This window comes from Blennius ocellaris, assembly GCF_963422515.1.
Source record: "Blennius ocellaris genome assembly, chromosome: 6".
Taxonomy (NCBI): Eukaryota; Metazoa; Chordata; class Actinopteri; order Blenniiformes; family Blenniidae; genus Blennius; species Blennius ocellaris.
This window is the reverse complement of record NC_137655.1, coordinates 10,682,876-11,150,748: the sequence shown is the minus strand read 5'-3', so window position 1 is coordinate 11,150,748 and position 467,873 is coordinate 10,682,876. Positions and strand designations below refer to the sequence as shown.

The 467,873-nt window shown below is 39.3% G+C and overlaps 12 protein-coding genes across 13 annotated transcripts; 5 read left to right on the top strand and 7 right to left on the bottom strand.

Moving 5' to 3' along the window:
• Positions 1–11,756: 11,756 nt before the first annotated feature.
• gmppaa (GDP-mannose pyrophosphorylase Aa) lies at positions 11,757–24,294 on the bottom strand. Of its 2 annotated transcripts, XM_080498413.1 has the most exons (13): positions 24,168–24,294; positions 20,792–20,889; positions 19,777–19,880; positions 19,310–19,502; positions 19,090–19,149; positions 18,871–19,001; positions 18,712–18,726; positions 15,758–15,892; positions 14,830–14,927; positions 14,697–14,743; positions 14,488–14,580; positions 13,039–13,207; positions 11,757–12,368 (listed from the first exon to the last, which is right to left on the bottom strand). In XM_080498413.1, the coding sequence occupies exons 1-13, from the start codon at positions 24,205–24,207 to the stop codon at positions 12,268–12,270; spliced, it is 1,284 nt and encodes a 427-aa protein (XP_080354539.1). In that variant the 5' UTR covers positions 24,208–24,294; the 3' UTR covers positions 11,757–12,267. The 2 variants fall into 2 exon arrangements, with proteins under 2 accessions (XP_080354539.1, XP_080354540.1); XM_080498414.1 differs by lacking the exon at positions 18,712–18,726.
• Positions 24,295–27,199: 2,905 nt separating this feature from the next.
• Positions 27,200–34,977, bottom strand: pnkd (PNKD metallo-beta-lactamase domain containing; the record flags this gene model as incomplete). Its single annotated transcript, XM_080497783.1, has 9 exons — positions 27,200–28,777; positions 30,231–30,346; positions 30,549–30,635; positions 32,006–32,169; positions 32,558–32,650; positions 32,863–32,921; positions 33,558–33,670; positions 34,322–34,437; positions 34,820–34,977. 9 exons carry the CDS (start codon positions 34,975–34,977, stop codon positions 28,604–28,606), a joined length of 1,080 nt encoding a protein of 359 aa, XP_080353909.1. The 3' UTR covers positions 27,200–28,603.
• Positions 34,978–35,982: 1,005 nt separating this feature from the next.
• LOC308131643 (protein lifeguard 3-like) lies at positions 35,983–39,116 on the top strand (the record flags this gene model as incomplete). The annotated part of the gene is made up of 11 exons (XM_080498438.1): positions 35,983–36,256; positions 36,347–36,414; positions 36,540–36,604; positions 36,710–36,763; positions 37,015–37,065; positions 37,160–37,199; positions 37,360–37,397; positions 37,498–37,585; positions 37,941–38,036; positions 38,163–38,216; positions 38,967–39,116. 11 exons carry the CDS (start codon positions 35,983–35,985, stop codon positions 39,114–39,116), a joined length of 978 nt encoding a protein of 325 aa, XP_080354564.1.
• Positions 39,117–39,545: 429 nt separating this feature from the next.
• dars1 (aspartyl-tRNA synthetase 1) lies at positions 39,546–72,059 on the bottom strand. The gene is made up of 18 exons (XM_080498210.1): positions 71,924–72,059; positions 69,229–69,328; positions 66,533–66,562; positions 66,114–66,171; positions 64,014–64,106; positions 62,658–62,760; positions 57,072–57,174; positions 55,620–55,700; positions 52,180–52,239; positions 49,204–49,315; positions 46,519–46,653; positions 44,571–44,718; positions 41,810–41,956; positions 41,540–41,582; positions 40,964–41,044; positions 40,406–40,517; positions 40,188–40,259; positions 39,546–40,106 (listed from the first exon to the last, which is right to left on the bottom strand). Exons 1-18 carry the CDS (start codon positions 71,944–71,946, stop codon positions 40,015–40,017), a joined length of 1,593 nt encoding a protein of 530 aa, XP_080354336.1. The 5' UTR covers positions 71,947–72,059; the 3' UTR covers positions 39,546–40,014.
• A 3,749-nt stretch (positions 72,060–75,808) lies between these two features.
• Positions 75,809–168,627, bottom strand: LOC308131429 (C-X-C chemokine receptor type 4-like; the record flags this gene model as incomplete). Its single annotated transcript, XM_080498157.1, has 4 exons — positions 75,809–77,416; positions 167,977–168,102; positions 168,201–168,352; positions 168,519–168,627. The coding sequence occupies 4 exons, from the start codon at positions 168,625–168,627 to the stop codon at positions 76,295–76,297; spliced, it is 1,509 nt and encodes a 502-aa protein (XP_080354283.1). The 3' UTR covers positions 75,809–76,294.
• A 20,839-nt stretch (positions 168,628–189,466) lies between these two features.
• Positions 189,467–345,385, top strand: thsd7ba (thrombospondin, type I, domain containing 7Ba; the record flags this gene model as incomplete). Its single annotated transcript, XM_080498156.1, has 27 exons — positions 189,467–189,626; positions 229,765–230,626; positions 234,462–234,710; positions 236,122–236,291; positions 242,415–242,573; positions 251,377–251,577; positions 265,527–265,718; positions 268,497–268,728; positions 272,786–272,901; positions 274,624–274,756; positions 276,679–276,786; positions 288,468–288,652; positions 298,706–298,972; positions 300,021–300,199; positions 322,557–322,690; positions 324,916–325,072; positions 331,336–331,477; positions 332,315–332,430; positions 334,437–334,554; positions 336,144–336,289; positions 337,228–337,396; positions 340,385–340,558; positions 342,155–342,250; positions 343,672–343,754; positions 344,351–344,546; positions 344,912–344,999; positions 345,304–345,385. 27 exons carry the CDS (start codon positions 189,467–189,469, stop codon positions 345,383–345,385), a joined length of 4,914 nt encoding a protein of 1,637 aa, XP_080354282.1.
• A 15,188-nt stretch (positions 345,386–360,573) lies between these two features.
• hnmt (histamine N-methyltransferase) lies at positions 360,574–372,700 on the top strand. Its single transcript, XM_080497908.1, has 7 exons — positions 360,574–360,640; positions 361,579–361,726; positions 365,565–365,617; positions 367,746–367,853; positions 370,150–370,280; positions 370,460–370,553; positions 371,781–372,700. The coding sequence occupies exons 1-7, from the start codon at positions 360,580–360,582 to the stop codon at positions 372,140–372,142; spliced, it is 957 nt and encodes a 318-aa protein (XP_080354034.1). The 5' UTR covers positions 360,574–360,579; the 3' UTR covers positions 372,143–372,700.
• Positions 372,701–378,813: 6,113 nt separating this feature from the next.
• LOC308131647 (histamine N-methyltransferase-like) lies at positions 378,814–382,441 on the top strand. The gene is made up of 7 exons (XM_080498444.1): positions 378,814–378,992; positions 379,111–379,253; positions 379,526–379,578; positions 380,203–380,310; positions 381,049–381,179; positions 381,489–381,582; positions 381,729–382,441. The coding sequence occupies exons 2-7, from the start codon at positions 379,120–379,122 to the stop codon at positions 382,079–382,081; spliced, it is 873 nt and encodes a 290-aa protein (XP_080354570.1). The 5' UTR covers positions 378,814–378,992; positions 379,111–379,119; the 3' UTR covers positions 382,082–382,441.
• A 2,072-nt stretch (positions 382,442–384,513) lies between these two features.
• gzm3.3 (granzyme 3, tandem duplicate 3) lies at positions 384,514–386,063 on the bottom strand (the record flags this gene model as incomplete). The annotated part of the gene is made up of 5 exons (XM_080498155.1): positions 384,514–384,681; positions 384,827–385,087; positions 385,352–385,490; positions 385,748–385,895; positions 386,012–386,063. The coding sequence occupies 5 exons, from the start codon at positions 386,061–386,063 to the stop codon at positions 384,514–384,516; spliced, it is 768 nt and encodes a 255-aa protein (XP_080354281.1).
• A 2,225-nt stretch (positions 386,064–388,288) lies between these two features.
• LOC308131708 (UDP-glucuronosyltransferase-like) lies at positions 388,289–395,296 on the bottom strand (the record flags this gene model as incomplete). The annotated part of the gene is made up of 5 exons (XM_080498536.1): positions 388,289–391,398; positions 391,852–392,071; positions 392,192–392,279; positions 393,611–393,742; positions 394,436–395,296. The coding sequence occupies 5 exons, from the start codon at positions 395,294–395,296 to the stop codon at positions 391,116–391,118; spliced, it is 1,584 nt and encodes a 527-aa protein (XP_080354662.1). The 3' UTR covers positions 388,289–391,115.
• Positions 395,297–399,903: 4,607 nt separating this feature from the next.
• Positions 399,904–420,928, top strand: nxph2a (neurexophilin 2a). The gene is made up of 3 exons (XM_080497878.1): positions 399,904–400,231; positions 400,353–400,505; positions 418,151–420,928. The coding sequence occupies exons 2-3, from the start codon at positions 400,461–400,463 to the stop codon at positions 418,895–418,897; spliced, it is 792 nt and encodes a 263-aa protein (XP_080354004.1). The 5' UTR covers positions 399,904–400,231; positions 400,353–400,460; the 3' UTR covers positions 418,898–420,928.
• A 3,386-nt stretch (positions 420,929–424,314) lies between these two features.
• spopla (speckle type BTB/POZ protein like a) lies at positions 424,315–436,151 on the bottom strand. The gene is made up of 12 exons (XM_080497673.1): positions 436,023–436,151; positions 434,862–434,941; positions 432,207–432,324; positions 431,800–431,921; positions 431,210–431,361; positions 430,983–431,110; positions 428,971–429,148; positions 428,476–428,531; positions 428,227–428,349; positions 426,525–426,667; positions 426,337–426,390; positions 424,315–425,831 (listed from the first exon to the last, which is right to left on the bottom strand). The coding sequence occupies exons 3-12, from the start codon at positions 432,282–432,284 to the stop codon at positions 425,687–425,689; spliced, it is 1,179 nt and encodes a 392-aa protein (XP_080353799.1). The 5' UTR covers positions 432,285–432,324; positions 434,862–434,941; positions 436,023–436,151; the 3' UTR covers positions 424,315–425,686.
• Positions 436,152–467,873: the final 31,722 nt, after the last annotated feature.

Below are 467,873 nucleotides of genomic sequence, written 5' to 3'. Positions count from 1 at the left end.
TTAATGCAGGAGCTGTCTGACAGCCGCTGCCAACACAGCAGAAGCAAACATTCCCCCCACCAACCAACCCGGGACGGGGTTTCTCAGACGCTTTAATCTTAGATGTACAGAATGTGCAAAATTATGATCTTATGGAACGATGCAAATAATCACACTGCCATCCTCCATTAGTATGTGACAGCCTTGCATTATGCAATGTTATGCATAGTGCTCTGTCCACCCACCACTATCGCATTCAGAATGTGGAGTGATGGTGTGCATGTCTAATAAATATTGCAGGAGGATACATTTGGACCATCTACCCAGCTGCATAAATCAAGATGCTTTTTCCAGGCAGCACCACATTACAAAGGGCTGCCAGGCCAGGGGTTTGCTTATGACGCATCTGTGCAACTGTACCCTTCGTGCTGGCCTGTGGGTTGTGCGTTCGATGGACTCCACTGTGCTGGCAGTTTACGGTGAATCAAGAGAGAACAAGAAAAGTTAACCTGCAGGACAAAAGTGGAACGAGTGGTCGACAATTTTCACAGTCGATTTTAATTAAATAACTTCTTATATGGACTCAGAGAAATGCTTTCAAATAAATACATTTCTAATTATGACGCGACGCATAAGTGGACAGTTTAAGTAGTTAAACCTGAAGTGGTCACGTGGCGGCTGCTCACGTTGCACGTAAATAACACCCCCCCCCCCCCCCTTTTTCTAGCCTCATTCAGCGAAACATATGACTTGAATAGTAAAACAATTGATCGATAGTAATAATAGAGTTTTCACTACCTTTCCACAGCGGCGGCGCACAGGTGAAGAGAGCGTTGGTTAATTGATGACGTATTTCCGGTATGAAATGCCAGCATGTTGCAGGTCCGACCTGCACACTGGACAAATCATTCCTGCAGTGAGCTTATAGTAGTAGTAGTAGTAGTAGTAATAATAATAATAATAATAATAATAATAATAATAATAATAACAATAACTCAGGGAGAACATGCAAACCCCACCCAGGAGAGTGCTCACCACTGCATCAGTGTGAGGCATACATAGAAAACATGTAATATTATCAAAATGTGCATAGTATGTACAAAACGGAGAATTTAATTGTGTTAAAAATGAAATTGGCATTTGAATAAGTATTATCTTGTGAAAAATTGTCACTGTTTTGATGGGAGGTAAAGAAATGCAGAGCCTTGTTAAAATGGGTTTAAGGTCTTTGTACAGTTAATAGATAATCCTCATATTAGGAGGATCTCTTATCTGGCTGCTGTATATTGCACAATATTGTAAACAGTCAAAGTTTTCATTCTATTATTTTTGTTTAAAAATGTTGCTTTTACCTTTCTTTATTATTCAACACTCTGCTTAACCTTTAAAACCATGGGGACCTGGAGGAGACTATTTCAGTCTGATAATGCAAATAGTTCAATGACAATAAATCTGACGGAACCGTCCGTCACTGCATTCTCAGGTTGAGCTGTTAAATGTTTTACAACCTCTGCTGTAGAGCATGATGGAAAATGCGTATTCACCAGGTGAACCAGGATCAGTCCCGGATGATCAGGAAAATGATGCTGGCCGGGGCTGGCCTGCTTCTGAGGGACAACCTCGGAACATTTCCAATCTAATGAGGCCTTTGCTGACTCACTGAAAACAAACTCCTCTACAAAAGCATGAGCCTTTGCTTCAAGTTTCATAAATGTGAAGCTTATCCTTCTTTGGATCCATCTTGAATACCACTTTACCCTTCATCCCAGCTCACTGTGGGTGACGGCAGTGGTATATTGGAGTATTAAAATCAAACACTCTTGCAGGGTACGTTTGAGTATTTGCTCAATTGCATTTAAGATGATGATAATACACAACAATACTGATGACATTTGTCATCGTAAAAGAATTCAAACTGAAACATTGGGTACAAATTATAAAGTCCTACAAAACTTAGGCCTGTAAATGATATAAAACACGTTAGCTGTGCTCAATCAGTCAACATGTCATGTCATTTTTATTGTGTTTGATCTCTATCACTGCTCGAGGTGTGCTACTTAATCGCTGTAAGAGTCTAAGAAAATGTTGGTAATTTTATTTTTTCCTAACCTGAAGACATGCTGTGTCTGTGGTACCCAGTTGGTTTTTGTGAGTGGTGGCAGACCCAGTTGATGTGCAGTATTGAACCTGTACTGCAAGTAAATAAAAACCTGAGCCAGCATTTGACCAGTCAGCTGTAAAAGTGCTCTCTGCTGTTGCAAATTACATGTTTATTCTATTTCGTCAATTTGTGTGTCCTTTTTCACCATGTGATATCAGCTTTGACGTGACAAATGGATATAGAGGTTAACACATTTCTATTTCTGACAAAAACTCAAGGGTAAATTGGGGCTTAAGGCAGTAAGACAACAGGCGGACATATCAAAAGATGAAACTACTCTTCAAGGGAGGCTTCACCCCTGACTCAAGTTTAAATTGAACTTGACCCCGACTGTGATTACATTTCTGAGATTTTCAACCTGCTGGTAAGAGAAAAGAGGTGTTATACAACACAAAGTGAAAGCCAAGGCAGGTGTGATGTTATAGCTGATATGGATGGATGGATGATGGATGGATGGATGGATGGATGGATGGATGGATGGATGGATGGATGGATGGATGGATGGATGGATGGGACAAAATCACTTCCTTGCTTTGTTGTCCTGACAGAAACAAGTTACACCTCCAACAGTGGTCAGCCACAAGTCCTTCCACTGGATCTACTTTCAACTGAGCCTCCCACTTCATATATGTGGAACTGCATCAACCATAAAACAGCCACTGCCTTTTTTTTTTGGAGGGAGACATTCAAATCAACTTAAATGCTCTATTAGAAAAACCAATACTGGAGAAATAAAGAGTTTCCTATTTGATAAAGAGAAAATGAGTAATACATAACTGATGTTTTGGCTTTTATATATATTTATATTAGCCCGTCTCTTTATGAATCCATACAATGATTTTACATGGCTGTCAACATTTGTGATGGAGGAGCACAGTTTAAATAAGTTTACCCAGCAACTTCAGTGTTTCATATTTGCTGATTTGTATTTTTTTTTTTTCATTTCAAACATTGTTTGTGTTAAATCGCAAAGAGGTATTTGTCCAGAGAGACAGCAGTTCAGTTTATGAAAGTTTAGTCCTCTGGGAAGTGGAACTAAGACTTGTTTTCACTGTGGGGATTTTGACTTGGCTAACTCACTCTATGTTAAATTTGTCAAAACACCAAAGAGAAAAACACAAACAGAGGTACAACACACACACACACACACACACACACACACACACACACACACACACACACACACACACACACACACACACACACACACACACACACACACACACACACACACATACACACACACACACACACACACACACACACTCCCACACACAAGAAAAGCCTTTTCATCAAACTGCAAGGGAACTTCTTCTGTTTCCGGAGCTGCAACAAAAGCTACATTTAAAGTCCAATGAAAACTGTCAACTTGTGGAGGGTAATCACTGCAACACCTCACAGACTATTATTCACTGCTGGTATTTAGTGCTGTGAAAGTATGAATCACAGCAGTGCTCGTCAGACTGTTGGTGTCTGAGAAGGCAACGTATGCGTGCTGCATTTATCTTGCAAAAAACTGACTCAGTGTCCCGTCAGCTGTCGAAATGTGTATCCCAAGATTTACACAGCTACAGTCTGTGAGTTTGAGAATTTTCAACGTGAGACACCCAATTTTGAAATTTTACGTAACTTGATCTGGTAGATATTTGTGCTGTTTTCTTGTTAAAGCACATATATGGTGGATAAAAGAATGAAACACTTTCATCTGCTCACAACCCACTTTATTTGTGTATGTACTGAATATGAAGGGGTAAGGAGAATGTTTTAGTTCACTTTGTAATTATTGAGAAGAATCCTGATTCACATAGTAGAATTCTCATGGCAATTTACGTTTTACAAATTCTTGCATGGACTGACAGTTAGAGGATAATAGGGAAGAAAAGGAGAAGAAAGAGACTTGATGGGGAAGGAAGCACAGACCACAAACTTCCAGCTCCACTGCCAAAGATCCAAGAGGAAGGTCCAGAGAGGGAGCATGGACAGGACAGGACAGAACACAAAGGTATATTACATCCGTAGCCTTGAACTGAAACAGGAAGATTATTGCACTTACTGTCACTGTAATAGAGAAAAGTTTAAATGGTGAAATAAGTTTGAGTGTAACATGTAGTTGCTGGTTACATAGGGTTGTGTGGACTTTTCACAATTAAAAGCACAAGGTATGTATATGTATATGTATTTTTTTTTACCTGCGGATCCCAACAAGTAATACAAATAGAATTTTACAATGGGAAAAATATACCACTGGACATGTGACAAAGCATACAGATGCCCATTGTGCAACGCTTTGAAAATCTGGGCTCTAAGCTGAGGTCTTAAAAAAAGATCTACACTCAATGAAATGTTCATGCATCCAACTGACACGTGAAAGAAGAAAAACGAATTAAGGATATACAGTGTAGTTGTTAAGATATGGAAACTCTCTTGTACATTTGAAAACACTGACGCTTTTTAAAGTGTGATTTACCATTTCTGTTTGCCGTGCTTTGCATTTCTAAAAGCGAAGGCTCACACTCCAAGCCAACATTTCTACAACACAGCGCATCTGCTGAGTAGGAACAAAACCGCCTGCATCACACATCTTTGGGGAACTGGAGTGTTTTGATGTTTTAGAGCGCAGTTTAGCAAAACATTGGTATTCACTGTTGCTGCATGACATCTCAATGCTATTTTTCTTTACCGTATGAGTTTGAGCAGTGCAAGATGTCACTTTGTGTTTGACAGCTCATTTGTCAGTCCTTTAGGCCTCCGCTAGGCATCACCCTTTCAGTGTGCAAACCCTCCACCTGTCCTCTCGAGTGGAAATGTCCCTGGACCTTCGCCCGCAGTCAGCCTGGTGCACGAGTTCCTACATGCACTGGCACGGTAGCTGGAAGCTAACAATGAGCACTGAAGCGGATTTGATCTTGTTTATTCTTTAATATGAACAGACACACACACACAGCTATAGCCAATCTTCTCGACTGGTTGCTTCGATGTTCAAAAACTGGTCCCTATGTTGAATATTCTTCAAATTATCCAGTTTCAAATAGCCACAATTTGATATAATATTCACGCTTCCATCAGACAATAACCATTGACATGTTTGTGTGCAACCTTTAGCTACCTGTGCTGCCTCATTCATTTTTATATTTCAATCACTTATTGAACTTATTACCGGATTCCTTGTTTTCATTTATTATATTTTAATTACTCATCTATTATTTTTTTCCTGTCATGATTTAACAGTAAATTGTTTTTATTTTATTGTGAACTGATGGACACCTTGAATTTCCCCTAAGGGGTTGAATAAAGTCTCTATCTATCTATCTATCTATCTATCTATCTATCTATCTATCTATCTATCTATCTATCTATCTATCTATCTATCCATCTTTCCATCTGTCTTGAAATTAACAAATGCAACTTTGGCATGGACATGTGTAAAGACGTCCTGCTTGTCTGATAAACATTTTGTAGCAGCCAGTGTGTTTCAGCATATGAGGCAGGATAGGACTCACGTGACTGTGATGTTGAGGTGAGAACAGCTGAGAATGCGATGTCTGCATACAGCACTCGATAAGAGACTATGGCTTTACTAATCCTTGTAGTTCACAGCAATATCATACAGAAATACGACTGCGTTCAGTGGATGAATGAGTGAAAGTCATCTTTCTCAAACTTTAACATATCTCCCAGCTCCTGCTTGTCCCTATACGATGCATCTGGGTTCGCTTTGCTTTAGTTTCTAAAAGAGTGGTCAAAGGAATTTAAATGAGATCATATCATATCAAACTGGTTTCATCTTATCTCATCTTGTTGTGACGACGACGACGACAACGCCATGACATTAACAGCAGCTGCACATGATCAAAATGGTCCAGACACAAAGCTCGCGCCTCAGTTTAGTGCTGCCACTTGTCTTTGTGGCTGCAGCGTGCCTGCAGTGCCACAACTTCCTGTTGTCTGATCAGCTCCAGCAGCGTCTCGCCAAAGATTCCTGTGAAAACACAGAATGAGCCCAGGCACCGAAGGCTAATGGAGACACTTAGGCTGTCCTCATGCCTCACTTACACAAGACTTGGTCCACTGCTGACTGCCCATTGTCAAGCACAACCTGTGGCACAACAGCAACTTGTCAGATTGTGGAAGCCGCCAGTGTGACGAGTTGCACACGCACGCACGCACACACACATACACACTCTTGTTTTGTAGCAAGGTTGTCAAGGAGGTGAGGAGCCCACTGAGTGATATTTTTAAACCACCAGTGTAAAGCCTCCTGTGGCTTGTGCTATCATTAAAGATGCAGTGTTGTAATTGAAGGGACTCTGAGGGCTGCTTTTGTTAAGTGTTTCTTCCGGGGTCATGAACAAAATAGATGTAATGGCAAATTGAAATGTATTGTCGGCATGAAAAATGAGATTTCTTCTGTACAAAGATGAAGTGAAAAGGCCGTGGTTGAGATGGAACATTCAAAATATCAAGGTGAACCATCTGTTGTTTGTGAGAAAATTCAATGTGTAACTTTGTGAGTGTCTCCGACCCCTCCCTTCAGTGTTCCCTTACTTTCCAGTTTATAATTGCACCGCAAGCTTACACGGGACTCGAACCGGCTACAATCTCACTGAGACAAGTGCAAACCACCCCACACACTAATGGGTATTTATCCCATTTTGATGTAGAAGTGTGCATGTATGTACGTATTTATGTATAATTCATTCATGTGAAACACAGCTTTATTCAGTCATGAAAGATGGTCTATAAATAAAGCTTCTTTCAATTCCAATCCAACAGTTGCTTGTTGTGTGAAAAGCCACCGTAGAAAGATTTCAGTACGACAGCTTTTCCTGGTTTGTGTCAGCAGTGTAGGCGCTGCTGCGTGGTGTCACGTTGTGTCTTGTTCTCAATTATATCCTCATAAGTACCGTATGTGAGCAACCTGAATGTGTGAGACCGAGGCGACAGATCTCTGACTGCGTTTTCTGCTGGAGACATCCACCTGAGCGCTTTGGTTTTGCATCTTTTGTTTTTGCATTTTGTTGTGATGGTGAAGCTCAGCGTTTCAGAATCAATTGCGTCTCAGTTTGACATGCCGTCGTCCCCTAAAAGGTCGATTCCCGCGAAGAAGCTCGGTAACCAGAATGGAGCATGTTGTGTCTGGATATATAATAAATAAAAATACAAAGACATGAAAAATGGTGTGATTTTTTTTCCGATTTTTTCTCCTGACTCAAAAACTCTGTTTTATTTATATATATATATATATATCTCCCTGGTTTCAGTCCCGCTGGATGTCTTTGTGTAGAGCTTGCATGTTTTTCCTGTGGAAACGCAGGCTTTTCTCAGAGAGGCAATAAAGACATCCATCCATCCATCCATTGGCTACCGCTTTATCCGGGGCCGGGTCGCGGAGGCAGCAGTCTGAGCAGAGTTGCCCAGACTTCCCTCGCCCCAGACACTTCCTCCAGCTCCTCCGGTGGCACCCCAAGGCGTTCCCAGGCCAGCCGAGAGACATAGTCCCTCCAGCGTGTCCTGGGTCTGCCCCGAGGCCTCCTACCGGAGGGACATGCCCGAAACACCTCCCTCGGGAGGCGTCCGGGGGGCATCCGAAATAGATGCCCGAGCCACCTCAGCTGGCTCCTCTCGATGTGGAGGAGCAGCGGCTCTACTCCGAGCTCCTCCCTGGTGACTGAGCTCCTCACCCTATCTCTAAGGGTACGCCCAGCCACCCTACGGAGGAAGCTCATTTCAGCCGCTTGTATCCGGGATCTCGTTCTTTCGGCCATGACCCATAGTTCATGACCATAGGTGAGGGTAGGAACGAAGATCGACCGGTAAATCGAGAGCTTCGCTTTTTGGCTCAGCTCCTTCTTCACCACGACGGACCGATACAACGTCCGCATAACTGCAGACGCTGCACCGATCCGCCTGTCGATCTCACGCTCCATCTTTCCCCCACTCGTGAACAAGACCCCAAGATACTTAAACTCCTCCACTTGGGACAAGGGCACTCCACCGACCTGGAGGGGGCAAGCCACCTTTTTCCGGTCGAGAACCATGGCCTCGGATTTAGAGGTGCTGATCCTCATCCCAGCTGCTTCACACTCGGCTGCGAACCGTGTCAGTGCACGCTGGAGATCCAGGCTTGATGGGGCCAACAGAACCACATCATCCGCAAATAGCAGAGATGAGATTCTGTGGTCCCCAAGCCGGACCCCCTCCGGCCCCCGGCTGTGCCTAGAAATTCTGTCCATATATATGATGAACAGAACCGGTGACAAAGGACACCCCTGCCGGAGGCCAACGTGCACAGGGAACAGGTCCGACTTACTGCCGGCAATGCGAACCAGACTCCTGCTCCGGGAATACAAGGACCGAACAGCCCTCAACAAGGGACCCCGGATTCCGTACTCCCGGAGCACCCCCCACAGGACATCTCGGGGGACGCGGTCGAACGCCTTCTCCAGATCCACAAAACACATGTGGACTGGTTGGGCGAACTCCCACGAACCCTCAAGCACCTGGTGGAGGGTATAGAGCTGGTCCAGTGTTCCACGACCAGGACGAAAACCGCATTGTTCCTCTTGGATCCGAGGTTCGACTAACGGCCGGACCCTCCTCTCCAGTACCCTGGAATAGACTTTCCCGGGGAGGCTGAGGAGTGTGATCCCTCTGTAGTTGGAACACACCCTCCGATCCCCCTTCTTAAAGAGAGGGACCACCACCCCGGTCTGCCAGTCCAGAGGTACTGTCCCCGCCCGCCACGCGATGTTGCAGAGATGAGTCAGCCACGACAGTCCCTGCACATCCAGAGACTTAAGGAACTCTGGGCGAATCTCATCCACTCCCGGTGCCTTGCCACCGAGGAGCTTCACAACAACCTCGGTGACTTCAGCTTGGGAGATGGACGAGTCCACCTCTGAGAACCCAGTCTCTGCTTCCTCAATGGAAGACATGGTGGTGGGATTGAGGAGGTCCTCGAAGTATTCCTTCCACCGCCCAACAATGTCCCCAGTTGAGGTCAACAGCTCCCCACTTCCACTGTAAACAGTGTTGGTGGAGAACTGCTTCCCCCGCCTGAGGCGCCGGACGGTTTGCCAGAATTTCCTCGAGGCCGACCGAAAGTCCTCCTCATGGCCTCTCCGAACTCCTCCCAGACCCGAGTTTTTGCCTCCACCACAGCCCGGGCTGCGGCTCGCTTGGCCTGCCGGTACCTGTCGATTGCCTCGGGAGTCCTATGAGCTAACAGTGCCCGGTAGGACTCCTTCTTCAGCTTGACGGCATCCCTTACTTCCGGTGTCCACCACCGGGTTCGGGGATTGCCGCCACGACAGGCGCCAGAGACCCTGCGGCCACAGCTCCGAGCAGCAGCTTCGACAATGGAAGTGGAGAACATGGTCCACTCGGACTCAATGTCTCCAACTCCCTCGGGATCTGTGAGAAGCTCTCCCGGAGGTGGGAGTTGAAGGCTGCGCGGACGGAGGGCTCAGCCAGATGTTCCCAGCAGACCCTCACAACACGTTTGGGCCTGCCGAGTCTATCCGGCCTCCTCCCAGTCCAGCGCATCCAACTCACCACCAGGTGGTGATCAGTTGACAGCTCTGCCCCTCTCTTTACCCGAGTGTCCAAGACACGCGGCCAGAGATCAGATGACACGACCACAAAGTCTATCATTGACCTCCGGCCTAGGGTGTCCTGGTGCCATGTGCACTTATGGACACCCCTGTGCTCGAACATGGTGTTCGTTATGGACAAGCTGTGACTGGCACAGAAGTCCAATAACAGAACACCGCTCGGGTTCAGATCGGGGAGGCCGTTCCTCCCAATCACCCCCTTCCAAGTCTCGCTGTCATTGCCCACGTGGGCGTTGAAGTCCCCCAGGAGAACAATGGAGTCCCCAGTTGGGGCACTATCCAGCACCCCTCCCAGGGACTCCAAGAAGGTTGGGTACTCTGAGCTGCTGTTCGGTGCATAGGCCGAGACAACAGTCAGAGACCTGTCCCCTACTTGTAGGCGTAGTGACGCAACCCTCTCGTTCACCGGGGTGAACTCCAACACATGGCGGCTGAGCTGTGGGGCAATAAGCAAGCCCACTCCAGCCCGCCGCCTTACACCGCGGGCAACTCCAGAGAGGTGGAGTATCCAGCCCCTGTCGAGGAGCTGGGTTCCAGAGTCCAAGCTGTGAGTGGAGGTGAGCCCGACTATATCTAGCCGGTATCTCTCAACCTCCCTCACAAGCTCGGGCTCCTTCCCCCCCAGCGAGGTCACATTCCATGTCCCAAAAGCCAGAGTCCGTGTCCGGGGGTCGGGTCGTCGAGGCCCCTGCCGTCGACTGCCACCCAATCCACACTGCACCCGACCCCTACGGCAGCCTCTGTGGGTGGTGGGTCCACAGGAGGATGAGGAAGAGGGGCCCGCGTCGTCCCTTCGGGCTGAGCCCGGCCGAGTCCCGCGGGCAAGAACGCGGCCACCAGGCGCTCGCGTGCGAGCCTCCACCCCGGGCCTGGCTCCAGGGTGTGGCCCCGGCTGCGCCAAACCGGGCGACGTCACCTTGCTCCTCTTGCGTGTATCCATGGGGGTTTTGTGAACTGCTTTTAGTCTGACCCGTCGCCTCGGACGTGTTTGCCTTGGGAGACCCTACTGGGGGGGCAAGCCCCCCGACAACATAGCTCCGAGGGTGATTCGGGTGCTCAAACTCCCCCACCACGATAAGGTTGCAGTTCAAGGGGGAGGCAATCTATTAATAAAGACAATCAAAACAAAATGCAAGCCTGGGGTATTACTGGAAAAGTGCACTGGCGGCTAATCCTGCTTTTGTCACTTGTCATCTCTGCTGTCAGTCTGTCCGCTGCAGGTTTGAGCAAACTTTAACACCTTTCAGCCTCCTCTGCTGACCTGCCCAGACAGAAACACCCAATAAATATTTCCAGTTTCTTTAAGGGGCACAAGAGGTGGAAAAACTAAAGAAAAAGATGAATCCGTTGTTGTCAACTTGTTATTACCAGTACGTTTTCAAGAAGCAGTACAAGAATTTAGAATTACAAGCTCTACCCCTGCTGTGAGCAGTCCTCTGCATGAATACATTGAGAGTTTTACTGTGACGGGGGTGGAAAGCTGACTTGATTTAATGAACGTTGGGATTGCCTTTCATGTGAGGAGAAGTGAGGTTTTAGCCCAGTTGATGAAGATCCCACCAAGAGGATGAAAACACTAATGAGGGCCTGTAGACGGGAGCTGTTTGAAGCTGTGAGGCGTCCAAATCATCACTGAAAAGTGCAGCTCAGTGTAAACTCCTAAATAAACTTTTTTTTTTTTTTTTTTTTTAAAGTACATTGTGAAGAGAAGCCTTGATTGAAATACATTATGCTGCATTTCCAGAATGACCATTTAACATAATTCGGTGGTGCGCACCCTCGCCGCAATAATTGGAACAAAAGTACTGACGTGATCACAAGGGCTCGAGGGCTTAATAAGTAAATGTTAATGTGCTGTACACGTAAATTGGAACAGTGATTGCAAATGCACAATTTGAGCATGTCGTGTCGCCTCCACAGCGCTTGAGCCGAGTGGGGGCCACCTGCCACGTTCACATATTGAAAAGCAGCATTACTTGATTGCAGTGTAAATCTCAGGCTTGATCATTTATTTTGGTGGCAGTCAATTTTTTTAAGACGATGCTGCAAAAAGGTTTTAATCAGAGCTCCACACAAATAATCACCTCGAAAGATTACACACAGTTAGCAGCCAGTGATTTTCTTTGCTCAGTAACCATACAAAGTCAGGCTGTCAAGAATGACCTTCACACAACAACAGTCTATAAACATAATTTCATATATTATATCCAACTACAAATATTAGAGTATTGTCTGTAGTAATTTTACAGTTGAGCAAAATTGATACAAAAACCAATAAAAACCTCTGGCATGAACGCACTTGTGAAGGTGAATCAACATGCATGATTAGCTTCCCTCTAATGCCGCTGACACCCAATGTTGCATAAAGGCTTGAGGACAAACATATAAAAATCTATCTTTCAAAACTATTTAATGAACACTCCATATAGTCCTTTTTGACACCATATATACAGTAACTCGGAGGCAGTGCAGGAAAAATCCTTCACGGGGGACAGTGAGTGGACAGAAGATTAACTAGAGAATAATTTGGTTTTTGAAGCTGCGGTTCAGGTCTTTGTGTGGGAGGACGATGGAGTTCAGAATAATCACTTCAGAGGGGATGGTCACGTTACAACCTGAGGAGAGAAAGCAGGACGGCATTAAGTCTGTGCAGCGCAGTGGAAAGGACGAGGAGATGACATTGGAGTCTCTCAACTCTCATTTTTCGCTCTTGACACACTGGATAGGATTTATTTATTTCACTTTTGTTCGTTTTGGGAGATTTTCGACTTGGTTCCAATCAAATATGAGGTCGCACATTAAATATGGTAGCTATTCAGTGCGAGAAAATAGAAAAGCGAACGCTTCAGTCAGGGTTCAGGGTTGATTTTGTCGGAACGCTGTTTCACAAAGATGTTGTTTTACTGCCATGTGTAGATGACACCTACAACGGAAGCATCCAAACATGCATTTCTCCTGTGGATGACACTAGATTTGGTTGATATGTTTAAAATGATAAAGACAACAGTTTGTCCTCACTCAGTCTATTTTGCTTGAAGAATTCAACTTCACAAATGTAAACTAATGAATAAAAAATGAAAAATAATTTTGGAGCACTTCTTTTACAAACAATAAAAAGTTGTCTTTTTCCCTTATTCCATTTATCTGACTAATATTTTCACTCCATTTCTATGTAGTTTCATTTTACTTGGAAAGGTAAGACCGAAAAGTAGGACCCGATCTCAAAATTCAGAAATCAGAGCGACCGGCTGTGAGCTGTAGCACTTTAAGTGATGGCGAGCTTACCCAGAATAGTGATGGAGGGTGTGAGCTTTCCTTCTCTGAACAGCGTCTCGCTGTCAATCTTTGCAAAAGGATCATTTGGATTTGGGTCACTCGGGGTTCCTTCTACTCTCGCCCACTTGCCGATGGTACTGTCCCATCCCACGATGCTGTTCAGCACACAGCAGTGATCCTGCACAGAAGACAAAAACCGCCAAACAATTTGCAACAGAGGATTACAGCATGAACATCAGAGATTTTGTTTCTACAAGAACAAAAAAATCGAGCGTCGCCCAAGGAGTTTTATTTGGACATGCAGCTAAACTAACAAACTGTCCTTGTAGGCAAAATGCGCAATGAAAACTAATAAGTCACCCGCAGCATAAATTCATTTTAAACAGGCACCCAGTCATCACTGGAGACACGGGATTAAATTATGGCGGCCTGCAAATCGTTAAAAATGACATCTTTGTGAGAGGCGCAGGCAACAATATTTCTAGTGTGACAGATGAGAGGGAAGATAAATTTTGGAGGGGTCCTTGCTGAGGTGTGGATAATGTTACTAATAAAATGTAAAGATGTCACTGACTGCAATCGGGCTGATAGATTCACCTTCAACTCTTTTAAGGTGAGGTCCAGTTTTAACTCCAAACATGTTTTTAAACTGTGAGGAAAATCAACTTTACCATTAGACCAGAGGTCTGCAAGCTTCACAATGAAGAGAACATTGCAGATAAGTCTGCCCACACTAGTTTAAAATGCTTTTTTCAGTGAGTTCTCTTCTTTGGGATTTATCTTAGCTTTAGTCAGGATCCGACGCATGAACTGGCAAATTAATCAATGAATCTCGGTGAAAGATCGTCTACTTTGTGACACAATTTAAAACATAAAACTTGAATAACTGCTTACATATGATCATCTACAGAGAGGTTTAAAAGTGGTGTATTGCAAGACCAAATGCAGTGTGAATAACCAATTATATCAGAAAATCTTACAACTGTCTCGCTACGCTTCTGTGTAACTGCAGCAACAACGTATAGCTCCTGACAAGGAATAAAAATGCATCTATACAATGATTGAACATAACGCTCCACCCAGGGGTGGTTTCTCTTGAGATGACTGTGTTGTATTTGGTGCAATATAAAGAAATTCTATTCAAATTTTACCCATAGGATTGTTTATAGACGCCCAGGGAATCATAACACTGGACTACATCTACATTCCCCCGTCGACTCCCACACTGAGCTTTTTCACTGCTACGGGAACAGCAGTATGATTCTGTTATTTATTTCAAGGATTTCCTTCCAACATACAAGACAACATTTTTATTCTTGTGTTCACAGTTGCGTCTTCTGGCATCGTGAAGTCAGACGAGTTGAAGAAATCCTTGCCGCACAGTGGAGCAGCTAATAAAGCCTTTCGAGCTCATTCACATGTTGAAACCACCACAACAGTTTTTTGTGAACGACTCACTTGTAAATTGGCACCATGGAGGATGATAGACTCTCGAACTCGGACTCCAGCACCAATCGTCACTCCAGTGCCAATCGAGACGTTGGGGCCCAACTGCACAGACAGAAAGAAAAACAATGCTTCCTCAGTGACTATAAGCACCAAGCTGAAGACCTTTTTCCACGTGTCTGCAAACAGCTGGTGAAAAAACAAAGAGGAGAAACGCTTACCATCGCAGTGGGATCAATATTGGCCGTGGGATGAATATAGACATTGCCTGGACAAAAGAGAAATGAGTGTAAACAGACTTATCTGTGTCGATACAAAGACGAAATATAGCTAAGAACAGTTAATAAATTGTACCGCTTATTTTGGGCCCTCCCTCCTTATTTGTGGCCAATCTTTCAGGATGAGTTGTGTGATACTGGTCGAGGTACAAGCGGCTGGCATAAATTGCAGACCTGATCAAAATGTCAAAGAAAAAAGAAAATATGAATAATAACAAGACAAAGGAAAGCGCTTTTCAAATAAGAGCCCAGTTTATTACTGCATTTGTCCAAATGCAAGATAATCCTGATAAGCAGATCAGCCCATTTTACATTGCTCATATTTGGAAATATGTTTTGCAGAACAAATTTAGTTTTTTTTTTTATCAAGAGGTTATCATTTTCTGAAACAATAAAAACACATCAGATAAAATAAATGTGTATATTTTCCTTATGAAGACCGTTAACCGCACAAACACTGGGGCAGGCTCAACAACAACAAAATTCTACCCTTCCTGGTTTGTCACTGTTATAATGTTGTCTTCAGCCTAACACAGATAGCTGACATCACCTGCTCCTCTCAAACAGCATCATCCTAATAGTATCTTGTCTTATCCATACACATGCTATAGACTCAGTACGCAATTATTTTTAATTTGGTTTTTTTCCAGGAAGATTTAAAGGACCTATTCTTCATGGACTGGCAGAAGCATTTCTTTCTGTTCCTGCTTTAGAGACAAAAACAGGAATAATACCTTTTTTTTTTTTTTTTTGTCAAAACAAAAAAGGAATAAAAAACACTGATGCCTCAGCATCAATTTGTAAATTTATTTTGGAATAACCACTTGTTTTTAGGTTCCTCCTCTGAGTGCTTTTGAAGAAAGTATCGGAATTGTAGTGATGACCAAATTGAAAATCAGCGTAATCGTACATGACTATCTGATCTTTGCAAAAAATACACAGTGGCTCATGTTCCAACGGCAAATTGAAAATCCTGCTCAGTGTGACAGACTCTCCTCGCTCACCCAGCAGATTTAATCTGGCTCCAGAAGCGCAGGGTTTTATAAACGTAGAGTTTGCTCTGCCCTGCCAGAGCAGTGAAAATGTCCTGCTCCAGCCTGATGGCCTCCGCTCGGTGCCAGCCGTTAGTTGGCTCCTCTCTGCAAGAAACAGATCATTAGCGTGTGGCTCAGAGTTACAAACCTCATTTAATACATTAAAAAATATTGAGCACAGTGATGGTATGTTAGGAGGTAGAAATTAAATCCTCAATCTCACACAGCCCTTTAAAATATGAGCTGAAAACATAAACTATTTATTGGATGTCACTTGAAATGGCTTAAAGACATTATTTAAAGAAGACACGGAGTTTTCCTAAATGTCATCTACATGGAGTCACAGTGGCATGTAAGAAGAAGAAAGACATCCAGACATCCCACAGGCCTCTACTGGACCAGAAGATATAATCTCTCCAGCGGATTCTGGGCTTCCTTCCTGTCAGACGTGCCTGGTGGAGCTCTAACGGGAGGCAACCCGGCTGCATCCTGATCAGATACTGCAATACCTCAATGTCGAGGAGTAGTGGCTCCACTTTGAGTTTCTACCCGATGGGGAAGAACATCACCGTATCATGGAGAGTGAGGCCTTCCGCCTTGCGGAGAAAACTCTTTTGAGCTGCTTGTATCCATGATCTCACTGTAGTTGTTGTGTATAATTAAGGATTATTAATTAAAACCCGTAAGGATCTGTTCAATCTACAATAACACATATTGAGTACATGTTTATCTTGCGGCCTACACCAGATATAACCACTTAGTCCTTTATTAGAAAGTTTATCCTTTGCTTGGATTGCAAAAAAACCCCATTTTGATTGTGGATAAATATTACAAGTTCCCATTCTTAAATGTGAAAAGCTCCTCCTGATTTCATTTCAACCCTTTCAATTCTTTTTGAAGCTTTGTGAAATCCCTCAAATGTTTAATGTGTGCAACAAACGACAACCCAGAAGCTCTGTTACATTCAAACCTCTGAAGAGAAACATGAATTTACTGGCCCACTAATCATTCCCCACAGTGAAAGGGAGCACCGAGTTAAAATGCATCACCAACACTAACTTTGATGGTGTCAGTGCTGGGCTCAAACCAGAGCTGATTACCTCGTAGTGATCCAAACTTAATCTTAAGTAGAAGAGTCAACGCCTTCCATATTAATCAGGGTTTCTGGCACAGTGTATTGTGAGAGCCCCAAGATGAAACAGGGTGTTAAATATTGATGAAAAGAATATTTTAAAAGGATTGCGCACATAATCGAAGTTTTACCAAAAAGGAGGGGATGTGGCTAGAGGCAAAGTAGTCCCTGAGAGACTCTGCAGTAAAAGCCTTCTATCAAGTATCTCTGATGTGTTCAACAATTTTGCTGATTCAGTGCCCAGCTTGATTTAAGTGCTATTGATGTTAGCAGGTAAATTATGCACAGTGTGCTTTGACCTTTTTTTTTTGTGTCCTTGGTGTGTTCGTTGTGAGGTCAGCGACTCCACGGTGAGACAAAAAAAATGAACAAGTTTAAAATAAATAAATATATCCAGGGACTGATCATGTGTGTGCGCTGCTGTGAGAGACTTGCGCCAACATGCACGATGTTTTAATCGGCACATGTCCTGGTATGGTGACCAAATGTGGCATGTAAGACGTTAGAAGTTCCACTGATGACAATAAAATATTAAACTTGGCAATAATTGGCTTCCAATCCTCATTTAACAATTTTCCAGGTGAAACAGACAACCATCAAATCATGAGCATACAATCTGGTCTTAATCACACTGAACAAAGCACTTGCAAATGTTGCCTGCAGGTATTTTACCCTCAGGAGAGCAGAACCGATGTCTCGGCAAAGATGACACCTCAATACCAGCTCAGCATTTTATTACACTGCAGATAATAATAGCAATTAATCTTTCTTTTTAATCTGGGAGATTTATCTCAGGATTTTGACATTTGGGGAGATTGTTTGTTTCTCTGGATGAGTTGACCGCCAATCTCATTAAATATGGATCTACAGCTGGCTGCTGGTTAACTTAAATCATTAAAGCTGCTAAGAGAGAAAAACACCAGCCTGTGATTGTATGTAAACATCAACAAAATCCACCTGGCAGTGCCGTTAAAATCTCACCTGTTTTACTTCCCAGCTGTGTATATGTAACTATATTAAATATGGACAGTTTCCTCGGGACACCTAAATAATCGAAAAAGGTATGTCGCATGTGATACGTGTTTGACTAATTACACATAAGTTGAAGTATGTTCCTGTTTTGTAACCACAGGCTGAAATCATCCAAATTCAAGCAACAAGAAATTGTTTGACCTTTGTCATTTTATGAGGACTTTTTTCACGTTTCCAGTCTTTCTAATATGACTTAACATCTGGGGAATATCTTGTAACATATGATGAAATTATTGGAAATTATAATAATTTCTTGCATTGAAAATGAGACTGATAAGTGCATATTGAATATATCCTTTCCAAATCTAAGGTCTTCATCAAGCCCATATTCCTCAAATGAACCTCAGAATATCCACGACACAGAGAACGTGAAGCAGAGTGCCAGTCAATGTTTCATCTGGAATACACGTGAAATTCGTGAGTCCAAAGAAATATATCTAATGCTTGTATCCTGAGTAGGTAAATCGTTTTTTTTCTTACGAATTGGGGTTCAGGTGGTCTGTTCCAGCTGATATATTTATGTATGCTAATTTTTGTAACGGCAATGAAAACACAAGTCAGTGCTTCTCATTTTCCCAAAATGACAATGCATAAAAGTTCTCTCTCATAAAAGATGCAACAACAAAGACTTAAAGGAAAAATGAGGAGGCGATCGTTGAGCGAAAACACAGAGGGGTGGTAGAGGAGAACAGCGCGACAAATCACACCACACACAAAGTGCTCTATGATCACACCATGCAGCCTAAATGTACAAACTTACCCATCATACGGGTACCTGGTGGATGTATGATGTAACAGAAAACATGTGATGGAGGAGAAGGGAAGGAGAAAAAGACAATGAAGAGAACCAAAGAGATGAAGTACACGGTGTTCACATGCATTCAGACACGCAGGACGCTGAAGGAGGGCGACAACTCACAGCAACATGTCCTGCTGATTCTTCTGAAAGACGGCGCCGATGTGCTGGAAGATCTCGGGACTAAAGAGGTAAATACCACAGTTGATGATGTCACTCACAAAGGTGCTTGGCTTTTCCACGTAATGCAAGACCTGCGTGACGAACGGGACGAGTTATGAGTTCACATATCCACAGGGCTTTGCGAATGTCTGAGAAAATCAGAAGAAAGTGTGCAAATACCTCATTTGTTTCCTCGTTTTGCACAATACAGCCATAATTCATTGACTGTTTTCTGTTTGCCTACAATACAAATCACTAGTATTAGATCAAACTTTTTAACAAAAGCCAAGAAGCCAAACAAAAACCATAAAGAAGAAGTGTTACTGATATTAGATGTTTGACTTTAACCATATTCATTACTTCCCGACAGTCCCAGCTGCCAGTGACAGTGAAACCTCACCGTCGTCCCAAGGATAACAAAGCTGTTTGGTTCCCCATGTTCCTTCTGGAAGCTGAGCATCTCTGCGAGAGGAAACGCTGAACAGACATCAGCATTCAGTACGAAGAAAGCCTCCGGACTGCCCGAGACAATCTGATCTCTGAAGTGATAGATGCCCCCTCCAGTGCCCAGGGCGGCGTATTCCTGCAAATACCTGCAGTGTAGGAGTCAAGAAGAACGGGAGCCCTGCGGTCATTCAGTCAGAAAGCCACTTCTACTGCCACTGAAAAAGAAACTGAACTTAAAGGTGGAAGGGATCAATACATTAAGTATTTTGCCGAGTGGTATACCCAACCTGGAGAGTACATTTTCAAAACTCCTACAGACTATACAAGTCAGAGTAACGAAAACTGGAACAATAGAATAACAATAGAAGTGTAACTGAACTGCTCTTGTTAAGTGAAGTTGACATGGTTGCTGTAGTTTACCTGATGGAAATTTTGAACTCCTGCTGAGCATTCAAGAGAAATCTGGCGAGTTCTTCATTTGGCTGATAGAAGCCGATGAGCAGAATTTCTTTCATGTTCGGCACCTTTAGAAACAAAGTTTTAAAATCAATAACTGCAAAATAAACTATTACAGGACATCTACTGAGAGCAGTTGTACCATTGTAGCATCCAGTTATTAAAATAATGCAAACTAAATAGATTTAAATATGATTAACACTAAAAGGTCAGGACTCCTTTGTGTCAAGTCTGAGCTGAACAAAATGAGATGCAAGGGTTCCCCCGGGCTCCATCCTCGGTCCACTTGTGTTTCACATCCACACACTTCCTTTGCCTCCGATTGTACTGAACAACAATATGTATTATTATAACTATCCAGATGACACACACAGGTTCACATCACTATTTCACCAGGGCACAACAGTGCAGTACCATTTGGGTCAGTGTATTGAACTGGTCAACTTTATGATGTGCTAGAACTTTGCCTCACAAAGATGAACACTTAAGTGGAACCAAGGAGGAAAAATTAAAGGTCAATGCTGAGGTCATAAAGCCACAAACCAGTGTGGATATGAACTCTGGCCTGAGGCTGACCAGTCATATTAGGACAATAACGAAGTCATCTCGCTTTCACCACAGTCTGTATGAGTAAATGATATTCAATCGTAATCAAATTATTTACAGGTGGCGATCTCACAAACATGAAAATTGTAAAATACATTTTCCTGTTAACTGGGGTAACTACTGCACGACCGAATACTGTCATGCCATTTTTTACCTAGTCATCCAAAAAAGAAAAAGAAGATCAGTGGAGTTCTCAGGTCTTTGCAGTGGTTCCCTGTGACTTTGAGAATCGATCTCAAAAAAATACTACGACTGTCCCATAATGTTCTGAATCTTTTCGGAACATTATATTGTGACACACGTGTAGCCACTCCTTGCCATTTCTTGCACACCAATCACACTGTATACAATGACTGAGCACACAGATGCTCACCTTGGCACATGCTTCAATGTGGTGCTGGAGCATGGGAACCCCAGCTACTGGAAACAGAGGTTTTGGTACTTCAAAAGACAGCGGCCTGAATCTGGTGCCTGGAAAGTAATGCAGGTGATTAGTGGGGAAGAGAAGAGGTCGAACCACTGGTGTCGTTCATTGCCCAACCTGGTACAAAGCAGAGGAACTTTGGGCATCTGATCAGAGGAACAAAGACCATTGTGTTTGGTGTGTAGATACTACTGGTTCTGATTCAATCTGGATCAACTGGATCAATGTGGTTTAAATTACAATGAGGAACGCAGTGCGACACAGCAGAAGCACGATAGTATTAAGTGTTCCTACATCTAATCTGATTCATCAGACAACACTTTTCTTTAGTTGCTTTGTTGACAAGAATTAAACACACAACAGAATAGAAAAGGCTTTTGATCTATGACATTGGTTAAAATTAAACTCGTTAACTGTTTTCTAACATCCGACAGAAATCATGTTCACAAGTTCCTACCAGCTCCCCAAAGTTACCCCCCCCCCCCCCCATTTCATTTATCACATTGTCCCATTTGACTATAAAAAAATAGGGAAAAGTAATAAAGTGAAACACTGTTGATCAGAACTTTTTGGAAATTTCCTGTGCCATTAATCATGTGAGGACCTTCTGCTGTCTTCTCCTATAAAACAGTTCCAACAGTGACAGGCTGCCGGTAGAACACTGATGCTTCACTATTAATAATGATGACATGACATTTACAGTTACAAGACACATCCCCTCTGGAAATATTTGGCTTGAGCTCAGAGATTTCTTGAAGCAGATATCCAATTTGTTTTGGAAGACGAGGTATTGATTCAGTCCTCGTACACGAAAATAAACTAATGTGGAAAAGGACAGACTTTCTCGTGCTTAAAGTTAGAACTGCTCCATTTAAAATAATCATTTCTTGTGGATACACGTTCAGTTTTTGCCATCAACCAATTGTTTAGCTTATTTTTTAATTAAAAGTGTCATTCACTGTAAGACGTTTGAAGGCGTTTCTGTACATATATTTCCCATTTTCAACACCTTCCGCAGACATTATTGAGATTTAAAAACAAGCTGTTTTTCCTGCATTGTAGGCCCTTTCATAAGCCTCAATTTCTGCTTTCTTAGTCAAGCATTAATGGATTTTTCAATGTCGTTAGCATAATTGATCTTTAGAAAAATGTCCAATTCAGGTTAGTTCATCTCTAACTTTTGGACAGATGGCCTCGTATTATCTTGAAGCTTTTCTTTGATATGCAAGCTGCACAGTGCACAGTAGCTTGAAGTACCTCGTTGCGAGTGGTCTTCAATTTATAACAAACATTTCTCCTGTCACTGTGGCTAACAAATTCTCATCTCAAATTTGTCTGTCATGAACAGAAGGCTGAATGTCTGCTTATTTGTACTATAGAATTCTGTGGCTTGCCTCTAAAGTCTTTTTGGGACACCAAAGCTGCTTCCTCTTCAGAATAAAAGCTGCTTCCTCTTAGGAATACAATTTACTCTTGAAGGACTTTGAGAGCTCTTTAGATATTTCTGGAGTCTGAGGTTTTGAATCCCAATATTATTAACTGTTCACTTCAACAGAGAAAGCTGCACTAGATCAGAAAACTCAACAGCCGAGCAAAATATCAAATTCTATAAACAATCAAGCTTTGGAACAATCAGAAACATCCGGAAGATGTTAGTGTTTAAACATTCTGATGTTAGGTCAACAATCCCACACTATTGGACAAGGCTAGGCATATGCATACCATAGATGTAAATAATGATTAAAAACATCTATTCTGAAAGGAAACAGGCAGCTGGTGGAAGGCAGCCAAGCCTTGATTGATGGGATGTCTGTTATAAAAACAGAGAGCAGCTGAGAGGATGCAATTTGAACTAGTGGGAGGCAGGAGGGGTTATTTATGGATGGAACCAGAAATCAACACAATGTCAGTCTGAACAAGTGGAATACATGAGGAAATAGTTTACAGATTTGTATATAAAACAAGTTATTTGACTTAATCTTATTCGAAGGAAAAAGACAAAGACTGGATGTTTCTGATTGTATGATGGTGATCATCTGAGGTGTCTAGCTGTGGGTTAGGTATTAGGTGAAAAGCTGTGGTTTTAGAAGAATTTAGTGTGGTCAGATGAACCAAAAAAACAAAAACAAAAATATATGCATAAAGAAAAAGGAACATTGTGAGACATATCTGAGTGGAAGCGTATACACAGAAAACAATGGCACCTACAAAAACCAATGTGGTAGGTCACAGGTAATGTGGCTTGCAGCTGATTATAGTGCCTTAAGGTAATTGCAAGTGTTCACTCTAAGATGGACAATTATGGTCTCCCATAGTTTAAAAGTATTAAATTACCAGCCTCTGCTCTGTCAGCTGCTAAAAGCAAATTATTGGTTAGTTAGAGGAGGGCAGTTACTGTATGTTGTGAATCTCTAAGGATAAGCTCTGGTCCGGGTCCAGCTTTACACACTCTTTTTAAGGGGCCACAGGAGGGAAATATTTGGGATCTGTGCTCTGAAGCAACATTGCTATTTTTCAAAAATGCCAAGAAACATGAAAGTTACACGTGGAGCTAAACTAATATCCCCCCTTAATAAATCTGTTTTTGAAATCTGTTAAGCTTAACATCTTAAAATCCATTAATTACTATATTTACAAGAATGATTGTATTATTTGTCCATGGAAATGTTCAAAGTTCATATTTACTCTGGTGTTGTGGCACACAACTGCCTCCACTACCTCTGCAGTACTTTTTTCCTCTTTTTAACTATGTGCCGCTCTTGTCAGTTTATTTTCATATTTCCGTTGGAATTTTAAGTTTCCATCTGAAAGAGATCAATGAAGTTTTCTCTCGTATAATATAAAGATGTCACTCATGAGACAGGTGTGGCTCAATGGCACCCAGCAAGTACATAAGAGACATTAAAACAAGAATTGGTCCCTCACTTGTACATAGCATGTTTTTATATTTACATATTTACATCATTTACACACAAAAATTATTTGATGTCATATTCCGCCTCACATCCACGAGAAGGCAACAAATAAGCCAATAATTTAATTGGGTTGCACTTTTTTTAACCACAACTGAATGCATCTCAATGCTTAACGTGTCTAAATGTTGTAAATATGAAATGACACTACGAGTGCTTTTGCTAATGTTATATCGGCTTATTTGTTAGTTTAAAGCAATATTAAAGCAGCACGTTCTGCCTTGCTGTTGTTTGTGGTTGTGTTGCTTATGCCACGTCAGTGATAAACTACCTGTTAGCATTAGCCGGCTAGCTCTGCACAAACTCCACGCAGCGGACCTGGACAACGCCACAGAGACGACATTTATTCTCACCTTTCTGCGGACCTCCGATTAAAATAACCGCCTTCAACATGTTGACAGAGGAGCTGTTCTCTGACAGAGGAGTCGTGTCTAGGGACCGCACACAACAGCTGATCGGAATACTTCCGGTCCGCGTCCTGCGCGAGACGGTGACGTGTCGCGTCACAGGGGTCACGAGGGGCGGAGCCGCTCATGGGGGGTACCGGGGGTTATAAAAGGAAGATTGCTGATGAAATGTGTCAATATTTGGATTTCTGAAGTTTGTTTTGCCTGTTTTGCCTGTTTGTTTTGTAATCATTTCAATGTGGTGTGTTTGTTTGTTAACACTATTCAGACAATGCAATTCACAGAGCTTTACAATGAAATCAAGAAAATATATTCAAACACGGTGATTAAGAAAGGCATGAAAAGGAGAATAACTGAAGTAAAAACTTTATTAATAAAGACTAAAGCAGGTACTCAGTAGAGAGCATCCCTTCGCCAACGCCACATTTGTTTGTGGAACAGAGTTAACATAGATAGCATGATGGCTGTTAGCTCATATTGACCCTAACTCGGTAGATCAGGTAGCAACATCACTGTGTGAGATTGAGAAGGAAGCGTCTCCATGGCAACAGACGCTGCTCTCCTTCGATCTCCTCCACAAACCCTCTCATCCACTTTGTATGGGGAATATTTAGGTGTTTTGAGGGGATTTATTCAAAAATGCTTATCCATTAACATCCCAAAATCTAATCAATTGGTCCTTGAATGATGATAAAACCTCCGTGAAAATTGCATGCCATTTTGGAGAGCAGTTTTTGTGAAAAATTAGTAAAATACATACACACAAAAATGCACAACATGCATACATTCATACATACACACATGGAGGTTTGAGGGGTCAACTCTTTGACACACAGGCAGCCAGTGCTGAGATTTAAGCTCAGTTAATGCAGTCCACACTTTTTGAGTTGGTGAGGACCCGAAGTTTGATATTCCCACTTGGTTACATTGTTTTCTTCCATATAGCCTTCTATGGGGCAGTTGAAAAGCTCCTCAGCTGACTGCGAAGCTCCTTTTCTACCATCAATCCCATTTCTTAACTTAGGGTTGAAGGGTGCTGCAGCCAATCCAAGCGTCAATAGATAAAAGCTGGATACATCCTTGATAATCTGCCCGTTGCTCCCAGTTCAATATTGTGTATATTATTCAATATTGTGTGATCATTTTGATATTACAGTGAGCAAACTTAAATCAGCCATCATTAGGCCAGCAGTGTCATAATACAAAGGCTTAAAACAAATTTTATTTGGTCCACCGACAGACCAAATTCACTGGATTCATCAAGATAAAACAATTTCCTCCAGGGACAAGCAGTGAGGTTCATTTCAGTCAGAGGTATTTACTCTTTCAGAGTCAGATATACATACAGAAAATCTTAAACTTACCATTCAGCTGCCAGCTTGCACAGACTCCCGAATGTGTTTCTACATCTGATAACTTTTTGGCAAAAGAAGAACGTTGCATTTATATGAGCTAATAATACACCTACATGTACTTGCAACTTTGTGTTTAATTAATTTGCTGTCACAATTCTACTACATCTACAAGCTTCCATGTCTATGAAGGGGAAAAACTTTAGAAAAGTGTTCAAGCTGAATTCTCCAGTCTAACATTTTAGTTTATGTGGGAAATGGCCACAATCTGTTTTATGTGTTAAATGTGCAAGTATCTGTTGCTCTATGTGGAGGGTTAGGGTGTGTTGCGCTGCAATGGACTAATGTTTCTGCTATAAAACTAGTCTTTTGCTCCTCTACTCAAGGTAGGAGTCTGGACTGCTGCCGAACTGTGGCATGTGAGTTAAGCTATTATTCCAGCGGAGAGAAGTTAAAGCAGTGTGAAAAATAACTCAAGTTGACAGTTTTGAACTCTTAAAAAACAACAAATGGTGCGTACACACACATACACACTTTCATATTCCCTCATTAAAATGTAACCTGAAGTGAAACAGTCTCCCATGTGGTGGTATTCATAACTCAAACATATGCAAATTTAGCTGCGAATCAGCATCAAACAAACAGAGAAACATCTCAGTCAACAATCAGCAGGGGACAAGGTGCTGTGGTGCCAGATCCTCCGCACATGCAAGGGAGGAATGTGAAGTGCTCTCACAGCACTGAAAACACAGAGGATTTCTTTTTCATCGTATCCGCTCGTTACCCGCCAAAACAGGCGTTGCATTACACTTCATTTAATGTTTTCAAAAGAGAGACACAAAAATACTTAAAGGTGCATGAATGAGGAGAGGCTCACATTTTACTTTCCGCTTGTGTTGGGGTTAGGGTTGGAGCTCAGTAACATTTCAGGGAAAGCAAAATCAGAAACTTCACGAACACTTTATCACATCGCTTAACTTCTATCATAGTCTGCTAAAGTAGATTTTAAAATACTACGAAGCCAGTCAAAGATTAAGCTGAGCTCTCCAAGAGGGGTTTTGTTGCAAACCTGCAATACAAAATACACCTGAGCTGAGTTCTTTTAAGAGCCAACCTGAAAGTGGTATGAGCAGCAGTAGATATGACAAATCCTGATTTCCTCACAGTGCGGAAACGTGCGTGTCAGATTAATTAGCAATTCTAAATTACCCACAGTTCTCAGTCCCTTTGTGTTTGGACTGTCCAAGGTGGATCCTGCGTTCATTCCCTGTCAGGAGGGATCTGCTACAAAGGCATCGCGATCCTGAACTGGCTTAGTTAGTTAGTTGGCTTGCAAACCCCATCGCTGAGAGGAGCATAGGGCATCCTATCCCGCAGGAATCAACACCGCAAAACAACTTCCCAGACATATGAGCAAATCTGCTTGACCTGCTTCAATTTGCTTTGAGACAGAACTTATGTGCAACAAAGCTCATGGAAACGTCACTGATTTATATTGCGTCATTACCTTTATAACACAAATCAAATACCAACACATTGCTGTCAAAATCACAAACAACCCAAAAGTAAAATGTTTACATTATAGTCTCATAATTCAGGTGTTTTAATACAAAAAGAAAAAAACAATTTTTAGTTTCCAACATTTTTTATTGCTCATGTGAACATTCCTTCCTGTAAATGCGTTTCAGTCAATGCCATATTGTGTGCTCTTTAAAATGAAACAGAAAATCATTTTCTGCCGCTTGCAGAACATACAAACGGTTTAATCAAAATGAAAGCTAATGATCTTCATTTTAAATGCAGTCAAATTTCAAAAAGGTGTACAAAGAAAAACCCTTCAAGAGCCATTCAAGTCATGCTTTATATGTTTCAAGTGGAATCCTTCACATCTGTCGCCTGACTCATTCATCTAGTAAACCAATACTTAATACAGATTTGAAGGTGGGAAGTTGATTGGCGTCCCACACAAATTCTGTTTACCCTTTGACCCTTTCTTTGATTTTCTTGCTGTGAAAAATATTGTAAAACCAACAAGAAAACAACTATAATAATAACAGTGGCCTTATGGCTGTCACCTCATAGAAATATTCTGAGTCAGCATGAAAATATTTTGTCATTTCAGCAATTTGAAACACTCTCAAAAAACCAAATGCACTCTGCATGTTTCTTGCCCACTCAATCTCAAAGTACCCGTTACAAATCATGTGGTATATTCTTAAATTAATGACGATGATGAAAACAGTACCATGATACTAACCATGCACATCTAAACACTGAAATCTCAAAGTGTTTGAACTCAGGAGAAAACTTTAGAAGAAATGTGAAATCAGGTCTGTTCAAAGTCTAAATATCGAAATAGTCCTGAAAGGCCTTTAAGGAGTTTTTTTCTTTTTTAATGACCCAAACTATTGAGTTAAAATGTTAAATCATTTAATGTGGTGTATCAACTTGTTAACACAGAGTTCCAAGAGTCAGAAATAAAAATCTGGTAGTACCTATTCATAAAATAACCGTACGCTGATCATGTAGATCTGTATTTAGATTGAGGCTGAAAGAAAAAAAGCAATAAAGGAGCACTGACCGGTTCTCAACTAAAAGATGACCTTAATCTACAGCAGTGGTTCCCAACAGTTCCCAGGAAGACCCTCAAGTCTACCTCTGATAAAGACTGCAGCCCCCCAAAAATTAAAAAAATTAAAAAACAAAAAAAACCCAGGTTGTCGTATGGTTTTCTTCACCGTATGCAGATATAACCTGACATCCTCAGAGGAGACCGCCTCGCTTCACCTCCTGCAATCTCTGGTTGGGAACCACTTATCTCCGGCATGTGGAGATTCTGATTTGTACAATTGTATGTGATGATGCCCCTTTAAATTTGCACAATGCCCCTTTACATTTTCAGAACAGATCAGCTTTTAATTTCTGGTACCGCAGAGACGAGCTCATCTGTAATACTTCACCGCCCACGGCAGCGTTGGCATCATCGTCCAGAGCTCAGCCGTGCTCGTCCCTGCCGTTTGACTCCTCCAGCTATCTTCTGTGGTAGAGGTCTTTTCGCTTCCGCAGCTCCTCCAGCACCCGCGCCCTGAACTTTGTCCAGTCTTCATCCTGGAACTGCTGGATACCCAGAGCCAGATGGAGCTCTGTGCAGTGGCTCCGCAGGAAAGGATTGTACTGCTTCTCTTCTCCGATTGTAGACGGGCACTGCAAAATGTGGTGCACATCAAATAAATAAATAAATAAATAAATTAGGATAAAGCAGGACGTCCACAAAATTGATGTGCCCAGACTCTCTGCAGCAATCACAATAATTCACATACATCCACTATGCATTACGGGAAATAAGCAATTCCTGCCAACTTAATCAGCGCAGCCTTGGACCTCAGCATCTCTGAACCAATTCAACAGGGGAAAAAATATCTTATCATCAAAAATAAGCCGCTCCATAGCGTTCAATTTGGTTGCATTCAGTAGAGCATAATCCACAGCGATTGTCAAACCCAGGAAATAAAACCCTGGATCACAAAGGCTAAAAGAAGCGGTAATGGAGATTTCTGCAAATGTTCCCAATACATAGAGGAGTCAAATGTCGAGGACATGCCTATAAAGTAGAAGAAAAAAAAAAAAACGAATGAAAAGTGAACAGAGATCGAGTGAAAATCCAACTTATTTTGTCATCAAGATTCAGGATCTTCTAATTGAAGCCACATGTTACAGGAAAACATACTTTTACTGTAGCCTCTGCGTCATTGACGCACTGTCACGAGTCAATAAGACAATCGAACAGAAAGAATTCAGTGCTAATCTCATGAGTGACCCAAAACTTTGTTTGTCCTTTCTTCAGAGACATTTGTGTGAAAGCCAACAACTGGGAAGCAAAGATTTAAAAATGTGTCTCTGATACAAAGTTCACAGGAAAGACGATGTATTTTGAGGTGAAGTTACGGTAAATAGAAACATTATGATTTAGAGATTTGGGATGTGAAGTTGAACCACTCACAATCCAACTACATTAATCACAGGCATATTCACACATCTTAAGAACTTAAGAATCCGAAAACTAAGATATTGATGGATTGTAAGGAAAACATAAAATATCTGGATCAAGCTTTGTGGAACTTCTTTGAAGAATAGATGTGACTTTTTTTTTTCTCCTAATAACAACTTCCAGTGTTGTTGTCTATACTGCACATTTCATCTGCAACCGCCCATAAAAATACAATCTGTCAGACACTGTCTGAGAGATGATGTGCGATGCATCTCATATAGTGAACATGCACACTGTGCAGAGAAACTTGTACAGTGTCAGTCAAGTTTTGGGAATGGATATTGTCAAAATTCAGGGAGGTGGGAAGGTATGAGATAGTTTATTGTGCTGATAACTGATTGAAAAAAAGAAAAGAAAAAAAAAACCCCCATCTAAATTCTGAATAGGCACTTGAATGAAGCACTGCTCCTCTGCAGACCGCATCATAGATGAGATTTAACTGCGAGCCGGCGAGAGGAAGAAGTGAGAAGGGGAGTGTGCACTCCAGGCTTTGACAGCGCGTACATTGCTAGCAGGTGATAAGCCCTTCTTCCCAGGTGCTGGCCAACATGAATCCTTTCCGAGATGACACGCTCGAGAGGCATAACAACGGCGATAGATCATTCTCACCGTGCATAGCTTCTTGTGCCGCTGCTGGAGGACCCACTCATATTTGTTTTCCCTGGCAGTGTTGTGTGGGTCAACCCAAGCGGCAAACAGCAGGTTTTCCACCGCATACTCATGACCTGCGGGGAGGAATGTGGACATCAAAACGAGAAACATCACCACCACCCCCTAATAACTGCACGGAACAGCCAACAATCCACACACCACTGAATGTATCTAGTTACTTTACTGCTGTTGGCAACAGAAAATTTACGATCAACCTGCTTGAAAAACTTAAATGCAGCGTTGGATCAAAGCTCTCAAAAGAAGAAAATGTCTTACCGGGCCATAACAGGGTATCATCACTTAAAGACCCAACAGTATCCAGAGAGAACAGCATTGTGGTGGGGCTGCCTTCAAACATCCTTCCTGCAAAGAAGAAATGACTCAAAAGTCACTTAGATGATTTTGATTGGAGTGGACTTGCATTCAGGAGTTCATTTTTCACCTTCGACAATCTTCTCATCATTTCCATGTATTCTCGGCTTTATTTACTTTCAACTGCATTCTCAATATAGATTTGTAAAATCATGCAAGTAAAAGTTTTAGCCATTAAATAATAAAGAATATGCACAATTGATGAATTACACTCTCAAGAAAGAGGGGGAAAATGACTTTGAGACGACATTAGGATATCTGTTTTTTGAAGGGTAAAGAATAAACAAAACCACATTTTCTATTTGTGTTGTGCATTTCTTTTTTGTATTTCATGAATCTCCACTAATCTTGTAGACTTTAATTTTTTTATTAAAAGTAAAAAAATATATTTTATTTAATTTTATTATCTATTTTTTACTTTTATTTTTCTGCTTCCTGCTCCTCATTAGAACTACATCAATCTTGTGCTTGTTCATGGTGTACACATGTTTTTTCCTCTTCTCCAATAATTTTGAAGGTTTCTTCTCAACTCTGTAATATTAAATATTGATAGTTCTTGTTATGCAGACTATCTGTAAAGGAACTGAAAAAGAAAGAGTCCCACACTAAAGATGACCCATTAACCCACAAACCGCACCGGTGTAATTGTACTAAAAAAAAAAGTAGCATTTATGAATCTATCACCTATACTCTTTTCCGTTGGAATGGTGATCTTTGGACCGTGGAACGAAATAGGAAAACACACAGAACATACAAAGGGTACAACAGGAGAGACCACCATGTCCAACAAAGTCCTGACACATAAAAAAAAATCAAATTTTTGTCTTAAATCAAGTAAAATGTGGGCTAAAGTCTTACTCGGCTGACCACTCCTCGTAAAACAATTGAATTGTGCTTTGCTTTTTCTAATGCAACATCTTTCTTTTCATGAACAATACATTGAATTATAACACGACTAAAGGCTAAAAGATATCAGATATTTGGTTTGTTGTTTGGCAGAATAGTAGTGTAGTCAGTGATTAGTGGAAAGACCAACGTTTGATTAAGGACATCCCTTCCAAATATCACATCTTGTCATGTACAAGCAGATGCTTCATGTCTACACAGACAGAATATTTTTAATAAATAAGACAGACATGAGAGGGCAGAAGTACTCAGCCTTTGTGTTCTCCTGAGTACCCTTCACCCGCGAGCTTACCATTAGCTAAGAGCCATTTAATTATCTCGACATACTCAAAAGGAGGCACAAAGGCTCCCACATCAAACAAACCTGCTTCGCCTGCATTTTCTGCAGCTTTACAGACTCTTTAAAAACAAGAATAAGAATTAGCATTATGAATCCTGTTTACTGCATCACTCACCACATCCTGAGAGGAACACCAGGTCACCAGAGAAGAGGCTCGAAGGGGCACCGACTGCTTGGCCGTCCAGGAGGTAGATCATGTGACCCACTGTGTGTCCGGGAGTGAAGAGGGCTTTAAAGTGCATCCGGCCAATGATTACCGAGTCCTTGTCTGACAGAGGACTGGGGGGGAAAAAAAGAACAGAAAAATACACAATTCCATTTTAATCACTACTACCATTTAATGCAACTTTCATAATGCACCTGGGGTCAGAACTCAACTCAATACGTGGTCATGTTGTACTCCCACATTTCAAACAAAAGAAACAACACCAAGTTTGATATTTAACTAATGTCACTCCAGTCTGAGGCTTTTCACTCTGCTGGTTGAACTGTGTCCGTATGAGAGTAACTGCCGACGTACAGTCGCAAGCCCCTCGAGACACAACAGCAGAACACTTCATCACACGGCGATAATTCACTGTGAAGTAAGCTGCCGCGAGTGCTGACAGAATGGGAACAAGACGGGACTCGGTGCGGTGGGAATGGTTCTGTGAAGGGAGGAACTTACTGCGTGAGGCCAGGAATGTTGTCGGCCGCGCTTCCATAAACTCGACATGAACTATGAAGCCTTTTCAGACCTTTGTTTCCCCCACTGTGGTCCCTGCCAGTGAAACAAAAGGAAGATGTGAAGATACAAAAACACTTTGGAAAAATGGTGTTCAGAATTTACAACGTTTAAAATCTGACATCAGGAAATTCCTGTCTGTGTTCCTTTGAACATAATATAGGAATCTGATTATTTCATGTGACAAGCTTGCTGCTGCCACCTCAACTTTAAACCTTAAGCCAAAAACAATCATCTACAACACTCACCAGTGCTTGTGTGTACATAAAATTGCTTCTAACATCACTTCCTCTTCCTCGAGGACTACCTGAAAAGTTACAAAAACGGATGCTGTTAAAGCTTCAAGTCAATATTCTTTCAAATAGGAACTTCGGCAAGACATATTCCTTGGAAAGTACAATGCTGTGAAACACTTCAGGTGGTGTAGCATTAGTAATTTTATGAGTGTACTAATAATAATGGATGCTGCCGAGAATGAACTAATAAAAACTGATTCACAACAACTACCGTTACTGGCAACCAATGAGCACCTGTAGTGAATGGACAAAAAGTGGACTGAAGTGCTGCTAAGTGATAAACAGAAAGATATATTGGCAGAAGTCTTTGTACTACCAGGGCTTGATTACTCTGAGGATTGCATTATTGAAATTACAGACATGTTGGCAATTTCGAATTTCATTCCACAAATCTAAAATTGATAATACTGCATCTAAGTAATAAGAGAGTTTACAGCGATAATAGCACATAACTTGAGCTATGCTATACTTTACAAGATGACAGATAATGTTGACTATTTTTCAGAACTTGTTGATCTGTCCAGATCGGATACATCTACAACATACGTCTTTGTTCCTGACCTATATATAAATCCCCTTGCAAGCATCAAAAAGCTTAGAAGTGTCATCTACAGAGCATTCACAAACGAGACAGTATACACATGCACCTGGACAGTCTGCGGGTCTGCAGGATCCACAACAACAGCAAGATGAGAGGCTGTGTCAATCACAAGGTAACTGTAGTTGTCACAGAGCACTGGGATAGGAATTATTTTGATTCCTGTGGACAAAAAAAAAAAAAAAAAAGACATTATGCTCAATATGCAATTATTGTGACACATGGTGGTGTAGTCATTAGTCGTCTCTCAGCTAAAATGTCCCCAATTTGAGTTAAAGTTTGACGCAGGTGCTTTTCTGTGCAAGGTCCACACGTCTGATTTTTGTTTTTCTTTTCCTCACAATGTATTGACTTTCTGGATGGATGTTCACTGAGAACATGTCACCTCTGTGTATGAGTGGGTCAGGTACTTTGGCTTCCTCCCAGTCTTAAAGCATACACTCGAAGGCAAATCTCAATACCATCTATATCTCTGTTTGTCCCATGTTGACATTGGATAAAGTGGTATGATGGATGGACATTGCAGGGGTGTATGTAATGCCCTTTATTGACATTACATATGCACTGTTGAGAACGACTGATATACCTTGAGACAACGCCAAGATATCGTCTTATCATTTGTAAATATGACATGTGCTGTATGAATAGACTGGACTCGTTTATGCATCTTGCAAGATGATCGGTTCATGCCGTTCCTCAGACTAGGCTTGGAAATCCATCCAAGTCCAGATGGCTTGATTCAATTTCTATGTGATGCCTCATCCCAAGACAACTCAGTATATAGATAGGCATGATCCAATGCTCGGTGCATACCATTGACCTCCATAGGATAAGAGGTGGAATGTCCAGCAGGGAAACGTTCCCGGGCTTTCCGCATCTGCCTCTTGTAGTACAAGTACCCAAGTCTGGTCCTTGTGTACAGCGTGTATCTGCAGGGCACACATTATCAAAACCTGGTAATACGTTGCATACTAAACTGACCATTTTAATCCAAACACATGTAAACAAGGGATCAACTTTCGCTAAACAAGCTCTCATGTAATATATTTATTGTAGCGTTTGCAATGTCAACAACGTCTCCCATAAATTAAGTTATACCTTTGGCTCTGCTATGGCTACAGAATACACAATTGTCGCCGTTGTCAATTTCGGTACTTTAGAAAACTGTCAAAAACTGGTATAAATCAGAGTCGATTTGAAGTGATTGTACCAGATTGGCCCTGCCTATAAAAAGGGACGGCCGTCGTCGCAAAGCTACGCTAAAGAGAATCACTGTTACAATTATAATTATTGAAACCTTTGGGTACTCACGCAATTCGGAACAATGGCTTCTCCGTGCGAGCCATTGTCGTACCGAGAAGATTTCTCCACAGCAGTAGTCCCGCACGTCTGAAACGAAAACATAAACCCACCAAACAGAAGAACGATGCAGCGGCCAGCAGGTTTATCATCCAGCCAGGAAGCGCCATGGCCACGGAGCGGAGCGTGATGACGTAATGTAGCGTCACACACTTCCCGGAAGTGATGCCAAATTATGGATAAATGTTGTTTTTTTGTTGTTGTTTTTTTTATGAAGATCGTTTACAGCAGCCATTCCAAAAAGTCAAGAATACAAAGGCCAGAAATGAGAAAAATATATACATTTTCCAGTTTGAATTTTAGATTTTAATTCAAAGCATTAAAGGTATTATGGATAAATATGTTTTGCATACCAATACACGAGGGATCAAGTTTTTTCTTAGTTTTTTTTTTTTTTTTGAATTTAGGACTGCTACACCGGCATAGAAAAAACTTTGTCTCAACTTCAGTTGTCTCCACTCCATTGACTATTAAAGGTGGCATTCTAAAGAATCATAGTGCTTTGTAACAGATGTAATTAAAAGCTTTACCTCTTGAATTGAAACAATACACACAAAACATAAAAGCTACTCAAAATGTTTGAATTTTGTCTTCTTAATTCTTTTTAACAGGCACCTGTGTCAGTGTCTCTCCTCTGAGAAGCAGCATGAGCAGTATGAGTTTCACTGAGCATATCCAGTTTCAAATATTCATCCTCCTGTGTGCAGGTCTGCAAACCTCCAAGGAGAAAGACAGGACAGGCGACCACAGTGTGTCTAACTTAAGCTAATGCCAAGAGGTAAGTAACATTTTGCTTTAAACAATTAAACCTATGTAACTTTGGTGCAACTGAGAGTATATAATTAGATTCTATCATATAACTTGCTTACTTTGTGTGGTTTTCCTGCAGTACTGGAACTGAAGAGCCATGAGAAGAAAATAGTCTCAGAACAGATGTATTATATAGAATAATTTAAATTTAATACAAAAGGCAATGTTCTACTTTGTGATGTATGAACAAAAGATACAGAAACACATTTATCATGTGTCAAACCAGCACAAGCAAATCACTAGTATAATATTCATCTCTTGTGGCTGGTGACTGTTTTATCGTCTTTTCAAGGTTGGTCAGCGAAATGACTTCGAAACTTGACAGTCCTCCATCCTACGAGGAAGCGATTCAACATCCAAAGTCTGGCAATTACCCCTACCAGCCCCAGCATGGCTCCCCACTGCCACCACCTCCGTCTTACAGCCCCAGCCCGGGTGTGTGTCCCGGCCCGCCGGGCTACTGGGGCCAGAGCAGCGTCTACCCACAGTCCAGCATGTGTTCTGGTCCTGGCTTCTCTCCAGCTGGGATGCCCACCACAGTACCGACTCTGTCTGCTGGACTGCCCGCACCCAACACAGGTCCTGAGGAACTGACAAGGACTCGTATCACATCCTGCTGTGTGCTAAAATAAATTCCCAGGTTTAATCCTACTGTTCCCACTTCTGCAGGAGAAATGGAGGATTTTCTCAGCAGCCAGTGGGAAAGCACATCTATCCGGCATGCTTTCATCAAAAAGGTGAGGATTGTTAAAATGTCTCAGGTCGTAAAAACAGTCCAAAACTATGTTGTGCTGTTTTAATCCAGTTCTCCGTTTGCTCCAAAGTGTGTTTGTTTTTTCCCCCCGCTTGTGTTTCTGCACAGGTTTATTTAATTTTAGCAGCACAGCTTGTCGTCACTTTCTCAGTCGTTGCTGTCTTTACATTTGTGTAAGTGTCCGCATTCATCTTGGTACAACAATTTTGCTGCTAAATGATGCTGAGTAAAGTGGTGACAATCTCCTCTGTGTTGCCTTATATCTGTTGCTTTCATAGTGACCCAGTGAGGCTGTTTGTCATCAGATACCCTGGAATCTATTGGGCATCTTTGTGAGTCACAAAACTAACGAGTTACAAACTGCAACTGGATAAAATAATGGAAAAAAATAATATTTATCTCCTGCTGGCACCAAACTCATTGTCTTGAGTCCTCTGTAGAGGATATCTCTTATGCTTGGGTCCTGAAAGAATAAGAAGATAAACTTTCTTTCCTTTCTTTGAAGTGTGTAATATCTCAGTCCATGGCTGTTTTGTCATGTCAAATATTGCAGCATACAGTAACATTCATTCTCTGTCCACAGTGTAGTTTATTTTGTGGTTTACTGCATTCTCATCTGCTGCAAAGAGCCCAGGTAAGCAAGGTTTGTTTGCACAGGTCTCCTACTGTCTGTTATCTAAGAATCCTAACCTGTTCATTTTCATACATTAATCCTCGTTCCTATTCAGGAGGCGTTTCCCTTGGAATCTTGTGCTGCTGGGAGTATTTGTGAGTATTTATTTGTTTGACATTGCATTTTCCAAAGCCAAGCAAATAATATTTAGTGGAAAACCAACAACACACAGCAGCTATTAAAAAAAAGGAAAACAATTGAAGCTTCACATAAAAAAGTGTTCTGATGATGCTGTTTTCATGTTTCCTCCTGCAGACTCTGGCCTTGTCTTACATGTCTGGAACAATTTCAAGGTTTGTCGTTTGCTTCCCTCACCCGCATACAGTACAGTTAAATCATGATGCACGGCACCAATGGGATACTGTCTATGTGTGTACATGTGATCTTTTACAGCTATTATGACACAAAAGCCGTGCTCATCGCCATGGGAATAACGGCAGTAGTTTGTATAGCTGTCACAGTCTTCTGCTTCCAAACCAAGGTAGATGGAGATGTAAACTGTCTCTCTGTAGCTCAGTAGCCTGTGGCTTGTCAGAGGATGTCTTTGTTGTCAGTGTAAAATAACTCCTTTGTCTCACATTGCAGTGGGGCACTGAGTTCCTTTAAATATTTATCACATTTTGGGATAAGATGTGAATCCAGCCTCTCTGTCTGATGCAACTCGAGATACACAAGTTACATTTTGGTCTCCTGCATGTCAAATCCATTAATTTTCTTTTTTTCCCCTTGAAACCCGCTTTCTGATCCTCTTTCATATCGTCTTCCCTGCCCTCACATGTGGCCTAAAGCCAACCGAATTCACTTTCATCCCACTAATATCTCGTTTCTCATCACAGGTGGACTTCACCTCCTGCGGCGGGCTCCTCAGTATTGCCGCAGTTTTGCTCATGATCATCGGGATCGTTACGACCATCGTGCTCTACTTCCAATACGTGAGGAGGTCTTTAATTCATTCTCTCGCTCTCTGCTCGTGTTTCTCAGTGTGAGGAGCAGCGGATCAGAAGGATGCATCTGTGTGACTGATTTCACATGGAGCCTTTTCTTATGTCACTCAACAGGTCCCTTGGCTGCATATGCTCTACGCTGCAATTGGAGCTCTCGTTTACACTCTGGTGAGTCTGCACTGATGTGAATGTAAGGGGGTGGGGGGTGGGGGGGTTCCAGGTCGCTATTATAAGGCTGTTGTCAAACACCAAGAGGAGGTATAATAGTTCTTACACTTTCAAGTGCAGTTATTCACTAGACTTGAAGTCCATGCTGATATATACACACACACTTCTGTGGCTTTCTTTTGTACAGTTTATTGCTAAGTTTTAACAATACAGCTTAGTCTTAATGGAACCAAGCTCTTTCTCCACATTAAAAATATGACCAAACCGTAATGGTTCAGTGCAGGTCCATCTCTACAGTGATGAAAGCACTTTTATATACAGTAAATGGACTTCGCTTTTATTGTGCATTTGACTGCTTAAACAGTCCAGGTGCTTTACGCTGTTAGCAACATTCACACACACTCAGGAATGATAATGTTGCTACTCCAGGTGTTCCACCTCCGTCGAGAGAAGTTTGGCTGTGGGGGTGAGATATCGAGCGATGCTCTGACACATGGACATGGTGTGATGAGTTGTAGATCTCTAACCTTGGAAGCGAACCACATCTCGAGGGTCACAAACCGAAAAATCAGTCATCATATAATGTAGTCCAACGTGTTGTTAGAAACAAAGTGACTGAACAAATGACCAAACAACAATGTGTCCTGAAGTTTCCCCACAAAGTCTTGTTTGTGCCTCCATGTTACTGAACTCAACCTATTAGATAAAAGTTTACAGGTTCTTTTGTCCTTTCTTGTGTCCCTACGCTAGTTTTTAGTGTACAACACCCAGCTCCTTATCGGAAATCGGGAGTTGGCGATTAGCCCAGAAGAGTACGTGTTCGGAGCGCTCTCTTTGTACGTGGATATCGTCCATATCTTCCTCTTCATCCTCCAAGTCAGCGGAGCTGCGACAGAATAAGCCAAGTGTTGGATCTTAAGTTCTCATGGAGCTTGGACTCGCAAGTAGCTTTTGTGTTTGTTGAAGGACACAATGAAACACAAAGTGTTTAAACTGGGAACCATCATCACTGTTTGTCAATACTGACAATTGTAACTGCGAACTATACTGGATATAGTTTGATTGTATGGCAGTAACACTTGAGCACTTTTATGTATTGTATTATGCACTGTGTGAAGGAGGGCTGGCTTGCCTTTACTGACGTGACAATGATGAGCAGAGATACTCTTTCGGTTTGCTTTCTATTTCAATATTTTTGAAAATCTTCAGTTTTGCTTCTCTGTATGGATTCTACTCTGCACTACAGTTAACTGCAAAATGAATGAAGTTTAAGAACTTAAAGAGGGTTCTCAGTACAAAAAGAAATGTACAGAAATACATAGACACAACTTATAATTAAAGACTTTTATTTATTGTGGGTGTTTGAATCCATGGTTACTTACAAAACACCTGCAGTTAGATGCTGAATCAACACCACAATCATTAGCCTGACATGTGTGCTGGTAGTAGGAAGGACTAAGTTCTCCATAGAAAAAAAAAACAAACCCTCAAACACCAACTAATTTTTTAAAAATATGAATTATGTGTGTGCACCTTTATAACCACAACCCTGAACGTCAAGTCATTCTCACCTCCGTCTTGAATGTATTTGTTATTAATCATTGTTAGAAACTCACATAGACCGATCAATAAAGTAACCCCTACTGTTACAGCTGCTTGATTCTTCCATCCCAAGGGACAATTACAGTGGCACGTTAAGAGTTAGAAGGTGGCACTAGCTCTTATGCTCAATTTCCTGGTTGTGTGTTAGTATTGCTCCCCGTCGGCCCCGTGGTGGTTTGTTCATATGGTGGAGACTCTAGGGCGTCAGGCGTTTGGGGTCACGAGGGAACATGGAGGTCTGACGCACATTGTGGAGGCCCAGGTACAGCATGCAGACTCTCTCCAGGCCTGTGAAGAATAATACGTCAGCAAATAAAGACACAATAATTTGTATATGTATTTGGTTTCTACCGGACTTGTGTTCCTTACCAATGCCTCCGCCGCCATGTGGGGGCGCTCCATAGCGGAAAGAGTCGATGTACGCCTTGATCTTCTCCAGATCTACACGATCGAACAGAGAAGCACATGTTAAAAGTTGTGGTGATGATTGTTGAACACGTTTCAGGAGAGTTGTAGTTCCTGGCCTTCACCACTGGAGGGAGGCAAACACTAGTCATTTTCTTGATGATTCTCTGCACGGCTCTTACCAATCTGATGATGGTTGGCTCGGTCAGTGAGCAGCTGAGCATCGTGGATTCTCTGAGCTCCAGACAGGATCTCTTCTCCCCTCATGAACATGTCATAGGAGTTGGAGTATTTCTTTATTTAAAAACAACAAAAAAAAGAGGCACAAACGCAAGTTCAGTGACTAACGGCAATGTATTTTTCCTTCTTAGCTTTGAACAGTAAGAAAAAATGACATTAAAGACCTGAAGAGAATTCAAGTCCTTTCACATTTGTTGAAAAACAACAACCATGTGTTGAAAGCTATACATAAATATCACTAAAGAGTAGACACTACAGAGATTTTTCTGGTAATAATGTTGGTTTGTGTGTTATCTGAACCTTTTTGTTTCACCTACATTTTTAATTGTGCTTTTCCAGAATCCACACATTTATTGATATTTCCTAACATTTTACCCATTTGTCCATAAACTACAATTGGAAGAAATAACAGTGCATCTGGATTGTGAGGACACAAACAAACCAAAATCCATCAATAAATAAAGGGATGACGAGAGCGAGAGAGCGAGAGAGAGACTTACAGAGTTGCTTGGGTCGGGCATTGTGTAAAATGGTCTCACAGCCAGTGGGTACTTATCCAGCACATAGAAGTCGGTATCATACTGAAGTGGAAACAGAAGGCTGATAAAATACGTGCGGACCAATGAAGACAACATATAAAAAATAAGCACTTCAAGAAAACCTACAGGACAAAAACAGTTGAGGAGGCTGAAAGTCCTCGACAACAGCTCCAGCATGCATAAGCTGTGATAATGAAAGTACTAAAGTCAATATTTGTATCTTACATAACACATGAATAGCTGTTTGTAGCCTATGCAGTCATTGTCAGAAGCATTATAAATTATTTCAACTCCACTTCAAGCTGAGCGCTCACAGTACCATGATTCCGATCTTCTTCAACAATCTTCTCAGGTTTTTGGAGCCAATGCGTAAAAGTTCTGATGTTCTTTCATCCAAACCATCCAAATGTATTTGATTGATTTTAAACTGAACTGCAAGTTTCCCTTCTGAGCTCACATCTGTCTGAACAGCACATCTGATCAAACATTTCTCAGACTGTTGCAGTCTTATGGTGAATAAAAGACAGTGAAACATACCTTTTCCTTGACGAGGCGGCCCAGAAGCTTTTCGTTGGGTGTACTACGGATCAACAAAAAAGGAGTTTTAAAACGAATGACTGGTCTTCAAACTGTTTAGACACGACTTTCCTGCAACTATGAAGTTTTACAACAGCAGTATAAGTAGCACCTACCTCCATTGATCTACCAAATAAGTAGTGAAATACACCGTAAAGTTAATTTACTGTCAAATTACCTTATCTGACAGGAAGATGGGGCTGTGGAACACAATGTGCAATGTAATCTGACCTGAGGTCGTCCTCGTCACCCATCTCCACCCCCGCCTCACGCAGCATGGCCACGGCCTCGGTGAACTCCAGCCTCAGGGTGGGCTCCAGGAATTTGAACGGCTCACTGGGATACTGCTTGTTCACAGTCTGAATCTCCGTCTGGAAACTGATTCAGAAGCACAAAGTTGTGTTTACACAATTTAGAGACAACGCATATATTCATACCCGGCAGGCCGATAATAAACATACAAAATAAATGTTTGCCTCAAATCATCACAATAAAAATATAAGCTTAATCTACCAGCTTGAAACAATGATCCCTGCCAATTCCTGAAATCTGTATATGGAAACAGAGCGAATAGACCTATAGTACGTCCCCACGACATGAATAATGTGATTATCATGTTCTTTCCATCATATCTCCTGTATTCTCCTGGCTCACAACAATCACCACATCCAACTCGCCTCTCACTGCCGTTCCTCTTGTCCTCTTGCCTGGCAGCTCAGTTCTCACCATCTGTTTCCCAACATAGATATCATCTCTTCTAGATTTGTTGCTTAGCTGAAGGGATTGAATCTCCAACAGTTTTAAGTTTTGAAATACTTCATCCTCAATTTGACACATATTTTATCCCATTTGGTTCACCCGTCTCACAATCAGCACGTTTACTGCACATCTGACGACTGACACTTTGATATCCTTGTCAGAGCCGGAGGAGACGGTGAACAGATTTCCTCAGAGGCCGAGTTATCTGCCTGATGTGTTGGAACATCACTCAAGAGTGTGCTCCAAACAAGTTCATGCGTCAAAGTGGAGAAATCTGGGAAGCCGTGCCAACAAAAGATAAACAGACAAAACAACCTCAAGAAAGAGGAACCGCGATCACAAGCTGAAGCTAAACAAGATCACAAACCGCTGAAATATCTAAGGCAGGGATGTCGAACATGAGGCTCAGAGAGCCAAATCCTTCAAACCCCAGGTTTCAATCTGGCCTGAGGACAACAGCGGGAAAACAGACAAAGACAATGAATTATATCTTAAAATGTATTCATCATTAACATAACGCCAAGATCTGGAACTGACCAGCAGATGGCAGCAACGCATCACAGAAATTAACAGGAGCTATTTAGAGTGAAAGCTATGAACAGTGAATTTTCTAAATGTGCAAGCTGAAAGCTGCAGATCTTTAAAAACCAAAAAAGAGACATACTTTCCCCAACATTAATGAAGAGAGAACCTGTGACAGAAAAAGGTTTAAGATTGCATGTATTTTTTCTGAAGGCATTTCAGGCAGCTCATATTAGGTCTTGGAAAAAGTTCATTTCTGTAAACACTTTGAAATCATGGTATTAAATATGGAGTTTCTTTTGTTCCCAATAACGTGAATTTGTGCTACAAATGCCAGCAGAGCAAAAACAAGTTAGACAAGAAGGCCGTTGCTCGGCTAATCCCCCGCCGGAGGGCTTTATATTTTCTCACAAAGCCAGCTCTAAGGCAGCACACTTGGTACACTAGAGGGTGTTCCATGGGTCCTAGTAGATAATTATGTAGAATCTGAAAGGTCTTCTTCATAAGCTATGTCAAAATACGTCTCCAGAGCCCAAAAGGTGTTTTTATGCACTTAGTGACCCTGTGACCTGATATGCAAATTAGATCATGGTCACCATGGTGCCCCTTCTCCCCAGGTGGAGTGTCCATGTGTGAAGTTTGGTGACTGTGGGCCCAGGAACTGATGAGAAATGAGGAGAAATGTTTATATGAAAATACATGTATTGTGCAACCATGACGAGCAAACTTCAGACCCTACCAATCTTTAAGGTCAAGGTCAGGTCACTTGGTGTACTGGAGGTTATCCCTGGAGTGTGTATCATGCGTGTATAAAATTTCAGAGCCCTAGCTCAAAAACCTAGGCCTCCAGAGCCCAAAATGTGTTTTTAAGCACTTCGTGACCCTGTGACCTACTTAATATGCAAATTAGGTGAAGGTCACCATAGTATCCCTTCCCCCTCTGAGATGTATCCACATGTGAAGTTTGGTCACTGTGGGCCCACGGGTTGCCGAGATATAGGTAGGAACGTTCGAACGGACGGACGTACGGACGTACGTACGGAGACTGTTTCAAGATCCCCCTTCGGGGCCTATCAGCCACGGCGTGGGATAATAATTGATCTGAGGGACAGTCAGTCGATGCTTGTTGGGATTTAACCAACTGTGAACCGATGAATACAGGTGACGTCCAAACATATTTACTTTAATACTTCCAACTTCAAAAGTGTCCACTTCTGACAATGAAGCCCTTCAAGTCTGACTTGCACATATACATGTAATCCAAAGAACATTTTATAAGTACAAAAAAAATTGTGCATAGAAAGTGCATCTGAAAAGTATTTCACTCACCTAACTACTCCATTTATTCCGTTTTAACAGTTTGTTGTACTAATTTCCACCACTAGGAGGTAGTAAAGCCACATGAAAACATTTCCCTGTTGACAAATCAGTTGGCTAAGAGAGTGGAATTCACTGACCTTCATCAGGGCAGACAGCACTATGTGACAACACTTAATTTAGATTCAGCCATTTAAATCGTTCTCACTTAGTTTGACTCTTTGTTATCCACCAAGAGTCCACAGGAGGACCTGATCCTGTCAACATTCAGTTCTCGTGCTGAAGAGACACAAATGCTGGGCCTCTCTGCTAAGTAATTTACATCCATTTTCACGTGGGGAAAAGTTGAGATTCTAACATGATGCGATTTGGCGAGGTCAAGGTAAAAACGTACCTGTCTCTCAGGCCCTTGAAGATCTGCACCATGGTGTCAGTGATGGAGTCAATCACCTCGTGGTAATGGTAGTTAAAGGCCATCTCAATATCCAGACCCACAAACTCAGTGAGGTGACGATGGGTGTTGGAGTCCTCCGCCCTGAAAACTGACCAGATGTGGAGTGGACAACAAGTTAGTTTCCCTCAAGTCAATAGAGATCAAATGTATGCATGTGGATTAACATTAAGAGCATACAATGAGTTTCGGTCATTAAATTAGCAGCAAAAATTCTCACTAATCCTCAGTATTGACTCCAAGATAGTAAGGCCTTTCATGCAGCGTCAATGCATGCTGATCAGTGTGAACTCCTAAATATCCTCTCGATCACACCACAAAGCAGAAATCCATTAAAAGGTCCATCAAGTTCAAAATCTGGCCGCTTATTTATCTCATAAAAACCTCATGAAACAAGGACGTTAATGACAAGTGTTCGGTCACAGCGACTGCTAATGATTGAATGCCTTTATTGTCACCACACAAAGTAAGAGAAGTCCGTCCTTGGCGGAGTGGATCAAAAAGAATGCTACTCGAACGCCGATGTTTGGGCAAAATGTAACTACATCTGCTCACGTTACGCTTCCTTTCCCTGTATCCTTGATAGTGAAGCAGACTGAAAACTCATCATGAATGCCACACACTGAAAGCTTTCTATTTGGTATTCAGGGGTCTGCTGATGATTAAGATGTTGCTTTGTTGGTACTTTTATGATGAGCTAATGATATCATCAAAGCTACAAATATCTAACCAGAGTTTGTCGTCGTGCATAAATGTGTTGCCCTCTTGATGTCAGAATATCCCTCACAGTATGCAGCTCATCTTTTCCTTTTCTCTTCTTGACATTTGTATGTCCGCAAACACATGAAGGAGTCTACACCCACACATACAAATAAATGTGCATCTACATAACTCTTGTAGAGCAATCAGACATGCGCTCACGCACACACATACAACTTCCCAATGAGAGGTCTTAAACATGGCTGTGCATGTGAATGGCTTCACACAACTCACACTCGGACCAAGATGTTTGTGCTTTCGTATGCGGCCAAGACTTTCCTTCTTCTGTGTGATAGTTATAATGCTTCAGGTCTCTGACATACATTTCAACAAAGTGGGAAAAACATAAAATAATCTCAGGCATAAACATAATGACATTTGCTCCTGTTTGTGGAGCAACGGCTTTTTATTTGGATTCATATTGGTTTTCAGACAGTGGCCCCCTCGTAGCTGTTGAGGCTAAATTTGAAGAGTTGTGCTTGTGGCCCCGCTGAGATTTTGAGGAGAGTTGAACCTCATTTTCCCCGACTAGATAAATCTCTACGACTGTAACTAAGGCAACAGTGGTGCATACATTGTTGCCTTAGAAGCAGTAATGACCTTAAGCCCTTTGATTTCTCTAGAGGAGCTACACAGAAGTAAACAAAAAAAAGAAGCAGCCCTCAGTCCAGTCGGTTGAATACAGAATGTGTTTTCTGCTCCCAGATGGTTTATTTTATCTTGGACGAGAATCCTGCAAAGACTGAAAATTTCATGCATGCGGCAGTCTAAACAGGGATGGCTATGCATTGGGAGAAACTCAATCAAGAGGATGGCCGCGATTTCGTTGCTAATCAGATGGTGGCAGTGTTTGCTTATCTAAAGAGCTGTGGGCTCTCCTAAACTCACCTCTACAAAGTCTTTTACGGCTCCCGCTGTGTCACTAACTCATTGAGCTCTACAGCGGCTCGGACCACAGTGAAGTCAACAGAGGGAGGTCCGTTAAAAGTTTAACAGGCTGAATGCATTTGGAGGCATTTTAAAAATGTCGCTTTAGTTAATAGGGTCTGCATTTTTCATTTCACTCTTGATGGTCGTTCCTGCTGCTCGCCATAAGCACCGGCAACAGATGGATGGCGGGGGTCATTCTTACCTGGACCCACACAGAACACCTTGTCGAAATCGGCACAGATGCACATCTGCTTGTAGAGCTGGGGAGACTGGGCCAGGTAGGCGCTGGTCTTGAAGTAAGACACGGTGAAGACGTTCGCCCCACCCTCACTGGCAGCTAGGAGTGGACAAAGACAGGTTTGAGAGAAGAAAATTAGGTTTTTATTTCCTCTGGCACAAAATGACCATTAACCGCAAAGGATGATTGACTCACCCCTCCCCCAAACACAGCTCCCCGAGTGAGGAAACTGAAATTTCTCACTTCAAAACCCTGACCAACCCCACTTAATGATGCTATATTTCATCTATTCATTGGGTGTTTCAGCAGGAACTCTAATAAGCCACCTTAGGGTTATTTTTCTCTTTTCGAAAAAAACAAGAATATTTCACAGATCGCCTCTAGCTGAGAGAAACTCTTCCTTTTTGACTGCAGCTCAATGAGTGTGTACCAAAGTCATAAATGTGATCAATGTTGGCCGTTTGTTGATGAACGTGGCTTCCTGGCATGGTCCTGACAGACGGGCCTTGACGTCGTATCGCACAGGCCAGACTTGCATAACGCATCAGTGGTTTTCACTTTGACACAGACGTCATATACACACCATTATCTGATATTCTCACAGTACTAGGGTGTGTGTTCACAGAACACAAACTGTTTGTGGCGTGGAAGGGCTGATGGGTGGTGCCATGCAGGAAGATGTGGTTTTGCACCTAAAAGGTACACCGTTTTTACTGCAGCTGCCGCCAAAATATGAGCGCCAGTTTTGAATTCAGACTGTCGGGGACAACCGTCCTCATTGGCTGCTTCAGAAAAGGGGAAGTGAGAGCGGAATAGGTTTTGCTAGACTTTATTTCAAGTGTAAAGAGAGCGTAGGAGGCCGGGGATGGGAGAGTTGATTTTATCGTCAGAATAACAATGACTTTTTGTCTTAAAAGTGACTAACATGTTTATGATAAACATCTTATTCTATTTATGCAAAATCAAGGACATCTCCATAAACAATAATACATTTTAGCTCTGCATTAAGAATCTCCTCCAAACCCTTCTGTGAAAATTGTTTGACACAACAGAAAGAAGAGCTCAACTGTATACCGTAGTACAAGAAAACCTCTGAATGGTTCCAGATTAACACTAATCAAAATTATAATCTCAAATGATACAGAAACTGTCAAAAGGTATCATTTTGAGCTATAAAGACAAGATGTTATGAGGTGGCCCCACAGAGTCCTGATTTCAACACCATGGAATCAGTTTCAAATTACAAGAGACGGAAGAATTCGAGTCAGCCTACATCCACAGAGCACGTCCACCATGTCCAATCTGCAACTGAAATCTTAGTCGGTTAAAAGTACAATGTCACTCGGGACTGAAGCACTATGAGGCAGCATGTACACCCCCCCCCCCCCCCCCCCCCCGGAGTTACATAACCCCTGGTAAAATGAAGAAACATGGTTTGGCATCACTTCAGTTTTGAAAATAAAAACAAAATAGCATGTAGACTGTGTGCAACCACAAAGTGCAATCACAACAATCTTGGGCATTTGGTTGAGTAGCCTACATGGTGTGAAGGCTGCTCCTGTTTGCAGGGCTAAAGCAATAATGAGGCCAATTTGATATTATTTACCAAGACAAGCAGCAATTCTGCCCAGTATGAGAAAATGCAGATAATCCCACCAATGACTTTGAAAGATCCGGTTTCTCTTTGTTGAAAATGAAGCCTTCAGGAAGTTAATGGAGCGTGTTTAGCCTGAATGCACGAGGTGATAACCATGGTGTGAGTATTGTACTGTCACTAATATTGCAGTCACAAATGTAATCCAATATTGTTGCTTATAATTATGATTAAATGTATGAAAGACCTTTGAATAACATTATTTTTGAAAACAATGTTTAAAATGCTTCAATATACATTGATACATCACTCTTTTTTTCTTCCTTCTCACACAAGTTGATTAGTTTAAATAGAGTTTTCATTTCGTGGACAAAAATACCCTAAAATCAAAAAAAGTGTTTAAGTTTTCTGTAAAAAAAATTTTGAAAAACAAGAACCTATGCCGTTTTGGCTATAAAAGGAGGTATTTACTTTGCTTTGTTTTAACAGAAAAAATATTCATGTTTAACACATCTATTTTTTCCCCCAGAGTTGTGATTTGCACCATTTTTTCGAGCTTTCCTAAAACATTGGCCCAGAATTGTGTGCGTCTTCTGATTATCAGTGGAAAGAAGTCTGTCCGGGTTGTGAGTTTTTCACTTTCCTAACTTCAGTAAAGTGAGATGACTTCTTTTGGGAACAATCTTCAGAAGAGCCTCTCCTGTCAAATTAAAAAAAAGGCTGTGAGAGGCTGACGTGAGAGACGGTCGATGCATCAAAACTCCCAGCAGGCTGGATTAAAGTCCTCATTGGTCTGTAACAAACTTTGGTCTTATACCTCATTGTCTGTTTGCCTGGGAACAGATATGCGTGACTGAGTTTTACTTCCTAAAGTCTCAAACTGTTTTCGTCAGTTTCAACTGCACTTTAAATTTGGTTCCGAGACGAAATTGAAATGGCAGATGGAAGTCAGTCTCACCAACACCGACTCATGGGACACCTGTGGGTGGCAATATAGAAATGTGCGAGTTTTCACTCGTCTCAGGTTTGCAATGAGACAGACGGTAGGTTCTCACCTGAGATTATTTTGGGGGTCTGGATCTCCACAAAGCCCTTTTGGGTGAGGGTATCCCTGAAGAGCTGGCACACTCCGGACTGCAGGCGAAAGATGGCCTGGCTGGTGGTTGTCTATCGGACACACACACAAATAGACAAAGAGGATCATTACGACATTATGTGATGTCATGAGATACAACAAATGTGCAAACAAAACACTGGGTCAATTATTTTGCAGGCAAGAGCAGGACAAAGTCAAAGCCAGCGAGAACAGCAGGAACTTTAAACCTATAATCATCTATGTTAATACTGACATCATGACAGGCAACTCAAAGAGAAGAAGAGGATTACAGCATAAAACTGAAACCCGAATGACCCAGCGAGTGCAACAGTTGGGCGATGGAACAGGTCAAAACTCCCCCAAAACCTCACTGACTCATCTTAAATGACTACATGTTTTCTCCAGTTGAGATCATCTGGCTTTCAATTCTAGTCATTAGAAACGATCATGATATAACAGGGCTCCATCCATTAAATGTCTGTTAATTAAAAGGTTCCATTTTACCCCCACTTTCCCAATTCTCCTGCCTGTTCAGCTCTGAAAGCAAGGTGATCATGTCTTAATAATAGTAGACTCATTAATCTGCAGACAATGCTTCAGGGCTGTCTGAGTGGATCTGATACTTTAGCAAAAAAAAAAAAAGAGATAAAATATGTTTAAGAGCAGTGAACATAAACTAAGTAGTTACACAAGAGGCTATAGCCATTGCTACTACTTGGGACAAAAAAACAAACCCCTAAAAAACTAGATTGTGCAAGACAACATTCAAAGATTACGACTGTGCTTCCTGTTTACAGCAAGTCTGCAGTCAGTCGATGCATGTATGGGTGGGTGGGTAGCACCCCATATCCTGAAACTGAGTTTTCTTCTGATGTCGAGGGGCCAAGTAACATATATGTGAATCTGACGCACCGCTAAAGTGGCAACTTGTGCCTGTTCGAAACCCAGTTGTGGTGATGAGCTACCACATGGAGGCTGCAAGGCCACAAAAGAAAGTATGAATATCTGCCAGGGGCTCTATAGACTTCTTTGCATCTTTTTTAGATTTGCTGACGTTTACGGAAAACATAACTATATACAAGTTTCAATTTTAAACCTTTGTGTATTTTCTTACTGAAAGATTCTGGGCGAAAATTACTTATATACTCTATACAGTATTAGCACACCATGAAAACTGTAAGAAAACGTATTCAACGTCATATATATACGTTGAATAAGATTTCATATATATATTTTAATGCTGTCAAAAGGAATGCGTTAATTAATTGATTTGAAACTTTTAATTCGTAAAATCTTTTTTGCGTAATTAACGTAGTTTTGTTTACTTCCAGGTTAGTTTTTTTTCCTCCATTACTGGAGCAGCAAGGCTCTCTCTCGGCTTGTGAGCTTTCCTGCCAGGGACAAAATAAAAAATTTTAATCTAAAAATCTAACTGAAACTATGTAACAAGTATTGATAAACACTCATCAGCAATAATTTCATTACAGTTTAAACTTTAAAAAAATGTACACAACACAATATAATGTAGCTGCTGCAATAACAATACTTGTATTACTCTTCGTGAAAGTTATTTTTGTGGTGTCATGAGCATCAGCCATCACAATTACACACTCTCGCCAATAATCAATGATCAGTCAATTCAATAACACTGCTTCCTGTCTGAAGTCTGTGTTGCACTTAGGAAACTGTGTGTTATTCCTATACATGCATGAGTTTTCTCTCACAATCCCAAAAAATGTACGTTAGGTTAACTTGTGACATTAAATTGCCCCCCCAAGTATGAATATGAGTGCGTGTTACCATCTTTTGATGGACACATGTCTCGCCCAGGATGTGCTTTCAATTCGAACATAGCTATAAAAAAAAAGCTCGTATAATACAATGCTCTAAACTTCAGATGTATTTTCCAAGTTTTGTTGTGAATGAAATATTGTGTTTTTATTTACATAACTACACTTATACCAGCCATATCTTTTTTGTATTACATTTCCAGTTTCTGCATTACTGCTTCACCCGCATTGTGTGTAACAGAAAAAAACTAAACAAAATCCAGCCTGCAATCCTAAATCTACTCAGAAAACTTTTCCACTGTGTTTTTCTGAGACGCTCCTTGTGTGCAAGGACAGTGAGGTTACAAAGGGAGTTTCGTAGAAACTAAATTATTACAGGATGGGTTTATAGTTCCCTTTTGGAGTGCCTGTCTACCAGTGTGGGAACCGCTTTATAGCTACACGAGGCTCTTAAGTGAAAACCTGATGACAGGCTCGAGTCTATGAGCTGAAAGTGCACTGTGTTACAGAAACAGGTGTTGTTGTGTGTGTTGAGGCTGTGAGGCTTCGTGCTGTGGTGTCTGCGCCTTCCTGCCAGCCGCACCATCCATGTGGGAGGCACATATCAAAACAATGAGACACTCTGTGACTCGCCGTCTTATGCTGCTCGCATAGGTTTAGCACGTCTCCCACACCACACCGGATTCATAGCACCAGGCCACTAAATCACAGAGTATCTCTTTTACTCTAGAGGAGCAGTGGTTTGCACTGTAACTCTCACTGCTTGCGCGCTCATGAGGGTTTCGGCTTTGAAGTCAAAGGCATGAAGCGGTTTTCTTTAACATTATTGAACTCTTTTTAGATGCAATGTAAAAAAAAAAAAAAAAAGAAGCTGCATTCATTTACTAGATTACTAGATATATTATTGTTATTATGGTTATCCTTAGGAAATTGTAAAATTGAAAAAGACAAAAAATTTACTTTTTTAATAGAGGAATGAAAAAAAAAAAAAAGCTGTGAAAAAGCACCAAATGCACCCCCCCGCCAAAACGATCTTCACAACACCTGACTTGGGAGATTTGATTCAACAAAACAAAATGCAACCTGTGACAAGTAATCCGTTTGTTTTTCCCACTTGGCTTTTATCAGCTCTCATAGCAACTTACCCTGAGATCAATCACCCTGTTGTCCAGCTTGGTGTCCTGGTTGACTGTGGCTCTGCCTTCCTAAGGGCAAACAAACAAAACCAAAAAAACAGGCTTTATCACATCACCAATAGACCCTCGGGCTATGAATTATTCAACAACATAACTGCCGAGTACATCGCAGTGGAAGTAGGAGGTCAAGTGTTTATAGTTTACAGGGGGGGGGGGGGGGTTGTTTGTTTTTTAAACCCCATAAGTATAAAAATATCAGAAAAAATGATGATGGGCAAGTTTAAGGATTAAAAAGCTATTAGTCTTTAAAACCTCCCTATAGGTTTGTATTCATTTCTGGAATAAAACACTGAGCGCAGCACAACTGCCATCTTCATACAGCTTAAACACATATAATGAGAGGAACATTCAGTCCCCCAAAGCTGTAACTATTACAGGGTCAACGGTAATAAAATACATCTGGTGTGAGACAACAGTGAGGACGGAGAAAAGAAACAAACTGGAAAACGTAAATATTTCATCACAGGGGGAGCCACTGCTTCCAGGGTCATGCATGTCAAGTTTCCTGAGAGGACCCGCTGGGGTTTGAGCTAATAGTCTGTGTCGCCACATCCTGCTCCAAACTGCCTCATGCAGGGCCACTAACTGTTTGCTGGGCGGACAGTCAGCAAGGCAGAGCGTTTGGGACCGCTGTCTCTGGGGAAGGCAGGTGCACCTACAAGCGTGACTGACGTGACGAATCGCAACTAGAAAACACCCGGTCTGCTGCAGACAACAAGTGTTTTGGATAAACAGCGATTGGAACTCAGATGCCTTTGGTGTCGTGCGCACAAATGATATGGCGATAAATCAGTTTGTTATTAGATATAATTGACCAAAACCTAAAAGGGAAAACAATAGCGACCGGTATGTGACAATTTAACATGTGCATCTGTGTTCACCAAAAATACAAGCAACTTTTAGGCGGATGATCAGGCTGCGTTGTTTATGACGCTTTAATTATTTAATTGCATTGTAAATAGTTTGCTGAGATGAGCTCTAGATGCAAGGTGAATACCAAACACCAGAAATAATCATGATTTGCAATAAATAAACAGTTTATAAAAAAGCCAAAGTTTTCTGAATATGGTGGATGAGACAAAGCAAGTACTGATTCAATCAGTTATGTTCACCAGTGCGCATCCTGTCCACAATTTCTGAACCTTTTGGAAGTACAACGCCTTTTTCAGGATTTAAAACATAGCCTCAGACTCTAAATTTAGACCCTGCAGCTATTGTGTTTAATGAAATCTTACAGCTTTGCCGTAAGAGCAAACCACCTGTTTCAAAGGCATGGAATTGTCAGAGCAATTTGAGAGGCTGCGGCTAACGTACTTCAACCAGGCAGACTCCTCTCCACTGGATTTGGGCAGATCTATAGTTATTTAATAGATACCGAGTTGCAACCAATGAATAACAAGACATAATTTACAAAAACAAATTTAAAAGAAAGAATAATGTCTTAAATTCAATCAACACACAAACAACTGCTGTGAGCAGTATTGCATTTAGAAAGCGATTTACAACCCACAACAGCAGCCTCAAAGTTTTAACAACCATTATTAACCACATAAACCGTGGCTGAGAGAAAGAATGGCTTTTTAAATGCATCATGATACTCTAAAAATGATTCAGCATCGATGCACCATTCCTTAATTGGAATTCAGAGGAGTCCCCAAACACTGGCTGCTGGCTCTTGTAATCACTGTGTGATGAAATCACCATTTGCATGAAGAAGGGCGAGTCAAACAAGGTGATTAAGTACAATTACCCCATCTTTGATTCTGCCAAAAACACCAATCTTTAGTCTTTTCACTGGAAAAACAGCTTCGCTTTGAAGGGTAAAGTTAGTTCACTGCATCAATATGCTTTAATAATTTGACACTGATGATTAAGACAAGCTGGGAGTGTTAATTATCATATATTTCATTGATATTTTATGGTGCGAACAAACCTATCTACACACGCTGTGAGTCGAGGGCTATTTTCAGACTTGGCAACTTGCATTGAAACAAACTGGCATGAGCGCTTTAGTAGTATGGCCCATTTGTGGAAGTGTGATTGCTGCCATCTAAACCCTGATGAGCAACAAATGAGCAGACAGGGTGTTTAAAAAGTGAATCTCAGGCTGCTTTCAAACTGGATGCAGGTTAACCCAAGTATGACCACAACATGATCCAAATGTGTGTGAAAGGCGCTGGAGCCCATCTGCCTGCTCAGCCTCTGAAGACCTTCATATGCTGAAACTGACCCATTAAGCAGATATTTGAAACTGGTCAGGGTCTGTGGGCATTTCACAATTTCACATTAATGGCAGACCTGGTTTTAAATCACAAATGACATGCTGCAATGGCAGCGCCTGAATATCATTGAAAAATGTCATCTCTAGTGACGATACGTTATTATAATGATGTTTTAACATTGTAGTTGAGTTGTGTCACTTTTAACTACTGTTCATAGAGCAGCCATTAAAGGAATGACCCATTACCATCCCTGGAAGGTAGAGAGGTCAGCTGATCCTGTTCGCCAAGCCAATTCAACACACTAATCTCACAACAACCAACACTGAATAGAATTGGTCGATGAGTGAATGAGTGAAAGCAACTTTCACCAGAAAATTTCCATTTTAGAAACTGAAAATGCCATCCGATTACTTGGATATGGGAACTATGTTCTTGTATGTTAAAGAACACATTAAAGTTCCACTCCAAATTTTTTTTTTTTCCTCTTTTTGCCCTGAAACTGAACTATTTTATTTTGTTGTTATTGAGATCCGTGGCAAACGTTCAAAAATCAAGTTCTCCATCTGTAGCTGATAGCATTGTTTGGTTGCATCTGGTGCTCCTCACTGATTACCGTGATGAAGGTGCAGGTATCTCCTCTGCACTAAACAGCAGCACCAGCTTACGGTAAGTTTCAAACAAGTCCAGAACACACACTCAAATAAATATGTCTCGGTTATTGTTAAACCGGGGCCTTTGACAGTATTTGATCAAGTTCTTAAATTATACAACTGTGGAGTGAGAAAAACTAAAATACCATTTTGTTTTCTGTTTGGACTTTGGTGTTTGGAAAACAAGTATGGAAAACATCTCTAATGAATGGACCCGTATATTTGACAAAAACAGCTTAGTGTAAGATTCAATGAAGAGGAGTGTGAGGATGACAGTTGTTTTGGGCCTTGCTGATGAATGTCTAAGCTGTCCGAATGGTGAATGGTGCATACTTATCAGGACTTTAATCACACACTGAATCCTCAAGTGCTGAGCATGGCTTCATGGAAACAAATGGATGAATCAATGAATCATTTGCATTTCTGTGCAGAAAAAAAAACAAACAAGGCTGGAGTGTTTCCTGTTGTGATGATGTTGGACGAAGAATGTTTGCTTGCGCGCTCTCCCTTGACTCACCTCCTCTCCGTCTCCATCAGGCCTGACAGCATCCTCCAGCTGCAGAGGAAGACGAGCCTCAGCTTGGCTGATGACAAAAATCTGAAAAGGGAAGAAAACAACAAGCCAATGTTTCTATTAAGGCTGCTTCGACGTGGGGAAGTACCAGGCTTTTACGTACAGACTGAAAACGTCAAAGTGAAACAGAGAAATCTCATCTGTTCAAACCTTGCCTGTGTGAGAACCTGAGAATCTGATAAAGCCGTTAGATGCACATGCCTGTCAGCAACCACACAGAAACAACCTACGTTATACCAACTGCATTAAGCTGAGAAAGCACAGTGCCGACTGCATCGAGTGCTGCTGGAAGTACGCGCTGTAGGGTGAAGAGTTCAAAAGGAACTGCGTTTATTCCCAATAGCTCAAGGTAGGTGTGAGGGGAGGAAAATAAAGGCTGCACGCTTTTCTTCCCAACTTTACATAGCGTCTGTGTCTTTCTTTCTTAGGCTTAGAAAAGTAAGTGTCATGAACACATTAGAAAAGAGAATTATATTAAAATATATAAGCTGGAAAACTATACGAAGCCTCCAATAAGAAACAAGAATGATGTATATTCGTATTTTTTCATCTATTTTATGGAGCATATCAGAGTCATTAATTATTAATTAATTATTCATCATTAATCCTAGGAGAAAATCCCAGACAGTGCCACTTCACATAGTAGTCATTTATGGGAAATACAATAAAATTATCAAATATTGAATAGCTAAATACTAAATAGAATAGACTAAATAAGTTAAATATCAGTATGTAAATGGTGACGCATAATATTATGAAAAAATCTAATGTACAACGTTCCCAAATTAACGAAATCAGCCCACTTCTGCTTTGTCATGGCCAACTAATGCAGCATGAGGTCTGTGCAATCACTCCTTCAAACAGATAATTTTTTATTTAAAACAGGAAAAGTCAAAAACAAAATCTATACTCCAACACATATATTTTTATTTTCATACCTTTAATAAAATGATCCAAGTCGCACACTGATTTACACATACTTTGATGAACAAAACGAAGTTGAGTGTGTTTTTCTGTTAGTTTGAACTGTACTCACAAACTGTGACAATCTATTCCAAGAAGAACACCTTTCTTGCAAAAAAATACTGAGAAAATGAAGAGAACAAAAACACACCTCATGACAGGATTTTTTTTTTTTTATATCACTCTTTGCAGCTTTTCTTCACACTTTCATGAACGTGCTGCAATGTACTGTACCCATGCAAGACACCTGTGTACTTCCTGTGTGAGGAGTTTTAGAAGCTGCTCGAGTAATATGAAAAACAAAAGCTCCAGTCTGAGTGCAATATTGTAATACATATTTAAACGCAAGACTGTGTCAGAGAACAAAGGTGAAATTGAAGAGGGCACGTGTACTAATTGCTGCCCGACTGTGTGTAGTAAAAGCATGCCAACCCTCTCGATGTGAAGCTCCACGTCCTGCTGGGAACAGCTCTCAATCTTCTGCTCCACTTTCCTCACCACTGCCTCCACGTCGATGATGCTCTCCTTCGTGATGCTGGCAGAGGGAATCAAGAGGGAGAGTTCAAACAAAGCACTTCACTTATAAAACAAACTCTAAAACTGTAATGAACCCACATTTGCAGTTAAGCTTTTTACATGGTGCAATGTGAAGGAGACATGACTGTGCCATTTCTGACCAAGTCCTGTTTTGTTTTTTTTTCATGATCACCCCATAAAATGCAACTACGACAATGACATTTTCTGAAAACGAGAGGAAGGCTAGTTGATATGCCACATGAATCGTGCCTTGAATAATAGGCTGCATATTGATCTAGTGGTTACCACTCTGGCCTCACATTGAGACAATGACCTGTTCACCTCCAGGTTTGGGGACTTTATGTGTGGGTTTTCTCCAGATATTCTGGTTTCCTTCCATAGTTCAAAAACAAAGAGGTTAATCTGTGCGTTTAAATTGCCTATAGGTTTGAAAGTGATTGATTGTGCGTTTATCGCCCAGTTTTTCCCTGTGATGCCCTGGTGACCTATCCAGGGAGTACCCTGCCTCCACCCACTGTCACCCACTGCGATCGGCTTCAGCCCCCCCAACGACCCTGAATTGGATAAAGCTGTATACAAGATGGATGAATCACAATTATTGTTACTTTTATATTCCTTCCGTCACTATGGAACCATAAAGGACATTTTATGAGAGAAATACAGAATGACTGACCAATTGCAGACAAGATTTACGAGCATGTTATATATTTGTAACATGAGCATCTTGCTATAAAAACACACAGTAGGCCTGAAGAACTGTCAGCTATTGAACATTTCTTGGAAAAAGAGACAGAAAGACTCGCCACACATTTTCTGACTATTAAAAAGCCATCAGCAGAGGAAATATTCAGTCTTAAAAGAGTTCAAATTGATCAAATGTTCACTCTCACCACACTATTATAATTTCTTTTCTTTAAAGTGTGTTCTGTTATGTTTCGGTCTTCAGAAAAACACTGACGTGATGGGATAAATGGGATAACATTGTTACAGGGGTCCTATCTGGGTCCAACTCTCTATGAAACTGTTTGGCAATTAAAGTGGTAGCATCCAATTTCAGGGCAGATTACAGTAAGGTGCATAACTGCGCAGCTCAGATTGGCTTAATAACTTTATATCAGCCACAAAGGACAAGAAGTAAATAAACAGAAGCAGCAGAGCTGCAGGGGGATTTGTGAGCTTTGAGAGAACTTTCATCATACTGCGGCTCTTGGGAAGCATCCAGCTCTACAACAGAAACACTCGGAGGCTGAGAGCGAAGGTGAGACTTTCCCCATTTTACATACAAGGGAAAGTTAACTACAGTTAATTAGAGGACGCTGGTTTTTCAAAACAATGCCCCATTTTCAGTTCTCCGGCTCCAGAATGAAACTAAAGGCAATCATCGGAGATGTGGGGAGTGGCGCCTACCGTCATACAGCTCTAAACCAGATGGGAAAGCTGCTGTAATCCTTCTCTCCTGCTCATTAAAACACAGTAATGAGGGAGTGAACGCCGGGGTTCTGCTGTCCCTTCAGCCCCACGACAGCTGCCACTGTAGTCCTTCCCGTCTAGTCAGATCAGTCAGATAAATAAATCCCCACGTTAATAACCTTCGCTGCAGGGCCCATAGAGTGACGAAAACACAGAGTTCAAACTGTGGTGGAAACGGACAGAAAAATAAATAAAAAACCAAGACTGACATTTGAGAGCATCACAAGGGGGACAACATGCGTCTGTGAGCAAAGATTGCCAGATCACTTTTGCAACTTTGCTGGCTTGATCTGTCCCTCTTCTTCATTTTCATCCAACGTATGGTGTGCAGGGTGCTGAAGCCGGACTCAGCTTACAGTGGTCAGAGGCAGAGTACACCTAGACTGAGGACAGGTCGCCATTCAATCACACAGCCAACACAGGAAGAAAGTTGCTACACGGACTAACTAAACAAAGAGTCACAAATTAGCTTTAGACTTTGTTATGGAAATGCATTCCCACAGAGATAACATGGAGCTCCTCGCAGAAAGGCCCACAGCCACAAACTGGTTTAAATATTGTAAGAACATTGGTAATATTTGAAATTTTATTACAACTACAATCGCTTAAATTCCTTTGAGTCTGCACACAGACTCACAGTGATGTTGCAGAGAGCCGAGAATCTGCCCATTTCATCATTAACATATCTCGGCAACATAAAAAAAACCAAAAAATAAAACAAGTACTACCAAAGATGACATAGGAACTACCCATAAAATAATGGTAGACATAATCCCTCAACCGGGTAAAACCAGCTTTCAGAGGCCACAAATATAAACTAGAATAAACAATACACAAATATCAAGTCCAAGCCACTTGAGACAACAAGTCCTGAAGTCAGCCTATTCTTCTGAAAGTTTTTCAACCAAATACACTTTCTGCTGGACAGAGGTCAGGAAATTAATCCCGTGCCTTACAAGTCTCAACCAGAAAAACGTTTTTTGTTTGATGCTATATGACAAGGGTGGGAATCTTTGGTCATTGTGAGAGCACAAAAAAAAATTTCAGGTCAAATTTTGCAAAAGCAATTCCACCACAGGGATATGCAAGACTTCTGGTTGCATCTTCAATAAAAATAACTATAGGTTTGTTGTTGAAGTATGGAACTTGATACTTCTTACCTAAAAATGCATTACAGCAATTACAACTGATATTTGGTCGAATGTTGTTAGTATGACTTTCCTCGTCAATTCCCCTTTAAACACGTAAATAAGGGAATATGGCTGATGAGAGTTACTTTTCATAGGAGTTATTAAAGAGTTCATATCCGCACAGATATAGATTGAAAATAGGAGCTTTGAAGACATACAGAGGCAAAATAACACTATACAGTCAGGTGAAAACATGTTATTTCTTCTATATGTGATAGTATTGTGACATTAACAGTAAATATGCCCCTGACATGACAAACACATTCTAAGTAAAAATCCATGTATTATTGTGATGTTGTGCATGTAAAATGTTACAAAAATAGATTTGATAAAATTGTAAGTCACTCAAAAGAAAAGGTACAGTATGTGCTCTGGGAGTGCTTTTGATTTTTGAGCCTGCACAATTTCTCCCAACAAAGTCGACAGTGGCACGGACTGCAGCCTATATATTTGATACGTACTTATTGTTCACAAAAGTGAAGTTTGAGATAATATCATGTATGGGTATGTAAAATAAACGGCATTACTTGCTACTTTAAGTGTGTCTAATTAAGGACACAACCTGGAGAATCTTATAACAGCAGGACACAAACCTGCAACAACTGATCCCAAGAAAGGAAGTCCACCTAGCAATCATGTCAACACCTGGGCAAAAACAGCCCTACAATGATGTAAACAAGCTGCATCTGAGTTAATGTGTTCAAATGCACATCAACAAAGAAGCCACCCAACAGGTCAGACTGTTGTCTGCTGTCCCAGCGCGGCTCTGCCACAGTGCTTTGCTACTTGACACTCGGCACTCCTGAGGTACTTGAGTGCCACAAATCCAGAAGATCACTTAATTAAACCAAACAAGTGGGCAGAAGATGACTTGGACATACAATACATGAAAGAAAACCCTCCCCACAATGTCATCCCCATCATCAGCGCCATAATGAGAGGATTTCCTTGTAATCCTGGGTCTCGCTCAGCTCGTCAATCATCACATAAAGTGTGTGAGATGAGAAGTCCGGCAGAAAACCATGGGAACAGTCTCCATGGTTTATAGAGGAAAAACAGCAAAAGCCCAGAACAAGGTAGCAAAATTAAGAAACCCTCAGGGTTACAAAGTTACAATGCAACTTTGCATTTTCATTGTTTTGATGCAATACTTGGTTGTCTTAGCAATTCTGTGTCATCACTTTCAGTTGCTCTGTTTTTAAGTGGCAATGTATTTACACAAACCATACAATATTGCCCCACCAGATTGAGGAACTAACACAAATGAAACATAACACTGTTGTATATTGACGCAAGTACTCTGTACCTGTCAAGTTTCCTATCACATTTGGTTTGTTTGCGAACCCCTTTATAACCTGTGTGCCATTTTGTTCTGTCAGCCGTGTCTCAGTTCCTCTTCGCAGGTCACCTTAAAGGAGCTGAGGCACACTTGGGTCTTTGTGACACTTGTTATGAAGTGGGGTCAGTGTGATCACACAGCTGAGGGCAAGACTTGCATTTGAGCTGCTGTGACTGCAAATGTGTTTCTGTGTTGGGCTCCACTTCTCTGGAAAACCAAGAAGCTCCTAGGCTTTTGTTCATGAAAAGTGATAACAGCAAGTGTGTGTGTGTGTGTGTGTGTGTGTGTGTGTGTGTGTGTGTGTGTGTGTGTGTGTGTGTGTGTGTGTGTGTGTGTGTAATACTAATTTATGCACAAGTGGGTAGTCATCAAACATTTAGTAGCTCAGTTTTGTTTACATAGGGCTCAGGCAGGTGTGTACATCAACACCATCACTCCTCATTAAATCTTGTTTTCCCACCCCAACAAATCTGGATAGCTCAAAGGAATAGAGATGCATTCAAAGCCAAAACCCATATTTTACAATCAAACCTCTTGACTATATCATGTTGGAACTCATATTTTTAAAGGGCTGGGCCTGAATATTCGGTTTGTTGAGGTGGTATCCGGATATTAATTTTGAAATCTGAATATTTGACGTCACCACCTCCGGCTCGCTGCAACGTTCCTCGACTTTCACTTTACACAGAGATGGACCTGCCGCCCTATTTGATTCAAAGGTTGTCTGCCTGGATGAGCATCTGCGCCAAAGGCGGAAAAGTCGACAGAAAGGCATGGCCAGGACAATGCTGCTGTGCCACTGCCAAAAAACACAAACAAACCAAAAAAAAAAAAAAAAACCACAACAGGAGATATCCACGCTATTACTGTCAGACTCAGAGAAAGTTTCATTGAGGCAAACTTGGTATTGCGTAGAGCCAGGGACATCTCGTGTCCCAACAGTCATCATTCTGGAAGAGTAATCCATCCACTCAAACATTTTTGTGTGTTGAATAAGTGTTTGTAAATTGCTTCATAAATATATGTTGCATCCGAGTTTCAATTTGAATTTAATTTACAAACGAGCCCCTTCATGGCCTCTAAGCGTCCACTTGCAGTGTCAGCAGTATCCCCCCCCCGGGTCCATTATTTCTTTTAATAAAGTGCACATCCGCCGATAGTCGTGTCCATTCATAGACCAACAGTAATTAGAAACAATTTGGCTGCAAACATGAGTAATGATGCTTGGCTCTCAAGTATTTCTTCCTCCTCTGATCCACGCGGCTGTATCAACCATCTAGACAGGAACTGCTCCATTAAAACGCTGCTGTATTCCACCCTTTTAAAAGCCAGCTTTTGCCGTCAAGTGAAAAATGATTGATTGCCACACCCTCCGCTTTCCTCAGAATGTGTGAAAATGGATCAGCAGATGATTAGGGCCCCTGGATTTTCCCACCATTGTTATTTGCCCTCTCTCACAGGAAGAGTGGTCTCCGTACTCACTTTGCAGCAAACTTGACCATCTGCTTGCTGGCACGGTCCCCCACTGCGACCAGCGCCTGCACGTTGAACTGCTGCTGACGCAAAACCAAGAAGCATTGCTTCCCTGAAAGCAAAACAAGCAAACACAACATAGTATCAGCTGGGCTGTTAGGATACACTTATTAACAAACTTGTCACAAAAACACCTTGGGCACTCTGTCTGAAGCAGATTGTTGGGTTAAAAAAAAAAAAAGGACACGTGGGACTGGAGATGAAAACACTTTCCTCCAGCTTTCACGATCAGGTGAGGTGTCAAACATTTGCAAACAGAGTCATCTTTGAAAAAACTCTCTGGGAAGAGAGGGTGATTGCTACCTTCCTATCAAACTATACACACACAAATACATCTCAGGAGAGTGTAAACAAGTTAGCAAACACAACCTCAGGGTAGCAGATAGTTGGACCACCCAGGTACTTGGATGTTTGTTGCCTGTGAGAATAGGAGGGTAGTGAGGATAACAGCAACACCAAAAAATCCCACCAACAGATGCAGCTCATCCTAAACTCAATCAGGATGTTATTCAGTTCACACGGACATCCTACAGCGAGCAGAGAGAATGAAGTTACAAGTGGAGAGGAAGTGACTCTTGGCTCTGGAAGTTATCTGGAGAGGAAATGGCTCAAAGACCATCAGCAGTGAGATTCGGACCACATCTACGGTGACAGACAGCACAACAGAAAGGGACAGGCTGGATGTTTCATACAAAGGTGCAACAACCAGGTAAAGCTCAGTGGGTTCATTGTATTCAAATAGAGCAGCTTCATGGCAGCCAGGAGATACAACACAGCAAGGAGAGGTTATCTGATCCTCCAGTTGGCAGTGACATGCTCGTCTGACAATGATATCAAAAACACCCTCAGGTTGCCACACTTTAACACGGAGAGGATGGAAAAAAACAGGTTATGCATCAAAGGGGAAAAATTTTTTGAAATGGGGTGTACAGTAAGGGAAAAAAAATAGGAAAAAGTGCAAGTCAAGTCCAATCAAACAGTAAATGTTATACAGGAAATGTTGACATTTATTGTCATTGTAATAAAACCAGCATGTTTCACTTTTGGATTTGAAGCTGCAGAATGATGGCAGTAAGAAATCTAGCAACCTTCAGCGCCAGCTGCTATTGCTGTTTGATCTTTGAAGAGAAAGGAGCGCTGTGGAAAAATGGCCCGAGGGCAGATGCTTCATTTTTTCCTGGGTAGAACATTGAGGATTAGTGGAGGGGGCATCTTCATCTTGGTTGTCTGTTTTGCAACAAAATGTGCTTGGGGTTAAAAAAAAAAAAAAAAAGGTGAAATGGGGGAGGTAGGAGATGATCTCACCTTTGGCTCGGCTGGTGTGGACTCGGGCGCGCAGCCAGATCAGCTGGTCAGCTTTCTCGGGGGTGAGATCTTGGATTCGTACCAATGTCCTGTCTGTCTCACGCAGACAGAGAAACACACAGACGCACCAATATTTGATTACTTCAAAGAACTTTGTTTCCCCCCCCTATCCCATCTACTCCTCCCTACACACTTCCAGAGGCACAAAGAAAGTGAATAAACAAGCATGTGCATGTGTGGGACTGCGCACAATAAAACGCTCAAATTACAGGCAAGTCTGACAAATAGGACACACGAGGAGGCCTGCTGAAAGCTGTCCAACTCAAACTATTCTCTGCAGGCTTCATGACAAATTGACTCCAGTTTCACCTGTATCACTCAGTCATGCTTACTCCACATCAACAGAGAAGGCAGACCGTCGAGGTTACGACAGGGAAAGCAGTCGCCCGTTTGGCTGGGAACTCTGCGTCAACCCACATAAAAGCCCTCAGTCTTCAGCCTCGAGACCCCCCCCATCCACATCCCTACGGCTGTACTTGGCATGCAGGTGAGGGAGGCCCCACTTTGTCTGCTGCCACTGGAGCTGAAAAAGCATCCAGACAGATGGACGTCGTCAGCAGGTCGGCCTGACTCACTCATTCGTCATGGAGTTATCAGGAACTACTAGTTTCTGCTGTTTATCACTGACATCGCCAAAATTGTGACGAGAGAGGACACCAAAGGCATATCTTAATGATGGTTATCACTTGTAATCGTGTTAAATCGGTTTGTTTGACAGCGAGATGAAGGGCATGCGAGAACTTCTGGATCGGCACGTCATCCTCCCAAAAAAATGCTCTGCGCACCGATGTACGTTGTTGATAAATGCACGGGTACAAAGATTTCTGTGCCACATATTTCCCAATAAGGGAAATGACTGGCGTTGTTGTTGTGTATTCAATGTAATATACATAATGTGAGGCTCAGCCCACCTGTTGTGACCTTGTACAGAATACATTACTCTTGATATTTTCAAGCATAATTTTCTTCAAATATTACCCACAATGTCCAATGAACAATCTTTTGTCAAATCCATTTTTAAATTAGCTGCCATCCTGTGAGACAAAAGACACACCAAGATAAAAAAAAATTAAAAAAAACTTCTTTTAAGCTTTTTAAGCTTCTTTCAAACTGAATATTATGCAGTGTCCAGATAAGACAAATAATCATTTCATTTGAAACAATATTAAAAGATCTTAGGTCAAAAACAAGTTTTTATATTGACTGTTATGCATTTGTTACAGTTTGCCACAAGTAATGTGTCGTTTCTTGTGAAATACTGTACATGTATTATATATAAATATCTTTCTACACACATAGCTGTCTTTGACACTTTGAAGACTATAGGTACAAAAGAGAACAAATAGCAACCATACAATAAAAACTGCATTTTCAGTGTCATCGATGTAATGTGACACAAAGAGGAAAAGAAAAACTGTTGAGGATTCCAGTGTCGCATATTAATAAAACTTCAGTTGTGTTTCCACCACATGTTGTAGCTTCAAATCACCTCTGCTGAAAGCTGTAAATGGTGGGAAGAGCCCAGTTAATCACTTCATATGAACTTTTCATTCTTATTCGATTGGCCTCATTGAACATAAGAACAAGATGAACGTTCGGCAGTGCGGAGTCCTGCTGAACAAAATTACTTAATTTCCTTGGTAAAAGTGTTTGACCAACGATTGGCCCAAAGAGAATCAAATATCACAAACAAAAAAAAAACCCACAAAAAATAAATAAATAAATAAAATCTAAATAATTCAAAATGCCCATTCCTGCTTTAACAGACATATTTGGTATATTTTATTGCACTAGTTCATTGTTGTTGAGTTCTAACTATGTCAATCAATTGAATGGGTGCAGCCGTTCTTTTTGTTGTGTTTTTAATTGTGCTACGTTACACTTTCACCCACGAAAGCTGCTCGTTGTTTACTGCCACTCTAAAGCAGACCGGTGGAAACGACCGTCAGTGGAAACAGTGAAATCAAAGAGAGCTGGTACACTGTGGTAGGAAATATGCTTTTGGTTGAGCTGATGGGGGCAGAAAGTGAAGATACTAACCCACTTTCTGCTGGGACTGCACCATGGCTGAGACTCCATAGCGGTCCTTGGCAAAGTCCTAATGGGTGGGTGTGGGTGGAAAAGAAACAAAACAAAACAACATCTCAGCAGTGGAAATAATGTGTTGAACCATGAAATCAAACCTCACTCCCATTTACTATATGCACATGATCCAAATTGTATAGTTGTTTACAGATATGGTTTTCAACACAATTCTCTGTCTACATCTGAGATAACAACTAGAACAAATAATTATTCTTATGGATTTAAATTACCCACCAAATCAAGATGAAACTGTGTAACAAGATACAGACACAATGTGTTTAACAAGCAGGTAAATCAAGACAAAACAAGTTTGGAAATAGAAAGGCAGAACTGGACTACGAAAACGAGCACGGTGATCTTTCCAGGATACTTACATCCTCCTCTGTGCTTTGTTGTTCAGCCGCCTGAAACAAAGAGACAGTGGGGATTTTTAAGGCATCACCAACAGCCAGGAAATAATAACAAGCGAACAATCCATTAAACTCAGAAATACCAAAATTTATAATATGCATCCCACTTCAAAAAAAGAAGCTTAAAGCGTTTTGCTACAACAGTCATGTAAATTGTGTTCTCATCTTCTGCTATCAAGAATTTGAATAACATTAATAAATCATAGCTGGGTCCTACAGCCAGGCTTTAGATCCCTGCAATGCACAGCTTTTCTCTTCCACACATTGCTCCAACGCATCATACACAATGAGTAATGGCAGCAAGAGATATTGCTTTGTAATGGGAGCAGCGTAAGTGGACAGATATTCTTTATCTGCACACTCACTTCCAGGCAAATGACTTCCAGAGTATGACGAGATCGAGTCTTGGCAAAGTTACAGTTCCATTTTCTATGCAAATTGATATTGGTGTCTGGAAATGGCTGGTGGCGGTGGAGTGAATTGGAATCACCCATCCTCGATATGATAATCCAGTCACATGATGGATGACATTGCAGCCTATGATCCAGTGAATAGAGGCCCGCTACAGCCAAGGAGCAACCCAGCCACATCGCTCCCACAGAAGTGACAAGTGATAGCAGTGAAAAGTGCACAACAGAAAATAACCCGGCTAACAGTCACTCAATAAACATTCAACTCTGCTTTGAGGTCTCCCTCAGGGCAGCACACACTGCACCACACTGACGTGAGCAGCGATAGCCGGTGGATTACACGGTGACAGCGCCTGATTCTTCAATAGAAATGCTGACTGGATGAATTCAGAGAGATTGGCTGCTGCTTTCACCGCTGAAAACTACTTGAGTCGTGACACTGCATCGCGCAGGCTGCCAAACTAGATGACATATATTCTGGAGATCTGTCCATCGATCCCTCTGCTAGAGCACTTTATACATTTCGGGGTTAGAAGGGGTGAGAGCTGATCCCAGCAGACTATAAGCAAAGGCAAGGTACAGCCTGGGCAGATCACAGGGAAACAACCACGCACTCACATTCAAACCTACCGGCTATTTAAAGCCACAGATTAAGCTCAAATGGATGTTCTGCATTGTAAGGAGAAAACCCACGCACAAGAAATGCATGCAAACTTCACACACCAAAGTCTCAGTTAGTCTTTCACTGGAAACATGCCCAAAATAAGAATCTTCTATATTTTCTAATACAAAGGAGGAAAAACTTAACCCTTGATCGGTAAATGTTACATTTGATTTGAAAATCATTTTGGAATAAAAGAGACTTTTTCAATCCAAGCTGCTTTTAATCCAGTACGAGGTGTTTACAGGGTATAACGATGTGAGTTGTCATGTCAACTGCTGGTGTTGGTCTACGGTGCATTATTAAATCCAAATCTTTCCAGCAGCTTTCAGTTTACTTTATTCTTTCATTTTGCAAGAGGGCATTCCATTCTTTTCTGGTAGATTTAACACTGAAAGAGAAAACGGAGCAATTTTTGCAGCTTATGCAGCAGCTGAACCCCAAACTTATGGAGCAGCTGGGGAATGAAAAGCATCAGCTCCAGGAACTAAAATCTGCTGCGACACAATCTCTGATCCGGATCATGAAAACTCAAAGTAAGGAAGTTGAAAGCTGGGGTCATAGTAAGGACTCTCCTCACAGCGAGAAGATCCCAGAGCTTAGTAAGCTTTCTGTGGAAAGTTTGCATGTTCTCCATGTGCGTGCGTGGACATGGTTTACCCCACCTTTCACTCAAAGTCAGCTCTGTGTGGCCCTAAGTTTGTGGATAGATGCAACAAACTTAATCTTCCAGAGTTATTCAATGCCGACAATTGCATTGCTGAATCATTACGCAACACAAGAAATCCTACATCTAAATGTAGGCCATTGCTCTATTGATAAAAAATTCTCTTATATATCTAGATAGCCAGCACTCTAGGAAAATACTTATACAAGTATTGCAACGTTGAATTTGTTGTATAGACCTGGGTTTGGGAAAAAAAAATCACTACTTTTGTAAATCTATCCAATTTCATCACAAAGACCCAGTCCACAGATCAATGGCGAGCTACGGAAGGTACAAACAAATTCATTCGTTCATTAGTTACTGGGATATTACACAGCTATGTTGGCAACAGTAACTGATACACATGCTTTGGTGGATATAAAGAAACATACTTGATCTGCATGCCTGCACGCGTCTTTGCCAACTTGTGTCAAGTCTGCAAGGCACACTGAAGCCCACAAAGATATCTGAAACCTTTGTAATATGAGGGAACCTGGCTGACGACCAATAAGGTCTGTAGGTGTAATTTGGTGATCAACAGTGTGCAGGATGTCTGGGTTATGGAGTTTATGATCCAACTCATTCATTCATTCAGCTTCACGGCGCGACCTCCACCGTGCTAAATTGTTTTTAAAGAATGTCAAGGAGTGTTGCCCTCTGCGTTGAAGAAAATAGCACTTTGTTTGGGGAGACATAAACATGGCCAAAACGACAGGAATACTTAAACAATGGACACCCTGGCCCCCCTGTCGACGAACCAACACCGCTGGACCTACAATGCCCAGCGGATCATCACGTCACAGGCTTTTACCAGCTGTGAAAAAAAATAAAATAAAAAGAGGGGAAAGCGGATGCGAGACAAAAAAAGAGTAAAAAACAAGACCTGCTTGGCTTGTTTCTCAGCCTTCTTTGCAGCTTTCTCTGCTTCCTTCTGCTGTTTCTTCAGACCTTTCTTTGACTGGGCCTGCTGCTCCTCCTCAGTCCTGAAACAGGAAGAAACACACTACATAAACATTTAAGTCAGCTTCCACCTCCCATGCCTCCTGCATCCCACAAGGAAGTAGTTGACTGCCTGGGAAAATTAATTCTGAGCCATCACCGACTCTGGCTTTTAAGTCTGTTCTACCTTTAATCCCATTGTTGTCCCAAACAAAAACAGCTGTAGCCCGTGTGAATGGAGCAATGGGAGTCTGGAGAGCAGCTAAAAGCAGCGATTTCAGAGGGTCAGATTAGCAAGATAAACACTGCAGGTTCAAAGAAGACAACAGTCTGTCCAACACTTTCTAATCCATTAAAGCATTTGTGAAGCGTAGATTATCCCATTATGATAACATTGTGTCTTATCGGAAAGTAAAGTTTTTTATTTGTTTACTGAAAGGACCACAACTCAGTGCAACAGAATGCTGATCAGCATATGAGATTTGCCTGTAATAAAATGTGATTTGTTGCAGCAACAGGGCAACAGAGAAACACTCCACTTCTATCTTGATGTAACAAATTGATATCCAAGCTAAAAGATATAACTGATGATTCAAGTTATTTTGATTGTCAAAGTTAACATAAAAGTAGATCAATAGCAATGGTGATATTGAAACTCAAAGTGTAAAAGGGAAGTATGTTAACAAACATCAGCACAGCAGGGCAGTGTCAGTGGATAATTGATCAAAGGCCAAAAGGAGATATAAATGAAACAGCAATAAAGCAGCAGATCATACATGAAATCCTATAAACAGTTGGAACATAGCACATCTCTATCAACTCCTTCTACTCCTGCTGCTCGGTTTCCGAGGTGAGGCCAGGTGTCTAGACCTGGAGGAAGCTCCTTTTCAGTCGTAGGAAATAACAAGGACCAAAGGGCAACTATGAATAGCAATAAAACACAAAAATTACTCCATATTATGACTTCCACAGAAGGAAATCACACCAAATTTGAACCTCCCCCTCAATTGTAGTTCAGTTGGGGAGGTAATATATATATATATTGAGCGTGTGCGTGTGCGTGTGTGTGTGTGTGTAAAGCACATTATGGAATGTGCTCTACAACAATAGACGTGTTGATTATTTCTATATCAATGCAAATATAAATCAAGCACTGAATTCTGAGCCTCATCCCAATACAAGACAATCTATATTTTACCAGTTGAACGACATATTTCAAACCGACTCCATGAGCAATCCATCTGAAACACCTCTCAGCGACCCAATGGTACGTTTGTATTCAAGCTGTGTTTTCAACCTGTACTACACCGACATAAGGCGAGGCAGATCAGGTAAGCTGTACTGCGGCTGATTTTCTTTTTTATATACGATCAACAAGTCGGCTGCATTCGTCAAACTGGATCGACAATTGATTTCAGCCGCAGGGCAAGTATGATAAAAGGCTGCTGCACAAGACGCCTGTAGTCTGCGGAAAATGAGAACACTAAGTATGCAGCTTTTAAACAGCTTTCACGTAACTAAACACAAATAAAAAGATCATCTGTTGTGTTGGGACACGTAATGAGCGAACTACACCTGTCACACATGCAAACTGTGTTGACGCCATGTGCTTCAGCATGTGGATTACAAAGGGGTATTATCACAAACATAAATCTTTAACTGTTTTATTGTCAACATGTTATAAAATGACAATAATGTATGACAACAGCTAAGCATTTAAAACTAAATGTTATCAGTCTTTAAATGAGGTTAAGCAATCTAAAGTCCCCAGCACTTCTCGGAGCTTCTTATGTGAAAACGCATGCCAATATAAAAGTCCCATCCCACATTTTGTTTATAATGCTGCGAGCTGGTAATTTTGTAACTTTTATTTACTTCTCATCTTGCATAAATGCATTAACTGCAAAAGGGTCTTTTAGGTATTCCGGACTACACCACAAGGAAAAATATCCGTATAATAACCCTAATCAATAAAAAGGAAGCAACAAAAATCCTATACTTGTAAACCAAAATTAAACACAGACATTTGATGTGTGTGCAGACTTCATTGCAGGGCTGTAATTTACTTTTTTTTTTCTGCTCAACACATTTTTCTGTCCACTTCAGACATTTGGCCAAAAGGGGATTGGCAGATTCGGGGGCAGAACAGTGTGTACAGACAAGACAAGACAAGACAAGACAAGACATGTGTTGGTTCAAAAAGAAAGCTATATATATGTATATAGTTCCCCTTTAATAACAATCACTTTGAATTGAGCTCCAGAGAAGAAACCTAAATTAGTAGATTCAGCACTTTGTGAAGGATTAAACAGTGCTATATATCCAATTCAAACCACTGAAATACAAACGCTGAGACATGCCAAAACAAACGAGTTTATTCCGATGAAATTTTATAATATCACTTCCTCAATGAGGGCATCAAAACATCCTTTTGTGTTTGTACTTTTGTTTTGATACGGTGTGAAACCTGTCGTTGAGATGAGTTAGTGTTGTCTTTAACAAACTATGAGCTGACGCAATCGGCTGCATGTTAAAGTAATGCTAGCAGCGGCTAGCTCAGTTAGCGCTGTCATGCCGGAATAAAACGTGCTGCAGTAAGACGTGACGTGGCTGCAGGAGTCAAGAAACGCCGCTCTTACCCCTGCACCTCCTCTTTCGTCATGTCGGACTGTTTCCTTGGGATGTTTTGAGGAAAAAATGCTTCACGTTAGTGTGACAGACAAAAACACATCAGCTGTTCACTGCATGGATGGACCGCACGAAAAGGAAACCGGATGCAAAAGAACTCCGGCTAGAAAGCAGGTCCCGACATTGGTTCCGCTCTACTTATTTTGTTTTCGAACACAACAGGCGTCCTCCACGACTTAAACTTAACCATACAAAATTATATTGTCCCTAAATTTACTGGATCTTGAAAGAATATCCTTCAAAATAAATCATTTAATAAGCAGAAGCCTCAAACACGAGGCGATGGGTGCAGCAGGAGGAAACCAATTCAATTCAATTCAATTCAATTCAATTCAATTCAATTCAATTCAATTCAATTCAATTCAATCCAATCCAATCCAATCCAATTCAATTCAATTCAATTCAATTCATGTTTCTCCCGTACAATAAAAATATTTTTCTGCTGTCTTCAGAGAATGACAGAAGCAGTAAAATAGCATGCAATTGAAATCAGTGCAAGATAGGTAAAAACTATGTCTAACTTGTAAGCAAAAGGGGAGCAAAAATAGGAAAAGGAATCTCTATATACAAACAGTTAAATAAGATTAACAACAAGCAGCATGGATAGAACAGTGCACAGCATTTGTGCATGACAGCGAAAAACACAAAATATACACAAGAAACACAGAAATAATAGATACTAGGGTGGTGTTTTATTTAATAGGGGTAGATAATATATGCTTCTAAATATATTGTATGTGGAAATTATATTGTGATTGAGTTTTCTGCCTCGAGAAACCGCCTGTCTCTTTGTGGTCATTGGGTGTCTCTCTTCTGTCTCTTTTTTGTATAGTTACATACATTTTTAGATAATTCTGTATCCCTGTGCTCATTTTGAGTCTATTTTGTTTCTGTGTTACTTAATCTGGAATATTATGTGACGTTGTTTTGTGTTTTTATATAGATATCTTCACATTTGTTTTCATGACAAGATTATTGTTTTCTTTCTTGTTTTGTTTTCTTTAATTGTTTTTTTTAGGGGGAGGGAGATATCTGCATGTTTTAAATTTTACTGAGCACCGCAGTTTCCCCTCACAAAAATAATTTGAGGTTATTGGTGACTCTGAAATATCAATACAAATATGGGGGGGTTCTCTGCCACTTTATGTTTGCTCTTTGATGGACTTAAGACCTGTCCAGGATGTATCATGCCTTCGCCTATGCAGTCGCCCCATGTTCCTGAATTAAATGAAGCAGGTGTTTGTGTTTTGTGTCGGTTTTTACTGACATTTTACACCTGTTCTGAGTAGTTTTGTAGTCTTCTTATATTATCTCTTTTTGCTCATCTTTGTTTCACTTTGAGATTAGTCCCTCCTTTTGGCCCCAAACGTCTGGCCTGGGAGGCAATGAACAAAATAACATTAAATACAATAATAATATAAGATGGAAAACAAACTAATCTTTGTTTGAGCACATGAAGTCAGCAATGTGCCTCACAAGACTACAGATACAAGCGACCACCCTATGTGGGCTGTTTTGCACATCCACATGAACACTGAAAGTGACACACACCATGAAATTACTTTTTGCACCCCTGGTTGAGCGCACGGAGTGCATCAAGGTATTTGGTGACCTTTGCAAGAATAACCAGGCACAACTTGTGGTGGTGGTTTGAATACAGTGGGGGTGTCATCAAAGCTTTTCTCAGGCGGTTGCCCACAGGAGCCCCCGATGCAGGAAACAGCCTTCCTGCTGCTCACTTTCCAACCAAAACACTGTAACCTTTAGTGGAGCGTGTCACTGCCCAAGCAGATCTTGCGTTTTCTTTGCTGCTTTGTCTTCTTTGGGTTACAATAGCACTTTAAAACTATTACTGTGGTTATTGATTCTGTCACTTATCAAGATCATTGTGCCTCTGAAATGAAAATTAAATTGGGCCCCAAACTAGACTTGGACTGTGGGATAAAATTTGGAACTTCCATCAATAGAATAAATTAGAGTATAGACAATTTCCTGCCTGTTCCAATAGCTTTGGCCTTTAACCCAGTAAATTAAACAAAAACCACTTCACTGCTCGAACATACATAGAGTGATTTATTTTAACTCATACATCACATGTCAGAAAGGTTGTGTTATTGTTGCAACATTTCACAGGAAGAGGATATTTTTGTTTTGGAAGATTTGGGTTCCGTGTCATTATTATCACGTGACGCTTCATTTAATTAAAACAAACATCTGAAAAATATAGCCGGACACTGTAAATCTGTGGTGTTTAAACATTTTCTCATCAAACAGAAAGAACAATGGCTTTAATAATATATGAAAGGGCACCTTCTCACATCCATGAGTGACCTCCCAAGGGTGCTGTATATTTTTAAAGTGATACACTCAAGTGAGCACTTTAGTCTGTCTGCAGTCTCACAACATCCATGTGTAATTTTTATGATGATAACAGTTAATATTTCGACATGGTCTGTACAACATTAAACAATACAACCAGTCAGACTCATTAAACAGATGATATGGACATGTGTTGCACTGTAAAAGGCGCATCTGCTCTTCCTCGCAGGAACTTTATTAAAAGCATATAATTCTCTTTGTGTGCCAGTGAGCCACATTCTTTACTGTTGTGTTGTTCTCCTCTTGGGGACTTCTCTGCATAACCCTTCTATGCGCATTGCCAGTGCAGTTCTTTTGTAAGCCCGCTGTTGTTAACCCGATGACAATGAAATGGGATGCAGGGGATATCTCTGAGCACTTTAGATGGTTAATGTCTCTCTCTTACTTTTGATTCCTTATTTGTCTCTACCCCATCTCTCTCTCTCTCTCTCTCTCTCTGTCTCTCTCTCTCTCTCTCTCTCTCTCACACACACACACTCTCTCTCCCCCACTACACACAGTGAATCAGTTAACATGTCATGTTAATTCTTGCAGTACATTTCCAGCTGAAAAAGCACCCCCTTCTTGATCCTGCCTCACTGCATGAGACCAGAGTCCCAAAGTAGGAGTTAACCTTGTGTCTTGAGAGTGCCTCACACTTGTCTTTCGCATGTAAAAACATGGAAATGTATGGTCTTTGAGGTTTTTTAATGAATCCTGATGCTGCTTTGCATAGCAGCCATTTCATGGATTTATTCTCCTTGACCTCCATTGTTGTGAGTTTCCCCTGGTTTCCAGTTTGAGCATCACTTTGTCAAAACACTAAATCCATAGAGTGCACAGCAAATATAAGAGGCCACAGAAAGATTGACGTGGGTATGTGTTCTAAACGTGTCATCTTTATGTCTTGTCTTGTCGTCATATAATTCCAGCAGATTTACTGTCAGAGACACACTGAATCCAACAATGCCATCCAATTTGCATCTTCATACTATATCACTCAACTGCTGAATGCCATTATTTTTTTGTTTGGTGAGTCAGGAAATAGCTAAGTTGACCCATTGACCCACTCTGTAAGGTGAATAGGATAATACTTGTTTACAAGCTAAAGACAATGAAAGCAGTATATCTTGCAAAGTGAAAAGAAAGAAAACAAGTCAAAGGGTAACTTAACATGCTATTTTCTTTGTCAAGGAGCCATATGGTTCCTAATTATAACTGAGGATTTTAGGCTTTTGTGTCATGGGCTGCTTAAGATGTAAAAGTGCACAGATGTTCTTGCAATTACAGGGCCTGGGTGCTCACTCCTCCTGCTACACAGCCAGTTCAGGTGGTGACATTTGTGCTCAAAGACAACCCCCCCCCCACACACACACACACACAGGTTAAAAACGGCACACCACCAGACTTATTTTATGAGAAGTACTGAAATGTTTTATTTTTTACAACAAAAACACATTCAAGGTGGTAAAAAAACAAGCAGCTTGCAGTTTTTCCTTTACAGACTTCCAGTGTGGATGACAGCAATAAATAGTTTTTAGGTAATCACACAACACAAATGCAAACAAAAAAAATGCTACAAAACTATTTACAAAAGCAGCTACCATTCCTGAAAACACAAAAAGGGCATTGTATGCCTGAGCTTTGATATAACTTCACCTATCGTAAAGATGAAAACAGGGATAATGGAAGTCGACTGTTAGGAGGAATGAATGGAAATGAGGCACTGCCTGAGGACACCGTCTGCATTCAGGCATACAAAAAGGAGCAAACATACAACAAAATCCCCTCACAACACACATAACTGCAGTAATCAAGACAAACAACTCAAAATGTGTAAAAAAAAAAAAAAAATCCTCTTCTTTAACATCTGTACAAAATGTAGTAAGTTCTTGGAAATTAAAGCTTAGCTTTGTTTTCTCTCCTGAGTGGATGAAGTCACCGACTGTGAAGTTGGCCATTAGTTAACTTGCCAGCACACTTGAAGACTCTGACTCGGTTGACACAGAAGAAATTGGCCCTCGCTTTTTTGTCATGAGAGTCACTTTCTGACTTGATCTGCTGCTGACTGTCAGTGCACTCCTGGCTGACTTCTTAAACTTAACACCCAGGAAAGCATAGAGGATGGGGTTTAGGCAGCAGTGGAAATAAGCCAATGCCTCAGTGATTGAAATCCACTTCTCCACCGCTTGTTGCAGCGCACAAGATGACGGGACCACATTCAGCATGATGAGGGTGTCCAAAAAGATGCCAACGCAGTAGGGCAACCAGCAGGTGAAAAAACACAGGATAAGGATGACAGTGGTCTTCAGTGCCTTCTTTTTCAGTGCCTGGCCCTTGGTGCCTTGGGACAGCTTGGCGATGATGATGCAGTAGCAGACGAGGATGACAAGGCCCGGCAGGATGAAGCCCACCAGGATGTGCCAGAAGCGGAACACAACTGTCCATATGAGACTGGTTTCCACCGGGTAGATGCGCTGGCAGATAGTCCTGGAGTCTGCTGTATCTTCACCTTCATCTGTCAGGAAGAAATTTGACGACCCCACATTTTGAACCCTGGCAAACACCAGGTCAGGTACGGTCAGTATGGCGGCAGGCAGCCACACACCCACATAGATCACTCTGCTTGCAAGCAGCTTCCTTGTGGCTTGGCTGTTTGTGGCCCGTACAACTGCCAAGTATCTGTCCAGGCTGATGAAGGCTAGGATCAACACGCTGCTGTACAGGTTGACTGTGTAGATCATATGCACAGACACGCAGAGGAAACTTCCAAAGTACCAGGTTTTGGCCGCATCCACGGCCCAGAAGGGCAGTGTGAGGACGAACAAGAGGTCGGCCACAGAGAGATGGAGCCGGTACTTGTCCGTCATTGTTTTGACCTTTTTCTGGTAGCCCATGACAACCACAACTAATCCATTACCAATCGTCCCCAGAATGAAAATTATTCCGTAAACGGTTGGCAGGAAGATCTTGTTGAAGTCGGCGCTCAGCGCTGTATCACATGCCTCTTGGAAGTCAAGCCCGAAGTCTCCAGACTCCTCTGAGTTGTTGTATGTACCGTTGTCAAGAAACTCGTAAATGACGTCCTAAAGGAGGAAGAAAATAAAGAAATAAAATTTAAAAACTGGAAAAAATATATACATTTGTAGAGAAGATTCTTTGCTTGCATAGAGCAAACAGGTTGAAGGGGACCCCTTAAAGTTGAACATTTCCCTGTTATTATTTCAGTCTCGAACGTTGGAAAATGAGAGACTAAACTTAATTCATCCACTTCAGGTAACACAGCAGCTTAAAATATATGAAAATAATACTAACGTCTATGTCACTGCGAAGACAGCATGTTTTTGTTTGTTTTTTTATATAACAATTAATTAAGAAAGAAAACTTTTCAGTGCAAAACTAATTTACAAACTGTGTCTCACCACATTTAAGAAGTGTCTAAAATGGGGAGCTGACTCACCTCCATGCTGAAGAACGTGCGTTGAGGACAAGAGAGCGTGCGTCTGCGTGAAATATAGGCTGATCAGTGTGGTTGAGCGACACACACGCAACTCAATAAATAGGGCCCCCTGCTCCCTCCCCCTCCCCCCTTTAGGGGGAGGAGCAAGCAGGATGCGTCTCCCAAAACAGGCGCTATAAAGTCAACGACTGTCTGAGGTGAGAGGCGTCAGTTTGTGAAAGTCTGTGGTTTAAAAGGAAGAAAGAAAAAAAACGGTGCAAACAACAGTTCGAAAACTGAGATCATGATTTGACTATTATGTAAATAATTATAATTAAATTCTTATTAGACTCTTTTATAATTCCATGTTATAATTCTTTGTGAAGAAATAATATCATAATTAAGCTTTATTACACTACAACAGTTCAGCATAATGGCAAGTATGATATTATAGGAGACAAAAAGTCCGCACAAACATGCCTGTAGGAAAGTTTTGTGAAAGTTTTAGCACTTTTGGACTTCTTATGTTAATATATCACCGGCCCACGTGCTTCACTTCCCTCTTGAACCAGCCTTAAGTGAAGACTGACATTTAGATTGGCCGTTTAGTCTCCCCTCCCAGTCTTAGATTTCTCACTACAAATCACTTTATAACCGTGTCTGATGGCAGTTTTCATCAGCGCAGGCTTGAATCTCTCCTCACCTTTTATACACACTCTGTCACTTCTCAAGTGCTGTTATGTCTAAGTCCCAAGTGCTAAATGACCCCCCAGCGGATTTGAACAGAACCACACACCCTATAATGTGGGAATTCTATCAAACAGCTTTTGAGCTTGGGTGAGTCCAACATTCATTTCTATCAACCCTCTCTGATTTCAGTTTGAGTAGTGAGGACAGGGCCATGCCACATGAAACACCCCGCCCTGCTCTTTAAGACGGGGCTGACGTTTGTTTGAAACCCAATATCCTCAGAGAGGCATACAAATACTATATCTTGTCTTTGATATATGAGAGTGGTGACAGATTCAATGAATTGATCTGCATTCTTCATTCAAGTCAGCATGCTTGTGCTAAAGAGCTATTTCGGCGTCACGAAAACAAAACTTTACCAACTGCCTTTTCTTGGTGAAGGGATGAAAGTGTGATTAAGGTTGAGCAATGAAAACTGCACCGTTAGAGAAATATTTCAAAATGGAACACTTCTCACAGTTGAGTTACAAAACATCAGCAGTGAGCTGCTCTTTTGAAAAAAAAAAAGAAAAAAAAATGTAGAGGAGTTTAATGTCCTGATTAGAATGAGGAAGTTTGGAACAAGACAAACATGATTCATGAAAATTCCTACAATTATTAAAATATGGATTTAAACCACTGCTTTCTGGGTGGCAGTGCTGGTTCCTTAAAAACAACGGGCTTTAGTGATAATTGTTATTTTCCTTCTGAATGAATTCTCAGGAACAAAGTACAACAACAGTTTTTTCAACAATGTGAAAGAATTAAGAAGGCTTCTGCTTCTGTTTTGCAAACCACCGCATAGTAGCTTGTTCCAATTTCACTTGGTATTTATTCTTTAAAATCCCCCTCATACGCGCAAAACACTGTAATGACATTTTCTAGTTTATCAATTCATTGGTATAAAGAAAAATCCATATTCTAATAAAATCTTTCCATCCTCTATGTATACTAATCCAGAGTTAGATTAAACATTGGACCTGAGCTCACTTCAGCCTCCACAAGGTGAAGAGGCAGAACACACTGTAACACAGCAACATTTTAAATTGTTATGATTTCGTAATTAGAGTAAAACATTCAGTTATCTACAATCTGATAGTGAGAAATACCTCATCATTAGCAGGCTTGTACATTAGATAAATAAAAGTGATGAGTGTGTGTTTAAAACTTATCAGAGCAGTAGATTAACTGTGTGTTTGTCGTCCTTGGATCTCCCCGCCACAGGATTCCCAAGGAGAGAAACCAGAGGGGATCTGCGACTGGGAGAAAGGCCACTGTATTGGTATGATGCTCTTATCAATGCCATTCAGACGGCAGACAGTTGTTCTGTTATCAGTCTGCAAGCAGAAGTCCTGGATTTCATCAGTGCTGAATTACAGTATTTCATATTGCACATTCTCTAAATCACTTCAGAGAGAAATTCCACTTTAACACTTTTTAAACTATATATGATTTTAACTCTACAAATATTGCTTCGACTACTATTTTTAAAAGCCCCTCTTGGATCAGTTTGCAATCTTTGGAAAATAGTGGGACCTGGTCATAGACTGTAGCAACACAGCAAATGTTAATCAACTTCAACGCAGCATTCTTAAACGTGAACTACCATTTAGGCCTGATGAAGACAACATCACTAATAGTTTATTACATTTAAATTAGTCGCATTCTGTTGCTTTATTTTTCCACACTGACCAATCCTACTTTTAGGATGCGGAGGTGCAGGCCACAAGGTGGTCCGGAGAACTGAAAGGGGTCAAGGGTCTTGTTCAGGGGGCCATAGTGGTGACAAATCAGCTGTGGGATTCGACTCTACGAAAACCAGATACCAAGACTACTTCTCTGACCTCCAGGCACGCTCGCCACAATTAATGTTAGCTTTATGATTTAACTCAAATGCTGACATGAAACAGTGTAAAGCTTTTGATTTTGGATGATTTGAACTCAAAACCCATATTATGTACATGGTAATGTAACATATAGTGATAATGAGGAACATACAAAGGTGTTTTCTCTATTTCTTAACATACTTTTTTTTAATGATAAATGGTAAATTGATTTCACTGATATAGCACCTTACAGCTGTGTGAGCAGCTCCAAAGCGCTATACATCATTCATCACTTTCACTCATTCACACACACATTCACACACCAATGTAATGTAATTAAACCTGTAGCTTTTAAACTCAAGTGCACCAATCTCACTTTGGCCTTAAGTTTGCTTTCTTAGTTCATGTGAATCCCTGAGAAATAAATGAGACATAATCAGTGCACTGCAATCAGTCTACTTACCATTTTATCATTTGTGGAGTCTACGTGTACACAGAGCTTATCGTTTAGTAGGATTTCAACAGAAAGGATTCCACAGCTCATAATAAATAAGACCTTTTTTTTAGCTGTTGCTGGATATCTGCAGCCGCCTATGTCAGCGTGAGGATTCAGATTGCTATCGGCCCAGAATACAAAAGATCTGTGAGCTACTTAGAATACAAATCACAAGAAGTGTGAACGGCAGCTAAGGGGGCTCTTTACTGAAGAATGGCTATTGAAATGAGGCGGAAGAATGCCGGCAAGATAAAGAGAAGAATGAGGAGCGCTGTTCAGTCAACACCAGCCCTCTAGTTCCAACTCATCCCGGGCCCTCCTCAGCAAGTCAGCACCGGATAATTTTTCATAATGATAGCTCTGCTCAAATATCACCTTAACATCTCCTAAAACTCATTGCATCCAAGCTTTGTTATAGAAGCTGACTTTGGGTGTTGCCCATAAATGCACAAAAGGTTTTGGGTAACACTTTTAATCTCTTGTCTGAGCACAAAAAAGTCGACTACAGGCATTATTTCAGCACGGCACATGCAAAGAAGAGGCACGTGCGCACGCATTTCACTTCAGATTCTTGAGAGAGATTCATTAGTAGGTGTGCACAAGTAGTTTGATTTGGTGTACCAAAAACCCACCGAAAGCTATTTTCCAACAGATATAATTTCCCTAAGATCTATATAAATAATTTATAGCATAACATCTAAACACTTTTGCCTCTTAAAAAAGAACAATACTCTCTGCAGTGTTGGTACAAAGACTCGAGTGTGGCTGTTATTACACGACTTCAGATGATCTGAATGCTTCCCAGCATGTTTGTGCATACCAATGCTCATTATTCACCCAGGAATGCACAACTTCTTTATCTATCTATCTGTATCAGGGTGCTTTTGTTTTTCTGTCTGTGCACTTGATGTGTGTTCAAGGGGAAAGCTCTCTCTCTCTTTCTCTCTCTCTCTCTCTCTGAAAACGCAAAATAAACCCAATATGTTTTAAGATGTGCTTTTAAAATTAAAATTCCAATCATTTAATGGAAGCATTTGTCAGTGCATGAGCCCCAAAAGTTCGGCTTAAACATGTGTGTGGGGTTGACTTGGTGGGGTGAAGGGTTGGATGATGGCCCTCAGCCAGCAAGAGAGGTTCATCCTTCACGCTCGCTGCTCCTCTGTTTACGTTGCGTCTTGTGACAAGACGAGATGCGCCAAGCCTCAGTGAGTAAAACATGACAGCAGATGCATGATACTCTGAACACTGAACTACTAATGGAGAATGTAGGTATTGTGCAAAAATGACCCTGATCTTCATGTAAGTGGCATGCAGGAGCTGCCAACGCCAGAGGAAGTAGGGTTTTTTTTTGGCATAAAGAAATATTAGCAAATATATTTCCACTTGGGGAAAAAAAATATTTGTAAAAGCATCCTGCTTGCTTGCCATTTATATTTGTTTTAGAAAAAAAGCTTGAATTTGAACAATAGAGCCACTTTAAAGACAAAGCTTGTTCCTTATCTTTGGACGGCACCCTCTTGAACTTCCTACTTTGCTGCATGTGTTGCAGGCTCTGTTTAAAAAGCCTTTCTTCGACCTCAGTCAAGGTCACACGCCAGTGAAATGAAATGGTGTGCAGGTGCCCAGCCTGTATCACAAAAAACAAAATAATAAAAATGAAGCGACAATTGTGAAGCTTTTCAGTGTGATTATTCACAACCAATCTTTCTAAAAAAAAATTCTACATTTCCCTGACAGTTGAATGGATCATTTCACTGCCATTGTAAAAATGCCATGTCTATCAGTGTCTTCAGAACAATACACAGACATTTTAGTTCCACTGCGTCCTCAGTGGTTTTCAAAGTGTCGGGCTGCTCTTTTGTTTTGTGGGAGCCAGCAGAATGATTTAAGGGGGGGGGGGGAGGTTCCACAGATCAGGGGGAAGCCTTTTCCCATTGGAGTTGGTGTTAATTATCTTTTTTTTTTTAAATGGAAAATATCTAGAGTATAATAAAGATAGAAACTGAAATCAGGAAATCAGTCATGGCACCCGTTATGACAGGTGTCGATTTTATATAAAGGTTGAACAACTGAAAGCATTTCACTGACAAGAAAAGAGGTGTGCTTTTTATATCTATGGATCTTTATAGATATTACCAAAGAAAATTGGGGTAAAGCAAAGCACACTCACGCCTTTTTATTTATCTTTTCATTTGTTATGTGGATTCTTTACTTATTTTTGAATATGTTGGCATATACATTGGCATTCATTTTAATGTATAAAATTTTAGTTGAAACTGTTGTCATAAATATAACTTTATTATTCATTTGAGGGTTTTCAGGCATGTATCCATGGTTTCTGTTTTGATAACTTAATTTTTTTTCCAAGATCAGGACAGTATTTATCTTATCATCAATCCAATAATTTGTGTTTGAGTTTGGATTTTAAATTTGTCCAACTGTATACTGGGAATTTTTTCCAGGTCAGAGCAGGACAGCAGCTCGCAAGCGTGTTGCCTCCTGAGTGGTTTATTTTCATTTCTTTCCTACTTGATACTAACAAGCTTACTCCTCAGCCACCAGTCTGACAACGTTGGTGGGCGACAACTGGAAGCAGGCAATTTTTTTTACTCCAGAACATTTTCACGCTGATTACCCAGAATCCTGCTGCTGCCTGTTCTGACATGGAGTCCCTGCAGAATTAGACGTAAGGGCATGAACCAATAAAAATTGAAATGGGTGACAATGCCCTCAAGCAGTTAGGGGAGAAATATATCCACTTGTGGCACAGATCCAGAGCGAGTCACAGGGCTGCTTGAGAAATATGGCTCACTGTTGCATAGGAAGGGTGTTTTCTATGGGTCCATGATAAAAAAAAAAAGCAACCAGGGTTCCCTTTCCTTTTTCACCAACGTCTCCACTGCGGTTTTGCCTTGCAACAGTATAAACACCAGAAAAAACCCTCCTCCTGAGCAGCATTGAGAATTTCTGTTCTGAATAGATTAAACAGGATTTGAGAGAAAGACAGATTTCTCTGTTTATTTAGCTTAAATGTGTAAATTCCTTGACAAATATAACAATTATTTTAGAAAATCTTGTTTTCTTTTTATGACCCAGAAAAAAATACAATTGCTGTTCTATTCAGTGACTTGTCATGGTAGGAATTGAGAATCATTTCCCTGAAAGAATAGTCAGTAGACTTTAGTGTTTTCTCCGGGCAATGGGAGATCCCTGTGCTGCATTTGTATGTGACAGAAGATCACAGTGAGTGTTCTTACAAGCTCTCTGCAGGTGGAGGTCCACCATCTGGCCAGTGCAGACTGCTGAGGAGACTGATGTGGACAGAGGCCCAGCTCAGCCCTGATCACCTCAGATAACACTAACAATGGGCCACATGACTCCAGATAAGTCGAGTGACAGAAGGAGGGAAAGAGGGAGTGAACCTGCTGCTGTTGCAGTCTGTCTGTTCTTTAACTTATTCCATCATGATTGTTGATGGGAGAGGGTGTTATGCTATAGGAATTGTAGCCAAGATCCCTTTCGAATGCAACATGTTTTTTTCATTTTTTTCTTTCTAGATAAAATGAGGCAAAACGTGAAATGCTTATACAAAGTAAAAACATGTTCAAAGTACAAATAGACTTTGATGAGCAAGAGAGTAAACAAATGACTGCTCCTTAAAGTACTTTGAAAAGCAGGGTCTATTTACCCACCCCCTTTACAGCAGTTTTCACTGTAAGTGATTTTACAGCACAACTTGGCTGGTTTTTATGCTGCATGTCCTTTCTATTGCATCCAGGATGTGAAACCTGGTCCACTACAGTCATTGTCAGATACTTGACATGATGAATAGAATAGAAACACTTTACTAATCCCAGAGTTCTTCTGAAGGAGACTTTGATGACGAGGGAATGGAACCTGCAACCAGTGGGAGACAATCACTCTACCACCAGAGCCACAGCACCACAGATGGTGTCATAACATTGTGAAAGTCATTGTAGTCCAGGAGACACACAGCCAACATTGGCCTTGAGCGGGATAATCCATTAAAATTGTACCAAAATAGCTTCCAAATGCAGATTTTCAGATGAATTATATTGGATTAATTTTCTGAAACTATTAACTTATCATTAAACAATTGCAAAAGCATGGCACTGTTAAAAAAATAAAATAAATTTGGGACAATGAATTGTCCTTTATTAATCTCCTTGGGGAAATTCCTTTTCTGTATTGACAAATACTATTTCTATGGTGCAGAGGTGCACCACATTACAGCCATCCAGGGAGCTGATGGAGGTCAAGTATCTTGTGCAGAGACCCACTGTGCTGTTTCCTCAGTGGGAATTGAACCTGCAAACTACTAATTCCATGTCTGCTTTTCTAATCTCTTGGTCACCATTAAGAACATTCACATTTTATGGGAAAATTAATGCCATTTCTTCATTATGACACTTTGAATGATGCCCCCAGGTACAAAATACATTAAAATACCCAATAATTACAGCATTTTGACAGAGCCAGCACATTTTGTACACTTTCACCCTCAATGTAAGACTTTGATGTTAATGCTGAGTCATCAATAAAGCAGCTTCCCTTGCTGATATAACACTGATATATTTCAGGTCTCAGTATTGTTTATGTATATACTGCAATCCTGAGTAAATGTATTGAAAACAGCTGTAGCTACAAAAATTATAGTCAGTGTCTTGTAGGTAATATTTTTCTTCTCAGTGCTATCTCACAGGCTGGGTTGGACCCTCTGGCGAGACGGTTTAAACACCCCTGACCTAATACAAACAACTGAAATGTTTTCCTCTGGAAAATATACTTTTTGTTTTTGTTCTTCAAACATTTCCCTTGAAGCAGACCATGGATGGAGAATATGTTGTTGCTCTGAATCTGCTCCAGTGATACCACCTTCTCTTTCATCCATGGGACTGTTGCTTCTCGCTGTCACATTCAAGACACCTTTCTTCTTTTGCTTTTGTTGGTTCTCTAATTATGTCTGGTTTATGCCATTCCTGCCTTTTCACACCTATTGTGCACGAGAAGCATTGAGGGATTCATAAAAAGGGCACGACATGCATTGTGTGAAACTGGATTTAATGTTGGAAAAGAGGAGAACCACGTTTCATCCATTCATCTGCTGTGCCTGTATATCTATTGTCGGAGTTGAAGGCAGCTGGAGCTGGTCTAAGCTGGCTGTTGGTGAAAGCAGGTAACACAGTCATGCACACTCTGGTTCACCTGAAAAGTATAAAGACATTATTATTTTGGTCCAATGCAAACTAAAATTAACCCTGAAGTAAATAACTTGTGAATCAAAACCACAATGGAAGTCATAAATAGTATGGACATGTCTGTTCGATGTGTAGTATGTAAAAAAAATACATTAAATTGTTCAAATACTTTCTGTCCTGTACAGATTTCTTTTTTTTTTTTAAACATAAATAGACTTCACTACAGTATTTCGTTTTCTTGCGAATTTATAATTTTTACTCCCAACATTTGAATACAAAAACTTTCCCCGACTTTAATCCTTAAAAGTGTTACTTGTTTAACCTGAAGGAATGGCATCTTGATGAGGGAGTACTTTCCTTTAAAGTTTTGATTTTCTTTTAAACTGTAAAACATTCACTCTGCCAGTCAATTACAATCAAATATAGTCACTGTGTTGACTTTTCCTTCCTTTTCTTTTAGGAAATAACGATTTCTTAATCATTCTGAAAGGAGAGAAAAGTGTTTATGAAGAAAATGAGGCAACTTGTGCTTTACCCATACTCAGCATATTTTGGGGTGTAGCATGAGACCGAACTTAAATACTTAGGTATGTTTACTGGGATAATCTGACACAGAGGGATAAAGCTTGTTTTAAACATTTCCAGGGAGGCTGTGTGTGTAAAAATCTATCCCCGTTGGCGGTTTGGTTTACATGTTGATTTATAGCAGCACTCAGGACCGGATGATGCCTTTCATTCATTATTTAAACACAGTGATGGAAAACTGACATGTTGCATTTGTGCATGTGGACATCCCTGTCGATGGACAACCTTTCTTGTGACAAGGGGCATTAGGCTGTGGTCTGGAACGAGTGTCCAGCAGCAGACCAGAACAAAGCACCGGTGGAGAGACATATATCAGCCTTGGCCAGAGGGATGCTTCACCGCCCCTGTGGTGCCTCCCTGTCTGAAAAATGACACCGTCTGCGCTTACTGCCTGAAGCAAACCAAAAACAAATAGTTATTTTATTTTCCTCTTCCTCCAGTCTCCATGAAATGGCAGCGCATAATAAGACAAAAACATTTGTTATTGTGCTCTCATTCACCGTTGACGATGAGTCACATGAGTTAATCACTGTCTGCCGATCGAGCTGGAGCCTCTTGTGTAGCAATTCCAACGATGTGCCAACTTTCTGTTTCACCTGAAGTAAAATCAGGTACGCTCATTGTTTTTGCTGAGTGTTTTCTCCGAGGCTACAGCGCTGCCGAAGCATTTCAGTTAATACCAAGGATGTGGAAACAAAAACCGCTCCTAGTCTCAAATATGTATTATTTCACAAAAGAAGAGCACCATAATGCCACTAAAAGGAGTCATGCATTGTCTCTACTTGTGCTTGTATGGAGGCAGACAGGGAGTGACCCCTGTGAATTAAAAAAAACAACCAGATTTATAGCTGAACACTCCAACCCCAGCACTCCCTCAGCCCTCTGATAGAGTTTCCTACACAAACCAACTCTTCGGTTGAATCCGGAAGGCCCCCACTTGGGACCTGAGGCCCTTTGTACTCAGCTGCCTTTGGGTTTATTTTCTCAGTACAATTGAATTCTTTTCTTTTCTAAAGACTGCAAACACTGAGGATTCCTCCGCTGTGATGGAGTGTTGACTCCCCCTCAGCCCCAGCCCCATGTCTATGAGGATTACTGTGCTTTGTGTAAACAAAGACGAGGAGTAAATAATACATCTGGATTTTCTGTGCTTGAACCAGTATCTGTTTTACTTCTGCACAGCAAAAATGCCCCCCAGTTCAAGTCCAGTTGGTGGCCTTTATGTGTTGGGTTTTCTCTGAATACTCTGGTTTCCTTCCCGGTTAATTGGTGACTCCAGGTTTGAATGGACCTGCCCAGGTGTCGTCAGCTGGAATCAGATCCACGCCACCTGAACTTGAGAAAGCAGTGTAAAACAAAATGAAGCCAATTGGTTAACTGTGACTAATCCAGAGGCCAATGCATTAGGGTGGTTTATGACAGGATGTAGGGAGAACACTGAGAAGTGTATTGGTGTTAAAACAGTGCTGTACTCCCACAGGATGCCTATTGATCAGAATGTGACAGGTGCTGTTAGTTTTGAGCCTAATATCTGCTTGAAAGATGTTTGTCTTCTTTATGCTCCTGGAGTTAAAACAAACCTCACAAAATAATGCCACGTCCCCCGAATCTCAGCAGGCCCACTTGGTCAAAACGTGCATATTTTTCTGAAGTACAATCGAGAAGGATCATTGCATTACAAAATGAATAACAATAGACTCGATGAGTGAGATGAGTAAGTTTGGATAAAGTGATGGCTTTCTGGGGCCAGACAGAAGCTTTTCAAGCCTCAGGTGGGAGCATGCTCTTCTGAACTCATATTGCTTGGACTGATTATTATCTGTCAAGCAGCAAGGGACTTAGATATTTGCTTTGAGCTGCGGTGGCCAGAAAGGACAGCCCTCGGGCAGGTGGCAGAATGTGTCATTATCAGGAGTGTCAACAAAGCTTCTGGGTTATCATCAATAACATCTGGATGACAGTGAGAGCCGAGTGTGTGTTTCAGTTAGGGCTGTGTCTTGCAGTGATTCACTGTTTACTTTAGTCTCGTACCAAGATAATCCTTGTGTATTTGGAAGTGTTTATTGCATGCCAGCTGGTGACCTGTGTGCTTGTTCTCATGCTATTGCTTGAATTTGTTTGAGTCCATCTCTTGTTGACGTGATGTTTCTGCTCTGCTACAGAGATCCTCTGTCAATCAAACAAACCCAGCAGAGGCATTTCGTGCGTCTCTATCTTCCTCCTTGTGTGTCGGTTTTATTCTGTTTAATAATCCAGGTGCAAAGCATGCTGATTCCTGTGCATCCCGGGGGTTTTCCTGAATGTTCTCTAGTAGTAAATGTCAAAGGTGTCATTAATTGTTTGAATAACTACTGATATATAACAGCAGCGAGCAACAGTGAACCAATAAATAAACACATCAAATAAAATGTTTAAATTCAGTGGAATTTATATTTTCAGCCAGATGTTTAAAAAAAAAAAATGTTGCTTCTAACTTTCACTCTAATGTTCACTGTACTAATACTAACTCGTTTGCATTGTTTGTTTTAGCCTTTTATGTTTGCAGACTGTCTAATGTCATCATGTGAAGGGTAGTTACCTTTCTGGTCTTGCACTGCAAAGGTTTAGGCTTGTTTCCATGCACTCCAGCCTCATTCAGCAAAGTCAAGACCTGCAACAGATTCTGGGTGGAAATAAATAAATAACTCATGTGTGAATGTGATGGACTGGTGACCTGTCCAGGAAGTATCCTGTTTTTTGCACATGATTGGCCTGAGTGCTCATACTCTTTGATCAAAAGGTTATAGGCCAAACATGTGTGGATTAAACAGGGTGATAGAAACTCTGCACAGGATTTATGGCCCATATTGCTAGCAGTTTCTCAATTTGTTGGCACATTGCAATGTCAATCTCCTGTTCCACTGCTCTATTGTATTATTGGCTTAGAGCTACTAATTATCTGAACCATTTGAGCACAGCAGATGTGCCAAAAGTACAAACACTAATCACCACAAGCCCAGATCATTGTATTTTTAAAGAATGGCAAACGCAGAACAAAACTGATCCTGAAACGGACCCAATGTATGACAGTAAAATAATTTCTTTCAGCTTTTTGTTTGCATCTTCAAACAGTTCTCTAACATAAGGTTATAGATTGTATGCCTCCTGTCATTGTTATCTGGTTCACATTCAGCCTGTTCCCTGCTCATTTTCTTTGCCGCAGACATCCAAGTCAGTAGGTGTCTTTTCTTCATGGTCAAGTCTCTTTCATCAGCTGAATCTATTTGTTACACTTTTACAGAACGCAAAAGTGTCAGAGTTTTTCCCCAACCTTTAATGATGTCTTTTCCAATAAAAAATAGATAGGTTCAGATCTATATTTCTTTACATTCACGTTACGGAAGAACATTTAATTTGGTGAAATAGTCAACAAATCAGTCTGTGACAATCTGAGCTTTGTAAAATAACATATACTGTGGTCATTAAGAGATGGCGAGAGCTGGCAGCAGTGACTGGGTGGCTTTTAAATAATGCAAAATTTGAACTAAAGGGCCCAAAGTGTGCCAAAAAGATTTCCTTCACATCAGTGGACACCACCATAAGCCTGCATGAATTATTAATACAAGGCAGGACAGATCAATGCCTTTTATGATTTATGTGGTAGATTTTGACCAGCAGAAACGAGGGCTCATCACACAAACAGTTTTTCCAATCTTTTAAAGCACAGATTTATTCAGCTCAAGACCTCGGTTGGTTGTTAGGAATTATTGTTATTTAAGGGGAGGATTTTTGTTGTTGTTGTCATTGTTTTTCATAGTTAAAAAAACACTCACTATATGTTTTTAAAACCATTTTCTTTCTGATGTTGGTTGTATGAAAAAAATCTGCAAAGCACAACTCAACATACTCAACAACTCATCTGGCACCCCAAACCAACACAGTGACTTACACTGCCTTACTTTTTCACCCTGATCATATGATGAACTTAAGCAAACCCCGTCGATGTATCCAGAAGTTAAAGTGGAAAAGGTTTTGTGTTGCATAATGACATAATTATTAAGATTGACCCTTGATTGAAAGAAAAAAATTATTTGTACTTAATAACGTTGCTTGAGGTTGTAAATTCATATAGGCAAACATTGAAATTACATAGTTATAGTGTGCATGTGCATATGCGTCCATGCATGTGTGTGCATATATGTGCACAATGCGCCCAACAACATAACCAAAAAGGTTCAGGATGCTTTTAAAACACTTTTCTAAACTACATGTGAGAACCTTTCATAAGGTTAAGAACAAGAATTGGTGCTTTTATCAGAGAACATTTGACATACAGTAACTATCTGTACTTCTACTGAAGTAAAGAATTTGAGTACTTTTGCCAACTAACTTGTTTCATACAAAACATTTGGTAACTTTTGTAATGTGTTTTTCAGCATATTTGAAAAAGCAATGATCAGAATCTCTCATCCGTATAACTGCAAACAGCCTGTGACCAGCTCTCTGTGTAATGTTCTATGTAAAAATGTTTGAAACGGACAAAGGAAGCCAGAGCTTTCACAGAGTTGGGTACATTTAAGGAAAAATAAAAATTTCACCACTGCTTTGGAGACAGATTTGACTGTGAAGCTGCGATTTATCACCGTGTGTAGGCGGAAGAGATTTCAGACGAGTAACCCAGCCGGCACCGGTGAATTTTTATTATGGGTAAACAGGAGAATCGCAGGTAGGGCTGGAACACGCTCTCTGCATGTCAAGCAACTCCAAAAAAGAATGTGTATTTATTAGCTGCCTTGGAATTTTTCTTTTTTTAAGTGCTCGTCTGTGTATCCAAAAAGCAACAGCTCAGAGACGGTGTGGTAAAAATAGCTGGCAGCTGGAATTCACTTTTTGTTCCTCTCTGTGAATCAACAATTCATTTCCAGCCGATTTGTACAAAAGGTGATTGTTAGCAGCAGGTCCAGCCTGTCCACTTACAGTTTCCTGAGTGAACCCTCTGGACAGCCATTGCTCAATCATGGTTCACCTCTCTGGCAGAGGGCATGGACGCCAGCTTTCACACTCGCTTCAAATCAAATCAATGCGTGATCCATCATGGGCCTCTTGCCTTCGGGGCAGCTTTGAATCTGTAAGAGCTACTCTCTGTGGTATCCACTTGCTGCTTATGTCTTGGACCAATGAGTTTGTGTGCACATAGTAATGGATTTAAAGAGGAGACCTGTCTCTCTCGGGAGTTTTCCATCTGGTTTTATATGTTTTATGTGTTGTGTCGCATAATTAGGTGACACACACACACACACACGCACACACGCACACACGCACACACGCACACACACACACACACACACACACACACACACACACACACACACACACACACACACACACATATGCTAATATTTGTGACCTGCTTGTGTTCCTTAAACCGAGGACATGGCACTTCTGTCTCAGCCATCTCTGAGACATTTGATCTGAATAAACAAAAACATAAGTTCCTGTTCTCTTTCTTTCATTTCTCTCATGGAGGATGTCATAAGATCAGATGACATGTGATATCAACAGATGACACCAGTCGCTCCAAACCAGTATTTCAGAGCCATTTTTAAAAACACACAAGACACGGCCATGTTGTTGAACCACACTAGGAATCAGTCGGTCAGCAACACCTGGCGTTTACAGCTGGACTGAGGTGTTTTGGGAGGGCAGCATCCTCCCTTCCAATATCATAGAGAGGGCTTTTAATTTGGCCTTGGCAAGAAGAGATAGGAAGAGAGGCGCTAAAGCTTTGTTTTTGGCGGCATTTCACGCACAATCTCACACAAAGTTGAACATTCAGTCACACAGTAAATGTAAGCTTCCTGTTTGCAGAAACAGTTCTGACTGGATACTATAATCTTTACTATGTGCTGAACAACTATGACAATGTGAAGGTTGCTCCTGCAGAGAATAACGGCGTCATTGTGCAGCTCCCCCGTGGTTTAGAAAGCAATATAATGATTTTCAGCTCATTGTTCAGCTGTCTGATCTGCTGTTGACTCTTGCTGCTCTCATATTGTCAGACATGTTAATTAGATAGCTTAGAAAGACTTTTTTTTTTTTTTTGTTTCGACACAATGTTTCCACCATCATTGCTATGCTACGCTAATTGCTCTCTGACTCCAGCTTCAGAATTAAGGCACTTCAAAGTGGTATTGAGCCTCTTCTTTACTTTTCTTGAAAAAACAAACAAACAATTAATCCGTCACTATTCTGCTTCTCAAAGATTTTTTTTTTATTGAAAAGGTTATCAATTAGTTGCAAGCAAGGCATATGACTTTTGTGACACATCTTGAAAGCAGTTCACTTTCAACAGAATTTTACATTGTGAATGTAATCACAGGCACTGTCGACCGTGATAAACACTGGGATGACTTTCTCCTGCACCTGTAACCTGATCCATCTCACCTCTCTGTTGTTCAGGCTTATTATTAGTCTTACTCATCTAACATGATGTCGCCGACAGGGCTCCAGTAATGGTGACTCACGATAACACCCACTGCGTTTTACCTTTTTTCCTTCCTGGCATCACACACGGTGACTTTTTCTTATGCACTCTCCCTTTCTCATCCCCCGTGATTCATTTGGTGGGTCTGAATGCCCGCGGCTGACTGCCATCATAATAGGTTGGGAAAGATCGTTTCTTCCATCATCAAGTTTCTAAATCATCTGCAGGGCTTTTCTATTTCTCCTACGTAGATAATGATAGCACACCGGCTTTGTAACATGGAGGCAGTGAGATGTCATAAATCACGTTTTTAAGAGAATCTTTTCCACAATTGTTCACATCAGGCATTTCTGCGGAATCTGCTCCAATCCATCTCCAACCTGTCTCTCTTCTTGTCCTTTAATGGTTTCATTTAGATACTTTCATTTCAAGCTCTCAAAATATTTGCAACTCTAACTTGAACTCATCCACTAGAGACAGATTGAACTAATACCTTGTGAGAAACACTGTTCCAATGTTTGCAGACATTGAAACTTTTTATGTATATAATCAGATTATCTTTTTAACATTACAAAATCATGTGGACAAAATCAAATAAACTCACATTTAGCCAAAGGCTTGACTACACCTCAGAAAAATGTGAAACTTCAACCCAGTGCTACATTTTATTGGCATCATCTATGATTTTTGGCCCATGCAAGCCCATTTTCCACAGCCTTGATAATTAAATGATAGCTGCAGATGCACCCCTTATCTATTTTACTGCTTTTTGCACAACTCCACTTCATCTTGTTAACTCTTTGTGTGCAACAGGTAAATGCTTTAGCCTCCACCATCCAGCCTGGAGGCTGGAAGAAGGCAAGAGATGTGGCAGGAATAGAGACAAAGAGATAAACAGTAATGGGACAGAGAGGAGAAAAAACAAACTGCGTATGTTGGACAAGGTGAACCTTTACTGAACCCGTTTGTCTCGCTTTTGTTGTCTGCCTTCTCCATCACATGTGCACGCACACGAAACTGCTCTGCGCCGTCCTCACTTTCCTTCTCTCACAACGGACAGCCCTCCTGATAGATGCCACAGATGTTCACAGCAAGATCAATAACACACCTCCGCCCCCACTACGCCCATGGATCATGAGATCTTGAAGTCACCATATTTTTGGCCGAGTCGCGCACTTCCTTCAACTCAGATTGCGTGAGAGGTTTGAAAAGCTGAACTATCAACTGCAAGGGAGAGACTTGTTTTTCTTCTCCTCGTGCTGCCATGCTGGCGTCAGACTGTGTCAAAACACTGGCTTTCTGCAGCATTGTGTTGTGTCATAAATTCTTACGCAACAGTTTCAGGTCTTAGCTAAGCACTTAGTTGACCTCTGTGAGATGCCTTGCCCAAAAAAGAGAGAGAGAAAAAAAAAGCCACAGGTGATTAAGTCATCAGCCCAAAAGTGATTGGGCCGGTGCTATGGAAACAAACAGACCGACCTCTCTCCACACATGAAGCCTGGCCTGCCACCACAGCTGTACAATGCCCACAGAGGCTCTCGCTTGTTTGACAGCAAGAGGCGTCGAATGAATTTTTAACAGCACAAAAGTCGTGCTCATTAGTGAGTTCCTCTGATCTGGTCATTGTGTTGCTGCTGCAGAGGGCAGATGGTTGCTCCTCCCGCTGGAACGGGGGAGGGAGCGTGCCAGTGTGTGTCTTGTTGCACATGTTGGTGTTGGTGTGTGTACAAGGTGTGATCACATTTGTCTATATGTGTGTTTGTGTGCACTTTATGTTCATGTATGCGTGAATGGCTCTGATCCGTTCTTGCAGCTTGTTTAAAAAAACAAAACAAATTGCATTCTGGATTTGCAAACGAAATTTACTTGAAACCATGAGTAACTTTTTGTGAAGACTGTTGCACCCTTTTCTTCTAAGTCAAATAAGTCAAAGTCCCCAAGCAAGATATGGAAATATCTAACCCCCCCACGCCCCCAACTGTATTATGTCACGTTTTGAGACAAAACAAAAATGACAAAAATGAAAACAATAAGCCTTAAATGCTGAATATAAGAGTAAATGACACTTTCACATTGTTCAGTGTGGGCGGGCAGGCAAAAGCAGCACAAACGTTAATGGCATTGCTTCACACTTCGAATTTGAATACCCCTACAAGCACCCAGCCTAGTGTGTGCTTTGTTGTTGCCTACAATGCAGAGCTGACAGCACATCTGGCATCATAGCAGGGCCACAGTGTTTGTCTCCCCCACCGGGATGTGCTCTCTGCACCATTAGCTGCTCACTAGGCAGGAAAAGACCAGCTACAACACTGTCCCCCTGTCAGTCATTCATGATGCATCACTTAACACACTCAGCCCACGTCCCCACCTTTGTGGATGAATGAGATGTAGACACATTTCTGCATCCGTATTTCCACACTTTTTTTCCCCTTGTTTTTGAAAGTTGTCCCACATCACAAAGACGACGAATCCCCTCGCTGCTGAAAACAGCAGCCATATTCACCATGTCCCTCTGTAGTTAGCTTGGCTTTTTTTTTTTTTTTTTTTTTTTTTTTACTCAGGGGGTCTCATTTAGCCCAACAAGTCTTTTGCAGAAAGGAAAGCAGCTAACAAATTACACATATGCAGTAAAAGATCAAACAAGACAAGCGAGGTACATGAAATAATTACCACACAAACAGACGCAGTAATTAAATACTCGCAACCACAAACAGAGCGATTACATTCACAACACAAGACAAGACACACATGTTCCATTTAGAGGTGAAAAGAAAACGGCAGTCGCCAGGAAAATTCAAACATGCCTTCACTAGTTGGTTGTCACAACACAGCCGATGATAATATTGACTCCTCATTTAAAAGAAAAACAACAACATTGAACACAGAAGCCCATGTTACCACCTTTAGAGTTACCACTTTCAAAATTAGTTTTTTTTTCTCAATCTGTTTGTTCATCAGCATTGGTGAAATGTCAAGTGACTCAATGTTAGATGCAACGCTTTACAACACCTTACAAGTATGTTTCTATTGATCCTGCTGTGCTACTTTGTATTACTCAATCCTTTCACTTTTCCTAGAAACACAGTTCATTTTTGTGTCTTTTTTGTAAGTTTTGTAAGTAATTGGATTACATTTCGGGTCCTTTGGGTTAATTGAGAGCCATAATCCAGAATTAGGCTGATGTATTTCTGTGTCAAATGCTGCGTTAAGGACCCTTCACAAAAACAAACAAAAGCCGGCCCCACAAAGAAAGAGGGAAAAGAGCACTGTGTGACCTCTTTGCTCACTTCGTGTTTGTTCGGGGAATTCCAACTCATTAAGACACTAACAAGCACAGAGCCATGAAAGCCTGATAGTAATTAGCTAAACTGACCCTGCAACTAATGGCTGGGAAAGAGGTGGAGACAATTATGGAATGACTTTGTTTGGTCCTGAGTCTTTTACACAATCATTACAACAAAGCTATTCTGAATCGTTACTTGGCAGAGAGCTGAAGTCCGTTGGATGATTAGAATTCGATGCACGCACCTACTGAGTGCAGCCATTTTTGTGTAATTTTCAAGTGATGCATAACACCTCACGGCAGTTACACAGAGAAAATACAAAGCAATTTGGAGGGGTGATAGGAACAACAGGCAGCAGCTTCAGCCTTATTTAAATTATTGAGGTGTCCTGAGCTTGATCTCACACATTATTACTGAAATACATGGAAAAATTCAATAACAGCAGGTATATAACATTGTGAAATATATTTGTATGGCAGCAACTTCGTCACCTTTGCGTTTTACCTCTGCCCACAAACGAATTTTACGTTATAAAACCCAACATTGCACTGTCACCATACTCGCCAAAGCAGGCAAATTTATTGCCTAGTAAATTTTGTTATATGCTCCTCGCAAGAAGCTTCCTGGTTCCAACATGTGACATTAGCAACATGAATGAGTGCTGGTGTGACCCCTGTCAAACTATTAAACCCTTTATTGGCTAACTAAGACAGATCAGGGTCAGAGATGCCTGTTTGGACCACCAGTGATAAAATTATAGCCCTTTAAACCCAAGCGCCTCACTTTTCCTTCAGAAGGTTGTCCACACACACACACACACACACACACACACACACACACACACACACACACACACACACACACACACACACACACACACACACACACACACACACACACACACACACACACACACACACACACACACACACATACACACACACACACACACCAAATAGTGTATGCCTTTGCCAGCTGGAGAAAACTGTCAAAAAGTTGGGTCTTTTTGTTTGTTTATTCATGCATGTCATTTCTCCCTGTCTATAAATAGAGCTCAGACAGTGCCGAAGACATGGAGCTGACAGAACACTCTGGGTGGTACTTTATTGACAAACACAGTATATTTTGTCTGAGCGGGTAGTGACCCTCTCATGTCGACTTTCAGCTTTTGCAATGGAGCCTGATTGGAAAATAAGAAACCCCATGAAGTTTGCAGAGCTGTCTTCTCATCACATGCAGAGTGACTTGAGACCAGCCAAAGCCATAAAAACAAAATCCACCAGATGGTGCTCATCACTTCCTCATTTGACTTATTCTCAGCTTTCATATAATCTTTTATTAATTTGTGGCCGATCCTGAGTCTCACCTTGTAATCCCCCTCCATGTGAGCTTACACTTGAATCGGAGATGGCCGTGATTGTCAGGGTTATTTTTTTTTCTGGGTCTACATGTCTGCTTTAATGACTTATTGATGGACGACTGCCTTTCATCCGAGTGGGGCTTTCTTGCCCACTCGAGTGTCCAGCCGTTCCCATGTCTAAGGTTTCGCTCTGGACTTTCTCCTTTTTGATCATCCCCCAGTCTTTTTCAATCTATTTCAAGTCGAATGGGCCCACATACCTCCTCCCAGCCGCAGTGCCTCTTTGAATTCTCCATGAGGATAAATGTGTTGAAAAGAAAAGGGGATAGAGGAGGGCTGACAAGCTTGTGTTACCGGAGAGAGATTTACATGGGGCCATAAAAGCCAGGGTGAAAGGAGAGGAGATACAACCCATATTAAAGGGTCAGTGTGCAGGGAGAGAAGTAAACCGACCTGGCCAGGATGAAGGCCGGACGGCCCACACACACCACCTGCACTCACTCCTGGTCACGCCCTGCCCTCTGGTCAGTGACTTTTAGGCTTTAGATAAAACAATCCCCCTTCCCTCCTGGGACTCACCCAACTATCCCCAGTCTCTCTCTCTCGCTCTCTCTCTCTCTCTCTCTCTCTCTCTCACACACACACACACACACACACACACACACACACACACACACACACACACACACACACACACACACACACACACACACACACACACACACACACACACACACACACACACACACACACACACACACACACACACACACACACACACGCACACACATTGTTGTCTACTGTTTCCCTTAGAAGAGCATTCAGTCTCTGTGTTATTTTATCATGGTCTCCAGCTCGTAAATCACCAAGAGACCAGCACTGCTTAGCTTGTGCCTTGAAGCCATGTCAAAGCTGAGCTGTCCTCTGACACATGGTATCACCCCAATGTGGGCCAGCGCGGATGAATCCCAGAATATCGCCCTGCCGGATGAAACAAAAGAAACCTTGTAATATTGTGAGCGAGAGCCCATGGGCTGTCATGCGAGTTGTGGGGGGGGGGGGGGGGGGGGGGGTGTTTAGCTCCAAGATGTTTATGAGAGGCCTTGGGAGGGAAATCCATCATTGTAGGGGAGGGAGGTAGGGAGCAATTTACATCCAACACAAGATAGTGACTGACATCTCCTATCCTGCCAAAGACGCTTCCTTGGGTTTGAGTGTGTTGAATTTGTTGGCCAGTGCGCGGGCTATCGCTTATGGGAGAAGACACACCTTGCAGCAGGTTGTTTTGCTCAAAAGCAGTTGAGCACAAGCGGCTCAGTGAAATTATTTCAATACAAATGTGTTAAGTGAGGTTTGTGTGTGACACAGTCTGGTGAGCAAACCACTTCCTCAAATGTTGGTGAGGGGGACATATTGTACTCAACATAACATCGCTGTTCTATTTCTGACTCATGATGTTTTTTTATGGATGGTACAGAATAGATTTGCATGTTCTTCTATGTAAATTAAAGCTTTCTGTCTAATTTGAAAAGGTACTTGGCAACACAGTTTTGAAAAACAACAACAAAACCCACCCAAAAACAAGAACATTTGGTGGCGCTTTAAACCTGCGACAGCTCTGAGATCACAAGCTTGTGTTACACTGCATTCGAAACAACAGAATACCAGATCAGAATACACACATCTACAATAGAACATTTTTAACAATTGGCTTGTGATGAGTGCATCTACGTAAGGAGACCATCTGCCTTTGAGTTTGAATGTGGACATTGTGTTAATATTTCATCTCACCATTGTTTTCCTTTTTCTGGGGGCAGAATTAAGCGGCAATCAGATCAAGGGCTAATGAAACATGACTCCTGAAGAGGCAGCACAGCTGGGTGCAAGGGCCATCTAGTGGAAACACGCACGCCATTACACAGATGGATTGTTCCACAGATCACAGATTCACAGTCAATTATGTTCACTTTATAAACACAGTTCCGAATGAATGGTCTTTCAAATGTAGTCATTCATTATATCCGATCATCCCATTTATGAACCACTAATTGATTATTGAAAAGTGACAGATGAAAAAGCTCCACTATGAAAAAAAACAAAAAACCTCTATTGTTGTGCTTGTCAGATAGTGCATTGCTGTCCAGTCAGTGCAATCATTTTCATTCACTCTAAAAGGGGTTGATGGTTTTCAAGCCTTTTTTGGAAATGTATGTGTAGGGTAAGAATAAAGTGACTTTTTCTTTAATTACCAGTTGCACCAGAACAAGTTAAGAGAAAAGCAATGACATTCTGTGTATGTTTTTGAGTCTGTTAAAGTAAAGGTTAGGTCAGAGAAACAATTAAAAACACGTTATTGTAGTTTTTTCTTGCTATCATATAGCACATTGACTCTTTCAATAACATCCATTCACAAATGCATCTTCTCTTCCCCAGGGAAGGGTCAACCGGGACTGGAGCCTATTACTGCTAGCATTTTGCAGAAGGCCATTTATACCATGGCTGAAATAACAGGCCATACAGTATTTGCAAGTTAACACAGAATAAGTCATGCACCACATATATACTGATCAGTTTAAAATCAATCATCCACTGCTTATCTAAAATTGTATAAAAAATATCTGCAGGCACAGGGAGAACATGCAAACTACTCTCAAAAAGGCTGCAAAGTCCAGTCCTGGAAGTCAACAACTGCATTACTGTGCATGAGAGGTACTGGCACGACTAAAGGAGTAATGAACACAGAAGTACTCATTGTATGAATCCTGATGTCAAGTGAATTCATCATAAATTATACAAATATTCAAGCCGATGAGTCATTCACCCGAAGCACAGTGATTTTTAGCTCTATGTTATTGTTTACTTGTTTTGAGAAGCATCTTTTAATCATCATTTCATACTCAAGCCTGGGACTATTTTGCAAATCCCAGAGGTGTGAATATGGTTAAAGAAATATTTATTGCACAATCACAGTTTTCTAAGATTTTACTGCACTTTGGATTACTCACAGGATTGATTCTCCTGAAGAGATTGTCCCAGTCAAGATTGTTGTGTGGAGGCTCTTTTCAAAATAAACAAGACACGACTGTTGTAAAGTAAAATCATTGTTAAATTATTGAAATGTATTTTCTCCTGCTATGAGTATCTTAAATTAAACTTCATTTACCTCTGTTGCCTTAGGGTATGGAGACAAATCTAAGGGACTGAAATATCAGCAGGAAGGCTGATGAGTTTTCATTTTAATTTGGTAGAAGTTATTATTTAATATGCAAAGTTTAACAGAGGACAAGTAGCTGATCCTTGGAAGGATGTTGCAAGTTCATGGTCCACATCTAGTACAACATGAAGATGAAAACTCTGTCCAGTGCTGAAAGGTTTATAATTGATAGGTTGATTGCTAGTTGATTCCAAACATACCAAGGATTCAGCTGAGTAGCTCGTACAAGCTATATTTACATAGAGTGTTGACGGAAATGTATGAAATTTATGTTCGCATTTGTGAACAAGCTTCAGGTTAAAATTTATTATAAATCTGAGATGCCGCACCATAGGATTACTATTTCAAATTTCTGATGGTAGATAGGAATATGCAATTTGTCTCTTGACGCCTCTTGAGTAATTATTGAAATGAGTGAAAATGACCTATATTTACATTTGTATTACCTCTGATTGCTGTAATGAAAAAGCAACAGCAGAACTCAGAGGATGCAGAAATCAGATGCTCCTCGAGTGGTTGGATCCTCTCAGATGGAAACTTCTTCCGGCCTCGGTGAGTTCTTTTAGGTGTGATTGTGGAAACAGCATGTAAGTGTTGTATTTGTACTGTGAGTGCATGTACTGCTCTGACATGTTCACATCTATTTACAGCATGGATGCGGCCAGAATGAATTTTAGCTTGGTGCTAACAACCTTTCAAACTGATTTAAGTGGCTGTATAATACAGTTATAACCTAATACGGTCCTAATATTAAAAGTGATATGAAATGTATTAAGATGCATCTTTGGCTAAGAATTTCTTAAACAGAAGCCCTAATTTAATTGTCTTCTGAAGATGAATGTTTTGATTAATTGTTTCACAGAAATTTTGAAGATTATCTTTTGACAAAACATTCATCATCATGCATTTATTTTGCATTTTGTATATGTTCCGATTCTGCATGAAGCATGATAAATTGCAATTAATCAGAAAGTTTTAACTTTCACTTTACCAGTTTTATGCTGGTGATATATCAAAAATAATTTCCTGTATTCATTTGCTTGCATTTAGCGTACAGTGATTGGATGGAGCATTGATACCCAAGCACAAAAATGTGGACTTAAGCATGTTAGGATTTGTCATGTTAAGGATGTACATGTGCACTGGAAGAAGCAGAAATGGAAACAGACTGTCACTCTGTAGAATAAAACGTGTTTCAAAGAACACTGTCAAAAACTAAAAGAAAAATTACCCCTTTACTCTCTTCTTTGTTAGATTTGTTAGGTCAGATCATTATCCCTTGACCTGTCTGCTGATCTCCACCTGGGAGGCGTCAGAGACCACATGGTGGCGGCCGAGGCTTTGTCTGTGTTCAGATCATCCAAATTAGCTTTGCACATGTGAGACATTTTTTTCAGAAGCTATAGCTGACCTGGGAAGAATCTAGCTATATGTGCTGTAGAAGACAGTGAACGTGTTCCCCCACATTTGGCTTCACTGTAATGTTCTCACAAGTCAAAGATCCAAGAAGGGGCCTGATGCCTTTCTGAGATGCATTCTTGTGGGGCTTCAACAACAAAAGGTTGGGAATCACAGCTCTAAACAATGATGCTACACTCATTGAAAAAAAGAGTCATCTCTCTCTCTCTCTCTCTCGCTCTCCCTCACACACGCACACACACACACACACACACACACACACACACACTGACGACGAATCAAGGTTAAGATGGTGGTCATAGCTGCAGTAAAATGCTTTGCACAAGTTTATTACTATGACACAAAGCATATGCGCAGGCAATAAATGGTGATGGCAAATCAACCTCCACACTGCAACCTCTATTATTAGCAGTATCAGTATTTTGCTGTTTTCACGTTCCCTCAAGTCTGGCAATTCATATTGCAGATACAAGTACTGTCAGTGTGTTTAGTTTTAATGAATCTGCATACGAGCAATACAAATTACAGTAGCATGAATTAATAAATCTTTTATCATGTTCATGTTGTGGTAAAAAGAAAAGTATAATGGCCTGTTGCACTGTGTGGTTGTCTTTTCTCCACTCTCTGATCCTTCTGTTTGTGTGACGCTTTGCACCAGTTCATTCAGACCTTCTCATTAACCAGGATACACATGGACTAAACAATTGGTTCTTCCCATCCCTGCTTCCACAGTTTAATTGACAAGCCTGTTCAAAAATGGAAATGCAATAGGAGCATTTCATTTGTATTGGAGTTGTGGCTGGATAGATAAAGAGCCATGCAAAAGTAATCATGCAAATTGTGCAGAATTAGATAATTTTCCAACAAAAACAGACAAAATAAGATGTAAGCTTACTGAATTTCTGTTTACTTTGCATCACACAGTCATGCAATTATGGTAACAAACTGAGATATTGTTGCCATACTTGCGTTGAGGACGACAGCAAACATGCATTCGGTTTATATCAGCATTTATGAGTTACTTCACACAGGAAAATATAACATACGTGGTTTTCTGAGTTTGCATAATTACAATCCCACAACAGACAACAGGAAGACATCAACATGTTACTTGTAAATTTATTATGAGGTATGCTCACACAGACATTTGCAGGCTCCATTTATCTTTTGGATGATGTGGTTGTGTGGGCGAGAGGAGTTTCATCTTAAGACAAAAAAAAAAATAGACAAGGTTTATAGCACATTATGATGAAGTACTACCAAGCACCATCGAAAGCATCAACAAACCCTAAGTGGCCACTGTAAGAGCCAGTGGTACGCTCTGTAATCCAAACGAGCTTTCTGTCCCCATTCACTGAGGCATTTTTTTGTTCGAACAGTTTTGTGTTTATCAGCCGCAATTGAGATAAAGCTCTCTCATTTTACACCGCATCCAGGAGGACTAAAGACCCTAAGTACATAATGACCCTTGCATTCATGATTATTTACTTCCCTACTCACAGTGAAGACAAGTGAGCAGCTTGGATTAAGTAATTAATCTCTCAGTACAGGCGGTTTGTCCAGGAAAATGGCTTCACACAAATCACGGTAAACGCGGATTGTTTTTTTTCTAATGTCAGCAAAGCTTTTCGGAGTGCAGTTGTCTCACCAAGCAGTTTTATCAAAGGTAACGCGAACCTTTAAATTACATTGTCAACATTTATATCGCCTGTTGGTGGAGAAACGGCACTCGTTTCTCCGACTCTAAATCCCTGTCTGGCCACTGCATAAACTGCCATAAAGTCTCCAAAAGCAAAGTAAAATGATGAAGACAAGGTGTTGGAAGAGCCCCAAGAGCATTTATCTAGATGTAATGGAAAAGGTGACAGGTATATATGCTAAAAGTGACTGTGTAGTAAACCATGCATCAGTGTTTTTGGATAATAATGTAACTCTCATTTAGCTATTAAACATCTAGCAGACATCACTGGTAAAGGATGCTAAGGTTTTAATTTGTATATGCTAATAATTAAAAGCTGGCTGTCTTGACATGACATTGCTTTAATAGCTCCACTTCTTTCTGCATGGATTGAGATGCTCTTAATAGTGTCGGGGATTGAAGTGGGCAGGTCGGGGAGCACTGTGAGCCAGGATATTGGGAACAAATTGACAAGGCCGTCTATTCTGTCTCACTCTTCATTTAGAGCAGAATGATCCAGAGCAGCTGGCTGGCAGCCAATTTATCTGTGAGAAGATGAGAATGAGAGGGAGGTTCCTGCTGAAACGATTCCAGAGGACATCCTGGAATGTGATGAGGGTGGTTGGGGAAAACGTCTTATTCCCGAAGCTTGCTTCTTTTGAAGAGCAACATCAGTCATTCAGTCGACAGACATTTGTCAACAGTTTAGCTCATGTAATTTAAATGTCATATGATCTTAAATAAGATTATATTTTCATTAAAACTACATTTTAATGCATTGTATGTTTCACCTTGTTTATTTTTTGTAAGAGGACAATATTCTGACAGTGAGAGCATATGCTTTTGAAACAAAATGTGAAAAATCACAAATCCTGCCCAATTCTTGAGAAGAACAGTCATTTGTTTGCCAAACTACACAGATTCAGACATACAACACACACAACACACTGTCATCTATTTAAAGCCAGTCACTTTGCAAACGCAGAGAGACAGGCAATGTGTTTTGGACTTTTTACATTTCATGGGCCTGTTTGTTGCTTCATATTTTCGAGTTCTTTCTTTTTGGTTATGCCAAAATTCCAAGTCATCACAAAGCATGACAAAGCATTTGCTGGTCAAGCTCTCCAGTTGTAGAACTTCGTACTTCATGATTTTCCACTTTTGTTGTCAAACTTTTTTTCTCGAGCTTTCATGGAGTTTTGTTTTTCCATATTTCTCCTTTGTTTTGCTTTAACACATTTATTTTTTATTCTTGAAAATTGATATTTACATTAACCTCCATCATTCACTACCACTGCTACTATATGTTCAATTGAAAGTAATGAATGACAAGCTCAAGCAGGGTAAAACAGTAATTCTGGAAAGTTTACTGCTTACTTCAGCAAACTTTTCCACACTGATATTTTTGTTGAGATTGATTCAGGTTACAGTGAGTCATTCTTGTAATGCTTACACTGCCATTATTGGCAGTGTGTGTTGAGATAATATACAGAAGCCATTTGTTTCCTCACTGATGCTCCATACAGAACTAAGCTGGCCCATCTGAGTAGGAGGAAGGCAGCGAGCTGAAAAGAGCTGCAGCCGGACTCAGAGTGGGAGGACCGCCTCACTGAAAGCACGATGTACCATGCAGACTCACTGATGAATTAGTTTTTTTGTCCTCTTTTTTTTAATGAGGCTTTTGTTAGTTCAGTATTTTTTTTTTTTAATTGTCCAGCATTAATAAATCAGGATAGACAGAATTCCCTTATAGCTTGTGTAGCCTTTTTAACCACATCTAAAATTTATGTGGAAAAGCCCCACCCCTACCCACCCACCCCACAGCCTCCCAAGTGCTTAGTGCCTTAATGAAGCTAAATGAACTCACACCCAGCCAGCTTCAATACCTTTCCCTAAAGTATGCCGCATTCACAGTGCCTCACTAAGTGAAACAAATGTGGTATGTTTAAACACTTCCCTGACAAGGTCAACAAATGCAGCGCTCAGAAAAATGTGGCACCATCAAAAAAAAAACATTCTGTTTATTTGCATGTTAAAAGGAGGCAGTATATTACAGATCCTGGATATTGTGGAGAACCAAGAGCACCCACTGTATGCCAGTCACCTACTTGAGCTTTATTATATTACCTGTTAGATTTCAAGAGAGGAACAAGTTGAACATTTGGCCTGAGAATTGAGGTGGAGAAATGTCAGGAGGTCATTTTAATCATTAGAATCCATCCGGTGAAACCTCCACTGTGAATTTTCTTTCCCAATTTATACTTGTGAGATATCCTCCAACCAAAAAAAAAAAAAACCCCCTTCTGGATAGATGGAGAAATGGGTAGCAAGATAAATGAACCTGCTGACAGACCAATATCTCCATCCTTGGGTGCTGCCACCCGAGAGGAACACAAAGAAATAAGCATTCCCGGAGAGGATCATATTTCTAACCTCACAATGAATTGTCTAGCAAAAATAAGATAAATAAAAGCAAGGTCCAGTTATGCAACAGTTTTTTCAAACAGATTTGCACTGTTTGGCGTCTTAGAATACAATAACAAAGGTACTTTTTTCCTCAGATTTCTCAGTAATTTCCATTTACCGTACTGTTTCAAAACCCACTAAAATCAGTAAACACAGATCCAATTTTTTGAAGGTGGTCCCAGCATCATGGGATTCTTTGCATGATAGTTTATATCATGAAAATCGCAAACTGAGAAACAACTGGCTTCAATCCCAGATTTTCCCATTTTGCATGTATCTCAGTGGATTTTCTTTCATAATCTTAATTCGTGGCAAGCACTTCACATTGTAAAATAGATTATTAATCTAAATGTGGTTCTCCTGACTAAATAAAGGCTTAAAAAAGCAGCACATGTATATACAAAAATTAAATATAACACTTTTGTTTTTGCTCCCATTTTTCACGAGTTGAACTCAAAGATCTAAGACTATTTATATGTAGACAGGAGGCCTATTTCACTCAAATATTATTCACAAATGTCTAAATCTGTGTTAGTGAACACTTCTCCATCCACCGTACAGGTGTGAACAGTGTAACTGTTACATCACACACACACGTGAGGTTGACACTGACTATGAGATGAGAGGGAGATGAGAGGGCACGAGGGTGGAGCAAACAGACACCGAACTGTACACAAGCAGGAAGTATGAAACTAGACATAGACTGAAAGAAGGAACTAAAACCAGAAGAACACGACATCAGGAAACATGAGGGAATACAGAACATGAGAACAGGACAAAGCACACGACCCAAAAACAGCACCATGACAACATGCAATGTTTATTTGCAGAACTGAGCTTTGTCTTGGTGAAACGTATCTCCACGCTTTCGTTCTCTACTTCATCTTTTTCTTTCAAAAAGCTCATTCAAACCGTCAGAGAGACAAGTGCACATGAGTTCACTGCAACAGCTACAACCTTATCGTTTGGTTTTTTGTATGCATGACCATTGTCGCCACCAAACAGCTTTAAATGCTCTCAGTATACAAGTGACGCACACTCCAAATGTCGGAAGACCTTGTGAGAGGAAACAGAAACTCTTTGTTGCTTGAGCTTGAGATACTGTTCAGCTATATTTTCTGTCAAGTAATGCTGGAGATGTTGGCCAACTAACTAATTTACCTTCATTTTATGATACACAGTCATGAAATACTAAAAGTGAAAACAAATTGAAAAACCATGAAATCATTCTTCCAACATGGCTTGACCCACTTAAAAGATCAAAAGCTAAATCTTACTTATGCTTCATTAAACTGCAAGAACAAGAAGCTATTGTATTGCAGTGAACATGCCAAGTGACTTTTATTGCATTCCTTCTATTTGTAGTTACAAAAAAAGCATTTCCATTATCACAATGATCTTAAATCTCTTGCTTATCTCTGAGTAACTCCCACACTGTTGTATCATTGGTCCCCGGTGACTTCCATCTCATTGTTTGTTGGCCCTGTCGAGCAGGGAGGCTCTTTATGCAGGAGCTGTTTGTTTTCTGAATGTTAACAATGACCTGCCAGTCATCGCTGCTGATCAGCGCACTGAATGAGTTTTTCCTTCCTGTCTGTACCCTCCAGTTTGATTTCCAGCTCCCCAGGCAATTACAGTTCATTTGGCTGCGTGCAAGGGAAACGGCACTGCCCTACTTCTCAGGCTCTTCAGCTCCATTCGAGAGTAGGCACTCTGTACTTAAAAGGGATGTATTTATTCAGTTTTATTCTCTACTAGTCCATATGTGTGCATCTGGGTCTGGTGGTATTCTCTATGCTGACTTAAATCTTGGCGGAGAGGAATGTATTTTTTCAGTAAATGATCACTTTAAATCAAAGAATAAATTGCTGAAAATCAGCCGTTATATCGCCGCAGATGGTGTTATGAGTTTGTGCATCAACAGTACGCAGTGCTGAAATGCCACATTCAAAGATTGAGAAGTTGATATGTTGAGGAGACAATTCAGCTGAAGCGCCTGTCTGTCATGAACCTGGTGGTAAAACCAGCAAAGAATGAAGCTCCTGGATAATCACAGAAGGTTTATGTGCTGTCTTTCTCCCAGTGGCTGTGGTTTACTCCAGTATGTCTTTTTCAACACTTCTCCCCATTGTGGGGATCTGCACTGTTCATCTCGGCTCTGCCAGTTGTTGTGATGCATGGGAAATCAATGATGCTGTTGAGAATCCATATGAGTTTATCTCCAGGCCATGATACATATTAGCAGCCCTCCCACCCCTTCACCTTTATTGTAATGATCTGTCATTTTTAGAAACTGCGGCCATTTGTAAAAGCTACGTCAGGTTGATCAATGTTGTTTACAAATTCAGCAGGTAGGTTGCAAAAATTCTGCCTGATAAATCATGCATCGCAGCCTCTCTCCCTGCGATCCCCAGACAGATATCCACTCGTGATGGCATCCCTGTCAGATGAGAGGAGAAGAGAAGCTGGCTGGCAGAGTCAGCTTTCTGTATTCTTAGATGCCGTCTAATTAATCTGGACAGCTTCCAACAATGTGAGAGGCCCACTCTGGTTCATCTCTCACCCCCATGAGAGTGAGCCTGAACGTTGGCCAAAACTGTCACTACTCAACACACTTTGCAGTGAAGACAGTCACACTCTTTAACCTTGCATGTGTCAGCGTGGCTCACCGCCAAATTCTCAGAGCTTGTGTTTGGTGGCAATCCTCACGTAAGTGGAAAGTAGAAAGACGTTCGGTGACAAGAGGCGGAGCAGAGACTTTATTCATTGATTCACTTTAAAGCAGCGGTGTTATGAGTGTGGAGTGGGCCTCCTCTGGGGATGGCCAGAGAGCTTCAGGTGGGGGGAAACCAGAAAAAATATCATAAGGAATAGAAAATATCATAAGGTCAAAGCAATATATATATATACTGTTTGGTGTTGGACAAAGTGTGTACAGTGTTACAGTGCTACGCTATTAATTTAACCTCTATTTTGACCCCTTTATCAAAGAGGCATGGGGTTGGGTTTTATTAGGAAGACAGATAGAGAAAGTATGAATAAAATGGAAATATTATTCAACCTTGGAGATTAAAATCCAGTTTTACTGACTTGCAAATTTCTGTTAAACACTCCACCACTTCCCTTTGCCATATACATACGTATCAAAATATCGGGGGAGAAAAAAACACAAAAAGACATATTTTACGCGAATATCACATCACATCCTTCCCAGTCCTGCGCCACTGATATCAGCGGCACATCTCGTAGCAGGATTCTAATTTTGAAGATTGACTTTGTTGAGGTCAAAAGATAGGGATGTCAGTGTATATCTCTGATATGAATCGTCAAAGCCTGAAGGGAAAACTCTATAACTAGAACGCCATAAAGTACCCCAGGTTCATGTTGCTTGGCAACAAAGAGTCTCGGAGAAGATTTGAATGCAGCTCAGACACGACTAAATGAAAAGCTGCTTGAGGTAAATATCTGCCTTAGCTGCGTCTTCTCTGTGATGTTCTCTAATTATAAGGCAGCCGAGCTGCTGAGTTTAGAATATGCATGCTGAATGAACCCAGAAAACCTGGCTAATCTTTCCACCTCACATCAGCCGTTTATGAGGAAGCAACTTTATCTCACAGAGGTTGGAGAGTTGATCGCCAGTTTGTTTAGGAAACTTAATTAGTATTGTTTAATTACTTTCATCCGATGCACTTTCACATACAAATCTGACTCACCTATTTGTCAATTTATATCCCTTGAATAGATATAAAGTTTCTCAGTGGTTGGTCGATGGCACACAAAGGAACTGAGGTCACGGTGCCAGTGTCTTGGTCATTGAGAAGAAAAAAATTAATCCCTGCTTCAAGATCCAGTTCATATGAAATGAATGGCACACTGACAATGAGAGGTGTTATTTTTGACTGAACAGATCCTCTGAGGGCATCCTAACCCTCTAAATCATCACAATATCCAATATCTATCCTTTGGTTACAAGTGGGAAAAGAAAATACAAGGGATAATTCAAGGTGATGAAATATATAGAAAACTTGTGTCCCACACACACACATGCGCGCGCACGCACGCACACACACACACACACACACACACACACACACGCACGCACGCACGCACGCACGCACGCACGCACGCACGCACGCACGCACGCACGCACGCACGCACGCACACACGCACACACACACACACACACACACACACACACACACACACACACACACACACACACACACACACACACACAATCACCTAAGGCTGCATGCAGAGTGAACCACCCTCCCCCCACTCAGCTGCCCGGAGCTTTATTATGCTTGGGGAATCAGTCTCAAAGATCTACTCTGCTGAGCAGGGTGCTGCATGTTTTACCTCCCGCCCTGTAGTCAGACTAGCCACTACAAGCCACATGCAGTTCTTCTATCTCTGCTCACCGGTGCAGTTAGGCAGGAATTAACACAGTGTGCACACACTGTCATACAACACACGCGACTGAAAGTTTGGGCTCCGCTCGAGTGCCAAAGTGGCTTGAATTCAAAACATTGTAACAGGAATAGAGTTGGCACCCATCAAGTGCCCCCACTTTGATTATTCTTCATTCTGATGTGAAAGAAAAAGGAGAGAGCCCATGTGAATAGCTTTTGCACAGCCAGGCTTTTATTTGACTCAACCAAATTGGAAGCCAGTCAAAGGGAGGGGTGTGCAGACGAACTCTATCTACAATTCTCTGAAATGCCGCCAGTGTAATTCATTGTTGTGTGACATAATTATCTGCCTTTCTTCATGCGTGGTAGGTGAAGCCTGCCATTTATGCTTGGTCAGCACAAATAAGACCTGCCAGCATGTGTTTCAGATAGCATCTTAAGACTCCTGGTCTCCATCTGCCAGTTCCTTATTATGTCCCACCTCCAATTTGTCCAGTGGTTCTTATCTACATTTCCATTAGCCTCAGGCTGAGACTTTGCCATGATTGCTAATTTGATGCACCAGCCAGACTGGGGCCAATGTCTGTTTCTGTGACCCAAGCCTGTCTGCTCTTTCCCATTAATGCCTCATGGGATGGAACCCATTGTAGGTATGTGAATAGACACAAGATCAGACAGAGCACGTGCACCATTATTGCGGGGGTTATTGTAGATTTCCCACAGCTTTACTTGTGTCTCATGAGCATCTGCATTTTTGTAAGTCAGCAAAGAACATTTCATTAAGTCATAGATAATATATCTCTTTACAGGAGCTGGTATATACAGTATAACTTCTTCTCTGAAGAAGCATGGTATTGAAGCAAATCAATTACTTCTAGCAGAGCAAGAGTTTTCATGTGGTTGCAATAGGGCACATTTCTCAGCAAAAATCCAAAGTGTACTTGTTTGAGAGTAAAAAAGAAATACAGAAAAGGATGGTTCATTCTTAACCAAACTTGTAAACACATTGAGCTTAGCTGGGCTCTACAGTAGCACTGTAGGTCGCATTGACAGTTCAGTATTTCCAGGTAAACTGCCAGTATCACTTTGTGATGCACGAAACCTGTTCATTTGGAGATGTTTTACCCTGACACAGACAGACAAGTACAAGTAAATGTTCAAATTAATTCCCACCTTTTTCCAGCTTTCAGAATCGGATTGGTGGATGGGACAAAAGCATGCTCCGGTTTTGCTTTCTGCTTTAATTTTCTGGTTCTGGCTCATGACATCAGTTGTTTAGTCTACTTTTGAGATGCAGATTTGTTTCATAGAAGTGGTAAATTTACGCAAAGCTCAAATGTGCCGAGCTTACTTGTTTGCTCCAATAATAGAATTTGTAAGCGTCAACATGGGTGTTGGTTTTCAGTCAGCCACTAGATGGCACAGTATCCTATAGTTTTCATTATGCAGCAGAAGCAGTGGAGGGGCTGCACTCTGTTCAGGGACTCAAGCTTATAGTCACACGAGACACAGGAATCCAATTTGAAACCTTCTGTGTATGGCTAACTGAGTTCCTCCAATCTTTGTTGTGGATAAAGAATCATTCTGTCACAATGCGGATTCCATTATAACCAGATCTAAAAAATATATATTTAAAATATATATTAAAAAAAATTATATATATATATATATATATATATATATATATATATATATATATATATATATATATATATACATATAGTATTTTTTTATTACTATTTTTTAAAATTGTATTTATTTATTTATTCATAAATCATGGTGACCTGTATTGCAACAGACAACTGATGAGAGTTTTTTTTGTTTTTTTTTAATGTCAGTGGCCGATTGAGGCACTCTGTTACTGTGCAGCCTTTCTTAAGGATTTCACGAGTGTTGCATAGAGGAAAGGGATTGTCACAGCAGTGACTTATTAAAGCTGCAGGAACGATGGAAGGAGAGTCAAACCTTTTTACAAAGAAACCACTTTTTTGTGCACTCTTCTCTCTGTAGACAAAGTAGGCATATTCACGCAACAATATCTGGAACGAAACTGCCTTTCTGTATCAAGTCTTAGACCCAGCAAATAATATTATCCCTGCCACAGTGTCAGGCAGTCACAGGAATACAGTGCTATTCCTGCTGTGTGAATTTACTAGAAGAAAAGAGAAAGTTTTCCTTTCGCTTTTACATGGCTGGCCTGAAAATAACCTCTCCTTGTTAACAATGTAGCATGGCATCCAGTCAAGCTGTAGTGGTTCACCTGTGTCCTGTGGCTATTTCTGTCCAGATGTGTCCAGCACTTTCTCAGAGATCATGACCATAAAGCAGATGCTACACAGTCATGATTGGAGTGGTTGAATCTATGGGCAGTTGGGTTTTGACTCTGGATGGCAATGTTGGGGAAAAAAAAGACAGTACCAAAAAAAGCCAACTGTATATTTGGATTGTGAATGGACTGGTTGCGTGTACTTTTCTCTCTCTGTTTGAACTTTTCTCTTGCTTGTCTCCAGAAGTGTTTGGGAATCTGGCTCCAGCGCTGTGCGCAGTGATTTTGCAGTCCTGGGGAGACACACTTGAGTCTGCAGGTGTTTTGCTGCAATGGCCCGTAAGGCTCTGCTCTATCTCATGTAATTAGGAGATAATGAACCAGCACCCGCCCCCTCCCTTCCTCAGCTCAGCTACATTGCTCTGCCACTGTTGAACTGTCAAAGCTACACGGGTGACTCTGACAGATCCTCCTCAGCGCTTCTATCGGCTCCAACTTCAAACTTGTCAAAATGTCGACTTCTCACTTTTTTGCCCAAAATGAAAGCGCTGTATATGTTTGCTTTTACTGTGTAAGATGAAGCCTCATTGAATGGAATTAACCTCTATCTTATGCACAAATAGTAAAGCTATAGTGCAGTGGGGTGTTCCTCCACTTGGTGGCGCCAGAGAGGGTACGGGGTGGCAGCAGCAGAGGAAATCTGGAGGTCAGGGGAATGCCTTTCTTCAGAAATATAATTTTGGATGGAATATAACAAAAAATAAATATGAACAGGGTTAAAATGTCAACTATTTTGTAGAAAGACACTTTTTTTTTGGCTGAATTTGTTGTTGGTGTAATGGAGACAATTGGATCTCATATATTCATGCAGAATGTGTATAAAGGCTAATCGGGTTTCAAATAAAAAGTATCTAACACCAGATTATTTGAGCCTTGAGGGTTGCTATATTACTACACATTGCTAGGAGTAAAAATAGTGTTTTATCAATATTAAATTCGACGAAACAAACCTGAAGGAATACTGCATTTTTCCACAAACACAGGAATGGCCAACACTTCTAAAGATGGCATCAGGTCAATTTCGACATGTTTTGAACCTAACTCTAATGTCACTTGGCTTCCACAAGAGCCATCAATGAGTTCTCCACTGATGGTGATAGCGAGAAATATAATGCTGTGGCTGTAATGCGAAGCCGTTTACCAGTTATGGAGTATGCAGCAAGGAGTGGAGTTTGGGACTCAGTTCTTTTTATAAGGGAGCTCAATAACAGAGCTGAAGCCTTCTGAAATAAAACAAACATGCACCTGTCAAGGAAAGTAAGGGGAGTATGGGACTGTGCTTCAAGGCATTGTGTTTTTCTTGACTCTGCATGCAACTCCCCTGCTACTTTGTACAGCCTGGGGAGGATTTAAACACACTGTGAAGATTTGATTTTTAACAGGAGAATACTTTGAACTCTTCCTGCAGACTCTCTAGGAGACTCTTCCACAAAAAGAGTAGGTATGGATTGTGCTTCAAAGCCGGATTCAAACTGAATCCATATGAGAGATTGTTTGTATTAAACTTGATAGAAATATATTTTCCCCAGACATCATTTGGACAAAATGTTCTTTGACAAGTGACAATACATAGATAAGAGTCACATTTAATGGAGGGAAGAAGTGTTCTCTTGAGAGCAAACTAACAAGCAGCTGATTGCTAACAGTTCTGAGCACCAGAGGTGTGTCAGTGGATTAAAGTACAACTTTTCACTTAGAAACAATATTGCTCAGATTTAGGATCATAATTATTAACACGCTATTAATGTTACAGACTATCCCAAAGCAGAAGCTGCTACAATTCCCTGATGTGCGACAGTGTCATCACTGACAAGAAGAAAAATTGCTAAACTGGAGCAAAATTAGAGCTGAGAATGTATCCGGATAAATGTTGAGTTTCCAGCCAGCACTTGAGTGTAATAAAGCAGTGACTTTGCAAATTTCTCCGAAAACGCAGTATAGCCGCACACTTACCCCAGAGACCAGAGTGCATGATGGACTTTCTGATGGGCCTGAAGCAGGTTTGGCTTTCCATCACCGCTGCACGCACACACACACATGCACACGCACAATGATTTGAAAGGTGGGTGCAGGAGGGGCTCGGGTGTCTGGTTCTGGATATCATGACCTTCATGCCACGGGAGAGCGTGTCTAACCAATGGGCAAAAGTGATTTTATTGACTGATAATGTGATATACATTCCAGCCAGCTGATGCTATTTATCTGCAGCCGTACTTCTTGACATTTTGACTCCAAACGACTTTTTTAAGGTTTCTTTCTCATATGTTGATTTTGAAGCGTCTTCCCCAGTCTCTTGAGAGGCCAAAGAGCAACTGAGTCTTTTATTATCCTGAAATTCTGAGTACAAAATCAAGGTACACGAACAAGCGAACCAGTCTTGCAAGCATACAGACGGGTAAGGTTGGAACAAGTTTGAACTTAAACTATTTGAAAAGCTCAATTAGATAAGATTTATCTAAGCATTGCTTATTGTACAGCAAGAAACCCGAGCATCTGGGTCAATCAAACAACAAAAAAAAATTATATTTACCAGGCGTTATTGTATTGTGTTTGCTGCAAACTAAAACTCAACATAACAATACATTCTGCATTTCCCACAGCTGCAGAACCTCCTTCAGATAGTCTGAAACATGAGTCAGATCCCAACAAGCGTTCACTCACCAGAGGACACACTTTTGTCCACAGATACCACACACTCAACTTTATATAGATTTGTTACATTAGCTGTTGTATTTTCTCAACATTTACACTTTCGTTGACTTTAGGGCTCCAGAGTAAAGAATAAATGCAACCTTCTCTAGAAGCAAACATCTCTATTTACCCTTGAAACAAAACAATAGGAAAGGTAAAGAGAGAGCGGCATTTGGTATGAAAAGCTGAAACTCAGTACGGATGTAGAAATTGAAGTAAGTGAATCAGGAAAGAGTGTGTGTTTTTCTTTGTTTTTGTGTTTTTTTCCACAAGTACACAATAATACCCATTAGTCAAATCAAAAATCAAAATCTCAGAAAAGATGAACCCTTTCAAGTTTTTGGTGATATTGATTGACTGCCTGGTGGTAATAGATGGGTTTTTGACCAGAGACATGTCCACTGCTCCTGATGTGTTAAATGCAGAAAAAAAAATCTTATTGTATCTGTGACAAATAAAGAATTCTTCTTCCAATTCTTCTTCTACTCATTTCCTCTTGTTGAGTATGTTAGAGACTCTAACAAATGCCACTTCCACCGAGGTGCACTGTACTTTCTAGTTATAATTACTCTTCTTCTGCTCTTCTCGTCAGTTCGGATTCCTCAGTGTTCCCGTATCAACAATTAAATCAGGACTTTGTTTTTTTTTTATAATTTGATTTGATCAAATATCATCAAAGCTTGCCTTTTTGCCTTGATCCAATGTCTTTAAAATACTTTCTCATAGTTAATGTATCCTTTTCAGACCACAAAACCACACACATGACATGGTTTCATAGTTTCACGTCAGGAAATATTCAGTATAAGTGTAAAATGATCAAATATCTTTTCAAAAAGATTACACTCTCTTATTTAATTGGGAACTTTAGTTGTCTTATAAACATGCCCATTTTGAGTTGCAGGAGGCTCAAAGTCACAATATACCTTATTTATAGTGAGCGCAAAATTGAAACAACATACTTTATATTCTAATAAACACAAATGCAAAAAGAAGGAATCAAGATTTCACTTTAAAGTTTTTATCAATTTACAGTTTTTTATAGCACATCAAAAAATATTTTGTGACGGAAAAAAAATGCATATTCTTATCAAAAACAAATAAAGTCATCTTAAAAAAATATTATTATTAAAATAACTTGCAGCAACTCTTTCCAAAAATGCTCCCTTCTGGGTGGCAGCTCAATTACTTGTTACCTTTTTATTACTCCACACTCTTCCAGCAATGGTTTAAAATTAAAAAGGCCTTTTGAGTTGCAAACAGGAATCAGACTATTCTTTTTAAATGCTAACCAAAAGCACACATTTCTAACACATTTAAACAGTATTTCAGGAGCTCAGCCTAACATGAACCATTCATGGGACACCTGAGGCAAACCCTCATCTAAATATATTCAGTTCAATATGTGCAAGTATGCCTGTTAGCCCTGTCTGGAAGAAAATGCTAATTATCAGAGAAAGAAAAACATGATCAAACAGCATCATAGTTTCTGAACACAGTTGAGAATGATGCAAAAAGTCCATCTTTTATGGAAAACGAAATCGTTTCATGTCAAAATGCTTAATTGTCCTTATTGTTGTAACTCAATTGTTTATGTTTTCTCTGTTATCATTTGGGTATTTGAGAAAACAAGTGCATTGCCATTAAGGGGATGCACCTTTTAAAGGTTGTGGTAAAGGGCAGCAGCCACAGGGGTGGGCAGGGCCCTGGCTGATATTGGCAGCATCTCTAAGTGATGTCTCCAGATCCTTCATGCATTATTCAGACATCGACTGGAGGGACGACTCTCCCAGACCAGACTTCCCTTAGAGATTTCAAACCGGTCCATGTCAGCTTTGTTTAGGTTAAAGAGTATACCTGCAGTAGAAATACACTATATTTATCTTTTACATATTTATTGGATTTTAGAATTCACTGTATAAGCCAGGCATGACAATCTATACTTGGAACAAAGTCATATAATCTACAAAACAGACATCTGGACTATTAGAAAGTCTGAAGGAACATTTTTGGCTTCTTCTCAGAAGTCTGTTATAGTAATACCAGTATTAAAAACAACCCTTCACAGGTCACCCCTATGCTAATTAATAAAGATAAACGAATTAATAATCTACCCTTATCTCAGACACCTGGTAATTATGTATAATAGTTCAGAATTGCATTCATTTAACATGCTAATTAAAGGCTTAGAATTTATGGATGTGCCTCAGAGGATTATTTTATTAAAGAAACATGGCCTGCCTCCTTTTTCGACACTTATGTGCTGCAGTCTTTTCCTTTAGATCAATGTTAGTCTTTTATCAGTTGATGATCTTTAGCTGCTACAAAACTGTTCATTTATCTCAACAACGGTGATGGATACAATTGACCTTCTCCTCCTAATGAAATACCATTTATACTGTCAAGTTGTGAATGAAACAGTCAGAACAGAACCGTGCTTGTTTGCAGCTGCGTCTTTCATTTTTTCTCCATTTATGCCACCGACAAGCAAAGTAAAACCAATACCTTCTCTCTGTGGTGTGGTAGTAAAATACAGTCGATATGTGATGTATTATTTCCTGTAAGATAACAGGTGACTTGCACAAATGAGTATTGTTTAGATATCTGCACCCATTGGAGCTGTATAGATGTTAGGCTTCGCAAATGCCTCCCTTGACTGTCTTAACAGGACAAGCAGGTATAGAAATTCTATGCAAGGATGGGAGTTAAGTGTTGAAATGATCTCCATTAAAGATAATTTTTTTTGCCCCTTTCTGTCTATGAGAAGAATGTCAAGTAAAGCAGGTGTATTCTCATGTGAGAAATGCCTTTCCTAAGATGCAGTCCCACTTTAAATTGAATACCTTTAACATGCAGTGGGAGGAGACAGTGGAGACGTGATGGGAGACGAACGGTGCAAAAGGTGGTAGTTCACTTTTTTCTTTCTCTTTTGAAATGCTGATAATCAGAGCTGCAGCTAAGAGGGTGTATTTACATATGTTGAAAATGTGGACATGCATGGGACTATCATTGATTTTGCATGCACATTTCAAGACCATTTTCTGCTATTATCATCCTCGTGTGGAACAGTATGAAATTGGCTGCAGGTTTTCAAAAAGGTTTACATTTTATTTATGCCCAAAAACACATTTTTGAAAAGACTGGAATTTTGATTTGCTCTTGAATCGATGTAATGAATTAAATACCAGGTAACAGGTAAGGAGAGGCCCAAAGTGCTTTGTATTGGTCTGAACTAAAGCAGTGGGGTTATTGTCCAAACTAAGCCTTTCCTATGGTTGTACATTGCCAGAAAGTCACTCCAAAGATTGATCTAAAGATGTGCACTCTTGATGATGGATGGTGGCAGATTCTTTAAAATGTAATAAAGATTTTATTATGGCTTTAATTTTGCCAAGATGAGATGGCGGGGCTTCAATCAAGCTTTGACTCAGCTGTCAGGATTACAGCGGCTCAGTCAGGCTGTAGCCACTATGACTGTCTGATAAATGCAAGATGTCCTCACAGCAAAGTTTTATACTCCAACAAAGCAGGTCAAAGTGACGCACCACCCAGTACATGATATCATAACATGAGACACCTGTTCCTATTGCAAGAAAGTTGGAACTTAATTACTTCGCTACCAGCGAACCAATATGTCTAATACATTTTCTTCAAATTTGTTGCACATTATAATACCATATGTTCTTTCAAAAGTGTTATTATTATTCACACCTAGCAGATTAATATGTTTCTGTTAAAGCACTGTCTATTCATGCCTGAAGAACAAAGACTGAATAAATATATCCAGATACTGAGCTCACCTGATTCTGGTTTTCTTGTGAACAGATGGAGTGCCGGACAAACTACTGACAATGAGTAACCTAGTGAAAAAAGTAGAGGTAATACTAACAAATTACTTGGAAAAGTAATTGCTTTCCACATTGCTTTTATTCTCTCTCTTGTTCTCTCTCTCTCTCTCTCTCTCTCTCTCTTACATTTCATTAGATAATCAGATGGTTGTGCACATAGTTGTAATATTATAATGTGGTTGTGAGGCATTATTTAAGCTGCCAGTAATGTGTGGTTCAGTCAGTACTCCAATCCATGAGGGTCACTTTCCTGCATGTTCTAGATTTGCACCTGTTCCAACACAAATGTTGGTAATGAGAGAGTGGATTGTTATCAGGCTTTCTGCAGATATTCATGGTGACATATTAATTAATTCCTCTGGCCCCGAAGAAGTAAGACATTGCAAACATGCAAGATCATGGCCCTTTGGAAACTGCTGTGCTCACCACCTCGCATAACGAGCTGAAATGACATCAATTAATTGGAAATAAAATCATGCAGCACATATGCTATTTTGATATGTGAGTGAATTAGTCATCAAAGTATAGTGATCCACTGCAGTGGGGGGGTCACGCAGATCTCAGTATAACACCTACTTTTGAAGGAAATGGATTTAATGACAAATGACAAGAGTAGGCGGGAAACAAGCAACTTAGATGATAAATGGATATCACTTACATAAATAAACAACAATGTGGAGACACCAGAAAATAATCCTAATGGGGTTAATCTAATAATTACTTAGGGCCACAAATACATCATCGGTGGAAAGAAGATACTGACAGTAAGACATTGTTTATGAGACTGTCAGCAAGACTCAGTTACTTTAGGAGGAAGTTAATGTAAATATAATAAATATGATAAAGAAATATAAAGGATTATAGGGAGAAGGAATCCCAATCTGGGAGTGTGGTTGGAAGCCTGTATTACAAGCACTTTACAAATGGTGTGGGGTTTTTTTTGCCAATGAATTGTGCTTGGGCAAACTTTTTTTTTTTTTATCACGAAAAGTACATTTTCTCATCCTGGATTCTGATCTGGGTGGTTTTACATGAAGGTGTCGAAATACGTGGCGGGCAGACAGAAGATTGCCGTCAGCCTGAACATCTCATCAAAGCCCGTTCAAATATCTGACTATTCAGTTTGTTGTTGTTTGAGTTTAGTGAAAGACCTGAGTGCTAGCAAAGTGCTTGCATACTGAATAATAATTCGGGTGTTTTTTTTACCAATGTCATATCACTATAGTGTGATAGCCACAAACCGACTTTACAAACCGTGCATATGGTTTTGAATGGATATAGTTTTAATTTTGGATTTCGGAAAGTGTTTAGGTTAATTTTCAGGCTATTTGGCTCTCAGACCACTAAAAATGTGTGCTATGTTTAGTGCCACATGCTCAATCACAGGAATAGGAACACGTGAGTGTAAAGTTCTGTGACAGTTAAAAACCTTTTGAAAGGATCCTTTTAATGATGTGAAAAATCTGGAGGATCCTTATGATTATTTGCTGTTATTCCACTCATGTATGTAGGGAGACGTCCGTAGGTCATGCTCAAACATGCTTTCCATCAGAAAGTGTTTCTAGGTCCAATGTCTTGACGGTGAAAATGACCAGCTTTGTGAAAATGACCTCTTTATGTTGTCCACAAATGGGAAAAAAACTGAATGTGTTATTTTTTTTATTCATGCATTATTTCCTCCGAACATTTCAACATACTTCCAACCTGTCAATTTTTTGTATGCTAAAATGTCCACATGCATCCTGAAATACAGAAGGAACAGAACTGGTCATGGTCGTAAACCAGGATGCATCCCACCGCAAGTTTATCGTCACTAAAACGTATACATGTTTTTACGGTAACAACTATGACAACGGTACTTCACCAATTACAGGTTGGCTATTAGGCCCTGCCTATGAGGCACATAGCAATAAACATGTGATTGTGACATAATTATGTTTTATGGATTTTACAGATAAAATTTAATATTAAACTAATTTGTATTTAGTTTTTCTCCGTCCTCATAAACCTTTAGGATATATAATGTGAACCAGGTTTTTATTATCAGTCACAAAATAAATTAATGTGTGTGTGTGTGTGTGTGTGTGTGTGTGTGTGTGTGTGTGTGTGTGTGTGTGTGTGTGTGTGTGTGTGTGTGTGTGTATGTATTTTAAGCTGTTCTTAAAATTGCCCAACTGCCATATAATAATAGAGACATCTTGCATTACATGCACCCCACTGCAGAAGTAGAAAACTTACTGTTTTTATTAATTTTACAATGTTACAGCAAAGATAAAGTATTTTTAAATGATTTATAGCTATTGTTGCATTAATCTGTAAGTATTTCAGTATTTAGATCATTATTTTGTTTACTGTTTGTCTATTAGTTGGTACTTCAGCTAAACACTGCACTGCATCCACAGTGTATGACTTTAAGAGTATTTCAGTCCACCATTACGTTTATTTTTTGTGTACTGCTTTGCCGTTAGCTGTTACTTAGCTTTCGGCTAAGTTCACACGCAGCATCTGGTGTTTAAGCCCAAAGCATTTTCCAGGACTGCAACTTCTGATGAATAAGGGACATAATGTCACCTTTAAAATGCGAGTTGTGTGCATTTCTCTATGCAGCCAATCTTTTTGGGAGCTTTACATCATTCGGGTATCATGACCTGCTTTAGAATAAATAGGAAAAAAAGGAAATATCCCTTTCTATAAAATGAGACCTTCTAGATTCATGATTATAGAATGAAATGATTATTCTCTCAGGGTATGGACCCGCTGGGAAAATATCAGTCACTACCTGCACCGGTTAAAGTCACAAATATCAGTAACATGGAACTTAGGAGAAGTTTTTTCAAAACAAAGTAGAGTGGATATGTTTTTACACCTTTAGAGGATGGTCATATAATTACATTATGGATGAAAAAGTAAACCAATCAGAATTATTTAAGCTTAAGAGCGACAGTCCATACAATTTGTATAATAAGATCACACAGAATTGGTTGATTTCTTTTTTTTGTTCGCATTGACATTCATTCACTTATCTGAAGGCCAAACATTGAGTATCTTAATCAATAATATAACAACACTATACATGAAACTATCAAAATGCCCCGTATTTTTTCCACACAAGAAAGGTGTACAATTAAAACCCTCCAAACAGTGTCCTTGACAGCAGAGCCCAACACTCTGCTCACAGTGCACTTACGATTAAATCTCGAACTTGTTCTACAACAGCTGGTGTGAAATTATAGCCTGATCAAAATCAGTACACACGTTTTTGTTGTTGTTTTTTTTTAGCTGCAAAGGGTGCCTCCTTGTAACGCTCTACATTTTTAACACTCACACGTATCCTTAATTTGGGAATGTTCTATAGCCAAACCCTCTCAACAATTGTCCATTCACAGCCATATTTCATAAATTTCAAGCCTTCCTTAGTTGAGCGAATGCTCTTTCATTGAAATGGTGGACACAGCTCCATTGTCAGAGTGATGAGGTGCAAGGCTGACATTAAACCAGTCCTTTTCTATCCTCGGGGAATGGCTAGTGTTTCTGTGCATCAGATTTTCTCTCTAATCTGTTTCATCCTTCAATTCTCTGTGGGACCGGCACTTATCTCGGCTGTCGATGAAGGGAAAGGACCTCAGACTGAAAGAGAATGGAGCCCTTGCTGCATTGAAGGTTGGGAACAAAAGGCCTGCTGTCGTCATAGCCTTCTTGTATCTTGCCGCAACTCTTAAATAGCTCTTCTGGTGGCTATAGGCGGTTATCTCCCATTCACTCATTTACCCCCTTTAGCAGCTGCACAGGCCATTATCAGATCCACATTCAGCTGTTTTCATTTCCCTTTATTGTAAAAACATGAGCAAGTTAGTGCTGAAACGCTTACCAGGCACAATTACAAATGGCTCTTAATGCTGGGAGGTACCATAAGGTTGCTGTTAAACTGATGATCGACCTATTGTTTTCACGCCATTGGAGAAGACCAGTACTGGCAATCTAAGAGCAAAACAAAAGATTCCTGGTTTATTGTGAAGACACATTATAACTGGCTCAGCTTTGTTTTGCTCTTGGTCAGTAGCATTCACCCAGGAGTTTAATGCCTCACCACCTCAGTTTGAAAAAAACTTGCAACTTTCACACAAGAGATGTTGGTGGTAAATGTATGCAGACACAAAACATATGTGGAATCAAACAAATACGTTTACGACTAGTATAATGACTAGTTTAAATGGGGACGTTTTTGGCTGAACTGGTAGAGCAAGAGGTCATCCAATCCAATTTTTCCAATCCAACTGGGGAATAAGGTAGACAGATGAACTGGGATACATTGACGTAAGGCTTTTAATTCATTCTAGATATGGTGACAAGAATCAAGACAAACTACAAATTCTTAACAACTGTGATTTCTAGTTCGATAATTTATTTCAATTGAGGGTAGTCAAAAACATATACAGTACATGCATATCTGCTCTGTGTTTCCTGTCAAAATTCAGACTGGAACATTTACAGTCACTAAAATAGTTGTTTCACCTATTTTCTTTTTTGAGGGTTTTTTCCCAGCTTTGTCAGTTTCACAAAAAAGTACATGACTGCTAGAGTGTATAGTCAACAAGAAATAAACCCCAAACAAAACGTAGCAAAATTGGTGTTTGATGGGTGATTTTAGGTAACTTTTATTCTGATAGGCCGCACAGCAACTATGATGAGTTGATGTAATTGTAAATTTAATCTGATCCCTTTGCCTACTTCCACTGTTCAACCAACAATGGCAGGATCCACCATCTTCTCTCTATGAACTGTTTCACCAGGACTCACACAGCTTCTGTGTTTCCAGAAGGACTCAACTGTGATAACCATCTGGCTGTCCAGATTTGTGCGCTGTGTTACAGATAAAACAGGCCCAGGCACAACACTCCTTAAAATCTGGGGGGGAAAAAATGCTGTTTGCCATCAGCAGAGAGTGTTTTTTTGTTTTGGTTTGCAAATTTTCATCAACACAAATTACATACTCAGCTCTGCTGCTCATCCAGCAAATGTTGCTCACAAATGTGGCACAAAATAATCACACTTTCCTATGATATAAAAGTGTCTACCAAGAAACCTTTTCCCAATGAAGAAATCATTTACGTTTACAACACAAATCTCCTTTATCTTTGAGTGTAGTTCATCAGCACCAACCTTTCATCATCTGACATCTAAGGATATTTTTGATGCTGCCGTCAACTTCTTGATTCATGCAATACCTAAATATTCTTATTGAGCTTTTAAAAGGTCCGCGTGGATGGCAGACATGATCTGATTTAAAAGAAACACACCAAAAAACCTTCTTAAAAAGCAGTTGAGAAAAGCTAATTGAGAACGATGCCTGTAACGTTGAAACAGTGATGAAGATACTGGAGACAAATTATATGGTCAGCAATATTAAAGGTCACACAAAGGTCAAAAAGTATCAGAGTATGGCTTTATGGTTGTCTGCACTAATTTTAGGATAATTAACAATCCTTACTGTGTCACTTTCTGAACTTGTAACTCTATAATGAGACAATCAGATATAAAACCAGATTGCTTATAACTTTTCCCAAATCATCTGAGGGAAGTAATACGGTGTAGTTTTGCACATCATCAAACATGTAACTCTGCACACATCGTTTTCAGTTTAATGTAAAACCATCATCATGTTTGAATCGATATAATTATAACCCTGACTGAAAACTCCAACACACATGAATCATGACATAAGACCCACATTTCCTATTTATTCCCTCCAAACATCTGGATCGTTGAACAAGGCAACACCCACAGTGAAGCTTTTCGCTGATGAACATATTTGCTATCATTTGATTTCTACTCATGCAACTATACCACTTCTACTTTCAAATTTTTTTTTTCTAAATGCAGAAATATACAAAGTCTTTTTAATATTGGGGGGGTTTAGCCATATTTCTTGTTTTCTCATAATAATATAACTGCTGAGGAAGCCTATGTTGTTTATTTACATAATAAGGAAACTGACAACAAAACGCACTCCATTTTTTCATTTTAAAGTCAATGAATATAAGAAGATCACATGAATATGGCAAAACAACAAATATGATGTTCGCTCATAGACAATTTTGTCATGTGCAGCTGGTAAACCAACCAGACTTTGTCCTCCACTGTTGCAACACGACTTAATTTGCACTACAATGAGAAGCATCGACAGTGGTTGATATTAACACCAACAGACTGGTCCCGTTTACTTGATGAGCAGCTTTATTCATAACTGATCATTATTCTCATTTAACCACAAAACTGTACACAGAGCAGTTTGCAGGCGTTTGACTTGATACACGTGTTCCTATGTGACCAAACTAATGTTAAAGCATTGGTCTACCGATGCAGGTTACAGGTCTGTTGTTATAAAATAATTGTAGATTTTAACTCCAACCTCTACTACTCCACCTGCCCATGAAACAAAGAGAGACACAATTATGAAAACCTGGTGGGGTGAGAACAACTTACACACTGGACAGGTTAGCAGTTCATTATAGAGTAAAAAAAAGGAACACATGCACTCATGCCTATAGACAATTTAGAGTCACGAATTAACCTCAAATACATGTTTTTTTGAGCTCTAGGAGGAAACCGGAGTAAAATCCCAACACAGGCACAAGGAGACCATGCAAATTCTACACAGAAAGGCCTCAAAACTCCACCTGGACTCTAACGTGGGACAGTCTCTCGCACTCCAGGCAGTGCCAGCCACTGCACTATTGTGCTCACCCTTTTCAAGAACTTGTAGAGTACGTACAAGGTTAAACTGTGGCAGTAGCTTGAGAATAAGTAATTTACAAAAGGATAACAATCTTCAAGAATTAAAAGGTAAATAGGACACACAATACTATTGTAGAAGCATTACAATCTACCTTTTTTTCAAACTTTATCAACATAATACAAATCCATGAATACGAGCCTCTTTTTTGTCTGTATTTTGCACTACATAGTCAAGATTCCCATGATTTATAACAAGACAAAGACAAAATCTGTGTTTCACTCATGCCAATGCATGTTTTTCAGCATGTGCAGCTTTGAAAAGCACATCTTAAATTCCACTAAACTTCCTTCATTAAGGACAAGTGTTTTCTGAGCAAACACTTGCTCTCATGACGAAATAGAGTGCAACAACAATAGTTAAACTGCCTCTTTGGATCTACATTTGCCATATGCCAGCTTGCACTTCCCCGGTTTTATGACTCACGCACACAATGTCTCAGAACTGAAATTGCATCACCTTAAAGCCTCCGTAGGCTGTAATTTGTGGCAATTACACTCTTTCCAGTGACTTGTTTATGAATAATGAATTAGTGGACAAGTGGAGAACTGCCAGCACTGGAGACAGCTCATGATTGTGCAGCATGGCTGACCTATGTCAAGCGCCATCTGTCTCCTGTCACCAAGCAGCATGGTTCCCAGCTACAGAGAACTCATCTAACCAGATGCTGAGGAGGGAGATGGCTCTCTCGCAGTGTTCACAGCTAGGCTTAGTTTAGCCTTTGCTCCGTACAGTTAAATATCATTATGCAAGTTCCAAGAATGATTTATTAGCTCATAGACATCTAAGCAGTCACGAAAAGGCCGAAATAACTATGAAGGAATAATACAGTTCCCTTTTTCTTAAAAAAAAAAAAAAATAAATAAATCTTACATTAAAAAGACCATTGTGACTTTATGAATAACCAACATTGTACTCTCCACCTTCGCTGCTGCATGTAGCTTTAGGGAATGCCCAATTAACTAATAGGCATGACTTGACTCACAATTTGCAATACAGTACTGGGTATTGTTCCTATGGAGCTGGATTGTGAATAAGCTCTTTTTCTGATGGGCCATAAACCCTTTTTATTAGGTTTTTTTTTTTAATTGACACTATTCACTCATGCAATATTGAAGCGTCGGCACCTCACATGCTTCAATTCAATGCACATCCACTCCAAAAAAAAAAAAAAGAAATCAAACAGGGGATGGTCATTGAAATAGCAGCCTGACAAAAGACAGGCCCTTCAAGCAAATGCTGCCAAATGTGCAAAATCACTGACGTTTCTGTGGGACCCTCTTCAGCTGATGATAGAGGTCGCGTACTGGGCACTGAGGGGAGGATGAGGATGAGCAGCAGAGATGAGGGTTCAAGATGTGTGCAGAACTTATAGCAAGCAGAAGCTGACTATAGCCTCCTTACCTCAACAAAATGTTGGCCTAAAAAAAAAAATATTTGTGCAAAGTTCTCATTAGTTTGACTGCTTTGCAACCTTTAGGTAAATGTACAGTATGTATCTCTGTGGGAATCTGAGTACAGCAACACCATAACATGCCATCCAATGGCTCTGATGGGCCAGTGCAGGATTCTGCAACCTGCAGCTCCGGAGCCACATGTGGTTCTTCAGCCCCTCTGTAACGGCTTCCTGAAGACTTCAATTTGTGAATAAAAAATGTATTACTCTTTATTCTATTTGAATACCACAATGATATCAACAACCATCTAATTTTTTCAGATAAGCACAGCTAAATAAGGTAAAACAGCTAAAAAAGCCAGAATAACTAAAATTGCTATTAAAAAGGATAAAATAGTTAAAAATACAAAGAAAATGCATTTTTATAAAATGTTTTATTTTTCTTCTTAATTTCAGATAATTTGTATATTTTGCGACTCCAGACAAACTTCATTTGGAGGAAAATCTTGAAAATGGCTCTTGGTCATAAAGGTTGCAGACCCCTGTGTTCATCATCAGTAATTTGGTTTGGTGGGTAAGAGGAGTGATTATTAACAATTTCAAAACACCAATTATATACCAAGTATTGAATTAGAGGAGGCTGCTCTTCTCAGCTGGAACATTATGGAAGCAACATAGCTCTCAACTAAATAAACAATAACGCTCATGTTGCGACATTTCCTAAATATATGCTAAATTGTATGTGAAGCAGAAATGTAAACCTACACGAGTCATCCCACTAACTCATACTTCTTACATATGTGGCACATTTAGATATGGGAATATTAGACACTTCCAAATGGTATGTGCTTCCAAGAAAAACTGTTACAAACACAACACAGATTTGATTACATTTATTGTATAAATTAATTACTGGTATACTCTGAAACCTTTAAAACTTTTAGCTTTTTCAATGCACTGAACAGAAATCTAAATGAATCATCAGCAGATCATTTCTAATGAACAGAACCTGCTGGGGAGAAACAGGCAAAGGATCTCAAGCAAGGTTTATTCAAAAAGAAGGTCAGACAGGCTTGGTAAGAAAAAAGATGACCCAGGAGATCACAGTCATAAAAGGAGATCCTGACTAGCCAGAAACAAGGTCAAAAAACAGGCAACAGTCAAGCTGTGCAAAATTGGGACACAAGCAACACAAGGACAGGTGGCAGCTTGACCAGACGAAGTGGCAATGAGAAGCAAGTAGACAGCGTGCCACTTAAATACAGGAGGGAGCGGAGAGTTAAAGAGACGCAGGTGGAAACAATCAAGGCAGAGAGGCTGCTATCAGTAAAGAGGAGTCAAGATGGCGGGGTGACAGGACACCTGAATGGAAAGGAGAAAAGAAGACAGGAGAAGAGAGGAACAGTGAGTAAAGAGAGACAAAATAGACACAACAATGAAGAAACAAAAATTGAATGTGACCGTACTGAGAAGCTTGAAAAAGCGCTGATGTTATGAGTACCATGTCAGTAAGTAAAATGTTTACAATAATGCCTGGGTGGAAAAATCAGTTTGATAGAATATATAAATTCAAACTGAAAAAACCCCACAACTATAACAATAGCATGTGAGAGTTGTAAATTACACTGAGATACATTATTGACAATGATTTGACTAACATGCTCAGTCAAATTATTGTAATTACTGCAGAGTGCACAATAATCAATATTCAGTCAAGTTGTATTCACGTTTTTGCACGTCAGATTAAAAATGTATGTTTATTTTGCTATGGTGACTGGATGTTTTTCCATGTTCTTTATCATTTTAGATTCTTAAGTCCAAATCTATTCTTAGCTATAACAAAAGCAAAAATCTTATAATTGCCATAAAAAATCTTATTCAACAAATTAGATTGTGCTTACTCTCTAAGGTCTAATGTCTTTAAGTGTGATTTTAATTTTCTGTTATTTGAGGGATGCCATCATTAAAAGTCAGCCAGCTCTCATCAGCTTGTTGCTTTGGTCAGTTATCACTTTGTATGGTGAAAAATACTCCGTTGGACTTGTGTTAAAAGAAACATTAGTCAGAATTTCTGCATTATTGTTAAAATGCTAGCATAATGCAGTTCTTGCATAATGCATTTCTTTGGTGGGACACGTTGACACCCTACAATTATTTCACTGCATCAACAGTAGAAAAAAAAAGGCTTTTGGTCCCTTGGAGGAGATGAGGACTCCTACCCAGCAGACTTTGCTCTGCCCTGCTACGGTTGAGGAGGAAGAAGAGGAACACTGGCTTCTAAAGTCTACACACTGACCTGGAAACTTGCAATTGTAGGTGGAGGAGGAGAAATTGGAAGTGATTGGAACCCAGTTCGGCTTAATGTCAAGTTTGTCAAACATCAATGGTTCACAGATTTCAACCCATTTAATAAATGAGCCTAACAGTGTGAAAAAAAGGTGAAAATGGCACATTTTAAAACACTGTATTTTGAAATGCCAATTGACACAAGTTTAAAGCTTCGTTTGACTTGTCAAAGAAGTAATAATGACTTTGAATTACGAGGTGCAACACTAGTTTGCAGCAAAGATTTGATTGCATTTCAGCATATTTCTTCACGAACAGAGTCGACAAATCAAACATTTTCAACTTTTGGATTTCTTTACTGAAGCAAAAAAAACTTCACAATTACTTTATAATACATTCAAATCAAGGATACACTTGGGGGGGAAATCCTTTATTTTGTCAATATACATTTACAATTAATGTAAAATTCAAAATGATAGGACATTATTTGACTGAAAGGTTTAATTCAGAATAATTGTGATGAACTAGAACAAGATATTGATCCACTGATCATTTGCTTGTCAAAGAAAATTCTTTCATGTCCTATATAGACAAAATGCACTGAGACATCATACAAGGGCTTTACCAGCATACATTGGAAATGGTGTGGCAATTATGTGTTGAACGCATTGAGACCCTTCCTCCAGCTCGCTTTCTGGTCCATGCGGGATTTCAGTACATCGTTTTGTTGACAAGCATACAAATTTGCAACATGTGAATCTATATAGTATTTTCTACACCCACACAGATTCGAGCCAGTGGGACCGGCTGTGGGTTGGTTGGGAGCATTGTCGATTCCTCCCTCTGTCCACGTGTTGACGTGTTCTTGAAACTGAACCCCAAATTGCCCTGTGTGTGTGTGTGTGTGTGTGTGTGTGTGTGTGTGTGTGTGTGTGTGTGTGTGTGTGTGTGTGTGTGTGTGTGTGTGTGTGTGTGTGTGTTCTATAACTGAAGTCCATTAACATGTACAGTACAGGGAAGAATGAAGATGTGACTATGTGATCATTCGGTCATAATAACAATAATTACAACTGTATTTACAATGCACCATTCATACAGAAATTGCAGCTCAAAGTGCTTCCCAATTGAATAACATTGAATAACCACCAAGCGTTCATTCAGTAGTCTGTTTAGGAATTTCTTACAACCTGACCAGCAAAAGGAATGTTCCATGTTTGCTCGTCCGAGTTTTTTTCTTTCTGAAATGTGACATAATTGAAATGAATGCTGAGACTTGAGCAACAGACGTAACCCACAATGTCAACATCTGCTCTGCTCTCCAGTGACAGTAGTATTTACATTTCTTCTCATTCATTTTGCAGAAATATTTAAAAATAAAATGGCTCTTTCCAGACTTTAAATGTCTAAAGCACAACCTTGACTTCTTGAGGAAATCCACTCAATAATGACAGCTCCTTGCATAGCAACACGCAAATGAAAGTGAACACGAGTATATTCTACATTCAGGCAGAATCAAAATTCATTGCATAGTTTCAATATCATTGTTTTCCTTGGTAACATAGAAATGGGCATCAAGCAATGATCATTTCTCGAATAAATAATGGACACTTTTCCAGGTCGCCTCTTCAAAGACATGTTTCATTCAATCTTTCCATTTATCATAACCGTCATCAGTTCTTCACGTATGACTGGTCAAGTGCCTGAGAATTCGATCAAGTGCTGTTCATCACTCATCAAAAAGCCATCACCTCATTCATTGATCCTAAATAACTCATCCAATGTGAATACTTAACTTTTTAGCCTTGGAAAAAAAAAAAAGTCACCATACAGCTTGCATAAGAAGATACACAGAAACGGGCTGTTTTGATAAGTTCAGTCTTGCTTTAGAGCAGGCCCTTTATTGAGCCCACTCTTATCCTCTTAGTGAGCAAGTGAAATTCTCTGGTAATTTTTCTTCTGAGCAGACAATGATAAGTTGAAGGACATTCGACAGGAGAAAATATTTTCCCTCCTACTATAGTGCAACAGAATGATGCATTCATCTTGAAAATATAAAGAAATGTTACTTGAACATATGAACTGTGACAGAAAACTACTGCAAGTAAAACTATTTTCATACACATGCCCAATAAGTCTAGTAGGGTATAATCAGTGTACTTTTTTTGAAGATTATTCAATGATGTAGACAAAATCTTGGATTAAGATATAATAACATATTTTTTTAAATGAATTGAAAAGAAATGTAAAATATGTGCAAATTGGCCACTTTGCAAGAGATTTGGTTCTACAATTAGCATTCAATGGAATATAATTATATGAATGTTAAAGTCTTTTAGTGTAGAACTATTCTTCAACTACACCTTAGGATTAAATCTTTGAACTTGTACATATTTCAATGAGTGCTTCATAGGGGGTAAATTATACTCTTGCAGTGGCGAACTTAGAGGCGGATATGCGTTGCATATTTTCTTCATCTAAATCACTCACAGATAGTTCAGAGAGCTGCAGAAAGATTTCTTACCAAATGTAGAAAACCGAAGATGCTTATTTGTAAATTCTAGAAAATATTTATGAAAAAAACAAACAAACATCAAAGGGAGTTGAAACCAATGATGCCTCTGATGGCCAGAAATGCATCTTCAGATCCTGCACAAATAACTCATGAAACCCATTTTAAATCTCTTTAAAAGGCTTAAAAAAAGTTTTGGCTTTTTTTTTTTTTTTTAGTGTGGTGACAGATAATATGCAAGAGAATAAGTGGTTTAATTGTAGGAGGGATCAGGATGGTATTCTGGATCCAGAAGATAACTTTGGCTTGTTATATGCAATGTGCTGAAGCAGAATATAGAGCAATTCTAGATACCAAAGACATAATACAGTATCCAGATCCATAATGTGATCCAGATAAGAAAGTGTACATATGGAAGAGGGAAATATCTTGCCAGGTGGAGATGCTCTCTTGTATTATTGCACAATCCTGTAGGTCAGGTGTATGAACTATTTGTATGGTAGAAATAAAACATAGCCCACGTGGCAAACAGAAAATCTACACCGTTATGTTTAATTTACTGTGAAAGCTCAGTATTCTGGTACAATACTGAAGTTCAGTATCCTGAGCCTTTCCATAGTGTATACAATGGTTACAGTCAGCGGCTCAAGGCAGTAATACATCCTTGATGTCTTGTATTTGCTTCTAAGCTGACACGACAACTGAAAGTCAATATGGTTGGATAGTTTTGTCAGAATTGTTGTCGGACAAGCTGCAGTACAATGACAAACAGTGACAGTGTCTCAGGAGTGTGAGGCAGGTCTGAGATGATTAAGGAATGGGGGAATCTGTCCTCCTGTGATGGTGGCAGTGTTATAAACTGTCCCATTTTTCACCTCCACAAGTGTTTGAACGTCTGGTCTTGAGCAATTTACCTTCTTGTTTAGGCACCGTCGGTTAAAAGCGCCAGACCAGGGCAGTTGGTAAGGTATCATCCTCGGGGTGAAACAAGTCAAACTGTCGCCTTGTCCTGGTCCCTGACCACTGATCCATCCAGGTGGATCCAGGGAGTCCCAAAGCAGGATGTGTGTGTAACACTCAGCAGAACAGTGTCAGACACAGATAGCAGACTTTATGGCTGAGTTATTTAAAGCCGGCGCTGTAAATCAAATCGAATTAACCCTGATGTTATTTCTTTTTCTCCTCATCTGACAAGCTCATTGTCATCACTGCAGAGGGTTTTTTTTTTTAATGTTTGGTCTGGGCCGTATCACAGACGTTTTGATGTTTTGCAATGTAATGTCTGCAAATAGCTGATGAAAAAAAAGAAGATAATATAATAGAAGGCATTGCACTAATGTATTGAATGTTAAACCATTCATGTATTGAAGAAACATGAGCAAATGAATAGTTTATGTGTCGGAGCCCTTTCATGATTTACCCCATCGGGACCAGTGTAAATATCACAATGCCTTTCTTTTCAAACCGAAAGAGAAATGTAACGATTAAAGCATAATTCAGGACGCAAAAGTGTAAGAGGGTGTTTTAAATTTATCCTAATTTTCCAAAAGTCAAACGATGGACCCCAGTCAGTTGCCTGAGAATCCAGTAACCTTATTCAGAAAAGATATTTGATGCCTTACCTCTCTTCTTTGGTTTTCACACACCTGCTGAGCCTTTCAGAATTAACATGCTGGTGTGCAGCATGACTGATATACATGAATCCTGATCTGATTTAAACCATTTTAAGACCTCCCCCGTCGGTTTCCCCTTTACATAGTCCCTCAAAGCATTAAGCTCATCAGCACACTGATCCAAACACTAGGACAATTCTTAGGATTTCAGTCTGGTCTTGCTTTGAATTTTGAATGTTGTTTTTTTTGTTAAGGATATGATGCTCATCCTCTTGGTGGCCCTCTTGTGGGTAATCCCTCCCCAGCCTGGTTTATGATTCAGGATTTCACATCCCAATTGTGCAAAGAATCACATCGGTATCTCACGTCTTGTTTAATAGCATGTTGGTGTAACATTGCCGCCTCAGCACATTATATTTACTGCCAGCCTTTTCCTGGGGAAATTGCCTTGGCAGGGGGAAGTAGTTCTACGAGGGCAATTTTTGAAATTTAAGTCTACACGTTTGGTAAATGGTCATTTCCAGAGTCAAACATTTGCAATCCAGGGTATCGTTTTTGTAGCTTTTGCGAACGGGTATCGCTGCAGAGGAAACATTTCCAACTGTGATCCTGCGATGCTCATTGGTGTCTGTTGTTACGGAGAAGTGAGAGGGAGACAGAGGTATGTTGCATTAGCTGTATCATTGCAAGCTATCTTGTATGCATCTGCATAGAGGCAAGTGAATAGACGTTGATGCGAAGGCGTGTGTGCAGCATCTGGCCCATGAAAATGAGCAGGCAGTAAAAATATCCAACTGTGGCTTTTCTTCTGTCCTTCATGGAGTAATTGTGCAGAGAAGTCTCATATCTGGCTCCATCAACCACATTCGTTTTGTTTCCAGGTTGGATTTACATGCACAACAAGCCGGCCTCGACGTTACTCCCCTGAGTGTGTTTATGGCTCGCTCCTTGTTAACTCTCTCTGATGCTATCACATCCTCTGACCTCGCATTACTTTTCTTCTTTACTTGTCAATAAATCCACTTACATGCATTCTCACAACAGTCCCAGCTTGCACCGCGCAGAACCGCATCAAAGGTGAAATTGTGAATGTCACTGAACCAACCTGACATGGGAGGTGGCATCAGAACTGAAATAATGGAACAAGCAGTCACCTAGACACTGTCGGTGGGGAGATGAGTGGTCGCTGGATCTGCTGATATGACCCAAGTTCTTTCAGAGCATTGATTAAACTATATTTTTTCAGGCAGACCGTCATGGAGGGAGTGAGATAAACTGTTCAGAGGATGGAGAGTCTTTGTGGGTGTTCAGAGCATTTCGAAAGTCAGAAATCAGACCCCCCCCCTCACCTTTTCTTACACAACACATGTCACCATCCTCAAACGCCATGGAAAATCTGTAAATGAGATTTGACTTTCAAATAGACTGCGTCCGTTTCCCTCCCTCATTCCCAGCGTGTTTTAACTGTTCATGGCAGCTTGACATTGCAGATCCTACCAGCAGCCGCCCACACCAATAGGAAATTAGACCGGCTGAATAATTTCAACCAAATTTAATCGCTCAGTGTTCTGATGGTCTGCTCCCACTGATCTTTGCAGGGAGGCCAGTTCTGAGCTCATGCTGGGGAACAATCATATTCCTTGTTTTTTTAGTTTGGAGCCACACACACACACACACACACACACACACTCACACACACACACACACACACACACCCTAACATGAAAGCACTTTTTGTAGTTGTTTTTGTTACATTTTTTAAAAATATTTGTCTTTGTACTAACAAACGTTTTGCAATCATTAATTTTTGTCTTACAACAGTCGTGACTTCTGACAATGATGTGTTTGTAACTGATGATACACTAATGGTTTGGTTGAGGTATTGTATTGTCAACACACTAATGGTAATTAAACATAATTTACAGAAACTTCTCAGTAGCTTCTTCTACGTAATTAAAATAAATAAGAACTTGCACTGGTGCCCAGGTAGCTTGTATAAAGCTGTTTTTTAAAAAGCACTATACATTGCTAGCCACATTCTTTTGCCTTGCTCAATCGATCGGGGTCAGTTTGGGGTTCAGTGTCTTGTTCAATGATACTCAGCATCTGGATGGATGGAAGTTGAAACTGCAACCTTCCAGCTAAGAGACAACCCTGTCTACCAATTGAAGAACAGTCGTTCCACGATGCAGTAAGTATGACAAAATAGATATCAAATAGATATAGTTATTTTCTGTACATTGAATTGATATCAGTGGCTACAGTACCTGGCCTGTAAACATATCTCAAATTGTTCCCATATATTTTAGTTTTTAGTGCCAGAAATCCAGCACAGATTTTCTTTCCGAATTGATTTCAAGTATAGCCAAAGCGGATTGTTCCCACATAATACTTCAAATAAAGGCTTGTATATATGTTAAAAGTGCACTGATACACCATTGTGTCAGAAATGCATGACTTTCCCATTAGTTGAAATATATACCACGTGTGTAGTACACAAAATAAAAAATAAAACACCTGGGCACAGCTGCATTTCAGGGGAAATCTGTTCATATAATTTCTCTGATAACTAAATTTTGCACATGATATTTAAAGGATCTATTGTTATTGGTGTTTTCACAGGGGAAAAGCTCCAAACATGACTACATTTGCAATCAGTGATTGTCAGCAACATAACTACCGTCGATACTACTGTGTGCAGTCATGGTGCCATGGGGGTAGCTGGTGTAGCTGTACATCAGCAGGACACATTTCGATGACACATGGAACAAGAAGTCTCATCAACTGTTGAGGAAAAAAGTTGTACTTATAAATATCACTTTAATCAAGGATAGATTTTTGTGTTTGAGTATTTTCATAAATACAGTCTTAAGATCAATATTTCAACACAAAAACCTGTCTTCAACGAGCCTGACTTGGTATAAGTAGTATGAATACTTTTATATCTGCATGACCACCATTACCCATAATTTACTGGAACACATCGCCAGTTCTCGCACACTTAAGTTAAGATTATATACAGCTCCCAGCTGTTTTACAAGGACTGTACAAATATCCTTAAAATATCAGTTTTGATCTCGGAGAACACAACCTCTGCATGCTGCTCTATGACATTGACAAGGACAGTCTCAGTGCACAGAAGCATGCATGCACACTCTATGTGGAATATTTCTGTAATTGGGCTATTATAGAACAATGCGAATGGAATCTGAAAAGTCTCAATCAGAGCGGTCTTTTCACAAATAGGTAGCTTTAATAGCTGTAGCTGCACTTATGCATCACACGTGACGTGGCACAATTATGTTAAATGGAATTTCTTTAGAATGAAATCCTATGCAGAATTCCCAGAATGCATCTTACATTTGTCACTGATTGTGTAAATACCGCTCCTGCACATAACTGATATCGTAGTCGTTTCAAGGCTGGGTAAATGCAGCTGTCAAAACAGCATCAACTTACTGTGTAATGTTAATGAATATAATTTATCAGTTGATTGTTGTTTTTTGTAGTGATTTATGAGAGATAGATCTACTAAATAATGGAATAATTAAAGCCTGCAAACATTCTGATGCCATTGTCCCTGATTCATTCACTGAAAGAAACCCAGCATGAAGGCATGGATACAGGCCAGGCCAGTTCAGTTCTCTATGTATTTGCGAGGCAATGATAGAATTTGTAATAAATGCCCCCCCCCCCTTTTTTTTTAGGTGAATTTAAAGTTTTTGCTGGTCTTTATTAAAGAAAAAGATGAAAGGGATTAATTTTTCAGGAGAGTACGAGAGGTGGAAAAGATCATCGTTTTTTATGGCTCGCAGAAGAACGACAAGCGTTTGAGGGAAATCCCTCCAGGTTGTCATGCAGTAGAAAAGAACAGGCTGAGGACAAGGGGATGAGGGCAAGAAACGTCATAAAAGATGCAAAGAAAAGAAACTGGTGCAAATTTTGTAGTACCTCAGAGTCACAGAAGTCATCTTTAAGCTTTTATAAACTTCAACAGACTATTGACGTTTAAGATTGAAAAGATTTTCTTTTGTGCTTACTAAGAGCTTTGAGGTGTCTTTTTGTCATAGACTTGCAGAACAGAGTCATTTTGACTGCTCACTTTGATTGTTAAATGTAAATAAGTTTTTAGAAATACATGAGGCTAAATGAAACATTTTGTGCTGTCACAAAGTGTTTTTGTCAGGCTGTTAAACAACAAGTAAAATTGCACAGTGACTAGGTAAAATGCTGGGTTGGGATGATGGACTGCTGCTCTTCAGAAGTAAACACGGGTCAAAATAAAACTTAAACATGTTGGAAGATGGACAACTTCCATCTGAAGTGATTTTATCTGCAATGATTGGACGAAACTCTAAATTATACCCAGAAAATTTTCAAATGAGTTATTTATAATGATGGATTGCACTCATCAGCACATCAGACTCTGAAAGTTGGTGTTAATACTTGTGCGAAAACCAAAGGGGTGCCTGTAGGAAAAACTAAATTATCCATAGAGACCGTTTTGTTTTCACCAATCTCAACGCTACCTTGAAGGAGGTGCCGAACCCTGACTTACCAGTCATGTGACTCTGCCCATCAACACCAGATTAAAAGACTGTTAACCCCGTCACGAGGGAGGAGAGAGGCCTTCCTGTCAGAGAGCCTTGTCTAAATGTAAATAGGAACTGCATTTCTGGGAGAGCTTACCCACCTCCCCGTATTCTTGGCTGTAATGGATAACCCTGCCATGCCTGCAATTACTCACTGTCTCTAGCAGCACTATTTTCATTACACTCTCCAAAATGAGTCCCATAAAGAGAGGAAAAAATATATGAAATCAAGTGAAATGAATGGTGTTTAAGTTCATCCTTTGGTGGTCCTGTTGAACATCTTTTGCCACGTTCTTGACCTTAACAACATGCTTTCTTATGCTACAAGCTGATTTTTTTTTAATACCTTAAAACTAAGCTTATTGGAAAGAAACGTGTCAAAAACCAAAATGACACGAATACAACCAGGAAGTGACTTAATACATAAACATTTTTGAAAATCATTTTTTTAACCTATCCCAAAAAACAATGACACGTTTTCTTGATTTCCTTATTACCACTTTATGGTTTTGTGCTGTTGTGTCCGACTAACCCATGCCAGATGAACAGATGTGTTGGTTTTTAAAATGGGATCTCAAAAGTTTTCATTTTTGACAAGTCACAAAGTCTGTTGAGGGAGAAAAAGGTGGATAGTGGCTGATTTAAAGCGAGGCAGGGACATCCACTGTGGCGTCTTGGCCGTTACAAACTATGTTGGTACGATTTAAAGCATCTGTATGCAACTTAAGTGGTGAATACAGAGCAGAATAGTCTCTGATGTCTGCTGTTGTCTGTTTCATTCTTAAATCGCCAGTGATTAAATGTATCGTCTGCTTGGAAAAACATTGAGCCAAGATTGGGCCAAGGTTGGTTCTTATCAGCTGTATACATACATATGAGATATACTCATCTACCTCCACCTATCAGCTGGCTCCAAGAGACAGTATCGACCACTGGCAACTTCAAGTGATTGAAGGGAAAGTAAAGTCGGCGATTTTTCTTACCGTACTATACTTACCAATGGACAGTTTCCCAGGTCTGTGTTGAATTGTAGATGGTTTTTCTTTTTTTCTTTCTTAATATGACCCATGCAAATCTATTTTTGACCATCTATGGCAGATTATTACTATAGCAGCACCCCAGATTTGAAACACTGACCGTTTACACTTTTCATTTCAGAAAGATTTTGCACATAGCAAATTCTTGAAAATGACCTCCGTTTATATTGGAATGACACAAATGCTGAACATGATGTAGTTTTCATGTAGGGCCACTAGTGGGTGCTGTTTATTTTTTTGTTGTTTTTTTTGTGTGGCAACTCAAACCACACACCTGCTGCTGACAGAGGAGATTGGACACGGACATTCACATGGACATACGACCAAATTGGATTGTGATTACGTGACTGTCAACCATAAAATTACCCAGGATAATATTGATCGGGAGTCATGACACTCGGTAGGTTGCCATTGTTGTTGTGGACCATCTACTCCTTCATGTGAAGAAAAGTTATTTGCCTTGGTGCTCCTGTGCTGTCGTGGAATGCTGTATGCAGAAACCAAGTCGGAGCTTTTACAATAGTTCCCCCTTTGGAGTAACTACCAAGTCTGCTGCATACATATAAACCAAAAGATCAATCAAGATAAATGCACAGTATGCTCTTTTATCCACATTTCTATGAAAGGGATTAAAAAATTTAAGATTTTAAATGTTGCATCACATTTGATCATGTTATTTATTTATTTGTTTGTTTGTTTATTTATTCATAATTGCTTGTCTTTATAGGAATGGTAGCCTCCACCTCGTCACAGGTGAGTACCCATCACACTTTAAGGCACATTGTTCAGCCCCTATTGTAATAGATACACTTGAATCACATCAAAATATGGAACTTCTTCTAAGTAACCATTATTCCCACATTTATTGCTACAAATGGCACCTTTGTGCTTAAGCGCGTTTAATAATTCAACATAAAAATTGCTGCCAATTTAACTGTGATAAATGGAGGCTGAGTATGTATAATAGGACCGGCTACTAGTGACCAAACAATGGATCAAGTAACTTGCTTATTATGCATTCCTGTTAATGAGCAAGGTATGTGGAGTGTTTAAGAAAATATTTACTTCAGCCTCAGAATTGTTTTTAATGTTTCTCCAACACAGATCAGAATTTTTTTTACATTTATGCACTTGTTGAATAAGAAGCCACTCTTCAGTAATCACATTTCAGCCAATGACCACCTGATTTGAGCAAACATCTCTTTAGTAGAACTTTCGACTAAAAAACGTTTTATCAGTCTGTCAACCTCATTTTCTTTACTTGCCCCATTACACCTACAAAGATCTGACCCACATATGTCAATGTATAATACAAACAATATAATAGAATAAATACCTTGTACTGGATTCCTGAAATGCTAGTATAATGCTCTGTATTATTTTCTGTTTGATGACCTTTTTTGTTGATGCCCTTTCATTGTGCTTGTTTTTTAACCACTTTTTCAAAATATAAGTATCCTTTCATTCATTGTAAAAAAATGAATTGAATAACCTCTTCAGTCTATGCTATTACCTGAAATATGGCTCCCATTATCTAGAGTTTCATAAAGTACACACACACTTTAGCTCTATTTTTAAAGCATCCATTGCTTTTATTGAACTGGATTTTTGTATTCCACTTAATTAGGCTTTTAGAGGGATTGATTATTAAATAATGAAAATACCAGGTTTTTTTGGTAGTAGTCTTTCTTTTTTCTTCTTCTTTTTTTGGCAAATATTGTGTTGTTTACATGCTGGTTAGTTTTACTTTAATTATCCCCATGAATGTCAAGGGGTTGGTAATGTGTTCTTAAAAGCAGATAAGTTATCTATTTTACCATGGCTGGTGTGTAATTAAAGGACTATTACATTTCATGAAGACACTGATAACAATGATTTCCAATTGCACTTATTATGATAAATGAATTCAACCACAGTCATTCTAGAGATATGGATCCAGGAGCTTGCCGATGGCTGACACTGACATTTGAGGTTAAATGCTTCAAAGGCAAACAGACAGGCAACCCGATGGAAAGCCTGATTTGTACTTGGAAAAACCAGCTTTAAATAAAGCGCATAATCAGATGGCAAACCGCAGGCAGCCAGCCGTCGTAGCCCAAGTGATTCCATGGATAGCGGAGAGCATGGGGATGCGGAGATGCTGTGAGTCAGCTATCAACCCCAACAGCAGTGGCTGATTTGAATTTACTGTCAGGATTAATGCCATCCCCAGATCTCGATTTGGTATGTGGCTGTTCAGTTTGTGACTGATTATCCCAGGAAGTGTCGCCATAGGGAGAATACTCGTAGCCTTCTCTACATGTGCCCCTTTGTGAAAGAAATATCCTGCACTTGAACTTTCAGCCGAGCCGCATGTGAACCGCAATATGAATTCCTCAATCGTAACAAATTTAGTGAGAGAAGAACACAGGAAGTCAGATCACAGTTTTTATTCACAGTTTGAAGATGAATGCCCCCCCCCCCCCCCCCCCCCGACTTCCTAAATGAGCAAAACCTAATCTCTTAAGAAATGGTATTATAAATCTGTTGGCCCTTTGCACCTGAGGAAAGCAAAGCCTCCTTCGCAGTCAGATTAATTAGAACCATCCAGTTTTTAATAATTCTCTTAGATGCTGTCACGGGTCAGCTGTTCTGTGGTTCTTGTCAAAGAGAAGTTTCTTGTTTCTGAAGAGCAGGGTTAGTTGATGGATGGTGAACAAAGTGAAAAATTCCAATTATCCTGCGTTATATTTCTCTTTGGTAAAGGGATCTGATGGTATAAGGGATGTCAGGGCAGAATGACAGGAACTCAAAGGGGTTATCACTAGCACAGCCAATTACCCAACAATCGGTCAGAGAGAAAACTATGGGTCAAACAAAAGGAGTCCATCAAAAATGCAATTATAGAGTACAAGAAACTGCCAACAGATAAGCTTGTGTCCCAACAGTGAGATTTTACGACAGTGCAACAGATGCAGAAGGAGGAAAATATGACTTTATACATTTGATTCGGAATAATCAATAATGAGCAGGATGTGTAGACTTATAATATAAATGAAAACTGTTGAGAAAAAAGAAAATATCCTCAGGAAAATACAAAATACCAAAAAAGAACCCATGCTATTTAAAGGTCAAAATGTGCCATGGAAAAAAACCTCAGCATTGTTTCACAGATTTATTTACCATACATGAGGATTAAGCTGAAATTAGATTGGACAATGTGGGAATATGTGGCGATGCTGTCATGTTGACCATGCTTGTTTGAACTTTGAACTTAACATCTTCCAGCAGCCTACAGATGTTGCGCCATACAGATGTTGTTAGTCAAAGTGGTTCAGGGAGCCACTATCTGAGATTAGATTCATTACACAAGCATTCAGTTAATACATGCCAATCCTACAAAGATGGTCCAGAAAAACTGATTAAAAATCTGCTATTTCTTTTTTTTAGGTAAATTGTGACATTTGAGGGACATTATTTTATTTAAAAAATAAAAAAGTGAAAGATGTATGCCAGACTTTATTTCACAGAATTATTAAGGCTAGAATTATTTTGATTTCCATGCAGGGGTGGCCGAGAAGTTTCTTGGAGAAAACACACTTTTACAAGCTTGTTTGAGTCTCAATATTCTTGATGAGAGAATAGGGATAATGTGATCGGTGACATGTTCAGAATGTCTTTTAATTGGACACAGTGGGATGTTGTTGAAATGAGTGCATGAGGATTGCTCATTGAAATGTTTTGCTAAGATGATAATTGTTTTTAAAGATAGTGGGTGCCAATGCTGCCATACAAAAATATGTTTAAAAAGCCTATTTTTAAATGTTATTCTTTATTTTTTTTACCTCCAAAAGTGTCATTTCATAGTGATTGATTAATAATTTAACTGTATATTTGTATTCCTTATTATTCATTATACATGGCTTAGTCAGTGTTCTCTGGACCAGTGGATATAATTGGAAATGATTAAAAGAAACACTGCTTGCATTTTCATTTGATGAAACACTCATCTCAAATGCGAAAAAGTACTTTACCTTGGACTGTAGATGGCCAAGTTGTTGTAAATGATACATGGCTTGGATAAAGTGTCAAGTTTGTATGTCATGTGGCTAAATTAGGTTTTTGTAGATAAGCAACATGGACAACAAACAAGCAAAACTTAAAAGATTCACCTAATTCTCATGCATGGCACATGGTGATTATGTAAATCAGAGATCTAATCTGAGATATAATCAAAATGAAATGAAAGAGCAATGGCACTGAAGTACATAAAACCCAATGACAGTGTGGACAGGCTTTGTTGTCTCATTTGTTTGGTGAACTGCACTGTTAAGATGCTCACTACTTCCCCCTGGAGGCCAGTTCAATTCACTTTGGTTCAGGCAGCTTTATTATCCCACAAGGGGCAATTCACTTATAGCTTCCCAGTGCACATTCATGAAAACAGTCTGTCACCAATATCATAAATAATCAATCTGTCAAGGAAACATTCTAAGTATAGCACAGAGAGAGCGAGATTGTCAGAACATTATACGTAGCCTAGGTATACAAGACGTAGGGCAAGAAGAAACAAGATTTAACAAAAGGTTAAGCAAATAAGGCAAAAACAAGACACTATAAAAAAGTAAAAAATGGTGATAAAGAAGAAATAATTAATGTCCTCTAAATAAAATCTTTTAAAAGTCCTTTAAAAAGTGTGATCTTTGTTTAGGAGCCTAATAGAGGATTGGGCTACAATGCTTTGTAACAGACAGGAAAGCAATTGCAATAAGAGGAAAAAAAGGCGACATAATAAATAACATATGTTATGAGGGGCTGTTCAGTGGTGTAGTGATTGTCACTCCTCACAGCAAGAATCCCTCTGGTTTGAGTAGAGGTGTAAACGATTTCTATTGTTGACTCTAAAATGACCTTAGTGAATTAGGGTGTGTGTTTTATTCTTTTCTAGTGTTTGTTCCTGTGATGAACTCAGCTGTGGGATCAGCTCCAGACATAAAATGGCCGTCCATCAATCTTCACTCAACTTATTCTGAGTAGACACACTTTATATAGCAGCAATAATATCTGCAGTACATTGTTATTTTCATATATTTCATATATCGTATATTAACCTGCTTTTATCAAGATTATTTCCTATGGATCTAATTTTACCCATGAAAGGGCAGTGAAACATATTTCTGCCTGCCGATCTTCCTATAAGGAATTACTTTGTGAGTGGGCGATATTACTCACAATTACACATATTAGTCAGTGACACCACTTGAAAACTTTAATTGATTCATGCAATCATGCCAACCATTTCATTTTTTATTTTTTTATTTTACCACCCACACATTTGACAGAGTGATTACTGGAATATGTCCATGGTCTGTTAGAATACCAGCATTACCATCCAGTCTAAAACAGTATTATTTGTTGATCAGGTCCTGACTGAAAGATCCTTATATGTGACAAACCAAAAACAAGAAAAAGGACATATAGACAGAGGGAGAATTGAAAACACAGTAATATATTTCTTGTTGAAGGGGATTAAAAGCGACCAGTTTTTTTCCCCCCTCTCTGATCAAAGTCATTGTCTTTCCATAATTGCTGGAAATTACAATCTCCATAAAGGATAGGTCTCCACATATAGAACTTCAACGACCAGCTATTGTTTTTCTTCTCGTATTTGAAAGCTATTGGAAAACAGATGGAAATAGCTTCAAAAACAAGACACAATTGAAAGCAGAAGCACTTTTGAATTGAAAGACAAAAACACATCCCTCAACAATTGTGAAAAATGACAATGCACAGATAGCAGGGGACCTCTGAGGATAAAGCCATGTGAAAGTGCTTGGCAGGGGAATGGGAAGAGGAGGAAATAAAGGGGGACAAAAGGAGTGGCAAAGACCATCTTTTATGGACTGCACAGAGGAGCGAGCGCCTCTGCGTGCGTGTTGTTGTTTCTGTGTATGCATGTGCCGTGGATAAGAAGGAGGGGGTGTGTTCACTTGGAGACAGCGGGGATGGCTTATTAGGAAATCATTCCTCTTAGCCAATGGTTTTTAAGAGAAAGGCAGATGTCATTTGACTGAGGAGTACCACCTCCCCGAGCCAGCACATCCCCTTCAGTGTAACGCGGCGCTGTGTGAGAGCACCACTATCACTGCTCCCTCCTCTCTCCTCTGTCTGTGTTTCTCTCACTCGTCGTCCACAGACACTTTCTCGCCTCCTCTCTGATTTCTCTCGCTCTCTCGCTCATTCTCCTCGTGCACACCCCCCCCCCCCCCCTTCACTCGTCCCTCCTCGCTCTTTGCTTTTCACCTCCCTTCTCTTGCTCTGTGATTCTGTCCCACAAGGCAGAAATAGGATCTGTTACACACAGCACCAGCCTACCAAGACCTCAGGTAAGACGTTTTTCCTGATCTGTCCACTTTGCACGAAGCATCAGTCAGAATGAAAAGCAGAACACTTGATTTCTGGTGCACAAATTGATTTCTCTTCATTTCGACTTTCTCCTTGCTCTTTTCGACTGCGATGATTTTGAAGTGATGCTCTGACAGTTTTAAGGAGGGACGATGGATGCTAAGTTGTTTCCCACCTTTTTTCTGAGAGCCCGTGCTGCTGTTGAGTTGTGACTATGACAACTTCAGGAATGTGACATGGAAGAGTGGAGGAGAGAACGACATGTAAGGCGGGAAGTCCCTTAAGAAGAAAACACAGACATGATGGTGAAACAGGTGCAGAATGAGGCAGAGGAAATGGAAAATGCATAGATCAGGACAGATATGGAAATGGGCTTTCACCGGTCAAAGCGGGAGTAGGAAGTGAGTTAAGAGTTGCAGAAATAAGAGCTCAAGTGTTCACAGATCAGCAGGTGACAAAAGGACTTGCCATTGATCTTGAGCTGGTGTCGTCCCAGAACTAAAGCCGAGGCTAAATCCAGAGATTTTTCTCTCCTGGTGTATTTATAGAGTGATCAGTTTGGACTTCATATACAGCGAGAAACCCAATGGTGAGTGTATTTTTCTGTGCTGTGGGAGGAACGCGGGTTCGGGACAGACTCTCATCTCCAGATCGTCCCTGGGGGCTAAATAGATTTTTTTTTAAACTACTGGTTAATTGACACAAGTTGTAAATCTGTGCGCAGGGAAAAACAGCGGGAAGGGGAATAATTAGATTCAATCCACCGCTGTTTTATGCAGTAAAACAGTAGGTCATAGTGTAGGTTACACTGCAAATGCCACTCATTCATATTTATAACATTTGTGAATACAGCTTATTTTTCAAACTGTGAGTTTTGCTAAATGATTTATGCATACATATTTAAAGTGTACTGTTCTTTTTGTCACACTCATCCAGGAGATGTATAATTAGTTTAAGATTGCCCCATAGCAATCTTCAGCCTTTGAAGTTTAAATAAACAATAGGACAATGCAACGTGTCATCAGAAATTCAACAGTGAGGCACATTAGTGTCACTTAAATCATGTCTCGCGGTGGGTTTGCTTGCTTTCACGGGGCTTTGCAAGATGGCTTATACCATGATGATTGATGTTACATTATTGGGTCGTTGAAAGGTGGTCTTTGCAGATAAGTAATCTTTGAAGTTCATCTTTAGCTAATATTTTCTTGAGGACCGATGTCTTATCGGCCGTGTCTGTGGTTGAAGAATATTCATCATACCGATGAATTTAAATGAAATCTGAAAATAGCTCTGAGCAAAGTTGTGTTAGGTCTCATAAGTAATACAGCGGTGTGCTTATATTTCATTCATGACATAGTTTGGAGCTCTCTCTCGGCCCATGGAGAGAAATGAGAGAAATAGCTTTGTGATGTGAAAAGACACTGGTTGTTGAGGTGAGAGAACATCTAGACACGCTGCGGTGGAAACATTAAGAGCAACCTCTGAAAATGTACTTTAATTGTCAGGAGCCAGATGGAAAACTTGTTCATTTGAACCAGACCGGCCACAGTCCACAGCCAAAGAGCCACAGCGCGGTGGTGTTTAAATTGAGATCTAATGCCATTTAGTGGTTACTACAGCTGATTCCAGATATAGGGATTGGGGAAAATCCACACTCTGGGCGTTCTCACAGCTATCAATGAGACATTCCTCCCTCATCAGACTGGATGTTTACATCTATAATCGTCTCGTGTAGCATATTTGTAGATATAGTGGTGATACGGTTTGCTATGTCTTCACATAAAACAATGTGCTAATGATGATTCTAGAGCAAAAAGGAGCTGCCTCAGCTTTTTGCCTGACATAGCCTCTGTCATTAACCTCGCACTGAGCCAGGGACCCAGAAAAATGTCTGCATTTTGAGGAAATTAAAGTCAGAGAAATGGGGGAGCTGGTGCCTTTTCAGTCCACTGAGGGTTTCTGTGCTGACAGATACACTCTGTCTCTTTTTTTTCTTTCTTTTTTTTTTTCTCTTGTTGGTTGTGAGCTGCCCCAGGTGTGACAGGCAGCTGGAGTAATGGGCGACGTTTGACAGATGCATATTTCCAGCCTTGAAAGCTTCATATAAAGAAGATAGACGGCATGGATTCAGGCCGAGCGTGGGACAAACTGTTGGGCTGTGAATCACCTCAATGAGTGTGCTGCCCCTGTGCTCGATTGATCTTTCACGTGACTCTCGCAGCCCCTCCAAGTCACTAATTGCGTCCCAACCTGATTATTGATTGAAATATGAGGGTGGCATATTGAACTCAAAGAGGCAGACGGGGTGTTGCACCCACCAGGGCTGGTGGTCAAGTTGCAGGCAGAGTGACTGTACGCCGTGAAAGGCTTTGAATGGAAAGACTTTCTTCTACTCTGACTGTGTGTGCGCGTGTGCTTGCATGCATGCCGATTTCATTTCTGTACCATCATAAGGGATTTGTACTAATATTGGAGACTTTATGTGATAATTAATCTTTTATAAGCCTATCAGGGCACATAACTGGGAGCCAAGGCGAAGGGATTACATTACAGTTTGTACAGTAGAGAGCAGTGTTTCTTGGCAAACAGACTTCATCTGGCTATCAGTCTGTGTAGAGAAAAGCCAACAAATGGATGAACTCCCACATGTATGACTATATATTGGTCTTTTTCTGTGACCCTGTATCATTAGAGTTCCCTCTACAATTCTCACATTTTATTCATCTGCCATCCAAGTCATATAGTGCACTGGTGGTGCTGGTAGCCATAGCATACTTGCGTACATAGTGACGGTTCTAACTTTGATTTGTTGCCACAAAGGGCACAATGAGTCATGGGTTCTTGGAGCGTTACATGTTTGTAAACTAGCAGGTTTTATAAAAAAAGTTAATACAGACATTTCTAATTGTTTCATGAAATGCCCTGGTGATTTCCACAGTTACAGCTATTCTAACAGAATTAAAAGCAAATAAAAATCACATTTTAAATTTGAACCAATACACTCGCACTATCTGGCTTATTGTAGGCTAACGTTACCATACAGCTGAGTCCACCAAGTGACCATTCCAAATAGCATTAATCTTCAAAACGAAAACAATATTTGATTTGATTTAAATCATTATAGTCCATCAACACTGAAGTCCATCTTCAGTGTAGATCACAGAATAAGTTTTATAGATGAACCAGTTGGTCCCCCCAGGAGGTAAAGTTCTTTTTCCTCAGTAATGCTTTCAAAACCCTCTATTTCCTGGTCAATTTTGTTAAATACTGCATTGTGACGAGCACCATTTCGTTTTCTTGACATGATTCTTTGCAGAAATCTGCAGGTCTTGTCAAAAGTTTAACTACTACTCTGTAGAATGACTGCGGTAACCACCTGCTTGTCAAGATTGGATATTTTATGGATATTTTTATCGTCGAACGTGAACATTTTTCTCATCGTGAAATAACATTTGGTTCTGTCCAAATAACTTTCACCGGAGAGGGTCTCGGCTCTTTCAGAAGTGATCACCTCACTTAAACACAAAACACGGGGCTGTTCCATACTCATAATTTCCTTGAAGAGATTGCCTTTTAGCGACCAATAATGTTATAATGGCAAATAACACAATACACTATTGGGCATTATAACATTTGAATTGGTAAAAGTTATTGCATTATTGGCCATTATTGGTAAATGCATGCCCTAAGGTTTTTCAAGTGAAATTTACAACACATTTTGTAGCAGCTTTTTCCTTTGTTTCCTAACACATGTGCAGTAACTGTATTAATCTCAGTGATTATGTGATAAAGAGACACGTCTGTATTGTGTGTTTTTAATACAAACTTTGAAGGTCCTTTTTGTTGTTCACTTAGTTGGTATAATCAAGGCAAGCCTTATAAATCAAAGTTTCATTGAATCAATTTTGCTTCTGTGATCACTTGCACAGTTTCACTCTTTACAGGGAACATGGTGTGTGGCCTTTTCAAAAGGCAAAATGATTGTAGTTGCATTGAGTTATGCAAGTAATCTTTTTCAACAACACAATAAGTCCCGAAATGTAAGCAGGTGTTCTGTGTTGAAAATGCGTTGCACAACTGTTTCTGGTTTGTGACAACTCGGCTGTTCGAATATGAGACAGACAGTTTAGTGCATGCATTTTTAGCATTCAGGGCTCTCTGTATTACAGTTTTTGTGTTCAGATGTGATGCAATGAGGGCACAGAGCAAGTAGGACGCTATTTGTCAATGACATCTTTTTGCTAATAGGATTAGATGCATCTGAAAGGCATTCAGATGGGCTATATGTAGCGGATATGCAAATTACAAAGATGATGCAGATACAGAGCTCACACAAGGTTTGGACAAAAAATGTAAAATATAAAATGTGGTGAAATCCTTTTCTCATGAGGCAAAATGTCTACTGGTCGTAGTCTCTCAATTTCTATCCCATTTCTTTCTTCAAAGACGTTTTCGGGGATCAATATACCACATAATGTACCCCATAAATCAGTATATAAAACCACACTATAGAGTCAAAGTGATATAAATAAATATATATTAATATTGACCAGTGCAACAGCCCAAATTGTAGTGAAATAGCATAGTGAATATTTTAATGCTAGAAAGGCTGTAATCAGCCAAGGTGGAAAGAACACTGATAATTTATTCTCAAGTAGTTCATTTATTTTGCTGAAATTGTGCCTAATTAGGAGTGAACATCCCCTAAAATCTACTTAATAGTTCAAGCTATTTTCTAACTAGTAGTTGTCAGTGTGACACATTCACATTTCACTTGCATGCTTTAAATTGTGTATGGGCTTCACAGTGCGCTGTGACCTTAAATCTACAATTTACATTAGTCAGACCAACAATCCCCCCCCCCCACTCCCCTCCTGCTTATTGTCTAATACAAAACCTGCCTTGAAACTCTGCATTGGAAGTGTCTCCTTTAATACCAACACCTGGATCTTTTCTGCTGTTGATCCCTCTGTAAGCTTACTTTTCCCCTCCCTGATACGTCAGTGCGGTGAATCTAAAACACATAAGCATTCAGTCAGGTTTTTTCAAAGTAGTTACATTTGACAGATTGGCAATAAGAAACTAGCCCGCATCCCCTGTGGTGGTTTAATTTAAATACATTGTAGGGAGAAATATCTGTGTGGATGTGTTGTGACAATCTCTTCATCACTGGAATAATAAAATGACTGAATTTCAAATGCAATTTAGAATCAACAGGAACACTGAAGGTGTGGTACACCTCCAAAACACTCACGCCTTTACCGCTTCACTTTTCTTGCTGATGCAAGCTGTTATATCATTAAGCTGCAGGGCTGCTGCTTGCTTATTTTGAGACTGTGTGGTGCTTTCAGAGAGAAACTCGCTCACATTCGCTCGTTCTCTCAGAGGCGTGCCCCTGTGATGATTCATTGATATAATTCAATACTATTTCTGAACATGACCTTTGTCACTGGCCCGAAAAAGGGTCGAGCGGAAAGTCCGCCTCTCTGTTTTAAATGGGTTCTTCTGATCCTGATTCATCCAGTTGAAAAGTATAGATTCACGATTCAAACATTGTAAATCTGTTTAATAGATCTCATCACATCAACTGAAATAGCTGTAATAGTTCCTTATAGGTAAAATAACTGAGCACAGCAAAATATTACTTTGATAACTTTCCTGTTCTCAGTAGAGATCCATCCTGAATCTATATATGCTCTATACTAGTTTTACGATAGGAGCCCATCACATAAAAGGCTTCAAAGCAAGGCTTTTCTTAGATTTATGTATAAAAAGAAGCAGTTTAAGATGGACTGTATTTGCTTTTAGGGATTACTTTACCTTACTCACTTCATGCTGATTTCACACGGCATTGTCCTTGAGAGTATGTTGACTTGCATTAAGTAAAATAAACAGCACTCATAATGGCTGAGTAGTTGCACACATCACAAATCCTAAGTAGTTTGTCAGGTCTCCTGGAAGATCTATTGTCTTTGATGGCTTTGACATGTGCACATATAATTTTAACAATTTAAGAGCAGGCAAAACCAAGGGGCCTGTCCAGTGATGTCTGGTCCTGGATCCCAGGTTAGCACAGCAAACCTTTCGACTTGCTTAATCTGTCGGTACATTTTATAATGCTTTTTGGAGTGATTAAATGCACAATCAATCTGATAAATTGACTTTATAGCAACTCTTAGGTAATATCATGCAGTTGGTAAACAAAGGAGAACAGTGTGGAGATAGAGGCTGGGATTACCGTGCTTCCTCTCTTCAGTCTGTACAAAGTGAATTATTTAAACTTTTAGAGTTATATGTGAGCCAATTTGAAGTATTAGAAGTTCTGTCCTCCTGTGTGCATGTACTGATTTCCTTCTCTTTCATAGAAATGACCATTATTAACCTGTAGTTTCAGTCTAAAGCTTAAAACTTAGTTGTGTGAATTTCCAGAAAAGATTAGTCTTTTCTTTTTTTCTACTTTGATCCAAATATAATTTTTTGTCATCCTCATATCGCAGGGAAGTCTTTACAGTAAACATACTATTGCTTATCACATGTTGATTATTTGCAGTAGGAATGTGCATTAGTATTAACAGTACATTATAAGCAATAAACCTAGTTATAAGGAACACAGTTTGTCCCAGTGGTTATACAATTGCAGAATGCGTTCAGGTTTTAATAAAGGGCAAACCACAGCGAATCTCTATAACAGTTATTTAGAGAGAGAGAGAGAGAGAGAGAGAGAGGGAGAGGATTTCAGGGTGTATTACCGATTCTTATATGAAAGTGTGGGTGTGCGTGCACTCTCGTATGCATGTGCTTGCCAAGTGATTAACCACGATAGGAGCGTCCAGGGATTCCTTGATCTCATTACCTCTGCTGACATAGGGCAGTAAACTATCAGATTGACATCAGATGAAGGTCAAATCACTCAAGGTGGACCTTTAGAGATGCTCACATGAGTGAAGTACTTTTCCCCACATTTCATTAATTGTAACTCAATTTTGACACATCAAACTGCAAAAAGGTTTTCCGATAAAGCCTCTCGAAATTATTCCTGTTGTTGTCGGTCACAGCTTCAGCACCATATAAAAAGCTTAATAAGGACACCCAGATATAAATGACCTTCCTTAAATTAGTCAAGACAAACTGTCGGCACCCTTTGTCACGTTTGAGATCACTTCAAAAAGAAATTCTTCTCTTGTCACAAGTGTTGGTGACATGGTTATTGATCATTTCCGCCTTCTGTCCCTCTTCGCATCAATCTGATAGTGAAATATTGAAGCTATTATTTGGACTGAGGAATCATAATGCTCTGCGAGGCTATTGCTACTTCACATTGCTACCCAGAACACAAACACTTCTTTTTTCTTTCTTTCTTGAGTCTATTGAATTTGCTGACCCCCAACACCCCAACAGTTTTCAATTACATTAGCCCCTACCCCGTGCCCCATGTGGAATACAAATGTAAGCGCTTGAACAAGCCTTATCTCGAGGGTCTTTGTCAAGTAGTTGCTTTATTTGTCTGTAGTGTCTTCCATCTGGACACACAGGTTAGTCTTTTGGGTGTTGTGCAGGTGTCAGACAGCTGAAGGAGGCTGTCACCAAACCCAGTCAGCCCCCTGATGGCCGAACAACCTTTAGCTTAGATCCCCTGCTTCCATCACCCCTATTAACTTTGGATCACTGGCTATATTCAGTAAATCTTCCTTGCACATAATAGAATTAGTGTGGCAATACACTTCCCTCTTAATGGCCAGATGTGTCTTTTTTATGCTTTCTGTATAGACCTGCTGTCTCAATTGACATTCTCCTTTTTGTTACTCTCCCGCTGTCTTTGAGGTGTCAGTGGTAATTACATCTAATGAGAAAGGAAAGGAGTTGTTCACCTGAAGAGAACACATGACCTCTGGTGAAAACACGCTGTTCCTGCTTTCACTCTAATGGAAATGTGCGTCACATTCGAAGCGATGCCACTTTGATATTCATGCTTAGCACAGGTTGTGAATTCAAACTGCCTTTTGTATACAGTGCAGCCAGGAAAAGATGATATTTTACATGAGTGGATATCACAAATAATACCTGGCGAGTTGAGCACATGTGCCTCAAGACTTAGTGATGTGGACAAGAGAGGCAAAAAGCTTAGAGTTATCCGAGCAGAGCTGCTTAGGAGCAAAGTCTCTTTTGATTCACTGAGTCTCTTGTAGTTCTATTATTGCATCTTGTTGGATTTACTATGAAAAGGTGCCACAGTCAATAGAAAATTATAAATGGGATTGGACTGAGTAAAACATGAAAGGGTGTGTGTGAAGGTCCAATGTTGCACTTTTGCCATGACAACACAAGATAATTGCCTTTGCAATCCAGAAGCTCTAAATTCTGACAAAGAACTCAACAACTATTCAAAGAATATTTTCTCACATGTATTATAAAACACATGATGACAGTGTTGGACAAATTACCTAAACAACTATTTTATTGCACTTAATTTGTCTTTAATAGGTAGAGTCTTCACTCGGGAGAAGTTGTTACCCCTGTGTTACCCTCTCTCCTAATTAGGATGTCTTAATAATGGTAACATGGCTGTACTATTCAGCCGTACAGCTCAGCTGTGACACATTAGCTTCTCAACGCACCTGTTCTGGAAGGAAATGGATTTGTGTGCTTATGATGACAAGAATAGGTGTCAATGAACAAGTGATGTTTGTAGAGGACTGCAAAACAGAGATATAACAGTTTCCTAATTGATTTAAGGTACAAGAAAAGTCACAAGTCAACAGATTCCTTAATAGTTTTAATGGGATTCCACATTAGTAATCAGCTACTTTCTATTTTCAAAAGAATATCGTGTTTTATGACATGCTTCTCCTAACACTGAAAACCAGCAGCTTGAAATCTGTCCCTTGGTATTTTGGAGCTTCTTGTGCTGCTCCCGGTGAGCATTTATTTTTGCCTACATTTTTACAGAGCCTCAAATATAGTTGTATTTAAAAAAAACAAAAAACTGCTGGTACATTCTTTAAATAATATTGCATTGCACATTACAATATTTGAAGCTCCTGTTATATATATGAGATAGTGCATGTTTAATGAATCTAACCACTGGTAAGGAACAGCAACATGAGGTGCAGTCATGTGTCTTAATGATGTGTGTCTTTAAGAGTTTCTGGACATCATCAGGGTGAGTCATTTGAGGCTCCATCGACATGAAGAGCAGTTATTGGCCAGGGTTTTTCTTTTGTACTTTTTTGTACTTCTGTACTGCAAAGTGCCTCGCCAAATAATGAATTGGGCAAAATTGTCTCTTAGGAACATTCCTACTGGACCATTACATCTACACATGAATAATGTGTGAATGGCTGAATGTTGAACAGACAGATGATGATGCTTTTTTCTTTTTACAGTCCTGCATAATTTGATTCAGAGCTATGTGGTAATTCGAGATGAGCTCAATTCGTATTATTCAATTGATTTACGTCAATTACATCAACATTCATTTACATATAATGATACAGCACTCGAAATGCAATAACAAACACGCCCACATGCGCAGGTGTATACTTAATCCCATTTAACTAGCTGCAGCTTTTCTGTAATGCGAGTATACTAACAGTGAGACTTTACCTACAGTTTTAGAATCAAAGTGTTTGTCAGTGTGTTTTAAAAGTCGTGCACATGTGCAGGGATGAGTTTGACAGTTTGGTCTCTCAAGGGCCTGGTCCTCAGATGCTGGTAATCCACTGATGTAGTGTTTCCCTTATCTCTCTCCCTGAATATTCTCCTGCTCTCCTGCAGCCTCCCCCCCCCCCGCCAAGTTATTTCACTCTCTCACTTGTCCTCCTGCATGTGATTAACTGCAGATAGGCATTTACTTCAACAACTCGAGGATCTTGCATAGCAAAGGAGAGAGCTGTGTGGTTGCGTCTCTTTTTTTTATCGAGTCCAGTCTCTGCATATTCTCGATTGAAGACTTCTGCTTGTTGATATGTCAAAGATAACACCATGCTGTAAGTCCATCTAATCAGGCCACAAGACTCTTTAATCAGCAGCAGTAGTTGCATGCAGAATTCCATAAACAAGTTAAATTTAACAGCACAGGAATAATGTCAAGAATAAACAGACTGTGTGAGCAAAGTCTTGGCTATGTGCCCATATGGCAAGCAGAGCTGACACAAGCAACCTAGTTACAACTTCAAGCTGTGGTTATCATATTTGAAGGGCTTGTATGCTACAACAATTCTGGCATTTTTGTAGTGTTAAATGACTGGATGCTACGTCATTAGCGATCTTTTACAGCATGGTCATAAAAGGTGCAAAAGAAACTTGTGGTTACAAGAAAGACACCTCTTCACAAAAGTCACATCTTTTGTGACGCCTGATCTGCGTCACACATATGTATTTCCCGTCGTGCTGCCCAATGCGTTTGTTTACAACTTTTACCATTTACTGCTGATGTGGAAGCGGTGCTGTGAAGATCAGTTTTTATCGATCAGATTTCACTCCCTGCCCTGACACCCAAGCCAGAAGAATAAGTGTTTCTGTTCTTTTTTTGTTGTTGTCGTTGGCTGTGATGGTCCGGTGCTCTTCACAGCTGTTGTCTGTTTTAAAAGGCCGCCCGCTGATGTGCTTTGCTCTCCAGTGAATAAGGCCCTACGATAGTTCATTATTTTATTACACTCCAACCTGCAGCAGCAGGCTGCGTGACGTATTTCTCTATCCTCATTTGTGAAGCTACTAGATACAGTTTCTCTGCTCTTTTGCATCTAATTAGGATAGGCTGTGTGCCTCCAAACAATGGGATAATGACTGGCACTGGCGAGTCGTGCTGGTGCTGAATGCCTCCTGGCCTTGCACCAGAAGCGTGGAGTGGGAATCGCTCCTTACACAAATGTGGCATGACTATGAATGCCAGGGTGTGCTGGGGATTATTTGCTACCCACAATGTGCTTTTTGTATGTCAGTACATTCAACTTTAAGCTTCATATTAAACTTTTTTCATCATGTTTATAGCGGACTTAATTTATGCGTATTGGTGGCTATGAAGCTATGAAGCAAATTAAATTAGTGTGGGGTCTTTGGACGTGAAACAAAAATGTCAGAATATAGCAGTTACACCTAATAAACTGCAAAATCAGGAAACAATCAACAATACTGCTTTGTGACATTCGCCTACAAAATGTTCAGAAATTAAATACAATATTTTTATATTTCCACATACATAAATGGAAAAAAAAAAATCTCATATCCATGAATGTGCAGCAAAACAGCCCCATGCATCATGACTATTTGATGCCCTGAACACGATAAAAGAATCAAATCTGTTCGCATATATACTACTTTCGTCAAATATTTAGCAATATTCTGCAAAATAAGTTACAAAAAATAGAGGAATATTATTGATTTAACTCAGATCCATGAGACTGCCTTAAACATAAATAATGCAGGATATGCTGTGCAACATAAGTCACTACTAAAAAAGATCATTACAATGAAAATAAGAGGTTGTTTGCGGTCCTGTCTTTGAAAACGTTATATACTCAAGCTTCTTAACGCCTGGTTAAATGTATAATTTGCTTTTTTCCTCGTCTTTATTAATATCACAGTGCTTTACATGATTCCCGTTCACCAAGTTGCACAAACACGCACTCACATATCAACTGTGACGGTTGCCTTGCAAGGTGTTCGCACACTGTTGACGGGCAACATTTGGTTTCGCGTCTTACCCAAGGACATTTCGACACATGGACAGTTGGGGATGTGGATTGAACGGCTAACCTTGAGACTGAAAAACAACAACGCACTTTTCTACCTGAGCATACCAGCTGCTGGTTACAGATTGGTTTCATACAGTGGTAAAAATACGTCTTCCGCTGATCCTTTGCAGCAGAATCTGCTCCAGTATTTTGAGCTAATTAAAGGTAATTTTGACATTCAAGAGCCGGGCCATTTATCCGTTGCCCATGTGCGTGCGTTTCTGTTGTAATGATTTAAGTTTAGCAGGGGACTGCCTTTTTCTATCATGAAATATTTGAAAAGTTTTTATATTCAGAAAAGTGTATTTCACTGCTCCTTGAAACATCATGGCCATCTTTAATAAATTGCATGTGGCATTTAAGATTAAATCCTTTAGTCTTAAATATGCAACCCCCTTTTTTGAGGTTGTTTCATGCAAATGACATCTCAAAAATGAAAATCATATATCGTTGCAACTTCCTGATCTATTTGAATGATTTTGATGTCAAAAAGAAGGAACACCTGAGATTTGTTCACTCACTGGTGAAACATAAATGAGGAATGCACACTGCATAAATGAAGAAAATGGAAAACAATTCTAACCCTAAAAATCAGAATTTTTTTTTTTTAGGAGGTAATTCTTTTTTTAATAATGTAGCTGATGCTCTAAATCTCCACTGAAACAGATGATCTTGACATCACCGTAACCATAATGGGCTATGGTACAGGTCGGTCAGGCATTGGTTGAAAAGGCTGACAGAATTTAGCATCAGTGAGTCATAAGATACCCACCAAAGCAAGATTGACAATTGTTTAAGCCATTGGATATGCCAACAGACGTGTGTAGAATCACTGAACATTGCTCTTAATCAATCAAAAATGCCCACAATGACTTCAAGGTCACATCGGGACAGAACACAGAAGAATCTTGTATTTTTCTCTGCAAAATGGTAAACGTGAGACAGAAAGCACAGTTGTCATTGTATGAAGTGACTGTCTGTTGCTTTCCTGTAGCTGTTATGCGGAATCTTTGAGGTTGAATAATATGTCTTATATTTGCATAATCTGTGGAGTCTGTGCTGTGTGTGTGTGTGTGTGCATCTGAAGCGATACAGAGTTTGTAGGTGGATAAATTTACATTACATGGGTTTTGGTATTTGGTTGTGTTTGGAGGATATAAAAATGCCTTATACTGAAATGTTCCTGCAAAGATACTACATATGAGACTTGTTTCTCTAACTTAATGAAAACTGTCGTCATGAAAACAATCATCAATCACAGTTATGTCTTCAGACATAATGTTGTTTCCGAGCAGAGACAGCTTTAATATATATGTTTGTTTTTTTCCACTGTGAAGCCAATTCTTTTTACTCTTTTATTGGACATTAATAAAACCCAAATAGAAAGAATTACTATTCATAAATATCCCAGTGATGGTAAATATTGATGAGCAGATTGTTCCTTTTGTGACATATTTTCAGATAGTCGTTTGACCTTTTTCCATTTTTTTTCCAGTAAATTTTTGCACCTCCAATGTTTTCAAGCAGATTTTCCCAATTTGAGAATATGACCTTGGAAAAAGTCCCATTGGTTCATGAGGGAAACATTGTGGCAGCTGATGCAACCATGAGACATCCTATCATCAGTCTCTGCTTCTCTCTGGACCACTAATGGGTCATATTTTGACTGTTGTGCTTCGTCATGGTCACGGTCTTGTTGCACTTTTAAGTAATCTGATTCATGAATGGTGCAGAAAGTACATCCTCAGCATTACTAGCGGTGGGTATATCTTCACTTGCTGAGCTGTTGTCATCAAAACTCTTCATTGTCAGAGAAAACTGCTGCTGTGAGCTAAACCTGTAACCCAGCCTCAGCAACACTACTGTGACAATAACTCAAAGTGACACTAATAGATTATTACGTCAGTGTTTAGGCTATATAACAACAAGGGACCATGACGTCAAAATGCAAAGTAGAACATTGCATTCATCTGGTTGACAGCTTCATGATTTAATTCATTAAAAAAAGAGCCCACACGCTACAATAGTTTTTGCAAGTGATAGCTCAATGCCACAAACCTATGTGTGCACAGTGAGACTCTCAAAGCAAAACTGAAAACGAAGGCTGCCAATGCTTCAGTATTAAACACTGTTTGTTCCAACACTGTTGTTGGCACCTTCTGGCTGTGCACATCTCTGCTAATTTATATTTTACACTACTTTAATTCTCTCTCCCTCTGCTTTGAATGGAAGTCAATACATTAAATGCACAAAAACAAAATGTGAAATGCTACAGGTGTTCCTTGAAATCTGAGCCTCTTGCAGAGATGATTACAGCTCCTACATGCACAATATATGTATATACCTTTGACATCAGTCAAGTAATTATTTTCAATCCTCAAATGGTTATAAAGTAACTCTCCAGGTTCTAACCTTTCATCCGAAGAATTTAACTAAGAGGCTGTTTGCTTGCTGATTTATTAAAATCGGAGGACATTAAAGATGTCATTGACTTTCATTGGCTCTGTATCATCCTTTTATAGTTTCATTAGTTCAGCTGCAGTAACCGGTCGCTATCGAGTCCATAGGCAATGATGTCTCTTAATTGAAAGTGACAGATATGGATTTTCATTAGAGCTTTACTTTAATAACTGAAATAAAGAGGGGGAAAAAAAGGAACTGATATGAATATCCAATAAATCTGTCTCCTTAAGTATATTCGTTAACTTAAGTATACTTTGCACCCCAAACTTTAGGAAACTGATACGGTGTCCAAACCCCTGGAAAAGACGTTTACAGTTATAAAGCCTCAAATTAAACTTCTGTCTCGTAATAATAGTACTTGGTAATGTTGGTGAAAAATACAATCTTCACGCTACGGTCACGCCACAGCTCACACCCAAAACAAACATCTGTGCTTGGCTCTAATTAACAATATCAACATCTGCTGTATTGGCTGTGAAATCTGAAAAGACAACAATGACAAAAGGTATTCTGTATCTTCAGCACTACCCAAGGATACATCATCAGAGATGAGGTGGCTACAACCTCATATCCTTGACTCACAAATCAGTGACTATGTCATGCCTCAGTATGTACGATACATCGATTTGCACAAACAGCTGTGAAAATTAGTATGTGACTCCGACTCACTTCTGAAACTCTTGTCTGCTACAAACAATGGACTTATGAGACAGCAAAGACAATCAGGGTTGTGCCTTGGAAATGCCCTGGGCATCTATTTTAACCCCTGCGGTGTGAGTTCAAAGCTCATTCGGTGACTTTACATAATGTGTGAGATATTTGAGCAAGATTTTAAAATACTTTGTGTTTGTCTTGTTTGCCTGTGAAGTAGATTTCATCTTTATAACAAGTATACAAATGGTATCCTTTGTTGTTCCTCCTCTGGTGTAAATAACATCTGATCTGTTAAAATACAGCAAAACTTTACACCACAGAGGATTGGCTTCTCGCCCCAATTCCCCCAAACGAAATACACCAAGCCATGGAGAGTATTTACAGTTGCACAGCTTTTGTCATGTTTTGTAAACTTGTACATCCTCTGGTTTCACACAAGGTTTATATTTTCAACAATTTCCACTCCCAACTCGCCACTGATCAGTCAATTTACAAGATGTCAGTTTGAAAGGCTTCGCATTTCATCACATGCAGTGAATTATTGTGTTACAGTTCTTTCGAGTTGTCTTAAAATTGCAGTAAAAGGGTGAAGCGAAGCAGAAAATCGTTATACTTGTTTGTGCCCTTGTCTCCGAGGATCAGTTGATTTGATCAGTATCCGAGGCATGTTGGGGGAAGATTCAGGTGGTCATGCTGAAGCCACAGATGGTTTGTGAATCAAGATTAGTATGTTCATTGACTGTGCTTCAGGTCCTTCAAAATTGACAGATGGAGCATCAGCATTTAAAGAAAAAACTATAACACCATCAGGAGGTTTTTATTATTTATTATTTAATTTTAGTTTTGTTTCTTCATACCATCTAAATGTTCATTTTCTGATTGTGTTTCATAAGAGTGATTAAAATGAACAAGAAAAGCACGATATGAGAAAGTGATTATGTAATTGGATTATATTGTTATGAATACACATTGACGTCAATATTGAGACAATTATTCTGCTATTAATTGTTGGAAACATGATTGTCCACTGATTGAAATCGGCCACATAAAGTCCCATATTTCCTGTAGGCAATTTATCACAGCACCACACACACACACACACACACACACACACACACACACACACACACACACACACACACACACACACACACACACACACACACACACACACACACACACACACACACACACGCACGCACTTTTTACATTGACCTTAACTTGTTTCCTGCAGAGTTGTGCCAATCTTATTTATAACTATGACTTGCTTAATATTTACTGTAACCCCACCATAACGTTAACCCAACTTTAGGATTTGTCTTCATTTAAATGAATGTTCATTTGATCAACATGATTTTTTTTTTTGGTATAAGACTGGGCCCCATCATGTCATTGTGTGAAGCCTCTATCTCACTTGGCAAAAACAACTAATAAAAAAACAATACATGGACAGTTTTCAGTGGGATTTACATTGAATTAGTACTTTCTGTACTGTATATCCTACAAATGTCAAAACTACTTGCTTGAGACTCTCATGACCTTCGACAGATAAACATAAATCTTGTGACTGACTTGTGACTAACTGACTGATCATTTTGTCATCGTCATGTTAAGCCATAAAAGTGCTGAAGCTGCTGGAAGATGGTCCCAACCTGGATGATGAACAGACCAACATGCTAAAGGCTCAGTTCTCATTATGCACATTATACGATTTGCAGAAACACGATTGTTGGAAGTTCAAAATGGGCTTTGGGCCCTCAACACACACAAAGCACATGACAGAAAACTAATTGTGCTTTATTTTTTGCAATTCCTGAATGTTTTAGATATTTTGGAAATGTATTGAATTTCATTCACAATTTGTCACAGCCTAATGAAATGGAGGTTTTGGAGTAGGGTTCCTATTAAAGTGGTCCAATAATATCAACACCACCCAACAAAATTGAGACATAAAATAATTTATCAGTGTGTTGGTTGATAGAGAAGTAAATATACATCAAGTTATCAGCCAAATACCAGTGGTAAACTCGACTAATAACACTCATTTCAACCCTGAATAAATACACCCACGAACATCAACCTTTAAATGACTATATACATATATCAGTATGTGTAGGTGTGTTACTATAAAAAAATATGTTGGTATGATTGCAACTGCAGCTAGTACCTTTTGTTGTTCTGCAACACATTTTTTTCCCACCAGTGTTGTTTCACGGCGGCATCTGTGAAAGTCTTTAACCAAAAGCTCACCTCCTAAATTCCAGGTGAGCAGAAACCAGGCACTGACTGATTAGACCTGTCAGCCCTCAAAACATTTGATTGGATTTGGCCCAGACGAGGCTTCTGCTTTCACAAAGTGAGCCTGCCCAGGGTTCTCCGCCGAGACTGAATGTTCAATAAAGTCCCACTTTCAGCCTTCGCTTTCTCCTTCCTTTCTTATCGGGGAAGTACAACCAGATAAGTGCCTCACCCAACAAAGGAGATAGAGCACTCGTACTGCAAGTCTATATGTCATGCTGCGTCTTGCCACCCAGGAGTTTATAGAGCAACAATTAGACCTCGAGTGTGGGTGGTTAAATATTCTTTTAATTGTTATCAATGTGTGTTAAAGTCCTGAGAGCCTTCTATCAAAGCGCCACTTTTAATTTTGATGCCATTGGAAGGAAAGACCACCTGTGGCTATGTCTTCTCAATGACGTTTCATTCAGCTGTATGACTTCTTATTAGTGTGCATTTATGTCTGCACCACATTATCAGCACATTTCAGAATATAACCTAACCGAATGTTGAGAGAACAATTTAATAATTTATGTAGCTAAAAGATTAAAACTATACTCCAGAGATCAACTCTCTTGGCTTGGCATGAGTTTGCTTTGAAGTATAGTGGCTCTATAGGTGCTATAGAAGCGTTGGAGTCGGCATGTGTCTGTTCAGATCAGTTTATAGATGCATTTCTTTGTAAAGGCATTAATAAACAGATACTCTTTGTTCCTTTTGGCTTTTTTTCCCTCCTAATCCGCTCAAAGACATCACTCAAAAGGAGGTAAACAGCTAATCCAAACTAATCCATTCATATAACACAGAGATATTCTCAGAGAGGCTCATGCCTAATGAATGTCAGCCACTCTCGGTTTAATTGCATGTTTACACAGCACTGTCATTTTCATAACATCACACCCAGAGTGCCCAGTGTTTGGAAATTCTTTGGGGTTTATTTCACACTCATGAAAAATCCCTTTGTCCTACCTTCTCTAAATAAATAAATAATCATTTAGGATCTGGTAATGGAAAGGAGGAGTCTCCAGTATGATTTTGTCGTTCTTGTAGAAGAGGAGGATTATACCAGAAATATCCACAGGTGTCAACTGTAGGGATTTGGGGATTTCATGTCACATTAAGTTGGGGTTGCAAAACAACCCAGTAACACTCAGCAAGAGTCCTTGAATTCTCTTACACTTGTAGCTTATTGTATCTTTAGGATTTCTGTACATTTCTTTGTAATGTTGCCTCTTTTGTCCTTATCCATCTCAAAAATGATGAAATGGGACAAATAGGAGTGCATGCTGTAATAAGCTTGGCTGACAATCAGACGACAAATTCTAGATTGAATCTTCAAAGGTTTTTTCCCCCTCTATTCCTCTTTTGGTCACCGATGACATGCTTGAGTTATTACGTAGTTGGGACAAGACACTGATAAAGTGTCCTTTCTTCAATGAGGTTAACCTTTTTTCTTTTTATTTGTTCATTCTGAAGATTTATCTCACTGTCTTTAATGTGTGAAATACTGTCTTGATTAGAAAAGGTGGTAAAGGGTCTATTAAAGGCTTTATTGCATTTGCGACGATACTCTAAAGAGCTTCACAGCCCATTTTTATTGTCTGTAAACAATTTACAATGTCCATGCTTTAAAATTGTTTCTAGAAGATTGAGAGGAGCGTTACTTGTCAAGTTTTCAATTACCATCTAATTCACAGCAGTCACAGTCTCATGTCTTGTTTCATGTCTTCATGGCACGTTGTTGCTATGAGAAATACATTATTCAGTGCAGCAGTTTCTGGCCAGCGAGTCTCGATCCAAGCCTCCATTTCCTGTTTCAGATTCGTTTATTCAAATGTGACAGTTGTGAAGAAGCTGTTTTAATACTCTGCTACAGAAGGTTTGAGTAGATTACAAGCGTTGAAGAAACAAAGATGTCCCAGTTCCTATGCTGGAGACTATTGTGAGACGGATGAGTCACACGCTGTTGAGGTCCCTCAGTGTGTCTCCACCTGTTTTTTTTTTTTGGGGGGGGGGGGTTATGGCCACATCCAGTAACCTTTCCTGAAAATAATTTTTTATTACATGTCGTCCTTGAATAGAGCACTCTGATGATGGGTAGTTCTTGTCAAGCATTCCTTCAAGCAATATTTTATAGACCCATACGTTCTCAACACACTGTAGTGAAGTCAAAACCCCAAAATCAACTTTCTAACATCAACTGTATGAAAATGAAAGAAGGCAAGATTCAGCACCAGCAATTATTTTGAACAGGAACTGTTGAGTTTTATGATAATGGTCAGGATCACAACCAACACCAATATAAATCTTATTTAAAAGATTAAAACATCATTGAAAACTGTCTTGAGGTCTTGTCATTGAATGTAAGAAAGAGATCAATATGAATTGGATTTTCTGGTCAAAAACCAATGCGTGTTCATTGTTTTTAACACAGAGATCCCCTATTCAAAAATAATCTCTTTGGTGCAGCCTCATTTCACCGAAGTAAAGCCTCATTAGGCATCTAGTTGTGCAGTATGTATTCAGGAAGTAATAATCCTATGACCCACCTTATCAGCATTTTTTATTTTTTTTATTTTTTTCACATTTTAGGATCCTTTTAAAGATGGATAAAAGAGTATGCAGGTTTATTTTTGCACCTAATATTGCAAATAATATACTGGCTAGGTTCAGTTTGTTATAATTGTGTTAAAAATAATATTGTGGCATTTTCTGGCCTGGGTATATTTGCTTTAGTAACATACCCCACATAAGGATTGCTTACGGAAAATAACACATTCCATGTCCAAATATAGAAAAAATATGTATTCCGTAAAGATTCACATGACTGCGCCAGTTCGGCTTCTACCACTGGACTGCATTTATATGTGGTAGTTTACCAGTGCAGACCCACTCCATTAGGTTCACCCATTACCAGGTTTCACCCCTTTTCCCTTCAGAACTGCCTCAGTTCTTTGTCGGATAGATTCAACAAGTTGCTGTAAATCTTGTCCCATATTGACATGATGGCATCACATCGTTGCTGCAGATTTGTCATCTGTCAACAGTCATGACGCTGATGTTCCATTTCATCATCTCTATTGGCTTGAGATCTGGTGACTGTTGAGGCAATTGGAGTACAGTGGACTCATCATGTTGCACAGTATGAGATGATCTGAGCTTTGTGACATTGCTGGAACAAGCCATCAGAAGGTGAGTACACTGTGGTCTTTAAGGGAGTTCCTTACACAGTCAGGAACAGTGCTTGGGTAGGTTGTGATGGTTAAATGATACTCAATTGATATGAAACAGCCCAACATGTGCAGAAAATATCCCAGTCACCATCACACCATCAGCAGCCTGAACTGTTGATACAAGGCAGGTATAAAATATTTTGATGCTGAACTCTGACTGAACTCTAACTGTCGTAACAGCAGAAATCCGATTTATCCAATCACGCAGCATTTTGTCAGTATTTTATTGTCCTATTTCAGTGAGCCTGTGTGAACTGTAGACTCCTGTTCGGTGACATGAGTTTTATCCAATGTGGCCTTTTGCTGCTGTCGCCCATTGGCTTCAAGGCTCAACATGCCGTATGGCCAGACATGGTCTTCTGCGAACCTTGGCTGTGAATGGCTATTTGAACTGTGCAGTGGCGGCTGGTGATACATTTCTTAGGCGGGGCTCTTCATTATTATTCGATCCCAGGCCATTTTAAATTGAACACAGTGCGTTTATAAATGACATTACAACAATTTTGCCTTTTTAGAGTGAGGCCCCCATTGATGAAACATTATAGTTCTTTGAAACGGCTAGTGAATAGAAACCACCTATTAAGACTCTTTTATTAACATACTTGTAAACAAATACAAGCAGCCGCTTCATTAGTCCCTTTTAGAAAATGAATGTGTTTTGTGGCTGGTTTATTTGAAATGACGGTCTGAGGTTCGGGAAAACAAATGTTATATCAGGTATATTTTCAAACAACACATCAATCCATATTTCAAAGCATTTTAGAATACAGCTCAGGGTCCATCGTTAGTTTGTTGGCATAAACATGTTTGCGACAGTGTTATTCATGTATTTAAAAAAACCAAAACAAAAAACACCAGACTTTATCCTGGACAGGTCGCCTGTCCACCATGGAGGATCACTCTCGATCACATTCTCGCAGTTTAAACTCACAAATTATTCCCATTGTTAGAATTTTTTTTTTCCTTTTATGTTTTTCATTCTGAACATTGCAGGGAAAAAAGGGAATTTGGATGATGGTTTCTTTATTTTAACAATTTTTTACTTACACATTTACTTCCTTTACCATGCATGAGCACACATAATCCTCAAGATGCACTCATATGATAAATGTATTTACAAGTTTAGAATAGTCCACAAGAATGACATGAGGATGAGGAATAGATATATTTTTTGATTTTTGATTCTCCATCCTCCTCTTCTGCTGCCTCTCCATCTCTGTGTTGCTCCTCCCGGCAGCCTCCTCAGAGTCTCTTCTTCTCGAAGCAGCTCCTCCTTTGCTATCAGCTCCTCCTCAAGATGGGCTTTCACAGCCCGGTGTTCCCTTGAACGCTCTGCTTTCTCCTCACGGAGCTGAAAAGAAAATTGTGAATAGGGTCATTAAGTCTATTTTAAAGCCACTCACTTTTATCTGCAATTTGTCGTTCCAAACCGGGGGGTGACATCTCTACCTTGATTAGCTTGGCAAGATTCTCCTGGTTAGTGTTGGTCAGTGCTGTCTTCTCTCGCCGATGGTCCTCTTTCAAGCGGGTGATCTCTGTGGCCCCTTCGTTCTCATGAGCCCCCAGCGGTGCTCCTGCTCTGCCAAAGGTGAGGTCCTGGGCTGTGCAGATGTTTTCATGGTTCTGCGCAGAGCTTTGTTCTCGGCGGTCAGCTGGGCGACCTGCTGCTGATGTTGTCTGACGAGAGCTCCTTCCTTTGCCGCCACGGTTTTCTCCCTCATTCCCTCATGCTCCATCGAGTCTCCCAGTGCATGTTTCTGTCAGCACGCATCTTTTCGCTGACCGCCTTCAGCTGGCCATACTTCTTCTCGCTCACACCTTGAGCTGCCGGAGCTTCTTTAAGGAGGTGGTCTTTCTGCTCGAGCTGGGAGACCATGAGTTCTCGTTAGGCCTCCACAGCTCTCGCCTGGCTCTCCTCTTGTTTGGCCTCAGGCTTTTTTGGCTGGCAGAGACTCCTTAAGAGTTTGCAGCTCAGCTCTCAGCTGCGCAACTTGTAGCTCGTGTTGTTTTTGTAGCTCTTCCTCCTCTGTGGCAAACCGTTTCTCTGTTATCTCCTAGCAGATCTCCCAGTGTTTGTTACTATCCGTACGCATCCTTTCGCTGAGAATTTTCATTTGGCCGTACCTCCTCTCAAGTTTTTTTGCTGTAAGAGCTTCCATGAGCTGGCGGTCCTTCTCCTCCAGCTGGAAGGCCATCAGCAGTTGCTGGGCCTCCAATGCTCTCACTTGGCTCTCCATCTCATTCTTCAAGCCGCTGATGCTCTTCAGCAATTCCCTGTTGTGGTCACGATAGTGGAAAAGCGCTTCACGCAGGGACTTAATCCTGACGGAATCTCTCCGTCGGCAGTTCTCCGCTTTAGTCTTGCTTTGCTTCTCACTGCTCATCGTTGAAGAAAATATTGTTCTACACTGTGAATCCGCTGTCCAATGATGGTGGACAAATGCTGTGGCAATCTCGGTGGTTGCGCTCCTGACTCACTGGGTGACTGTGATGGACTGAGTACCTGCAGCCTGTCTGGCACTTAGAAATGGCCTGTGTGAAATCACAAAGGATCACAAAGGAAAGTAGAAAGAAAAGAAATGAAAAGAAAAGCAAGAAAAAAATAGAAAAGAAGAAAAAAGAAAGAAAAGGGGAACAAAACATTCCTCTTGCTGGGCACCACTGGAACTATGGTTGTCTTTCCATCGACTCAAAACAGTCTGGAGATGCTCATCTGACCTTTGGCATCAACAAGACATATTTGCCCAGAGAACTGAAGCTCACTGGATATTTTGTCTTTACTTGTCAATTTTCTGTGAACCTGAGAAAGTATTTGTGAAAATTCAAGCTGATTAGCGTTTCAGAAAAACCCTGATTATCTGGCACCAACAACTTTTCCATGTTCACAGCCACTTAAAGTCACTTTTCACATTCACAGGTTTTGTTTGACCATGTCTGCATGCTTATATACATAAACCGGTTGCCTTGCAATTTGTTTGGACAAATCGTCAAACAATGGTTGTGATTGCAGTTGACAAAAATCAAAAATTCAAGCAGAAGCCAAAGCAATGGTGACTAACACAATTCATGCTGTTTTTCCTCTTTCTCCTGCCTGAGATTGACTGACTGTTAAGTCGATGACCAGAAGGAAAATATGAATCAGATTTCTCTCTGCAGTTTCTAAGATACAAGTCAAAGTAACATATTTGTCATTAATCTAAGAAGACGGTTGATTCAAAATCAAATCAAACTACAAGCTCCATTTTATACTTTGAGTGACAATTATAAATGATGGATATTGATTCTTGTCAGTTTTGAAGTGTGTTGAACCTATATTATGGTTTTTGCTGTTGCTAACAGCGTTGTGTCTTGGGGCAGAGTGTCGGACCTCTGAAATCAAATGTGTGTTGAAACAGAAAAAAGTGCAATCTTTTACAATATATCACTGGATTCCCTGTCTGAATTTACTCTGTAAAAACAAATGGTGCATTCCAGTTTATCTATATAACCACATGCAGTTCTACAAAGGTGACCAAGAGGTGAGCAAAATAAAGATGAGATTAATATAAAAAAGAACTCTAATCTCTGCATTTGTCGGCTTCCTAAACAAGTTTTGTTGACTCTGCATGACAAAAAAAAAAAAAAAGTGTTGTCGTTAAAAGCCCAACCTCGTGAAGGATATTTGCTCTGTAGGATGCTACAATACATCCTTGGCAACACTAAAACTGCCAGCAGAGAGTGGAGAGTTATTTCCAGCACTAATGGGATCAGGACACTTTTATCTCGAGGTTTTATCAGTTGATTAACTAATGCATTGTTCTTTGTAAAGATGTAGAGTGTTGTTTCAGTCACCCTGAGTTGAAGAGGTCAAGCCAAGGTGAGATCCAATCAGGCGACAACACTGTCCCAGACTGGAGGGTCCTGGTGTAATTACACTCTCCATGACTCCCGGTGAAGCTACAGATAAGGCGTTGGACATTGTTAGCGGACTTGGTGGAACCTTGTCTACACAAACACATTGGTTCACATTTTTCATGTTAATTGCTTTGTCAGGATTTGGTGGCGCTTCGCATCGTGAGCACAAGGTTTCAAGGTGACATTTTCACACCACATGTTGATGTAAAAATTTGTGGGACAAGTTTGTTCAATGTTTAGATTACAATGTTTTTAGAAAACTTTTATCCTGATTCAGGAGTTATCTTTCCCCTTATTGCTAGCAACCTGCTTTGTTTTGAGGCCTTTCTTTGTGGAGTCTGGATATTCTGAGTGTGTTCATAGCTTATGGAACCTTATAGCTTATCGCCGAGCCAAAGCCTGATCGGCTAATTGTTGATTTAAATTGATGTAAATGCGCTTGTCATGTCTTTTCTGATGGAATAGAGACCTGTCCAATGTTTATCTTGAGTTTCACTAATTGTGTGCTCAGATTGACTTCTGCACCCCAACCGTATGTTGAAGTGAGTATAGAAGATGGATGGGTCAATGAATGAATCTGTAGGTAGCTCAAGATTTGTCCCAGCAAGTCGCTTTAATGTCTTTAAAGATGCAAGGATAGTTTATTGTCATTGTGATGGCATATTGTCACATGCAATCACATGAGGGTAATGGAATTAAGCCAAAAAGCAACAGTGGGTCCATATGGACAGTTGGTCTGTATTGCACATATTTGGGTGGGCGAGAGATCATTATGTGTGTATGGTGGGTGGATGGGGTCATCCATGTTGTTGCAGGCTATTTTGCATATACTGTAAATGTGTGTTGTAGTGGGTTGTTCAGCAATGCCTTCCATATAATCATGTCAGATTGCTTTGGAGCTTTATATAAAGAAGACATCTTTGATCATGAAGGAATATATTTTTCAGAACTGTACAATCTTAAAGCTGTGGTTTTCCATGAAGTATATTTCATTTCTATCGACGCATCTCAGATACAATAACTTTTTTGTTGTATAAGCTCTTGAAGATATTGACTAGAATCGCTTATTAATCTAGCCATATTCTCATTTTGTCTCCTTTTATTGCAAGATGTATGACTCTGTTTTAGAGTTGGGAAAAAAAATTCAACCCTTTATTATAAGGTTAAAAGCAGACAATACGGCAGAAGTCCACTCAAAAGGCAAAACGAAAAATCACCTATTGAAACATAAAAAAGGAATCGCTGCCATTAATATAAACCCTGAGTATCCATTAGCTGAGAGCATAGAAAGTAATCAGATTTATTGTTGCATGTGAAATTGAATTACCCATATGGTGAAGCTCAGCACTATTTCTGAGTCGCTCTCACATACTGTGCGAGGCTCATGTTGTCCAGGTCTTTCTTCTGGCTCCTTCATCTTATGGCCCAGGACAGCAGAGTAAATTTGTATCCCCTTGTGCATAGGTGTGTCTGATTGGTGGATCAAGTTTTATGTCCCCCTGTCTGTGACTCTCATTGAATTACCACCATGTGGGCCGAGCAGCTGTTCCTTCTGGTCGCAGCAGGCTGCTGTCGTTAATTGAAGCGTAATGGGCTCAACAGCAGGGAAGGTCAGACAGAGCGCTTTGCTGATGCACAGCTCCTGTCTGATCCTATATACAATATACTGAGAAACTTTTAAGCCCGCCCCCCAAGTTAGACTGCTTTCAGGCTGACACAGGTTTTAAATGCCATTCAGCCATTACCTTTCTACACAAGTAATATTAACTGGCAGGTTTGATCTCTCTTTTTTTTTTTTTTTATCTGAATTTAAAACCATGCATTCTTAATTATCTGCAAGAGTTTACCATGAGTGTAACCCTATACTCAAGCAGCTTCAAATATTGTTTCAAAATACTGAATTTGAGTGGATAAGTAAAGTCACTAGTTAGTTAAAGAAAGTACTTTAGAATAGAGATATCTGCAGAAAGCAGCATGCCTTATATAGTTAAGTTTACATTCATCTAAAGCCACAAATACGTTGGATCCACTTTGGAGGCAGGATAATGTTAGTTATCTAGATCTTTGATGTTGCTGTCAGGACTGAGTTGGTTCAGGACTAATAAGGCGCTCATCCTCCAGTAAACAGGAATTTACTGACATTAAAGGAGCAGCGTTTCATGTTTATTTTTTGGATATTCACAATTCTAAATTTAATGGTGGGTTCAGTGAGCAGAACGGGGAGAAATAGCATTTTGGCTGCTGTCCAATTTTATTTCAAAAGTAGAATAATGAGCCCATTGATACTTCAGTAAGTGTAACAGTTACTTATTCCATATTAGTAATTAAATGCTGACTTGTTGCTGCCAGAAGTAGTGGCAATTCTGTTACATGCTGGTTGATAACACATCATTTCACAGCACTGTCAGCATTTGTGTGTCTACATCATAATCTACTGAGATTAAACTGAAATGCAGCACATTTGTTTTTGGATAAAGAGACTGTTGGTTTAACCTCTCTCTTCCCCAAACAAGACTATATTCCCCAAGCAAGTATCATTGTCGCCACTGCAACGAATAACATTGTTTAATATTGTTCTAGTGAACCAGGGGCAATTATGCAGCTGATACTCAGTACTTCATAATGATTCTCATGATTAAAAAAAAAAAAAGTATCTTCATGAAATTAAGTTTTGAGTCTATGCTGTCATTTCAGCGTCAGGTGTCACATCCCCGAAGACAGTCGGCTGCAGCTATAATGTAGTCATTCATCTTTTCGCTCACGCCTCGAAGCTTCTCGAATTATTCTCCAAGCTCCACTTATGTTTGAGGATTCAAGAATATTTCATGGATCATTGGCAGGAGATCAGAGAATCAGTTTTATGAATCAGGCAGGCACAATGCTCTTGAACACAGCTCAGTTATTGCAGGCGAGCTCAAACTGCTTGTATTGTAGCGCTGGTTTACAACAGTAGTTGCTTTTATCAAAGAGCCTTTGAAATATTTTTGTACAGTAAATCAGGAATAGGGAAACATTTCTGATGTTGTCAGGCACCCCGATCGAAGTAGAACAAGAGTGGTGGGGTTTGTGTTATTATGGATTAGTCTTGTGCCATGCTGTGTTGTTGGACCTTGAAATTGTCATTTTAAGACGAGTTTCAGTCTGTCTTTCACTCTCAGTCAACAGGAGTTGACATAAGTTTGTTTTGCCCATCACGAGGAGTCGCATCTTCAAGAATGAGATCAACAACAGTAACATTACTTCAACTATCTACGTATTACACTTTTTTGGATTTAAATTCATTCTGAAAACTCATCCCCTGCCGCTTCACTTCAAAGTGAAGGCTAAAGTATAAAGACTTACCTTTACAAGATAACAAACATAGGATCTGCTCTCATGTATATAGCTTCAGGGTCTGGCCATGTTTTCTAGTTGAGCTCCTTGTACACACATCCCTTTCATGTTTTACACGTGTCTCTCCTCCTACATGCCCGATTGAGGCCAACAAGGTATAGATCCAGCCAGAAACAGTGATAGAAAAGAGGTAATCAAACATAACTTACTGTACTTGTTACTATATTTCCAGCTTCAAAGTTTATGGACTGGTCTTCAGGAGAAGAAAAATGTTAATCTGTGCTAAATCTATGACGTGTATGTCAAATCCTAATGACATGAGGTGTATTAATCTCAGTTATCACAATGTAAAACCAAATAAATACAAAAGAAAGGAATGTTGTGAAAAGGTTTTCTGATGTCACCCTTTACTTTTCTAAAGTTACAAAAACTTTTGTTGTTTCTTTCACTGGTTACTTTGTCAGTAATGGCTGTTCTTTTCATCCTTGGGATATTTAAACAACAACAACAACAACAATATTTACATCTATCTGAGACCCAGGGGAAAAATCCAACACAAATGAGCTCCAAATCCTCTCTCTGGTTTAAATTCCATAATACAGCCAGCGTTACTTTTTCCAGAATGTTTGATAGAGTATTATTATTTAACAAAGGAGCCATCCCGTTGAAATACAATGTGACTCAGTGCATGTATTGGTGTATAATATCTCATGTAAGGGTTAAGCTACTACAAATACATAATTATCTATTAAATCCATGAGTCTGATAATGAATGCATACTGACGATAATTGTTTCCATCCTTATACCACCTGAATACCTTCTTCAGTTATCATCATCAAACACAGGCTTACTCATCATGTTGAAATTAAACAGTGAATATCATTTTGAAGTTGAATTACAAATGACAATCCAATGCTTGAAGGAAGAGGTTTCATTTTTTTTTAAACAATATCAAAACAAGGAAGGCTTTACCGATGTGCTTCTTTTTGCATCCTGTCACACGTCGAGAACAGTTGATTTTCCGTCTCTGTCCTTGATTCTCCCACTCAACAGGGAATTGGATGAACTGTTCAGGAAAAGAAACCTTTCTTTGCGTGTCTGATTCACTCTGCACAAATCTCTTCAGCAAATATAATAAGAGCTATTTTTATAGCGTGAACTACCGACTCAGAGGGAAAGCAGATGACTGGCTGTCCCTGCACCAGAGCTGGTGTACTCTTACCCATTTTCATCAGATTGAGTCAAGTTACTCTCTAATTTGCTTGACACGAATATACACAGGAAGCTACTCTATTGCCTTCACACCAGCAGCACATTGAAGCCATACCTTTCAGAACATATAAGCTTTAGAAAACTGCACATCTTTCAAGCATGGAATTAAGCTTTACATTTAAATGTTTGACATTAATTGTACTTGTTCCCATTTTTCAATTTAGCTGTCATAATTAATTTAAAGTGACTGTCACGTTGTGGAGATTTCCCCAACATTTTCCATGCAGTAAGACAGGCATAGTCCTGTCAGAGGTTTCTGCTTTTAAAAAATGCTCCCATTGCAAGATTTGTGGCTTACACCATGCATATTAATGATGTCAGTTGTTCTTTCCTGCTCACTTGGTGCACACTGAAGCTGCTGCGTGCTATAATGTCTCCACCAGCTGCCAGCCATGTTTGACCTCATTTCTCCCAACATTGTTAGATGTGTACTGTATATACTTCCTACAATGCTAGGTTGTGTTTGATTGTTTTTATACTAACACACAATTCTGTATAATTTGTATAATAACTTATTTCTTCCTCTTCTCTTTGATTATGCAAGTATATTTTCTTTTTAAATGTTATCCGCTGGCAACGTGGCCGAAATCCAGTTCTGTGGGCACTTTCAGATTTACTGTCACGATGTGAACAGTGTTTGATATCATGTCTTCCTCGATGCATGTGAGTCAACATTAGTGGTTTGATACCAGTTTGGCCTTGTCCATGTCTCCTTGGATAAGGGACTGCGCTGGAAATCTATTTCTCTATTGGGTATATGTGCATGTAGCTTTGTTACGGAAGAACGCTCATTGTTGTTCAACCACATTGTTGAGTGACAAATCTACTGAAGTACATTTTAGATGTGATGTCCTTGTGGTATGTATTGGCCCCACTACTTGCAATCGGATTTTTAGTGACGATATGTACATTTACTAAAAAACAATTTTATAAGTGTCTGCTAGTTTAAAACTTTGCAATGCACGTCCATAATTCTGCACGATAAAGCTCAAACACTCCACTACAGGAACAGGGAAGGGGGGAATAAAAGCAAGACAGATGTTAAGCCAGATCTAAGTCATCTTTTCTTTATGTCAAACCACTTCACAGTGGAATTACACAGGTACCTTATCCATTTCCCAGTTTTAAACACAAAGGCAAAAGCTGACAGCTGCCTGTCAAACTCAACGTTTCGCACATTGCTCCAACTGCAAGACTGAGCAGGTCTGAAATACGGTGAGCAATCGCTGAGAGCTGTTCTGAATTTTTTTTTTTTTTATACTCAGTTCTTTGTCATTAATCTCTCGTAAGATCTAGGACGTGACATTATGCTGTTCAACTTTCTGGAATGAGTAACACCGATGCTTAAACTTTGCAAGCACAAAGATTCAAAAGATCTTCAGCTGCTAATTAATATTTTGATTGTGACATTTACACATTGAACTCATTCAGACAATATTTGTTGCTTCAAACTGCAAGAAAAGATTGACACTCTATTCTTGCTGGTTGTCGACATATCATCTGAATAGAACTCTTTCTTGCCATGCCCGACAACTGCGGCAGGGTAAATTGCACTCAAGCATGGCACCTAGTTCACTACCTTATCATATCCTGTAGGGATACGATAATGGCAGGATATGACAAGGGCTAGCATGGTTGTTGCTTTTACAAACCTTGAGAAAAATAATTGTCTGTGATGCGGAATGTGTTTGCCTTTAGTTCAATAATAGACAAAAACTAGACAACTGCCTACATTGACTGAGACTTTTCTTTTAAATTGTAGCTACAGAAAATAACCTAGGTTGCTCTACAGCATCTTACTACATTACATTTTGCAGTATTCCAAGTCATAATATGAAAAAAAAAAATATTGAAAGTAAAACCGATGGATAAAACTTAGTACCAATTATAACTACTTGATAAGAAAAGAGAGATGGGCTTAAAAGATGACAAACAGTTGTCTTATACCAATAACTGATGTTATTGTGGCAATGTAGACTGACCAAGGAATGATTTCTTTTTTGTATTTTTTGTGATGCCGAGTTTTTGAAGTTACAATTCAGTTCATTTTCCAGAACAACTTTCTTTTTGTGGCCTCAATTAACTGGAGACCACTGAGATAAACAAAGCATTTTACCGAAAGCCTGACATTGTTTTTAAAACATTAATTTTTTATTTACTTAGATCTGCCTCAGAAAAAACAAACCGAGAACAATGCAACTTTGGCTTCAGCTTTAAAACTACACTTAACATTTCTCATACAAGTTGTATAAATATTTCATAGAAAGGTGATGAGGATGGCAGACGGTGGAACAGATGCACAGGCCACATTTCTGACACAAATTGTACAAATGATCAAAAATGCAGGTTTTTGATCATTAAAAACTGAACAAAAGAATGACGAGAGGTGTTTTGAAAATTTACACCGACTTCCCCTGTCTGATGCAGGGGAGAACTGGTGTGATTGCTATTGTGTAGTCTTGGAGCAACAGCTGTAAAAACACAATCACCACCATTATCCACTAATCCTCGTGCATGAGATGCTGCCAAAGTGGACTGAAACGTGTGCATGGAATGCTGTAGTCAATCAAACACCAGCGAGACAAGAATGAGTTGATGTATATGTTGTGATCATCATAATCCTCACAAATTATTGAGTATTCCAAAAACCTGGAATGAATATTCATCATACACACACATGTACACAGTCGGCAGCAGGTCTAATTGTCACTGCCAAAACAGAAGAGGTACTTATTCCCTTTTATGCTAGACTGTATATAAACAATCCTGGGGTGAGTGACAAATTGCACTCTGTCGTCTCCATTTCTTGCTCATCAGCCTTGTACGGCATCAACACTTGTGGAAGACATCAGTTATCTTAATGGTGAGCTAACAGCGCTGCCTTTGTTCAGTGCATATAGCTGCCTGTCAGAAATGTGTCAGACACAGTTTGTGAATAACTCTTCCCCCCCCCCCCCCCCTCCTTCGTTGATGTTCCTGACAGGTACAGTTTAAATCACCACCAGTTTGTTTTGGGGCTGCAATTTATTGGCCTGTGGGTATGAACCAGATAAATATACTCTAAGGCAGCATTACATGCAACAATTAAAATGAAGAAATCCGTGAGGGGATGTGTAACAGCTGTCTCGAGACCAGTCCTTTTCCCCCCCTGTATCCACATTCACAAACCGAAGTGGATCAATATAAGGTTAAGGTTTAATCCCCGGAACACCCATCAATCAATACAGGAAGTCACCCGTTTGAGTGCCTTTCCTCCACATGGGACCATAATTCCCAGTAACAGACACATCTTCTCCCGCTCTGCTTTCCGTCCATGGCTGCAGTTTGATAATCCATACAAGCTCAGGCTCAGTCTCAGCGTCCAGTCTCTGAGCCCTTTTTTTTTTTTCCCCTATTGTTGTAAACTCTTATCTCCGAGCTCTTCTCATATTCACTAGAGTACATGTGGTTGTTTCCATGTCAGTGTGCCTCAGGCAACTGGTTCATTATTCCAGTTTCACAGAAACTTCTGAACAGTCGTTGCACACGTGCACGTATGTTATTCGCCTGATTAAAGTATTGTTTTTCTCATGAGGACTTGCTTAGCATTCAGATGTTGTCATGAGATATATTTTTGGCATGAATACACAAAATCAGGCAACACATTATAACCACCTGACTGACATGGTAAAAGGCAATCTTCTATTGCAATAATGGAGGCATTGAGGCATGAACGCCACAGGACCTCTAGACCACCTTTCATAGATCCTGACTCCTGCATAATGGGAACAACTCCAACTAAAGTTGCAGTTTTTAAGATGCTTTCATGTGGCTCTCTAACAATTTAGATCTTCTCAATCACAGTCTTTTGCTTCTGAGGACCCATTTCCAGGACAACATTTTCAATGGAAAATGTTTGTTGTGTTTTTACCATTGTCCTGTGTTACAGGACAATGGTACTCAGAGCCACTGAATATAAATTTTTTTGAAAATGTGGACCTTTTTTCTAAAGGATTCGATTCTGTCTCTGTGTAAATGAGGGAAACCACAATATCTTGAAGAACGCTCTGATCTGTCTCCGTGTAGTTAGAGGAAATGCTTCTACTGCCCAAGTGCACCACAGCTGTAAATAAATAGCTCTTCTGCACATGTGCAGATAGATGGACAATGACAACAATGTTCGACTCCCAGTACATGTTTGCCTCAGACTTTGAATTTTTTGAGTCGAGTCACCTGTAATAGCGATCCATCATTGTGGCTTGTCCATACAAATATCTGTGTACTCACCATTGTTGATGTTTATAGCTCATTGTTGCCTGAGTTGATGTGTGTATGCTTTCATTACAAAAATGGCCAACAGCACCCACTAGTGGCCCAACATGCTTACTGCATTGTTTTTGGCATTTCCTTCATTTCCATGTAAATGGACATTGGATTCAAAACCTTGCTGTGTATAAAGAAAGTGTTTATTGCGATCATCCGGACAAAGCAAGCCTCCATGATATGTATTCCAATTAAACATGTAAAAAACAACCTTTTGACTTTCAATTCAACACACTGCTTAGGGCTGATAATGTCACACACGTGGTCTTTCAGCACATTAATAAACACAATAGTTGATTGCATTGAAATTGTCTCATTGTTTCAAATATGTAAATAGCACAGTGTAAGATCCAAACACAACTGTGTGCGTCTGGGTTATTAGTGCAGCTTGCAACGTTGATGGGCACGAAAAGGTCAGTGAACAAAATGAACATAATGTTCTGACATTTAGAACTGAGAGAGAGAAAAAGAGAGAGATATGAAAAATAATAGTGTTTATATAGTGCATAGTGAAAACACCAAAATTGTCTCTTGACACATGAGATGGATTTTTATCTTGGTATCTTAGTGATATTAGATATGTATCCTAATCTATGTTTTCAAGTCCCACTTTATTTTGTTTTTAACACTTCTTGACTGTGTGTGTCACAGCATATGCTGCTTGACTTGTGGCCTTGTTGACAGACTTGTTGACAGACTTTTCTGTTTTCACATCTTCAAACCTCTCAACTGCGCCTTGATCTAAAAATATGCAATTCTGCTTTAAAGACTCAATTTCATGCATTTATTATGCAGAGTCTGCTTTGCGGTGGCATAGGGGAATTCAGCGGTTTTCTTTTACATCTGTTATTGTCAGACTGAGGCACGTTTTAAACAGTGAATAGGTCAGCATATTACAGTTTGATCTATTCATGGAAAATAAAATCAGTAAAGGCTTTTTGTTAACTGCTAACATCGATTTTTATTTTTGCAAAGCAAAACTACAATCGCTGCACAGTCTCGTGTCAAACTCGAGAGTACTACATGTTCACTTCTTTCTTCAACACGCGGCACAGAGCCTCCTCTTTTGCCAACATGCTGGAACATTTTGATTTTCCTTTTTCTCATATAGCAGCCCATATTACAGCTTTCAAACAGGAGCGGAGTTCACATCATCACCACTTATCACAAAGAGCAGCCTTTTAATTTCACCCATGATTCCCCTCTTCATCACTTCTCTCCCTCCCCTGTATAATTGACTTTGTAAGGTTTTACCCCTCTCCGATCCTCTTCTGCAGGCTTGGTATCGGCTCCACCTTTACCCCACCTTCTTGCACGTGTGCACCCCCCACACCACACTATATTAACAGCTATTTTGCAGAGAGGCACTCATGGCTTCAGGGTCCAGGTGTCTCTCCAACTGCTGACCCATGTTATCAGGCAGCCTCAGTGACCAGAAGTCCTCAAAATTAATCCTGACGCTGTCGCGCTGCTCCTCCAGCGCAGGCTGATGGCTCCCTTTCTGGGTGACGATCCCCGCTGGATCAGCAACAGTCAGGACTCAGACATGCTCACCTGCCTACCCCAGTTCCCTTGAGATCTGCCTATCAGTTGACAAAGGGGAGATAGAGTGACCAGGATTACAGCCAGTTCTGCGTTAATTATAAGCTTTTTTAATGAAGGGGAGGTAGGAGCTCTGAGGCCAGGTGGAACAGCTGCATGGAACAAATCCGATTATCCAGGAACGGTTTGTTTCCCTTACAAGCTCTCTGTCTCTCTTTTTCTGTCTTTTATAGAATAATTTCCTCGCTTTGCCTCAGAAAGCAGACACATTTGTTTTTAGTGTCTGTTTCTGTTCCAAATCCCTTCAGTTTCTTTTTTTTTGTCGCTCTATTTTTACACATATGCCAACACGTCTACTCAAAAAAGTGTGTTTACTTTATTTTGATTTGCGCTGAAATACCTGAAACTTAACCAATTAGTCTTTCCAAACATGGGGCATATACTTCTACCCACATTGAAGTAAAATTGTTTATATTGCTTTTATTCTTATCAAGAACGTTGACAGCAACAAATTGAAAAAGGCTTATTATTTGGCAGCTTTTGTTCTGCAATTGTTCTGTGTTAATTTGACATTCTGTGAGATCCTTCCTGTGTCTCTGATGAAATATTTATGGTATGAAAAAAATAATTCACCGAGAATTATCTGGCTAACAACACAACTCTCTGCGGCTTTGTTTTAGGCATTGCATCAATTAGTGTCATTTTTTTTCCAAAGGCCATTGATTCACTTTGAACAGGGAAATGTGTGCTTCAGTAAATGCAGCATGATTATCTACCAATAAAACTGAACACCTTTTTAATGCCAAAAGCAGCTTTGATGCATGGATGTATTGTTCTCAGGTACCATTTAACGCATTTCATTCTCTGCCTGACAGGGATTTTTCCATTTGATATAAACATATGAGTCCAGACTGCAATCAATCATACTGGATGGTGGTTCCTCTTCTGTATCAGACGTTTGATTTAAAGCAACATAGCAGCAAATTGTGAACCTTACTTTGTTTAATTGCATCTTTCATGAGACGTTTATCACTCACCAAGTAACATTGCCACTGAGATGAGCGCAGAATGTGCATACTTAAGCATACTTGAGAAAAGAATTCGTCTCTGTAATAATATTTGGCGCAACTAATTTGATTAAGAGATTCTCTGCAGCTTGGCCATATTTAAACATCATGGCGCAACATTTTTGCCTTTTTCAAATTTACCCTGCCTGATCACATTTACTATGTAATTAATCTTTGTAATTCAGCAATCTTCTAAAAGAAAGTGTTTCCAGGCCGTCTAATTCAGTGATTCAATTTTCAGCCCAACCCAGAGTTTTTATGTTTTTTGTAAGCTCTCACAAACTGGTAAAAAGGAAAACCGCACAATGCGGAGATTAAGCAGATCCGAAAAACGAAGTAAAACCAACCTACCGATTTTATGAGATACTCAGAAGTCGACGGTTGGTATCATTTAACTGATCTTTGTGTGGTGAGACTGGAAATTAGTTCCCCCTGTTATCAGTGCTGTGACCCTGCCAGGTTGGTTAACTACCCATATACTACTGCACCTATAGCACATGGATGCAGGTAAAAAGAGCCACAGTATGTTGGGTGCCACAGTGATAAACATGCAGCTGATTGAGTTCACAACCCTGGCTTCAGGAGCCACTGCTCAGCCTGCCAGACTGTTTGAGGTGCTGGCAGAGGAGAGATACCTCTCTCTTTCAGATACTGGCACCTACAACATCTTAACAGTCAGGGGAAAATGATTTTCAATTTCTGGAAGCTTTGCAAAATATATAGACTGTTTTAGTGATGTGATGTGATGTGATAATCGGCAGAGCACCGCAACTGAGTTTGTCTTCTTCTGAATTATAGTGCTGGAAAGCCGTTTATTATATAGAGAAAGCTTGAAGTCTATGAGTACTGCCCAGTCTGAAAAGTGGACATCTTTTTGAAATGCATGCCGACAACATGGATGTGAACTGGTGGTAAAATCAAGGTCTTCCATAATATTTTTAAATAAAATGTAAGATTAGGCAAATAGGAATAATTTAACAGATAGTGATATATACAGGATGGTGAGCATCCACCCACACGAGCAGGAGAGGACACTAATGTTATCTTACACTGTGATATGTAGCTGTCGCATACTGACATCAGCAAATTATCCACATCTTGATCTGAGTGATATTTGTGCAGTTTTAGCTGTGATTTTCACATATTCAATATAAAATAGTGGGGAACAAAAAGCTAAACCCAACCTGCGAAATGGTGATGGCATATTTTTCTGATTGTTTTGTGCTAAATTGGAAATGTCTCCAACATTTTAAAGTGAAGCACTGAGATGGTAAAACAGTGGCAGGCTAGACACATAGAAAAGTCTGCGTATAGATGGCTAAAGGCACTGTCTGGATGAATATCTGTGCTTGTGTTGCAGAGCAAAAGCTCTGTCATCGAGTCAAGACAGCTTTTAGCTGTGGGACAGTAGAACAGTGCCAGGGCAGGTGAGGAAAGCAACTCCTGAAGGGAAATGAAAAGCGTAAGGCAGGTTTAAGGTTGGGGGTGGCTGTTTTCACAGGAAAGGATGGCAAGTTCTTCTCCATATGGGCTCAACTCAAAGGTTTCTAGTGTTAAACAGAGAAACCTATAGAGCCTTCACTTTCCCAGCGTCAGTCAGACATGATACTGCATGCTAATGTGATATAGTCTGACTTATAACCTATTTAGGATTCACTTGCTGGGGCTGCTATAATACTTAAATGATGAAGCAATCAAATTCTCTGGATTGGTATTATTGGTTCTAAATTTCATTTGTCAGTCAAAAGGTTGTAATAACATTTCACACAAAGAGAAACATTTCACAGCATGGAAAGTCACAAAACGCCAAAGTAAGGCACATTATTTCTGTGTGAACCTCCACTATCTATAATAAAATTCACAGCAATTCTTCTTATAACTGTTATTTTTGCGACAGAGCAGCAGACTGTGGTTTCCATCCCTTACACCAAATTGCTGGAATGATAAAAAAAAAAATTAGGACCCTATTTTAACATTCTACATTTTTTGTGAAGACCCCTCAGTGCTACACCTAGGAAAGAGGAGAAAACATAGTCTCACTTGCATACAATTTCAGAACACAATAACACTTCTGCATTATCAAGCAGATCCAGAAAGCGAGGTAAGAAAACAGTAGGAGAGGAGAAAATACCTCGACTGTAATAGAAGTTCATATTGAATAAAGATTAAATGAATTGTTTGTCCATACCCGTGACTCAAATGTTTACGATTGATTTTGCTCCATCCACCAGGGCTACCTTTCTTCCATCCTATTTGTTGGCTTTTATTTAGTTAGTTGCTGGCTGGAAGAGAAGTACAGCCTCAGAGACAAGCTCATTTGAGCCACGATGGAATGGTGAGGCACAGCACTTAAAAAGCCTTGGGAAATGAGGTCTGGGTCATTGGGATCTGTAGTTTTCAGGCGCATGACCAGGAAGGTCAATAAGGGAGCACAGCTTTGAGCTGTGGGCACTGAGAAAATGGTTTGGGGTTGCATAGGAGACAAAGACAGGGGGTGTTAATAGAATCAGAGTTTCTTCTGGATGAGCTCTCAGAACAGGCTTGGCTGCAGGGTTGACAGACTAATGATTGAATGTCATAAGGCAAAAAAACCCCCCAAAAAACTCCAGCTTTAACTTTGAGATTCAGCTCTTGCGTTTGATGTCACTGTCACAATCTGACACTGGGAATGGTACGTCATCACCGCAGGCCTTGTGGTTTAATGTAAAAATGCACAAACAACACCCAGGCCTTTACTAATATGATACACAAGTGACACTGCCCTTCTCCTCTATCATTGCAGCAAGTCTAGAACTTTGAGAGTTCTTCTTTGCTCTGCAATTTTCGAGGATTAGATAGCATATGGCAAAATGCAATGAAAGTTTTCGGATCATGGCAAAATCATACCTCTGGACTAACATTTGCTGATATTGTATTAAAAACACATTATCAATTATTCATTTCGGTTTGAATCTCATTGCCTTTGCACTGTGTATTTTATTCTTTTTTTTTTTTAGTTTGTTGCTAGTGTAGCATGTGGGAAAATAACATCAAAATTGTCATTTTTTTCAGGGTTACTTTCCAGTTGTCAGATCCTTATGTCATTTTTTTCCTGTCTCTTTCTGTTCTCATCAGATCCTGTTCGACTGCTGAGGCCAACCCAAGTCAGAACATTACTGTGTGGGGTGTCTGACAGACAGAGCCTACACCAGGAACTTAATACCACTTGCTACAGCTGGAGGTGTGACACAGTCCCAGCACACTACACATTGATTCACACAGGATTAAGCCACTGCATGATGCTTCAGGCAGAAGGTCTGGCACAGGTGATTTACAGTCCCTGTCAGACTTAACATCTTTGGAGGCCTCCTCTGCTCTGCGCCTGGCTTCTGTGGAAGGACAAGAAGGAAGGCGAGAAGTATCTGCTTCTGCAACCACTGGATCACCCAAAGGGATGACTGGCAGTCATCTCGCTCAGGTATGGTGTGTCGTAAAAACTATATGCTTTTAGAGACACGATATGCAAGGTTCTATTCACACATACTGTGCAGTCACCCTGCTTAATTTCCCAATTCAAACTAAACCTGGCTCAGTCACCTGTCAGGTCCTGTGTTTGTTTTGTTCAGATTAGTTTCACATCTGCTAATTTCATACTGAAAACATATCAGAAATAACATGGAAGTTGACAGAAACCTCTCGTCTTTTGGTGTGCATCAGAATTCCCATGGCAGTGTTCGCACATCCACAACTGAATCCCACAAACATTTTGATCAAACCAATCCAATCAATGGTGAACATGCTCAAAGTGCCCTTGCAGTTGGGGAAGCGGCCATGTTTGTTTTGTAGAAAGCCAGCCAAGAACATTGATGTTCAGTCATCATGTGTTTTTTGTTTGTTTGTTTTGTGCCAGTTTTTTTTTTTTTTTTAATTGGTTGTCGAACACAATGTCCTTCACTGCAGACTGAAGGCTTGGATGATTTGCTGTTGCTAAACACCCACCCGAAACTCTCACCTCCACATCTTTTCTGTGTGCATTAGAATTGAAAGCTGGCATCAACATGAATTAACTTTTGCAATGTTCACATCCGACAGAATTTCTGATCTTTCCATGGACACTTGTTTTCATCTATATTTCAGCCAACACTGCCCATTTATTTTCACAGTTTTGATGAAAACTCAGAGCAGGCTTAAACCTTCAGGAACTGACAAACACATGGTGTATTATAGAGCTGTCATCATCTATTTAGCCAGTAGAATAGTGAGGTTGTCTTTGTAACAGTTCTGAATGGAATAATGCACACACTGTCAAGAGAATTCAGGAATAAAATGAAGATGGGCAATATTCTTACATACCAGTCTATAGAGAGACAGATGCATTGAACCACTAAGGCAAGTCTGTGATCAAAGGAACACCAAAACACTGTGTTGTGTTTTGCATTTATATTCTCTCAGTACTGTCGTGGCTGTTTCTGCCAGTGAAAAAGAAACATCTGCAAAAACCGGCTTGTTTGGATGAGGATGAATTTCTGCTTCTATGTTGCCAAACCTAATCAAAAACAATTGCGTGTGCCTCAACGTGGAACAAACACATGCAGCTGTGCTAACCTGAATAGACTGGATGTACTACATAAAGGGGGAGGACAGAGGTATAGGCATGGCATTAAGCTGAGAATGTGAGGGAAGAATGAACGGGTTGGCCACATAATTGTGTGGAAATCCTGGGAAGAGGGCGGCATCTCCGCTCAACAAACTGGGATCAATTGCCTTTGTTTTCACTCCAGACAGTACAGGGTGTTCGGCTTATTTAAAGAGAGGCTGGTGGATCGCTTGGTGATTGTTCTGAGCCTTGGCAGAGCAAATTAGCTTTTGCCATTCATTTGGAAACATCTAATCAAACATTAATTATTGTGACCACCTGTGAAAGAGAAGGCGATAGTGTTGCTCATCTGTTCCCTTATGATAGCTGCAAGGTACTCTCTGATTCCTTTGAGTATGCCCGAACAAGGACCACAGGAGACAGGGAGGCAGATTGCATTCCATCAGATCATGGAGTATCTAATAGGATGCACACCATCATCTGAGCCACGCCACTGTTTGCCAGGTTTTCTGCAGCCACTGAGAGCCTGGCATGATTACTTTGACCCAAATATTTAGCAGCTTAAGCCCCCCCCCCACCCCCCCACCCAAAAAAAGATTTTTCAGTCCTCTTCTCTACTCAGATTACAAGCTCAATTAGATCGAGCTGTATGAACTGAAGAGCTTCAGCTAAATTTTGCAAACATGCATGTCACCAGGGTGACTTTGAATGTCTGTATTCTTTGAAAAACAATGCTGACATGCCTCGGGGTCATGCTTGGCATTAATGACTTGTTTCTGGTCAAATCCATGTTTTTACAATCAGCTGTGGTATGTTTTGTTAACCTATGGAGAGAGCCGCATGTCTCCTGAATAGTTAAATTAGACTGGCTGGAGGGAGGATGTAATCTGGGTGCAGTCAGGTATGGCTTCCAGAGCAACAGAGCCCGAAAGAATGGCTAGTAATCAGCAACCAGAGGTGTCTAATTGGCATATGGCTGTGTAAGTGCCAGGCTATGCTGCTCACTCAAGCAAATAGAATACATTTTCCAGCCATCACAAAATGGAAGACAAAGGCAGTTCAACTAAGAAAAAAGTACACACTTTATATTTAAGTGGGTGAGATATTAAAATTTTACACACGCACGCACGCACGCACGCACGCACGCACGCACGCACGCACGCACGCACGCACGCACGCACACACACACACACACACACACACACACACGCGGTTCACTCCATCACTATTGTCTGAAGCTGACAGAGCCCCGTGTGGCAGATTGGTATTGAGGACTGGATGCTGAAATGCCAGACCCTGCATTTGTGTTCTCTTCAAGTTTAAATGCCCCTCCGACACAAAGAAGGAGCCACACACTTCCGATTATAGAATAACACATCAAAGCCCGGAGAAAATTGGACGGTCCATCAAAAAATGTGCAACCTCCAGTCGGCCACAGGGCACGGAGCCATCTCAGTCCTCACGTTTCTTTCTCATTAAAGAAGTTTTGCCCTCACCAAAACCACAGTGAGTGAAGTTGAAATCTAATTTCTGAATTAATTCAAGCAAAAATAATTCAGCACCGAACACTTTCACAGACACGCCATTTGTAAATAATGTTAAATCTCAAATGCCTGCTGTCTTTCAGTAGTTAATCTATCATTAGACACTGACTATGATCCTTAATTATCAAGACAAGAAAAACCTGCTGTCATGTTGTGATTGATGCAATGTTAACAGAAAGATTTAATCAAGAACAGATATTTCAATTCATGATCTTATTGGGATGACAACAGTAAGCTCTTAGAGGTAATACTAATTGTTTAAGGTATGGCCAACTTTGGATAATTGCCTTTAAAAAAGTTCAAATCAAAAATGTAGTGCGGGGGGGGGGACCCCACTGCAAGCCACTTTTGGAAACACAATAAAACCATATCCGTTTGCAGTGACTTGGCATTCTTTTTTAGATTTCAAATTAATATGCAGTAACTCATTGTGTTTCATAATTCATGATTTGATTGTAATTTTAATCCAAACCATGTGTATCAACAAGTGTTTTTGTTTCAACTTCTGTGATTGCAAAATGACACGGACACAAAAAAACAACAAAAAAAACCCAAAGGTGCAGGGTATTCTCTATGTGATCACAAGTCAATAATAACGAATCCCCTCAATACCCCGGTGCTACCGGGCAACAAAATGTGTTTTTTGGAAAATGACCCACTGTAGTCACATAAACACTGTAATATCAGCTCTCTAAGCACCAGGTGTTCTAGATTGAATTCCATATCCATTAATTTTTGTTGTTGCTGCAACACAATTAGAGGTCTAGGAATGGAGGGCTAATCCCCAACACTCGTAGGACATGAATCAGAGTTGCAGGAAATTGAAAAAAAATCAGAGCTGCAATAAAAAGGTACTAATAGTGCATATAAGTCTGAGCTTAAAGTATTCCTTCTCCTTGATACTTGTCTTCACTTTTACCTGGGAGGCTCTGAAGCTGCATTCTTCTCTTTGCTAATTATGTTTGGTCTTTGCTGGAGTTAGTATCACCATTACATGCTGGATAGATGGTCATTTTCCCAACATCGTGAGCCATGTGTGAAAGCACACCTGAGTGACATTCTCCAACATTTCTGTCATTTTTTTTAATAGCTCCACAGTCCCTTCTTCTGGTTTCTTGGGTCATATTTATGAGTGAGTTACTGAAGAGTTTCATTTTCCTCCCACAGGAGTAAGAGAGGAAGAAATGGGCTGGACTATGACTCTAAAAGATGACTTTGGGGTCATTGCCTGGACACGTCGAGATGGGAAGTACCTCAGCCTCTTCTTGCTCTTGTCTCTCTTTTCCATTCCAGTCCCTGCAGATCTTGTCTTTCCTAAAGACCACCATTTCTCATGGAGAGCAGGTAAAACATATAATTATTCACTTTTGCGGCTAATATGTCACCTTTTTGCAAATTGAATATTCATGTATCACATCAAATCATTGCCATCTGTGCAGCGGAATGAAAGGTACATTCAGATAAGCGTGATTTACCTTAACATTTGGTTTCTGTGCATTTACAGGGCCACAGTGAATGGTATCTGTGAATATGTGCAGATTCAACAAGACAAAAGTGCATGTTTAAATCTGTTATGGGTCATAAAGGAGGATCTGCTCCATGCGTGAGCCCCTGCGCACTCTTGGTATTGGCACAGCGGAGTGAGAAAGTCATTACTACTTCTCATTATAGAAGAGAAATACTGTACAACAACATCCATTCTCAGAGCGACCAGTTGTGTGGGGAGACTAATCCTCCTCTCACTGGCACACAGGGGGAGCATAAACCCCGAGCTGCTATTGGACGTCATCAGGCCAGCAGGCTCCAACGCCTGGGTGGTTAGCATAATGGTACTGGTTTTTTTTTGACTGACTATTCCCCCCACAGTCTCAAAGTGACAAGTGGGGCTCGGATTGTTACAGTGACGATGTATATGGTGCAGTGACATGTCAAACTTAATGAGGCGATGTTGCACTCTAAATAAACATACCCTGTTTGCTGAGCAGATTTATGGCCTCAGTCACCTTTCGTGGACATTGTTTCAATGGACCTCAGGCTGCACGCTGCTCATATGTTGTTGCTGAGTGTGAAGGTGCAGTATAGCGAAGGGTTTTAGTGAAATGTGGGAGGATGATTCTCCCTCTCACAGAGCTTGAACCTCCATATCTTCAACTCTCACGATGCGCACACTTTGTCTCAAGTAGTGACTTCTGGCTGGAGGCTTTACTTCTTAATGTTTTTCACATTATAAGATGTTATTGTGAACGGCTGTAGGCTGTAGTTCTTAATTTGAAATATCTGCTGAGTCTAAATGTAAAGTCTGAAACTATTGTAAATGGCCCAGTTTTGGTTTATGATCTGAATTTGTCTCCATTACACTTACAGTGCTCTCAGTTCTGAGAAAGTACACTAATAAAGCAAAAGGCCCTTTATATAATTGTACAATATGTTAAGAAATGTAATAATAAGGCATTGTAATGCATTCATAATGCTTTATATAACTATTCTATTCCATAAACAGCAGTTTTATGATTCGTCATAACTTTGTCTGCATTATGTAAAGTAATCACACAGTATTATTGATTAATATGTAATTGTATAATATAGTACTATATTAATAATACAATTAAGAGGCTTTTATAAACAGTGTTTGCTTAATTCGGTAGTCATTGTCATACAAACTGGAGAATCAGCTTGAGCTTCCAATGCAGTCTTGTTTCAGTCGTAAGATTATTTGACTTAATAGAACATAATATAACAAAGTGTGCAACCCAGAACTTGAGATTTCTCCATTTAAAACATTATGAATGAGCCCATTACATCTACCACCCAGGCTACTCCATGAACCTATTCATAAGTTGTAATAGATTATAATTTCCAGCACATTTTATAAAACATTATGGATGCATGATAATGCCTGGTGAAGCTCTTTGTGCAAGAATGTTTTCTTTTATTGTTTCTAATCTTTTACAGGTTATAAATACTTTAATATGCATCCGTTTTGTGGTTCACTTGCTAATATTTTTCATATTTGTGAGTGAGCCTTCTTTGGAAAACGTGCTGAAAGCTGAGGTCGCACGTCAGTCTCTTTTAAAGGGAATTTTGAGGCAAGTGTGCGATTCATCCTTTACTCGCTTCACAAATTCAATTGAAAATGCATTTGCAAAGCAGCTTGAGGAAGAAAACTTGGCCTTCCCACACAAAAGCCCCACTTGCTGTGCGATTAGCACTTTCATTTCTCACTCTGTGGTTGGGTAATGACACTGCCCAAGTGATAAAGAGATTGATTAATTTCACTTGAAAGAGCTTATGTTCAAAAGGGATGTAAGCGGGACACCAAGTGTGAGGGTTTGACATCCTTGCCGAGCTAAGATGGCTTATGAGTTGTTTCTTAACTGGGAACGAAAATCAATTTGGAAACAAGAAAGGAAGTCTCAAACATAACATGGTTCACCTTTAAATGCTTCCTCCTAATGTCTGTTCAACTGCGGGGAAACCGCGGTTCTGTAACAACTGCTGTCACAGCGCTTTGAAGTGGAATCAAACAACATAAACTAAAGTTGTGTGAAGCTTTGCGGTCAGCTGTGCACTAAATTGCGTTGTGTTTGAAGATGTGTTTTGGTATCGAGCAAACACTTTCAGTCTCGGCTGCTTCAAGGTTTATGTCTGAAGTCTCAGTATTAAAGTCACGTGAAAATAATGATTTACCGACCCTGCTCCCGCCTCCATGGGCATGATATGTTTGACTGTCTACTTTGGCTGAAATTGAACTCGTTGGGATTGTCTATGTAGAATAAATCTTCACTAAATTAGCACAGCCACCCTATTGTGTGTTTGCTGTGTCTATCTAGGCCAGGCAGCATTGTGGTTGTAAGTCTTTTGTGTGAGCAAGTTCCCGGAGCTGTGGCTAAGCTGTGAGTCTCCGGCTCAAACGGGGAGCTGGAGCCATTTCAGCTTGACCTTCATCAGTGTCTTGAAGAGGAGAATAGAGCGCTGAAACACTGCGGCTAATGGGACGATTATTTAAATCTTAAAAGTGACTGCTCAAAGACGTTCCCTTTCAAACAATCATACTTGCCCTTTTTAGATTTGAGTTACAGCTTTACCATTAACTGACAAGATGTTGAACGGCAGTGCATTCGGAACAGATCAAGAGATGGTTTGAAGAGTCACAAAAACTGCATCTGAGAATGTTTTTTTTTTGTTTTTTTCTCTTTCCCACATGGTAACAGTTTCCTGTTTATTATTGATATTGAATATAGGAGCTATATCATACTGCAAGAAAGATAATTTAACTTCCATTAGTTGGTACCACACAATGCAATTTGTGCTGTTCTGCGTGTGGCTTGTTGAATATAATTACTTTAAAATTGCTTTATAACTGTGTGGCAGATTACATGTACGTGTTGGGGGGGGGGGGTTATTAATCTTTGTTTTTAAAGTCAGGGTAGTCTGTAGGCCTGCCTTCTTCAAAGCGCTGCTATTCAAAATAGAGCATTTAAATTGGATTTATTTTGCCTTCTATAAGCATCTGTATTTAAATATGACACCATGTTCATCCTGTGTCAGCTTTAGTCTCCCAAGTAAGATTGTCTCTCCCAGGTTTCGAGATGAGCGTAACTTTTTTTTCTCTGTAGAACGTCCTCAAAATGTTGGGATTCACTTCTCAAAGTTATTTATATTATCTTTTTTTTTTTTTAAGCTGAGCTTAAGGAGCATGAATAGACATTCTTTTATAGATGCATATGAAAGTTTATCCCAGATGAGTCTGCATTGTACTTTTTTTTTATTTTGCTACAGAAAACCGCCTTTACTTGACAAGTTTATCCCAGATGAGTCTACATTGTGCTTTTTTTTTTTGGCTACAGAAAACCACCTTTACTTAAACGTTTTAATTGTTTGTCTTTGACTGGGGAAACCAGTGGGTTTAGGAAAGTGAGGCATCTTTGTTCCAAGTAGAAACTGTGCTACTCTTAGAACATTTTAACAATACATTTGGGACAACATAAAGTATATAGCACCATTATTAAAAGCATGCATTCATGTTTATTTGGAGACTATGTACTTCCTCATTTATCCAACTTACGTGTGTCATCACCTTGAGCTCCCTGGAGAGTTGAATAATTAAATCAGATACTGTTCATCTAAATTACGTGGGAATTTTCAGCTGAAAGATTTAGCTGAAGGGCAATGATTTTCAAAAGATTGAGAAATCAATAAAGGTTTTCCTTAATGAGAGGATTCACAGTACTTGCTGGATTATTCAAAGACCTCATAAGACCGAGGGACGAGTGCCATGTCTTATACTGTATCATTTATCATTTTAAATAGGCTAAATCCAGAACTGTAAGTTTCTGTGATTGCCTAAAATGTAGCAGAAATGGGGTTAACCATTTAACCATGTGTGGTCACTCCTGTATTTCTCTTTTTTTTAATACTGTGACATATATATGTCGGATCTAAGTTATGAGCTAATGGCACTTTCAGTACATGTCACACGTCGGATTAAAAAAAATAAAATAAAAAGTTCCATAAAGTGTACAGGATGGAACAAGAGGACTGTGAACATTTTGTGTCAATTGTTTCTTTTATAATACAAGTTGTACATATACTATGCTATTTGATAATTTTTGCACTTTCCAAAAGATCTTATATAAACCTTTAAACTAAAGAAGGATACATATTGAAAACACTCAGTTCAGAAATAATGTAATGGGTGCAATCTAAAGATAAACTTGTAATCATGAATTCAACTTGAGGCAATTATGTCAAAGGATTACATGTATTAAATTGAATTGGAAAACCTTCATCCATACGATGATTGCAGGCATAATCACCTACTGAACATACAGTCACATGTGTATTTGTAGATGTAACACATGAGGCTGCGCCCGTTGAAAGTTTACAGGGTCAAGAACTAAATTTAGTGTTTAGCCTTCATCAAGGTTTGCGTTGTTTTCTTTATTATGTAATGAAACAACCGCTCATTTTTCCTTTATGCCTGTTTTCTTCTTTAGAGTCTTTATAGGGTGTTTACTTCTCACCAGTGTATTCTGGGAAGTGTTTTATTATTCCAGTCATGTTACTTTGAAAACTTAATTAAGTAAGTTTTATGAAGTCTCCTGTGCACATTCATTCAAATCATCATTTCAAGTCAAAACAACCTAAAGTCAGAACATGTCAAGCTTAGATGCCCTGATGTGACCTCATTTTAAAAGTTAATAACAAATCACTAATGGATTCCTCTTGATTATGAAACTACACAGATGGCATTCAGTAAGAAGCCGCTCCTGTATGATGCTCAGCTATAAATAAATACAAAAAAATAAATAAAAAACAAGCTCATACAGTATGCACTGTGATACGGTCAGGCAACATTTACATTTCATTTCAGGGTCTGAGTGTATTTATTTGCAACTTTACCACACTGTTGCAGCATCAAAGCTGAAATCAAACATCAGTGCTTCAGCGAGCTTCTGCTGTTTCTGAAAATCAGCTCAAAGGAGGCATTGTGCAAGGATCAGGTCTAGGAGGATTTCTCTTTAACCAAATGACAATGAATAATTTACAGTGGTTTTTTTTTTTGATTCATGGTGACAATGGAAAAAAGAATCAGATTAGGCAAATGGGATTTTGTGGCACAAGTCAGTTGACCAATATGGAGATGGCTCTTTTCTCTTTGAGCACAAGTAAACACACTTCTAATGATGAGAATATTCACTCAGTGAATAGTCAAGTTTTTCTCTGAAGGGCATCAACATTTGACCATTCACTTGACCGTTCGAGGCGTTGAAGAAATAGTGAGACTTTGACCGAACACAAAGCGTAAATAAATCTTGTATGGGGTTTTGTGTGTTCAGTGCTACTGGTGACATGATGTATTACACAAGAAATGACACATTCAAAAGAAAATCAGGCTATTGTGGGAAATCAAAAACATCAGTTTGCATGCTCCTCTGTAACCAGCTTACTCACGCAAGCTGAATTCAGACTGAGGGCGACATCTCCAAACAGTGCAGAACTCCCACTGTCTGCATGGATCTGAGTCTTGTAAAGAGCCTTTGGTTCAATGTCGAACACCCACCTTTTAGGCATGCATTCATGTTTACGCTTCAAGTTGACATTTGATTCAAAAGCTCTTGATATCGTTATGAGTGATGTTCTTTTCCACGTTGAGCTGCTGTGCTACAGACACTTGCCATACTGAGCTTTATCATGTAATTGTGCCACAAAACACAATGTAAAGTGGCATATATTTCCTCATTGTTTTTGTCCTGAATCCTCGCTATGTCTAATGGTCTCAAAGATGCGTTTTAAAAACACACTTTGTACGAAGAATGTCAGTATCTCATTGAAATAAATATGTCACAGACCAACAACATACAAGAGCGACATGCTAACAAAAACAACATGGAGCTTGATTAAAGCGCACCTCATTGTTGAAAGCAAAAACCTGTCAAAAAAATGACAGTTTCGGGAAGGAAAGAAAGTGAGAGAGAGGAAGAGAAAAAAAGGAATAGGTATTATTAGGTCTCTGACTGAATATGAAAGCTATGAAACATGAAAAAAAAAACACTTTTGACATACAAATATGGCTATGTTCATATTTGTCACTACATTAAAAAACTGCTGAAATTTTCTGAAGTGAAACATCTAGCAGCTGCAAAAACTGGTCCTGGGGAAAGTTACTTAAAATTAGTACTTGCATATAGTGACTGCTTAATTTTTCAACCTTTATTTTAGTTGTCTCTCATGTTGGATATGTTGATATTTGCACATAATTGTTTTGCTGTGACACATTAGTTCGGTTGTATGTCACCCTATTACTTAGTAAGTTACTCCAAAGACAAATAGAGGTGTAAATATATTAATTTGATCTGGTTGAGCTTAAAAAAAGTCTGATCATTTCGATGTCAAACACTCACGTATGGTTGAGATACAATAGGCTTAATACCAGTAAGTGAAATAAGCGAAATATTAAACTTGTGAAAAAAAAGAAGCAAATTCAAAAACAAGGAGAATAAAAATAGAAACAAGTAAACAACAGTAAAAAACAAAACAAAAACTGGATCATTTAGGGCAGGCATGTCCAAAGCCTGATGCCAAGGCCATTTTTATAAAATAAATTAATGCAATTTGCTAAATATTTTTTTAAATAGCAGGATTTTGAAGTATACATGCAAGTTATGTATGTGTCCACCAGTCACACATTTTGCTATCTGCTGTTACTTTAAATTCTGTGTTATAGAAAATAGCACACCAGAGAATAGAAGGTAAGGCAACACAAGGTTTGTTTACAGTAATTAGCTGACTCGCAACTCTTTGGTATAGAAAATTGAAGATCTGGGTTAATATGGAAATAGATTATTTTGAAAAGAAATACTGCAATCGTGGGTTGTTGTAGAGCACCTTCACATGTTCAGACCTGCCCCTCATTGGAACGAGTTTGCGTCTCTGACAAAAATATAAAGTAACAACCTCAAGGAAACTTTAGTCCTTTAATTATAATTGATGTGATCTGAAATAGGGTGTTTGTTGTAATGTAGTAGCTTTACAATATTGCATTACTTTATGAGGCACTATTACACACTGGCAACAGTAACTCAAGACTGTATGGATTAGCCGTATTGATCATAGTTTAACTACACTGTTTTATGATGCCAAACCACTGGGAGAATCAAGTTTCTGTGTGGAGCTTTGCCTCATCAGTCTTGGATACGGTCATCCTAATCCACATATACTCAACATCTTCTTTAAGATATGACAAAAAAACAAACCTTACTGACTGACTTGCTAATATCATGAAACTGTACTTTTAGATAAAAAAATAAAATACTTTTAACAGCTGTCTTGACATTACGTAGCAAGTTGAAAATTAGTTTGTTTCTCGAATGCCACCAAATTCTCCCATGATAAAATTTTGCATGCTATGTAAAACCCCATCTTAGTTTGTTTGATTTGTTTATTCACACTGCTTTCAATTAATGAGACTGATTTCAACATGTTTAACAGGCAAATGTTTTACTATATTTGATATATTTATTTTTGATAAACTGAAAAAAGTGGCCAACCTGCTTTGCAGATCATGCTTCATAATAAGCTCTTTGAATAAGTTCACTAACTCTGCACAGCTTCAATCCAAAAGTCAGGTGGCATCTTTTTTTTTAAATGTATTAAAGTTTCAAAGTGAAACAAGACTTCTTGGGGATGGGGGGATGAATATTTAAGTTGTAAGATCTGAAAGTTCTATATTTATATCAATGACAATTGATTCATTTAAGTTCCAGTATGATGCATTACAGTGTTGACATAGATCCTCCACTTTCATCTAGCTGTTTCTGCTCACTTCATCCCCTGTGAAGCCTCATATCCACACAACTTAATCCAGGAAATGTGCAAGTGGCAACCTTTGATTCAATGACTGGCATCCCTGGTGCTGTAGCCCTTTTTTTGCTGAAGAACTGGCCTAATCCCTCCAACACACTGTCAAACTAAAGCATGTAATCTTCATCCTTATTTCTAGCTCCTTTTTTCTTGTCCCCCTTGCTTGCATTTTTTTTCTGTTGTGTGATCAGTAACTACTAATAGGCGAATAAATCTGTGACTGTTTTATTTGTTTACATTGCCGTGGTTGATTGATCTCATCCCACTCTCCAAATCAAAACAGATTCACTAAATGTTAATAGCTTTAAACGTTTAAACAGCTTAAACATTTCAGTTTTTTCCTTCAGATGACTTTGTTTTTTTAAAATGATATTGACTTTGTTTCTAAGTAATCCTGCATTTGCTAAGGTCTTACATTTGAAAGTGTAATATACAGTCTAAGCACAGTCCTTGTCGAAATCACCTCGAGCTGCTGGTAATTTCTCATATCCATCTGGAGTGTCTGTGCTTTTCGCCGATATTGCGACTGTTTATGTTTTACATTCAGACATATATCATTCAGTCTGATTTTGTTCTCAGCATTCAGAAGGTGATACCCCCCCATTTTACTTTTTTTTTTTGTCTTTTCAGAAAAGTACACTCTCAAAAAGTCACTCACTCATTTTAATGTGGTCATAACGACGCCTGCTGCACGGTGATTTGTCCTGTGGGCTCCACTGTCGTCAGTAGTTTGACAGCAGTCGCGATTGCCTGTCAGAGTGGGATTTCTCCTCCAGCAAATGAAGAGCTTTAAAAGTAAATAAGCAATGATTCACACAGAGCAGGGAAGTGCTGCTGCTGCTGCACTGTGCTTTATTACTGTGAGACACCTGCAAACCAGTGATGCTGCACTCATTTCACAAGAACAAATGAAGCAGAAATCTTAAAATTCAAGAATGGCGTAGTGTTTTTAGTCACGCATGTCGGCATCTGCTTTGTCAAGAGGCAAATGGCAGATATGCCTTATTTTCCAGACTGAAAACACACAAAATATCACCCTCCCATACAAACACCCCCCCACCTCCAACTCATTACGTGGGGTTATGAAGCCACGAGTCTAACATTATGAGTGATTGTGTGCAATGTACATCCATACGAAAGTTAGGAAAAATAAATGACATAAGATAAATTAACCAAAATCCAACCCACAGCAGTTTCCAATGAAAACAACTATAATCGTGTGTTTATAATATAATTTTTACACTGTATTGGTACAGTACAGATGATGCCTGTGTGTAGTATTTCAAGTCTGAAAGAAAGAAGTGTGAAAGAAATGTACAAAGGTGATAAAACACATTTTCACTCCCCATTACCTACCTCTAATATACGTCTGTGTGCTTGATATAATTCTGTAGTGTCAAAGTCATTTAGATTCTGTTACCACATGTAACCCAGTTTGATCTGATCTTATAAAATCATGAACCAAAACAACATTTGAACATGTAACACAGTCCATTGGGCTCAGGTAGGAGGTTCTACTGTTATGTCTCGGCAGACACGTAACTTAAAGTAACGTGAGCCACTGTCCAAGCAGCAATCGCACATTTCCTTGTGCAAAGTTAGGCTTGTTGGCCACCAGATGATGCATGATGCGTTTACTACTTATGGGTAAAATGAAAAGCCACGGTCAAGTAAGAAGCTGCGGCAAGCACATGTCTCTGTCCCGGCTCACTGTATCTTAACTAACTGGACTGATGAAGCCAGTTACAAGCTGATAAGCTAGATATTCTTGGAAATAAGTACATAAATCATTAAATGGTCATTGGTGATGATGAACGTGGTCTGGTCACATATACTACAATGATAGACAGTAACATAGTATTATAATAGCAAATCATTCTAAGATGTGTGTTGTGTTGTGCATACATGTACTGTATGTTTATATCACACCACCACCAGTAAAATGTTCAAGAAGGTATTGTTTGTCAAAGAAGTTAATAATTCTAACTTCCTTTGATTTGAACTTTTTACTATACTACATTTTAGAGCCTGTACTTTTTAAATTCACGCTTTTATTGAAATTTTGAAGAAAAAAATAAAGAGTGTTTTCTTAGTCATTTGTTCACTTTACCCTCAGCTTTTGCCCATGGGCTACATCTTTAAATAAAGTTGAGCTCTTTCATGTTTCTTGTGTCCCAAAAATGACAGAGCTTACATAACATTTCAGCCAATCCTTGCTAATATGTACAAATGTTACCACAATCAATTTTAAAATAAAGAAATGTGGTTTATCTGCCTTCCCACAGCTCCCTGGGGCAGGCTAAATCTAGCACACCAAGTCGACCTGATTAGGATCAAGGTGAATAAATTTCAAAGTTGACTATTGATCTGAGACTGAAATATGCTGCCCCAATTAGATATTCTATATCTCAAGCTGTTTTACAACCGACACACATCCGCTTTGCATTTTTAAGTATTGCCTTGGGCATAGCTTTGACAGAAAGCACTAACAATAAAGTGAATAGCAACCTGACGCTCTGCTTTGTTTAAAATCAATTTGATCAGCATTTTGAGTGCCATATTTGTTATGGCAAGCGGCATATCAAAGATATCAGAGCAACCTCGACAAAATACAATATGTCTCCTTAAAAGCCCTTAGCATTGGTTATTCAATTGAGATCTCATTTTGAACTTTTGTCCTTCCCTCTGACTGGCATGGAACTGATTGAGGTTATCATAAAAGCTCGTGGGTAGTCCCGAGAGAGCCGCAAGGCAGGAGAGCCTGGCAGTCGGAGTCTTAATCCCATGGGAATATTCTCGACGAAGAGTTAGATTTCAGAGCGTCTCTCCTCTCAGAAGTCCTTTTCAAATGGCTGAGGCCTTTCACATCACTCCTATACAAAACGCTCCAGTTCTGGACGGATATTCCACAGTCAAAATTTTCCATAATAGGATTGAAGTAGTAATTGGGCACACCGCCATGACTAGTATCCAGAGACATAGGTAATTATAGAGAGTTCCTGGGAATTATAGAGAGTTCCTGTAGCTAGTGGAAGTATCCAGCCTGTGGTGTCATTGTGTAAATGATGGGTGGAAAAGATAGAAGGTCATCTCATTACTGCATGCCTCCTGCAGCTTCAATTAATGCTGATATTGAAATACATAAAAGGCATATCTTCAGTGACTGATTTTGTGTGAATAGACCCCAAGAGCTATTCCTTGATACATCACTCTTATATTAATGTAGATAGATGTGACCATTGTAGAAAAAAAAATACTCTGTGGGGGGTTTGGAGCTCCCCTGTGTACTTTTTCTCCTTCAGCACCAAAGAAACAAATAGAATTGCACATGTTTGAAGGCTGTTCATTGCAGTCTTGTAATACCAACTGTATGATGTCTATGTAATAGACTGACAAGCCAAAGATCAGCTGATGATTCAAGGACAGTCATATTTGCAGATACAACACCCCAGCACATCTTAACAAATGAATACTCACTTCCACTTACTTCTGTGATGATCCAGTTCACAACAAAACTGTAGATGACTTGTGACAGGCTCACCAGACCTTGGTGGCTATAGTAACAATAATTCCTCTGTTTTTGATATCAGGCAGTGGCTGTTTACTTAAGTATGAAGAAAGAAAAAACATTGATGGCCAGACACATAAACTGAGAATCCAGAACAGAAACAAACAAGCTCATCATCACCCACATCAATCAAGAAGAACTCTATGACCACGAGATGCATAGTGTTAGGCAGCGAGCCGTCCAACCATAATTTGGACGTTCATTTTTCACAAAAGATGGCCAAAAAAATAGCAGACGTGTTGCTCAAAGCCGTCTGAAATAACTGTATAAAGACCATCACTACTTGTGACCTTCTAATTTTATTTTTCAGAAATTTACTGTATTACAAAATACAGTGAATTATTTGCTTGCGTAAACAACTCGTGACTGACTTCCAGTTTGTATTACGCCCAGTAACGAGCAATGTGATTGGTCAATTGATGCCATGTGGTATTTACGTTTTGAAAGGCGGCCTCTGAGTGGTTCGTAATTCTGTGAGTCATACTGATGCATTTAAATGCTGGGGCACAGGGGAGGAATTTAAATAAATTTTCTTTCCATTTCTTCCAAATTCTGAGGAATTATATGATTATAGAATATATATAGACCTATAATTTTTTATTTCCAAAATGTTGACATGTCTGATTAACAGCACATTGTTCATGCTTTATATTTAAGAACAAAATATATTCTTTGATTTGAAAATGCTGATTTTGGTAAAAGTATTGACCCCTCCCCCCCAGTCGGCAAATTTTTGGACACCCACATTTTTGGGATGGACATGCAAAACAGCGATTTCTGCCTAAAAGCATGACTGGATGACATGGCAACTATCAACAATGTGCTATTTTCATTTGATAAGATGGTAAACAAAATAATAGTCAAAATATTTTACTTGGAATGTATTTAGATCCAAACCAAGTTAGTGTAAAAGTCACATTACGGAAATTTGCTGAGTCAACAGTTTCAGTTCCTTTAATGCAAAGGAAGTAATGTTGCTGACAAGACGCTATCCTGCTCCACTGTTGCAAACCGACCCAAATGCAGAGAATTTAATAAATCATCCATGAGAGGATCCAGGCAGCAACATGTCGTCATCTTTGATGCCTTTCTAGAACTTGGAAGCAGTTTTGAAGATGATGTGACTGACCTTGTACTTTGTGTGTTATGCTTTTCCATGTAAAGGTCAGACACATAACGAGCCTGTAAAAATAATTTGTCACTGTGTGGAATGAACGGACAAAGCGTCTGACATCCTTGGCTGAGCACTGCAAAATAAATTAAGCTTCAGTGTCACATGGCATTATTACTCCATCATTCTGCTCATCACTTTTGTCAGGGTCTTAATATTCTCTAAAAATGCTCTCACATGAAGGAGGTCCATTGTAATACCAGATTACACACAAAAAAAGGAAGAGCAATTTGCTGCATTAACAAAACATGATTCGCTTGTTATTATTACAATGGGTTTAATGAGCTAAATGTATCTTTGCTTTGCAAAAATGAAGCCTAAAAGTCTTAAGCAAAGTCTGGAGAGAAACATCCAAGTCAGCTAAAAACCAAATGCATAGACAGAAGAGGTAAATAAACAAAAGGGACTCTTTTGTCTTGATCTCCTGTGTGTTGGGATTTTCATGACAAGCTGTTTTCTGTGCTGAAGTGCTCTGTCTTTGTCAGCACATGTGCTTATACCCGCTCCTGCAGAGATGGAAGTAAATAGGTTACTCTGTGATTAGATTTACCATTCCTCCCTACAAGTTAGTTCTATGATCCTTTTCAATAATTAGTGCAATGATAATAGTTTCTTGAGGTGATTGTTGAAGGATACTATCAGAAATTTGTGAAGGATGGGATATGCTTGCTGAAGCATTATGCATGAGAAGGAAAAAAAAAGAAAGGCAAGGAAAATCTTCATAATATTCTCTGTGTTTGAACAGCAAGCGTGCTGAAGAGACCTGCTCAACCAGCCTTCTCTGTTTACTGTGTGTTTGAGCCGGCGTAGAGAAACTCCTGGGAGACAGTAAGGTGAAACCAAATGGATTTTATTCTTACCTGAAAAAATCTCCCATATGAGTCATTTTGTGATTGCAGAGCACTGTCTATCAAAAAGTGCTGGTTTTATTTCACCCTTTGATCAACTGCTGTGCTGAAACACGTCAGGCAATCCTGAGCATATATACGACAGAGAAGCAAAAGATAGAGAGATGCTGTGAGGGGGGAAATACGTGTCTGCCAGTTTCGTTAGCCAATGCTACATATGTGTTTTTAATTCAACTACGAATTTAACTGTTGACATATGAGATGTAGGCTCTGGACAATATTACCTACATTTACAACTAAGTACGGATTAGAACATTCGATGAAATGTGTATAAATAACAAAATATTGGCTTGTATAAAACATTAAGTCACAAAATATGGAATGAACCACTGGTGTTCAGATCTTTATGGTTGTGAGGGTGTCTGTTAATGACAACGAAACAAAAAGTAAAAATATATTCTCATAAATTCCAACAAAAGCTAAAACCGCACACACAGAAACCTATTAGAATTGATGGGCATGTACTGTCATCAATAGTGCCAGATGTCTCTGGGACTGAAGGATGAATTTAAGGGAGATAATCAATGAGACACCCAGTAGTAAATTCCTGTATTGATTGAAGTTACCGGAGCAACCTATTTCAGTGTAAACACTGCAGAGGCAGGTGGAGTTCGACATAAACTTCCAGGTCACAGTTTGGTGGTAGCAGTCATCGATCAATTAATATTTTCAGATATTGATACTCAGAGATATGGTTCCAGGAGAAAAGCATGGTGAGCTATTAAACTTTAGGTAATGGGTGAATCAGGTGTTTAAACTTACCGGCACTATAACTTGGAATTTATAGATATGAACTGGCTATTTTCCTTACAGCATGAATAGGTATTGATTTGGTTGACCAATCCAAAGAAACTGTTGGATTAGCATTGTTACACATGTTCGCCTTTCATAAATCTTATGTAAAATGTTGCTCGGTTGAGACCATTTTTCAAGATAATATGAGAAACGATTTAGTGTGTGAATCCCATTTCTTTCAGTGAGCCACAATGTATTCAATAATTCATGCAAATCTCATACTGCAACTTTCTTGTTTGTAATCTGTCACGACTTTGTGTATTACTAGAAGAAGCACATTTGAAACTAACACAAAACCTTAACTAAATAGCATTCTTATTTCCAATCACTCACCCATTAATCACATTATATTTTAGCACAGGCAAGAAAAACAATGGCAGCTCATAATCAGTGCACTCCTCTTTAAATGAACTAAAGACCTCAATCTTTCGTTTAGCTTTTCAAACATGCCTTTTGCCTGAATATAACCACTCATGTACTCCCAATATACACCTTTGGAATCTTGCTCGTGTAAAATATAATCAGAAATTAATAAAATGATATGGTATAATACAAGGTTATATCGAGATTATAATAAATCTGTCTCTGACTGCAATCATCTTCAGATTAGCCCATTACACTGTTACACTGCAACAGCTTTACAATGTTTTTTCATGTGATGAACAATCCATATTTTTTCTTCCATGTGTAACTCACTTCTCACACATTCTCTTTGATTTCACAAAGATAAATCAATGTAAAATGAACTGAACCGTAACTCAGACTTCTGCATTCATAAACCTTTACCAACGTATTTCTCTTTTATTGAGTTGCAGATTTTAATGTCCCGAAAATAGTGTCTTGCCATTGATATCCCCTATTTTGGGTTTTCTCAACATCACAAGAATTGTCTTATCTCTATTCCAAATTTTGGTTAGAATAAGACAGTATTGTTAACAATTGTTTGAATCAATTTGCTATTAAAGATCAGGTGGGAAGTCCTTAACTACATGGCAATGACCAACATAGCTGTTAAACAAATAGTATACAGTACATTATATGATATTGTGTTATTCTAGTTCAATGAATATTATGAAACTTCACTTGTTCCTTTTCCTTCACATAATTTGACACTGGATGATTCGTGTTTGTTTGACCCTGTGGACTGTTGTTGTTGATTACTAATAAATGACAGTTAATTTAATACATAATTGCATTAAACTGAGGAACAGTTTTAATAATGTTGAATTATTTAGGAAATTATACAGAAAACTATATGTGGCATATATTCTGGATTTTTTTATATTTTTTTGGCTGCATTGTTTCAAAGTAACACTTAGTTTGTAAGTCTGTAGCATCTCTAGTTTTCACCGTGACATTTGTTTCTTTTCAGTCTTGTCGCTTTGTTTATTTCTGTGTACTTGGCCTGAGGAACAGCAGCAGAATAATTCTTTGTTGTTGAGTGCAGTGGATGAGCTTAAATGACCATATAGACTCAATGGGAACAATAATCCCATTTAATTAATGCTGTTAATGTTTAGCTTTCACCCTCTTTTTTTTGTTTTTTCATTTTGTTTTGTTTCGCAAGGCTGTTTATTTTTCTCTATGGTTTCTTAATTACAGTGTGGGCTTCACAGATTGCAATTTTTCTTTGCTTTATTTATGAGGTAAGAGAAGAGTATTTTGTAAATGTAAAGAAAAACAACAACAAAATACACAGTCTCTGCATCAGAAACAGCTGAACTAAAGCATGGAAGTGTTTATATATTGGCTCAATAATGCATGTTCAATGTTGAGTTTGTGGTCGTCCACTTGTGGACATGTTCAAAACTCTGAATGTGAACAACAGAGTGGTGCTAAAGAAAACGTTAGGGGATCACCTTATCGTCATAAAACCAAAACAGTGAACAAATTCCCTCCACATCCTTGTCTGTTGGTAAGAGATTTCAGTCTCACATGATGATAATGAGAAACGAAAAACGTCATGATCTCCAAGTCTGCCAGGGTGTAACATCTTTCAACATTTTAATTTACTGTAAATGTTTCCACTTGCTGCAGAGAAAGAGCATCCTCCAGTGTCCAGTGTTTGCAGTTTGATTTCTGATCTCTGATCTTTCCCAGCCCATTTGTCAAAGTGTCCTTGTTCAAGACGCTAAGTTTCCCACAGTGATGTATAATAACCTTGTATGGCAGCCATGAGTACATGACTAATTGACTAAAGTACATTAGGATCGCTCCATTAGCAGAATACGCAGAATAGGTACATTCACCATTTACCACTCACACATGGCTGTATTTGCTAAACATTTCGGACTCTTTTTTGTTTTCTCTGTTTGTCCTACATTGTGCAAAATGTTTTTTATTTGTGAAAGGTCTCGACTGCAGCTGAGCAGGTGATGGACACAGTTTTGGATGCAGAATTGTAAATCTTTCCTTGAAAAAGACCTTGTCTTTTCAGCATTAGTAGTGCCTTTGAATATGTGAAAGCTGCTAGCATTGTTGGTACCACTACAACCTGATATCTTGAGAGATGTAAGCTGTTCACTGTGAACTGTTCACTGAAAAAAAAAAAAAAAACTGGATGGGCCTTCAGCTGCAAAAAGGTGCAATGCACTTGATTTCAAAAATACAAGAAGATTGCTGGTTAAAATATAGACTCTTTTCAGAGTCTATATTTTTTTAGTGATTACCTCTAAGCCTGTGCATTGGTTTCAAGTAATATGCATATATGGCACTGGGTGCAACTGGATGGCCCAAAGATCACAAGCATCCAATATTAATTGGGGGGCTTTTCCCCTTTGAAAAGTGATTTTCCAGATTCATCATTTGATGAACAGATGAAGAGATTTTTCATAATTTTATTAACATTTTTATTTTTCAGCAGATGGTCAAAACTTTGTTCGTCTTCCCTTCAGAGAGACTCTGTCCGTCCAGGCGCTCCCTTTTACAGGGGTCACAACAGCAGGTTGAAGCAACTTGCACTTGACTTGACTAGTTTGTATGCTGAATGCCTTTTCTCCTGCTCCTGGGATTGAAACCCAGGTTGTCTACACTCAAGGTTAAGACCCAATGACCCACCAGGGGAGATGTTTGAAAGACTCTACTTTTTAATATGCCGTTATGTAACTGACCTGTTACAAACTAACCTATTTGGTTGGAAAATGCATTTCAACTCGTTTCACTTTTTCAGCCCTTTTTCAGCCCTCTTTTATTCCATATTTTTGGGGATTTTTTAAATTTATTAAACGGTAAAATGTTTCATTTTAAACTTTTCAAATCAATTATGATTTTATGAGATCTGGAAATCATTGTATCCTGGTTAATCCAACATTTTCCATACTGTCCTAACTGTTTTAAAATTGGAGTTGTACTCATTTAAATTTTAACACGCTACCTTTTGTTTTTGAGTGTGCACAAATGATTTCTTTAAATTATTAATCTCAGCAAAGTGACTTTACCTGAGTATTACATCTCCCCACCATCTAAACGCTGCATCCTTTAAAACAAGGAAATATTGAATTAAAAGAAAACAAAAAAACTTCAAGTCGGAATGTTGAACTTGTGTAACTCAAGTGGGAGTTTAGTTCACAGAGATTTAAATGAGGCCCTCACAAAGTTGCATTTCAATCAGATGTAACCAAGGGAGAGAACAGTGGTGTAATGATAAACAGACAGCGATGGGAAAAGGGTGCTGGTGGGTTTTGCTGTAGGGGTGCTTTGGGGGCTTTCCTTGATCAGGGATCATGCTCTCTCAAACTGGCTTTTTTGGCATGTGTGAGGCTTGAGCCGGTGAACGGCAGAAACATCTCAACGGCAAAACCAGACTGTTCAAAGTAGCTGCTCATTACTAATGATGAGAGAGGATGATTTACTAAAGTCATATATTACCCTCAAGTGTCAGCCGTCTGCATGCCGTACCCAGTAGGCTAACGTTTCCACCCTATATATAGAGCTTGAAATATGCTCACTTCAGTGGCTCTGGGAGTCTCTTAGCAGCCTTTTACAGACTCTATGAAAATAATCCTCACAAAAAGCAGTAACTAACAATGACAGGCAATAAGGCATTATCATCAAAACAATAAGAGATTATCTCTGTTTTCTCTCCTTGTGGTGTGACAGTATATTTTTTTCCCAAGACTGCTTATATGAGCATGAGCAAAGTCATTTTCCAAATGGTCCTATGACACAAAATCATGGTCTGACTATTTTTACACTTGGAAGTGCATAGGGTGCTGTGAGAATGGTTAAAAGTATGGTGTTATATAGAGCAAGTGACCTGGCTGACTCCACAATGAAATGCCAGTCACACACTAAACTTCTCTTTGTAAGAGTGTGACTTGCAACATGGTTTTTAGAACATCCAATCATATAAAGATTTAACAAACATTTGACAATGTATTATAAAAGACCACTTTATCATAAGCTGACTGGCTAATGTAATTACTAAAGTGAAATAAAGACTGGTGTCAAACAAAGCCAGATGTCAAAACCTGGCTGCAGGAGGCAGACAACATAAATTTGTTAACACACTTAACACACAATACAACACTGAGACCTGAGCTGAGATTTCAGTGATCCATGCTGTCAGGGTGAATTAGTAAAAACATGTAGAATGCTACAGCTATCTGAAAAGTTTTTAGTTTTTTTTACATTTCACTGTATTTTGCACAAGAAAGTATATCATTAAAATTGACTTCATGTGGGCATTGTAGTATTTTTCGGACAGTATTTTTTAGTTTTGCAAAATTCTAGACAATTTCTCTCACATACTGTGTGATCCAACAAAGAAAATTATAGCATTAATTTAAGATTTGGTCTCTATGTGGCAGCTGAAATAAATGTTTGACACCACTGATCTACACAGTACAGAAAGAGAACATGACAAGCATACTTTACTCATGACTTGAAAGACAAGATTCCACATATATGAATTCTGTTATTTCACAAGGCCACAGGTGTATACATAGAGCTAATGGTATAATAATGTATATCCAAGGAAAATTATAAATACAGTATATATGGATTGAAGGTATTCAAAAAGGTCTGCATGCTTTAAATATTGTCATGTTATTAATCTCTAAAAAGATTCTTACTTGGCGATCATTTGATGTAATGTTGTGGTGCTCTGCAGAAGTGGCGGACAAGGACGGATGTGTTTAAGTGTAGCTCGATCTGAATTAACAAGAAATTCATCGTCTGTAATAGATAAAAGTTGGGTATGCCATGCATCATTTTCTTGCTCCAAACGCCCAGCACTTAATCATGACGAAAGAAGGCAGATACACTTTTAATTAGGTTTTTTTTTAATTTTTTTTTTGGGGGGGGGGGAGTTATGTTTGATTCTGTATTACCTCCGTCGTGGAAGGACTGTGCTCATCTTTCCTTCTATGTCGAACACAAGCTTGGAACATTCACAGTATTGAAGATAGGTACTCTGGATGTAGGATGACACATTTGCTTGGAGTCGTCATAAAGCCAAGCTAATGACTGTTTGTCATGAATTATTACTCCTCCGCTTGACCTGCTATAGTTTATAATCAGAACTATTAACCCAGTGACCTTCCTCTTGAAACACTACTTGGTAACAGTTTCATTGAAGGCTTGTATGAAGAGCTTTATTAATGGACCTAATATAATTCAGTTTTTGAAGTCTGAAAAAAAAAAAAACACGTCAATTTACATGCTTGCAGAAAGTGATTATAACTTCAAAACTACATCCAATCAAAACCAGATGCATGATATTACAATGGTTTTCTTTGTAACACATTTCATGAACTTTACATGACTTCTTAAAATATCAAAAGCACAGAGACATTATGTGGAGCTCCTTTAAATGCATTCAGTTTTAATGTCGCACATCCGTGGATCAGGCAGATCTGGTACATCTCATAGATACTAAATGAGATCCAAGAATTTTAGGAGTGAAGTCATCACCTTGGATTCTATGTAATGTGCAACCCATTCCTAAACAGACATTACAGTGTAGCAGGGTGTATTATCCCACTGAAAGAGGACACTGCCATCTGGAATTACAATTGCTATGAAGGGTTGTTTCGTGGTTTGGGAGCTGGTATGCCTCCAAGTAATAGCTGCATGAATGTTGGGATTGAGGGTTTTCTAAGCAGAACCTTATCCAGATCATTCACATCACATCCACAGGATTCTACTCTAACTATAGTACATCCTGCTGTCATCTTTTCCCTTAGCAACCTGGCTGGCCACATAGAAAAAGAGAAAAGTGATTCATCAAGCTGGTGTACCTTCCTTTGTTCTGTGAATTCTGTTTGTGGTGCTGGCCTGCTTGTTATGGATGATTTCTGTAGAGAAACAGGCATTGTGACCATTGTTTGGCCTTACAGTCTTACTATGTTGTTGCTCTTTGGAGCATTGTACCAACTATGACGCACCAAATACACCCCACATACCTGTTGTTATACAAGTGCCATTCTCCTCCTGATCTTTAGTTGGCCAAACCAGAAAAAAATTACAGCATGATTATCCATAAAAGTTCTAAAATAACATAAATCCTGAATGTGATGGGTTTTTTTTCTGCAAAACAAATTGAGTACATGATTCTTTGATCTATTAGATTTTTTACAAACCTTAAAAAGTTAAAAGTTTACAAATGAAAACAAGTACAATGTCTCCTTTTGTAAAATAAAGGGAATTGTTGAAATGACTTGTATGTTATAATTTTGTTGCAATTAAAACTCAACAAATGACTCAACCTTGGACTGCAGGCCATAAATGTAACACCCCTGGTGTCAGGACAAGTGAATGTTTTTTTTTTAAGGTCTAATTCAGGTGAAAGCAGCTGCTCCCTCCAAATCAGAAAAAAAAATGCTTATTTTAACTACATTATCATTATCATTAGCAGATTTCTAGTAAATAACAAGGGGATTCTCAAAGATGTGTCTGATCTTTTATTCAGTAACTAATGCAAAAATGCTCTTAAATACTGTTCAGTGAATCTCTTAATGTCGGTAAAAAAACGTGTTGATGTGTTAAAATTTCGGTTTGGTAGGTGACAGGCATTTGCCCTTGTGATCCAAAGAGCTGGCGCTGACTCAAAGGCAATCCGGCATCTCGTCAGGAATTTATTCCTTCTCACCAACAGAGGAGCTTACGAGAAATATTGTTATGTTCTTTCACTGTATAGCGACTTAATTGAACAAAGCTTCATTTTTCAACCTCATGTGACATATTGAGGTTTCTAAAAGCTGATACAAATGAAAGTTTTGATATGCAGCTTAGTCTTTTCTTATGATTAATGCAAAACTCTCAGAAAAAGGACATGTGGTGTCAATCGCATCCGGGAAGTAATCCTGTGTGTCAATTTAATAAGCTTAACTCATTATGAAAACAGAAATACAATATAGTTTATACAAACTTAATAGTCCATACAATTAAATTTGGAGCTGACAAGAGTTCTGAAAAGCTGATTAAACAAATGTTAACAGTGAATACTGACAAGATCCCATTCCCTGAAATTTGAATGTCGAAAAACATATGGCATCTCATGAGAATCTGACTAAAAAAAGCCAAACTACACTTTGGGGAGAGTATGGTGTCTAGTAAAAACAAAACAATGCCCAATCTGATCAATCTGTAGCCTAAAATTATTTAAACTTGGACCATTTTTACCTGAAATGAAAAGCCCTGACACTTCTTAGAGCTGAAAATAATCTGCTATTTTGTCAGCAAATGAGTGGAAGAAATGTCACGGTCGCCTATTAATAATCTATGTCTAAATATATCTTGATTACCATTAAAAAGGTCATCCACTGGTAATTACCCACGAGCACTGCATGTGTGAACAGAAATAACCATTAAAATGTTGATGTGAATTCCATAATCTGAAGCCATCGATTCAAAATATCACAGCTCTATTGTGTTGGATAGATTTTTGTGGTAATCCTTTTGACTCATGAATTGTATGAAAAAAAATTACATTTACATTTTTAAAATGAGGCATATTCAAGAAAGGATTGATTCCAAATCAGTATTATGTTATATTTTTAAGTTATCAACACAATTGGTGCCTTGTTTCAGTTTATTTGGATATTTAAATCTCCCCACATCCTGCTGCAGGAAGAGCTGCAGAAGGTTTAATGTTATTTAGCGTCTGTGCATCACACCTACTAACGCCGTCCCTGACAAGCATTTACATAACTAACTTACTCATTTTATATGTATTCAAGAGCTAAGATGGAAATGCCACAAGTGTTGAATATATTGTTATTTTGTTCTCGTAGTGATCCAAATGAAAAAGAAATCCTTGTGCTCTGACAGACGATCCGTCAAGGACTCAATATACAGAGTTGTGTCGCAGTGTGACTAGTGAAGGGCAGTGTTTGATAGGGTTACATCTATCAACCAAGGCTTTAAAACATTTTGCATAATAGTTTCTCTTCTATTGTGGAGCAAGTTGGCAGACTGTGATTAAGTCACAATGTTCAGGAGCGTTTTGACCCCCATGAAAACAAGTTGTGATATCTACTGCCAAGTGACGAACGTTGTTTCATCGATCCCCCTTGTGTGCTTCTGTTGATTTTTCCCACACCAAACCAAAGCGTTTTAGTATGCCAGTGGTGCAAGAGGAAACGAAGGGGACTAACAAATCTCATCAAGACTCAACAAAAGGCTCCTATACACTGTGCAATTTTAGCAAGCTTCTTAGTTTATTTATTGATAGGCAAAATTGATTTCATAAACCGTAAGTTTGAATGCAGACCGTCAAGCAAGATGACTGCGCATCATTACTCAAGATTAACTGCATTTTAAAGTCATGTATGTATGTTGATGTTGCCTTCAGAAGCTAGATAATTAAAGCTAAACCAGAATCAAACAGCACTTCTGGTGGCATTCATTCACAGGTGTAAAGCGGAGGTATAGAGGTAGGCGGTAAATGCGGAGAGCCATATGTTCATATGTGGATGTTCATTTGAAAAACTTAATTTGGATGCATCCCCTGAGTCCCCTGTTGAAACATTTTCAGTTGTTTTCTTTCTGATTGAAAAGTGGACTTAATTAGCCACAAATTGAAACTACAGTCAGACTGGACAGCATTTTTTTATCCATCCACGAACCTCTCTCACTGGATGACATAAGACCTCCTTTTTTTGTTTTGTAAACATTGACAAATAGATCTGGTCATAATTGATGAACATTTGCCTTAAGCAGAGCAGAAGCGGAATTTGTAAATGGCTTAAAATAGAATGATACTATTTATTGATCCATCAGTTAAGGTCATGGTCTATAGTAGATATACCAGATAACTGTGGGCAAACACAGATTGCACCAGGATTGTGAGAGAATTGAAGCTTAGTATCAGCAAATAGTTTGATTTTCGACTATTTGGACTAAATCTGCATACCCAGAGTAAAAAACAAACAAACAAACAAAAAAAACACGCAAAGTTCACACAAAAGGCTAAATCCACATTTGAATGAGGGAGATCTACTACTACTTTGTAGTCTCTGCGAAGTATAAAACATGGACCAAGATACTGGACTTTTGGGATAACTCTGTAACAGACTTCTTATACTTCTTCAGCCTTATTTGCACACCACAGTCAGTGTCCTCCTTGTTATCAGAGGCAGATGAGGGAAGGTACAGCTCTAGCTATCAGAATTCCAAACCTACTCATTAGTTTTCTGTCCTTTCCAATAACTCTGCCAAAGGATTGGAATCTGTGGTGTCTGCACAACTCTAATGGACTTGGTGATAACAAGTACCTTGGCGGCACAGTAGCTGATGCCTTTGTTTGGATGCCTGATAAAGACAGACCTGAGGCTGTTGTGCTTTGTATTTTTCATGAAGAGATTCTGTACATGCCTAACTATTAAGAGTATATGGAGTGGCTTTTAAATTTCATATTTGAAGGTGTACTGTATTTTTCCCATATCGTACATTCAATATAAAGCATGACAGGAAAACACACACACACACACACACACACACACACACACACACACACACACACACACACACACACACACACACACACACTTCTGTTAAGCATACCTCTGATACCACATGGAAATTAACTAAGTTTTGAAGAGGAATAATGGAGTTGCACTGAACTGTAATTTTGTCCAGTCATTATTTATTTGACCTCCCACAGATAACCGTAAAATGAGGTAGCATCTGATTAATAACTGAGGGACAAAGGGAATGCAAATGACAGATGGAGGATAGCTGAAGTATTTAGCCTCTGCAGGTTCTACTCTGCAGGCTGCCTGACTCGGGTAATGACTACTTCTGTCAGAGCAACTCTCCTGGCTTGTGGTCCTCATAGAATTGGTCCTCAGCTCAACTCCAAGACCACTTTGCGGTTGATTAAAGGGAAAAAACAAATTACTCAGATAAAAGTTTGTTCCACAAAATGAATCTAGACCATGAAAACCCAGAGGACAAAGAAGCTTTCAGAAACAGTGGATTCATGAAGTGCTGTTCCCGGTTGGCGACGCAAAAAAGAATGTATTATTTTGAGGGACTCGTTGGTTGATATTAATGCATGAGTTCTTTTATTTGGGAATGATACCTGTCACTTTTCAAATTCAGTCATTTTAGACAGTTTAGATAAAATACCAATACAATAATACTGTATGTTAGTAACAATGATTATTGCCTTTTATGCCCTGTGTCCCAAATTCTTCAAGTGAAAAAAGGGGGGCTTTGATTTTTAAAGAATGTTCTAATGTTGCTTAGAACATTCACATGACAAATGTGACTGAAGCTTGTTTTGTTGTCAAATTGACGGATGGGAAAAAAAAAAAATTGACGGATGAAGAAACATGGCAAATACCGAGTTCTGTCTGTACATTTCCCAATTTAATATGTCTCAAAGGGATAGAATAGAAAGTAAACACTTCAGGTCTACAACGGAAGTTCATTTAACTCAACGAGTGTGAGTCAAAAACATAACATAGGATTATGTCAGGTGCAATCACTTCCCCAACTGGATCCACTGAGGCCGTGTTTACATGAAAATGATTCCATGTGAAAATTGAAAATGTTGTTGCATTTTGGATGCCACTGAATAGGCCACTTTATGAAAATGGCTCCCAAGGTTGAACTTTTTGAAAACGCTTGAAACTTGTCTGAAACGCTGCTACTTCTCATGCACACCACCGCCGTAGTACATAAGTGTTCTCTATATGCGTGAGTAAATGTACAATAACAATGGCATCCTCCAGAGTATCATGACTCCCACTTCTTTACATCGAATGTTTCACTAAAATTAGTTGTCAGTAGGTGAATCTTGCTCATTTATGGTAAAAGTATGTGACCAGATTAGACAAAATCATAGTTTGATGATAGTGCTACTTTACCTGTAAATCTTCCCTCCAATCACTGATATCCCTAAAATGTTGCAAGCTGTGTTTTGCATTGCAACTTGAAGAATGCTTCAAGTTATATAATTTCATTATTGCAGAAGGATTGCAAATCCATTTGTCTTTGAGAGGTTCAATATGACCTCTAAAGAATTCCACATAAATACATTCTACACCCATTGCATAGTAACTACAGTGTTTAAATAATTTTCTCATTTTAATTTTGATAATTACATTTGATTTCTTAAGAAATATTATATATCATGTTGAGCGAATGAGTGTCAGTGAAAACATCACAAATCCTTTGGATTGGACACACTACTGCAATTATAGGCAAGATTGCTGAGTTGACACTCATCCAGAAGACAGCCATTGACACCATCCACAGAAAGGGTAACCACAGAAGATCATTTGCTGAAAGGGCTGCCGTTCACAGAGTGCTGGATCAAAGCACATTTATGTAAAGTTGACTGGAAGGACAAAGTGTGGGAGGAAAAGTTGATTTTCAGCCTTGAGAATATCATCAAGCAAAGTCTGTTCAAGTAGCTGAAGAAGTTGAAGAAAGTGGACTGAGGCAGGAGTCACTCAAAGGTCTTTCTCGAGCCAGCACACACACGTTTAAGAAATAGATGAGTTTTGAACCAGAGGCAATGCAGGAGAGTCCTGTGGGCCCGGGAGACAATGCATACTTCCTGAACTGTTACATCATAGGTGTTACATTTTCTTTACAAATGAAGGTCCATATTTCAGGAAGAATTAAAAAGAATGTTCAACTCAACCCTGCTTTAGATCTGTTGTGAACATTTTCTCTTCAGCATGAACTGGGGTGCCATGTTATCTGTTGGTCTTGGGATAAACATATTTTCAATGTTTGTAGTTGTAAAAGAGGCAGTCTGCCTCATCTTAGTTTAATTTTACATGGCGACTTCAGTCGCATCACATTCTGGGATTATTTGTCATGTGAAATACAGAAATACAGAAAAAAGATAGTGGGAAAAAGTAGAACCATAATAAGTTCTGATAGAGCTCCTAAATGTCACATCCAGTGTCCTGATGATATGACGGAGATTCATCATGTGAATTATCATCAACAATCATTAGGCGCCAATCCTTTCTGAATCTTAACCTGCGCAGATTGAAAATCCTTCAACTAAGACCTTGGGGCTTTTGTTTAATTGCCTCTCAACAAAGCTTTCACAGTAAAACACAGAAGTAGTGAATGAAACACCTCAAAAGATGGTTTATGTTATTTCAAGCACTTCCTTACTTACGGATGTGTGTTGGAGTTTCCAGGTGGCTGGAGGTGCAGTGGTTAAAGCAGCAATTCCTTTGTGTGAACCAGTTCATTAGCTAGAGCCTGTGTCCAGAGTTTAAGTGCCTCTCCACAACAAGACCAAATGTGGCACAAAAGCTACACATCGCTGCAAAATAAAGTAATTGCAGTATTATTACAGTAAGCATGCATGTGTAAATTGGCCAGTTGAGCAGTCATGATGCATCATGAGTAATGCCTTTTTTATTTCTTGAATGAAGCCATTGTTGACTCTGTTAGTTTGGCCTCTTTGCTGTCGAGTGTTTAGGAGGTATCTGTGGTGAAAAATGCATTACACATTATTTCTGATGAAATACAAACACACAAAATACAAATTTAGAAGCAAAGTTGTAAGAGACAAAGAACCACCACAGAGCTAAATGCAATATAACAGCCAGTAAAAGGCAATGTTTAAGACTTCTTTAGCAGTCTGAAAGCACTTCAGTTAATCACATTCATCCATTCAAGCACATAGTGACACACACCAGTGGCTACAGCTGCCGTGCAAGGTGCTTGGCATACTTTAGGAGCAACTGCAGTGTCTGTTTTGAACACAATACGACATATAGAAGAGGCGAGAAGGAGGATAAAGGTGCCAACATTGCAAATGGAAGATGATCGAGCAGATCAACTGGGCCACAGCAGCCTGATGTTCATAGGCTTGTTTCAGTTTTAGCTCTTATTATTTTGTTAAAACATCTTGATGTCTGCTGATGTAGGGTAATGATTTCCAAGGATGGGCAGTGACTCTCAATAAGGACGATTGTCCAGATGTTGATGTGTTGAAAAGCTGCTTTGCTGCTAATTAAAGAGGATAGTACAACCATAAGTCGTAGCAAAAAAATAAACCGTTAAAAGACCCTGAAACAGCTGCTGCATGCTGTTTTTTGTATTGTTTCTCACTTTCTATGATTGCTTGTAGGTAGATATATTTGCTGTCCAAATCTTAACATGCCCATCTTGGTATGAAGGCACTCACCTCAAACTAGAAACAGAAAAGGAAGAGCACTTCAGGAATTGGAGCCTAATCTGAGGGCAGCTCAGTGGAAACCTCTGAGGTGCGTTAGTAATCAGCACTCAAATGAAGTTACAGCAGATGTTGAACCATGAAGGGAAGCATGTAAAAGCTCCCCTCCAATGTGTATGATAGGTATTTCTTTGTAACCTCCAGAGTGGTAATTCGATTCCCACTTCTTCTGGATGTTATTACCTAACCACCTAATGTAATTTTCTCATCCTTACCTACACCTTGACACCTGCATCATCATTTGATTCAATGTAAAGCATCCAATTCAGTGCTGTGTCATTACATTATATCATGGGGTGGTGTAACTTTCTGTTTTAATTGATTTTTGAATGACAAAACATAAATTTGCATATCATCACCATGTATGGTAACTGTTGCCGTGGATACACTGCTGAACACAAGCACCTTTCAACGTAATGGGCAGGTATACACTCTGATACACTGCCACAGACAACAATTGTCACTTTATCTCTGTCCTGTCCTGCCTCTGGTCACCTGCATTATCAAAACACCAGGGTCTTTCCTCAGGTTGCTGCCTGTAGATATGGCCATTAGTTCTGCTCCCGTGCTTACGAGGGGAGAAATCCCAGGTCAGCGGAAGGCAGAGAGACAGAGGAGTGAATGACATCCTTTCCAATTACTTGTCACCTCTACAAAGGATAGCGGGGGGACTTGAGAAGACCACATGAGACAACCAATTACACGGAAAAAGATTCTGATCACTGCAGAGGTGTAGCACACCTCTGACTGCCCCACTAACCCCCCCTCTGTAGATTTCATGTCTTAGAGTGATACAGACTTAAGCACTCTGACATTTAAGATGGAAACACACTGATTGCACAGTGTCAAGAGGAGTGTTTGGGAAAAAAAACCCATCATATATGTGCATACATTAAATCTCATAAAGAAAACAATGACCATTTATGAAGGCATTCATCAAAATCCTTAGGAATTTAAAGCATTTATTTATTTGCCATCTATGAATTAAATTAGTTGTTGAGTTTGAAATTGACCAAACTTGCACATCTTTAAGTATTTCTAGGTTAAAAACGCAATGAGTACCTCACAAAAATCTATGCACACATTTGAGTTATAATAAAATAATATAATGTGTTTTTTTCAACAACAGAACCTAAATTTAACTCCCTCCATACATCCGGTGTGTGTTTGAAAGCTGACATACTTCCACTTCCACTAGACAAGAATAGATGTCGGTTTACAAATGTGGTTACTTGCCTCATGAAGGGTTGATCTAACTGTTCAAACAAGTCAGCATTGGATTTTGAATGAAAAAAAGGTATATGTGCATTTGTCCATGGGTATATTTTGGGTGAGACACCAAGATAAATTACAATAACCGTTACCACAAAAGTATGGGTGAAAAGGTGTGACAGAAAAGGCATTTGATTTAGATTCAGAGTGTTTGGGGGAAAAATAAGTTTACTTCTGCAGTGATCTGACACAAAAGTACACCAAGCACCCTCTGGCAAACTCTTGGCACATTAAAACTTTCACTTTTTACCTCATTTTACTTACCAACAAAATGTATCTGATAGTCTGTCAAGAAACGCAACAGGAGCAGTCAGGTGTGTTTTAAAGTTCCTCATTCAATATTATTCTTAAGCCACTTCCTTGAGCTCTGCCTTGCAGCCTTCAAAGTCTCTGCAAATGCCAGACATTTAATTTGAAAGCAAACTTTTTCCATAATCTACAGAAGCTCTGTGGAAATATCTGCAGAAATACAAAACAGTTTTCATCCAGATTCTGAGGAACAGAAAGCCACTCGCTCATAAAATGCAGTCGGCAGGTTAGCTGTAATGCAAAGGTACAAAAGCTTTATCATGAGGACTTGGAATCCCGGGAAAATGATGTGTGTAGTTTTTAAATTATTTATCCACCTGCCTTTGCTTGTTTGTTTTCTTGACTTAACAGAAAGGAGCCTGTGTTTTCAGCAGCACCCATTTGAAACTATGACAGCCCACTGCTGCAGGCAGGTTCGAGTAAAACAAGACAAATGTGACTGGTGCAGTGACCTGGATAAATGTCTGCGAAAGCAGAGGGGAAAATAAGAAATGTAAACTTGTCCTTTATTCACCTGCTCATGTGCATCCATATGCATAAATTGATGTTTTGGAACTTCCACTGTGCTCAGGTCTGTCTATTGAGGTTTAATGTGGATTGGGTGTTTTTTGTGTGGGGGGGTTCTCTTTGAAGTTTTTCATAAATTATATTCCAGAAATATATTGTAAATAAGTTGATTACAATATTTTTCTGGAATGAAAAACAATGGGGATCATCTTCAGTATGTGCCAGTGTTTGGTTATTCGAGAAAATGTTTTGAAAAAAGATGAATTAATATTCATGTAAAGTCAATGGTCTGTTGGGTTGAAGCAAACTCATTGTGTCAATTCTTCATCCTTCTCAGTATAATTCTTACTGAAATGATGTAAAAATAAAATGTTTATGTGGTACTTAATTGACAATAGACTATATTGCCAAAATTAAAACAATATTGAATTGAGGTACAACTATTGTTACTATTGTAAAAATATAACTTATTACAAGTTAAAGTACTGCTATCAAAATACATTTTAATGTTGTTTTTTTTCATTTTTCATCATCCTTTGATTACATGTCAATAGTAAATATTTATTGTGTTCAAGATTACAGTATGTAAAGAATGTGAAAATTACACTGGAGAGATAAAACATTTGGAATAATAAGTCAGATTGCCATGAATTACATTATGTTTACGTAATGCAGTAGATTATTGTAGCGCAAATTGTACTTATGTTTTGGTAAAATTTAATTATTAAGTGCCTCACCTGCTATCATGAAAAAAGAAAAAAGAAAGACAAATGTACATAAAATAAATATTAATATTTTCCACTGATTTGTGTTAACGATGCATTTTCAGTATGACTAAACATTTTTGACATTTTATTAAGTAGAAATCGCAGAGATTGAGTATTTGGCGATCAAATCCCGGGTGAGGCACTGGAGAGCTGTGCCTCATGTCTGACTGTAATCCAATACAAACTGGGTCACATGACTTCAGTTCAGAGGAGTCAATGCCTCACGCGCCATGAACCTCACCGCACGTCACTGGCTGATGTGCGTCGCTAGTGTTGTCTCACAAAACATTTGGCACTACTACCAGCTCTAGGTTTAACTGTTAGTCACTGTGTGTGTATGTTACAATTAAAGTTGAGAAGTAATTTCAATATTTTGCATGTCCTCTATTAAAGGTGGTCATCATATTTAAATTTAATCAGCACTGAGGCAGAAACCAGACTAATTAACAAAGGCTATAGTGGTTCCTACCTTATTAAAACAACCCAGGCTATATAGTCTTGTTAACTTGTGTGTTGAGTTTGTCGCACACAAAAACACTTAAATAGACATAAACACTTTACTGTACTTGGAGGGAATTTAAACATTTTAATACGATGTAATACATTTTGTACATGATGTACAATGTTTATTAAAACTATTACATTCACGAACGCTTGAGGAAAATCCAGAGTCGATATTTATTGCATAGTGGTGTCATGGTCACAGGAGTCGGATCCTTGGTTTGACTTCCTCTGTGGAGTTTGCATGTTCTTTCTGGGCATGGATATTCCCCTTGTGCTGTTTTTTCTTTGTCTCTCCTACAGATATGTTAGGTCACTCGTTCACACAATACAGTTGCATTGCATATGTAATATTAGATAAAATATTGAGTGCTTCTAATGCTTTCTTGTACTATATTAAGGAAATGGTTCAATCATATTTATGATTACGAATCGACATGGCCAGGGCACCTTTGAAGTGACGCCAGTGCGCTAAAATGAAGTTAACACATGTTTCAGCTTGTTTGACAGCTGGTCTGAATGGCAAACATAATGCAATTCAATTAAGAAAAACAAAAGTTTAAATACAAGCGCACCGATTTTAAAATGTATCAAGATAATGACACTACTTACAATGCAACAGATGGACATAGTTGTGTTATCAAGAAAAAAAGAATTGAGCAAACAACCAGAAGTCACATTTTGGCAATGTGTAAATATATGGTAATTAGCACTATTTGTATATGTGCCATGCTGCTTCCATGCATATAATAAAAAAACACACACACGAAAAAAAAACAAACAACTGAATCACATACAAAGTAAAAGTGCATTTTTCAGTGTGCACACACTGGTCTATAGGTGGTGAATCAGTCCTGGTATCATTGAACAAACACGTAAACAGATCATTAAAGAATCACAGTCTTCCCGAGTTCCTGATGAAGCCCTTTCTTATTTTGTGCACCGTGGCCCATGATTGTCACAGAGGATTCATCCCTCTGTTCGCGATGTAAACAACTCCAACAGAGGCTGCACGCTTGCACGTCTTGGATGTCTTTCACTCTGATATAGTTGTCAAACTGTATCTAGTGACATTTTGTGAGATATAGCTTGCTGAGGTGCTGCTCCTGGAGGTGCAGTCATGATGTCTGAATCAAGTGAAAATGTTCCGCTGTGGCTGAACAAGTGTTTTTGTTTTGGGGTTTTTTTCCCATTGGATTTTACTCATAGGATACTACAAGTCAAAATGATGTTTTCTATCTTGATTTTTTTGGCCAATACTTTTTTATCTTTTGTAAAATGTTATGAGTACCGTTGTTTGTTTAAGGCACACATTGCCATGGTGTGAAGTTGAGATCTCATTAGTATGCACAAACCAAGACATGTTGCAGACAGTTCTCTTCCATGAATTGCACAGCATGACAAATGTGTAATTTTCAAGACAAATTTAGTATCATAGTTGTTGCGGATGTCACAAACCCACCTCAAACTCAATTTAGTTTTCATGAATAAGGGCGTGTGAGAAACCGACCAGGAGTATGTCAGTCTGATCTTCAACCAGCAGCTCCTGCACTTCCTTCACGAGCTCCATTTTTCCTGATGCCTGATGACAAAACGATTGCTGGCCTCGTACTTATACGATCAAGAATTCTCAAATGTCTTGCAAATCTGCCACTCAGCATTTGTGCAGCTGATGCAAGAGAGTTTCAACCGGGAAAAACTGTTGATTTCAGCTGATCAGTGTGAACTTTGATGCAAATTTTCAGACACATTGTACAACATTCCTGCAACATGTACAAAAAACGAATTCAGTGCCATTCCAAGTGAGCGCCATCACTGATTTCTTTATTTCCTCCAAAGTAGCCATAAATTGTCACAGCTGTGACTATTTAAGTTGTATATTGTTTAAACATGTATTAGATCTGTTGCTTGCGACTGAAAATGCAATGTAATAATAGTTTCCAACCTCTGGACATTACAAATCCAATTTGTATTGAAGGAAGAATCTGTCTCACTGGGTTCACATGTTAAGATGATTCATTTTGGCTGAAGAGAGCTTTGCATTACAGTGTTTATTTGAGTAGATTCTGATCGCCAGAATGGGGATTACTCAGTAGGCACAACATGTGTTCATGTTGTCTGGTTTATACTGCTGGCCATTCAGCCAGTGATTAACCATTCAAGTAGGTCTGGCATTGAGGCAGTGGGCCTGAATACTAAATTATCCCAAAGGCCTTTTGGGGCCATATGTATAGTATTTCAGCCCCAAGGTACATACTTCATTAGTGCGGCATATTGAAGCTGCATTTGATGCTTTGCCTGAGGATAATGCGAGCCACATTAAGCACCCCATTGTCACTCCAAAACATAAATACACTAATGCATTTGCTTATTGAGCATTTATGGTAATATATGATTTATATTCAAGCAGTAGGCTCAAACTTCTTATAGTCGTTGTCTCATTTTTTTTAAATTATCCTGCTAAGTTAATTTTTTTAGCTGGTGGCAATTAGTGTTTCTGTCAATAAGACTGCCCTGGAGATGTTTTATTTTTATTTTTTCCTCCACCTGATCTTCTATGCTCACATTTCATACTTTAACGTGTAACCTGCTATGTACACACTCGGCTCAAATGAGCTGATTCAGACCTTTTTGAGCAGCATTGGCTGCCTGATGATAATCTGAGGATGAATTCCTCTATATGTGAGTGTTGTAATTGAGGATGCACCTCGCTGCTCATAAATTACAGCTGACGGAAGCGTGGCATGAGGGGATGGCTGTGCGTAATTAGACTCAGTGGCATAGGTATCATTTAATTAAAAAGTGTTGCGACAAAGCATGCATGTAACCAAACAGCTGAGTGAAACTCAGGGGGAGAAGTTGAAAGTAAATGGCAGGTAAACAGGTTAATGAGAAAACGCACACAAACAGAAAAAATGTATCAGGTGGGAAGATGGGGACTCACCGCACTCAGTTACTGACTACATGTCATATTCAAGTCAGCAATAGTATTAATATGAAACTGTTATACAGTATTTCCAGGTTTCATATAATTATGTCCAAAGCTGTTGTTTTGAGTATCTATATTTGTGAGTATTTTTTCAACCTTTACTTCCTATACATTTGGACACAAAGTATCTTGACTTTTTACCTAATTTCACGGATGATGACACCACTACTCCCTTTTCTTTAAATTCTGCCATATAACAAAATATAATAATGGTCCACTATGTTTTGTTCTTTATTGAACAATTATTTGATTTTTAATTGAAAACTATGACACAAGTCCTATTGTGATCCGTGTCAACTATCCACTGTAGTTTTACAAATAAGCCCCCAAAACAACCCCAAGATGCCTCAGAAGAGGCATTGTGTATCATGAGGGACAGAATGTTATTTTATTATATTTTATAATTTCAGGATTTTTGCTTTCTTACTTCATGTAAGGAGCTGACTTTATATTTTTGCATTTTTTTTCCGATGTATTTGTATACAACTTTCTATCTACACTGGGAAAGGTTTCACATTACCAGCTCCACAAAAGGAGGCATGAAACCAGAAAATATAGAGCATCCAGACAGCCTGGACGTTTTTTACCGACTAGACTCACTGATGCTGTTGCGAAATGTAATTAAAGCGATGAGAGAGGGTAAAGATTTACTAGCAGTGAGCGTAGTGTTGTCCTGATGGAGTGCTGCTCACCGCAGTTTAGAAGACAGTTTACCATCAATTTGTTTGCTTCTCTTCTTTGCTTCCATCTGTCTGCTTTGGGGCTACGGTGGAGATTGCTTTCATTGTGTTGCTTGCTATTTTCTCGGTTTTACTATCATTTGTCCAACTTAAGTGTTCAAACCAACACGGCTGAAAAGGAGAATATGTGTTCAGTCACGCTACATTGGTTGAGTTTAATTCCTGTCTCTCGCCACTTTGTAGTAGAGTCCTATCAACCCCTTGCCCTTTGTTCATCTTAAGTTTTGTGGACGCAAATCGAATAGTAAATATAGGAGGAGCTGTGCGTACGGCGCAGCTCTCGGAGGTGTAAGCAAGGCGACTAAGTGCGACAGGAATGAAGGAGCTGTGGGCGAGCGGTTTCTCCTGAGGGGCTGACAGATGCTGATGCTGACAGATCGAGAGAATGATTATTCAGAGCTTAGGAGATGAACTAGTGCTTGTGTTAGCGGGCTCCCCTGGCAGCAGAATCACTCCAAATCAGACCTCCATAAATCACGCTCTCATATCCTGGCACAGTTTGAAAATGGCACTGTTGAGCAAAGCTAGTCGTGCTGATGAAAGAGTGTTTATCATGAAGGAGGGCCACCAGTGACCACAAGGACTGTGTGCTCAGTCGAGGGAACAAGAAGGACATGAGCTGCGTTGACATTGAAGGTCTTTAAACTCAGTTGTAGCTGACTGCTCGTATCATAATTTTGTGCCAGGCTTTTAATGTCTATTTTCACAGTGCAACCCATTTATAACTTTTTGGAGTTCTCTGAGTTTTCGCTTGGCAGCAAAGGTCTCAACAGTAATTTCTGAAGGGCCCGAGCCAAGATAGTCACTTCAGATTGGAATTTGACTGACATTCTTAGTCTGATAACGTTTGGCAATATCACTGGTTCTTAAAAGTCTATCCTCACAGGTTGATGGTTCATGGTCAAAGTGGTTCATGTAGCTCCAAGGATGTAAATAAATACTTTGTTGAAGTAATTTAAACCAGAGTCCCAACATTCGATTAGACCTCGGGCTGAATGTAGCCATCCCTCTCTCTTCTCCGCTCGCGTATTTCAAGTTATGCTTTCAGGGAGCTGGATTTGATCCAACACAAAGACACACACAGTCACACCTGCAGAAAGCTAATGTGTCTTTGTACTGTGGAAAGGAATTGCGCCCCCCATAAAAGTCCCACGCACACACGGAGATGATGCAAACTCCACACAAAAAACAAAATCACACATAATAGCAGAGTCAAATCAGTGGTCTTGGTGTGAAGTGAGAGAAGAGTGCTGACCATTGCAGTAGAAGTCATATCATATCATATCTCATGAATATTAATTGTAAATTTATAGGATATGCTTCATCGTGAATTTGTGGTCAAAGACTCATTAGTCCATACAACTTATAAAACATGCTCTGTCATCAATGTAGCCTTTCATGTTAGAGCAGTGCTGGTGATGTACATGAATTTCTATGTCCTCTGTTTAATAATTAAGTTATTTTTATCCTTCATTATCAAGCAATTTGTTTAGGAGAACTGATATCACACTTTATTATATTTTTGAGCATTGTTTTTGCCTTTCAAATCATACAACATGACCATGTTAAAATATACATATATATATATATATATATATATATGATCATAACTGCAGTCCTGTGTAATACACTGCACTGTGTGAATCCACCATGGAATCTGTCAAAGAAAACCCTCCAACCCTGCACCAATATTCAGTTCTCTCCAGTCAATTTTAAGGTTGCTTTAAAATACTCCATAGAATGTGACTTAGAACAGCTACAGCTCCAGCTGTATGTGAAAATAAAGACAAAACGATGGTAAAACCAGACTAACATTGTCTCGGTGTTGATTTTGTTAATCCACATGAAAATTGCTGATATTTATATGCAAATACATTTGGAGCCGTCTGTTTATTTAAATGCAAAGAACTGCAATTTGTTACATGTACCGTGTCATTCCAGTCGAATAAATAAGTCTGTTAATCTCATTTGCAGAAAAAAAAATTCTAAATTAAAACAATAAAATATGGTGATTGAGAATCTCCAGCATTTCAGTTTAGTTATTTACATTTAAAGACACATAGAACTATCACAATCATGTAATTATATCGATTACACTGCAGGTGCTATTAACATTGCGAAACCAAGCAGGGCAAAGGAATGCAATGATTTGCTTCATTGAACAGTGGAAAAATTCAGTAATTTAAAATAATCCCATGACCACCACTCCCCTCTCTTGTAGCAATGGGGGAAATCATCAGATTCTCTGCAGCCCCGTCAAGTCGCTCACTGGCCAAGGAACAATAGTGTCACAAAATGGCTTGAAACTGTCATCATTCGAAAGCAATTTTGGGAGCAGTAGAATCTCATCATTACATCAATTTAATTCCAATTAGTAGAAATGAATCAAATTATCTTCTTCATAGCGTGTGGCAATATAAGTGGATGAGAACTGAATGTGACTGACATAGATAACTGCGTATTATCAGACAACTGATCTCATTTTGACTTATCTGCTCCTTTTGATGATGAGCACAAAAGGTCAGAAAAACTAAATTAAGGGAGTTTTAGGAAATCTTCAGCAGTAAATTTAACATTTAAAAAAATGGAAATTGAATGACTTTTCTAGTTGCGCTGATTTACCCATTCTGCATGTTTCTGAATAACAACGAAAGGCCATCGTAATCAAGGAACTACATGCTGAGTGTGATAATCGCTCATGAGAAAAATATGTTATTCATCACATGCTTCAAGCATGATCTCCTCAAAAAAGTAAAGTTTATTCATTACAACTACGGATGCACCGATCCAGGTTTTTTCACTTCCGATCCCGATACCCGAATTTGAATATCTGCCAATACCGATATTATTCCAATACCAGAGGTCTATTTGCTTTAATAATATTATTATCATTATTGTTGATTTTATATGAGGCTGTAATAAACTCCTCTCTACAGTAAAGTATGAAATGTATGAATGTAGGCATGTATTCTCCCAAAAGACAACTCGAGGTTAGTATAAAGTCAGAAAAGGAAGCAGTACAAACATTCTTGTTCAATTTGGACAATGTGGGGTCTGCGTGACGTTATCATCTCAGAAGAAACACGTTCTATCTTTAAAACCTCAGAATCACTTTATTATTTCCTGGAGAAATTCTTTATCAACGCAGCACCGACTGCAATTTTTCCAGCTTTAACGCAACACAAATGATTGGGGCTATTTTCAGGGCGTTTAGCGTGGAGTAGGACACAGCTTCACGGAGGTGTGAATCGCCTGCTACCGCCGAAGAGTGTGCTGCGGTCAGCACCGCTCTCCTCGGCAAGCTGGCATGTTAAAACGTTGGCGGCAGAGCGTTCGGCTCACTGTGCAATGGCTTCACAAACATTCAAACGTCCAAGCAGCGACATGTTGTCATGAAAAGTCGCTACTTCCCAAGCATGCTAAACAGGCTCCGCTCACTGCCTGCAAACTGTGGAATGGATTTCCTGACTCATTACTCTGCGTCTTTTAGAGACCTGCCTCCGTTCATGAAATCCATTCCACATTTTGCAGCGAACAGAGCACAACAACCGGAACAAAAACACACATAGACTCATTTCAGCAGAATCACAGATGAAGGTTCATGGATCTGAAATTTCCGATCCGTGCCAATTCATATCGAACCAGATACCGATACTGGATCAGATCGGCCCCATCCCTAGTGCAAGCTGAGTCACTTCTATAGTTATTTTAAATAAGAATAAATAAGGTTGCCCAGCGAAGCTGATAATGTGCACGTTTCTGCATTATGGTTGTATTGCCTCTCCAGACATATTAGCGAAGCTGTATGGGTCAGGATGAGAAGACTGATTCATCAGCTGAAGGCGAGTCAGCTCGAGAGCAGTCAAAAAGGCTACAATAATAGTATGTGCTTTATTAGTTTGTTTCCCATAACATAGTGATTTAAAATGCATTGTTCCTAACACTGCTTTTTACACCACATGTAGATATCTTTTCATCTTTAATGTACAATGTAAATGGATCATAATTAGTAGCATCTGTGATAATGTAGAACAAGTTGTGAAGCGAATGCGGGCTTTGACAAGGATTATCATGTCAGTCTGTCATTGTTCACCTCTGTCACTCGCCTGTTTCTTAAAGTCTCTCTGCTCCCAGTCCTGTGAGATGTCGAGAGAATAACTGCCACAACTTGTGAGATATGAAATTTAATTAACCGCCCGCCTGTCAGTTGATCTTTTTCGAACTGAGATGTTGTTGAGCGTGTTTTTAGGTGTTTCTCCTTGAGTGTTCGCTTTTCACATTGATAAAGAACAACCTTCCCTGACCTTCCATTTATTCTCCTTTACTCGTCAGCTTTCTTTGAAAATTGTTTATGGTTGTGGTTTGAAATTATTCAGCCATTGCTGGTTATTCAAAACACACATTAAAATAACAAAAATCTAGTTAGAGTAGAAAGGATTATTGATGTTTGGTGAGTTAACCTTATGTTTAATGGCCATCAATGCTCTTAAATCAATAGCCTTTGAAAGCTATTTAAACGTCTTGTTAATGGTGTTTCACTGTAGGCATTTTACACTGCAAATGTGTTGGTTTTGTTCTTATGTTTTTTTGTGAGATTTCGTGACATTTTTAAATTTTGTATCATATGAATGGATTTTTTTGAATGCCCTGTTTGAAATTATGAACCTAAATGACTCTCTTGGTGTGACCGAGAAGCTCACCTTGTATTTTTTCATATTGATGTCTGCCAGTGGTTTGATTACTCTGTGTTCTTTTGTTCCTCTCCTTCTCAGTTCATGAATAAAGCAATCATGGAGGTTAAGTGAATGGCCTTGAATTGTGGTTGATTGCAAGTTTCCAGATAGCTACAATTTAAATGGTCTTTTTTTTTTTTTTTCCCAGCAGCTTCACTTTTTAATGGGACTGCCCTGTCTGTGTGTCTTCTCTTTGTTTCAGGCCAGTGGGGTCAGTGTGTTGGGGAGGACTGTGGCTCTGGTGGGGTTCAGACAAGGACAATATGGTGCATGCACATGGAGGGCTGGACTACCCATCACTCCCACTGCCAGCACATGGACAAGCCAGAAAGCCAGAGGCAGTGCTTTAAGGTCTGCGGCTGGCATCAGGACCTCTTTGAGTGGGAGGTGTCTGACTGGGGGGGCTGCGTGCTGGTCCCTTTCTTTTCCAATGAGCTCAAGCTGAGGATGACGGATTGCATCACAGCACAACATGGCATCCAGAGGCGCAAAGTCCACTGTGTGCGCACTTCAAATCGAACCTCAGTCACTTCGAGGATATGCGAGTTCTTTTCCCAGAGACCACCTGTGGAGCAGGCTTGCCTCATCCCCTGCCCTCAGGACTGTGTGGTTTCAGACTTCACCTCTTGGTCAAGCTGCAGCAAAACCTGCGGCTCTGGCCTGCAACATCGGACTCGACATGTTCTGTCAACACCGATGTACGGAGGGGCGCACTGTCCCAACCTTACAGAAACCAGGACTTGTTTGAGCCATGCAAGATGCTCTGCTGAGGAGGACGAGTACCAGTACAACCTTAAAGTAGGCGCCTGGAGTGAGTGCCGACTGCCCCACCACAAGGATGCCCTGTTAAGTGGAAGGACCACGGTGGACTTCAGCACAAGTTCCAATGAGAACAACACTGTCACGCTGCACACATTGGCCGCTCATCACCAGACCCATCACATCCACCACCAACACCACCACGCTCATGCCCACAAGTACCCAATGTCATGGGAACTGGAGGTGGGATACCAGACAAGACATGTTCGCTGCACACGAAGTGATGGCAAAAATGCAATGCTGAGGTGAGATATTCACAAATTACACAACACGCTGCATATTTGTAAACATACAGTCTGCTCACAGTCGTATCAAACACCTTCTGAAACGGCACATACAAATCAATTGTATACTTCTATCATATACATGCTTCATATTAGTTAGTCTCACCTGTGCTCACCTTGTTCACACTGCTCCAAAACTTCCACAAAAATTACAAAATTATTGCTGATAGAATTAATAGCAAAATTTGAGTACCGGTAGTTGTTAACTACGTTTGAATCAGTTATCAACTGAAATAAGTCCAAATGAATGTATTACCCAGTTAATCACAAGGTAGGATATACAGTACAAGGTGCATGCATGTTGTTGGAAATTAAAGAAAAAAAAATTGTCTTTTTGTTGAATTACCACAATTCACATAAGTGAACGTTTTCAAACCCTTCATGAAAGCAGCTGGTCTCTTTCGATGACAAACATAAAAATATGGAAAACTTGTTAAACTTTTTGCCCTTGGCTATTATTCCCCCGTACCCTTCTAATCACTTCTTCCAGATGATTTGCATTAATTTCTACTAGTTTCAAATGCCAGTGTTATATATTTTTGCTATTTTCGTCACAAGTTGTTTGAGAGTTCTTTCTCGTTTTGCTCATATGTTCATTTTACAGCTCTGCTTTTGCCCAGTTGTGTTCTCTTTGGATGGCTTTCTTTTTTGGGACACCTCCCAAAGAGGTCAAATCTTTGCAACCTCCCTTTGCAGATAACTCTTGTTCTGCAACAAATTTTTTGGGGAGTTCTTGGAAATATTTTTTTTTTTTTTTTTACTTTTTGCAATACATATTCTGCTGTTGAGTTGCTGGTGCAGGCAGGCACTCCTGGACAATTTGGCTGTGGTTTGAAATCCTCCATTGATGTCACAGACTTTCCTGAAGGTGGAATGATTGGTTTCAGATTGCATGGAGATGTTTTTAAATTCCTTGCTGACTCACACTCATAAACAAGCCCTTTTTACTGCACAACTTAGAAAGCATGAGCCTCATGTTCCCATATTGACAACACATACTTTTGCAGCAGAGATGCCAGAGTCTAAATGTCAGAGGTAAAAATAAAGCAATACGCACCTGTCAGGATTGCATCAGAGGCATCTTATCTGAATCCTATGAGTCTAATTTCATGTCTTTAATGTCAGAGTTTTCCTCCCTTTTTCACTTAATGGATATTACTTTCTGTTGTCACCTATTTGAGTAATATCATCTTCCAATGGGCACTGTTTGAAAGGGGAATATATGTTTGAAAATAGCAGCAAGAGGTGGACGTGCTGGTTTTTCATATGACTGTGTCCAGGAAGCAGAAGTCCAAGGGAAAATGGGACAATTTTTGAGGTCTGGGACAAGTCTGAGATTATGAGGAAGTCCAAATAGAAGTGGGCTTAGAGCTGGTTTGTTGCCTGGTGAAAAGATCCAGACAGATAACTGGATAAAATGACACCCTGATGGACACGTTGATGGACATTTATGAGAATGGTTGTTGTTCAGTATGTATGTATGTATGTATGTATTATTTGCATCCCAAAGTCACCAGCCTTGGCGTCACCATAGACAGTGATTTTAGATTTGATAAACAGATCAATGGCGTTTTAAAATCGGGCTTTTATCATCTTCGACTTTTATCTAAGGTTAAGCCGTTTTTATCTTTTAATCTTTTTGAGCAAGTCGTGCACGCTTTTATTTCTTCTCGTCTGGACTACTGCAACGCACTTTATTCGGGCGTTAGCCACAAAGCACTTTCCCGCTTGCAGTTAGTCCAGAACGCTGCGGCACGACTTTTAACAGGGACCAAAAAAGGAGAACATATTACCCTTGCATCTTTGCACTGGCTCCCTGTTAATTTTAGAATTGACCTTAAAATTTTGTTGTTTGTTTTTAAAGCTTTGAATGGACTGGCCCCTCAGTACATTACAGAGCTCATCAAAATTTATCAACCCCCGCGCGCTCTGAGGTCTGAGGGCCAGTTCCAGCTCGTGGGTCCAAAGACGAAGTGTAAAACCAGAGGGGACAGAGCGTTCTCCGTTGTCGGCCCTAAGCTGTGGAACGCTCTGCCCCTCCACGTCCGAACAGCCCCCACTTTGGACTGTTTTAAATCACGTCTTTAAACCCACTTTTATTCTCAGGCTTTTAACACCGCGTGAGTCGTGTGGTCCCCTGTGTCCTTTATTTATTTTATTGTTCTTATTTATTTTTATTGCCTTTTAAGCGTTTTTATATTTCTATTTATTTATTTATTTTTAATTGTTGTATTCTTATTTGTAGTTTTTTAATGTGTTTGTAGTTTTTAATCTATTTTTATTTTAGGGTTTTTTAGTGTTGGACTGTTTAGTTTAGTTTTTGTTTTTATGTGCAGTCACATGTGCAGCACTTTGGGAACACGTTGTTGTTAAAATGTGCTATATAAATAAAGGTGGATTGGATTGGATGTGGAATGCTTCTGATGGAGTATATTCACCATCCAAGCTTGTGTTTTTCTGAAACGGGAGAAGGATCAATCGTCATCCTTGCCACACGATGCTGGCTCGGGAATTTTCCAGTCAGGGAGGTGTATTCAGGAGGATAAAATGCCTTTTGCTGATGGGGGTTGTTTATTCAATTATTACTACATTATGTGGAAGCTGCTGTTTCGCTGGCATATGGGCGAGGAGGTGAGGCATTATTGTGTTAAATGTCAAGTGCTGCACCCCTCCAGTTCCTGCTGTTTGAGCTAACCCTGGTATTTGGATTTGATTACAATGGATTTTCCAACACATGCTTATGTGCATACACGTTCACAAACACACAAATACCAATATATGCGGCACAAAACTAAAACCCTTCTCAAGTTTTCTCTTCAAGGATAGTGGGAAAAAAATTGCATTGGATGTATATTATATCGACTAAATGCTCCCTTCCCATCTTCATGGTGTAAATTAACACCATTAGTTTGCTGTTGAAATGATTTTTTCACCACCATTCATGGAAGCCATGGTACCTGTCATTGATATTCTTGTTAATCTACAAATTTTCATTGTTTTGTATTTCCTGTACACTAATTGTTTTCACTCAGAACAATGAGTCAATGATCAAACCAGCTTTCATATGATGAGATTGTTCATCCGATGTCGTTTTAGACAAAGGGGCCTGAAATTAGGTGTCTTGTAATGCACGTGATACTTGCAAGTGATCATCCTTGATGGTTCACTGACTTTATGTCTCAAGTGTGAAGGACCGTTTACTGTATTCAACCTGATTAGCATAGTTTTTAAGGGGGATTGGAGCTTGTGAATATGGGTTTCCCATGTGAATTGTGCCTCATTCTGCCATTTCTTACAGCCTAATTACAAAGTAAAATCTGAAAATGAGCATTGTGCTCAGATCCTAATAACCTAACTAATTACCTTCCCCAAATTAAACAATGGTAGCTGTAATTATATGACTAATGCACTTGTTTTGTATTTTAAAGTGAACGTTTCAGCTTCTATGTGAAAGGTTGACTTCATGGCCCGACAATGTTATTATCTGGATGTACAGCAGCCTCCATTGTTGTCAGGCCGGAGTAGAAAGAGGTGAAAGGAAGTCAAAACACAAAATACATTAGCAGAAAATGTAGGACTAAACTTATTATGTCTTTGATTTTACTTTGCAATGTATCTGTCTTTCACTATCAAATAAAACTATGTTTAAACGGACAGCGCTGACATGATACATGTCATGATACATGATAATTGCATGACGATAAACATGCCAATGGCTACGATCATGATTTCCTCTCGCTGATATTGTAGAATGTGTGATTTGTCATATCAGTAATCTATCGTTCTCAATCTGCAGTCTCTGTACCAAGGACAGCCCTCCACTGACTTTCCAGGCATGTGCAATGCCAAAAGACTGCCGGACATCTGACTGGTCATCGTGGAGTCCCTGCTCCAAGACGTGCCAGTCCACCGACCTGTCGCCTGGCTACCGCCTCCGGTCCCGAGTCATGACGCAGATCCCGATGAGCGGGGGCAAAAGATGTCCTGGCCTTGAAGAAAAGGAAGCTTGCAACATCATCGGAGATTTACTTCCAAGCTGCCCCAGGTATATCCAAACAGTCCTAACTGAGAGTATTAGCATGTATTTTCACCATCATGATACACAAACACGAAGTCTCTATTCAAGTGGAGTCTCCTGATGCAAATGTTTATACAATAAATGACACGTATATTATGAACTCTGTTTTAATGACAGATAGATGCAGGAAAGATTTTACCATGCTGCTGACTCGTTTCTGAATTAGAACCAGCACTATTCATTTATTCATCTGTGCTCATTATACGCGTCTACTGTAATAGCAGTGTGACGCTCTGAAGAAAGCTGCAGATTCAACCGAAACATGTCGGCAGCAATGTAAAACCTTTCCTGCATCTACCGGTCATTACAGAAGAGTTTATAATATACGTGTTTAGAACAACAAAATGAAAACAATTCAACTAAATAAATGTCAAGCTTGAGAAGCAAATAATGATTTTTAATTTTGCTTCTCTGAGTCTTTTCACCTGAATAATTAGAGAGAGAGCCTTGAGGCAGCACATTTCACCACTGAATTACTTTGTGCATACTTTTGGCATTGCTTCAATTATCTTGTGACAGCTACAATAACCTCATGTACTGTTGGGATTTCTAGGCCCACTAGACACGACATGGATAGGCAGGATTGTTTGACAATACCTCATTGTTTCAAAGGAGTTTGAGTTCAGATAGGCTTTAACTAATACAACATGCACCAAACAAAGTAGTCAGTAGAGAATTATTTTCCCCGCTGGTATATTGTATTTTATTTGCTGAATCTACACGCAGTGCCTGAGAGCAGAGGATTTACATGATTAGGGAAAAGTCATTACTGAAATTAAGCATTTGATAGATTACTACAGGCTGTTGTTCTGGTAAAACTCCTCAAATATTATTGCTTTCTGCATCAGTGCATGTTTCACAGTTGAAACCAAACATTTGTTTGGAAGTTTTGAAATGAAAGTAATCATGGCTTCCCCCTTCTGACATAGTGTGGGAGACATGCTCTGGCTAATTCCTCTTTTGTGTTTTATGATTTGTTTTCTTGAAAACAACTGGCCTTGCTTTATGGAAACTGATACTAAATGTGATACTAAACATCTTTCATTCAGAATATATAATTATGTATATGTTACCAAACATCATTGTTTGACTGATGAACATTTGAGGTATAGACACATAAATTAAGAAATATGTTATAGTACCTTTAATGATGAAATAGTTTCAGCAATAGAATATAACCATGTATTCTGTGCTTGATTTGAATTGATGGATTTCACCTTGTTTTGTTTTTTGTTAATCACAATTACATCTGTAATGTTAACTTACATTTGACTTCATATTTCTCACAATTTCATCATAATATGTTGTGCTTGGATCCATTTTGAACATAAATCAAGAAACAAATTATTACAGGACAATGATTTCCATCCCATGTCAGGTTTGTTTGGCGGTCCACTCACTGGGGTGAATGTCGCATCCTCCCCTTGCTGAGCCAGCAGGACCGACGGCAGGCTAACATCAGTATTCTGTGTGGACGTGGAATCCAGACCAGAAAGACCTACTGTGTTCAAGTCCCTGATGATTCAGCACCACATCACAGGAAGGAGGGTAAGAAAAGAAAGAAGAAAAAAAAACTAACCTTGGAGTTTGCCGGAAGCACACGCCGACTCCAGAGATGCATCATGAATACATTTCCAGTCGTCTCAGTGGTGAGATTTAAATTATGGAGCTACATTCATGCAGCAGAACATTATATTGCTAAAGATAATGGAAGGGAATCATCAGCCTATAACGTTGGTGGTTGCTTTTGGAATGGCATCTGCATTTAAATAACTGTGACGTGTTAGCTGGTTGGTTGCAAGGTGCTTCATTGAGTCACAATGTGTTACAGGGAAGATTTTCAAAATCATATTTGCATAATTTTGCATGTGAAATACTTAATTTCTTCCAGAAAAGCAAAACCCTTTATTTTAAGACCTACAGAAGTCGTTACCCATCGACGAAAGCGTATGAAGATGTCCTATCATGATTAACGTTACGGTCTAGTTGGTTCAATACTCTGAAATCACTTCACCATTGAAAACAGTGCAGTTAGTAGTGTCTAAATCATTCAGTGTCAGTGTTTATTCATTCATGATTTATTGATTGCTTTAATTTCATTATTGCTTTAATTGTTGTATTAGTGCATTCACAATGGAATTAAGTGCTTTCAATTTTTGATTTACATGAACTCATAAACATTGTAGAATAGTGTTTACAATGTTGAATATCATCTCGGTTCATGTTTCTCACAGCAATGTTGTCAAAAAAAAACCCAAAAAACCACTTCAAATTGAAACCTTGATGGACCTGCTTTCTGCCATGTTTTCGCTCATATTGCGTTCTGCACCTGTGGAATGCATGATGTCTGTAAACCTAGCAGCTTTAAACATGGATGAGCTTTTTCATTCTAAAGTGCTGTAATTTCATGTGAATTTATTCATTTATACACCCCAAAAACAAAAAACATCCATCTTTTGTCCCACCTTCACCAACAGTTCGTCACAGTTCATCACGAAGATACATTCACACTCATTCCTACGAGCAATTTGGAGACATCTTTAAATCATAGTTACAATTTGAAACAAACATAAAAAACTTCTCTGTTCTTTCTCTGCTGCTATCAAATTGAAAATAATCTAGATTTGTTCAAATCAAACATAAAACCGACATCCCCATCCCACAAGGATTCATAGAGCACAAAAGTGTTTTTCATGGTGCACCACAGTGCAATACAAATGTACCTAGCAAAAAATCTTTAGACATGCTATTAGCCCGGGAGGGAAAAAAGGTTCACACCTAAAAAAATAATCAAGCAAGACGCTGGAGCCCAATGAACACAGCTTCTTCACCCCTATCAGTGCCTGGGAGCCGGTGAGTGAAAAGGAGGCCGTGAGTGGCTGAAAAGTACCATTAACCATGAAGAATGGACCGCCACTGTGACTCCTAGAGTCAAAATCAAACTGAAATGGCTGCTTGATAGGGGATGATTATACTGTATATTACACGGAAGTCTAATTGGTCAAGACTGTGTGCTTTAAATTACTCTCACTGGTTGTGCCAGTGCCTTGCCAACTGCCATCAACGAGCACAAAAGAGTAACTGAGAGGCATTTGAAAAACACAATACTCAATTATTTGATTCATTTCTTGAAAGTTACAAACATCTCTGTTCTCTCCATTTATCCTCCGTACTTCACTACTTTTGAAGAGAAATGATAGCCATAGGAATAGGTGCTTACTGAAATAAGTGGTTATTGTTAATCCACTTCTGGCTGTTTGAGCTCGTCATTAACAGCTTGTCAGTGTCAGAAATTCAACCAAAAAAATAACTGTGAAAATTACTTTCAAAACTCTACAAGAAAGATTCAGTTATAATTCCTAAACTGACTTTTCACTGTGCAACTGCATCATAAGGGAATTCTTAAACGTATCAATTAACGCTCCCACAAACATTGATGTGCAAATATTTAAATACAGTAGTAAGTATATCATGTTTAGTAAAATAAATTGTTATTTGTTGAGGCAATAGTCAGTATAACTGAAAGAGCATATTTTCATTACAGTTATTCGATATCCATAGTTTTATATTCTTACATTTCAGTAAGAGACAACACAATTTGTGATGCAAATTGAACCTATTTATTTGTTTAGTTCATTAGTTATTTGTTTATTTTGTTTGTGTGTACAAAAAAAAGGGTGTTTTTTAATCCTACCTCTTTACATCTTTATCATTGCTAATCACTCAAAAGATATTAATATATATTTATTTATTTTCATAATTTACATCAATGTTGTTGTATCCTACACCCACTGACCTAAAACAAGCTCATGTCACTTACTCCACCTGCAGTTGGGACAATATTACTATTTTCAGGCCCAATAATTTGTGATTATTTAATTATCTTATTAACTTTAATGTGAGAAATGTGACCAGCAAATTATCTCTAATGTGGGAGTTAACACAGTAAAGTAAGCTACAATACCAGAAATACTTATTTTTGTGTGTCTCTGTATAATTTAAACTGAATGACAAAACAAACAAAATGGTTTTAATGACATTCAAAAAGAGAATTGGCATAGATGTGCAGGGCAGTGTTTTTAATATTGAACCCTTTCAGCAATAATAAAAGTGGATATATTTGTTTTTTGTAGCACTGGGTAATACTTAACTTAACTATTCCTCAAACTGTGAATTATGACAGTGTTGTTCGTCAATATGCAGACAAACAAGCGATCATAAAAATGTTAGACAGGTGGCAAATGTTCAGAAAGTAATTTAAAAAGGAGGAATAAACTCAGAGAAGAAGAAAGGTAATACACTCATTCGGAAAACAAGAAAGGTGCCCATTTTGTGATTGTGGTGAAAAGATTGTGATAATAAATAGCCTTGGTAAGGAGCTTATATTACTCCAATCTGACTGTTGATTTTTTTTCTTCTTTTTCAATGAGCTATTTTGAAATCACATGTGTCGAAAAAAATATAGGTTGAGGTAACCGTTAGAGGTTGGTTCGCTATGATCTGAAAGAGCGACATTTATAGCATGGAGAGTTGAACTGTATAAAACGTACATTGCCAGTCCTCCATTATAATACAATCCGTGTCAGTTAAAGTGAATAACATGGATGTTCTCGCTTCAGTGGCACCTGTCAAGAAGTTGTATTATGCAGTGAATAAGCACTTAGGTCTTGAAGTGTGTTGGTGTCATGGGAAGTTGGAAAAAAATCAGAGTGAGTTTGTCAACGATTCGTTTGTGATGACGAGAGGACTTGTGACTGACAAAACAGCACATTTTCTTATGTATTTGTAGTCAGCAGTGACAACCAAAAGGGGTCCTATTAAGTGAAATAAAAAAAAATAAAAAACCTATCAGGTGAAAAGGAATAGGGTTGGTGTCCAAATGCAACTGCATGAAGAGTGAAGACTGGGTTTTCTGATCCAGTTGCCTAAAGGAGCAGCTGCAACTGCTGAAAACCTTTACAGTGACTTTGATAGAAAGGCATCTTAACACACAATATCACACAATAAAAGAGCGAGTCAGTCCAGTGTCAAAAACCCCTACAATGGAAATGTGAATGTCTCAACTGAACTATGGAGCAATGGAAGTCTGTGCAGCAATTCTGCGGCATCACGATCCACTATAGTGGAAAAGAGTCAAGTTGAAGCAGTGAGACAATGACAATGTTGCTCTGTTGGGAAACCTTGCATCCTCACATTTATACTCGGGACAATCCCACTTAAACATTGTTTGCAGACCACGTGCGCCCCTTGCATGCCGGTGGCCTGAATAGCGTGAATGAAAACCTGTTGTTTTCTCACTACCATTCCATTGCTGCATCAAATGTGCAAGTGATGAAATTGACAAGCATAAATGTGATAGATGTTTCCCATCTTTGCATGTTAAAAAGGCCTTTCCCTGCTCCTCACCATGAAATGTATACAACAATAATGATTGAAAAATAATCAATTATTTAATATGTGCTGATTGATTTAAATTTAGTTTCTGATGTTGTGTCCCTCTGCGCACCCTTGAATCTAATCAGCTCTGCTGATTAGGAAGACTTTATTATTGCAGAACATGTTTACTTGCAGGTCTTAACAAGGCATCAAGAAGGGCACTGGCTGTTATATTTTTATTGTTCTGCCCTTGGCATCTTGCCCATGTTGAACCTGATGCAAAGACAATAAACAAACAAAATAAACTCACATCTTGATCCAGATTTTACAGCGTGACACTTTAATATTATCCTTGTCTTTGTTTTTCAGCTGCAGCACATCATACAATTTGCATGTTTGATTTGCCACAAATTAGATGTCGGATGCCCTTTTTCATGCAGTTTGAACTTTTTTTTTAGGGTTGAAGGCATTTCTCCCAGTAAACTTGTGATCATAAGCTCTATACTATACACCAAGGGCATCACTCTTCATGTTTGTAAAACTCCTCCTCTGCCTCTTTGGGACTGATTGAACAAACATACACAATACAATATGTCCGTGGCATTGTTATTATAAAACAGCATTGGTGTGTGTTTGTGAACTCACAAAAAGTTAAACAAAAAAAAAAAAACCCATTAAGCAAAATTTGTTTGAGTCAAATAAATCACAAGCAAAAAAAAAGGAGGCGCACATGCATACTAAGTATTTCATTTATCTTTTTAATTAAGCGCAGTGGGTAGTTTTTAATGGCTGTCAACTATAAGATTCTCATTTGCAAATCACAGTGTTTCCTGCCTCATAAACATAACCATTTCTGAAATAATAAGTGGAGTTTTATCTCTATCCATATTTTCTTACATGAGTCCTGGGTGGCTTCAGTTTTGTAGCAGAGGTGTTTTGACAGTTGCTCTGGGAACTTCTCATAATTCATCAGATGTATTCCGTGAAATGTTAGAGGATCAGAAGTGGACTTGGACAGTGGATATGTAAGGTGTGTACAGAATATCAATGAAGGGAGCTCTTTGAACCGATGAGTGTAAAGGACAGAGATCAATACTCAAAATGCAGTGTTTACCAAAACGTGAAAGCCGCCGCTTCAGCTGATAAAAACAGATGCAACTACAATGCATATAATATGGACAGCCACTCGGTAAAGTGAAATACAATTCTTACTGCTGTGTGCCTCTGCTTATCACAACACTGCGACATATGCACACACACACACACACACACACACACACACACACACACACACACACACACACACACACACACACACACACACACACACACACACACACACACACACACACACACACACACACACACACACACACACACACACACACACAAAACTATTCAGGGCACAAAGCAGAAAAATCTGTGCTGCACTTCATCAATGTGTTTAAGCAAGCATCTAATTTTACAAAGCAGATCAAACACCATATAAATCACTTTTGGTCACCGGACAAACTGCACGGTGGACATTTAGTGAATTTCTCTATGGACTCTCATTTAAATGGAAATTTGCCTCTCAATGATGTGCGGAGGTGCATCAAAATGGAATATTAGATTGAATCAATCTCCGCAATGTGGACGGGCAAAAAGTACCCTCTCATTCTGCGTGAGATACTAATGTCAGAGCCCATTACAGGTGGCTGAGCTGTCTGTGATCTTCTGAGGATGCCAGCCATGCTTAGCAGAATTGGCTATACCGTGTCTTAACTTAATATCTCCCTGTTGAGCCCTCCATTTGATCTTATCCTGAGCCTGACAAGATGACGATTTTTCTTCAGGTGTTTACTTGTTATGCTCCAAAATAAGCTTCACTGAAGCCTGTTATCTTTTAAGCTTGTAAAATAGGGTGACAGTAATAATACCATTACTATACTAGTACTCCTACTGATACCAAAAATACTTTAAGTGATCGGCATTCATGGAACTCCAAAATCCACCTTATGAATTGAATGCTTGATCAAAGCACAAATCGCAGAGGAATATTTGAAAAAAATCAAATGCAGATTCGTACAACTCTTTACAGACAGGTTCAATATTGATACAGCATTGTGTCACTGTGGAGCCATTTGTCTTTGTACTTCTCCAATCTTCAGCAGGTACTACATTTCAGATGTTTTCCAGTCAAAAAACCTTTGACTTGGCAGGAAATATGCACGCAAACATGCGTGCACACACTACCTGTTTGTGTCTTGACTTTAGCTGGGTTTATCCCTTACTGTGTTTCTTCTGTTTGTCCAGTGTCCAGGCCTGTGAATGCCAGGCTGTGTGATGGTGAAGAGCCGCCCTCGGCCGTGCAGCACTGCTCTGTTCCCTGCCAGCACCAATGCTTGCTCTCCCAGTGGTCACCCTGGGGTGCCTGCCTTCACGACAACTGCAAGGAGCCACAGGGGAAGAAAGGTATGATAGAGTTAATTGGACATAAAAGTGAACAAGCTTTGGCTCGTGGAGGATTTCCAAGTGAATTTTCATCTGGAAATGAGCGTATTCAACAGCTGCAGTAAAAAGTACCACGTGATGAATAGGTTGCTGTTGTGAACTGCCAGAAGTACACTGGGAGGACCATGAGGTTTATCTGATGAATTGTGTTCTAATGTAAGCCTTTACCCTCATTCACATGCAAAGACCACTGTGCATTTTATGCATATGTAAAATGTTCCAGTGTGAATGCACACTATCTTAAGTAGATGGTTTCACATGCATTACTGTGTGCATTAATATAACCAGTTATAGGGATCGAATGAGGCTTGTCAGCCGAAGAGGTTGCACTATTATCTGCTATCATCTCATCACTCATTTTCAAAAGCAGCTGTATGTGGACCCTAGATAATTGCAAGGTTAAGAACATTTCTTTTGTATTTGTCAATGTCTTTTGACACAATGGCTATTCAAATTTTTTACATTTTGAAATGTTCTTTTTCAGTTTCACATTTTTAAAGTATGTTTTAAAATTCTCATAACTCGAGAAACTGTTTATATAGTGTATGCATAGTGCCTACTCACTTGTGAAGACATAGAGCACAATCTTAGTATTGTATCTATAAAAGATTAAAAAAAACACATTGTCTTCACTCAAGAGCAGGTTTTGTTAGTCAGTTTGCTGCATCATGACAGTGATGTGGCACCGATGTACCTTTTATGCACTTATTTCGAGACCAGCACACCCATGGGTGTTCATTTGGGTGCAAATACATTTGGCATGTTATGCAAAGACAATTGTGTTGCTCCGAGCACCTCGCTTAAATAGGTAAAACCCTTTATCGTTGCTATTCCTCTGTTTTATTGTTTCTTGAGTCAATTTAGTTCTGTTTTTATAATGGTGACAACTTGAACACACATCCAGCTGTTGTTGGTGAATCACCAAGAAGAAGTATAAACAGCTCCAATAATCATTTGATTAAAAAATACACAACTGTAAACCAGATTGTTGTTTTTTGTTTTTTTACACACAGCAAAGTCTGTAAATACTACAAACAATCAGAATCAGTTTGAGACTATGTGGAATATATATACGGCCTTCAGGGGACAGGTGATGCAAAGTAAATGGTCTCCAGGGCATTTCTGGTCTCACAGGTACAATGAGAAATAGCGCACTGGTCGCCTGGCAACCGTAAGGATTTTGAGGAATTGAAAACGAAGCCAGAGGCAATCACGGTGCTTTTCCTTTTGGTGACGCTGTTTCATGAGCAGCTTGAGTTACTTTACTCAGCTCAACTAAAATTACACACATTCTGGTGTGTTTATTTGTTTTGTTTGTAATTTAATTGGGCTGAAGGCGAATACTGACTTTTGAACATTTCCTTCTCGCCAGTGAATCGCTCATTTCAGGTGTTTTGCCAATGAATAAATACTGAGGAGGACTGAGAAAATTTGAAATATCGCGTAGATCAAGCTAGTTGTCAAGTTGAAGGTATAAATCTTGAGATATGTGAATAAGCACCCTTTTTGTATCCTGCATTGTCTTGGAACACATTTGTAGGCTGCCGTTCAAAGATCTGTGGAATTGGTTCAGACTATTGTCATTGGTCTTCATACGCAACCTTTGAGGGATGCATCATCTGATTAATAATCATGTTTATGTGTCAGTGTCATCTAAGATGACACAAACAAAATCTTGATCAATGGTCATAAATCAATAATTTGAACCCCATGTTTGTTAAATATTTTAACATTTTCTTTTAATGGAAGAAAAGGGAATTCTCCAAATATTAACAGCTACTAAAATGTACTTCCAAATTGCTGTGCTGACTCTCACTTTATGTTTAATATGAAGCACAATAGAGAATATCAGCACAGCTGATGCTGTGTTGAAAGCTTCTGACACACAGCAGTAGGTAAATTATAAGTAATATATAAACAGCCAAGGCCAACGCATAAATAAAATGTTAATAATAATTCCGTAGTTAATTCAGATCCCTTCATAGTCTTTCTTTTTTTATCAGTTAACAAATTGAAATCTAATGTTTCTCAAAATAAGCTGAGGCTTGGAAAACCAGGATCATTTCCCCTTTGTGGTTTAAATGCTCCTACATACTCACATCTCACCTAAGAGAAGACACAAAAAAAAGAAACACATTGTTAGACTTAACAAAATAGGAACAAACCATAGATATGCATAATAAATATGAATATACATATATAAATAAAAAGGGAAACGTGTGTTAGAAAATGTGTGTGATTCCTATTGTGGACATTTTTAGATGACCACATTGAAAAGATTTTTCTTTCCCGAAAGCCAAATCCTGTGAGGGTCTAAACGTGTTCATGAATACAAGTTGCCAGTAAATATGTTACTGATATGCAAACTTACCAAATTACGTCATTTGATCAATATGAAAAATACTGCAGCAGTATTTATTTGAGCACATTTAATGGTACTCAATTCCCATCTCCATCCATCCATCCATCCATCGACAAATGATGGATGAAAGCATCAAAAGGAAAGATACCATCAAACTTCCACATTTGCGCACTTGCACTCGATAGATTAGTGTAGCTGAAACCTTCAGTAAGTGAAATACATTAAAATTGTTACTTAAATTGCGAGATTGGAATATTGTCACACTTCTTGGGACTGTAATTGTCATAGCTGCTGCTTAGAAAAAAGGTATATCAAACTAGGTAACAAGCAAAGTGGTTCAAATGTTTTATGTTCACCATGTGTTTTATCCGACATGCCTCTGTGTTCCAGCCATGTTCCTGAGCAGGGTGTTGTTTGACAGATGGACATGAAAGAGGGATGGCCACAGATAATTTAAAAACAAAACACTGATAGCTACCTAACAAACTGATGTGATTTACCATTCAAATAAATATTTGCACAGATGGGCCAGCGGTGAGACCAGGAGCGCTCAGTCAAAAACAATTAACTGCGTTGAGTTACAATCAGCTGCTCACAGCAGTTGTTGCCTTCAAGCGGAGGGCTCCCAGTATGGTCAGCTGGGGAGTTTGCGCTTACCTGAAAGCTGTTACCCATGCAGAGGTTTTGAATTGAGAGCTGCGCCTACTGTAAATCTTATATTGCTTTGGCATTGCTGAAACTTAAATGTGAATTGAGGTATTGTGCCTGACAGAGGCTAAGCGAGAAAATGTCAGCGTAAGAGAGCAATGTTGTCAAAGCAGGGGAGTGAGACAGTGTATGGTTGAATCTTAAATTGTTTGTTGATAAGCGGGCGGAGGAGAAATGCACTGTGGAAGAAGGAAATACATGCATAAAGCACAGCAGATGGAAGACCGAAAGGGAGCACTTCAGAGAAGTTCAGCTCCCTGCTCCCAGGAGGGTGAAAGGAATATCAGCAGATAAGATCCTTCCTGTTGGTGTGTGTGTGTGTGTGTGTGTGTGTGTGTGTGTGTGTGTGTGTGTGTGTGTGTGTGTGTGTGTGTGTGTGTGTGTGTGTGTGTGTGTGTGTGTGTGTGTGTGTGCGTACGTGTGCATGTGCATGTGCATGTGCATGTGCATGTTCAGGAGGAGGTGTCTGCAGCTCTGCAACACACCCTTGCTGCTTCGATGTTCTTCTCTCTCCGCACAGGTGAAAGCATGTCATATCTGACTGCTGTAGAGAGGCCAGGCATCGTGCGCAGAGTGGAGTGTGTGTTTCAGTCTGTCAGTGCACTGGCATTGCTGGAGCCGCGAGTGTGTTAGCGCAGCGCTAAAAGGGCAGCGTGACCTCATCCCCGCCGTGAGTAAATGTGCATGAAAGCGCCCCGGGGAGCGACTGAAGTGTGGATTGTTCAGGTCAGTGCCCACACTCTCAGCACTGGATCTCCACGGGATGAGCCGGCGACTCACACAGACAGTGTCATTAATACATCTCAAGGAGTGGAAAACATAGCATCTGCTGTTTTGCACAGGTCTCTCTGGTGGCACTATGTCTTTTGATGGCATTCATAAAGACACGGAGCGCACAGCAGAGGTTTCAGAGCATGAAACCAATACAAAGTCGTTCTCACCGCACTGGCTTGCCAGCAATGCAATGAACAGTTATTGAGTAGCAGGGTATTGTTATGATCCAAGTCGTTTGCCTGTAGCCCTTGAGCTGCAGAGAATTTCTCTCTGCTATTGAGCGTGCACTTAGCCTTTATGTTTCACAACATCAGAATAAACTGTGATCCGTCTCTAACTGAAGGGCCCGCGGGATCCCAGTTTTCAGGTAGATGCAACCAGCCAAGGCTGTTATGTAGGCCCCGCTTCGCTCTATGAAAAATTACAAATTTAAATTGCCTGGCAGTGGCTTTATGTGCTTCTCACGTCTTCACATTTTCCACGTTATCTCGGCCTATCACATTTTGCAGATATATAGGGAAATGAATAGAACATGGGTGGTTACTGGATAGCTTTTTAGTAATGCCTCGACTTGAGGTCTCAGGGCTTGGAGGGAGGTGTATTTCTGATCAGCTGTGTGCTGAAAATCACTGGTTGGTCCTTGTTTCCCTGAAATAAACCTGGTATGACCAAGAAACCTTTCAATTATTAATATCCATGGGGGCATGCCCGGCTAAATTGTTTTTTGTGGTTTAGATGTGAGCAGCAGTAAGTGCTTTGGGCAATACTGCAATCGATCCACAGTCTCTGCTCTTCAAGAGCTCAGTCGGGCAGCATCGCTAGGATCGAGCCTCTGTACTGCCGCCTCACACCGATAGATGGTTGGGGGATGTAATTTGCCGAGTGGGCATCCAGGGGTTTGACAGTCCCACCTGTGGAGGGAAAAAATTGTGGGACCTTTCCGGCAAGTGTCACAGCTGTGATAAAATGAATATAGCTCAAAAAGAAAATCTGCTCCCGTTCGAGTGTCATAGACATTTACTGAGGGCAGTGCCAGAGCTTGAAATAGCATTTTATCCTACAACTTTATATATACAGGTGCATTTTTCTGTGTTGTTGGGGAATTGAAAGAGCTCAGCAGTCAATTTATACTATAGATTAGACCATAAGGTGTCCAGCCAGCGAAGACCTTTTTATGAAGAAATAGATATTTTATGAACAATCCAGCTTTGAGCCAATCAATATTTTGGAGCTGAGAATATGAATCAAAATGTGGAGCAATTAGGTAATTACTGGTGATTAAGTAACTGGTTTATTGATAATTACTATGTCACAATGTTTCTGATGTTCTTAGACAATCTGCTAATGAGTGTGTAAATCATCTTCTAAGTGTTTTATTGTTACAGCCATGTTATGGCAGCAGGGAAGAGTGAAAGGACATACCCGATTTGAGAAATTACACTCATGATCAAATGCACTTCTATGATCTATGAGGGAAACTGAGCAGAAAATACATTCCTGAGCGACGGCGTGAGGTAATATAGTCATCCAGTGTTGTAAGATGCCATTCAGTGGGAGATTACTCCTCACACATTGACCAATTTGTGTTCATTTGTATTTACTAATGGGTCTCAGTGATGTTTTTTGATTGTAAAATGTAATACAAGAGGTAATCTAAAATAATTCTGTTCATCTTAGAAAGTGTTATTTTTGAAACATACAGAAAGAGAAAAATAATGCTCACTTCTGATCAGGTAATTTCATCTTTATAACTGCTGTAACAAATTATTTTTGGCAAAGAAAACAACACAACTGTATGTTACTTTTGAAACAGTTTCACTTAAAAATGTCTGAAATTTAGATCTCATAGAGTGCCCTCATCTCAAATTCAATGACCCGAGCGTTTATGTACTACAAAGTTAGTCACATTTGTTTTTTAATTGCTAACAGTTTTTTTTTTAAACCACAGCATTAAGATGTTTGTAACCCTTCCAACACTGTCTGGATGGTAGGTAGTTAAGTTATATGATATAGTGAAGGTCTTGAGGGACAAAAATCATCTTTGTTTAAAATTGATATGAGACTGTCTGTGCAATATGTTGTTTTTTTTTGTTGTTGTTTTTTTTAAAGGTCACACAGTTATGTTACCAATTCCTCCAAACAAAAGGGAACCTGTTAATTGGTAATAATTCTTTGGCTTATTGTCTCTATCAGTTAGGTTTTCTTAACTGACACAGCTGTATTGTTGTGGCATTACAGTGAAACATTACAGTGAATCAATTAAGTTGTCAACACTGTCTTGGTCAGTCTGATGATTCATTCGCTCATTAAGTTCATGTTAAGTTACATCAGTTAATGGGAAGAAGATGCTCTCCAATCTGGCGGTCAGTGAATCTTAAAACTATGTGGACTAACAGACAGCTTTTTTCATGATATGGTTTATTCAATCTTGCTAAAGTTCAATGGGGACTATATATGAATATATTATATGTACAGTTGGAAAAATTTCATGCTGCTTTGAGGATAACTGAGTTACTGTTAGGATAGTGAGGATCTCTCTCTTTTTTGAAATTACATTAGAACCATTCTTGACCAGGGAAAACGGTAGAGGATCATAAAATGATGTTTTAATTTACTAAAACAAAGTGAATATCTAAACATTTAAGGTTTTGTGGGGTAACATTTCCAATTATTGTTTTTAGAGAATTGGCTTGCACAGAATTGGATGCGTAGCAATATTTCATTTCTCATTCTGCAAAAGTGAAATATTTGCTTTTGATGATGTAAAGAGCTGCATTCTCTGGTGGTTATTTTCAGTAAACATGACATTTTAGACCAGTATTGTTCACTTATGTGTGGATTTAGGTGTCTACCTGTTGCAGCACATCTGATTGAAATGAAGGGGTCATAATTAGCTTTATGCTGCTGGATGACTTCCTGTCATTTAAATAAACTTTTAACAGATGATTCAGTGACTGTGTGTCCTGGACATTCACAGTTTCCCGACTGACCACTGAGATTTTCCTAGTTGGTTGTCCCCCGGTGAACAAATAGCAACGTTTTGAGCTAGTTGACACAGTTGACAGTGGAGGAATGTTTTATTTTTTCATTATTGCATATGACAGTTGGGTTTTTTTGGGGCTCCAAACATTTCACTGAATATTTCACTGAACCCCCTTTAAAATTAAGCACAAAGCAAGTCTCCAAATGTTCAATCATGATCCTTAGATGCTAGTAAAACTTTCAAGTAGATGATCAAAATATTCAGTAATGAGTGTCACAGATATTAATACTGAACTACAGTGCCAAGCAACTGAGATCATTTTGAGTGGCAGCCACAGAGGGTCTCCAGTATTTTGCTTCTTTTCATTTCAGGATATGCCAGTGAGGAGTCAATATAACTCCGGCAGAGGAGCCCAGTTTAGAAACAGAAACGGCAGCAGTGGCAACAAGAAAGTGAGACTCAGTAATTGGACAGGCAGGTGTCAGTGAAAAAAACAAAAAACTACACAGCTACTTCAACTTGACCCTACTCAGTCACATTTTTGTAACACCCTTTCTCCTTTGCTATGACACTTCAATCATTACTTCATACACTTCCCCTGGGAATAGAGCAGGGTGGGATCCATTGTAATATGATGAAGTGAGTTTGGATTTGATGCAACATTGCTTTACATTTGGATCTTTTCTTCAAGACTATTTACGGCAATGAACCATGTACAGCATCTTAAACCTACCAGTTTAATGATTTCCTTACCAAAGTGAGCATGAAATAATAAAAAAACATCTCAGTGATTCAAAGGGATTGAGCGGCATGCGTATGATAATCAGCCTTAGCATTAAGATCACTGAAAGGTGAATTATGTAACATTTTACCTGTGTCTTTTGTACAGGTGGGATGTATTAGGCAGTAAATATACATTTATTTTCTTAAAACTGTTGCACTACAAACATTGACATAACAGTTTGAGCAGGTTTGACAAGATTATCTGTGATCTGCATCTCCAAACTTCAGCTCTTGTAGGGTGTTCCCAGTGTGCAATGTCATTATGTGTGAAAAGGATGGTTCAAGAAAGCAATCGCAGGTACTGGTATCAGGGTCATGGAAAGCCTAAGTTTCCACCTCACAACCTATAGCACTCATGGGATCTGGTGGGGACATCTTGGTTGCTACTGCTTAATACCACAACACACCTCCAAAGATGAAGTCTCTGATCAGACTGGGCAGGTAGACATAGTGTTGTGGCTGATCAGGATATGTTGCCAAGAGTCATTTCTGTAAGGTTAGGGTTACCTTGCAGCTTTGCTAATTTAAAATATCAAATACCTTTATGTGAAAATCATATTCATGGATTCTGTGTTTTACTGCGTTTTTAAGTTTATGTAGCACATCACACTGTGCAGAGCTCCTTGTTCTGGAATTAAGCCTAATAATTTTGACTTTGTACTTGCTCCCCATTACACGATATCTCACTTTAGCTAGATTCTAAAAAAAAAAGTATTGAGGAAAAATGTTAATTAAATAAAACACTTTAACTCCTGATGAATGTTGAGCGTGATTTCATCATTATGCTGAAAGAGAATTATGACACAGCTATACACTTAATTTGTGGAGAAAAGATTTTGTTCTTGGCACTGGCAAACATGAGCAGAACAAACAGGTGCTTTACGCCTGTTTTCATTCCTTATTTCAGTTCCTACCTTTACATTGAAATGATACCTAAAATATAAGAACCATGTAATCTTTGGATAAGAGATGGTGATATAAAACGACATGCATTAAAGTATATAGCCATGACTACTTCGTAAATCATATTTGCAGGCAAGATTGTTTGTATTGTTTTGAAGTATAGACGGCCCTGAGAGGGTACCGCAATATGCGTTTTGCTTCATGCAGAAATGTCGGTGTGTTTTCTCTGACAACCTTTTCTGTTCCAACAGGCTTCAGACAAAGGAGAAGAGACGTGATATGGCAGAGCGATAGTACTCTGGGGACTTGCTCTCATCTGACGGAGTTCATCCCCTGTGAGGATCCTTCCTGCTACCTCTGGCAGGTCCAACAAGAAGGAGGATGCCTTCCCAATGAAGGTTCATGTGGTCCTGGATCTGCAGTCCACAATATTACCTGTGTGAGCGCTGAAGGTAAGATCACAGATTTCCTTCATTAACACAAAGAGTATATTGACAATTGGGGAAGATGCTTACTTGTTTTAGTATAAATTTCTCTTGTATTGCCATGTATTATGTAAAATGTTAAACAGGGCATGATGTATTATTTTTTTTTTTTTAATAAGTGAGCGTGTCTATGCTCTCCACACTATTTAATCAGCTGCTTATTAATGTGACATATGAAGGAACGGGGGGAAATTGACCTGGACCACTCTGACGGCATGAAATAGGATCAGACCGCAATATCAACAGGATATAAATATAATTATTGTCACTATTACATTTCACATTTTGTTGAAAAAGAGAGTGTGTTGGTTGGCATTTCAAGAGGTTCTTGTTGGCGAAATGAGATTTTGTTCGAAAGAGTCAAGCTACTTTTTCCCTTGTGATTTCCACCTTTAGCCTCTGCAGAGCTCACCGGCACCTGGCTGGAGTTTCATACATCCCTTTAGCTTCTGATCTCATGGTTGGCAAAATAACAAATAAACATAACTCCCGCTTCATGAAATTGTTTCTTCAGCAGTTTTAGATAATCATACTCGGTGGCAGTAAAGTCGGTGCTTTCCAACCCTGGTCCCGGGAGAGCCACTGCACTGTATGCTTCCAGAAGCGCCACTGCTCCCTTCACTGGTTCAAGTCAAAGGGTTATCATCAACCTCTGGAAATCTGACAACAATTTATGGCTTTAATTTAAGAGTCTTGAGGCACAACACATCTGAAAAATACACAGGGCATTGGCTCAGCATCAGGAGTAGGAAACACATTTATATCACAGTTGTGATTATATTATTATAGACTTATGTCTGTCATAATCTTGGATGCATAGGCATGACAAAAAAGATAAATCCTCACATGCAGGAAAGTTAAATGTGACTGACTATTTGAGGAAACTAATAATAATTTAAGACTGAGTATAGATCAGGCCTCTGTTGGGAAGCACTTGGAAGCTTTGGGTTGCTGCAGGAACAGGAACAATCTGGGGGTAAGAGGGAAAGTTTTTCCTAGTCTGATTTGTTTTTGTTTGTTTTTTTCCCTTTTTTGGGAAGAACACAGATTTTTTTTAAAACGGGAACTCATTTTATAATTAAAATTGAAACTGTAAGTATCAGTTTCATTTAAAGATTGCGAAAAGGACTTTCCAGATGTTTTGAATAAAAACCATTTAAACTAGCATCAGAGCAACAGACTATTAAACCTTCTGTAAAACGATCATCTCTTCATCCACTCATCTCTTCACACATCACGAACTCTTCATCTGAGAAAAACTGAAATGATGTGTGTGTGTTTTTAGTGGAATCGGTAACATAAGTGATTGCATGCGTGAAGCACTGAGCAGCAAAACAAACGAAATGGTAACCAAACCAGCTGTCTCAGAAGCGAAAAGAAACCAACTTGCTCAAGTTTTCTGAAAAGGTGCACCAGTACAGTCAGGTTGTTGTCAGTCATGCTAGCGAGCCTCAGTGATTGTTTAATGAGGCTGTGCTCCATCCACCTTCATTCCAGAAAATATACACGGTAATACTACTTTTTGCTAAATATATTTTTCAACCACACTTTGTGCAGCAACCAAATTCATCACCGTAAAGCCAACTCAGCTGTAGTCTGGAAATCAGTGGTGTTTTCCGTTGCACTACAGGACATGAACTGCCAGGTATAATGTGATCCGTTGTGCTCAGCCATATCATCATGTTGGGCGATGGGAACATCAGTGTTAACGAAGCATGCATTATTCATCAGGGACCATCATCAGGTTTATAGGCACAGAAAACACTGGCCTGATTAAAAATCAGAATCACAGCTTCCTACTAGGCATTAATTGCTCATCTCCATAGATTATAAACCTAATTGCACCCTTTTTTGTCTCTGTTTTATTATTCTGTCACAATGGATCATGTGTATGTTTATCAGGAAGGCAGTGGTGGGTCCAAATGTATTAGCCAACAGTAGAGTCTAATGAGTTTTGACAGGACAGCGAGGACTGGGTGCTTTGTTGGGTTAGAGGAAATAGGCTTATGAAATTATATGTGGTGTATTTACTGTTACTGAAAGTTGACAAGTTGGTCACTGTTGCTGCCTTAATTGGCTTATCAGGCTTTACCGTGAAAGCATGTTGGGATATTTTCACTCACAGCCATAGCCGAGGCACAGCCAAGTTGTTAAGTGACGCAAATGTCAAGCTTTAACAGGAGTTCTCATTTTCTTCCCATCACTGTATGGGCCATTTACTGTACATTAATATAACTTATGATTAACAAGTTCACAGCTAATGAAATTAGGAAAATCAAACTGTATAACTTTTTAACACGAAGAAAAACCAAGCATGATGCCACTTGTAGAGCAACTGTCTTCAAGCCTGTGGATATTTATGGTCTTTACAGGTAGAGAAGGATCTTTAAACAACTATTAACCTATAAAATTGGAGAAAAGTAAAATGTTGTCTTGCATGTACTAATTGGCAATAATGCAATAACTGCCAATGGCATATCTATTTTGGTCATTCCAAATGTAATAAAGCTAATCATGTAATAACTTAAACATGATATAAAAAATATATATTTTTACAACTGTGATTGGGAGAGTAGATGAGTGTTTCCTCAATGAATGCATTTGGCAACGATTCAATTCATTAAAAACATTTAAAACAAATAGCTTTTATTTTCAGGAAATGCAGCCTTATTTATGTATTATTACATTATTGCCTGCAGTTGTCCAGTTTAAAAACATGTTGTGTAATGCTACTTCAATATTGTAATAACAGGATTGGAAAAATGCCATTATGGTAATGGCTCAAATATGTTATTACACCAATGGCAAGTATGTTAGTTATTATATTGAAAATGACCAAAACATTATTGGCAGGTACTAAGTTATTGGTCATTATTACATTATTTGTTGTTACAATCCATTCATGTTCTGTTCTGCCCTGTCCAGTGTGAGGTTGCAGGGTGCCAGAGCTGATGTCAGCGGCCTATGGGCAAAGGGAGGGTAGGATGGAGTTGGTCGCCAGTCAAACAGAGACAAACATCTACACACACACATTCACATCTTGAGGCAATCTAGAGTGGTGACTGGTTCGCGAGTTAAATTTTAATCTATAGCAGCTTGTGGGGGGGGGGGGGGGGGGGGGGGGGGGGGTTGGTGTGAGAGTAGTCTGGCCTTGACTCGGTCTTCCAGAGAAGCTAATTAACTGGCAGCAGCTTCACCAGCTAGGTAATGTATTGCCATGTACTATGTTTTAGTGAGATGTTCTTTGTAAACATTCAGTACATTACTTGCCACACATTTTACAATTATTCTCCTCATTCTCTCTATTCAGTATATAAGATGATTTCAGCTAAAAATTTTAATCGCACAATATGTGCAGTTCCTTTGCAATAATTGCCTGAAAATAAAAGCGTGCCCCATGCATAACAGGAAGACTCTTCAGTGGAAAAATGCCTGCTTGCATCTTATAATTGAAAAAAAATATATATATATTTGAGAGAAAATTGAACAAATGAAATAACCACAAAGAATAAATGAATTAATAAAAAATATTCCATCCATACAATTACAAAGACAACGCGATGATGTCAAATAACATTCCAACACTGGCTATGGCTTAACATACTACTACTACTACTACTACTACTACTACTACTACTACTACTGCTACTACTACTACTGCTACTACTACTACTAATAATAATAATAAAGCAAATGAAACTAAAACTGGAAAAGCAAGTAGGAAGCAAAGGCAGGAAGAACAGTGGTGGCCAATTTGCTTTTGTAGCCAATTTAAAACAGCAGGTGAGGTAAAAACCAGCTGAGCCCTTTTTTTTACTGAGCTTAGCGGATATTTACTTCTCATCAATCAGATCTGATACACCAGCAGTGGTTTTCCACCTGCTGTCCCTATCTTAACACAAGAACTTTTACTGTCTTTGCTGTCAACTGTTTCCGGCTCGAAGGCCAGGCCGAGCACAGAGGAGGTCAGAGGTGAGAAATAAATACCCATCAACCCTCATTCCCTTTGTTCATTGGGAACTTCACAGTAATGCTGAGTCGTCACAGCTGGGGACCATGGTGGTTACTAGTTCAGAAGGTCAAAATTGCTTTAAGTTCACACTACATTCCTGCGCATTTGCTCTACAGCATTATTATAACTATAAAGCATATTGTTATAAGCATTATAGTTACAAACAAGTGTATTTCAACAAAGTGGTGACCAGGAGTGTCGTGATGTATGTCCATGAATATGAAGAAAAATTCATGCAAGTCATGTCATACCAGCTTCTGCGAGCTTTCCAAAACTCTACATTTCCCATTAGGAAACTCAGAGTTAGACAAAACTTAAATGCATACTTTTTTCCAGTGGAAATAACAACCTGTTCCCATTTCCTTGTGAATGCAGCATCAATTCCTATTGGACTTTACATTCCTCTAAAATGCCATGGTTACTTTTTTCCATACTTTTGAATATGGATAATTTCCCATTTGTTATATGTGTTTAACTTCATGCAGTAAAGCTCAGGCCAAGCACTGATGCTATGGTGAGTCTGTAATTATATGATTTACAGAATAGTAGATATTTTGCACATATAGATCGAGCAAATTTGGTCAGTGTACAATATAATTTTTATGCAAACATCTCAGTGACCTGCTTTTATCATGGTCAGGGTTTTTCTCGAGAGAGGAAATTGTTCAATTATTTTGCTGTTGTACTTTTAGTCAACCTTGGAAAATTCAGCTGCTAATTACCAGGCTTTCTGCACATTCAAGCTCTGTTCCTCAGCTATGGAACAGTGAAGGAGATTTTCTCTTTTCGCTTCCTTTTTTTTTTTAAACAGTATTTTGTATCCTGAAATCCTTTAAAAGTTGTTGTCCATTCAGAGATTGTTGCTTGATTTTCTAAGATGTAGCGATCAAAACTAGAGAAACCCTGATGGGAACAAAGTGGATTCAGTATGCTGTTGAATATTAGCCTTACTATAGCTTCACCTTGCCTCCTCCGCTCCACTTATTTAATGTTCCTCATCATGAATGGAGAAAATTAACAGTGAAACACAGACTAATGCTGAAATGACAGAAATCTGCTGAATTTCTCCTCCAGGATAATTCATATTAGCCTCAGCGCCCTCTATAGGCCCCATGTAATTGAATAATGGGCCGGGGGCTACTGGAGGTGTGTTGCTATGGTAACTCAAACGAACTTGGTAAAACAGTGGCAGTATCTGTATATTAGTATATTACTTTTCGAAACAAATTGCTTGATTGTCATTATATAACTGAATATTTTTTCTTGCTGAACTCATCGATGAAATAAGTGCTTAAAATGTATTTTCACTCATGGACGTTCACACCTACGATGATATCACATATTGTTTGCTTCACATCAGTTAGTAAATATTGGTTGAATGCGCACTGTATTCTCACATCATCGATGTCAATGATGTCAATGAAATGTTCATTTGCTTAGGGGTTCTAGATACTTTGAAGGACGAGCAAAGACTTGCTACAGTACGTCTTTCCTATCGATGCACCTGAAACATTTATTGTGGTCTTGCATTTCACTTTCCTCGCAGTACCTTGTTCCATGAATTTTTTACTAAAACATTAAGATGTAATTAATGTTTTAATTAAATGTGCCCTGTACTTAGTGCTTTTTGATCTGATTTTCTCAGCTAGTTTTCTTCCCATCCAACCATCCGTGGAAACACCTCTCCGAATCACACCCTGCTTATATATACCAGTCAGAGCCCTGGAGATGGATTGTTATTGACATGATCTGCAACATCTCTTTGTTCCCGAGGTGTGAGTCTGAAAAAAGTTTTCACTTGTATTTTACAGTACATCCACAGTTCTGTGGAGAGAACAGTGGGGGTCCTGGAGCTGTTGCAGCATGAATGTTTAGAGTGACTGCGGGGAATACCTGCATACATATCCACGTATCCACTGCTGCCTTGTTTCAATCACTTGTGCTCTGACAGGGTGAGACAGACACAGCCGATGGAGGGAACGGGGAGGCTGGAGCGACACATCAGCCAGCAGAGACGAAAGGATTGTTTACTTGATTCTGAGATGCTGTCATAAACAGTAAACCAACTGTGGTGTTTGTGAATGCACATACATTTATTTTTCCAGGGGATGCAGCTTATCAGTGAAGTGCATCAGCTGACCCAGCTGTCTTTGCGTACAGACAGTGTTGATTTTAAGGAGCTCTCACATTTCCATTGTGATGTCAGGCGAGGGAGTACAGAGGAGTTATTTATGGATAATAAGTGAACACAAAAAAACAAACTGGTCTACACTCCAAGTCATCTTGGCTTACATCGTGTCATTGTTCGATGAAAGACATTTTTAATTGGATCTCTCGAAGTCAGACAGTCATTCAGCCAGTGCCTATTGCCCTGGTCTTGTGGCACGGGTCCCCATTGTAAGCAGAAGCTTCTACCCTCATTAATATAAATGGCTTTTACCTGTTTTGTCTCTTTCATTTCTAGTTGAAGTTCTATTACTTGGCTCCGCAATGAAAGCCTTTCTTTTCATACTTAATCAGGTTCACATCAGTTGTTATATCCAGACTTTAAAAGGTTTGCAGTGTGGTGAATTTTAACGATGATGTTGGAGAACAAGTTGGTCACATTTTACCTTGTAATGCCTCGCACAATACTTAAAAGTGGATTCTCGCTAAAGCTCTCTTCTTACTTGGCAGCAAGTTTCCAAAATACCTCGAAATATTTGCAGGTTTTCAAAAATTTCCTTGCAAGAGTTCCATTTATACGATCTTTTTGTGAAATGGCCTGAAAGTCCCTGCGGATGTCTCTAACCTTTCTCAATTCAGTTTCTGTGAATTAGAAAGTGTGAGAAATGAGAAATGAGCCTCCAGAAAGTCAGTTTGGTCTTCCTCGAGTAGCTTCTGCACTTATTTTATGAGCCACATATTGCTTGAATTCTCAGAACAAAGCACTTTGCTGAAGTGGGTAGAGGACCATATATATGTGGTCAAGAAGTCTCTCAAAACCATTGCACAACATTCACTTATTCAGGGCAAGACAGATGCGACAAACAAGGTTTGTCAACAATTCACCACCAATCCAGTGTGATCCTAAGTGAAATATGTCTCCGATTTGTGTTTAGTCTCACATATTCATATTCACAACTAGTTGCTTGTTGTCATACGCACATGAAAAGCCAGGGTTTTGTGGCAGATAACCTCGCTGAGTCAAGGTCACTCTTTGCAGTCTAAAGTCACTGCTTAGGCTTTCTAAAGTTGAAATGAAATTAAATGAAATCCCAAATCGTCATCACAAAGGAAATTGACATTGTTGTCAACATGTTGGATATTTTCACTCTCCTCTAATGAAAAAAGGCACCGTATAAGATGGAGAACTTCAGTGAAGTGGCAGATGCCCCTGAGATCTGCAGTATTTTGTCCACTTTATTCTCCAATTGAGGAAGCATTTTGTTTCCAATTTCTCAGCATACAACAGCTCCCTATTTCATGCCTGAAAGACAGATGAAGTTGTCTGAGGAAGGTCCGTGCTTATATATATTGAGAAAGCAAAGAAAGTGCACTTTCCCAGCAAAGTTTATCTGATGGAGGGTTAAATGATTATCCATGGCTGCTCAAGCAATCAGAAAACATCCCCTATCACCTAAATGTCAGGTCGTATTGCTTCACGAATACACTGTATGAGGTAATTCCTAAAACCACTTGGGTATGGATGAAATGGAATTGAGCGGTGCAGAGGTGTTCAAGGGCATTTTGAGGCTCAGTCAAAGGGATGATCCAGGGGGCTCTACCTATGAGAAAATGCTGTTACTTTTCCAGAGAAAATGCATCTATACCAGTGCCGCACTGGACAGAGGCACAGTTGTCTCATGATTTTTCTCCTCCTCACCTGTCATCTTCAGTCTCCCATTGCAATTCTGGCTGTATGTGAAACACACAGTGTAACCTCCATAACAACACAGGAAGTCTTACTGTCTATATGCAATTTAATATGCAATATATCAATGGCATGATTTGCTTGAGGGTACGGGAGGATTTACACCTACTCTGCTTTAAGTGGAGAACGAAATTGAAGTCCCTTTCAAAGCAATCAAAGTTACTTCACAACCAAAATGAAAATCTAATGAATACATTTCTTAATCAAAATATCAATTCCCATGCACAAACAATGAAACTCTTCTGCTTTGTTGCGCCATGTTAAGTAGTCTGTTTTAGCTGAATGTTGAACCGCATGCTCGGCAATGGCCATTATTGTTAAAGGACTATTTCAAAGTCCACTTATTCCAGTTATACCCCACCTTCGCAGAAGCTCAGTTATTTTGTCTATAACATCATGATAATGGCATTGCTGAAGCTTCCAAGTATGATCAATACTATATCAGTGTTATATATTTGATATATAGCCTATGATATATGAGAGCACTGTATAACCTGCCCGCTCTAATGGGAACATCTATTTTAAGTGTAATGTTTTCTTTGTTGTTTTCTTTTTTCAGCACTCAAACATCTATCTATAATAAATAAATAAAAGCGATTTCACTCTGAAGTCCACAGATTCTTTATCTGTGGAGATGGCTTTGAGCTTCTTGGAAGTCACACTTTGCAAAGAAGACTCCAGAGTCATAAAATACATATGAGCTGAAGAAATTAGCTGAGGTGGTTCACACAAATAACATACACTAATAACGGGTCAACACTATGAGATATTATATGTTCTTGGGAGAATCACACTTGCAAAAGTAGTTGCAGCAAAAAGACACCAAAGCTTTGCTGAAGAACACTGTGACACTCCACAATACTCTAGGGGAAAACCTTCCACTGAATGTAACAGCCTCAAACAGGTGAGTAAATATTTTATCCCAAGCAAATCCAGTATTTATGCCAGGCCAGTCTCAGCTCAGACCTTTATTCAATGGAGATGCTGTAGGATGACCTTAAGAGACACAAAAAAGAACATGTCTAAACCGAGACTGTCCTATCAATCAAAAGGGTTGAAAGTTCATCTTTTACATTGTCACAGCTGCCAAAATGTGTTCAAACTATCACTAAAACAATACTCTATTACAATTTCTGGAGGCCATGTATATATTTAGAGTGGCCAATATAGACACAATAAACTGTTATATGTATGTTGTTAGCCTAAAAGAAGTTGACATGCATTTTCCTGCTCCTCAGTGTTTGAACTTTATTATTGAGTATTATTTTCTTAATATTTTTACTTCCAACATTTGAACAAAGTATTTGTGCTTTCAGCTGTCAGCAGTTATTGAAGCTGCTCAAATTGATGAATTTCACTGATGAGGCTACATCAGTATTTAATACTAATCAGATGATAAGACTTCTGGTGTCCTTTCAAGATGAACATGTGAATTGAAAATCTTGTTTGTGTTTATGTAAAGGTCAGGCAATTTTTGTGTTTTAAAACTTTTTTTAATGTAGAAAAAAGATTTTGATTGAAACAAATTGCTGATCATGATCTGTGTGATGGCTAATGATCAAGAAAGTGTATCCACTCTGACAAACAACAACAATAATTTAGTGATGCCTTAAAAAGATATTGGTGATTAGTTGGTATTTGATTTACAAGTTTAATTGGCATTTTACTAAAGTGTTGTTTTTTAATTGCTCATATGTTGGTAATCTTTCATTAGTAAATAGATAATGGAACCTTGAGTCATGTGAATACAAACTACAAAATGAATGAATTGCAGTGATTGTCTTTCTCAGATTTACAGGTTAATTCAAATTATTAGGCTGTGAAAATGTTAAACAATTCTTATCAAACATAAGCAATTTCATTTGCATTTGATAACCATTTTTTTACACAAACGTAGCTATGTATTAGAGGTGCAATATAGACCCTAGAATTACTTTATATGGTGATAAACTCCTCAAATCAAGTGCTGGAGTGTTGAGATCTTTTGACAGCTTCTTCAGCTCGAGCTTCCTGCACACTGGCCACTCACACCACAGAACTGTTGGGCACAGGGCACGCTGACTCAAACATGTATTGGGTATATGTGTGATTGACAGCCGACATGACAGATTTAACTCGCAGACGCATGCCAGCTCGCCTTCCTGGCCCAATAAACACTTTGACATTTCAGAACATGACAACAATCGCGATTCGGTGGGGCTCCCATCAACCTGGCTCCCGGCTCGTCCTGTCAGCAGTATTTAGATGCGGAGGGACTCAGTAAAGCAGCATTAAACTTTGCTCTATTACTGCAAATAACATTTTGAAGTTTCACGTTTGATATGTGAATGTAGTAAAACCAATAATTAGTGACCCAGGGTAGTTTGTTGGAGCCCACTTTAATGTTCACAGCAATTTTGTCCAATTTACCTTATTGCTTTTGCCCCCCAGCTCTGCCTTAAAAAGCTGTCTCCACAGACTGGATGGGATTTTTTAGCATTTAAGCAAAGAAGCAAGGCTTTTTTTTTTCTTTTTTTTTTTCAATATCCACCAGAATAATAACAATGAAGAAGATTAATTGGTTGGTGGGCGAGCTGCATAGAAATCATTTTGAAATTGCATGCAGGTGGCAGTGATATTATATCTGAATAAGAACCCAACCGCAGATCCTCATATTAATAATGCAAAAGGACCCAGAGGGCAGCCATCTATTTGCAAAGCCCCCACCCTCCCAAAAGCAGTTTCATACATGCACATTCACACAGGCAAATTCTGACTATAGATATATGTTGTGTCAGTTCTTTTAAGGCAATGTTGATAAAGCTTTCCAAGTCTTTTGCGTGGTTTTGTTTGCTCCTTTGTGATTTTTAAACAGAACTATTGTTGAATATTTACTGTTTTTCCCATTGTTTGAAGGATGACATTTTTTTAATCTCTTTAGCAATAGGTCAGCCTGAAGCCTCCTGTATTTTGCCGGAAATCTTATACTTGTGTTTTGTACTGTTTTTAAACGGTTGTTTGTAAGGCTTGGATTTCAATTACAATTTCTGACTCATAATGTGTTTGAAGTTAAAGGATGTGGTTTGTTGCATGATAGGTGAACTTTCATTCACTAAGTAGTGGAAAGTGTACTGAAAATCAAGCTTGTGCATTTTTTTTTTTGGTGCATTTTGTTGAGTAATACATTTTTCTCAAACCTAAAACCCCTACAAACGGCATTATTTAGCAGGGGCGATTGACCATGGTTGAAAACCAGAGTGTGTTCACAGTGGGTGAAATATGATATCCAGTGATGTTTCTGTTTCGTCTTTGAACTTTATGAATTAAAAATCATGGAGAATGACATGGAAATGCAGCTGAAGCTCATGTTTTTAAAAAGCGACTGAGAATGGAAAAGCAGTTATTCTCCTGCCATTTCTGTAAAAGAAACTGAAGTTTTAAATGTTCTCTCAACTTTAGAATAAAAAAAGAACATTGTACTATGCTGTTTAGCATTTTTCATACATCGTCTTGCTGTATCTCATTACCCATTGTCACATTATAGGTCTCATTTTGGAGCCTGTTGCTCTGAGTGTGGGCTGCTGAGGTGGATTGACAGGAATCCAGTTGAATTTTATGTTCACGCTGTTTAAAGCATGCACACTTGAATTAATTACCTGGATGGGAGCTGTGGTTAACCAAGACAATGAATTCCCACACAGCTTAAAATCTTACAGCCATTTCAAAACAATTATGCTAAATATCAGTGCAATTTCTATTCATGTGCTGCAGCCTTTCAAGCTTTGCTTAGGTAGGTGCATTTCAAGCTACATGTTATGATTATGGAAAATATAGTCATGCTCCCTTAAGGTTGGTTTTCTCTGTACTTTTACATACACACTTTCAGTTCTCCTATAAAGCTAAATATCATTATTATCAATATTAACATTGTTGTTATTATTGAGAGCTGGTGAATTTTCCTTTTTATGGCCATTTACACAATAATGAAAAGAATAATGCATCCCCATACAGTAGCCTGCAGGTCTTTCCCATTATTCCAAGCAGGCTATTGTCTCCTGTTGTATACACACCAGTTACTCTGATGGCTGGAGATCTGCGATACTTTAGCTTTATGGGCAAGAGGGTTTTCAGACTCCCCAAGGGAGTCTTTCACATCTGTCTGATGAGGCGATACTGTGGTTTGCTCTCTGTAGGTTTACTGCCTCCCTCTGCATCAAGGGTATTTCCTCTGAAAGGGAGGGGGAAAAAAGACAAATTGATGACAAATCTGCCCTGGGGTTGTTATTGTTAAACCATATTCCATGATGTAGTGGCAGAGTTCAACCAAGTTAATGATACTGCTGAGTGTGAGTGTGTATCTGAAAACGATGCCTCAGCTGCTGCTGGCATTGTTTTGACATCAGGATGGCATTCCTGTTCCTGAAATTGATCTCTCTAACTTTATTTCTCTCTCTGAACTCAGAGAAAATTTTAGCAAAGCAGCAGTGCTACAAATAAATAAATAAATACACAAATACAATGTAATAAAGTCAAGTTTACCAAAAGAAAGCCTGAATCATGTCGTGCCATGAAAGGGGCAGAAAAAAACATGTTTGATCTACTCTTACAATGTAACTGGGAACGTTTATAAATATCTTGGCTGCTGAAGTATAGTTGTAAATACAAGTTTGGAATAGCAGTGAGATGATCCCAAGACTTTAATTCCCGAGAATAAAAACAATTTCAGTGTGTTTTTTTCTTTGAATAAAATCACAGTATTGTAGTCAAATTCCCATATTCATTATGTATCTTGATTTTTTTTTTTTTTATGTTGGAAATAACCCATTTTTATTCTAACGCCACTTTTTTCCGTCGCATAAACACACTATAGAGTGATTGCCCTCATGAAATGAATATGGCAGTTACAATTTTTCAAGTCGGTTCAAATTTATTTTTGTCATACAGCAAAACTGCGTCCCATGCTGTCTCCCCTCAACACATCTTGTAATTGAAAATAACATAATGTACCAAAAATATCGTAACGTACCAAGGCGTGCTCTGTCATCTGACTTCCAACTAATGACCCACAAAATGTTGCAAGTACAGCAATTTGTCACAGCAACAGAATAATAACATTAAAACGATGTGATTTACAATCAGAAAGAATTCCAAGTGGCTTTTCCAAGTAACTAGTTATTTAACCATATTAAAATATTGCACAACTCTAATCAAAACCACCATTAAATAAGCCTGCTCTGTGCTCTCCTTAGTCTGAAGTAACCAAACAAATTGAGATTTGCCAATATGAAGCACCGTTAATCTCATTGTTGGTGCTCATGAAAGTTTGACATGATCTCAGAGAGCATCGCTTTGCAGAATTTACAAGGTGCTGGAAGGCAGCTTGCAGACGAACTGTTAGCCATAGCTTGTTACAGACTTGGCCGACTTCTCCTTCCAGACAGTCACAGCTTCTTTGCCATCTCCCACGTGCACTTTTCTTGGAGCGCTCATGACGCGCGAAAGGGTGACAGCTGTCAGCAGTGACAACATTTTTAATTAGAAGTGAGTCACGAATTGATTGTATTTGAAGATGGAATTTTATGACATGCAACATGCGATTCAGAGCTACACTGAGAGATTAGATTAGCAACTCTGGTCAGGTTGTTTTCCTGCGGCAGACAATCACACCTGCAGCGGGTGTCAGAGTGACTAGAAATCCCCAAAAGACATTTTTTCTTTTAGGTTGTAAATAAAACAGGAGTGTCTGAAAACTCTGTGCAAGCACATAGAAAACATGCAATCATGACAAATGAGACTGAAACCCAAATGTCACCTGGATGTTTATATATATATATATATATATATATATATATATATATATATATATATATATATATATATGAACTGCCCTGTTGTATAAACCCAGAGTCATATGACCAAAGACTTTTCAAAGCCTTCACTTTTCACAGGAGCTGTACTTGTCTGCTAGCAGTCTGATCAGTTACCATTTGTCTTCTATCTTGTTTCCACCAGGGGAAAAAGTATCAGCAATCTACTGTGCCGATGACCCTCCTCCCACAGTGGAGGCCTGCGAGGTGGCGTGCTCTGCAGACTGTGTGGTTGGCCCCTGGTCCTCCTGGTCACCCTGTTCACACAGCTGTGCCACTAAGACTGCGGAGGGCCGACAGAGCCGCACTCGCACTGTGCTGGCGATCCCAGGGAAAGGTAATTCAACATCTCACTCTCATTGATGCTTATCAAAAAGTTAATGTGTCAGTTATTCCTAAGCTCATACATTAAAATGTTTAAAGCATTTCAATCCTGTGGCTAATATGTTTTAAAGAGTTCATTTAAAAAAAATGAGAAAAAGAAGTGAAGCTGGGATCAGTTTAAACCATGTCCATAATAGCAGTACTGTCATGTAATTGTGCTTTAAATGTGTCTGTCACTATTCGTGAAGTGCAGTGCAACTTTTACTGATAGAAGACGGTATAAGAGCACTAATTGGTTGTTATTTCATTCAAGAGCTTGTGTAGACATATTACTCTGCTTTTTATGAGTAGACTGCCCCGTGTTTGTTGGTCATATTCTCCGTTACCTGTAATCAAACTGAGGAAATCCAAGGCTACACTCTGAAGAAAAAAAAGCAAAAATTGATTGAGCCACAGGGTTGTTTTTAATTTATTTTTTTTATTGGAGTGTGTTCACAAACACTGTGGCTTTGTTTTGGCTGTTATTTGTCCTGATTTCACAGTCTTATTTAGACATTTTTCATCTCAAAAAACCATTGAGCGCTCACGCTGACCATCCATTATCAGAGACTACTTTCCTGGCTAGTATTTCTTGCCGTTTTCCATGTGTTATGTTTTCAAGGCTGACAGCACAGCAGAGCCTTGGCAGCCAGCTTTCCGCCCATTAATCCCTGTAACTAAATGCATATCTGCAATAACAGCTGATGAAAGAATCTCACAGCTTATGCCAGGTTCCAAACTGTGTTGTTTATTACCATGTTGCTGGCTATCTGCTTGCTGGCAGTGATCCTGCGTGCGTGCGTGCGTGCGTGTGTGCGTGCGCGTGCGTGTGTGCGTGTGCGTGTGCGTGTGCGTGTGCGTGTGCGTGTGCGTGTGCGTGTGCGTGTGCGTGTGCGTGTGCGTGTGCGTGTGCGTGTGCGTGTGCGTGTGCGTGTGCGTGTGCGTGTGCGTGTGTGTGTGTGTGTGTGTGTGTGTGCGTGCGTGCGTGAGGTAAAAGAACCAGGGAATGTACAGCGGACTGAAAACTGCAGGTATATACTGTATTTGTTTGTGCTTCAGTCACAAACACAGCACGCTTTTATTTTTTTGGGCACATTGTTGTCACCTGAAAATCTGCATACTTTATTGATCTGCAGGTGGAAAATACAGAAGTTTAAGGTCCTCCATTAGAATCAAATATTGGAGCAAAGACAAAAAAAAAGTTTTCATAGAAAGACAAGGAATAAAATAGAATGACAATTGGTGGAACTGTGCAGAAATGTACAATAGTATATTTAGAGAAAGTGTATGTGAGTAAATACAGTAGGGGCAGATATAGAAAAAGACCATCTGGTAAAGTATACAAATGTACAATTAGTGTACGTATGTAAATGTATGTTACTGTAAGTACAATAGGTGCAAATGTATAATATGAAAAATAATCAAATGTACAGTAGATGCACAATGCTGTGGAGAGAAGCTCTCTTCCTGTTGCGGCTCACAGCATGAACTCCATCCTCCTGTCTGACACAGCAGACTGTCCATCACCACAGAAATCCTGCCGATGGCCCCCCTGATTAGTTCATTGAGTCAGTTGGCATCCGCTCTTCTCAGTCTGCTGCCCCAGCACACAAAAACAAATAAAAAAAATGCTAAAGCTTGCACTAACTCGCAATACATCCTCAGCACGGTCCGGCAGTTGTTAAAAGACCGGAGTGTTCTCAGAAAATGGAGGAGAATAAACTGGACGATCCAAGTACAGTTTATTGTCAATGCCCAATCCCAGTTGTTTGTAGCGTTCAACATTGTCCACACTGACATGACAGTCTCTTGGATGGAAATGGGCAGGCTCGTGCCTGCAATTTCCTCAGATTCACATCAAACTCCTTCATCATATCAGCTGCTCTTTGCTTTATCTTCATTCAAACAGAACAAATCTTGCTTTTGCCCTCTATACAAGTTTGTTTTCTGCATAACACATGAGGAAGAGTAGTATGCACGACGTGTGTTCATGCGCATATTTTCAATTATTTTCTTCTCATTGATTTTTTTTAATGTGGTTTACATGAAACAAAGTAAATTTGATTAGCATTATTGGAACGATAAAGAAACTGCGTCCTTGCTTTAACCCTGAATCATTACAATTACACAGAGTGCAAAATGAGTAATTAGTCAAATATGGGAAGATAACAGTGTGGAAAACAGTTCATTTCAATTGGGTCCCTGTGGATTTGAACCACATATTTAATCGTAGTTTGTAATTAATATGTATTCTGTAAGAGAATCTAAAGCATCAAAAAAAGCACTCGCGTTGACATTTACAAAATAACAAACCGTGGTGTTCTTAAATAAATATAGCTCTGCACAGTAAAAATACCAATGTAAATAACTTCCCACTGGGATGATTTTGTGAGCAGCAACTTGAAAAGACTGTTTTGTTGTGTCAATGGGTTGTCTTTGTACTAGCCCCAGCATACTGCTACAGTGACCTTTACTGTGACTTTGTAGTTCACACTGCTACAACTTGTAACTTGTAAAGCGTCTGCTCAGCTAACTTGAACAAACATTTGTTTTGCCACTCAGCATGCAGCCGATAATATCGACATTTAACTTCTAGTGACTAAATACAGTTTGTATTTGGAGTGCAATGTGTATTTTATTCATGTTGGCTTGAATTGATATCACTGGTAACCTGCCTTTAGACAAAAAAATAAATGTATGCATGCATATATTTGACATCTTCCCCATGTTATTTCTATTTGTTGGCATCCAGAAGGGAAGGCATGTCCAGCAGGTCCAGCCCTGGAGGAGTGGAGAGTCTGCAACGATCACCCATGCATAGTGTTTCACTGGGAGCCATTGGCATGGGGCCAGTGCATAGAGGATTCTTCTATGGATCTTAATGGAACCGGGATCAAGAATGAAACTTCTGTCTGTGCTGTTGGACTTCAAATCCGGAAAGTCAGCTGCATTAAGATGAATGTTGGGCCTGTCATTAGTAAAAGGTTGGTGTTTTTCCCACGATTTGAGTTTTTATATTTTTCCAACACTTGTTGCAATTCTGGAGTATTACAATTCAAGCTTTTTTGTAATTACTAAGGTGTTTTTTTGGTATGTGAAAATGACATTTGCACTCTGATACAGACTCAAGCCGGGCTAAAAACTTGTTGAGCTAAAAACGTTATGCATTGGGGTATGTTCCATGACCATAATACATAGTGGAGGACACATGGAGCTTTGCCAGTTGATGTAGCAAAGTGACGGTGAACGTGTATCAGCATGTATCTGACAACATGTATCAAATTTACATTTTGGTCTTTGCTGTTTCTACACATCCATGTCTGCACGTCTCCATCATAAAGGAGATGTTTCCCTGTGGATGGTGTGAACCAGATGAGTACGGTTTTACCTCTCTCATCCCTCATTGAGCTATTTTTGTAAGCTTTTTTTTTCATAAGAAAAGACACTCTCTCTCAGATACATCACCATTTTTTCATATCGGCCCCCCTTAAATTCAACCATTGCATACTCACTGGCTATCATTTTTTTTGCCTGTATAAAAATGGGAACATTGTATATCAGTACATTTTCTCTTCTCCTCATTTTGAAGTGTTCCTGTGCTTTCTTTAAGATAGAAGAAAATGGACCCTAAGAGAAACAAATTGTAAAATATGGAAGAGAAGTAAGAGAACCTTGTAAAATCAAAGAGAAGATGCAATCATGCTTGTCCCGAAGAAAGAAGAAAAAAAAATTGAATAGCACAACCTCCATTCTCCAAAAACATCTTACTTGAAGATATGTGTATGCATTTAGTTACTACTGATGACCCAGAGGACTTAGCACATGGTGAAATTACAGAATACCCCCAGAGTTTTATGCACCAAGCTCTGCTTTCATGTTTTCTGTCTATCTATTTAGTGTCTCTTTCTCTGGTTTGGAAAACTAGAGAATCATTTTGCTTATGCTCCTCTATTATCTCCTCCTCTTTCAGCAATACAATATCAAACACTGCTAAGGGCTTTTGTGCTGTCATTGTAATGATATTATAGCTCGCACCAGGAAGACAGATTTATAAATAATTCACAGAGTTTGCCCTTCTTTAGCACAATATATTATTGACACAACCATTAAATGGATTATGGACAGTTTTTTCCCTCATGCTCTTCCAACACAGAGGCTTTAATGAAAGTTGTCATTTCTGCTCCTGCAACAGCTCTTGCCTGTACTGTATGCTTTGAATTCAATCGTTTCTTGGCTATTTATATGACTGCCAATATATCATTTATTGAAACAACGTCTAACTCATAGCCATGCATGTCAGAATTCCTCACAGATGATTTTTCACTGTCAATAGCATCTAGGTTAACGTATTTATCTTGCAGAACTGTGAGCTGTTTTTAATTTTTTACAACATGATTAAGATACAATAGGTATTAAATTTCATGCCTATGAAAAGGCAAAGGTTTGGCCTAACATATCAGACTTCATGTTGCAATAACACACACCGAAAGTAGCACATGTACTTGCTTTCATAACAGGATGAAATGGAGGGGAGAAATGTACAGCCTCAACGTGTATTTATCTCCAAATGCGACGACAATGCAGGAATGCTACTAATACCTCTGAACTGCCCCTTGCTGAGAAGCAGAATCCTCTGAATGCAATTGATGTTGTGCTGCTTGAGAAGGGTCACCTTAGTCAGCAAACATCTAAGCGTTTCATGCTGAGCAATAATCTCCGCAGTAAGCAGTGGCTCAACATAAAGGTTAGATGGGTTGACTCGCTGTCAATAAGCATCCCTCAGGAAAACATCGGATTGATTTTCAGTTCCATTTCTGTTCCCCTTTGTGACTTGGATAAAACATTTATTAACATCCTTAAGCAGTGGTGCAATCAGTGAAGCCTAGGGGTGGTCTCAAGGTTAGAAAAGCGAACTTGGGATGAGGAGTTCACAGGTTTGAATCCCACAGCTGATGTGTCACCACTGTGGGTCCCTGAGCAAGACCCTTGACCCCGTTCAGCTGCCTGGAGCGATGTCATGTGGCTGCACCTCAAGTAGGATAGATCAATGCAAAAAAAAAAAAAAAAAAAGGAATTTCCCCAATTAATAATGTATGATTGATTGAGTCCATTAGTTGAATTGCTTTTGCTGTATCAGTTCACTGTTTAATAGAATAATTTATTAATGAACGTAAATGATAATATCAACAATCAGACAAAAATATAGTGCATATTAGATGATGATGTGTATATTAGGTGATGTAGACAGAATTTAATATTTTGTTTGATAGAGACTTTCCATCGACACATATTTTATACTGCTTCATTCAACTTATCATTGCACAGATCTGATATGATCCCAGCAGGCTATGGGTGCATGCAGGGGACACCTCGGACTGTTTACTAGTCCATAACAGGATAAATGCACGTGTGCAAGAAAAATTTTGTCCACTTTAAATTAAAGGTAAGCTATCATTCAAATGCATATACTTAGCCTTGTGAGATTGATCTCATTTTCTAAATGGAGTTGTTGGGTAATGCGATGACACCTTCAAAACGATCATCATCAGTGTGTGCAAGACCTTGAATGTACCCTATCATGTCACAGCTGAACACTGGCCTTGACTGTGAGTCTAACCGCCTCATCTTGAGCAAAACACACAATATTTCCCCCGCTGCTCTGTTGCGTTGCCATGCCCTCTGGCATACATCACCGCAAAGAGGGAGAGAGAAGAGTAGGGATAAAGCTAGGGAAGGATGGGTTTTATGTATCTTGCCTCCTTATGATTTGGCATACTTTGATCTCGTTCCTGGGCGTGCTGGCTTTCTGCAGTCAGTAGGATGTGGCACCACGCTGGGTCTCCAGTGAGACCTGGATCTTGTGGTTGGGCAAAGGAAGTCAGTCACTATGAAATGGAAAAATTGGAATTCAATGTGTGTGTTTTTGTCAGACGGAGGGGGGTTAGCTGCTGGTTGATGAAGACATCAAAGCTTGTGACTTACTTGATTTTACATAGGCGCGTTAATCCGCGCCACTTCAAGGTTGCACAGCTCACACAAAAAAACTACACCGCCAAGGGGCAGTTATAGATATGCTACCCAGGAAATGTACCAAATACATGTACCTAAATAGGGAAGAAATTCCTGATTACTTTTTGTTTCAAGACTGGGAAATGGTTCAAAGTAAGTGAAATGCCCTTTAAAATGTGATAATGTTGCCTTGGCATTGCATGGATGTTGTATTGGTAAACAGTTTGCATATCCTCACTTTTCCCTGGTTTAATTAGCAGCTACATATTGATTGATTTTTCTCCCATAACGCTTCTTTTGGTGCCAACAAAAGACCACTGTGGCTGCTCTGTATATGTTTATAGGGAGATAAAATGCACCCACCTGGATATTTAAATGGATCATAAATTTGTTCCCCTTGCTTGTAGGTAACGTCCTGTACGACAGTCAGTATCGTCTGCTCTGTGGAGTAGATAATGCAAAGAAATTTCTCTCACAATTTTATTCTTTAATTGAAAACAAATACGTTCTGGAGCCAGCTGCTAAGATAATACATCGGATATCTGAAAGGACTGGAATGGGACTGAGAGAATCTTTATGTCATTTCTGCGACAGCGTCTCTCACGCTTGTGTTTGGTTCTGTTATATAAAAAATTTAAGCAAAAGTGTGCTTCCTTAGTATAAATAATGACTTGGGTATGTAAATGCACGAAAAGCCATAAAGAACTGTGACGTTGGATGAATGAAAATAATAGCACTGGATTTCTGTTATTTTCAGAGAACATTATTTGCACCACGGAGACACACCTGAATGTGTGAAAAAACTCTAAATTCCTATATCTGTCCACCTTTTTTCTCCACAGCATTCAGGCAGGAGATACATGTGATCAATCATGTTTTCTGTGGGGATATGTGTGATGTCAAGGACAGGGCAGTAGTTTCATTGCACTGTCCTCTTACCAGGACGTTTATCATTCTTCGCCCGAGGGATGAAGAGAATTTAAGACCACTGCTTATTTTCTCTTTTTTTTTTTTCTTCCCCTGTACGGTCAGGTGTTCGGATTCCTTCCGTCCAGAAACTGTGAGACCCTGTTTACTGCTTTGCAGAAAGGACTGCATTGTGACACCCTTCAGTGAGTGGACAGCCTGCCCGTCAACCTGCCTTCCAGGTACCTTGTCCCTTGAATTTGTCTTTGCTTGCTCTAGAAATCTATGCCTACAGACTCCACACTGGCCTGAAAATTCAAGAAGAATTCCCACAAAGTTGATTACATTTGCAGAAATGTTTATATTTTTGTAAGTGAATTGTGTTAACACTGCATACAATAGAAGTACGTTTATATTAAGCTGAATATTTGTTATTTATTCTAACAATGCTTCCATGTCATCAATTCAGTCAAGTGTCATCAAGTGTTTTCCTTTTACATGGTGCTACAAGAAACACATTTGTGGGATGAGCAGCGGAGATGAATATGGGTTTATACTCAAGAAGACTATGCTATCAATTTTATTTAGTCAATTGTATGACTGAAGAGCCTCAAAAGATTGTGAAAGACCTGTTTAGAGCCACAGAATCCTGACACCTTTTCCTCATCTTAGTCATGTGATGTTTACTTCAGTGTCTCCTGCCAAACCGACCTGTCACAAGGAGAGCTACAGTATAAGCTGCTCTCCAGGACGTGGCAGCATTAATTTTTGATTACTTTGCAGTCAAATTTCAACCACCTTCCTCCCTTATCCATACCACCCTGGTCTCCACCTCTGGCATCCCCCACACGGGCCACCTTCACCCCCTCCCAACTATTTCATTGACACCTTGAAGAGCATGAGAGTCATGTGAAACAAAAGAACAACATTTATGACTATTTTAACATACTCTGCTTTACTGCTAATCCCACAAAAATGCATGTATTTTTTTTTTTTTTTTTAAATGTGACACAATTTAAAACCAAAAACAGGCCTTCAAAGTTCAAATAATATAAGATGTACCTCTAAAATCATTTCATGAGTTTAACATTTCAGAATTTTTTGGGCTATGTTTGCATTAAGAAAACACCAAAACGACTGATTGAACGCAACATACCGTAGCATTGTCTAAGACATTTTGATTTAGCTGGGGTTTGAATTACAAATCATTACTGTAATCACAGCTCTCTACATAATGAATTAGATATTATGATACAAGCATCAAATAACCTGAACATGAAGACGTGAAGTAATGTATTTTTGTTACAATGCCACAGGACATGCTTCAGAAAAATTGCGAGCTGTCACAGGAAAGTGCTCCCCTACAATGTGTGTAGTGTAGTCAATGATTACATCTAATTGTAAATGACAGCGTTAACTGTCCATTACATTAAGCTGACACATCACCAGGAAAATGGATATTTAATGGGTTTCCATATGTGTACCGTAGTATCTCGGAAATCAAAAAAGTATGTAATTGTTTTTAGAAGGATTGAGTCGGCATCTCATCTTTGTAAATATGCTGTAGTCCATTGGGCCTGTTGATGATGTAATCACTGTCTTAATTGCACCATTTTCAATGTTTAGTAATTAGTGTTGTGTAATGAGCCTTGGAGCACAAGCCAAATGGAGCCATTACAGTGTGGCGTGTCCGAAAACAGACTGCAGTAAAGTGGAGGACGGCCACAGCACACAAGGGCAGGCGACTCAGGATCATATCCAATCTGACACCACTTGTTTTTTAGCCGTCTCTATGAGATATTGAACTGCACCAGTGATATTTAGATTTATTATGTATAAATAGTTCAATGATTTTCATGCACATATCATGTTACATTCTTTATCTCCTTTCAAATGTTCACTTCAACTCAACATTTGCACATAATCTGAGCTCAGTTGTGAAGATTGTGTTTCATGTTGTACAGAAAACTCCACCGCCGCCACACAGTCTCGGTACAGGACGGTCATTCAGAGGTCTGCTAATGGAGGTCAGGAGTGTCCTGACACATTGTACGAAGAGCGGGAGTGTGAATCACACCTTGTATGTCCAGTGTATAGGTAAAAGCACCATTTATACCCAACTGACTCTGCTCATACAAAAAAGTAAACTGAATGTATCTGCTATAGAATTACACTGTGAGCTATGTTGACTCTTGTGTCACAAGGTACATTCATGTTGTGAAAAGAACTGTAGATGTGTAACAGATCAGAAAATGCATACATTTCAACACCTGCACATGTTTTTATATGGCCCTATATCACATATTTAACATTTGACACATGCAGTACTGTCGTGTTAATTGCAGTGAAATGCTTCTGATGTTAAACTTAATGGCATTTGAGTCTGTAGTAAACTAATGAATGTCAAACAGACTTAATAGCAAACAGCAGACAATACACCCACACAGGAAACACATGAACGTCTCAATAAGAGATTATAGCCATTACTGTTTTTTTTACCTCTTTTATTAACAGCTCATTGTATTTTACATGATTGACATAACTCTGCATTCATATACATGTTACGGTATTGTAATTAGTTGTCAACTAAATTCTAATAAAGCCGATCAAACTTTAATTATCCAATTAGAACAAATTACATCAAACTGGTAGAATCTTGCTGTTGCATACCAATAGCAATAATAACATTTGTAAATTATATGTAATAAGTAAATGACAGATAGATGAAGATGTGACCTGACGCAGCAGGTAAAGAACCTTTGTCATACAGCAATCTGTCCCTGTTTCAAAACTGTCGAAATAACCTGTTCTCAACTTTTTTAGACAAACATTGAGGTTTCAAACTCACTTCATGATTCATAAATCTTACAGTGCAACATCTCCCATGTCAGAATCCACTAGCTAATAAAATTAATTAGTAAACTAATTTCGCTCCTGTCATTATAAGCAGGTCTGATTTGCTATGGAGGGAAATGGTTGATATAACTCCCTCTGGTCTATCTGCTGAATTCCACTTGTCACCAAGTTATTAAAGTTACTTCAGATTCTGAATAATATTACTTCACCAACAGACTGGATTAAACACATCAAATAAATCTCAATGGATTTATTTGATGTGTGACTGAGCTGCCAAAGCTCACATGTTAAGGGTGAAACTCATACAAATCTAAAGAAGTAATGTTTGGTTGAAGGCTACCGTAGCTGTAGTTTTACATTAAATTCTGTTATTGACATACACAGTTGAACATTTGCTCATTTGTGCTACATGGAGGTTACAACTCGGTTATGTGAATGGTGTTATTCTGTTGCCTGTTTTGTAATTGCAATTGGTCTTTATTATATTTTGAAACACCGACACAACAGTTAGATTTTACCACAACAGCAAAACGTTCTTTTTTTTCTCATTATCATTCACCCAAAACAGTGAATAATCAATAATCCCTCTCAACTGAAGTTACAGAAGTTACAACTCCACACGCAGTGATCATTGGAGAGGCAGGTGTAATTTTCTTCATTCAATTTTTTGTGTGACAATCAGGAAAGAAAGACTGAAACATTGAGAAAAAAATGTTACATTTATATAAATCAGGTTGTAACAAGTTCAATGTATTTGCTAACAAATCTCAGAATTTTCTGTATGTAGATGTTGATAAAGCAATCAATACCGTTTCATCTCTTACTCCCATCCTGAAAAATCCAGCAGTATGTCTCAGCAGCAATCTTCTAAACACATTTAAAGCAGCATGAGAACGAAATACAGTGCATGTTTCCAACAGTGTTCTCTCCAAATACAAACACAATTGCAATGTAAGTCACACAAATTCAATAGCACATTTTGTTATTAAATTTTTCTTAACCTTCATTTCAGCTGCAGTATTATTTCCAAAAAGCTACATCTACTCCTGCTTTTATACACATTGAATTGTTGGTCACAGATCTTTTTTTCCCCCTTGTGTATGAAACTACAATCCAATACATTTTCATCTTATTGCTATTTCTTCTGTGGCCTTTCGATGTAGGTGGAGGACACACAAGTGGCACACTTGTACCCTGGTTCCCGATTCAGTGCGCCGGGGATTATCTGGACCAGCAGAGGCATGTGGAAATGGTTTGGAAACAAGAGGCAAGTATTATCCCTGACCTTTTCTATTCCCAACACTTTTAATCCTTCAGACAGCTGCAGCTGTATCACCTCTTTGCTTTGCTCTTCTGTCTATTTACTGTCCTTATTTAATGAGACCTAATAGCCCCTTCAGAAGTGCTCCACTAACAAGCAAGTGATTGAAACATTAAAAAAGGAGGCAATTTGTTCAGCTGATGTAATGAGATGAACCTTTCTGTCTGCTGTCTTGATGATCTCATCACAGCGCTGTTATTTTTGAATAATGTTTGAATTAAGTCAGATGGTCACTGCCACATCTTGACAGGGAAGTAAATAAGTAATCAGATTTCTTTTTTCAATACAGTACAAACACTCACAGACTGACTTAACAATGCAGGGTATTTTCTTTCTTTCCATGTACTGATCAGCCATTGTATTATAACCACTGGCTAGTGAAGTGATAGGAAGGTGTCAAATACACAGTGCATTATATGTCACCAAAAGTATATATACTTAATATAATACACATTTTTATGGTTGTTTGGTCTATACCGGATCTACTTTTCAGCTTGTCCATTAAATAAAGGCTCATGTTTTATGTTGGTTGCCTCAAGTTTTGGATTAATTTCCATAGAATACTAAGATACCGTTGATGTACCTATAATGAAGCCTTGCATTCATCACCAGCATTACATTAGTAGCGAGGCAGACGATCACAGCGAGCCACAGAGAAACCTGAGGCACACACTCTGAACATAGCATATTAGTTTTCCCTGCAACGTCTCATTATGACTTACAAGCATGAGTGCACATCTTGTCTTGTGCGGTAGCTTCCTGAAAGAGCCAAACAAACATATTCGGGGGGCGGGGGTAAAGTGCACCTGTTGAAATTAACAACCCATTAGCAATGCATTCAAGAAAGTTGTTTTTCATTGTTTTTTCCCCTTTTTTAATGTTTTTGTTTATTGTTAATATAATGCAATATGGCTTTTCCACACAAATGAATTGCAAAGAGGTGGGTTGTATGTTATGTGCGTTGTCATATTTATAGACTGTCTCTGGAACAGCATTTAGAATGCTGATCAAATGTACAGTTTATTTAGCATGGGACACATAGTAATGAGTCTCTATAATTGATATGGCTAGAGGCTCTAGCCAAAAACAACAACAAAAATTGCATTTGCCAGTTAATCGTATAACATTATGATATTGATAATCTTGTACAGATATCATAATTTGTCCTTTTTTATACTTCCACAGCGTGTGATTACCTCCTCCTAATTTATTGTCCCGACTGCCATCGGCCCAAATCATTAAAAAGCCAGAGTGTTAATTGGATCATTTTGCACTCATTTATGGGCGAGCTAACATCCCAATAAATCCTTGAAAGTGGCTGTTGTATCTAATTCACTTACGTGATCTCCAAGTGAAGTTTCTCCAGCTCACTGTGTCGCCCTGAGAACTTTTTCTGCATTTGTGCTCTCAGCATTGCTCATTTTTTCGCCACAGTATAATTATGACTGACATTTCTCAAGTGAATTTCTATGACTTTTCAGTACCGATGGAGAACGTGTTTGTAGTATTCCCAGGTTAAGAGCATGCCTCATTGACCTTTCGAGCTTCTTATTTGAATATGATTAGAAAATGGCTAAGCTAAATACCTGTGACATTTCGAGGAGTGAAGTACAGTGTGAGTGTGGAATTTGCGACAGGTAGAATTTACACCGAATTTAAATGTGGATTTTGAACAAAGAATTTAGAGTTTACTTCCACTTAGTTGATGGCTGAACCTTTTCCATACAAAAGGACACATAAATGTCAAACCGGTACATCATTAAGACACAATAATTGGGATTAGGGGCAGAGTAAGGGCATAGAAACAATGGACAGGGGCACATTAAGATTTGAGGACAGAAAGGTAACTCGAGGTTTCTTTACTTAATTTATTCAAGGACCTTTAAAGAAGCCAAGTATTGCAGTCTAAAGAACTAACTTCAGCAATATTCAGTTTTATGTATGTTTCTCTTTATTTGGGTTTGTATTTTAGACACATGAGACTGTATTCACTTTGCTTGTTTTTGTGATGATATTATTGCCTGGTTGATAGAACATAGAGAATCTTATCAAACTGAAATTCTGTTTAGTGATTTTCAATAGAGGTACAATTTATTTTAGTCAACTCAGCTGAAGTTTTAGTTAATTTTGTCATGCTAATTAGTTCATGTGAATGACAGTAATTCTTTTTTTTTTTTTTTTTTTTTTAATGTGGGTAGAGGATAATTACAGAACTTGAACCAACCTGCATCCCCAAAGACATCGACGTCTCGCTCCAGACATTCTTTGTGCGACTTCATTTTGGTTGAATGAAGAATTGTAGAATTTTACTTTAATAAATTTCTTCATCGAATTAACCAATCAATAGGCTGCCACACAGTGTGGCACTCAAGGGAGAGCTGGAGGGGGCCAAGGGACCTATAGTGCATTTTATGAGGGGACTGTGTTCTGTGAAACCGGAGGAGGCGGAGGAAACCTACAGACACATGGGGAGAACATGCAAACTCCAAGCATAAAGGCTCCGACCAGTACTTGAGCCAGCGCTAACCACTGCTCCACCGTGCCACTAATATGCTAGACTTCCTGATATTTTTCACCAATCTCGTGTTGGTGGGTCTGCTACATCTGCTGCATTTTGCGTTTTTTAATTCAACACAATGAAGTAATTTTACCTTAAACAGATGTTTACTTCATCCCAATTATAAGTAATATAAACAGCATATATAGTTATTACTTGCCCATAACCTTAGTTAGATCACATTTATAACAAAAATTGCTATTCGTTTGGTTTTTTGATGAAATATTAAAACAAAGAAAATAAGTTGTAATCAACAAAAACGATGTTTATAACCAAGAAATACCCGACAGCGCATGACAGGTAGATAAACCAGAAGCTGGGATTCCAGAGGTTGGGGCTGTAGAGATTCTAACTGATGGTTCTCTAGGTCCAGTGAATGGGGCACCAGCATTCTCCTCCAGAATCCTGCACTTGATGGCTACAGAGGCATTTTGCAGCTGTAGGCAGTCACCAGATAGCCCATGTTGTCCAACTCTCCTTTTGTTATATCCTGACCCGTGATGATCTCTGGTTTTTGATGCTAGAGCAGACAGGTGTCAGTGCTTGAACTTTGCAACGATATTTCAACCTTGTGTGGGAACAACACACACACACACACACACACACACACACACACACACACACACACACACACACACACACACACACACACACACACACACACACACACACACACACACACACACACACACACACACACACACACACAGAGGATGAGAACAGATTGAGTGTACATTGAGTGAACTTACAATTCCCACACTTTTATTTGCCCTGTATGTATTATAAATGTGTGTGTGTGTGTGTGTGTGGGGGGGGGGGGGGGGGGGGGGGGGGGGCACAGTATGTTCTTCACAGAAATTGAGCAAAGGCTAATTAGTCTCAGTTTAAAAAATTTATTAATTGTATCATTTTTCTTTTGACAAAAAATTCAAATGGGTCCCACACACCCAGACACCATACAAGGGTTAATGCCCCCTTGGCTCGACACACAGATATTTTCAGCCTGCAGTTCTGGAATGACAAAACCTTGTGTCTGTTGTTACCACCTTGAGGGATTTCAAAATATTTTATTTGACCCCTTTGTGAGTTAATGCAAACACAAACTCTGTTTTGAGTGGTCACATTTCACTTATATTTGAGATCAGACCATGTTTTCTGTAAATATTGCTTCAATAACAAGTCATTCACAGGAGACACCCAATTAGTTTCAATCAAATTCTGAAAGCATTCGCTTCAAAGAAGTCTAAGATGGACAGAGACTGTCAGTAAAATCAAAAATTATACAACTATCCCTTGTCTCTATTATATGTGAGCATGTGTGTACTTGACATTTCATTTTTTTGAGGTTTTTTTTGTTTTTGTTTTGGATAAATACAGCCTATATGATGGCTATTAGGTGGACTGGCTGTGTTCACGTCTTGCGGAGTGTTTAAGATGATACTTCTGATGTCTCACACACTCTTTTCTCTGCAGACATCAACTTGTTTGAGTGTGAGCTGAAAGCAGGCTGTGTTCAATTGACAGGTTTGGTGTCTTTGGATGGGAAAGCTCGCTCCGCTGGCCTCCCGTCTGCGGCTGTAAATGCTTTATATGTTTGTCCTGTTTGTGTCACTCGTCACTTTATGCGTCAGCTGGTGTATGATTGCCAAACTTTACTCAACCTTCGTCTGACTTCCAAAGAAGTGTTAGCGTTTTATGTCTAATATAATTAAAATCTAACACCACATCTATCAGGGGTACCAGCTCATCTCCCGCTTGCCCCCTTTTTTTACCAATATTATTATAATAATTAATGAAAATGACTTGAAACCAATGAAAATAGTTTTAAAGCTGACAACTCTTGTTTAGATTCCAATGTTTCCGAAAGGCGTCATCCTCTCTTTAAATAAAAGACAACTCATCTCTCCAAGTCATATTGAGTGTTAATGCAGTCATTTATTTGAAAATGATGTATTTCAGCTCTTCAAACTCATGCTCTTCAAATGGGTGACTCGACTAGAACACTTTTAGATGTATTTTGCTTCTGCATACAACACAATACACTACACATACCTTTTAAATGGTAAAGTGCTTTACAATTTCTATTGTTGCCCTCGAGCCGCTATAAGATTTTCGCAGCGACAGTGAAGAGCACTCCTGCAGCCAGCCACACAGCTCTAACGTAAAATTGTTTGAGGCAGTAAAATTCGGCAAGAGTAAAATATACCTGAGAGATAAATGACTGAGAAGCCACAGGGTCTCGCCTCATCAGACTTGCTTCATCACATACTATGTCTTTGCTTTGATTAGACAGGGAAATTGCAATATAGTGAAGCAGCATGACAATGACAAACAGGGGTCTTTTATTGATGGTTCTCAAAATCTATTGCAGTGGGTTAATAATCCATTCGTTTCCAATAAAATGCTTATCATAATATGGTATCGCATCCTATCTATTTAAATGGTTAATCAGTGGTTACGTGTAGAAAATTAACCTCCTGGTGGCCTGCAAGTGATTATGAGGTACTGACGAGATGCGTTATCATCAGTATGAAGCAAATGTAAGCCAAAAACCTTGAGAAGTACCTCAATGTAATAGACTGCGAGCCTCCTTATTCTCTTGCCCTCCTTAAGTATGTTAATTATATTCCTCTTGTAGAGTTATTGCTCTGTGCTTTAGGATGTGAAAATTATTGCTCTTATGATTGTGGTGCAACGCAGGGCAGGCTGACCTCTTGAGTTACAATGTTACTGGCTCATAATTGCTGATTAGTGATTGTTTTGTTTTTTTTGCATGTTGCTTTGACTTTGTAACTCTGCATAATTACGATGCCTCTAGATGATAGTAACACATTTGCCTTGTAGCAAATATAGTGCATAAAAAAGCCCTTTGCATTGTGAACAGTGTTAATCTATGAGCTGATTCCTTCCTTTCATTTTCATACAATGTTTCAAGTGTTGTGGGGGGCATGGGCCAATCAACAGTTCAAATAGATGTCATGGGGGGCATACAGAAATACCCAGTGTAATCCTGGATATGCACAGCAGCAACACAGAAATGTGTTAACCATGATACCACTGTGCACCCTGACAGAATATAATGCATTGCTTGGATTATCAGATTGAGTAAAATGTAAATGTAATCAATACCATTTTGACCATTTTAACATAATTTCAGCTTAAAAAGAATTTGAACTCATAGAGTTCTTGTTTAGTTCTGTTATTTCTTATGACATGTAGCATATTGTTTACCTGATGCTTCTTGGACTGTTCAAGTAGCCCTGTGTGTGCACTGGATGCAGGTGTTTTCAAAAACATTCATAATAGTTGAAGTAGCAACCTGGACATTATTTTCAGTCAATCAATGTGTTGGATACTCTCTGAACCCCGAAACCAGGCTCATCGTTTCTGTTTAAAATATGTGATGAATTTGAAGCATGGTACGTAAATGCATGAATCTGGCCCCTGCCCAACCATGTTGAATAAATGCACATTTTCAACCCAAGTGCCGAGAGAGGTGAGGGTTGTGGTACAGTACATGCACTGTCCCAGTGCACTCGCTAAGCCTCCCTGATAAAAAGCATTACTCACTGGGGAAGTGTTTAAGAAGACGAATTGCAGCACCATTGTAAATGGGCAAAAAAATAAAAAATAGAGGCAAACATTTACAATAGGAAAAAAAACGAAACGGTGAAGGTCTGGTGATAACTGCAAGTGAGCAATGAGCTAATGCTTTACACAGTAACTGCGACACACGGTGTCTGAATTCAGCCAAATTGTGTCTCACAACCAGCTGGATGCATTATATTCCCCCTCGAGCAGAACTGGAACCGTTGCAAGGAATTATTCAACAGAAAATGAGTCAGACTGATGATCTTTTGCTGCAGGAAAGATGCAACTTAATTACCATGATGAATCCAGTTCACATTACTTCTCATGATACATTGCATTAAAGAACATTATAAAAGCAGTTTGACTCAGTTAACATGAAGATTATTAGATGGTGGGTGGGCGAGTGGGATGTTACAGGCACCAAAGGCCACTAGAGTCACCAAGATGCTCTATGCTAGGGGGCATGTGGTGGATTTCTTTCATTTTGGTCTATTCATTCCTTTTTCTGTCAAATTATTTTTATCGCATGGGAAGGAAGGCAACATTGAGTTCACCAGTTGACCAGGAAAAAAAACCCATAAATGAGTGAAGGGCTGGAACTTAAGAACAGTCTCATCCATTCTTAGTCATGATAACTACAGCAACAAAGCTACTCCTATGTGCTCATACCAGTTAAAAACCTTTGCAAACCCAATTGTTAATTATAATGTGGCAACATTATTGTATACCATATACGATGAAACTTGTCCAAATGTATGTGGGCTAGGATCATTTTAGGGGTAAATGCCACAGCTTTGTTCCATCATGCATGGTCTCTCACCACTTGGCATGCTAATATTGTGGTTTTTCACAGATTTTGGTGCTTTAATACCCCTGACTTCTGGCCCATTGCCACCAGGTGTGACATGTTGAATTAATGAATTTAGTCACAACCTATCATCAACATGTTTTGTCTTTTTTGTGAGGACTTCCTATGAGGCTGAATCTCTGTGCAGCTCTAAAATAGACTTGCTTGTTTATTAATTTATTTAGTTTGTTTTTCAGGGACCATGTACAAAAAACATTAATCTTGAAGAAAAGATGCTTCGTACCAGATTTTAGCTAGTTTCCATCTACAGTCCCCGGGCAGGCACTTAACATAATAATACATATTTACAAATACAGCATACAGTAAACATGTATAACATTAGCAGTAAGCATGAATATGTAACACCTGCTTTCATAAAAATTCCTACAGATATTAAAACTCTTATGTAACACGTTATACAGAAAACACAACGGGCAGGAAAACATTATAATACACATTATAAATATAAACTACAGTAAGATGAGTAACATTATTATTAACATCAACGTACAAAATACTAAAATACATTATACAGAAATACAGTGGACAATTAAAATAGATGCCAACACATAATAATGCTGACACAGCTGGTTTTTCCTAATGTCATTTTTTTAGGTTTTGAGAAAAAGTGTTCCAGTCTACAGACTGCTTCAGCCTGTCCAGAATCTGATTCCAGAATTTGATAGCTTTAAATGAAAAGGCTGATTGTGCAAAGGTGGAGGACCTTTTGGGGATGGCACAGTTTCTGTGAGCTGTGGAGCGGGATGTTCTGGTTGTTTGTTTGGAGAAGAGTTTGATACATTTTTTTCAGTGGCAGTGCAGCAGTATTGTTAACAATTTTGAAGAGGGTTTTTGAATGAATGAATGGATGAATACAACTTTATTTCAAGCATACAAATATAAAAAAAAAAAGGACAAGAGAAACATTTAAATTGGAAAAAACGATTTGATGATTTGATTTGTTTGGTTTTTCTCTTTGCTCTGTTAAAAGCACCTAGAAATGACTGTTGTATTTGGTGCTATATAAATAAAGTTGAATTGAATGGAATGAAACAACACGTCCCAGTTGATCTACATTTGTATGCCGAAAAGGAGTAGGAAGAAGTATAAAAAATGTATTAACGTTTTTCAAATTAGTATATTCGATTAGATTGCCAAAACGGAGTATTTTGTATCTGATAAGAATATTAAAGCGATACTAACAAAGGGGTTTTCTATCTGGGACCTTTAGTGCTTGATAATTGGCCTGAGACCAATAGGACCAACAATAAGTGATGTGTGAAGTGATCATGGCATTAAAGTATGTGAAAGATGCCTTGACGCAGTGAAATAGACAAGCTATTTCGGGCTACATGGTTACATTATTCAAGTATTGTACATTGAGCAAGGATCCAGGTCAGGCTCCATCATGTGGTTAATTTTGCATTTGCCACAAGCTCAGGTAGCATTGAGAAAGGACAAGAACAAGCCCTCATCCCTTCGATCGATAATGTATGATTGGATCAGGAAGCAGCACCTGATGTAAACAATGGACACGTTGCACCCTGCTTGTCACTAATCATTATGACAAAACATCCATGGTTGGCCTCACTTTAATGTAATTTGGTGACTTCATTATACTTCATAAGACTTCATTTTATTTTTCAAATGCAAATCTGTTCAATATGGACCTTTTAAATTTCTTGTGTAGATTGTACACTGAAAAATTTACCTTTTAAGTGTACAATAAAGGCTCCAACAAATAATGTGATTGATGAAGGTGTAAAAGGGCCAAAGTTTAATAAGTTAAAAAGACTTCTGTTTAAAAGTAGTAAATGTAGGAATGTTTTAATGTGAAAATGTGTGAGTGATGACTGATAAAACCCCCATGGAATGACAGAATGGGGCTGAAACTCGTTGTTTCAAGCAAAACCATTTGAGGTCCATGGGAATAAAAAAAAAAGAAGCATAAAACAACACAACATATTCCGAGCCAATGGAGACATTCAATCATTTCTACAATTGAATATGTTTTTTGGAGAAGATAATTATTTGCTATTATTCAAACAAAGGAAAATAATAGTCATGTTGACAGGTCCATTGTAAAAACATCACTCTGTAACCTATACATATTCATATTGAAATAAAAAGAAGAAATTTTTTTTGTTCAACTATAATTTGACTTTCACTTAATTGCATGTGCATAATAGCTATTATCTCCCTTTCAAAGCATGTGTTGAGTAGAGGTCTTATATGTAAATGGCCGCCCCACGCATTCTCAACAGACATGTAGAAACCACACAGAGTTTGTGGGGGGCAAAATTTAAAAGGCAAATAGAAATCGATATAATGGATTAAAGGCATGTTTGTAGACCAGTGAATCCTCAAAGACATCAAGGTTTTTGGGGAGTGGAGTGGAGTGGGGGTGGGGGTGGACGGGGCTCATGGTTCCTTCACAATCAACACGGCTTTACTTCAGATTACAGAGTCCAGGAGTGGAGAACTTTGTATGTGAACATCGTGTCTCGTCCACTGCATTTTTGTTCATAATACTAGTTTAAAGAAGCTGTCAATACATCTTGGTGTTGCTCATTTCTTTAAGTAACATTGATTAAATCTACTAGTTTTTCTCCTCTCGGGCAATATTGAACCTGTGCACACTCATAAAATGATGCTTCCCTTCATCATGCAGGCCAGGTATCTTTCAGATTAAAAGATTAAGTACTGGGAATCAAAACCACTCTTTTCTCACTACTGATTATTATAATTAGATTTTTGTTTTTAATCTCGGAAGTTTTTTTTCATCAAGTATGCCACATCAAGTATGGTGACTATACGTACCCCACAGTTTCTTTTTTTTTTTCACTTTAATTAATAAAATATGACACATTTGAGGGGGAAAGCCATGTGTGTGCTCTTGTGAGACTCATACCTCACAAATAGTACCTAATGGACATATCCTCCTTCCTGCACATGTTCCCTCAATAGATTAGATAATTGGATTTTGGAGCACCTTTGTGCATATATTTGCATATTAACGATGGTTTCAGTGGTAGTGGTATAACTAACGTGTGGTGAAATGTGCATCTTCTTATGCATATCTTTAGAGAGAGCTTTCCTATTGATTTACTATTAAATGCAAACCTCATTGGCTTACTTGATTGTGTTTAATGTGTGTTGTTTATTACACACCAGAATAACAAGCAACACAAATGCTTATGATCACTTATGATTCTGCAGCCTGATTTACCTTCAAGAGTGGTGGTATTTTAACGTCTTATTTGGTTAAAGAAAAAAAACAAACAAAAATTGAGCAGCTATGTGTCAGGGTCTTTCTGTGTGTCTGAGTTTTGTTTTTTCTTTTGATCGGGTAAAATTCTTTGTTTTAAATGGATAATGATTGTTGTGAAAAAGTCCATCTCAGGGGGTATGATGGTATTGGAGCAGTAACATATCTAAACATGTAGTTCAGTTACCTTAACCAAACATAAGAGCAACTGTGTGAAGATAAAGAAGCAATGTAGTTCCTCGTTTCAGAATTTGACAGAGTAAAAAGATGCCCTGGCTTTTTTATTGTTAGCACGATGACAGAAGTCATATTTTTTAGCAGTCTTGGACATCAGTATTAATTACCAATGAATAATGAGGTGAAGGTGCCCTATACTACCCCCACATCGTTGACACTGATAGGAGCTGACAGTGGGTTGATACCGTTCAGAGTGGATGAATAAAAAATGTGCGATTGATGATGACATGTTAACACTCTTACATGGAAAACCATAAATCTACAGCATCACACTGTCAGCTGTCACACTTTTAATTGTGGGCATGTTTGAAGGCCCACACTTCCATTTAATCAAAGATAAAGCGTAACTGTACTGTTTTGTTAAACTTACTGTGACGTCCTGCATGTATTGATTGTGCTCTCTGTTCTGATGCTAGCCACAGGATGCTGTTTCAGACTGGGAGACACCGCGTGTTTTCAGAGGTCCTTTCATTTTTTTTTTTAGTATGAAAGAGCTGTCACTGAACCGGACTGCCTTTGAAATATTGTTTCCACGTAATTGAATGCTAGACCAGGTGTTACAAATAGGGAACACACACACACACACACACACACACACACACACACACACACACACACACACACACACACACACACACACACACACACACACACACAACATCTGGTCTTTATGCGAGTTCCTTCTAATTATTCTGAACACATCTCAGCTGCATATGTTATTGCACCTTCAGTACTGGATTATAATATATTTATTCCTTTCTAATCAGTTACTGATACATTGATTAGATGGACATATAGATCATTCTGTCAGAGTTGTTTAGCTTCAGTGTCGTATTTCCCTGTTTTCTTTCAATAAATCATTGTTATCGGAAGAAGTCTGATAAAGTTGTTGCAGTTGAAGGTTAAATTAGCTTTTTTCTCAATATTAGCATGAGCGCTGCATTTTAATACGCTTTATTCCTCTGGGTTTTACAATGGAAACCTTTTCAGTCTTCAGCCTCTTTCACCACACCAGATTGTTGAGCTCATTTATTTCTGAATATCAACACATTAAGGACTGTTTTGTTGATTGTGCATTGCTTGCAGAGTTGAAATAATGTGCTCGCCATCCTCTGTGCTTGCAGGAATCAGTTGTGTTGGGGAGAGCGGCGAGTCGGCCAACATGACAGAGTGCCTGCGGTGGGCTGGCCCCTTGCCCCCTCAGATCAGAGAGTGTCGAGTGGCTTGCAAGGATGACTGCACTCTCACTGCCTGGTCCAAGTTCTCAGAGTGTGCTGGATGTGGAAGCTCCCTGAGTCGGAAGCGCTCACTCACAGGTGAAAGACTTTAATTTCCAGTTTGTGTGGTATCACTCCCTGTAACTGATTCGTCTCTGCTGGGGGGAAAAAGTGCATTGTCTTCTTGGGTCAAGTGTTCCTGTCGTGAGCTTTTATGGGTATGGCCGACAACTGCTTGGGTAATGAATTAAAATGGAAAAGACGTATGCTTTTGTCATGCTTTTCTGAAGAACATGAGCCTATGGTTGTTTCCTGAAGGCATAATGTACCAGTTCAGCCCAGGTGCATTATGTTACCAGCTGATAAGATTTCTTTGTTCAGTTTTGGTCAGCAAAAATTGCAATATTTTCTTTATGTGCTAAAAGGCTTCTGCATTTCACATAGCACATTCTCATAAAACTTATTTTCTCATTTGTATTTCTGTTACTGTACCTTTCCACTGTCCCAGTAGTGTTATGTCAGGTCTAAATTTGGTCTCTCACAGCTTGTAATCCCTTATTTCAGTGCAGATGGCAAAATCTGAATTACATGCTGTGGTTGCAGACCAGGCTGGATACTATTTGTCTTCATGAATATTTTATCTGATGCCGGCGGGGTTGTAGTAAACATACCCTGTCTCCTTCTATAATGCTCTGAGAATCCAACACATGAAATCAGCCTTAGCTCCGTGGTAGATTTCTTTTGGAGAGTGTGTGCGCTCATGTCCTTTGGCTCGTAACGGTTATAATAGGTCAGCATTTCAACTCTTTCATGCCAACTTTACCAGTTGCTTAAATGTCTCTGTCAGGAAAAATGATGAGAAGAGAACCCAGTGGGGGGCTTTAAACACCAGTGTGTGGTTGAAGAAGTTGGCAGCATACCAAGACCCACGTTTAGATATTATAGCTATAAAAAAAAGACCTCCTAGAGCCAAATTGCAGTATGTTCTCTGCATCCTTACTGGAAGTCATCTTGAAAGCCCAAGAGTGACATTTAGGAAAGCACTGCTCAGTCTAGCATTTTTTGTAAAAGTAGAAAAAGGAAAAGGGAAGAGGTCCTATTGACAGGTCAACAGTGTCAGTAGATATTAAGACTCAAAGGTGGCAAAAAGCTGCATACACAAAGGTGACACTGAGGTGTACTCGTTAGGCCAGTTCTATTAGGAACAGATGTTCTGTGTGACTTCTGAAAGTAGTATCATCTTCATTGGAGCATTGTGGTCTCAACCAGACTTAAATATTCTGCGAACCACCATTTGATTCCAAACTAACAGTACCTTCAGCTGAACTGAATGGTTGAACCATTAGACAGAGCTCCTGCATAGAGAGAAAATGAAACATATAAGTTAGTTTTGGAAGTTACTAATGTAATTAAGTAAGTGTATTTGAGGATTCATTATTAAAAAACATGCTGTGCTTATTGCTAATAGACAGTTTTTATGGTGATTATTTTCTTTATCTTTTAATGCAATAGACTGTTGTATCTTTTTTTTCCTGCAAGCTAAATTACTCTCCATGCCAGCACGTGCAGATGTGATGATTGGATGCTTCTAAAGTGCCAGTTTTTGTGAACATTAATCCTAGATTGACCTGAATGTGAATCCGTGCACCACTACCAATGCTAACTTAGTGTTTTTGGTTATTGCCCAGTTTGTTCAACCAGCTACTGAATTGTCAATGGAGAATGTGCACCCCCATAATGTACTAATTCAACTGGTCTTGAGATTGCTCAAAGAACAAACTGAATGAGATCTCCAAAAGCTTCATTCAGATCTCATAAGGGAACACTACTGATTTATGTGTAATCATGATAGCACTTCTCACATGGGCCAGCATAGTGAATGTCAATAATCTTGTATATTTTTGGCATGCCATGACCCTCCTATTAAACATTTTGAACAAAAATTCATAATTTTCATTTGAATATTTTTTAAATAATGAGCTGCTACAAACTGGATCAATTTTCTCTTGGAATGAAGATCAGCTTAACTTTGATAAAAGAAATGTTTTATTTTTTTAAATTACCAAAGTTTTTGTATGTGTTTCTCAGTGTGATATTGTTGTAGCCATAGTTGGATTCTCCAGCCGTGTGCTGAGTGTTATTCTCCAACATTAAGTTTTGTGAATTATTTCCTGAGACAGATCAGAGGGCAGAGATTGCATGTGTATCTGTGAGAGCTTTACTGCAGATAAATGGTTTAGCTATGCTATCCGGTATTGTTACTGAGCCATTCAGGATTGCCCTCTGACATTCTTCTTTGTCAGAATGAGCTCTAAAGTGCCTTGCGTGTATAATTTTCGCATGGCTATGTCCCAAAATACCACACTTCTAATGGTCAATTTGCAATCTTAAAGTGAATTTATTAGATTTTTATTTTATGGCTCAGTTTGATCTCTGCTCTTGTGCTGTCTTTATTTTGTGGGTGTTTTATTTGACCATTTTTCTCCTTTTACAGTGAAGTGTATTTTTTATAGTAAAGCAACATTTACATTTTATTGCATTTTGTTAAAAGTGCCATATAGATGATGAATTATTGCCAAGTAAATTAATTGAAATTTGCTCCACAAAAAAAAGACAAAGGTTGTGCCGTCTGAACACATTGCACTGGGCTTACGTTGAGGTTTAGAGTAGTTGAGATTGTGGGATTTATTATGCAACTATTTCGAGATATATGGATTTCATTATGAGGGGTTGCCTTTGAAGAAGGGAGGCATTAAAAAAGGATATGTGGCTCGTTTCACACACGAGTCAGCAGAACCGCTTGTATAGACCTGGAAATGCTAAGAATGACATCACATTAAAGATATGGGCCTCACTGGACTTTTATATTCACCAATCTCGAGTTGGGGCTCAAAGTATGCAGTTTTCATGTTTTCCCTCTGCAACTAAAGGTTTTCTCTGGATCCCCCCCGAGAGGGTCCAAGTGTTTTAAGTAACAAAGGAACATCTCATGATGGCAAGGGCCAACTTGTGGTGGTTAGATAATAGAGTCGAGAATCTTCAACAAAGCCGGTGCGAGGAAGTAAAAGTGGTGAATGACAAGGATTTAAAGGATCTATTACTGCTGTCTTGAGACTCCAAGGTAAAGTGAAGTCCATGCCTCAATGTGACAGGGCCATATCAGCAACAGAAGGGGGGACCTATACAAACCAGTGTTTCTGTCCATTATTATCAGCTAAATGTCAAAGCAAAAATTAACACATCTGATTTGTTTCATAAATATTTGAAATACACTTTTATTGTACAACTTACTGCTGTGAAATCTGTTTAGCTTTGCTGACGTTGAGAACAGCTGTTACAGTCTCACTTTTCACTGATACACTTCATCCATTCAACCATCTCTGATACCACTTGTTTCTTGTTCAGGGCTGTCGAGTTGAAGCAGATGAGGGAAAGTAATTATCAAAACAATCATCAACTGTGTGTGTGTGTGTGTGTGTGTGTGTGTGTGTGTGTGTGTGTGTGTGTGTGTGTGTGTGTGTGTGTGTGTGTGTGTGTGTGTGTGTGTGTGTGTGTGTGTGTGTGTGTGTGTGTGTGTGTGTGTGAATCGTTCAATTTCTCCGCAGGCATTAACCTGGTCAAACATGTATATTTTAAAATGTATTTCATTATCTACTGACTTCATATAGTGCAATTCCAGCATCAAATTCATATATAAGCTACATATTAGAGGTCTAAATCGGATTTCAACACATTCATTAAATACAAACCCATAAAAATATAATATCGATCCCTTTTACTATAACTCTTTAAACATGACTAGTAAACTGTTGAAAATATTACAGCAATAGCTTATTCATACATTCTCAACTTTCTACACATTTGTCAAGCATTTCTTAAGCCTTTCACACATTTGTGACATTCAGGATTATAGAGTCACAGATTATGCTGATTTAATGTCCAAAATAATCTCAATCATATGTACATACAGGAGGTAGCACAAATCTACACACATTAGACCCGGAGCATGGGATCTCTGCCATGCTGTAAAGTGACGCAGCATGCACACACACTGCTGCTGCTGCACTGCGGGCTGAACTCCGCTCCTTAACTCAGTAATTAACACTGAAACACCCCCCCAAAACACCTCTCACTCGCGATACAAAATACAGAGCTTTCAGCTGTGATTCTATGTAAGTTTCAGAGTACTGACCTGGAAAACACAGATAAATGTTTAATGGAGTGAAGACACAAGCCCCTCATTTCCTTCCCAAAGTTCTTCTGAGGAGGTGGGCGGGAACCCACAATGAGAAGGACTCTGGGCGGAACAACACCTGAGAACATTGGTTCCGTGCTCCCTCTTCCTATTAAACTGAGCAATTAACCACAATAATTGTGAAGACAATACTTTGAATGTTTTATCTCACTCAGACAATGTTTTTGTCTTCACAAAAATAAAGTGCTTAATAATACACCGTATTTCTATTAACACAAATGGGATCACACATTTTGAGAGTATCACACAAGCTCAAGGTTGTGTGATCACTCCGTTTGTAGATGTATTAAAGAGGTGCTTGGCAGTGTTGAATGCAAAGAGGTCTCCACAATGTTATGGGTATTAATGGAGCATTACTTCAACAATCATTATATAAAGAGCACTTCGGAACAACAATGTTTAATTGCATTGCATCATGTTATTACAAGTTAGACAGTGTAGATTAAAATGCTGACTGTTTGTGATGCCTGTAGGCCTGTTTGTTGCCATCGCCAGTAAATGTGCTTGTCAAAGTGAAGTGATGTTGCACTGGCACTTTTCAATCAACCACCAGCAGTGGCGTAGATTGAACAGGCTGCTGGTGAATTGCCGTGCGACAGCAGTGAGTTCACACTCTGTGAGAAATGTTTGCAATCAGACCCACTTCTAAAGCAGATGGGCCGCTCACTGACTGGGCACAGGGGAAGCCGGAGGACACCCAGGATCCCCGAAACAAATAGGAGGTGCACAAATATAGCAGGATTAACGAAATAGCAGTGCAACTATTTCTTTGGGCGTTGTGCATCTGCATGCATGTGCTCTCTCCATCTGGCTTGGGTCAAGGAATTCCACTCAACCATATATATTTGTACAGTACACAAGATGTTTACTTTAGTTTTGACAATTACATGGTAATTCACTTATTCTTCAGGGACTGCAATTCATTACAGTGTGGAGTAGCTCTGTTCTTTAAAGACCAGCATTCAAGTATAATCAAATCAGGAAATAACCATCTCTGAAGAAATACTATATAAGCATTGCAGCAATAAAACACCATCTGCTCTGTATATAAGCAGCGGGTTTGATTTATTCCTGTTTTAAAAGAGTGGGATGATGAACCCCGCCTCACAGAGCGTGAATCACATTGTCCTGTCCTCCAGCTTCTCCAGAGCTCATGTGGCTGATCCATCATTTCATGCCACATAAGTAGTATTTTTATTGGCTAAATATGGAACATTCTAATTTTTTTTTCTCACATTACAGAATCTTACTGTGATTGGCTGTTAAGATCCATGGCCCATGAAAAGCTTTTCTCCACAGCAAGTTAGATGATTTTCATTTGAGATATCTGGTGATTCAATTCTAAAAATACGTTTTAATGATTGTCAGTGATCAATGATTGAGAAACAGAGCATTGGGCGACTGTGTTCACACACAAACCAATATGACTTTGAACTGATGCATACACACCTTACATGAGAAGAAACACTTGCTCAAGAGGGAATCCTTGTGAAGCTTATCAAGTCTATGGTCCAAGTTGCAATTGATTTTCTGTGGTGACTCAAGTAAAAGAGGGCATGTTGAATGCACATATTGTTCGCTAATTGGTGTTTCCACTATTTATATTTGTTAAATATCCAACAAACAACTACAACAATGCATCTCGTCAGCACTTTGAAATGGTTCTCATGCAATGTTTATTTCATGCCTCAGGGAAGGAAGTAATGGGAAACATTGCAATGTGTGTTATTTCTCAAGCACTGATGCCATCTGACAACCCACGATGGCAGGTGCCAATCATCTGGCGCTGCTGCATCTCAGTCAGTCATGGAGATTGGAAGCTGTCCCAATCAATGAACACTCAAAATTAAGCAGGAGGCGGGAAGCAAACTTCATCAAAAAGCCTGAAACAATTCACCTGGAATAAAGTTTGCTATGAACACAAAAACTGGTCATTAAAATCCAATTGGATAAAGTGCAATAACATTGAATTACAGATGTATTGTCATGATTGCACTCAATGAAACATTTTGATTTTAAAAAGATATCATTGATTAAGTGAGGCATGTGCATTTGCTTACAATCACATTATTTTCAATTCATAGTGATACAGACGAGAATACTCACTGGGTTTGAAATGAAGCTAAAGCTCAGTAAAAAGAATAATTGTACCAAGTTAAGATCAGGACAAAGCTCATTGCTAGTACCATCATATATTACACATTTATGTTAAAACATAAAGATCTACAAGAAATTACTAAATCAATAATTTTTTATTTTTTATTTTTGTATTTATCAGCCATCTATGCACGGATGTTATAGTTGTGGGAACCAAAGTCTGTTAACACTGCCACATTATAAAGGCCCATTGTCCAAATAAAAGTTAATATATTCACTGTTTTGGGTAAAACACGTTATAAGGTTCGACTGAGGTTATGGTTCATGGTTAATAGTAGATATGGTTGTAGTCAAATAATTTTTGGGTGTGAATGTAAGTCAAAACAGTGTTTTAGTGGGATTTTTCTAGATTAAATTAGAGTCATCTGATCTTGGTTCTTTGAGACATAACTGTGAAAAACCTTAAGTTACGATACCCTCAGACCTTGAGCTTCAATCAAGGTCTTCAATCAAGGTCTGAGCTTAAGCTTTTCTTGAACTCAGGCACCTGGCCAAAATTAAATCATTTAAAAAAAAGAAAAAAGAAAAGAAATCAACCATCTGTTGCAGGGATGAAACCCTGCTGCACATGTTTTAACCAGCACACATGAACACAAGCACATTACACCAGCTTTAATTTCAATTCACTGGCTGTCTGTATGCTTCAGGATTGATTTTAAAATGATTGTATTTGCTTCTAAAGCCCTCAATGATCCTGGCCCCACAGTGTCTCAGGTAGGATTACCTGACCTCCCCTAAAACAAGTCACACACTCAGAGGAGACCGAACCTCCTCTATCTGTTATTGTGTTTATTATGGTATTTTATGTTTTTATTTTGTGCTTTATGTATTTCTGTATGTATACACGGCTTTATGTATACACAGACCTTTCATTTTGTAGCTTATCTTAATGTAGTGTTCATAAATCTTCCGCTGAGTTCATTTTAGTCGTTTCACAAATAATGTGGGCCGGATTCGATTTGGCTCACTTCGCTTTTCAGATGAGCCTTATTTTCTGTGTCTTTTTTCATTTACTTTAGCAATTATTTTCACCAAATACAAACCTAAGGAGTATAATTAAACCAGTTAAAATTATTATTATCTTCATTTAGTTTTAATTTGCAGCTGCAGGAAGGATGTCATTGACACCATGAGTTATACTGTTGAAATGTGTTCAGCCTTTTGGGAAAATATTTTGGGAAAGCGGTGACAAAAAGTAGCTTCCCTCTGAACTTCAGTCTCGGTGCTGGATTGTCACTCCCCATCGCATGCAATAAACTGAAAGCAAATCCTGCATGGGGAGCTTCGCTCCCATCAACTGCTTTTTTTTTTTTTCGGGCTTAGTCTTGACAAGTACATAAAAAGGTGTTGACAGTGGTGAGTCTTTAATTTTTGAACAATGCAGAGTGTGTCACTGACACCAGGATATTCCTATGTGTGGAGACGGTACAACACATCTCTTTTATATAATGTTTTATGACGCAAAGCACGCAATCCATCAAATGTAGAGTTTCTAAGCAGCTGGACAGTTCGATAGAATGTCTCTGTTACTCGTCCAGATATTGAAGGTGACAGCGACACATGCCTTCCAGTTGCTGTTCCTCCGCGATCAAGCCTATTTATTATTCTCATCATCATATATGATTGGATATTAAAAGATTGCCACTGAAATAGCTGCAGTTAATTTACTGTTCATCGCTCAGCCCATTTTAGGATATCCATTGATGAACACTCATCCTTTGATGATTCCTTGAAGTGTGTTTTGCAGCAAACTCTCCATCAAACATTTTCGTGGTCGATTATATGGCAATCCACAAAGCACAAAGTGCTTTATGATTTAAAAAGGGAGAATATGAAAAGGATAAAAAAAAAAAAAAAACATGTTCTGCATTTATTAGAGCATGCCATTAGGCAAAAATAGGAATGTATTTAGTGATATAAAACAAGAAGAGGCATATTGATGGAGAGAAGGCATAGCAAAATGAAAATTACAGCTCTTAAGCTCAAAATAACAGCTCAACAGATCATTGCTGACTAATGATATAACAGTGTATGAGTATCTGTGGCTTCCCATTGTCAGTCCATTTTTCCACTATTGTCTGTTCCTTGAATCTCACACTTGTGAGGATTGATAACAAACAGCATTGTGTGTTGGTTAAAAAATGTGCTTGTCTGTATGTCGTAAGCCTGAATCAAGTTCACATGATCCCAAAAGATGTGCAGGGTTTAGATAGAGAAATTCTTAATTCATCTTTTGTACCTGCTTCATTCAAATGCTGGAGCAGATCTCATCAAACGCTCGACGCATAACCCCTCGTGTACACACATATTCACACTTATGACCAATTTAGAGTCACACAACTCAAATGCATACGTTTGTACTGTGGGAATCAAACTAGAGTGTGTTTACATTGAGTATGTTTAGGCTCAATCCAACAATAGGCGTTGTGGTATTGCAGGTTCTGCAATGTGTCATATAAAAGTGGAATGGTCAAGCAACTCTGGATGTTGTTGAAAAACAATTATTCAACCTTCACTATATGGGCACTACTCCTCTAATGGACCTCAGAATAAATAGAAGAAATAAAATCTAATGTGCTTCCAAACAAGAAACAATCATTCCCTGTGGATATTTTGGCACCACACACAGAATAAAGGAAAACATGTTTTATTTCCACTGATTGCCAAACACTTCAAACTCCTTGACTGTTTATTTGCTGTGTTTTCTCAAAAATAAATAAGCGCAAACTACAGGGAAATTGTAGTTGAACCACTGTATACATTGATTCACATCCACTGGAGCACCTATTCCTGATATGTAGCCATAGAGTGAGGAGTAAAACATCAGTGACTGCTGCTTTCTGTGGTGGAATTGTACAAATGGGAAAAGTGGGGAACACATTAATACTTAAAGTCCTGTCTTCAGCAGAAATACTTTAGTGCTAAATGATTGAGGTTTTTTTTTCTTTTCTTACTGTCAATTCACCTATTTTCCAATGCATATCCACATAACTAATGCTTCACGCCATGTTCTAAACAGTTTTTGTTTGATAGGAGATGTTTTACTGATCCTGATACATACCCATACCTCTGTCCATCTTTAGAGTGTGTACTGTAACACTGCAGACATGTGGGGTTTGGGCTTAACTGTGGATGAGAATAATGAAACAATACACCAGTTTCTAAAAGCAATTCACTGCCTTGTGGAGTCAGCAGTGAAAGTGGGGGCAAAGATTCCAACTAGAAATGGCAACAGTGACCTTCTGAGCTACATCCCCCAAAACAGGTCAGCAGTTTCCCTCGAGAAGCTGGTTCTAACTTAGTGGAAGAACTCAATGTTGAACCTCGACCACTCCAAGCCACATCAATTGCACTATTCATTTGCTAATAACATGGCTTAACCGACTGCTGGAGTTATAAAACTGTAATTGCATTATTATAAATAAATGAACAGATACGTGTGTTATATATATATATATATATATATATATATATATATATATATATATATATATATATATATATATATATATACATATAATTAGTTTCTTCTTTGCCATTCTTGTTTGATGAGCAGTGTTTCTTTGGCTCTCTCTCAGCTGATGTTTAAGTTAAACAATAAACTTATTTATGCATGCAGCAGCTCAGCCTCTTATCCAGTATAGGGGGAAAAAAAGACTTGGCTTCAAGCCTTATTTGCACACCGTTTATCGCCCACCCAGTGCAGTGACTTGCCATTGTTTTTCCCATCTTCTTCCCAGGTCGCAGCAAGAAGAAGGAGCAGTGCCTGAATGAAGAGTTGTATCCACTGGAAGAGACACAGACTTGTCCTTGTGATGAGTTTTTGTCACAACCATATGGGAACTGGTCGGCTTGTATTCTTCCCGAGTCTTCAGCTCTGGGGTCTCTGCAGGGCTGGATGAGTCGCCGAGAGGTGAAGGAATGCGGCCAAGGTCTTCGCTATAAAGCTGTTGCCTGCATCAACCAGCAGGGACACCTGGTTGACCCCAAGCTGTGTACAGACTCAGGTAAGACACAGCTTGCACATAGTCTACCTATATTACTTCCTTATCTTTACAGCCCTACAACAACCAGTTAGGTTCAGAATAATTTATTCACCATCATACCGTCTTTATGTGAAGCTGCTACAGCCACACTGATGGTGGTTTGCTACTCTTGAAGCAGCAGCAACAGAGTGCAAAAATAAAGTCATTCATAGTTATTTATTTATTTTTACATGCTTTTCTGTCAAATATTTGCAGCACAATTTCTGTGAATTGAAGTGTTCATTCACGCATGAGATAGCAATAACTTTATTCACCTAACACCTCACATGAATGCTGGACTTGTTGATCACATCATCGGAGAATGTATCACTGTCCTCGCCCCGGAGCTCCAGCTGATACTTTCACTGCTGCTGCTTGCAATGCTGCCCTCATATTGCCAATGCTGACTACAATCCAAATGATTTATTTGATTCCATTTCCAAAATACACTAAATAATTAAAGGAAAGAATAAACCCTTCTAAATTGTACACATTGACCATAAACTTTTAAAACACCAGGATTGGAATTGGACAACATGAACATTTTTTTTAGTTTTTTAGATTGATCAAACACTGTTCACATTATTTACATTTCATTATGTTTCATATGCGAGTAGTCACAACAACAAATATGCAGTCTTACTTGCTTAATAATACAGCTTGAGTCACAAGTTCAGTTGCATGTTGTGCATTCCAAGAGGTGAACATTTTAGTTCTCTTTCTGTCATAATGATCATATTTTCTTTTAGTGTGACTAATATCCATGTATATCGTGCTAAGGAACCGGTTGAGAAAACAATCAAAACAAGTATAAATATAAACCTTATGAACACCTCTGGCTCAGTGCTGGAATGAAGCACTCATTATTCAGATAATTAGCCATTAGTGTCACAGTGGGTAAGTCCAAGGTCTGCTGAACACAGGCCAGTGGCATGTCTGTCCAACATTATTAATGTGATCCTCAGCTGTGACTGCTGACTGAGTCTGATCAGACTTCTTGCACCTTCTGTCTGCCAATGTCCATTTTCAGGCTACATTGTGGAGGTTTGCCACATCCCTTGCCCCCTAGACTGTAAGCTCAGTGGCTGGTCAGCTTGGTCGGCCTGCAGTGCGTCCTGTGGCAGCGGGTTAAAGATCAGATCAAAGTGGCTCAGGGAGAAAGCTTTCAATGGAGGACGCCCATGTCCCAAACTGGATTTAAAGAATCAGGTAAGGGTCTTTCACAGAAAATGCCTCCAGCACAATACTGAAGCAAAACTAGGTTGGAAAGTAGCTGATTTTGTCAAAAGTCACTCTCCGTATTAAGAACATTCCATCGGTCTTTCAAGCAGGCTGCAGCTTTCCTGTCTATATTAATGTTAAGCAAAAAGGACAAAGGAAAAAAAAAACTAAACAAGCAGTGATGTCATAATTCTATCTACATTGTTTTGTTGTAACGTCCTACAAGAATTGATTTCTGAAGAAAAATACAATCCAAAACAGAGAGTTTATGTAAATAACCACACTTTATAAGTCATAAACAAACCATCCTGTATTTAAAATACTGTAGCTTCATGCTCAGTTTGCCAGCGCACATGCATTTTCTTATCTGACATTTAACTTGTATCCAGTGCGCCACTTGTGCGTTCTTGGACTGTATTTTTCTTCCTCCTTCATTGTGTTGCAGCCAATTGTTGTCACGGCAAAGTCGTTGCATTCTGCTCACATTTCAATGACAAGGTCGATTACCCATCAGACAGTTGGACACCTGGGTGACCTGTTCATTTTCTGGTGTCTTCAGTGAGACCAGATTATTGGCCTTGCAAGACATGCCCTTTCCTTGACATAGAACCTGGGCAATACTAAGTAACAAAAAGAAAGGTGCTAGTGAGGGAAGAAGTGGACAGATGGGAGCTTTTGATATTCCACAGTCAGGTTTTTTTTTTTTCTCTGTGGCTCTGAATATTTTGTGACAGCACATCTCTCATGGGGTCACGGTTTAAAGAGGGGAAGTGTTTTATGAATACTGTCTGTATGCTTGAATGGGCTTGAAAGGACACTCTAGTTTGTAGAGGTCAGTATGGAGATGAGGCATGGCTGTGTGAAAAATATTCTAATATGGGCTTGTGGCAGTTTGTGTACAGATGGTTAAGTGCCCACTAACAAGGTCTATATGGCCCCTGTTGTAATGTCCTGTAATAACCCTCACCATTGAAATTGGAGCTCTTTGTTGCCCCGTGTCCTGATGGATTTACCCTGAGTGGGGATTCATTCTTGAATTATTAAATTAGCCGTTTAGAGTGAAGTACATCTGTTTGAGCTATGGGTGAAAAGATGCTGTAATCGTTATGCTGTGTCAGTGGGCATAGCTGTGCCTGCTTACCTTTTCTTTCTGTTTTATGGGATTAAGAAACTCTTCACATTGTGTCAAATGCTGCTTTTTCTTTGAGTAAATACCCTTGTCTCACAGCCCTTGCACTTATATTCTACCGCCGGTTCTTAATTTAGTCTATGCTTGTGTGCAGCGTGATACTGAATATTCACACTGCTAATGGGCAGCCTTCTTGTGAACAAACAGTTGCTGCCTCATCACCGACGATGAGCCACTCTCTAGCCAAAGTATACCCACGCTCCCACCAGCAGATGTTTCCCCTTGAGCCACAGCCAGAAGTGATCGGCTTGACAGAGATTAAATTTACAGTGCACTGCAAATCATTCTCTCGTCACTCGGTTGAGTGAGCACGATAGATAGAGAGAGAGACAGAGAAAAAGTATGTGTGTGTCACCATAAAAATAATGAGCAAAAAAAAAAAAACCCCCGCTGTTAATGAGGTAGTCCATATGATGGCTTTTTTTTCCACACTGGGAAAATGTGACCATGAACAAGTTAATCAAGATGAATTATTCAAACATCACTCTTGCTGAGAACACCCACTCAGACTTTTGTGTACAAGTGAGGAAATGGCAAGACTTTAAGTACTGTTCCTTTCACTTTCACTATGTTTGTGAAGCTGATCACATATACATTGTTGTGCTGTCATCTGAGTATATCGTTCTCTATTTATGTTGAAATGGTTGACTGGTGGCTGTAATAATATTTTCATCTTAAAGAAACTGGAGGTTGTTGTAATTTTCGGGCATCGAAGTACAACGCTTTAAATTAGGGGTATCGAAGTGCAAAACTGGCCAGCAAAATGTTTTCTGATAGCTTTTTTTAATTGGAGTGATTCACAGGGGTTCTCACTGCTCTCATATGATTAACAGATATCACACAATACCAAGACACATTGACTTATCTCGTCAATTCTATAACAGCATTAAAAGCTTATTACGTTTTGCTTGCAAAAGTATTACTTTAAAACCCTTACTGTGACAGCTGGGTTCATGGAAATATACATTCAGTCTGAGAAGTGAGAGTTTTTTTTAATGATAGTCAGAAGAGAGGTAGTATGGCAAGTAACATATCAGATAGCTGTTTTGACAATAAACTATTTTCGTATAGTGAATATTTGCATATCTGAACATTTTCAGTATACATTGTTGCACTGAAAACATTTTAAAATGTTTGAGATTGTTAAATTAATAAGCTATAACCATATCATTTCACTTGTCTGCCCCACTTTAGATCAAAAGAAACTCATGTAGTATATTATTATACATGGCAACTGCCTGTAGCATGTAGTACATTATTATACAGAGCAGCATCTCAGAGCTGAAAGGTTATGTATTTACTGTAAATTCATATGTAAGTGTGGACTGATGTCTGTAGCGCTTAGATCAAATCCTTTACAATGGTGAACTTGAATAGCTCATTGTCTCCGTGGAGATCTACAACAGGGCTGCCAACGCTCACAGGCACTGAGCATAATGACTATAAACTCATTCCACACTTGCATATTCTCAAACTGAGCTGTATTTTTTTTATCTGGATGTGGAACTTTCTCATAAAAAACAAAACAAAAACAAATGCTGCATACCTGGAACAATATTGTCAATCATTGTCAATAATATATGTCCTTACCGGAAGGTTGTTTTTTGAATTACATGGTCACTCTGCATCTATTGTCTGCAACTTGTCTGAAACATGCAGATGTGCTGACAAAGGAAATGCAAAGATATGCTTTGGACACTAAACTAATGCAAGGAGTAGGACAAACAAAATTGATGTTGAAGCTGACAAAAAGAAACAAATTGGTAAAGACAAGATTGTGGACGTCAATTTCAGGTTTGACTGGGTCAAACCTGAACAATTTACCCTGAGGAACCATTTTCCAACTGAAGGAGAAAATGGGATTACTCAGAGATAACATACAGATGTACAGAGACGCCCTCAACCAGACTCAAACTGGGGATTTTCTCACTGAGAGACACACAACTACACTACTGTCAGCTCAGAGATACTCTCTCGATAGAGATCAAATATTCAACTGTATGAATAGAAAAAGAACAACAGCATATTTCTGTGTCATGATGGCTTCAGTAAATGAATGATCAGTTGGACCACAGAGGGAATTGAAAACAACACCGCGAGCTTGACAAGGCTGCCCTTCACTGCATCACTACCTGCTTTTATTACAATAATAGGAGAAACAAAGGCATGCTGGGTTTACTATTGAGTTACAATGTTCAGATGGTTTTCCTTTGTTGGGTTTATGATTGCATTAGCTGGGCAGGTGCCTGTAAGCATTCATTTTTAAATGTGTAAATTCACTGAGGAGACTATAAAGTATTCCAAAACATGCCCATGTTCAAGGTGACTGTAATAGTGTTCATTAGGGACAATATGTCTGATGGTGTGCATGTGCATGGTTTAATACATCACATTACTTTGTGGGGTGCTGCAATTTTTTTTATTTTTTTTTGTCTTTGGTGCATATGAAGGTATGGATCCTATATACAGTGTTATTAATGAACCACCTGAACCTTTGAAGTATTTATGATGCATGGCGGGCAGGATGTTTAATTTCCTCAGTGAAATATCAAGATATATATTTTTTTGGGAGGGGAAAAAATGTCCATAATTTCATGGTTGCTTGTCTTTTAAAAAATTGTTTCTGTTCACATAATCTCCAAAATGTTGCCGGAAAGCACACATTTTTAATGTGAGCGGAAAAACATCCGCTAACCACGAACAAGGTAAAAAAAAAAAGAAAAGAAAGCAGAAGTTCGTGTCTCTGCTCAGTGACTGAGCAGTACCCGATATGTGTAGCCCGTGTCTCAAGACAAGATGCCCACAAGAGACTGACACAGAGAGCTCACAGATGTCAAAGCTGAGCTCCCTGAGAAACGCGCAAATTGGATCTATAATTACAGGAGACATTTGAATTTCATCATAACTCCCACAAGTGTTTGCCGCCAATGCTGGAATATCAAGTCTTATATGCACTTTCCATATAGTACAACAGACTTTTCCTGACTGTTTGTCAACTCATGTGCCAGTCAGATGGGTATTTTATTAATTCTATTAATGCCCGGAAGCGTCCACTCCATCCACTCTGGTCCTGGAGACGCTTCCCTCCTGTTCACCTCTCGTATTATCTCACCACATGCAGAGTGTGTAATGGTTCATATATATCTTTAGCACAGAGATATTTAATCTATTTTGTAATAAGATGAAATTATAGCAACATGAGCTATGAATACAACTATTCTTTGTTTTAGCATGAGACAGTTTGGGTTTTCAATATATTGCAGCAAAATGTCCAAAAAAGCAATGTTTTGTCTACAGCCGTGTTTCCTTTCAGACTGAAGTTGGTATTCACATCAACATCACAATAAGTTATCCTACTTTGCTAACAATCAGGTAACTATCGCTTTCACTCTCGGTCAAGGTTTTGATCACTATTGCATTATAACAGTGGGATCTCTGCTAAGAAAATGAGGAACATTATATGATTTCATTGAAGGGTTTAAGTTATATGTCGGCTGCAAAAGTTTCACCCTTTGCAAGGTTATCCTATGGGATGGGCTCCTTCATTAGCATTTTTATTCTTTGTATGTTTTAAATTTGCTGTCATTTATTATGTTAAGCTTTTGAATATTGTCTCTGTGTTGTAGTATTGCATAAATGCACTTTTTTTGACCTCTCAGAGCCCCTTTCATAAACATCAGAAAGTTTTTGAGCCAAACACAAGAGATAAGCAATTAAAATAATTTCATGATCACAATAGTCAGTTGCAGGAACACTGTAATCTTTTAAGCTTCTGCTGCATTGGCAGAGTAGTCATTTCCACAAATTGCTCAGTTTATTTTGCTATAATTGGGATGTGTGGAACATTTCACCAATTAGCTAATTTCTTCTTTTTTTCTTTTTTCATATTTTCACCCCCTGTTGTGATGGCAAGAGGTTCACTTCAGTATTTTCCCACTTTTCTTTGTATGGACTAAATCATGACCCATTCTTTTTGGTTAGTTTCTTTTGACTGCAGGTCACCAGGGTTATGAAACAAGGATCAGTAATTAATATCACTCACATTTTTAATTCCTTCAAGCGCCTCTCTGTTGCAAATGCCACATACCGAGAAATTACCTAGATCTGAGAGTAAAGACCATTTTAATTAGCAACATAGCCATTTTGCCACATTTTGTTCAACAAATAATTACTTTTAGTGGATAATTAATCTCCTTTCACCTACAAGCAATGAGTCCCATGTGCAAAGAAATGTGTGTTTTTGTTTGTGTATACCATGTGCTCTTTTATTTGTTGCTTGTTGCTTTCGTCTGTCTGGGATTCACTATTGTTCTCTTATGTTTGTGGTTTTGAACACATTTTGCTCTTCGACTTTGACAATTCCACCAGGAATAAAGATTTCAAGGCTCATTTTCTGAAGGATTTAATTAACTTTCAGGTACAGGAATAGAATATTCAGTATGTTATTAACATTTTACTTGGCGATAATGATTAGGGTATTGATGGCTACATGAATATTATTGACATAATATTCACAGATTGCTCCAATTCTAATTCTCATAAAATACGGTTGTATAATTACTCGTTGAAGAATTCTAGAGACTGTGAGATTTTAGCAGTCGTTCATGACCTGACAAAATGTATGTGGATTTCATAAACTTGAGGTGACGTCCATACAAATACATTAATGCTGCTTGTGTCAAAAGCAAGGAAAATTAGGTCACAATGGGGCAGGCATGGTATTGTACAGTCATTGCTTCTGTTGCCACGGCTCCTCCAGATTGCCTTCTCTTTCCGGAAGCAAACAAACTTTTGTTTTCTATGTCAACATTGAACTTTGGTTGTTGTGCTGGTGTCATGTTGATTATTGTATCATATTGCTTTTAGCTGCAGCTTGTGTTTTGGTAGCTGTGCAGAGTATAATTTCTCTCACTGTCAGAACATTTTTTGCAAGTCTTTGTGAAGTGTGAAGATTGCATGTCCTCCCTGTGCATTGTGTACTGTATCTCGGTGACTGTAAATTTCTTAAAGTTTTTTTCAAAGCATCAGCAACCGTATGTTGGATAAAATGGTAAAGAAGCTGTATCAAAGGATGATCACCTGAATTCCAGCAATGGAGTTGATACTAATTATGTCTGCTGATCGAACTACACATATTCTATGTAAATGGAAAAAAACACTCTTATGTCGTTCATTTAATTGCTGTGCAGTATTACTGGAGTAATCATTAAATAACTCTAGTAAGACCTTTTGTACAAGCCAAACTCATAGACAGAAATAGTTTTGATCAGATATATTTGTTTCAGCTTGTCTTTTGTTCCTTGGTCCCTCAGCCAACAAAACATTACAGATGATTTTCCAAGGTTCAGTTTCTAATGACCGTCGATGGGCCACATTATAAGGGCCGCGCAGTGAAACATTCTGGCCTCAGAGCGTAAAGGTCATGAGTTCAAGTACAGGCCTTTCTGTGCAAAATTTGCATGTTCTTCCTGTGCATGCATGTTTTTGTTTTTGTTTTGTTTTTTGAGGTACACCAGGTTCCTCTTAGAGTACAATGACATGCATTGAAGGTTTTAATGGACACCCCAAATTACCTGCAGAATGTGAGTGTGTGTGACTTTTCCTCACTATGTTTGCCTTGTCTAGCCTGGTTACCCTGTCTTTACACAACTGTGACTGGCACCATTGCCCAGCAGCCCTAAAATGGATTGAGCGTAATACAAGGTGTATGCATTGTGGTACCTGTTGGTGGTACCTGTTGGTGGGTTGGATAATAAGGGTAGCAAATTAACATTTATATGCACATGGCAAGTAAAGACCAACCTGTGTGGTCCAAACTAAAATCATGTGACTCAAACTGCTGCAGGAGTTGATCTTTGGAAAGAAACGTGTCACAAAAAATTGTGCAATGTTGCTGGTTGTTTATTGTTGTTAGGGAGTATCTGTGAGACACACAACATACAGCATAATGAGTAAAATGTCATGGTTGATCCGTTTATATCGCTGTAAATGTTTTGTTGTTTTGTTTTGTTGTGTGCAGTTTTTTTGGACACTATGAAAGAGTTCCTAACACTTCTGAATATTCATAGTAATCCAGAAATACAATGCAGCATCACGCCATTGTTGAATACAATTAAATTGTGTGTCTGTGGTAATATGCCTAAATAAACTTGATTGAACATATCTAGAATGCAGCATATTACTATATACAGACAACGTACACTCACTGCAAATCCATTGAAGATAGTTTTTACAATTTTTCCTGTTATCCTTGAACTGTCTTTAATCAGTGAGCTGGCATACCAACACTATGATGATGTGACTTAAGGAAGAATTCATAGTGGGAATAATCTTGCATTACTTTTTTTTATTTTTTTATTCCTCTACTGCTGCTGTAAGCATCCCGAGAAATCACCCATCTGACACTAAAGCCATTCATATGCATCAAGGTGGAGCCTTGTGCTTCTTGTTCGGGGTCTGATATTCCCACAAAGCTCATGAATTGTTTTATTCACCATATGTATCACCAGTCTCTACCCTGATTTCCCGAGCTCTCTGCTTCACTACACAAACAGGGTGTTTGATGCTTTCTTGGTCATTGCATGTCATGGCTTGATGTCTTGGCTCCGTTCAGCTGTGTGTTTGTGGACTTGGCACATGTTGCTGAGCCGCGAGGCTGCTGATGCTGCTACCGGCTGTGGTGCCAGTTCAGAGGAAAGACTCAGATGCAGTTTGTTATAGACATTAATTTGTAGAGGATTTCTCACAGTTTCTCCACAGATCTGCTGCTTGGTGGTGTCATATCTTGTGGTCGGACTGCCAAGCTGAGCTGTAATGGCACTGCTATCTGCACGCATTCTTTTGGTTCCTTCTTTGGCAATATGGTAAAGTGTTCCAGCTGCAGAAAATTCAGGCTGCTTTGCCAGCTCTTTGTTTTTATATATTGCTGTTCTTCTGAAACATTGATATGGTTCTTGTGGTTTTTATGATTTCTCTCGGATTAGCTTCGCTTGATAAGATGCAGCTTCACATTGATTCTAATAATTGTACACTGGCACTAAATCTTTTGACATGTTTCTTTGCTTAATTGGCTCTACTTTCATCACATTTGGATTTTCTTTCTGCACACTTTGCAGTACTGCTGTTGAACATAATTAAGTTTTAGCACTTCAGCTTTGTGACAGCTTCAACTGTTTGATTTAGAAACTGCACTTAAGGGTTAGGGTTAGAGCTCTTCTGAAACTTTTCTGGAGCAGGTAATGACACTCCATACACTCAGAGCCATCATTTGACACATGTTGATACATGAATATCATAAATGTATCACTAATGCACCTCAGATTATGTAAGTCAGGGAGTTAATTGGTAGTATTATTTTGGTAAATGACTGGTCAGCTTCTCATCTACGCTTTCAAATTGTAACAGTATCTGAAGAGACTACGACACTGTGAGTCCAACTATGCATCTTTGATGTTTGTCTTGTATTCAGGTCAATGAAAGAACAAGTACCTCTTCAGTTGGTGGAGTTTGGTCTATGAACTCACATCATCTTAAAGTTGGTCTAACAGAATCCACAAGGGAAAAAAGGAAATATTTAGGACCCTGTTTTAGATGTTGATGTACATCTTTAATATGTTGTCAATACCTTTCTGAAAGGAATTCGTCATTACACTCATACAAGCATGTACTTCAAGAATGTCACAAGTTCCCGTTTGTACATTCAATCTCACAAGATCTCGATTTGCAACTGGGAAAACGATAAGTTTCACAACATTTAAGACAATTCTTGTGGCTTGAATACTCTGTCTTTGAGAAAGTCTTTGAGCCTTTCTTTCAGACTGAATTGATCAAATGCTGATATTTTTGCATGAGCTGCTGCAACTCCATCTCCGATTTCCCCAAAATCTATATGTGCAGGTTTCCGAAGATGATGTCAGTCAGTGAAATATGAACACAGTTTGATGGCTACAAATTCAGGCTTGTTTCTAAACACTAATGTGATCGATTTAGGCAACGGCGCATTGGAAATTTGTGGAAATGAGCAGTCTTGTGTTTGTTTATTGGTTCATTCTTTGTGCAGAAGTGATAAATATTCTTGGGAAGTATATTTTAAAGATTTTTTTCTGGTAGAGTAACTTTAAAAACTAGTGAACATCTTTTGTCTACTGAATTGGTTTCAGAACTTGTTTTTGCTACCTCCCTGTAGAGAACCTAACTTAAGAACTAACTTAGAAATGCATGAATAGATACAACATAATTCATACATATCTAAACTTTTGTATCATGTTAAAAAATGATACAATCCTATTATTCATACAAGTGAAAGGCCTGAATGTACTCAAGCTGTACAAAATGAGAAATAAACACATATTGAAGCTAAGGAGATGAACTAGTCAAATATTCCACCTATCAAGTTTTGTTTTAATTTAAAATGTGTTCAGTTAAAAGTTGCGAGCAGAGTTAGATTTGTGGTCCAGTTTATTATATAATATTTTTGATAGCACAGCAAAGGTTGGATATTAAGAAAGAAACAATTTTGTACCTAATCTTCGTGTCTTTGTATGGGCAACATATGCTTCTCTACATCTTCTTTAAAGTTATTTCTTAAACCCCTGTTTGTGTGACACAGACGCATAGTGGTTAACTTATTTCTTTTTATACAAACATAGATTTTATATGTTACTGCTTCTCGAAGAAAATGTTATCAAGTGTTCTCTAATAATCAACCATATCCAGGGTTAAAATATACAAAAATGTCAACTCACTTGACTATGTATTCCTTAATTCTCGGTTAAATCTTCTGAATGAAGTAAGAGACTATGTATTGAATGTGTTGCGGGTACTAAAAGTGAGGTATTTCAATTACAACAATCCCATTGCTGTTGTCTGAGTGGTGTAACAAGAGCAAAACTTATGGGCAGTTGTTGCTCTTATTTCATGTCTCTCACAGAAATTCAAAGCAATGTCCACCCATCAGTCTTCAATACTGCTTTATCAATAGCAGTGCACTGGAGCCGATCCCAGCTGACTATGGCCGAGGGCAGTGTAAACCCCGGACAGGTCGCTAGTCCATTACAGGGCAAACACACAGAGACAGTCAACCACACAGACGAAGGATCTGGTTACACAACGTTTTCATGTGAGAATTGAAAACTTCCATTCTCTTTACATGAAAATGATGCCCAAAGCCACAGAAAAGCAACTTTTCGAAAACAGCTCCCAAATTGGAGCGATTGGAAAATGATCCGTCTCTGTGGAAATGGGAGAAAGTAAAATCTTTCTGAAAAGCTGCTTCTCCACGTAGTAAATAGTTCTTCTTCACATGCAATTACAACAATGGCCTCCAGCCTGACATGACTCCCAGTCCATATTCTCCCAGTAGTTTTATAGTTGAGGTCACCCAGAGTAGAAATACAACTTCCTTGTCTGTCAAAACAAACATGTGTTCTGTGTACTCTCCAGTGGCGACCGCTGATACATTTTTTAGGTGGAGCTCTTCATTATTACTCAATTTCAGCCAATGTTAACTTAATTTAAACACAGTGCATTTATAAACCACATTACAGCAATCTTGCCTGTTTCAGAATGTAAACAAATACAGGCAGAAGCTTTCGTGGAGCTGGTTTACTTTAATTGACAGTTATTCTGAATTCATGGAAAATGCTAGAATTATTTTGACACAACACATCAGTCCACATTTTAAAGCATTTTGGAATTGTACCTCAAAAAACACTTTTTTTTTCTTTTTACACATTAATTTTATTCATTCAGTCATGAATAAATAGGAGCTTATCTAAACATTTATAAACATAAACAAACCTGCACACATTTCTCAACACATTTGTGTTTGTGTGCATTCAAAAATAACTATACTGGACAAATGTGAACCTGACCTGCAGTTTTTCAGCCTTTGAAACAGGTAAATTAAAAGAGCAGTAACTCAAATTAATAATCAGAGACTCGCCACTTGTTGTCTTCATCTCAACATCTCGTAGAAACACGTGAGAACAAACCAGGACTGAATTTAAGCCAATCACTGAGCTAGCGGCGATTTAAACGGCACCCCAAGTCTCGGACATCAAACGACGCTGATTGGTTTAATTTTATGTTAGTTACTTCCATTATCATCAGTAATTAATAAAACTGCCACTAAACCCTCCCTCCTCTGGGTGAGATCTGGAGCGCCCAAGCTGCTAAAACACACCGTACTTGAGAGAGAAGTGAAGAAATCCTCTCTTTTATTGAAGATTATCGATATAAAATAAAAGGCATACATCTCAGGGCCCATTGGTGGTTGGTTGGCATACACATATTTCTACATTATTACAGTTTATTAATTGATCTTATCATTTTATTTTCTGCTTCTTGCTTCTTTCAATATGAACTTTCTCTTGACAAAATGTATGTCACATGATCACAAGCAAGTGTTCCTGCACTGCATCAATTAAGTCTCCAAAATGTTTGTTCGCCCTCTCAGGCTAGTCAGACTACAGTCAGAGGTGGCTGGATGTGTTCCAGATCTGATCCAAAGACCAGTTATTTTACTTCTCCTTGTCAACCCAGATTATCACTGATTTTGTGACTCTTGAGAAGCTCACAACTCAGAAAACATGTTACCATGGCAACCAGCAACATTGAGTCACTATGTCATTCGTCTTAGCGTAACTGCAGATTAAAAACATCTTTTATACAAGGAGTTTGATATTTATTGCTCTTGTCATCTGTCTTGACATATAAAAGATGTAAAACAGTTAGTGTCAATCCCGGCATTTTTTTAATGCGGTGAAAAGAGCAATAAACGAGCAATGACGCGATAAATCTCCTAGCACCCTTGGCCGGTACTCAAAGCACACAAGGGCACCGTGGCATCTAGTTCGACAAGCACTGTCATGAAGTATGTCGGGGGGGGGGGGATCAGCCATTATGTGCAACACTTTTCACCCACTGTGCAGATCCATAATTGCATTTGACAGCTTTTTGTAACCCAGACTGGGCCTTCTCCTATGAAGTAGGCCTCTCCTATGTGTTGTTTTAAGTATCTGCTCTCTCAGCTTTGCCCAAAGGGTGCCAATGACCAGACCACAAGTTCAATCACAAAGAATATGGTGCTAACTCTAGTCAGCATTCAACAGATTGCTGAATTATGTTTTATAAAGTAACACATCACTATCATATTATTACTTTATGGTAGTGAGTGAGCTTGTTTCTACTTTTGCCATACATGAACATCAATAGTTGTGGCGATACAGAGTTGCTGTCTGTTTGTTTGTGGTTTATCACAGCTGTTTTGTTGTTTCTTGTTGCTTTTGTTGGTCAAAATATAGATTACCCTGCAACTGATATAATTACAGCTCAACTAATGAGTTACTTTCCCAAGTGGCATGTAACATTTTCTTTGGTGTGAATTGCAAATAAATGCTGCTTCATTTATTTTTAAGAAAGGCCTATCCCTAATCATTGACTCACTTTCAGTAACAATATCTCACTTTCAGTTACAATGTTTATATATTTTTCCCCCTTACTTGAATGGCAAGATACACTTTGTACAAAATGTACCATTGTTTGCCAAACTGATTGGGGCAGCATACTACTTTTCTCTTAACCCACCCCCACTCCACTCATATGTGTTTTGTTAAAGAATTTGTATTTGTTTTGATGTGGTGGTTTCTACAGAGTTTAATGAGGTTATTTGTCCTACTGATACCTTCAGCATCTCTAGAGAATTCAGTCAGTCCTCGTGTGTTTTGCACTCCATCCCTCTATAAATACTAAACAAGAGCTGATGAAGCTGATAGAGTGACTAAATCCCAAATATTGGTACAAATGTCAAGTTTCTTGTTTTGTTTTTTTTTGGCTGCTCTGAGGTGATAAACTCTCCTTTTCTCTACAATAGAACAAAAGACTTACAAAGCTAGATACTGATGGAGCCACTAAAGGCCAACAAGGTGTAATTAACACAGAGCTGTGCTCAGGCGTATGTTATTCTCTCCCTGCAGGCTCAGTCCAAAAAGCGAGGAGGTGTCTTCCTGCATTTCAAGCCATGCATATTGTTAAAGTCTAGCTGAAGCACTTCCAGATAGTGAGGCTACATTTTGCAGCCTCTTTAAAGCCTCCAGCCACCCAGATGGTCTACAATATTACATTCAGATACAAAGGTTAATCATAGCGTCTGCCTGCTAATTAACAAAATAAATTGTGTTAAGTGTCCTGGTGAGCATTAAATCCATCCCCGTCATTTCATAGGTGCATCTTTTTTTTTTAATGACAAAGTAGTTGCATATTTGCTGTGAGCATCACAGAATTTAGCTCCAATTAATTGTGAGACTCGCATGAGGTGACTGTTAAAGCAGAACATGAGTTCTCATTTTTCACACATCCACAAGTGGAAAATTATCCTAACTAACAAAATTGATAGTTATCGGTTGAAATCATGTGCTTACATCATAAATCCAAAACTCTACATGGACAAATGTTTCTCACATGAACTGTGTCACAGTCGCTACAGCATCTCCTCAATGATTTCTGCTTATCGCCCTCGGCATTATGCCTTGAGTTTACTGAAGGGATTTTGCACAACAAGTCATTTCAAAACTATCGGAATAATATGCCCAGTGGTATTTTTTCTTTAAACGTTTCAGTGTACAGCTCTCTAGGCACTTGATGCTATATTTATATTTCCCTAATAGATGTTTAAATATGGGAAGAGGAAGAGTTCATGGTAAAGTGAAACACCATTGGTGGGAGTGTTTTTGAGCTGCCTGCCACATAAATCTAACCATCTCGGTATCATCCTCAGTATTTCAGCTGCTCAAAACACATCAGATCGTGAGACTCTTGTGGTTCCTTTCCTTCATGTTGCTGGGAATGCAGAATATAATGATGGGTAAACAGTTGAATGCAGCAGGAGTGTCAACTACAAAGCAGACTCAGTGATAAAAAATGAATCACACAGGTAAAGGGTTCTGACTTGGGTTGGCCTATATACAGAAGTGCTTATACAATAATTAATGTCTCACTATAAATATGAACACAATTCAACATAGCTGCCCTCAATATTTCATGAAGTGAAATTAGTATGCACTGCAAGGCTCCTTATACATCTTGGTTCCATTCAATATCTCAATGCATGTTCTTAACACCTAATTCTACACATGTGTTACAGGCAAGGTGCAATTTACTGGCGTGGATGGAGAATATCAACCCCAACCTCTATTCACCACATCCATCTTTCTACTCAATATTTATCGCTGGTGAACGACACGTATAGATCCGATTTTAACAGTGATTAAAGTTACTTCACCAGCAGACCAAACAAAACACATGAAATAATTGTGTTAAAGTGAAGCAGAGCTGTTAACTCTCACTTATTTTGTGTGAAAGTCATGCAATGAACTCTGAGATCACACATTGGCATAATTGATGTAATTCTTCTGAAATAATTTAGCTAATAAAAGACTTGGTTGTTCACAGTTATTTGACTCCACAGGCAATGCTGTATTATCAAGCAGAAATGCATTGGAAGAGGAAGTGACGTTATTGAAAAAGCTACAGATGGCCTTCCTGCCACACAGTATTAATTCTTTAAGCTTTATTTCTACAGCTGCTTTCCTTGAGACATGTAGTCTTATTTACAAACATTGAGTTACAACCAGTCCGAGCTAGAGTACATTATACAGTAATATACATACATTAAAAGGGTAAAATAGTGCTGAAACACTAACAGGAACAAATGTGAGAAGCTTTCTCAAAACTCTTCAGAAAGAGCTTAAATCAGTGGGATGAAGGTGGACAGCTTCACAGGTTTTGATTGTAAATGAAAGTTTGCAATTTGCAATATTTTATTTATAGAGCTATTTACCAGTATAAATAAAGAATCATATATTAAGTTACAATAAGCTTGTTTTATGCTTATGTTTAACATCTATTGAACACATTCATATTGCATTTTGTTCGGGAAAAAAAAAGTATTCTCATAAATTCAATATCGTTTTAATATGAGTTTGTTATAAGTAGTTTTTCTTTGTCCAATATTTTATTTGTGACCTTGCCTACTATTGACAAAAGTTCTGCAATGATCACGCATGCAGCCTTCAAACTAAATTGTGCATTTAGCTCTATTTTTTTATTGTGTGAATCAAAATACATTTTGTGTCACAGAAGTTGTGTGCAATCATTCACATGTTGTTTCTGCTGAAGTCTTGGTTGCTTTAGGAAAAGACAGTGAAGCAACCTTGTTCCATCATAGTTGGTCACTTGTACTCTCCAACAGAATACAGCGAGCTTTAATGCTTCATTGGCGGCATAAATTGTGTCCCATCCACAGACTGCAGCCTTTCATGTGGCTTTACTTGTGGTTTCAGTACAAGTTTTTCCTTCAGGGTGGAAATTGTTCATATACTGTGGTCAGGTGAACTGTGAAAAAGATGTCCTAGCTTTGGGAGGAGCTCAATCAGTCGTTTTGTGTTTTTTTTTTCTGAAGGAAGGAGATAGAAAATACTATTTGACCACATTTATTATTATATAGCAAGGTTAAGTGCTCGCCAAATGTCTTTGCTAATGTATCGCTGTCTTGTTGAGTCTGCTCCTGGTAATAAATTACAAAATGAATGAGAAAAGAAGATTATGTCAAAGCTTGATGGCTGTTCATTTCCTATAATTATGTAAGTCACGCCATTGCCCTGCGGTAGAGCCGGCACAACGGTGGGTCCAAGGAGGATGTTAGTCATATCGTAAATCTTGTAAAGGCTTTAGTTTGCTGATGTCCTTGATAATAAAAGACCTAATTGGAAGACACTTATGAGGGAAATAGTGAGATGGTGAGGCTGAAAAGCAAACCAACTAATGGTCAATGAACAACAATTGAAATAATTTAGAACCATTATCGTTTTATTCTCTATTAATTGTTGCTGCTGTGCAGCGCTCATTAACGGTGACTTTACATTGATGGTTCTGCTGTATTTACTGTAAAACAGAAATGTTAATTCAGATTTAATGAATACATCATTCTGATCAGTCTTCCCTCAGAAGAGCAAACAAAGTTGGAAATGACAGATTAAATCATATTAAAGGTTATTTTATATATAAGATATTTGAACAGGGCCGTTTTTCAAAGTCTTATCAGAACACTGCAAGAACAGATACATTTGTTCTCTCCCAGGGATGAGAGAAAAGAAGAAAACCACACCCACTTCACAGATTTGAAGTGGGTGTGGTTAATGCAGAAAAGTAAACAGCTGTGTCCACACTATCTCTTTGTGGACCTTCTATCCATTACTTTTTTTTTTTGTAAAGTATGAAATGTCCTGATTAGATCTATCTGTGTTCTTTGAAACAGTCTCTGTTGAAGTATATGTGTCCTCTTCTCCACTGACACAGTATACAGTTTAGTCAGGCTCATAAGCTGCCAGTCACAAACAAGCCTACTTCAACCTCTTGCACACGTACTGTTCAGGATGGATGTCGGAATCTCCAGAACTGCTCTGTTACTTTATTATAGTCTTAAAATTCAACACAAAGATGAGGACTTAGATTAATCTTGTAAAAAGCCACAGTGATGACGAGCTGAAGGTTCTATCCGTGTGTGTGTGTGTGTGTGTGTGTGTGTGTGTGTGTGTGTGTGTGTGTGTGTGTGTGTGTGTGTGTGTGTGTGTGTGTGTGTGTGTGTGTGTGTGTGTGTGTGTGTGTGTGTGTGTGTGTGTGCGTGCGCCCATTGATTTTTTTTGTTTGGTCTCCATTGTGTTCTTCTTATGACAATTTTATCCAATCTTCTTTTATTTAAATCACTAGGTTCATTTCCAACATGGATAAATGTTCTTTTCAGCACTATTGTTTGTTCGTACTGACAATCACAATTACATGTCTCAGCCACTCTAATGGCTGGGCTGTGTTTCGGCACATTTTAACTTCCCATCTCATGAGTATATCTGAAAGGTCATCATCGTGTAGGAATAGATTACCCTGTGTTTCTCAAGGCAGCTATTGTTTTTTAACTCATCCATGGGCTTGCTGACAGTAATAGCAGAGTCTGCTTGAAGTTGTAGTCACACAATGACACTTTGAGAGAGATTTATAGAAGACAGTGCCCCGCTTTGAAGCGCCGTGTCCCATTTTCCCTCTGCCCACAATACGATTCCTTCCTTTTTAGAAACACCCATTGGCACTTCACATGTTCATTTCAGTTTTCATTCTATGTGTTTAGGGAGAGGTGTATGTTTGTGTGTATGCCAACTGTAATTGCGTGCTCATACATCCCTGTGTATGTATTTATGGTCAGTGGTTATTTGTTTTCTGTGGTTATTGCTCTCATTATGTGGGACACACATGTATGTTATAACCTGTAATCAGTATCTCACTGAAAGACGTTCATTTCCATACGCTGCACACGGAAAATACCCATTCAGAAGCTCAGTTTTCTCTATGAATCTGACAGTGGTTATTCAGTTGGTTTTATTATCGCTTTTTAACCATAAGGATACTTGACCTATTCCAAAGCAAGTGACTGGATGAATGCAAAGTGTCTTCTGACCCTTTGTCCTTGTAAGAAGCTTTTGGCACACACACAAGCATTCCACATGTCAGTAAATCATCCTGTTTGGTCAACATATTATCAGAATATTGATTAGGAATCATCGTCATCGTCATCATCATCATCATCATCATCATCATCATCATCATCATCATCATCATCATCATCATCATGCATCTGTCACATAGTTATAGGCTGGCACCTATTAAAGCTCCTCATTGGATCAGCAGACTGTTATGACCAACAGAGAGTTCCAGTGGAAAATATCAATTAATGTTTCCATAGATTGTATTATACCAGAGTTGGAACAATAGAGTAACCTGGGCATGCAAACAATTCAAAAACACATAATTTTAATAATTTAATTAATATTTGCCAAGATTAAAATGACAACAGAGATCAATTAAATTAGAGTGAAATCATCACTTCAGTGCAGTTGAAACAAAAAAGAAATTGGTTTAACATGACCTTTGACTACAATTACATGTCGAAGATAAAATAATGCTGTAAGTTACTGAAAATAGTTATAAGTGATAAGACAGATTATAGAGTTAAAATTAATCTTAATTTCATTGTTTTCGTTCAAACCCATCATTGACAAATGGAAAGCAGCCTAGATCACTTCTCTCAGAAAAACCAAGACACCTTGTAAGACTGATGACAAGAATCATCAAACTTCAAATGTGTTGGTTTGTATTAGATCTTGACCAAAGTTTGGCAAATAGTATGTGAGAAAGAACCATAACACATTTTACTATAACTATCAAACTTTGATGAACAACTCAATTCAACGTTAGGAAACGGTACGTACTGTGAAGCATGGAGGTGGCAGCGTCATACTTTGGGGAAGCTGCTTGATGACTGTTCATGGTAACGTTGCCCAGGTAGAGCACAAAGCAAATGTATCTAAATCTAGAAAAATCTGACGCTGTCAGCAAGAAAACTAAAACTTGGTGTAAGATTTATTTTCAGTGTGACAGAAGCACAGAGCATAAAGTAAAAGCTCCTCTGAAAAGGCTTAAAGAAATCAAGGTATTCTGGAGTGGCTGAGCGAAAGCCCAGACCTCAGTCCAATACAAAATTTGTGGCAGGATTTGAAAAGAGCTGTTCATATTTAATCCCTTTGCACCCCAAGTTTAAGCAGTTTCTCAAAGAAGAATTGAGTAAATGTTTTCTTTTCTGTTCCGTCATTATTGTTACCAATCCACACAGGCTTAGTGCTCCTGGCTGGACCCAAAGGAACAGCTTTTAAATACTGACCCCAAAGAGTGTTGGTATTGTGCATTGACAAAGTTTTCATGGTGAATTTTAATTAATTGACATAACTTTTGTTCAATTTCACAATAAAGTGTTCTCTGTTTTTAGTATAAACCAAATGACATTGACCCTATTTACAATTGCAATAAAGGGACAAAACATCCAACGACAGATTTACAAGGCTTTTGTTGCCTTGGTAAAAAAAATGTTTGTGGTCGAGGGTTTTTTGTTGTTGTTGTTTTTTTTTGTTTTTTTTTATGTGATTCCACCACAGTTTGAAAATGTTTGGAAAAGGATGAGCTCAGCTTGACCCACAGTAATGTAAAGTGGGAATGCATATGTATGGAATAAAATGTCTCTTAAGGTAACTAATGCAGTGCTTACACTTACTTCTCATGTTAGACATGGCCTCACTCTGTTGGGTAAAACTTCTCTATGTTAGAGATCCAATGACCTACAGTCACTTCCATTTGTGGAAACGGTCAAGCGTACCTTACCTCACTTGCAATTCCATCCTTATAAGGCGCTAGTGGCTGCATAGCAGTTTGAGCAGATTCCTGCTATGATGACTGAAACTTGCATGCAGTTGACAGCTAAGTGCTCTATTTTGGTCAGTGGATTTTGTTTGAACCTGTTTTTTTTGTTGTTTTTTTAAATCTCCTTTTCGGTTTTTTTCTTAGGAAAACCAATTCTTAATAGACTGGATGATAAACTGGAAATAACACAACAGTAAAGATTTGACCAGTCCTGTTGAGAGACACAGTACAGGGCCCCTCTGAAGATATGCTTATCGTGTTGCCTTCCCGCTCACCATCTCCAGACAAATTAATTTCTTGGACTCACCGTCAGCTGCAGGCCTGGCCAAAGCATGGCTGTTTAAACCAATCACGAAGCTTTGAAAGCTCTCTCCGCAGCAACATGAATCATCCAGTTTGGCAAAATATGCTGGATGCCTAGATTTAATGTAAATGATGAAGCATCTTTACCCTGGTTAATGAAGGACTGAGCAGAATGCAGAATTCTTTTGGAATCAAATTTAAGCCAAACTATACATTTCTGTCACTGCAGGCAAATCTAAACTAATGATCATATCATTGTTCTTCTCTCCCCTGCCCAACTTCTGGCTTGTCATGCACTGCTAATATGGACATCCACGCAGGCTCAGGTCAGTGCCATTCATTCTGTACATATACTGTGCTTTAGCTAACGAAAACAGAATGCATGCCAGATCTGTCTGAGTCACACATACTCCTTACCCCTTTGGTCCTTCTTTTGAGAGAATGAACCACCACTTTGATTGGTGAGAGTGCTACACGGATGGAATAACTTATGTGAAGTGTATTTCAATGATATTCCGTCTGCTCCTTCAGTGAAGAAATGCATATTGACATGTACGATAGAGCGTCAGGACTTTCTTTATATGTAGGGTTGGAGTGTGCTCACTGAAAGTCGACGGGGTAATATCAGAAAACTTTTGAAGCAGAGAACAAAGAAGCAGAAGATAAGGTTTATATTAACATTCAAGCATTGAGTGAGTCCAAGTCTGTTGCAGATAATTCAGAATGATATGGCATTCTTCTTCACTTTTCAGTGTGAGCTGTTTGTAAATGTGTGTGTCCAAGGATGGTGGTAGAAGATCCTTCATTAATTTTCTTTTATTTTTCTTTTAGCTCTTTCTTTGTGATGTCGTAAAAGACAACCTTCAAACAGCCAACATATTGTTCAGTACCGGTCGGACACCTCCGGTGTTTTGGCACTGTGGTCCATTTGTTGAGCGCGACGGTGACAAGATTACCCACCAAATAAATGGTCCTCGTGGTCAGAAAATTGTGTTTATATTTAGGGAAAGTGAGTCCAAAGTCATTTCCCTGGTGATGAAAATTAGCTGCAAAGCTGGAAGTGTGTTTCTGCAGTAGGAGTGGAGAAAGTGGGAGAATAGTAGTTGCCAGTTTACCCAGCAGGGGCATCTGCAGGGACAGATGGGAGATGATGACGGTGTGTAATAGGCATCTGTACGGCCCGTAGGGGATGAAATGCTCAACACTCATTCTCTCTCCCCAGTCGGAACACACACGCACACGCACACACACACACACACACACACACACACACACACACACACACACACACACACACACACACACACACACACACACACACACACACACACACACACACACACACACACACACACACACACACACACACACACACACACACACACACACACACACACACTTACTGACACCCATTACAGCTTGTCATAGCTTTTCCCACAAATTGTCCTCAGGAGTACACCTTTTACTGTGGCAGACAGTTACATAGATTGAGAGTAAACATGTGTTTACAGGAGCATTGTGCAGGCAGCTCCCTTGGTTATACACACATGCCAGATCCACTGGCTTATTGGGGAGAAGTGAATAGGCTCAAAATTCAGCCAATTACACGTTCGGCTAAAGGGCCTGTTTCTATGGCCATTGTCATTTTACACAACCCCGTGCTGTTTTTCTCATATCACACGCAGGTTTATTTCACTGTGAATAAAATACTTTTCGTACCTCTCTGCAGTAGGCGCATATAAGTGCCCATAAGTTAGCTCAGAGCCTCTCTGTGGTGAAAGGTTCAAATTGTCTTGTACTGAACTTTCCTTTTAATTTCAGTTACTCCAAATTTGTATGCCTTCAGTGTTCTTTCGCCTCATTCAAAATCTGGACGTGGAAAATATCTTGACATTAAACTGCAGCCCCGACTTCAAATCGTCCCAGGATTTGAAGCACAAGTGCTTGATGTTAACAATAAATGCAACAAGAGAAGAATGCGAGCGCAAGTTGTAAGAAATGATGCCTTGAAAGCAAAAAATGTTTTTTTTTTTCTTTCTTTCTTGCTTTCTTGCTTTCTTGCTTTCTTTCTTTTTTGCGTTTAGATTTGACAAAGGACAACCCAACAGAATCATTGTCTCTAACCTGGGACACATCATTGGTGTTCCTTGAAAACAGAAAGTGCCCCTAGCAGTTTGTTTGTTTTTTCATTCGCATATATGCGTGAAACCACTACTCCTTGCTGCAGATACAAAATGAGTGTACATTGGGAGTGTTGTAATGGTCACCGTTATGTGTACACGTGTATGTGAGGCTGATGGTGAGCATTTCTTAGCACAATGCAATAAAGGCCATGTATTCTCTTTCTCCCTCTGTCTGTGTGTGTGTGTGTGTGTGTGTGTGTGTGTGTGTGTGTGTGTGTGTGTGTGTGTGTGTGTGTGTGTGTGTGTGTGTGTGTGTGTGTGTGTGTGTGTGTGTGTGTGTGTGTGTGTGTGTGTGTGTGTGTGTGCGCGTGTGCGTGCGTGTTGTGCGTGCTTGTCCTTGTGCGTGTCCATGCATTTATTTGCATGTATACAGGTGTACGAGGCTATGCCATGCCACAGTAACTGCAGTCAATATGAATGGAGGATCGAGCCTTGGTCCATTTGTACCATCAATACTGTGGACGACCAGCCAGCATGCGGAGAGGGAGTCCAAAGCCGCAAGATCAGGTCAGTGAGTGGGTTAGGCTTGGCAGACGTTGGGCTGGCAGCTCAACACTCAGCGGGAGGAGCAGATTGGCAACGTTCCTCTCGCTGGCACGCTCACTGGTCCTGACACTTGCAATGCCAGGGGAAAACAAACAGTGAAAGCAAACTACTGCTTCCAAATGAGTACTGATGAATTTTGAATTTTTTTTTAATTTTTTGCTGCCTTTTAGTGCTACTTAAAATAGCGACAGAGGAAAGCATTGAAGTGTTGACCTTCGTATTGGATTAAGCACCACCAGAGAGAGTAGACATTGAATTGGGAAACTGTGTTATTGTGTCTAAAGAGGCTGAAATGTTCTGTGGGAGTCTAACTTTAATTGCAAGTAACAGAAACAGATTTAAGCTAATCAACCACTCGACTCCAGAAATAGAACAAAAACCTGCTGGTTCAATTTTTAAGGGACCATTTTCACAGCTCAAATATCATTATTTTATTCTTTCAGCAATTTGCATAATACAATTTCAAACTACCAGCAAAGCAACCAGAACCCTGGTTCAGGTCAAAACATGTCAAAGTGTATTTCTTAGAATACAATCACAAAGGTCAACTATCCAAAGATGGAAGTATAGTCCACAAAAAGAGAAGGTTTATTTTTCTCAAGTGCAGAACTTGAAAGATGCAAAAAAAAAGATTTGTTTTCTGTTTTGCATCAACCAAATCAACTTGCACTTGCTGACAAATCATAGAAAGAACAGATTCATCTGTTCCTGCAGAGTATATATATCCACAGAATCCGTTCCTCATTAGCAGTGTTGAGCAGGATATTGAAAGTATGCTGCACGCTACTTTTATGTGTTCCTCTTAATTAGGATGTTTTATTAGTGTGCCTGTAGCTGTGTTGTTTATGTGACACATTTGCTGAGCTATCGACACGCTTTGAGCCAGTCTGATGACTGATTTACTCATCATGTTCTGCTTTAGTAACATCACTTAGTTGGAAGGCAAGTAATAGTTGTGTTTGAGTGAATCGCACTTCATTGAATTTCAACTCCAGGTAATACATGCTTTGTGATACACACAATAGACTAGCTACAGTGTTAAATGTGAAAAGAACAGACTTGAAAATTGATAGCTTCTTATTAATGGTCCACAACTATTCTGCATCAAGGACTATTTAATGGACAAGAAGAAAAGGGATGAGAATATGTTAGATTAATAAATATTTCAGTATCTTTCAATAATTCTCAAAACAAAATATAATGTTTTTATGAACCATACCATGTCAATCCAGCTTTGACATCCTTTCTCATGCTGGGGGTGTCAAACACAGGGCCCATGGGCCAAAACTGGCTCTAATTGGCCCGCCAAACCATAAAGCAAATTGTAAACGATTTTATAGAAAAGATCGTTTTTTATTTTTAACACATTTTCTAAGACTAGCTGACGGAACACAACACAAAGACCTGAGTTAAGATATCAGTTATGCTACTATGAATGCTGACGACCTTGTTTCTATCAAATTAGCATCAGAGCCATGATGTCAAGGGAAGTTTGTAAAAACATGAACAATGCAACAGTTATATGAGAACTTCTTTTCACATTTCACTGAATTTTGCACCAGACGTTTTCATTAAATTTGGCTTTATGTTGCGATTTAAGTTATTTTTTGCAACAATTGTCACTTTTTTTTAAAAATATCAACATTTTCAACACATATTCTGTGCAAAGACAAAGAAAAAATTTTAAAGTTTAAACTTAAAGGTTATAATGCCACTATTTTACTAGCCCATCCCACATAAAGATGGAATTAGGCTGTACGTGGCCCCTGAACACAGAATGTGTTTGACACCCCCGGTTTATGCTGTAGTCCAACAATGTCATGTTGCTTCTTACTTTGATGTAAACACACAGACAGACATTCTCAAGATGCACTTCAGAAAATACGGGGTCATTTTGAAAACTGTTTCTGTCATCTTTCTAGAGAGCACAATAAATTGACTTCTTGAACCCGTGTTTCAGTTTTGTACAGTTAAATGTTTAGAGAGGCCCAACAGTACAAATGGTAGACGGTCTTTAAAAATAAACTGTTTTCAAAAGTCTTGCCTAAGAGAAAGAGAGAGTGAAATGAGAGATACAGAGAAAAAGTGTAGTTCAGGTTGAGTCAAACTTAAAAGAAAAAAAAAAACCGCACAGATTATGAGAGCCCCAGAGACTAGTTATGCAGCTATGTCTTCTGCTCTGCCAGGTGTGTGAAGAAGGGAACAGCGAGTGGAGTGGATGGGACTGTGAAGGAAAGTCTGTGTGATCAGGAAGAAATGCCACCCAGAGCCCAGGTCTGCTATCTGGCCTGCCCCGATGACTGTGTCACTGCACCCTGGGGACCCTGGAGCAACTGCCCTCTGGTGAGAAGCTATAATTGAGTGACTCTTTTCTCTGGCAGCTGACAGTTTGTGCGAGTCGTCGGTAAGCTGGCACATTTTTGAAGCATGTCTGGGATCCACATTAAAATCTGAAATACTTTAAAGCATTTAAAGAGGAGAGCTGCGGTAAACCTATCAACCTATTGATTAAAACATATATGTAAAGTGCTGAACAGTTAATTATAGTCACAGAAAAGTGAAAGATTTATATTGTAAGAGTTGTGATAATTCATTTTTTATTTCAAATATTTCATACACACAGTCTCCCAAATGCTAAAATATTCATCCGAACATCTGCTAAATACTGTATCAACAAAATGTTTTTAACATTGAATGCATACATTTATCAAATAAAATCATTAGTGCTCTGTTATAAATTACTGTTGATATATGATGGTAAAATCTGCAGCGCATAAAGCACAACTGCACAGTTCAGTGAAGTGGTGATGCAATTAGTACTATTGATATCACATCTGACAAGTTTACCTGTGACAGCAACACCATTGTGGAAAGGATAGCAGGTTAAAAAAACAACTCTAAATTGGACTATGATTACCATCACTGTGCATCACTGTGCAATTTGCGTGCTTTCAATGTCCATGTATGTTTTTCCTCGAAGTACTCTCATTTCCTTCCACAGTACAGAGACAGTAAAATGTCTGTGTGGATGCGAGTGTGTATGATTGTTTCTCTGTGTTTGCTCTGTGATGGACTGATGACCTATCCCGTGTGTACCCTGGCTTTGCCCATAGCCAGCTGGGATCAGTCCCTGGATTGGATCAAGCTGAATACAAAATAGATGGATGGATGGGTCACAAGTGTAAAATAGAAAAATATAATAAATTAAAAGCTATATGCTGGCATTATTTGTAACAAAACTCTTTTTTTACCCTCAATGTTTGGGTTATATTGAGTTTACTAATGTGCCTCTATTCTCCAATGATGGTTTCCCTTCGGGCTACGGCTTGGTAACATATGTTTCTCCAGTGTTTGTAGCCACAGGCTAGTGGTCACATGGCCGTGTAGCTGTGTTATAGGTTTCTTGTCAGACAGAACAGTTCACTGGACTGGAACATTGGAGTCAGAAGGAAAGCAGGATGGGGGAAAGAGCTCTGGAGATCACTTAATTAGTTTCTGATTTCTCTCCAGACGTTTCGTCTCATTCAATCTTGAAACCTGCGGTGGAACTCATAACGTTAGCAAAACGCAGCAATGCATGCCACAATGTAATAACGCTAAAGCTGTTAACTTTAGAGCCAATTAAAGTGTAATGGCTATGTGGGATTACTGCAACACAATGAAGATGGAACTGGTTGTTTACTCATCCAAGGTGCTATATTCTAAAGTATATCATAATCCACTTTGTTTCAGACCAGCTGAATAAAATGAAACCTCAGCTCAAGCATATGATGATTTGACTATATGAATGTCCCGTCCATCACAGCCCTGTGAGATAAACAAACACACACACGCACACACACACACACACACACACACACACACACACACACACACACACACACACACACACACACACACACACACACACACACACACACACACACACACACACACACACACACACACACACACACACAGGTAATCTAAGATGGATACACAGTCGTCTGCAGAAACTGAGAACTTTGTTTTCTCAGAGTGGCAATAACAAAGAACAAGGTTCAAGTGCAAAACTCCTGGGAAGAGATGAAAAGAAAAGAGGCAACGTAGGTTTCATGTTCACTTTTCCACATTAACAATACCCACTTCAAACACAAAAATTGTTGTTAGATGCCGCATGAGGAAAAAATGTCAGGCCCAGGGCTGAGAGCAAAGAATGAAGTCAATGTTTTCTCTCAGGCCTCAGCCATACAGGATGGATGAACAAAATATGTACAAGGAGAACATGCAAACTTCACTGTCTGTCTCGGTGAGCAAACCTTTCTTGAAAGCATGAGCACCGTGCACTCAACACATTTCCAATTAAGAAACCAAAATAACAGCCTGAAATAGTTCATTGTACTTTCACCCCATGAATATAATGAATAGAAATATACTTTACATTTGAAATGATTTGCACTCACTGCTGTCAGCTACAAAACTGCGGCTGGTAACATTCAGAAAGGTTTAATCCTGCCCACACTTTTTCCACTAATTTCCTTAAGCAAAACTGCAAAACTCCAGAGCTTCATATCCTCCGTAACAAGCCTTTCTTCCCCTCACTTGTCTCGACTTTTGAATAACTTAGACATCGCACAAAGACACTGATGAGAGAGTGACGTGTTGAAAAGTGCAACTTTAAATTCCCCTCTCTTAAGGAAATAAAAAACCTCCCTCAAACATGGACAATGTTAACAGGAAGCTGACATGCTTTACATAAAATATGCTTGTCCATTGTAATTGGAGGTCCTCGTATAGCCTCGGGTGATTCCTGCATTTAGCTGGAATGAAGATATTGTGCAGTGTGTGTGTGTGTGTGTGTGTGTGTGTGTGTGGTGGGGGGGGGGGGGGGTAGACAGTGAGATTGGTGGTGTTGTGGGGTCTTCGGTTGGCATTTTGATGAAGGACAGCATTATGGGTGATGCAAGGTTTGCTTACACTGTCCACTTACGGTCATAGTGAAAGGATGACCAGTGATGTTTCTTACTTGGCTTTATTTCATAGAAGATAAAGCCTGTGGAAACGCTGTAATGGGAGACTGTTTGAATATTCACCTCAGCAATAAAGCATATACAATCACATAAATGACTTTGAACATTTTCACTTTCTCGTATACAAGACATTTGAGTGTGTTTTGACTCCATATGAGGTGCTTTAAAATAAAGGCTTTGTTTAACATGCAGTTTACAGTCAACCATTAGTCTCATGTTTTTGGACGGTGGGAGGAAAATCAGAGTTAAAAAAAGGATGAATGGGGAGAACAACCCCACACAGAAAGGCATCCAAGCTCAACCAAGACTCAAACCTCTCTTGCAATCAGAGAGTGCTATTCATTTCACAACTGTGTGGCCCAGAATTACTTCTTTCTTTCCCAGCAAAAATTCAGCATGTTTCTATCATCTGTTATGGTAGCTTTTAGGACGTGTAGAAACACATGCAGTACTGTCTGAAGGTTTTTAGGTGGGTACAGGGTGGCAAAGGCCATATAAGTACGTTAAAAATAATGTGGTAATGGTTTAAGTCTTACACAGTTGACACACGGTGGTGGCAACATCACTCCTTTGGTTTTTGCTGAAGGTACCGTAGGTCCATAACTAAACATTGGCAATATGTTTGGGGTTTGTTTGTTCTGCTGCAAAATGCATTTATAGCCAATCAAAGGCCTCCCTGCTGCATTTAATTTTAAATCAATAGCATTATTTTACAACAGAATATAATAAAGCCATTATAACCCAGTGGAAAAAGTTTTGCACATTACTATATATTGAACTGCTTCAAAATGAATAAGTAAATTAAGGCAAACAAAACAAAACTGGTATTTTCCAGTTTAGTTTCCTCCTAAATATTCACACCACTAAGTTGGGTACTTAAAAATGCTTTGAATTTGCATGCGCAGCTGTGTCTTTTTTTCTTCAGAAATAATACAGGTCCCATTCTGTAAGGAGAAAAATCGTATCGATATTGAAGAACACACCTATTCACAAGCTGCTCATTCCACAACATATGGATCGATCCCACCTGAATGTGAAATAGTTGTGATGGCTGCATGACTGGTTACTGCTATAGATAATGAACGGCACCAGCAGAGGAGCTCTGATGTGTGTGGGTGCCTGTGTGTGATGTAAGAAAAAAATGGGAAGCAGTATATGAAAAGAGATGTGCAATTGTGACTTTTGGAGGACATATTGGAAGCTGTGGTAAACCAGCATGAAAACCTACAAATGGGTGTTATGTATAGATTGATTCTGGGATATGTTTGGATTTTTTGGTGCTGGTAATTGGCAGGAGTAGTAGGTATTGTAGGATGAAAAATCTGTTAATGGCTGCAGGCTCAGTCGTACCTGCAGCCTGCACGCCCTGCAGCATACAAATATGCACGTGTGGTCACGTGGCAGCTGGTGTGAACACATTAAGGGTATTTCTGATTCATGAGCCACACACGGAGGTCCCTCATTAGAAGCTGACAGTGATTGAAGTGCTTGTCTCTGTGCATCAGGTGCAGAGGGACAAATGCAGCTCAATGCATGGGGCTTTTATCAGTCAAATCTTTCCTTTGCAGACACGGCGCTGACAGTTTCTCCACATTACACATCTGCTGTCCGTGGATTTCCACTCTAATGTGGTGAAGGATTAGCATATTCTCATCAAACTACGACTGCTGGTTGGCAGATATTTGGCAAATCTCGTACTCTTACCGTTCCCATAATTACTGTCTCATTATTGTCACACTTCTTTCAATCTACTTTTAGTGAGGTGTGAAAAATCCACAATATGGAGAGTTCAAATTTGTCTTTGCTTGCTTATATTGCCACATTATTTTGACATTCAGCTTGGAAAACATTGTATTTGTAGCCCACTGAAGACTGTAGTTATTATGAACTGTATGTGTTTTACATTTCGAATGATGCTGAATTTCAAATAAGTGTCCTTGTTTAGATTTTTTTTCCCAGCCCCAAATTAGGGGATGCTGAGAAGGAGGCTGATGCAGATTTGTATTAGTACATTTGCATTATTATAATTTATGGCTTTCGAGGAGGCAAGTGCACTTCACGCAGCATTTCAAAACAAAAATGTCAATTATTGCGTCATGATTGTCCCGTGATTATGTCTTGTTTATTCGTCTTGATGAGATCCTGTCACACCTTCATGAAGAAACATTGTAATTACAACATAAAGGTCAGCTTAGAGTGGGGGAATAACACCACTTTGGCTTTATTCTCAAGTAGCGGGAAAGTCTTGACAAGGATGGGGAAGTATATTTGCATTGAATTATTTAAAAGGTCACTTTTATCACTTGAAGCCCTTCGTGGCATGGAGGTAACATTTTAGGCAAGACTGGAGTAAAAACAGCACTTCTGCACAGTCAGCTGAACTTTCTGATTACAGTGACAATGAGCTATACATTTGTTTAAAATTATATGTAGAGAGCTAAAGAGAAAGAAAATTAAGGATTATGATGATGTGGTTGAATCAGGAAAAGAGACATAATTGTCTTCATTAGCTACGAGCACCTCGCTGTACAAATTGTAAGTGGTCTGCAGTATTTTTCAGACATAAAAGGCTCAAAGTGTGAGTAGGCAAGGTAAAAGAGTTCCCCCGGAGTTTGATCTCGATAGGCTCCTTCTAGTTTTTAAGTAATTGTATTTCTTCTAGTTGTTTTAGTGTTGAATTTTTTTTTCCAACAGTGACAATTTCTTTTCACCTATGATAATAAAATCATTTTCCGTTTTAAAAATCATTTCAATACTGCCCACCCGAAAGGCGTTATACAACATCTGTTCGACTTCGGCCCAGAATAAAACCTCAACCTTCCCCTTTGACTGGCTCTTATGCTTATTGATATTTCACATTTCTCTCCACACTTACACTTAAAACTCATTGAACAGTTTCTTTACACAGTTTTTTCAAAAACCTCAGACTATATAATGTCCTGAGACTTTCCAAAGCACATGTCACTGTTGTAACAAATGATTGAATACTTGTGATGTTTTTATGCGCTTTTTAAATCAATGACAGTTTTTTTGAAATGCCTGTAAAGCCAAAGGATCTTTTCCCCTGTAGTTTAATTAAATAGTTGCTGTTATCCAAAACACTTCTGAGCATTCATAAAGAAAAATACTGCAAGGAAAAAATGTTGTGAAGTGTATTGTTTAAAGATATAAACCTGTGCTGACAAGCGGGATTTCAATCTGCAGCCTCCCGCTCTGACCACTCGAGCACCAAGTCATATTTTAATTGCATTGCATCTGTAAAACTGTCCAATAAAAGTCAGGAGGGATGGCAGAATACAAAATGGCGAGTCAGATCATCGTGTACCTTCAGGCTGTTGTTCAAGTGCTGCATGGCATTACATTTAACTATAACTTATTAAAAGAACATTGTAGCTATGGCTCTTCTCTCAAGAAAATGAAATTTTTTTTATACACTTTTGTACAGGTCTTGTCCCTTAAAGTGCCATTTGCACACTTTTTCACCTTAATACTACTGTGGACAATCAAAATATGTTCCAGCATAAGATACAACTATTATCGTAATTCAGACTGCCTGACTTTTTCCTTCTTTTCTGTCTTTTTTTTTTTCTTCAACAGTGTGATCAAGGAGCTGCGAGGAACAGGAGCAGACATATTCTTCGTCTCCTGGCTCCTGGCCATGCAGAGTGTCCGGAGCTGCTCCAATCTGAACAGTGTATCCTCAACAACACCTGCTTCACCTACCAGTACAGAGTCTCAGGTAGAACATCCTGTGGAAGAAGTACTGTATGTGTGCATGTATATTTATTTTGGATCAAATTTGTAAAACACACTGTCCCTTTCATTGCCAATGGTACATCATGGAAACCACTAACCCCAGCGTCGTTTAACTCGTTTTCACTACATTGAGCTGTTTGGGATGATCCACAGAGCCTCTTGTAACTTGCTCTTCATTCCAAAAACTATGTATTTCATTTAGCTATGTAACAGAATGGATTTTTTCATCAAAAAACGCAGAACTCTATCCACCATTCCTTCTTCACTGGGTTACAGAGATATCTTGAACACTGTCTACAACCCTGACTTCATTACCGCTGAGTACTCTCACAAACACCTCTGTGGGTTCCTTATGCCAACTCTGAAGTGGAGTTAGGTTGTTGAGAGGTTTTTTTTGTATTCAGCGCTTTACTACTGAAAAGAGTCACAACAGAGTTTTAAGTTACAGACACTCATTCCTATGACAGAGAGAGAGTCTTCAGAAAGCTTAAATAGTCCAAATCTCTGTGTGATATTCATAACAGTTTCACTGACTTCATGCTTGTTTATTGAATGTTTTACCATGTTGCAATGTTGTGTGTCTATATAATCAGTTTTCTCTCTTTGCAGCAGAGCTCTGATTTAAAGTGCGATTTCCTGAATAAATATATACAAACCATCTTAAGAAGATTAAGAGTTTTGGAGTTTAGCTGCTTGGGAGAAGCAGGGGTTAGTGTAGAAAATGTTGTCAGTGTTGAACAGTGACAGTGATCCTGCCACTACTGCTGTTGTAAGCTGGCCTGACAGTGACACTAATGCAGATATGTTGCCGTGTATGCAGACTGGAGTACATGCCAGCTGAGTGAAAATGCCATCTGCGGCGAGGGTTTGCGACAGCGTCTCCTGGACTGTATCCGCAGCGATGGAAAGATACTCGAAGTGGAGAAGTGTGAGCAGGTAATCGCTGTGTAAAGAACACAAAAACAGTGATTCATGATGGTTCTTTTTTTTCCATTTGAGTTTTCATTGTTATTGTGTGAGATTAAATCACATGTTAACAGTCAAGCACATTTACTGTGTGAATGTTTTCTCTAACGTGACAGGGGATGGAACGGGGCTGCACAGTGGTGTAGAGGTTTGCACACTTACATCACAGAGAGAATATATTCCTGTTCAGATCTGGGCTTGGTTGTTTCTGTGTGTGAAGATTACATGCTTTCCCTGTTTTCTCTGGGCACTCTGGTTCCTCCTAAAAGTCCAAAAGCATGTCTTTGAAGTGAATCGGTGACTGTAAAAGTGCCCTGAGGTGTGAATTTGCATTTAGTTGTTTGTGTCTTTGTGCTTGTGCTTGTGCTTGTGCTGTGATGGATGGATGGATGGATGGATGGATGGATGGATGGATGGATGGATGGATGGATGGATGGATGGATGGATGGATGGATGGATGGATGGATATATATGGATGGATGGATGGATGGATGTATATGGATGGAAGGCTTGTATCAATATAAATAGGAAAATAACAGCAATCCCAATGATCCTTATTTACTCTTTCCCATTGTGGAAAAGTACTGTCTGCTAACGTTCAATGTTTCATTGAAGAATGTTTTTTAATCCATTGAGAAGCAAATAGGCTTAAATGCTGCATTAATCTTTATCCATCCGTATTGGATCTGATCAAACCTGAACATATGTGCTTTCAACTGATGCAGTTTTCATTTTACTTTATCCTCTTATAAAAAAAAAAAAAACATTTCCTTTATCCATTTTTACTTAAGATATATTAGTGGCTAAAGCTGAGCTTCTGCTCTACACTGTTGCAGTAGCTTATATTTTGTAGAACACGGGTATCCCATTTATTGAGTGAAAAAGTTGCGTCTTTAAAAAAATCTAAAGTTCTACTGAGCCTTTTGCAAACAAGCTTCAGCTTAACTTTGGGAAGACAAATGGCTGTCATAAAGACACTGGGCATTACTGTAGATCCAATGCCAGTTGAAACCAAATAATGATTCACCTTTGTGCTGCCAGCTTGTTATGAAGCCTTGCCCAGAACCTGCACATGATGTTTATAAATCTTAGTTTTGATGGGATATTGTAATAGTGGAATGTACATACATCTGCCATGGCATTTATCACTTTTTCATGGTATCGGAAACGGGTGAAACGGTATGAAACGGGTGGTTATCGTGTCAAAAACTTGACAGTCCTGACCTGAGCCAAATAGTATCACTGGACCATAATTTGGCCATTATTTCTCCAAAAGGTCATCATGGAGCAGAGTTGGTGAACAGATACTCAATATATATGCAGAGCTTGATGCAAATAGTTTATTCTCAAACAGAACTAAACGTGTCAGGTCATGCTGCAGACTGACTAATGTGTGCTTTTCCTCTTTTATATTTATCTGACATTGTGGGACAGCCCTTGTCTCATCAAGGCTTTTGAACTTTCTGTACATAACCACATCTTTAAAGGCAGGACTTTTAAGGCACTAACCATCGAGGGCCGTCGATGGTTACTTGAATCTGCTTTTAACCCCTTACTAATAACTTCCTTCTACACCTGTCTATTTTTGAAAGCCATACCACCCTGTTTGCGAAATACCACTGACTCCAGTCTTGAAACACAAGACACAAGTAGCAAATGTGTATACAATAGATGGATTCTATATACAATACAATACAATACATGTTTCTTATTTCGACTTGACTTATTATGTAATTCTGTTAACTCATGTAAGCTTTCTTCCACATGGTCAAGCTATATCTGATCATACATCAACAACGTTTGAAGTTGTATGTAATAATAACAGCAGCTCAAAAACATTCGCCATAGTAGAATCTGAAACTGTCCTGAAATGAACTTGTGCCTATTTAAAACATGGAAATGTGGTGGCTCCCTCTTTCTTGTTAGTGCGAATAATTAGCTGGCCCTCCTTTCCTCTCTGCTTCTGTTTTCCACAGTTTGGTTTAATCAACAAGTGGCGGCTGTCTGAGAGCTGCACCGTTGACTGTCCTGTCAGCTGCATCCTCTCTGGTTGGTCGCCATGGGCGGACTGCTCGCGCACCTGTGGGAGCCAAGGTAAACATTTTACATGCAAACAAACTGCACTTAAACCAATGGGAACGCCGAGTCTGATGAACAGACACACAGTGGACCACATAAGCAGCGCCTCATTATCCCGTCTGCTCAGGCATTCTCCAAGATGTTGAATCGTGCATGAATACATTTAAATGTATTAAAATATTTACGAGGAAATGTAATCCAAAGCCTTATTATACAGGGAAATTATGTGCAGAGTTGTTTTTTCCCCCATCATAATGTATATATTAATATTCCTACTTTGTTATTGTAATGTATGAAGCCTAGTTTCTCTTAATTAACACGGTCATCTGATGAGGTTATGTTTCAGGAATTCCATGTTCATATACACTACATTTACCAATGCTCACCTTTATGTGCTTTTTAAATTATTCAGTGTTCTAAATAAAAAATATATAGCCTACCTCGACATGATTAGAAACATGCCGTTATTGTGATTTCTTCAGGATAACTTTGAGAAAGTCGTATATTAACCTAATGTAATATACAAAAGCTAATGATTTAACCTGAATCCATACATCGTTCCTCCGACGTCCCAATGAGAACGCTTGTTATTCAGTTAATTAGATACACTCAACACTGTCTCCGTTACTTCATTAATTTTAATTTGTCATTGGCTGCCTGTCTACACACAGTTAACCCTTTGCCCCGATAATCTCACACTCACGCAGGCTTTCATCTGGGGATTTGAACTCAAAACTCCCTGCTTTGTCTCTCACAGCTGTGTCAGTGTCACCATGACTCTCTCTGCCACACCCTCAGTTTGTTCTCACACACTGTGAAACACATCTGTCATCATTGATGAAGGATTTGTGTCATATCTATGTGAGGAGACTTTTTTTTGATTGCACAAGCCAAGTGTCCTTTTCGCTCTGTCGGCCTGGGGCTCACTGAGTGGGGTATCTCACCTGACACGACCCACAAAAACCCGGACCCACCCAACTTCTGTCAAGTGGATGTCTGATGGAGGCCATGTCTTCACTGAGCGTCAGAGGAGCCAAACACTGAGTTGCATTACAACATTTCAACCTCACTCTGTGGAGCCCTCTCTTTATCCTTGCCATTTACAATTTTTTTCCTTTCTCACATTATTAATGGCTCACTTGAACAAAACACTTTTGTTGGAAATTGCTCGATGTGGGCATAAAGTGGCACCGTGACATAGATGTATTGTGCTGTTGTGCTAATTCCTCTTTGTCATGAGGAAAATATTTCACGGGCTAAAGAGAAAGCACACGCCCTGTCTTCACTACTCAATAGATGATTGTCTTTCATTTCAGCTATTCACTTTATTTACTGTGATTTCGTGAGCCCCTGTGTTTGTGCAGTGATGCATTTATGTCTAACACTGTCTCATTATGCAGCTCAGTCCTGAGACGACAAATCCCACCGTGATTTTTATTCTGAATCTACAATTTATCATGTTAACTGTAACCCTCCCAAAATGTCACTGTTCTTCAGTTTTATGCATATTCAAGCCAAATGAGCATTTAGCATATACAGCACACAACTGCTCCCGGAACTTACTCATTTTTCTCCCTATCTGTGTGTTACTGTATGTTCTGTAGGTCAGTCAGTGCGCACCCGGAGAATCCTGCAAGAAGCTCATGAAGAGGGTCGTCCCTGTCCCAACCAGCTTACCCAAATCAAACTGTGCCCCATAAAGCCTTGCTACACCTGGTTATTGAGTGACTGGTTGCCATGCACAATAGAGGTATAACCTGCTTTCCAACTACAGGCGCTACATGATTATATCATCACACACTTGCATGTGATGATATCATCAATTGTCTTTGTTTTAAAGGAGTGTGTCTATTTTTTTAATTGAATTGTATTTTCTGTGTATTACATTTGCCAACTATTCTCGTTTTAGCTTATGATATCACATCGATGGACCACTTACCATGTGTTTTTGGCCAGTGTTGGCACAGGTCTGCGGATTGTTTGCACAAAAATAAGCATGCGTGCCAATGGTTTTACAGCATTTTATTGACCAATGTTTGGCAGTAACACACTGAAAAACATGTGCCAGCAAAGATGGAGAGGGGAAAAGATCATTCAACAAGAAATATTTTTCAGAGTGATTAAAAATAGGTTTTGCAAATGTTTATTTGAGATGAAAATCGCACATTTTGCATTTCTATCTTTACCCAACCTTAAAACATCCTTACATAGAAATGTAATGATTCTGGGATCTACTGGGATTATGAATATTTGCTTTTTGGGTCTACATGGACAATGAATCTCCATAGGGTGAGTGTGCAAACAGATTTAGGTCCCCACATCAGACAGAAATATAAGTCCTTCCAGGCATGTGCGCGCGCGCACACACACACACACAGACAGACAGAGCGCCCCAAGTATAAATGGCATATTGTGTGAAGGAGATAACAACAGAAATGAATTCACATGAATCACATAAAGCGCTTTTTGAGAATACGAATCATCTGATAATTTTTGCACATTTACATATTTGAAATAATTCATACATTAATGAGTATGCACTGTCTGTTGTTTCAATTGTATCTCATTTACTATACGTGTGTGTGTGTGTGTGTGTGTGTGTGTGTGTGTGTGTGTGTGTGTGTGTGTGTGTGTGTGTGTGTGTGTGTGTGTGTGTGTGTGTGTGTGTGTGTGTGTCTGTCTTTATAGGGAGCAGAGTGTGGTGAGGGGCTGAGGAGAAGGAACCTGTCTTGTGTGGTCCACTGGGGCAGCCGGCACGCCTCTCCACCTCAGCCAGTGAGAGATGAGCTTTGTGGAGATATACTTCAGCAACACGTCCAGCAACCAATGGAGCAGCCCTGTTTCGTTCCCTGTCCAGGCAAGGCTGAACGTTAAAGTATTGGATCCACTTAGTTGATTTTCAGCCCTATTGAGCAGGAGGTGTTACTATGAGACCATATAAAATGCTGAATCTATATAATAATTTAGCATTTCCTCAAACAAGCCAAAACCACCTGCTCACCTGAAGTATTTAATACTGCATTGATTACATTCATAATAATTATTCAGACCCTCACACAGTGTAATCAATTTTCTTGTACTCAAATGCAGACTTGTGTGTTGCTGTGGGCAAATATGTTTTGCTCTCTTCCAATTGGTTGACATTTTCAGCTACTAAATAATTGCAAAATCCATAAAAGTCATAGATGAGCTAATGATCCTTTTAGTGAGGCATTATCTGGTTTGGTTTTGTTCAATACCGACCAGGGAAAAGCACAATGTGCAGTCTGATTACCAATCAGTGTTTGATACATTTGGCTAATGCGGTACCTGAGATCATTGATGCAGCGAAAAGTGAGCTGAGGGTGACTAAAAGAGAAGCCGGTTTACGATCAATAATTTGACAACACAATTGTCTGTGGAGTTTGTATTTTTTCCCCTCTGCATTATGTAACAACTCCAAATAAAGTGTGAAAAATCCTCCTGTGCTAATTGAAACAATTAAGAGCTCACACTGCTGAGAGCAATCATTGTGCTTATCGCTGCCACACAAATAATGCCTATGGGAATCCTGCATGGGGAGAGCTGATGTGCAAGTGTAAAAGGAATGATTTCTTCAAAAGGCAAATATGAGCGCCACATCAAAATGAAGCTATTTCAGTAAGGACAGCTTTCATTATGCCAATTGTTTATTGAAAATGGAGCCTATGTGGAAGAAAATTAGATAACCAAGCAAAATGGGGTTTTTGAGTTTATTCCAATTCCTTCTAATTTTTCTTTGTCTGAATGATTCTTCATTATGAACACACAGTACAAGTAAAATGATGTAGTCAGGCCAGCTAAGATAAATACAGAACTGTGGAAACCCATACAAACCCAGTGAGAACCGTTGACCTCCAGCCACAGGCAAGTTGTTCATTGTTGAATAAAGAGGGGGTGGGGGGACACCAGTCTTGTCGTAGCTGTAAAGTGACTCAAAAAGAAATATGGAAAAATTCAACAACAACAAAAAAGAGAAATATTTTATATAACTTTGATTGTTTTACATTTTCATCATATAACAGTAAAATACAGATCACTCCACAGACTTTGCCATGCTTGAATGTAATAATGAAGACATTTTGTATAGAAATTGAAGTGGAGCAGTTTGCTCCCCCCCCCCTGTTTTTTTAAATTTTTGCTCTTTTATTCCAATTCAACTTCATTTTAATTTTATTTATATAGCACCACATACAACACAGTCATTTCTAGGTGCTTCTTTCTTCTGTTCTTTTTTCGCTTTTCTTTTTTGTCTGGTCCTTTAAACTGCTCCTTTTCAGGAACAGTTTGCTTTTACTGTTCATTTATAAATCCATGTAAAGTTTATGTGTCATGAGTGAATATCCCTTATAAAGGATCAATTATACAATGCAAAAAATCCCCTTGGTAACAAGAAGCTCGTATATGATGATCAAGTGTCATCCTGAGATACTGACTGATCTATTTTTCATGGCTGAATGTGCATGGTTTCTGCTTTAAGTGAAGGTGTTGCTGACCAGCTGACAGCTGTGACGACCAGCTTCCCTTGTCACTGTCAAGTTTATATACACTGAAAACCTATAATGAAACTTTACTGTCTCAGACTTATGGCAGCCACACTAGAAATACTGTACTGTATCAGATTTGTTTTTTCCCTTTTAAAAGAAAGGTGATTATTCTCATCTGATAAAATCAGTCCTCCCAGTCCTCCTTTACATGGTTATTGCCATGTGAGGCTTTTGTTAGCTTCTGCTACAAAGACACACCATCTTGCTTTGCTTGCTTTTGTTCATCTGTGTGTCGCTCTCCTCTGATCCTTTCCTTGATTCATCACTCAAGCCGCCTTTGCTGTGAGTCTTGGCACAGGATCAGGAGTGTTTGATGGTGAGAGCAGGTGTGTGTGTGTGTGTGTGTGTGTGTGTGTGTGTGTGTGTGTGTGTGTGTGTGTGTGTGTGTGTGTGTGTGTGTGTGTGTGTGTGTGTGTGTGTGTGTGTGTGTGTGTGTGTGTGTGTGTGTGTGTGTGTGTGTGTGCGTGTGTGTGTGAAGATATCAGGCAGTGGTGTATAGGGACCTGGGGAGAGGTTGTCCACATGAGCGTGATATATGGCGAGTGTTCATGTGTGTGTGTGGTCGTATGTTTGCTGTGGAGTGCCGCTTTTCACCACAGCGTGTTTCCACAGATGTAGCAGCATGGGAAAGGAGCTGATCGAGTGTGTCCATATAAAGATAAAAGATAATGAGCTGCTTCAGTCCACAGACAGTCACTAATGGGTGTTCAGGGCAGAGAATCTGAGGGCTGCTCTGACTGCAAAGCCGTTGCTGCAGGTGATATTATCACTACAGGATAACCCCATCAAAGAGTGTGTGTTCAGCAGTAAAGAAAGAGACAAAGCTCACATGTTGCTTGTTGACTCACTGAGTACATGAACAGGACTATGTCCACCTGCAAACATATTTCCAAACTACAGCAAATGACTTTTCCTTCTCCTGTGAAACATACTTCAATATTGCTGGTTGCCTTTACAGTTGGGCTTGGAGTTATAGCTTGTATTGTATAATTTATAACTCAGGTTGGTCTATTACTTCTGAATACCCACTGGGCTGTCTGAGTAATTTGTTTGTGCATTCGGTACATTATCAGCCGCAGATGTGTGCTGAAGTTGTTTTCGATCTCTTTTAAATGTTCCAGGAGCTAGCAGGGGAGCCAATAAAATGATCCCTGAAATAGTGTCGGCAAGCTGAATATAAACCACCCGCAATGTATTTGAGGAGAAAGTCTTGACATTGTTATTGGCTAAATTGTGCTTTCACTGATTATTTTTTTTCTTGTGTCTTGTTCTGCCCTCAGGAGACTGCCATTTGACTGAGTGGTCAACATGGAGCTCTTGCCAGTTGACTTGCTTGGAGGGGCGGAGCTTTGAGACCACCGGTCGCCAAGCGCGCTCCAGAGCCGTCATCATTCAGGTCATGGAGAATCAGGCCAGCTGCCCACATCAAGTGTTTGAGACCAAGCCTTGTAAAGGTACTGAAGAAACCATATGTATTGTATAAATGTGTCATACCCCTTTAAAAGGAGGCAGAATAAATGTCTGTATGTCAAGAATCTATCATGTGAAATATAAACTTGTAAAAATGATGTACTATGGACATTAATAGCATCACTTTCCCCTAAAGTCCATACAACTCCACGTCACATTACATTCTCTGCTTGTAGGTTTTCAAGAACAAATATTGGAATAACCTTTCTTAGCTGGTATTAGAATGACTCAAAACAAGTGCTTCAGTATATCATATTTTGTCATCTTAACCTTTTGAAAATGGTCAATGTGATGTTTTCTTAACCACACAAGCTGGGTTCAGATGCTACGTGAGAATGTCTCTTTACAGCTGTGTCAGGGCTCAGAAATCTGAGCTGCTTTTGGAGAAATCAGATGTGGGGGTTTTTTTTGGCAGATTTTATTGACTAACTTGATCTCCGCTCCAGTGTGTATGAAATCACACTATTTTTGCGAACGAAAGAGGTCAAAATGTTTTTACTAATCCTGTACATGGAGGGGTTAATTAGCTCATCAACAACTTTACTGGAAACACTCGTGCTGTTTTCTGGTGTGAACTTGGAATGTGAAAAGCGTGGGAAAACTGTCTTTTGAGGAGTGTGGAAGAAACTATAGACCTGCGTGAGGACTACAGAAAGAGTCTTTCCTTAATGCTGATGTCCTTCAGACGATAGTCCAAAGCTATACAGTGTGTCGGTGCATGGTCACCTTAAAAATTCATGACAGAAAACTGCTCACACGGTCACCAAACACAGAGGACCCACTGTCAACATCTCATAATGTCATGAATTAAAGGGTTCTTTGGGGTCCTACTCAACATAAACCTGTCTAATTGGAGGTGAAAGGTTAAAAGGTGATATTACAAAATGTTTTCTACATGATCAGCTCCACTATAACTGACTCGTGATTTGTAACTGCAAAGGCATTACTGAAACTGTCAGCCTGAACGTTACAGTGAAGGCGTTCAATATAACACCAGAGAAACATAGGCAGGTGTTTTGAAGAATTTTATTGTTTTACTGACTTCCACCAGAATAATGTTTATTAAGTATTCTAGTACTTAATTTCTGTCCAAGTGGAATAAAACAGCTATAATCGCCCACACAGTATTTAAGTCAAGTGTGTGTTTTGTCCCTGACGTAAAACAGCAGTTTTAGCACCTGTTGAGGATAATGTACAGTTTGTAGTCCTCGATTAGATTATTTATTTACTGTGGTGCATGTTTGTAAATTTGCCCTGAAAACCAACCTTGCACATATGGTGAGATTTTCTTCATCAGATAAAATCTAATTCATGTGCCTTTCATCAAATCATTCTTCCCCGATAGCTCCCTCCTATTCCAACCAGTTTCATCTCATTTTCTCCAAAGATGCCCTTGTCTCATCAAACAATACTTTGGAAGAAAAGTAGCTCTATTTCCTTTCACAGCCGCCATAATATGTCTCAGCTTGTGCTAGAAAGTAGTAGGGCAGAAATAAGGGGTGGTTAATGTCTATAGGAGCCTGACGAGAAGTCTGGATGCCCAACTCAAGGTACTAATGAGCGTTGTCTTTTCCTCGCAGGAGGAAAATGCCACAGTTACCAGTGGAGGACAGGAGGTTGGAGCAACAACGAGAGAGTGGTGTGGTGCCAGCGTTCAGATGGTGTCAATGTCACAGGTGAGCAGCTGCAGTTTCCTCTGGCTTCCCCTTATGGCTCCTGCAGAGCCTCTTGTGAAAGCACCGGTTGCTTTCTGAAATGTGAATCTGGCCCAACGGGAACTGCAGGTGACAGTGTCCCATCTCTGTTTTTGTTTCCCTCGCAATGAACTGATTAAGTCTGAACAACATAGCAAGTTCATACACTCCAATTCACTCAGGCAGTTCTACAATAGTATTATCGTAGTACAATGAATGTTATTTTATCCGTTAAAGAAAAGCTGTCACATCAGTGAGTTTGGCAGATGTGGTTGTAGCAGGTTGTGCAGAAATACATTTAGAACAGATTTTCTTGTTGGTTCAGGAGATAATTGGAAAAGAAACATTTGTGGAGATCTGAGAGGAGTACTACTAAAACTGCATGGAATGCCTTTTAGTTTACTTTCGCATTGCACAGTACTGTCTGTGATTTGTGTCTTACACCTTATATCAGTGCATCCCAGCCTTCTTTCCTTCAAAGCGCACCCAGATTTTCTTGAAGGAAAGCTGCAGATCCCTTCCCCAATTTGCCACAAAGTTACAGTGAAGCTCACACTCATCAAAATAAAAGCAATAGGTCCTAGATCTTGTGGAAAGTGTCTTACTTTGGTTTTCTTTGAGGTGTGCAAATGTAATTTCAACAACCTCAGATCAGCCCCAGGCCCCTACTTTGATCTCTGGCACTTTACTCCAAGGGGGTCCTGGACCTTAGGGTTGAGAACCACCAGCATGTGTGTGCCAACATTTTTTACCTACTTTTTTCTCACATGAGTCATTTTTTCACCCAAAACCTGCTGTAGGATCATGTATGAACCATACCGCCACTGCACCCTCACATTGATATGCAGATTCTCACACACACCAACAATAGTGTTAGCGTAGTGTTCTGCTTGAATTTAACACCTTATTTGATCTGCCTATTTTCGTTGCAGCCTTCATTGATTTCCTCTCTGCCTCTTAACATAAGTACGGTAATCAATATACCAGACTCAGAGCTGGGAGGCTTTCAATCCATATAAATATAATCATGCATCCATGTTTGTGGGAAGCAAAACAGGCGTAGAGAAAAAGAACAAAGGTAATAGTGCTGTGGGAATGAAAGCTTTAGGCAGGCTTGATGTGCTGTAAATAGTGGGTGAATGTGATCCTTATCGCTGTAAGGAAGTGTTTCTGGCAAATATGAGCCCAGTAGGAATAAGCTCCCTCTGCAGAGCAGGCAAGAACCCGAGGCATTACTCTTTGATATTTTGACATGCAATTTTCCATGTTGGAATTAAAATGTTCACAAATTGATCAGGGACCATGATAGGCAACTGAGCCCATTAATCAGGTGTGACAATGCATTAATTTAGTGATCAATGGGTATAAGGGAACACAAATAAGAACATGTTGTCTCTCTCCAGGGGGTTGTTTCCCGCAAAAAAGGCCAACCACGCTCAGACACTGCCATCCTCCGTGCACCAAACCCTTCTCGCACTGCACACCGGTAAGTTGACCATACTTTGATCAGCAGACTTTCTGCAATTCCTTCTGTTTTTGCTGTTTCCAGCTGCCCCTACATCCTAGATGGAGAGTTAAATGGATTTTGACAGATGACATTTTTAATTTGGTAGAACAGGCCATTAAGGAATAATCACATTAATACCAATGAATGTGGGATCCATGTCAACTTGGGACTGCACCTGTAATATATGGGGGGTTAGGCTGCACACCGGCTGCATTAAAATGACAAATAATAGTCTTTGCTTGTAGTCTTACTGCCCCTTAGAGTGCGTCCATGTAACTGCACACACAACTGCAAATCTGGGCTTGTGACTGGTATTTGATTTCAGTGTCTTTTTTTTAAAACTCTGATGGTTTATCATCACTCTCCAAATCCGGAAAATGGCATCAGCTATCCACTGAGGAACATACTTGAATATTAGTTTGGAAAAGATGACCTGTGTTAAGATTAGGATGTCTTTGAAGCAGTATAGTCTGGAAGCTGCAGCGTTATGCAGGAAAAGGGAAAGTAATGAGAACTGTCATCTTTGGTTGGCTGCAAATGATATAGTCCTGACCTTGCTTCCCTTCCTCATGCAGAGTGGTGTGTGTGGGTGTGAGAAGGGTTATACTGAAGTGATGACCACGCACGGCTTCTTGGACTATTGCACCAGGACCCCGGGGGTGGACAACAACAAGAAAGCCGATGTGAAAACCAACTCCGGAAGATTAAAACCCGGGCCATCTCAGGCCAGAGACCTCTTTACCGAGTGGACATTACGACCTGTTGGCCCAGGTACTGAAATGTAAATCATCCAAACAGCTCAACCAGAGATCCTCTGACTTTTCCTGGCTTTGAACCTGCTTTTGTAGTGCTAGGGTCCTGGAATGGGGGAGGAATTCATTCTGGGTCAATGTTTTTGAAAGGCTCATCATTATGTGCTTTATAAGAGAGGGGAAAAAAAACTTCAATAGACTACAGTATAACGCTGCCAAGAAATTGTAGTTATTCCTCTGCTGCATGTTGGAAAAGAGAGCAAACCTATTCTATATTCTGAATTGTGGGGGGAAGAAAAGGCCTTACAGATATCCAGATAAAAGAAGTAAACGTACAAAGTGTATTTAAAACCTCACACTAAAAACTGTTTCTTGATCACACAGATGGAAGAGTAAAGCTGTGGGTTTACGCCGTGACTGCAGTTGGATTCATCCTTATACTCTGCATTATTGCATTATCGTTCCTGGTCTGGTATGTACTATATTACTCTCTGTGCTCTACATCAAAAAACAAGAGCGCTATTGTAGGTCACACACATTTTAAAACAAGAATAGCATGAACATCTAGAAGCCAAGCTGGCGCCTTTCCAGTACCCTGTCAAGTATGAGTTATATGCCTCCCGATATTTTGTCTGCTGTGTGCTGCTGTTATCAGATAATGGAATTCTGGGTAAAGACAGAAATCAAGTTGGGCTGCCTTGTGCAACTGAGTCACTGAGTCACATAGTCTCTTTGGTTTTCTTTCTTGTGATTGGTTTTTTTGTTTGCTCCTTCAGTAAGCCAGCTAAAACCACCAAGACGTCTCCTCCACCTCAGAAGCCCTTGACCCTGGCCTACGATGGAGACATGGATATGTAAACCAGGCTGCTATGCCTCATGCTTGGCCTCAGACCAACTCCTGACTGCATTCAGATCGTTAGCGACCACGCCTGTCCGTCTGTCACACACAACTGACCACCAACCTTCACGAGTTGGGTTCAGGGTTCAGCAAAAAATAAATAAATAAATAAATAAAATTCAACGATGACGTGCAGTTTTGCTGCTAATGTGCAATGCAGCCCAGAATTTGTTTGGCTTTGGCTGACCTTCGGAAGAAGAGGAACCAAAATGGATGGAGGTGAAGATGAGGCATGGACCTCGAGTTTCTTTTTTTCTTTTAACTGCCTGAAACTAAACAGTCAAAACACTGTTTGCAAGCTTCGAAAGACGAACAAACTGAGATGGTGAAGACAGAGCTAATCTCAAATAGGGAGTAAGTCTAGTTTTTTTGGTGTTAAATTTTTTGGGGAGTTTCAAGAATCAGAGGGACCATCAAGGTTTTTTTCTGTCTTGTGATTGTGTCGTGAGGGAGACGGGAGTATCTCAAGCCTGCAGATATTCTAAAGCTGAACAAGGGAACATTTGACTTTGACTCAGCAATGCTGGATCTGTATGGACAGAAACGTTACAAGCCTTTTGGGTAAACTAAGCAGCCTTTTTTTGAGAATAAACAAGACAGTATATGCACTACGTTAGTGCTGATTCCATTTTGGTTTTATTTTCAAATGACTTTTCTAGTGTTTTAATTGTACCGCAAGTTTTTTGCTGTTTGACTGTGTTTTTTTGTTGATGATGCCATATGTTGTGTATATGTGGAAACCAAAAGCAAGCTTGCCTTGAGTTTAACAAAACAATGATGCAGTATTTTTTCCCCCTCCCTGATACATATAAAACTAAATCGAGCAACTTAATATGGGTGTAGCTTGTATGGAGAAAAAAAAAGATAACTGGTACAGTGAGGGATTGCAAGAAAACCACAAACAATACCTTTAATGCCAATCAAATTACAAGGTGCCAGCATGATGAAAATCATACCTCATATACACTGTTTCACCAAATATAGAGAAAAGTACTGATCACCAAAACAAACAGGAGGATAGAAGAGAATTATCCACTTGACTAAACACAGTGTCTTTGTTACAGGAATTTTTTTTTTTTTTTTTATCACTAGGATGTTGTAGTTCAGTTATTTGCTTTTTAAAGTATTTATTTCACAAGTTAATTTAAAGCACAAGGTCGCCAGGCAGAAAAGCAGAGCAGTGTTCTGTTCTCTCTGCATTTTAATTTTTTTTGGTAATGCCATGAACACAGGGCTCAAGGCAAAAAAGAAAGCAAATACTAAATATTTGCTTGCAAAGAATACTTAATAATCAGAGGTTCCCGGGTTTGAGTCCCACTGCTGACACATGACCAGTGTGGGTCACTGAACAAGGACAAATAACCTGCCTCCTCCGAGTATGTGTACTTAAGGTAAACTATGAATAGGATGGGTTAAAGAAATATTTCCCATAAAGAAATCTTTTCCTTAAGGAAATTTATAAAGTGTGTTTTCTTTCTTCTTCTTTTTTTTTGCCCGGGGATTCTTTTGATTTATTTTTTTTTGTTTCATTGACTTTCCCATCTTCAAATTATTCCAAAATGTTTTACTTCATAAAGAAAATATGCTTTGATTTTTGCATATAGATCCTTAAGTTTGATGAGACTGATCACTGGTCATGGACACCATTCACTCTGCCTCCAGATGTTTTCTTGCTCCAACAACTGTCGAGTGCAGGTGTCTTCATCAGACTTTCCTGCAAAGCTTAATGTCCACTCATTCATATGAATCATGTCATTTAGCATCAGGGTACATTTAGAAACTCTCCATGATCAGTAGTAAAATATGAATGCATTACTGGTGTTAGGAGAGCAGACACTGACCAGAGTTTAAGCTGTTTCTCCACAAAGTATAGATTTGATCTTGTGTTATCCAACCTCCTTTTGAATGTATTTTGCCAGCAACACTATAATCTCCATGGCTGTGCACATATGGTTGTTACGATGTCATCATCATCACAACAACTGTATTTCAACAGCTGACTGTATGTAGGCATGCTTGATCCATTTTGGCAAAAAGTGCTCCAAGTGGCCTTGCACAGAGTCTGTTTTACAAGTTGCCAAAACATTTTCTTTTGAGCAGTGTTTCTAATATTTTGGCCATCATAGGAACATATGGTACGTGTGAGCAAAAGTAAGTTCAAAATACAGAAAGGTTCTAAATGACTTTCCGTCAAATTTCTACAACAAAACTAAAGAACGGCCAATGTCTGACCTGATATGAGAACTCTTATTGGAAATCTAGAAATATGTCCACCAATTGTTTACAGTACCATGCTATTTGTGTTACTATTGTGTGTACATGGAGAGCTGGACAAAAATGCAAATAAATTGTGAAACCATGTGGAAAATAAAGTGCTCTGTTCTTCCATCTCTATCGCACATCTTCAGAGTTCAAATCGCAAGAAATCTTTCAAAGAGAGATGCTGTGATCTTCATTGGTTGCTTGACTTTCGAGTCCTGATAAATTGTAATTACTGATGCCGGCTCTGAGGCAAAGCCCAGAATAGATAAGCAATTGATAAGATTCATCTTACCCTGCAGTCAGATTCCCTGCAAGATTGTCCCAGGATGCTCGGAGGGTACGAGGATGCGGGTGTTTAAATCTTTTGTCTCATCTAATACATTTATTTAAGACTGTCACTTTTGGTTAGGGGAAGGTTGAGTCCAAGTGCTTGTGTCACAGCCATCTGATCTGTGGCGAAGATGTGGGCACATCTTGTCATGTTCAATTCATCTCATTTTAGTAGCTTTCAAGACATTTGCAGATTTCGTTGAAGGCATGCAAACAGACTGAGAATGGCAGTTTTGTTTTAATTTATTTAATTTGTCCCTTATCGGGGAGCTGCCATCATCCTAATAAAATGCAGTGTGCTGCAGTTTTTGGAGCAGAGTGGGAGCATGATGAATATTTAGCAGGAACAATGCATAACGTTTTAAAGTAATGAATGTTTATTATCATTTATTACTAATTTAGCATGCGCTTAACGATACGGGAGCATGATGAATATTTAGCAGGAGCAATGCATAACATTTTAAAGTAATGAATGTTTATCATTTATTACTAATTTAACATGAGCTTAATGATACGTCAGCAGAGAGATGAGATTGTCACAACATTTCCATAGTATGCTGGTGATAGTCTGTCTTTCCAAAACAACAATGTTAATGTCCTTCAATTTTCAATCATACCTATGTAATTCACACATCAGTGGATGATTATTTTTGAATGAAAACGGAAAGCAACAGAAAATCTGCATGAGAGAAAATCTCTCATGCAGAAGGGACCAGCAGGACCCAATGGTGGAAAATCAGCTGCATGTTGCTCGTGCATTGCAGACATCTGGATCACTGGGACTCTTCTTGCCTTTATACTCACAGCAAGGTTTCACCGCACGGAGCTCACCTGCAGTCAGCGACAATCAATAGAGCTGTTGAATCATCTTAGATGAATGATGAAACAGCAAGGCCATTTACCTTTGGCTTTGCTCGACTTACTGGGTTTCATATCATGGGATTCAAGTTTTTGCTATCGAGGTGAAGTGGTGAGAAAATCCAAAGAAGTAAAAGAAAAAAAGTGTTTTCAAAAAAAAAAAAAACTTTTTGTAAAGTACCACCACAATGTTTTCTCTTTCCCTGTAGACTAATTCCACTTGATACTCTGGTAGCGAATTGATGCAGATATTCCTGATTTCCAGAATGTTGTTTCTTTAATGCCTATTGTTGCATTTCTGTAATCATTTCATGAAGTGCATAGAACTCAAACTGAATTGGCTTCTGGTTTACTTTAATTAATCATACAGTAAATATTGAACAATTACACTATATCTGGCTTAGATATGGTCGAAATGATCTTCATCACCTCCATCACTTGTCAAACCAGCAACAGTTTGTGTCTATCAATCTTCTATACCACTTACATCCTGTTCAGGATGGTGAGGTTCTGGAGCCAATCCCAGCTTACAATGGGCAAGGGCAGGATACATGTTTTTTGGTCACCAATCAACATCATGTGCTTATTATTGTACTGCAGGAGGATCCTGGAACCAATGACCTCCTCGCTGTGAGATGAGAGCCTCGACCACTGCTCCACTATGCAGCTCCCAGTAACTTTTTGATTTCTGGAATTTGGCCTCATAATTTTCTTATGTCTCTAGTACACTCACAGAGTCAAGTGGTGAAGAAACTTTACCTAATCCAACCTTGTACTCTAAATCAAAGTAGACCAGCAGCACTGTCGGTGCTGGGCGCAGTGTGTGTCACAGTGGGTGTGTGCCGGTGGGTGAGCATCTCGATGAGAGAGGATGAGCGAAAGGAGAGACAGAGAGAGAAAGAGAGACTTTGATATATTCTAATGAATATCTGGTACTGAATTAGACAGAGTTAGCCCGACTGTGTTTTATCAAATGCAAGAGAGGGTTCGTCCCAATTAAGCGAATCTTGGTGGAAAACACTTTTCCACCCACTGATTTTTTTGGTTTTTGGTACATTTCTCCTGATTAAATGAAGACCAAGACCCTTAGATCTGAGAGTGCGAAGGTGGCACATGGAGAACAATGAGGTTGGAAAGATAAGATGGTGCAAGCTCGTGTAATTAATAAAGGAACTTTGAAGTTTAGTCTGGTCTGAACACGGAGCCACTAAAGGCAGGACATGCTGTGATAATAAGGTCATCTGCTTTAGTTTTAGTCCTCGCTGCAGTATTTTTTTTTAAGCTGGATGTTCAAATATGACCACAAAATAAATTGCCACTATAAAAAATATAATCCTATATTTATTATTTACCACTGTCAGTTTTACAGGCAAAGTGCTGAGAGATGTCAGGTGAAGATGCGGACAAAGACTATAACACTGAACTGAAAGACTATTTCTCCTGTGTATAGTTGAGTTCACCAAGGATGTATGAGAACTCTTTAACCCAAGGTTGTATGGTACAGTGCCATTACTAAACTGAAACAATTACTTCCTAACAGTCTTGATTTCCATTTTCTCCAGAAAAGTTTTCAAAAGCATATAAGCAAAATTGTTCTCGTACAATTTGGTTAGCCCAACAAGTTGTTGAGTGAGATGATTTGTTAATGAGCTGTTTATGTTAAAAAACATTTGGAATGAATATCAGGGACAAATCCTATCAATTCCATTTGAAAAAGAAACATTTTAACTACTATTATAAATGTATAGACATTTAACATTGGATATCAAGGATAGACTAACATCAAGGATAGACTTAATTCTAAGCATTTGTTCTTGAAAATGTCAAACTCAGCAATTACTGGATAGTAAATGCAGCAAACTATTATTCAAACTGAACAAACTATCAACTGAATGTACATGCATTTGTTTAACATAACCCCCCCTAAAAAAAAAAATCATTAAATGCTATCTTGCAACGAATTTCTGTAGCAAAGCTCAGTAATTCTTCCTCTTGTAACCCTGCAGAGGAAAAAAACGCAGCACCCAGCTGAAGCGCCTCTTTCACGTTCTTTGTTCCTTGTTTTTTTTGGAGGTTGTTTTTTTTTCTCCCTATTTCTGGTGAGCACACTACCTTATATTTACATATTAAAAGCCACTTTTCCCATGGACTCTGGCAACATATCATGCATCATTTTATTCCATTTTAAAAGAAAGACAAAAATGTTTCTTCTTTCTAAAGTTTTGGCAGCAGAAGCATGGCTCCTTGTTCTAAACTGCTGGCTGACGAGACCAGTTTGCAGGTGCTCCTTGTAGTAGATGCATATGTTTCCTCTGGATACTCCAGCTTCTCTCCATAGTCCGAAGGCATGTGCTAAAGTAGCTGGTGACTGAATGTTTGCCAGCATGATTAAGTCTATCTTTACCCCTGCAGTGGACCGGCATCCTGCCTTGTTTCTGGTATCAGTTCGAAATAGCTCCAAATATCAATGGATGGGAAGATAAAACACAGTTGACAATATTCACAATCTTACTCATTTATTTCTTTCACCACAAAACATTTAAGTTATAATAGAATATAATGTTGTTTCTACTCCCTTCACTTAAAAATGCACAAAAAGTTCATAAATTGTCACTACGTGTGTGAGTGCATGCATGCATGCTAGACATAACATGGTTCATACTCACTTCAGTGTGAAGTTCAATCTAAAGGCATGTGCTGCGGAGGTCTCTTGTTCATGAAATGTTCTTGTGAGAGCTAAACATTACCCAAATTGCTTCCAAAACTGTTTTCTTTCTCAATCCATACCCATGCCTAAGGGCACTGTTTCAATTGAGGAAAAAGAAAAAAAAAATGAAGAAATGTGTTTCTGGAGTGAAAAATGGACTTTACAATACCTGAGAGTTGTGTTATAATTCCCTCTTTGTGTATTATGACAGCCTAGAATGTCTAAACAGTTATCATACTCAGAGATCTGTTGTTATAATGTTGACAACAAAAGAGTGCATTTATACTTCTTTACATTATTTGAAACCAGCATCTCATCCTTTATGAAAAGGTGTTGATGATGGCATTCTTAAACAGCACAGACTTGGCCTTCAGTCTAATGACTCTTTCTCACTCACTCATTGGTATAAAAGCTCAAGGTGAAGGTCTTCTTGGCTCTGTCTTGTTGCAGCTGAGGCTCTTTGTAGCTTGAAAAACGACTTTTCCAGTGATGTTGTAACGTTAATGAAAAGTCCGTTCAAACCTGATAATGAAATTCCAGTGACAAGCTTAGTTGGCACAGCTATTATGCTCAGTTTAGAGTCTGGACTCTTTTTTTACATTTTTAAATCATTGAACATGTTACTGGTATGCAAAGCTCCTGCTTCTGTGCATCCAATCACTCACTATTGTGAATGTCTTTTACTCAACATACAGTAGGTTTGATACTGATCACTATAGGCCGTTGACACTTGCCACGTGAATCCCTTCAGAGATTAAAATTTATCAGATGGAGTCTGTGGCCTAATTACAATCTAATTTAGGTCCTTGGCCTAATTTCTGTCTGTCAGATATTGTAACCAGTGGAAAATGTGAGATCTGCACAACATGGTATTTACTTTAGTCTCCTGCTTCTAAAAAAATTGATGTCACCTTATTATTATTATTTTTTTTATGATATACTGAACCTCCTATAGTCTGAAGGTACAAAAAGAAGTTCAATTATCCTGTATAACACCCTCACATTTTTGATGACCTTATCAAAGCTCAAAAATGTATTCGCCTTAAAAAAAAGAAAAGAAAAGACCTTTCCAGGCTCTGGTGTCTGCAGAGTGAGAAAATCAGCTTGTTGGAACCTGAAATAAATCAATACCATCAGGTTTTATTCCTGTCAGGTTTTATTCTTGATGCAGAAGTGTGGGGTTGGACTATGCCTTCATGAAACTGTAATGTATCTCAGAAAAAATGTAAACCTGACATGATGGATCACTCAAGCAATGCAGCAGTTGTTGCTTTTCCTAGCGGACCTTGACAGCAGCATGCATGTAGATGTACTTAGTTCCTCATGTCATTCTAAATGCTACCAGAAAACATTGATTAAAGTATGATCAAACACATGTACACTTTACAGTAGGATTCAAATACAAATCAAGGCCCCAACTATCAAAACAATGAATAGAAAATTATGACACCTTCATAAGTAACTGGTAAGTAGGAAGTTATTGACTTTCAAGTGGAAAGAAACATTTGAATGCTGTCAAATTTTGGATTTCTCACTGGGAAAGCCAAACATTTCAGGTGTCACTCAGCACGATGGCTGTGGGTCAAATGGTTGAGCAGGCCAAGTACTTGTCCTTAATATTAAAGTGTCCTTGAGCAAGACATTGGGGCCTAGAAGGTTCCCAATGGATGGAGTGAGCGCCTTGCATTGGAGAAATCACCAGTGATGTGTGAGTGAGTGTGAGTGTGATTAACATTGTAAAGCACTTCGGGGACCGCTGAAGCAGTGACAAAGTGAAATCCATTCGTCACATGATAGTGGCCTCTGTAATGAACAAACATTAGTGCAGTTAAAGTGAATCCAGCCGTATGTCAATAACGTAGTGAAAATGCAGCTATTCGCCACAACAGTATAATCCACTGACAGCCTCCTGATGACAAACAAGTGAATTTGTGCTTAGTTTGCAGACAGATAAGAAATTCTTTGGTGAGCTTTTATTACTGCATCATTGAACTCTTGACTCTGGTTTCAGTGTGACGATTTGCACAACTGAGACCAATTTATGATGGCTAGACGTCTGGGTCAGAGCATCTCTGAAGCTGCAGTCCTTGTGGGCTCTTGTGTTCCAGTTCTGCAGTGTTCTGTCGCTACCTATCAAAAGTGCTGAAAAGACAGAAAAGCAGAGACCTGGAGGCGAGGTCAAAGGCAGTCTCACGGAGGCCTCACGTCTCAACTTCCTCACCTGAAGGGACCTGCTGCTAACGTCTTGGTCCCAGATACCACAACGTACCTTCAGAGGTCTCGTGGAGTCTGGATTATCAGTCTCACAGATGCTGGATTAAGAAAGGTAGGTGAACCCTGGATGGGTCACAACGGTGCAAACAAAGAGAGACAGAAAAACACACACTCACATTCAGACAGGCAATGCTTCACATTTGCAAACGTTTCTTTAGTTAAGATAAGTTATGACAACATTTTTGTTTATTGGTTTCATCTCCTAGTTTTAATGGTAATATACTTGTTTCTATAACACTCCTGCCTGTTCTGGGGACACTGTACTCAGACTCACTGGAAATATGTCAATACCATGCTGGGTGTTGTTTTATCAGTTATGTCTTCAATTAAAATGTTTTTGTGGCCAAAATAAACTGCTGATACACTGACATCATAGCCTCATCTCTCACTTAACCTACATGTAGTAACGCTGCCAGCCAGCAATACACATATTGCAGGTTACATTGTTTCGTTTATGCTGCAGAAGCCACTGAATGTGTTGGTCCGCACAAATGACTCTTTTCACACTTGCATGCTTCATAATTCCCATTGTGTGTGCTGAGTTTCATGGGTATGCTTCATGTTGTCATGTGTAGGTCAGGTGAAAAAGACTTGTTATGCCAGACACAACCGTAGTTGAAATAAAAACTCATTTTATTGACTAAATGAACACCCCCCCCCCCCCCCCCCCCCCCAAAAAAAAAAAAAAAAAAAAAATCCAAAAGTCCTCAGTTCAAGGGAGCAAAGTCCACAAAAATCACTAAGAAGCTGCAGCACAGGAGGACAGAAACACAACCAACGAATGCAAAGGGACACAGAAACGCTGGAATGCAGATACATAGTGACACAGACAAACTGAGAACCAGAGCACACAGGACAAGACCATTATAAACCAAAGGCACCAGATGACGACAATCACACACTGGGGCACAGGTGAAAGACATCAGAGTGAAGAACAGCAATCAAACATGAAGAAGGGAAGTCAAGGAGCCTGGAACGAGAGACATGGTTAGGATTACACAAAAAGCAGCAGAGACAAGACATGAGCTAAGACATGTCAAGTTAAATGAATCTCAATCCAATTTCATCTTACCGTACCAGTAAGAGAGTGCCATAATAACATTAATGTTTAAACTGCATAGTTTATTTGTATTGTGGCACAGAATATATATGATGAAAATAATAACAATGACATTGCTATGTTTCATGGTGTCTGTTGTGTTGTGTCTGCTACTCTTGAGAAATGTGTTCAGAAAATCAATAATTTCTTGGACATTTTTACGATTTACTTGGTGGTTTGGCAGCCTGGATCAGAGCCTTAGTAGGCCGTAAGGTGAACCACGAAAAGTCTTTCAGAAATTGAATTCCGTTCCGACGTCTGCGAACTACACAATCTTTGGTTCATAAAAAGAAGGAGTTATGTTAAGCTTACAGCTAAAAGTTCGTCGCAAAAAATCCTGCCGATTATTTACGGCGAGGGATTTTATGCAGAACTAGCGTCTTCACGGCGTAATAACATTTTAGTCCGCGAGAGGTGCCACGGTTGACACGTGATTGTTCTAGACCAATAGGAAAGCCGAATTTGATCAACACAAGCCAAGGGCGGGTTGTTGGTGGAGAGACGGACGCCGGTCGTGAGTTACTTCTGCGTGATTTTCTGCATTAATACATCTTGTAGCCTACTTTGAGGTGATCGTTTGAATGGCCTCCTCCTCGGGAGGTAGCAGTAGTAGTGGGAACCGGGTAGTGACAAAAAAGCGCGATAGATCGAGCTCCTTGCCTAAGAAAGAAGGAGACAGAGTGCTCAAAATGTCTAAATCTGTGGAAGAGCATAAAGTTTTGCTTAAGATCAAGGATCAAACTGCGGATGGGTTTAGAGCAGTGAACCCTTTGAAAATCGCAGAGTCACTGAAAGTCTTCGGTGAGGGGCTAGATGCACGTGTCCTGTCAAATGGGGCAATTATTGTAATATGCAAATCAAAGGAACAAGTGGATAAAGTGAGCAAGGTCACAAAGATCGCCGGTAAAAAAGTGGTTGCTTCTCTTATTGAAAAAAGAGACATAGTGCAGGGTGTCGTGTATGGGGTGTGTGCTGATATCTCAGAGGTCGAAATAAAGGGTAACATCAGAGGCGGGATAGTGAGTGAGGTTAGACGATTTAAAGCCCGTGAAGGAAGCAACCCCAATGCCCCAGTCTTGATCACATTCAGTGGCACTGTATTACCGGAACGAGTATTTCTAGGATGCTTGTCATATCCAGTTAAAACATATCAGAGGCCCCCAATACGGTGCTTTAAATGCCAACGCTTTGGACACATGGCTGCGTCGTGCAAAGGCAGCAGGCGATGTGGAAAGTGCGGAGGAGAGCATGATATTGGAGAGTGCACAGTGGACGTTCCTAAATGCTGCAATTGCGGTGGCTGCCATGTGGCGTCCTCAAAAGAGTGTCAGCTTTATGCGAAGGGAAAGCAGGTATTGGTGGTAAGGGAACAACACAAAATCTCCTACGCAGAAGCTCTCAAGAAGATAGAGGGCAAATCCACTCAGGCGGGAATGACTCCCCCAAGGGGAACAGTGGAAGTTACAGAACCACGTCGCTCCACAGATCATGATTTGATTACTGTGAGTAAGGAGTGTCTCCTGGCATTTATTGTGGATGTTGTACATGGTTCTCGGAGCAAGGTTTCAAGGTCTGACTTAATAAAAGGCGTTGTACAATCTGCTGGCAGATTCTTGGGTCTTAGAGACTATGCTCCCCAGTCACTGTTCAACTATATGAGGGAGGGCCTCGAACCGCCAGTGGTATCTAGCCAGTCCTCGGGAGTAGATTGGGCAGGCACAGATGGGGCAGAAGGAACAAGTGACATGGAAGAGGGTGATCCCATCAAGGATTAGTTAATAGTCTGCATTCTGCAATGGAATGCTAGGAGTCTCATTGCAAATGGCCAGGAGATTAAAAAGTGTATAAAGGATTTTGATGTAAAACCGGATGTTGTGTGCGTGCAAGAGACTTGGTTGAAGCCATGTCTTGATTTTTCAATTCCTGGGTATGACTGCGTGCGTGAGGATCGAGGTGAAAGAAGTGGGGGTGGGTGTGCCACGTTTGTTAAAGTAGGGGTTCAGTATAAACGGTGTGAATGTGACGTCTCTCTAGAATGTTTAATCACTGAGGTGTGGAGCACTGAGGGGAAAATGGTTATTATAAATTGTTATAATCCATGTAAACGTCTGGATTTAACGGAGCTAGAAGGGATAGCTGGTTACACTGACTCTTCAGTTGTTTGGGTGGGGGATTTTAATGCCCACAACCCCTTATGGGGAAGTCAGGAGCGGGACACAAATGGCTCTGTGATTGAGGAGCTTCTAGACAGAGGTAATTTTGTTATTCTGAATGACGGTTCCCCCACTCGGATTGATATTAGCACAAATAAAACCTCTTGCCTTGACCTCACCTTTACAAGCCCGTCGCTAGCCAGGATAGCTGACTGGAGAGTCCTGGATAGTTCATTAGGTAGTGATCATTTTCCAGTAATGTCTATTTTTAATAAAACGCTAGCGACAGAACCATTGGGTAGACCTCTCCGACTAGACTTCACTCGGGCAAACTGGGACAAGTTTAGGGAAGGCACCAGGTCAGGGCTGGGTGATGTAAATAGCGATGGGTCTATAGATGAAATGGGGGACTCTTTAGCAGCTTTGATCATGAGAGTTGCTTCAGAGACCATTCCCTATAAAAGGCAGCTTCCAGACAGAATTATTGTCCCATGGTGGAATGAGGAGTGCAGTATCGCTGTGAAAAATAGAAATAAAGCATTTAAAACCTTAAGACAATATCCTATACAAGATAATGTAAATAAGTTCAAAAGGTGTAGAGCTGTGGCTCGGAAAGTCATAAAAGGGGCAAAGAAGAAGTCTTGGAGGGCATTTTGTGGCACTTTGGGGCCTAAAACCCCAGTAAGACAAGTTTGGGCACGGATTCATAGGATGGTCGGGAAAGGGGTTAATACCTCAGTTCCAGTATTAAAGGAGGATGGCATAGAGGCTATCTCTAATAAAGAAAAGGCGGATTTGTGTGTGAAGGTGTTTCAAGATGTTCATAATTCAATACTTTTAGAGGAAGAAAGTATTAGAATTAGAAGAGAGGTCGTGAAAGATAATAAATGGAAGTTAACATGCACAGAGGGTAATGATAAATCATTTAACATGTATTTTTCCTTTAAGGAGCTCAAAGATGCCATAGAGGCCGGAGCAAACACCACGCCAGGTCAAGATCAAATAAGTTATACGCTTCTGCAGCATTTGGATGACCCATTGTTGGAAGAGATCCTGGTCTTGTTTAATTATATTTGGGAGGCTGGGTCATTGCCAAAGACCTGGAAACATGCTCTGGTGATTCCCATCTTGAAGCCTGGAAAGGACCCGTCCTCCCCATTGTCTTACAGACCTATAGCCTTGACTGCGGTGCTCTGTAAGGTGATGGAGAGGATGGTTACAAATAGACTGATGTATTTTTTAGAAGTTAATTGTTCTTTTGTAAATTTTCAGAATGGCTTTAGAATTGGCAGAAACACAATGGACTCTATTGCAGTGCTGGATCAAGATATTCGAAGAGCGATTATTAATAAGGAAGCAGTGGTGGCGGTTTTCATTGATATTGAGAAAGCCTATGACAGTATGTGGCGGGAGGGTCTGCTTTTTAAACTTTTTGATGCCGGCATTACGGGCAGGATGTTCCATTGGATAAAGAATTTTCTTAATGAGAGAACAATCCAGGTAAGGGTAGGGAATGATCTCTCAAGGATAGTAGGTATTTTGAATGGCACCCCACAGGGTTCAGTAATCAGTCCGGTTTTATTTAATGTGATGATAAATAATATTTTTCAAAGTGTGAGTCCAGCGTTTGGAAAATCCCTCTTTGCAGATGACGGAGCCATTTGGCATAAAGGCAAGAGTATAGACTTTTTAATTAAGCAAACACAGAAAGCCTTGGGTCAAATAGAAAGCTGGGCAAACACATGGGGTTTTAAAATTTCTATCTCAAAAAGTAAATATATGGTCTTTGGTCTCAAAAAGAAACTCCCTAGTCAAACTCTGCAGCTGTATGGGCGCCCAATAGAGAAGGCTAAAGAGTTCAGGTTTCTTGGTATGTGGATGGATGAAAGGTTAACTTGGAGAATGCATATTGAAAAAACTATTGGCAAATGTGAGAAAATAATTAATGTTCTTCGCAGTTTGGCTGGCAGTGACTGGGGAGCAGATAGATCCACACTCCATATGATCTATAGAGGAATGATAAGGCCAGTACTGGACTATGGCTGCTTTGTATTTGGTGCAGCGGCAAAAACTGTATTGGGAAAACTGGATGTAGTACAAGCAAAAGCCCTACGAGTCTGCAGCGGAGCGTTTAAGACCACACCTATTCCTGCTCTGTTAGTTGAGATGGAGGAAACTCCCTTAAACCTTAGGAGACAAAAGTTGGGTCTCCAATACTGGGCAAGATTAGCTGGCCTAAAGCATAACTCTGCAGCCAAGTGTCTCTTGGAAGATTGCTGGGAGTTTGTGAAAAGAGAGGATAAAGCCACATTTTTGAGATCCACCTGCCAGACAGCAAGTAGGATGGGGTTGGAGAAGGGAGGTGTGGTTGGAACAATGTGGTCTCCTGCCCCATTCTGGCTTTTACCAGAGCCTGAGGTCCAGCTGGACCTGGTGGGGCACGACAAGGGGCAGATCAGTGCCCAAATTAATGAGTTTGTGTGTCTCAACAAGAACAGTGCACATCACATATTTACAGATGGGTCTAGGGATCCAGACTCAGGAAAGGCTGGATTTGGAGTTTACATAGTAAACAACAAAATTGGTAAAAGTATGCGAGTGTCCGATAATACAGCTGTGTTCACTACCGAGTTGCTAGCCATCCGGTGGGCACTAGATTGGGTTGAGAGAAACAACGGAGAAACATCTTACATCTACTCAGATTCACTGTCTGCTTTACAGGCTATTTCTGCTGGTCGGTCCGGAGCTCGAGCAGACATAATCTTGGAGATTTTGTGTTGTCTTCGCCGGATAGAGTCAATGGGGTCTAGTGTTGTGTTTTGCTGGGTCCCAGCCCATTCAGGGGTAGCGGGGAACGAAGCAGCCGATACTTTGGCTAAACAGTCACTTCTCTGTAAAGAAGTAGAGTACAAAATCTGCGTGGGAAAACTTGAGTACTTAAGTATTATAAAAAGTTCGATGTATAAACAGTGGCAAGTAGAATGGGAGAAAGAGAGGAGAGGAAGGCATTATTTTAACTGTCAGCCTCTGGTGAGGAATACCAGGCCCTTATGGACATGTTGCCGGACAAGCCAAGTAAAAATAACTAGATTGAGACTGGGGCATTGTGGGCTTGCAGCATATTTAAAGATCGTTGGTAAACACCCTGACGGACTGTGTGAGTGTGGTCAGCTTGAGACAGTACCTCATGTACTGTTTACTTGTTCCATACACTCTGCTGAAAGAAAGGTTCTATACAGACAGTTAACAGATCTCTCAATATCAGTGTTCTCAATTAAGTCATTATTTTCTTCAGGAGCGAGCTCGCGCTTGATAGACAAAGCTGTTCTAACCTTCCTTCTCTCCACCAACATGTACTCAAAAATCTAAAATAAAGCCCTGTGACACCCTGAACGGTAGAGGCAGCATTACGCTTATGCTAGTGTACAGCCTGCCGGAAACTAAAGAAGAAGAAGAAGAACACAAGCCAAGATGGCAGCGTCTGGAGTTTCGTCGAGTAGTACGGAAGAAGAGGAAAACTTACCAGAAAGTGGTAAAAAAGCAAATTCTTCGGGACATAAACGGTGCTATATGCACATAGCATCAGTGAAACATGAAAAAAGTCAGGATTTCACAATCGCACGCTGGGATACTTACAGGAACAGCCTATATTTATTTTGACACCCCTGCACTAGGTTATATAATCATAATCATTGTCAGCTCATGTGAGAATTGAAGTTAATTACAAAATAGGTGGCCTGGGACACACCGCACTGTTTTGTTTCAAGTCCAGGCTTATGTCCTATGTGTTTTAAAATCTGAGCATGTTTGGTCCGATCGATTTAGTTTGAGGGATTCTCTGCCACGGTTGTCCCTCCTTGAAGGGAGGAGGCGACACGGGTGGGAGGGCTTATATCTCAGCCTTCCGACCAGTACGGACACGATCCTGCGCGACATGTAAGTGATTTGTCTCGATCTCCGAAGCTCGAGCAACACGAGCTCAATTATGATGAAATATTATGCGCGTATGCGGGATTTGCCTCGCGCGCTTCGCGTGAAAAACCAGCTGTTGTCGCGCGTATATATTAAGCGGACTCGGCGATGTTCCCAGAATATCTGCATGAGCGGCTTTTCGTCGCTGCTGGTGTTTGAGGCAATTCTGAACAGACGCATTCAAACACCAGCAGAGGATATCATATCAGTGCACAGACCCGGAAGCGCGCTGCAGCACTGATCTGCAGCAGCGTTATCAGGAGTGAAGTCCTCTTTGTGTTGGGAGTGGCGCTTTACGAGGGCATCACGTGTTTAAACCACGACTGTATAAAATGCAATTATTGGCATACATAAGTCCGTGGCATCCGATTTGTGTAGGCGTTAAAGCGCTCCCCACGCTGCTTGACGAATAGGCCACAACAAGAAAGAGTTTAACGTGTCACGCGACATGTTTGCGCCTAAATGACACAATATTTCTTTCCCCTCTCTTCCTACCAGCTTTGTGCACTATGGCATCTCCACTGAAGAGTCTGTTCCATGATGATAGCAGATACCAGAAAGCCTTCCAGCTTTTTTTGGAGCGCTCCACCGAGCACCAGTGTATGCAGGACTTTATCCACAGTAAACTGCCAGATGTGCTGGCCAGGTAATGAAGCACACACAGCTTTATGAGCAAGTCCTCACAGCTACACTCTTGACACTAGAAAAACACAAAAGTGCAATTTATGTCAGAGTATTTCAAAGTTATAAACACTGTCATCAATGATCTTTCCTTCCTTTGAACCCCTCAAGGTCAAAAGATCAGTGTCATTCTTACTTGATAAAGGAGGCAGAAGCTCCTTCAAACATTACGTGAATATGAGAGGAATAGATCAAATCAGAATGCAAAATCTTTGTGAGCATAAGCAGTTTGAAATGTAGCGACTTTGTATCTCAGGGATGAACAGAGGTACCAAAAGGCTGCACTCTCTTAACTCCGATAGAAGTGCAGATACTTAGTTTGGAGAAAAAAGAAGTGTTGTCCTTTGAAGGACATTTCTAGCGGCTGATTCTGTTCTTTGAGCTGGCAACTTCAAACATCTCGTTTATTCAAATAAGGCCAGGGGAATGTGTTGCTTGCTGCTCAGAATTTGCTCCATCATCAATGTTATCTAGAATAGTTCAGTTTCAGCCATTTGGCGACGAGTTCCCTCAGTCACACTTTTAGCCAGCTTTTATTTCAATCAACAAGTCTCTCAAACTCCTTTTAGTTTTTCGTCCATTTGTCTTCTTTGTAGCTTTGTCCGTTAGTGCAGAAACTCTCTGATGGATATATAAAGAAATACAATTCCATGTGCTATTGATCCATCTGTTTAGCTTCAAAATCATTTTTGATTTAGATTCTGTTTGCAAGGACATTCAAAGAACAAGGACATTGCTCAACATAATGAAGAAATATGTTTGAGATGTGAGGAGTTTGAATTTGTCCCAATGGAAGCAAAAGTAGAAGTGTATTAAAGTACAGAAAACTGAAATGTCCTGTGAAGTATAGTAACAAAGTGTTTGTATAATTTTTTTCTTAATGCTGTAAACAAGAAGTGGACACTTCTCATGGACTATGTTGCAACCTTTAAATTTCAGAGTTCACTAATGAGTAGCTGTAATTCATCTGTCTAAATATCTAGTACCTCTCACTATGTATCTATTACATCACTGCATGTTGAAAGTTAACCAGTAGCAAGTTAACTCTTTATTTTACAGAGGCGGCAAGTTACAAAGTATTTCTAAGTATTTACTGTACTTCATTTTCCAGGTATCTGTACTTTATCTAAATGTGCGTATTTTCTGTTCACTACATTCAACCACTTGTTTTGTCATCTTTGAAGATGATGAGTTTCCTTTTCATTTGAAATGTGGTTTAAGCTATAAATAAAAACGTACAAGATTAATTATAATTTGTCATTGCTAATGATCAACTGGTGAGGAGTACAATAGCAATAGTTACAATATTTGTATGTGATGAAGTAATTTTCATTAAAAAAAATCTCAAAGTGCTACAAGCACATAAAAAAGAAACAACACAAGTACCTAAAATGACAAATAGGTTGAATCAGTATTTTTTTGCATCTGTACTCTTACTGAAGTACATAATATGGGGCGCGGACTTTGGTCTTTTGACCTAATGCACATTTCATTTTACCTTCCGCTTGCAAAGCGTGTCGCTTCTACACCGAAGTTAATAATTACCTATCGAAGTCTTCAGGAACCCACTGAAAGCGAAGACGTAGACTATCACACTGATAGACTCTCCTCTTATATTCCACCTAGGATTCCCATTCCCTGAATGTGTCTCTATTAAAAGAATAGTGTCCATAGGCCAAGGAATGTTTTTATTCCCAAATACCAGCAGCTTTACTCAAGTGCCATCTAGTGGCTGTTGGTAGAAAAGCATCAGGGTGTCGTCTCAGAATATTCTTTACTGTGTGTGTGTGTGTGTGTGTGTGTGTGTGTGTGTGTGTGTGTGTGTGTGTGTGTGTGTGTGTGTGTGTGTGTGTGTGTGTGTGTGTGTGTGTGTGTGTGTGTGTGTGTGTGTGTTGGGGTGGGAGGTTGGGGTGGGTGTTAGGTGTTTGTAGGTGGGTGTGATTTAATCCTGTGTGATTTACGAGTGCATGTAGTCACTCTCCTCTCAGCTGCCGGTGTGGGCGCAGGACAAGGTCACTTCTCTAAGCTGGAGGCCAACATCAAACTATTTCCTTGAACTATTTGCTTCCTAATGCTTTTATGCCTCAGGGTGATCTAAAGTTCAACTGCATGTGTGACTGCTTTTAAAATGACAATTGGAGTCTTGAGGTGCTGTATTGAATCTTGGTCCTTGATTCAATATTTGCTGTCACTGCTCTGAGGATTTTTTTTGTTTGTTTGGTTTTTGTTTTTTGTACCTGTTGCATCACAAGGAGACACATTTAATGTGTAAATAGAATTGCAAGAGATTGCAACAATGGCAAATACAGCCTGATGAATTAAATGCCACTCACACAGACGTGTATTGGCAACATTAAAGTCTGAAAGAAAGAGGCATTGCTGCAACTTTCAGGTCCTTTCATGAATGTGACACAAGCAGTAATAAGGTACAGTGTAGAGTAAAAGGCTGGGAGTGGTCAAACCTCAACAAGCATGGATTGTGTCTCATGGTGCATTCATGGGAATTGGAACATCAACATGACTACTAGTACTAAGAACTGAGTCGGGAAAACAACATTTCCATCACACATTTACCGTAAATGTTCAAGTGGATTCAATGCTGCTTGTAAAGTCAGTGTTATTTGACGCTCTAATATGTCACTTTTACTCATGAAGCCGTTGTGGTATTAGCAGACTATATAGGAGAGGTTACAAAAATGTAAATTTCATGAGGGCTGTGATTCAATGAGACACAGTAACACACAAAATCCTCTACTTAATGCACAGAAATTGTTTATTCTGAATCCTTTAAGTCAAGTAGACAACAGCCCACCTTCCATAAACTGCAGGGATATTAGAGGTGCTCCATTTAAAGAGCCAGTTAAGTAGTGAGATCACCATTTTATATTTACCGTTTGGATATTATTATTAATTTAGCATGATTTTATTCATATCAAAGCTATTGTCAATAGGTTTTAGAGCAATATTCACAAAAATCATTAAAAAACCATAAAAACTCATTATTGCATAGAAGCATTAGCCACAGGAAGCTAAAGCGTAAGAAGAGAGGGATCCTCCATCCTGCGCCTACACAACCCATTAAACTGAAAAAAGAAAAAAAAATTGTTAATGCAAGTTTACCATCCATGAATTTTGCCCCCACATGTTTATTATAGAGTACATAAGTAAGAAATGACATCCATCTTGTCAAGTGAGATCTCGTTCGCTTCTGGAGTTCTCCACTTTCCCAGTTTTGCAGAATCCAGTTGTACTTTCCCCATTGATTGGTGGGAACATTCCCATTGACTTTCCCATTAACCAGGATATGTTAGTGATTTTTGTAGGTTATGGAGAAATCGCACCAACAACTACCTACGAAAGCACACAGTTGAATTTCTTGTGGAAAGTTCACTCCTTTCCGCGTTATTTTCTACGTTGATACAAGCTGGAGGAGAATGATTGACGTGCAACAGAGTACCGAACCAAAACTCCCTGCTCCCTTTGCCGGTCTAAGAAGCACACTAGAGAGGGATCTGGAGAGATATGACTCACGAGCAAATTAAAAGGTGTAATAGCATTATTAAAAATCAGACGGTGAGTGACAGAACATGTCTCGGCAACAATCAAAGCCTTGGTATTTGTAGATGCTTCAGTCGCTAACATCAGAACATCTCACATATCCCAAGTGTCAGGCAGAATTGACAGTTACAAGCCCAAAAATGTGCCCCACATTTGGCAGGTTGGAGGATGTGAGTTTCAAGGCTTTGCTCTTCTGAAGACTCAGTGTGGAGTCATCTCTCTCTCTCTCTCTCTCTCTGCCTCAGTGTTGGAGATGGAAAGTCCCGTCTAAATGTGATTGGAGTTGGAAGCGGAGCCGGTAAGAACACATGCCACAGGACGCCGTCAACTGCTGAACTTATCTTATGTTTAATGCAGAACAGTAAATAGTTGAACGACCCCTGTAGCAGACAGCTAAGGTGAGGAGGCGTTGTTGAATCAGCCTGCTGTTACCATCACCATTGCAAGGGGGGAGGGGGGGGGGGGACTTTACCAACTCTTGACTGTGATAATGAGGCAAAGACATCTGTCCTGTTGTCTGCTTTATCTTTAACCTCAAGTGAGACAAAGTGACCTCCCCCGTTCTGCAGTTTTATGATATAGTGAAGTTTTTTTTTTTTTTCTTCTTTCCTGAGCCCCCTGAGTCCCGTTACCCTTTACTTATATCAGTGCCAATCCTTTTAAATTACCCGAGTCGCCATGTTCACGTCATATCACAGAAACATTACAGATTCTCCAATGGACTGTAAAATGTGTTCGAAAAGCTACAAACTCCCTTGTAAGATATAATTCAACGTAACCGGAAAGATTCAGTGATGTCCACATGAGCTCCTCTGCTTAAATTTACTCCTTTTGTACACGGCAACTTGTCACCTTCAATAATGACTCAATGAAAATCACTTGCCTGTGGCGAAATGATACTCAAAAGGATTTTCATGGCGAGGCGTAATTTTCTGAAAAAAGCTGTCAACTAATTCTTTTCTAAATCGACTCTGAAACATTCGGATGATACGCTGGCTGACGAGGTGCAGTCAGGTCTGTGAGTAATTGGACGTTGATATTAATTTTAGCAATTCGGCTCTGCGCACCACCACAGTCGATTTAAATTGAAACGATCAAGATGTGCTCCAAGTGCACACGTTCAGCACTGATTTGAGGGTATTTTCATCTTAATCAGGTTGTAGGTATATAATCTTTAATCAAACTGTCACTTTTCATATTTGGTGGCAAATGCTTTTTAGTTAATGAAAGTGCGAAGTCTCTAATCTACAGACATTAAAGGCGGTTTAAGCTCACTGTTTTTGAAAAATATTGAGCACAGCAAGGGCAAGATTAAAATCCAATGTTCCCTTAAAGGACAGTAATATTTAGTTTTTTAAGGAACGGCAAAGATAATGCTAGTCCCCTCTGGAATTGACATTACTGATACTGTAATCAGTTTTGAGAAAGAATTGTTTTTGTTTTTGTTACTTCAATTGTAGAAGCTTTACTTGTATTATGTCCAAGGTTAGACAAGTTAATTTTAACCTCAGACCACAAACTTACTCCTACTACATCATCGATTATGCTCTGCCAGGTTTTCAGTTCTGCCTGTTGAGTCATTTTCACTCAATCTCTCAGTGCTGTCTTCAGGTGCTTGCAATTAATCAGTGTAACTTCTAAAGCTGATATACGAACCATATTGCCCAAAGCAGTTCAGATTTCCTCCTGATTATTTGATCAGCTGTATGCTTTGGATCCTGAGCAATTCCTTCCCTTGTCCGTATTTTTCTTTTCTTGTTGTTCTGGTACAACTTTATCATTCTTTCATCTGTTTATAGAACGTTGTTCCAAAAGTGGACGGGTATTGTTTTAGATAGCTTTACTTTGACCTGCCCTTCCTGTTTTTGAGGCACACAAATGGTTTTTAACACCACATTGTGAACCTTCTGTATTCATTCTCTTGAAGTCTGGTCCTGATTGTGGACGTAACACAGATGCCTCCTGCAGAGTGTTTTTGATCTGCCCAGCTGTTTCCTTGACTGGAGGAATGATTTTCTGTCAATTTTTTGTTTTCATGATTTTCTTTCTGCGAAAGGGCCACATTTTTCATGGATCACTTCAAAGACACAAACGCCATACTTTAAATGGGCTCTAGACCTTTTCTATTTCCAAGGTAAATGAATTAATGAATGCACAGCACACCAAAGGCCACAAAGAAGCTGTGCATTGGATTGGCAATTTTCAGTAAAATCGGAATGAATTTTTAACAAGGTATTAAATTCCTCATTTCAACACATTTTTATTTCAAATCCACTGTGGTCGTGTTTAGACCCATAATGCTGACAGTCATGTTAATATTAAACTTTATATGGAGTTGTTTATAATAGTTTGGTTATTGTTGAAAAGTGGGACATAATATTACTTCTTAAAAATATAAGTTTCTACAAATGTGTTTGTGCTTGTAGGTAAGATTGACCTGGAGATGCTCTCTGAGCTCCACCAGAAGCACCCAGGGGTGGCAGTGGATTACGAGGTGGTGGAGCCCAGCAGCCAGCAGCTACACAAATACAAAGGTTGAGTATTAAGTAGCACGCACCCTACTCGCGCACCTCAAAAATACCTCTCTATATTCACACGCTCACCAAAATATGCCTCCATATTTAATTTAGCAGCAGAGAAGGTGTTTTTCTTTCTTGGCATTTTTGAGCATCAGTCGCTCTGCTTTTGCACTAATTAATAAATAATGCAGCTATGCACATATTTGTAGGGGAATGATTGTTAAAGCACCACTCGCGCTGCAGCCTCCTGCATGAATATCGTGAATCCAGACTTCTGACATTCTGAATCATTAGCAGCTGCAAGACCACAGCTCTATCGCTGCGACCACCTCTCATGCACTCACACATCAAATATTCACAGTGCTGTTCTAATGGAAACTGTTGTTAAAGTGATGATTCCCCAGTCCCCCATTTTTTATAACTTGAGTAAGTTTCTGTACTGTAAGAGGATCTTGGCACACAGCTTTGCCAGAACGGGTGTTATCAAAACAATGTTGTGGAGCTTCTTAAAATCTTTTGTGGTTTCAACACTGGATGAAACTTTTCGTGGTTTGAATCAGCAGTTCACACAAAGGCCATGGGTTCACAAGTTTGCTTAAAGATAATGATGTCCTCTCTTCAGTTATTCAACAATTGGCCAGTTAAGTATATTTAAAAGCCTCGACATTGTCATGAATGTAATTGCAAAGTGAGCGTCCTAACAGTAAGAAAAATCGGAGTGTTGTATTTTTTGCAAAATCTTTTTTTCTGTTTAGTTTTTGTCAGATGAATCATGTTAATAGCTGTTTTGATCAATTGGCAACACAACTATGGGAGGTGTACTTGTTATAGACTTAAGAGGTATGTAAACTTGGAAAAGTGTCCCCTCAATGTGTGTCCTGTCTCTTAAAAAAATGCATGAAAAGGAAAGAAAAAATCTACAAGTCATCTATAGTAACCTGTCAATAATATTTAATGAATATTGTCCAAATTTATTTGCACAATAATGTCAAGATAACAAGTTTTTCACTTATGGGGAGTTTGAAATAATGACACAATAGCCTTTATATGACTATATATACTTTTAAAAGCATCTTCCTTCATATCATCTTTTGGTTAAAATTCTGCGGTATAACCTTTCTTTTCTGGACATTTATCTCGTAATATCACTCAAACATGGTACTAATGGAGCTTTTTTGTTGGTACTGTAGCTTCATTCTGTAGTCATACAGGGACATCTAGTGGTTCCAGTTGGTATGCATTGGTAAATTTGGATATACAAGATGCCTGACCAACCAAACAACAACAAAAAGTGACTCACTGGAGTATGGCGCTTTGAAAGAGGAAGTTGCAATTATTTTACCTTTGTACAAAAAAAACCAACTATCTCATTTAAAGTGTAAGGCAGTAAAATACTGTCAAAAAAACAAAAGACCTAAAATAATGCAGCGAAATTCAAACGTACTGCAGCTTCACTAATGGACCTGGTTTGACCCACTCCGGTTCTAGAGAGCTTCTGCCCAGCAGGGGCCCCAAATGACTAGGTCATTATCAAGTGCCGTAATAGCTTGAGAATCCATTTAAATGAGATCTTCTGCAGAAATATCTCCCCAGGACTAGACTTTAGCTACTGCTGGTCACTGCAGACAGAAACGTCCAGTTTTCCGCCTCAGTGCAATGCTCCCATAAGAGACGTATCAAACTCCAGCTTCTGCAGATAAAACTGACAGATGTAACCAATTTCTCTTGCTCCATTTATAATTGATGTCTTGAGCCACTGCTGTAAATCAGTGTTGTACACTGGCAAAGTGAATGTCTATTTATAGGCCTGCTTTGGAATGTTTGCATGGCTCAAAAACATTGTCATATTATTTAAAATGTAGTCCACAAAGTCACAGGATTTTTTAAATGTTTTAAACTTTAGTCTTACAGTCATTGTCATTTAATTTGTGCTCATTAGATTAATAGAGTGGGGAAATGTCACTTATACCCCCATGTGGTGGCGCTGAAAGGTTTCCATCAATTTTAATGAGGTGTGATATTGCTCAACTGGGTTGTGTTTGTGTTGATAGCAGAGTTGCAAATTACCAAAATTCTTTCCAACATGGTGACACTTGTCAGCTCCAAATATTGTAGCCTGAAATAAAACTAGCTGTGTGTACACAGTAAAAAAAAAACAACAAAAAAACAAAACATGTTAACTTCAATGCATGATGTAAGCTTTGTATTTCTGATTAGAATTGTGTTATTTTGCCTTCTTCTGTGGAGAACTGCAGACAAATTCAGTTTAATGTGCATTACAATCACTTAACTGTCAGTGGTCTGGATGTAGTTTCAGTGTCACAGACACCGGCTTTGGATTACATCAAATTCACCTGGAACGAGATGACTGCATCTGGGTTTGAGGAGCACTGCAAACGGGAAAAGATAACAAAGAAGGCAGACTTCATCCACATGATAGAGGTCGGTGTTGATAGTGCACATCCAGCCCACAAACTGCATTTTTGACACATTCGGGTTATATTCCATCAGGTATACCTCAACAGCAATTAGTCCCGTTAGAACATCTGCTTTGCATCATATATAACAATTAGTCGCTCTGTGAATGCATTTACCAGCTCATTATCTAGTGAAATCGACAGATGCTGTACTATGAGGGTGATCCCGGAGCAACTGTCAGCTTCTTCCAGAGTCTCCTGGAAAAGAAAGGAAAGCTACTCATCATTCTTGCATCTGGTAAAGGAATATATTCATTTTTATTTTTGTACTTTCTTTTTTCAGATTTCTGGGTAGTTTGTAGAAATGTGTATAACCAGTGTGACTGTTGATTAAACCTTGTGGATCAATGTGAATAGTCCATCCAACAAAACTTGACTACTTGTCAAACATATGGCCTGTGGGCCACGACTGCAGTTCTTAATCTGTCTGCTTGGGGTTGCTCATTTATTAGTAAAACATATAACGCAGCACTAAGAACTTTGAATGGCAATAATGGCAATTAAGAAACGCCCAAAGATCGTTGACACAAATATCCAATATTCATACATAAATAAAGATACACAGATGAAACTCTTATAACCACAATTATTTTGATGCTTTAATTGCCCCAAAGCAGCCGAGAGATCAGTGAGATCAATTTGTGCCCCACGTGGCCCTTAAACTATAATTAGATTCAGCACAGACTCAAGAACAGGGCCTGTGTTGCAAACCTTGTTTTGATCTTTGTGCACACAACAAAACATTTGTCCGCAGATCAAACAATAGCCTTTGTTTTCCCCCAAAAGCCCATACCAAACAACGTTATTTGCCAGCGATACGGTTTTGCAGCATGTATTTGATCGTCCTGACATGCTGTGTTGGAAATATAAATTGAATGCCAGTGATATGACAAGATTGGCACCAAACACACACCTGTTATGTACATCCTGTTCCACAGAAAGAGTAGTAAATTAGTCGTAAACATTATCACCATCTAACAGCAGTGAAACGGTGTCACTCATATTTATATTTGAATATTTACAGATTTATGGTAAAAATGCTTAATTGTTGAGGGAGCGTGTTCCAAATTTGATTGACATTGTCGGTAGCCACTTGTACAGTATATGTTCCTTTGAAACGACGGTTGCAATTGTTACTTTACATTTCGTGCATATTTGACATAACTGGGGGTGCAAATTCAGCATCCTGTCTCTTTACCTTTCTCTACTCTCATCTGTTTAAATGTTGTTCTTCATGATAATAGTGAAATATACAATGTTATCTGTAACATTATTTTGTATTTCTGTGTGGTAACTAAAGCCAGACTGTGAAATAACTGGTTACTTTCATTAATTTTTACTGTGTTATAAAATAGTTAAACTTCAAAGACATTACATTCCAACTAAGAAAAAACTTCCCACATAGAATCTGTCAAAAAAAGAGCAATTGTTGAATCGTGTTGTATTTCCATGGTCTTTGTTTCAGAGGAGAGTGGTTGGGGGAGGCTGTGGCGGACCTACAAGGACCAATTATGTGATTCAGAAATCAGTCAATGTGTGACCACTGGAGAAATCAAAAGCTACCTGGACTCCAGGGGAGTGAGGTATCAGTGGTATGAGCTGCCATCCGAGATGGAAATCACCGAGTGTTTCACTGAGGGAGACGAGAAAGGAGAGCTGCTTCTGGATTTTCTCACAGAGGTGCAAAACTTCAGTAAAGCAGCTTCACCTGAGCTGAGAGCTGGAGTGTTGAAGTTGCTTCGTCACCCAGACTGCAGTGTGGAGTCCGAAGGCAAAGTTATCTTTAACAACAACCTTGGTGTGATAGTGTTGGATCAGCTAACATAAATATGAACGTAAAATCCGAAGTAGCTCATTAACATAGTTTCGTAATGACTTTCAGACTGTGATTAAATCAATATCTGCTTACTAGACATTTAATCGGGGTGGAAACATGATTTTGTTTCATCAAATCTGTACAAAATGACCTCCACTGACCTTGACTGTTGTCATTGACATATTTTGTGTTGTTTTCCCTTTTCAAACTATGTTTTTATTAATTGTTAGCAACCTTTGAAATGTTTCTGCCAAATGAAAATGACTTGACTAATTTTTCTTTTATTGTTTTATGACCAAAATGTTTCCATTAACCAGGATTGTGATGCTCAATCTTAATAAGCTTCAGATTTGATCACTGCTCACAAAAAGTCAGGGCTACTCGGCTTTGAAATTCATGGGAAATGTAGCAAGTTCATGATAGTGATATTATACCATCAAAGTAGGGCATTCAAGTTGGACCAAGCAGTGGTGAGTTTCTCATTTCCAAAAATGTATTGAAATGGGCCACCATTGGTTGGGTATACCCCAACAAAAAATGTCAATGTCTCAATAAAGTGTCAATGTGCCTTAAAGTGACAACCATGTCTCATCCATGAGTTCACAAGGTGACTTATTGTTTGTTGAAGCGATGCACTCTTTTTGAAGGGTGATCAAAGGGTCCTGGATACAGAGTTACAAGCCTTTACGTGGCCACCCAGTTGACCCTGCAGGTTTTTTATCGGATTCAGGTCAGGAGAAAGTGCAAGCCATTCCATTTGAGGTGCCCCGGTCTCCAGCAGACATTCAGTAATGATGCCACCACGATGAGCTGGAGCCTTGTCATTACTGAAGATGAAATTAGGCCTCTGTGGTTTATGCAGGGATATAATGACTGGAATAATTTTCTTCAGGGAGTATGGATTTTTCACTTTTCAAAATGTAGCGCTGTTCTATGTTGACTAGACACAACTACCCACACTATATAACTATAACACCACCACCAAAGGCTCACCGGATGACAACAGTGGCTGATGCATAGTGCTCTTCTTGACATCTCCAACATCGTTGGTATCCATCAATTCTGTTCAATTTGAATGGATTTTCATATGAACACAGCACTGAGGCCCACTGGTCCCTCATTTAGTATAAATGCTCCCTGGCCCATGCAAGACAATTTTTTTTTTTTTACTGAGTTGCTGTTGCAGTTCTCAGATTCCTTAGAAATGCTAAAATAATTAGCTCCATATGGAGACAAAATCTGGAGACTTTTATTTAAGGTACATGTTTAATTTTATGTATTTAAGATGAGCAATGGACAAAAGACTATGACTTGCACAGTGGGAACATTTCAGTGTTGCAACAGTGATAGAATGTAAAGTGAAACTAAACATGAGCATTCACACAAAATAAATATGAAATCACATACATAAGAGTAGGACAATATATACAAGGATATGGCATGTAACAATGGGCACCATGTACAATTTTATGATGTATAAAATAAGCATATCCATAAAAGTGTTTGCTTTAAAAAAAAAAATTTGTAATGTATACAATTTCAGCATACATACAGATACAGTGGATCAGATAGGCTGAAGATCCTTTTTGTTTGTGGTTGCTTGTGGCAGGAGTTGCTCAGAGCTCCCTCATCAGTCTCATCCAGTGGGTGGGAGCTTGATGGATGTCAGCTCAGTAAGCTTCTTATTCTCAACCTCCTCTACAGAGTGCAGTATATATCCCAGCACAGTGCTGGTCCTCTTCACGACACTGTCTATCCTACCTCTGCCTCTACAGCCCCAACAGACCACTGCATAAAAGATGGCAGATGTACCCACTGTGTCATAAGAACTGACTTAACAAGAGTGCAGCATTCTCCAAAGGACTTCAGCCTCCTTGGAACATCAAGTCTGCAAGTCTGCTTTGGTTCTTTCTGTTCAGGACATCAATGTTTATTGAACAGTCTAGTTTATGTTCGAGGTGAACAGTCAGATAATGATAATATGACACAATCTCATCATTGTGTCCCTGGATGTTCACCGGTGTAAGTGAAGGAGGTTTATCATTTCAATGGATATATACTGTCAGCAACAACGCAATCATTTCAAGGCACTTTTATAAAGGAGAAACCCAACTACTCCACATGAGCAAGCATAAACAGTGGTGAGAAGGAAAAACTCTGGAAAGAAACCTCTAGAAATAACCGCCGTTCTCGTTGAGAGACTGGAGAAAGAAGAGAGAGCACAAACTACAGCAGATAGAATGTTACCGACATGTTATGATAAAATATCTCTATATGGAGACTGAAACAGGACAAAAGCTCAGTGCAGCAAAGGTTTCCCAGCAATCTAAATACATAGCTTAACTGGAAAATGGTACAGGATAGCCTGAACCAGTCTGTAATCTTTAATAACCCTAACCAAACTGTAAGCTTTATTAAAATGAATAGTATTAAACCTAACCTTTTAAAAATTGACTGCTTTAGTCTCCTTAACTGGGAGCTGGTTCCACATGAGAAGAGCCAAACGAGTTGAGCTGAAATCTCTTCCTTCTGTTCTATTTTTTAGAAAACCTCCAGGAATCTCCAGTAAGCCAGTACTTTTAGAGCAAAGTGTTTTTTGTCGTGTAATATGAGACTAACAGCTCTTAGAGATATGGTGGAGCTTGGTTAAGTGTTTTTTTTTTTTTGCTAAGTCAAAAGAAGGATTTTAAATTATATTCTAGATTTAACAGGAAGCCAATGAAGAGAAGCTGATAATGGAGTGATGAGTGAGCAGTGAGCTCACTCACAATGACTGCAGCTAGTATGATTGGAATATATATGTGTGTATATATATATATATATATATATATATATATATATATATATATATATATATATACACACACAGTGTACAATTAATCATTGTGGCAGCATCTGTAGAGCGTCCTTCTGTGCTTCTGCAACAACCATCTGTGCTATAGCTGAACTGTTGGCACCATCTTGAGGTAAGTCTTAGTCACTGAAGGCTACAACACAGAAGTTTTGCCAAAGCAATCATTGTACTTAAAAACTGAACCATATACGATTGACACACCAGACAGTGAAGAATATAGAGCTACAGTGGCCTGTTATAGAATTAATTTATAGTCTTATAACAGAGGGAGAATTCCTTGTTTCCACTGACTTTACTTTCTGATGCACTTATTGTGTTTGAAATACACACAGACATTTTTTTTAATCAAATGTAGATGTCAGTAGTCCTGTGTTGTTTTTTTGCAACCACTGTAGAATATCATTTCATTGTGAGGTATGTGGTTAAACATCTACTGCAAATGTATACCCAGCTCAAGCAAACGTACCTCGGGTAAAAGCCAGAGACAAAATACATGATGTTCCTGTTGATTAGCTTCTCATAACGCTCTTGTTTACTTCTCTATTATGGGCCACTCGCAGGCTTATATGAGGCAGGACTGCTCCTCGACGTTCAGCTCCCAATCAATAGGACAATGACAGCCATGACATACAGTCGTTGAAAGGATTGTAAAGTGATGCAAGCAGGCTTTGTTATCCCCCGCCGTGGCTGATAGGCCCCGAAGGGGGATCTTGAAACAGTCTCCGTACGTACGTCCGTACGTTCGAACGTTTCTACCTATATCTCGGCAACCCCTGGGCCCACAGTGACCAAACTTCACATGTGGATACATCTCAGAGGGGGAAGGGATACTATGGTGACCTTGAACTAATTTGCATATTAAGTAGGTCACAGGGTCACGAAGTGCTTAAAAACACATTTTGGGCTCTGGAGGCCTAGGTTTTTGAGCTAGGGCTCTGAAATTTTATACACACATGATACACACTCCAGGGATAACCTCCAGTACACCAAGTGACCTGACCTTGACCTTGACCTTGAAGATTGGTAGGGTCTGAAGTTTGCTCTCATGGTTGCACAATACATGTATTTTCATATAAACATTTCTCCTCATTTCTCATCAGTTCCTGGGCCCACAGTCACCAAACTTCACACATGGACACTCCACCGGGGAGAAGGGGCACCATGGTGACCATGACCTAATTTGCATATCAGGTCACAGGGTCACTAAGTGCATAAAAACACCTTTTGGGCTCTGGAGACGTATTTTGACATAGCTTATGAAGAAGACCTTTCAGATTCTTCATAATTATCTACTAGGACCCATGGAACACCCTCTAGTGTACCAAGTGTGCTGCCTAGGAGCTGGCTTTGTGAGAAAATATAAAGCCCTCCGGCGGGGGATTAGCCGAGCAACGGCCTTCTTATTCTATTGAAAATGGTTTTGAGGTGAACTCGTCTATGTGGCCCTTTTAAGTCATAAATTACAGATTTATTTGTGATTAGAAGACTTGTACTGTCTTTGTATTCAGCAGTTATATTCACAATTAACCTTTTATTCACAATTAACATTTCTGATCTTTTTTTTTTCCTTTAGTGTGATAGCATCTTGTCACAGGGTTCATGTTTAAACTATACAAAGTGATACAATCTTTGAACCTAAGTATAGTGTGTACCTAAGATAGTGTGTTTCATCTCTTGAAAATACAGAGTCAGCTGAGAATTTGCAAAATGTTTTTAAAATACTACATATAAGGCTGGGTTCAAAATGTTTAACTGTTTAAGTTGGTCATGTAAAGGGTAAAGGCAGTGTTTACATTGGCACACTGTGAATGTGTACATTTTATCCGGGTACCCTGCTTCGTCCCCTCTGCCAATAGCATGTTGACTCTGAATAAATGTTTGTGACTGTCTCTCCCTCCACTCTACTGATGCCATTATCTTCAGTTTGTCATCATTTCTTAATAGAAATGATAGACCCAATAGTCCTGCCAAATGACTATTACACAATGTGTGCCATTTGTGCAAAAAAAACCAACCTAAAAAACAGTTCTTGACCCTTGTACTCCAAAAGATTACGATATCTGAATGCTCCCAATGGTCACAGGATTACAGGTTTAGAGGATAATTACTCCCCATCCACCATTCGTCGCTCCTGGTCTTTCATGGGGGGAAAGTTTATTTTTAGCCGACACCATAAGGTGTCCTTTTAGCTTGATGCAAATTAGATTCTCCTTTTTTTAAAAATGGTATGTGACCCTGTCGTCTTTTCCAGGGACTCGACCAGTGTTCTCTCAATGACCAGCAGATCCAGAGGAGTGGTGGCGATATAACACCTAACCCTTCCAAGGCCACTTTACTGTGCACATGAACTAGTGTGTTCATTAGTCTTTCCATACATTTTGTGTTCCAAAGTTAGATGGGTCCCCACAAGCCATAATGGGATAATACATCCTGAGATGATTTAATCACAAGGTATTTCCAACAGCACATTTTATTTGTGATGGCACATACAGCCAGATCTGTTACTATTCTCAGCCTTTGCACCAAATCAGTCTGAAGTGTTGATCTGCCCTTTTCTGCTCAATTATAAGTTTACCATTGTAAGAAAGTCTTTCAAAACCTTTCTGAAAGAAATAATATGTGCAGATTACAAGCTGGCTTGCTCCCCTTTACTAAAAAAGTATCTTTTATGGACAAATATAAATCATAAATATTGGAAAACTGTATGAATTAATTTTGAAAGTAGCAGTGCAAGATTGAAATTGTACTTACATATGTGTAAAATTCCATGTTTGAAATAACACATACTACTTGATTAGAGACGTAGAGTCGTAAGTTACTTCGGCCCTTGGTGTCAACAGTTGATTGTTCTGAAGCTGCAACACCTCACTCACAGTCTAATAGAAATATATTCTATATGTTTTCTATGTTCTGCTGGGGTGATAGCAGCAATGGCTATGAGGGCAGTATTAATCACTGGTATAAAAATAATTCACTGAACAAAGGCAGATATAGACTCCTTCATCTTTCATCCTTCATCAGGTGGAAGCAGGCCTGAATCATTGATGTAAGGACTGTGACACATGCAGCTGTCGAGCTTGTCAACAGTCACAGGCAACTGATTTACTATGTATAGCTTTCCAAACGTTTGCCCGTGTTGATTAAATGTCAGCGACGAGATGAGCAGAATGTAAACACTCATTATCATCGTTAAAGATAAGAAGTCAGCAGGACGTCTCATGGTGGAGTAAACAGCCTCATAGCCACCTCCCATGCAGGAGCTGCATCAGGGGTGGTGTTGGCAGGCAGGAGCAGAGGGACTTTCTCATTGGTCTGGTTGTTTCTCTATCACAGTGCCATACCCTGGTATGCAGGACTGTGTGAGATTGCAACTGTGCCATACCTTAAGCTTCTCTTTAGGATTGACCTTTGTATTGTATGGCTCCTCAGGACCAGTGCACTTGAGGTTAATTGCAAAATTAAGAATCAAATGAAAAATAGTTCACATGACAGTTGTTGTATTTCTCACTCCATGAATTTGTTGGCCTATTATTATTTGTATAGACTTTTAATTTAAAGCACTCGTCTTCAAAGAAGTCCCTGGCTCTGTTTATTTGATCTTTCATTGATGTGTGGTCACCCATAGTTATTTCAGAGGCTGAATCTTGTGTCATTGTTGAACCTTGATTCAGAGACCAGACCATTCCATTAAAAAAAAAGAGGGTTCGAGAGAGGGTGAGAGGAGGAGAGGGACTTTAGCAAAACAGAAACTTTCACCAAGTTAATATCCTTCCATAAATGAAAGAAAAAGGTTAAAATGTCCCTGCATTTCAAATAGTCTAATAATTCGACACTGACAAACTGCTGCAAAAGTTTACATAACTTGACCCTCTCCCCGTATACGCCCACATGAGTTACATAACAAGCTCACAGGAGGAATGCCGAACAGAGCCACACTTTGGAAGCTCCATTTTATAAAAGGCTACAAGACCTGACCAGTTCACTTTCCTCCTTTGCAAGTTATCAAGGTAATTGTGATTTTATTTAAACATTTTTTACAATGCCTCACTTTATGTCAACTCACATTTGTATGCATTCAATAGTTTTTTTTTTTTTTTTCTAACTACCATGTGTAATCTAATGCAGGAATCAGCCATGACTTCAGGAGTACAGCAGACTTGTTATGAGGGGGACTCTGTTGATAGCTTCCAGTTCTTCCTGCAGCAGTCTGGAGAGCACCAAGCCATGATTGAGAATATGCACAACTTCCTGCCACAAGAATTTCAACGGTACAAAACCAAACCAATGCTATATCTGTTCATGTTGTTCTCTGACTTTGGGGTTTCGTCTTAATGCCATTGTCAGAGGGTTAATTAGCAGGAACATGAATTTGCACGTGACTTCATGCAGTAGTAATTGTGTGTGTGTGTGTGTGTGTGTGTGTGTGTGTGTGTGTGTGTGTGTGTGTGTGTGTGTGTGTGTGTGTGTGTGTGTGTGTGTGTGTGTGTGTGTGTGTGTGTGTGTGTGTGTGTGTGTGTGTGTGTGTGTGTGCACTTTGTAGAATTGCAAAAGAAAAAAAGAAACTGGATATCCTTGGTGTCGGAAGCGGTGGAGGTATATCATTAATTACATGGATTTATAATATTGTGTGGTATATGATATTGTAATAGTTTGTGGTAGACTCATTACTCACTATAAACCAAATAAAGAGCACCATCCATCCATCCATCCATTGGCTACCGCTTTATCCGGGGCCGGGTCGCGGAGGCAGCAGTCTGAGCAGAGTAGCCCAGACTTCCCTCGCCCCAGACACTTCCTCCAGCTCCTCCGGTGGCACCCCAAGGCGTTCCCAGGCCAGCCGAGAGACATAGTCCCTCCAGCGTGTCCTGGGTCTGCCCCGAGGCCTCCTACCGGAGGGACATGCCCTAAAGAGCACTACTTAAGCAAATATGGTCTTTATACACAGTGATAAAGTGTTTAACAGTTACAAGCTGTATATTCTGAGAATGAAACAATAATTGTGCAGCGTCCTCCTAAAGCTCAGTATAGACCATGAATCAGCATTATCAGCAAATTGACAACACCAGAGTTAATGACTAGAGAAGAACACATTCAACATGTTGCTGTGATACACAGTATGTTTGCATCCAAATGTTAGCATTGTGTCAGATAATAGATTGGAGAACGTGTTTATATTCCAGCAGAGATTGTCCTCAAACCCCCCCCCCCTCCCCCCAGGTCAGGTGGATGCCCATATACTGTCCAACCTGCAGACTACATTCCCATCAATGCCCCTCACTGCTGACGTTGTGGAAGGAAGCTCGAAGCTCATTGACAACTTCAAAGGTATTGATCCAAGTTTAGGTTGAGATTGTAAATATTACCTTATCTGCTTGCTTTACAGCTTCCTTAAGAGTTATGGGAGTAGTCATAACAAATGCAGTTGGTTAATCTGAGAAATGAAGCACTTTTAGGAGAATTTCTAAGTTTCTCAGGCTGCCTGCAAAGTGATCAGTTTTTATTTTCTTCTTTTTTCTTCGTGTGGCAGTGGTGTGTGATTGTCCTCTCAAGAAGTATAATCTCTTCATGGGCAAGTTAGTAGTCAGTTCTTGAGGTTCATGTATTGGCAATGGACAGAAAAAGGCAAACAACCTGAACAAAACCCACATATTGTGATGGTGGTGTTAATATGTCTTCAACATCTCTGACATACCATTTCCTATGAAAGGGGATGTAGTGGTTGGTGCTTTTTAAATGCAGTATAAAAAAGAGAGAGGAGAATCAACATCGTGGTCAAGGCTCCCTAAGATCAAAGGCTGGCCTGAGATCAAACCAAAACCACAATAGAAAGATGTCACAACTGCATGTGGCTTTTGGGCTAAAAGACAAGGGGTCGCGAAAATAATGAACAGGACCTCAATACATGTTTTTGAACTTTTTCAGCAGAATATTGAGTGCTGCCTCATCACAGAAATGTTTGCAAAAAGAAAGAGGCTTCAAGGTATTGTCTCTGTTTTTGAATGCATCTATTTATGAATGCAAATGTATTTGATTGTTGTGCTTTTGTTTTTGTTTCTTTTCAAGGTTTGGTTGCAAAGAGTCCCAACCTTCAGAAGATCCCATTTGCTTGGCACGTCATGCACAGTGAGGACTATGTGAAGCAGGAGAAACCAAAGGCAGACAGGAAGAAGTTTGACTTCATACACATGATTCAGGTATCCAAGATCATTGCTGTGTAGCTTTTTCATTTTGGCTTTTTGGTGTCTTGTGTTGCTTCCTGTCAGTGTGGTGAGCTGTGCTGATCTGTCAACGGTTTGGTAATTACTAAATCCAGTTGTGCTATTTAAATTCAATGACGATCATAATAGGATCATAGTGTTATGTGCCAAAGTGTGCAATGAGCAGTTACTGAAATAGTCATACAGAGTTTTCTTTATGAATCTCTGCAGAGTGTAAATGTAAATGAATGAACTCCAGGAATGTGAAAGTAAACATGTTCTTGTCTTCACTAATCTCTCAAACAGATGATCTACTATGTTGATGATCTTGATGAAACAATCAAGTTTTACCATAGTCTGCTGAAAAACAATGGCAGATTGATGATCATCGTAGAAATCGGTAAGCGCAGCTTCACTTCATTCATTCTTTTGATGCATTTGTCTGCCATACAAAATATTTATAGTACTATATGAATGGTAATTTAAGATCATATGATGATTAAAGGTCTTTCTTGCTTCCATTTTATTTCATCTTCTACCATCTAGCCAATGGAGGGTGGGACATCCTGTGGAAGACTTACAAGAAGGAGCTGTGTGTCGATGCGATCCAAGAGTACCGCTCATCAGGAGAGGTTATTGCCTCTCTTGAAAGGCAGGGCCTGAAGTATGACGAACATCTGATTCCCAACCGTTTCGACATCACTGGCTGCTTCGATCCGAGCAACGTAACTGGACAACGTTTGCTGAATTTCATGACAGCAAGAGACGACTTCAGCCACTCCTTCACCCCAGAAATCAGAGCGGGCATGTTAGACCTGCTCAGAAACAAATCTAGTACCGTGGAAGATGGCAAAGTTTCGTTCAACAGCAATCTGAGCTGCATTCTCGTTCATGCTTGAATACACGCTGCAGAAAGATAATCTTCTACTTTCAGTAGTTTTTACTACTTGTATGTTTGCAAAACTGTATAAACACATGATTCAATTTCTGTTTGTTGGGTTAAACAGCTGCCAGGTGGTTTTTGACACAATCATATATATTATGATAAAGATATAATTGGAAATGCAAAGTTTTGCTGCCTGATCAGTAAAAATTAAATCAAAACATTAAAAAAAATTCCAATGTTCAATGCAATGTGTAAGTCAGACATTTTAATTCGATGACACAATGTCAAACTCCATTCAATTGGACGGGATTGTCAGAGATGCAAACATAATATTCTCTGTGTTTTTCACCAGTGCCTTAACAAAATAAATTAAGTGAACCAAGAATTGAGTCATTATTGTATCGTTCGTGGAATAGGAAAAATATGAATGTGGATGTGGTCAAGCATTTTGCCACCTTGAGAATCTGCAAGCTGCTGTCGCTGCTGGTGTCACTTCCGTTTTCATCTTTTGTTCCATCACAAACTGTAAGACTACAGATTTTAACACAAGATATAGATTTAACAGATTTAACAAGATTTTTTTCTCTTTTGTCTCAAAAAATCACAGTGTTTTTCTTTGATATCATCATGCTGCTACTGCTCCTGAAATCAGAATCAGATTTGATCATGTTTTATATAATCGGAGTGTCATGTTTTGTTAAATAGTCTTAAATCTTTAGGGTAAACGATTAGTAAGTCAAAGATAAACACTTGCAAAAAGAGTTTTAAACAAACATTTTGAAAAGCTTTTTCGACCTAATTTATCAGCTGCAATGAAGCATGATGTTTGACTGGAAGTAGTGGAGTATAATGCTTACAGTTTTAAGTAAGATGATTCATCAGCTTATCACACTCGCTAAGTATTTACATTTAAAAAATAGAGGTAAATAAATCAACCGCCAGACATTGTGAGCTTGAGAGCTGCTGTTTTCACATGAGATAATCTTTACTACTGCAAGTTTAAGCAAAAGAGAACTTTTCTTACACAGGTCAACTTTCTACAACTGTATGCTTTCCATATTAAATGATTGGCATCAAAAATGTCCAAAGGATGGTTGAGAATCATTTGTATATTGTCTAAGGTTCAAATGTTTTGACTCAGGAATGCATTCTTATAGATACCATACCAAACCATTAAGTTGGTGAGTGCTTTTGAATAGGTGCACTATTTTCTCTCACATGCATGAGACAGCGTTTATCAAAGAATCTCTCTTAGCAGTATGCAGCAGTTTATTCAGATGTTGCCCAACAAGTTCATGGGAGAAAAGAGTTAACAAATGGAGGAGAAAAACATCCTGCTGCTGTAGAAGATTAAGATTAGTTGACCCCACAACAGCTGTAATATCTCTTTACAAAATAGCATTCACAAGTATAATCCTGTTACATGGCTCCTCAAGTACCAGGAGCAGGACAGGGGTGTATAATGTGATGAGGCTATATCTTCATGTAATGGACAGATTGCTTTTGAAAGTGAAATCATCATTCCAAAACTACAAAATTAAATAATTGTTTGATAAAAATGAATTCTGTGATAGCATTTAACATGAAAATATAGTGAACATTATATTTCTGGAAAAGGCTTTGCATTGTCAAGCAAAGTGATTCAAAACATTATGTTATGTATGTGTACCATTTTATTTATTTATTTATTTTATTTTTTCTTTTGCTTCTTGTAAAAGTTGAAAAGGCCACATCAGTATTACCTGGAATGTGGTTTCACAGCTGAAAGTGGTTCTGATGTAGAGGCAAAGTTCATGCGTTATACAAGGACAGTTTCTGGGAGTTATGCCAGCAGTAATCAAAGAAAATAGTCAAGCCTCTGTCCTCATCTTCACTCCCTTTTCATGAAACATCCTTGATTCATGTAGTTTCAGGAATCATTTGCAGGAATCAGTTATAACAGCAGAAACACAGCAAACTTACATAATGAGGACATCTTTGGTCAATATGTTCAGTTGCACCCATAACCACGTGTTTGGATGTCCTTGACCCTGTTTAACTTTCTAGATTTTGAAGATATTATCTTCTGTTTTATTTCCATTGCTTGTGTTTCAATGTTACCTTAAAAAAAAATATATATACGGTATATATTTTGTTCTGTTTTGTTCTTTCTTTATGGAAAGCACTTTGAGATGTGTTTTGTGTATGAGAATTGCCATATAATAATAATAATAATAATTATTAAGTTATTATATATATATGAAAAAGAGATATGAAAAAAGCAAAAGAAAGGTTTTATTACTTTATTTTGTATTAATGTCAACACTTTTCCATGTGCTTTTAGCACAAACAATCAAGGATTTGTTTTCAAAAGTAAAGACAATTTTAGAGGCATACGCTTCATCAAGCCTGATTAGATTTTAAGCAGCCAGTATAGAACGGGCAATGTGCTCGGTCAGTATACACTCATGCAACATTCACTGATGCGTTCATGACTCTGTTGATCCACGAACTGAAGTAATTCACTTTAGTGAAAACGTGGGGATATTTTGGATCAGAACAGTCTCCTTTCTTTGTATAAGCTGTTATACCTTGAACCTTCCTGTTGCAGATAAGAGGTCCACCAGAATCACCCTGCAAAAGAAAAGACAAGAGAAAATACTGTTAGGTTTGTGAAAACATTGTGCTTTCTAATGATTAAGTGTAAATTTGTGGAATAAGCATTTATGTCAATATGTGTGTATTTTGCTGTTGCTCTGCTTCAGATATTGTCTCACACCTGACACACTCCTCCTTTCTTTCTGTCGGTCTTGGTGCACATCATGTGATCACTGTTAAAATGTATGTCCCAGATCTTTTTGCACTCAAAGCTGAATTGTATTTTCTCCATGGTTTCCCTCAGAACATCTGAAGTAGGCTTTTCGTTTCCAGTTTGTCCCCATCCAGCTACAGCACAGTTGATGTTTGCAGGGGTTTTTCCGTTTTTGTTGGGTCGTCCAATAGTCTTCACATACTTATTGAGTTTGGCAGGTTTTTTCAACTGTTAAGGGGAACAAAGGGTAACAGGAAGTCACAACAGATATGAACACAATGATGTGTGTGACTGTCTTCTTCATCACACCATCCTCTTTACCCACTTCAATGTAAATGTGTGAAGTCAGATGATACTGCTTCGTAAATTCCTAATGAGTCATGGAAGAAGTAAAACGTGGTGGCAACATCACATCCAAAGCAGGTCACTAACTACTCAACAAAGAGTTTGACATTTTTAAGACAGTTTCTGGAGTACATGTTTTAGTTTTACCTTAAGTAACATGATGTCATAATCAAATTGTTCCATGAACTTTGGGTGCTGGTAGAACGTGGCCACTGCAATACGTTGCTGAGTGTTTTCTGTCACATTAATGTTGTGAGCTCCAAGTACCACCTCCATTTTTTGAGAGCTGGCAAAAACAGAAACACACGGTTGGAAAACAATGAAAAAAATTAAATACCTATTAACTTGCAGATATTGATGAGGGTTTTCAAAATTGAATATACAGTAGATTCCTACAGAGACAATAAAGACCCCTGATATAAATGTATCATAAAATTATGCTTGTTGTTGTAATACGATGTTAATGATTTCACACATACAATAGAGATTTGTGGAAAAACTAGTGCAGTTAAGCATAGTTTTTATTAATGCAAATTAACTCACTATTTGCAGTGTGCAGCAGTCATAACGAAATCCTCTCGAATAAGTGTCCCACCGCATGAATGTTGTCCATTGATTTGGAGTGACGCCATGTAGGGTCTGGAATGGGGCTTTGCAACCTTACCAGCTACTATGCTGCTCCCAGCGGCTCCTAACATAAGTAGAGAAGGTAAACTTCACAGATTGCACCAGATAAGGTCAAATTTCTACCCATGCATTCCACATTATTTGTGAGCAATCATTTTTAAAGGTTTTATCTGATCTTACCAGTGACGGAGACGAGCAGGAACATGTGTATGAAGCAGTATGTCTGGATCATGGTCATGCAGAAGTGCAAACTGAACTATTTGATTCCCTTCAACTACTTTTGCATTCAACCGCTCTGCTCCCTTAGTGAAACTCTGTGGGCAGGTGTTAAAAAAAACTCAGAGATCACACCCTCACATCTCATACTTTGATGATGCACTTTATGCTGCATGCATACAACAACATGTTGTGTGGAAACTGCTCTGTCTCCAGTCAAGAAACATAAAGATGTCAATGTGACATTTATTTGGACTTATTTGCTGGTCATTACTGATTGAAGTGTCAGACAGTCCAGGGTGTACATATCCTCTGTCCCCAATTACCCTATTCAGGATGTTATAGAAGATGAATCTATGTGTACTTTACAATTTTTTGTTATTTTATTTCACTCTTTTTAAGGGACTGTGGTTTTCCTCTCCAAATACATTTTTAACATCAGTTTTCATTTTCACACATTTAAGAAATCCATTTTATGTTTAATTCTATAAAATTATATCACTAATTTGAACAAACAAACAGAATACCCCCCTTACATTCAAAGTTGAAAGCTTTCCGTGACAGCCATCATTGAGTCGCTTCAGTTGCCTCCACTGTGGAAAATGTAGAGGCTCCACAGTTTCACACTCCAATCACACACAGGTACGGGAAGTGCATGCAAAAACACAGAAAGGAAAGACTCAGAAAGCCTGTATTTAAACCCACAACTTTCTTGCAATGTAGTAGTTATCATACTGCCATCTAGTGGCCATGGACTGTAACAGCTGATGTGGCAGCCAAGACAAACAAAGACTCACGCAATGCGTGTCACGCAACACGCAATGAAGGTCACGCACACGAACCTTTTCTCACGCCATGATTCAATTTCTCACGCTCTTACATACTATACTGGTAAATCATGAACACTCTGTGTCACCTTGCCGCTGTTTTTTTTTTGTTGTTGTTTTTTTTAAAGTCCTGATTCCTTGTACGGACTTCCAGGTCTCGACTTGCTTACATGCGATGTTTCCTCAGTATGCATGAGGGGATGAAGTCATTCATTAATATTTTAATTTCCCACGCTTTACATGGTGGAACTTTTAGCCACGAAAATCTCAGGTTGGTTTATTTGTTTATTCACATCTGTTCGATTACACAGCTTAATCTCTTTGCATATTGATTTTTTTTCTTTTCTATTTTCCCCCTTCATATAAACTCATATATGGGGGTAAACTGTACATTTGTTTCATCTGTTACAAAAGATTGTTATGAACTGAAATTTTTTGTTTGTTTTTTTTTGTTTGTTTCACACAATGGAATCACCTGTACAGAAAAGAAACCCTCAGAGTAAAATGAACGTGAATCAACAGATCTTACACAATACATCTTGAATACTCGGTACAACTTAGAGCACAAGTTGCATTCAACCTAAAGGTGCCCAAACCTTTTTTTTCCCTAGGCCACACTTTTAGAAAGTGCAAACATTTTCAGGGTTCCCCATCTAGACATGCATACATTCAGTGTATGTTGACCTTTTTTTTCCATTTAGCTAAATGTTTGATACAAAGTCAGAATGTTAAATGAGACACAAAGATTGAAAACAATAAAGATGAGCTAAGGGGTTAATTATTAAAACTTTATTTCAACTTTTGCATTGGTAAATTTCAATTTTCACTATTCACTGCATTCAACTTTTATTCTAAAAAGTGTTTGTTTGTCTGTGCAAATATAGTTTTTATAACACAAGCAGTGCTCTAAGAGAGTGTGATTAGAATGACGGTGGAAGAGGAATTCCAGGTTTTACTCATTGTGGCTGGTTTATGAAGAAATCCAGTTCAACAAGCTCAGTGAGGAATGTAGACAAAGCTTTTTTTTTTCTTTTTTCAGTATGACAGTACTTGAAATCCATTATCACAGTGTTGCCTCTGTATTATATAAATGTGAGCAGCATACACAAGGAAGATTCTGCTGCAAATCTACAGGCTGCAGTATTCCGACTCGTCATGTTTTTCAGATCAAGTGAGCAACATAAACCAACTTTAATCTTTAATCTTGGTGAAACTCAAGTACTTGAATAAAAAGAAATGATTATATAAAAATTACAAATAATCTTTTTATATTTTTGATGCATCACACATCAAGCATCTTGAACCTCGTTTGCTAGATGTAAATCAATTATTTGCAGCCAATGAAACAGTTTAGAAAAGTTAGGACAACAAACTCACAACCAAGAGAAACTTAAGTAAGAGTCTGTATAATGGGCGGAATGACAAAGCACTTTATTTGACATCAACAGTTAACTGGGTTGCTTTGATATACTTGGTTATTCATTAATCATATTCATTGACATTGTTTGATGTACACTATTGGGACAAAGAAGCAGCAAAAAAAAACAAAACTAGCAGCTTAGATAAACTAACCAGCACACAGAAAGGTCTTATAAAAACCTGCTATAATGCGATCGCACATATGATAATATGTATGGTGCAAACATTTAAGCATCTTTCATCCACTCAGTCTCTGGTGTAATTGTGTCTCAGTATGTGATCAAGAAGATAGCATAGTGAAAAAATTTTTTATTGGAGAAGCAAATGCTCACACAGACAAGTAGACCAGTGTGCTTTGAAAACATTATAGTACATTCAGTGACTCCAGACACTGTTCTGTAAATGAACAGCCAAAAGAACAACAGTTGTTCTATTTCACTTGAAAACGTTCTGCACACAGGGTTTAGTTTAACACCATTGTGATGCTCCTTTAGTAAACAATAATGGTACAACAGAGTACAAAAGGTCAGTGCAGTGAACAGGACAGAACATTACTCATTATCCAACACAAGGTTTTCAGGATTTTGTGTTTGTACATTCATTTTCAGACACGAATCCCATATAACTGGTTGTCACCAACAAAGTTTCGTTGTTTACTGCAATGACAATAAAGTTCCTTATTCCTTAAAGAGAAGGCCATGATTCTTATACTTTTATTTTCTTCTCTTTCTGACAATAAATGGAGGAATAAATTACCAATTACGGATAGAAAACAAAAAATCTGACCATGAAAATTTACGGAATTACCTAATTTATGTGATCTTGCTAATTCTACAGTTGTGACGATGAAAAATCTGAATTTGGAGGTCTATACCTTCTTTGAAAATCCCTTTTATTATTTTAACAAATGTATCAAATCATCTGCACTTTCAGAGAAGTTGTATATGTGTAGGTGTGGCATGAGGTGTAGCAATAGAGATAGTACTTTTGTTTCAGCAGTCAGCCACATTCTCTGGACTCCTTCCATTAGTCCTCATTATCTACCCAGCCCTCACCTATGGCCCCAAGAAGCTGCACAGCAATGGCCACATCCTGGTAAACTGCATTGGCTGAACTGTGAGGGTTATGGAAAAATCGCCTAATCTCAAATATAAAGATCACACCAAAGGAACCTTTCATGCAGTAGATTGAGGAGGATTCACCAAGAATAACACATGATACAAGTAATAGATTGAATGTCAAGGCACGAAGATGGTACAATGATGACGTCACTGCTGTGGAACTCAGCATGGTGTTCAGCGTCAGGAAAAAATGCAGTAGTTGTAGAGTAGTTTAGTGTCCTAAATGCTGTCCTAAATGCTAGATTAGACTACAAGTTAAAAGCACAATAATAAAAGATAACGCCAAAAACTAAACTAAATAAAACATGCAGATTATACAACAATAAAATCATATGTAGAAAAACTAAAAAAATTGTACTTCGGCCACGCAACATATATTATAGAATTAATGAGATTGCCGCACTTTTATGTCCAAAGATACATAATTTTCCATATAAATTATTATCATACCATAAATCATTTATCTGCTGAGCTGCTTATCATATTACACAACAAATCGTGGCCATAGGTCTGCTCCTTTAAATAAGTGGCCAATTTTGCCGGGAACATAAAAGCCTCTCTCTGAAAATACATTTGTTTGAAGCAAGGTTGAATGTTCCTCCCATCAACTGCATGACACCCAAAGTCCAGAAATGTGAACTCACTCCTCCTAACAAAAATCCCATGAGAATCCTTTGCTGCTAAACATATCTATTAATAAATTAAAAGGTACTGTATATTATTTTAAAAGCAGAGACAAAAGATTTGTAAAATACTAAAGTTTAGCGTAGATTCAGTGAGTAGAACAGAGCGAGAAAGCAACTCTTTCAATCATGAGCAGGGTGTGGTTTTCCCGGCTGGCATCACAGTACTTTGGCCTGTTGGTGCTGATTCACGATTACTTATTTAGAATCCGACCTTAGAACTTTGAGTATTGCATGTTGTTTGTTTGCCAAGAAATCAACAGCATAATTGCATGTAAAAGCTCAACTCAGAGCTATTAGTGTTTATAACCTTTGTGTGGTTTAGTTGTTTTCACAATGTGCCGTGAATGATTGAGATGGTTCAAAATGATTCAGAAAAATAATAAATCATTGAGTCTAAATTGGGCAAAATTTTATATTTGATCTACTTGTTTTTTGTTTCTTTTTTGGTGGATAGAAGGTCTTATCCACTTTGTATGGAACATTTTCTGAGTTTTTTGAGATTTATTCGGAAAGGGTTAGCCATTAATTTCTCAAAACCTAATCAATTGGTCCTTGAATGATGACAAACCATCCTTAAAAATTTCATGCAATTTAGGTGAGAAATGTTTGTGAAAGTTGATCAAATACATACATACAAACCAATACATAAATCAATAATTCAATAAATAAATGCATAGAAAAACATTATCTTCTTGGCCAACTTTGTTGGTCTCTCAACTTTGGTTGGCCAAGGTAAAAATAGAGAGATTTCTTGAAAAGTAGTGTAGTATGGAGTGCATGTGCAGCATGTCAGAGGAAACTACACCAGTTGCAAATAAAAGACAAAATATATCATATAAAAATAGATCCATAATGACATGGCTACGGCACTACGTAATTTTATTTTGAAAAGAACTTCATCAATTTAACTTTGATTTCCACCATATTTCAAAAAGGCACACACATACACACTCACCTGGTGCAGCATCACAGTTAAGCAGAAATGTATCATCAAGTACTGTTACTGCCTCAGACACTACTCTGATTTTTTCTTCCCAGTTCCCTTTCTGCTACACTTACGGATGCAAAATAAACAACATTTGAGTTGCAGCCATAAGACAACGACAATTATGACGAAGAAAAAGGCGAAGACATCCAGGCTGTGGTACTGAATCCAGTTCAAGTTATGTCCAGCGACTCTCAGGTGTGCTGCTCCTTTGTGTCTCATGACAAACTCGGTCCAGAAAGCAGCCAGGTCCAAAGGCTTGACAGGGCGATCGAGATGTAGCTCTGACAGCTTCACCATCTTCTCTTTGTAACTGGAAAAGAGGTCAGGCAACATTCAGTAAGTGAAAATGTCACTGACGTCTTGAAAATGATGGAAACTGCGTAAACACTGAAAATGAGGAAGTTAGCATGACGGGCCACAAGTTGGTGCTGTTGTTTGTTTTTGTAATAAAATCATACACACACATACACACGGATATGGATATGGATATGGACATTAATATGGACAGACAACGAAGTTGGATTACTCTTACGCGTGACCCTGAACTGCAAACCTACCAAGACTGAGGAAAATATAAACTGGGAGTCATGATACTTTGGAGGCTGCCATTGTTGTCATTGTCCATCTATTTGCACATGTGCAGAAGAGCTCTACAGCTGTAATGTACATGTGCAGCTGTTGTGTTTCAGAAAAGTTATGTTTCTGGCCAGTTTTCACAGACAGAGTAGGAGCGTTTTTTTTCCCAAATATTGCATTTTCTTACCTCTTATTATTGAGGATCTTTTTCATTGCAATCACCAGCGATTCAGTTGTCATTTCAAATATACCCAGTTGCTCCGCAACCCCACGGTGAACCATGCGATGTGCGTTGTCTCTTTGATCGCCAAACATTGGCAACATCAACATGGGCACTCCATTGCAGATGCCTTCGTAGATACCGTGGGTACCACCATGAGTCATGAAGATTCTAGCCTTGGGATGAGCTGGGGAGCACATAAATCAACAGGGTCCGATCCGTTGCAAGAAGCATAAAAACCACCATAATGTGAATGTACTGTGTGATTATTTATCAATGAGTTTGATTTTGCTGAAGGTAAACCCACCGAGAAGGTCGGACTGAGGTAACCACTTCATGGCTTTGACGTTCTTGGGCATGTCATCAAGCAATGCACCAGTGAATCTCCACACAACCTGAAACATAAATAGTCCCATCTAAACATTTACTGTGCAAACAACTCATTAAATGAATGTTTTTATTTGTTTGTTTGTCTGAGGGTGGAGCACATTACAGCCATGCTCCGATCTCTGCACTGGCTCCCTGTGTGTGAAACGATTGACTTCCAAATCTTACTTCTGGTCTATAAAGCTTTGAATGGTCTCGGGTCGAAACGCATCTCAGATTGGCTTGTAGAATACAAAACTTACAAAAACTTACAAAAGTCCTCAAGAAGAGGTTTACTCAGTGGTCCTAGAGTCAGAAGCAAACAAGGTGAAGCAACTTTTAGTTCCTACCTCCTCACCTGTGGAACAACCTTCCTGAAGACCTGAAGACTGCTGACACACTCACTTCTGTTAAATTAGATCTTTAAACATTTGTATTAGGACAGGTTTTCAGCTAAACAATAGACTTTACTTACTTTATTACACTTGTGTTAATTAAACTCTTACCTTATTTATTCTGGTTTTTATGCTGTTTTGAAATTCCCTGAACTTACCACACTGACTGACTCCAGCGAGGGAGAACATAGACACTGTATGCAAACTGCTTTGCGCAGCAGGTGGTTCTGAATACAGGAAGTAGGCTATGGTCGTTACTGCGTTAAGTTGAATGTTTTGAACGAGTGCACAGTGACTTTCTGGGGTTCCCGGTCTTGGTTGAGAGATTGCAAATGTGCAAGATTCCAAAAGTAAGATTAACATTCGAGGAGAAGTCCTGAGTGACAACGTTTGTCTGTTTATCAAGATCTAACTGGTAAGAAATAACTGCTGAGCTGAACTGGCAGCGATATGTACAGAGAGGGAGGTCTCTGTAACGGGGGAGACGGGACTGCTGCCCCGTCTCCAAAGTCTCCATGTCAAATCAGTGTGGCACATGAAAAGCTGTTATTGAAGGATCTACGTGGTCTCAAAGTGGCCCGTATGGTCAGTGGTTGTGGGAAACACCCAGTAAAATACTGGAGATTTAGTTTAAGATTCTTTATTGCTTGCTTTAATGTAATTATTTCATTTCTTTTAAACATTTAATGTTTTTCTTTTAGTAATACATTTCTTTTATTTCTTTGTGAAACTTTTCCGCATTTCTTTAATTTTTTTCATTTCTTTATGGAGCAATGTGAATTGCCCTGTGTTTGAATGGTGCTCTATAAATAAATTAGTCTTACCTTTGCCTTACTTTGCTTTTGTAACAGCCCTATTGAAACAATGCAAAGCAGAGGACAAGGCCTTGGGGTCGAGCCTGATTCAACCCCTTCAGTTTATCTGTTTATCAGTTAAAACGTATGTATTGATCATGTCAATATTACCCTTTGAGGAATTTGTCGGAAGGCCTCAATGAACTGCTTTGCTTTCCACTCAGGCATGTCGGCGACCATTGAACCCAAAGTAAATACAATAAAGCCATCATCTCCTGAGCCGTCCACAAACTCCTGCAAATCCTGCAAATGGGTTAAAGAAGACACAGACATTAATAGTTTTCTACTGTAATGGTTGTTATGATGATGTGTGACATTTCCTTGAAAAACCCTAATTAATTTAATCACTATTGTTTGTACCACAAAGCCTGCCAATGATTTGATCACCTAAATGCAGTCTCATTGTCTCTTTGTGCCTCTGTTTATACAACAGGACACTTAACCTCTTCTGTTTCGTCAGCCAGAGTCCAGATGCTATATCTGCTTTCCTTGTCTCACATTGCACATACTGAGCCTCCCGTGGAGAACAAACTAACTTGTAATTCCACAATACTATTAGCATGCTTTTAATCAATTTCCACAACCAAACAATCTCTATTCTTCAGGCAGAGTTTTGCTCTGCATGTTTCACATGTGCACATACATTTCTGTTTAACTACAAATTGTCTGTTTTGTTCTTTGCTGTATAACACAAAAATGTTGTCAAGATCCATGTCGATAGACATTTTAACTCTTGGAGATTCTTTCACACATGTTTCCTAAGTTGTTTTACACACTTATGGGGTTAAAGTCATTAACATATTACCACATATGATGTTCATCTCGTATTATATTGCAAAATGACTTTTTGATTTGCAATGTGTTGTGTTTTTGACAGTAAACAAAATCAACATGCATTTTGTTGGAAGTGAAACAGATGTGATTGAAAATACTCACTGCTGGAAGAGGAGCTGTCTTTGCACAGTTGATGCCTCCAATTAAAACCATGTTTGGCATGACAGGACTGAGATATTCCAAAGTAAAATCATATCGGAGAAGCCAGATAGATGCGTGGCTTATTAATTCTTTGTAGGTCTTAATGTCCTTTAAATGCCTACTGACCAGATTGTCAAAGTCACCATAGATGATGGTACACATGTGCGACTCCACAAAAGACATCAACATGTTTTTCACTCTCTGCATGAAGGTCATAACATCAGTATTACCAGAGAAAGCCACAGGGCGATAGGAATAAGAAGAAGGACACAGGTTAGCTTTCAAATCTAGCTCACATACAAGTCCCCGTAGGAAATAAACAGCTGGAATGGAAAAGATGTGAGACAGGATGGGTCCACAGGGAAGGAAAGGGTCTGTAAGTATCAAATCGAACTCCTCTCTCTTCATTCGACTCATTAAAGGCTCATTTTTCAACAAACTCTCGCAACCTCTTTCTTGGAATACAGTGAAGTTCAACAGCCGCTGCACATTCACATACATATCTGTGATCTCTGGTGCTTTTTCGAATATTGAGTCCCTCAGGGTGTTGAAATTGTTCTCCATTTCTTCTTGGGTAAAAGGCACCTTGTAGATTTCAGTCTTGTAGGTCTTTGATCCCTTGATCAACAGGCTGTTTTCAGGCACCAGAACCACGACTTCATGGCCCCTAAGCGTGAGTTCCTCCACCAGAATCTTCATGCTAAGCCAGTGACTTCCATCCACAGGCAGCACCAGCACTTTTCCTCCCTGCACAGGCTCCAGACTGAGGCAGCAGAGCCAAGCTACCAGCCCCAGAGTGGGAAACCACACCCTGCCTCTCATTGTTGCGACTCCGGAGTGCACGCTCGCGTGTTGTGAGTGTAAAGGCTTTAGTGTTGCCTGTGGTTTTGAGGTGGTCCTATGTGAGGGCGTGTTTGCTTGAGTTATGTTTACATAAAGCAGGAAGTTCAGCCTGCCTTTGAATTGGGGGGGGGGGGAGGTTCCCACTGGAATTTCTGGGGGAAGTCCCACATTCACTGTTCAACGTCTATATACTTCAGAATAGTCTCTCTCTCTCTCTCTCTCTCTCTCTCTCTCTCTCTCTCACACACACACACACGCGCACACACGCACACAAAGATGCCTGCACAAGTGACATTTTTATTTGTGTAACAGCATGCTTATGTTCCTGTCCTTGATGTTGATTTACTTTTAAGCAGACCATAAGACTTGCAAGTCATGGTGACAGAGCATGCACTACCTATAAATCTGTGCAAAGTCCTTTTTGTTTGTTCAGATTACTCCTTCACTCCTTCCCCTGGAAAACAGACTTGTGCGTGCTTAATAGGTTATTGCCCTTTTTTTCACTCTCGTCACACAGACATGCAACTGCAATAGCGTGCAAAGCCATTTGTAACAGGAAACCAACACCCCTCCCCTTGGAGGTGGTCGATGACGTCAAACCAACAATGTAATGTGTGGAAATTCACCTTTTGCTTAACTTGTTTTACTTCAAATGATCGGTTTGTGAATCTGATGCACTGTTTAAAAATGCTGAACGAATAAAGGGTCAAGATAATATAAAAGACAAGAGACACTTTAAGGAAGTATTTTGAGATATGTAAGGAGATGAAGAATGTTTTGTGCTGGGTATAGACGAAACAGTTTCCACAGTGCTGATTATTCCTGGAAAGTAGTCCAGTCACTGAAAAAACCTTTTGGTTAATACATTCTGCATTTTTTGTGTGAGAATTGGTTACCGAAGACACGTGTTTCTATTCAAAGCAGGGTTTGTAGTACTGAAGCCCTGAAGGAGTGCCACCAATGTGCTCTCAACATTATAGAACGCTTCAGTAATCATATTTCAGTTCAAAACAAAAGAGCAGTCAAAACTCACGAACACAATCATTTTTTATCATTATGACCTGTGTAAAGAAAACATTCACAAACCACACCAAAGATTTGTACTTTTCAGAAAGGGCTTTCATCAACATTCCATAAAATATCACTTACTGAAACGGCAAACTAATATCAGGCAGCTGCATTTTACTAAAAAGCTGTAAGATTAAACAGACAGTTTAACTCAGACGGCTATATTCAGAGTAATTGTTAAATTGGAAGATTCTGTCAACACTGAAATGTCTGCTGTGAATCATCAGAAATGATCAAAAAGTACACAATTTCCTCATAATCTACTGTATAGCTTTCAATGTTGAACAAGATTTCACTTCAAATAGAAAATAGTAAATAAAACCCAAAGCTCAAAACCCATGGTGACTTTGCATTTGAAGCTCTTCCACTTCAGCTGAGATGTGTTGACTCCTGTAGTTCCTTGATGAAGTAGTTTAAAACATTTTTATTCAGGTAGGTCTTTGACATGTAGCAACTCAATTGAACTTTTTTTGAATATTTATCTATGTTTTTACTTGCTTCTATACCTTTAATGATCTTATCGCTGTTTTGTTTTTAAATTTTTTATTTATTTCAGTTTTCTTCTGCCGTTAAGCACCTTTTCACACATGTCTGTGAAGGGTACTATATAAATAAAGTTCTATTCTATTTTGTTCTGTTCTATTCTATTCTATTCATTCTATTCATTCTATTCATTCTATTCATTCTATTCATTCTATTCATTCTATTCTATTCTATTCTATTCTAAATACATAATCATCAACCTTTTCAAATAAGGCCTTTTGACATGAAGACAAGAACACATTTGTCTTTTCAGGTACATGTGACACAAAGATTACTATTTTACTTACCAATTTCACAGTGTAACTTCAAACTAACTAACCAGTTTGCAAATTATTCACTTAGAGAACACCATGGCCTGCTCTGAAACCTGAGGTGGTTACATGTTGACTTTTTATGACTTTGGGCTCCACCCATTGCAAAATCTTATCATGGAAATGATTGTCTATCGATCACTTTCAATAGCGTTATATAACTGTTGACTGGACTGGACTCAAATGAAAGGTTAAGTGATTTGATATGTGTACAACAGTCAGGATGGTGAAACGTAATCAGGACAATGAATTGTCTATGCTTGTAGAAAGCATAGAAAGTTATTGAGAGTAATCATATTTAATCCAAACTACAAACTCTTCTCCTTTATATCTCCCCCACCTTTACCTGCACGTGTTTGCTAAAATGTGGGTTTGAGCTTTCATGAACAAAGGTTGTTAATGGAACTATTATTAATTCATTCACTGCACAGAATGACCTGATTTGACCTTCTTGTTGGTGGGTTGGCATCAAGACCGAACTCATGAAAGGACAAACAGCCATATGAGAAGTTCATTTAATACTGCCACACAATGCTTTGATTACATTTAAACACAATGTGTCTGAAACGTGGAATTTGGGTTAGGGTGAGGCGTTTGCAATATTGCTGTTAAATAACCCTCTTTTATTTTACATGCCCAGGATTATTATTATTTATTAAGTATATTATTCACACTTAAGAAAAGCAAGCAGTGCAGTCATTGCAGGACATAGGCAGTTCCAATCTTTAAACCCCAAGACTGCTGACTGGGACAAACTAAACACCAGAATTCAAGTCCTACTCATTGAATAAGACAGGAGACTCTGAACTCATAAAAATGCCAACAATTGAATGGGAGGAAAAAAAGAAATAGTAAGAAGATACCGGCATACTGATACTGCCTCTGGGGTTTATTCAGCAACATTTTGTCCTGAGCTGTTCCTCTTGTGTTTCGCTATTTCTCATTTAGACTTGATATGCATTGCTTCTGACAAAATCCTTTAATCTGTCACCAAGTCACGCCTGAATTTACAGCAATATATCCTGCAAATATTCAGGAAAATGTTCCACAGTGGCAAAAACCCAGACGGTGTAGCAGGTTTAGAGTTCACGTGATATTTTAGTTTAATTTAATTATTGTTCATGAAGCATTGACAAAACATCCAAGTCAATGATCAGCTTTAAGGTTTAAGATTTAGGTAACGTTTATTATTTTATCGCAAGTAACACAAGAAAAGTCTGAGAATCAAAAGATAAAGGCAGGGTAACTGTGCAGAAACCAAGAGATGAACCAAAAAGACAGGTACAAAGTGAGGGCACCAATGAATACAAACACTGGGAGGCAAAGATCAAGAGCAGCCAGAGGACAATGAAATGAGAGGAAGCTCACAAGTACAAACAGATCGGACAAACAATGTGAAAGCAGACATGAACTAGAATAAAAGACATTCTACATAGGACATGTAGAAGAAAACATGCTAAAAAATCTACAGTATATGAAACAAGAACATAAGAGATCAAAATCAGATTCAACACCAATGACTAGCAACACATCGTGGAAAAGAAAAGCTAAGAACGGAGCCTAAAACTGGCCCTGTGACAATAATGAAGCTTATTGAACTAGAAAAGCAATCAATGCATTATGGAAATTAATAATAACTGCAGATGCTGTACAAGCAACTGATTAATATTTTGAAATCAAAAATACACACACATTTACCAATGTTTATGTGAACCTCTTAGTTGTTATGTGACTAATGTGGGAGAGCTGCTGCTTCACTCCTGGTTACCTGAACTTACCCATCTAGACAGTCTAGGAATTGGCTTCTATTCAGACTTGTGTTTTGTGTATTTGTTGCTTCGAGATTGAGTGGAGTGAAGTTGAGGTCACTGTGGACAAGACGGACTCGGCAACGCTGGGAGAGGAAGAGTAAAATAAACTTCAGTTTATTGTATAAACCACTTCAGCTTTTCTTCACTTTCCCCTGTTTGTTTGTTTTGCTTAGAGCCGCATGATGGCGCCAAAGTCAAGGGGATCTTCAAGACAGCAGTTTTAATCACTGAAAAAAAAATCCTTTCCACTCCATACAACTGTCAGCACAATATTTGACCTTTTACTGTCTGTGTTTTGTGGTCAAGACTGCTGCATCAGCCACTTCCCTAATGGAAAGGCAGCACTCACCTGCATATTTTCACCAGGATGACTAAACCAGCCATATTTTTTAATAGTTGTGTTTGAAAACATCCGAAAATGTAGTAATACTTTATTAAAAAAAAAAAAAAAAAAAGAATGTCCCATTGTTCATATGTATGTGTGCCTCACACATGCCATGTCTGGGCAAAAAGTAAAAAAGATGAGTAAAGACTCCTCACTGTGACTGGAGTCCCTTGTCTTATTTCCCAACTATCACTAAAATACAGTCGTATCTAACTATCCGTTTAAACAGTTAAAGGGTTAAGCAATGTGGACGTGCGGCTGAACAAAACCGAACAACAGTGACATCAAGCCTCTTACTTGTCTACTGGATAGAGGAAGTAAGATTTCAAAGGTAGATCTTTGGGTCTGACTCTAAGCGGATGCGCGCCGACCTTGGCGTCTCCAGGCGCGCAGCGAAGGATTTTGCGCACTGAAAATCAAGTCGAGCTGAGGAGCGGACCGCTGTCTGTCTCACTGCAGTCTTTGGCACTAGGATACGGGCTCTCCTGGCTGTGTTTCTGCAGCGCACATCGACTATTTATTAATGGTACCATTCGGTGTAAATTAAGGGGAAAATATAGTAGCCCTTAGTTTATTTCGGTTTGGCTGGATTTGAAACTTAGAGGAGTATCTTTTCCGGCAAACTGAGCAGCCGATTGTAGTCGTTTCATCTTGTTTTTAGAGCAGTCCAAGAGTACCAGCTGCTGGGGGAAATTCCCTCAACATCCCGACAGACGGAGGCGTTTCTGGGGGGATTTTAGGACTCTTTGCACAAAGTGGATTGAACGAGGATGATTTCAGCCGCTTTACGGACGCGGTAAGAAAGAAAAAAAAGTTGTTGTTTCCTCAGAATTAGATCAAAATCAAATGTGGAGTCGTTCCTCTTGTAAAATATTGGTTAGTAATTATTTTTTTCTTTATTGGTACTTTTCTCGCAGGTGATCACAGGAATGCTTCAGCGGAATGTGCGTCTTCTTCCCCTCTCCAAACCTTCCAGAGAGGATTTAACCGCCGCTCGTCGTGAATAAGTCGACAAGTCACCGAAGATGAGCGCTCTGCAAACCATCGTCTTATTTTGTCTCCTGCACCAGGTGAGGGGGTCACACCATCACACCCAAACAGGCAAATGCAGAAGAACAACTCCTGTAATTGGCCCCGAGAAACTTTAAAAGTAGGCAAAGTGGTTCTGTGCTGTTGGGATTTTACCGTTATATATTTTCAGTGCAATTATTATTATGACGGAGCTGTAAACGAAATGATTGATCATCTCACACTGTTGAAATTATGGTCGTTTCTGATCAGCTACAAACGTATTTGCCCATCAGAGCACCTCATTCAGTGTAATAACGTGCAAGATATTTGAAGAGAAATATGTGTTTTGTAGTAATCCAATTTAAAACAAAACAAGCAATCACTTTTGTGATTCATGTTATTTTTTGTTGTCGTATTACAATATTTCAGAAACCATAATATTAGAATTAAATTCTGCTTATTTTATTTATTCCTGCAGATAAACTCGTTTTGCAATAGACACAGCCCATTTATCATTAAATATGTATTACATCCATCAGTTCAATTACATCGTAACATATTGTCCTTTCACTACTGGGACTTTTTTCCCCTTTCAATGAAACGTTGAACCGTTGAATTGTTTATACAGCAACAATAATTATACAAGCACACATTATGGCAAATTAAATGTGGCTATGTTTATAAAGTAAATCTCTTTTTTTGCGACCTATACATTTCTACGTCGTGGATGTACTGCTTTCAAAAACAATCCCAGCCTTTTAATGTATACATACTGTATACATGTATATATTTTTTAAAACATATACATTCTACATAATGGTATTTTCTATAATGCTTTTGTCACGCACACAAAAAAATGTTCCTTCTTTTTTTTTTTTTATATATATCACATGTACATCCTTGGTTGGTGATCATAATAATTTACTTTGCCCCGAGGCACGAATGAGGTTTGACCTCTGGATTGAACCTCTGACATCTGTTAAGTGTCTTTGTTATACTGAAATTGAGGCCAGTGTTTCAGACAAAAAAAAAAAAAAAAAAGACAAATGAGAATTACCAAAGCTTGTGCCAATCCTCCTTGATGACATGTACAATTCCAATGACCATGTGAATCCACTGGATAATATTTAGTATTTCCCAGAGAGCGAGCGTGTTAAGCTCCCGAACATAATCTTTCTCTTATTTAGTTTTGTTTTCATTGCATGAAATAATCTTGAAGCAAAGGATCATGAGCTTTATGAAAATAAAATGGTCTTATTGCGCGTTTCTGCAGATATTATTCTCTGGTTGAATACAGCATGGGTTTTATCGGGATCATCCTTTGCTTTACAGACTCCTGTCATGATCAGACCCGAACAGAAAATGCCACGTGATTGAAGAAGTTCTTCACATCTGTGCTATCCTCAAATGGGGGTTCTTAGAGATAGCCTTTGACTACAGAGCTGCTGCTGCAGGAGCAAAGTGCTGTCTGCTATGGCTGCTGTTGTAATCAGCCTTGTGCCTTTTGGGAGCTGTGCCTCCAGAGACAGAGAGAGAGAGAGAGAGAGAGAGAGAGAGAGAGAGAGAGAGAGAGAGAGAGAGAGAGAGCCACAGACAGGCAGAATGTGTCTCTGGAGAGGATCTGCTCCAGTGGCTTCCCTCCCAGCAGACTTACCACTGTCTGACTGGGGACGTATAGGCCTTATCAATATTAACCCCCGCCTTAGTCGGGCTAAAAAATGCAACATGGAGGAAGTGTGAATGAAAAAAAACAAAAAAAACCTAGCGAACACTGGAAGGATGTGTAAAGGTGACATGCAAAGTTGCAAGGCCACATTGTAAGCCCGAGGCATCATATAGTGTCAGTGGATGCGCCTCAAACAGCTCAACCATCTGGATGCCTTTTGATATAAGATGTAACACATTAAGAGAGATTCTGTGCAAACTAGTCAAAAACAACAAACCCAAGCAAAAACACACTTTTCCTTCTCTTGCTCCTTCAGCGCGCACGCACACACACACACAAACACACACACACACACACACACACACACACACACACACACACACACACGCACACACAGAAACACCCAGAACATGAATCAAGTGTTGAAAATGTAACCCCAGCCTCAGCATCTGTGCCATACCCCAGGGACAAATAAGAGGGTCAAAGCCATCCTGGGAGAATCCATTCTTCCTCATGACATCTGCTGCAGTTATCCTGGGTGCAACGACAGCAGAACAATGTAGATGAAGATGAAACATATTTGAGAGCCCACTTGCTCTCTTGCCGGCTCCCTCTGCCCCCTTCCCCAGATTGCGTGCAGGAAAAAGTGGGTTTTTCATCTGAACTCTGGGTTTCGTGTGAAAAGATGTTGACAAAGTCTATTAACTCCTTTGTATCTCATTGCTGGGGGTGAGAGGTCTCTGGTAATATTATGTCACTACAAAGCGTCTATACGGCCCATGTCGAGAGGATCAGCGGTGGTGTTCAATGTACAGCCATCTCCTGTGTTTCTGAAAACGCCTCCCGGGGTTGGACCGAGCGGGGAAGGAGCAGGCTTCCTGATAGAAGGGTGTGACGCGGTGAAGGGACTATAAGCTTAGCTGGTTCCCAGTAAGCCGCGCCGTCCTGCATCGCACCACACTTGCAGTTCATCCCCGCAACTTTGATGTGCAGTGATTTGAGGGATTACAAGTCATTTCTCAAAGGGCTTAGCATTAATTTTCAACTGTTATTTATTTATTTATTTATAAGCACATGGATGCTTGATCATTTATCTGTTCATCCATTAATGAAGAGAAAAATCCTCAAACAAGACGGAAATCAGAACGCAAATTTGATTTAATTTCGACGTCTGGCATTGTTGTTAAAAGCTGCCATATTTTTTTTTCTCCCTTCTTCCCCATTTTGTGTGTTTTGTCTGCAGTAGAAGTAGTTAAGTGAGACAGTGACGTTCCATTCAAAGTCAGAAAAGAGCTTCGGCAAGGACAACAGTTTTATCCCAGTCTTCATAACAAAACACAAATTCTACATAAATTCCTCTCTAAGGACTCTTTAACCCTTTTCCCCTTCCCTATGCTCAATTAGGTTTGGTTTTATTATTTATTTGTTGTATATTTAAAGGCAACTAACACTGGGAAGTGTAATAAAATGTACAGTGGGAGGATTAGGAGCAGCTCTTTAATCTCACGCTTCTGATAATACTGCATGGGCTGATTGATTAGTTTTTCAGGAAGCTTATGTCAGAAAAACCTAATCCGTCTTTGGATTGTGCCAGCCTTGTAAGGTTTTCCGCGCTGCCACTTTATCATGGCGGCGAATTACAGAGCTGCTGGGCTGTGATAAGGTCCTCGTCTCTTTTACAGACCCCACCACCCAACCCTCTGCACCCCCCCTTTCCCTCTGGACAATAAAAAAAAAAAAATGTGTTTATATTCTTCACATCCCTGCTCTGCCTGGTCTTCACATCAACCTCTCCCAGGATTTGCCTTGTAAGAAAGAGTGAAAAAAAGGAGTGGAACTTAAGTCTTCAAAAACCCGCCAGAGAAATTGGGTGGAGTGAGAGAGGGAAAAATATGGGAGAAAATAGCAAGCAGGCCAGTGGAAATCGCTGTAGAAGTGATTAAACATGGATTGACAGAGTTAAAGGGGCCTTGTATGCACATGCACCCTTCCAGGAATCATTTTGGAGCTTACATGGTGCTGATGTGTATCTTTGCTCATATTGAGGTCACAATCTTTCCAGCCAGAAGGCTTGACTAGATAATCCCTCATAAACAATACTGTCTGTGGCATTTGCAGTCCTCAGCCTGTATGTTGTCTTAGACCTCTCGACGAAAAGGTTGTCGTCTCCGCGGGTGAAATCCTTCAAACCTCGCTCGCTGCCGCCACAGGTTGCGCCGTCCGTGTATCGAGCCGAGCAACCCATTCCTTTTTCCAATCATCAATCATAATTGTGTGTACTGGCAACAAATCCATGATAAAGGTCCTGAAATGAAAAGAAAGAAGCTCCAAATGATTGATAGCTGTGACACACGTGACCTTTGCTTTGACAATAACCCTAATCTGGCTACTGGATGGTCCATTAAAGACTTAAGTCAGATAATTATGAACAGCGTGATTATTTTCCCCAATTGCTGCCGGTGTGATGTGGACTGTTTGTGCTGCGGCGGGGTGTGCAGCTCTTTGGGTAACGCTCACACCCACTCTGGTGGCATTGGTGCAGGAAACATTACGGTTAATATGATGTTGAGTTTCTTGATCTTGGTCCACAGCTATGAATTTTTATGGGCGATGTGCAGCCCGAGGCGGCGTTAGCTCGGGAGGCTCGTAGCGTTGTCATTACCACTCTGCAATGTCAGAGACATCCAACACCCTCTGATGCACAGCCTCGCTGAGAGGACCATTATCTTTTCGCAGCAACCAAACAAAATGTGGCGATCGTTTCAAATGCAGCAAGTATTTTGGTTTAAATCTCTTGTGGATGATGGAATATTATCACTTCTTTTTCTGCTTTTTATTCAGTCAAATATTTACATTTCAGAACTGAATGTTCGAACTAGCAACCTGTAGTCTCGTGACTTGAGCAAAGTTTCTGCAGTATTACCCACACACAGTGACGTACAGAGCTCCCCATTAACACCCGGTTTGGTTTGTGGTGAAAGCAATCACACAACATGTCAGACCTCAGGAAAAAATGATTGGCCTCCTTAATTAAAACTGCAGTGTGTCACTGGAAGAAAACGGCAAAATGTGACAGCTTCCGAATACTTACAATAAATCTGCTCTCTGATTACTCTCACTTTTGCGTTTTCTCCTGTGTCTCCAGGCTTTGAGGCCTTTCTTTTCAGCTTGTCATTTCCAGCCATAACAAAGCACTGTCAGCTCCCCTCTGTCTTTGTATATTTCCTGTGAAGTACCTGTCTTCAGAGCGACTCAGAGAGAGAGAGAGAGAGAGAGAGAAAGAGAGAGCGAAAGAGAGAGAGGGGGAGAAAAGGCCGCACATTTCCAACTCTTGTTTCTTCTTCAAAGGCAGCCTTTTCTGTGAAATCAGCCACAGCACAATCTGCTCGCAGAACAGAAACATTTGCTCTGTCAAACTTGGTGGACGTACATGTGAGCAAATCACACAAAAACATTTTTGAATGAAACATTGGTATTCTTTGTAGCACACATTTGTGGCGAAGAAAGTACTAAATTGCAGTTGTCGCAGCAAAAAGCTCGCAGAGAAAAACATTCAGATTATGTCCCCCAGAGATGAAAGCAGCAAAACTTAAACCAGAAGCCTCAAGTATTAATGTAAGAATAATGTGCCATGCCTACATAAGTATTAGCCGAGGAGTTTTACAAGAACATTTATCATTGTTGTGCAAAATATATGGTGTTAAAGTTTGGTCAAGAGAATGATAATTACACTGAGCCCAATGTGCTTTGTGGTATTATCCTGTTGAATCCCTGCTATCAGTCATATGGAGGTGTGCGGCAGGTGTCAGGAGCCGGCACAGGAGTTGGCGCTTTGACCATGTAAGGGGATTATGAAACTGATGATGCGTAGAAAGGTAACGCCTGCCTAAAAGTGAAGTGTTCAGGGCTTTGCTGCTGTCATATGTGGCAGGTGCCGAGATAACACCAGGATCCAGATTACCTGGAGGCTCTCGTCCCGGAGGCTCCGCTCACGCGCTGTCTCCTCTCTCCTCTCTCCTGGTGGGATCTTTGTTAACACTTTGTGAATACTTGACATAATCGCTGCATTTAAATTTCCATCACCAAGTCATGCTACCTGGCATCACATTTGCACCACCGAGGCCTCCTGCAGTTAAGTCAAATAATGTCAAGAGGCGTTTTATTAATTGACTGTAGTGCAACAATACGTTTAATTGATTTGTGTTGACAATAAATGGCTTCAATCAACACTTCACAATTTTCTTTCTTAATATTATTTTTGCTGTTAGTTTCTCCAATGGAAAATATTTCACACAGCTATGCAGTACACTTTCTTTCTTCATCACAGGGCAAACAGAGACTGTCAACCATGCTCATTTGATACACCAATTGACATATGTTTTTGGATTGTGGGGGGGGTAGTGGAGAACCCAGAGGAAAAACATGCACCTACAGAAAGAACGAGGAAACTCCAAACATAAAGTCCCCCTAAAAAATTGCAATCAATCGAGGGAAATTTTTGAATATTATTTGAGGTATAGTATAAAAATCCAGGATCCTAGATTATAAAGGTCCTGGGGTCCAGTGTGAGGTTATTGTGTGTGGAGCTTGCATAGTCTCCCTGGGCTGTGGCATTCCTGTGTCATCCCACAGTCCAAAAACATATGTTCGAGGTTATTGTGTGTGTGTGTGTGTGTGTGTGTGTGTGTGTGTGTGTGTGTGTGTGTGTGTGTGTGTGTGTGTGTGTGTGTGTGTGTGTGTGTGTGTGTGTGTGTGTGTGTGTGTGTGTGTGTGTGTGTGTGTGTGTGTGTGTGTGTGTCTGCTTTTGCCTTGTGATGGACTGACTACCTGTCCAGGATTTAGCCGACCTCCCCTGATAGTCAGCTGGAATCGGCTCCAGGCCTCCCGCGGCTCTGACTTCATCAAGATGGATGGAATAAATAATCCAGTTGTACATATTTCTGGCAGATGTTAAATTCCCTTTCAACCAGCAATAAAATGCTTCGCTCATGTTATTATACCAGTAGTCATTAAACATGGTGTTTCATACTTGAATAAATAAATAGATTCACTTTAATCTGTGGTTGAGGACCTAACTCCTCTTTGGTAATAATATTTAGATTTACTTTAGAGCTGATACTATATGGTCCCTATTTAGACATTAAATTGAATAGATCTTTTATTTTTGCAGAGTGGTTCAATTGACCATATAAAATGTATATTTGATTCATATATTAAATGCATATAAACTGAACTAATGCAGTAAATCTACTACCTGGATGTAGATCCCTGTTTGGTTTACACTTAGCACACACTGGTAACAAATGTCTTGTCAAATTTAAAATACTCATCAATACAAAACAGATTGCACATAATCTAATGGATGATCTCTTCCAATGTTTTGAAAGTAAAGGAAAATAGTGAATTTCTTGCTGGTGCAAATGGTGTGACAGGAGTAAGTAAAGTATTTATATTGTTGAGGTTGAAGCTCTCAGTAGTATTACTGGCAGCATGTTCAGTTTATTGAGGGACAGTGTGATTCATCGGTTAGTCGTTTTACCTATTGAAATGCATTGTTACTACTGCAGAAGACCTAGTTTTGTTCAATCTAATATTTTGCTTCCCTGATGCAGAATATGTTCCTGTGAAGACTTGTGCAAACACCAGTACCAACAGAAGTGTTTCCGTGTCCAAGAAAAGATGAGACGGGGTGTCGATTCAATCAGTGTCACTTCAGACGCAGTGAGAGAGACAGTGCAATGAAGCAGGGGCACAACAACACTGACACTATAAACATGACTAATGGCTCGCATCACATGATTTATGCTAGGCACGGGATGGTGATGTTACATGTTATAATTTATGCTAATCATATGTCGTGAGCAGTCCCAAGTGACATCATGAGCAGCCGGATAATATTTGACCAGAACATGTGTGGGCTCACATTGTGGTTTAATCTACATTTAGCTCATTTAACCCATAGGCAACACGTTTGTTATGCAGTATTTGTTGAAGAGCAAAATATGGCTCGTCTGAACAAGAAGTCATTATCCTGAGCTCAAGTGGTCTGCATGTTTATAATTTCTTGAAGAGGAGAGTGGGCGAGTGTTAGAGGTGCTCTTGAGAGGCTCGTCATCCCTTGCTTCTCTTCAAGAGAGGTCAGAGGTCAAGGGCAGCATCAGATCAACAGCACTCGAGGTGGTAAAAATACAATGTCTCGTCGAAGCACACAATTAGACAATGAATACTTACTGATGTAAGCGTTTAACTTGACTGGCATGAATCTCATCATTTAGTAACAATTTTTGCGGGGAAATGTAAGCAATAGCTGTAATTCTTTGTAACAAATACTCTTCATGAATAAACTGATGCTGTTTTTTCATGCTGTGTTAGCTTAAAATGACAGTTTTGCATTTAATTGTCAAAAATAATACGTCTTTAAATGTCTAATACATGTGCAATGTCTGTAAGGGATTAAGCAGTCAGCAATTTCTGTGTTACTCGTGATGCACCATGCGGCTTGCTGCTGGTTCATGGAGTGGCTCCAGCTCTTAATTTCTAATAATTCTAATGAATGTTAAATTTAAGGGTTTTAGTTACACCACATTAAACACTGAACACACAAACAAGGGTTCACTTATTCTTTTTTTATGTGGCTGATGGCTGCACTTTTGAGGCACATCGTAATATAATATGCTCACAAGCCCCTTCATTATGTACACTCGTACGATCTAATGGGACCCAGTAGAACTGCGCTGACATAAATTCGACTTTTACAAAGGTGATAATGCTCAGTTTTGCATGCAATCTTGGGAGAGGATTTAATATAACAGCATACACATTTTCCTCACCATATATATATATATATATATATATATATATATATATATATATATATATATATATATATATATGTAAGCGATAATTCCTCACCATATTATATATATGTGTATATATATATATGGTGAGGAATTATCGCTTTAATTTAAGTGAGTGTACCTAATGTAATGGCTGGTGAGTGTATACCTGTTTATATGAGTATCTGCAATACACATTGCACTGGTTTTGCAATTCATGTTGTTCATAATTGCATTAAACTCTGCAGTCATCACGAAAGCTTCAGTTACATTGTCACAACCAGTAATTATGTGGTCCATTATAATTTCATTTCTGCATTGACAAAGTTTGTATTTTTTATTAATGTGTGTTTTTTTTGGGAAACAAATACAAGTTGTCACAGCGTGATTTCAGTCTTGACGTCCTTCTTTTAGAGAGTGACTGACTTTTGTACTCTCGGGGTATTAATCGTAATCTGAAGTGTCACATGTGTTGTACCTTTTCTAGTAATTAAATCTTTGGGTCACAGTTCTTGGTGCATTTTCAACGCCAGGCAAGAAGTCCTTTTCATATGATTTAGTGTGTTATCTTTTGTCAAAGATAATGCAAAGTTTGTCGTCAACAGTTTATTTATTGATTAGTTTTAGGGAGTCACACAGTATTTAGAATTGCCATGTCTATTATCCAGCTCACCTCAGTATCTTGACAGCACCAACACACTTGTTACTTATGTTTCATGACAGCCGCGTGATGGTGTGATCCTCCAGCGGGTGTTTTGTGAGTAAGAGATAGACACGATGTGCTGTACAGATACAGGTGCTGCTGCTGGGATTATAGAAATGAAACATCAGCAGCAATTTTTTTTTTTGTTGAGTGCGTCATAGCCTCCCCTCTCACTATGAGTGCACTTCAACATGTGGACACTCAGAGAGAAGAGCAGTTCCGGGACCTTGGAGGCCAAACTGCATTTTATATACTTTACATTACCTATGATAGCCAAGTGTAATGAGAACTGAAAATTGCCAAACCTTCACTTTATAGTCATAACAAGCTGTTTCATTAATTAGTAGCTTCTCGTGAAATTCACCGTGAAACTGTGCAGCTCATAGATGACCAATTAAGGCACAAATTCAGCGAGATCCATAACATCTTGAGCATGGGGAGTTTCAATACTGGAGGCTGTTGTTTGTCTCGCTCTCACAGAGGTCAGATGTTAATGGCCTTAAAGATGATACTGGAGGGTGGTAGATATGCTACATGCACAGGCACACACACTAACCCGTAGCCCTCTGTGATTGGTGCAGCGCCCCCGGTGTGGATTTGCTGGTGCGATCCACCACAGCGCTGAAGCACCTGCCATGTGTTTCCCTGGACGGCCTCTGATTAAAAGTGATGGCTCTGGAGCGTGAGGCTGTTCCAGCGATCAGAGCGCCAATCTATTCTTCGGCAGGATGTGTAGACTCTCGCTCTGGAGTGGCTTGGTGCCTCCGGGGCCTGCTCTATAGAACCGGCTCCAGGTGTGAATCATTACAAATGATATGCCCTGTAACATCAGGAGGAGGACGGCTAAGGGAGGATGCTGGGTAAAGGATCGCAGGCTGGGAATGGGTTTTAATGTGAGCGTAGCCGCATGTCATGGTGGATGCTTGAAAGTAAGACACTGCAGTCAATTCAGCGCTGGAGCACCCCGTAGCGCAAAGCTATAGCAGCGCTGGCTGATGGCGCTATTATGACAGGTGTTGTATTGAGAGGCTGATGGGAAAGTATCGCAAAAGGAGGGGGTGAAGGCAGTGTAATTTTCGTGGGGTGTCCAGATTTTTACTACGTAGAAGCGCATCAAGTTAATGAAGCTTCAGACACAGAAAATTAGCAGAGAAATGAATTGCACCACCAAAGTGAGGTCAATTTGCACAGATAAATCCATGAAGAACAGTGGAGTGCATCATTGGAACTGCTCTGCTTGCACTGATGAGCAGGTTAATTGCCCATTTTGTTTATTGTGAGAAAGATGCCTGAAACCAATTTTCCCCAGATGCATATCGCAGCCTTATGTGCTGGAAAGGGAAAAAAAAAAAGTCAGTTTGTGAAAACTCAACACAAGATTATTTTAGCTCCCTGAAAAAGGAAAAAGGAAACTTGGAAATAAAGATTATGCAGATGTATCATCCTCTTTGTGTCACAAAAAAGAAGAAAAAAAAGAGAGAAAAGCAGATTTGAGATCATGGATAGAGGCCGTACTGACTACTGTTCCAGGTTGAGAGAGCTTAGCGTGGTCGCCATTGAAACACCGTTCTAGCCTCGCCCGCGGCACGGAACCCATCAGATTCAAGCACAATTCTTGCCACAAATACATTTCAGCGGGTCCTCTTCAGATGATCCAGAAGCCAGATGTCAGTGGCTTCTTAATAACTTTCTAGAGGCTAGTTCTGGTCACTCTGGCAATTACCTTTATGTCAGGCTTCTAAAAGATATGTCTACCCACGGGACAAGCAGGCGGCTAGCTCCATAATGCTCATTACAGATGAATGTCGAGGCTGATTCATCCTGACTCGCTGTGTGGCTTCTGGTCGCGCTACTGTCAGTATTTAAGTTGCTTGTATTGATTGACACATTAAATCAAACAGCTTTTATCTTTGAACCATACAAGTGACTTTTATGTATGTTTCATTCATCTTTAATAGAAGGATCCTTCATGTGCATTAAAAAGCAATAAAAACATTAGAGGGTGAAATGTACACCCAGTACATTCTAAAATGTTCAAGAGGAATTATAATGTTGGTTGTCATTTTAGAAATCACAGGGGGGGATTTCGAAGCAGATTGCGAGCTGATAATAAAAGAGACCCTTTCGTAGTGCCAATATTTGGCACTGAAAGAGCTGGAAATGAGTTTTTCTCAGCTGAGAATGCACTTTTAAAACACCTCAAATAATGTGACAAATAGACCTGGTACAATAATTGCTTGTGAAGTAAGATAAACGGCCAGAGATGCACAAGTAATTCAGCCATCTCTGAATGGAGCATCAACATGTATTTTTCTCCTCTGATTTGAAAGGAAAGAGTGTTTCTGTTGTAAATAAACTGTAATTGTGCAGTTTAGACAAGAATTTCCTTTTTATTTTACGCTTGCATAATGTATAAATGTGTAATATCCTGTTGAATAGGTTGTATAGAGCTGTTTCTGATAAATGCATCACACAACGATTGTCTTGGATGAATTTCTTTGTGAAAGCGACAGTGTAGATACACTGTTGTAAGATGTGTTACCACATGATAACATTGCAATTCTCAAATAACATTTGTCCGACATTTGTCAATTGTAATTCAGTGTAAACATTTATTGGTCAAGGTTTATCCATCATCATGCTTTTTATATCCTTTTTTGTTGTCCACTCCTAAACATATTCTTTTGAAACAGATCCATGGTTGCCGAATTCAAAATATTTCGCATTATTTGGCCGCACAGTGGTGTAGTGGTTAGCACTCTTGCCTCACAGCAAGAAGGTCATAGGAACTCTGGGTACTCCGGTTTCCCCCACAGTACAAAAAAAAAAAAAAAAACATGCACTGGGTGTCCCTGAGCAAGACCCCGTTTGCCTATACACTACTGAGTACTTGTATTTCTTCATATAATTTGTTAATTTCATGTTTTAAAATGGATACTTTGTTCAGTGCATCTGTTTCTTTCATATTGTCTTAAAGCAAAATTGTCATACACTCTCATATTATTACAAATTCCAAAAACTGTACACAAGCACCACATGTCGTATTGTTGTCACACTGAAAGAAACAGGAAGAAAGGAAAGTGATGTCGTATATGCTCACTTGTCTGATAAAGAGATGAACAAGAATAAATGAGTACTCATTTGCCTCAGTGAAAACCTTGATTATATATTCACTTTCTTTCTTTGTCTGTACTTCAGAACAGGTATACAATCTGTAAACAGTGTAGTTTCCTCAAATGTATTCACATTGGAAACAAAAATGTCACTAATGTAACAATCTCATATTTGAACCGAAAACTTCAGTGATCATCTTCTGAGATTATGGAGGTGTAAATTACAGTTATCACACTGCCAGTCAATTAGATGATGAATCAAGAGGTTTATTATAAACTCTGAGTATAAAATTATGTGTAACTAATTAAGAGCCTTTATGTGGTCTTATGTATGAGAGGTAACACTGAATATCAACAGGAAATGGCAAAACAAACAGCAAATGAAGAGCTGCAGTCTTTTTGAATTCTGTCAACATGGACGTCCATTAAAATGAGTGAAGCAAACTTTTTATGTTGACTGCTGCATCGCGAAGCACATAGTGGGAATGTGACAGTGTATTACTGTGGTGAGTGAGTGTAGTATCTCTGCTGTGGAGTGGCAGGTTCATGCACCTCTTTGTGCTTTCATGTCGGACGTACAGGAAAAGGAAGAAACTAAAGCGCCTCGACAGGCATCTGCAACGTTTGCCACTCAGTCACTCGGTGCCTCGTGCTGTTGAAATGAGGTCTGCTGTTTTCAGCTCCATAAGTCTGCAGTTATTATCATAATAATGTCTTGTTTCAAGTTGCCCTGAAATGCCTCTAGCACGGCAGCACCGATTAAGAAATCTTAATTAAGCTTTTGTAGATTCTCCTTCATCAGACCTTGCCTGTTTTTTTTTTCCTTCCTGTGCCCAAGAAAACTGGGATTCCTTTAGTCTGCCTTTAAGAGACACCACTTCAGCCTAAATGAACAAGGTGTACTGGTGTGTGCATTGGAGAGAAGGAGAGAGAAAGAGAGAGAAAGCGAGAGAAAGAGAGAAAGAAACCAAAGCCAATGTGTCAGTGCGAGCTTTCAAGTTCCCAATGCTTCATCTCTCTCGGGGCGTTTAAGTATTGGATATCCCTCTGCTGATCCCCTTGTTGTCACAGCAATTTCCCCAGTTGCTCATCATACTTAAACTCCTCTCTCATTTCCATTATAATCACCCCATACAAAGCTCACCTGAGATTTGCACTGAAAGACAATTTGGTTTCACCTCTGAAGCTGCGCAGCACGACATCCAATGTGTAACGGATATAACAGTTTGAGTTGGCGGGAAGACGGGTGCCAAGCCGTCCTTGTTCGCAGAGGTTTGAAGTGTTCCTGTAGGGAGCCCGCAGATTTTCTGCTCAGCGTCGGCTGCTATTGCGACATTAGAGAGGAGTCGGATCAAATTAACAGCTGAGCTCACAAGAGGCATTGCTAAGTGGCAGAATCACAGGGGAATAATGCCACTGGAATCGGTTGATTAAATGACTGTGGATGTGATGAACTGCGCAGAGGGACATTATTACAGTGTTGCCTCATTCATCCATGTTTACAAGCAGCAACTGTCTTAATTAAGCATTGTGAGGGCTGATAAATGGCCCAGGCTGGCTGTCCGTGGGAGACACATTGATTTCACATTAGATTTCCAGATAGACGAGCTATTACATTCTGCTTTGGACATTAAGGTGTTACCAAGGTTCGCTACATAAGTAGCAGAGGCAATAAAAGCTGTATTTATAAGGCGCATGGTTGCACCACATAATATGGATGTAACGTGAGGTCTGTGAGTGCAGGACTATGACAAAACAAATTGTGACAGACAGACCTAGTTTGTTAGCTTTGTACACATGTGCTTCAGAAAAGGCTTACAGCAAAATTATAATTAGTCTCGTAGTGCGCTGCATCTCGGTGAGAATTCAAACAGCCGCTGTACTTTCAACATCTGCTTCTCTCAGTGATCCCCACAACTGGGCCCGAGGAAAGCCGGCACTACTAATTACTAATAAAACTAGCTGAGCTCATTGCTGTGAATTATTAGTGCTTTATCTGAAGTGGACCAGGAATCGCTCCTAAAGCTAAACGGCTTTGAGGTACAAGCAGGGATCACAGTTCATTGCTACTGCTGGATTAACACTTAGCACTTCGCTAAGCAGACTTTATTGCATCCAAAAAAAAAACCCACAACCCCAAAACAAAACCCTAAAACAACAAAATGCTTTTATTGTTTTGCAACATTGCAAGCGGAAGTTTAAACACTGAACATGTGAGCGATGGCATCCAGTTATTTTGTCATAATCTGTCCCTTAAATCTACACCTTCAACCACAATCCTTAACCTTCACTTGCCAGTATCTAGATGGAAGCTCATTACATGAAATTTAACAAATAAAATTATGTAACATTGATAAGCACATTCACTCATTTTAAATAATTCCCCCAACTCTTCCTCTTTGGTCTTTACCACCTTGGTAATGTTATTCAAACAGACCTCATCATCGTCATCATCCTCAGCCACCAAGTGCACAACAAATGTCTATTAACTTTATAGAGCTGAATGTGCGTGTGAATGTTTAGGTTATTTAGGTTTAGGTTATTCTGTATATTGGTGTGCCTGCTGAGATGAATGCGATGCTGAATGTGAGAATGGCTGCCTGTGTTCCATCGTATGTCTACTGTGTGTCTATTGTAGCTACACCGCAATTTGTACCATGTACAATGACAATAAAGCTTCTAATCTAATCTAATCTATATGAAAAAGCTTTATCCAGGTGAAAATGCTTTGCAACTGCACATTGTCCATTGCTGTAAGGTTATTTTTACTGTTATAGTTAGAGTATACATGTTTTGACCCCCAAAAAAGGGAATCTAAAATGAAATGAAAAAAGAAAATTGCTTTACTTCAAACTTTGCATACAATCCAGGTCTTTGTTCAAGTTGATTTAAAGATGTTTGTGCTAATCTCAACCAGCTATTGAGATATGAAAGAAAAGTTAATTGAAAAGTTAATTAAGCCTTTTAAATGATCCAGTTTTATAATCTTTATTATACTATTGTTTATTTTTCAGAAAAACCTTTTAAATGCCTCATCCAAATAAACATAAATGAGAAGGGACTGACAATAGGTCACAGGCCAAGAGCAGTGTTTTCACTGAATTTCATGCTGATCCAACAAACACACTTAGGAAGCAGGCAACACTGAGCCAAATGACACCGCAGTGGTTCTGGTTGTGGTGATATCCTCCACTGACCAGCAAATGGGCTGCAGATGTGGGTGATTCCAGCTGGAAAGAGGCGTGGCTGACCTGGAAACCAAGAGAGGGAGAGGCGCCTCTCTTCCAAGAAAAGGCCCGACTGAAGCCAAGTAATAAGGATTATTGCCTGTCTTGGCCAACTTTTTTTTTTTTCACCTTTTCGTCATTTTTTTTTTTTTTAGACAAAACACCCTTTTTTATTTGTTCATAATTTTTTTTCTGAAGGACTCCCGTCCTCATGAGAGTGGTGTCAACCTTTGTGACAATATCGATGTTCATAAAGCAGAAGGGATTGGTGAAATAATTCTGGGAAATTCACAAGAATCGTGCCATTCAAATTCAACAGATTTCTTGCCATCGCTCTCGAGAAAATCACCAACGCACAAATTTCATGCCATGTGGTCACATGACAGAAAAATCACCAATAAGTCAGCACACTGCTCTTCTTTTCAAATATGTAAATTATAGGCAAGAAGGAACAAAGCACAAAGACACATCTTCTACTTAAGTAATTCATAAATCAATTATCGTATAACTATCGCAACCCTCAGCATCTTCACACCCTTCACGCCTTATCTGCATCATTAAATAAGCACCAGCATACCTTAAATAGAGTTTGCCACCTGCACGTTAGTGGCTTGTTTCTGCTGTTCTGTTGCTTCTTCTTTGGGTTCCTCGTTGTTCGGTCTATTTCTTTTACGATGGGTGTTATGCAGAGTTCTGCATGGCAGCCAAAAATCACATCTCCGCTCAGTTTCAGTTAAAAATGTCTTTTTAAGTTTGACTTTGATAATGTCTAGCAGATCCTCACACAGTCTCACAAATTATATTCACATTATTGGGACATCCTCATTAGAAATATTTACAGGTTTTTAGTAATTTGCACCACACTGATCCAGTTCAGCTCCCCAAAATGGAAATCCCCTTCATCCATACTGATTTATCCATGGTACCAGTCCATCACAGAGGGACAGACAAGCACGCCTACTGTGAGTCACATCTACAGAAAAAGATTAGCCTCTAAATTATATTCAAACATCAGTTTTTGGGCTGTGGGAGCAAACTGGAATACCTAGATAAAGGATGATACTGCTACACAGAAAGACCCCCAAGCAAAGACTCAGATTGGGATTATTCCTGTCAATAGGGGAGAGTGCTCACCACTACTCCATTGTGTCACTGTGCAACTGAGATGTAAATCCCACTTATAGGCCAATTAACATAAACCGAACAACCTTGTAGCTTGGCTAAATGTAAAACTCAAAACTTAAGGTGAGCTGGCACTCATTAAAAATAACTTTTTCATTCCGGGATTATAGGTTATATTTGACAGAACCTGTTGTTTCCCATTCTCTCAGATGTTCCAATCTTAAGACTAAGCTGGACTTCAATGTTTAGTTTGTTTTATTGCCTAGTTTGTGAGGAAGCCTTTTCTATTCTTTATGATTTCTGTATACATTTCTATTCTGTGTTTGTGTTCCAAGCTGTTTTTGTAATTGGTGAATAATTATGCTGAGCACCACAAATTAAATTCAGTGTCTGGTAAACATGTCGCCTAATGATGAATGTTATAATCAAGGTTCCAAAACTCCCCTTTACAGTAGCACTGTTTTTTTTTTTGCTTGAATAGCACAAATAGTTTGAATCAAATTTAACTTTCCCTTTTTTCAATTTTCATTTTGTGCTGAGAAATCAAGGAAGCAGCTTTATTTCCTTTGTGTTTCCAATAGAAAGTCACATTTTCACAAACCAAGCTCTTCTTCAGTAGTCTGATTGAAGTACTCTGTGTAAAGCTTTAGTTTACCAAACAAGACTTTTTTTTATTCCCAGGGGTGCTTTTGCTCCACTTCAGTGTTTGCTAAAGTAAATCTTAACTTCTCTGCTAAGTGGTGGCTTCATGCTCATTTATAGATTTTCTTTTTTTTTCACCTTTGGTGCTGAAGTGCTTTTCTTTATCCTAAGTGCCGAGCTGCCAATGTGGCAGCTTTACAACGCAGCGATGAGAAACACGTTGTCAGTTAGTGTGTACGCTGCTGTGATGTGTTGTATTTAATGACAATTTCCAGAGGCACTAGATGAACTAATGTCCATGAAAGGATCACTGCAAAATGTGTATGTGACTTTTGCATGTACATTTTTTTTTTAACACTGTTTCTCTGTCCATCTTTGCTCTGCTGTCTATAAAGGTCACATGCAGGAAGGTGCACGGAGGAGCCACGGAGCTCATCGAGTGGAGGGACAGCGATAATGAACAGAAGACATCTCCCACGGGTGCCAGTCCTCGGATCCTCAACCCCCTGCGTTTGTTTGCCAGGGGCTCCCCCGAGTTCAAGAGCAACATGAGGGAGATGACATATTTACAAAACATGGAGGACTTCTGGGACTGGTTATCTAACCAGACAGATGTTCAGGATGCACAGGCCAGAACTAAACGCAGGCCCATCGTCAAGACAGGCAAGTTCAAAAAGATGTTCGGGTGGGGGGACTTCCACTCCAACATCAAGACCGTCAAGCTCAACCTGCTGATCACGGGAAAGATTGTGGACCACGGGAATGGCACATTCAGTGTCTACTTCCGCCACAACTCCACGGGCCTGGGTAATGTGTCGGTCAGCCTGGTGCCGCCCTCGAAGGTTGTGGAGTTTGAGATCGCCCAGCAGTCCACACTGGAGACCAAAGACACCAAATCATTCAACTGTCGCATCGAGTATGAGAAGACGGACCGCAACAAGAAGACTGCGCTGTGCAGCTTCGACCCTTCCAAGGTGTGTTACCAGGAGCAGACGCAGAGCCACGTGTCATGGCTCTGCTCCAAACCCTTCAAAGTCATATGCATCTATATAGCCTTTTACAGCGTGGACTATAAACTGGTGCAGAAGGTGTGCCCCGACTACAACTACCACAGTGACACACCTTACTCCTCCACAGGATGACCTGGCTGTTGTTAGTATGCATCAGCCTTTTGTTTTGTCTTCAAACAATGTAAATGTCAAGCTCTGAATTCCTCATCCTGAAACGCTTAAATACCTGAAAGTGTGACACAGTGAAGGCATTCAGTAAAACTTTTGTATATACTACGCAAGTATACAGCTTCAGAACTTCAGGTAGTTAGGTGTCCATGGACTGGGTTTTGGGGGTTGACTTGAGACTCGGAGGTAGTAAATCCTCCCCCATCGCAACAGCACATGTTCTCTGTAAACCACTGATATAATTAGTATGTCATCCAGATGTTTGCTTCAGGGGAAGACCGTTACCGTAGGCAAAGGAGCCTTCCCAGTCGGAAGTGCATTGCCGGCTTCTGCCAGCGGTGCGTCGACACCATCAACCATTTTCCTCACCTGGTTTAAAACCGTTGTGGAATGAAGTACGACACGATGCTGAATCATTTTAATCATCACAATAGGCTTTTGTTGGAAGAGCTCTTCACCTGAGCGTAAAATGAAAGATTTCCTTACATTTCCCTCTCCATCTTTCTAATTAGTCAAAATGATCTATTCTTTGAATTGAATTGGCACTCGCGTCCATTTGTACCAGATACTATAACACAGACAAAGCACTGTCGAGTATTTCATATTAGCCTGATCAGGGTTTTTTTTCCACAAAGCATGAGATAATTCATACGGCCCTGCACCCTTTCATCTTATCTCTTTAGTGGGGACTCCAATCAAGTGAATTGATTTATTCAGTCTATTCTAAAGTGCCCATGATTAAAAAAATCAATCCAACAAATCTGATACAAAAAACAGACCTGAGAGCATGAGATTACATGTACATGTATCTGTATATCACGTGGCCGCTGCCTTGTTTGCTCCTTAAAATGTGCTGGTCTTTCTGCTACAATCATCATAAGGCATGTGTGCTTTAAACTAGTCTGAAATCCAACATCTGTGTTTGCAGGATGCACTTTGAGGCATCAGCCTGCCGAGCGAGGCCCCGCAGTGGATTAATGTGTCAGGAGAGAGAGGGAGGGGGAAGCAATAATTGCAGGACAGGTGGATTTAGTGAGTCTGGCAGACAATTATCAGCACTTTGTCATGGTCCTGCCACCAGCCCTGACATTACCTGTCTTTAATAGGCTTTAATTAGCCTGGGAAATTTCATTTACCAAGAGAGGAGACCCTGAAAAAAAAAAAAAAAAAAATCCAAAAGTACAGAATCCGTCTGCGGTTTTAATGAGAGGTGGGACTAAATTTGAAATATGAGACATTTCCCAGTTGTACAGCAGACTTAAGCTGGCTGAATTTTCTGTGTAAAAGTGGATAACATCCAGCCTCGCAGCACATGTGTTTGGACTTTGCAACCTGTGAAACTCATTTTTAAAAGGCTTTGGTTGAAAACCATCTACAGATTAAATGCTGTAGGCGGGTTGTGTTGTTTCCTCACCGACGGACGATTTTAGGCGAAGGCTGCGCTACTAACTTATTTCTGTCACCCCTTCTTTTGTCCCATGTAGCTCACATCTTTCTCCATTAGCTGTAAATGATCCTGTCACCTCATAAGGAGGTGAGGTGTACGATAAGAAACTGAATCAGAGTTGATCTATGTTGATGTTTTAGTTTTACTCCTTTGTGCAAATGCTGTGTATTAATGTGTAACTCGAAAATCTAAACGTGTTTGATTATGGCTTCAGAGTAAATGATGTCAACTTATTCTCTTTCTTTCCCCCAGAGAAATATATCAACAAGTATACTGTTCCTAATTTTTTGGGTGTTTGTTAAGAAATAACATGTAGATAAATGTCAGATTTACTGCTTATTGTTATAGATTGCTTTGATTTCCGTTTTTGTATTTGCAGAATTGTACCTATTTTTGATTTCCTGCTTGCTTAAATCCTGTTTCAACAATGTCCCTTGTAAAATAGAAAAAAAAATGAGCACTTCTGTGTGTATAGTGTAATTACAAATGTTCATTTTTGAATATTTGATTTCATAGAGAGTTCCTTTTGTTAAAATGTAACCGTAAAGATCAGTTTAGGTTTTTATGGCATTAAACCTGATTTGAACTTGGCCCTGGGCATATTGTCATACTGAGTCAGCTCCTGTGTGTCGGTGTTCGCCGTCATCTCGCTCCCCTCCTGAAAGGACTTCTCCACAGGATAAACACGCCGTTTGAAGAGGTACATTTCAGTGTAGCTTTTTAATGGGCAATAAATCTGTGTCCACAGGCGTGGATGATACCAGAGGTACACCTCAGGGAGCACATCCATTTTGCTGTGGCCATCAGGGACAGGGGTCTTTTCATTCGCTTCCATTACTCTTATCTGATCAGAGTGAGGCACCTACTCTTTAGGCGTCAAGTCACACCGGGCTCTTCTGCTGCACACGTCCAAATCCTCAGAAAACTACAGAGAATGCTAATATACAATTCACTTTCCAGGCTTCATTGTGATGGAAATTCAAGCATTCAAAATGACATTTAAATGGATGGTGAAGTGTTAAATCATCTGATAAAATAAAAGTACTTTACAGATTTGAATATCCTTCAATATCTCAATAGCTATCAAAACACATTTAGTTTTTAAGCTGATTATACTATTCACTAGTATCCGCATATCACTCTTTTTAACCAGTTGCTTTCACTTATGACATCAAGCAACCATCAAGTGTCTTAAACATAATCAAGAATGTGAGTTAATGATTTAACCGGAAGTATAGTATTAAAATAGCTTAAGACAGTGGGAAGAGGTGGGACATTAAGAAACGAATCCAAATATTTGCCTTTTTTTTAGTCCATTAAATTACATTCAAGCAGGGAGGAACATTATAATCAACTGTTCATATTGATTTTTTTTTAAATAAATCATAACTACGCCATAATTTGTTATGTAAGTCATATGTATTTAAAAATAATATTACTGATGCTATTTTCTGAATTAAGTCAACGCAAGTGTATTTTTCTCTCAAAAAGTATTTGTTGTGGCAACATTTGTGAGTGTCTGATGACAACATGTTGTCACCAAATTCTTATAATATAAACCAAGAGAATAAATGAAGGGAAACTCCTGAAGAAAGCTTTAATGACTATTTCAATAAATCTGCACAATCCTCAGATGAGGATGTGGCAGCCTGTTTGGTATTTGTATAGCTTATTCCAAATATTTTCTGTTAAAAGTACAAACTCACGATCCGTTTATCTACTATTTATCTTATCCAGCTGGGTTGACTGGATACACCCAGAGCAGACCGGGAGTCCATCACAGGATCAACCTTTTGGCTTCTGTTAACTTCCTGAACATTGTGGCGTTCTTTTTATATTGAGAATTTCACAAAAGCTAACTAAAAAAGCTTGCTTTGTTTGTGGCTTTATTAATGATGTCTAAAACTAACAATGTTTGTCTGAAGAGCTTTATTTTCGTAGTATGACAACATTCAGTCGAGTCTCTTTGGTATAACCAAAAAGGAGAATAAATGAAGAAAAAAGCTTAGGAAGGCTAGAGGTCAGGAGATTTAATAAAGACTTTAATGAACCTGCATAATTCTTAAAATAGCTTAAGAAAGTGGGCAGAGGTGGATGTGGGAAGGTGAGATGTGTAGAAATTCAAATATTTGCCTATTCCCTTTTAATTCATATCCAATACTCAAGCATGTGAAAATATTTGTATTTTGTGCTTCTGGTAGGTTCCTAAGAATATTGTCTATATAGTCAGTTTAAGTTTACGGAGCTATTTTGTCAATCAGGTCAACAGGGGTATATTTTTTTTATTCAAATATATCTCTTTGAGTGACATTTGTGAGTGTGTGATGACAGCATGTAATCATCAAGAAGGAGAATCAGTGGATGAAAACCTTATGAGGGAAGAGCTTTCATTAAAAAAGCTGGTACCTAAATAACCTAAATGAGAAGAGGTGGCTGAGAGGATGAAGATATTAATTCAAATATTTACCTTTTTAGAGAATCAAGTTATATTCCAGCAGATAAAAATAATATCCTCGACCTCTGGTTTACAAGCTACATTACAGTATATTTTGTAATTGTGACTAATCATAACTTAGACTGACTTCATGATCAGTTTCACTTTCTCCGTTTCTTATTCCAGCCTACTCATTTCAAAATGTCAATTTGGTGTGGACTATCTTGAGTCAATTCAACAATTGTGAGTCTGTGATAATAACAAGCCATCATTAAGTCTCCAAATTATGATCGAGAAGAAGAATTAAAGACAAAGGTAGTTTTAATAGAAACTTAATGGAAACTGCCTAAAAGTGGCTTGGAATCATTTCAAGTCCATTATTTAGTTTAACATGGTGAATTCGGCTGAATAACTGATAGCTATAGTGAGGAGTTAGTATTGTGTCCTTTGGAAAATCACAACTTGAGTTTATTTTGTTTATATTTAATCACCAATAAAATGTGGTGTGAAATGAGACAGAGACAGAAAAACACACACTCAAACCGGAGTACGCCGAGAAGACCAACTTACTGAGATGCAAACCCCACGCAGAAATCCCCACACATGCCGAGAGAAATAACCACTACACCACTATGACAATAGAACGACTTCAGTTTTTGTTTTGTTTTTTTAAATAAGAGTATTTAAGGCTCTTGATCATGTTTCACTTATATTCTCTAATTGCATTACTATAATGAATCTTGAATAGGAAATTGAGTTAAGCTCATATAAATGTTGACTTTTTAAGACCACCATTGTGCAAGGCTCATAAGAGAAGCATTACATTAATGGCACATGCAGCAGAGGTAATGTCTTCTGTAATCATCAGGCTCCGTTGCTTTTATAGTCTCAGTCCACTTCTTATTCAACAAGCTTGTTTCCTCCAAGCGCAAGAAAAATTTCAATTTTTGACAATGCGACTGCAGGCGTCTCTTCTCACAGGCAAAGCGGTTAGTGAGGGGAGAGAGTGAGACGGAGGGAGGGAGATAAAAGGTTGGAGAGGCGTCCTGCAGCAGAGATGGTATCGCCTCTTTTCCTGGGATCTGTGCTGAGAGAGGCGGACGAGGATCAGCGATGATGAAGACGTCTCTTCCAGCAGGAGCGAGCCGCCTCATATTCGCTTTAATTAGAGCCCGCGCTGAACACTCGCACATAAAAAAAGGGTGGAGGGTGAAGTCTTTCATGCGTTGTAAAAGGTTCAGCGCTTAACATGGCACTATGCTAATGCGGCTTAAGCTCAGTTTCTTTTGATTATCACAGCGTCGTTGTTTTCCAACAATTAGAAAGGAAAAGAAGCACCTCAGCCTGACATCCACATCCATTAACACGACCAATAAAAGAAACTGTGTGGAACTGTGTAAAAAAATCTGACTTTGCACAAAGTTCAACATAAAAAACAAAATTAAAAAACTGAGCCACACCAGACTGCTGGAAAATGTTTTAATGGGTTAATGCAGGCGTTCTTGCAGACAACAACTTCATCTTTTTTTTTTTTTTTTTTTTTTGATTCCAAACAAAACTTCAACATCTCAACATGACGCTGAATGGTGAGTAATATCATGTAAAAATGATGCTACTCTTTTTAAATTTACAAAATCCTCGGAAGTGTCTGTGTCACACCACACTACGTACGAGACGGACTGAATAAACATGACAAACCCCCCCCCATTCAAACACAGAATAACATTGCCGGTAGAAGTGATGCTCAGCATCCTACAGATATCCAAGCATGTTAAGAGGAGATTTTTGCACATACTCAATTCATTTCATTCTGCACAATATATGTCAAATAACTGCAGAAAATGAATTGTTGGAAAAAGAAAGAAAAAGAAACTTTGTACTTGGACACTTTCTTTTGACAATAACATGACCATGCATTAGTCTCTCCACTTTTAGTTAACCACAATATATTGAGAATATATAATATTTGCAAGTTGGCGATACTAAATGAACAAATTCTCAAAATTTCATCTATAACAGTTCACAGACGTATGATCTGGAATATGTCGTTCAAATGGGAGACTGAGTAAATACTTCCATATACTTCCAATGTTGTAATATATTAGGGCCAAAGTACAGACACTTTTCTGTCTTACATGTTTTACAAGGATTGACACTGGGTCTTCATAATGGCAGATAACTATTTTCCCCCACAAATATGCAACAGAACGGACTTTCTTGTACATTGGTCTTCTGAAGATGGTTCAACTGTCATTTACATAGAAATGGTGCCATCAATATGGGGCATATGCATCTTTTAAAAAGTGTAAAGAACTGACCTTGCACTGAAAGTGTTCATGCTTTTTAATGTCTAGTCACAAAACGGGCTAAACATTACAAATATATAATATTTCCCATTTAGTTAAACCTTTGTTACGTTCCTATAGAACTCCATATCAAAATGACTATTCATGGGAACTAGTGCAACCTGGAGGAGGCCTGGTCTTTGTGACAAGGCAGGCACAGAGTAAAATAGACAAAGTACTCTAGAGCAGCTCCAGAGCAATGGCAGATATATTAAGGCCATTTTCAAAAATTACAGGAAAAAAAAATAAAACGTAGCAGGCAGCTTGGCTTGCCACCCAGGCTGAAGTGAATTCAGTTTAGGGCAGCAAAGCAAGCAAGCAACACCGATTGAACCAATTTTTTCCCCAATCCATTGATGTCAGTCTTCAACGTGCCAGCCTCCCCACATCCCTGGCCAGAAAGCTCCACTCCTCTTTATTCAAGTGTGTTCAGTTTTGGTGGAAATCAGAGTGGTACCCTCACTAGTCCTTCCTTTGTAAACCCATGCTTCACACCTCCTGTAAAGTCCTGGGGCACAGTCGGGCAGTCAGGACTGTTTTAGACGCTTCCTGGGAAGACCGAAGGGCGGGCACTGTGCTGAAGCCAGGGCACGAAAGGCTTCGGCTACCAAGTGAGGATGGGACTGGATCATTGACTTCCAGCCCGCGGTCTCCATTATATCCGTAGCATGACTGTAAGCACAGACAAAATGACGCTCAGACATGATAATCTGCACATTAAAAATCAATAAACATAAATGAGATTGTAATGACAAAGCAAATAAGGGGAGGATTTGATTTGTGAGCTGCATGATAAACTCGGAAAAGGGCCATTAGTGTTTTCTGTAAGCACGCGTAAACTGAAATACAAGGGGAGACTGCCTTCATGCTGGGAATACAATGAAAAGTTGGACGTTTCAAGGTGTCCTATGAGACTGCACTACATCATCTGCGAGAAAAACTTCTCACAGCGACCACCTCCCTTCTGCTTAACATTCTACCAATATTCCATTTCCAGGGTTTATCCAAGTATGAGTCTATTAATAACTTGGATACAAAGATATGGAGCCTCAAACTGAAAAGGCAAATAGCACTCTGTCTGCCCGAGCTAAAACAATGAATTCTAATGCATCTGGTTGGGGTACGAGATAAGAGCGTGTTATTAATCTTGTGTCACATATATCAGCTAATTACATACTTGCTATTCCAGTTCTTTCCATCTTTACAGCCCAGCTGTCTCAGGACACTGCACCTATGGCAAGGAGATAAAAAGGTAAGCATTCAGGGCTGGTAAACAGAAATGGCAGCAGGAATTTATCACCGGAGGTTTTTTTTTTTTCTTCTTCAGTTTTTTTTTCTCTCTTTTTTTTTTTAAGCGATACTTGCCTGTTGATAAAATCTATGGCTTGTGCTTTGAGCTGCTCGGCACTGTGCAAGTCAGCCAGGATGAGGGTGTCGGCCACATTCTCCACTGAAAGGCTGTTGCACAAGGCCTCTTCACACATGACCTTTAAACGCTCCAGAGCATACTGGGGGTGAGGGGGAAGTGGAGGGGGACACGGAGAGAGAAGCGGTTACAGCATGGATGCCAGGTAAATCCTCACTATTGTAAATACACGCAGACATGTTTAATTATTGCATCTCCACTGGGAAAAGGAGGAAGAAAAAACAGGGGGAAAAAAAAGCATCCAAAATGTCCTGGTCATTCTCCTCCTGCATGCATCTTTCAAATTAAAATGACTCGCTCGCACTAATTTTAGCACGACATATGTTATACATCACTTAAACAATGATTAGGTTCATTTTGAATGGGCAATTAAGGTAGTCCCTCAACCCGCTATTCACTTCAACCTCATCCATCAAATCAATGATCAGTACAATATTTATAATACACTTGGCTCGCCCTGAGATAAGGCAAATCACAGGAGTGAATTGGTAAAAAAGTGAAATGATTTGGGAGGTTTTAAAAAGCTTTACATCACTGACTACAGATGGAATATCACAAATTAAAAAAGAAAAAAACACAACAAAAATGCCTTAAACAGAGAGTTGGGGATCCAGAATATTTATAATTTTTTATAACGCTTCCATGTGAGGTGATGAGACAATAGATGTTCCCGATAAGCACAGACCACCATGGAACTGAAGATGCATCACAATATTGAGTTTGACAATATTTAAGGAATAGTTTTGATTGCATTGCAACAAAGAGGACGGACAGAATGACTGATGAACAAACACACAAGAGCTCCGAAGTTGTTTTCTTATGGTTTGTCTATTTGATTGATTTAAAAAAAATGGAGAATATTTAGTGAGTTTGTATTTTTGCTTACGGAATGCTGTAGTGCTGCTTACAGCAGAAACCTTCCAAATAAAGTGGATCAGCGTCACAATTTAACAACAAAATCTGTCAAACCTGTCAAATTGTAACTTGATAAGGTACAAATATGTATTAAGTAAAAATGCAGCATATTGTCAAAATGAAGTTGCGTAGTATATGAAATGTGAGTATATGAAATCTTTTGCATTTAAGAGACGATTCTGATTGGTCTGTGAGTCCCTATTACATCTTCATTCATCAAGATAATTACCACGGTAATGTTTTCAACTCTCCACAATAATGAACGCAGCTTTACAATTTTTGCTGAAAATGTTAGAAAAATGGGACCAATGATAGAAGGACCATTTGTACAACATCTGATGAGTTTTCAATATTTAAACTGTCATATTAGTTGCAGGGAGAAGAAGAAAAAAAAAAAGAAAAAAAAAATACACACGTCCCTGAAAGCTGAAGGACCTCAACTGTTTTCACACGGATCTGGCAGCCCATTAAATTCAACCTGGTTTTCTAAAGGGTTAGTGTGAAGGGTTTTAATCTACATGTGAAGCGACGCCAGCAGACCGTTCTATCTCCTCGTACACAGCAGACAAGCCAACAGTCAGTCACGTAGTTGTATTGTCACTAGAAACACGGTATAATGTTCCATGGTTCAAAGTGATCATTCTCTCACTGTTTAAAAGACCAACACAATTAAAAAATTCAAAGTGTGACATGGTGATGTGTAAATGAGAGGCCTTAGGTACTGACTTTATCTGCAGCTGCCAGCAAATTGTCGGCCATCTTCTCCAGATTGGGGGCCTTCCCTGTGTAGATGAAGCCCATCATTTCCTTAAAGACATCTGGATCCACGTCGCTGATGTCCACACGATTCTGGAAAACACACACGGGTTTCCGTTATTCCAAGAGCTCAGCGCAGTAGCTTGAGACATAATGAGGTGGTAGAAAAGCCGTAGAATAAGTAAAGCAAGAAAAGCATGACAATGAAAGGGTTCTCACCTTTTTACTCTCCTCCATCTCATGTTCAAACATAGCGTTAAAAACCGGAGATCTCGCTGCCAAAAAGACAAACACACCTTCATGTTAGGAGACTTAAACGGCAACAAGAGTAACCAGGTATACAGGATTTACTTCACACTGTGCCTGTGCACCACTCTTCACTCTTTAGTGAGGATTTCCTTCGGGCTATCACCTCGTCTAATGGACATGAGAAGAGAGTCAGTCTCTAAACCACCTGGATCCCACAGTGATCTGGGTCAAGCAGGGCCAAGCAGACAGAGCGCGGTGGATTTGCACTCGCTGCAGATGCAGGCTGATACAAATCAAGCCAGAAACACAGACACCTCCGCAGCCTTTCCAGGTGCGAGTGGCGCTCCACAGGAGCACATTAAAAAGAGGCAGAAGGGTCTATTTCAATTGCCATTTTGGAGACTCGTCTCCAGCTTGCTGCTTGGTAAAGTTTTGAAGTTTATGGGGACGGTGGTGACCTCTTACCTGCCAGAATGGATTTGTGGGCTTTGAACTCCTGCCCCCCCACGTAGAGGCTGCAGTCCGTGAAGCGTGAACACTCCCACAGGTTTCCCAAGTCGTCAGACAGCTGACACTCCGGCACCTTCAGCATGTTCATGTTCGACTGGCCCGAAATGTTCACAGAGTCCTGCACGACGCTGACCTGTGCACACATTGTTGAGAGGAGATCAGACTGAAGTCAACATGCTAACGGGAGACCAGCAGCAGACAGATCACAATGCATTGGGAAACAAGCTCATTTGTGGCTAATTTGCTGCTTTAAACATATGTTGGAACTTCAGAGTGGGAGGAACTGTTGCTTCCGAGAACACAATCACTTGAAACCAAAATTAATTAACTCTGTTGCCATGCCTAATTAAAGGGAAAAAAGGCATTTTGTTTTTAATTTGAATGCAATTTGTTGATCAAAGTGGCAATTTCCCAGAAATTGTTGAATCTCGCCAAAACTGCTGGCTGCTGCATTCAAATTCAGGCAGTATTCAGGCAATTGTATTTACATCAAAATTCATTGACACTTCATTTCGCTGAGCCCCCGAAAGAACATGTATTCTTCCCGACAAGCCGAATATAATTATTTCCAACACAAGTGTCTCTGTCAATGATGTAAAACAGTGGAAGACATTTTTCTTGCTCCGAGGTTGATATAATTTGACATGAATCCTAAAATTATGTTACACTTTGGCAAATACTCAGGATTATATCTCCTCCGAGAAGTGAGAGACTAGATATGCTAAAGCAGTGGTGTCAAACTCATCTCAGTTCAGGGGCCACACAGAGACTAATTTGATCTAAAAAGAGACCAGGCTAGTAAAATAGCCTTTTAAATAACAACTCCAAAAGTCTCCTTTGTTTCTGTGAAAATAAGCCAACATTTAATGAAAGTTAAATTTTTTGGAGCAAAACAACTGCATGTTCAACATTATGCAATGTTTATGTCAATGTCCAAAATACATGTCCTCTATCTGCAGCTTGTTTTTTTTTTTCTTTAAAATTAGAAGCTTCTAAAACACAACATGACTTGACTCAACCTGCCACAGTATTTCCCTTCAGGTTCATCAATGCAAACACCATTTTAGGACATGTGTGTTTTCAAAAAGATACCAGCACAGTAAGGGTTGAATACTTTTCCCCTGGCAATGACAAAGCTTGTAAGGCCAGAACAGAACCTCTTACAGGCCCATTATAGCCCACAGGCCTTATGTTTGACACCGATGTACGAAGACTACTTAGTTGAATCGGATGAGTGAAACAATGTTTTTGTTATAACATTTTTACTTAAATATAGAGCAACACAGATTGTTCCAACGAATATATTTCTTCACTTCTTTTGTCAACAACAGTTGAATCCAATTGTGGAAAAATAAATAGCACCAATTGAAAAGCAAAATACAATAACTTCACTGAACAGGAACAAAACAACTTCCAGAAATGTTGATTCTCTGAACCACAGAAGCAGTGCTGATGGTTTTGTGGCTCTATATTTAGTTTTTGAAAGTCTGCTCGGACTCACACCACAACGTAAATACAAGGTAAAAATAACCTCAGACTTCAAGTAAAGAAACAAATATGTAAAAGAAGCCAAAAAATTAAAATGAAGTAGATGAGGTATTTCCATGTAGGCTCTACAATATGATTAGTATGTAATTATAGTTGTATTTTGTATATAATTGACATTTACAATCATAAGTTGCTACAGAGAATGTCCAAATTGTTTTAATCTGCATTTCAGTAGCTTCAGTCTGCTAAAAGAGGAATTTTGTTTTTCACAAGTTAAGTTAAATTAAATGTTGCTATTAAAGATGCAATTAAATGCTTTTGAGAATAGTAGTTTGGACTTGAGTATAAATTAAGCAACGTGACAGTGGTTTCCTGTGTGAACTCCTATGTTAAAGAGAATCCTTGCAGCTCAGCGTTATTTCAAATTCAGGTTGAAGTAAAATCAACAGTTCAGATCGACGTGTTGGCTGCTCCCTTACCTCACAGAACAGGGTGAGCTTGTCGTCTGGTAAAAGTCCGTTGGCTTCATCAAGGAGAAAATCTCTTCTTATAAATTTTTTGAAGCCCCAGTCTTTGCCCTGGACAAATCTATATGCTCTTTGGCTTTCTGTGAGCACATGGAAAGAAACAGAAAGGCCAAGTTGGTGATATGAAGTAGGAAAAGGAAGAAAATCTAGAGAGTATGGTGTATTAGTTTGGTACTCACCCATTGCTTTCGTCTCTTCTCTTTTAGCGTTCAGCAAAGAAAACTTGAACTTTGCTCTGACTTCACTTTTTGGACAGCTAACAAGAAGTAAATACAGTGACAGGTAATCTTTGCTTTCATCGTCGAGTCCTTTTGGATTGACTCGCAGACACCTGGGGAACGAATTAACACGCACACGCGCACACACACACGCGCACGCACACGCACACGCACACACACACACACACACACACACACACACACACACACACACACACACACACACACACACACACCACACACACGCACACACACACACACACACACACGCGCGCATCAGTAATCTCACAAGCTCAATATGACACTGAAGCTTTCATTACATTTGTGAAAAACAGCCTACGGAGGGAGATTTCTGCTGCTCCGAGGGACTGCGAGGACAATTATCATACAAGAGCAGAGTTTTTACACTCATACAAAAACAAAGACTTTCCAGTGCCATTCATAGTTTCTGCTTCAGAGGCAAGAAAATATAAAGAAGCTGACACAACTGAATGGTTAGATTTAGGGGGAAAAAATCAAGGATTTCTAAAAGAATTCTTTAAAGCACAAACCACTTCATTTTGTCATTGGGGCCAGAAGAGAAAGTTGAACTCTTCAAGACCTCCCCCATTTCTTCTCTGCAAAAGCTGAAGTTGTTTATGGTCCACATGTAGGAAAACTTCACAACCTTGACCTGAACCAGAAGGAAAACACACAGGAGAATCAGAGCACAGCAATGTCAGTGTCTCTTCATCACAATTTACATGGTTTGGAATGTTTGACTCATAATTACCAGCACTGTATACATTTAAAATCAAAATGTTTATAAAGTAAAACAGCTAACACTTCTCCACCTATTGTCTGTAGGCTCAATGAACAAGCAAAGTAGGACTAGGAGGAGTTAATGAGAAGTGCTCATTAACGTGATCGCATACAAAAATTCACAGACATGACTCAGCGAAGCCACTGGTGTCCATACCTGTGTGTAACACCAGCTCTCTGCCACAGGTCCACTTGACATCTCCCCTGGAGGAGGAGGGGTGGGAACCCGTGACATCCCAGGCTTCGTGGTACCACTCGCTCTTGTCCTTAAAGTTCTGATCGAGTCGAGGAACATGAAAAAATTTTTTTTTAAAGGCAGTTTTATTAATTAAGGGAATGCATTTCACCCCTTCTGTTGTTTCAAGAAAACAAAGCAACTATGGGATTTGAATAAAAATGTATATATCCAGACCCCCCAAAAGAAACAACTTAAATTAATTAATTTATTAATTAATACATAAAGATGAGCTAACAGCACAGCTTCTCTCTGATGAAGCCATTTACATGCATGTCACAAAAGCTTGTGCAAAGCTGGTCCCAATCTGATTTATTGCAAATGTGATATCCTCTGAAGACACCAATGAAAAGTAGCCAAAATATATGAATAAAACACAAAACAAAACTATCAATCACAAGTTCTGCTTGGGCATTTGAAGTTATCAAAAAAGCTCTCTGACAGAAGCAGCAAGTACGGCCTGTCTGAGCTCAGTGGTCAGATTGTACTATAAAAAGCTCAGAATGAGACTCTTAAACATGAACTTTGATCCACTTTCTAAGAGATGCATGATATTGAGACAACATGTGATAAAAGCAATTGTTTAGTGTTGCAATTTTGATAAACAGACAGATTATGAGTTGGCATGTTTGCATATAGTGAATGCATATTGCATACGCTGATATTGCTACGTCGATAAATTTGCGACATTTTGTGCAGCCCTCATGTAAACAGCATAATGCGATAAAATCTTATCAGATAATAGCAGTAGAACAGCTCAGATTAACACACCTTGGGCTGCACGACATACAGCGGATTAATCGTAGTCACATTATTAACATTCACAATGTACACATCGCTAAAGGGTGCAATAAACTAAAACTGCATTTGGACAGCAATGTGTCAACACATGTGCACAGATGTACCATAATGTGTTAATGTAACTTTAAATGAAACAGGTGGCAAAAGGTCAAAAGTCCCAAGTACAAAAATTAAGGAAAGAGGAGTTAAAAACAACAGTCAACAAACTGATGACACATTTGAGATCAAAACGAAAAAAAAACAAAAGTGCTGGATGGTTAAAATTGTTCAATAAGAGAAAGAGCATTATTATAAGAAAAAAGATCCCAAAAAGCAGCTCCAACAGTTCCCCAATACTCCCATGTCTTCATGCATGTATCCCAGTTTATTTGAGATATTCGTCACAAAACTGAAGCAATGTAGTTGCAACATGGGAGAAAGAAAAGACAACATGCAGTGACAAAAAGTCGACCAAGAGCCACTTGGAGAGTGAAAAGGAGACAGATTTCATGATAGATTAAATGAAAACCATGTGAGAGAACATAATCATTTTTAACAATACCAAAACTTTCACATGGCTACATACATACTCCTAATGAAATCATATAATACTCTAATGCACTGAGACATGCTCACCAGAATATCTTCAATTATCTCACTTCTGGAGTGCATTGAATAATTACTTTGATGCGATTACTCTTACTTATTACTTATGCTCATGTAAACAGGCTCACTGATGAGACTGCAAATTCAAATAATTGTATGAGATGCTGATGAAATGTTTGTATGTTGTCATGTAAAAATCTAATTGAAGCATTGCCTCATTTTGTCTAATTCAATTCTATTTCACACAACTTGTCAATCACTCCCTGTAAGGATTCAAACCAAGCAGGAATGATGCGGATGTATCTCTCCTTCAATGGATTGAAATGAGTGAATGAATGAACAAAGAGCATCTTTAAAAAAACAAAACAAAAATAACTTCTGGATATCAACCCTGTGCAGAAAACAGTTTCTGAAACAACACAGAATCCTTTCACTCAAACATTGGGGGCATTTCAGTCACAAATCAGTGCAGCCAATATGAAACCTGGCATGTTGGCACAGGTACACGCTCAACAGAGCTGAATGGCACTGTGCTTTTACCCCCACCCCTTATATGACAGTAACAGAACAAATCCTCTTTCAGACAGTTGGGATATTTCATTTCTTGAAAACAATGCGCGAAATGCTGAACAATGTCTTAGTAAATGGAATAAACTTTACAAAACTTTCAATGCACCACACACAAAAGAAACAATCGTTGAAGCAACAGTCACAAAAGCATGAGGATTAGCAGACGGACACGATGAAAATGTTAAAAATCCAGTTCTCCTGCCAGAGATCCTCCCTGGAGTTCTTGTTTTCTTTGTGTGACTGTTCTGCAATTTGATTTCCTGCCTCTGTAAGTTTGACAAAACCTCCTCACTTATTGTGTTTAATCTATCACTTCAAGTACCCAGCTTAAAGCAAGAAACATTTACAATGAAATACATTGTACTATAATCCTAGTAGCATACATGTATAGCCTGTGATGGCTCTATTAACACACTTGACAACAGCATGGGCTACAGTCAGTCTATAAAAATCGTTATTGGAGTGCACAACCATGTAAATAAACCTGGAGCTGAGTGTGCCCACATTTGCCTGCAGTGACTTGCAACTTCAACAACCTTGTTGTGCAGCATGTTGTTTCAGACTAAGTATGAAATCTGATGAATGTTGGCAAGTCAAATACATAAAAAATCTTCAAATCACCTCGTTAATGGTTGAAATGTGTAAAGGTGGAGCTCTCTATGGTTTCACTGGATCCTTCATGGCCCCATCTTCATGACACACTACAGAAAGAGACAGAAACAGAGATCAGGCCTTAAAACATGACCTGAACAACTCACGTAAGAGTAACTGGAGTGGGATAAGAGAATGACAACTGGCATGTTTACCAAGGAAATCAAATTGTTGAGAAAGTGAAACAAAGAGAGATTTGGAGCTGATAAAAATCACTACAACGCTACGTTATGAAAAACTGAATGCATCACATCACATCAGGGAAAACTAGACTGTTAGCCGAAACTGGCTCCTCAGCTCGGCGCTTTCTATTGGGGTAAATGTAACAAAATGCAGACTTGTGGAAACAGTGTGCGGATGATTTCTCATTCAAAAACCATTAGTTTAATCACAGGAGCCCGGAATTCACCTGCAACTTTGACAGGCTAACATATTAGCTGGAGTTGTGCTAGCTCGCCTTCAACACAACAGTGATGCTGCGATGCGGACAGACAGCTCACTGGCCGGATAGCATTAGCTCAAAGTTAAATCGTTCACGCTTCACCTCAGCTTTAATGCCACCCGGGATGTAAATAGACAACATGAACCAGTGAAGAATAAAATCACAATCAGAGCAACAGCCTAACATGTAGCCGACACATCAGCTAAAGTGTCAACACCAATTCCCAGACCATCATCATCATCACCACCAACGTTTCAAGTCCAGGCGTCTAAGAAGAACCCACTCCGGCAGATTTGTGTACAGTTATGGCCATCGATAGATTTGTGTAGGAGACTTATTCGTCCGATAATCTCATTCGCGGGATTGACAGTAACTTCACGTTAGCCTTAAGACGGTAAACACAGCGATCGGCTAGCAGCGCAAAAAGACACGGCGTTAGCAATAAATCTGACCGCGTACCACACAGCAGGCTAACATCAGTTTCTCCCCGGACGCAGCAGCTACTGGCCGGGGATGCCTCGAAGTTAAATCGGTAGCGTAATGTCTCGACAGAACGGTTTGCCGGGGTAAAACAAAGGGCCTTCCCTCTCTACTGTGGCGAGATGCTAATCGAGCTAAAGCTGCTAGCCGCAGCTAACCTCTGCACTGACTGCTCACAAAAAGTTTAAAAAGACGTGGTGGCGGCGTACCTTTCAGTTCTATTCTCCCATGTACACCGAGTAACGCATGTAGCTTTGTGTTACACTTGCTCCTTTTACGGTCCGTCACTTTGAACTCTTTTTCATTCAGTCTCTTCACAAGGTTTCTTTGTCTAGTTTATATCTGAGCTAGCTTACAGTTGTCTAGCTGGCTGCTAGCTTAACGAGCTGGGAAATATAGCTGCTGCGCATGCGCGGAACGGTTCCGCTTCATCTCGCTACCAATAACAATAATGATAATAATAATAAAAAAAATAGTAATAACACATCAAATAATTTGATTTATTATCTTGTAAAGAAATCAAAACATCAATAAAGACTTCATTGAAAGAAAAATAAATCTTCAATGTGCGTGGGTGTTAATGCTCCAAGTGAGATATTGTCTGGGCTTTATCTTTTCACTCATACAAACTTCCTAAATGTCATTCTCAAACGTTCTTCTGGCCCAGCAGCATCATGATGTCATACTTCAGGCAGCCTCCATGTTTCACAGGCATGATAGTGACCATGCAGCTCAGGCAAGACACATTTTTTACATAGCACCGTTCAGACACAAAGCAACTCACAGTGCTTTCCAAGGAAATGATATGGCTAAGTATTTAGATTCTAATTTGTTTTCATTTAAAACAATTTTAAAATTCATTGACAAAGTGATTTGGAATGGCATAAAAAGTATACTAAATACAGTAAAAATGTTATTTAAGGCAACGTTAATAAAATAAGTAAAATATATTGTTTAATGGAAAGCTTGAGAAAATAATAATGTTTTAAGGTCTGATAGGGTGTCAGTACGTTTGTTCCACAGTTCAGGAGCATAGGAATTAAAAGCTGCTACAAAATGTTTCTTCTGACTTGAAACAGTAAAGCACAGGAAATCGCTTCCCGAGGACCGAGTGGACTTGATGTTTCATATTCTACCATTAAATGTGAATTGTGGTTAGGCCAGAGACTAGTAAAGGCTTTATAGAAAAGAAGTAAGATGTTGAAGTTAATCATTTGACACATGGGCAGTCAGTACAAATATTTAAGCTCAGGTGTAATTTGTTCATCTGTCTTTGTGTTGTTGAGGACTGGATGAGCTGCAGCTGTCTGACAGATGTTTTGTTGAGACTGGTAAACACACTGTTTCAATAATCCAGTCTACTGGAAATAAATACATTGAAAAGTTTTTCTGAATCTACTAAATTATGTTGCGTTAACTGGCTTTTCAAATTCATCATAAAAACACATCTGTTTTTAGGTTTGAAAAAATGCAATTCTTTATTTAAAAAACAAACAAATTACACTTAAAGTCAGCATGCTGATGATTTCTGAGCGGAAACTATAGTGCATGTGTAGAAAACCTACATTTGCACATGAAGAACATGCAAACTGCAGTTCTAGTCTAAGTGTCAAACCAACAATAAATGGCCAGAGAGCACTGACCACTACACCACTGTGCAGAAATTCTACAGACTGTCTATATGACAAAGTTACACATTAATCCTTGATATAGCATTTGTTGAAATACAACACATTTGTTTTCCCAGGATTATTCAGTTCTTTTTAATATGTGGAAAACAGACTTTTATGCCTTTTTCACATGATAAAAAGCACACCGCTGACCAACACATTTCACCATTTTTTTTTGCTTTAAAAAACTAAACTAGATACATTTGTCACTGAATTCATGAAAATGATTGGCTTCATTGTATTGTTTGAACCAAATTAACCTGACTTACAGAAAGCATTGGGTATATATTTGAAAACGCACAGTATTTTCAATGTGTCCAATTATTTGATTGGGCCCAGTTTTTCATATTTTATTTATGATATTCTGAATTTAAATACCTTATTGAGGCAAACTGAACTATAGGGATAAAAGAAAAATGTCCATGGTACATGCATGTGGGGCTGCAGGGTTGTGTCGTCGGCTCATGTTGAGAATCCAGATGAAGCATGCATGTACATACCTAATATGCAGATGTAATGAATATATAGAGTGACGGTGCACCTTCTTCATAGACTGGATGGAGAAAAAAATTCAAATTAAATTGATGTGATTTTGTGAGCACACAATTGATGAATCTTCAAGCATTAGCTGATGCTCATTTTCTTTTTTTTTCCCCCTTCCTTCTGTCTGCTTCTGGTATTTCTCATTTAGCAAACACAAAGCGGCTTCTGGTCAGCCATTCTCTAAAACAATACTCTATAAAGGCTCCCTGTAGGCCCGTGATAACTAATTCCCTCTCAGATGGACGGACACAATCCTGCAGAATGAGCAATAAACGGCCTCCTCTGCACCACTTTAGTGTCACGGATGGTACAGTCTTTGAATTTTCTTTTTTCTTTTTTTATAAAGAGAACATACAGACAAACACCTGAGTCAGTCTGCCTCTGGTTGGATGTGCTGTAAACACAGCAATAAAATGTCACGTTTTGCTGCGCACATCAAATGCTTTCCACATCACAGCGATGCTACACTGACCCATCTTGAAGTAGAAAGCATGGCTGATAAGATCACAGTTGAGAAAGATAGAGGAATCCTTATCGAAAATTTACATCAGTATAATTTAAGGGCAGAGGAATGGAGCTTTGCCGAGTGTGTCCACAGGCAGAGCACTGCAACAAATCAAGAACAGCAAAGCACCAGAGCAATTATTCAGTCCCTTTGTGTCTGATTGTGGAACACATTATGTGAAACCACTCCTAATACCACATTCAAAGCTTTTTTCCCCCCTTTTTTGTGTCTTCTCTCCATCATCTACCTGCAGCCTTCATGCCTGCGACCTTACTTCAAGTGAGCTCTCACAGCAACCTCACTTGTATCTTACTCATGCATGGAACTTAAAGAACCTTCAAACACATGCAACACAGCTTAGAGAAAATCTCATCTACAGTTTTGTTTGATACCATAACATGTAGTTTAATACATTTATAACAGCGAAAGCACGAGTCACTATAACATTCATCTTCCATATGCTGGACGGGTCTCCAGTCCATGAAAGGACAAACACGCCACTGCATTAATGTTATGTTGCAAGAAGGCTCACCACAACATCATTGTGTGGCCTTCTAATCATTATTTAGAGTAAGATTAATTTTCTGTTTTTAAGTGCTTTATGTGTGATTCATTTGGCTTCTAATGGATCTTGGGGTTGGGGGGTTGGGGGAGGGGGGGTTCAGGAGCCTTTTAAGGCCACAGAGGTGGGCCTTTGCCAGTGGGATTCAAATCAGTTCACACAAGTGGGCCTTCCTGACCTTGAAGTTTGCCACTTTCCCCAATAATAACAGTGAAAATAAAATGCATACTCCTACTTAGAAAATAATCACTGATGGAGTCCTCTCGAGACACTTAAACAACTAAGATAAGCCGTCATGCGACAATTAATATTCTTTTTATTGTTAGTTATTTATATTCTATAAATCTTAAAGCCACCAATCAATATATTTCTATTTTGATCATGTCTGTCAATATTTCGTACCATTTTAAGTTAAAACCATGCATGTTCTGTTTTGTTTCACTGTTCATAAGAAGGACGCTACTGTAATCATAGAAATGTGGAGTTTTCTGTGTGGTATTAGCACTCTGCACCGGTTTCTTCTCCTTCTCTTGATTTGATGTATTCATCAGGTATGAATAGCCCTCAATATCAGTATCTCCTACAACAATGTGTGTGTGTGTGTGTGTGTGTGTGTGTGTGTGTGTGTGTGTGTGTGTGTGTGTGTGTGTGTGTGTGTGTGTGTGTGTGTTCACGTGCGTCCCATCTACAATACTGCGCTAATTAAGGGGATCTCAAACTTACAGTGATATTATTCCTGACAAGCATTCAATGCCTCCAGTGATGGAGACTGATTGAGACTCAACTTATGAGCAGAAGAGAGGAGGTAAAAAAAAAAAAAAAAGAAGTGCCGTTACAAGATGAGCCCTGCTGACCTTGTCAGATGAGGTCATACACATGTCGAGGCAAAATTCCGACTTTGATATCAATCACCTCCCCCACATTGTCTTGGAAATAGAGACATAATCCTGAACAATAGAGAAAGTAGAATGAGATGTAATGACATGCAGTATTCATTATGTGGAAATGTAAAGAAACAGTTATTAATGTTATTAATCTTATTATAGACCTCAGCAAAGTTTCTGGTGCAAGTTCCCGTAAAAAGTATTTCATTCCTTATTGGTGTATTGAAATTGTTTTAGCCTTAATGTAAAACAATAATGTAAAAACTAACAGATGTAAGTTTAGTTGATTTTTTGCATTATGGCCTTTAAAGGACATGTGATTCAGAGCACAAAAATTAACAGAATCACAAAATGTTAAGTACCTTTTAATGAATATATTTTTTGAACATACACCTGTCATTTGCTCCAAACTTAATCAACAGCTTATGAATACGACTCAAATCTGAATTATTTTGTCCCCGGGCTTGTTTAAAGCCTCTTGTTTCTTTTTTTCCTCAATTTCTTTGTTTATTATGATCTTTTAACTCTATTTCAACTGAATGGTCCACTTCTGCTGAAGCTTCAGTGTTTGGACACGTGCTTACCCAGGTTTCTTTCTGACAGGTATTCATTGATCCGGGTCAAACATCTTTGTTGCTAACAACTCTTCAAGCCACATTGTTTGAAAACGTTTGTTATAGGCTGTAATCTATTCTTTGGACATTGATAATTTTACAATGTCTCAACTAGTAGCAAAGATAGCAGCAGATCCTAAATATTAGAGATTTAAAAAGCAAATATTACATGTCACTTTTCAAAATATAATGAATTAACCTGAACACATAATTTTATGGCTCTTTGATTAATGATAATTCAGTCCTATTTACATTTAATGATGACATTCTTATGATTTGGCACTATCACTAAGCTGACACGATATTCGATTTTGCATATATGCCAAGAAAAGCCATAATATTTTATGGATTTTCTTCCATTTTGACTCTTGTAAGTCTACTGTCATGAGTAAATCACACTCCCTGATTTGTCTGTGAATTATTCCTTTGTGGATAATGGGAGGATTTTAGCCTGAAATGGTGATTTTAGAGAAGCCTTTGATGTGTGCATCTGAGGGAATGACAGCAAAATGTAACATTCACTGCTGATTTCGGAGATACATGTAAATATCATTTGCTATTGATGTTTTATTATGGAGGAAAAGGAACAACCATACCGGCAAACAACAACAGAAACTCTGACACTGCAGGTTTCTGTAAACTTTCCAGTCTTCCCACATGGAAAGAACCTATATAAACATATATGTTTTAATATAGGTTTTGATATAGGTTTGGCATATATGTGACATATATAAAATTGGCCGTTTTCCTATATGTTATATATATATATATATATATACCTTTATATAGGTTCTTTCCATGTGGGCCCACACTGGATGCTGTTATTTGCTCAGTGACCCTAGCTGGAATCGAACCAGGGTCTCCCGTGCACCAGTCCATTGCCTTGCCACCTGAGCTATATATATATATACAAAAATATATATATATGTGCATAAAATATAGGAAAATGGCCAATTTTATATATGTCACATATATTCAAAACCTATATCAAAACCTATATTAAAACATATATGTTTATATAGGTTCTGTCCATGTGGGACTTTTCATATATGCAGCATATATATGGTCATATATGTGCATATATGCAGCATTTATGTGCATATATGCAGCATATATATGGTCATATATGTGCATATATACAGCATATATATTGTCATATATGTGCATATATGCTGCATATAGGTTTCATATATGTGCATATATCCTCATTTGGGTTCTTTCCATGTGGGTTCATTTGAATACAGTCTGGAAGCAGGATAAATATGATTTCCATGAGACAATCCTGTACGTTGTCCTTTACATGTGTAGTGGGTGACCTCAGACCACCTTGAAAGACTAATCACAATGGCTGACAGGGAATGTACAGTATATATTATATATATATATATATATATATATATATAGAGAGAGAGAGAGAGAGAGAGATTGTTTCATGAATAATATGCAAAGTGATAAACTTGTCTTTTTCCATGCAAAGATTATTTTTGAGTCTGCAGGCACAAGGTGTCCTTCACCTTATTTGAATGTGTGTTATGATGTGATATGTTGTCGAAGTTCAGACTTGTAATGCACGTGTTGTTCCTTATTGACATTAATACATGATGTTAATTCTTAACCACCATGTTAGAAACCAAAACTTAATGTTTAACAGGCTGATTTGTAGACGGTACTTGTATGGTCCCTTGGTTGTTATCACATGTTGCATAATGTGTTTTGATTTTGGGAAAATGATTTTGCTTAATTTCATTATTGTAAGGTGCTGATTTTACAAATTATGAATTTTATGTATACACTATTATTAAAACAAACACTACATTGTTTGTAGGCAAATTTACCAGTTTTACCAGCGATTTACAAAATCGCATATTAAAGTACAATATGACTACATATAAAAGTCCAAATCATAAATATTCATGAACCATGTCTTTCAGTGCTTTCTTCTTCACCATTTCACACCATCCCCTGCTTCTTCTACCGTTCCACCAACATTCTCCATGTCCACCTTCATTCCATCCATTATTCATGAACATAGGTCGGTTCAAAATGTGTTCAATAACAATCTCTTCTCTTTGCTATGGTTAAGGTGAGTGTGTGTGTCTTATAAGTATACTGAATCTGAAAGTTCAATGTCTTCAACGCCCACAACCTACATCTGGTAACATTGATTAGAAAATCTGTTGGCAACTATAATCATACACATGTTAACTTACAGTACTTACATCCCAGCCTTTACTGTCTGCCTTAAAAACACTAAAAAGCAGTTTGTGTTTTGGGATGGGAGCCGAAAACAGATTCTGACTGAGAGCCGGTTTCCTGTGTTTTAATTCCAAAAAATAATTTGGCAATTTTGTAAACAACTCCCTTATAATCGATATGTTGAATTATGTCATTCTCCAGTGCAACCAGCAGGAAACATGCAAGCAGCAGACATGCTCTAAAGTTTGGTTCCATTTTACAACATATAACGTGACGATGGATTTTTGACTGTTGGGAACTTTTACATAATCTCACTTACATTTTAAATAGTTTAGATAAGACAAAAACCATGTGAAATCATTAGTTTTATTCAAATATAAAAATACCCCACACTTTTGCTGGTGCTCAAAAATTAAATCTACAAAATGTATGCTTCCCAATCAAGCACAGGACCTTTAAAACCTTTGAAACATTTCATTATGTGTTATGTTCCTCTGTGAATTGACACCTACCTTAAATTTGATATATAAATATCTGACATTTGAAACTTTCAACAGGGAATTTGAAGTGTTATAACACCAGAATTTGCCACCAGAATTAGCAGAAAATTAAGTGTGAGGGGAGAGCAGCAGGATGTAATGAATCTCGAAATGAGGTTGGATTACACTTGTTTCCATTTCTGTTCTTCTTAATTAAGTGTTTTCCAAGTTGTCTTTTTCAACAATCTTCAAACCTTTCCCGGACTCTGACAGGGCTGATTATGTAGCATGAAACAGATGCTCTGTTGCCAAGATGTCCATGAACAATTATTGCTATTCTTCATAGCTCATTTCCCATGGAGCAGGAAGAAAGATTACATAGTGGCTCCATGTTATTAATAGTGCCACTTGTTATGGAAATGAGACAGTAATTTAACCCAAAATCCACCATTTTTATTCTCATTTGATTATCAAATGAACTATGACATTGTGGGAAATGTATTAGTGTTATTAGTTTTGATATTAATACATTTCAGGAGCGTCCTTTCATATTTCCCTTGATTAAAGGGAGGAAGTTTAATGTGATAACTTGACAAGCTGGTTTTGTATTGCACCGGTTGGGCATATGTGTTGGCTGTCTTCTTGTGCCCCTCAGACAGTGAACCACAATTCCATCTTGTTCGACACACACACTGGGCATTGATTCAAGTTTTGCAAATTAAAAGATCAGTTTTGCCACGCTCACTCTGGAAACACTGAAAAGTGATTACACTCAGTTTGTGTTGTACCATGAAATTCAGAATACTATTTATTCAATATTACTGAATCCTAAAGTTAAAAAAACAAAACTGTGGAAAACTGTGAAGTCAGACCACTTTGAATTTACATCTGACTTATTTGCAGCATTTTCTTTTTTTTTGACAAATCATGGTAAAACAGTAAAATAGGTAAGAGTTTAAAATTCTTTTTTATATTGAAAAATAATTTTTTGGAAATTTAATACAATGTTAATGTGTTGCAAATTGCAATTTTAAAATAAGTTAAAAAGCAAAAATAAGTGTAAAAGGTACAAAGGTTGATGGTTACAGGCCTATATATCACCCTTTAGTGACAATATTTCTTACTGTTAAGGCACATCAATGATTCAACATGTCATGGTGGGACAGTGGTACTCAGTGTATAGGTAATCCATCCATAAATCTTCTCTATCACTTTACCTTGTTCAGGGTCATGGGATGCTGCAGCCAGTCCCAGCTAATTATGGGGCAGGATACACCCTGGTCAGGTCGCCAGTCCATCACAGGACAAACACACAGAGACAGATAACCAAACACACACACACACACACACACACACACACACACACACACACACACACACACACACACACACACACACACACACACACACACACACACACTCTCAGAATCATACCCCGTGACAATTTAGGGTCACCATTTAACATCACATGTATGTTTTTGGATTGTGGGAGGAAACTCGAGTTCCTGGAAGAAACTCACGCACATGTGGCCGGAGAACATGTGAACTCCACAGAGAAAGGCCTGGCCCGCATTTGAACCCACAACTTTTTCACTGTGAGGCAAGAACGTTAACCATTGCTTCCCTATATGATATCAGAAAGAGATGTGTTCGATTTGAATCATTTTGGATGTAGAGATGATGAAATATTATTGACTTTATTTAATTATTTCAACCACTAAATATTGTCAAATGGATGTTCTATACAGAGAGAACCCAATGCACTGTACCTGACTTCCTGTCTAGTAGAGTCAAAGCCTCTGCTAGCATGCTTGAAATAGTATTGATTTAGTGCCTATAAATCCTAATAGTAATAACATAATTTTTCAATGTAAAATTCATAAAGAAGTCCAACGTTTGGCCAACACTGAGTGAGGAAAGGTAAGTGTGATATCTGTGTTTGACTTTAATTTTACTCTGACTGTGTGAGTGTTAGTAGCTCTCACTTGCTTAGATATTGAAATACATTAATATGATATATTTTGTGCCATCTGCTGATGAAGTACCTTCAATCTCTCTGTACTTCAATAAAGATAATCCAGCAAAAGGAGAAATGCCAGGGGAATAAACCTCTCCTTTTAGGTATTAGATGAACAGCGCAAGACCTATAGGCCCGTACATCATCCAGTTTATAATACAATTCAAATCTGATGTGAGTGTGTGTCTATTTTAGTGAAGTGTTGGTGTTACAGTAACTGTGACAAAATGGGGCTGTTAAATTTGAGCAGGGAACGCTGTACAGTCAGCATCTCATATTTGTAAACAACACGGCCGTCTGTCAAGTCAGGAGTGGGGATGATTGGGTGCGAGAGTCGAGGGAGAAATAAGACATCATGATTTGATGATGAGGCGTCTCATTTCTCAAGCAGGGAGCTGGTGATAACCTGTCGTTCTTCTGGTCTGCTACACCTGCACGCTAACAGCCTGCTGGAGCCGGCTTCTTCCTGACAAGCTCCTGTCTTCCCTGCCCTTTCATCTCTTCGCTGCACAAAAGAGAGTTTAGAAGTCTTTTATCTGTGCCCGGGGGTACAGTTCCTTGTCTGCCAAGAGAGGAATTCAACCAATTAAGCCCGTGGTACTATGCTTATGAACCATGCATCACAGGAAGGGCTCTAAATGTTTTTCAGTATTTCACTCTGCATAATTGCTAAGTCTCCTGTGAATTGCTGAAAAATGGTGAAATTTAACTCGACCTGTTGTCGCATTGTATGTAAATGCCGATCTTGTTTTGTAGTTTCAAGGTTATTTCCTGCATTATTATCTCTAATAGGGAAGCTCAGTCATAAATGTTGAGAAGATTTGTTAAATTCTTTGCTCCCTGTAAGAGTTTATTGATTTATTTATGAGACTAGAAGCATCTTCTCTTGCCTGACTTTGTTAATCAAACTGACAGTGGATAACATATGAAAACTGTGACTAACAGAGACATCATGTTAGTACGGTAATAGTGTGGGATGTATACAAGTCTGGCTTTTGTTGTCATTAATCACTTCGAATAAAAATGAGGTGAAAATAAAATGCTGTTTATTTAAAAAAAGAGAGAGAAAAAAGAAATCCTCCTCACAGTGAAGCTGAAGATGCCTGTTTTCTGGACGATCCTAGAAATGCACAAACTCCCTCCACCCTCCACTCTTTCTCCCTCTCTTGTATTCACTCCTTGTATATTGCATTTGCAAAGCACATAGCCGTGCTCTGAAGAGATACCCAGCATGGATGCATTACTGAGAGACCGTCGGTGAGCAATTGCTGATCCCTGGGAGTGATAAGGAGAGCCGGGCTGTCTGGAACCTGAAAAAAAGGAGGCTGGGGAGAGTCATGGAGCATATAGACCAGGAAGGTCACCTGCTGCCAAAGAAGGGCCAGACCATCTCCAGAATGTCCTCGGCTATTCCTCCATTCACTGACACTAATGACACTGGGAACCAGTTGTGGAGGGGGGAGTGTATCTTAAGTAAGGAAAAAGTGTGTTTGGGACAAAGAAAACTGCAGTCTGACCAAGTCAACGTGAAGCCAGACGTGACATTGAACATGAAAAGGGAATCTCAGTAAACACAAGACTGTTTCCAAATCATGACACAGTGATCTTGACCTTGAGACATAAACAAAGACTGAAAGTGGATTGGTTAGAAGATATGCTAATTTTGACAATCGGCTGGCCATCCTCACTATCGCTACCTTTGCATATGGTCATTTTAAGGACACGCTTATCTCAGGCACCATGCTAATAGATTTATTTCCTTACAACCCTTGACAATCACTCCCCATACATTTGCATTTGTTTGGAGATGTACGTCTAAAAGTCACATTTATTGGGCTTAGTGTTTAACATCACCATATGGTTTGGGTGTTGTTGTCACACTTTACGATATATTTTCAGAGGGGCCCAGCATGCCTGGAAAATCATTGTTATGAAAAGAGTTTTGCATCAACAGCTTTAAATGTTTTATTTTCTTGTTTCTTTGGGATTTGACAGACAGTTGGACCTGATTTTGGATCTCCTTTCTTGTTCTCATTACCAGATTTGCAGCAGTGTTTAGCCACTTATTTATCTGTAGGCTTCCCCAATCACATTTCCAGGCAGGTGCATGGCTGCCCTCCACAAATTACGTCCAGGATAATTTCATATTGATTAATGCAGATGCATTCCTCTTGGCTCTCATACCCTACCTGCAGTCTATTTGGTATAAATTACCGAAGCCATTTTGCTGCACAAAGCCAGCCCTCTCCAATAAGGTGCTGGCTCATGTGTCGACTGGGGCCCCCAAACTACCCCTCTGCCTGCAGGAACCACTAAAGCTTTTAATTGCCTTCTGTGCAAATGGTCCTTATGCACTTGATAAAGTATCTGGAAAGTCAGGCACGGGTTGGTAGAGGCTTAGGGGAGTGCACTTGCAGTATGTGTGAATGAGATAGAAAGTGTATGTGGGAGAGATAGGAAGAAACAGAAAGAGGCAGTGATACGAGTAAAAAGATAGTGAGACTTAGTGATGGCTGATTGGTGAATCCTATCCGTGATATTACAACCTTTATGAGCGTGGTGTTAAAGTTACCCTTTACAAATGCAGCCACTACTCAGCAAAATGCCTGAATAGCCCTGCTTGTGGCCCATAGGATTATTTCTTTCTGTGTACATTGGCTACAGTAGAGTGGCTGATAACCCTGGGTAAAGCGATAAACAATCAAAGCGCGGCTTCAGTGGAAATGATTGCATTCTGTACCCTGCTCCAGAGATGGGGGCCATTATTAACGTGGGTCCTGTCCTGACAATGCTATTTTCTGGAAGGTAATTGCAGATTCAGATCTCTGAGAGGGCCTGACGGAGAGTAAATGCCACCTCTTTAATTATGGTCTCCTCCACGTCTCCTCTATTGAGCTGCGGAGATGTCTATCGCTCCATGGGATCCTGGGGAAAATGACTCTAATGGGAAATGACCAGTGTCTGGGAAGCTGGCTCAGATTAGAAGCGACGTTTCTAATTGATGGCTAAAGAAATCCCTGGCTGGATGACTGGGAAAAGTCACTTTGGAGCACATGTAATTGGAGTGATTGGACTTCTAACAAGAATCAGTGGATAATCTCTCCTGATTTAAGCTTTGTGCTAGCGCAGACAACAAACTAAACCAGAGCTGGGACTATTGTAGAAAATCACAAACACCAGAAGTTGATAGCCTTTAGCTTCTTATAAGGTGAAGGTGATATATAAGATTTAACAATGTAGAGGATTCTGTGTCAAGTTGACATGTAAAGTCAATTGGGGGCACTTGTGATATGTAATAGCAGCTTTTATGGGGGTTAAACATGATTTGGCCACCCACAAAACTACTGCAGATAAAAAAAAAATCTCACTTAATGAGTTTTGCCTTTGATCAGTCTGTCATCTGATTAACAGACTGTTTGCTGAGGATCAAACAGAGAACGAGGGTCTCATCCATGATTCCCTCCTCAACAGTGAATTACAATAATGTCATTATGAGACAGTATGAAATCTAAAATGGACAGCAGCCACAATGTAAAAAATCAACACTTTTTCAAATGGCAAATAAAAATTTTTTCCAGCTCCTATAAACTGTTTCATCTTTTGTTACAGTTGTGTGGCCTATGTTGTTGGAAAATGTCTGTAAATAATAATATCAGTTTGTAATTTGATTTTCATATTGTGATTATTTGCCTAGCATCTTCTGAGAACTTTCTCTCTCTTTCATTTGCAATTTTCTTTTTTAATTTGAGTCCAGTCTTCATTTAGACATGGCGAAAAGCCTAAAATGTTCATTTTGTAACTCAATGGTACTAAATAAACTAGCTCAAAGGAATTAAGAACAACGGCTGTGGACAACATGTCCACTACACAGGCCAAAAGTCAATAGGTTACTTTCCAGATGGTATTACAACAACCTCTTGTATACCACAAAAAATAAAATATTAATTTTATTTCACTTAAGACAACATAACAGCAGTTCTACCACTCATGTACATATGATTTGAGTAAATGAGACAAAACCAGGAGAGGTTGGTCCACTGAAATATTTACAATATTACATAACAAAGTAATAGTAATTTAATCATGTACTCTCTTGTAATTTAATGTGAAGGCTTTTACTAAACACACACATCTCTTATTGAAGAAATTAGTGTTTCCATTTACAAACAGTCAGCATTTGTGATAAAGAAAATTATATTCCTGCTCTGTACTGTGTGGTGTTATAGCTTGTGCTGCTTCTGTGTCACTCGGACCTTTAAGACCGTCTGCAGCCTGCTGTTTTGTGGATGTTCACTCAGCTCCTGAATCCATCACCGCTCTCTGTCAGTGGTAACAAATCTGCTGCTCTTTTCCGAATGTCCGGTCATTAGTTGACATTCTGGTGCAGGGCATCAAGATCTCTGAGGTTCTCCAACTGGTGCAAAAAGTTGAAATGACAATATAATAACAACATCTGTCTTGTGTCCTGCCGTATTGACACAACATTACAGGTACCAAATTGTTTGTGTTGTGAAGTGTGTCACAAAGATACCTCAAGCTTACGGGTCTCGAAGCTCCACACTGTGTCAGGGTTTATGAGAGCTGATTGCTGGGTGGCAGACAAATATGTAATGGCATAACTGGATTTGGCTGGATTAATTTAATGACGTGCCCTTGAGGTGACAATATTTGTTCTGATATTTGACAGGCTTAAAAAGTAACCTCAGAAAGATTTTGTGTGGAGACTCAACACTATCAAAGTGTTATACTTTACCTCACTAAAATAGGATTTTGAGTGCTACACCAGACTTTAAACACACTGTTTGCAGCTCTGTTGTGCTCTTTATTGGATTTGTGGAAGTTTCCACTCCACTAACTCCAGCCGAACCTGCTGTCTGGCACAGACGGCATCACAACAAAACTTCAAAAGTGAAATTCTGAAAAAAAGAGGTTTAAAAGTGAAATACCAACAAAAAGTAATAGAATGAAATATAATTTATATTGTGTTTTCCATTGTTCAGTACATCCAGTGGTATTTATCCTGCTATTTTCAATTCAGCTAATAAAAGTGACAGGTGTGCATGTCTTTTTTCTTTTCCAAACACATAGATGCACAACAACAAAGAGATTAGAACCATGGGTGGAAATCAATTTTGAACCTGGAGATTTGGATTCTGTTTCTTTGGACAAGAGAACTGTTGAATATTCTATGATAAAAAAATGAATTAAGATGAGCAACTGAACCGTGCATTAAAACAATTTCTTCTGATCAGTGAGACGTTCTCAGGTAAATTATCTCCAGAAGGTACTTTACACATGAAACAAGGTATTTAACAGATATAAAGCACAAACTCTGACAGTAAAAATCATCAACATGTACTGAAGTTCATATCATATTTAATGCATTTGGATTTGTTGTGATTACCAGAAGTGTAAAATAATTTATTAAAACAAGATGACTTTAAATGTTTTTTGGACTGGGGGATGGAACCATGATATCCATATACGGTAATGAAAACCAAGGGAGAAATTGGAAGGACATGCAAACTTCAGTATATGGTAGTATTTCTGCAGTTGGAATTTTAATAATATCACTATTAATATGGTTATTTAACTAAATCATTTACAGCTGTGATGCTGACTGAAAAATGTGTGGACACCCCCAAAATATTCAGGACAAATGATACCTTTAATTTCCAACCCCTTCCACTAGGCAAAGAACAACAAAATAATATTTTAGTGACCTGGTAAAATTCATAGATGCATTAAGCCTTTTGAAACCTTTGGGGAAATTTCTTATCTCAAACGAGATTCTTACTAATCTCATTGTGGATTTGGTCCATTTTTTCTGTATGACAAATCCCTATCTAGTCATACAATGATTCCTAAAATTTTAGATTAAAATGATGAAAGTCAGTTCTCACTCTTATTTATACATGTGAATGTGTAAAGTTGTTGAGTTTGAGTCCATATTGAACCCGGCCCCTCAGCACAAGGCCTTTATTCACTCCAGAAGTTCTCCCTCTCCTTCCTCTATATATTGAAATTATTTTTCATACCTGCTCTCAAAGGTCAACATTCACGTCTTATTCAATGAGTATTTACTGACCTTGTCACCTACTTTGTATTGTGTGTGGACAAATGAATTAAGATTCAAGAGCCTTGGTAATGGAAAAGTGTTTTAATTTCCCCCTGACATTAAGATGTTGTGCCTCTTAGGCATTTGGTGGCACATTACTCGGCACCCGCTCTCCAGCTCTGCCATTGCCCCCCATGTTCCACTTAAACACTTCAATCACAGCAAAAGATCAAAGGAGCTGTTAAACTAATCAAGTGGAGACACAAGAGATGAAACTCCCCCTGTATTTGGTGTTTTTCCTGTTACTACACTCCCCCTCTTGCACTCTCGCCTTCTCTCGGTTGCTCTCTTTCTATAACCCCATTAACGGAGACTGTAAATTCAAGGCAGAGGTTTGCCGGCTCAATTGTCTGCAACATATACACAGCAAACAATGATCCTAAACAAATGGGTGTGCATTCTCCACGAGCTGCATTATTGAACAAGGGGCGAGGATCGTCTGGGGAGTGTTGTACCTCCGCAGTGCTCAGGGAACAACAACATCCCCATCATCCTCTGTGCTCGACACGGTGCACCGTGAGCTACCTGTATAGTGTTACACCGAATGTGCTGAGAGCTATTAGTGGTGACAGCTCCATTAAATTCTAATGTATTTATGTCTGCAACAAGCAGCAATTTCATCAGATCTACAGATGCACATGCTTTATCGTGTGACTACATTGAAATGACACGAATAAAGGTATAGCCAGCAATATATTAAAAGGAGAAAGATAAAAAAAAGTTAAGAGGGCCTGTTCGTGATACTTTCTGAGGGAATTTGGATCTTGATCACCTCTCAGCCAGCAAGTTCAAAAAGTGACACAGTGAAATACTTCCTCTGTTTTTAATGAAGTGAGAAGACAAGACACAAACTGAATGTGAAACTGTGGGGATTTATAATAAAACACAAAGAGGTTGAAGGACAGTCTATCGCGCTCCTTAAGAGTCCAAACTCCAGTTTAATAGCACCCCAGTATAGACCCTCCACCGCTTTTCTCCTGCCCTTAAAAGGCTGCCATATTGGATAATAACTTGTTATCAAGGAGCTGAAAAAGCGGTACCGTTTGGAGAAAAGGTCACGGGGGTGGGCGTCCTCTTATTTTCTTGCTTGAAGAAAAAATCTCAGATATCTAACACATCTTATTTGCTGGGAACCTAAGAAAAAGGCTGCTTTGGGAGGTGGATAAAATGTAAACATAATTTTAAGAAAACACAAAGACACGAAAACTGTAAATATAATATATGCGTGAAATGTGCTACATTTAATAGAGCAGGTGGTCACTCTTAGAAATATCAGTGTTGCTGGAGGCTATTGTGATCATTCAAGGGGAGCATATGATGACATCTTTTAATATCATACTGTTTTAGAGGGCTTCATCAAGCCCAGATGCATCAGCTTTTCCAAGTGTGACCTAGATACTAATATCTCACGTCAGCCTTGTAATAATTCATTTATGTTTGCTGGGAAATGTAATGTGCTGGAAAAAAGGTCAATTTGACAGGTCTTTATGTTTCAATCACTAATTAAGTGGTTTCATTTAGGAGCCGAAATAAAGTAAACAATCTGTGAGTATATGCTATTGCAGACATAAACATCTGTAGCAGAACGGAAATGAAGCAATTAATGGTGAACAAGAAAAACTCATTAGTTTAATGGGGAAATCACAAAATAGAACAGTGCCAAGGGTGTTTTCTTATGCCGTTGTCCATTTGTTTGTTTTTACTGATGATAAATATGCCTGCAATAATAATGTGACTGCATTTTCTCTTTGAGTTTGGCTTCGTATTCATAATTGCAACATTTGTTGAATGGTGCATAGATGACATTAATTCATTCATCAAATTTTCAGACCAACCATTTAAATATTATATTTCTGGATTTCAGTGAAGGACTTTCAGGACAGCGCTGTTCATTCAGTGCTACAGAAGAATGAAAACAACAATTAAAAACAAAAAAGTACGAGAAGTTTCGATCTGATTACAGAGGAGGGAAAGTAGCTCCTGACAAGGCACATAAACTCTTTGGAGCCCAGCTTTGAGTCTCCTTCTGCCAGTCCTTTCACAAGGAAGTTAATGATGCTGGCAAGAAGATGAATCACCTCAGACAGCACACAGAGCAGCGCTGACAAGTGAGCACCGGCGAGTCTGACACCTGCAAGTACCAGAAGAAAGACTAATAGTCATGTCAGCCACTACCTGTAGGAGTTGAGCTATGTCTCTCTGAGCTGAAAGAAACTGTCCCTCTGATTGTGGGTAAAAAGTAACCCGGGGGACACGGCTGGCTGAACTTTAACAAAACATGAAGTCATGCTGGCCAATGAGAAGAAATGCCGAATGACTGATAAAATAAATTTCAGTGGTAGTTTTGGGAAAAGTATATTTTCGGGTAAACTCTTTTATCATCTGCAGTGAAGTTTGCTCCAAAAAGTTAGGCATGCACGAATAAAACCAAATCATTTCATATAATTAAGTGTCTCTTCTCGAAACCTCAAGTTTTTTCTGGTGTCTGTGAGCCATTTACATAGCAGACATTGTTGTGTTGTGTGAACATGACTGTGTATCTGTGAAAAGAGTGAACATGAAAGAGAGTTGAGACCGTAAGTTCTACAATGTGCTGCAGAAGTAAACTTAATTATTATGAGGAGTGAACAACAATTACAGTCTTTTCCAATTGCTAAGACACTAAAGTGACATGCAGAGCACAAGTATTTACGTAAACTGACACACACAGAGCCTCTTCGCAAATCTCCAAAACGCAAAACACATTTTCTGCTTTATATGTGAATTCAAAATGGCACTTTTTAAATGGACTGAACATGGTCCTGTGCATAAGACACAGACAATCTGACATAAAGTCGCATGTTTACCAATTCACAATTCTCCATCTGTGTGTGTGTGTGTGTGTGTGTGTGTGTGTGTGTGTGTGTGTGTGTGTGTGTGTGTGTGTGTGTGTGTGTGTGTGTGTGTGTGTGTGTGTGTGTGTGTGTGTACAGGAAGGAAGAGAAAGCCAGCAGCGACAACAGTGTGAAAACTAAAGGGAAGGATCAGTGCAAACTGAAGTGCTCTGCATTAGAGAAGTGGAAATAAATGTGTGTTTTCAGCTGCAGTCACTGGCAAATGCTGCAGATCCTCCGGTTTTTAAACTGAGTCATGTTTCCGCTCCCCGACTGCTGAGTAAAGAAGCTATAATTAGAAAGCTCAAAGCCAAAATCTACTTTAGACATGGAGAGGATAAATTAAAATGAAGTAAGGACATAACTGTAGGTCTTACGGTGGATGAATTTGCTCACAAGTATTTCCACTTAACAGCCTTTGCTTTAGCTTCTTGACTGCTGTGTGAGTTAATGTCAAACATCCTCTTTTGCCCCAAAGCATTACTTTTCATTGTTTTTCAATAGACTAACAAACATTTATATTGAGACAGTGACTATGGTACTTTGTTCAGTGGGACCTAATTCTTCAGGTTGACACCTCAACCATCCAAAAAACAAATTGTTTATGAAATGTCATTGTCAGGCTCCAATTTTATTGTTTACATAATAACAATGAAGAAGAAATTGAGAGACTTTTTAAATGATACTTTTTTGTGCGTTTTGTCCATGTGATTGTCAATCATGTCATTCCAGGGATTTCTGAGGTCTTTTGTACCAATGTTGAGTAATTTCTGAGAAGCTGAGTTTGTGTTTCATGAATTTCTATCCTATTTTATGAAAACGTGGTCAGTCTGTCATTAACACTAAAGGTGGCCTGTAACCTGTAGAGAAAGTTAAAACCTCACCTTTATGGATATATTACATATATAATAATAAATAAATAATAATGAATAAAACAACAAAGGAACAAGCAACATTTTCACTGGTGGCTGAACGTCATTGAGTCACATTGTTCTATAATTACAAATGATTGTCACCTAAATATATTGGTGTATTGATCATATAGGTAAATACAATTGATTAAATAAATTTACTAAGGCTGTGAATCAGTTCCAAAAAGGTAACTAAATATTTACAACTTGGACTGTAATTAATGATGAACTTGCAATTGATACACAAAATCACCAATTTAATCCAGAAAAGTTGTTTATTCTGAATGCTTTGACTAAAATGGACAGCAGCTCACTTTTCAGCAACTACTGAAGATCTCCTGTATCACAACTGCATGTTTGGCTTTTTGAAGGGAATCGGCTCTTGATGATCAGCTCCTTTCACAATCGTTGAAATCTCATTTTTAAATTTTGTTATTCTTAATAAGTCAGTCTGTGGGTAAGCCATTCTATCCAAGAAATAAAAGGAATGGTAATGGTGGGGTAGATTAGTTTGAATTATTGATCAATTTCATTGGGCATGTGATTGCTCGGCTCTAACATCTGATTTTGGATTTGCCCTTTGTTCAAAGTGTGTACAGTGTCTTTAGAGACACCAGTTAATCTCAAATGCATGTTTTTAGACTGTAGGGTGGGTGGGGGTGGCGTGGAGGGGTGGACCGAAGTCTGCACAGATAGACTCCCTAAATCTATATTTATATATGTTTTATTTAAAAACAAAACATTTTTTTTATATCGAGAGCTTCGTATAGTTGGTCTGAAACTGTGAGCTAAAACTTGCTGATATGCCCCAAATAATAGCAGCTGGCTTCATCATGACTTTGGTGTCAGCATTTAATTTTATATTACATAGTAATTTAATTAAATTCCATTGATACTGATAATACTGGTGATTTAGTTGCATATACTGTATGTTATTACATGATAGTAAGCTCATTTCATAGGGGGAAAAAGAACACAATGTTCTGGGTTTTTTTTCCTCATGTCCCAGTTATTTCACAATATATTGACGTTTGATGTCAAAGACATGGCTTAAGTGATGAAACATTTGTCCATGATAGATGGAAACACTGTGAAAACATTAAAGGAAGATGAGTAAAACAGCCAGATTCAACATTTTTCTTTTGGTTTTTTATATTCAACACTTTTACCCAAAAACAAACAGCTTAATTGATATATAGATATCAATAGAATAGAGTGGACTGTAATAGAATAAAACAAATAACAGAATTACTTCATTATTCCCAGAGGGAAACTCTTTACAGTGTTGCTTCACACAGTATAAAGTAAAAAATAATTGAATAGAATGTTGAAATATTTAATAGCTAAACATTATTAAGACAAGGTATATTGTAAATATATATAGACATAGAGATGCTTGACAGTAACGAAAAAACAACAAAGCAAAGCATTATTTATAATGAAGTGTTAAAGAGTTTGAAGTCCACAGAAGAAAGAATCTCCTGTGACTCTGCACTGCACTTTGGTTGGTATTAGTCTGTTGCTGAAGGTGATCCTGCTGTTGGCCACGACATCATAGAAGGGATGAAAGACACTGTTCAAGTTGGACCTCATTTTGGCAGAAGTGGTGGGCCCATTTCCTTTTGTACTGCCTTGGCTTATGCATGGTTCATTTGATTCAGTGTTACAGGGCTGTGGAGTCATCACAGGGTAACCACATAGACACACACCGTCAAACACACTTACATACATGAGAAATTCAGTCACCAATTAAAATCAATTGCATGTCATGAACTGTGGAAGGTAAACAGAGTCCCTGAAAACTCAAAATAAACTGGTAGCACTTCTATCTATTCTGCTCATCAGTTGTTTACTATGGTGTACAAGACTAGCAGTACTTACCACCATCAATTTCCTATTTCCTACAAGTTTATTTATGCTTGATGGTGTTGTTTTCACCATGTATGAGAAAAATGCTGAGGTTTATCATAAAGAACTATAGCAATAGAATAGAATAGAATAGAATAGAATAGAATAGAATAGAATAGAATAGAATAGAATAGAATAGAATAGAATAGAAACACTTTTTTAAGGCCAAGCATTGCTCCACAAAGAATACATAGAAACATTTCAAGTGAATTATTTTAAATATTAATACATACAATAGTTAATGGTGTCTAATATAGGCACAGAAATAATTACATTCGCCAAAACACATCAAACATTATTAAGAGTTATGGAGTATTATTGTCACAGTAATGTAGGATCTCCGCTTGCTCTCTGTCCTGCACTTTGCTGGTTAGTCTGTTGCTGGAGGAGCCCTGCTGTTCACCTGGACATCATGAAAAAATGAGAGTCATTGTTCAGGATGGAGTTCAGTCCGGATCGGGTCCTCCTTTCTGAGGAGTCATCTGTGACACGACACCGGCCTGTGCAAATGTTTCCCATTTGAGAACTTCCTCCTCCTTAAATGGCTTCAACTTCCACCTGACCACTGTGCTGTGACTTTTTTACCCCTTTGTTTGTAATTCCAAACTGTAGGTAACATTATCAAATGCCTCCCATTTATTATAAGGTACTGAAACATGTGTAATTGTACATAGTATCTTATATCTCCGGCATTCACCATCAGCTTTCCAAACCATGTTGTATTCCACAGAAACTTTACTAACAGTTAAATGTTTTCCTTTCTTCTTTTGTTCCGGCCAGGTCCTATGAATATTTTGGCACCAAGGTAACTGCTGATCGATGCTGACATATCTCGATGAAGAGAACTAATAAACAACCTTTGCACTATTAACTTGCATCAGGTCACTTTAAAGCTTAATTTTGTGTGTGCATTTTTGATATGACTTGCCAGAGTATTTCTCAATGTAACAACGTTGAGTTGAAGCCAAAGTGAATCAGCAAACCCATAAAACTAATAGTGAAAACCACGCTGTGACAGTCCACTTTTATCAGCATTGGAGGATGTCATCAGCTAAAATTGCAGCCACATGCTGATGAGAAATTCCTGCACGAATCATCTTTTAAAAGGGATCCATTATCAAAAGCGGTAAAACAAATGTGACAGCCTCAAGATCGTCCTTTCTCCCCGGACCCTCGTAAAGTCCCCACAGGGATGCTGTGATGAACGATTCAAGGCCAGCTCTGGCCCAGGGATGCTCCACTGAACCATGCGTTGATCTATCATCTGGCCTTCCCATATTAATGATGAGGTCACAGCGTTGAGGGTCACGGCATTGCTGATAAAAGCGCAAAGCCTGCTATTTGTTATGAGCCCAACTTGACTGATCATAACTCTTTTGATGAAAGGGGACATGATTTCACACCCCCACGCTGTCACTCCCAAGACAAGCCCGTGTTCCTCATAATATAATGTCGTTTGAGAATCACAGTGAATGAGCCCTATCATAGGCAATGTAGAACTAAATGAAGTGGTTGTTATCACTCAAAGCACAATGATTATGGTCTTCTGGGGACACTTTACGAGTGCAGCCCTGCTGATGAACACATGTACTTACTGTATGCAGTGTTACAAGGGTGTAAGCTGTGATTTGTGTGGTACAGCCATGACTTGGAGCCTAAAAAGCATCACTGTGAAGATGAAAGAAGGAAAGTGAAGAAGGACGGAGAGGGAATAAAAAAACCATGAAGATATTTTCTAGTTACATAAGCTATATATATATATATCTTAAGATATTTATATCTTAAGTCAATTAAAAAGTGTTTGCGGTTGAGTACTTTGACACTTGGGCTGCACATACATAAAGTATACAGGACAAATACATTTTGCATTATAATACCGAGTGTATAATTTAGTAAAATAGGTTTTATTTCACCATTTCACGATATAAAATGATGGCAAACAACACTTTGTACATTTGCAGAAGCTGATATTCTGGTTATGTTTATAAGCATATGTCTGACATGTTTGTACACGAACAATACATTTGTGCTGGGTACTGAATCCAACTTTTGAAATTTTGTTAAATATTCAATTTAATTAAATTCAAACAACTCCAAACAACCAACATCTGATTTCACTCAATTTTCTCCATTGCTGTTGTCATGTTCACTCTGACCACTGGAGAGTGCATTAAACAAATACAAGTCATTTTAGGACTATTGATCACTAGTTTTGGTGCGACAACAAACTTTTGTCTTGGTTTTAATCACAACCAAAAACTGGTCCCACATGTGTGGGAATTTCAGGGTATTTTATGTAATCATAAATGCAGAAAACTATCTTTAAAATAGGACCACATTAGAAGCACAACTGCAGCATAAACAGAAAAATTAAGCATAATTACGAATAAGCACAGTGAGCATTTAACAAAACACAGAAAACGGGTGAACTATTAACCCTGATGCACAATGTTTAAGTCTCACAAGCATTCGGCCTACTCTGGGGAACAACTGGCATGGCTGTGAATTTTCCTCTGGTCTTTTTACCCCCAGCTGTTCATGAGTTGAGTGGATGCTTGTGTGAAGACTCACTCCAGGCACAGGAGGGAGAGGAAAAACCTGGACACACGAAAGGTAACAGACTTTCTGGCGAACAGAGCATTGATGTAAAGTGGGTGTCTGCTGTGATGGCAGCAGCAGCAGCATACCAGTAAAGCTGTCTCTCTACTCTTTACCATTATTTATAGGGTTTTAATATGATGATGAGGTAAACACAGTTAGAAAAGTTTAATTAGTGTATGTCATATGCTCTGAGCCCCGGCTGATATCAAGGTCCAATCAGTTCTCTTGAGCACCTTTCCACTTATAGTTTTCTTGCCATTGCAGGGGTGGTTATCTGCTCTCGTGTATCTGCCTCAAGTTGTGATGGGTTGTGTTTTAGCTGTAAAGAACCTCTTTTTAGAGTCAAGGTATCTTGCCTTTCTATTAGCATAAAGGTGCACTTAAAAGTGATCATGAAACCAATAGTGTAGTACAAGAGAGCTACTTTGTCAGTAGTCCATTTCTACCATAGAGTATATGGTTCTTCTGACCAGATCTCCACCTCTACCACCACCACCACCACCCCCATCCCCCACCGAAAAAACATGTGACTTACCTTGTCACCCCTTAACGCAACTCCACCAACAACAACAAATATACTACAACTCTGTATGTTGCTGCATGCAGTAGTCAATCACTTTGTAATTATTGTCTTGTGGTGAATGTAAGTTATGGACTCTCTTCTTGTGATGTTTTTGAAGTGGCAGTAAGGTCATTTTCTGCCACTCTTTTCAGGCTGAGAAATGATTCATGCAGCATCTGGTGTCCAAGAGAGGTATTACAAGGCCTCCGTGCAGAGATGAGGAGTTTAATCATTCCCTACCCTCTGCAGTGCCAAACACAATTGCTCCAGACCTATCATAATGTGTCTACATATTCGATTCATTAGTATAGGTCCCGTTGCACATGCTAAAGCAAATTTTTTTACACATTTCTCCTTTAGAATCAGGTGGAAAATTCTCTTTTGACTCCGTCAACAAGATATTTCTGTCTGCAAGGCAACTGCACATACAGTATTTCTTCAACATTCTGAAAATTACATACAAGAGATCAGCATTTTCAATGATCCTAGCACCACCAACACTTTAGGTGTTGACAGCACGGCTCCAATTCACAAGTGCATCCCAAATGGCCATCATCTATCAGGATGATATAGCAAACTGATACAGCAAGTAAGAAAAATATGTTATGGCAGTTGGTGGGCTTACTGCAACAGTGACCTATGTTACTTCCACTGGTGCTGCATGAAGCATGAAGACAGAGAATCCATCCAAAAGCATATTCAGCAATCTGTGAGCCCTTGTCCTTTTTCTGATGAAAGTAATACCTGATCTTAAGTGATCACTGCAGAGGCAATTGTAGGTAGTAGATCCAGGAACCTTCTAGCGATATACGATGTAGATATGTTATTGTCCTGTATTCATCCATCTTCTGTGCTGCTTTATCCAATTTGGACCCACAAGAGTTCTGGAGAAGATTCCATGGACTGATGGGCAGCCAGTCGACCTAAGACATCAAAACCTGGAGAAAAGTAACACATGCCTGGAGACAATGTGCATACTCCACATATAAAGGCGAGAAATCACAGATGAATTTTCAAATGTAAACAAAACTACGACAACAGACTTTCTACAGTAAAGCAGACCTTGAAAACTGTGTAAGGCTTCTGTTTCAAAGATTTCTTATTTTTTGTGTTGTTGGTGGTGTTTGGCATTTTTATTATGTTTTCGGCAAATCAAAACTCAAAGAGGGGATTTGCAGGCTATCTTAGTGGCAATCTGCGGTGGATCCACGGATAAATGGTTGGAAACCACAGATTTATGAAACCATTTTATGAAATCAGTTTTCATCATGGATTTACAAGCACTTCTGTGATTTTTCTTGACACAACATAGAAATGAAACATTCAACCTCAATTTGTGTCATTTCATTTATTGCATTACTAGTGGTAATTGACACCTTTTCAATTGGTAATTTTGCATTTGAAGCAAATATGAAGATTTCTTAAGGTGCTTTAGAGCTGTTGATTTGACAACCATGTGTCAGATAGCACTGATTCAGACCTTTAAACTGCTGTGAATTGAATGTATTGAAGAGCAGGAAGGGGCCACTTTCCCCGAAGTGACGGCTACAACAATTTCAGTCTATTTACGAGTGAAAATGTAATGGATGATGTAACATGTAAAAGAATTATAACTACTCATTAAGGTACACATAAAGGGGTAAAGGGAGTTGCTATAAGTAAAACCTACTGAATCAAAATCCACATATGTATTAATTCCTTCAAAATCCTTGTATATTTGCTTTACAGTGTTCAAGGAATGCATTTATTTAATTTTGGGAAATTATTTTGCGGGTTGCATAGATGCAGACAGCGGTATCATGAGTCATATTCGAGGAAATATTGTAGATGATTTGGAACAATACCATTAACGAAAGCCAAAGGAAATGCAGACCACCAGCTGCATCCTTTGTTCCATTACTGCTCATAGAGGTGTATAGACTGGAATTATGAGTGTAATGTTGTTTGTGTAGTGACTTTTTAAGCTATTGAAGTATGCAACAACTTTGCATTGATTTTAAAGGATCCATTTAGAATTAATTGCCCTCCGCTTCCTGTGTTGATATCACAGAAGGTCATGTAATTTTTAATTGCTGGTATATCCTAATAAAAGGATCAACACAACAAATTCACTAATGGCTTGTGAATGTCAGCAGGAACAATGAATTAAGTTGTGACATAGCACTATGACCCACACCTGCATGCTTTACAATCAACTAGAGGTCATCTATATTAGATGTTTACTCTTTAAAGTCAGTATATTCAGCTTAAAACATTATTACTAGATCTTCACTGAACTCATGCCCACATTTGAGTGCATAGTGTATCAGCATTGATTAATTATTTGCATGCATGCAAATTTCACTTCACAACATGCCAGAGACAATGTTAAAACCTGCATTGTAAAGTGAAATCAGGCACAAATTGCCCCTCTATCCATGTGAATATAAGTTCAGTTTATAAATCCAAATATGATCTTTAAATGTTTCATAAAATGCATTCATTTAAATTGGTATTAAACTTAGCCATGAGCATCAAACCATCTCCTGAAAGTGGCTTCCCTGCCCATTCTCTATATTACCTTTTTTACAGCATAATCTTCAAATGTATTAAAACTTGTCTTTTAGATTCCCATAAACTGATAGCTTGTCTCTTCCCCCTCGAGGATCTATTGGGCTCCATTGAATGAATTTCAAACATCAGAGCAATCACTGTCTTGGTTGAGTGGCATTTCTCTCTCCACTCCCAGTCTAGCAGCCTTGTTCCGCTTCATTTGAGCGGACATCCGGCTCGAGAAAGATCGGAGCAGCCATAGGAGCCTTCCCAGTCGTTTTGTGGGCGTCTGGACGTCCTGGGCTCCTCTGTATTCATTAGCAGGCTAGTCATAGTGGTGCGATGGAGCGTATCCTCTCAGAAGCCCACGGGGACTGTCGGCGGAGTGACGGAGACGGATCGCAGGTGGACCAGCGAGGAGACCTGCCATAGATTAACTCGTCTGCCAGCAGGGGGACTCTATGGTACCATTTGTTTTCAGCTGAACAGATAATTTTTCTAATTAACCTTTAAGTGCTTCACTTTCTGTTGTCTTCAATGTGGAAAAATCACAGCCCCGTGCTGGATCCTTCCTGCATTCCTTGGTAAAATAAGAGATGGAAGATTCATCAAACCGTTTGTTGGCGCCTGTAGGTCAGAGGTTATCTGGACATATTTCAGCACATGTGCCCACTGGAAAATGTCATCTTGGCTTTGCTACACATTGCAACAGTGTAGTATTGATCCAGTATACTGTATCTACCGAGGGACCAAGAGGACACACACCATGATCTGTGGCATTAACATCAGCAAGCATGCAAACAACCACTTACACACAAAAACAAGTCTGAGAGTGCAATTTGCATGAAATAAAACTAAGATTTGTGCCCCATACTTATTTGAAATAGACAGCTAGAAGCTAGCTGTTAAGGTCAACTGCTTTAGTTCGGTCCTATATATTATCTTACACCTGTTTGATTTTGCTTTCATTGATATGCAGTCATTAAGGACATGGGATTGTGAGATCACTTTTAGGTTGCAAGCTGATCTTGAGTGACTCCATTTGATTCCCAAAAAACACGACACTTGATCAGACCTTGAGATACTTAAATGATACTGCTGGCAACTTAATATATTTATAGCAGAGTTCCTCTGTATGGATTGCAAATTCAATGGCATGACAAAATAACATCTCCTATACAAACACATATGTCTCACAGATTACTTGAAGTGACTGAATATGCTAGAAATGTCTTTGAGAAGTGATTGTACAAAAAAACCCTGAAATATCCAGAATGAACTCATCATAGAAATAATGTCTTGTCTGCACATTAAAAAAGTCTCACTGAGCAAATAAATAATTAAATGGAGCAAATGATGTTTTGAAAAACTCCTCTGTTTTAGATCATCCAGCCTCAATTTAATTGTTGGGTTTGGTTCAGAGGAGGAGTCAGGATGTCAGACACTGCTGTATGTGGAACGGGAGCTCATTTCTATTGTAATACGAAAAACCTCAAAATCCAAATGGCTAAAATAATAAAGTCTTCAATGTCACAAGAACATACATTGAGATGCTGGACAGTCCAAACACACAGGCCAGACACTGGACAGCTACTAACACAGGCACACAGCTGATGAAAAAACCAGAACTCACAGAAGACCTCCAATATGTATATATAACCCAGTGAACAGATGAAGATAATCATACACTCAGGAACAGTTGAAACACATCAGCGCAGGAACCGCAATCAGACAAAACGGGGGAAGAAGGAAGCCTGAAATGAGATACAGTGTGAGAATCTCAAAATTACACTACAAGAAAAAATATACCATGACAAAGATATCACTCACTGTGTTTTCAGTCTACCGTAATAATGTAAATAATAAAAGAGAGTAAATAATAAAAGATTAGACTGGAAATCTATATGAATTTATAAATGAACTCCCTGGATGTTTTCTCCATACTCCCATATTCTTTTGTTCACCCCTTTTTTTGTAGTCTGTTAATTGCAATTGACCAATGCCAATGTAAGCAAAGCTGCCAGTTCGCATGGACTTTATTAGACAAACATAACATAAGTGGGATAATGTAATGCTAAGTGTTAATTGAGTGACAAACCACACACGAGCATATCATGTATCTCATCTTTATTTTATCACCTAGTCTTTTTCACATGTCTTTTTTGAAGCAAATTAATCATGGAAGGTGTGGTTTGTAATTCTACTGAGTTTGAGGTGTTAGAAATTGTTCAACTTTTGAGCAAAGCCAGACGAGTTGTGACCAGTCCTACTGCTACCAAGAATCAAGAAATAAAGCATTATTGTGCTCATATTTAATTATTGTAAATTATCAATCTAAACAAAAATGTTCCACAATGTCACAAGACTATGTTGCTGTGAAAGTTTAACTCGTCTTATCTCTCACAGTACAACCAAATGGACTCAGGACACTTGGTGTCAAACTTCATATTAGCCATCAAATGTCGCCCCCAGGGCAAGAGGCTGTCTCCTCAGCAAATAAATCCAAAATGGCTATCCCAAGAAGATTTCCCCAAGCCTAGAGATATTCATGCTTTAGATTAAAAAATGTGTAATTCCATAGCCATCTGGCTGGAGCAAAGGAATTTAAGAGCTGTGTGGATGCCAGCCTGATTGCCACATCTTGGAATGGGCTATTGCTTTCCAGATTGCTCAGGGCTGTGTCCCTTTCCATGTATTTGTGCAATGGCATTAGCTTGTTTTCTGTCCGCCCTCCCCTCTTCACAAAGTTGAAAAAGTAATCTTTTCTCAGAGCATGGCTGTATTTGATAAGGAATCTAAACTAGGTCAAGGACTCAGAGTAAAGTCATTGAACAGTAATTAAAGCACCCGCCAATGCTACAGTTCAAAATGTCTCCACCATGAGCATTGAGATAGAAATCCATTCAAGGATTTGGAGGGCCTTTGTTTCTCTCTCTTCACCAGTGAAATCATTTTGTTCTTTCTTTTTTTTCTGGGAAACCGAGTAATTAAGTGAGCTGAGTTATAATCAAGACACTAGAGAGAATGGAGAAATCCTTCCTCATCACCTATAATATATAATGTCCACAGATTTCAGATACTGTAGAATGAACAGGATGCCAAAAACTCCCCTAAAAGGAAAATCTCCCAATGAAAACTGCAAAGAAAATTATTTCACTAAATCATTTGTAAATATTGTTTTTAAATGTTAAAGCTTGAGACTATTAATGAAACATCATAAATGCAAATAATCATGTTTCACTGTAATTATTTAAAGAAAATGTAAAGATCTCAGTAATACATGTGTTGCTTGAACAGCTTTTTGCAATCCTTGGTAATCCATAAAAGAGTTGGCTATTATAATGTATCACACACACATTATTATTGTAATTTAAGTGGTCTGACTAATAAAATATGTGAAAGAAAAGAAGTCCATATAAAGAAAAACCTTTTCAAATGAAGGTCTGGCTCAGAATCTAATGTTAGTGAGTTCTGAAAGTCAGGAAAAGAGAAATAAATAAATAGAAATATATGCAGATTTGGAGAACAATGTGTGAACTTATATTCCCACCAATGGGAACATTCACATTGCCTTGTGAAATTCATAATCCCTCTCTGCAAGAAGATGATATTTGGCAGCCACCTCCATCTACTGTAACATTGCGCCTATGGTCTTTTTGCGTCTTTAGGAGAGCCACTGGCTGAGCATTTGAAGTTTTTAATCTGGCGCACCAGAGACTAAGGTCACCTTTCGCAACCCCCCCCCCCCTTCTCTCTTTTATTTGCTCTTGCTTAGTTCTGGCAACCCTGCTATTTCACACACTATTAAAAGAAATCTGCTAATGCAAGGAGTGAGGTCCTTGGCTTGTGGAATGGAAAATGATGGCATTTCTGAATTCCGTCTCTCGCTCTCCCTCTCGTTCTCAAAAAGACCCTGGGCGTCTTGAGCAGGGTTTATGACCCTAAGATTAGTCACTTTTTGGAGCTGGATGTACTGCCCTGGGCTGTTTCTGCCAGAAACTGATTTTCATATTGATGTGCGACGTTGAACCTTCTCCAGTCCACATATTGGCTCATGCATCACCTGGACTCTGCAGCTGTCAAGCCTCAGTGATAGCAAGTGATGCAGACAATTCTTCCGTTAATAAATAAACAAGTGCGACACTGCAAGTGCGTGTTATATTCCCAAGGCTGACGGCATACAACCATGCTCTGCACATTTCATTATCATTAACATTTCATGATGTTCAATCTCAGGTTTTTCCTGATTTCCGAATACGAAGCATAATTATGACATTTGTGCATATTATGGGTTACTTATTGAGTATGCTAATGAACAGTTTTTCATAAATTCTGCACTGACAACACTTAGTATTTAACTTCTCCCACGTTTGTGTTATTTGTGTTATTTGAGGGTTATGTTTGCTACTTTTGTTCTTGTGCAAACCCCCCCCCCCCCCCCCCCCCACCACCACCACCACCACCACCACCACCACCACCACCATGTTTAGATCTGCTGTAACCTTTGTGTCAACAAGCCTACAAACACAGACAAAAGTGAGTGCAGGTTAAGCAAGCGTGCAATATATTTCATGCTACTGGCCTTTTTACCCTTGGTGAGAGGAGAAAAAAAGAGCTGTTGGGGAATTACATGGAGCAGAGCTTTGCATGTATTACACAGTAGAAGACTAAGGAGAGATTATCCAAGGCCAGATGTGTCTCTCTCCAAGGAAAAGAAAAAAAAAACATGCAGTCCGTTAAGAAGCAGCCATATCCTGTCGCCAGTAAGCGTCAAGCAGCAGGGCGTCGGCGGTTTTCTGTCTGCAGCATCATGCTGGCTGTCTCTGAATATTCCAGATTTCAGGTTTAGGAAGCGGTCGTCTTTTAATGTTGTCGAGACGTCATCCATCATACTTTAGACAAACATTTTCCAAGTTGACTGATTGACGGTAATGCAGCATTAGCTTCTGTTTGCTCTGAGGCAAATGCATGCCTGTTTATGCATTTTTGCATTTTGCTTGTGTATAGACCTGTAAAGTCATTTCTCTGCAAGGAAAGCATATGTTGGACAGAATATAACAGAGTAATACAAAAATGAACCCTCTG

What these genes read in the sequence shown, in the direction of transcription:
- gmppaa (XM_080498413.1), bottom strand. Translation starts at nt 24,207, where the DNA reads ATGTTGAAGGCGGTTATTTTAATCGGAGGTCCGCAGAAAG. An exon ending in AATCGGAGGTCCGCAGAAAG is followed by an intron (nt 20,890 to 24,167) that starts GTGAGAATAAAT and finishes ATTACTTTCCAG; the next exon opens with GCACCAGATTCAGGCCGCTG. An exon ending in TTGTTATCCTTGGGACGACG is followed by an intron (nt 19,150 to 19,309) that starts GTGAGGTTTCAC and finishes TTTGTATTGTAG; the next exon opens with GCAAACAGAAAACAGTCAAT.
- hnmt (XM_080497908.1), top strand. Translation starts at nt 360,580, where the DNA reads ATGGCAGCGTCTGGAGTTTCGTCGAGTAGTACGGAAGAAGAGGAAAAC. An exon ending in GGAAAACTTACCAGAAAGTG is followed by an intron (nt 360,641 to 361,578) that starts GTAAAAAAGCAA and finishes TCTTCCTACCAG; the next exon opens with CTTTGTGCACTATGGCATCT. An exon ending in GCAGCTACACAAATACAAAG is followed by an intron (nt 367,854 to 370,149) that starts GTTGAGTATTAA and finishes GTCTGGATGTAG; the next exon opens with TTTCAGTGTCACAGACACCG.
- nxph2a (XM_080497878.1), top strand. Translation starts at nt 400,461, where the DNA reads ATGAGCGCTCTGCAAACCATCGTCTTATTTTGTCTCCTGCACCAG. An exon ending in TATTTTGTCTCCTGCACCAG is followed by an intron (nt 400,506 to 418,150) that starts GTGAGGGGGTCA and finishes CTGTCTATAAAG; the next exon opens with GTCACATGCAGGAAGGTGCA.
- LOC308131647 (XM_080498444.1), top strand. Translation starts at nt 379,120, where the DNA reads ATGACTTCAGGAGTACAGCAGACTTGTTATGAGGGGGACTCTGTTGAT. An exon ending in CTGCCACAAGAATTTCAACG is followed by an intron (nt 379,254 to 379,525) that starts GTACAAAACCAA and finishes TGCACTTTGTAG; the next exon opens with AATTGCAAAAGAAAAAAAGA. An exon ending in GCTCATTGACAACTTCAAAG is followed by an intron (nt 380,311 to 381,048) that starts GTATTGATCCAA and finishes TTTCTTTTCAAG; the next exon opens with GTTTGGTTGCAAAGAGTCCC.
- spopla (XM_080497673.1), bottom strand. Translation starts at nt 432,284, where the DNA reads ATGTCACGGGTTCCCACCCCTCCTCCTCCAGGGGAGATGTCAAGTGGA. An exon ending in TGCTGGCAGCTGCAGATAAA is followed by an intron (nt 426,668 to 428,226) that starts GTCAGTACCTAA and finishes CCTCACCCCCAG; the next exon opens with TATGCTCTGGAGCGTTTAAA. An exon ending in GCCATAGATTTTATCAACAG is followed by an intron (nt 426,391 to 426,524) that starts GCAAGTATCGCT and finishes TCCTTGCCATAG; the next exon opens with GTGCAGTGTCCTGAGACAGC.
- dars1 (XM_080498210.1), bottom strand. Translation starts at nt 71,946, where the DNA reads ATGACGAAAGAGGAGGTGCAGGG. An exon ending in CTGAGAAACAAGCCAAGCAG is followed by an intron (nt 66,563 to 69,228) that starts GTCTTGTTTTTT and finishes TCTTTGTTTCAG; the next exon opens with GCGGCTGAACAACAAAGCAC. An exon ending in ATGGTCAAGTTTGCTGCAAA is followed by an intron (nt 57,175 to 62,657) that starts GTGAGTACGGAG and finishes TCCCTCTGCCAG; the next exon opens with CATCACGAAGGAGAGCATCA.